Genomic DNA, 555,933 nt, shown 5'->3' with positions numbered 1-555,933 from the left:
ATTAAATGGGAGGGGGAGAGGACAAAGGAGAGGACCGGCTCTCTCAATCTGGGGACGTTATCCTGTTCTGAAAAGGTTTTTTATTGAGTAAAGCGCAAGTATTTATGGCGGGAGGGCTGCTGGGGCGGGGGAGCGTGGGAGACCCAGCCAGCGCTGCCTCCTCACTCAGTGACCCCTGCTCTCAAACTCCGAGCTCTGGGTTTCGCCCTTGCAACTCCCAGCTTTCCTATATGCCCAAGGGCGGCGAGGGCTCGAAAGTCCTGAATAATCCACAGACGGAACACACACACCCTTTTCCGAATTCTGCTGAGCATTTGCGTTGTGTCAGGAAGCAGGATTCAGATTGAATGGTGCTGACCTCCTGCCGCGGCCGGGGGCTGGGCTCAGCACTTTCACCTACCTCCTCTTCAGTTCACATCTGTTCTCCAGCCCCTGGCTCCTGGGCCCCCTGCCTAGCCTATCCCACAGATGGGAATGTGCGCTGCTTGAGGGCCTTGTTACCGCCCCCGGGGATGGCTGAACTGCTTCGGTAAAATAGGGCTGTTATTTCCATTTTAGAGATGGGGGCACTGAGGTCCAGGTTCTCCGGTTAGCAAGTGGCTGAGCCCAGCTGGGTTTGAACCAGGGTCTGACTAAACCCCACAAGCTTAACCCCTGGACTATGACAAGGAGTTGTGACTCCCTCCATTTCTGTAACTGACCTTCTCTCCCTGTGTCTGTGTGTCCTTTCTTGGCACTTCAACAAATGTTAACTGAGGTATGCAGGGCTTGCAGGGGACACGGAGATGAATAATGCATAGTGGCTGTCGTGTCCTGTGTCCTAGGTGTCTACCAACGCCGGCCCTGACTGGCCCTGCGGCGGTCCCATCTCATTGGACCACCTCATCTGTGTGTCTGACGTTCCACACCCTGCGTCTGCTGCCCTTGTCTATCTTGCTCCAGGTCTGAAGTTCCTAGAGCAGTGCCTTTGTCTCTGGCCTACCTGTTTCTGGCTCTTCCTTTGGCCTTGCAGGGTGATGGCCAGTGTGCGACAAAGGCAGCTGGTGACATTTTGCCAACTGCAACTCCCTGGTCACTATCTTCCCCACACCTTCACTCCTTCCAAGCTCCTTCTCTATGGCAGTCCAGTACCCTCAGAGGACAAAAGAGGGGATCTGGGGAGCACTGTCTATTGGCCCTTGGCAGAGGGTGTGTGCAGCCGTAATAGGAGAGGTCTAGGGCTCTAAACGGGACACTACTGATTTGGCATCATGGGACTGCCGTGACTGGCTGGAGAGAGGCCCTCATCTTGGGGCAGCTTCTCCTTGCAGACAAGTTAGGACTTGGGTTCAAAGATGTATTCATTGAATGGGAAATATAAGGTCAGATGCTCATAAAAGTAGTAGCTAAAGTTATTAGAGATTCTGCAGCTCCAAAGCCTGGGCCTGAAGTGATCGCAAATAGATGAGGCTTTGGCACCTTGCCCTAGCTGGCCCGCTATAGGACAGACAGACTTTGGCGTTGGGGAGGGTGAAAGAGACCCAGGTTCCTCCTCCTTTCTCTCCCTTCCCCCATTACCCATTAGATTCTGCCTGTAGTCATGAAGACTCTACTCAGTTTGAATCAAGTTTTAGGAGGGAGTTGGGTGGGATAATATAGAGTAGTTTCTGGGGTGTGGAGAGCCCCAGTAGGTTGAGATGAAGGGGAGTTTGGGAAAAGCATGGGAGGGGGAGGTTAAGTAATGAGATGCAGAGGGCAAGATTAGTAGGGCCCATGGCTCTATGAGTTAGAGGGAAATAGAAGTTAGGTAGAGAGCCTCCCACCCCAGGCTACTTCAGCGGCCCCCTTCCCCTGTGAGGGTGAATTCCATTAGCCCTTAAAGTGTTGACCATCACTGGAAACCAAGCATTGCAGAGTCTCCCTGTTATTTGGGGGCTGGTCTTTTTCGTAGAGCCTCTCCAAATTGTGTTGAGTTGGGGGGGTGTCTCCCCAAACTCAAGCTGTCTTCCCGTGGGCTGCTGCTGCCACCTAGTGTCTAATCTTCATTTCTGCTTCAGCAGTTGTCAGCGAGCAGGAGGGAAAAGAGGCTTGAGGCAGAGGACACAGGTTCTGGAAGAGCCTGCATCATCCTTCTCTGTGCTCAGCTGCCTCCAGCCGCTTTTGTTTCAGTGTAAGCAGAAGGTGGTGTAGCTGACCCTGGAAAATAAAGATGAGAGTCTGGAATGGGGCCTTGGGTTTGAGAGGCCATGTGGAGTAGGAGCCAGACAGGCCTGGTCCTGATCTTGATTTTACTTGTGTGTCCTCAATCTGTGTGAGTCTCAGTTTTCCCATGTGTAAAATAGAAGCAGAGCTGTTGAGAAGATGAACTGAGCACATAGATGTAAAAGCACTGTGAAAAGTGGCAAGGGCATGGTGAGAGAGATGATGAGTCACACTAATAATGACAATAACTGACAGGTCCCAGCAGCCTGGAGCCAGGCCCCCGGACCTCATGGAAAGGGCAGGATGAAGGGAGTCTTGGGTAGGGACTAGCGCGGCCCTCCCTGAATATGGAAGTTCTGGGGCTGGCCCTACTCCTGGGGCTGCCTCAGGAGAGGTGTGGACTGCTAGAGGGTGGTTCAGCCCAGTATGCAGAAGGGGAGACTGAGGCTTAGAGAGGTTGCGGGCCTATCCTAAGCTATTGAGCTGCAGATCCAGGAACAAGAGGCCTATTGGACTGGAGCCATTATGGCCCTGGTTTTCCCCTTCTTTGGATGGGAACAGCTCAAAGCTGGAGCCCAAGAGACCAAGCAAGCAGGAAGCCTCCCTCATTGTGGTACAGTGGGGACTAAGGCCCCCAGGCCCTGGTAGCCCTCCTCCTGGGCCAGCCCCTTTCCCCTCCCCCGTGCAAGTCCTCCCACATTCCTCTAGGCCACAGGAAACCCCAGCTGCAGCCCAGACTTCAAACAGCTCCTCCCTCTGGGGCAGGGGGTGTGGGAGGAGAGGCCAGAGGCCAGAGGGCAAAGGTCAGCTTTGTTCCTGCCGTAGGTGGTGAGGGACCTGGGGGAGACAGAGGGGGAGCAGGGTGGGGCCCTTGACAGCCACACCGAGGGTGTGTGAATTCCTGTGGCCATCAGGGTTGTGTGGTTCCCGCTGTGCGCCTGTGTCTGGGGGGTAACTGTGTCCTCGGTTTGCTCGCACTTGCGGGCCTGACTTCTGTGTCTGAGTGTGAAGCAGTACATGTTTGTCTGTGGGCGCTCAGCCTGGGATCCCACTGACATGTCTGTAGGTGCCATTACTTGTATCGCTATGTCTGGTTCATAGGCGCGGTCAAAGCTATGTGTCCTATGAGTGTGACCTGGTATGGTTCTTTGTGTCCAAGAGGGGTGTCCCTTTCCCGCCTCTTCCCCTCCTATCTTTCCTCTCCGTTGTCACCAAAGGGTTCCTTCTGAAAAGTGAATCTGGCTGGGCGCAGTGGCTCATGCCTGTAATCCCAGCAGTTTGGGAGGCTGAGGCGGGCGGATCACTTGAGGTCAGGAGTTCGAGACAACCCTGTCCAATATGGCAAAACCCCGTGTCTACTAAAAATACAAAAATAAGCCAGGCGTGGTGGCTCCTGCCTGTAGTCCCAGCTACTTGGGAGGCTGAGGCAGGAGAATCACTTGAACCTGGGAGGCGGAGGTTGCAGTGAGCCGAGATGGCACCACTGTACTCCAGCCTGGGCAACAGTGAGACTCCGTCTAAAAAAAAAAAAAAAGAAAGTGAATCTGACCTGCTCAAAACCCTTCAGTGGCTCCCCATTGTCCAAGGCTTAGGATCCCAGCTCGAGTGCATGGCAGACAAGACCCATGCCTGCCTTTGCCATCTTCATCTTTAGCCACCAACCCCTCTGAAATTTCATATTCCTAGCACACCTACCTAATTGTAACTCCCTGAGCAGTCTCATCTCTTGCCTTTGAGCTCACTTAATTCTGTCCAGTCTGGAATGTCCCTCTGTTGCTTCTTTCTTTACCAAGCAAACTCTTACTCTTGTTTCTGATGAATCAACACCTCCTCTGAGAAGCCTCCCAGACTTCCCCCTGCCCAGTTGAGTTCGGACTCTCCCCTGTTCTCCCACATAGCTTTATTGTCATTTTCTGCCCACATCTGTCCCTTTAGCACCCATCACCATTAAACTTTGACCTCTTTGAGAGCAGGAACTGTGCCGTATCTCCTGTCCTGTGGCGGGAAGTTTCTAAAGAGACCTGGTTCGCCCATCCCAGGGGAAAGTTTCTTGCAATTTTGGATGTAGCACTCAGAGTCACCACTAGAGAGAGTGTGAACATCACTGCAGGACCATTCGGGCTGTGTGTGTGTGTGTGTGTGTGTGTGTCTTCGATAGTGTGTGTGTGTGTCTTCGATACTGTGTGTCTTTGATACTGTGTGTGTGTGTGTCTTCGATACTGTGTGTGTGTGTGTGTGTGTGTGTGTGTCTTCGATACTGTACCTGGGAGACAACTACTGGAGTGGAGAGAGGATCCACTCAGCTCAGTCCCGGAGCAGTGGGATCCAGACTAGACTCCATTCCCAACAATGAGTTCTGGGTCCCCCAGATTTCTTCTGTCTTTTCCCCACAACTCAGAGCCCATACCCCTTGGCTTTCCCCCTCCTACTTCTCGCCTCTGATTCTCCATCCCTCGTCTTCCATGCCTCATCTGCACCCTCAGCCCTCCCATGCCTGATTATTGGCACTTGCCTGGCTGGAGTGGGCCTTACTCTACCATACCTCTGGGCCTTTGCACATGCTGTTCCCTCTGCTGGAGATGACCTCACCCTCTGGCTGCTTCATCAGGCAGACTTTTATTTCACAGACTCCAAGAAATCCCCCAGACTTGGCTCCCAGACTGACCTTGCCCCTAAGTGTTGTCATTGTTTACTGTTCTGCCTCCTAGACAGGACCAGCCTACAGGAGACATCAGTAGATGTGTGTGAAATTAATAAATGACTTAGTTCTTTTACGAGTACAATCCTCAGCATGTGGGGAGCTACCCCTGAGCCCTGTGTGCACCAGGCCCTTCCTGGACCTGACTCTGGGTCAATATGACACTTTTCCATGCTGCTCCTTCAAATAAAGAAATGCGATCCGGGGAACACATGAGATTTTGAGTTCAAATCCTGGCTCTACCATCCACCTGTATGACCTTGAGCCAGTGTTGTAGCCTCTCAGAGTCTTGTTTCCTCTTTTGTAAAATGGGGATAATCACACATCTGCGCTGCCTTGTGGTGAAGATCAAATTAGACGACGCATGTGAAATACCCAGCATTAGTCAATTAGGTGTCCTCCTCCCCCACCACGAACTTGGAAATAAAATAGCCCTCTGAGTCTTAAACCAGTAAAATCCACGCGTCACGGAGGAGAAGAGCCAGGTGGGGGAGTGAATGAGGCGAGAGATGGTTTTGTAAACGACTGAAGAGTTTTGTGAACGGTGCAAACCGCAATCAAGGTGACCCGCCTGTAATCTCAGGGAGGCAGGGCGAGGATGTGATTGAAATTGAGAAAGCAGAAGCCTAATCAATTGCATTGTGCTCTATCTGAAGGGAACAGAAGGCTGCACAGAAAACGGGGTGCAAGGGAGAATTCATCTAGCTGTTTCAGAGGCAGAGACAAGGAAGGCACCAGTAGACACAGGGATTCCAGGCTCAGGGGGCTCTGGTCTCTGCTGAGGAGCAGCGAGGGGCCTGGTGAACTCCAGGTGGTTCACTGCCCTACTGGGCTTTCGTTGAAACCAAACGGGCATCCCGGTACCAGACAGACCCCTGTAGGGCAGACAAGAATATTCTGGTCCCAGGAAAATGCTATGGAGACTAAGAGCACTGATTTTGGAGTCGGAAGACGTGGTGTAAGCCCCTGCTCTGCCGCTTCTGTCCTGCCTATTCACTTCACTGTGCCTCAGTTTCCTCATTAGCAACATGAGGATACAACAAACTCCTCCTCAGAGGGGTCTGCAAGGATAAAATTGCAGCATGCATGCACTTAGCAGGATGTCTGGCACAGAGTCAACAATTTGCAAATGGTAGTGATGAAGAGAGCTAACATGTGTTGATCATTTGATTACTATTTCACAGATGAGGAAACTGAGGCTTGGAGAGGTGAAAAACTTGCACTAAACCACACAGCTAGTGAGTGGTGGAGGCAGGATTCACACCAGGTACTACAGCTCCAGAGCTGTGCTCTTCTCTGCTTATTTCATGGCAGGTAGAACCACTGGCCTCTGGCTTATACATCAGGCTCTTGTGAGTTTGGTCAGCCAGAAACTGTGGCCCTTGGGAAGCCTTGGCCCTTGAGACTTTTTCTCAGGGCTCCCACCCCTATGACAACCCCTCTGAGCAGCCATTTGGCTTCTCTCCATCTTATTGCTCTCATTCAGCAACCCCCAGCACAGGGCAAGACACAGGGAATTCTCAATCTGCATTGATTGCCTTAGCTTTCTTTCCTTTAGGTCACCCAGCATCGGAGGATTTCCAGGGAATCTTTCTACCAATAACTAGAGGAGGAAGGATCATACACACACACACACACACACACACACACTCCACAGAGGCTCTCTTCCCAAAGCCTACAGGCAATGAAGTCTAGTGAAAAGACCATGAGCTTTGGTGTAAGATCTAGGTTCAAGTCCTAGCTCTGTCACATACACTGCATGCCCTTGGTATATCATGTAAACCCTGAGCCTCAGTTTTCTCACCTACAAATGGGGCTAATCACAGAACCAGGCTCAGGACTGGATTAAATTGAAAAGATGGCTGTAAATACATCTGACATTCAGAAGACACTTAATAAGTGAGTTATTATTATTACAATTTTCCTCCTCTGCTTGACTATGAACTCCTTCTCCAGGGCAGGGACAGGTCTTATTCATGTTTGTGTTCCCAGGGTCCTCCTTAGCAAAGAGTCAATGCTTTGCAGAGTCACTGCTCAGTAATGATTTGCCAATTGCTGCAGTGATTCCCAGCTCCCAGATGCCTTCTCTGTCCATTCCCTTAGTAAGTCAGATGGTCAACAAACATTTTCTGATGGGAGAGGTGGGAATCTTTATTCCCTGCTCCCCTTGTTTCCACACGGAGGCATGTCAGCTTCCAGAGTTTCTCTAAGGGGAACGAGGGAGTGGGAAGATTCATCATCGCGCAGGTGCACTGCAGGTTGTTCAGCATCCCTGATCCCTACCTGTAGGATCCAAACAAACCAAACTGCCTCCAAACCTCTCCAAAAGCTCCCTTGGGGGCAAAACTCCCCTAATGAGATCCAGTGAGTTACTAACCCTCAGGCCTCTTCTCTCTCCTCCCGTCTCTTCTGTCCTCTTTTGGAGAGTCTGACAGCTCCAGAGGGTCCACTGTGGTCCTCCTCCCTGCCCTGGCAAAGGAGGACTAAGGTTGTCCCATTGCGCCTGTGATGAATGGCAAATCCGATGAACTCAGATAAAGAATTAGCAAACCTATTATACACAGATTGAAGGCCATATCAGCAACGAAGGGGACATTTTAATGTATCTTCAGTCGCTTGTCTTCTAAACTCACGTGCAGATGAGCAGTGGGACTCTGGGTGTTCTAAAACTCCACACCTTGGATGCCCCACGCTTGGTAGGCATTAGGGCCCTCTTCAGCATCCCCTGCTGCTGCCCGTAGCCAAATCTGTCTATTCACCCCCCATTGACCACCCTCCCTCCCAAAGGAAGGTTCAAGGGTATTTCATGGCTTGAGGATTCATATTGTCATTTTACTTATTTACAGAATCAATAAACCAACACATACACACTATTCAGAGAGGTGGGAAGTGCTCTGCAACCTTCTCTCTCAAACCTGGGCCCAGACCCCAGTCCTGGACCACTGCATCCACCCAGCAGGAAAGGGGTCCAGCCAAGACTTTTCCTGACTTTGTAACTTACAGACACAAGAGAATAGAGGGTAGAAGGGAAATTCTTGAAACCTGGACTGGAGTGAGATAAAAGGAGAGTAGGAAAGCAGTGATAGGAGAGAAGTGAGGGAGGTACACACAGTTTTATAAATAACTAGACAAGGTCTGAGCACTTTGGGTGGGGGTGGAGTGAGAAAGGCTAGAGGCATGTAGGGGCCTAAGTGGAAAAGGAAGAAATAGTGCTTGGGGCCAGAGCGGATGAGAGATCAGCTCTGGGCCTCCTTTTGCCCCATCTGTAAACCAAGTAGGTTGCCCTAGGTGGTGTCAGAGCAGCCCACCTCCTCGGAGATGCTAGGACTCTATGGGGTTCTAAGCCAGCCTGGGGGCTTTGGAAGAACAGCTCTGGGGATTGGCAAGGACTGGTGGCCACCGCCAGAGAGGTGGTTGATGCCCGGACAGGCTATGTCTGATCCCCGGGCTGGTACTGTGGTTCAGCGGAGGTGAAGTAGTCCTCCAGGAAGGACTGCAGGTACTCGAAGGTGGGCCTCTCCTCCGGGTCCAGACGCCAGGTCTGTTCCATGGCCTCGTACAGGGATGCTGGGCAGCCTGGAGGGCACGGCATGTGGTAGCCGTGCTCCACCTGTTCCAACACTTCCCGTTTATTCATGCCTGAAGGATGGGGCTCTGTCAGTCAAAGGGACAGCCAGGAGGAAGCCCTTCCCCATGACCATCCCCCAGCCCAGCCCTACCCCTGGCGAGGCAAACCTGGGTAGGGGATTCGGCCCTTGGTGATGAGTTCAGTGAGGAGGATCCCAAAGGACCACACGTCTGACTTGATGCTGAATCTGCCAAAGAGGGCAGCTTCTGGGGCTGTCCACCTGATGGGGAACTTGGACCCTGGAGAGGATGGGGGAGCAGGGAAAGTTAGTGAGGGGGTCCCTGGAAACAGCTGGATTAAGAGAATGGGGTCTGGGAGCAGTGGCTCACATCTGTAATCCCAGCACTTTGGGAGGCCAAGGCAGGCGGATCACTTGAGGTCAGGAGTTTGAGACCAGCCTGGCCAACATGGCGAAACCCCGTCTCTACTAAAAATACAAAAATTAGCTGGGCATGGTGGCGGGTGCCTGTAATCCCAGCTACTAGGGAGGCTGTGGCAGGAGAATTGCTTGAACCTGGGAGGCTTCAATAACCTGAGATGGCGGCTGGACGCGGTGGCTCACGCTTGTAATCCCAGCACTTTGGGAGGCTGAGGTGGGCGGATCACGAGGTCAGGAGATCGAGACCACGGTGAAACCCCGTCTCTACTAAAAATACAAAAAATTAGCCAGGCGTGGTGGCGGGCGCCTGTAGTCCCAGCTACTCGGAGAGGCTGAGGCAGGAGAATGGCGTGAACCCGGGAGGCAGAGCTTGCAGTGAGCCGAGATTGCGCCACTGCACTCCAGCCTGGGCAACAGAGGGAGACTCTGTCTCAAAAAAAAAAAAAAAAAAAAACAAACCTGAGATGGCACCACTGCACTTCAGCCTGGGTGACAGTGAGACTCCATCTCAAAAAAAAAAAAAAAAAAAAGAGAGAGAGAGAATGGAGACTTTAGGGATGAGGATTTTGGGGATCCTGAGCACAAGGGTCTCTGGGCATAGTATAAAGGACGTGGTATCTAGTCAACACCTACTATGTGTCTAGTATAGTGATGGACACTTTCCAAAAATTGCAATAATTCTCATCCTAATAACAGCCAATACTTGGCTAGCCTTTCCTGTGTGCCAGACACTGTTTTAAGTGCTATGCATGCATTAACTCATTTAACCCTCACAAAACCTCCATGAGATAGAGACTCATTTTACAGACGAGGAAAAGGAGGCACTGAGTAGTTAGGTAACTTGCCCAGGTCACAGAGTTAATACCTGGCTGGGGTTCATCCTCGGGCATTCTGGCTACAGAATTCCCATTGTTACATGCCATTGTCTTTCATTTAAGAATTATAGCTGTGCCTGTCACATAGCAGGTGCCTGGTAAACATCTGCTGATTTGCTGTTATCTGAATATTGTCACTTTACAGAAGAGAAACGGCAGCTCCCAGAGGTTAGGTGACTTGCCCAAGGCCACATGGCTGGTAAGTGGCCGACCTGGGATTTGAGCCCAGAATTGCCTCTCATACTACATCAGGATGGGGTGACTCGGGCGACCTGGGGTGAAGAAGGGTTCCTGAGTGTGTGGGGCCCCATGGAAGTCCCTTGTTGCATGGGGAGCTCTTGGAAGGTGGGGTGAGGCAGGGCACCTTGGCAGGGGTTGTACTCATCATCTTCGATGAGACGCGCCAAGCCAAAGTCTGCGATCTTGCACACCAGCCGCTCCCCAACCAGGATGTTGGCTGCCCTCAGGTCGCGGTGAATGTAGTTCATGCGTTCCATGTACGCCATGCCCTCAGCTACCTGGGGGGCCAAGGTGTGGAGAGATGGGAGCTCATGTGGACTCACAGCACCGTGGCCTGTGTGAGGGGTGAGGGACGATTTGAAAAACCCACTTTCCAGAGGGGGAGACTGAGGCCCAGAGAGAGAGGCAGTACCGCTCAGGCACAGCTGGAGGCACAGCTGATGCAGGGGGCGGGGCCGCCCTCCCAGGCGTTTGAAGGGACAGAGAATTTGTGAACAGTTAATAGGTGGGAGGTCCGGGAGGTAAAGGCTGCTGGCCCAGTTACCTGGGCTGCCATGTCCACCAATTGGGGCAGCCTCAAATCCTGGCCCTCCGGGTTCTTGAGAAAATCCAGCAAGCTGCCTGGGAAGAAGCAGCCAGAACGTCAGCGGCAAGGCCCTGCCCCGGGCCCCAGCCCCTCCTCCTCTCGCTTGGCCCCGCCCCTCAGCCCCTCCCACCTGGACCCGCCCCTCATTTAGGACCCCCCAGCGGCTGCCTCAACCCCTCACTTGTCTCGCCCCGGCCCAGCGGCCAGACACGGACTCTGCCCACATCTCGTTTCTTCTGTTCCTTGGTGTCCCGGACACGACCCACCCAGACTCCGCCCCAGACCCTCCCTCATTCCCGACTCTGCCTTGTTTAGCCCAAGCCCTACCCGCCTAACACCGGGGGCGCCGCCCCCTAGCTCCCTAGTGGTCTCGCTCGGCCCGGCTCCCACCCCAGCCCTCCAGTCGTTTTACACACCTGGTCCCTTAGTGGGACTCTGCGCATTGTCCCAGATCGCGTCCCAGGTCCCACGCCTGAAAACTCCCCTGTTAACTTCACCCCGAATCCCGCCCGACCAGGCTCCGCCTCCTGACCGTGACACATGAACTCGGTCACGATGTAGATGGGCTCCTCCGACACCACGGCGTACAGCTGCACCAGCTTGTCGTGCCGCAGCAGCTTCATGACCTGCGCCTCCTCCAGGAAGGCCTTCGGGGACATGGTGCCCGGCTTCAGCGTCTTCACCGCCACCTTAGTGCTGCCGTTCCACGTGCCTGCTCGGAGGCTGTCTCGTCAGGACCCTCTCCCCCGAGCCCAGGCCCTCGCCCCGGCCCCCGGGAGCTCCGTACCCAGCCACACATCCCCGAAGCAGCCGGTGCCCAGCCGGCGCTCCAGCGTGATGGAGCTGCGGCTGATCTCCCAGGCGTCCTTGGCCAGGCCCAGCGTCTGCGGCTTCATGATGGTGCAGGGCGCGATGAGCAGGTTGCACAGCCCGTCATTCATCTCTAGGGGAGGGGTCATGAAGTAGAGTCACAGGTGGGCCAGGACACCCCCCTCCACTCCTTATCCTATCCCAGCCTGGTGCCAGACCCTAAGATCAGTTATGAGGAACTAGGCCCCAAGTGAGGTCACAGGCCAGGAAGAATGGCAACCCGACCCACTGAATAGGGGAACATGTTGGTGCCCAAGGAAGGGGGTGGCACCCAGACGGAGAGATGATCCCTGTAAGCCTTCTGTAAGGACTGGGGGCCTTCCCATAGGAGGTAGCCTCCAGCTGGGCCTTGAAGGATAAGGTGGGATTCTCACAGGTGGAAATGGGGTTGGGGATTCCAGGCAAAGGTGTGGACATGAGGCCCATGGTCTTCCGTGGACCTCATCCTTGGCATAACCAATCAAGGCAGAAACGTGGGCATTGACTCCTCCCTTCCATTCACCCCCACAGCGAATTCTCCCCCAAGTCAGGCCTATTCTGCCTCCTACTCAGCTTCAGAATCATTCCTTCATCTTTACTCCACTGCCACCGATTTAATCTAGCCTCCACCACCTCTCACCTGGACAACGGCCACTGCCTTCTAATGGACCCCTCACTCTGCCTTGTCCCCTGGCATCCAAGCTCCCCCAGCAGCCAGAGTTTCTCACAAAAGTGAGACCAGCCTCTGTCGCCCCCTGCTCAGGGCCCTGTGATGATGGCTCCCTGTCTGCCCGCAGGGCAGTCCTGGTGCCTTGGTGGGGCATTCAGGCAGCACAAACTCTCCACCAAGTTTCCACAAATCGAGGCCTTGAGGCAAGAAACTGGCCAACGCCTTGCTCAGCCGTTAGGGGGTGCTGCTTGGTGATGGACTGCTTCCCTCCAGAAGCTCACAGAGCTGGATCTTGGGCTGGGAGACCCCATCCTTGGGTTCTGGTTTCGGTCTGGCCAATACTGCTTGGTTAGACCCTTCCCTTCTCTGGGCCTCAGTCTCCCCATCTGGACAATGCTTCAGTGGGTTGGTTCGGGGATCTGAGGCCCCTGCCCTCACCCATGTAGTGCTGCACCAGCTCCTGCACCGAGCTGAACTGAACCCGTGTGGTGATGTAGTAGCCGCCCGTGTCCAGCTTGCGGATCTTGTAATGCTTCACATGATCGCCTCTGGTCGGATCCCAGTCCCGGATGGACAGGGAGTAGGCACCTGTGGAGAAGGATCACTTTGGATCTGCTGTTCTCCTCTCCCCTAGTCTGGGAGCTGGGAGAGGCCCGACAGCAGCATCCCTAGGACCTGGTCCCAATCTTGGCCTTGACCCAAGCAGCCTACTGCTCCTAGCCCTACCCCAATGACTGGGCCTCCCAGTCGCCTTGGCGCGTGGCACCACCCCTACCTTTGGTGGTCTCGCTTTCCCGAATGAGAAAGGCCCCCTGGGGGTTGCCTGGTGAGAGCAGCTGCCTCTCTGCATCCTTTCTCCCAATCTTTCCAAAGTACCACCTGTTGGGAAAGACAGGCAAGAGTCAGGTACGCTCTGCTCAAACCTCACCTCAGCCTCCTGCGCAGTCACCTCACAAGTCAAGACTCCATTTTCCCCATGTGTACAATGGGGCTGGTACACCTGCTTCACATCCTGGCTGGGAGGATCACAGAGAAGGGGAGTGTAAAACGCCTGGCACACAGTAGGTGCCCAGCAAAGGTTAACATCTCTTCTCATTAGGTTTCTCTTGAATTAAAATTGCTACAATCCCAGTCATCAGGGTGCCATGGACCCTCAGTTCATCTCACTACAGCCTCTCTGTGCACTCATTTTACAGATGAGGAAGCTGAGGCTCAGAGAGGGAAAGTGACCTGTCCACAGGCTGGCTAATGAGCTCTACCTAAAATCCTCTGCCGCTCACCCTAGTTCTTTTTTCACCACTCCAGTAATCAGATCACTCAGATCCTTCTCCCACCTCCACCTCCAAACCCCTTCCTCCTTTGGCCTCCAGAGCAACACAGTCTCCTGCTTCTCTTCTCTCTGGCTGCTCCCGCCCCAGCTACTGCTCTTCCTGCACTCTCTTAGACTTGGATGTTGTCCTAAGTCTAAACTTCAACCTCAGGCCTCAATCACTCCTCTCCCTTGGGGATTCTTTCTGGGATTGAACCGTAGCCCTAAACCAACTGTGCAGGTACAATGGAGGAGCTGAAGTGGCCACAGGTGCCATAGATGACTCAGATGATCATGAAACTGGCCTGTGGCCATCTTGGGTTGAATGAAAGGGCCTCATGTTTTCAAACCAAGGGTGGTGGAAGTCTCAGTGGAACCTGGGAAGGTCAGTCCGCCCCTGGGTACTAGGCACAGTTCAGGAAACAGGGGAAGGCATTGGCAAGTAGTGTGTCTAGGAGGGCAGGCCGGAGGGGGACGGAGGAAGTGTTGAAGGACTGTATAGATAGGACACATTGTCAAGTTTTTTCTTTTTTTTTTTTTTTTTTTTTTTTTTGAGACGGAGTCTCGCTCTGTCGCCCAGGCTGGAGTGCAGTGGCGCAATCTCGGCTCACTGCAAGCTCCGCCTCCCGGGTTCACGCCATTCTCCTGCCTCAGCCTCTCCGAGTAGCTGGGACTACAGGCGCCCGCCACCACGCCCGGCTAATTTTTTGTATTTTTTTTTAGTAGAGACGGGGTTTCACTGTGTTAGCCAGGATGGCCTCGATCTCCTGACCTCGTGATCCACCCGCCTCGGCCTCCCAAAGTGCTGGGATTACAAGCGCGAGCCACCGCGCCCGGCCAAGTTTTTTCAAAGCCCTCCCCCCCCCACACGCATGACATTAGCTACTTCCTTAATAATCACTATAGGCCGGGTGCGGTGGCTCACGCCTGTAATCCCAGCACTTTGGGAGGCCGAGGCGGGCGGATCACGAGGTCAGGAGATCGAGACCATCCTGGCTAACACGGTGAAACCCTGTCTCTACTAAAAATAAAAAAAATTAGCCAGGCGTGGTGGCGGGCACCTGTAGTCCCAGCTACTCAGGAGGCTGAGGCAGGAGAATGGCGTGAACCCGGGAGGCGGAGGTTGCAGTGAGCCGAGATTGCGCCACTGCACTCCAGCCTGGGCGACAGAGCGAGACTCTGTCTCAAAAAAAAAAAAAAAAAAATCACTATAATAATAACACATATTTCATGTTAGGGTCTGCCTTAATACATGTATGTATTCACTTAATTCTCCTAACAGTGTTGTGAGATAGCTACTATTGTTAACCCCTGTTAGACAGTCAGGGCTGCAGTTGCTAGAACAGGAACCCAGGCTGTCTGCTTTAGGGCCTGTGCGCCTAACCACACTACCCTTAACCACAGCACTGCACTGAGCACCTGTCAGTGCTTGGTGACACTGGCTCCAAGATGTGGACACAAGCATGAAGCTCCCCACAAACCTCCTTTCCTCTGCATCATTGTCCCCCCTCTCCATGCCTTCTACCACCTCCCCAGACTTGGGCCTCACCGCGCTTGACCTCTGAACCTCGCCTACCCGCTTCTGCTCAGTGATACCCACTTCCTGCCAGCAGCCTCCACCTGCACGCAGCCTCTCTATTCCAACAACCTCCAAACATGCCCACATTTCTCCCTTCCCCAAAGGAAACTATTCTAAGTTCCATCTTGCCATCAACATTCTGCTGTATCTTCTCGCCTTCCCTTCACTTGAAAAAGGGCTTCACACTTGGGTCTCCACTTCCTCACCTCCCACTCCCTCCCAGGCTCTGCTGTCTGGCCTCCGCCTCCCACCCTCGCACAGAGAAATCTCTCACCAAGGTCACCCCCACTGCCAAATCCAGTGGTAGCCTCTGACACGCCCTCTCTTTTTTCCTGAAGCTTCTCTGCTCTCTCGGTTGTTCTGACTTGGCCCGGTCTGGATTTCCTCACTTCTCCGGCGGCTCCTTCTCCTTCCAGGGCAGCTTTCCCCAAAGTGGGGTCCTAGGGCCAACCTTTTGCACTCTCCACTCTCTTCCTTAACCGTCTATATAGCTTTTAAAAAATTTTTTAATTAATTAATTTTTTTTGAGACGGAGTCTTGCTCTGTCACCCGGGCTGGAGTGCAGTGGCTCGATCTCGGCTCACTGCAACCTCCACCTCCCAGGTTCAAGTGATTCTCTTGCCTCAGCCTTCTGAGTAGCTGGGACTACAGGTGCCTGCCACTACACCCGGCTAATTTTTGTATTTTTACTAGAGATAAGGTTTCACCACGTTGGCCAGGCTGGTCTTGAACTCCTGACCTCATGTGATCCGCCTGCCTCAGCCTCCCAAAGTGCTGGGATTACAGGCATGCGTCACCGCCCCCGGCCCCCTCCTATATAGCCTTAATGATCATCTTTACTCTCATGAGTCCCAAATTTCTGCCCTAGCCCATTGTGCCCTCTGCAAGGGCCACAGCAAACAAACTGAGGAGTTTTAGTGGCAATTAAGAAAAGGTGTCCCTTCCTCTGGGCGGATTCAGGGGCATGGATTAGCACGGGCTGGTTGCCTGCCATACAAAGCACAACCTAATAGAATTGCTGGCAGCCTCGTCCACCTGGATGTTCCTCTCCACAAACCACAATCCAACAAGTACCCCCTAGAACTCATGAACCTACACCTGCCCCTGTGTTCCCCACCTTAGCAAATGGTGCCATCATCCACCCAGCTCCTTAAGGAGACTTTGAGTCACCCTTGATTCCTCCCACTCCCCATAACCCAAATCAGTCACAGAGTCCTGGATTCTCACTCTGCAAAGTCTCTTCAATCCCTTCTTTTCTCATATATGTATGACATTTGTGAGGATAGATTTTTAAAAGCTTTTTGAGCCTCAGTTTCCTCATCTGTAAAATGGGGACAATAATGATATCAAGGGGCCGGACATGGTGGCTCATGCCTGTAATCTCAGCACTTCGGGAGTCTGAGGCAGGACGATCACTTGAGGTCAGGAGTTTGAGACCAGCCTGGCCAACATGGTGAAACCCCGTCTCTACTAAAATTATAAAAATTAGCCGGGTGTGGTGGCGTGCACCTGTAGTCCCAGGTACTTGGAAGGCTGAGGCAGGAGAATTGCTTGAACTCAGGAGGTGGAGGTTGCAGTGAGCCAAGATTACGCCTTTGCCCTCCAGCCTGTGCAACAGAGCAAGACTGTCTAAAATAGTAATATCAAGGCCAGGCATGGTGACTCATGCCTGAAATCCCAGCACTTTGGGAGGCCAAGGTGAGAGGATCGCTTGAGCTCAGAAGTTTGAGACCAGCCTGAGCAACATAGCAAGATTCTGCTTCTATAAAAAAATATATTAAAATTAGCCAGGCATGGTGGCACGCACAGGTAGTATCAGCCACTCAGGAGGCTGAGGTGGGAGGATCACTTGAGCTCAGGAGTTTGAGGCTGTAGTGAGCTAAAATCATGTCACTGTACCCCAGCCTGGGCATCAGAGCACGCCCCTGTCTCTTAAAAAGCTAATAATATCAACAGTGTTATAGTGAGAATTAAGTGAACCAAGGTGGTAAATACTTGCTGTAGTATACTTGCTCAAGTATATAAAGGTATTCAATGAATGATAAATTCCTGCCTCTTGGGCCAGGACTCAGGGGCTCATGCCTGTAATCCCTGAACTTTGGAAGGCCAAGATGGGCGGATGGCTTGAGCTCAGGAGTTCAAGACCAGCCTGGGCAATATGGCGAAACACCATCTCTACTAAAAAAAAAAAAAATATTAGCCAGGCATGGTGAAAGAATCATCTGAGCCAGGGAGGTCAAAGCTGCAGTGAGCTGAGATTGTGCCACTACATTACACTCTAGCCTAGGCAACAGAGTAGGACCCTGTCTCAAAAAAAGAAAAAAAAAAGAGAGAGAGAAAGAAAAAGAAAAGAAAAGAAAAACAAAAAGAAAAAGAAAAATTCTTGCCTCCTTAATAGAATTAATTCCTAGTAATGCTCCCTTGCACTTTTTCAGCACTTTACAATTTTTTAAAGCTCATACACTGTTGTTTTTACTGGGAGGCAATACGTGTAATGCTTAGCAAATGCAGCCCAACTATCTGGGTTCATACATCAGCTCCACCACTCACTAGCCATGTGAACTTGCACAGGATATTGACTTTCTCGTGCCTCAACTTCCTCATTTGTAAAATAGGATAGTAGCAGTTTCTAACCCCGTTAATACACAGACAATACTTTGAATAGTGCCCAGAACATAGTACATGCTCTATAAGTATTATCTACTATTATCATTATCAGTGAAATCTTCTTTGGTTCTCACAATGACCTTACAAAATTATTAGATAAGGAGACAGGCTCAGATTGGAGCAATGACTTGTCCAAGAGGTGGCCTTGGAGTCTGGACTCCAGGGTCCCGTCCATAGGGCTGGTCTTGCCCCAATCCCCACTTACTCTTCAGCCTGGATGGAGTCAACAGGGGCCACATAGTTGCCGGGAATGTAGCCAGTTTGTCCGGAGCTGAGAGACCGAGCCTCCCACCAGTCACTTTCACTGTAGGCACAGAACAGGGCATGGTCAGCAGCACCCCCAGCCCCCAAGGCACCCTGGGGCCAGGTGGAGCCACACAGGTCTGCAGAGATGAATCCTGCCAAACCCTCGTCTTGGACACCCCCCCAACCACTGGGGCTTTTTGTCTGCTCTGCCCCAGCCACTGCAGCTTCCCTGGGAGGGCTCGTCCCTGCAGAAGGAATAAGCTCGGGGGCACTTGGGGCTCTTAGCTTCTTCCTTGGGCTCCCCAGCTAGGCTGGGCTGGGGATTGGGAATACAGTGGACAGCTGACTAGGTCACTTCCCCACAGAAAATGGCTACAGATTTCCTTCTGGATAAAATCTAGACTTCTCAATGTGGCTTAAAAAGCCTGACAGAGGCCAGGTGTGGTGGCTCATGCCTGTAATTCCAGCACTTTGGGAGGCTGAGGCAGGCAGATCTCCTGAGGTCAAGAGTTCGAGACCAGCCTGGCCAACATGGTGAAACCCCATCTTTACTAAAAATACAAAAAATTAGCCAGGTGTGGTGGCTCTTGCCTGTAGTCCCAGGATCACTTGAACCTAGGAGGCGGGGGTTGCACTGAGCCAAGACTGCACCACTGCACTCTAGCCTGGGAGACAGAGTGAGACTCCAACTCGGAAAAAAAAAAAAAAAAAAAGCCTGGCCGAATCTGCCTCTGCCTTCCTCTCTAGCATCTGTTCTCTCCCATTCTGCATCCTATATTTTATCACCCACCTAAGGTGGACCACGCTGTGGTTTTCAGAAGTCATCATTTATTCTCATTCTCTCTCACTCTCTTCCTCTTTTCTTACCTCTTCCTTCACTGTCTATTCATTTTTATTTTTTATTTTTTGATTATTTATTTATTTTTTTAAGATGGAGTCTCGCTCTGTTGCCCAGGCTGGAGTGCAGTGGCGCAATCTCAGCTCACTGCAATCTCCACCTCCCGGGTTCAAATGATTCTCCTGCCTCAGCCTCTCAAGTAGCTGGGATTACAGGCATGTGCCACCATGCCCGGCTAATTTTTGTATTTTTAGTAGAGACAGGGTTTCACCATGTTGGCCAGGCTGGTCTCCAACTCCTGACCTCAGGTGATCCACCCGCCTTGGCCTCCCAAAGCGCTGGGATTACAGGCGTGAGCCACTGCACCCAGCCGTCTATTTCATTTTTATAGCCTCAGCTTAAAAATCACCTCCTCCAGTCCGGTGCAGTGGCCCAACACCAACCCCCTCAACCAGCACACCGTTGCAGTCATCCAGGGTTTTTATTGTTATGTATATGTGTTCCCAACTAGGCTGGAGCATTCTGAGGCTAGGGACCAGGTGGGATTCCTGTCTGTGTCCTGCTCCCAGCCCAGGCAGTGTTCTGACCAGGCGGCCTGGTCACTTACGTATTGTTCAGGATGTGGAACTTCTCGCCCTTGGTGAAGGTGAGGTCATCCTCAGTTCGAGCCTCATAGTCATACAGGGCAATGAACAGGGTCACCCCAATCCCTGCAGAGTCAGGGCTACTCAGCAGGGTAGGGCATGCGGCAGAAGCACCAAGGGGGCTGCACCCCAAATTCCTGTTCCCCAGCCAGGTGCTGCACCTCCCCACTCCTTTAGTGGCCCGGTTCCCAAAGGCCTTTGGAGTCCAAGGCATTTCTGATTTGGTCTCCACAGCTTAGGACACACAACTTCAAGCCCATTCCTCCCACCATGGAGGATCCCCTTGTTGCCCACTCCTCCTCTTCCCCACCAAGAAGTCTTCCCATCTGGGAAGTGGCACCTAACAGGGCAAGAAGTTTCTCTTTGTCACTTGCATCTGCCACAGGGTCCTGCCCCTCTCAGCCTGGGAGTAGAGCTTCTTGACCCTCCCCTGCAGACTGTGGTTTCTCATGGTAGGGCTGTACAGACTCCCTCAGCCCATGTGATCTTGAAAGCAGGGTTGTATCTGTCACATCCTACTGGAGGCTCCTAAGGGCAAGTCCGCACCTCCTCTTCTTCCCTCAGTTCCTCCCAGGATCCAGGCAGCACCTGCCTCCGGCCCCTTGGACTCACCTGACACACCCCTGATGGTGCCACTATCAAGGAAGCCAGGGTTGATGGCCTGAGAGGAGAAGTTGCTGTAGGTGGGGATGTGGACAAATGGGGATGCAGGCTGGCCCTTAGTGGGGTCAGGCCCATAGTGGTCTGCTGCCCTGTAGCTTCTGAAGTCCCCTTCCAGGCCAGCATCCTCCTTGGCCGTGGCCGCCGGCTCCAATTTCTTGCAGAACACACAGCCCATTCCAGGTTCCCTGCTACAGAATGGGGCATGCCTCACTCAAGGGCCTCTGCCAGGTGCACCACCCCGTGCACACACGCACATGCACATGCTCATACGTTCGTACAGGCACGTGGCTTTCCCTCTTGGGCCTAGATTGGGGTCCTCCCTGTAAGGGATAAAGGCGGAACTGGGCCACCTACTGTACCGTTCAGTCTGCCTCACAGTATATCCCCCCTCAGTGCTTCTCCTCCCATTGGCTCATGTCTATATCTCTGGGGCTGGCTTTCTACATTGAGATATTGCTATGCTTATTTGCATATTTTTGCCTCCTATTGCTTTGCTTTTTTTGCTTTATTTTGAGACAAGATCTCACTCTGTTGCCCAGGCTGGAGTGCAGTGGCACAATCATAGCCTGCTGCAGCCTTGATCTCCTGGGCTCAAGTGATCCTCTGGTCTCAGCCTCCTAAGAACTGGGACTACAGGTGCGTGCCAGCACCCCTGGCTAATTTGTTTGAGTTTTAGTAGAGACAAGGTCTTGCTATATTGCTCAGGTTGAGTCCTGTTGCTTTGATGTGTTGTGCCTCTGTGACTCTTTCAGTGTGCTCGTACATGTGTGTCTTTGTGTGTCTCTAAGTATGGGTGAGTTTGCCTGTGTGGGTATGCGTGTGTGTGCAGCTCTTTGTGGATGTCTGTGTGTCTGTGTGTGCAGGTTTGTGTGTATATGAGAGTGTGTAAAAGTCTCTGTGTATGTGTTTGGCTGCATGTGTATATGTCTGTAAGACTGTGTTTTTGTGCATGTGTTTCTGTGTGAGTGTGTGTGTGCCTGTCTGTGTGAGTGGGTGTCTATGAATGTGCACCTAGCTCTGTGTGGGAGCAGCGTGCCTGTCTCTGGATGTGTGTATCTCTGCATGTGTGTCTATATATCTGCGCATGTTTGTGTGTGAGCATGTGTGAGGCTGTGTGTCTGCACCTGGAGAGTCACTGCAGAGGGGATCAAGGCCATTTCCTGTCGTGGGTCCAGCCTCCAGCCTCTCAAGCTGCCTCATTCTGGCTCCCCCAGCCGTTACCTAGCAACAGGGTCCTTGTAGGAGGAGGGGGCTGTAAGGAGTTGTGGGGTTCAGGAAGGCCACCCCCACCCTGTTTCCTGACCCTGAAAGCCCTCAGTCCACCCCACTCACCCCTTAGGCCCCTACTCCTGGGTCAGTGGGGCTGCGGCATGATCCTTGGGAGGGGTCAGAGACCTGAGGATGAGACAGAAGGACAAGGAAGATGAAGTCTCTGCCAGTGTTTCTGTCAGCAGCTGCCCAGCTCCTGCCCTCTTCAGGAAGCCAGAAGGCCCGGGCTCTGCCCCAGCATGACTTCTGCCTTCACATTCCTTCCTATCACCCCTGGCACACTTACACAACCGCCGTCACGTAGGCCAAACCACCCACACCAGCTCTCTTTCACACTCATACTCACCTGACACACCAGCACAGTCACACAATCACACTCACAGCATATATTTGCATAAGCGCGCGTGCCAACCCCATCACTCCAATACAGGCTCTAACAAGCCCAAGCTCACAATAGCACACACACATACACATGCACATATACACGTGGTGCCTGCCAGGTTAACAGACGAACGCACTTGGACACGCACGATTTTGTACATTATAATCATCCCTCTAACAGGATTTCTATCAAGCCATGCTCAGCTCCCTCACAGTCCCCAGTCACCATCTCCTAAAAACCAGTTCTTCCGGCCGGGCGTGGTGGCTCACGCCTGTAATCTCAGCACTTTGGGAGGCCGAGGTGGGTGGATCACAAGGTCAGGAGTTCAAGACCAGCCTGGTCAATACGGTGAAACCCCGTCTCTACTAAAAATACAAAAATTAGCCAGACGTGGTAGTGGGCGCCTATAGTTCCAGCTACTCGGGGGGCCGAGGCAGCAGAATCACTTGAACCCGGGAGGTGGAGCTTGCAGTGAGCCGAGATCGCACCACTGCGCTCCAGCCTCGGTGACAGAGCGAGACTCCATCTCAAAAAAAAAAAAAAAAAAAAAAAAAAAAAACAATCCTTCCTCTGAACCCTGCTGTGCTCCCAGCCACCCTAGGGTTCCATGTGGTGGCTGAGTGACAGTGGATGCCTGCCTCCAGAGCTCTCCCTCTATCCCCACACCAGAGAAAGGACCAGGTCAGAAGCTGGGGCCACCAGAGTACCTTGGGAAGCCCCACAATGAGCCAACCCTTTTCTGGCAGTGGCATCCTCTGAGTAACAGGGCAGCAGGTCATTGAGCAAGGGTCCCCCACACCCTGCCAGAAACTCTGCCATTGCAACACTCCGAGAGGAACTGGCTGGTGAGAGGACTTGGTTTCCTGAGATGTGAGAAGAATGGAGAGTTTAGGGTGGGGCCAACCTTGTGAACCCTGATTTGCCCCAGAGGGGCCCCAAGGTCCTAGAAGCAAGGGCCCCCAGCTTCTCTCTTTCAATCCCCAGTCCAGTCACCCTTACAGATATTCTCTTCCTCTTCTCTCTGTGTCCTATCCTTCCTACCTAGCGCCACTCACCTCTTCCAGGAAGTCTTCCTGGATCCACCAGGTCCAGTTGCCTGGCCGATGGTTCCGTCACATCAGTGCTTTGGTCTCCACCCTAGCCCCATCTGCCCCTCTCACCCTTTGCTATAAGTGTGCTCTCATGTGTGTGTTGGGTGGGGGTGGGGGCATCACACCCATGTGGTGAACTGTGGGGCGGGCTGTGGTGAGAAGCCTGCCCTAAAATAGCCCCTGTTCACTGGGCCCTGCCTGAGACCTTTGCCCCGGGACCCCTCCCTGGGATGAAACCACTGTGTCTAAAAGGCCCCAGGATGCTACAGGGCTAGTTAGAGCCAGGGCAGAAAACAGAGGTGGAGGACTGGAAGCTATCCAGGGCCCAGCGGGAGGGATTTCAGGGACTGGTGAAAACAGAGATGGGGCTGATACAAAAACAAGGGTGAGGCCGGGCACAGTGGCTCACACCTGCTATCCCAGGACTTTGGTAGGCCGAGGCAGGATGATTGCTTGAGCCCAGGAGCTTGAGACCAGCCTGAGCAACATAGGGACACCCCGTCTCTACAAAAAAAAAATTTTTAATTAGCCGGTCCTGATGGCACCCACCTGTAGTCCCAGCTACTCGGGAGGCTGAGGTGGGAGGATTGCTTAAGCCTAGGAGTTCGAGGCTGCAGGAGCTGTGATTGCACCGCTGCACTCCAGCCTGGGAGACAGAGTAAGACCCTGTCTCTATTTTAAAAAGAAAACAGAAAAACCAAGGGTGAGAATAAAGCCTTCTCACAGGAAGACACACATACACACCTCAAATGGTGCACCGTGCTGATATCCAGATCCACACAGCCCTTCAGACCCCTTCTCAGATGGCACATTACCTCAGCTGCCTCATGCACAGGCTCCAGGCTCCTCTGCACAGATTCTTAGCACAAATATCTTCTAGTGTACACACACCCCATATACACACACCTCCAGCCCTCATCCGTCTGCACATAGACGTGCATGCACACGCATGCACACACACACACACACATCCTCTATACAAGAATAGCAAATACAAAATTTATAGCACTTACTATGTGCTGGCCACCGCATTAAGCACTTTACCTATATTATCTCATTTTATCCACACAACCCTATGATTTAAGTAGTATTATTATTATTAATTTATTTATTTTGAGAGGGAATTTCACTCTTGTCACCCAGGCTGGAGTGCAATGTCATGATCTTGGCTCATTGCAACCTCCACCTCCTGGGTTCACGCCATTCTCCTGCTTCAGCCTCCTGAGTAGCTGGGATTACAGGCGCCCACCACCATGCCAGGCTAATTTCTGTATTTTTAGTAGAGATGGGTTTTCACCATGTCGGCCAGGCTGGTCTTGAACTCCTGACCTCAAGTGATCCACCTGCCTTGGCCTCCCAAAGTGTTGGGATTACAGGCGTGAGCCACTGCACCCGGCCTAAGTATTATTATTATTGATGAGGCAACTGAGGCACAGAGAGGTTTGGAAACCTGCCCAGGGTTGGCCAGTCACAGTGGCTCATATCTGTAATCTCAGAACTTTGGGAGGCCAAGGCAAGAGGATTGCTTGGGCCCAGGAATTCGAGACCAGCCTGGGCAATATGGCAAATCCCATCTCTACAAAAAATACAAAAATTGGCCAGGCATGGTGGCTTACGCCTGTCACTGCACTGCAGCCTGAGTGACAGTGAAGCTCTGTCTCAAAAAAAAAAAAAAACTCCAAAAATTAGCTTGGCATGGTGGCACGTGCCTCGAGAGGCTGAGGCAGGAGGACCACTTAAGACCAGGAGATAGAGGCTGCAGTGAGCTATGATCATGCCACTGTACTCCAGCCTGGGCAACATAGTGAAACTCTGTCTCAAAAAAGAAGGCCACAGACATGATGTATCCTGGTGTTTGGCTCCAGAATCTGAGCTTTCAAGCACTTCTCTCCATTGCCTATCACAGATACAGACAGCTGCAGCCACTCCTGCTAGCACACACAAATGCAGATGCCCCCGCACTGTCCCCCCGCCCCCCGTGTAGGGACACACACACACACACACACAAACAGATATACACAGCCCTCTCCAGTGACACCGACCCACATAGAGCTCTCCTCTATAGGAGAACATAGACTTATACAATCTCTCATGTTCACACACAGATACAATGTTGCCACTTCCAATAATACCCACGTATATATTGCCACAACATATCTATATCAGATGGAGGGGATCCCTGAGTTCTGCACGCCCAGTATGGCTGGAAGGGAGAGACTGTCAGCATCTGATAAGGAAGCTCTGTGGGCTCAGGAAGAGCCCTGGCTGGGCTGACAGTGTCGTCAGCAGGCAGAGGTAGGCAGCTCTTGGGTCTTATCACTTCCAAACTTGATGCAGACCAAAGCCCTGGCCAGGCCTGGCTTTCTGGGGACCAGTATGCTGAGGGGTCAGGGGACGTAGGGCACAGGGTATGGCATCTGCATGGCCCAAGGCAGGGAGGGGCCACACTGCATGTAGCCATGTTCATGCTGTTTTGTCAGAGGAAAGAAAGAGATGGGAAAGACAGAAAAAGAAGAGGCAGAAGGAAAGAGAGAGAGAGGCAGAGTATGAGAGATACAGGGAGATAAAGAGAAAGAGCCAGAGACAGCTAGAAAGACAGAAAGACAGACAGATAGAAGGAAGAGACAGAGACAGAGAAACACAGCGTGGTATGCTGGTAAACTGACTCTCAAAAAAAAGAAAAAAAGAAAGAAAAAGCCCTGATTTGTCACATTTTCTAATTTCCATGGTGTAAATATTCCCACAATGGCTGATTTAAAGCTACCAAAGTGACTTCCCGAAAGCTGGGGTGGGAGAGGCGCACAGAATGAGCTCCCCTGAGCCAGTAACTAGCTGGCTCCAGCACACACTGCCAGAAAGAAACAGAGACAAAGAGACAGAGGCAGAAACGAGAATTAAGGAGAAAGAGTAACCGAGAGACAGAAAGAGATAGAAATAAGGCTGGGCGCGGTGGCTCACGCTTGTAATCCCAGCACTTTGGGAGGCCGAGGCAGGCGGATCACGAGGTCAGGAGATCGAGACCACGGTGAAACCCCATCTCTACTAAAAATACAAAAAAATTAGCCGGGCGTGGTGGCGGGTGCCTGTAGTCCCAGCTACTCGGGAGGCTGAGGCAGGAGAATGGCGTGAACCCGGGAGGCGGAGCTTGCAGTGAGCCGAGATGGCGCCACCGCACTCCAGCCTGGGCGACAGAGCGAGACTCCGTCTCAAAAAAAAAAAAAAAAAAAGAAAAAAAAAAAAGAAACAGAAAGAGGCAGAGATGAAGAGAAAGAGAGAGAGAGCTAAAGAGACAAGGAGGGAAAAAGATGGAGGGAGAGCAGATTGGGTTCACTCTGCTCAGGCATCTGCATGAAAATAGCCCTAGGACTCGTCATCCTCCCCTTGCTCTGATCTCTATGTGCCACCAATTGTTTGGAGAGTAATTTGACTTCCTAGAAATGCGGGTGGCAGTAAAAATGAGCTAATTTATTAAATGCCATGTAATTCCCAGTCATGGTCTTATTTGCTGAACCTATGAGGTTGGTTTATGACTACCCTTATTTTACAGATGAAGAAACTGAGGCACAGAGATGTTAAGTAATTTGCCCAAGATTACATTGCGAGTAAAGGATGCTAAAGTGCAATGCTGATCAACTTGTTGCCAAAAACCACAGTAACCGCTAGTCCATTCTGTAATCCTAGTAGAAGCAATAATGCGAGCTTGTCCAACTCATGGCCCATGGACCATATGCAGCCCAGGACAGCTTCGAATGTGGCCCAACGCATATTAGTAAACTTTCTGAAAACATTATGAGATTTTTTTTGCGATTTTTTTTTTGAGATGGGGTCTCACTCTGTTGCCCAGGCTGGAGTGCAGTGGCACAATCTTGGCTCACTGCAACCTCCGCCTCCTGGGTTCAAGTGATTCTTCTGCCTCAGCCTCCTGAGTAGCTGGGATTACGGGCGCGCTGCCAACACACTTGGCCAATTTTTTGTATTTTGAGTAGAGACAGGGTTTCACCATTTTAGCCCGGATGGTCTCGATCTCCTGACCTCGTGATCTGCCCGCCTCGGCCTCCCAAAGTGCTGGGATTACAGGCATGAGCCACCGCACCCAGCCTTTTTTGCAATTTGTTAAAGCTCATCAGCTATCATTAGTGTTAGCGTATTTTATACGTGGCTCAAGACAATTTTTCTTCTTCCAATGTGGCCCAGGGAAGCCAAAAGATTGGACACCCCTGCAATAATGTGTGTCTCTTAAGGAGCACCTAGTGTTCTGAGCCCTGTGCCTCATGCTCTAAATCCTTGATACAGCTGGCAGGGCGCAGGTGCGGGGAGGGAGGGGCGCAGGAGAGAGAGAGACAGCCATATCTGCCCAGATTTTCTCAGGCAGTCACTGAATCTGAAGAAGCCAGGTCTCTCTTTTCTCAGCACTGAACTTCGCTGCCTGCTAATACCAGCAAGGGGGCAGCTCAGAGAGTAGCCACAGAATCATTCTGGGCACTTGGTTCTGTTTATAAATATGTCTCTTGAACATCTGGTTTACAGGAGTCGGCCCCGAGCTCCCTATCAGGGTCAAAATCAGGTTACAAGTATCAAACTGAGGTCCAACCCTGGACCACAGTGCTCCCCACTTCAACATCTGCCCTGTGGCCCTCCCCAGCTCCATTCTTCAGTAGCTCTATGACCTTGGATCTTTGACATAAGCCTCTGAGCCTTAGTTGTTGCATCTGCACCTTCTGAGTAGCTGTTGTGAGGGCTTCATGACATGTGGCTCTTGCCCAATGTGCAGTGGCCAAGTGTGACCAATAGCCAAAACCAGAAAGGCCCCCAGGGACCGTTTACCACTCGCCCTTCTCTTTTGCATAGGGGGAAGTTACTTTCCCAGGATCACACAGCCAGACAAGGGATTCAAAGTCAGGACTATTAATTCAAGTCCAGAGTTCTGTTCCCTCCCCCATTGCTGTGTTCTCCAAAGCCTGAGCAGGAGATCATGCTGTTCCATGGCAGGAATGTCATACTTCCGGTCGAACACACCACCCCTGTCATATGGCAGCTGGTCACCCAGCAGGGAGGGACCCTGCCTCCCACTCACCCCTACTGCTGGACATAGGAACCCCAGGTCCACCCATCCTTTTTCGAGGCCCACACTTCCCAAAGCTATGCCAGTTCTTTGATGTAGACACAGGATGTCCTGTCCCCACAACCCTCACCAAGTATCTGTGGGATCTAGAGGCAGATTTAGGCTCGAATTCTAGCCTGCCTGACAACTAGCTTAACACTGGGCAAGTCACTTCATCTCCCTGAGCAGCAGCATCTTTGTCTATAAAATAAGAATACAAATGTCCACCTCCGGGGGTTGCTTCTCAGCATCAAATGGGGTCACATCGCTGAAAGCATCAGACATACAGTAAGTGCCCAGTGAACTTTCACTTCCCTCCTTTCCCTTGAGGAAGGTCCTCCGTGGCAGTGACGGTGTGGGACCAGAGGGTACAGGACTGGGCAGGGCTGAGAAGAAAGAAAAGTTCCCAGGGTGAGGTGAGAGGGCTGAGCTGGCCCAGCTGCCTGGGGGATTTCGTCAAAAGGGAACTGGGACTTTGGGCAGGGGCAGGAAACCACCACCCTGCAAGAGTTCCGGCTTCTCCTCCAGGCTCTGGGCTGGCTGGGGGCAGGCCAGGGCTGGAGGGGCAGGGAGCAAGGCTGAGGTCTGCAGGTGACTCCCATCCCACCGTGCCGCATCTCTCACTAGGCCCTGTCCCCCAGACCGGGCGGGCTTCCATCCCTCACCCCCAGCCCTCTCACCAAGACCCTCCACCCGGCTGGATGCCAGCGCCTTTGCTGAGGTCCCCACCACTCATTAACTCGCTTTCTTTCTTTCTTCTTCTGCCTCCTGAGGAAGACATGCCCACCCAACCCCGTCTGACTCCACCATCGCCGTGGTGAGGCCAGGTGTGTGCAGGAGGTGTCGGGGGTGGCCTTTACCCTCCATGTGGTCCTGAGGCCATCAGCAGTTTTTCCACTTCTTGTGGGTAAAAGTGGCTTTCCACCTGCTGCTGAAAACCACCCACCGGCCTCTAAAACACGGCGCTTTAGGTGCCATCTGGCCTGGGACTCAGGATTTTCAGGAGATGGGAGCCATGGGGGGGGTGTCCAGGGGCAGCCAAGGGATGGGAGTCTAGATTTCACAGTGTGGCTAGACAGGAAGCCCCCTCCCCGGTCCCTCAGGGGAGGGGGGCGGTGAGGGGGACATCCTGCCTTTTCCCACCTTAGGTCAGCCCAGTCTGCTTTGCGTGGGAAGAGCCCTGGACCCTACTTCTCCAGCTCTGGGGTTCCCTGCCCAGCCTCCTGAGGTCGGGCCACTTCCTTTGCCAGATCAGCCCCAGGTGGCTGCAGAGAACACCCAGACACCCACCCATATGCTCCAGGGTTCATGCTCATTCACTCAGAGCCCAACACATACAAACACTCCCACCCTCACTGGAGGAGGGCGTGAGAGCACCTACTCACTGGAACGGGAAGTAGTCATGAAGCCCCCGAACCCCACACCCCCCTTCCCGGAGAGCACACGAAACTTGGTAGGAACGAGGTAAGGATTCAGGCCTCAGCTCAGGCTACATCAGAGACGAGATGTCCTGGACTCCTGGTCCCTACTGTTGGCCCTGCAGGTTGCCAACTCCCAAACCTCCATCTTCCCATCTGTGAAGTGGGAACAGGGTCCTGCTCACCCATTAGCACCACAGTCGGAAGGATGCCGAGGACATCAGGGCCCCTGACAGTACACACCTCAGGGGCGGCCAACTGGGTGCGGCACCAGAGAGGGTGTGAGACAGATTGCAACTCTGCTGACCTCCCCAGTATGGGCTCTCATCAGAGCCATAAACTACTTAGACGCCAACTGTGTGCTGGTTCCTGGAAGCCCTGTCAGTGAGAGCCGGGCCGTCTGGTCCCCCTGCATGCTTTTTGTTGTTTTTTACAGACAAAATCTCACTCTCTCACCCAGGAGCTCTCACTGCAGCCTTGAACTCCTGGGCTCCAGCGATCCTCTGGCCTCAGCCTCTGGAGTAGCTGGGACTACAGGCAGGTGCCACCACTTCCGGCCTTCCGGCTAACTATATTTTTGTGTAGAGACAGGACAGGGGTCTCCCTGTGCCGCCCAGGCTGGTCTCCTCTGCATGCTTTCGAGAAGGTGAAGGGGAGGCTCGCTGAGTCAGGGATAGCCCCTAACCCTTCAGGACACTCAGCAAAAACTGCTTTCTGCACCTGATTGTCGTGGGGAAAGGGTGGCCACGAGGATAATTTCTCTCCATGGTTCAGATGAGGAAAATGAGGCCCAGAGAAGCCCTGTAACTTGCCTACAGTCACACAGCAATTAAGGGCCCAGTCTTGCTAAGAACCCAGCTCTCTCAGACGGCAGATCCTCCACCCCAGGATCCCTGAACACAGCGGCATCGCCTCCTACCTCGGTCGGGAAGCCCCCCCCACCCACCCACCAGACCGAGGATTGAAAAAGGCGGAGAGCAAAGGGGGCTGCGCCCACCAGGAGCCCCGCGGCGGCCCCAGCGCGGCCCGCCCTCGCGTTGCCATGGAGGCAGCCCCTGCGGGCACCCGCGGTCAAAGGCAGGATTTCCGTCGGGGCGGCAGCAATTCCCGGATCCCGCGGGGAGCGCGGGCCGAGACGGCCGCGGGCGCGGAGGGGGCGCCCGGAGAGGCCCGTCCCTGCCGAGGGCGGGGACTTCCCCAGGAAGCGGGGACCCACGCCTCGCGCGCCGGGCAGGAGTCCCCTGCAGCCCGGAACCCACCGCAAGGGCGGGCCGAGAGGGTCGCGGCCGCTTACGTTACCCTGTGGGCTGTGGGCTTCGCCCCGACTTCGGCCGGCTCGGAAGAGGGGAACTTCTTGGACCCGCAATTGCACCCCAGGTTCTCCGTCCTCCAGAAGTCGTTCTCCTCGACCCCCTTCCCGCCAGCTCCCCCACCTGCTCCCTCCAGCTCCCCCACCTGCTCCCTCCAGCACCCCCACCTGCTCCCTCCAGCACCCCCACCTGCTCCCTCCAGCACCCCCACCCATTTCCCCCTCCCGGACCCATCAGACCTGTCGGCTGCTCCCCAAAGTCCCACTCTCACCATCCCTTCAGTTTCTCCCCCAGACCCTCCTGGGGTTCCCCTTAGTCCTTCTCCCCCGCCTGTCTTAGCCCCCTTCCTAAACTCTCATCAGTCCCCTCCGTTTTACCCACTAGGCCTTTTTGGGGGTCCCTTTGGTCGGCTTCCCCCGTGCTCCCCTCCGCCCTCTCCCCCAGGTTTATCAGCCTTGCTTTCCAGGTCGCCGGTTTTCCTCCTTAGGCCTTTTCGGGCTGGGGTCCCTTTGGCTGTCACCTTGCTCGGGTGTCCCCCCACCCCCAGGTTCAGGCTTCTCTTCCCCTCTACCCCCAGTCCTCTCTCCAGAGCCTCGAGGGGGAGGGCACTGCTTGACCTGCCCAGCCCCCACCCGACGCTGTCGCTTACCTGGAGCCCAATTCTGCCCGGCCCCGGGGTGAGCCAGCCGGGGCTCCAGCAGCCGCGAGTGCCGGCTTGCGGGGAGAACTGGGGTGCTGCCCGCCTCTGACCGCCGCCTCTGCTGGGCAGGGAGGAGGAAGCCGCCTCGGACTTCTCTTATTGCAGTCACGGCGGGCGGGCGGTGATGGTGGCGGGGAGACAGTCACGCCCCAGCCCCAAGCCAGCTGCCTGCAGCGAGGAGGCGCCCCCAGATCCTGGGTCCATCCGCCCCCACCTTCCTCCTCCCCGGTTTACGGGAGGTCGGCTCTGTCACCCTCTGGACCTGAGTCCCCAGCCCGGCCTTCCCAAAGGCCCCCTCCAAAAGTGCAGTTTCAGCACCCCCGAAGCACCTGCTCTTTTAGGATAATTGAATTGGAGGTTAAGAGGGGCCTTTCTCCATCACTGAGGACCAGATCGGGACGGGCCTTACTCCAGTTCTGGCAGCCAGTTGATTTCAGACTGCTGTCACCAGAGCCACTGGACATGGATCACATGGACCCTGTCAGCATGCCTTCCCTTCCTCAGGGGCTGGGCACTGGGGACACAGGGCTGTTAGGGGTGGTGAGCAGCAGAAGACCCTTCCCTTAGGAAACTGCCTTTCAGAGGAGTGGGAAGGGTGTCAGCCTCCCCCACGCACCCAAGTTTTAGAAAAACCAGTAACTGGCTGGGGGCAGTGGCTCAGCCTGTAATCCCAGCACTTTGGGGCGCTGGGTGGGAGGACTGCTTGAGCCCAGGAATTCCAGACCAGCCTGGGCAACATCGGGAGACACCATCTGTACCAAAAAAAATTTTTCTTAAATTAGCTGGGTGTGGTGTTTTGCACCTGTGGTCCCAGCTACTGCAGAGGCAGAGGTGAAAGGATTGCTTGAGTCAGGCAGGTCGAGGCTGCAGTGAGCTGTGACTGAGCTACCGCACTCTAGCTTGGGTGACAGAGCAAGACCCTGCCTTAAAAAAAAAAAAAAAATGTGGGTTTTGTTGCAGAAAATGAATTAAAAAAAAAAAAAAAAAAGAAAGAAAGAAAAGGCCGGGAGCCGTGGCTCACGCCTGTAATCCCAGCACTTTGGGAGGCCAAGGCGGGCGGATCACGAGGTCAGGAGATCGAGACCATCCTGGCTAACACAGTGAAACCCCATCTCTACTAAAAATAAAAAAATTAGCCGGGCGTGGTGGCGGGCGCCTGTAGTCTCAGCTACTCAGGAGGCTGAGGCAGGAGAATGGTGTGAACCCGGGAGGCGGAGCTTGCAGTGAGCCAAGATCACTCCACTGCACTCCAGCATGGGCGACAGAGCGAGACTCCGTCTCAAAAAAAAAAAAAAAAGGAAGAAAAACTGAGTATCTTAGAATATGTGGAAAAAGATTTTTAAAAACAAAAAGAGAAACAGCATCCTCTATCAGTTCCAGTCTCTCTGTCTGATAGGGATCCCTGACCCCTCCTCAATCTGGGGTTCAGTCCCCACTCCCACCACTGTTACTTCAGCCTCAAAGCAAGAACCTGGAATATCCCTCCTGTCCAGGAGAGGAAGAGGTGTGGTGGGGAGGGCTGTTTGGTGGAGAAGGATGTGTCTGTTGGGATGTGGTGAGAGGCAGGGAGGTGTGTGTAAACACAGAAGTGTGTGTGTGCGTGTGTGAGAGAGAGAGAAAGAAAGCAATGACATGATGACTTTGCTTTTGGAATCAACAACTAGGCCATGGCATGCAGGCAAGTGTGTTTCTTTGTATGGGCAGGGGCACGTGGGGATGTGTGTGTGCATGCGTACACGTGCTCAAGTGTGGCCCAATGTGCCTGGGGTAACAGAGTGGTGGGATGGAGATAAGAATGCTTTTCTCTTAGGAAATGGGAGGAGGGATGAGGAGGAAGACAGAGGAGCCAGTGGCGGTGCAGGGTCTCTGGAAGAGTGGCCTTACCCTAGCTGGGCAGCACCACCTCCGCCATCAAATGCTCCCTGCCTGGCCATCGGCCCACATGTTCAATTAGCAAACAAGCAGACATTTATCACTGTGTCTTAGGTGCCAGCCTTAGGGAACACAGAGATGAGAGACTGGTCCCTGCTCTTGGGGGATCCCCCCCAATCTATCATGCTCGCTCTGTCATCCTTCAAGGTCTGGCTCACAGGCATCTGCTCAAGAGGCCTTTGCTGATTGCTGCCTGTACCCACTCCGAACCCCCAGCAGAACCTCAGCATCTTCTGCCTGGTGCACCACTGGTTCCTGGGGGAGGGGTGTGTGGGATATGTTTTCCTCAAGGGCAGGGGTCTGGCTCTTGTAGATGCCTCCAGCATCCACACAAGGCCCGGCACACGGTAGCAGGCTTTCTGTGTATAGGCACACATGAATCAACCAAAGGACAAAGGAATTAACAGGTGGACAAAGGAAAGCCCAGTGGAAAACTAAATAATGGAAGGTAAGAAAGAATGAATGAAGAAATTCAAGAATCGATGACTGAATAGGCAAATAAATGGAAGAACAAAATAACATTGTTTCTCAGGCCGGGCACGGTGGCTGACGCCTGTAATCCCATTGTTTTGGGAGGCCAAGGCGGGCGAATCACTTGAGGTCAGGAGATGGAGACCAGCCTGGCCAACTTGGTGAAGCCCCGTCTCTACTAAAAATACCAAAATTAGCTGGGTGTGGCGCCGGTGCCTGTAATCCCAGCTACTCAGGAGGCTGAGGCAGGAGAATCGCTTGAACCCAGGAGGTGGAGGTTGCAGTGAGCGGAGATTGCGGCACTGGGCTCCAGCCTGGGCAACAAAGCAAGACTCCATCTCAAAAAAAAAAAATTGCTTCTACTTTTTAAAATATGTGTTGGGCCACATTAGTCCCTTGCTTAAAATCTCCCAGTGCCTTACCTTTCATTTTGCTTGGAAAAATAAAAATACAATACATACGATACCATAATAATAAAGAATAATAAAATCCAGCAGCTTTGTCCTGTCCTCTGAGGCCCTGTGTGCTTGGCCCCTGCCTCTCTCCAGTCCCAGCTTTAGCCATCTTTCCCTTTACCCACATTTGGATCTTTCTCAGTTCCTAGAATACACTGAACTTTTGTCTCAGGGCCTTTTTACATGGTGTTCCCTCTTCCTTGGAAGTTCTTCTTGCCCTTCACAGTACTGCTTCCTTTTTATTCTTCGATTGAAGTGCCGTCTCCTCAGGGAAGCCTCCCCTGACTGCCACATCTAAGAAGGTCTCCTTATTCTTGGTCTCAGCATCCAGTTTGTCTCCTCTATGGCTATCACAATCTGGAATTATATATTTCTGTGTTCATTGCTTTTTGTCTCTGGACCTCTCTTGACCAGATTAGGGCACTGACCCAATCTGAGGTCAGGAGAAAGCTGGCACTTCTTAGGACGAGAAAAGTGGATTCTATGCCCTCATTCATCCTTTCAGAGTAACCTTGATTAGGAACACAGACTCTGGGCCCAGACTGCCTGGTTTGCAGACTAACTCTGCCTCTTCCTAGCTCCATGACCTTGGACACGTTATTTCACCTTTTTTTTTTTGAGACACAGTCTTGCTCTGTCTCCCAGGCTGGAGTGTAGTGATGTGATCATGGCTCGCTGTAACTCCCAGGTTCAAGTGATTCTCCTGCCTCAGCCTCCTGAGTGTCTGGGATTACAGGCGTGAGCCACCACACCCAGCTAATTTTTGTATTTTTAGTAGAGACGGGGTTTCGCTCTGTTGGCCAGGCTGGTGTCAAACTCCTGACCTCAAGTGATCCGCCTGCCTTGGCCTCCCAAAGTGCTGGGATTACAGGTGTGGGCCACCGCGCCCCGCCCAAGTTATTTCACCTTTCTGTACCTCAGTTTCCTCATATGTAAAATGGAAATTTAGTAGACCTCACCTCACAGAAGTCTTGAGAGAAATCAGTGAGCTGTTAGAGGAGTGTTTGTCACATAGTAAATACCACATAAGTATTCATTATCATTCATTCATTCATTCATTCGTTCATTCATTCGTTCATTCGTTCATTCAATTAAACCTCAACTCTCTGACCACAGTTTCCTATCCTTTCAGCCCATGTACTCACAAGCTCCTTGAAAACAATTCTAAGTCGGGTGTGGTGGCTCACACCTGTAATCCCAGAACTTTGGGAGGCTGAGGCACGAGGATCACTTGAAGCCAGGAGTTCGAGACCAGCTTGGGCAGCCCAGGAGTTCGAGGCTGCAGTGAGCCATGGTTGTACCACTGCACTCTAGGCTGGGTGACAGAGCAAGGCCCTGTCTCTAAATAAATAAATAAAACAATTCTAAAAACTGATACCAAAATCAAAAATCAAAGCCCAGCAAGCCCAGTGAGACCTCTCTCATCCATTTCCCAGGTAGCCATCACTCTCCTCCTCTTCTCACTCCTGCTTTCAACCAGCCTAGATTCTGCTGTCAGTCCTTATGGTCATTCGTTGCAAAGACCTGGCACTGTCCAGCCTCCCTCTCCCTCCCTCTCCCTCCAGTGTACCTGCCTGGAAAACCCAGGCCTGCAGGAATCTAACCATTTACCTTCTTTTTTTTTTTTTTTGAGACAGAGTTTTGCTTTTGTTGCCCAGGCTGGAGTGCAATGGCACGATCTCGGCTCACCGCAATCTCCTCCTCCCAGATTCAAGCGATTCTCCTGCCTCAGCCTCCCGAGTAGCTGGGATTACAGGCATGCACCACCACGCCCAGTATTTTTTTTTTTTTTGAGACGGAGTCTCGCTCTGTCACCCAGGCTGGCGTGCAGTGGCGCAATCTCCGCTCACTGCAAGCTCCGCCTCCCGGGTTCACGCCATTCTCCTGCCTCAGCCTCTCCGAGTAGCTGGGACTACAGGCGCCCGCCACCACGCCCGGCTAATTTTTTGTATTTTTAGTAGAGACAGGGTTTCACCGTGGTCTCGATCTCCTGACCTCGTGATCCGCCCGCCTCGGCCTCCCAAAGTGCTGGGATTACAAGCGTGAGCCTCCGTGCCCGGCTATTTTTTTTTTTTTTGAGACGGAGTCTTGCTCTGTCGCCCAGGCTAGAGTGCAGTAATTTTGTATTTTTAGTAGAGACAGGGTTTCTCCATGTTGGTCAGGCTGGACTCGAAGTCCCAACCTTAGGTGATCCACCTGCCTCGGCCTCCCAAAGTGTTGGGATTATAGGCATGAGCCACTGCCCCCAACCTCCCTTACCTTCTAAATGTGGAGGAGAAAACTGCTTGCTATGCAGACAGGGCCGCAGCTCCCAGCCGCAATAGGACACTAACCAGGCCCAGCAATCCTCTGGTGCATTTCTCACTAAGCAGGCCCTATCACTCTGCCCAGATGAGCAGCTCACACTTTTTCTTTTGTCTTCCAACATCCTACCCCATCTCCTTCTTCTCCACCTGGATTCGAAATCCTCTCACCTTCTGGAGATGTTACACCTCTGTAACTCCATCTCTCGTACCATCCAGCTTTCCCTTCCACAGAGTTATCCTCTTGGCCTACAAACACATTCTAGAATCTCTTGTTTACAAAGAAAAAACAAAACCCTTTCCTTAGAGAATTAAGCATTTATCCTGCCTTTTTAAGGAGAAACTGTGGTTCATTTCTAGTTGAGAGCCTCTTTGTAGAAAAACGCCAGCTAAAGCTGGGTGTTGTGGCTCCCGCCTGTAATCCCAGCACTCTGGGAGGCTGAGGCGGGTGGATCACCTGAAGTCAGGAGTTCAAGATCAGCCTGGCCAACATGGTGAAACCCCGTCTCTACTAAAAATACAAAAAATTAGCCGGGTATGGTGGCGGACACCTGTAATCCCAGCTACTCCAGAGGCTGAGGCAGAAGAATTGCTTGAATCTGGGAGGCGGAGGTTGTAGTGAGCCGAGATTGAGGAACTGCACTCCAGTCTGGGCAACAAGAGCAAAACTCCATCTCAAAAAAAAAAAAAAAAAAAAAAAAAAAAAAGGCGTGGTGGCTTATGCCTGTAATCCCTGCACTTTGGGAGGTTGCGGTGGGCAGATCAACCAGAAGTCAGGAGTTCGAGACCAGCCTGGCCAACATGGCGAAACCCCGTCTCTACTAAAAGTACAAAAATTAGCCAGGCATGGTGGTGGGCGCCCATAATCCCAGCTACTCAGGAAGCTGAGGCAGGAGAATCACTTGAACCCGGAAGGCGGAGGTTGCTGTGAGTCGAGATTGTACCACTGCACTCCAGCCTGGGCAACAAGAGCAAAACTCTGTCTCAAAAAAAGAAAAAGAAAAAAAGAAAAATGCCAGCTAGATGTGAGCACACAGCAAGATGGTGGCTGCCTACAGGACAAGAGAAGAAACCTCAAAATAAAACCTACCTTGCCGGCACCTTGACCTCGCACTTCCCAGGCTCCAGAAGTATAAGAAAAAGAAAGAAAGAAAGAAAATGCCCACTAATAAATACAGAAGGAATGTGAGAACTGGAAAAACTCCATTTAAAACATTTTTATTTTTATTTTTTGAGATGGAGTCTCACTCTTTCACCCAGGCTAGAGTGCAGTGGTGCGGTCTTAGCTAACTGCAACCTCCGCGCCCCTCCCCCCACCCCAGGTTTCAGTGATTCTCATGCTTCAGCCTCCTAAGTAGCTGGGACTACAGGTGCCTGCCACTATGCCTGGCTAATTTTTGTATTTTTAGTAAGATGGGGTTTCACCATGTTGGCCAGGTTAGTCTCGAACTGCTGGTCTCAAGTGATCCACCTGTCTCAGCCTCCCAAAGGGCTGGGATTGCAGGCATGAGCCACCGCGCCCAGCCAGGAAAAACTCCATTTTGTAATCCCAATTACATCACTGATTTAAGGAATCATCAATGGTTGATTGATGGTGGTGTCTCACCACCTGTAATCCCAGCACTTTGGGAGGCCAAGGCAGGCGGATCACTTGAGGTCAGGAGTTCAAGACCGGCCTGGCCAACGTGGCAAAACCCTGTCTCTACTAAAAATGCAGAAATTAGTGGGGCGCGGTAGCATGCACCTGTAGTCCCAGCTACTCAGGAGGCTGGGGCTGGAGAATTGCTTGAACCCGGGAGGTGAAGGTTGCAGTGAGCCGAGATCATGCCACTGCACTCCAGCCTGAGTGACAGAACAAGACTCTGTCTCAAAAAATAAATAAATAAATAAAAATAAAGAATCATCAGTGATGTCCAGCAGGGTCGGTTCCTGGTGAGGGCTGTCTCCCTGACTTGCAATGGCCACCTTCTCACTGTGTCCTCGCATGGCAGAGAGAGAGCAAGCTCTTTGATGTCTCTTAATTTTTTTTTTTTTTTTTTTTTTGAGACAGAGTCTCACTGTTGCCCAGGCTGGAGTGCAATGGTGCGATCTCAGCTCACTGCAGGCTCCGCCCCCCGGGGTTCACGCCATTCTCCTGCCTCAGCCTCCCGAGTAGTTGGGACTACAGGCGCCCGCCACCTCGCCCGGCTAGTTTTTTTTTTGTATTTTTAGTAGAGACGGGGTTTCACTGTGTTAGCCAGGATGGTCTCGATCTCTTGACCTCGTGATCCGCCCGCCTCGGCCTCCCAAAGTGCTGGAATTACAGGCGTGAGCCACCGCGCCCGGCCTATGTGTCTTAATTTTTTTAAATTTAAGGCCGTGTCTCGCTCTGTCACCCAGGCTGGAGTACAGTGATACAATCACAGCTCACTGCAGCCTTGACCTCTTGGGCTCAAGCGATCCTCCCACCTCAGCCTCCCGAGTAGCTAGAACCACAGGAATGTACAAATACACCCGGCTAATTGTTTATTTTTTGTAGAGACAGAGTCTCAGCATGTTGCCCAGGCTGGTCTGGAACTCCTGGGCTCAAGTGATCCTTCTGCCCCCCAAAGTGCTGGGATAACAGGGGTGAGACACCATGCCAAGCCTAGTGTCCCTTTTTATAAGGACACTAACCCTATGAGATCAGGGTCCTACCCTTATGATTTCATTTAACCTTAATTACTTCCAGAAGGCCTCGTCTCCAAGTATAGTCACATCAGGGGTTAGGGATCCAACATATGAATTTGGGAAAGACAAAATTCAATCCATCACAGATGCTAAAACCACTAGGTGAAAAGTTTAAAGAAGACCATGCTGGTACAGTGTGAAAGGAGCCCCACACAGATGGTTTGGTATTTGCAAAGAGGATCACTCCTTTTCCATGAAGAGATCTGGTGGACGCCCCATAACCGTGCTTCCTATGTATGTGTATACCATCGCTACGAATAATTCTTTTTTTTGGCCGGGCGTGGTGGTTCATGTCTCTAATCCTAGCACTTTGGGAGGCTGAGGCGGGTGGATCACGATGTCAGGAGATCGAGACCACGGTGAAACCCCGTCTCTACTAAAAATACAAAAAATTAGCCGGGCGTGGTGGCGGGCGCCTGTAGTCCCAGCTACTCGGAGAGGCTGAGGCAGGAGAATTGCGTGAACCCGGGAGGCGGAGCTTGCAGTGAGCCGAGATCGTGCCACTGCACTCCAGCCTGGGCGACAGAGCGAGACTCCGTCTCAAAAAAAAAAAAAAAAAAAAAAAAAAACTAGAACGGTAATATCTGATTATCAGGATGAGGAGTAAAGGAAATGATGGCTTCCAAAGTATCTTGTACGTAGCAGGTATACAAAAAGCTGTCAGGAGCCAGGAAGGGAGGTCTGATGAGGAGTTTTGGAATCTCTCCCATCACCACCCCAGATTCTAGTCTCTTCATCGTCACAAGCTGCTTTATGCAGAGAGAAATACTAAATACCATATGTCTAGATCTAAAGTAGGCCTGGCACATAGTAGGTGCTCAATACATATTTGTCAAATGACAGATTAATCCTATAACCAATATCTTACTTGAGCCTGAAGCAAACTGGTAAGGGGCAAGACAAGGGTACAGTTATTATCTCTGCTTCAAAGGTGAAGCCACTGTAGCTCAGAGAGGGAAAGTGACTTACCTAAGGTAACACAGCAGAGTTGGGCTTGGAACCCAGTTCCCTTCAGTTGTAGAACCCATAATAATGTCCCCCATCCACGCAGCCACTTTATAGACAGATTGCTAGGCTCTGCCTATGCTCACTCTCACATAAGGGAGTATCCCAGGGGGTGGTGCTTTGCCAAACACAAAGCAGGGCAGGCAGGCCAACTGGCCTGTCCCAGGGGCCCCACTCTGCACCCTGATGATCCAGAGCCTGTGCTGGGTCACTGTGCTCCTTGGCTGGAGGCAGCTTGGCCTTGGCCTAGCAGACCCACGGAGCCACAGGACAGATGTCTTAGCACAGCAGGATGGGGAACCTGGGCCAAGTACGGTGGCTGAGCCTGTGGGACTACCTCTTGGGGCTGACCCACCCAGGGGGCTCACAACAAGTCAACCTGGCAGGTCAGGAGTGTGCCATCCCCCAGGGCCTGGGTGCCCCCAACTTTCGGTGACTGCTGCCATATTTACGGTCAGTGAGACTTTTATTCTGGGGGTGGTAGGAGGGTTTCTAGAGTGGGTGGACTCTACCTGCCTGGAGTGCAGTGAGGAAGCCAGTGGGGTCATCACACAGCCTCCTCCCACCAGGAGTGCTTCTGCGTCCCTACACAGATGTCCAGGAGCCATCTGAGACCTAGGACGACATGAGAACAAGCAGGGACCAGAGCGAGGAGCACCGTAGTGCACTCTGGAGAGGCCGTGGAGTCCATCTTTCCCTCAGGGCAGGACAGAGCCTTGTAGAGGGGCTGGAGGGGATGGAATGGGGATTATCACTGGGGGTGGGAGTGAGGGCTGGGGCATTAAAGTGGAGTGCAGAGTATTCGAATGGGTGCTGGAATATTTCAAGGGGACTGGAATATTTAAAGTTGGAGCAAAAATTTCAAGTTGAGGCTGGACTTTGAGAGCGGAGTGGAGGTTTGCCATAGGGGCTGGAGAACTTCCGAGATGATGGGAGTATTGCACAGTGGGGGCTAAAGAGTTTCACAAAGGCTGGGCTATTTCAGAAGGTGCTGGCATATTATGGGGAGTGGGAGAGGACCTAGAGTATTTCAGTGACATGCTGGACTCTTCCAGGGTGGGCTGGTATATTTCAGAGGTGAGTGAGAATGGTGTATGCCCTTGGAGGCTGCCCAGGGAGCCCCCTTCAGCCCTGAGTCTGCAGGTCAAGGATCCTGGGGCTCCCTAGGAGTCTAGTCTTCTGCTTTCTCCTGTCCACCAGGGCAGGTCAGGACTGAGCCCTCCAGCTCCGCCACAGCAGTCCTTCTGCATGTGCCAAAAAGTGACAGCAGGGATCATGGGCCTTGGGGGCCAATGTCTGCTGTTTATTTCCAAGTCAGTGGCACTAAGGAGCAGCCAGTCCCAGGGCACCCAATGCGGAGCATCCTGCTTGAGCTTTGGGGCTTCCAGGTAAGGACCAGGTCAACCTGGCCATCCCTCTGCCTGTGGGGAAGTCTCCCTTCCCTCCCCCACAGCTCTCTCCCAAGAGTGGGACTCCCAGATGAAGTAGGGAGCATTCCTGGGCACAGAACCTTCTGCTTCCGGGGGTGTCTTTGCAGTCTGCTTCCATCTCTCCTGCTTTGATGGGAGGCTTGCTAATTTCCTGAGTATGGGCGCTCTGTTGGGCTTTGCCTCAGCGGCTCCTGGACCTCCCATAACTTGTGAGATCTGAGGACCTTGGGGGCCAGGAGTGCTTGATACTAGAAAGGGTATCAGTGGGTGGTGGAGGGAAGAGGTTAGTGCCAGTTCTGGGTGACATCAACCCCCCAGGGGACAATTCCTATCCATTACACCAGGCACTGCTTTAGCAACTTACTGGGCTCTCGCTTTGACAAGCACGAGTGGAGCTATGCCAACTTCACCAGCTGCTGTTCACACCACAACACATTCCACCTTCCCTAGAGTGAGTGGCCCCAGAGGCTAACTTGACATAGGCTAGAACCCCTGACGCGCTCCCTTCCAGAGCACCAACTCTGTGCCTCCTGTGTCCACACACCCCAGCCACACCCCAGATGCGCAAGGAGGTGGCACAATGCTGTGGTTCCTCAGTGCCAGGTGTGGGGCCAGCACCTCCCCCCGAATTGGGCTGTGTCCCCACCAGCCTGGAGACTGTCCCCTCACCCGCCAGCTGACTCAGGCTCCCTGGGAGTCAAGGCAGTCTGGGAGTGGGGGCTCTCAGTGGTCCCCTAAGCCTTATCAGTATGAGAGGAGGGAACACAAAATTGTCCCTCTGAGACAGGAGGCCAGTTTGGCTTGGCATCTGCTCAGGCCTGGAGTTCCCATCAGAGAAGCAAAAGAAGGAAGGGAGGAGGAAACACCATTTATTGAGCACTTACTGTGTGCCAGATCCTGTCTAGACATTTACACACATTCTCTCCCTGTGGTAGAATCACTCTGTTATGTGGATAGAGAAACTGAGGCCAGAGAATTCCAGAGGCTTCCCCAAGGTTACGCAGCTAGTGCATGAGTGAAACAGCTGGGGCGTGGCCCAGAGTCTGTCTGAATTGACTAATGTTGCCTCCTCTCCATAACCCTGAAATGGGCCTCTGGACAAATCCTGACTCCTCCGTCTACTGTCTGGATGACCTTGAACAAGTTGCATAAACTCTTTAAGCCTCAGTCTCCTCATCTGTAATATGGGTATATTAGTAAAAACCCATGTGATGTGATGAATTGGGATGACGCATGTGAAGTGCCTGACATGTAAGTGCACCGTCACTGTTGGACAATACGACCTTTGGAGCTCTTACGGAAGAGACATAGCCCTGCCCCCTGTTTGAGGAAAGATATAAAGCTGTGTTTTCAGGAACCCCCAGTCCGAAGGAGAGACCCCCTTGCTTAACATCACCAGCGCCGGGAGAAGGAAGAGGGCAGGATGGAGTGGACCACAAGCTACAGAAAGGTGGTTTCTAGCACCAGGTTAATTTTGAAAGACTCTCCCGTAGGGTCAATTTCATTGTCTATAGACACACACACACACACACACACACACACACACACACACACACACACACATATTTTTGAGACGGAGTCTCGCTGTGTCCCCCAGGTTGGAGTGCAGTGGCGCGATCTTAGCTCACTGCAAGCTCCGCCTCCCGGGTTCACGCCATTCTCCTGCCTCAGCCTCCCGAGCAGCTGGGATTACAGGTGCCGGCCACCACACCCAGGTAATTTTTGTATTTTTAGTAGATATGGGGTTTCACCATGTTGGCCAGGCTGGTCTCAAGCTCCTGACCTCAAGTGATCTGCCTGCCTCAGCCTCCCAAAATGCTGGGATTACGGGCATGAGCCACTGCTCCCGGCCCATTATCTCGATTCTACAAATGGGGAAACTGAGGTCCAGAGAAGTCCAAGAATATAGTGACTCAATGAGCAGGGAAAGGCCCACACCAGGCACTCAGCCCCTCTGGCTCAGGGTGGGAGCAGAGGTAATATGCTGGGTGCCCCTGTGCCCCTACCCCAAGATGTGTTCTGCATGAAACTGAAACTCTTCAGCCTAGGTACACCACTGCGTGCCAGGGAACCCCATGCCAGACTTCATGGAATCTGGCAAGGAACCGACCCTCAGCCTCTTGGGGCACTCCCGCCACTGGCATGGGAGGAGCTATAGCAGCAAGAAGTACCTGGACCTGCGCAGGGAGAGCTTGCTCCTCATCCTCAGGTGGGCCAGGGCTGGCTCCCACACAGGGCATAGCACCTTTGACTTTGCCATCTGCCCTCTTCTGCATCCTCACGGCCACCCTGCCCCTGATGAGACCATCCCCATCCCCACTATTCAGAGGAGGAAAGTGAGCTTCAGAGTGGCAGGAGCCTTGCCAAAGGTCATACTGGGAGAATTCAGCAGAGGCGAGATTGGGAAGCAGGCTAGCTGGCCCAGCTCCAAGTCTTGAGTTCTGCCCTGCCTTATTTTTAGGCCTGAGTCCCCATCTCAACTCCTGCATTCTCCCTGGCGGGACTAAAGAGGGTGTGCCTTCCCTAAGGTCACCCCGCCGAGCAGCAGGCAGGTGGGCTCCCAGCCCCACCTTGTCCCCCAACTACTCGTTGTTTGGACTTTTTTTTTTTTTTTAAGAGACAAGGTCTTACTCTGTCGCCCAAGCTGGAGTGTAATGGCATGATCCTAGCTCACTGCAGCCTCAAACCTCTGAGTTCAAATGATCTTCCTGCCTCAGTCTCCTGAGTAGCTAGGACCACAGGTGTGCACCACCACATGCGGCTAATTTTTAATTTTTTTTTTGTACAGACAGGGTCTTGCTATGCTGCCCAGGCTGGCCTTGAACTCCTGGCTTCAAGCAATCCTCCCACCTTGGCCTCTCGATATATTAGGATTACAGGTGTGAGCTTGGCCTGGACTTTATTCATAAATGTATGTTTCCAGATCTGCCTTTCCCACTGGACCCTTGAGGGCCTGGCCCAGAGATGGCATCTCTCAGTATTTGCTGGTTGAATTGAAAAATAACATGTTTATTGAATATTTATAATGAGCCAAGGATACGCTAAGGGTTTTATATACATGAGTTCATTTAATCCTCACAATGACCACGTAAATACTATTACCTCCGTTTTACAGACAGAGAAAGCAAGACTTAGAGAAGATAAGAGCTGGTTGCCTAGCACATAGTTGATGCTTCTGATTCTTATTCTGAGCTGACTGACTAAATGGATGGATAAATTAAGAAAGGAGAGGTGGGAGTGAGGTGGTCAAGGTTAAGGTGCCAACCTCACCTCTCATCTGGGTTCAGTCGTGCCCACGACCATGCCCACCATCTTGTCCCTGGCTCCCAACCACCTGATGGGCCACAGTCCTGGGGAGCTGGCCGCCCCGCAGGGTGTGCTGAAATCCTCTAAGATGATTAAAGAGAAACCTTTCCTGCCAAGCAGCTGACAAGAGTTGCTCTGCCTGAGAATTGAGACTGCAGACTCCGTGGAGAGGGTTCACCTCCAAACCCTTAACAACTACCAAAATATTACAGGAAAAAATTAGCCCAGCTGCTTTCTCAGAAGCCCTAGGGAAATAAAGGAAACTCATTCTTTATTGCAGCAAGAATGATTTCGGTTAGACTGCAGAAGGAACTAACAGAGAAAGAGAACAAATCAGAGGGGGAATTCCTTATCAGAGTCAGGAAATGACACGTGTGGGCCCTGTAGGCAGCGTCATAGGGTGAGCTTTGGAAAAGGAGGGAGGCTGAGTGAGTAGGAACCACGGTTCCCATAGTTCCTGCACAGGGGAACCATTGTCTAATGGAGAAGTCATGTCATATCTCCCGGCCAACAGCCAAATGAAAAGGCCACATGGAAAGGAGAGAGGGAGGGCTCCCTGAGACAAGGAGCTCATGTGGTCACATGGGAGGTCTTCCTGGAGGGACAGGGGTGAGAGGAGTGTGAAGGTGTCCCAGGGAAGGAGAAGGAAGTCACGTTTATCAAACCCCTGCTGTATGCCAGGACCATGCTAAGCACTTTACATCTGGTGTCACATTTCATCCATTCATTCAACAAATATTTACTGAATGTGCCAGGCCCTGTGCTAGGGCCTGAGGAGAGAGCTGTCAACAAGGCAGCTCCAGTCCCCTCCCCTCTTGGAACTCAGAAGTGGAGGAGACAATCAACAGATGTGTGACATCACGGGTGAGACTTGCTTTGAAGAGAAGCAAAGACAGGAAGGGGCTAGAACGTCTTGGCAATCAGGGGTCAGGGCTGCGTAAAAGAATTTACTTTTTTATTTTTTTATTTTTTAGGTGAAAGAAGGCCTCTCTGCAGAGGTGACGTTTAGCAGTGACCTGAATAAAGTGAGGGAACCGTGAGTGCAAAGGTCCCGAGGCGAGAGTCTGCCTGGGGGCCGGTGTGGCTGGAAGACAGTGAACGAGGGGAGATGAACTTAGAGCTGTTCAGGAAGGATGTGCTCACACTGGTGGGCCTTGTCCGCTACAGGAAGGATATTTGGTTTATTATCAATGTGATGGGAAACCACTGGAAGGTTTCTGAGCAGGAGAGTAATACGATTTATTTGTTTATTTATTTATTATTATTTTTTGAGACGGAGTCTCGCTCTGTCACCAGGCTGGAATGCAGTGGCACGATCTCGGCTCACTGCAAACTCTGCCTCCCAGGTTCAAGCAATTCTGTCTCCCAAGTAGCTGGGACTACAGACGTGCGCCACCACATCCGGCTAATTTTTGTATTTTTGGTAGAGAAGGGTTTCACCATTTTGGACAGGCTGGTCTTGAACTCCTGGCCTCAAGTGATCCACCCACCTCGGCCTCCCAAAGTGCTGGGATTTCAGGTGTGAGCCACTGCACATGGCCAAAGTTAGTATCCTTTATTTTATTTTATTTCATTTTGAGATGGAGTTTCACTCTTGTTGCCCAGGCTGGAGTGCAATGGTGCAACCTCAGCTCACCACGACATCCAACTCCCAGGTTCAAGCGATTCTCCTGCCTCAGCCTCCTGAGTAGCTGGGATTACAGGCATGCGCCACCATGCCCAGCTAATTTTTTTGTATTTTTAGTAGATACGGGGTTTCTCCATGTTGGTCAGGCTTGTCTTGAACTCCTGACCTCAGGTGATCTGCCCACCTTGGCCTCCTAAAGTGCTGGGATTACAGGCGTGAGCCACTGCGCCTGGCCTAGGCCTCTACTTCTATAAGATTGTTGGTCTTTTTAATCAATTTCCTGGAATTCTTTCTAAATAAGTGAGCTGTTCCCTTGTCTGTGATTAGAGTTGCAAATATTTCCCCCAGTTTGTCATTTGTCTTATGCGTTGATTTATAGCGTTTTTCCATGCAGAAGTTTTTGATTTTTATATAGTTGACTTTATCAATCTTTTTTTACACTTTTTCGATTTTTGAGTCATGGTTAAACTTTCTCCACGATGAGATTATACATTCTCCCATGTTTTCCTCTAGTGCCTTTATGGTTTTATTTTGATTTTTCTAAAATTTATTTTATCCCTTGGGAGCTCATCCTGGTGCTCAGTGTGGGGCATGGATCTCGGATCTAATTTTTTTTTCTTAGTTGGCGACCTAGGTGTCCCAACACCATTTATTAAAGAGTCCATTTTCCACTTTGAGAGGACACCTTTATCAAATACTAAATTCTCGCGTGCAATTAGGTCTATTTCTGGAATTTCTATTCTAGTCCATTGGTCTGTTTGTCTCTTCCTGAACCAAACCAAGTGGTTTTAATTATTATTTTTTGTTTTGTTTTGTTTTGAGACTGAGTCTCGCTCTGTCACCCAGGCGGGAGTGCAGTGGTTTGATCTCGGCTCACTGCAACCTCTGCCTCCCGGGTTCAAGCAATCCTCCTGCCTCAGCCTCCCAAGTAGCTGGGATTATAGGCACCCACCATCACGTCTGGCTAATTTTTATATTTTTAGTACAGAAGGGGTTTCACCATGTTGGCCAGGCTTGTCTCGAACTCCTGATCTCAAGTGATCCACTCGCCTCGGCCTCCCAAAGTGCAGGGATTACAGGCGTGAGCCACCATGCCCAGCCTTAATTATTTATTTTTATTTTATTTTATTTTTTTGAGATGGAATCTTGTTTCATTGCCTAGGAGGCTGGAGTGCAGTGGCATGATCTCGGCTCACTGCAACCTCTGCCTCCTGGGTTCAAGTGATTCTCCTGCCTCAACCTCCTGAGTAGCTGGGACTATAGGCACCTGCCACCAGGCCAGGCTAATTTGGCTAATTTTTGTATTTTTTTTTTTTAAGATGGAGTCTCATTCTGTTGGCCAGGCTGGAGTGCAGTGGCACGATCTTGGGTCACTGCAACCTCCAATTCCCGGGTTCAAGCAGTTCTCTGCCTCCGTCCGCCAAGTAGCTGGGACTATAGGCATGCACCACCACACCCAGGTAATTTTTGTATCTTTAGTAGAGACAGGGTTTCACCACGTTAGCCAGGCTGGTCTTGAACTCCTGACCTCAGGTGATCCGCCTGCCTCGGCCTCCCAAAGTGCTGGGATTACAGGCGTGAGCCACCATGCCCGGCTCTTAATTTTTGTATTTTTAGTAGAGATGGGGTTTCACCATGTTGGCCAGTCTGGTCTCGAACTCCTGACTGCAAGTGATCCACTCGCCTTGGCCTCCGAAAGTGCTGGGATTACAGGCTTGAGCCACCCCGTCCAGTCCCAAGTTGTTTTAATTTTTGAGGTTTTAAATATTGTTATCTAACAGTAGTCAGTGAGTGTTGCCTGTTCTTTTTTTTTTTTTTTTTTCCAGAACTTTTCTGGCATTCTTTTTCTTTCTCTCTCTTCTGTCCTTTTTTTGTTTGTTTTTGGGGGTGGGGAACCTCGGGAGACCTCATGGGATTTATGCTCTTGCAGGAAAAAGAAAATGAATAGTTACATGTCATTCGGTAGTGAGTGGCTAAGAAAAAAATAAAGCAGGTAGAAGAGCAGAAGGAAACTACGGGGTAATATTTAGACGGGCAGCCAGGGAAGGCCCCTGGATGAGGGGGAGATACCTGAGCGAAGGAAGGGAGACCACGTGGCTACCTGGGGGAAGACACGCCTGCCAGGACCAAGGGCAAATGCAGAGGCCTGAGGCAGGAGCGCGCCTGGCATATGCTGAGAAACAGCACGGCGGCCAGTGCAGCTGGAAGGGAGTGATCAGAGCGGAGAGTGGGAGGCAGTGAGGTAGATCACGCAGAGCCTTGTAGGTCACAGCAAGGACACTGGCTTTTCCTCTGACACCAGGAGCCATGGGGGGACGAGGGGGTTGAGCAGAAGAGTGACACGTTCTGACCTCCGTTTTAACAGGATTACTCAGGCTACCGCGTGGAGCGCAGACTGCAGGGGTGAGGGCAGCGGCAGGGAGGGCAATCGTATTTGGGATGGGTGAATAAATTGTAACTTGGTTTCCTTGTCCATTTTCCCCCACCAAACTGTGAGCTTTGTAAGGACAGGCCCTGAGCTTATTCAGCTCTATGAGCCGAGTGCCAGGCCCAGAGTGGGCGCGGATAAACACTGTGTGAGGAAGAAGGGTGGGAAGACAGGAGGAGACAGGAGGCAGGAGAGGCAGAGCCCCCTGGGAAATGGCTCTGCAAAAGCCACAGAAAGAAGACGAAGCAGACGTGATGACAGAGCCTGTTCCCCAGCAGGAGCCAAGGCCAGGAAGGGCTGAAGCTGGGGAGCTGGGCCCCCAACCCAATGCCTGCCCAACCCCGGATCTGTGGCCCCCATCAACAATCAGGTTATGTGCAGTTTATGCTGGAGTTCTGCCAACAAAGGGACCCTGGCCGGGGGGTGGGGTGGGGATCTGTTTCTCAAGGTGAAGGTGCACAGGTGAGGTGGCCTGGCAGACAGGAGAGCAGCTTTCCTGAATCCTTGCACACAGAGGCCCTGAGAAAGGGTAATTCGCCCCCTTTACAGATGGTAAGTTGAGGCTCCATGAAAGAAACAGACCTAAGTGATACAGCAAATAGGTGGCCCGGCCTAGTTTCAGGGGCTTGGCCTCTCCAAAACACCTGCTTGGCCACTATCTAATTTGGTCAGGGTCCCCCTGCAGTTTTAGGGAGTGACTAAACACAGAAGGAAGGGATGACTCCTGTTATTCAGCCAGCTCTCAGCTGCTGCCAAAGCACAGCTGGTGAGTCCTCACTGTGGGCGGGACCCAGCTTGGGGAACAAAAGCCACAGGACACTTCAGGACCTCATGAGGCTTAGAAAAGAATTGGCCTGGAAGTAGGGCACATAGACAAGAGGCACCAAGCTGAGGGGCAGAGGAAAGAGGTCAGGCTTTGAAGTTAGGCCTGGCTTTACCACTATCTTGCTGTGTTATCTCAGGTAACTAGCACCTCAGTTTGTGCATCTGTAAAATGGGAACGGCAAGTCCTGCTTTATAGGGCTGGCATGGGGGTTGAAAGGGGCAACAGAAGTCCAGTGTTACCTGAAAGTGCTTCCTTCTTAGCTTCCCCACTCCCAGACTGGGGACCTGCTATCCCCGTCTTCAGCAGATGCTGGCTGGCTGCTCCTGAGCAAACGGGAAATGGGCTGTGAGGGCATCTCAAGTCCCAGGCCTACCAATGGATGCAGGCTGTGGGGGAGTCTGGCCAGTGCTGACACTGAGGGGCTCTTTCAGGGTTAGGTGAGCCTGCGCATGCCCTTAGGACAGTTGAGTAGGTCTTGGCTCTGCACCAACTACCTCAGGCAAGGTAAGCACTCTCTCTGGGCCTCAGCTCCAGGGAATCTCTTGGGCAATGGTTGGGGGTGGGCAGGAATTAGAGGTCTTCTAATTGCAAACAGAGTGGGCTGCTTCAAGAGTAGTGAGCTCCCTGCCTGTGGAGGTATGTAAGCAGGGACTGGACAAGCACTGGGTAGAGATTCACTCACTCATTAATTCAATAAACTCCTATTGAGATTCCATTTTGGGCCAGGGCCTGTGGCCATCATTGTCATTAGGAGATATAGTGACAAGGCATCTTTACTCTCCTGTAACTACATTTTTTTTTTTTTTTTTTTTGAGATGGAGTTTCCCTCTTGTCTTGTCACCCAGGCTGAAGTGCAATGGCGCGATCTCGGCTCACTGCAACCTCCACCTCCCAGGTTCAAGTGATTCTCCTGCCTCAGCCTCCCAAGTAGCTGGGATTACAGGCATGCGCCACCATGCCCGGCTAGTTTTGTATTTTTAGTAGAGACGGAGTTTCTCCATGTTGGTCAGGCTAGTCTCAAACTCCCGACCTCAGGTAATCCGCCTGCCTCGGCCTCCCAAAGTGCTGGGATTAGAGGTGTAAACCACAGCACTCTGCCTTTTTTTTTTTTTTTTTTGAGACAAGAGTCTCACTCTGTCGCCCAGGCTGGAGAGCAGTGGCACAATCGCAGCTCACTGCAACCTCTGCCTCCCAGGTTCAAGCGATTCTCCCTCCCTCAGCCTCCCGAGTAGCTGGGATTACAGGCGCCCACCACCACGACTGGCTAATTTTTGTATTTTTTTAGTAAAGATGGGGTTTTGCCATGTTGGCCAGGCTGGTCTTGAACTCCTGACCTCAGGTGATCCACCCGCCTCGGCCTCCCAAAGTGTTGCGATTACAGGTGTGAGCCACCACGCTCGGTCTCCCCTCCCCTCCCCTCCCCTTCCCTCCCTTCTCTTCTCTTTTTTTTTTTTTTTTTTTTTTAGACAGGGTCTTGCTCTGTCACCCAGGCTGGAGTGCAATGGCTTGATCTTAGCTTAACTGCAGCCTCAATCTCCTATGCACAAGTGATTCTCATGCCTCAGCCTCCCGATTAGCTGGAACTACAGGTACATGCCAGGTATGCCCAGCTAATTTAAAAAAATTTTTAGTAGAGGCCGGGCATGGTGGCTCATGCCTGTAGTCCCAGCACTTCGGGAGGCTGAGGCGGGTGGATCACCTGAGGTCAGGAGTTCGAGACCAGCCTGACCAACATGGAGAAACTCCATCTCTACTAAAAAAATACAAAATTAGCCAGGCATGGTGGTGCGTGCCTGTAATCTCAGCTACTTGGGAGGCTGAAGCAGAAGAATTGCTTGAACCCGGGAGGCGGAGGTTGCAGTGAGACGAGACCACGCCATTGCACTCCAGCCTGGGCAACAAGAGTGAAACTCCATCTCAAAAAAAAAATTTTTTTTTTAGTAGAAATGGGGTCTTGCTATGTTGCCCGGGGTGGTCTTGAACTTCTGGCCTCAAGCAATCATCTCACTTTGGCCTCCCAAAGTGCTGGGATTACAGGTGTGAGCCACCACTGCCAACCGATAACTTACATTCTAATGGGGAGACATTAAATACTGCCAAGAAAGTGTGTGCTCTATATTGCAGGGGCTGGTTATGAAACTCCAACCTCCAACCCCTAGAGAAACTGACTTCTAAACTGATTTTTTAAATATATATATGGAGTCTTGCTCTGTCACCCAGGCTGGAGTGCAGTAGTGCAATCTCAGCTCACTGCAACCTCTGCCTCCTGGGTTCCAGCGATTCTCCTGCCTCAGCCTCCTGAGTAGCTGGGACTACAGGTGCATGCCACCATGCCCGGCTAATTTTTGTATTTTTAGCACAGATGGGGTTTTGCCATGTTGGCCAGGCTGGTCTTGAACTCCTGAGCTCAGGTGATCCACCCACCTTGGCTTCCCAAAATGCTGGGATTACAGGCGTGAGCCACCACACCTGGGCCTAAACTGAGGTTTTTTTTTTTGTTTTTGTTTTTTTGTTTTTTTTTTTTTTTTGAAGGACAAACACAAGTTAAGTAGGGAAGGGAAGAGTGTTTAGGTCTGAGAGAAAAACAGGTGCAAAGGCTCAGAGGCGAGAGAGACATGTATTTTCAGGCAGCTGAAAGTTCAACGTGGGCAGAGGGAAGGAGGCGAGGAGGGGAGTGGCTGCGCTGAGTGAGGTCAGCAGTCACTCACCAGTCCTCAACTGAACTGAAACCCACCTTAGGGGTCAAGATCCATCCTCTTCCATGATGGTCAGGGATGAGGAGTTAGCCAGGTAAAAGGTGTGAGGGGATGGCTCAGGGAAGAAGTGATCCCAGCAGAGGTTTGTGTCACTGGGAGAGAGGAAAGACAGCTGAAAGTTGTGTCTGGCTATAGCCTGGCTGGGGGCTTGGCTGAGAAGAGAGACCTTGGTATTGTGGCCTGTGGGTCTTGCCAAGTGGCCTGAGGCCATACGGAGCCTCTGAATGGTTTTGTGCAGGGGAGTGACGCAACCTTGGTAGGAACAGGCAGGAAGGTTGTCCTGGGATGCCCTTTAAGGTCTCAGCAGACTGAAACTTCAAAGAGCCTCTGGGGAGCCCAGCCATCTTAGGCACAACCTCATTCGAGCCATCAGGGAGGATGAGAAAACTCACTTGTCAGAGGAACCTTAGAGAAGTCAAGAGACAAGGCTGGAGGGCCCTGAGCTGGGGGGTGGGGAGAGTGGGGAAAGAAGAGAGTGAGGGCTCAGAAAGGCAGGAGCCCCGACACCAGGAGGCGGTGCCTGCTCTTAGCTCGCCACTGACTCCATGATTCAAGAAGGCCTGGCCCCCAGGACCCCGGGACTAGAAAGACAATTGACTCATCCTAGGATGGGGGAAGCCTGGCCCCCGAGGTTAAGTGAAATTGCTCTAAGACACAGAGCACATCAGCGGCAGGATCAGGAAGAAAATAGTAACCCTGGAGCCCCTCGCACCAGCACCCCTAGGGCAGGGTACTTCATACCTCGCATCATCTAACGCAGGTGTCGCTTCATTTTACAGATAAGCGGACTAACGTCCAGGAGGCATGGACTCCTGTTCTGGGTCACACAGAGTTAGGGCTAAGAAACCAGGTCTGCAGGCGCCTAGTTTCCCGCAGTGTCTCTGGGTCCGAGTTTGGGGTGGTGGGGAAGAGGCAAGCGTGTCAAGGAGGGTGAGGGAGAGGGTGGGGCTGTGTTTCTGGGACTTTCCTCGGTGAGGTCAGAGGCCCCGAAATAGACGCGCTGCAGCGAGCGCCCGGAGGCCCGGGCACACCCTGTGCCCCGCCCGCCGCGGGGAGCGGTCCAGCCGCAGCGCACTAGCCCTCCGCCGTCCCACTGCCCCCCGGAACCGCGCGAGCCTCGCGAACCGCTCGGCCCCCAGTCTCCACCTCGCCGGCTTCATGAACGTGCCCCGGGAGACCCCGACGCCCTGAAGCCGGCGCGGCCGCCCCACCGCCCCACCGCCGTCAGCGCGAACGCCGGGGCTCCCCCTGCGCCCACCGCTGCCACCATCTCTACTCCGACGGCTGCGGCGGTGGGTGTGGCCACCGCGCTTGCCAATCAGGAAGTGAGGGCCGGCTCCGGGCGCGCCCCGCTGTGACGTCACGCAGACGGCCCCGGATGCCCCGCCCAGTGGCCTTGCCTGGGAAAGGCGACCGGGGCACCGGTGAGTGCGGGCCCTCAAAGGGTGAAAATAACTCCCATGTGAATTGCGCGCATTGTAACTGCTCTAAGAAATGCAGCCAAGGCATTTTAAAATGTACTTGTTCAATCCTCTTCCAGACATGTATCCGTCCGTCTATATGTATGTCTATCCACTCAGCCAAAGTAATTGGGCGCCTCCTGTGTGCCAGGCGCTGTGCTGGGTTCTGGCTATAAAGAGAGATGAACCCTCTGCTTGTCCTCAGGGAGCTCTTAATCTAGGGCGGAAGCCTGATGGTAACAAATGCTCATGCCATCGTTTTTATTGCAGTCGTGATTAATTCTGAGACGGCGAGATACAGGCTGCTACAATAACCAGGTGTCTAATTTGGATTGGGGCTCAGGTCCCTGGAGAAGTTACATCGAGCAGACTCCTGAAGCAACAAGTGTTCCAAGCAGAGGGAAGAGCTTGTGCAAAGGCAATGAGGCTAGCAGGCTGGAAAATAAGGGAACGGAAACTGAGTGAGATGAGGCTTTGGAGGTTTAGGGGAGTGAATTATTTAAGACCTTGGCGGCCATAGTAAGCAAATAGAATTTTCTTCTAAGTGCTGTGGGCAGTCACTGGGTACTTAGTGTTTTAAAATCTGCCTACCTCTCTGTGGAGAATAGACAGGAGTGGACACGGGAGTAAGAGTGGACACAGGGACACCTAGGAAGTGCCCTCCAGCATGGAAGGTAGTAAGCTAGATGAGAGGGAGGCTACCGTGGGTGGGACGTGAACAGACTCAATAAATAATTAAAAGATACAATCCTTAGGCAGGTGGGTTGATGGATTGAATATGGGGGTGGGTGAGGCAGAGGGAGTTAAGATGAAGTCATTCATTCATTGGACAATTATTTATCGAGCCCCTCTAGATGCCAGGCACTGTTCTACAGAGGCAGACTCTCTGGGTTCAAATCCTTGTCCTGTCACTTGCTAGCTGCTTGCCTTAGGGAAGTTATTTAACCTCTCTGTACCTTGAGCTCTTCATCTGTAAAATGCGGATCCTAAGAACACCCGAGAGAATTACTGTAAGGATGAAAAGAGTTAATATATGTAAAACTTTGGACCTGGGTGTTTGGAGCTGGGCTCTGAGGCTGAGGACTTGGACTTGGGTACTTGGGGTTGGGTACCTGGGCCTACTTCTTGGAGTCACCAAGGCTCTATGTCTTTACTGGCTTTATACAGAAAAAGAGTGACATGCTAGAGCAAGCTGTTCCCACACTGTGAGTGAGACATAGGTATCAGTACAATTTTAAGCTCTCAGGTGATTCCAAGGGGCAGACAAGTTGGCAATTACTGTGGTAGAGAGAAACAAGGAGGCAATTTTAAAGTAGGTGGTCAGGGAGGGCTTCTCTGAGGAGGTGACATTTGAGTGAAGACCAAAGAGTGCAGAAGGAGCCATCACTGAAAAGTTAGGGGGAAAAGCCTTTGGGAAGGTGTCTGGCCTAGGCACCGGCATGCCTGGAGGTGCATTTGGCCCAAGTGTGAAAGACTGAAGGAGAAATGGGCTTAGTTTGGTGGGTTCCAAGGGTAGTGGTCATGGCTGAGTGGAGACCCCTACCCCTTCTGCAGATCAGAACCTGAAGCAGTTAAACCACGCTGTGCCCTGGTAGCTGTGGGTGCTGGGAGGCAAGCTCTACTGGTTCATCAAGAATTTGTGGTCAGGCTAAGGCAGGCAGATCACCTAAAGTCAGGAGTTCAAGACCAGCCTGGCCAACATGGTGAAACCCTGTAGCTACTAAACATACAAAAATTAGCCGGGCATGGTGGCACGCACCAGTAATCCCAGCTACTCGGGAGGCTGGGGCGGGAGACTCGCTTGAACCCAGGAGGCGGAGGTTGCAGTGAGCCGACATCACGCCATTGCACCATTGCCCTCCAGCCTGGGTGACGGAGCGAAACTCCATCTAAAAAAAAAAAAAAACTAGCTGGATGTGGTGGTCCATGCCTGTGGTCCCAATTGGGAGGCTAAGGTGGGAGGATCACTCAAGCCCAGGAGGTCAAGGCTGCAGTGAGCCATGATTGCGCCACTGTACTCCCGCCCGGGGGACAGAGCAAGACCCTGTCTCAAAAAAAAAAAAAAAATCTCTCCTGTGCGGCCGTGCCATTTGTTCACACAGATAATGAACCACTGGGCTTCTGCCAGCTTCTGACTTGGCACTGGACGTTTCTCTGGGAACTGGTGCTTGCAGCGGGGAAATGGGGGCTGGATTTCTGGGGCTGGGTTCTGAGGCTGGGGACTGGGACCTGGATACTGGGGGGTAGGTGCTTGGACTTGCTTTTTGGAATAACCGACTCTCCATTTCTTTACTGGCCTCTACAGATGAGCCTGTTCCCTAACCTGAGTATCCCTTCTGTGGCTTCACGGCCAGAACTTCACAAGTGTGACCTTACTTTGTCTCAGCTCTCTGTTGCATGGAGACCCAGAAGGAGGGAAAGAGAAGGCTGCTCTGGACCTCTTCATGGGGCCTTCCTGGGACCCCTTTTGCTCCCGCTAAGCCAGGAAGCCTATGCTCCCTCATCTTCCACCCCTCCCCCAGCCATCTGCTTAAAGGAAGTGGCTCCTCTCTTCTTCACAGGAAGCCACAGGCCTCCCCTGCCTCAGCAGCCTCCAGCTACTGTTGCCCCAGACCCTCGGCTGGCCCAGACCCCCCTTTCCAGGCAGAATCTAGTGATGCCCAGTTCCCAGCATCCCCCTCTGCTCCCCAGCCAAGAAGTGCGTGTGGCGTGCTCCTCTTGTTAACTTTCATCCTTGTGACTTGGGTCTGGGAGCGCAGGCAGTGAGCCTGGAGGTGAGACCTGACTACAGGAGTTTGGCGATCCCGGAATTGTAGGACTGAGGACTTGAAGGGGAGAGGAGGTGGGCCCTGGAGGGATTCTCTGATGGACCACTCTTGTGAGCTTCAGGAGCTCCTGCTGCTGAGCAGGGGCGAGGTCTATTCATTTCCGTCTTTATTTAACCCTCGTGGGGCCTGTCCCAGAGAGGGCTGTACGTAATTGTGGAGCTGCTCAAGGCTGATGAGGGCTGATGGATTCCAAGATAGGACTGTACTGCCACCTGGTGGTCAGATCAGCACACAGCACCATGAAATTGTGAGAGCCCCTGCCGGGAGAGTGATGATTCAAGGGTATGGGGGACCTGGAAGGACCTTAAAGAACAAGGAAATCCCTAAAGTATTTTATTTAAGAGCAAGACAGTCCTAACTTGAGCACTTGAGAAAGACATTCTAGGTCTGGACGAGAGTCCAACTCCTTCCCTTCCCCATTTTACAATCTGGCAAACAGGTCCAGAGAAAAGTGCTGAGGACAGAGAACCTCTACGTTGGCAGTCAGAGATGAGATCTATTTTTGGACTCTTTTTTTTTTTTTTGAGACGGAGTCTTACTCTGTCGTCCAGGCTGGAGTGCAGTGGGGTGATCTTGGCTCACTGCAACCTCCACCTCCTGGGTTCAAGCGATTCTCCTGCCTCAGCCTCCCTAGTAACTGGGACTACAGGCGCCCGCCACCACACCCGGCTAATTTTTGTATTTTTAGTACAGCCAAGCCCTGCTAGTTTCTAGTTACCCTCATTTGTGACCAAACATGGTATTGCCCTGCACCGTCACCCACTTTAGTCACCAAAGTTGGCACTACAGAGAGGCTTTTGGCTGCTTCCAAAAATAAAATTCATCCTCAGAAAGCCAGGATCTGACAGGGCTGAGGGGACTCAGAAGCATGTGCTTCAGGCTCAGCAGATGTTTTAGAGGAGGAAGCCCTGAAGACCACGATATGGAACACCCCCACCCCTAGTTTTGAAAACAAAGAAGCAGGGCGAGTGCAGTGGCTCACGCCTGTAATCCCTGCACTTTTGGAGGTTGAGTTAGGCGGATCACTTGAGGTCAGGAGTTTGAGACCAGCCTAGCCAACATGGTGAAACCTCGTCTCTACTAAAAATACAAAAATTAGCCAGGCGTGGTGGCACACACCTATAATCCCAGCTACTTGAGAGGCTGAGGCACAAGAATTGCTTGAACCCAGGAGGTGGAGGTTGCAGTGAGCTGAGATCTCACCACTGCACTACAGCCTGGGCAACAGAGCAAGATTCTTCATCTCAAACAACAACAACAAAAACAAGGGAGCTGGGACTCCAAGAGAGTACTTAACTTGTCTGAGGTGACTCAGCCCTGGAGCTGGGTGGGGACACAGCCACGTGTCTCTCTGAAGGCTGCTGCCAGGGAGGCATCTAAAAGTGCATTGAGGCCAGGTGCAGTGGCTCACGCCTGTAATCCCAGCACTTTGAGAGTGATCCTCAGGCGGATCACCTGAGGTCAGGAGTTCAAAACTAACTTGGCCAACGTGGCGAAACCCCTTCTGTACTAAAACTACAAAAATTAGCTGGAGGTGGGGGCAGGTGCCTGTAATCCCAGCTACTTGGGAGGCTGAGGCAGGAGAATCGCTTGAACCTGGGAGGCAGAGGCTGCAGTGAGCCAAGATCACGCCACTGCACTCCAGCCTGCGCAACAGAGTGAGACTCCGTCTCAAGAAAAGTAATTAATTAATTAAAAATATATTGAGCATCTCTCGACTTGCGATGGTGAATTCTGGTGTGTGTTCACCCTTCTGCCACAGGCTTTGCAGATAGGACGATTGTAGTCCCTGGTAAGGATTGTGGTCCCTGGCAAGGGTGAGGGTGGGTGAAAGGAGATGGGGGTGGGGAGGTGGTGACAGGGGAGGAAGAGGTGGGATCCTCATTTGTGCATCATGAGCCTCAAGTAGGCAGGAACTGGGTCTCATCCGCTGTGGTGTCCTTTGCCCCTGCCATCACTTACAGAATGAAGGCAAGGAGTTATCCTGCACAGGCCGGTCCCAAGGGATCCTGGGGAAGGGAGTCTCCCATAAAGAACTGGTCATTTCCAGTGTCATTCAGCCTGAGGACTGCTGAGGCCTCAGATCTAAAATCCTGGGGCAGAGCTGTCCATCTCTCTGGCCTTGATGTTGTCCAAGGGAATAAGTGGGGCTTCTTCTAAGGGCGGAGACCCTAATTTGGTGCCAACTTTGGAAAAAAGGAAGAATATGGTCTGTGAGCCCCAGAGAGTAAACCCTGACTCCAAAGTCAGATGAGCTAATTCCTGGTTGTCACTTGGCTGTTTCCTCTTTGTTTTATGCAAGTCCTTCATCAATCATAACTGACATTTACAGAATGCTTCCTGTGTGCTTTGGTTGTCTTTTCTTTCCTATTCAGAAGGGCTGTGAATTCCATATGCAAACTGTTCTCCCTATCCCCAGAGTCCTATGAGGAAAGGGGGCCTTGCCGAGCCCTCGAAAAGCTGCTGTTACGCCCTTTCCCCAGAGCAAAGGGCTGGCCTTTATTCTCCATCTGAGGGTGATCACTAGCGCTTCTTGAGAGAACGGAGACCTGGCTTCTCCATCTCTGCCTAATCAGAGAAGTGCCTGGAAGCTTCTCTCAGTGAGAACAAACTGAGTTCTGCCTCCCCAAGCACCCTGTGGAATCGAGCCTGTCCATTTACACAGAAGGTCCTGCTAGGCAGGAGTCCAGAGCGGAGGATGTCTGAACTGAGTCTGGAAGGATGGAAGGGAGTTTTTCAGGCAGATGAGCTTCTGAAGGCATTCCAGGTAGAGAGACCAACATGTGCTAAGGCCCAGAAACAAAATCAACTGGTTGTGTTCCAGGAGCTGTGGTTGATGTGAGGGGAAAACGGGAATGGGGGTGTGTGGACGGCGCAGGCCAGAGCCAGATCGTTTTGGGCTTCTCACTGCAAACATGATTGACAGCAGGACAAAGGGTTTTCTGGGTGAAGTTTATTCTGTTTTCATATCTAGGTTGTTGGGGAGAGTGACAGACAAAGTTCTGGATTCTGGGTGTGGTCGGTGCATTCTTGTAATCCTACTTGGGAGGCTGAGACCGGAGGATCACTTGAGGCTAGGAGTTGGAGGCTGCAGTGCACTATGTTTGCATCTGTGACTAGCCACTGCACTCTAGCCTGGACAACATAGTGAGAACCCATCTCAAAAAAAAAAAAAAAAAAAAAAAAAGGCCGAGTTCTAGATCCTAACTGGAAGAGTTAGGCCAAGAAGGAAGACAAGGTTCTGGGAGCTGCTGGCTACTCCTCATCCTCCTCACTATCGAGATACTTGTGGGTGGCATAGCCCAGCAGGGCACCAATATTACCCATGACGACGCTGCTGCCGCCAGCCCCTGTAAAGCAAACACAGATGAGTCACTGGGGCCCAAGTGCCCGGCCTGGGAATCCAAATGTCTGGAAGCCATTGGTTGAGTCCAACCCCTCATTTCTAGATGGAGACACAGAGGCCCTGAGAGGGGATGGCACTACTACAAAGTGAGTCCCATTTTTACCTCGCCTTGACATCCCAAATCAGAGATGTGTTTCAGTGATGAAAAAGACAAAAATAATGGCTCCTCCACTTGATGTCTGCCATGGAAACGGCATGTTATTAGTCATGCTAACAGCCCCCTTCGTGGTGCCCTGTGTGGGTGTGGGGGGTTCACAAGCCAGGGATCGTTTCATCTTTGTCACAGCTCTGTGGCATGTGAGAGGACAACTAGCTTATAGCCCAGAGGTGTCCCTGGGCTCGCCCACACTCTTCCCCTCCCATTGCAGGGGTGTGGCCCCCTCTGAGCAGGGCTCTCTTCTTTTGGGCTGGTGCTTTGGGCTTTTGCCATTCAGAATTGAGAGAAGAGAAGATGCGAGGTTCAGAAAGGCAGAGAGGGAAGTTTGTCAGGGGCAGGTTTTCTCCAGGATTTTGGAGGCCTCAGAGCGAGAGAAAGAGGTGGGGGGGGGGGGGCGGGTGGGGAGAGAGGAGAGAGGGGGAAGTGAGGCCATTTTTTATGAGTCACTCTGGGCCGGCACAGTGGCTCATGCTTGCCGTCTCAACACTTTGGGAGGCCAAAGTGGGAGGATTGCTTGAGCCCAGGAATTCAAGACCATCCTGGGCAATACAATGAGACCCCGTCTCTATAAAAAAAAAAAAAAAAAAAAAAAAAAAAAAATAGCCGGTGTGTGGCGGTATGTGCCTGTAGTCCCAGCTACTTGGGAGTCTGAGGCTGGAGGATAGCTTGAACCTGGGAGTTCGAGGCTGCTGTGAGCTGTGATCATGCACTGCATTCCAACGTGGCAGTGTGACACCTTGTTTTGACCTTTATAATCAATAGATCAATAGATTGATCAATTGATAGAAGAGTCACTGTGAGTCTGTATCTGTTCCCTCCGTGGTGTTCAAAAAGTTCAAGTCAAGACCAGTTTGGTGTGAGATGGATTTGAGTTACTCTACTACATTGCTTTGCTACTGTGGTCTCTGAGATTGAGCAGATTCAAAAATGTTAAACTGAGGATGATCACCCCATGCACCGCTGAGGGAATTGAGGCTTGTTGTGATTTGGCCAAAGCATCAGTGAGGCACCCAGCCTTTGAGGCTGAGAATGGGGCTTCTGGCATCGTACTGACTGGGTCAGAATCTAGGCTCTGGTCTAAAGTAGCAGGGAGACTTGAGTCAGTTACTTAATTCCTGGCCGGACACGGTGACTCACGCCTGTAATCCTAGCACTTTGGGATGCTGAGGCAGGCGGATCAGCTGAGGTCAGGAGTTTGAGGCCAGCCTGGCCAACGTGGTGAAACCCTATCTCTACTAAAAATACAAAAATTAGCTGGGCGTGGTGGCGTGTGCCTGTAAATCCCAGCTACTTGGGAGGCTGTGGCAGGAAAATTGCTTGAACCGGGGAGGCAGAGGTTGCAGTGAGCCGAGATCACACCACTGCACTTCAGCCTGCCTGGGTGACACAGCCAGACTCTGTCTCAAAATAAATAAATAATCACTTAATTCCTGGTAAACTACTTAATTACTTGAGTAAATTACTTAATTCCTGAGTGCCTCAGTTTCCCCATATGTATGATGAAAATAATAGTAAAGAACGTCCCACTAGGGGCCCAGGCCCCGCACTCACCGAGGCTCTGCAGCGTGGCCACTAGCCCCCCTGCGGGCACGCCGCCCCCATTCACGATCGCAGACCAGCTCATCAGCGAGGCAGCCACTGAGTTGGCCGCGATGCCGGCGCCAGTGAAGCCCAGCACGGGCAGCCCGGCGACTGCGAGTCCTGGAGGAACAGGAGAGGGTGAGGGAGCGCCCGCGGCAGAGGCCCGTCCCACCTGCCCGAGATCCTCGCCCTCCAGACCCACCTCCTCCGACGGCCATGAAGGTCAGGGCCTTCCAGAACCCGGAGCCGCTGTCCGAGCTCTCCGAGCACTTTTTCTTGCCTGCAGGAGAGCAGACAAAGCGTAGTGGGGGTGTTGGGGTGGGACACAGGGTTCCCCTACTCTGTCTGATGCTCAGGACCACTCCTGGAGGTGGGGGCCACCACTCTCCTACTCAGAGAGCCTCACAGAAGGAAAGGGACTTTCCCCTAGGCGCCTAGCCTGGCACAGAACTAGCATCGAGTAAATTTCGGTAGGATGGAGGAATGAACAGAGTAGTGGGATTTGAATCTGGGACTCTGGCGACACCAACCCTGCGCTGTCCATTGGAATGGACGCCAGGGTCTCTACAGAAGCACGCCAGAGTCTCTACACCCGGGACCCTGAAACTCTCTCCTTTATCCCACACTCCTCCCGTCCCCCAGCACCCTTATATGCCTCCTTACTTATCTCCTTACCTGCACCCTTATCTGTTCCCTTACCTGCATCCTTACCCGCATCCTTACCTGCATCCTTACCCGCATCTTTACCTGCATCCTTACCTGCATCCTTACCCGCACCCTTACCTGCATCCTTACCTGCATCTTTACCAGGGTCCTTACCCTCATCCTTACCTGCATCCTTACCCGCATCTGTACCTGCATCCTTACCTGCATCTTTACCTGCATCCTTACCCGCATCCTTACCTGCATCCTTACCCGCATCTTTACCTGCACCCTTACTTGCATCCTTACCTGCACCGTTACCTGTCCCCTTACCTGCATCCTTACCCGCATTCTCACCTGCCTCCACCCCGCTGCATGTGAAGAGCAGCAGGTAGCACAAGAAAAGCGATACCGCCTTCTGCCGCATGGTGGCGCCGCGCGCGGGCTCCGTCACTAGACCTGCGAACGGGCGAGAGGGAGATGGTCCCCGGGGCATTTTTAGAGCTCATCAGCTCTGCTGTTTTCCCTTCCAGTTCCGACTGAATCAGTAAAAAACAGCAAGGTGCGGTGAATGGAATTCCTCTCAGGAGCCTCGGGAATCCGTTTCCTCTCCGCATCAGTGGCAGAGATGTCCCTGCCCCAACCGGTGGGTGTGCGGATTCGCACGGTGTTTGGCACGTGGTAAGCTCCGCAGATGTCAATATCATGACTGTGGTTGTCCTTGGCCTTGTACCCGAGTGACCTTGGGCAGGATACTAGGGTACTTTGCTTCTCTGGGCTTCAGTTTATTTATTTCTAAAATTGGGGTATTAATAGAGCCTATTTCTGAGGGTACTTGTTAATTTAGTAACTGTTCCACGCTGTATCCCTGGCACTTTGAACAGTGCCTGACGCATAGAATTTGCTTAAAAAAATTTTTTTTAAGATAAACTCATTCTTACAATGCATTGAATATCTACAGGCACCAAACATTGGCCTCACATCAACTTAATTTTTTTTCAGAAAGAAAGCACAGGAAGGTGTGTGGAAAAAGAAACTCAGTTTCCCTCACCGTACAAGAGGCTTCTGACAGCAGAAGTGCGGGGGTTTCTCCCCACCAGCAAGCAGGCAATCGGTCCTCTGGTGAACACCAGCTGAGGGTCCCCAAATTCAATTCTGACGCCACTATGGGTAGATAGTGGCCCATCCCACATGTTGAGGGTTCAGTCCCCCAGACTGCCAATCGAAAGCCCTAAGGTTGTTTTACCTGTGCTTCTAACTGACTATAAATTGGGGTTCCCACAATTCCCTCCTGCAGTTTTATTAATTTGCTAGAGCAGCTCACAGAACTCAGGGAAACTACTTACATTTACTGGTTTCTTTCTTTAAAAAAAAAATTGGTTTTGTTGTTGTTGTTTTGAGACAGGGTCTCACTCTATTGCTCAGGCTGGAGTGCAGTGGCCCTATCTCAGCTCACTGCGACCTTCGCCTCCCAGGCTCAAGTGATCCTCCCACCTCAGCCTCCAGAGTAGCTGGGACTACAGGTATGCACCACCACGCCCAGCTAATTTTTTTTTTTTTTGAGATGGGGTTTCACCATGTTGCCCAGGCTGATCTGGAACTCCTGAGCTCAAGCAATCTGCCTGCCTCAGCCTCCCAAAGTGCTGAGATTACAGGCGTCAGCCACCACACCCAGCCACATTTACTGGTTCCTTATGGATATTACAAATGCTCCAGATGAAGAGGTGCATAGGGCAAGGTATGGGAGAAAAGGGCATGGAGTTTCCATTCCTCTCCAGAAGCACCAGCCACTGGGGACCTGCTTGTATTCGGCTATCTGGAAGCTCGTCAAACCCTGTCCTTTTGTGCTTTTATGGAGGCTTCATTACATAGGCACGGCTGATTAAATCATCGCCCATTGGTAATCAGCTTAACCTTCAGCCCCTCTCCCCTCCCCAGAGGAAATGCCAGCCATCAGTCAACTTATTAGATAGTTATCACTCAAAAGATATTGATTAGATACTTATCACTCAAAAGATGTTGGTTATCACTCAAAAGATATTGATTAGATAGTTATCACTCAAAAGATAGTTATCACTTTGAAGATTCCAAGGATTTTAGGAGTTGTATGCCACGAACTGGGGGATGAAAAAATATATTTTACAATATCACAAGGGATAAAGGTCACACTGCAAACTGTACAACATGGGTACACATTCAAGACTGTCAGAATTCAGAACCTATGCTCTTTCCTTTATACCATAAAACTGGAAAATTCATATGCCCTCAGACTCACCTCTAATGTGATCTTTGTCAGCTCAATGCTATTTCCCTAAGTTAAAAAGAAAAACAAGAAACTCCTCTCATGTATTGAGTACTTAGCACTTTATGGCACGCAGTCCACTTGTACCTATAACAACACCATGAAGTAGGTACCATTGTTATCAACCACATTATAGATAAGGAAACTGAAGCTCAGAGAGGTTAAGTAATATTCCCAAGGCTGCCTAGCCAGGTCGTGGCAAAGTCAGGGTTTAAACCCACAATTGGCTAATACCCAAGCCCACTTTTTTTTTTTTTTTTTTTTTTTTGAGATGGAGTCTTGCTCTGTCATCCAGGCTGGAGTGCAGTGGCTCAATCTCATCTCACTGCAAGCTCCGCCTCCCAGGTTCACGCCATTCTTCTACCTCAGCCTCCCGGGTAGCTGGGACTACAGGTGCCCGCCACCAAGCCCGGCTAATTTTTTTTTGGTATTTTTAGTAGAGACAGGGTTTCACTGTGTTAGCCAGGATGGTCTCAATCTCCTGACCGCGTGACCCGTCTCGGCCTCCCAAAGTGCTGGGATTACAGGCGTGAGCCACCACGCCCGGCCACCAAGCCCACATTTTTTTTTTTTTTTTTTTTTTTTTTTTTTTTTTTTTTTGAGACGGAGTCTCGCTCTATCGCCCAGGCTAGAGTGCAGTGGCGCGATCTCGGCTCACTGCAAGCTCCGCCTCCCAGGTTCACGCCATTCTCCTGCCTCAGCCTCTCCGAGTAGCTGGGACTACAGGCGCCCGCCACCACGCCCGGCTAATTTTTTGTATTTTTAGTAGAGACGGGGTTTCACCGTGGTCTCGATCTCCTGACCTCGTGATCCGCCCGCCTCGGCCTCCCAAAGTGCTGGGATTACAAGCGTGAGCCACCGCGCCCGGCCTCAAGCCCACATTTTTAACAACCACTCCAGATGGCTTCATCTATCCTTAAAGATGAACTCACTGTCACGTTGGACCCTATAATGAAAGGGCTTCTAAAATCATCCAGTCCTTTGAGCAGGTAAGGCAACTTCACCTTCCTTTTACAGAGGAAGTAATTAAGGCTCCAAGAGGTGACAGGGTTAAGGCCACAGATCGCTGACATTGCACCTGCAAGCTGGGTCTCATGCCTCTTGGGGTTTTGTATCCCATCTCCCTAAAAATCTCCAACCCATCCTCTTAGACAAGTCCCAGGCCAGGGCACTAAAAAGGACCCAGGGGTGCTGCCTCCCTGGAGAAGGGGCCTCCTGGCTCTCAGAACATGAGATTTATAGGCAGGCAGGCAGCCTGGCAGAGGGTGGCAGCTTGATGCCCACACTTCATAGCTCCTGAGTTTACCTTGGAGGAGAGAAGAGAAGCGATCTTCAGCCCGGAGCCTGCTGATAGATGGGCACAGCGGCGAGTAAACAGTTCTCCGGCTGAAGGCTGGCTTTTTATCATCACTTGCAGATCCTCCCACGTCTCACCCTAGGCAGCCAATCCCCGTCGGAGTTTCTATTTCTGCACTCTGCAGTTTCATTTTCCCCTCTCTCCCAGCCCTGCACTCTGCAGAGTTTCATTTTCCCCTCTCTCCCAGCTCCGCCCAGGGGGACCATTTGTGTGCTGCCTGCTGGCAGAAAAATGCACTTCAAGCTGAGGACTTTTGGAGCCGCTAAGGGTATTCAAAGCATGTCACACTATGATGACAGCCACGGCCATACTGGGCTTAGTGAAGCCTGATCACCAGCACCCCCCTGGGGCACACAGGCCTTTCACCATTCAGTCCAATTAATAAACAACACCTACCATTTATTGAGCACTTGCTGCATGCCAGGGTCTGTGCAAAGTGCTCTATTTACATGATCTTTTTCCAATCCCACAGTAGTCATGTGACATACTATATGCTGTTTACAAACCCCCAGAACTTTGGAAATTAAGTCACTTTGTTCCATTGTTCTCTCAGGCTGGCTGCCTCTGGGTCATGGGCATATGGTAAGACCAGTGAAGCCTGTGTTCATGTGGCCATCATGATACATCTTGAGTTTCAAGATGGGTCCCCTGGCCCTAGGTAATGAACTGAGCATTCTTTAAAGCCTTTGGATGGTGATGCTTGAAGCGCTATGGGTCAGAAATGCAACCTCTATTTGGAGAACATAGAAATTCCAGTAAGCATGAATCATTGCCTTCTCCCAAATGGAAGGGGTCTGAAATAATTGACCTGCCACCAGATGGCTGGCTATTCTCATTGAGCAATTTTGCCATATTGCTACCTGCTGCTGGTAGATTGGCTATATTTTGGCAATTGCCAGATCAGTTTTGATGAGAGGGAGCCCAAGTTGTTGGACTCATTTCTAACCCCCATCCTTACCACCTTGGACACTCATAGGTCTATTGCAAGGCAATAGTGGGGCTAAGTTTAGAGGCTGGCTGACACCCACAGGATGGGACATCCTGGCCTTTGGGCTGTAGAGCCTCCTCTGCAGCAGATGATCTCTGGTCAGCATTAACATGAGACACATAGATCCAGGTGCTTTATGCCCATTCAGAGTTCATTCTTATGCCCCTAACCCACACCTGCTTATTCCCAGTCTTCCAATCTTGTTCCATCCATGCCTTTGACCAACCAGCCAAGCCATTTGCCACTTATTAGGAATTGGTGTTATGTCTGTACCTCAGTCCATCTCTCTCTCTCTGCATACAGAGGGAACAACACGGTATACTGCTCCTAGTTCTGCCCCCTGGGAGGATTCACTATTATTCAGGACCACCCCCAACTGGGGCTGTAATAGAGTGGTCCGTTTCTAGCTGATACCAAAATATGATACTGACTTATCTGTGAATTGCATTCGACTCCTTTCCTCCATTATCTGTTGGTTGCTGGGAACACTCCATGAGGCCATATATGTGGGTCAAAGAGAAAACCCAGAGAAATAGAGTTGGGTGCCACAGGACTCTGAGCTCCCTGTTTAATTTACTCATGCCTTTTAGACCCTTTTTGCTCGGCCTTGAATATACCATTTCCCTCATATATTTTTTGTTTTGTTTTGCTCTTTGTTCTTTGTTGTTGTTGTTTTTGAAACGGTCTTGCACTGTTCCCCAGGCTGGAGTGCAGTGGTGTGATCTCGGTTTACTGTAACCTCCGCCTCCCAGGTTCAAGTGATTCTCCTGCCTAAGCCTCCCAAGTAGCTGGGATTACAGGCACCGACCACCATGCCTGGATAATTTTTTAATTTTTAGTGGAGATGGGGTTTCCCCATGTTGGCCGGGCTGGTTTTGAACTCCTGACCTCAGATGATTCTCTTGCCTTGTCCTCCCAAATTGCTGGGATTACAGGTGTGAGCCACCATGTCCAGCCACTCATAGGCTTTTGTCACAGCCCCAGCAAATGCTCCACAAAGAGCTATCGAATGTAGAACTTCTCCCTGGCAGCACTCCAGCTTCTACTTTACAGCGTGGGCTTAGGTTTCCATTTAGCATGTCCAACTAAAATTGCCAGAAGGGCGGATTTACATGCTTTCTGTTTTACAGTTCTAGGTAGGGAGAACAACCCTGTCATATACAAAGCCCCTTTCCATAAAACATTAGGTAAAGGAGACACAACCACTTTACATTAAGCCTTTACGTAAAGCCTGTTTAAGACATTCCCACTTTCAGAATCCCGTTGACCAAGTACGTTTTTATGTCCTGGGAACTTCTCTTCTCTACCCGCTCCCCAGACCATTTTATTCTCTCTTGGGCAATAAGTGTTTAGGTCCCTAGCCAGAGGCCAGGCCAGGAGACTCTGGCCTCTCTGTCCATCTTACCTTGATTAACCAGTCTGACCATCACCCCAGGCAATTCCAGGTGGCGTTTCTTATTGTAAATCTTTACCTTCCTGCTTTTAAAATTCCTCCAAACTGGAGGAAATAGAGCAAACTGGTTTGAAGCCTTTAATATTGAAGACCATCAGAGACTCCCTTTGGTCCACCCAACCTTCAATAGTGTATTAAGACATTTATTTTAGCCAGGCGTGGTGGCTCATGACTGTAATCCCAGCACTTTGGGAGGCTGAGGCTGGCGGATCACCTAAAGTCAGGAGTTCAAGACCAGTCTGACCAACATGCCAAAACCCCATCTCTACTAAAAATACAAAAATTAGCCGGGCATGGTGGCAGGTCCCTGTAATCCCAGCTACTCGGGAAGCTGAGGCAGGAGAATTGCTTGAACCCAGGAGGCAGAGGTTACAGTGAGCTCACACCACTGCACTCCAGCCTGGGTGACAGAGCAAGACTCTGTCTCAAAAAAAAAAAAAAAAAAAAAAAAAGACATTTGTTTTCACTGCATTAATTTCCTTTTTTAAAACTTCATTAATTTTTATTTTACTCATCCTATTTCTTAATAGCCATCTAAGGATTTCCATCCTGCTCAGATGAGTCTCATGACTCTCCCCTTTCTTTTTCCTCTTAGTTTCACCCTTATCAGTGTTCTCTTCTTTCCCTCCCTCCCTCCATCTCCTTTCTTCCTTCCTTCCCCTTCCTTCCTCCCTCCCTCCCTTCCTTCCTTCCTTCCTTCCTTCCTTCGCTTCCTTGCTTGCTGGGGGACCTGTTTGTTTATTTACAACAGCATTTTAGGAAAAGGGCAAACATGGCTCTCTCCTTCAACAAATTCCTGCTTTGGTGCCCAAGGAGACGGGCCGAGGTAGCCCCTGCCTGGCCCTTGGCTCTGTGGAGCCCTGCACCCTCGGGAGGACAAGGTGGCTCCCCAACGCTGTTAATTCCAAAGCTGTTATTTGCAAGAGATAGAAGGACCTTGTTTCAACACCCAGCATGTGGGTCAATTTTGGGGGAGGCTGGAGAAGACCATGGCCAGATGGTGCCTTGACCTCCGCATGTCCAGACCCACCAATGGGATCTCCTCCCCAGGGGCTCTGAAATCCTGAAAAAACCAAACGCACCGAGTGAGGGTCTTACGCTTCCCTTCATAAGAGCCACGACACCGCGGCAGCCCTGGTGTGGGCTGTGTAGGTGCAGCGCTGGTGCAGAGGAGGGGCTGGGACTCACCCTCCCCGCCTGCCACCTGCCCTTTCTACTTTGGCAAACAACAACAAAACCCTGGAAGCTTCAAGAAAATGAAGTAAACTTTAGGGAACAGAAAAAACAAAACAGCAGGCTGTGCCCATAGCCCTCTCTCTGCCGTCCCCGTCTCCAAGTCCTCCTGATGAGCTGCAGCTGGTGGTGTCCGCGTGGCCACAGCACAGGTTTTCCTCACAGAGCCACTGGCCCAGCTGAAGGTGATTCTCCCAAGCTCCCTTCACCAGCCACTCTGGCTTCCATGCTGGGAAGGTAAGATCAGGTGCAGTCAGAGGAGGCACCCAGTTATTTAGAGAGACAGAAGAGAGTGGAACACAGGCAGCGTCACCGAGGGGCCCCACGCACACGCTCAATTCCGGCCAGTGCGTGGACAGACCCTCTGCTGAGGGGACACAACAGCACAGCCCATGTAGCCCAAGGCACCTCCAGAGGTGGCAGCTCAGCAAGGATAAGGACCCCAGGGTGGAAACTCCTGGATTTGGAGCCGGGCAATGTTCTGTCCCCACGGACTGGGCAGCTTTAAGAACCAGGGCAGCTGAGGGCAGGAGGCCCAGGGAGGCTCAGCCAGCTGTCAGGAGCAGCCCAGACCCCACCCCTAGAATGACAGAGGAGGAAGAGGAGGAGGGTCATCATCTGTAAATGCCACCAAGACTGTGTCGGTTGGCACCTGATGTTCCCCAGCACACACGAGCCCCTGTGCCTCTTTAGGCTGTGTCTGTTCACAGGGTGGGACCTCCTGCCCATTGGTGGTGGGGGCAGGGGGCATGGAGAAGCCTTCTTCAGGAGCTGCCTGGAAAACAGGGCAGCCCTGACCCCCACTGGCTGACAGGGAGCAGCATGTCTGCTATCACAGAATCTGAAGGTCCCCGCAGTGTTGGGCAAAAGTTTACATGGCACCCGCTGGCCAGACTCCATCGACTCCACAGAGAGCAAAAGAGAGCCTGCTGACCTCCCCGCTGTTGGCCCCAGAGTCACAGAAGTCACTCCAACTCAGCACCAGGACACAGATCCACCGCCCAACCTAAGAAAACAGGAACAGCTCCAAGGCCACCTAGGCCAGGCAGGTGAGAGGGGCTGGGCGGCAGTGGCTGCCAGCTGCAGCTCTGCAGGATCAACAGAAAGGCAAGACGCAGCGGGGAGGAGGCCAGGAGCCTTGCGGCACATCACAGAGCAGAGGAGGCGGTGCCCACGGCAGCGTGCGGCTAATTCCTCAGGGCGGCCAACTCCCTTCACAGCTGTTCCTCCTGGGTTCACGCCCGGAGCTCTCCCCGGCAGAGGCACCCTTGGGAAACTGGCTGAGCTGGTCTAGAACCTCCAGGCCATTCTCCTTGGCGCTCTGCACAATGGGGCTGTCCACCTGCTCCTGAGGCGTGGTCAGTGTGGTGGCCGAGCTCATGGAATCCCCCATCACTAACGTGTGCATGGCCAGGTTTTGCACTTGCTACTTGAACCTGTCCATCGCCTCAGAGGCTTCTGCAGGTCCGTGGTGTTCAGGGCCTTGTCTGGGGCTTTGGTCACCTACACCACGTTCTTGGTCACCGCCTTCATGGTCACAGCTGTCTGCACCTCGGGGGCCTCTGTGTCCCGGCGGATGCCATGCACAACCAGTTCACGCGGCTCTTCTCCTTGAAGACGGTGTTCTTGGCCCACACACGGGTGCACTCTATGTTTTTCTGCTGAAGGGACTTCTTCACTTTGGCCTGGTGGGCCTAGGAGTGCTTTTCTGCCTTCTTGTCTGGTTTCTCCAGCTGCTTCACCATAAATTTCAACTGGAACAGGGTATCGTCCATGGCCAGCCTGACAGAAGCATCCCTTGGAAAGGCAGAAGGGACATGAACTCCGGGAGGCATCAGGTGCCAGTGGCTCTTGCCTTATTTCTTAATAACCATTTAAAAATGTTTGCCTCCGTGGGAGAAATTGTTTGATTCTCCCCTCTCCCATTACCTATTCTCTTGCTAGTTGCCTTAATGTTTTCATCACCATCCGTAAGACCCAGGAGGGGAAGTTGAGGTAGCAAATTTGATAAGGCTTCTCTGAATATAGCTCAGTTTTGCAGTAGTAGGTTACATGAGGTGCCCATGCAAAAGACGCTGCCTGAACCACTGCATTTATCATGACCTGGGTAATAGGCATTGTCATGCAGGACTCCTGTTGACTCCAGTAGGGATGGCACTGTGTCCCAGAGGCCAAAGAGACCTTGAACCAGTGAACGAGACTTAGGGTTTACTGAGGGGAACTTACACACAGGGACGGTCCAGCGGTGGCGGGCTGGACGGGAGAATCACTACCTTTTATAAAATACATGCAGTTGATACAGCATTTTCACTTAGCACCTTCCACCTAGCAACCTCTACCCAGCAACCTCCATTTAATCCACAAAAAGGGACTCCATCCCCTGTACGGCCTGTGTTCCAAGGAATGAGCCAGGGGCTCAGATGTCCTTCATAGACAAGGAGTGAAACTCTGGGTTGGCCACTCCCAGATTCCTAAGCTCAGGACTCTGAACACATATTCTTCTTAGACCCTAGGATCATTCTCAGGGTATGCTTCAGTTAAGTTATTGCTGTCAGGTGCATCTGCCATACAGGCATCCTCAGCGGGTGAATGCCTGGTCATTGTGAAGCCAGCTCCACATGGCTTGCGTATGAAACCGATCAACTGCTTCATCTGGGGTGTTCCATTTGACATTTATAGGGAGTGCAGGGGCCAAGGGAAAAACTTCTCCTTTGCCCTCTCAAGGATCACTGTAAATTCAACCCACAAAATGCAGATTAATAGAGAAATGTCATACAAATTTATTAATGTGTACATGAGGGAAAATCACAGAGTGATTACCTAGCATCCCAGTGAGGCCCAAATACTTCTATAGCTTTATTTCAGAGGGGATGGGGGAGATGGGGAATATAGGTAATTCTGTTGAGGGACAATAAATGATTACTAGGGAGAATGAATGGGTGGGAGTAGAGGAATAGAGATTAACTTATAAATGGGCTGGGCATAGTGGCTCACACCTGTAATTTTGACACTTTGGGAGGTCAAAGCAGGAGGACTGCTTGAGGCTAGGAGTTCAAGACCAGCCTGGGCAACACAGTGAGACCCTATCTGTACAAAAACTTTTAAAATTCGATGGGCTTGGTGGTGCGTACACGTAGTCAGGAGGCTCCCCTTGAATCCGGGAGTTTGAGTGAGCTATGAATGCACCACTGCACTCCAGCCTGTGCAACAGAGAGACACCCTGTCTCAAAAACAACAACGACAGCCACGCCAACAACAAACTTGTCAGTGGTTCTCTTGGAAAGTGAATGAGCCTGAAAGAGACATTATCTTGTGAATGGGTCTGTTCAAGAATGTACTTACATGCTCGGTCTTTTTTTCTGTAATAGATAATGAAATAATAGGGAGCGGAAGCAAAAACAATTGTTCTTGGAGGGTCCATCCAGTCTTTATATAGATGGGGGGAAAGTCTCTTCTAGTGGCTGTGGATCTCGAAAGGCCTTTAATGAAAAATTTAAAATACTCATTATACCAAAGGGAGCCATATTTTGGGGTGAAGTTCTTTGAGCTCCTTCAGGAGAGTCTCCCTTCTCAGGGTAAACAAATTTAACAGTGGCTTTTATCCAATCTACCAGGCTGGCTGTTCCCTCAGGAATAACCTCCTGTGTGTGTGTGGGTCACGTATAGCCACCTGCAATTGTTCCATAGTGAGCTGTGGATCCTGCGTCAATCTCAACATGCTCTTCCATTCTGCAGCATTTAAAATCTAGTTACTCTTGCAATCCATCTTAGTAATGATTCCTCAGGAAGCTGAAGATAGTAATCTACAAAATGGAACAATTCCTTCACATCGTGCCCTCTAGTCTATAGTGACTTGGTTTTGCCCTTCCCCTACATTGACTGTCTTCATGGTAACCCAGTTCTGAGTTATTTTCTGTTTCCCTGCTGAAGTTTTCCCTTGGGGATCAGTTTGGAGGCTAGGAGCTGAAGCTCAGACTCACTGAAATCTGAACTTGGTTTAGCACCAAGGTCTGACACAGCACTCTCTTTCAATTTCATTTTAGCTATTATAGTTAACAGTAAACAAGAATGTTTTTCTTTTTGCTTATTAGTTTGCATTTCCTTATGTATCCAGTGAATCAACTCTCCAGGAGTTGGTTCTGTCTCTAAATTCCATTCGTAACTTTTATCTTTAGTAACTGAGCACAGCACAATTGTGGCTCTAAACCATGGGTGACCACATGGCTACTCAGGAATCAAAAGTTCCTCACCCCACACTCTTTCATCCTTTCTCTTCCCAAACCACAACTTTCCATCAGCCCAGGCCATTCTAGCAGATCCCACTTCCGTGACACCAACTCTGCCAGGATGGGGGGAAACGACACTCAATGTGCCTGTTCTATTATCTCACTTAACAACAACAATCAACACAGAAGACTTTTGTGACCAAATTTGTGTGTGAGGATTTCCCCACACACCAAGCAGCAGTCACCAGTTGGGTGTCCTCTGATTCAATTCAGACACTATGTACTCGGAGATAGTGTTATCAGAAAGGGGTCCTGATCCAGACCCTAAGAGGGTTCTTGTTGGATCTTATACGAGAAAGAATCTGCGGCAAGTCCACAGAGTGAAGTGAAAGCAAGTTTGTTAAGAAGAAACAAAAGGCCGGGCGCGGTGGCTCACGCTTGTAATCCCAGCACTTTGGGAGGCCGAGGCGGGCAGATCACGAGGTCAGGAGATCGAGACCACGGTGAAACCCCGTCTCTACTGAAAATACAAAAAAAAAAATTAGCCGGGCGTGGTGGCGGGCGCCTGTAGTCCCAGCTACTCGGAGAGGCTGAGACAGGAGAATGGCGTGAACCCGGGAGGCGGAGCTTGCAGTGAGCCGAGATTGCGCCACTGCACTCCAGCCTGGGCGACAGAGCGAGACTCCGTCTCAAAAAAAAAAAAAAAAAAGAAGAAACAAAAAATGGCTACTCCCTGAGGGCCACTGGGTGGCTATTTTTATGGTTATTTCTTGAACATATGCTAAACAAGGGGTGAGGTATTCATTAGTTTTCTGGGAAAGGGGTGGGGACTGAGGGTTCCTCTTCCTTTTAGACCATATAGGGTAACTTCCAGATGTTGACATGGCATTTGTAAACTGTTATGGCACTGGCGGGAGTGTCTTTTAGCATGCTAATGCATTATAATTAACATATAATGAACAGTGAGGACAACCAGAGGTCACTTTCGTTGCCATCTTGGTTTTGGCAGGTTTTGGCCAGCTTCTTTACTGCATCCTGTTTTACCAGTGGGATCAGTGGGGTCTTTGTGACCCGTATCTTGTATTGACCTCCTCTCTCATCCTGTGACTAAGAATGCCAAACCTCGTGGGAAAGCAGCCCAGCAGGACCGACCCTTATTGTATCTAGCCCCTGTTCAAGATGGAATTGCTCTTGTTCGAACACCTCTGACATGTTTCCCCCTCTCTTTTACGAGGGGACTCTTAAGCCTAAGGGTTGTAGAGGGTTGTAGATCTATCCTCTGTAACTTCTTCAGGCTGAATAGGGGAGATAATATTTTTGCCTAATTATGAGGGTCTTTTGTATTCAGGGTAGAGAAGAGCTCAGTCAGTTATGGTGAAGGCCGTTCATAACTCTTCCAGATATCACCTTCTGTTCTGACACAAGGTGCTATGTGAAAGATAATAAATGTTCAATTTAAGAAAATGTTGAACAGCCTTATTTTGTGTTTCTACAAAATAGTACAACAGCAATATATTCCACAGCAGTAAAGGAAATAAGTAAAATTATCCCAGTAGACTGAATAAGAAGGCTTTTCATGAATTTGACTATTGTTGGAACCAAGTTGTTAGGGGATCACTAGCTGATTCCAATACATGACCAGAATTAGAATACTGATCTAGATTTTTACATTACCTATTTCCCTCTTTTCTTTTGAGCAGCAGCCAGAGATCACTGGTTGATTTACAGGAATAAGTAGGGTCAGTCTAAATTTCAAAAAAAAAAAAAAAAAAAAAAAACTGTCAAAAACAAAGATGAGATTAGAATCTAATAACAGATGTACAAAAGTTTTTGAAACATAATTTTTTTTCTCTCCAGTCCCCATTTTCATTAAAAACAAACCAAGGCAGGACTGATTTGTTTGCAAAATAAGCTTTAGTCTTTTTTTTTTTTTTTTTTTTTTTTTTTTGAGACGGAGTCTCGCTGTCACCCAGGCTGGAGTGCAGTGACACCATCTCAGCTCACTGCAAGCTCCACCTCCCAGGTTCACGCCATGCTCCTGCCTCAGCCTCCCACGTAGCTGAGACTACAGGCGCCCGCCACCTCGCCCGGCTAATTTTTTGTATTTTTAGTAGAGACAGGGTTTCACTGTGTTAGCCAGGATGGTCTTGATCTCCTGACCTCGTGATCCGCCCACCTCTGCCTCCCAAAGTGCTGGGATTACAGGCGTGAGCCACCGCGCCCGGCCTAGCTTTAGTCTTATTATACTTGTCCTGATTATTTATATGAAGTGCAGTAAGAATAATTATTTGCCATACAGGCGCCTTTTAAAATTGGCTTTGATGGAACTTTATTCCGTAAGTAATCTTAGATTAGACTTTTTAAAGCCTTGAGCCCCGCCAAGAATTTATCTGTCTATTCCTGAAAATACCTGTATGAGTTGGGTGAATTCCTCTCCAGGTCTCAAGATAATCTGGGGTTCCTGGGCTTGTCAGAAAGTGACATTCTTTACTTACTACAGATCAGGAACCCTGTACAGGGATTACATAGACAAGGTATAAGGCTAGTTTTCTCAAGGGGCACTTTTTTTTTTTTTGACTCTGTAAATTGGCTTTGATTCTTTAAAGCTGTCTGTATCTGAAAGCACACCAGCCCAGTCAAAGCCTTGGTAAAATAATCAGTATCTCCAGTTGTGTCCTGTTATAAAATAAAACAGATTCTTATTGTACTTATGCAAATAACTTTAGTGCCATAAGTTAAGAATACTCACAAATAGTTTCCAAATTCTGGTAAAATCAAGTAGAGAGAAAGAAATATGCTCAAAATTTTGCTCATTGGAGTATACTTTATTCAATTGTTAAAAACTGTAGATAGCTCAAAAGAAAAGTTTTCTTGACTCTGAAAAACAAAACAGAAGGGATGAGCAACATTTTAAGTAAAACATCATAAAAAGATTATTTTGGTCTTCTATTAGTTTAGTCTATGCAATTAATTCCTGTTTTGCTTGATATTTATAATTACATTAGTTTTCCAAGAAAGTCTTGTAAGTTCCTTCTCTCTATTTTAATGGCACACTTTCCAAAGTTATCAGAGAGCTGTATTTAAGAGTACTTGTCAGTCCTATAGCTGATAATAAACCACCGTTTAAGGAGGATCAAAACAAGACAACAATTGTCTGTGGATGACAAAGTCTTAGGGCAGCCACAGTTAAAGACACAATTAACTAGGAATTTGGGTTACTTCTGTGGCATACAACAATTTTATATAACAATCATAATTATTACTGATAATGTAAAATATGTCTTATCAGAATTAAAGGGGTTTCCCATAATTTTGGAACACGTACCTATAATATATTTATACAAAAACAGCCCAAAGAAAGCCAAACACCATTTCACATTTGACAATGCTTCCTGTATAATTTTAATATACCAAATAAGGCAAATATGTCATTTTTGAGCTTTAGGGGGACCTAATATCTAAAGAATTAATCTGATCATAAAAATATATAATTTATAATTTGATTTTGGAGTTCGTCAAATATCAAAAGTTTAAAATATTGCTAGAATAGAATTTCAGGTCACCACAGGCCATTCATTTAGCCAATATGATAACTCAAAGATTTTAAAAAATTGAAAACTTTTACTCATTGATAGAGGAAAGACTTAGCTTTCCAAATAATCTATTTTCTCTCCTTTTTCTTGTAGTTTGTTTAAAAGGCAAACAAAAATCTTTCACTTTTTCAATATTCCATAAAGATCCTATTCAAGAGAGAAAGCCAAAGTATACAATTAATATCAAACCCAATTTTAAACAAGACCTTATACACAAATCTACCCAATCTTAATCAGTTTGACCATAAGGTAGCATTCTCATAAACCTGTTATAATCTTTTATAATTTTCTGTTAAAAAGCAGATCAACAGTGTAAGAAAACCCTGTTGTGCTTTTATTTCAATGTTCGATTTATAGAAAAGCTGAATAATTAAATAATATCCCTTTAATTTTGACCAATAGGTTCACACACAGAATTTTTACAAGATTAATCTTTCACAAACCTTCCGTAACTTGACCAAACCTTCAGCTTCATCCTACCTAACATAAAACAATCCTTTAATCCTCTAAACCAGACCAAAAAACTCCACATTCCCATGCCTTCTTATAATTTTTTACCAGAAACATATTCTACTTTCCTTACACACCTTGCATGTAAAACTGTTTCTTCAGTAGTCTTGATTACATGTGTTAGAATGTTAACTCCTAGCAACTTTTATTTTTGGTGAAAAACCTGGTAAGTAAGCAATTTTAATTATGTATCAAGTGTGGAACCTAGGATACCAGACAGAAGTGAAGATAAGGTCCAACTCTTTCCAGCACAGCTAGGGAGCATGGCTAACTCCATACGTCCCCACGTCTTACCTAAAATCTAATGGCTCCAAAGCAGGTAAGTTGAACAATTTTCAAAGTCAAAGAAGCAATTTATGATCTTAAAGCGTTTAGCAGTACTTGCTTTGGCAGCACAATACTAAAATTGGAAAGATACAGAGAAGATTAGCAGGCCCCTGTGCAAGGATGACACATAAATTCATAAAGTATTTTATATTAAAAAATAAAGCATTTAGCAAATCTAATATCTCACTTGCCTTTTTTAGACCAAATGTCTTAATCTTGAAGATATTTTAATTTACCAATAATCTTTAAAACTGTCTTCTTTCCAAAATTACTAAACTCATGTGAACTAAAAGGCATTAAAATTGTTATTTTTCTGACAAAATATTTATTTAAGCATTTATTATTTTTAAGCCAATTAATCAGAGCTCTTTAATACATTTTGGTAGTGAAACATTGCACACGACACATAAATACAGCTGAACAGACAAAAGAAGATCCAGTAGTTATAAGAGTTTTTCATTTGCCAGTTTTTAAGTGTCTTAATTGTTTTACTGGCTTTAGAGTGGAGCCCTTTGAGAATAGGGCCAGGAAGGCATGCAGTTTTTAGGGCTTAAGAAGCAGGCACAGTTGGAAGGCAAAATAGACCCCCAAAATTAAGAGTCTGTTTTTTTTTTTTTTTTGAGATGAAGTCTCCCTCTTGTCCCCCAGGCTAGAGTGCAATGGTGCGATCTCAGCTCACTGCAACCTCTGCCTCCTGGGTTCAAGCGATTCTCCTGCCTCAGCCTCCCAAGTAGCTGGGATTACAGGTGCCTGCCACCATGCCCAGCTAATTTTTATATTTTTAGTAGAGACGGGCTTTCACCATGTTGGCCAGGATGATCTCCAACTCCTGACCTCAGGTGATCCGCCTGTCTCAGCCTCCCAAAGTGCTGGGATTACAGGTGTGAGCCACCGAGCCCCAGGTTTTTTTTTTTTTTTTTTTTTTTTTTTGACCCAGAGTCTCACTCTATCACCAGGCTGGAGTGCAGTGGCGCAATCTCGGCTCACTGCAACCTCTGCCTCCCGCGTTCAAGTGATTCTTAAGCCTCAGCCTCCCAAGTAGCTGGGACTACAGGCGTGCACCAGCATACCCAGCTAATTTTTGTATTTTTAGTAGAGATGGGGTTTCACCATGTTGGCCAGGCTGGTCTCAAACTTCTAACCTCGTGATCCACCTGCCTCAGCCTCCCAAAGTGCTGGGATTACAGGCATGAGCCACTGCACCTGGCCTATTTTATTTTATTTTTTGGGACAAGAGTCTCACTCTATCACCCAGGCTGGAGTGCAGTGGCACAGTCTCTGCTCACTGCAACCTCTGCCTCCTGGGTTCAAGTGACTTTCCTGTCTCAGCCTCCATTGTAGCTGGGATTACAGGCACACACCACCACAGCCAGCTAATTTTGTATTTTTAGTAGAGATGGGGTTTCACCATGTTGGCCAGCCTAGTCTTGAACTCCTGACCTCAGGTGACCCACCTGCCTCGGCCTCCCAAAGTGCTGAGATTACAGGCATGAGCCACCACAGCCCTCTTCCTTTTAGACCACGTAGGATAACTTCTAGACATTGCCATGGCATTTGTAAACTGTCATGGTGCTGGTGGGAGCGTCTTTTAGCATGCTAATGCATTATAATTAACATATAATGAGCAATGAGGATGAACAGGGGTCACTCTCGTCGCCATCTTGGTTCTGGCAGGTTTTGGCTGGCTTCTTTACTGCATCCTGTTTTATCAGCGGGGTCTTTGTGATCTGTATCTCGTGCTGGCCTCTTGTCTCATCCTGTGGCTAAGAATGCCTAACCTTCTGGGAATGTACCCCTGCAGGTCTCAGCCTCATTTTACCCAGCTCCTATTCAAGAGGGAGTCATTCTGGTTCAAACACCTCTGAATATAGCATCAGATCTCACAGGTTTAGGGCTCATTCCTCAAGCTCCCCCAGCCAGGCACAAGTCCAGCCTCCAGAACTTCTAATGGACTGGCTTCCAGTTCGGGTCTCCATGATCCCCTCTTTGGGTTCAATTAACTTGCTGGAGCAGCTCACAGAACTCAGGGAAACACTTACTTATATTTACCAATTTTTTATAAAGGATATTACAAAAGATACAGATGAAATGAGGATGAGAAATGATGGAAGGGGTACAGAGCTCCCAGGCCCTTCCTGGGCACACACCTTCCATGAACCTCCATGTGTTCAGCTCTCCAGAAGCTCTCCAAAAGCTCTCTTAGGTTTATTTGTTTGTTTGTTTTGTTTTTGAGACTGGATCTTGCTCTGTCACCCAGGATGGAATACGGTGGCATGATCTTGGCTCACTTCAGCCTTTACCTCCCAGGCTAAAGTAATTCTCCCACCTCAGCCTTTCAAGTAGCTGGGACTATAGATACATCACACTCAGCTAATTTATTTTATTTTATTTTTCTGTAGAAAGGAGGTCTCCCTATGTTGCCCAGGCTGGTGTTGAACTCCTGGGCTCAAGTGATCCTCCCACCTCAGCATCCCAAAGTGCTGGATTACAGGCATGAACCACCACAGCTGGCCTCCTTTTGTTTTTTTTTATGAAGGCCTCATGATGTAGGCATGATTGATTAAACCATTGGCCACTGGTGATCAACTTAACCTTCAGCCCCTCTGCCCTCCCCATAGGGTAGGTGGGTGATGCTGAAAGTCTCAACTCTGTAATCCTGCCTAGGTATTTCTGGTCCCCAGCCTCCATCCTGAAGCTACCTAGCAGCTGCTAGCCACCAGTCAATTATTAGCATATAAAAAGACATCACTCTGGAAATTCTAAGGATTTGGGGAGTTGTATGCCAGAAAACAGGAATGAAGACCAAAAATATATTTCACAATATCACAACAGCCCTTTCTTGCTCTGGACACAACTCACCATTGACAGCCTTCCAATAGAGAGCTGGAGAAGTATTTATGGCCGGGCGCGGTGGCTCATGCCTATAATCCCAGCACTTTGGGAGGCTGAGGCAGGCGGATCACGAGGTCAGGAGATCGAGACCATCCTGGCTAACACGGTGAAACCGTGTCTCAACTAAAAGTACAAAAATTAGCCAGGCATGGTGGTGGGTGCCTGTAGTCCCAGCTACTCTGGAGGCTGAGGCAGGAGAATGGCATGAACCCGGGAGGCAGAGCTTGCAGTGAGCCGAGATTGCGCCACTGCACTCCAGCCTGGGCGACAGAGCCAGACTCTGTCTTGAAAAAAAAAAAAAAAACCTTTGTCTTCCTTTACCTCTCTGAATATAGACACAGTTTAATATGGCATACGTATTCCCATTGCAAATCTCATTCTCAAGTAAAAATAATTTTCTTTTAGAGAGCCTCTCTCTGTCTGTTATTTAGGTTGACAAATATGGTGTCAGAAGTGGGATCTGAAGCATAATCACTTTCAGAATAAACTGGTGATTCTTGGAACCAGGGTGCAGTACTCCCTTGAAGGCTTTCAGCTCTCCACTTCCACGGCGCTCCTTTTTCTGCCCTGGTGAGTCCTCTCTCAAGCCAAGCCTCCCTCTTTTTGGTAGACGCTCTTTAACTTTGTTTGGGATGTGATTTGAGTAACATCACCTTAGTAAAGAGTGTTGCATCCCTTCTGGGATGATAAAAGACTCTTTGTCTTTTCTGATGAGCTCTTTCTAATGTAAAGACATTTTGTCTTTCTGGTGAGTACACTCTCTTACAGAGCTTATGCTCTGTCTGTGAGGACCTCATCTATTTTCTGGTTAATTCACCTGTAGTTCTGGAAGCCTGGTTTGATATTTTGTTTGGTCTGCATACCTGGCTTAAACCTTTTCTGAACATTCTTATTTTGGTTTCATTTTGGTTTGGTTATGCACATCTGTAAACAATTTGGCTCTTTTACTGCCCTCCCCCTAACCTCTGCTTATTTCTAAACATTTTTCAAGAGCAAAAACAAACATTCTAAATATGGGCATAGGATGGCCAATTAAAACCACTAGAGCAGTCACCATCATCTAAAACACCAGTCCAAACCCCTCACATTTCTCTGAAAGGGCTTATGGAATTGTCTCTGCTCTTACGACATTAATAAGTAATTTAGGTGTAATTTAAAAAATTAATTAATTAAGGTAAATGTAAATAAGATAAATGTTTACAAATAAACTTTCAGGTAATTTGATATCTTAAAGTTATGATATATTAAATTAAGCAGTAGATATTGATAAAGTATCTGAATCATTTCCAAATAAGATAAAATGCTACACATTAATTGCTAACCATAGATTCAAGTGTATTTACTTTTGGCTTCCTAAATTTTACAAAAAGCAAAAAGATATTTGTAGCTGTTAATAAATATGTCCTGCTCCACATTAAAAAATTGTTATAAAAAATTTCTAAAAATTATGTATTCATAAAATGTTAAGATACAATTCAAAATTTGCTTACTTTCTAGGTTTTCACTAAAAATTAAGGTTTACAAGAGTTTAAAATTCTAATTAATGTATATAATTCTGTATACACAGTGTACCAAACAAGTAAAATGTGTTCTTGAAAGTCAGGCGTGGTGGCTCAGACCTGTAATCCCAGCACTTTGGGAGGCTGAGGCAGGTGGATCACTTGAGGTCAAGAGTTCTAGACCAGCCTGGCCAACATGACGAAACCCCGTCTCTACTAAAAATACAAAAATTAGCCAGCCATGGTGGTGGGAGCCTGTAATCCCAGCTACTTGGGAGGCTGAGGCAAGAGAATCACTTGAACCTGGGAGGCAGAGGTTGCGGTGAGCTGAGATCGCGCCATTGCACTCTAGCCTGGGCAACAAGGGTGAAACTGTCTCAAAAAAGAAAAAAGAAAGAAAAAAGAAAAGAAGAAAGAAAAAAAGCGTTCTTGATAAAAAATTATTTAAAAGACATAAAAATGTGTTCTTTATTCAAAAAATAATTTTGATCACTTGGTGAAACCCCGTCTCTACTAAAAATACAAAAAAATTAGCTGGGTGTGGTGGCGGGTGCCTGTAATCCCAGCTACTCGGGAGGCTGAGGCAGGAGAATTGCTAAGGAGGTAGAAGTTACAGCGAGCCAAGGTCATGCCACTGCACTCCAGCCTGGGCGGCAGAGCGAGACTCTGTCTCAAAAATAAATAAATTAATAAATTAATAAATAAATTAATTAATTAATTTTGTCTAAATACGAGATTATTTAAGGTTGTTTCAAAAAGTAAATACATTTAAAAAAAAACGGCCAGGCGTGGTGGCTCACGCATGTAATCCCAGCACTTTGGGAGGCCGAGGTGGGCAGATCACCTTAGGTCAGGAGTTCAAGACCAACTCAAGGTCAGGAGTTCAAAACCAGCCTAGCCAATGTGGTGAAACCCTGTCTCTACTAAAAATACAAAAAAATTAGCCAGGCATGGTGGCGGGCACCTGTAGTTCCAGCTATTCAGGAGGCTGAGGCAGAAGGACCACTGAACCCAGGAAGTCGAGGCTGCAGTGAGCTGAGATCACACCATTGCACTCCAGCCTGCTGGGTGACAGAGCGAGACCCTGTCTCAAACAAACAAACAAACAAACAAAAAAAGAGGTTTAATTGGCTCCCAGTTCTACAGGCTATACAGGAAGCATAGAAGCATCTGCTTCTGGGAAGGCCTCGGAGAGTTTTTACTCATAGCAGAAAGTGAAGTGGGAGCAGGCAGATCACACATTCAAAGCAGGAGCAAGAGAGAGAGCCAAGCAGAGGTACACACACTTTTAAATGACTAGATCTCGTGAGAACTCACTATCATGAAGCCAGCATCAAGGCATGAGGGATCCACCCCCATGATCCAGATCCCTTCCACTAGGCCCCACCGCCAGCACTGGAGATTACAATTCAACATGAGATTTGGGCAAGGACAAAAATCTGAACTATATCAACAGCAAAAGGTGAAATTCCAAGAGATGTATCTGAGAAGCTTCAAGAGGAAAACTCTACCTTGAGAAATGAAATAATCACTCTAAATGAAGAAGACACTATTTCTAACTGGAAACTAGGAAAATTAAATGGAATCTGTAAAAACAAAACAAAACAAAACAAAAAGCTGTAGTTTGGAAGATGGTTGAAAATTTACAGAAACAGATTTTAAAATTAAAAGTCAAACCCTTTTGCAATTTTACTGAAAGCAGATGAATACTTCAAGAAAAACTTATTGTTCTATCATATGGGACCAAAATTTTAGTTTTGTATAATTATATTTTTAATATTAAAGCTTATTCTTTTTTAATGTTTTAATTTTAAATTTTTATTTTTTTGGAAACAGGGTCTCACACTGTTGCCCAGGCTAGAGTGCAGTGGCAATATTGTAGCTCACTGCATCCTTGAATTCTGGGCTCAAGTGATCCTCCCTCCTCACCCTCCCAAGTGGCTAGGACTACAGGCGCATGCCGTCATGCCTACGTAATTTTTTTCTATTTTTTGTAGAGACCTGGTCTCACTATGTTGCCCAGGCTAGTCTCAAACTCCCAGGCTCAAGCAATTCTCCTGCCTCAGCCTCCTAAAGTGCTAGGATTAGAGGGGTGAGCCGCTGGACCTGGCTTAAAGCACAATCTTTAGAAAGACCTACAAATAATCCTCTTTTAAGTATATTCAACTTGATCACACATAAAATTTCTTTTATAAATGTATCCTTTATAAACCTTTTATGACTTACTCTGACCTTCCACAACCTGCTCAGACCTTTTGTTTGTTTTATATTTTTTCTTTCTTAAATAACCAGTCATTTGACTTTAGGACAAAATTTACTTTTTAAAAAAATAATTTTGAATAATTCTTTTTTTCTCTCTTTTTTTCTTTCCTTTTGTTCTACTGGAGTCTCTCAGACACTTTTCTTTTTTTTAACCTTTCATAAGATAACTACATTTTTATGCTTTTTTTTTTTTTTTTCTGAGACAGGATCCCACTCTGTCACCCGAGCTGGAGTGCGGTGGTGCATTTGCAGCTCACAGCAACCTCAAACTCCTGGGCTCAAACAGTCCTCCCACCTCAGCTTCCCGAGTAGCTAGGACTACAGATGTGTGCCACAGTGCCTGGCTAATTTTTTAAAAATTATTTTTTGTAGAGATCAGGTCTTACCATATTGCCCAGGCTATTCTCTCTTTTTTTTTTTTTTTTTGCTCAGGCTGGAATGCAGTGGCATGATCTCAGCTCACTGCCAACCTCCGCCTCCCAAGTTTAAGCAATTCTGCCTCAGCATCCCGAGTAGCTGGGATTACAGGTGCGCGCCACCACGCCCGGCTAACCCAGGCTATTTTCAAAGTCCTGGCCTCAAGTGATCCTCCTGCTTCAGCCTCCCGCAGTATTGGGGTCAGACATGAGCCACTGTGCCCAGTGATATCTTTTACGTCTTTCTCTCCTACTTTCTGGTTTTTAAAAATCTTATCGTTTTTGCTTTTGTTGTTGTTTGAGAAAAGGTCTTGCTCTGTCACCCAGGCTGGAGTCACTGCACAATCATAGGTCACTGCAACCTTGAATTCCTGGGTTCAAAGGATCCTTGCATCTCAGCCACCTAAGTAGCTGGGAATACAGGCACACACCACCACACCTGGCTAATTTTTAACTTTTTGTAGAGATACAGTCTCACTTGGTTGCCCAGGCTGGTCTCAACCTCCTGGCCTCAAGCGATCCTCCCACCTCAGCCTCCCAAAATTCTGGAATTACAGGCATGAGCCACCATGCTCAGGCTTGTTTTTTTTCTTTTCCACTTGATTTTATTTTGTTTTGTTTTATTTTATTTTATTTTATCTTGAGATAGAGTCTCGCTCTGTTACCCAGTCTGGAATGCAGTGGCTCGATCTCAGCTCACTGCAACCTCTGCTTCCCCTGTTCAAGCAATTCTCCTGCCTCAGTCTCCCGGGTAGCTGGGTCTACAGGTGCACACCACCATGAAGATGAACTGGAATCTATGAAAACAAACTAGATCTCCTATTGGTCTATGCCACCACACCTGGCTAATTTTTGTATTGTTTGTAGAGATGGCATTCTGCCATGTTGCCCAGGCTGGTCTCGAACTCCTGAGCTCAAGTGATCCACCTGCCTCAGCCTCATAAAGTACTGGGATTAGAGGCAAGAGCCACCATGCCCAGCTAAACCTCTTTTCTTACAAATTACTCAACCTCAGATACTCTCTCTCTGTTGCCCAGGCTGGAGTGTAGTGGTGCGATCTCTGCTCACTGCAACCTTCGCCTCCCGGGTTCAAGCAATTCTCCTGCCTCAGCCTCCTGAGTAGCTGGGACTACAGGTGCGTGCCACCACGCCCAGCTAATTTTTGTATTTTTAGTAGAGACGAGGTTTCACCATGTTGGCCAGGATGGTTTTGATCTCCTGACCTCATGATACACCCACCTTGGCCTCCCAAAGTGCTGGGATTACAGGCATGAGCCACTGCGCCCGGCCAGGTATTTCTTTTTTTTCTTTTCTCTTTTTTTTAAGATGGAGTCTCACTCTGTTGCCAGGATGGAGTGCATTAGCACTATCTTGGCTCACTGCAACCTCCGACTCCCTGGTTCAACCGATTCTCCTGCCTCAGCCTCTCGAGTAGCTGGAATTACAGGCATGCGCCACCAGGCCCAGCTAATTTTTGTATTTTTAGTAGAGATGGGGTTTCACCATGTTGGCCAGGATGGTCTTGTCTCCTGACCTCGTGATCCACCCGCCTCGGCCTCACAAAGTGCTGGGATTACAGGTGTGAGCCACCATGCCCAGCCCTGGCCAGGTATTTCTTTATAGCAAGGCAATAATGGCCTAATACAGAAAATTGGTACCAAGGAGTGGGGTATTGCCATCAAGGTACCTGAAAATGTGGAAGCAGATTTGAAACTGGGTAATGCGCAGAGGTTGGAAGACTTTGGAGAGGTCAGAAGAAGATAGGAAGGTGAGGGAAACTTTGGAACTTCACAGAAGCTGGTTAAATGGTTGTGACCAAAATGTTGATAGTGATATGGACAGTGAGGTCCAGGCTGCTGAGTTCTCAGATGGAAATGAGAAATGTATTGGGAACTGGACCAAAGGTCACTCATGTTATGCCTTAGCAAAGAGGTTGGCTGGATTTAATTCATGCCCTAGGTATCCATAGAAGTTTGAACTTCATAGTGATGACTTAGGGTATCTGGCGGAAGAAATTCCTAAGCAGCAAAATATTCAAGATGTGGCCTGACTGCTTCAAATAGCCTATGTTCAGATGCAGGAGCAAAGGAATGACTTAAAGTTGGAACTTATATTTAAACAGAAATGGAGCATAAGTGTTTCGAAAATTTGTAGCCTAGACATGTGGCAGAGAAGGAAAACGTTTTTCTTTTTTTATTTCAATCATTTTTGGGAAACAGATGGTTTTTGGTTACAAGGATAAGTTCTTTTGTGGTGATTTCTGAGATTTTGGTACACCTATCACCTGAGTAGTGTACACTGTACCCAATGTATAGGTTTTTATCCCTTGCCTCTCCTACTCTTCCCCATAAGTACCTCAAGTCCATTATATCATTCTTATGCCTTTGCATCCTCTTAGCTTAGCTCCCACTTATAAATGAGAATATTCAATATTTGATTTCCCATTCCTGAGTTACTTCACTTAAAATAATGGTCCCCAACTCCATCCAGGTTGCTGTAAATGCCATTATTTCATTCATTTTTATGGCTGAGTAGTATTCCATAGTGTATACATATCACATTTTCTTTCTTTCTTCCTTTCTTTCTTTCTTTCTTTCTTTCTTTTTCTTTCTTCCTTTTTTTTTTTTTTCTTCAAGAAGGAGTCTTGCCCTGTCGCCCAGGCTGGAGTGCAAAGGTGCAATCTTGGCTCACTGCAACCTCCACCTACTGGGTTCAAACAATTCTCTGCCTCAGCCTCCTGAGTAGCTAGGATGACAGGCACCCACCACCATGCCCGGCAAATTTTTGTATTTTTAGTAGAGATGAGCTTTCACCATCTTGGCCAGGCTGGTCTTGAACTCCTGACCTCGTGATCCACCTGCCTCAGCCTCCCAAAGTGCTAGGATTACAGGGGTGAGCCACCGCAGCTGGCCCGTACCACATTTTTTTTATCCACTAACTAGTGCTGGGCATTTAGGCTGGTTCCGTATTTTTGAGATTATGAATTGTGCTGCTATAAACGTGTGTGCATGTATCTTTTTCTTTTCTTTTTTTGAGATGGAGTCTTGCTGTGTCACTCAGGCTGGAGTGCAGTGGCGTGATCTCGGCTCACTGCAACCTCTGCCTCCTGGGTTCAAGTGATTCTCCTGCCTCAGCCTCCCAAGTAGCTGGGACTATAGGCATGTGCCACCACACCTGGCTAATTTTTTGTATTTTTAGTAGAGATGGGGTTTCACAATGTTAGCTAGGGTAGTCTCGATCTCTTGCTTCGTGATCCACCTGCCTCAGCCTCCCAAAGTGCTGGGATTACAGGCATGAGCTACCACGCCTGGCCCATTTATTTATTTTTGAAATGGAGTCTTGCTCTGTTACCCAGGCTGGAGTGCAGTGGTGCGATCTCGGCTCACTGCAACCTCTGTCTCAAAGGTTCAAGTGATTCTCCGGTCTCAGCCTCTCGAGTAGCTGGGACTACAGGCATGTGCCATCATGCCTGGCTAATTTTTGTACTTTTAATGGAGATGGAGTTTTGCCATTTTGGCCAGGCTGGTCTCAAACTCCTGACCTCAGGTGATCCACCTGCCTCAGCCTCCCAAAGTGCTGGGATTACGGGCGTGAGCCACCACACTCAGCCTTGACAGTAACAATCTAGTCATTAACAAACTAGAGCCTGTGGGTCAAATCAGGCGTCGCTGCCTGTTTTTGTAAATAAAGTTTTATTGGAACACAGCCACACTTATTCATTTATGTATTGTCCATGGCTACCTTTGTCCTGCAATGGCTGAGTAGTTGTGACAAAGACCATGACGGCCCTCAAAGTCTAAAATATTTACTATCTGGCCCTTTACAGAAAAGTTTACTAGCCCCTGATCTAAACAATTTAAACAAAAGGCTGGACACAGTGGCTCATGCCTGTAATCCCAGCACTTTGGGAGGCCGAGGCAGGTGGATCATCTGAAGTCAGGAGTTTGAGACCAGCCTGGCCAACATGGTGAAACCCCATCTCTACTGAAAATACAAAAATTAGCCGGGCGTGGTGGTACACACCTGTAATCCCAGCTACTCGGGAGGCTGAGGTGGGAGAATCTCTTGAACTGGGGAGGCAGAGGTTGCAGTGAGCTGAGATTGTGCCACTGCCCTCCAGCCTGAGCAAAAGGGTGAAACTCTGCCTCAAAAAAAAAAAAAAAAAAAGAATTTAAACTAAAATATAACTGTTTTAAAGTATATAAAATTTGAATATATTTTGATCAAAAAATAAATGTGAAAATTAAAACTTAAAATGTTTTATATATTTTTAAAATTTTTTAATTTTTTTATAGAAACAGCGTCTTTCTATGTTGCCCAGGCTGTTTTCCGACTCCTGGCCTCAAGCAATCTTTCCACCTCAGCCTCCCAAAGTGCTGGGATTACGGGAGAGAGCCACTTTGCCTGGCTTATATTTTAAAAATTACTCCAAAATATTTTAAATAATTTATTAAAAATTAAAAAGCAGATAGATGTGGTGTCTTGCGCCTGTGGTTCCAGTTACTCTAGAGGGTGAAGCAAGAGGATCATTTGAGCCCAGGAGTTCCAAGTTGCAGTGAGCTATGATTGTGCCACTGTATTCCAGTCTAGGTGACAGAATGAGACACTGTCTCTAAAATAAATACATAAATAGGCCGGGTGTGGTGTCTCACACCTGTAATCCAGCACTTTGGGAGGCCGAGGCGGATGGATCACAAGGTCAGGAGATCGAGACCATCCTGGCTAACACGGTGAAACCCCATCCCTACTAAAGATACAAAAAATTAGCCGGGCATGGTGGGGGGCGCCTGTAGTCCCAGCTACTGGGGAAGCTGAGGCAGGAGAATGGCGTGAATTCAGGAGGTGGAGCTTGCAGTGAGCCGAGACTGCGCCACTGCACTCCAGCTGGTCAACAGAGCGAGACTCCATCTCAAAAAAAAAATAATAAAATAAAAAATAAAAATAATAAATAGGCCAGGTGCAGTGACTCTCGCCTGTAATCTCAGCACTTTGGGAAGCTGAGGCGGGTGAATTGTTTGAGCCGAGGGATTCGAGACCAGCCTGGGCAACGTAGCAAAACCCAGTATTTACAAAAAAATACAAAAATTAGCTGGACTTGGTGGTACACGCCTGTAGTCCCATCTACTTAAGAAGCTGAGGTGGGAGGATCAATTGAGTCCAGGAGGTCGAGGCTGCAGTGAGCTGTGATCGTACCACTGCACTCCAGCCTGGAGACGGAGCGAGACTGTGTCTCAAAAAATAAAATAAAATACAAACACAAATTATAGACATTAAAAAGTTTTAAATCAATATTATTTAAAGCTGTTATTTTTTTGAAAATTTAATCAAATCTTATTAATTTAAAAAAACTTTGCCATTTTAGTGTTCAAGAGCCATCTAAATGCCAATAGGAAGAATTTGTACCATGCTCCGCCCTTATTACATGTAGATCTATCCATACACAGATGAAAAAGATTTGTTCCATTGGAAAACATTCCATGCTGCCATGTCTAACTGTTGTTGTGAATACCAAAGTAATCTGCAAACACCTCCAGTTTGGAAAAGTAATTGAAAATGAAAGAGAAGCAATAAAATTGACACTGGGTACCTCTGGGAAATGATACTCCATTATGCAATAATTAATTGCATTCATGCTATCAGAAAGGATTTGGTGAATCAATTAATTTGTCTTTTCTCTGTTTTTTTTTTTTTTTTTTTTTGGAGACGGAGTTTCACTCTTGTTGCCCAGGCTGTAGTGCAATGGTGTGATCTCAGTTCACCGCAACCTCTGCCTCCCAGGTTCAAGCGATTCTCCTGCCTCAGCCTCCCTAGTAGCTGGGATTACAGGCATGTGCCACCATGCCCAGCTAATTTTGTATTTTTAGTAGCGACGGGGTTTCTCCATGTTGGTCAGGCTGGTCTCGAACTTCCGACCTCAGGTGATCCACCCGCCTTGGCCTCCCAAAGTGCTGGGATTACAGGCATGAGCCACTGCGCCTGGCCTGTCTTTTCTCTTACCTAAGCGTTTCTACCTCTCTGCCCGTCCCAGACTCCAAAGCAGTGTCTGTCTCTGATGTTGGCAGTGATAACAACCTGTAAACCTTTACAGCAATCAACACAGTCCTTTTTTGTTTCTAGAACATAGGGCAAGACATTTTAGAAGCATTCCCTGGGGCCTGAATGGTGCAAGTCCTGGAGCAGATGTTTATGATAACGGGTTGTGCTAAATCAGCCCTGAGCTTCAGATCCGGGTGATAGAGGCACTCATGTGATCCTTATTTTTTGTGTGTTTGTGATATGCAGTGTCCTCTAAAGCACAGGGCCTAGGTCTAAGGTTAACAGCAGTAGTAAGGGCTCAGATACTGAGGGATATTTGAAACATTTTGTCTGCATCTCTTTGGTTTCTGAGTTTGGATAACAGGAGTTCAACTAGAGAAAGATACCAGCATTTTGATAATGGAGCCAAAAGCATTTACTGACAGACCAGATCTGGGATATGAGAGAAAAAGAGGAGTCAAAAATGACACCAAGCTAGCTTGCTTGCTTGCTTGCTTGCTTGCTTGCTTGCTTGCTTGCTTGCTTCCTTCCTTCCTTCCTTTCCCTCTGTGGCCCAGGCTGCAATCTACTCGGCTTCCTGCTGTCCGCGCCACGGACTGCCTGGGACTGCCGGCACGCGGCGCCGCGGACTGCCTTTTCTCCTTTCGCTGCAGGCACGCGTTCGCCATCTTGGCCTCGCTGGTCGCCAGCTCCAACGCCGAGTGCTCTGCCCGCCTCAGCCTCCCGAGGCACTGGGATTGCAGACGGAGTCTCGCTCACCCAGTGCTCGGTGTTGCGCCGGCTGGAGTGCGGTGGCGTGGTCTGGCCTCGCGGCAGCCTCCGCCCCCCAGCCGCCTGCCTTGGCCTACCAGGGTGCTGGGATTGCAGCCCCTGCCCAGCCGCCGCCCCATCTGGGAGATGGAGAGCGTCTCTGCCCGGCCACCCATCGTCTGGGAAGTGGGGAGCGCCTCTGCCCGGCCGCCCCGTCTGGGAGGTGAGGAGCGCCTCTGCCCGGCCACCCATCGTCTGGGAAGTGAGGAGCGCCTCTGCCCGGCCACCCATCGTCTGGGAAGTGAGGAGCGCCTCTGCCCGGCCACCCATCGTCTGGGAAGTGAGGAGCGCCTCTGCCCGGCCACCCATCGTCTGGGAAGTGAGGAGCGCCTCTGCCCGGCCACCCATCGTCTGGGAAGTGAGGAGCGCCTCTGCCCGGCCACCCATCGTCTGGGAAGTGAGGAGCGCCTCTGCCCGGCCACCCATCGTCTGGGAAGTGAGGAGCGCCTCTGCCCGGCCGCCCCGTCCGGGAGGAAGTGAGGAGCGCCTCTGCCTGGCCGCCCCGTCCGGGAGGAAGTGAGGAGCGCCTTTGCCCCGCCGCCCCGTCCGGGAGGAAGTGAGGAGCGCCTCTGCCCAGCCGCCCCGTCCGGGAGGAAGTGAGGAGCGCCTCTGCCCGGCCGCCCCGTCCGGGAGGAAGTGAGGAGCGCCTCTGCCCGGCCGCCCCGTCAGGGAGGAAGTGAGGAGCGCCTCTGCCCGGCCACCCCGTCCGGGAGGAAGTGAGGAGCGCCTCTGCCCGACCACCCACCGTCTGGGAAGTGAGGAGCGCCTCTGCCCGACCACCCACCGTCTGGGAAGTGAGGAGCGCCTCTGCCCGGCCACCCACCGTCTGGGAAGTGAGGAGCGCCTCTGCCCGGCCACCCATCTTCTGGGAGGTGAGGAGCGCCTCTGCCCGGCCACCCATCGTCTGGGAAGTGAGGAGCGCCTCTGCCCGGCCGCCCCGTCTGGGAAGTGAGGAGCGCCTCTGCCCGGCCACCCATCTTCTGGGAGGTGAGGAGCGCCTCTGCCCGGCCACCCATCGTCTGGGAAGTGAGGAGCGCCTCTGCCCGGCCACCCATCGTCTGGGAAGTGAGGAGCGTCTCTGCCTGGCCGCCCCGTCTGGGAAGTGAGGAGCGCCTCTGCCCGGCCGCCCCGTGTCTGTGTAGAAGTGAGGAGCGCCTCTGCCTGGCCGCCCCGTCTGGGAGGTCTACCACGGAGGCCAGAAGCAATGTGGGGGCTGGACGTGGTGGCTCACGCCTGTGGTCCCGGCACTCTGGGGGGCGAGGCGGGTTGATCACTTCGGGCTAGGAGTTCGAGACCAGTCTGGCCAACTTGGCGAAACATGAAGAATACAACAGACAAACCAACCAACCAACTCAGTGACAACAAAACAGGTCTACCCTGGAGTCATACTCTTAATTTTTTCTATTTTCCTCCCTTTCTGATCCTTTATCCCACTTTCTTTTTCTTCCTCTTCCTTCTCCCTCTTCTTTGTCAAATAGAGGATTGAGTTATTATCACTGATCCATATAAAGTCCCTCTCTCATTTATTTTAACTCCCACCCCCCATTTCTATTCCCCGACTTCCCATGTGCAACCTTCCTAATATGTTTGATACGCATCTTTTTGTTTGTATTTTTAGAAAATGTTTATTGTTTTTGTATGCAAAAAAAAATTAATAAAAAAAAAAAAGAAAAGCAGCTATACTGCTGCTTATACCTAAAAAAAAAAAAAAAAAAAAAAAAAAAAAAAATGACACCAAGCTTTTCTGCCTGAACAACTGGAAAAATGGAACTGTCATTCGCTGAAAGAGGGAGGACAACAGAAGGAACTGGCCACTTTTAGACATATCAAGTTTGAGATGGTTACGGACCTCCAAACGGGAATGTCAAGTTCAGAGGAGAAGCCAGATTAAAGACAAATTTCAAAATCATCAGTGATAGAAAAGCCAAGAACTAGATGAGATCACCCAGGATGATTCGAAAGAGAGAAGAGGTCCAAGGACTTTTACCGTTCCTCCTAGCTGAACCCCACGTGACCTAGCTCAACCAGCAGAGAGTGGAAAGAATGTGGGTATTGACAGAGCAGGAGCACCGTCATCTTGGACAAACGCTGCCGCTTTAAGTCCAACTCCCCTTCTAGCCTCATGCGTTTCAAGGAAATCACTTCTCTTCTAACTACAAGCAGCCAGAAAGAGCAGACAATAAACCACAGATAAAACAGCTCGGGCACAGAGGCAGGTGGGGGAAAAGTCTCTTGGGTAACTGCCAAACTTCACCCTCACACAGTGGGCCCCAGCAAAACAGTGGGCCTTAATAAGCGCATTCCTTGCCCTTCAGGTGCACTAAGGGAAGCTAAAAGCAGACTCAGGGGATAAGCCTGCAGCTGCAGAAAGATGTATGGAAACAGACACACAACTCTGCCTCCCAGATAAGAACAAAGAGATACAAGAGATACGGAAGCAGTCCAAGCCTCTGATAAACTCTCCCACCCCGAATCCTTAAAAACTCATAGTCTGTAAAAGAGTGTGTCTCTGACCTAACTCGGCCAGAAGGCGCCTCTCAGGTTTGTTTTCTCTAAAATAAATCTGTCTTGACTGGAGAGCCACCTTTTTGTGTTTCTTTCCTCTTTCTTTAATTCTTACAGCTACCTGGATGACAATATGGACCACAGCCACCAGCAGACCTGGAACGTTAGACCTTAGACAATGATAGAAGGCAAAAGTAAACTTCTAACTTGTTCCAGCCACTAAATGATTGTTCATTTTCTTTGTTACATCAGCCCAACCTTACAATGGGTGACAAACCATATGGAGGTTCCCACACCCGAGATAGTTCAGGAGAAGAAGGGAAGGAACAGTTGAAGAGTATGACTCCTGCTTAAGGGTGGCAAAGGGAGCAGCAAAACATTTCCCCCAATGGCCTTGAGCAGAATAGGTGTGGCATATATTGCGGAAGAGGCCTTGAGGTCCAGATGAGGCAGACACAACAGCAAACCACATGGACAGATGACCTTACACAAGATGGGAAGGAGGATGTCAGTGTGGACACGTGATAAAAACTAGATACTCCTGGGTGAGACATGGTGGCTCATGCTGTAATTCCAGCACTTTGGGAGGCTGAGATGGGAGGATCACTTGAGGCAAGGAGTTCAAGACCATCCTGGACAATCTAGTAAGACCCTATTGCTACCAAAAAATTTTAAATTAGCCTTGCATGGTGGCATGCGCCTGTACTCCCAGCTACTGAGGAAGCTGAGGTGGGACGATCACCTGAGTCCAGGAATCGGAGGCTACAATGAGCCATGATTGTACCACTGCACTCCAGCCTGGGCAACAGAGCAAGACCCTGTCTCAAAATAAAATAAGCTGGGCACAGTGGCTCACACCTGTAATCCCAGCACTTTGGGAGTCTGAAGTGGGCAGATTGCTTGAGCTCAGGAGTTTAAGACCAGCCTAGGCAACGTGGCAAAACTCCATCTCTACCAAAAATACAAAAATTAGCTGGACATGGTGGTATGTGCTTATGGTCCCAGCTACTCAGGAGGCTGAGGTGGGAGGATCACTGGAGCCCAGGAAGTTGAGGCTGCATTGAGCCATGATTGTGCCACTGCATTCCAGCCTGGATGACAGAACAAGACTCAGCCTCAAAAAAAAAGTAAAAAGGATGTATATACTCCTAACCCACTCCACTTCACCTCCTACACACATTCCCTGGGTGTGGGACAACCTAAATTATCCCTGTTTAAGACCGAATTTTCAATTATACACTGGATCCTATCCCCACTCACCTATCAAAGATTTTGCTCCCACAAGTTTTTCCTCTTTCTCTTGCACAATTTCCCCCTTTACTCTAATAGCCCCCACTTAACAAAAACAAACAGGTCGGGCGTGGTGGCTCAAGCCTGTAATCTCAGCACTTTGGAAAGCTGAGGCAGACGGATCACTTAAGGTAAGGAATTCGAGACCAGCCTGGCCAACATGGTGAAACCCTGTCTCTACTAAAAATACAAAAAAAAAAAAAGGCCAGGCGCGGTGGCTCACGCCTGTAATCCCAGCACTTTGGGAGCCGAGGCGGGCAGATCACCTGAGGTCGGAAGTTCGAGACCAGCCTGACCAACATGGAGAAACCCCGTCTCTACTAAAAATACAAAATTAGCTGGGCATGGTGGTGCATGCCCGTAATCCCAGCTAACTCGGGAGGCTGAGGCAGGAGAATTGCTTGAACCCGGGAGGCAGAGGTTATGGTGAGCCAAGACCGTGCCATTGTACTCCAGCCTGGGCAACAAGAACGAAACTCTGTCTCAAAAACAAAACAAACAACAACAACAAAAACAACAAACAAAAAAAATCAGTCGGGCGTGGTAGCGCACACCTATAATCCCAGCTACTCATGAGGCTGAGGCAGGAGAATTGATTGAACCCAGGGTGCAGAGGTTGCAGTGAGCCGAGATCATGCCACTGCACTTCATCCTGGGCGACACAGCGAGACTGTCTCAAAACAAACAAACCAGCTTTCCCCTGACCCTCACAGCCCCCCTCAACTATTGCCCCATTTTTCTGTTTTCTTTTGTAGCAAAATTCCTCTAAAACTTTCTCTATACTCAATGGCTCCACTTCCACACTTCTCATTCTCTCTTTCCCATCCCCACAACCCCCATTCTATCTAAAGACAAAAATTAAAACCTATTCCAATCACGCTTTTCTTTCTGCCAAGTCAGTGAAACCACTCTTATCAAAGTCAGCAAACACATCTATTCTACCAAAGCTCTAAGCAACCTTTAACACAGCCAATTATTTATTTCCTTCACCTGGCTTCTCAGACGCAAAACTCTCCTAGTTTTCTTCCTACCTCTCTGATTATACCTTCTATCTTATTTGTCAGATTACCAGCCCTCCTTCTGCCACCCCATCCTTGGTTCCCAATCTCCTAATGTTTGGAGTTTCAAGTCTCTCTTAGGAACTTACTCCAACTTACTCTGGTTTGAATGTCTCCTCCAAAACTCAGGTTGAAATTTAATAGCAATTGTGATGATATTAAGGGGTGGGTCATTTAAGAGGTGATTAGGTCATCACGGTTTCACACTCATTAATTGCTTACTGCCATTGTCACAGCAGTTTGGCCCCTTTTTTCTCTCTCTCTTGTCCTCTCTCACTATATGACATCTTCTGCCATGGGATGACCCTCACCAGAGGCTGGTGTCATGCTCTTGGACTTCCCAGCCCCCATAACCATGAGCCAAATAAGCCTCTATTGTTTATAAATTACTCAGTCTGTGTTATTCTGTAATAGCAGCAGAAAAGAGACTAAGAAAAACTCTTCTCTCTCTTCACTCACTCTCCAGGTGATCTCATGGCTTGTAAAACAATCTAAAATATTCATGACTTCCAAATTACACCTCCAGCTCTGACTGCTGCTCTGCACCCCAGGCTTGTATCTCTAACTGCCTACTCATCTCACAGTCATTTCAAAAGTTTCATGGCCAAAACAGAAGCCTTGCTTTTCCCTTTCAAATCTGTCCCTCTACTGCTCTTCCCATCTCAGTAAATTCTATTATTCTTTACCCAGTTGCTTATGCCAAAAACCTAGGATGCATCCTTGATTCCTCTTCACTGCTCATACCAGATCCAATCCCTCACCGGTCATGTAAGTTCTAGTCTTAAAATGTATCCCATCTTCATAATCTTGGATTTGGCAATGGGTTTTGTTTTGTTTTGTTTTGTTTTGTTTTGTTTTGTTTTAGATGGTGTCTCACTCTGTTGCCCAGGCTGGAGTGCAATGGCATGATCTCTGCTCACTGCAACCTCCACCTCCTGGGTTCAAGCAATTCGCGTGTCTCAGCCTCCTGAGTAGCTGGGATTACAGGCTCCTGCCACCACAGTCAGCTAATTTTTGTAATTTTAATAAAGACGGGGTTTTGCCACGTTGGCCAGGCTGGTCTCAAACTCCTGACCTCAGGTGATCTGCCCACCTCGGCTTCCCAAAGTGCTGCTGGGATTACAGGCATGAGCCACTGCTCCCGGCCATGGTTTCTTAATTATAACACCAAAGTACAAGCAAAAAAAAAAAAAAAAAAAAATTAAATTAGACTAAATTAAAATTTAAAATGTTTATGCATCAAAGGACACTAAAGAGCATGAAAAGACAACTCACAAAATGGGGGAAAATATTTGCAAATCATTTATCTGACAAAGGATTAATATTCAGAATATATAAAGAACTCCTATAACTCAACAACAAAAAACAAACAATTTAATTCAACAATCAACCAGGTACACAGTTGTAGTCCTAGCTACTCAGGAGGCTGAGGCAGGAAGAGAGATCGTTTGAGCCCAGGAGTTTGAGGCTTCAGTGAGCTCTGATTGAACCACCACACTCCAGCCCAGGTGACAGAACAAGACCCAGTCTCTTAAAAAAAAAAAAAAAAATTTACAGTTGCCCTGAACCCTGATTGCCAATATTTTCTAGCCCCTTCCCTGCTTTGCAGCCCTCAGCAAACAACCCAACCTGCTGGCACCATGATCTTGGACTTCTCAGCCTCCAGAACTTTGAGAAACAAATGTCTGTTCTTTATAATTTAGCCAGTCTCAAGTATTTAACCAGTCTCAAGTATTTAACCAGTCTCAAGTATTTAACCAGTCTCAAGTATTTAACCAGTCTCAAGTATTTAACCAGTCTCAAGTATTTTGTTATAGCAACACAAAACAGTGTAGACAGGTGGGACCAATCCAAATGTCCATCAACACATTAAAAGATAAACAAACTGTTTATATATACAATGGAATATTATTCAGCCATAAAAAGGAATGAAGTTCTGATATATGCTTCAACATGGATGAACCTTGAAAACATGCCGAGTGAAGTAACCCAGACACAAAGAGACAAACATTATGATTTCAGTCACCTAGGAAGGCAAATTCACAGAGAAAGTAGAATAAAGGTTAGCAGGGGGCTGGAAGCTGGACGTAGAGGGGAAAGGAGAGTTATTGTTAAATGGGTACAGAGTTTTTTGAGTTTTTTTGAGACGGGGTCTTGCTCTATCACCCACAGGCTGGTCTTGCTCTGTCACCACAATGCAGCGATGTGATCTTGGTTCACTGCAGTTTTGACCTCCTGTGCTCAAGCCATCCTTCCACCTCAGCCTCCTGAGTAACTGGCACTACAGGCATACATGCCACCATGCCCGGCTAATTTTCTGTATTATTGGTTGAGACGGGGTTTCGTCATGTTGCCCAGGCTGGTCTCGAACTCCTGAGCTCAAGCAAGTTGCCTGCCTCAGCCTCCCAAAGTGCTGGGATTACAGGGGAATGAGGGCTAAAAATCTTCCTATTGGGTACTGTGTTCACTACATGGATGACAGGACAATAGAAGCCCATACCTCAGCATCATGCAATGTACCCTTGTAACAAACTGCACATGTACCCCCTGAATCTAAAAAAATAAACAAATAAAACAGAGCCACTCCCATAATCATCCCGTGTTCCTTTTCCCTGCTTTATTTTTTCAGAACTTAGCATCACCTGAAATTGTATTATTCAAGTTCAAATAAATATATTTATTTATATGTAAATATTTATATTTATTTAAATAAATAAATATATATATTTGCTCATATATAATCTGTCTCCTTCATCCAGGAATGGAAACTCTAGGAGGACAAGGTCTTGGTCATTTCATCGTTGTGCTTCCAGGACCTAGCACTGTGCCTGATACTTAGTAGATGTTCAGTGCACGTTTATTGAATAAATAAATTAGAAATTAAATCTAGTTTTTTAAAAAGTTTTATTTCGGCCGGGCGCGGTGGCTCATGCCTGTAATCCCAGCATTTTGGGAGGTCGAGGCGGGCGGATCATGAAGTCAGGAGTTCGAGACCAGCCTGACCAATATGATGAATCCCTGTCTACTAAAAATACAACAAAATTGGCCGGGCGTGGTGGTGCACGCCTGTAGTCCCAGCTACTCGAGAGGTTGAGGCAGGAGAATCGCTTGAACCCAGGAGGCGGAGGTTGCAGTGAGCCGAGATCATGCCATTGCATTCCATCCTGGCCAATAGAGTGAGACTCCATCTCAAAAAGAAAAGAAAAAGAAAAAAAAGAAGAAGAGGCATTGTGTCTTCTCTCTCTTGGCTTCTAAGATGCTATTATCCAGTCCCAGGGATTTAAATACCACATACCTGCTGATGTGCCCCACAAAACTGTATCTTCATCCCAGAACTCACCTCTAAGAGACATACAGAATAGAGCCTGCTGCCTACATGCTGTCTCCCCCAGATGCCCCACAGGCATCTAGAACTTAACATGTCAGAACAAAACTCTTGGTTTTGTCCCTGAAACCTGTCCTTTCAGTCTTCCCTTTTGCTGGAAATACTACCACCATACACATAGCTGAGCACATTGACCATAATTTCTTCCTCTCTCTCACCACCTCCCAAATGCAATCCATCCCTAAGTCCTATTGATTCTACCTCCAACATATATGTTCAATCTGTCCACTTCTTTCCACTGCAAACTTTTAACCGTCACCTCTCATCTAGATGCCTGCAATAACCTCCTCAATGATCTCTCTGCCTTTACTCTGGCCCCCTGCTGTCTTTTCTCCTCCTAGCAGCCAAAGAAATCTTAAAAATATAAATCCAGACTGGGCATGGTAGCTCACACCTGTACATCTCAGCACTTTGGGAGGCTGAGGTGGGAGGATCACTTGAGCCCAGAAGTGCAAGAGCAGCCTGCGCAACAGGGAGAAACCCCATCTCTAAAAGAAAAAAAAGCTAAAAAAAAAAAAACCCATAAATCAATCATGTTATTTGCCTGCTTAAAAACTGTCACTGGCTTCTTTCCCATTGTACTTTGAGCAAACTCCATATCCATGGCAGGGTTTACCAGCTCTGCACATTTGGCCCTGCTGTCCCTGGCGGCATCTTCACTCACCCTCAGCTATACTGGCCTCTTCTCCATTTCTTGAACATGTCATGTTCTATTTCATCTCAAAGTCTTCCGCTTCTCCTCTGCCCAGAACATTCTTGGCTAAGTCACATAGCTAAGTCCTTCTTGACCTTCAGGTCTTGGAATCTTCTCCGAGAGTTTTTTCCCTGACCGGCTCTGTCTAAATTAGTCCCCCTGCCTTCTCCTCTATTGTAGCATTGTCTGTCCCTGTGGCGTATCTTTTAATTCACAGTCCTTGCTTCTTAGCTATCTTCGGCCTCCCAAAGCACTGGATTACAGGTGAGCCACCATGCCTGGCCATATCATGCCTTTTTTTTAGACCGGGTCTGTCTCTGTAGTTCAAGCTGGAGTACAGTGGCGTGATCTCAGCTCCCTGTAACCACTTCCCTGGTTCAAGCCATTCTCCCACCTCAGCTTTGTGAGTAGCTGGGACTACAGTCCCACGCCACCACAACCACCTAATTATTTTTTTCTTTGTAGAGACAGGGTTTTGCCATGCTGCCCAGGCTGCTCTCAAACTCCTGGGCTCAAGCGATCCTTCTGCCTCAGCCTCCCAAAGCGTCGGTATTACAGGCTTGAGCCACTGTGCCCAGCCCTCATGTCCTTTTTATACACCAGTGTATCCCCAATGCCTAAGCCAGAGCCTGGCACAAATGCTCTATAAAGATGTGTTGATTGAATGGACTGGGCACACTCCAGCCTGAACGATAGAGCCAGACCCTGTCTTTTTGGGAAAAAAAAAAAAGGAGGCATGATATGGCCCGGCACGTTGGCTCACCTGTAATCCCTGTGCTTTGGGAGGCCAAGGCTGGAGGATGCTTGAGGCCTGTAATCCCAGCACTTTGGGAGGCTTACAGGGGCAGATCACTTGAGCTCAGGAGTTCAAGACCAGCCTGGCCAACATGGCCAAGCCATGTTTTTACTAAAAATACAAAAATTAGCCAGGTGTGGTGGTGCGGGTCTGTAATCCCAGTTACTTGGGAGACTGAGGCATGAGAATAGCTTGAACCCAGGAGGTGGAGATTGCAGTGAGCCAGAGATTGTGCCACTGCACTCCAGCCTGGGGAACAGAGGGAGATTCTGTCTCAAAAAAATAAATAGGCTGGGCACAGTGGCTCATGCCTGTAATCCCAGCACTTTGGGAGGCTGAGGTGGGTGGATCACCTGAGGTCAGGAGTTCGAGACCAGCCTGGCCAACATGGTGAAACCCCAGTCTCTACAAAAATCCAAACCATATTTCTACTAAAAATACAAAAATTAGCTGGGCTTGGTGGCACAGGTCTGTAATCCCAGCTACTTGGGAGGCTGAGGCAGGAGAATCGCTTGAACCCAGGAGGCAGAGGTTGCAGTGAGCTGAGATTGCACCATTGCACTCCAGTCTGGGCAACAAGAGCAAAACTCCCTCTCAAAAAAATGGATAAATAAATAAATTAATTAAATAAAAAATAAGCCGGGCGCGGTGGCTCATGCTTGTAATCCCAGCACTTTGGGAGGCCGAGGTGGGCGGATCACGAGGTCAGGAGATCGAGACCACGGTGAAACCCCGTCTCTGCTAAAAATACAAAAAAATTAGCCGGGCGCGGTGGCGGGCGCCTGTAGTCCCAGCTACTAGGAGAGGCTGAGGCAGGAGAATGGCGTGAACCCGGGAGGCGGAGCTTGCAGTGAGCCGAGATTGCGCCACTGTACTCCAGCCTGGGCGACAGAGCGAGACTCCGTCTCAAAAAAAAAAAAAAATAAAAATAAAAATACAAATACAAAAAATTAGCCGGGCGTGGTGGCTGGCGCCTGTAGTCCCAGCTACTCAGAGAGGCTGAGGCAGGAGAATGGCGTGAACCCGGGAGGCGGAGCTTGCAGTGAGCCAAGATCGCACCACTGCACTCCAGCCTGGGTGACAGAGCGAAACTCCGTCTTAAAGAAAAAAAAAAAAAATTGTTGAGGAAATAAAAAATAAATATTTGTCGAATGAATGGTACAATTAGCTTTGTGAAGGGCTTATAGAGATGACCCTGTTATGATGGCCCACAGTCTGATGAAAACCAATAGGTAATTGTAAAACTGGTGATAGAGTGGAACTCAGAACTGAAGACAGTGGGAACAAAGAGAGGCTCTTATCCCACTGTAGGGTTTGTGTGTGAAAAGGGAGGCTGTGTTTACACGATTCAGTGCACCAGCATCTCTCTAGAAGAAATGCAGTTTTTTCTTCTAATACTAACATATATTAGTGTGCCAAGTTACATGTACTGTTTCTTGTTTGTTTTGTTTTTAATGTGCTCAGAGTTATACAGCTTCTAAGTAGTAGAGCTAGGATTCAAAGTCAGGCAGTCTGGATCTGAGCTTGCATTTTTCTTTTCTTTTTTTTTTTTGAGACGGAGTCTGGCTTTGTCGCCCAGGCTACAGTGCAGTGTGGCACAATATCAGCTCACTGCAACTTCCGCCTCCCGGGTTCAAGCAATTCTCCTGCTCACCACGTTGAACAACCATTACCTCTATCTAGTTCTAAAACATTTTCATCACTCCAAAAGCCCCTTACCCATTAAACAATTTCCCCATTTTCCTCCACGTACTGTTTTTATTTGTATTTGCATATATATTTTGAGACAGGGTCTCACTCTGTCACCTAGGCTGGAGTGCAGTGGCACAATCATGGCTCAGGGCAGCCTCGACTGCCCAGGCTCAAGGGATCCTCCCGCCTCAGCCGCCTGAGTAGCTGGAACCACAGGCACGTGCCACCACACCCGGCTAATTTAAAAAAAAGTTTTTTTGTAGAAATGGGGTCCACTGTGTTGCACAGGCTGGTCTCTCTCTCTTTTTTTTTTTTTTTTTTGAGACAGAGTCTTGCCCCGCCGTCCAGGCTGGAGTTCAGTGGTGTGATCTTGGCTCACTGCAACCTCTGCCTCCCAGGTTCAAGCAATTCTCCTATCTCAGCCTCCCGAGTAGCTGAGACTACAGGCGCCTGCCAACGCCCCTGGGTAATTTTTGTATTTTAGTAGAGACAGGGTTTGACCTCGTTGGTCAGACTGGTCTGGAACTCCTGACCTCAGGTGATCCTCGGGTGATTCACCCGCCTCGGCCTCCCAAAGTGCTGAGATTACAGGCGTGAGCCAGCGCGTCCGGCCGACCCAGGCTGGTCTTAAATTCCAAGGCTCAAGTGATCCTCTGGCCTCGGCCTCCCAAAGTGCTGGGATTACAGTTGTGAGCCATCCCGTCCCGACTCATGTACTGGTTTTGATTCTCACAATGACCTCATTGTACAACTGAGAAAAACGAGGCCGTGAGAAGTTCAGTGACAGATCCAAGGTCATGTAGTTAGTTGTGGAACAGTGATTTGGAACCTTTGCTTTCTGATCCTAATGATTAATGCACATCTTTGGGGGCACCTACAAGGAAGCAGCGAGATTTGGGTTCAGAGAGAGTAAATTTTGTTGAGGCAGGGAAATAGAAGCCATAAGTCAGCTTTTAATTGTAAAAAGCGCACGTTGAGGTAAAACTGCAATTAGTACTGTACGGGTGGTTGGCAGAGCCAAGAGTAACCTATGCCCAAGAGCAGCTACAAGGCAGGACTTGGAGAGGTCAGCAGTGCAGGAAGCTTTGCCAACACCTCAAGAACCGGAAGTCTGTCATTCCGTGGGCAGCTCCTATACGTGCCAAGCTGGAGCCAAAGAGAGGCAGAGGAGCCCGGAGGGCGTGGCTTGCCTTCCGGAAGCCAGGACTTGTCAGGAATCACCAGGTGGTTGCTTGCGAGAGAAGCTGGGGGTGAAACTGGAGAAAACAAAATAGGAAGCAGGCCTGGGCCAATTGCAGCCCACTCTGATGGGGCCTGAATATCTGTCCAACCCCTCCTGGAAGGACTGCCATCTCTTTAGTCCCTCTTCCGCAGCATAGCGGTGCTCTCTCTGGGGCGCTCCTTTTCTCTCCTAAGGCCCACGGCCCCACAGTTCCCTATTTAGGGGTCTTAAATTGAGGGCACACTTCTAAATTGTCCCTCAGAGTTTCCTCTCCTCCTTTGAGCGAGGCTAGGCGGGCTCCTCCTGCTCCGATTATGGGGAACTTCTTTCCCAAGCTCCCCACCTTCTTTGGGCTCGGGCGGCTGCAGAGTTCCAGTTAACTGTGCGCCGCCTTCGTTCCAATTGTACCCCTCGTGCTCCCAGAGGGCAGCTCCATGGAAACCAGAACATCACAAATCCCCGAAGGTATCGCGAGAAGCGCAGATGCTCCTGAGGCCGTGGAGAGGCGGAGCGAGGGCGGGAACGCCGAGCAAGTAGGGCGGAGCCTAAGCTCTTCCGAGGTCCCGGCCGGGAGCCTGTCCCCTCCAGGTGGCGCCCCCGCGTGACTGCGCTTTACATAATCGCGGCCTGGAGCGTCACAGTGGCGTACTCCAGGCCAGACCGAATCAGAGTGGGCGAAAGCTCCGTGTTTCGCCCCTTTCCACTTGATCGACGTCAAAGCCCACCAGTGAGCGGGCGTCTAGAGTCGCCGTGCCCGCCCCAGCCCACCCGGGTCCGCCCCGACCCGCCTGCGCCCGCCCGCTTGCCCGCCCGCTTGCCCGCCCGCTTGCCCGCCCGCCTGCCGCAGCCAGCAGCCTGCAGCCGCCGCCGGGTTGTGCCTCAGACTGTCAGATAAATCCGCGGGCCGGGCCGGCGGGTCGGTGAGCGCGGCCCGGGCAGGACATGGCGGCGCTCTACGCCTGCACCAAGTGCCACCAGCGCTTCCCCTTCGAGGCGCTGTCTCAGGGGCAGCAGCTGTGCAAGGTGCGCGGGCTGGGGCGGCGGCCGGGAACTGGGGACGCAGGAGGCGCGGCCCGGAGCTCCAGATTCTGTGGGGACGCCCGGCGGGGTCCCCGGAGCAGGGTGTGGCAGGCCCGCCAGGCTGAGGAGCCGCACCCACCCCGCTGGGGGCCGGCGGGGCACGTGCGGGAGCCGGGGCCCGGTCCAGGCTCCCCCGGCCGGCGTGTCCGGGTGCTTAGCAACCGTGAGGATTGTTCTCGGACCCCGTGAGGTCGGGGGAGGGACAGCGGGTCCCCTGCTTGCCCTGACTGGTCGCCCTCGGGATCCCTTTGGGCTGCCTCCCCCGCTGCCTCAGTCTCCCTGGTCACAGACTAGGGGACCTCCTGCCCCTCCTGGGACTGAACTCCAAAGTTGGGTGCTGCCTTGGAGGAATGTGTCGAACTCGAGCTCCTCACGGGCACTTTTCGACCAGTTTCAGAATCGGAGGTAGCAAGGCTTGATTTTTTTTTTTTTTTTAAAGCACCTCACTTTTCGGCCAGTCTCAGAATCGGAGGCAGCAAGGCTTTATTTTTTAAAAAGCCCCACAGTCAGGCTCACAGATCCGAGGGATCACTTCTCAGCATCCAGTTGGCGGTCTTCGGTCTTCCCTGAGTAGCTGCTGATCAGTTTTTACTCCTGAAGATCCAACTTCTCTTTTTCTTTTAAGTTGCTTCATCCCACTTTTACTTTTTAAGTGACTAAAGGTGCTGTGAGGCAACAGTTAAAAAGTCACCAAACTGGCTGAAGAATAATGTTGAGGTATCCAATAATCCAGAATTTGTGTCTCTGATTTGGATAACTCATAATTGTCACTTTTGCCTCGGATGGTCATGACTTTCCATTTGCCAGTTTTTATATACCAGGTCTGAGGGAATGCAAGTGCTTGAGTGCCCTTTTTGGCCTCAAAATATGTATATATGATTTTAAGGAAGTTATGTATATATAAATAACAATTTTAATTTAGCACTTTCATTTCACAGGTAAACCTCAAAATCACACAGTGGCAGAAGAACCAGGCCTGGAATTCAGGGCTTCTGATTCCCAGTCTGGGGCTTATTCATATATATGTTTGTTTTACAATTTATGGCTAGTTCCATATAATCCATATAAGCTCTTTCTTAACTCCCACATCAACAGTAGGGAAGTGATGCCAGTATTACAGAGGAGAAAAATAAGGCCCAGAAAGTTTAAGTGACTCACTCAAGCATAGTAGCTATGCTAGAAATAGTACCCAGGTCGGCTTCCTACTGAAGGCTGTTTCCATTTGTGAGTGCCTTTTAAAATTGTATCCTCATTTCATTTCAGGAATGTCGGATTGCACACCCTGTTGTGAAGTGCACCTACTGCAGGACTGAGTACCAGCAGGAGAGGTAGAGTTTTGTTGATCATGAAAGATATTAATAGGCTTTTTTCCTCTTAAAATCTGTAATTGATTGCGTTTCATGTACAGATGCTATAATCAGTTGCATTGTAAAATGCAGATCTGTAATCAATCACATTATTTACAGACTATAATTGCTAAATATTTAGGTCTATGATCCATCTTGAGTTAATTTGTGTGTGGGATGAGATATACAATGAAGGGTATAAAGGGTATATAATACATATATTGTTTCCTAGTTATTATCCATTGATTGCTTAAATTTTTTTTTTTTTTTGAGATGGAGTCTCACTCTGTCACCCAGGTTGGACTGCAGTGGCGCGATCTCGGCTCACTGCAACCCCTGCCTCCCAGGTTCAGGCGATTCTCATGCTGCAGCCTCCCGAGTAGCTGAGATTACAGGTGCCTGGCACCACATCCAGCTAGTTTTTTTGTATTTTTAGTAGACGGGGTTTCACCATCTTGGCCAGGTTGATCTTGAACTCCTGACCTCGTGATCCACCCGCCTTGGCCTCCCAAAGTGCTGGGATTACAGGCGTGAGCCACCATGCCCAGCCTGCTTAAATTTTTAAAGTTCTTTTTAAGACCCTTGATCATTTTATATTGTGATTATAATCTTTTTGACAAGAAGAAACCAATCCCACGACAGTAAAACATGAGCCTCATGTTTCAATATGTACATATACAGAGATTGAAGAATTTATAAGCCCAAAGAAGATACTTTTGGAAATGTGACAATCCTGATAAGAGTTTGTTAGCTCTAGTCACATTTGAAACTCACTTGCCATTACACTTTCCTTGGGCAAATCTCTTTTTTTGTTTGAAACAGAGTCTCTCTCTGCCAGTCAGGTTGGAGTACAGTGGAGCCGTCATGCTCACTGCAGCCTGGACCTCCTGGGCCCAAGTGATCCTCCCACCTCAGCCTACCAAGTAACTGGGACCACAGGTGTGTGCCACCACGCCCAGCTAATTTTTTTATTTTTGTAGAGATAAGATTTTGCCATGTTACCCAGGCTGGTCTCTTACTCGTGGGCCCAAGTGATTCCTTCCTCTTTAGCCTCTCAAGATGTTGGAATTACAGCCGTGAGCCACCACGCCTGGCCAAATCTCATTTTTAAAAGTGTGACATGGGCTGGGTGCGGTGGCTCATGCCTGTAATCCCAACATTTTGGGAGGCTGAGGCAGGTGGATCACGAGGTCAGGAGATAGAGACCATCCTGGCTAACATGACGAAACCCAGTCTCTACTAAAAATACAAAAAAATTAGCTGGGTGTGGTGGCACACACCTGTAGTCCCAGCTGCTTGGGAGGCTGAGGCAGGAGAATTGCTTGAACCCAGGAGGTGGAGGTTGCAGTGAGCTGAGATTGCACCACTGCACTCCAGCCTGGGTGACAGAGGGAGACTCTCACAAAAAAAAAAAGTGTGAAATGCACGTATGAGTGGTCAGACATCTTTAGGGGGCATTACCATAGCAACAAAGTGATTTTTTTGGTATACCAAGTTTGACTCTTGTGGAACTTTTGTAGTGTAGGTGATCCTGCCTTGAGGAGAGTGGGATCTATTTGTTAATTCATCCATTAGACCTAGAAGCCTATTTTTTAATTAGTCATTTCAATTCTTAGAATAACTTCTCCAAGATTTTACCATGGATTTTTTTTTTTCTTTTATGAGACAGGGTCTCTCTTTGTCACCCAAGCTGGAGTGCAGTGAGATGATCTCAGCTCACTGCAACCTCCCCTCTCCAGGCTTAAATGATCCTCCCACCTCAGCCTCCCATATAGCTGGGACCAGGGGTGTGCACCACCACACTCGGCTATTTCTTTGTATCTTTGGTAGAGACAGGGGTCTTGCCATGTTGCCCAGGCTGGTCTAGAACTCTTGAGCTCAACCAGTCTGCCCGCCTCGGCCTCCCAAAGTGCTGGGATTACAGGCGTGAGCTACCACACCCAGCCTATCATGGATGTTTTCAAACAAACAAAAAAAGGTTAAAAGAATTAGTGCGCGGTGGCTCACGCTTGTAATCCCAGCACTTTGGGAGGCCGAGGCGGGTGGATCACGAGGTCAGGAGATCGAGACCACGGTGAAACCCCGTCTCTACTAAAAATACAAAAAAATTAGCCGGGCGTGGTGGCGGGCGCCTGTAGTCCCAGCTACTTGGAGAGGCTGAGGCAGGAGAATGGCGTGAACCCGGGAGGCAGAGCTTGCAGTGAGCCGAGGTCGCACCACTGCACTCCAGCCTGGGCGACAGAGCGAGACTCCGTCTCAAAAAAAAAAAAAAAAAAAGAATTAGTGAACACCCATATGCCCTCTACTTAAATTCTGTAATATACACTTTACTATATATTCACCTATCCATCTGTTCATCTCTCTATCCATCACTGTATCAATTCATTTTATTTCTGATGTATTTAAAGTTGCAGACATCAGTATACATGATCCTGAAACACTTCAGCATGCACAGCATTATTTAGAGTTAAATATTTGTTTGCAGTTCTTTTTGTGTGTGTGGCAAAATTGGCTTACACTAACATGCTTAAATCTTAAATACATCAAGTTTTACAAACGTAGACATCTGTGTAGCCCCAACCCTATCAAAATACAGAATGTTACTATCACTCCATAGAGTCCTCTCATGCCCCATCCTAGACAGTCCCCACACCCTTGCTTCCTCCAGGCAACCCCTGTTCTACTTTTCATTTCCACCATAGATTAGTTTTGCCTATTCTAGGACTTCATGTTAATGGAATCATACTCTAGAAGCTTTATATGTTAGCTCTTAAATTTGGTCTGTGGTCCATCTTGGGTTAATTCATGTGTGGGGTGAGATAGGAACTTTGACCCTATATTTACACTATACATACAAATTAATTCAAGATGGATCATAGAGTTAGTTTTTCTTTTCTTTTCTTTTTTTTTTTTTTTTTTTTGTTGTTGTTGTTGAGACAGAGTTTCGCTCTTGTTGCCCAGGCTAGAGTGCAATGGCACGATCTCGGCTCACTGCAACCTCCACCTCCCAGGTTCAAGCGATTCTCCTGCCTCATCCTCCCGAGTAGCTGGGATTACAGGCAGGTACCACCACACCCAACTAATTTTGTATTTTTAGTAGAGATGGGGTTTCTCCTTGTTAATCAGGCTGGTCTCAAACTCCAGACCTCCGGTGGTCTGCCTGCCTCGGCCTCCCAAAGTGCTGGGATTACAGGCGTGAGCCACCGCGCCCAGCCTAGAGTTAGTTTTTCTTTGCATGTTTTTTAACATGTTAGGAACATATGTATATATTGACATCTACCCCATTCCTTCAGTAGTAAATCTAGGCGTAAATCAAAATGCTATTCTACATCACAGAATCATTGATGCTAATCCTCTTTCTAGAGATTTCTTTGAATGTCCTTCACTTATTTTACTGTCTTTTAAAAGTAACAGAAAATTGCCCTGGAAAATACTTTTTAATTTAAATATTTTCTACTCTGAGGTTTTTCTTTTGTCTATTTTAACTTTATAGTCACTTTCACAGGAATTATATGGGAAAATGATCACAAAGCAGAGAATAGACTAGTTTTTTGTTTTTTTTTTTTGTGACAGGGTCTCACTCTGTCGCTCAGGCTGGAGTGCGGTGGCGCAGTTGTAACCCACTGAAACCTTGAACTCCCAGGCTGAGCCTCCTAAAGTGCTGGGATTACAGGCATGAGCCACTGTGCCTGGCCTTAGATTTTTATGTGATTTATTAGTTTTTAGCCCCAGAGTACTGTTTAAATTGTTCTTATACATAAGACATTCATTTTTACCTCCTCATGTGAAGAGTTAGACTTTTATTTGAAGATGATTTTTCCCCCAGGAAGCTTTATTAATTCACACATTTAGGTAATATGACCTCTGGATATTCACAAGGCAAAGGATGTTTTTGTTTTTGTCAGTGCTTAACTCTTAGATAAATCAGAATTTTTTTTTTTTTTTTCAAGACACAGTTTTGCTGTGTTGCCCAGGGTGGAGTGCAATGGTGCAATCTCGGCTCACTGCAACTTCCGTCTCCTAGGTTCAAGCAATTCTTCTGCCTCAGCCCCCTGAGTAGCTGGGATTACAGGCACACACCACCACGCCTGGCTAATTTTTTTGAATTTTTAGTAAAGACATGGTTTCACCATGTTGGCCAGGCTGGTCTCGAACTCCTGACCTCAGGTGATCTACCCGCCTCGGCCTCCCAAAGTGCTGGGATTACAGGCATGAGCTACCGTGCCCGGCCTAAATATTGACAAAATATTTGATCATAGTGTCTTTTTCCCCACCTCGGGTGTTTTCATATGCCTTTACTTATGAAGGAGAACACAGAGTAAGGTTAGCAAAGATAGAATCTCTGAGTTTATATTCCAAACACACATACTTTATTTGTCACCTCAAATTTCCCGACTATTCATCTGAATTAAGGAGAATTTATTTATTTTTCCTGCTAGTCCATTTTAGTGTAATATTTTGAGGGTGTATTCTGTATCTGGTAATTTTAGTTAGTGATACTTGGGGATGTCATAATCAGAAATAACTCACTCTCCATTTTAGCCAAAGCCTCACTTTATTTGAGATTAAAAAAATCCATAACCACATAATAATTTTTTGTTGTTGTTGTTGTTGTTTTTTGAGAAGGAGTCTCGCTCTTTCACCCAGGCTGGAGTGCAGTGGCGCGATCTCGGCTCACTGCAACCTCCGCCTCCCGGGTTCAAGCCATTCTCCTGTCTCAGCCTCCTGAGTAGCTGAGATTACAGGCACACACCACCACGCCTGGGTAATTTTTGTATTTTTAGTAGAGATGGGGTTTCACCGTGTTGGGCCAGGCTGGTCTCGGACTCCTGACCTCAGGTGATCCACCCCCCTCAGCCTCCTAAAGTGCTGGGATTACAGGCGTGAGCCACCACGCCCAGCCACATAATAATTAAAAGAGGTATTACAGGCTAGGTGTGGTGTCTCACATCTGTAATCCCATCACTTTGGGAGGCCAAGGCAGATGGATCACTTGAGGTCAGGAGTTTGAGGCCAGCCTGGCCAACATGGCGAAACCTTGTCTCTATTAAAAATATAAAAATTAGTTGGGTGTGGTGGCACGCGCCTGTAATTCCAGCTACTTGGGAGGCTGAGGCATGAGAATCACTTGAACTTGGGAGGCAGAGGTTATAGTGAGCAGATTGCACCACTGCACTCCAGCCTGGGGAACAGAGGGAGACTCTATCTCAAAAATATTTAATAAAAATAAAAGAGTTATTAGAAAGATACTCAAACTAGTGTTAACCAAGCATCCAGACCATATCTCACTTTGGCCCTTAGCAATGAGCAAATTCCTTGGGCTTAAGGAGGTATCAGTTTTCAGATATTCTAAGAAAAGCCTGTGTCTCTTTCTTCCTTAACAGTAAAACCAATACAATATGCAAGAAATGTGCCCAGAACGTGCAGTTGTATGGAACGGTAAGTAGGATATTTTCAAACCTAACAGTGAGTGCTAGGGTTTTGTGGAACCTTACCTTCTGTGGCCTACTAATGCCATTACAATATTTTTATTAGAATAAATAGTTATGTGTAATATATCTGGTACTGATTTCAGCTTTCACATTTAGCTAATGCTTATTTTTTATTTTTATTTTTTTATTTTTTTTTGAGAAGGAGTCTCGCTCTTTCTTTTTTTTTTTTTTTTTTTTTTAAGACGGAGTCTCGCTCTGTCGCCCAGGCTGGAGTGCAGTGGCGCAATCTCGGCTCACTGCAAGCTCCGCCTCCCGGGTTCACGCCATTCTCCTGCCTCAGCCTCTCCGAGTAGCTGGGACTACAGGCGCCCGCCACCACGCCCGGCTAATTTTTTTGTATTTTTAGTAGAGACGGGGTTTCACCGTGGTCTCGATCTCCTGACCTCGTGATCCGCCCGCCTCGGCCTCCCAAAGTGCTGGGATTACAAGCGTGAGCCACCGCGCCCGGCCGCCAAGTCTCGCTCTTTCACCCAGGCTGGAGTGCAGTGGCACGATCTTGGCTCACTGCAGGCTCCGTCCCCTGGGTTCATGCCATTCTCCTGCCTCAGCCTCCCGCGTAGCTGGGACTGCAGGTGCCCGCCACCTCGCCCGGCTAATTTTTTTTATTTTTATTTTTTAGTAGAGACGGGTTTTCACCGTGTTAGCCAGGATGGTCTCGATCTCCTGACCTCGTGATCCGCCCGCCTCGGCCTCCCAAAGTGCTGGGATTACAGGCGCGAGCCACCGCGCCCGGCCCGCTAATGCTTATTGTTAAGTTGTTAAGGAATTCTGTGTTTATGGTCACACTGCCAGGATTATGATTATAATTTTCATTGAGAGGCTTCAGTGACCAGTATGGAAAGAGAAAGGGAAAGATGAAATTTTTTTTTTTTTTTTTTTTGTGACTGAGTCTTGCTCTGTCACCCAGGCTGGAGTGGAATGGCGATCAAGTTCACTGCAACCTCCACCTCCTAGGTTCAAGTGATTCTTCTGCCTCAGCCTCCCGAGTAGCTGGGACTACAGGCACATGCCACCACACCTGGCCAATTTTTGTATTTTAGTAGAGATGGGGTTTCACCATGTTGGTCAGGCTGGTCTCGAACTCCTGAACTCAAGTGATCTGCCCACCTCAGCCTCCCAAAGTGCTGGGATCACAGGTGTGAGCCACTGCACCTGGCAAGATGAATTTTTATAACTTTGACCCCTTTGTTTGGTAACAGTTGATTGGTCATTTTGAGGAATGATTCTCTTTTTCTCTTAGCGTTATAGTTCAGGATGTTATGTGCTTGTAAGCATTCTCCCAACATGTTTATGTACTGATAATAGCAAAGAGGCCTTTTCAGAAATTTGGAAACCCTTACTAGTCTCTCCAAAGAGCTGGTTCTGCTGTATGTCTCATAGAAGTCTCTGCATACATACTCATGGGTTTTTGTTATTTGTTTAGTTATTTATTTAAAAATCAATAGTCCTGTGAGGAAAAACACTTCACATAGTATTAAGAATTGGACTTCATGGCCGGGCGTGGTGGCTCATGCCTATAATCCCAGCACATTGGGAGGCTGAGGCAGGCGGATCACCTGAGGTCAGGAGTTCTAGACCAGCCTGGCCAACATGGTGAAACCCCATCTCTAGGAAATAATACAAAAATTAGCCGGGCACAGTGGCAGGCACCTGTAATCCCAGCTACGCCGGAGGCTGAGGCAGGAAGAATTGCTTTAACCCGGGAGGCGGAGGTTGCATTGAGCTGAGATTGCGTCACTGCAACTCCAGCCTGGGCAACAGAGCGAGACTCCTTCTCAAAAAACAAAAACAACAACAATAAAAAAGAATTGGGCTTCATTTGGTCAATATAAAAGCAGATTTATGAAGTTGGCAGTACATTTGTACCATGATTAATGAACTACAAAGTAGGAATTATGCTTTTTTAAATGCAGTGGTATTTTATGAAAGTAATATTTGACTCTTTTTTCCCCTTTTAAGCCCAAACCTTGTCAGTATTGCAACATAATTGCGGCATTTATTGGGAATAAATGCCAGCGCTGCACAAATTCAGAAAAGAAGTATGGACCACCCTATTCTTGTGAACAGTGCAAGCAGCAGTGTGCATTTGACAGGAAAGATGATAGAAAGAAGGTAAATCTCCGTGTTTTTCTTGATTTCTTTTTTTCCTTTCAGAGAAATTAAGGTGGACTAACTGTGTTAAAAACACATTTAATAGGCCAGGCATGGTGGCTCATGCCTGTAATCCCAGCACTTTGGGAGGCCAAGGCGAGTGGATCACGAGGTCAGGAGATCAAGACTATCGTGGCTAACACGGTGAAACCGCGTCTCTACTAAAAATACAAAAAATTAGCCAGGCGTGGTGGCATGTGCCTGTAGTCCCAGCTACTCGGGAGGCTGGGGCAGAAGAATCACTTGAACCCGGGAGGCGGAGGTTGCAGTGAGCTGAGATCATGCCACTGCACTCCAGCCTGGGTGAGAGAGCAAGACTCCATCTCAAAAAAAACAAAAAACAAAAAACAAACACATTTAACAAAGAAAGATTTCTCAGTTTCTTTCCTGGTTCTATTACTGACCTTAAAGAAGATATTCATATTTTGTTTTCTTCATTCATAAAATGTGGACCATTATATTCTAACATTTCACGAGAATATGAATTACAGTGATCACGTAAGTGAAATGGTGATTGACAGAATTCTATGGAATTCTGTCAAGGAGAGATTGTAACTTAAGCAAGATGGAGTGGCATTACCAGTTTTACTATCTGGCTCTTTAAATGTTTCTATCTGTTGGCTCTTTAAATGTTTCTATCTTGAAATTCAAGATTACAAGATTACGTTAGAGGGAAGCTCTACGTGGAAGGGTGTACCTTGATAGAATCAAAATGATTTAGAGTTTGGTCATATTACTCTCTTGCTTAAAATCCTCCACGGGTTTCCAGTTGTGCTTAGAATAAAACTCAAATCCCTTCTATGGCCTGCAAGGCCCATACCCAGCTCTCAGTCTCATCTTGCATCATACTTTCTACCTCTCACCTTGCTCCAGCCATCCTGGCCACCCTGTAGTCTGTCTGACATGCGGATCTCACTCCGACCTTTGCACTGTCTGTCCTTGTGCCTCATGCACCCTTCTCTAGAGTCTCATAACTGGCTCCTCATGTCAGGTCTCAGCTCAGGTACCACCTGCTCACAGTGACCTTTTACTGACTCCCTTAGTCATTATTTATCATACCATTTTGTTGTCTTCATAGCATCTCACATACTGAAAACTAGTCTTGCTTATTTGGTTACATGTTTGTCCACCCTAACTAGAATGTGAGCTCTTTGTCCATCTTGTTCTCTGCTTTATTTCCAGTGGCCTGGCACATAGTAGCTGCTCAATAAGTATTTGTTGAATAAAAGATGGCAGTCGAGAAACTCTTTTTCAGTGGCCAGAGGTGCTTTTAAGAGGTGCTTGGGCTCAGGGGCTGACTCTTGCTTACCAAATTCATTAACTTACAATGGAAGGATATAACTTTTCCATTGACCAGGATACTCCTGCCTGCCAACCAGGACACCTCTTCCCTGTATCAAGATACTGAAGAATCTGAATTAGTAATCAGGAGGTAGCACAAGCAGCAGTCCCCCAAACCTGGGTCCCATCTGACTCCTGGGGCTAGCTGAATGACCCTGGCTACTTACCCGCATTATGCGTCACTTTCTTCATCATTCTCCATGGGAATAACAATAGTTACTTCACAAAGACATGGGGAAATGTAATTCAGATAGGTATATAAAACAATATTGAACCTGGCACATAATATAACTCAGTAAATGGCTCCTGTATTATTACTGATTGGAATAGCTCATTTTTACTAATCTGGTTATACTAGAATTCATTACCTTTCTGCTTTGTAAATTACAATCCTGTCTCAAGTGTTTAGATATTTTTAGACATCTACATGTTCATAAACTTTAGGAGAGAGCTAAATTTAGGGATTAAGAGTAGGGGATCTGGGCCAAGCCTGGTGGCTCGTGCCTGTAATCCCAACACTTTGGGAGGCTGAGGTGGATGGATCACGAGGTCAGGAGTTTGAGACTAGCCTGGCCAACATGGTGAAACCCCGTCTCTACCAAAACTATAAAAAAATTAACCGGGAGTGGTGGTGCACACCTGTAATCCCAGCTACTTGGGAGGCTGAGTCCGGAGAATTGCTTGAACCCGGGAGACAGAGGTTGCAGTGAGCCAAGATTAGACCACTGCACTCTAGCCTGGGCAACAGAGCAAGACTCCATCTCAAAAAAAAAAAAAAGTGGGGGGCGGTATCTGGACTCAGAATGTGTGGATTGAAGTCTTAGTTCTGTCACTTATTAACTGTGTGACTTTGGGCATGTTAATCTATCAATGCCTCAGTTTCCACATCTGTAAATGGGATGATCAGATCTCAGTGCTGTTACAAAGGTCAAGTACTAGTGAAACTCTTAGAATGGAATCTGGTACATGAAAAATACTCAGTGTTATCTATGATGATTTGTTTTTGATAGTTTAAATCTCAGAGGATGCTATTTTATTTTATTTTTTTGAGATGGAGTCTCACTCTATCACCTAGGCTGGAGTGCAGTGGCACGACCTCAGCTCACCACAACCTCTGCCTCCCACGTTCAAGTGATTCTCCTACCTCAACGTCCAGAGCAGCTGGGATTACAGGTGCGTGCCACCATGCCTGGCTAATTTTTGTATTTTTATTTATTTTTTATTCTTTTTTTTATTTTTGTATTTTTAGTAGAGGTGGGGTTTCACCATGTTGGCCAGGCTGGTCTCGAACTCCTGACCTCAAACTACTGACCTCAAGTGATCAGCCCACCTCGGCCTCCCAAAATGCTGGGAGTACAGATGTGAGCCACCATGTCCGGCCAGTGCTCTTTTATTTCTTTTTGTTGTTGTTGTTGTTTGAGACGGAGTTTCGCTGTTGTTGCCCAGGCTAGAGTGCAATGGCACGATCTCGGCTCACCACAACCTCCTCCTCCCAGGTTCAAGCAATTCTCCTGCCTCAGCCTCCCGAGTAGCTGGGATTACGGGCATGCGCCACCATGCCCAGCTAATTTTGTATTTTTAGTAGAGGCAGGGTTTCTCCATGTTAGTCAGGCTGCTCTTGAATTGCTGACCTCAGGTGATCTACCAGCCTCGGCCTCCCAAAGTGCTAGGATTACAAGCATGAGCCACTGTGCCCAGCCTGCTCTTTTATTTCTAAAGTTTATTTTTAAGAGACAGATCTGAAAAAAATGTCTTATGGATCTGTGTGCAATTTTGATATTCATTGTTTGTTCTCTTTTAGTAGAGTTGTATTGTTTTAAACCCTTTAATGAAAGCTCTTACCTGGGGAAGGTCTTACAGGGTGTTTTAAAATTATGCCTGAAATGCCAGGTGCAGTAGCTCATGCCTATAATCCCAGCACTTTGGGAGGCTGAAGTGAGCGGATCGCTTGAGGCCAGGAGTTCAAGACCAGCCTGGGCAACATGGCAAAACCCTGTCACTATTAAAAATACAAAAAACTCGGCCAGGCACGTTGGCTCATGGCTGTAATTCCAGCACTTTGGGAGGCCGAGGCGGGCAGATCACTTGAGGTCAGGAGATTAAGACCAGCCTGGCCAACATGGTGAAACCCTGTTTCTACTAAAAATACAAAAATTAGCCGGGCATGGTGGCATGTGCCTATAATCCCAGCTACTCAGCAGGCTGATGTGGGAGAATTGCTGGAACCTGGGAAGCAGAGGTTGCAGTGAGCTGAGATCGTGCCCCTGCACTCCAGGCTGGGTGACAGAGTGAGACTTCATCTCAAAAAAAAAAAAAAAAAAAATTAGCCAGGCGTGGTGGTGCGTGTGTGGTTCCAGCTACTTGGGAGGCTGAGGTGGGAAGATCACTTGAGCCTAGGAGTATAAGGCGCCGGTGAGCTGTAATTATACCACTGCGCTGCAATGTGGGTGAGAGAATGAGACCCTATCTATAAAATAAATAAAATTAGGCCTTCAAGCCAGGCCTAATGGCATCCTGTGGTAGTTCCAGCTACCCTAGAGGCTGAGGTGGGAGGATCACTTGAGCCCAGGAGTTTGAGTCCAGCCTGAGTAACATAGTGAGACTTTGTCTCTAAAAAAATAATAATAGGCCAGACGTAGTGGCTCATGCCTGTAATCCCAGCACTTTAGAAGGCTGAGGAGGGTGGATCACGGGGTCAGGAGTTCGAGATCAGCCTGGCCAACGTGGTGAAACCCCGTCTCTACTAAAAATACAAAAAGAAGCCGGGCGTGGTGGCACATGCCTGTAATCCCAGCTGCTCGGGAGACTGAGGCAGGAGAATAGCTTGAATCCTGCAGTGAGCCAAGATCACGCCCCTGCACTGATGGGCAGAGCAAGACTCTGTCTCAAAATAATAATAATAATAATATTAATAATAATAAACAGACTTTCAGGCCGTATCCCATAATCGTGAAATGAACCAGATTGAAGTTTGGTTTCAAAGTTCATTGTTAAGTTTCTTAACAAAAAATTAAATGATTGTCATGTACCAGACACTGTTCCAGGTATTAGAAATAAACTAATGAACTGAACAGACAAGAGGTTACTCTCACAGAGCTTACATTTATGTGTGCGAAAGAGAAATGGGTGAGGAGAAAAATAAATTAACATTAATTTTAGATATTAGTGCTGTAAAGTAATAAAGTACATGACAGAGAGTGACTGGGAAGTCAGCCTGTATTGGGCAATCAGGAGAACCTCTGAGGAAATAACATTTGAGTGGAAACTAGGATGATGAAAAGGTGGTGGCCGTGGGAAGTTCTGGAGGACAAAAATTCCAGGAAGAAGGACCGGCTGTGGAAAATCCTTAAGGCAGGAATGAGCTTGGCACATGATTAGAACAGAAAGAAGATGGAGTGAACCTGGGGAAGTGGAAGGAAACAAGGTTATAGAGGCAGGTAAGGGGCTATATTTAAGTCAACATAGGCCATGAGGCACACTGCAGATAGCCCACTACACTACAAGGAGGTGAGTGTGTGAAGCTTTGAGGAGTTCACCTGGGCTGTGGAACGCCACAATGGCAAGGCCATTTTCACCTACTTTATCAGTTCTAAGGATGCTGGAGGAAAAGCTGGTGCCCCTATTGTATGCATGCCGAACCAGTCGTACGAAAGGGGCTGAAGCATGTTGGTGAAGGATATGTGTTCGCCTACTGCCAAGTAGAAGAAAAGCCTTATTGGAAAGATCCAAATAATGACTTCAGAAAATACTTGGAAGTAACCACAGTGCCTACACTACTTAAATATGGAACACCTCAAAAACTGGTAGAATCTTAGTGTCTTCAGGCCAACCTCGTGGAAATGTTTTTCTCTAAGGATTAAGATTTGATGATGGCAATTATGTCTCGATTTTCTGATTTGTTCTAGTATAAAAAAAACTGCATATGGCAGGGTGTGGTGGCTCACGCCTGTAATCCTAGCACTTTGGGAGGCCAAGGCAGGTGGATTGCTTGAGCCCAGGAGTTGGAGACCAGCCTGGACAACGTGGCAAAAGCCTGTCTCTATAAAAAATACAAAAAATTAGCAGGATGTGGTGGTGCACGCCTGTAGTCTCAGCTACTTGGGAGGTTGAGGTAGGAGGCTCACCTGAGCCTGGGAAGTCGAGGCTGCAGTGAGCCAAAATTGCACCACTGCACTCCAGCCTGGGCGAGATTGTGAGACCCTGTCACAAAAATGCATACTTGCTTTGAATTCATGTTAGCAATAAATAAATAAATGATAATGCTAAAAAAAAAAATAGGTTATGGTACAGAGTTTGAATTTTAAGCTATGATGAGAAACCATTGGGTTTTAAGGAGAGAAGATGAACTCATAGGGTAACTTACCCTTGGGAGCCAGTGCTATGGCTTTAGGCTGCAAGATTGGCTTGCCCATCCTCAACAGCAACCTGGCCAGTTTAGGGGTCAAGTGCCTCCGTATTCTAGACTCTGGGTCCACCTGGATGTCACGGATGGGCACTTTGTTCCCAACGTCACCTTTGGTTATCCTGTGGTAGAAAGCTTTCAAAAGCAGCTAGTCCAGGACTCTTTCTTTGACCTACATGTGATGGTGTCCTAGCTGGAACAGTGGGTAAAACCAATAGCTATAGCAGGAGCCAGTCAGTACACCTTTCATCTTGAGGCTACTAAGTACTCAGAGGCTTTGATTGAAGACATTTGGGAGAATGGGATGAAGGTTGGCCTTACCATCAAACCAGGAACTACAGTTGAGTATTTGGCACCATGGACTAATCAAATAGATACGGCCTTGGTTATCACAGTGGAACCTGGGTTTGGAAGGCAGAAATTCATGGATGATATGGTGCCAAACATTCACTGGTTGAGGACCCAGTTCCCAGCTTTGGATAAGAGGTTGATGGGGGAGTAGGTCCTGACACTGTCCACAAGTGTGCAGAGGCAGGAGCTAACATGATTATGTCTGGAAGCGTTGTTATGAGAAGCCAGGACCCCAGATCTGTGATCGACTTGTTAAGAAATGTATGTTCAGAAGCCACTCAAAAACAGTCTCTTGATCAGAGAGACCACAAGGAGCCCAATGTTGCTGCTCGTGAGATCTCCTTTTTACCAGAAAACAGGAATATTGACTACCAAATCATATTGCAGCTGAGGCAGTACTGCTTTTCTGAGCAATTATTCATTCTAAAGATTAAAACTGATTGTGCAGAATATTCTAAGAGTTTAGAAATTGACATGTCTAACTACATTTTTAGTGAAGCAATTTAACAATTCATGTGGAGGCTGGGCGCGGTGGCTCACGCCTGTAATCCCAGCACTTTGGGAGGCTGAGGAGGGAGGATCACCTGAGGTCAGGAATTCGAGACCAACCTCAACATGGAGAAACCCCATCTGTACTAAAAATACAAAATTAGCCGGGCATGGTAGTGCATGCCTGTAATCCCAGCTACTTGTGAGGCTGAGGCAGGATAATTGCTTGAACCTGGGAGGCGGAGGTTGCAGTGAGCCAAGATCACGCCATTGCACTCCAGCCTGGACAACAAGAGTGAAACTCCGTCTCAAAAAAAAAAAACAAACAACAACAACAATTCATTTGGTGAAATACCCAGTTTGTATTGGGAGATTTGATTTTTTTTTTTTTTTTTTTGAGGCAGAGTCTTACTCTGTCATCCAGGCTGGAGTACAAGTAATATAATCTAGACTCACTACAGCCTCAGCCTCCCAGGCCCAGGCGATCCTTCCGAGTAGCTAGGACTAAAGGCATATGCCACCACGCCCAGCTAATCTTTGTACTTTTTGTCGAGACAAGGTTTCACCATGTTCCATGTTGCCCAGGCTGGCCTCAAACTCCTGGTCTCAAGCAATCTGCCTACCTCAGCCTTCCAAAGTGCTGGGATTACAGGTGTGAGCCACTGCGCCCACTCGATTTTTTATAAACAGTAAAAATATGGCTGCATTAAGGTTACAAACAGAAATGTGTCTTAATGCCTAAGGAGGGCATATTAGCTACACTATAAAAAAAAATTTTTTTTTCCATTTTACAGTAGAGAGAAATAGAAAAACAGGCCAGGCACAGTGGCTTACGCCTGTAATCCCAGCACTTTGAGAGGCCAAGGTGGGTGGATCATCTGAGGTCAGGAGTTTGAGACCAGCCTGGCCAACGTGGTGAAACCCCATCTCTACTAAAAATATAAAAAAATTAGCCAGGCGTGGTGGCGGGCGCCTGTAATCCCAGCTACTTGGGAGGCTGAGGCAGGAGAATTGCTTGAACCCGGGAGACGAAGGTTGCAGTGAGTCAACATAGTGTCTCTGCACTCCAGCCTGGGTGACAAAGTGAGACCCTATCTCAAAAAAAAAAAAAAAAAAAGAGCGAGGATGTAACCATTTACATTTAAGAAACCCTTTGGAGGCTATGGGGAAATGGCTTATTGGAGGTAGGGTGATCATTTGGGCAGCTCTCACAGCAGTGAGAGATGAGAATGTCTTTAGTAGAATGGAAGCAGTGGAGTTAGAAAGAAGTGAGTAGATTCAGACTGATGGACTTACTGATGGGTTGGGGGATGGGGAGCAAAGAGGCTTTTGCCAATGAAATAAAACACTTCAGGTAAATGATGACGTGGCCTACCCATGTTCAAGATGAGGCACAAGATCTAATTTCAGAAATAAGAAATGAAAACTGTAAAATTCCATAATGTATCAGCATACTCCCTGTCTAACCTGAGAAATTCCAACCAGCCCTGCTGCCCTGTCACCTGTCCCAGTGTGTCCTCCAGTGGTTTTTCAGTCTGAATGCTGCACAGAGACACCACAGCTTCAGAGGGTGGCAGAAGCCACGTTACGCTTTTCTAGCTTTGGGCCCTGCTCCATGGTGCAGTTACTTTTGCTCAAAGCAGTCAACTTTTTCTAATTCAAACAGTGCCATGGCAGGCCACCACCAGGGACTGGGCCCTGGAAGCTGTTCACTCATTGTTCTTTCTCTGGGGACCGTCTTTCCATCTGAGAGATGGTATCCAGCATACCACTTTGTGTACCATTTATAAAGTATTAAAACTGAGGTATAGGAGGGTGGGTTTGGGGAGATGTTGGCCAAAGGATTTCAGTTACGTAGGAGGAATAAGTTGAAGAGATCCATTGTACAACGTGGTGATTATAGTTAATAAAATGTACTCTTGACAATTGTTAAGAGAGTAGATTTTAAGTGTTCTCACCACAAAAAAACAAACAAACAAAAAACACAACTAGGCGAGGTGCAGTGGCTCACACCTGTAATCCCAGTGCTTTGGGAGGCCGAGGCGGGCAGATCACGAGGTCAGGAGTTCAAGACCAGCCTGGCCATCGTGGTGAAACTCCGTCTCTACTAAAAATACAAAAAAAAAATTAGCTGAGTGTGGTGGCAGGCGCTTGTAATCCCAGCTACTCGAGAGGCTGAGGTAGGATAATTGCTTGAACCCGGGAGATGGAGGTTGCAATGAGCTGAGACTGTGCCACTGCAACTCCAGCCTGGGCAACACAGTGAGACTCTGTCTCAAAAAGAAACAAACAAAAATTATATGAGGTAATGCATGTTAATTAGCTTGATTTAGCCATTCCACAATGTATACATTTTTTAAAAATATTTATTCATTTTTGAGAAAGGGTCTCGCTCTGTCACCAAGACTGTAGTACAGTGGCACGCTTACAGCTCACGGCAGCCTTGACCTCACAGGCTCAAGTGATTCTCCCACCTCAGCCTCCCTAGTAGCTGGGACTACAGGCATGCACCAGCACACCTGGCTAATTTTTGTTGTGTTTCTTTTTATAGATGGGTTTTGCCATGTTGCCCAGAGTAGTTGCAAACTCTTGGGCTCACACAGTCCACCTGCCTCAGCCTCCCGAAGTGTACATATTTCAAAACAACATGTTTTACACAATAAATATATACAAATTTTGTCATTTTTAAAAAAATGGCCAGGTGCAGTGGCTCACGCCTGTAAGTTCAGCACTTTGGGAGGCCAAGACAGGAGATCACTTGAGCTCAGGAGTTCAAGACCAGCCTGGGCAACATGGTGAAACCCTGTCTCTACAAAAAAATACAAAAATTAGCCACGCATGATGGTGCACGCCTGTAGTTCCAGCTACTCGGGAGGCTGAGGTGGGAGGATTGCTTGAGCCCAGGAGGTGGAGGTTGCAGTGAGCCGAGATCATACCACTGCTCTCCAGTCTGGGCAACAGAGCAAGACCCTGTTTGGGGAAAAAAAAAAACAAAACAAAACCCAACACCTGATTAGGTGAGCATGATGGCATGTACCTGTAGTCCTGGCTACTCAGGATGCTCAGGCAGGAGGATTGCTTGAGCCCAGAAGTTTAAGGTTGTAGTGTACTACAATCACACCACTGCATTCCAGTCTGGGTGAGTGAGATCCTATCACTAAAAAAAAAATCCAAAAAACTGTAAATATGAATTTTATAATTCATCTTCTGTCTTCTCTTCGCCCTGCTGAGTTTTCCTTAATGAGAACCATGGTCTTGTGAGAATTTTACTCGTCTGTGTTTGCTAACTTGAAGAGAAACAAAACAAAAAGACATAACAAAGACATAACATTAGCAGCTGAAATTTATTTATTTTATTTATTTATTTATTTACTTATTTTGAGATGGAGTCATGCTCTGTTGCCAGGCTAGAGTGCCATGGAGCGATCTCGGCTCACCACAACCTCCGCCTCCTGGGTTCAAGCGATTCTTCTGCCTCAGCCTCCTGAGTAGCTGGGACTACAGGTGCACGACACCATGCCTGGCTAATTTTTGTATTTTTAGTAGAGACGGGGTTTCACCACGTTGGCCAGGATGGTCTCAATCTCCTGACCTCGTGATCCACCCACCTTGGCCTCCCAAAGTGCTGGGATTACAGGCATGAGCTACCGTGCCCAGCCCGGCAGCTGAAATTTATTAAGCAACTTTTATGTGCCTGGCACCATGTTAAGTGCTTTACCTACATTATGTCACTAGATCCTTGTAGCAGCCCCCTGTGACATGCCCAAAGTCACAGCACATAAGTTTCAGAACTGGGACTGAACCCAAAGATTCTGGCTCCCAATACCACATTTGCAGCCACTGCACTAAATTCCCTCTTCTTTATCTTTGTCTCCTCGTCTTTCAGGTAGATGGGAAATTGCTGTGCTGGCTGTGTACACTTTCATACAAACGGGTCCTTCAGAAGACCAAAGAGCAGAGGAAACACCTGAGTGGCTCTTCTCGTGCTGGCCACCAGGAGAAGGAACAGTACAGTCGCCTGGGTGGTGGTGGCCATTATAACAGGTAACCTCAAGACGCATGAGATAGGACTAGAAGTGCTGGTAGGTCAGATGTCATGCTCACACAGCCATCACGGTACATACCATCTCATATCCATTTTCTATGTTCTCTGTAGGTACTAGTCTGTAGGAGGAAGCTCATTTGTCATATTTTAGAATTCATATATCTTCCAAGGACCAGAGAGATTTCCATAAAGTGTCAGGATTTCCTGACTTTGTATTGTGTGTGAAATGTTTGTGGAACTTACTCTACTTTCGTTTGTAGTGTCCTCACCCTTAGAGTGGATTCTCTCTCCAGAAAAGTAGACATTTCACTTTCTGAGAGATACAGCTTTTTCAACGCATATTTAGCCAGGAGGCTGATAGGTGTCCTAGGTTTGTCCTGGTGGCACCTAGTCAAAAAGATGTCTTTTCATTGTTGTTCTAAGCGTGCTTTCAGAGTATCTAGTATTGTTAACGGTTCTGGCTCTGGATGGAATGCTGGCTCTGCCAGGTTCTCTGCGGGGATCTTGGGCAAGTTTTCTCATCTGTAAAATGAGGGAAGTGATAGTATTACCTCATGGGGTTGTTGTGAAGATAAATTAGATAGTACATGCACAGTGATTGTTTTTATAACTGGCATATAGAAAATATTCAATGCATTTCAGTTTTGTTTGTTTTGTTATTACCATGATGACTTTGTTTAATCAGCAAGCATTAAGTATTCTCATGGGTCAGGGATGCTGGTGGGAATGAAGAGCTGAATACAAGTCATGCTGCTGTCCAAGAGTATGCAGTCTGGCAGGAAAGACAGACTTATCAACAGATGATCTTAGTATAACGTAATGGGTACCACAGTGGAAACGTGTCAAGAATGCAGACATGAGGGTAGTAATTAACTGCCTTGAGAAGTCAGGCAAGCAGGCTTGGAGAAGAGCTGGCATTAGAGCTAGATCTTAGGACGAGTTGGAATCCTCAGGGAAGGAATGGGCAGAGGCATTCTAGGCTGAGAGAATAGCATTTGCAAAGGCATGGAGGGCATGAGACCAAATGGAACCCTGGAGAATTGTAAGTCCTTTCATATTGCTGGAGCTTTTGGCTGGGAGCTGGGGAATGGAAGGAAAAAGGAGTCCTGCATCCTGGTAAGGAATGGAAACTTGATCTTGAGGTCAGGGTGTTAGTGGGAAGCTATTGAAGGGATCTCTGCAGAGGAGAGACCAAATCTTCATTTAAAAAATTAACCCTGACTACTAGTGTGGAGAATGCATTGGAGGAAAAAGGGACTGGGGGCTAATTAAAGGCTTTTTTCTAAGAGTTTGAGTAAGAGATGTTACAACAAGAACCTTACCTGAGGCAGTGGCAGTGGAAGATTGAAAAGGCTGATTCAGGAAGATGTTTTGGATGGAGAATTATGAGAAACTTAGATAATCTGATGAACAGACACATGGGCAAGAGCTGAGTAAGTAAAGGGTAATTCCCGGGTTTCTTATTTGGGTGAATAGATAGAGCTTTAACTGAGAGAGAATGTAGGAAGGAGAGAAAATGGGTCTAGTTTTGGAAAGTCGGGTTTGAAGCATGAAGAATTACTTTTAGGAGCTTAGCCTAGAACTTAGAAGAGAGGTTTGGACATGGGCCATAGGTAGCACATAAGAATCTAGCTGGGCGCGGTGGCTCACGCCTGTAATCCCAGCACTTTGGGAGGCCAAGGCGGGCGCATCACGAGGTCAGGAGTTCGAGACCAGCCTGACCAACATGGTGAAACCCTGTTTCTACTAAAACAAAAAATACAAAAATTAGCCAGGTGTGGTGGTGTGTGCCTGTAATCCCAGCTACTCAGGAGGCTGAGGCAGGAGAATCGCTTGAACCCCGGAGGCGGAGGTTGCAGTAAGTTGAGATCGCGCCACTGCACTCCAGGCTTGGTGACAGAGCGAGACTCCATCTCAAAAAGAAACAACAACAATAAAAGAATCACTGGGGGTAGGGATTATTTGAAAATGCAGATTCCGGCCAGATACATTGGCTGGCTTACACCCGTAAACTCAACACTCTGGGAGGCCGAGGTGGGAGGGTTGCTTGATGCCAGGAGTTTGAGACTAGCAGGAGCAACATAGTGAGACCCCATGTCTACAAAAAACAATATTAGCCAGGTGTGGTGGCACACACCTGTAGTCCCAGCTACTTGGGTGGCTGAGATAGGAGGATCGCTTTAAGCCTTGGAGTTTGAGGCTTGCTGTGAGCCATGATTATGCCATTGCACTCCAGCCTGGGCAACAGAGCAAGGCACTCTCTCTAAAATTAAAAAAAATTAAAAAGCAGATTCCTGCAGCAGTCCCACCCCAGAATTTAATTCAGTAGGACCTAGGATAGAGTCCAGGAATCTATATTATTTTATAAACATCCTAGATGATTCTAATGCAGGTGATATAGTTAACACCATTTCCAACCACTTATGATAGGTGGTTGTTAAAATCATGCTCTTAAATGATATAATTCAGATTCAGGGCTGAGAATGGAACTCTAAAAGCATTCAGTATTTAAGGATTAGGAACTAAGAAGCAGCTGTCACAAAAGTGGGATGACCAAACGAGGAGAACATTTGAAGAAGGATGCAGTATCAGTGGTATCAAATGCTGAAGAGAGGTCAAGTAAGAAAAGGTCTGAGGAATCCTTTGGACTTGGCAGTTGAACACTCATCAAAGTGAAATGATTGCACAGCAGAGACAGACCTCCAGTTTTTGTTTCAAGACCAGTTTTGGGTGAACTTATTGGGGCTAAAACTGATTTTTGGTCTTGTAGTTTGACTGAGATATCAGTAGGTTAACACAAATATAGTGAAGAAGAACTAGACTGGCTGGGTGTGGTGGCTCACACCTGTAATCCCAGCACTTTGGGAGGCCAAGGCAGGTGGATCAGTTGAGGTCAGGAGTTCGAGACTAGCTTGGCTCACATGGTGAAACTCTGTCTCTACCAAAAAATACAAAATTAACTGGGTGTGGTGGCACGCACCTGTAGTCCCAGCTATTCGGGAGGCTGAGGTGGAAGGATCACTTGAAGCCAGGAGGCGGAGGTTGCAGTGAACCAGGATTGTGCCACTGCACTCCAGCTTGGGTGACAGAGTGAGACTCCATCTCAAAAAAATAAAAATAAAACTAGACTAGGAGTTCAAATATATTGACCTGGTTTCTAGTCCCAGCTTACTACTAACTAGCTATATGTCCTTTGGCAGATAAGTTGATCTTGAGCTAGCTCTGTACAGTAGAAATAATATCTATACCTCACAGAATTATAAGATGCATGTGAGACAGTGAACGTCAAATAACTTTTTTTTTTTTTTGAGACGGAGTCTCGCTCTGTCGCCCAGGCTGGAGTGCAGTGGCGCAATCTCGGCTCACTGCAAGCTCCACCTCCCGGGTTCACGCCATTCTCCTGCCTCAGCCTCCTAAGTACCTGGGACTACAGGTGCCCGCTACCACGCCTGGCTAACTTTTTGTATTTTTAGTAGAGACGGGGTTTCACCGTGTTAGCCAGGATGGTGTTGATCTCCTGACCTCGTGATCCAGCCGCCTCGGCCTCCCAAAGTGCTGGGATTACAGGCGTGAGCTACTGCGCCCGGCCAAAAGAACTTTTTAAACTAGGAGACAGATTATATTTCTTATTGAAGGTTTTTTTTTTTTTTTTTTTTGAGGCGGAGTCTCGCTCTTTAACCTAGGCTTGAGTGCACCGGCTTGATCTCGGCTCACTGCAGGCTCCGCCCCCCCGGGGTTCACGCCATTCTCTTGCCTCAGCCTCCCGCGCGTAGCTGGGACTACAGGCGCCCACTACCTCACTCGGCTAATTTTTTGTATTTTTAGTAGAGATGGGGTTTCACCATGTTAGCCAGGATGGTCTCGATCTCCTGACCTCGTGATCCGCCCGCCTCGGCTTCCCAAAGTGCTGGGATTACAGGCGTGAGCCACCGCGCCTGGCCCCTTATTGAAGTTTTATTGATTTTTGTTCTCATGGTTATTAATAAAGCAGGTAATATTTAATTAATTAAGGCCAAGAATTTTTTATTTTGATCCTGTGGAAACTAGCTACCCATCCATCCAGGCCTACAAAATGATCACCTTGGTAGATTCTTTATTAATCAAGAATTATTAGCTCTTGCATAGAAGAGCTGCTGTCTTACATTGGTCTATTTGACAGACTTTCATTGTGATGTTTTGTTAATCTTTGATTTCTAATGTATGTCTCTCTATTTTTGCCATTAAAAGCCAGAAAACACTTTCTACATCTTCAATTCAAAATGAAATCCCAAAGAAAAAGTCCAAGTTTGAGTCAATCACAACTAATGGAGACAGGTGAGCCAGCTGGAGTATGTGTGCGCACACATTTGAAATGCATACACAGTCCCTGAAACAGGAATACATTGTAGGGTCTACCTTGGAATTAGTCTGTGGCGTCAATGAATCTTATGAGGAAGCAGTACTGATATTTGTTTATAAATCTAATCTTGTCATTAAAAGATAAGAACTTGTAACTTGATTTAATAGCAATTGAATTCTACAGTCCACTAAATTATTATTTTTTTTTTAAGAGACAGAGTCTCTGTCACTCAGGCTGGAGTGCAGTGGCACGATTTTGGCTCACTGCAACTTCCGTCTCCTGGGTTCAAGCAATTCTCATGCCTCAGTCTCCCAAGTAGTTGGAATTACAGGGGCACCACCATGTCCAGCTAATTTTTGTACATTTAGTAGAGACAGAGTTTCACCATGTTGACTCAAACTCGTGGCCTCAAGTGACTCGCCCACCTCGGCCTCCCAAAGTGCTGGGATTACAGGTATGAGCCATCTTGCCCGGCTTCCCCTACACTAATTCTAAGAAGTCCAGAGCTGGATGCTTTTCTTTGTGATCTCTGCCCATATCTTCCTGCAGGCAGGAGAGGAGTTGATCTTGAGAGGTAAAGACAGGTTGGGATTAAGGCAGTGTTGCCAAATTTGTGAGGATCCACACTTCCTTAACATTCAGAAAGCCAGCCCAGTGTAGATTCTGGATCAGGAGAGAATGAGATGCAGTTGCATATTTTTGTTTCATTTCCAGCCAGTCTAAATGCATGCTTTCAGTCCTCACTTCCCTCTCCCCTCCTCAGCGGTGCTTCCTCTTGTGAGCTGCGTGGGTGCTAATATCCAGAGCGTCTCATCTGTGTTGGTACAGTGGGCTGCTTCTCAACAAAGGGTTGGGACCAACCATTTTCGTGTTCCTCCGGGCCTGGGCATCCTGGAGTGAAACCACCTGACACACTTCCTAAGATCTTTGAAATCATCTCCATCCTGATAACTCCTCCCATTCACAGTTCTCCTTCCCAGCCAGTAGTGGATATAGGAGCAGACCAGCAAAAACTGATTTTGTTTATTTAGAGGGATACAAAACATTCTTTCCCATTGCCTTTTTGTTAACTTGCTTTCAGACTCTACAAGGTTTTTAGAACTAGTTTCACTGATTCTTAAACTTCTTGAATTGAACCTTCTGGAATGCTTATTAGGTATTAAATGGCGGGAGGAACCATAAAGATCATCTTTCTGGCCAGCTCTACTGTTCTTCTCAGAAGCTAGTCTGGCCACTGTGAAGAAAGAGATGTGGCACAGGTTGCCCATCACCTCTGCCAGGGCATGTGATCCTGCAAGAACTACTTCAAGGAATGAGCTTTTTGAACGCCCTGCTTTATAAAGTCCTAAGCCAAGACCTATGCCTTTAGATTCATTTCTGTTTTGTGCTCATTTATGATCCAGGCTGTGTTTGAATGACCTGGAAAAAGCTCGTTCGTATCTTCCAGTTTAACCAACCAGTCCTTAATGTTCACTTTCTATTAGCTTATTTTGTTCTTGAGATACTGCCACTATTCTTGCTGTCTATTGCTATGGATACACCAAGCTAAAAACTCAAGTTTTCTGTTCAGTGTTTTATTGCATCCAGTCATCAGCAATGCTGTTTTCCTCAAGTAGAAAGCTGATCCTTGACATAGGTACATGGTCTTTCATGGTGTCCTCCAGAAAAGATATTAAATGATCATTTTGACCAGGCGCAGTCGTTCACACATGTAATCCCAGCACTTTGGGAGGCCAAAGCTGGTGAATCACCCAGGAGTTTGAGACCAGCCTGGGCAACATGATGAAACCTCATCTCTAAAGATTAGCTGGGCATGGTGGCGTGTGCCTGTAATTCCAACTACTCAGGAGGCTGTGGTGGGAGGATCTCCTGAGCCTGGGGAAGTTGAGGCTGCAGTGAGCCATGATTGTGCCACTGTACTTGAGCCTAGGCAGTGAGACTCTGTCTCAAAAAAAAAGGTAGGGAAGATAACTTTTTCCTTAAAATGACATGCTAATTTATTTTTCTGAGTAATTTATAATTTGAAAATTTGGAAATGTTTTCTGCTGTCAACAAAAACTATTTTCATACCCATTTGAAATGTTCCTGCATTAGCATTTTTAACATTCTATTCTACTTGTTTGCATTTCTTTTTTTTAAATGTTCATAGCACAAGATAAATTCCACTTTGCTGTCCTCTTTACTTGTTGTGGGTTTTTTTCCCTGCATTTACTTTGCTTTGAAAAAAGCATTCTGACATTTTTTTTGACAGTCCTTTTTTAATGTCATCCAAACCAAAATTTTGCTGGCTACCTATTTCTTTTTTCTTTTTTTTGAGACAGGGTCTCCCTCTGTTGCCCAGGCTGGAATGCAGTGGCACGATCTTGGCTCACTGCAGCCTCGACCTCCTGGGCTCAGGTGATCCTTCCACCTAAGCCTCCCAAGTAGCTGGGACTATAGACATGCACCACCATGCCCGCCTAATTTTTGTACTTTTTGTAGAAATAGGGTTTCACTATGTTACTCAGGCCAGTCCTGAACTCCTGGGCTCAAGTGATCCTCCTATGTTGGCCTCCCAAAGTACTGGGATTACAGGAATGAGCCACTATGCCTGGCTTTTTTGTGTTTTTTTTTTCTTCTGAGACAAGGTCTCACTGTGTCACCCAGGCTGGAGTGCAGTGGCGCAATTATGGCTCCCTGCAGCCTTGACCTCCTGGACTCAAACGATCCTCCCACCCCAGCCTCCCAAGTAGCTGGGACTACAGGCACATGCCATCACACTCGGCTAATTTTTTTTTGTAGATGGGGTCTCAAACTCCTGGCCTCAAGTGATCCTCCTGCTTTGGCCTCCCAACATGCTGGGATTATAGGCATGAGCCACCAGACCCAGCCCCTAAAATATTCATCTACTTTTAAAATTATGCTCTTATTCTTTTATTTTTATTCCCCATGTTTTCTGCAAGTTGCTGCCTAATGGTTTTTCATTGACCTTTCTATATTACCACATTCTCTTCTCTTATTTAATATTGAGGTATGTTTGATTATTTTTCCTCCTTTTTCTTTATCCATTAGCCTTCCATTTTTTTAGACAGAACACATTTTAGCTTTCAAAAATGGCTTTATAAGATGCTTTAGTCTTTTTTTTTCTAAGTATCCTGCAAAATCCACAGTCTCTGTCTGAATATGTCCTAATTTGTTTGTTGAAATTGTAACGAAAACTTTTCAATTTTAGGAAAATCTAAGTTAATTTCTAGTTTTCCTTCCTCTAGAAAATACACTGGCTACTGTTTAATCATGTTTGTTTATTGTTCCATAGCAATCAAAAAAGCAGCCACAACAGCTGGTGGCACTCAGACACAGCTTGTGGTTTATTGTTTCTAAAGGACATTCTTTTCTTTAACTTGTAGTTTCATTTTATTCTGCCTCTGAAATGTGCCTGAAAGATTAGACTTAATCTGTATAGTCTTTGAGGACAGACGCAGGACCAATACGTAGGGTTATAGAGAGGCAGGCTTTGGCTCAACCCAAGAAAATTGTTCGTACATTATGAGCTTTTGTAAAAGACAATTTTTCTGGAGAAGTAGTAGTTGCCTGTCATTGCAGCCATTAGGAGAGAGACTGGTTTTCCTGCCTTGTTACCCTAGCCATCTTTTTTCATTTCTAGCAGTTCTTACTGAACCAGGAATTAGAGAGTTAGTGAGGGCTGGGCACGGTGGCTCACGCCTGTAATCCCAGCACTTTGGGAGGCCAAGGTGGGTGGATCGCCTGAGGTCGGGAGTTCGAGACCAGCCTGACCAACATGGAGAAACCCCGTCTCTACTAAAACCACAAAAATTAGCCAGGCATGGTGGCGCATGCCTGTAATCCCAGCTACTCGAGAGGCTAAGGCGGGAGAATCACTTGAACCCAGGAGGCAGAGGTTGTGGTGAGCTGGAGGTTGTGGTGAGCCGAGATCGTGCCATTGCGCTCCAGCCTAGGCAACAAGAGTGAGAAACTCTGTCTCAAAAAGAAAAAAAGAAAAAAAAGAGAGAGTTAGTGAGGTCAGTCCCTAACACAGGATAGAAAGGATGGGTGTTGTCAACTGTTTATTGGTATGGGGGGAATCCTCTCACAAGAAGCAGAAAGCGTAGGGCATTAAGAGGTTTGGGGACAGCAAAAAGTTACATTAGCTCATTACTCTAGTTATGGGTTTAAATAGCCTATCGGTTGAAGAAAGACAGGTCCTTAGCAGGTATTGAAACAGATGTGAGACTGCAGCTCTAAGGGTGCTTCCAGATCTGAAACTAGTGGAGACTGTAATAGGTCCTTTCAGTACTTTCTCCTGCACGCCTTGTTTTATGATTTTGCATTTATTTTTGTTATGCAGTAATTCCATCCATTCATTAGTTATGAGATCATTGATTCATTCTTCCTCTGACAGTCTTCTCATATGCTTCATGTAAACTGAGAGGAGGGTAGGAATATTCTTGTCGATTATTTATGTCTTCCCATCCTAGCCATAGAAATGTTTGACTTGGTAACTGTGAGGTAGTTTGTCCACTGGTTAGGCTTGCTATTTGGAGTTTCTTCCTGTGTGGGAAATGTTGGCTATTAGATGTGGTTTAGGATATAAGAACAGTGAGTTGTTGCTATATATAGGGAGTTGAGAATGAGTCTTCCAGTGTCTGCTTAGGAAAAACAGGTTTGTGTTTTACTTTAAAGATCGTCCTGGGAAAAGTAAAGAGCGTTCTTGGGGAACTCTCTAGAGAACAGGATTTGACCCTCTTGGCAGTGATTCCTTAACTTGTTTTGAGTCTGAAGCACTTCTGACTGGCCATTGAAAGCCATGGATCCTCACTCTAAAAACCACCCATTATATGTGTAGACAAGATTGTACATATAATTTTGGGGTTTTGCAGATTTCCTGAAACTGTCCCTTCTTTTTTTTTTTTTTTTTTTTTTTTGAGACGGAGTTTCACTCTTGTTGCCCTGTTGCCCAGGCTGGAGTGCAATGGTGCAATCTTGGCTCACTGCAACCTCTGCCTCCCAGGTTCAAGCAATTGTCCTGTCTCAGCCTCCCGAGTAGCTGGGATTACAGGCATGTGCCACCACGCCCGGCTAATTTTTTATTTTTAGTAGAGATGGGGTTTCTCCATGTTGGTCAGGCTGGTCTCAAACTCCCGACGTCTGGTGATCCGCCTGCCTTGGCCTCCCAAAATGCTGGAATTACAGGCGTGAGCCACCGAGCCCGGCCTAAAACTGTCCCTTCTTAAGAGGCTCTGCTAAAAGGACATAGAGTCCACCTGGCACTTTGACAAAATAGAGTGCTCTGATGCTGTTATTGGGAGGAATCTGTTGAACGCCCAAGTTGTTGTGTGACTCTGGAGTTTGCCACCTCTTTGTTCCTTTCCTAACGCAATGTTACAGAATTCCTGATATTGGAAGTGACAGTCTGCAGGCCATTTGTAGTGTAGGGGAAGCTGGCTTCCTTCCTGTTTCATCTTTTTTGAAGAAGAACTGACTGCCCCTGGGTGGGAATCCAGCAGCTTCTCAGCAGATACACTGACTGCATTGCGGTGCTTAGGGACAGAAGACAAGGACCTGAAAGACGCGCTCTGAGGGGAGCATTAAAGAAAAATGCATGAGCTCACAGTTTACAATTTATCTGGAATTCTAAGGAATTTATCTAATCACAAAAATCAGGATGGTTTTTCTAGTACATCATTGGGGATCTTTAAGGAACCTGAAACAGTATCCTTGGCTCTTGGGATGTGGCTTTTTTTTTTTTGAGACGGAGTCTCGCTCTGTCGCCCAGGCTGGAGTGCAGTGGCGCAATCTCGGCTCACTGCAAGCTCCACCTCCCGGGTTCACACCATTCTCCTGCCTCAGCCTCTCCGAGTAGCTGGGACTACAGGCGCCCGCCACCACGCCCAGCTAATTTTTTTGTATTTTTAGTAGAGACAGGGTTTCACTGTGGTCTCGATCTCCTGACCTCATGATCTGCCCGCCTCGGCCTCCCAAAGTGCTGGGATTACAAGTGTGAGCCACTGCGCCCGGCCGGGATGTGGCATTTATTTCAATCCTAAACGTGTGAGAAGATGCTGCAGGGATGCTGCCAGGTTGTGGCTTTGGTTCGTAGAGTTGTCTGATGGCCACCTTACCTCTGCAGTTCAGCTCAGCAAGTGCCGTTGAGCCCAGCATGTGTGGTGCAATGTGCTTGATGCTAGGATTCCTGCCCTTTAGGAGCTTGCAGTCAAGTGGTCTAGGATGCATCCTCAGGTAGAGAAAAGTTTGTCCATCCAAGTTAAAGTATTTTCCCCTGGTTTTTAAATTTAGCTTCTCCCCAGACCTGGCTTTGGACTCACCAGGCACTGACCACTTTGTCATCATTGCCCAACTGAAGGAAGAAGTGGCTACCCTGAAGAAGATGTTGCATCAAAAGGATCAAATGATTTTAGAGAAAGAGAAGAAGGTATGGTTTAGTTAATTCCTCTCTGACCAGAATGACGCGAGGGTGAGATATGTGGTATGGGACATGATAATAACCCTTTTTAACTGATGCGTGTGGGGTACTTAACATTGACACTTTGAGAGCCTGTGTCAAGGTTGGGATATCCTGGGGAGAGGCTGGCTGTCTGCCAAGATGACTCTTGGGATGGCATTAGTCCAGTCAGTTGGGCTCAGAAAACTGATTTTTCTCAGCACTTGCAGCTTCCACTTCTCAAAGAGGACATTTTGTTTATTGTTTTGTTTTGTTTTTGAGACAGGGTCTCAGCTGTGTCACCCTGGCTGGAGTGCAGTGGCACAATCATGGCTACTGCAGCCTCTACCTTCCAGGCTCAGGCAATCCTCCCATCTCAGCCCCCTGAGTAGCTTGGACTACAGGCATGTGCCACTGTACCCGGCCAATTTTTAAAATTTTTTGTAGAGGCATGGTCTTATTATGTTGCCCAGACTGGTCTTGAACTCCTGGTCTTAAGTGATCCTTCCACCTCAGCCTCCCAAAGTGCTAGGATTACAGACGTGAGCCATTGCCCCTGGCCTCAGAGAGGACATTTGTTAACTGAGCTTACAGAGACAATGTATAAAAAAACCAGTGTTCACATCTCAGTTCACAGCGGAGCATGTAACAGCACACTGTTCTTGGCATGAGCTACCTGGAGAGGCTGTAATCAGAAGGTGCTGAATAAGCATAGAGTCGGCCGGGCGCGGCGGCTCACGCCTGTAATTCCAACACTTTGGGAGGCCGAGGCGGGTGGATCACGAGGTCAGGAGATCGAGACCATCCTGGCTAACACAGTGAAACTTTGTCTCTACTAAAAATACAAAAAATTAGCCGGGCGTGGCGGGCGCCTGTAGTCCCAGCTACTCGAGAGGCTGAGGCAGGAGAATGGCGTGAACCCGGGAGGCGGAGCTTGCAGTGAGCCTAGATAGCACCACTGCAGTCCGGCCTGGGCGAAAGAGCGAGACTCTGTCTCAAAAAATAAATAAATAAATAAATAAATAAATGAATAAAAATAAATGAATAAGCATACAGTTGGGACGAGAGGAGGTAGTTATGTAACTGGAATGTTCAATGCTGTCCGGCTAAAGGAACCTAATGTCTCTTTCTCTTCTCATGGGGATGGCCGTGTCTGTGGGACAATAATACTCAAAGTTGATGGGACAGTTCTTCCTCTTCCCTGAACAGTGTTCATGTGGGCCTTCTGCCGTGACTCTTATGTGACTGTACTTCCACTGCTGACAACTCTTACTAAGTGACCCATCTTTAATATGTTAATATTTTAATATCTTAGTTTATCTTCAGTATTAATACTCTTTTTTTCTTTTTTTGTTTTTTGAGACAGAGTCTCTGTCGCCCAGGCTCACTGCAACCTCTGCCTCCTAAGTTCAAGCGATTCTCCTACCTCAGCCTCCCAAGGTGCCTGCCACCATGCCTGGCTAATTTTTCTATTTTCAGTAGAGATGGGGTTTCGCCATGTTGGACAGGCTGGTCTTGAACTCCTGATCTCAAGTGATCTGCCTGCCTCATCCTCCCAAAGTGTTGGGATTACAGGCATGAGCCACTGTGCCCGGCCTTGGTGTTAATATTTTATTTTCACATCAGAATATCTTCTATCTTATATTTTTAATATCTTCACATTAATATCTTTAGAATAAGACCAGTCTCATCATGGTCTAAAGTTATCTTCCTTTTTACATTCTTACCCTGATTCATGTCTGTTGTCTTGTTTTCAGGTTTTCTAAATAGTGTCTCATTTTTAGGCTGGGCACAGTGGCTCACACCTGTAATCCCAACACTTTGGGAGGCTGAGGCAGGCAGATTGCTTGAGCCCAGGAATTCAAGACCAGCCTGGGCCATTGGTGAAACATCTCTGCAAAAAATACAAAAATTAGCAGGGCTTGATGGTGTGCACCTATGGTCCTAGCTGCTTGGGAGGCTAAGGTGGGAGGATCACCTCAGCCTGCGAGGTCAAGGCTGTGGTGAGCAGTGATCATACCACTGCACTCCAACCTGTGGGTGACAGAGCCAGACCCTGTCTCCAAAAACAAACAAAAAAGAATATCGCATTTTGCCTTAATATCATAATAATAATAGCTAACTTTTATTGGATGCTAACTTCGTGCCTAGCTCTGTTTTAAGTGCTTTATATGTATTAACTCATTTATTCTTTTTTTTTTTTTTTTTTTTTTTTTTGAGACAGAGTCTTGCTCTGTCACCCAGGCTGGAGTGCAGTGGTGCAATAGTTCACTGCAACCTCTGACTCCTGGGTTTAAGTGATTCTTGTGCCTCAGCCTCCTGAATAGCTAGCTGGGACTACAGGCGTGCACCACCCACCTGGCTGATTTTTGTTTTTGTTTTTGATTGAGGCGGGGTCTTACTCTGTCACCCAAGCTGGAGTGCAGTGGTGCAATCTCTGCTCACTGCAACCTCTGCCTCCCTGGGTTCAAGTGATTCTCCTGCCTCAGCCTCCCGAGTAGCTCGGATTACAGGCACGTGGCACCACAGCCAGCTAATTTTTGTATTTTTCATAGAGATGGGGGGTCTCACCACGTTGGCCGGGCTGGTCTTGAACTCCTGACCTCAAGTGACCCGCCTACCTCGGCCTCCCAAAGTGCTGGGATTACAGGCATGAGGTACCACGCCTGGCCCATTTATTCTTATAATAAGCCTTTGAGGCCGGGCTTGGTGCCACATGCCTGTAATCCCAGCACTTGCGAGGCCAAGGCGGGTGGATCACAAGGTCAGGAGATCAAGACCGTCCTGGCTAACACGGTGAAACCCTGTCTCTACTAAAAATACAAAAAAATTAGCTGGGCGTGGTGGCGGGCGCCTGTAGTCCCAGCTACTCGGGAGGCTGAGGCAGGAGAATGGCGTGAACCAGGCAGGCGGAGCTTGCAGTGAGCCAAGATCGCGCCACTGCGCTCCAGCCTGGGCTACAGAGCAAGACTCCATCTCAAATAAAAAAAAAAAGCCTTTGAGGTGGGAATTGTTATAATCATTTCATAGATGAAGAATGCCTCCAGGATTTTTCTTCTTAGGGGTTTCTGATCTCCTCGCCTGGCTCTTTATGTTGTTTTGTGCCAAGTTCAGAATGCGGTGATTCATTCTGAATAGGTAAGGCATTGATGTAAATTCCTTACTTGCATTCATCTAATTTCTACCTCATTTTACAGATGAGGAAACAGACCCAAAGAGGTTAATATGTCCAAACCACACAGCTAGTAAATGGCAGAACAAGGGACTGGAAGTCTTTCTGACTCTGCTCTTCTTTCTACTGTGCTATGCTTTCTCCTGCTAGGAAGGTGGAAATTCATGGGAAGAGATCTGTGTTCTTTCCACATAACTACATGACTGTCAAGTGAAAATGGCCCAAGTAGATTCTCCCCATGGACTAGATCAGAATGGCACATAAAAGGATTTTTGTAAAACAGGGACAAGATGAACACTTGTTTCTACTGCTTTTCAGAGAGAGTTTTTATTTATTTATTATTTTTGTTTTTTTGAGACAGGGTCTTGCTCTGTTGCCCAGGCTGTTGGGCAGTGGTGCAATCTCAGCTCACTGTAAACTCAACCTCCCTGGCTCAAGCGATCCTCCCACCTCCGTCCTCTAAGTAGCTGGGACTGCAGGCGCACACCACCACACCCAGCTATTTTAATTTTTGTCTTTTTTTTTTTTTTTTTTTGTAGACATGGGGTTTCACCATGTTGCCCATGTTGGTCTCAAACTCCTGAGCTCAAGTATTCCACCCTTTTGATCTCCCAAAGTGCTGGGATTACAGACATGAGCCACCACGCCTGGCCCAGAGTTAGGGTTTTTAAAGGAGCAAAAGCAGATTGTTTCCCAAAGCTTTCAGGAAGCTTGGAATACAGGCTCTTCAGCATAATGCCTGCCCATCTCTCCAACCTCATCAGCCATTCAAATAATCTCTGTTATCTCACATTTATCTGCCTGTGCCTATACTGTTCTCTGCTTGGTTGCCCTCCTGCTCACCTTATATGCCTATTGTTAATACATCTCAAAGCTCAGCTCACACATCACCTCTGATTTAGAATTTCCTTGAATAGCAGTCAACGGAAGGGGGTCTGGGGTTTGAAATCTAGCTCTGCCCCTTTCTAACTCTGTATATGATCTTGGCCACATTCCTTAACCCTTTCTAAAGATCAGTTTTCTCCTCTATAAAATGGGACTACTGCCGGGCGCGGTGGCTCACGCTTGTAATCCCAGCACTTTGGGAGGCCGAGGCGGGCGGATCACGAGGTCAGGAGATCGAGACCACGGTGAAACCCCGTCTCTACTAAAAATACAAAAAATTAGCCGGGCGCGGTGGCGGGCGCCTGTAGTCCCAGCTACTCGGAGAGGCTGAGGCAGGAGAATGGCGTGAACCCGGGAGGCGGAGCTTGCAGTGAGCCGAGATTGCGCCACTGCACTCTAGCCTGGGCGACAGAGCGAGACTCCGTCTCAAAAAAAAAAAAAATGGGACTACTACTCTCACAATGTTATCATAAAGAACTACCGAAGTATGAAACCCTGTCTCTACTAAAAATACAAAAAAAAATTAGCCGGGCGTGTTGGCGGGCGCCTGTAGTCCCAGCTCCTCGGGAGGCTGAGGCAGGAGAATGGCCTGAACCCGGGAGGCGGAGCTTGCAGTGAGCCGAGATCGCACCACTGCACTCCAGCCTGGGTGACACAGCAAGACTCCGTCTCAAAAAAAAAAAAAAAGAACTACTGAAGTAATATAATCAGTTTTTCTGCAACATAGTAAAAGTTCAGTAATTGGTAGCAACTATTATTCTCAAATATTCAGAAATGTTAGTTCAGGACTTTGTGTAATTTTCAGGAAAGCTTTAGAGAAAAAGAGGGTGTGGAATTCCCTGGCTTTGATTTAGATACGGATCTACAGGAGAGCCCTGGATTTCATTGATTTGGGTGACCATTTAGGTCTCTGAAAGCAATTTTTTTTTATTGCACAGAAATTTCTTCTGGTTACTCTGCCTTGTTTCCCTCAGATTACAGAGTTGAAGGCTGATTTTCAGTACCAGGAATCGCAGATGAGAGCCAAAATGAACCAGATGGAGAAAACCCACAAAGAAGTCACAGAACAACTGCAGGTGACTCTGCTTATTTTATGTGCTAAAATTGTGTACCTACCTGGTATACCTAGGTGATTCTATTTTAAGTGATCATCTCTTAGATTTATTTTTTTCTCAAAGTATTAACAAATCATGTTAGATCACCCTTTTAGTTTTTTTTTTGGTTTTTGTTTTTGTTTTTTTGAGACAGGTTCTCTGTCTGTCGCCCAGGCTGGAGGGCAGTGGCACGATCATGGCTCACTGCAGCCTCAACCGCCCAGGCTCAGGTGATCCTCCCACCTCAACCTTCCAAGTAGTGAAGACCACAGCCATATACCACCATACCCTACTAATTTATTTCTTAATTTTTTTGTAGAGATGGGCTCTTGCTATATTGCCTGGGCTAGTCTTGAACTCCTGGCTTCAAGCAGTCCTCCCACCTCAACCTCACAAAGTGCTAGGATTACAGGCGTGAGCCACCATGCCCAGCCTATAGATACTTTGTATTGTTTCGCTCTTGGATGTGTTCTGATCTTTTCCCCTCAAAAACAGTAGAATTATTAAGTATGTTCTTTGATTTTTGAATAAACCAGATGTGATTCCAGATGTCTGAATTATAGATTCTGTTTATCCAGCTCATGAAGTCACTTCACAGTTTGTATTGCATAAAGCATCCCTTTGTAACAGTGGGTCCCAAGAGATTGAGGTGCACCGATTAACCTCTGGCAAATACTTTTTTTTCCTGAACCAAGTTTCAAGTCCTAGAGCTTCCTGTTGTTTTCCACCTCTAGAATTGGTCATCTCTTTCTGACCCTCCACATTGTCTGCCTTAGCATCTGCACTTATTCTGCATGAAAAATAGATTATATCCTGTTTGAAACATCCTCCTTGCACTGATTTTTTTTTTCTTTAGGCCAAAAACCGAGAGCTCCTGAAGCAGGCAGCTGCTTTGTCCAAGAGCAAGAAGTCAGAGAAGTCAGGAGCTATAACCTCTCCATGACAGACCTCAAGGAGGCTCCCTAGCAACAGCAAATGGAGTTGTCCAGGGTTAGGGTTGGAGAGCTGGCTGTTCTGTGGGAATTGCAAGCTTTCTTAAGAAATCTCTATTTTGTTACAGTTATCCTTCTTTGTGCGATTGCAGTGGGCTGAATGGAAACACCTGGTTTGTGCTGTGTTAGACTGCATGCTTGAGTGTTTGGGATTTCAAGCTCGCTCTCTTTCTCTCACTATTAGGACTTTTCTTTTTCTTCTTCCTCGTCTCTCTCTTTTGGTTCTATTCTTTTTTTTTTTTTTTTTTTTTTTTTTTTTTTTTTTTTTTTTTGTGGTGGTCACTGCTCAGTGTAATGTGCAGAATGAATTTTTTTTTTTTTTTTTTTTTTGGTCCATCATTGCATCCTGCCATACCCATGAGCAAACAGTTTGGCATTAATTATATATCACTGCCACCCTCTGAACTTTGAAAACTGCCACCTTCAGACTTGGTATAATGGAAGAGGCTTTCTCTCTCCAATAAACCTTTTGCTTCAGGGTATACTCTTGGGTTTTTTTCCAGATGTATTATGTATGAACTTTGTACTATGTATAGCCAGAGTTTTATTTATTTTTTAAAAAAGAAGCTTTTTCTTGATAAAGGAATAATGGTAGTCTTAGCTAGTTCTTGTAAAAGTGATGACTCTTGAAAAAAAACAGTCCTATTCACTAGCTTTTAGTAAAAGAATCAGATCTTTTCTTTCTTGTTACCTTGGAGTCTTAAAAACTGATTGCTAAGGTGAAACAATTCAATGCATAAGTACGGAGCTAAGTGCCTTTTGGAGGATTTCTTGGAAGAGCATTTATGGAGATACTTAAGGGAGGTAGCAAAGATTTGAACCGTCTGTCTTTTTAAGTAAGGGCAGAAAGCAAGTTTGTCCAGGTTGTACTGGACACTTCTCTCCCCACCCTTTTCCTGATTGTTTTATGTGATTGATTTTAAATTCTCACACTGCCACTTCTTTAAAAAATAAAATCCTTTATTTGCTTATATCAGTTGTCATACTGGGCTGCTGTCAGAGAACTTTTTTTTACATGAATGAACAGATTAAAAATTGAATAATATGGTCGGGCATGGTGGCTCACACCTGTAATACCAGCAATTTGGGAGGCCAAGGCGGGTGGATCATTTGAGGTTAGGAGTTTGAGACCATCCTGGCCAACATGGTAAAACCCCATCTGTACTAAAAAAAAAATACAAAAATTAGCTGGGCCTGGTGGCACGCATCTGTAATCCCAGCTACCCAAGAGGCTGAGGCAGAAGAACTGCTCGAACCTGGGAGGCAGAGGTTGCAATGAGCTGAAATCGCAACACTGCACTGCAGCCTGGGCAATGGAATGAGACTCTGTCTCAAAAAAAAAAAAAAAAAGGAATAATATTTGAACTACAGAGCATTTTTTGGGGTCAGCATGAGCTGCTCTAGTAAGGACTCTTGAGTCTGACTGGGAAAAGTGGTATCACTATACCTTCTCCCCACTCCTCACCCACCCGAGCCCATACACTCCCTGCTTTTCATGGATCTGTATTGAAAACAGGTGCTTCTCAGAAGTGCTTTGCCTCAACCAGAGTTATGTGTGCCCTGCCTATCTTCCCTTCTTAACCCTGTAGGAATATGGATTTACTTTTCCAGGAAAGGGGATAGATTGACATTTCTAGGCATACTCTCAGGTCCTCTGTGTGATGTTTGTGAAAGGAATTAGGGTGTGTCGTGTGCTGTGAAACAACGAAACCAACTACCCTAGAATCATTGATGCAGGGGGCACTAGAGTTCGAAATAATCATGAGGGCAGATAACATTTGTACCTCAGTCTACCAAAAAATTATAGTACTCAATTTAACTTCTAGGCGTTTCCTGGAAGCAGATGCTCTATAATTTGTGATAGCATTCTCATAAATGCAGTCCTGCACATAATTGGACAGAGATGTGGAAATGGTGGTTTCCTTCTGATAACGGATACAGTGGACCATGTCGCTTATATATCACCCTACTAGGGGATATAATTTTCCCTTCTAAGCAAGGGAAATGGCAGTGCTAAATAGTTTTGTAAAGTTCTTGAATGAGAAGCTTTTAGGTAAAGATAAACTGTCATAATATTTTTCAGATGCATTTGCATTGACTATGGGAGAAAAATTAGGGGGAAATGACAGATAGGGGTTTTTTTTTTTATTTTAAGGACTGAAATTCTGTTACATGATGTATGACAATATAAAAACATACTTAGTTTTATAATAAATCTTTTTTTAAGGTCTTGGCATTTAATATAAAGCAAATTCACACATTTTCTAACTTTCCATAAGTTCCAAAAAGGGAAAGAAGAAACCTCAGTCTTGAAATTTTGATTTTTAAAAATCATGACACTGTTTTACCATGAAATGGAGTAGCTAACTTTTGGTAACACCTTTTGTTTCTTTGTATGTTTGTAATAATGGACATTTTAAAACACAGGAATGTTTTTGGTTTGTACAGACTTTGACAAATGTGTGTTAATAAAAATTCATATTGACTCAAGTGTAATTGTTGGATTTTGTTTTTATTTCTTGCTGATTTACCAGTAGACATACCCCGTTATCCCCTTCAGCCTAGAAAAGTTTGTCTTGCTTATAGACTTAAAAAATTAAAAGCCTAACTGCTAATTGGGAATTTCCCATCCATTAGAGAATAAACTCATTCTTTCTCTCTTCTATGACTGTTTTGAGACAGAGTCTCACTCAGTCATCCAGGCTGGAGTGCAGTGGCAAGTGGATCACTGTAGCCCTGACTTCTTGGGGATTCTCCCACCTCAGCCTCCCCAGTAGCTGGGACTACAGACCATACCCAGCTAATTTTTGTATTTTTTGTAAAGATAGGGTTTTGCCATCCAGGCTGGTCACCAACTCCTGGGCTCAAGCCATCCGCCCACCTCAGCCTCCCAAAGTGCTAGGATTACAGGCATGAGCTACCACACCCAGCCTCTTGGTGATTCTGTTTACCCAGTGTAAGTGCTCATGTTGTGATATGCACTGTGCTAGGCAGTGCAGTTACAGCAGTGACAAAACCAAGTTATTGTACTTATGGGGCTTCCATTTAGTGGAATATTGGACACCACCACACCACCATTGTTCCTTGATTTAAAAAAAACTTTTTTTTTTTAAATGGAGTCATGCTCTGTCACCCAGGCTGGAGTGCAGTGGCATGATCTCGGCTCACTGCAACCTCTGCCTTCCGGGATCAAGTGATTCTCCAGCCTCAGCCTCCCAAGTAGCTGGAACTACAGGTGCACACCACCACATTCAGCTAATTTTTTTGTGTTTTTAGTAGAGACGGGATTTCACCATGTCGGCCAGGCTGGTGTCAAACTCCTGACCTCAGATAATCCGCCCGCCTCAGCCTCCCAAAGTGCTGGGATTACAGGCGTGAGCCACTGCACCTGGCCAAAAAAAATTTTTTGAGACAGTCTCTCTGTCACTTAGGCCAGAGTACAGTGGTGGGATCTCAGCTCACTGCCCCTTTGACCTCCCAGGCTCAATAGATCCTTCCACCTCAGCCTTCCAAGTAGTTTGGACTACAGGCGTGTACCACCATTCCTGGCTAATTTTGTTTATTTTTTGTAGAGATGAGGTCTCAGTATGTTGCCCAGACTGGTCTTGAACTCCTGGACTCTAGTGATCCTCTCGCCTTGGCCTCCCAAAGAGCTGGGATTACCCAGGTGTGAGCCACCTCGCCCAGCCAAATATTCCTTGATTTTTATTATTATTATTCAAAATATAGTACAGAATGAATCTGCATGAAGTATGAGTGAAAGCTTTTTGAAATGTCATCTCAGAAGGGGAGGAATGCATCCCTTTGAAACCCTAGAGCCAGCAGGTTTTAAAATGAGAAGTGCCTTTCAGACACTCACTGTTACATCCTGTCATTCTATAAACTCAAAGCTAATTTTCTCAGAATAAGTTGAAGATACTTTTATTATGTAGGCTATGGTTGTTTTTGTTTTGTTTTGTTTTGTTTTGTTTTTGAGACAGACTCTTGCTCTGTCACCCAGGCTCGAGTGCAGTGGTGCGATCTCGGCTCACTGCAACCTCTGCCTGCTGGGTTCAAGTGATTATTGTGCCTCAACCTCCTGAGTAGCTGGGATTATAGGCATGTGCCACCATGCCCAGCTAATTTTTGTATTTTTAGTAGAGACAGGGTTATGCCATGTTGGCCAAGCTGGTCTCGAACTTCTGACCTCAGGTGATCCACCTGCCTTGGCCTCCCAAAATGCTAGGATTTCAGGCATGAGCCACTGTGCCCAGCCTGTTTTTGTATTTGGGTTTTTTTTTGGTTTTTGAGATGGAGTCTCACTCTGTCACCCAGGCTGGAGTGCAGTGGTGCAATCTCAGCTCACTGCAAGCTTACAGGCGTAAGCCACCATGCCCTGCCTGTTTTGTAGGCTATGTTTATGACTACCTTTATTGTGTGAATTATCTTAATTGACTCATTTCCTCAGCCTTTGAAACCGCTGTAGGGTAAGAAAATAGTATAAACAGTCCAGGAGCGGTGGCTCACGCCTGTAATCCCAGCACTCTGGGAGGCCGAGGTGGGCAGATCACGAGGTCAGGAGTTCAAGAGCAGCCTGGCCAACACGGCGAAACCCCATCTCTACTAAAAATACAAAAATTAGCTGGTTTCTACTTTATTTACTATCCCTGGTGTAAGAACATGTCAGCCTTGATGTTAATTGCACAAATTATAGTCTACGATGCACATGGCACTTCTGCCTGTCCTGGAGGAGTGCCTTGAATTAACTGGCTTCCTAGAACATGTACACCTATTCACTATGGTATATAAGCTTTGGGTCTGGGGAGTAACAGCACAGAAATCTACCTGTCTTGTGGCTGCCCAAGACCATGCTTCTGTCTGTAAGTTCCCTCAGTCAATCAACCAATACTGACAAATTGGATTTGTCTGCCTCCTTCTTTGGCTCCTCAGCTCCTTCGGCATTTGGAGGTCACTTTGCATAAACAGCCGTTTCACTGGACAGAGGACAACAAAGCAGAAGAGTGTATGAGGTGGAGGCTATTGCGCTGTGACCATCTTATAAAATACAACCTGCCACAGAGGGGATGGGTTTCGGAACTAAACCAGATCGGAGACAGCAAGCTGTAATGTCCTTTATGTCCTACCTTCAGACATCACACTCCATCATTTCTGCAATATCCTGTTGGTTACAGAGGTCAAGTTACTGAGACTTCAATGTGGGAAAAGACTGCCCAGGTGCATTAATTCTAGAAGATGATATTGAGGGTCCACCTGGAGGCTGGCTACCACGTCGACTTTCGGTCAGTAGGATTGAGTAACGACTGTGTGAACCTCTGGATTTTGAAGATAGCAATAAAAATGACCTTTTGGGGGAAAGTAGTTCATACTTCTTAGCTATTACTGGAATCCATGATGTCTCCGACTACCAGGGCTTGCCAGGCTGTCCCTCCAGCAAATTATCAACCGTATTTGAAAAGTGAGACCGTGTGGTGCTATGATGTCAGGCTGCCTGAAGTAGAGACCTTCCTGTCTCTACTTACCTTAGAGTTGTTGTGAGGATTAAATAATACATATAGAAGTCTTTTTTTTTTTTTTTTTTCCAGAGTCAGATCTCAGCCAGGCACGGCGTTTCATGTCTGTAATCCCAGCACTCTAGGAGGCTGAGGCAGGCGGATCACCAGGTCAGGAGATTGAGACCATCCTGGCCAACATAGTGAAACCCCATCTCTACTAAAACCACAAAAATTAGCTGGGCGTGGTGGCACATGCCTGTGATCCCAGCTACTCAGGAACCTGAGGCAGGAGAATCGCTTGAACCAGAGAGTCAGAGGTTGCAGTGAGCCCAGATCGCGCCACTGCACTCCAGCCTGGTGACAGAGGGAGACTCTGTCTCAAGAAAAAAAAAAAAAAAGACTCAGATCTCGCTCTGTTGCTCAAGCTAGAGTGCAGTGGCATGATCACAGTTCACTGCAGCCTCAAACTCTTAGACTCAAGCAATCTTCCTACCTCAGCCTCTCAAGAAGCTGGGACTACAGGCACAAACCACTATGCCCAGCTACATGTAGAAGTCTTTAGAACAGTGCTTGGCACATAGTATGCACTCAATTTTGTAAGCTGTTATCATCTATGACTTCTACAGAATCAACATTTTATGTTTCCTAAGAAGGAAGGTGATAGAGGGATAAATTAGAATGAACATGTATGTTTACTTGTTTTTTTGCTTCCGAAGTCACTTTATTCCTATGTCACTTCTAGGCCATCAGACCATTATTGCAACCCACAACTTTTATATCTCTTTTTCAACTCCACATTACCCACCTCATATATGCCACTTTATTGCGTCGATTTCTAGAGTGCCATTTAAGTATGTGTGTGTATAAAATTGGCATACACAAAAATAACCCTCAGTGCACAATGAGTTTTGACAAGTGTATGCAGCTGTGTAATCACCAACATAATCAAGATATGGAACATATTCATCAACCCCAAAAGTTCCCTTGTGTCCTTTGGTGCCCTTCCCTCCACACCAGCCTTTATGCAACCACTAATCTGATTTATATTCCTATAGCTTTGCCTTTTCGAGAATGTCATGTAGCCAGGTGTGGTGGCTCATGCCTGTAATCCTAACACTTTGGGAGGCCAAGGTGGGTGGATCACGTGAGGCCAGGAGTTCAAGACCAGCCTGACCAACATGGTGAAACCCCCATCTCTACTAAAAATACAAAATGAGCCAGGCATGGTGGCACATGCCTGTAATCCCAGCTACTTGGGAGCCTGAGGCAGGAGAATCGCTTGAGCCTGGGAGGCAGAGGTTGCAGTGAGCCGAGATTACGCTATTGCACTCCAGCCTGGGCGACAAGAGTGAAACTCCATCTCAAAAAAAAAAAAAAAAAAAGAGAATGTCATATAAATGGAGTCATATAGGATATGGCCTTTTGCATCTGACATTTTTCACTTAGCGTATGTGTTTGAGATTCATCCGTGTTTTTGCATGTCTCAGTAATTTATTCCATGTCTCAGTAGTTTCTTTTTATAGCTGAATAGTTTTCCACTGTATGGATGTACCACAGTTTATCTCTTCAGCAGTTGATGGACACTTGAGCTGCTTCCAGTTTTTGCTTATTATGAATAAAGCTGCCGTAAACATTTGCATACAGGTCTTTTAATAGAAATGTGTTTTTATTATTCTTGGGTAAATATATAGCAGTGGAGCTGCTGAATTGCTGGGTTGTATGGTAAATTTATTCTTAACTGTATAAGAGACTGTAAAACTATTTTCCAAAGTGACGGTACCATTTTGCATCTCCACCAGCAATATATGATGAGTGCTAATTTTAATACAGTATTATTTGCAACCTAAGTGAATTTCCCCATTAACTCCTCCCTACCAGTCCCCAGGGAGCTCACCATACTGATAGTAATAGTGATACTTCATGCTCTTGGCTTACTGCAACCTCTGCCTCCCGGGTGCAAGCCATCCTCCCACCTCAGCCTCCCGAGTAGCTGGGACTACAGGCCTGTGCCACCATGCCCAGCTAATTTTTGTATTTTTTGTAGAGACAGGGTTTCACCATGTTGTCCAGGGTAGTCTTGACCTCCTGAGCTCAAATGATCCATCGTTTTGGCCTCCCAAAGTGCTGGGATTACAGACATGAGCCACTGCACTTGGCCCTATTCTGACTTTTAATAACATAGACTTAATTTGGCCAGTTTTGAACTTAATAAAGATGAAATGATACAGATTGTACTCATTTTATGTCTAGCTTCCTCTTCTCCTTTTTTTTTTTTTTTTTTTGAGATGGAGTCTCGCTCTGTCGCCCAGGCTGTAGTGCAGTGGCGTGATCTTGGTTCACTGCAAGCTCCGCCTCCCGGGTTCACGCCATTCTCCTGCCTCAGCCTCCCAAGTAGCTGGGACTACAGGTGCCCGCCACCATGCCCAGCTAATTTTTTTGTATTTTTAGTAGAGATGGGGTTTCACCGTGTTAGCCAGGATGGTCTCAATTTCCTGACCTCGTGATCCACCCGCCTCTGCCTCCGAAAGTGCTGGGATTACAGGCGTGAGCCACCGCGCCTGGCCTTTTTTTTTTTTTTTTAAGAGACAGGGTCTCGCTCTGTTGCCCAGGCTGGAGTGCAGTGGTGCGATCATAGCTCACTGCAGCCTTGACCTCCTGGCCTCAAGGATCCTCTCACCTTGATCTCGCAGGTAGCTAGGACTACAGGCGTGCATCACTGTGCCTAGCTAATTTGTGTCTGGCTTCTTTAGCTAGGCGTTGTTGGGAAGAGGTCACCTATGTTGTTCACACAGCAGTAGGCCATTTATTTTTGTGCTTTATAATATCTGTTTATACAAACCTCTGTTGATGGATATTCGAGGTGTTTCCAGTTTGGAACTAGTAAAAATAAATCCTGCTATGAACTTCATAATAACACCAAATTGGAACCAATGCAAACATCCATCAATAAGAGAATGGATAATCAAACTGTAAGTATATTCGTATGAGGAAATACTAATCAGTAATAAAAAAAGACCAAACTACTGATATATGCAACATCATGGATAAATCTCAAAAACACTGTGTTAATTGAAAAAAGCCAAACACTAAAGAATATATAAAATATGAAGTCCAAGAGCAGAAAAAGCTAATCTGTAGTGATAAAAATCAGAAAGTAAAGGCCAGGTGCAGTGGCTCACGCCTGTAATCCCAGCACTTTGAGAGGCTGAGGCAGGCGGATCATTTGAGAGGCCGAGGTGGGTAGATCATTCGAGACCAGCCTGACCAACATAGTGAAACCCTGTCTCTACTAAAAATACAAAAAAATTAGCTGGACAAGGTGGCGCATGCCCGTATTCACAGCTACTCAGGAGGCTGAGGCAGGAGAATCGCTTGAACCACGAGGTGGAGGTTGCAGTGAGCCAAGATCGTGCCACTGCACTCCAGCCTGGGCGACAGAGTGAGACTCCGTCTCAAAAAAAAAAAAAAAAAAAAAAATCAGTTAGTAACTTCCAGTGATGAGGGAAATGGATTAGAAAGGAGCATAAGCCAAGGAAACTTTCTGGGGTGATGATAAAAATGTTCTATCTCTTTATTTGGGTGTGGAAGTAACATGGGTGTGTACAAGTGTCAAAATCCATTGAGCTGAACACTTAATATGTCTGCATTCAATTGTATATCAATTATAACTCAACAAAAATTACATGTAAGGGCTGGGTGTCATAGCTCACTCCTGTAATCCCAGCACTTTGGGAGGCCGAGGTCGGTGAATCACTTGAACCCAGGAGTTTGAGACCAGCCTGGGCAACATGGCAAGACCACATCTCTACAAAAAAATATGAAAATTAGCCAGGTGTGGTGGTGCGTGCCTGTAGTCCCAGCTACTTGGAGGCCTGAGGTAGGAAGATGGCTTGAGCCAGGGAGATTGAGGCTGCAGTGAGTCGAGATCACGCCACTGCACCCCAGCCTGTCTCTGAAAAAAAAAAAAAATAATAAGTATAGAAAAATGCTGCTTGGTCCTAAAAATGCTCCTATGAACTATACCTGATTTTTGGAACACATATAGTTGAGTATATCAGTTAGGAGTAGAATTGCTGGGTCAGAAGGTGCATGGGAATCCTGGCTGTTAAGCTGTATGACATTAGGCAAGTACCCAGAATCTGCAGTTTCTTTATCCGTACCAAGGAGCTAATATCGCCTTGATGGATGCAAACCCATGAAGATTACTTTCGTTAATTAACAAAAGTATGTAGAGCTGACAGACATTTTCTCTAAAGCCATAGATTTTTAGAAAATTTGTTGCTCAAATGATCAGTAAGAATGGAATATACCACTCTTACCTGGAGGATCAGTTACTTTGATGCAGAAGAGCAGCCTCAATTTCTAACGCAGGTGCAGAGCTTCAGATGAGAGGTTTCCAGACACAACATTCCACATTTATCTTGGCATCATGGTTTCCAAGGAAACAGGATCTTGTTAGCTGGGGCCTGATAATAATCCCTTTACACATTGCCTGGTGTGTTTGGGGGCTATCAAAACACTGCTTCTTTAAAATTTCATCTACATTTCTTTCCCCCAAATCCTGGAATAACTCACTGTCTTCCTGTGTTTTATGACATGCTCCATGATTCCTTTGGTGTGCAGTTTCCCTTGCAGCAGCAAGTTAATAAACTTAACTTTGTCTGACTACAGGTGGTTTTTATCAGATGGGCTTTATCTTGGAGATTACTGATGATGTATACAAAATGTGTTCATACTGCCTGGCACCTAAGAGGCATTTAAGCAATGATAAAATTATTATTTTTATTATTCATGTGTTAATTCAATAAATATTTGTTTGACATCCAGTATTTGCAAGGCACAGATTTACTGCTATGAGAGATGCTCCCTGCAACCTCCGCCTCCCAGGCTTAAGCTACACTCCTGCCTCAGCCTCCCGAGTAGCTGGGACTACAGGCTCAGGCCACTATGCCCAGCTAATTTTGGTATTTTTGGTAGAGATAGGGTTTCGCCATTTTGCCCAGGCTGGTCTCGAACTCCTGAGCTCAAGCAATGATCAGCCTGCCTCAGTCCCCCAAAGTGCTGGGATTCCAGTCATGAGCCACGGCGCCCAGCCTGAAAACCACTTTTATTTTACATGGAGAAAGAAAATAATATTTTTAATTCCTAAAAGAAAAATGCCTTTACTGAACTTCACTTTAAATAGTGTCAAACGTAAATGAAAAAAATCATCAGTACCATCATTATATAGGTACAAAAGTGCAATTTACATGACTTGCTATAAGATTTGACATAAAACTACAGATTCTAAGAAACGGTAAGGTTTTATAATAATAACCAAAACAGGCTGGGTGCGGTGGCTCACACCTGTAATCCCAACACTTTGGGAAGGCGAGGTGGGCGGATCACCTGAGGTCAGGAGTTCGAGACCAGCCTGGCCAACATGGTGAAACCCCATCTCTACTAAAAACACAAAAAGTACCCGGGCGTGGTGGCCAGCGCCTGTAATTACAGCTACTCGGGAGGCTGAGGTAGGAGAATCGCTTGAACTCAGGAGGCGGAGGTTGCATTGAGCCAAGATTGTGCCACTGCACTCCAGCCTGGGCAACAGAGCAAGATTCCATCTCAAAAATAAAATAAAATAACCAAAACAAGAGTCCCCAAATGTCATCCGCCTCTTTCTAGAGACAGGAAAAAAATGCTCTCATAAATTCTCCAACGAAAAATAGAGATAGTCACCCTTAAAAACACCTAAGGCTGGTGGGTGGATTGCATGAGCCCAGGAGTTTGAGACCAGCCTGGACAACATGGCCAAACCTCATCACTACAAAAAATATAAAAATTAGCTGGGCATGGTGGCGCACGCCTAGTAATCCTAGCTACTCGGAGGCTGAGGTGGTAGGACCTCTTGAGCCCAGGAGAAGGAGGCTGCAGGGAGCAGAGATCGTGCCACTGCACTCCAACCTGCGTGATAGAGCGGGACCCTGTCTCAAAAAAATAAAGAAAAAATCCTAAGGCCATATACAGGCTCATTCACTTTGGGTCTCCTTTCACTCAGGCAAGCAGCTTTCTGCCTTTGCATTTTCCAAAGACTACAAAGCAGGCTGGGGTGGGGTGGGGTGGGGTGGGGTGTAGAACACGGGAAACGCAGCCAGTTCCCCTTCACTTCTCACTATCTTGATCTCCTCCCAAACCAAAATCCTATGCCTTTCCTTTTAACATAGGCTTACAAAAATGCAGTCTTCTGTGGGAACATTGAGGTCATGCATTCCAAATTACTTAAGGGAATGATTTTTAAATTTTAGGAATCTAGTTCTCCAAGAAATCCCGGTTCGGGATATAGATGAACGAGCCATTTGGGAAAGATTTAGATGAGAATGAATTTTAGAGAAGTAGCAAGGTGAGGAGAGAGTCAGCTTAGCGTTTGGGTTTTGCAGTCAAACCAGCAAGGCGAACTAACCTCGCTGGTCTTAATTTTCTCATCGGTAAGAGGGAAAATAATAATGCTTACTTTGATGAGTTACTTTACTTCAACATTTAAAAAACCGACTCTCCGTTATCTGTTCTAATGATAAAAATATAGATAGAGCATCGTCCCCTGCTGTGAAAAATCTTATGAACAAGTGAATTGCGGTGAGGATTCACACATAGTATGTGCTCAATAAATATTATTTTATTGTTTAGATTAGAAGAGGGGTGGAGGGAGAAATCAAAGTGGTTTGGAAACCCCAAACACTACCAAAGCCCTGGGGATGGAAGTAGAGAGGAATTTCGGGTTACGATTTGGTTCCGGGTCTGAGTTTCAACGTTGAATTCTCCCATATTTGGGCCTGAATTCTCAGAATAGGATGTAAGGGCTGAGATCATCTGGTACAGTTTTATGCAAATCGAAAATTCTTGCCTCTTGTCACTGTGCCCTGGCGAGAAACAACACCTCCACCCAAGCTCATCCAATCTCAGCCCCAACTAGGTGACGTCATCTCCCCGCCCTGCATCCCCAAGCCTCGGGGAGTCCTGTCTCTAAGATACAGTCCCAGCTCCAGTCCCAGCGGCGCCTGCGCACTTTGGACCGGGGCGGGGAGGGCGCGTGCGCGCCGCCTGAGGGCGGGGCTAGTGCGCACGCAGCCTCAGCTCCTTCCCCGCCCTTGCTCTTCCCGGTTTCTCCGTCAGCCTGCGGGTCCCGGCTGGCGGCTGCTTCCGGTAGGAGAGCGGTGTAGGGCGAGCAGGTCTCAGCTCCTCGTCATGTCATACGGTCCCTTAGACATGTACCGGAACCCGGGGCCCTCGGGGCCCCAGCTCCGGGACTTCAGCAGCATCATCCAGACGTGCAGCGGCAACATCCAGCGGATCAGCCAAGCCAGTGAGCCGGGGTACCGAGCTGGGGGGCGGGAGCTGTCCCGGGGACAGGCCTGGGTGAGGCTGCCGGGACGCAGGGCCAGGCTGGGGCTACGGCCGAGGCCACACCTGGGGCTGTCTCGGGCTGTCCACCCTGGGGGCGGTGGGCTGCCGTCCCCCAATCTGTCAGGCCCGGGTTGCCCGAGGGTCCCCGGCCCCAGCTGAAGCTTGAGCTGCTTCTCTGGAGTTCTGCCCCCGCCACGGTGCTGGGACCAGAACGGCCGACTTGACAGCCCGAGGGTGGGAAGGGGAGTGTGTGTCACCTCGAGAGCTGTGAGTGCGTTGACCTGGCGCAGTGGTCAGCCGAGTTTCTCCTGTCACCCACCTTCCTCCCCACCCACCTCGCTTTCCTCTTAGGCCAGTTTGGACTGATTGAGGCTTTACGTTTACATTCTGCTCAGCCCCTGGCTCCTCGAAAATCAGCAACTTTCAATTAAGGGAAGTGGAGAGTGCATGTGTTTGGGTGACTTCATACACAGTTCTTCCTGTAATAAATTCGGAAATCAGACACAATGACTGGTATCTGAGAGGTGGGATGACTTCTGTTTTAATAAAGAGAATTCACCAACAGCATTTCAATTTATATTATTTTGTCTTTTGTAACAAATAATTGGGGTGTATTTTTGGATTTCAGGCAGATAAGGCTTTTGTTTTCCTTCCCTACTTAGCTGCTCTTGAACAAATCTGGTACACAGGGAAGCTAAGAGACTTAGCCACGACCACATAGCGAGTAAGGCATGGTAGAGTTGTTGGTGGAATTCAGAATGCTATTGCTTGTCTTAAAACTCCCTCCTCCCCATTAGGGTCTGAGTGAAACTGTAGCTGAATGAGTCAAATACAGAGTGTTTCTTGTGTTTGAAAATCGTCTTGGAGCCTTATAAACAGGAGCTTTACTTGGAAAGAATGGTGGTCATCGTCCTGGTTGTTTATTATTGTTTTGTGAGCTTGGCGTACTCTGTTAATAGGTAGAACTAGTTAGTCCTGAATTACAATTCTATTCTATATTTTAAAGAGTATCACTTTGCTTTCGTTTTTAAATTTTTTTAAATTTTTCTTTTTTATAGAGATGAAGTCTTGCTATGTTGGCCAGGCTCGTCTCAAACCCCTGGGCACAAGCACTTCTCCCACTTTAGCCTCCCAAAGTGCTGGGATTACAGGCGTGAGCCACTGTGCCCAGCCTAATTTTTTTGATTTAAAAAAATTAAATATTTTTAATTTATTTTTTTGAGACAGAGTCTATCTCTGTCACCCAGGCAGAATGCAGTGATCTGAGTGAAGTGGTACAATCCTAGCTCAGTATAACCTTGAATTCCTGATCAGCCTGCTGAGTAGCGAGGACTACAAGGATGCATCTACCGTGACAGGCTAATTTTTAAATTTTTTGTAGCGATGGGGTCTCACTATGTTGCCCAGGCTCACTTTGCTTTTAAATCTAAATATATATTGTAGAATTTGAGAAGTAGAAAGTTTCTGATCAAAAGGGATTGAGACTCTGGAAGTGAAAGGAAGAATATGTGGCCTGTTAAAATCCAGAAGTAAAAAATTAATATGACCACTGGTTAGAAAGTATAGTACTTTTTGTTCCAGTTTCCTTTTATGAAGGAGCTGTAATACAGGTTAGATCAGAAAATTCTAGTTCAAGGCTGACATTTTCTTGTTGAAGCTAAATCTAATTTTAATATCTATTTGCGAAATATTCATTCAACATGTATCCATCTATCCATCTTCATGTGTATTATATATATATATACATATATATATATAACCAGAATACTCCCAAAAGTAGATCCGACATACAGTTTTAAATTTAAATTTAAGGGCGGGCGCGGTGGCTCACGCTTGTAATCCCAGCACTTTGGGAGGCCGAGGCGGGTGGATCACAAGGTCAGAAGATCGAGACCACGGTGAAACCCCGTCTCTACTAAAAAAAAATACAAAAAATTAGCCAGGCGTGGTGGCGGGCGCCTGTAGTCCCAGCTACTCGGAGAGGCTGAGGCAGGAGAATGGCGTGAACCCGGGAGGCGGAGCTTACAGTGAGCCGAGATCGTGCCACTGCACTCCAGCCTGGGTGACAGAGCGAGACTCCGTCTCAAAAAAAAAAAAAAATTTAAATTTAAATTTTTATTTTGAGACAGGGTCTCACTCTGTCACACAGGCTGGTGTGCAGTGGCATGATCTCAGCTCACTGCAGCCTCAACCTCCCTGGCTCAAGCAGTCCTCCTGCCTCAGCCCTACAAGTAGCTGGGACTACAGGTGTGCACCACCACGCCCAGCTAATTTTTATATTTTTTGTAGAGATGGAGTTTCACCATGTTGTCCAGTCTGGTCTCAAACTCCGGTACTCAAGTGATCCACCCACCTTGGCCTCCCAATAGGCCAGGATTACAGGCATGAATCACCATGCCTGGCCTTCAACATATATTTATTTGAGTATGTAGTAAGTATAAGAACTGGCATGGATCTTTCAACAGGGAACCTGCGGAGTACATAACCAAAATATAAAGTTGAAAGGGATTGGTACTATAGAAGACATATAAATAACATGCAGGTATTCTGGGGAGAGAGAGATTGTTTTTAATTGAGAAGGCATTATGGCATTTGAGTTATGTCTGGAAAGAGGATGGAAAGATTTGGACCTTTGAAGGTAAAGAAGAGAAGAGCATTCCAGGAGGGAATAAAATGAACAGGCATCATAGTGGGGAAGCATCGGGTATATCTAGAAGAGTAATTTAATTTGGCTAGAGTGGTGGATTCCAGAAAGTAGTGGGAAAAAAGGATTGAAAGGTAAATTGTGGCCCAAATATGAAGGATGTTAAATGCTAAGCTAAGGGGCTTGGATTTAGTTATTTAGGAAAGTGTGAATTGAATTCAAAGGGACAGACTGGAATCAGAGATACCAGTTAGGGCTGTGAAAATGAAAAGAAAGGAAAGGATAGGAGAGGTTTCCTTGGTGATAGAATTGGTAAGATTTAGCTATTGATTGGGCATTGGGCCCCAGGGAATCGTTTAAGTCAACTGTTAGTAATATTAATAGCTAACATTTGAGTACATACTGTGTTCCAGGCAGTATGAAAAGTGCTTTACATGCATTATTTTATAACAACTCTGAAGCACCAGTATCATTTCCATGTTATGTATTAGGAAACAAACTAAGAAAGGTTAAATAATTGCCCTGCTAACAAATGACAATATGTGAATTTGAAACTAGGTCTCTTATGACCAGCAATTTGTCTTTTTATTACTTTTTATTAATATTACAGTTCTGGGCTGTGCTCAGTGGCTCACACCTGTAATCCCAGCACTTTAGGAGGCCAAGGAGGGAGGATTACTTGAGGCCAGGAGTTTGAGACTAGCCTGGACAACATAGCAAGACCCCATCTCTACAAAAAAAATTTAAAAAGTAGCCAGACATGGTAGCATGTGCCTGTAGTCCTAGCTACTCAGGAGGCTGAGGCTGGAGAATCTCTTGAGCCCAGGAGTTGGAGGCTGCAGTGAGCTGTGATTATGCCACTGTACTCCAGCCTGGGTGACAGAGCAATACTTTGTCTCTAAATAAATTAATTAAATTAAAAATAAATCAGTAACAGTGCTATAGCAGTTAACACTTCAGGTTTACAAGTATGCAAATAAATTGTTTTTTCACTCTACAGAGGACACTCTGGGGGAAATACCTGAAGCCGTGGTACTTTCTCTTCTTGTGGTGTGTTCATCTCCTCTGCCAGATTGTTAACCCCTTTGAGTCAAGGGACATGACTTATTCATCTTTATATTTCCAGTACTTATCTCAGTCCCAAGCATATGAAAGACTCATTGATCCACTATGCAACAAATATTCCTGGAGCACCTGCTCTGTGCTGGGGTAAAGCAGTGAACAAGAGATAAAATCCCTCCCCTGACTGTGTGTGTATGTGTGTTTGTGTGTGTGGGAGGAGTATGTATACATACATACGTACGTACACATATAAATAATGTCAAGTAATAATAAATGCTATGAAGAAGAAGCAGGGTAAGTGGATAGAGAGTCAGGGAAGAGGGAGGGTGGGTGCATTATTTTAGTTGATCAAGGAAGGCATCTCTGAGGAGGTGACATTTGAGTGAGTAGACATGTGAATGAAATGAGTGAGAGAGCTGTGTGAGGAGCTGGGAAAGGCATTCTAGGTAGAGGGCAAGAGCAAAGACTTTGGTGTGTTCAAAGAAGAGCAAGGAGGCTAGTTTGGCTGGAGTACAGTTAGAAAAGGGAGGCAGAATAGGAAAAGAGGCCAGAGAGGTAACCAGGGATCACATTATATAGGATCTTGATGCATAATAAATTTTATCAAGTTGATTTGAATGAATGAGGCATTTCTACCATTTTGGGACTCTTCCTGCCTCTTTCCCCTTGTACTGTGTAGTACATACCGTATCCTATGACCCTAGGCAGTGTGAGTTGAAATTCTTCCCGGCCGGGCACGGTGGCTCACACCTGTAATCCCAGCACTTTGGGAGGCCGAGGCAGGCGGATCACAAGGTCAGGAGTTTGAGACCAGCCTGGCCAATGTGGTGAAACCCTGTCTCTACTAAAAATACAAAAAAATTAGCCAGGCATAATGGCGCACGCCTGTAATCCCAGCTACTTTGAGGCAGGAGAATTGCTTGAACCCGGGAGGCAGAGGTTGCAGTGAGCTGAGATCGCGCCACTGCACTCAGGCCTGGATGACAGAGCGAGACTCAATCTCAAAAAAAAAAAAAAAAGAAAGAAAGAAATTCTTCCCTTGGAATTGTTTGGTGAGAAATGGGAAATCTGAAATTGATGGGATGACATTGCATCTACTCAGTTATCAAGCTAGTGCCTATCCCCAAACCTCTCCAAGAGGCCAGCACACCCAAATATACCCTTAGAATGTGAGCTCACAGACATATATATTACCCACACACCCATACAGCCCTGCAGGGACTTGTACCCATTAAAAATTCGAGAGAAGAGTTATTCTTTTTTTTAAACTGTACAGCCACAGATGTGGGGTTGGAATTGCTGAGCACATCAGCCTGAGATAAGGCAGCTCACTGCGTGGGTTGTTACAGGTACAGCTAAGGTTGACTGCCTGGTACAAGTGGTGATTATCAGTATGTGTTGGGTACAGAGGAAAAATATTTGACTTACTGTGGAACAAAGTGTCTGGGCAAGTATTGCTGAGGCAGATATAGCTGAAAACCTATTAGCCTCAAAGTTAACTCTGAAGGGATTAAAGAACGGCATTTCTGGCTGGGCGAGGTGTCTCACGCCTGTAATCCCAGCCCTTTGGGAGGCCGAGGCGGTCGGATCACCTGAGGTCAGGCATTCGAGACCAGCCTGGCCAACATGGCGATACCCCGCCTCTACTAAAAATCAAAAAGTTAGCCGGGCGTGATGGCAGGTGACTAGCTGCTCAGGAGGCTGAGGTAGGAGAATCGCCTGAACCGGGGAGGTGCAGGTTGCAGTGAACCAAGACCAAGATCACTCCACTGCACTCCAGCCTGGGCAACAGAGCGAGATTCCGTCTCAGGAAAAAAAAATGGAACAGCATTTCTGTTCTTTATGTTGCTAATTGATGTGATCTTGTTTACTAACAAAAGAAGAGTGGAGGTGTCACTCTGTCACCCAGGCTGGAATGCAGTGGTGCAATCGTAGTCCACTGTAACCTCAAACTCTTGGGCTTTAGTGATCATCCTAATTGCGTCTCCCAAGTAGCTGGGACTACAGGCATATGCCACTGCGCCTGGCAAGTTGTAAAAGTTTTTTAGAGACGAGGGTCTTGCTTTGTTGTCCAGGCTGGTCTTGAATTCCTGACCTCAAACCATCCTCCCACCTCCGTCTCCCAAAGCAAGAAGAGTTGAACTTTTAAAATTGATTATTATGAAATCTTTGGGGTTCCACTTTCAAAGTTATTTTCATATTTGCCCGTTATTTTTTATGTTTCTTTGCCATCCTCTTAAGTCTTCATCAGCTCAACATCTGTATTTCAACAGCATATTCATAGTGTCACTGATTATGGTCTCGCCCCATTCTACTGATAATGCTATCAGCACTATGTCTAAAGTCCTGTTTTTATTATACTGCTCACTTCCTTAAGAGCCTGAAGTGGCTCAGTGGCTCTCTGTTGTCTACTGAATCAGATGGTTTTTTTTTTTTTTTTGAGCCGAGTCTCACTCTGTTGCCCAGGCTGGAGTGCCATGGTGCAATCTCGGCTCACTGTAACCTCCACCTCCTGGGTTCAAGCAGTTCTCCTGCCTCAGCCTCCCGAGTAGCCGGGATTACAGGCACCTGCCACCACACCCAGCTAATTTTTGTATTTTTATAGAGACAGGGTTTCACCATGTTGGCCAGGCTAGTCTCGAACTCCTGACCTCAGGTGATCCACCTGCCTCGGCCTCCCAAAGAGCTGGGATTACAGGCATGAGCCACCGCGCCTGGCCTGAATCAGATTTTAATATTTCACCTTGCTTTCACTCCCTGCCTTTTTTTTTTTTTTTTTTTTTTGAGACAGAGTCTTGCTCTGTTTCCCAGGCTGGAGTGCAGTGGGGCGATCAGGCTCACTGCAACTTCCGCCTCCCGGATTCAAGCGATTCTCCTGCCTCAGCCTCCCCAGTAGCTGGGATTATAGGCGTGCACCACATGCCCGACTAATTTTTGTATTTTTAGTAGAGACAGGGTTTCACCATGTTGGCCAGGCTGGTCTTAAACTCCTGACCTCAGGTGATCTGCCTGCCTTGGCCTCCCAGAGTGCTGGGATTACAGGCGCCCAGCCTTCCTTTGCTTTTGAAAGATAAAGTGAAGTCAGAAAGATCATGGACTCTCCGGGGTCAGCAGATCTGTGACTGAATCCCTCCTCTTCCATGTATTAACCTCAAGCAGGTTATTTTCCCTTTCCGTGTGTAACCCCATTTATAAAATGAGTGAAATTATTAAAAGGGGATGTTTGAGGCTGGGCACAGTGACTCACACCTGTAATCGCAGCACTTTGGGAGGCTGAGGCAAGTGGATCTCTTGAGCTCAGAAATTCGAGACCAGCGTGGGCAACTTGGCGAAACCCCGGCTCTACCAAAAATACAAAAATTAGCCGGGTGTGGTGGCACACACCTGTAGTCCCAGCTACTTGGGAGGCTGAGGTGGGCAGATCGCTTGAGCCTGGGAAGCAGAGGTAGCAGTGAGCCGAGATCACGTCACTGCACTCCAGCCTGGGTGACAGAGTGAGACCTGTCTCAAAAAAAAAAAAGTGGGGGGGGATGTTTGAAAGTGTCTAGTATACTGCCTGGCACATAGCAGGCATTCAGTAAATGGTGACATTATTATTATTTTTATTATTTTGCTGGAGTACAGTGGCGCAATCTCAGCTCACTGCAACCTTGGCCTCCTGGGGTTAAGCAATTCTCATGCCTCAGCCTCCTGAGTAGCTGGGATTACAGGCTTGTGCCACCACACCCAGCTAATTTTTGTATTTTTAGTAGAGACAGGGTTTTACCATGTTGACCAAGCTGGTCTCGAACTCCTGACCTCAGGCGATTTACCCACGGTGGCCTCCCGAAGTGCTGGGATTACAGGTGTGAACCACCACGCCCAGCCCCAATAGTGACATTATTACTACTTGTTGAATCCCTTGCCCCACAATAGTTTAATAGTTAGGTAGGCAGGCTCAGGGGTCATATTGCCAGGATTTGAATGCTAGATCTGCTTCTTACTAGCTGTGTAAACACATTGCTTTACCTATTTCTCAGTTTCCTCATTGTTAAAATGGAGTTAATAATACCTATTTCAGGCCGGGCGTGGTGGCTCACGCTTGTAATCCCAGCACTTTGGGAGGCCGAGGCGGGAGGATCACGAGGTCAGGAGATCGAGACCACGGTGAAACCCTGTCTCTACTAAAAATACACACACACAAAAATAATAATAATACCTATTTCATAGGGTTGTTATGATTAAATGAGATAATTCATCTATAGTCCCTGCCACACAGTAAGTGCTTAAGAAATGTTAGCTCTCATTTTGGTGTATTTCCTTTGAATTTATAATATCAGCAGTTTTCCCTCACAGTTTAGCACTTACTTATATATTCTTTAATTAATTCCATCTTTTTGACACTGTCACCCCAAGCAGAGAGATCACTGTTAGTTTTGTGGAGACCATGCATTATACATTTATCTTTAGCCACAGTGCCTGGAACAACAATGGATATGTAGTTGGCATTCAATATGTACTTAATTGATTTTATCACTGCTAAGCACATTTTTCTTGGTCTTGAGTTTGATAATAATAGCTATCTTTAATTGAGTGCTTTTATGTGCCAGACATTGTTCTAAATTTAGCTTCATATCATCTCATTTCATCCTCACAACAACCATATGAAGATTCTCTGATTCTCATTTTTTAGGCAAAGAAACTAAGGCATAGAGGAGTGGAGCCTTTTACTCAAGATCACTTTGCTAGGAAGTAGCGGGACCAGGACAAGCATAGGCATAAGCAGTGGTTTTTTTGTTTTTTGTTTTTTTGAGAAAGGGTCTTGCTGTGTCACCCAGGATGTGCCAATAGTACAGTGGTAGGCCGGGCGCGGTGGCTCACGCTTGTAATCCCAGCACTTTGGGAGGCCGAGGCGGGCGGATCACGAGGTCAGGAGATCGAGACCACGGTGAAACCCCGTCTCTACTAAAAATACAAAAAAATTAGCCGGGCGTGGTGGCAGGCGCCTGTAGTCCCAGCTACTCGGAGAGGCTGAGGCAGGAGAATGGCGTGAACCCGGGAGGCGGAGCTTGCAGTGAGCCGAGATTGCGCCACTGCACTCCAGCCTGGGTGACAGAGCGAGACTCCGTCTCAAAAAAAAAAAAAAAAAAAAAAAAAAAAAAAAAAAAAGTACAGTGGTGCCATCATAGGTCACTGCAACCTTGAACTCAAGGGATCCCCCGACCTCCACCTTCCGAGTAGCTAGGACTACAGGTGTGCACCACCATGTCCAAGTAATTTTTAAATTTTTTGTAGAGACGGGCTCACTTTGTTGCCCAGGCTGGTGTCAAACTCCTGGGTTCAAGTGATCCTCCCACCTTGGCCTCCCAAAGTGCTGGGATTACAGGCATGAACCACCATGCCTGGCCATATAGGCAGTCTTAATTCAGAGCTATGCTCTTAACCATTGCATATTCTGAAACTGCTATGGTTAAAGGAAAATTTTACCTTTGATATTTAGTATCCATTTTCACTTTAGTCTAGAACTTTACTGTTTACTGTTATAGTACAGTGGCTATTTTTTAAAGTCAGGTTGATAGACACGGTGAATCACACCTTAATTCCAGCACTTTGGGAGGCCAGGGTGGGCAGATCGCCTCAGGTCAGGAGTTCGAGACCAGCCTGGCTAACATGGTGAAACCCCATCTACTAAATATACACAAATTAGCCCGGCATGGTGGCGGGCACCTGTAATCCCAGCTACTTGGGAAGCTGAGACAGGAGAATCACTCGAACCCAGGAGGTGGAGGTTGCAGTGAGCCGAGACTGTGCCATTGCACTCCAACCTGGGCAAAGAGAGCAAAACTCTGTCTCAAAAAAATAAAACATTTTTTAAAAAGGTAATTTTCATTGTAGTGATATAAAAACAGAATGTAAGCCTAATTTTCAGAATAAAACACCGAGATGACTTCATTTTCATAATCACCACATAGGATATCATTTTCTCATTGGGTGTAAATAAATTTTTTTGTTACCGAATTTGTTTAAAATACTGAATTAGAGCATTAGATCCTGTCAAATGAAGAGAAATCTTTTTCCCACCTCTGTTGATAGTTACTTTCAATGTAATTTGACTTTGCTTTGACTTTGCTTTGGATGAAGATTCATTTGGAGATTCAGATTCTGCCGATATCAGCTAAAAGCAGATAAGGAATTTTCAGTTTAGAGTAGTTCCTAGTGTGGATGTTAGCTGTAATGTATAACAAATTGATTTGCTTCATACTCTTTTTTTTTTTTTGGAGACGGAGTCTCGCTCTGTCACCCAGGCTGGAGTGCAGTGGCGCAATCTCGGCTCACTGCAATCTCCGCCTCCCGGGTTCACGCCATTCTCCTGCCTCAGCCTCTCCGAGTAGCTGGGACTACAGGCGCCCGCCACCACGCCCAGCTAATTTTTTATATTTTTAGTAGAGACGGGGTTTCACCGTGGTCACCATCTCCTGACCTCGTGATCCGCCTGCCTCGGCCTCTCAAAGTGCTGGGATTACAAGCGTGAGCCACCACGCCCGGCCTTGCTTCATACTCTTTTAAAAGTTTTAGCCAGGATATGCTTTTTAAAAATGAGAGGTCAGTGATAGGAGAAATTGAGTCCTAGTTGTTTTTTTTTGTTGTTTTTTGTTTTTTGTTTTTTTGAGATGGAGTCGCGCTCTGTTGCCGAGGCTGGAGTGCAGTGCAGTGGTACGATCTCAGCTCACTGCAACCTCCGCTCCCGGTTCAAGCGATTCTCCTGCCTCAGCCTCCTGAGTAGCTGAGACTATAGGCATATGCCATCATGCCTGGCTAATTTTTGTATTTTTAGTAGAGACAAGGTTTCACCATGTTGACCAGCCTGGTCTCAAAACTCCTGACCTCAGGTGATCCACCCACCTTGGCCTCCCAAACTGCTGGGATTACAGGCGTGAGCCACCACGCCCAGCTGAGTCCTAGTTTTAAAAAGAACAAAATTGCTTACATAGAACTGAAGGACTTGTCTTTACCTTTGGCCTAGTCATCTGGTTTCTAGGATTATGTAACATTTCATAGGAAATACCCAATTATTTTCCTCCAAAAAGTTGTAGCACATCGATCTAACATAAAACCTTCATTTACCAGAACGCTTGGAAAAGGAGTTTTCTCATTAACCAAGTTAGCCAGAAGATTCAACTCATCCTGGTAAAAATATTTCCAAAAAGCATCACTTGGTTAAGTGTGGTGGCTCATGCCTGTAATCCCAGCACTTTGGGAAGCTGAGGCAGGCGGATCACCTGAGGTCAGGAGTTTGAGACCAGGCTGACCAAAATGGAGAAACCCTATCTCTACTAAAAATACAAAAAATTAGCCAGGCGTGGTGGCACATGCCTATAATCCCAGCTACTCGGGAGGCTGAGGCAGGAGAATCGCTCGAACCTGGGAGGCAGAGGTTGCAGTGAGCTGAGATCGCACCATTGCACTCCAGCCTGGGCAACAAGAGCGAAACTCTGTCTCAAAAAAAAAAAAAAAAAAAACATCACTTTACTTTTTAAATTTTTATTCATTTGTCTATTTATTTTGAGACAGAGTCTTGCTCTGTTGCTTAGGCTGGAGTGCAGTGGCACTATCATAGCTCCCTGCAGCCTCAAACTCCTGGGCTGGAGCGATCCTCCTCTCTCAGCCTCTTGAGTAGCCGGGACTACGGGCCTACAGGCATGCATCACCATGCTTGGCTAATTTTTAAATTTTTTGTAGAGGCGGTTCCCACTGTGTTGCGCAGGCTGGTCTTGAACCCCTGGTCTCAAGTGATCTGCCCACCTTGGCCTCCCAAAGTGTTGGGATTGTAGATGTGAGCCACTGTGCCTGGCCTCACTTTTCTTTTTGATATTTTAAGTATGCTCAAGGGCAAATAAATGTATCTGTAAACACGTTATTCCTTTGTGTGCTTTAGGTTTACTGAAGGATAGATACATCTCTTAGATGTAAAATACATGAGTCATTGAGTTACTAGTTTTGAACAAATCCCTGATGTTGGTGATTATAGAGGGCAATATACAAAAAGTCCTGCTTCTCTGGGTTCCAGTAAACTACGACGCTGTTGTCCTTATGATTTGAGTTTTAGGGTATCTGATACCTGAGTCTTGCTGGAAACTTTAAAGAAAATATCTTAATATTTAGGAATTTAGAAAGTGTTAAGGCTTAGATATAATTCTGGTGCTTAGCTAGCAGATGACCCTATAATATTCCCAACACCCCCACTTCCTCAACCCCTCCCTATCTTTCTACCCCCCAAATTTAGGTCATCCCAACAAAGGAAATCAGAAAAGTCTAGATGAAGAAGAGTTCTCCACTGAGAATATGCAGAGAACAGCTGATTATTAATTGATTTTTTTCATATTCTATAAAATTCCCATAGCTCTGTAGCTTATTTAATAAATTTTGATAGATGATTAACAACTTGATACTTTGGCATACTTCTAAAGTTTCTAAGGAATGCTCTACTTTTTAAAGACAGTCAATAAGAAAAGACCTATTTCCTTGACTTTTTTTGTCAGATCTACCTTTATGCGTTATATATTCAACCATTTTCTGGATGGGCGTGTGTGTGTTGGGAGGAGTTATACATACACAAAAATGAGTAGAATGCAGTCCCTGCCTTCTAGAGGCATTTAGTCAGTCCAGTCCTGTTTGTACCTTGCATTTATGAAGTTAAGAAGTCACAGGTGGAACCTTTCTTTTTTTTTTTTTTTTTTTTTTTTTGAGACGGAGTCTCGCTCTGTCGCCCAGGCTGGAGTGCAGTGGCGCGATCTCGGCTCACTGCAAGCTCCGCCTCCCGGGTTCACGCCATTCTCCTGCCTCAGCCTCTCCGAGTAGCTGGGACTACAGGCGCCCGCCACCACGCCTGGCTAATTTTTTGTATTTTTAGTAGAGATGGGGTTTCACCGTGGTCTCGATCTCCTGACCTCGTGATCCGCCCGCCTCGGCCTCCCAAAGTGCTGGGATTACAAGCGTGAGCCACCGCGCCCGGCCCACAGGTGGAACCTTTCTAAGCCAAACTTTTGGGTTGCAAAAGTACTCCTTGGTTACATGGCATAATTCTGCGACTGGAGCTATTTCACTGTTATTGAAGTTTGGAATTGAGCAGTGGTGGGAGTACTTAGAGATCATCTAGTTCTCACGTAGTTGTAAGGATTTAATGAGAGAAAATAAAAACCTTGCACAAATAGTTTAAGTATTCAGTAAATGTCAGTGAAATCTGAATATCGTCTATAATTGGTGAAAAAGAGACCCAGTCAAATGAAATGACTTGCTTAGTACCATGCACCTCGTTAGTCATCAAGTCTGGCTTAGATTTCAGGCCCATTATTCCTAGCTTATATTCTTCATTCATATCTTCTGCCTCAAAGAGCTTGCCAGAATGGAAAAGGGAGGCTAACTCAATCAGTAATTAATTATGTATCACCTGGCTGCCTGGCACTCTGCTGGGCTCTAGTGAGTACAGAGGAGTGTTCCCATAGGTGCCAGGGAGCTGGAGAAGGCAGCAGGTTAGAGGAAGGACATCAGCCTATCTGTAGCAGAGAGCTATTAACTTAGGTATCAGATAAGTAGGGTGAGGCTAAGTGGAACACTGGGAAATCTAGGCCTGCCCTGTGTGACTACATTCTTTTTCCTGTAAGAGTCAGCCTTATGAGAGAATGTAATGTGGCACATTCCACTGGAGTTAGCCCTGGGTTTAAATTCTGGTTGTAGTGACACTGTGTTCAAAACCTACCAGTGATTTCCCATTTCATTAAAATTCAAAGTCCTCATAATTGTTTGCAAGGCCCTATATAATCTGGGTCCCTGCTACCTCCTTGGCCACCTCTGCTGTCTCTTACTCACTCTGCTAGCCACCCTGGCCTCCATCACATCAAGCACCCTTGCTCTGGGGACTTTGTACTGATTACTGTCTTCTCCTAGAATGCTTCTCCCCAAGATAGCTGTGTGGCTTGATCTTTCACTTTGGATCTCTGCTCAGTGTCACCTTATCAGAGAGGTCTCTCTGACCACTCTATATAAATAGTATCCGCTGCCCACCACTGTCACTTCAGCTTTTACCTGAATTGATTTCTCTTTATACCATTTATCACTACCTGATATGTTTATTATCTATCTCTTTTCCTTAGAAGACTCTCGAAAGCCAGTGTCTTCTAGGACATGGAATAGTATAGAGTAGACACTCTACTCTGAATGAATGAATGAATGAGTTCTGTAACTCTCATGAGCCTCACTGTGCTCATATGCAACAATGGAATAATAATACTTACTTAAAGGATTGTTGGAGTCAAGTAAGTTAATACTTGTCAAGCCCAGTGTCTAGTACATCATAGTAGATGCTCAGTAAATGAAAATTCATGCCCTCTTTCATAAATGATTTTTATGGCTGTCCAGTTAATAGCTTTAGTGGTATCCTGATTCCCATTTGACTTAGATAAGAAGGACATACCACATGTTAGTGATGAAGAAAAGTGATTGTCACACACAATGCTATCTTAGCAGAATGCAGTAATTATAGTGCTTATAATTGGAACCATGGAACCACTGAGCTATAGGTAACCCTCACTTAGTAGAATAGATATCTTTTAGAGAAGTCTTGTCAAAAGGCAAATTTTGAATTAAGTGAATCCTATATTTCTGTTATAAAACTGGAATCACATTTTTGTTAGGAAAATATGGTCTCAAAATAAGATGAAATCATAATCTGAAGTGCTACCAGCCTATATATACACTTGACTCTGGAAATGTTTGCTTTATATCTCCAACAATGCAGTAATTTTGGCTAGGGAGAAATAACTTGTACTTACTACTAAGGACTGAGTTGTTCCATTTCTGTTGAGGAATAGAAGCACCCAGCAATCAGAAGATTTTTGCCTAATCGTTGCTTCTTATCAGATATAGGGACTATTGGCCGGGTGCAGTGGCTCAACCCTGCAATCCCAGCACTTTGGGAGGCCGAGACGGGTGGATTACCTGAGGTCAGGAGTTCAAGACCAGCCTGGCCAACATGGTGAAACCCCGTCTCTACTAAAAATACAAAAATTAGCCAGGCGTGGTGGCACACGCCTGTAATCCCAGCTACTCGGGAGGCTGAGGCAGGAGAATTGCTTGAGCCTGGGGGTCGGAGGTGGCAGTGAGCCGAGATCATGCCACTGCACTCCAGCCTGGCCGACAGAGCAAGACTCTGTCTCAAAAAAAAAAAAAAAGATTTAGGGACTATTAGCATGTCATTGGTATTATAAGGTAACTGGTACTCAATAAATTTTAGCTTTTTTACTAATCTTGGTAACCAAATTAGGGAAAAGATTATGACTGTGTGCCCCAAATATTGTTATTTTAAAGAGTACCATTACCAAAAAGTGAATTTGGAACAATTAATTTTTAAATTTCAAAATTCTAATAAGTGAGGGTTCTTTCTTGTTGGACATGGGAGCATTATATGTATACTGTTTCTATAATATTCACAAATTATACAATATACATTGGTCTCCTCATTTTCTTCCACTGAACCAGTCATTTAGCAGGCTGGTGTTTCACAAGTGAAACTGGCATTAATCCAGAGAGGATAGAAAGGGCTCTCACAAAGAAAGCTGAACGGCTGGAAGAGCCTTATACTAATTGTGTTATGTTATTTGTTGAAGTTCCGTTGAAACTTGATGGTAAGTGTGTTACTTCTGGGCAATGAGTCCTCTATTCATATGTTCTGTACTCCAGCTACTTGTAATAGAAGACCGTGAATGCTCTTGGAAAGCAAGCAAGCAAACAAGAAATCATATTTTTTTTTTTTTTTTTTTTTTTTTTTTTGAGACGGAGTCTTGCTCTTTCGCCCAGGCTGGAGTGCAGTGGCGCAATCTCGGCTCACTGCAAGCTCCGCGTCCCGGGTTCACACCATTCTCCTGCCTCAGCCTCTCCGAGTAGCTGGGACTACAGGTGCCCGCCACCACGCCCGGCTAATTTTTTGTATTTTTTTTAGTAGAGACGGGGTTTCACCGTGGTCTCGATCTCCTGACCTTGTGATCCGCCTGCCTCGGCCTCCCAAAGTGCTGGGATTACAAGCGTGAGCCACCGCGCCCGGCCTCATATTTTATTTATTTATTTTTTTGAGACGGAGTCTCGCTCTGTGGCCCAGGCTGGAGTGCAGTGGTGCAATCTCGGCTCACTGCAAGCTCTGCCTCCCAGGTTCACGCCTTTCTCCCGCCTCAGCCTCCCGAGTAGCTGGGACTACAGGCGCCTGCCACCACGCCCGGCTAATTTTTTGTATTTTTAGTAGAGACGGGGTTTCACCATTTTAGCCAGGATGGTCTCGATCTCCTGATCTCGTGATCCGCCCGCCTCGGCCTCCCAAAGTGCTGGGATTACAGGCGTGAGCCACCGCGCCCGGCCCAAGAAATCATATAACTAACTTCCAACCTCTATGAATGAATAAATCTCCCCCACCCTCCCCAGTAACCAGAAAAAGAAAATAGAAAACAAGGCATAAAATAAATGAAGGGCTCTATTGTTGTTGCAGAAATCAGTAAGGGACAGGAGTGTTCAGAGTCCCAGGCAGGCTGGCGTTAAGAGTGTTCCTCCTTATTGATAGATGATCACTTCCTCTGGACCCTGCTTTCTTGGTCTAGGATAGGAGTTAAACATCCAGGATTCAAACATTACCATTCCTAGTCTTAGCAAATATCTAGGAAAAGGTAGAGAAGGCTGAACAAAACCATATGTTTGACTGTATTATGGTATAGACAGCACAGTTGAAAGAACATAGCCATGGGAATCTGATGTACTGGGCATTGAATTTTTGCTCTGCTACTTATTAATTGTATATGCTTGTATAAGATACTTAACCTCTCTAAATACACTTCCTTACCTGCAAAATGAAAGTATATCTACTAAGGCTGGGCACGGTGGCTCATGCCAGGACTTTGGGAGGCTGAGGTGAGTGGATCACAAGGTCAGGAAATCGAGACCATCCTGGCTAACATGGTGAAACCCTGTCTCTACTAAAAATACAAAAAAACTAATCGGGCATGGTGGCGGGCGTCTATAGTCCCAGCTACTCAGGAGGCTGAGGCAGGAGAATGGCATGAACCCAGGAGGTGGAGCTTGCGTGAGCTGAGATCATGCCACTGCACTCCAGCCTGGGTGACAGAGCGAGACTCTGTCTCAAAAAAAAAAAAAAAAAAAAAAAAAGTGCATCTACTGGAGATTGCTGTTGTGAGAATTAATAACAGAGTGTATACAAAGCTCTTAGTATATAGTGCCTGGCACTTAGAGGTGCTCAATTGGTGGTAACCCATTATTAGTAATAAGTATACATTGTCTTTCCAAAAATGTTTGCTATAGAAAAATGATTGTATTTGATTTGATTTTCTTTTTATTGTTGCAAATTGATATCTGGCCTAGAGGTCCTTCTAAAGGTGTTGAAATTTTTAACCATTGCAATAGGAGATCTAGGAAAACTAGCAAATTTTGGGGGGATGATAAAACCACCACCTTCTACTTTGTGACATAGTTAGTCGATAGGAAAAAGGTGAACCTTGTAATTCGTTTTTGGAGGAATGTGTGTGTCAAGGTTTTGATCATAGCATGGTCTCTATTAGTTGCATGTATTAATACTTATTCTGAATGGGAAGAGACCAGGGATCTTGGAAGTAGGGTACTCACGATGAATGTATTTTTCTTTTAAATAAATCTTTTTCTTCCTATCTCCCCAGCTGCTCAGATAAAGAATTTGATGAGCCAGCTAGGAACTAAGCAGGACTCAAGCAAGCTACAGGAAAATCTGTGAGTAACTTCCTGACGAGGTTGGGTTTTGTGAGGGCCATCTGAGGACACAGTGTCCTTGCCACACAGCAGCTTAGGTTTCAGGTCTGGGAAGTCCGAATGAGAGGCAGTGGGTCATGAGATAATAGCTGGATCTAAAAGAGGGGCAACAAAATATATTAATGGATCGTGATTTCCATTGCCTTTCAAAGTCCTTGAACATCTGGTTCTTTCTCCTCTTGGGCAGTTTAGCAGAACAATTTAGGGAAGTAGAAAAGGGAATTAGTACCACTATTAAACTATATTCTGCTCACAACTCTGCCTAAATGAGCTTCCTTGTTGGCATAGGACTCCTCATGATCTAGTCTAACTGGATTCCCAACTACAGTCAGCCTTCCATATCCATAGGTTCTGCACCTGTGGGTTCAACCAACCACAGATAGAAAATATTCAGAAAAAAAAAGGAAGGTCTCTACTGAAGACGTACAGACTTGTTTCCTTGTCATTACTGAAAACAATATAGTATAACAATTATTTACATAGTATTTACATTGTATTGCATCCGGAGTTGGTTCCTTCCGGTGGGTTCTTGGTCTCGCTGACTTCAACAGTGAAGCCGTGGACCTTCGCAGTGAGTGTTACAGCTCTTAAAGTTGGTGCGGACCCAAAGAGTGAACAGCAGCAAGATTTATTGTGAAGAGCAAAACAACAAAGCTTTCACAGTGTGCAAGGGGATCTGAGCAGGTTGCTGCTGCTGGCTGGCGTGGCCAGCTTTTATTCCCTTATTTGTCCCCACCCATGTCCTGCTGATTGGTCCATTTTACAGAGTGCTGATTGGTCCATTTTACAGAGCACTGATTGGTCCATTTTACAAACCTCTAGCTAGCCACAGATTGCTGATTGGTGTGTTTTACAATCCTCTTGTAAGACAGAAAATTTCTCAGAGTCCCCACCCGACCCAGAAGTCCAGCTGGCTTCACCTCTAAGTATTAGGTAATGTAATCTAGAGATGATTTAAAGTATACGGAAGGGAGTGCCCAGTGCAGTGGCTCATGCCTGTAATCCCAGCACTTTGGGAGGCTGAGGTGGGCAGATCACCTGAGGTCAGGAATTCAAGACCAGCCTGGCCAAGATGATGAAACCCCATCTCTACTAATAATACAAAAATCAGCTGGATGTGGTGGCAGGCGCCTGTAATCCCAGCTCCTCAGGAGGCTGAGGCAGGAAAATAGCTTGGACCCAGGAGGTGGAGGTTGCGGTGAGCCAAGATCGCACCATTGCACTCCAGCCTGGGCAACAAGAGTGAAACTCTGTCTGAAAAAAATAAAAATAAAAAATAAAGTATACGGGCCAGATGTGGTGGCTCACACCTGTAATCCCAGTGCTTTGGGAGGCCGAGGTGGGCAGATCACCCGAGGTCGGGAGTTCAAGACCAGCTTGATCAACATGGTGAAACTCCATCTCTACTAAAAATACAAAAATTAGCTGGGCATGGTGGCACGTGCCTGTAACCCAGCTACTCGGGAGGCTGAGGTAGGAGAATCACTTGAACCTGGGAGGCGGAGGTTGCAGTGAGCCAAGATTGCGCCATTGTACTCCAGCCTAGGTGACGAGCGAAACTCTGTCTCAAAATAAATAAATAAATAAATAAATAAATAAATAAATAAATAAAGTATATGGAAGGGTATGCATAGGTTCTATGCAAATGTTATGCAATTTTATATTAAGGACTTGGCAGGAGGAGGCCCTGGAACCAATCCCCCATGGATACTAAGGGATTACTGCATGTGTAATCAGAATGGCCCAAGGGGAGCCTGAGGGAGAGAATAGTAGACTGATAGTAAGGACTCCTGATTCTTTTTTTTTTTTTTTTTTTTTTTTTTTTTTTTTTTTTTTAATTTTTTATTTTTTATTTTTTTTTATTAATTTTTTTTGCATACAAAAACAATAAACATTTTCTAAAAATACATACAAACAAAAAGATGCGTATCAAACATATTAGGAAGGTTGCACATGGGAAGTCGGGGAATAGAAATGGGGGTGGGAGTTAAAATAAATGAGAGAGGGACTTTATATGGATCAGTGATAATAACTCAATCCTCTATTTGACAAAGAAGAGGGAGAAGGAAGAGGAAGAAAAAGAAAGTGGGATAAAGGATCAGAAAGGGAGGAAAATAGAAAAAATTAGAGTATGACTCCAGGGTAGACCTGTTTTGTTGTCATTGAGTTGGTTGGTTGGTTTGTCTGTTGTATTCTTCATGTTTCGCCAAGTTGGCCAGACTGGTCTCGAACTCCTAGTCCGAAGTGATCAACCCGCCTCGCCCCCTAGAGTGCCGGGACCACAGGCGTGAGCCACCACGTCCAGCCCCCACATTGCTTCTGGCCTCCGTGGTAGACCTCCCAGACGGAGCGGCCAGGCAGAGGAGCTCCTCACTTCTTCCCAGACACGGGGTGGCCGGGCAGAGGCGCTCCTCACTTCCCAGACGGGGCGGCCAGGTAGAGATGCTCCTCACTTCTTCCCAGACGATAGGTGGCCGGGCAGAGGCGCTCCTCACTTCCCAGACGATGGGCGGCCGGGCAGAGGCGCTCCTCATCTCCCAGACGATGGGTGTCCGGGCAGAGGCACTCCTCACCTCCCAGATGGGGCAGCCGGGCAGAGGCGCTCCTCACTTTCCAGATGATGGGTGGCCGGGCAGAGGCGCTCCTCACCTCCCAGACGATGGGTGGCCTGGCAGAGGCGCTCCTCACCTCCCAGACGATGGGTGGCCGGGCAGAGGCGCTCCTCACCTCCCAGACGGGGCGGCCGGGCAGAGGCGCTCCTCACTTCTTCCCGGACGGGGCGGCCGGGCAGAGGCGCTCCTCACTTCTTCCCGGACGGGGCGGCCGGGCAGAGGCGCTCCTCACTTCTTCCCGGACGGGGCGGCCGGGCAGAGGCGCTCCTCACTTCCCAGACGGTGGGTGGCCGGGCAGAGGCGCTCCTCACTTCCCAGACGATGGGTGGCTGTGCAGAGGCGCTCCTCACTTCTTCCCGGATGGGGCGCCCGGGCAGAGGCGCTCCTCATTTCTTCCCGGACGGGGCGGCCGGGCAGAGGCGCTCCTCACTTCCCAGACGGGGCGGCCGGGCAGAGGCGCTCCTCACTTCTTCCCGGACGGGGCGGCCGGGCAGAGGCGCTCCTCACTTCTTCCCGGTCGGGGCGGCCGGGCAGAGGCGCTCCTCACTTCTTCCCGGACGGGGCGGCCGGGCAGAGGCGCCCCTCACTTCTTCCCGGACGGGGCGGCCGGGCAGAGGCGCTCCTCACTTCTTCCCGGACGGGGCGCCCGGGCAGAGGCGTTCCTCACTTCTTCCCGGACGGGGCGGCTGGGCAGAGGCGCTCCTCACTTCTTCCCGGACGGGGCGGCCGGGCAGAGGCGCTCCTCACTTCTTCCCGGACGGGGCGGCCGGGCAGAGGCGCTGCTCACTTCCCAGACGGGGCGGCCGGGTAGGGGCACTCCTCACTTCCCAGACGGGGCGGCCGGGCAGAGGCGCTCCTCACTTCCCAGACGGGGCGGCCGGGCAGAGGCGCTCCTCACTTCCCAGACGGTGGGTGGCTGGGCAGAGGCGCTCCTCACTTCCCAGACGATGGGTGACCGGGCAGAGGCGCTCCTCACTTCTTCCCGGATGGGGCGGCCGGGCAGAGGCGCTCCTCACTTCTTCCCGGATGGGGCGGCCGGGCAGAGGCGCTCCTCACTTCTTCCCGGATGGGGCGCCCGGGCAGAGGCGCTCCTCACTTCTTCCCGGACGGGGCGGCCGGGCAGAGGCGCTCCTCACTTCCCAGACAGGGCGGCCGGGCAGAGGCTCTCCTCACTTCTTCCCGGACGGGGGCAGCCGGGCAGAGGCGCTCCTCACTTCTTCCCGGACGGGGCGGCCAGGCAGAGGCGCTCCTCACTTCTTCCCGGATGGGGCGGCCGGGCAGAGGCGCTCCTCACTTCTTCCCGGGCGGGGCGGCCGGGCAGAGGCGCTCCTCACTTCTTCCCGGACGGGGCGGCCGGGCGGAGGCCCTCCTCACTTCCCAGACGATGGGTGGCCGGGCAGAGGCGCTCCTCACTTCCCAGACGGTGGGTGGCCGGGCAGAGGCGCTCCTCACTTCCCAGACGGTGGGTGGCCGGGCAGAGGCGCTCCTCACTTCCCAGACGGTGGGTGGCCGGGCAGAGGCGCTCCTCACTTCCCAGACGGTGGGTGGCCGGGCAGAGGGGCTCCTCACTTCCCAGACGGTGGGTGGCCGGGCAGAGGCGCTCCTCACTTCCCAGACGGTGGGTGGCCGGGCAGAGGCGCTCCTCACTTCCCAGACGGTGGGTGGCCGGGCAGAGGCACTGCTCACTTCCCAGACGGGGCGGCCGGGTAGAGGCACTCCTCACTTCCCAGACGGGGCGGCCGGGCAGAGGCGCTCCTCACTTCCCAGACGGGGCGGCCGGGCAGAGGCGCTCCTCACTTCCCAGATGGTGGGTGGCCGGGCAGAGGCGCTCCTCACTTCCCAGACGATGGGTGGCCGGGCAGAGGCGCTCCTCACTTCTTCCCGGACGGGGCGGCCGGGCAGAGGCGCTCCTCACTTCTTCCCGGACGGGGGCGGCCGGGCAGAGGCGCTCCTCACTTCTTCCCGGACGGGGCGGCCGGGCAGAGGCGCTCCTCACTTCTTCCCGGGCGGGGCGGCCGGGCAGAGGCGCTCCTCACTTCTTCCCGGGCGGGGCGGCCGGGCAGAGGCGCTCCTCACTTCTTCCCGGGCGGGGCGGCCGGGCAGAGGCGCTCCTCACTTCTTCCCGGACGGGGCGGCCGGGCAGAGGCGCTCCTCACTTCCCAGACGATGGGTGGCCGGGCAGAGGCGCTCCTCACTTCCCAGATGGTGGGTGGCCGGGCAGAGGCGCTCCTCACTTCCCAGACGGGGCGGCCGGGCAGAGGCGCTCCTCACTTCCCAGACGGTGGGTGGCCGGGCAGAGGCGCTCCTCACTTCCCAGACGGTGGGTGGCCGGGCAGAGGCGCTCCTCACTTCCCAGACGGTGGGTGGCCGGGCAGAGGCGCTCCTCACTTCCCAGACGGTGGGTGGCCGGGTAGAGGCGCTCCTCACTTCCCAGACGGTGGGTGGCCGGGCAGAGGGGTTCCTCACTTCCCAGACGGTGGGTGGCCGGGCAGAGGCGCTCCTCACTTCCCAGACGGTGGGTGGCCGGGCAGAGGCGCTCCTCACTTCCCAGACGGTGGGTGGCCGGGCAGAGGCGCTCCTCACTTCCCAGACGATGGGTGGCCGGGCAGAGGCGCTCCTCACTTCCCAGACGGTGGGTGGCCGGGCAGAGGCGCTCCTCACTTCCCAGACGGTGGGTGGCCGGGCAGAGGCGCTCCTCACTTCCCAGACGGTGGGTGGCCGGGCAGAGGCGCTCCTCACTTCCCAGACGGTGGGTGGCCGGGCAGAGGCGCTCCTCACCTCCCAGACGGGGCGGCCGGGCAGAGGCGCTCCTCACCTCCCAGACGGGGCGGCCGGGCAGAGGTGCTCCTCACCTCCCAGACGGGGCGGCCGGGCAGAGGCGCTCCCCACCTTCCAGATGGGGCGGCGGCCGGGCAGGGGCTGCAATCCCAGCACCCTGGCAGGCCAAGGCAGGCGGCCGGGGGGTAGAGGCTGCCGCGAGGCCAGACCACGCCACCGCCCTCCAGCCCGGGCAACACCGAGCACTGGGTCAGCGAGACTCCGTCTGTAGTCCCAGTACCCCGGGAGGCTGAGGCGGGCAGAGCACTCGGCATCAGGAGCTGGCGACCAGCGTGGCCAAGATGGCGAACGCGTGCCTGCATCCAAAGGAGAAAAGGCAGGCAGCGGTGGCGGGCGCTGGCAGACCCAGGCAGTCCGCGGCGCGGGCAGCAGCAAGCCGAGTAGATTGTAGCCTGGGCCAGAGAGGGAAAGAAAGAAAGAAAGAAAGAAAGAAAGGAAGGAAGGAAGGGAGGGAGGGAGGGAGGGAGGGAGGGAGGAAGGGAGGAAGGGAGGAAGGAAGGAAGGAAGGAAGGAAGGAAGGAAGGAAGGAAGGAAGGAAGGAAGGAAGGGAAAGAAGGGAGGGAGGGAGGGAGGGAAGGAAGGAAGGAAGGAAGGAAGGAGATTCTTTTTATCATATCCTTTTCTGCTCCATTTCTGCTTTTAGTGCTATTCTTCATCTTTAAAATGTACTGAGCAAGCCAGGAGCAGTGGCTCATGCCTGTAATCCCAGCACTCTGGGAGGCTGAGGCGGGTGGGTCACGAGGTCAGGAGATCGAGACCATCCTGGCTAACATGGTGAAACCCCGTCTCTACTAAAAATACAAAAAATTAGCCAGGCGTGGTGGCATGTGCCTGTAGTCCCAGCTAATTGGGAGGCTGAGGCAGGGGAATCGCTTGAATCTGGGAGGCAGAAGTTGCAGTGAGCTGAGATCACGTCACTGCACTCCAGTCTAGGTGACAGAGCAAGACTCTGTCTCAAAAAAAAAAATACAAAAATTAGCTGGGCGTGGTGGCTTGCGCCTGTAGTCACAGCTGCTTGGGAGGCTGAGGCAGGAAAATTGCTTGAACCCGGGAGGCGAAGGTTGAAGTGAGCCAAGATCATGCCACTGCACTCCAGCCTGGTGACAGAGCAAGACTCCATCTCAAAAAATATATATATATAATATATATAAAATATAAATATAGTATATAAATATATATATAAAGTATATCTATATATGTATACATCTATATGTATATATGTGTCTATATATCTATATATGTGTATCTATATATGTATATACATATATGTATATATATCAAGCAATATTTTTTGTTTCCTACCCTAGACAGTGTGAGGTGAGAGAATGACTGTTATTGTGAGCTTTTTCCAGGGAAATGTGAATTATCTCTGGATATTTTTGTACTGCCTGGGATGTTCAAGCCACTGATTGAGTACCTCTTGCTTTTGACTCCTTTTTTTTAAATCCTGGAGGCCCATTTGCAGTACAAAAAAACCATTAATAATTAGTAGTGTGGTATGTTAGCCCATTTGGGCTACTATAACAAAATGCCATAAACTGAGTAGTTTATAAACAACGACTTTATTTCTCATAGTTCTGGAGGCTGGGAAGTCCAATGTCAAGGCGCTGGCAGATACAGTGTCTGGTGAGGGCCCACCTTTTCATAGATGGTGCCTTCCTCTTGTGTCCTCACTTGGTGGAAGAGGCAAGGCAGCTCTTTGGGGCCTTTTTTGTAAGGGCACCAGTTCTATTCATGGGGACTCCACTCTCATGATGTAATCACCCTCCAAAGGACCCCATCTCCTAATGTTATCACCTTGGGAATTAGGATTTCAACATATGAATTTTGCAGGGACACTAACTTTCAGATCATAGTGTTTCACTGTTGTCTCAGAAAGCCTTTGTAGAAATGGCTGGATAGTAGAGGAAACCACAAATGAAAGGAGTACTTTTTGTATTTCTACTACTTTCAGTTCCACTTAATATATTACATATTCTTTCCTCTTCAGTTCCCCTTCCTCCCTACTCCTTCTGTATTTTTAACAGGTAAGGCTTCTTGGTTTTGGAGGGAAGAGCCAGAAAGTCAGGTATAAGGAGCAGGTAGGAAGCCAAGGATAAGGCTAGAAAAGAGCCAGCTTTTTAAAGCAAGCACATGGGATTAGATGTTGGAAGGTTGTTCCCTAGGGTAGGTAGGAAGCTACGCTTTTAATACACACTTCATCTAACTGTCTGTGCCTAGATTCTAGTCAGTGGACTGTGGCAGTCAACTCCTGGACAATAAAATAGTTTAGTATGTTTAAACTACTTGATTTAGATGTGGGCGGCAATTGTTCTTTTTATATTTTTATCAGAACTGCTGATATGCTTTTCTTCTCTTCCCAAAGAGTTAAAATTCCTGATCTGTGCTTTCTTCAGCAGGTTATTGAAGCAGATTCTTTCTGCTTAGTGAAGATACCTTGAAGTGGGTTTGCCTGGGTAATATTTCTGGAATTTTGTTGTGAACCTGGGCATCTAGGGACTCGTTTCTTCAAATGGCCCTTCATTCCCTACATTATGAGACACTCTGAGAACAAAGTGGTTCTGAGTATAACCCTCTCAAGAAGTGACAACATCCTGAAACATATCTTTTCTCTCTTAGGCAACAGTTACAACACTCCACAAATCAGCTCGCCAAGGAAACAAATGAATTGCTGAAAGAATTAGGGTCCTTGCCCCTTCCCTTATCTACTTCAGAACAGGTTGGTATTTTCTGTCTTGTTTATGGATAGGAAGGGACTTTGTGTTAGTAGAAAGGCAGTGTGTGGAACAAAAAAAATAAGTTGGCCTTTGGTGCTAGATAGATAGACCTCCTCTGCACCTCAGTTTCTTATGCATCAAGTGGGGGATATGTGGCTGTTGGGGCAATAGAAAGAATGTACCCACCAGATGTGGCAAAGTGTCTGCCTTTAGTAGGCAATCAATATGTGGTGGCTGCTGCTATTATTAATAACATATTATTAATATATTAATAAAATGGAGTTAACTGAAGAGAAATCTCAACGTTTGCATCTCTTTGGGGTTTGGCTAGCAGTTTTATGTTTGTAGGCTTCTTCCTTTCTCCTAGTTTTTTTTTTAAAATTATTATTATTTTTATTGTTGTTGTCGTTTTGGAGACAGGGTCTCCCTCTGTCACCCAGGGTAGAGCGCAGTGTTGCAATCATAGCTCACTGCAGCCTCCCACTTCTGGGCTCAAGCAGTCCCCTCCCCTCAGCCTCCTGAGTAGCCGTGACTGCAAGCATGTGCCACCATACCCAGCTAATTTTAACAATTTTTTTGGATAGACAGGGTCTTGCTTTGTTTCCCAGGCTAGTATCGAACCTGTGACTTCAAGCAATCCTCCTGCCTCAGCCTCCCAAAGTGTTGGGATTACAGGCGTGAGCCCCGTGCCCAGCCTTCCTAGTTTGTTTTGTATCCATTATCTTTAAATTTTAATGAAACATCTTTCTTTCATGTTTTGCAGTTACCTTCATGTTCTGTCATGAGTTATTCACAGGTCTCACTCAGGTTAAGGAGCTGCTCAGGGAAAAAGGGTTCTCTTTTCAAGTCATTTTCTTCAGTGGCCATTTAAATCCTTTAGAAACACACAATTTTTACTGAGATTCATTGTTCTCTTAATATGCCACATTCGTGAAGTCAGATGTGCCCCTCCTTCATTGTGGCTTGACTTGTCATTCATGATCTACCTCAGGTCTCCATTAAAAAGAACTTTCCCCATCTACCTTCCCATTATGATCCTGTTTTGCTTTTAGCTTGTATACCATTCGTGGGGGCACTTAACTTGTATTGCTTTTTAAATTTTATTTTATTTTTGAGATAGGGTATTACTCTGTCACCCAGGCTGAGTGCAGTGGCAATCATAGCTCACTGCAACCTTGAACTCCTGGGCTCAAGGGGTCCTCCCACCTCAGCCTCCTGAGTAGCTGGAACCACAAGTGCGCACCACCACACCCAGCTAAATGTTTAAATGTTTTGTAGAGATGAGGTCTTGCTATGTCTTCCAGGCTAGTCTCAAACTCCTGGGCTCAAGTGATCCTCCTTCCTTGGCCTTCCAGAGTACTGGGATTATAGACATGAGCCACTGTGCCTGGCCTTTATGTTGTTTTTTATTATTGAACTTTTTAAATGATAATGTCCTATATCTGATGGCTCTGAAAACAAAGGCTTTCAACTTCCCTGTCCTGGTTTTTTCAAAGTATGGGTTGTGGCTAGTGGAACATGAAGTCATTTTAGTGTATTGAGATCAGCATTTTAAAAAACTTGAAGTATCAGAGTCTATACTATGTAATAATGGTAAATATTGCTATATGTGACTGTTGTTTCATACATACGTATGCGTATATATGGATGGATCATGATGTCAAATTCTTTTTTTTTTTTCTTTGAGACGGAGTCTTGCTCTGTCACCCAGGCTGGAGTGCAGTGGCATAATCTTGGCTTACTGCAACCTCTGCCTCCCAGATTCCAGCGATTCTCCTGCCTCAGCTTCCCAAGTAGCTGAGATTGCAGGCACCGACTACCACGCCCCGCTAATTTTTGTATTTTTAGTAGAGATGGGGTTTTGCCATGTTTGCCAGGCTGGTTTTGAACTCCTGACCTCAGGTGATCCGTCCAGCTAGGCCTCCCAAAGTGCTGGGATTACAGGCCTGAGCCACCACGCCTGGCCCATGATGTCAAATTCTTATTGTAAATCTCTGTCAAAAAAAAAAATTGAAAATCACTAGTTTAACCTGATAAACTGTTCCATGTAGCATATCTGGAGTTTTGGCCCCCACTTGCAGAAGAGAGAGGAGGACGAGATGCTCTGTCGTCCTGCTACAAAGTAGTTACCCTTTGGTTGTCTATATGTGGGCTGTTTATTCTAATTGTTACTCATGCTAATGTTTCAGTTATGGGCCATTTCCCCCTTGCCATCCAATATCTCCAGACTGCTGCCAAGTTACCCATTTCTTCCTCCTAACCATGCACTTAGGGAATACACACTTGTAGATAGTTTTCATAGTAACAAAAAAGGAGTCAAAGGGTCTAATGCAGAGTAGTGAAAGTATTTAAGAGTTAAGTAGTAGCCTAAGCAAAATATAAATAGAAAATCAAATCTGCTACCAAAACAAAATTCATCAAATGTCTTCTAAAGCCAAATAGAAGTTATTTTTGGATTATGCATGCTGTTGTTCCTTTCCATTATCTTGGATCATTAAGAACACAAACTAGATCTACAAACATACTCTCTCTAGTGAAATATAATTCCTTGATTTGCCTCCTCTTGTTATGCTCAGTATCCTTTTGTCTTTCTACTCTTTTCTTATCTAATTAATCTTAGCCCCATCACCCATCTTTTCATTACTGTCTTATACATCAAACCATACTCCTACTTTCAGTTTTTTTCCATGCTTATACTATCATCAGTGATCTAGTTACCCAGTCCAGTGGCTTTTGAGGTTTTTTGTTCGTTCATTTGAGACAGGGTATTCACTCAGTTATCCGGGCTGAGGCGCAGTGGAGTGGCACTGTCGTGGCTCAGTGTATCACTGTAGCCTCAACCTCCCAGGCTCAAGTGATCCTCCCACCTTAGCTTCTCGAGTAGCTAGGACCACAGGCATGTGCCACCACACCCAGCTACTTTTTAAATGTTTTATAGAGACAGAGTCTTGCTATGTTGCCCAGGCTGGTCTCAAACTCCTGGACTCAAGCAATCCTCTCTCCTCAGCCTCCCAAAGTGCTGGAATTATAGGCATGAACTGCCATGCCTGGCCCTTTGTAAAGAGTTTTTTTTTTTGTTTTTTTTTTTTTGGAGTTTCGCTCTTGTTGCCGAGGCTGAAGTGTGCAAATGGTGTGATCTCAGCTCACCACAACTTCCACCTCCCAGGTTCAAGCGATTCTCCTGCCTCAGCCTCCCAAGTAGCTGGGATTACAGGCATGCGCCACCACGCCCAGCTAATTTTGTATTTTTAGTAGAGATGGGGTTTCTCCATGTGTTGGTCAGGCTGGTCTCGAACTCCCAACCTCAGGTGATCTGCCCGCCTTGGCCTCCCAAAGTGCTGGGATTACAGGCATGAGCCACTGCACCTGGCCATAAAGAGTTTTTATTCACTTTTTTTTGTGTGTGTGACACAGTGAAACTGTGTCAGTGCAGGCTGGAGTGCAGTGACGTGATCTTGGCTCACTGCAACCTCTGCCTCCCAGGGTTGAGCGATTCTCCTGCCTCAGACTCCCAAGTAGCAGGGACTACAGGCAGACACCACCACACTAATTTTTGTGTTATTAGCAGAGACAGGGTTTCGCCATGTTGGCCAGGTTGGTCTTGGACTCCTGACCTCAAGTGATCCGCCTGCCTCGGCCTTCCAAAGTTCTGGGATTACAGGTGTGAGCTACCATGCCTGGCCTGTTCACTTTTTTCCTGTTTCCTTTGATCCTCTTGCCTATCCCGTCTGCCCTGAAACTTTCCTCTTGCCATGATTCTCTTTCATTCTGTCCCCCAGCTCTGGAGATGCCCAGGTTGAGTCAGTCTCCTTCCCGGACTTCATATCCTCCTAAGAGTGGGCATGCCCCAAGGTTGTGCCACTGATCCTCAAATTATTTCACTCTATGCTTTCTCCTTAGGAGTCAACCTGCTTTTATGACCTCGCTTTCACCTTTATGATCATGACCTCCAGATCTTTTTCCAGTCTAACCCCTTCACCTCTAAGTGCTTGGCCCATATCTTCAATTCATGTTCTGACATCTCCTCCTGAAATAAACTACCTTCATATAAAACTTGTCTTATACCGAGTTTCTCGTGTTTCACCCAAACCCCTTAACTAAGTTCATTGACAATACTTAACATCACAGAAAAGTTTGTGCCTTTTGACCTAATATTCTCACTCATGCTAATTAGCCCTAAGGGGAAAAAAAATTCTGAAGGTAAACACACACACACACACACACACACAGACACACACACACACAGAGCCTGTATACTCTGGAGCCAAATTTCCTGGATTTAAATCCATCTTTGTCACTCACTGTGTGATCCTGGCACAGCCTCTGTGGTGCTTTGGTTTTCTGATGTGTAAAGTTAGGACTATAATAATGCCTAATTTATTTATTTATTTATTTATTTTTTATTTTTTTTTGAGACAGAGTCTCGCTCTGTCACCCAGGCTGGAGTGCAGTGGCGTGATCTCGGCTCACTGCAAGCTCCACCTCCCGGGTTCACACCATTCTCCTGTCTCAGCCTCCCAAGTAGCTGGGATTACAAGCGCCCACCACCACGCCCGGCTAATTTTTTGTACTTTTAGTAGAGACGGGGTTTCACTGTGTTAGCCAGGATGGTCTCGATCTCCTGACCTCGTGATCCGCCCGCCTCGGCCTCCCACAGTGCTGGGATTTTTTGTATTTTTAGTAGAGACGGGGTTTCACCGTGGTCTCGATCTCCTGACCTCGTGATCCGCCTGCCTTGGCCTCCCAGAGTGCTGGGATTACAGGCGTGAGCCACCATGCCCAGCAATAATGCCTAATTTCTAGGTCATTGTATAGATAAATGAATTATTATGTAAAGCACTTACAGTAGTACTGGTACAACGTAAGCACTGTATAAATATTAGCTATTACATTGGGGCTCACTTTAACTTTATAATATTTAATAACTGTGAAAAATCTAGAAGGAATATTTACATAAAATTTAGGTCAACTTGATGGAATATGTGTAAGCGATTAAAGATCATGGCTGGGCACAGTGGTTCACACCTGTAATCCCAGCACTTTGGGAGGCCGAGGCGGGTGGATCACCTGAGGTCGGGCGTTCAAGACCAGCCTGACCAATATGGCAAAACCCTGTCTTTACTAAAAATAGAAAAATTAGCCAGGCGTGGTGGTGGGCACCTATAATCCCAACTACTCGGGAGACTGAGGCAAGAGAATCGCTTGAACCCAGGAGGTGGAGGTTGCAGTGAGCTGAGATTGTGCCATTGCATTCCAGCCTGGGCGACAGAGTGAGACTCCATCTCAAAAAAAAAAAAAAAAAAAATGAGCCAGGCATCGTGGTACACATCCGTAGTCCCAGCTACTCAGGTGGCTGAGGTGAGAGGATCATTTGAGTCTGGGAGGTTGGGGCTGCAGTGAGCTGAGATTGCACCACTGCACCCCAGCTTGGGTGACAGAGCAAGACCCTGTCTCAAAACAAACAAACAAACAAAAAAAAAACAAAAAAAACCCACAATTGTGAAGAGTATGGTAACATGGAAAATGTTTATGATGTACTTAAAAGTTATGATAATATTTTTGCATGATGAGGTTAGGGAATGATGTCCTCCCTGTTGTTGTTATAATTTTGTTTATGCAACAATAAAAATCTCAGAAGAAGAAGGCTGCTCATCTAAATTTGCTTTTAGTAGTACCATCACTCTTCCAGGTTTGAAATTTCAGTCATTCTTGACTTTATCTCTTTCCCCACTACCAATCCAAATGTTTCTTAAATTCATTTCTTTATGATTTTATTACTGATACTGTGTCCTCCTAACCTTAAACCTAGACTATTGAATTAGTCATCTGTTTGACTTGTTTCTTTTTTCCGTTCCACCTTTTACACCATCACAGACTAATTTTTCTAAGTTACTATTTTGTACCCGTGATGTTTCTTGCTCAAAAATCTTCATTCTTCGTTGCTCTTTGTTCTTTAGAGGTTGAACCCCAAACTCATTAGCTTGGCTTTTTTTTTTTTTTTTTTTTTTTTGAGACGGAGCCTGGCTCTTTCGCTCAGTCTGGAGTGCAGTGGCGCAGTCTCAGTTCACTGCAACCTCCATCTTCCAGGTTTAAGCAGTTCTCCTGCCTCAGCCTCCCAAGTGGCAAGGGACTACAGGCATGCGCCACCACGCCTGGCTAATTTTTTGTATTTTTAGTAGAGACACGGTTTCAACATGTCTTCATGTTAGCCAGATGGTCTCCATCTCCTGGCCTCGTGATCTGCCCACCTCAGCCTCCCAATAGCTTGGCATTTTGTTTTGTTTTTTTAAGACGGAGTTTCGCTTGTGTTGCCCAGGATAGAGCACGATCTCAGCTCACTGCAACCTCCACCTCCTGGTTCAAGCAGTTCTTCTGCCTCAGCCTCCCAAGTAGCTGAGATTACAGGTGCCTGCCACCATGTCTAGGTAATTTTTTCTATTTTTAGTAGAGATGGGGTTTCACCATATTGGCCGGGATGGTCTTGAATAATTCCTGCCCTCAAGTGATCCACCCACCTTGGCCTCCCAAAGTGCTGGGATTACCGGCATGAGCTACTGTGCCTGGCCTAGCTTGGCATTTAAAACCTGCTCCTTTCTTACCTTTCCAATTTTGTATTTTAGCTACCCTCATTACTAAACCTGTAGTTCCAACCAAACGGTCTGCCTAGGAATCCTCTTCAAGTTCTGCCACCATGCCTTTGCTCACACTATTCTCTTGCTTGGATTTGCCTTACCCCTTCTTTCTGCTTCTTCGTGCCTTCCTCTTACTTCACCGTCCACCTTCCCTTTAGGCCCTTCTTGACCACTTGAGTTCTTACTGATTATTCCTGCCTGTGAACTCCTATAGTACTAATTGGATATAGCAGTTACTTATAATGACTTTGTTACTTGTCTGTCTATATCCTTTATTTACAAATAGATGGTAAGCTGTTTGAGGTCAGGGGTGAGTTTTAACTTCTGTGTTCTTAGAACAGGACAATGCTGTCAGTATGTGGTGTGTGTGTGTGTGTGTGTGTGTGTTTTGTTTTGTTTTGTTTTTTGAGACAGAGTTTCACTCTGTTGCTCAGGCTGGAGTAATGATTTCAGCTCACTGCAGCCTCAACCTTCCAGGGTCAAATGATCCTCCTGCCCCAGCCTCCTGAGTAGCTGATGTGTACCACCACACCCCGCTAATTTTTTTATTTTTTTGTAGAGATAGGATTTTGTCATGTTGCTTAGGCTGGTCTCGAACTCCTAGGCTCAAGTGATCCTCCTGCTTCAGCCTCCCAAAACACGAGGACTACTGGCGTAAGCTACTGTGCCCAACCTCAGCATATGTTTTTTTTTTTTTTTTTTTTTTTTTTTTTTTGAGACGGAGTCTCGCTCTGTCGCCCAGGCTGGAGTGCAGTGGCGCAATCTCGGCTCACTGCAAGCTCCGCCTCCCGGGTTCACGCCATTCTCCTGCCTCAGCCTCTCCGAGTAGCTGGGACTACAGGCGCCCGCCACCACGCCCGGCTAATTTTTTGTACTTTTAGTAGAGACGGGGTTTCACCGTGGTCTCGATCTCCTGACCTCATGATCCGCCCGCCTCGGCCTCCCAAAGTGCTGGGATTACAAGCGTGAGCCACCGCGCCCGGCCAGCATATGTTTTTTGAGACATAGAAGTAACAAGCTTAGTAGATGTAGTCTGTAGATAAACAAAGTACTTATCAAGTCTCAAAGATTTTAAACCACTAGAAGCCTGTGAAATGCTTCTATAGTTTACAGGGAAGCTGTGAATTAAATATAGATGAATAGGGTTTTAACATTTTAGCTAAAACCCATCTCTGTTTGGGTTCAATTGGAGTCCAGAGGCATTTATTCTCTTTTATATTCTCCAGGGCCCCAAAATTCTGAATTGCAGTTCTTTAGAGATTACTTTAGAAGTTAAATACAGGCTGGGCATAGTGACTCACGCCTGTAATCCCAGAACTTTGGGAGGCTGAGGCGGGCGGATCACCTGAGGTCAGGAGTTCTACAGTAGCCTGGCCAACATGGCAAAACCCCATGTGTACTAAAAATACAATAAAAAATTAGCCGGGTATGGTGGTGGGCACCTGTAATCCCAGCTCCTCAGGAGGCTGAGGCACAAGAATCGCTTGAACACGGGCGGCAGAGGTTGGCAGTGAGCTGAGATCATGCCACTGCACTCCAGCCTGGGCGACAGAGCGAGACTCCGTCTCAATAAAAAGAAAAAAAAAAAAGAAGTTAAATGCAACCCAGCTCCCAGGTTTGTCAGAATGAAAGTAGAAAAATTCTGACTTGGTCTATAGTATTAACCAGGGACTTGAGCTAGCAAAGAGCAAATTTATTAATTCAAAGAAGAGACTATTTCATGATAATTTTCCTAGTTGGAAATCTTTAAGGGGTATAATTTTGCTTTTAAGGGAAATTAAAACCAAATGATTCTGGGTTAATATGAAATCTCAAGTTCTTGTTTGATTTCCTTAGCGCCAGCAGAGACTTCAGAAGGAACGCCTCATGAATGACTTCTCTGCAGCCTTAAACAATTTCCAGGCTGTGCAGAGAAGGGTATCCGAAAAGGAAAAGGAGAGTATTGCCAGAGCAAGAGCTGGATCTCGTCTTTCCGTAAGTTGATTCCCAAAAGAAGACCTTTGCAATATCAGAATGTTCTTTCCCAAGTTTGTGGGTTTTTTTCTTTTTCTCTTTGACCAATAAACATATAAGTTAGCTGCTGTGAAAATGGCAGGTTGGTGTGACCTGTGTAAAAAATATGTATGCATGTGAGCAAAGCCTAGAAAGGAATCTGAAAGAGGGTTAAGATTATAAGAGGAAGAACTATGTCTGATTTTCTTTTTAATTTTGATATATTGGTTTTAATGTTAAAAACTTGAAAATAAAAATAATGAATCTGTTTCCTGGAATATAACAGGCTAGTTTATTTGGACTAGCCCTCTGTTTTTGAAAAGGATTATCAAATACTGGATTTTAAAAATCCAACTTCTCAAAAGTATCAAAGATTATGAAAATACTAAGGTAAAGCCTGAGAGGTCAGCAGAACACTGAAACTGCCTTTGCATTGAATGTCTTTACTGAAGGCAAACTTGAACTTCAGTTTTGATATCCTCAGGGCATGAGGAGGATAAAGGTCAAAGCCAAAGGTCCACGCAAGAGAGAGAATATAAAAGAAGGTACAACTCAAATTAAACTGGGCCCTAAGAGACTATATCCTTAGAATATTAAGTCAAAAGTAAGCTCTCCTATCCCCCAGCAGATTGCAAAAAGATTGCATTAGCACTGAACTGAGCAGATGGAGGAGAAGGGCAGGAGGGAGGAGAAATCCAGACAAGGTTACCACAAAGTAACCTTCTTCAGGCGGATTTTCTGCTCAAATTCATCCTACCTGAATGGCTCAGTGGTCCTGGACTGGGAGAGCCACCTATGTGTGGGGTAGAAGCAAACACAAATTCCTTCTATAGAAAGACACCTTTATTCTAGCCCTGAAATAATACTCTCAAATAATTTTTCTAGGGCAGTAAGTACCAGTCACTAAAAATAACCATGTGTGCAAAGAAGCAAATTACTCTGAGCAAGAATTAGTAGAAACAGCAATGAAGTGAAATATACCTACAAAGACTTTGTATATTAGAATTATAAGACAACTATACTTACTGTGTTTAAAGACATAAAAGGCTGAAAACCTCTGCAGGAAACTACACAAAGATTTGAAAAAGTGTCAAAATAATTTCTAAAATGGAAAGATATAGAAATTTAAAAACTTAGTGGATGGGTGGTTTAACTAAAAAATTGGTTAGAATATATTATCCAGCATGTCGCATAGGGGGTTAAGAGGTTAAATATGGAAGAAAGATTATGAGAAATGGAGAATAGAGAGAAAAGATCTAATGTAGTTTTAACTGGAGTTATAGAGTGAGAATAGGGCAAACATAGAACAGAGGTGATATTTGAAGAAATAATGACTGATAATGTTCTAGAACTGATTAAAAACCCTAGCCTGCAGTTTCAAGAAGCCTAACAAATCCCAAGCAGGATAAATAAAATCTCTAATCTAGATACATCAAAGACAAACTTCAGACCAGAGACAAAGAGAAAAATCATAAAGATAGCTGGAGAAACATTAGAATACCTTCAAAGATACAGTAGTTAGATTGACAGTTGACTTCTCAACAACAGTGGAAGCCAGTAGAGTGCTATCTTGAATGTTGATGAAGGACAATAACTGCCTACCTAGGATTCTAAATCCAGTGAAAATATATGTCAAGAATGAGGGCTAATTAAAGACATTTTCAATCAAAAGAGTTTTCTATCAGCACATCTTATTGAAGGAAATTCTAAAGAATGTATTTCAAGTGGAAGGAAAGTGATCTCAGATGGAAAGTCTGAAAAGCAGAAAGAAATGAAGAACAAAGAAAAAAGTGGTAAAGATGTGAAAAGACAAGTCACAGACAGGGAGAAGACATTGCTATATATATTTAATAGCAAAGGACTAGCATTTAGAATATATAAAGAATTCAGCCAGGCACGGTGGCTCACGCCTGTAATCCCAGCACTTTGGGAGGCCAAGGTGGGCAGATCACAAGGTCAGGAGTTCAAGACCAGCCTGGCCAACATGGTGAAACCCTGTCTCTACTAAAAATACAAAATTAGCCGGGCGTGGTAGCGCATGCCTGTAATCCCAGCTACTCCGGAGGCTGAGGCAGGAGAATCGCTTGAACCAGGGAGACAGAGGTTGCAGTGAGCTGAGATTGTGCCACTGTGCACCAGCCTGGGAGACAGAACAAGACTGCACCTCAAAAACAAAAACAAAAAAACAGAATTCCCATGAATCAATATGAAAAAGAAAGATACAACTCAATAGAACAAAAGTTGTCAAACTTTTTAATCTCAGGAACCCATTACACTCTTAAAAATCATTAAATTCTCTGGCCGGGCGCAGTGGCTCGTGCCTGTAATCCCAGCACTTTGGGAGGCTGAGGCAGGTGGATCACCTGAGGTCAGGAATTCAAGACCAGCCTGGCCAACATGGAGAAACCCTGTCTCTACTAAAAAATACAAAATTAGCCAGGCATGGTGGTGCATGCCTGTAATCCTAGCTACTTGGGAGGCTGAGGCAGGAGAATCACTTGAACCCAGGAGGTGGAGGTTGCAGTGAGCCGAGATTGCACCATTGCACTCCAGCCTGGGCAAAAAGAGTGAAACTCCATCTCAAAAAAAAAAAAAAAAAATCATTAAGTTATCTTCTTGAATCTTAAAAAAAAAAATTACTAAGGACCCTGTATTAGTCTGTTCTCACTCTGCTATAAAGAACTGCCCGAAGCTGGGCATGGTGGCCCACGCCTGTAATCCCAGCACTTTGGGAGGCTGAGGCAGGCGGATCACAAGGTCAGGAGTTCAAGACCAGCCTGGCCAACATGGTGAAACCCCATCTCTACTAAAAATATAAAAAATCAGCCAGGCATGGTGGCAGGTGCCCATAATCCCCGCTATTCAGGACACTGAGGCAGGAGATTCGCTTCAACCTGGGAGGCGGAGATTGCCGTGAGCTGAGACCACACTGCTGCACTCCAGCCTGGGCAACACAGTGAGACTCCATCAAAAAAAAAAGAAAGAAAGAAAGAAGGAAGGAAGGAAAAGAAAGAAAGAAAAAAAGAAAGAAGGAAAGGAAAGGAAAGGAAAGAAAGAAAGAAAGAAAGAAAGAAAGAAAGAAAGAAAGAAAGAAAGAAAGAAAGAAAGAGAAAGAAAGAAACTGCCAGAGACTGGGCAACACAGTGGGACTCCATCTCAAAAACAAAGAAAGAAGGAAAGAAAGAAAGAAAGAAAGAAAGAAAGAAAGAAAGAAAGAAAGAAAGAAAGAAAGAAAGAAAGGAAAGACGGAAGGAAGGAAGAAAGGAAGGAAGGAAGGAACTGTCAGAGACTGGGTAATTTACTTTATATAGGAAAGAGGTTTCATTGACTCACAGTTCCACATGGCTGGGAGGCCTCAGGAAACTTACAGTCACGGTGGAAGACACCTCTTCACAGGACAGCAGGAGAGAGAATGAGTGCTGAGAGAAGGGGGAAGCCCCTTATAAAACCATCAGATATTGTGAGAACTCAGTCACTATCACGAGAACAACATGGGGAAAACTGTCCTCATGCTTCGGTTTTCTCCATCTGGTCTCTCCCTTGACACGTGGGGATTATTACAATTCAAGGTGAGATTTGGGTGGGGACACAGAGCCAAACCATATCAGACCCCGAAGAAGTTTTGTTTATATGAGTCATATCTATTGATGTGTACTGTATTAGAAATTAAAACTGAGAAAAATTTTAGATGTTTGTTTATTCATTTACAAATAATACACTTATTACATATTAATATGAATATAAATTAGATTTTTTATGCACATGGGGAAAGAAGGAATTAAATTAGATTTTTAATTTTAAAAAATTGTGTTTCCAAGAAAAAAAAATTAGTGGGCAGAGTAGCATTATTTTCATTTTTGCAAATTTTTTTTATTTTAATGTCTGGCTTACCAGAAGGCAGCTAGATTTTCCTAGCTGCTTTTGTTTTTTAACCTCCATACTAAAGATGTAAGTGATTTATATACCACCATTACAGTATTAGAATATTCTGAATTTGACTATTTACTTACTTTTACCAGTGAATGTTATACTTTCATATGTTTTCATGTTACTAATTATTATGCTTTTCATTCAGCTTGAAGAACTCCCTTTAGCACTTCTTGTGAGGCAGGTCTAGTGGTGATGAACTCTCTCAGCTTTTTTCGTCCAGGATTATATCTGCTTCTATATTCAGTCTATTATGATAGGTTGTTCTGGTTGAAGTATCTGAAGAAAATCCAAGCTGGCAGAAATATACAGTTGGAAAAGGAATATTTTTATAACCTTGTTGACACTCTTATTTGATACTAAATCAAAACTTGACAAAAGTTAGTTGCATTGTACAATCTAAAACCATTATGATGACTTCATACTCTGTTACATTAACATCTGTTGGTCTATATTATACTTTGATTGGATCTTTTATCCATGCATGATTTTTATAGCATCATGTATTTATCATTTGGATAGTATTGGTTCCCTGAGTTATGCAGCTCTTCCAAATGTCGATACATTTCATTTTACAATATAAAAAAATACATATTTCCATCAGTTTCACCAGAAAAGTATTTAAATATTGGGAAACTGTTACAGTGGTAGATACAAGTCTTCCGAAATTTTATTTTTATTTTTACTTGAAAGCTACATTTTTATCACTGGCAACAAACACCCTCTGTTGTTTTCCTTGAAGTGACAGGCTCATACTTATTTTCAACAAGTTGTCTGCCAAATACCCATCTGAAAAGTTTATATGTATACGTTTATGAAAGTTTTAAAGCTTTTAAATAAGTTTTTACTAAGTTCTTATAAAACTATATTGAATAAGTAAAAATGGTATTCCCTAAAAAAAGTGGCCAGTTCAGCCTGCAGTTCCATTACACAAGTGCTTTTCCTAGAGACAGACATTGTATTTCTTTATGCAGCAGAAGTACTTTATGTGCACTTCCCATTTCACAATACACAATAGTAGAAAGATGTGTATTGAGGGGTCAAGGTTTAATTAATAATTTGTATGGCTTCAAGGATACATTGGCTTTTAAAATACTGTGAGTGTGTGGTGATGAAGAATACAATAATACTAGTTCAGTTCGGTGCCACTGCCTTGAGCCATTTTGTCTATCTGTATTAGTCCGTTTTCACACTGCTATAAAGATACTACCTGAGACTGGATACTTTATAAATAAAAGAGGTTTAATTGACTCACAGTTCTGCATGGCTGGATAGGCCTCAGGAAACTTACAACCATGGTAGAAAGCTAAGGGGAAGCAAGGCATGTCTTACATGGTGGCAGGGGAGAGAAAGAGAGTGCAGAGGAAATACCAGACACTTACCAAACAACCGGATCTCACGAGAACTCCCTCACTAACACGTGAACAGCACGTGGCAGGGGGCGGCGCCCATGATCCAATCACTTCCCACCAGGTCGCTCCCTCAGCATGGGGGGATTACAATTCGAGATGAGATTTGAGTGGGGACATAGAGCCAAACCATATCACTACCATTGCCTTTTTTTAATTTTTAATTTTTGTGGGCACATGGTAGGTGTATATATTTATGAGGTACATGAGATACTTTCATACAGTCATGTAATGTGTAATAATTACACCATGGTAAATGGGGTATCTGTCCCCTCAAGCATTTATCCTTTATGTTACAGACAATTCAATTATACTCTTTTAGTTATTTTTGAATATATAATTAAATTATTATTGACTATAGTCACCCTGTTATGCTTTCAAATACTAGGTATTATTCATTCTTCCTATTTTTTGTGCCCATTAACCATCCCCACTTCCCTGCCACCAGTCCCCCACCATTGCTTTTGCTCCATCCTGTTGATATTTACACTCATGGAGCAAATAAACACTTTAGTATTATTTTGAGTAATGGTCAAACAAATGAAAAGGTACTCAGTTTCTTTAGTAATGATGAAATTACAGATTAAAATAACAATGAAATACTATTTCATGCCCACCAGGAGGGCAGAAGTTTAAAATTCTGTGAACACTGGGAGTTGTCATTATGGATATGATGCAACAGGAACTTTTTTATCTGGCCGGTGGTATAAATTAGAACAACTACTTTGGAAAACATTTTGGCTGTATCTTCAGAACACATGCAGACCTTGTGATCCAGCAATTCTACCCTAGAGAAACCCGTATGTGTTATACCAGGATGTATGTACAAGAATGTGCATAGCAGCATTGTTTGTAGTAGTCAAAAATTGGAAACATCCAGATGTCTGTCAACAGTAGAATGGATAAATTCTGATATGTTCATACACTATAATATCATACAGCAAAGAAAATGATTGAACCACAGTTACATTCAGTATCAGAGATGGATCTGGCATAATCTGGAATGATTCAAAAAAAGCACTAAAGAATATAAACAGTATAATTTCGTTTATGTAAAGTTCAAAAACAGGCAAAATGATATTGAATAAGAATATATCTCACTATTCTTAGGCCGGGCGCGGTGGCTCAAGCCTGTAATCCCAGCACTTTGGGAGGCCGAGGCGGGCGGATCACGAGGTCAGGAGATCGAGACCACGGTGAAACCCCGTCTCTACTAAAAATACAAAAAATTAGCCGGGCGCAGTGGCGGGCGCCTGTAGTCCCAGCTACTCAGGAGGCTGAGGCAGGAGAATGGCGTGAACCTGGGAGGCGGAGCTTGCAGTGAGCCGAGATCGCGCCACTGCACTCCAGCCTGGGCGACAGAGCGAGACTCTGTCTCAAAAAAAAAAAAAAAAAAAAGAATATATCTCACTATTCTTAAAATGCAAGAAAATGATTAAAAGGGAGGGATGGAGTTGTGATTGGAGAAGGGCACGTGGGTGGGCTTTTAGGGCTCTGGCAATGTTATTTCTTGATCTGGGGAAAAAGATAAAGTAAAAAGAAAAAAAAAAAAAAACCCACAGTGTTCCTCTGAGTGGATAGAAATTTGAAATTCTCTTCATTTTGCTTGTCCTGTATTGCTGTTATAAAAAGGGTAAGCTTTTTAAAAATGAAAATACATTGATTTTTACCATTTTTGCTTTGTTTTATATTTATTTATTTATTCATTCTGAGAGGGAGTCTCACTCTGTCACTCAGGCTGGAGTGCAGTGGCACGGTCTTGGCTCACTGCAACCTCTGCCTTCTAGGTGCAAGCAATTCTCCTGCCTTAGCCTCTCGAGTAGCTGGGATTACAGGCACCCACCACCATGCCTGCCTAATTTTTGTATTTTAGTAGAGACGGGGTTTCACCTTGTTGGCCAGGCTGGTCACGAACTCCTGACCTCAAAGTGATCTGCCCGCCTCGGCCTCTCAAAGTGCTGGGATTGGGATTACAGGCATGAGCCACCGTACCCGGCCTGTTTTTAAATTATAAAAGTAATACATCCATTAGACTGATTTTTTAATAATAATGATATTTATTCTTATAGCTTGATTATAAAGCATACTTTTTCCTCATCAAACAGTAACACCTGAAAGACTCGATTGCTAGTCTTTCACCAAATGCCAAAAATCCTGGTAAATTCCCTTTTAAAGTAACACTATATGCTTGCCTAACTTTCTTAATTCAATAGTATTAGATAAATTACTATTGGAAAGACTATTTTTCAAAATCATTATTATATGCCAAAGAGGAGACTATGATAAATCAGAGTTATCGTAAGAATTAAACAAAATAATATACAGAATAATAGGTTCCCAATAAGCTCTGTTCCCAATAAGTTCAAAATCTGCCACAATTTAAAGCAACCTTCTTGAAAATAAAGGTTAGTGGGCTGGGCTCTGTGGCTCAGGCCTGTAATCCAACACTTTGGGAGGCCGAGGCGGGCGGATCATGAGGTCAGGAGTTTGAGACCAGCCTGGCCAATATGGTGAAACCCCGTCTCTACTAAAAATACAAAAATTAGCCGGGCGTGGTGGCGTGCACCTGTAGTCCCAGCTACTCAGGAGGCTGAGGCAGAAGAATCGCTTGAACCTGGGAGGCAGAGGTTGCAGTGAGCCGAGATCGTGCCACTACACTCCAGCCTGGGCGACAGAGTAAGTTTCCATCTCAAAAAGAAAAGAAAAGAAAAGAAAGGTTAGTTTATGTGTATTTATGCCAAATCCCATCTCTCCAGAGTTTAATATATATTGATAATAGATTGATTAGCAACGTTCTCAAAGATCTCATATACTCTCGTTTTTTTGTTTTTTGTTTTTTTTGAGATGGAGTCTTGCTCTGTTGTCCAGGCTGGAGTGCAGTGGCGCAATCTCAGCTCACTGCAACCTCCGCCTCCCAGATTCAATTCTCCTACCTTAGCCTCCTGAGTAGCTGGGACTACAGGTGCCCACCACCACATCCAGCTAATTTTTTTTGTATTTTTAGTAGAGACGGGGTTTCACCGTATTGGCCAGGCTGGTCTTGAACTCCTGACCTTGTGATCTGCCCACCTCAGCCTGCCAAAGTGCTGGGATTATAGGCGTGAGCCACTGCGCCCGGCCAGATCTCATATACTCTTGACCACACATCAGTAAAAATCAAAAAACCTTAGGAGAAAAAAAGGTGACACCATTTACATTAGACTGATTTTTGAAGTGAATCTGCTTTAGTATACAATATGCTATGTCCATTTAAAAAATTTTTACATGTCCTGAAATTTTGTATTCTTGCAACTTTATCTACCTCCCCCTAAATTTTAAAGTATTTTATTGTTGTTATTTTTATTTTTAGCCCTTTCTCCTACCCATGTTATCCTCCACCGTGTTCCGTATGGTTTCTGTTCAGGACTCAAACTGGAATGCAGATTTTCTTTAACAACTTTACACCCACTTCTTAGTTGAGACAGATTGCCAGAGTCCTGTGTAATCTTACAGAGTCTGTGGGTGTCGAAGGATGTTGCTTCTTTATACTGTGCTAAGGAAGCCCTTGTTTTGTGTGTCTGTGACGTGTTTCTGGATGACAGCAGCAATAATACCATCTACTTTCTAGGCAGAAGAGAGGCAAAGAGAGGAGCAGCTGGTCTCATTTGACAGGTAATAGAATTATTCATACAACCTGCTGAATAGTTGAGATGGGAATCTATCTCGTTATATTTCTATTAATTTTAAAAATCAATGAAAAAATAGAGGGCAAAAATAAGGGGGCACCTGGGGTGGATAACATAATCCACAGAATAAAATTAAAAAGGCAGAACCACGGGCTTTTCCAAGCTCTTTGAGTTATTAGAAGGAGTAATTTCAAGGTGAATAAAAAATCCCAAGAAACCATTGATGTCTGTGTGTTAAGCAGAGAGCTTGACTCCCTAGGAATAAGTATGAACCCACATGTCTACAGATTAGGAAGTCTAAGTCATCTTACCTCTAATTCAGATTTAAACCCATCAGAGTTCTTGGGTCTCTTTACTCATTTATAAAATGGAAGCAACTCATCCTTCTAGGAGTATTAAGAGGGAAACCAGACAATTCATATCTGAATGATGTTCTTAACTTCTCCAAACTAATCCCATAGAAGTGTATTTGTGGTATTAGTTCAGAACTTGATATGTTTTAGCATAGATACACATCCATCCCTCCCCACTACACTACGAGCACCTCAAAGGCCTGAGGACTCTGTATCTCTAGCATGTAGAGGATGTTATTTAAACATTGGAGAGGTGAAATATGATTTATGATACTGTTGGGAAAACACATAATAATGGAATTTCAAAGTGTTTTATATCTAGTATAATAAGTAATATGTTTTCCTTTTAAATGCTTGAAAATAAAGAGGCGGTGGGGCATGGTGGCTCAAGCCTGTAATCTCAGCACTTTGGGAGGCTGAGGCGGGTGGATCACCTGAGGTCAGGAGTTCGAGAAAAGCCTGGCCAACATGGCGAAACCCCATCTCTACTAAAATACAAAAAGTAGCTGGGCATAGAGGCAGGCGCCTATAATCCCAGCTACTCTTGAGGCTGAGGCAGGAGAATCTCTTGAACCCGGGGAGTGGAGTGAAGTAAGTGCCACTTCACTCCGGCCTGGATGAAAGAGCGAAACTCCGTCTCAAAAAAAAAAAAAAAAAAAAAAAAAAAGCCAGGCATGGTGGCTCAAGCCTGTAATCACAGCACTTTGGTAGGTTGAGGCAGGAGGATAGCTTGAAGCCAGGAGTTTGAGACCAGCCTGGGCAACAAAGCAAGACCCCCATTTCTAAAAAAACTTTTAAAAAAAGAGTTATGACATTTCACTAGCTTTCTGTTAAGAGGGTTTTTTACGGATTGTTTTTTAATAGAGATGAGGGTTTTGCTATGTTAGCCAGGTTGGTCTTGAACTCCTTGGCCTCAAGCAGTCCTCCTGCCTTAGCCTCCCAAAGTGCTAGGATTACAGGCGTGAGCCACCGCGCCTAGCCTGTTAAGAGATATTTAACCCAAAGCATAACCTCAAGGAAATTTCGGAAAACCAGGAGATGTGATTCTTTTGAACTAACTGGCAAAGCACTGATAGGTCACTTAGCTTGCTCTTCTCCACCCACTTAGTACTGAAGGTACCAATGCAGCTTGCACTTTGAGAGTGCCCTGGAAGATGATGGTGCAACATAATTCAATGAGTTCAAATCTCTGGCTACTCTCCTTGTCTGGCAAGCCCCAGTGAGATTACAGAGTATACCCCTAAATGGAAACAGCCAGGAGTCCCATCCCTCATAATTCTGCTACATGTCAGCTTTGCCCATGGAAGCTGAGTCTTTGTGTTCCTGATATCATCAGCTCTTTGCTTCTGGATATGAAGATTGTGGCCCTCCTTATTGATAGCAGAGGAGTGGAGCCCTGGTAATGTCTTTGCATAGGTTCTGCTGGCAGTAGAGGTGTTGGAGATATGTCTTGTCATGCCTTTGAGAGGAGAAATCACCTAGCGTGCCTGTCTTCCTGCAGCCATGAGGAGTGGAACCAGATGCAGAGCCAGGAGGATGAGGTGGCCATCACCGAGCAGGATTTGGAGCTTATTAAAGAAAGAGAAACGGCAATTCGGCAGCTGGAGGTGAGAGCCAGGTCATGTTTTTTGTTTGACTCAGTGTGTCTGCAGGTATCTGAACTCGTTAGTTCACTTTAATTCTCTTAGTGATTACGAAAAAGCATAAAATGTGTCATTGTGTGATTTGTATTTTTTCTGTCTCAATGTAATCATGGTGGGTTTGAACTACTGTTTTTTGTTTTGTTTTGTTTTGTTTTTTCTTGGACGGAATTTCGCTCTTGTCGCCCAGGCTGGAGTGCAATGGTGCGATCTTGGCTCACTGCAACCTCTGCCTCCTGGGTTCGAGCGATTCTCCTCCTCAGCCTCCCGAGTAGCTAGGATTACAGGCATGTGCCACCACGCCTGGCTAATTTTGTATTTTTAGTAGAGACGGTGTTTCTCCATGTTGGTCAGGCTGGTCTTGAACTCACGACCTCAGGTGATCCACCCTCATCGGCCTCCCAAAGTGCTGGGATTACAGGCATGAGTCACCGCTCCTGGCATGAACTACTGTTATAATGGTATTGGCCTTGGTGCCCAGGAGTACTCAAATCCTTTCCACAATCACCACATCTTATACAGATCACCACATCTTATTTCTCCTGGAGAAATGTACATGGAGAACAGAACAAGGCAGACAGATATTTTATTGCTCATTAGAACTTTGACCTCAAATCTCAATGCCAACCTCCGGGTTAGGCAGGACTCCATGGAGAGCCCCTTCGCTTAGTCTGAAGAGCCCAGAATAAAGGCAGGCCAAAAGTCTTGCTCCATTTTTGTATATCCTAAAGTCTAATCCCAAGTTGTAGATCTTATCCCTTCAGTGAGTCAGAGAAATAGAAACAGTTTTTGAGGTGGAGGTTGAGGGAGAAGTCTGCAGGCCTTTCTTAACTAACTGAGCTTTCAACTTTAATTTTGCACAGTGACTAACAAAATATCTTTTTTTCTTTTCAAGACTGAGTCTTGCTCTGTCGCCCAGGCAGGAGTGCAATGACGCTATCTCAGCTCACTGCAGCCTGCCTCTCCCGGGTTCAAGCGATTCTCCTGCCTCAGCCTCCTGAATAGCCGAGACTACAAGTACGTGCCACCACACCCAGCTAATTTTTGTATTTTTAGTAGAGACAGGGTTTTGCCATGTTGGCCAGGCTGGTCTTGAACTTCTGACCTCCAGTGATCTGCCTGCTGATTCAGCCTCCCAAAGTGCTGGCATTACTGGCATGAACCACTGTGCCCAGCTAAAATATCCTTAAACCTGAGTTTTCTCCAGTTTAGTTTTCTCTGAAGGTAGAAGGCTGCCATTGCTGGGATCAGGGGAGGAGAAAAGGAGAGAGGGAAATTTTGAGCTCCTCCTTGGCCTCCATCTGTGGCAGTGGTTCCAAACCGTGACTGCACAGGAGGAACACCTGGAGAAGATTTTTTTTTAATGCCCCAGCTCTCATCTGCCACTAATTATTTGATGGGATAATGTGAAATTCCTGTTTATTGTATGTTAAAAATGGGCAAATATCCACTATTTTATATGGTTCAAACTAATAAATCATAATTTCTGGGCATGAGGCCCTGGGCATGGGTTTGTTTTTTTTTTTTTTAAGTCGGAGTCTTGCTTTGTCGCCCAGGCTGGAGTGCAGTGGCGCAGTCTCGGCTCACTGCAAGCTCCGCCTCCCGGGTTCACGCCATTCTCCTGCCTCAGCCTCTCCGAGTAGCTGGGACTACAGGCGCCCGCCACCACGCCCGGCTAATTTTTTGTATTTTTAGTAGAGATGGGGTTTCACCGTGGTCTCGATCTCCTGACCTCGTGATCCGCCCACCTTGTCCTCCCAAAGTGCTGGGATTACAAGCGTGAGCCACTGCGCCCGGCCGTGCATGGGTATTTTTTTAAAAAGTTCCCCCAGGTGATTATAATGTGCAGCCAGGGTTGAGACCCACTGCCCTAAAGGCCATCAATGTCTGTTTTTATTTATTTATTATTTATTTTTTGAGTCAGAGTCTTACTCTGCCACCCAGGCTAGAGTGCAGTGGCGCATTCTTGGCTCACTGCAACCTTCACCTCCTGACTTCAAGCGATTCTCCTGCCTCAGCCTCCCGAGTAGCAGGGATTATAGGTGCCCGCCACCACTCCTGGCTAATTTTTGTATTTTTAGTAGAGATGGGGTTTTGCCATTTTGGCCAGGCTGTCGTGTCTGTTTTTAGATGGGATAGTTTATCCTTAAGTTATGATTATTTTATTGCCTTCAAAAATGTCATATCTTTACTGTTTTTCACCTACTGCTACTACTAATTGAATTAATTGTCTAACATTAGAAATATGGCTAAGTGCAGTGGCTCATGCCTGTAATCCCGGCAAGTTGAAGGCTGAGGCAGGATGATTGCTTGAGCCCAGGAATTCAAGACCAGCCTGGGCAGTGTAGCAAGACCTTACCTCTACAAAAAATAAAAAATTAACCGGGTGCTGTAACATGTACCTATGGTCCCAGCTACTCAGGAGCCTGAGGTAGAAGGATCACTTGAGCCCAGGAGATCAAGGCTGCAGTGAGCCATAATCATGCCACTGCAATTCAGGCTGGGCAACAGAGCAAGACTCTGTCTCAAATAATAATAATAATCCTTCCTTCAAAAAAAAATTACTGGCCAGGCGCAGTGGCTCATGCCTGTAATCCCAGCACTTTGGGAGGCTGAGGCGAGTGGATCACCTGAGGTCGGGAGTTCAAGACCAGCCTGACCAACATGGTGAAACCCTGTCTCTACTAAAAACACAAAAAAATTAGCTGGGTGTGGTGGTGCATGCCTGTAATCCCAGCTACTCAGGAGGCTGAGGCAGGAGAATTGCTTGAACCTGGGAGGTGGAGGTTGCAGTGAGCAATTGCTCTCCAGCCTGGCAACAGAGTGAGACTCTGTCTCAAAAAAAAAAAAATACAGTCGGCCCTCGATATATTTAGGTTTCACATCCTCAGACTCAAGCAACCGTGGGTTGAAAACATTAAAAAAAAGCTAAAAAATAATACAATAATAAAAAATAATACAAATGTAAAAACCAATACAGTGTAACAGTATTTTATATAACACATTGTATTAGTTTAGTACATTACTAATACAATGTTAGTGCTATGTAAAATAGTAATGTAATATAAAATAGTAATGTAACATTATATAAGTAATATAGAGATGATTTAGAATATAGGAGAGAATGGGCATAAGTCATATGCAAATACTATGCCATTTTATATCAGTGACTTAGAGGGAGGGAGTCCTGGAACCAATCCCCCGCGGATACCAAGGGACAAATGTACTGTTATAGCAGAGTGGAGTGAGACATATGGAGCTAAGGAAAGAAATGTAATGGATGCCAGGGTATAATGGATCATTTCATATTCAACAGAGGAAAGTCCAAGTTCCTTAGCCTAGGTTCAATTTTCGTATCTAGTAATTTCCAAACTCTGACACACAAATGCTATGTTACGGCAAAGCTAGGTTATTTGCTCCTTAACTGAGTTGCCTTTCTGTTTCTATGACCTCTCCTTTGCTTTAAGGCACAACTCATGTCTTACCTCTTCTGCAAAGTCTTCCTTTTCTCCACACCTTTCTATACCATTAATTCAGTCATTTCCTATATAGTACTCTTTCTTCTTATTTATTTTATTGTGCTCTTATTCCCCACGTCCACCCCAGTTAGCTGTATTCACAGCAACTAGCAGACTACCCCAACTATGGTAGACTCTTAGCAAGTGATTGAAATGCCTGCCAAGTTATGATTCCAATAACACTTCAAACCTGGAAGGGAATTGCCCTCAAATTTCCATAGGGTCATGCCCCATATGAGCGTCCCTTTAATAAGACAGGTTTCCATTGTCTTTCTTCTGCCTGATCATGAGTCAGAAAAACTCAAATATAGGCCGGATGTGGTGGCTCACACCTGTAATCCCAGCACTTTGGGAGGCCGAGGCAGGCCGATCAATTGAGGTCAGGAGTTCGAGACCAGCCTGGCCAACGTGGTGAAACTCTGTCTCTACTAAAAATACAAAAATTAGGGCCGGGCACAGTGGCTCACGCCTGTAATCCCAGCACTTTGGGAGGCCAAAGCGGGTGGATCACCTGAGGTCAGGAGTTCGAGACCAGCCTTACCAACGTGGTGAAACCCCATCTCTACTAAATATAAAGAATTAGCCAGGCATGGTGGTGCATTCTGTAATCCCAGGTACCTGGGAGGCTGAGGCAGGAGAATTGCGTGAACCCAGGAGGCGGAAGTTGCAGTGAGCCGAGACTGCACCATTGCACTCCAGCCTAGCAACAAGAGTGAAACTCCACCTCAGAAAAAAAAAAAAAAAAAAAAAAAAAAATAGCCGGACGTGGTGGTGCACGACTGTAATCCCATCTACTGGGGAGGATAAGGCAGGAGAATCGCTCGAACCCAGGGGATGGAGGTTGCAGGGAGCTGAGATTGTGCCACTGCACTCCAGCCTGGATGACAGAGCAAGACTCTGTCTCAAAAAAAACAAGTAAAAAATAAAAATAAATAGAAAGAAGGGAGGGAGGCTGGGTGCGGTGAATCACACCTGTAATCCCAGCACTTTGGGAGGCCGAGGCAGGCTGATCAGGAAGGGAGGGAGGGATAGAGAGAGAAGGGAGGGAGGGAGGAGTCCAGGCACGGTGACTAACGCCTGTAATCCCAGCACTTTGGGAGGCCAAGGCAGTGGATCACGATGTCAGGAGTTCAAGACCAGCCTGGCCAACATGGTGAAACCCGGTCTCTACTAAAAATACAAAAATTATTCCGGCGTGGTGGCACAGGTCTGTAATCCCAGCTACTCAGGAGGCTGAGGCAGGTGAATTGCTTGAATCCGGGAGGTGGAGGTTGCAGTGAGATGAGATTGTGCCACTGCACTCCAGCCTGGGTGACAGAGCAAGACTCTGTCTCAAAAAAAAAAGAAAGAGAGAGAGAGAAAGACAGGAAGGAAGGAAAGAGAGAGGAGAAAGAAGGAAGGGAGGGAGGGAAAAAAGGAAGGAAGGGGAGGGAGGGAGGGAAGGAAAGGGAAGGGAGAGAGAGAGAAGGAAGGAAAGAGGGAGGGAGGAAGGAAGGAAGAAAAGAAGGAAGGAAAGAAAAGGAAGAAAAAAGTAAGGGAGGGAGAGAAGGAGGGAAGGAGGGAGAAAGACCCAAATATAGGGGGTTTTGCCAATGTTAAATTCTTCCACTGCTGTTAGGAAAACAAGCTGCAGTTCAGGCCACCGAGCTGATTTGTTTTTACGTTCTTTGATCAGAGCAGTAAATAGGATGTAGTCCATTCACTTTGGAACTGCTATCCACAAACCATCAGCTTTTTGTCAGTCAGTTGGGAGTTACTATAGGGCATTGTCCAGTGATGACAGAATCCAGCAGCTCCTCATACAGTTCCAGAGTCAATCCCAGGGGAAAAGAGGCTCCTTACTTGTAGCTCCTCCTTGCATTCCTCAGATAGCAAGATCTTGTATAAACATTTAAATTCTGTAGTCCAAAGTCCCAGTGGTTGTCATCGGGAGGCACTCAACAGGCTTTTGTCACAAGGCCTAGCAGTCTCCACATAGGGCTATCACACCAAGAATTTGTCTATATCAGCACTCCAGCCTTCTGCTGTACTGTTTGGACTTGGGCACTCTTACTGGTTCCCATGTATCATGTCCAATTAATGTTGCTTGAAGGGTGAGTTTATCTGTCTTCTGTTTTACAATATTGGGTAGGCAGCAATAGATTATTTTCTGTTTATGGAGAAAGCATGCTTTATAGAGCCTTAAAAACACACGTTAATAGGTAAAACTTTAGGTACATGAGGGAAACAAATCTTCTAACATGTTGCTTAATGTTAGTTAATTGTTTTTTGTCTTCCTTAGGCTGACATTTTGGATGTCAATCAGATATTTAAAGATTTGGCCATGATGATCCATGACCAGGGTGATCTGATTGGTATGTATTATTGATACCTTTAACCTCAAGGTGAGTTGATAGTATTTGGCATGCATCTGTAATCCCAGCTACTCAGAAGGCTGAGGCTGAAGCACCATCTAGGAGTTTGAAGTCAACCTGGGCAACATAATGAGAATTTGTCTCTTAAAAAAAAAAAAAAAAAGAAAGAAAGAAAAAGGAGTTAGGCCGGGCATGGTGGCTCAGGCCTGTAATCCCAGCACTTTGGGAGGCCCAAGCGGGCAGATCACGAGGTCAGGAGATGGAAACCATCCTGGCTAACACGGTGAAACCCGTCTCTCTAAAAGTACAAGAAATTAGCTAGGCCTGGTGGCACACACTTGTAGTCCCAGCTACTCGGGAGGCTGAGGCAGGAGAATCCCTTGAACCCGGGAGGCGGAGGTTGCAGTGAGCCGAGACTGCACCACTGTACTCCAGCCTGAGTGACAGAGTGAGACTTCGTCTCAATAAAAAAAAAAAAAAAAAAAAAAGTAGTTAGTCATATCCGCTATAGAATTAAAGTACGTTTAGGAATGCCATTTTAAAAATTACCAAATTTATTTTTCTTAGCAATTTTCTTATGTTATCAAATGTAGAAGTTAAATGAGGCCTCATGAATACTCAGTTCCATTGACTTCTTTGTAAGTCTTTGTTAGAGAAATAGCTCTCAGCTTCCCAGCTTTTATCTCTACAAACTTGCAAAATTATGGGGTTAGTAACTCTTTTTTTTTTTTTTTTGAGATGGAATTTCACTGTTGCTGTTGTTGCCCAGGCTGGATGGAGTGCGATGGTGTGATCTTGGCTCACCACAACCTCCACCGTCTGGGTTCAAACGATTCTTCTGCCTCAGCCTCCCGAGTAGCTGGGATTACAGGCATGCGCCACCACGCCCAGCTAATTTTGTAGTTTTAGTAGAGACAGGGTTTCTCCATGTTGGTCAGGCTGGTCTTGAACTCTCGACCTCAAGTGATCTGCCCGCCTTGGCCTCCCAGGTGCTGGGATTACAGGCGTGAGCCACCATGCCTGGCCAGTAACTCTTTTTTTAAAGCTTTCTATATGGAAATAATTTCAAGTTTATTAAAAGTTGCAAAAATAGGCTGGGCATGGTTGCTAACGCCTGTAATCCCAGCACTTTGGGAGGCTGAGGTGGGAGGATCACTTGAAGCCAGGAGTTCAAGACTAGCCTGGGTAACATAGTGAGACCCTGTCTTTACCAAAAAATTAGCCAGGCATAGTAACATGCACCTGTAGTCCTAGCTACTCAGGAGGCTGAGGTGGGAAGATCACTTGAGCCCAGGAGTTGGAGGCTACAGTGAACTATCATTGTACCACTGCATTCCAGTCTAGGTGACAGAGTGAGATCCCGTCTCTTAAAAAAAAAAAAAAAGAAGCAGCAAAAATAAAAATATTACAAGGACCTTATTTATGCCCTTTACCCAGATTTACCTCTTGTTAACATTCTACCCCATTTGCTTTATTATGTATTCTTTCTCTCTTTCTCTATGTGTGTCTACATAATTTTTTATGAATCATTTATGGGTAAGTTAAATACTTCATAGCCCCCAAAAATTCATTGTTTTTTCTCCAAAGAATAGGGCTAGTCTCTTACCAAGGTAGTAACTTGATTTCATGGCTGGATAGTTTGGATAGTGGTAGTGAAACCAGGATACGTAACATCAGAAATCTGTTCAATTTGCAGTCTTAAAACATCTGAGTGTGTTAAAACATCCTCTGTCCTTCCTTTTGCAGATAGCATAGAAGCCAATGTGGAAAGCTCAGAGGTGCACGTCGAAAGAGCCACTGAACAGTTACAGCGAGCTGCTTACTATCAGGTAAAAGTGGATACCAAAGAAAGTCACTTTGTGTTGCAGACTTTTTAGGCCATCAGAGTACATTGACATATTGAGAACAGCCACAGCCTTTTGCTTAGGTTTAAGCTAAAGGAAAGTAGTCATAATTGCAGTCCCAGTTCCAGTTTTATTATTTTCCTTTGCAGATAGATCTACAAAAAATAATCACATCTTGAATAAACTTACCAGAAGGCTAGTAACTGCAAAGCTAACCCTATACACTAATATGATACCTAAATCTGCTATGAGGCTATTTTATATCTCAAACAGCTGAATGTATTTCAATTAGGATAGTAAGAAGTCCAGTTAAAGTCGAAGACTTCATAGATACTTTATGTTGACTGTTGCCATAGAGGATGGACATAGAATCAACTTCGACTGCTATTTATATATGAATAAATAGGGATAATCATTCTGGAACTGTTCCTATAAAGTGAAATCCTTCTACATGTTAGTTGAAACTCTGGTTTTTTTACTTATCCAAGTCTTTATCTCAGTGTACAAATAATGTGAATGAAGTCCTTCTCACTTCCCTTCAATTTGGTGTTGCATGGCTTTTTAGAAATAAATAGCATTTCAGTTGTTTTCTGTGTTCCTGGGATAGCTGTATTTTACCTGGGAGTGCTCATAAGGAAATTTGTATTTAATAATAGTGTTTCCTTTAAAAACTAGGTGATTAATTTAGGGTCCAACAGTAAGGGAATAATTAAATTATATACATCCACTCATTGTTGCATATGGAAATTAAGAGATGTTTATGAAGAGTTTAAACAGAAAAATGTTTATACTAAACATTAAGTAAGGAAAAACATCAAACATCATACAGTATGATCCCAGTTATGTCAAATAATATACATAGTAACAAATCAGAAAGAAATACAATCAAAATGTTGACGGTATTATCTAGGGGTGATTTTTTTTCTCCCTCTGCTTGCTGTATTTTTTTTACAATGAACATAACAGTTTTATACGTATTATAAAATGTTATTAAAATACACATGCACAAATATTTTATTGCAAATAATGCCTGGCAGCACAGGTATAGCTCCTTTGCAAAATTGTATGTGGGGACTTGGAATTAAAACTTTGAAACCTATACTACTCGGCTGGGTGCGGTGGCCCACGCCTGTAAACCCAGCCCTTTGGGAAGCCGAGGCAGGTAGATCACTTGAGGTCAGGAGTTCGAGATCAGCCTGGCCAACACTGGTGAAACCCCGTCTCTACTAAAAATACAAAAACTAGCTGTGCATAGTGGCACACGCCTGTAATTCCAGCTGCTCAGGAGGCTGAGACACGAGAATCACTTGAACCTGGAAGGTGGAGGTTTCAGTTAGCCAAGATCACACCACGGCACTCCAGCCTGGGTGATGGAGTGAGACTCTGTCTCAAAAAAAAAAAACAAACACCAAACAAACAAAAAAACACTTGCACTACTACCTAGTGCTGCTGACTTAAGATATCTGGGAAATTCTCTGCATAATTTTGCATGGATAGAGTTAATCTTTAATTACAAGGAGGCAGATTTATGAAGCATTCTTAGAGTCTTACACATACAAATTTTACTTGTTTCATGAGTGTCTTGTTTACATATTTCTTTCCTCAGAAAAAATCTCGCAAGAAGATGTGTATCCTGGTGCTTGTCCTGTCAGTGATTATTGTAATCTTGGGATTTATTATCTGGCTAGTTTATAAAACAAAGTGATTGCCTCCTATTGTTCTCCCGCTGAGCTGTTTTCAAGAACAAACTGATCACAAGAAGACAGCATATACCAGAACGTCCTGTAATCATTTAGTTAGAAACTAACTACTAACTAGTCTTTGGAATTCGTGACCTGTGGAGACAGTATTTATCAATTTATTGATTCTATTGATTTCTCAAATTAGGAATTAACTTATGTGGATTTTGCTTCCTCTTGTATTCTGATTGCCCTTCATCCCAAGTGTTTACTGAAAATTCCATTCTAGATATTCTTGTTTTGACAAATGACACTACAGTCTCATAATATTGTCTTTTATGTATATACAAAATTTACCCTTTTTACTAGCATCTGAGATAGAGTTACTTTCTGGTACCCAGTATATTGGAGTCTGTCAGAAACTATAATAGGCCACTAGTTTTTATTATTTAACATTTTTATTTGAATTTCTAAGAAGCCTATTCTCTATTTTGAAAGATTTTGGCACTATATTTAATCGGAAGGTAAAAAATTGTACATGTGATCCAGAGTAAATGAGAAGTCTATCTGAGCTGGTCAGTTACCGGAGTACATGTTACTAACCTGGGTTTAAAGTTTACTTTATTATCTGCTAGTGTCATCCACAGCAGTTCATCCTCATCCACACTAAGCCATCCTGTTAGCTTTTAAAAGAAGTTAATTTAATTAATATTAACATACTCTATGGGCTCCCTCTCCCACCTGTCTGCATAGAAAGGCAGAATTAGACATAGCATGCTTTGGAAAAGCAAATAGGAATTGTTGGGAATGATTTAATCTTGTTGTTGTTGTTCACTTGTGCTTCTACATTCCTGGTGAATGATGAATGTTGCTGTCAAAGGGCTGCCCCTACCTTCTAAGGGTTGCTGGGCATTTGAAGGCAGGAAGATTTTTAAAGATAGATTGAGGTTGGTTTAAAATTATTCCTGTGAACCAACAATGAAGCAAAGAAGAGGTTCATTTTTGTAAATAATACTGGTTTCAAATAGTGATGTTAGATTTAACCTAATTTATAAACAAGAGATTAATATCTCCATGCATAGTTTTAGACAAAACAAAGATGTTTCAATAAAATTACTGTCTTGTAATATAAATGTTGTCCACTTCCCTTTCCCACAGGCCTAGAACAGTTAAAGGGAACATAATTTGTTTAGGCTCCCACATAAATGTGAATCTGGCCAAGAACTTTGGTTCATCCTTTAGTGAATTCGAGGATTTGGCTACCCTGAGTATATTTATATTCATTTCTTCTGTTCTCCTTCTGTTATTATACTTGATCTTCTAAACTAAACTAATGTGAACGGTAGGGAAACAAAGGCCCAAATGCATAAGTTTCTTTGCACTCTTGCACTTACTTAATACAAATAAATGTTTTTTAAAGCTTTTGTAGTATGTTTTTATGAGTTAACATCCTAATGTGGTATTAGGTAATGTGCTGTCATGGAAAAATTGAGACTTCCAAGAAAACTGGACACCAGGTGAGGGTTGGTTTGGGACGGAATAGGTGTAGCTGGCTTTCCTTGAAAAACAGTGTGTAGAGATGGCTGAGCGCAATGGCTCACACTTGTAATCCCAACACTTTGGAAGGCTGAGGCGGGAGGATCAGTGTATCGGTATGTCTGAGCCCAAGAGTTCAAGATCAGCCTGGGCAGTATAGCAGGACTCCATCTCCATTTTTTTAAACTGATTTTTTAATTTAAAAAAAGAACAACAGGCTAGAGCTGTTGGGGTGGTACCGTGGCCCAAAGAGCAGCTTCAGAGATAATCCTTGGTTCTGTGATCACTGTTTAATTCCACATTACAGTCGGACGTGGATACATCATTTGTAACATTGTAGGAAAGAAAAAAGTCTTGGTTGTGAAAAACGATTTGCATTTGGGTAAAATAAAGTGACCATGCTTCTGTTCTGTAATACTATGTGACCCGTGGTTGTTGTAATGGTGATCATGGAGAGCAAATATGAACTTGGCCTGGATTTTAAATGGCCTAGAATTTGTGGTAGTTGCCAAAGAGGTTCTCCTAGGTGGTCCTAATAAACCTATTCACAGAATTCTCCTTATCTGTGCCTTGATTATCACTGGGAGCATCACGATCTAGGACAGCAGTTTTTAACATGGCTTCACATTAGAAACTAAAAAAATACAGTGCCCACTTTGGCGGCACATATATAAAATGGGAACAATACAGAGAAGATTAGCATGGCCCCTGCACCAGGATGCCATGCAAATTCACGAATTCTCTCTCTCTCTCTGTGTCTCTCTCTCTCTCTGTGTATATATATATATATATATATATATATATATATATTTTTTTTTTTTTTTTGAGACAGGGTCTCACTCTGTCGCCCAGGCTGGAGTGCAGTGGCACAATCTCAGCTCACTGCAACCTCCACCTCCTGGGTTCAAGCAATTCTCATGCTTCAGCCTCCCAAGTATCTGGGATTACAGGTGCTCACCACGATGCCTGACTCATTTTTTAAAATATATTTTTAGTAGACATGGGGTTTCACCACGTTAGCCAGGCTGGTCTGGAACTCCTGACCTCAAGTGATCCGCCCACCTCAGCTTCCCAAAGTGCTGCAATTACAGGCCTGAGCCACTGGCGCCTGGCCAAAGTGCTCTATGTTTTTTTAAAAATATTCTCTGTGCTTCTCTTCTTGCTAAAAAATAAAAAATAAATAGTGATACCTCGGTCCCACAACTCCAAGATTTTAATTTAGTCTGGAGTATAGCTTGGGCATAGGGATTTTTAAAGGCCCCAGGTAATTCTTACTTGTAACTGTGGTTGAAAAACGTTGGTTTGGATGTCAGAAACTAGACTGGAGTACAAAAGACCTTAGCTCTGCCATTAACTTGCTGAGGGTACTTGTAAAATTACGTCACTTATGGCTGGGTGCGGTGGCTCATGCCTGTAATCCCAGCACTTTGGGAGGCTGAGGCGGGCGGATCACGAGGTCAGGAGTTAAAGACCAGTCTGGCCAACATGGTGAAACCCCATCTCTCCTAAAAATACAAAAATTAGCCAGGCGTGGTGGCGCACACCTGTAATCCCAGCTACTTGGGAGGCTGAGGCAAGACAATTGCTTGAACCCAGGAGGTGGAGGTTGCAGTAAGCCAAGATCATGCCATTGCACTCTAGCTCCGGGCAATGGAGCAAGACTCTGTCTCGGGGAAAAAAAGAAAAAGAAAAAGTAACTTAACCTTTAGGCCCCAAGTTTTCTCGGTAGCTCTTTTCCCTCTTTTCCAGCTACAAAATTCTCTGATTATAAAGACCCATAGCAGTTTAGTGTGAACATAGAAATTGTATTTTTGCCTCTATCTTCCTTTCATTTTCTTATCCCCTTTTCTTTTTTTTTTTTTTCTTTTTTGAGATGGAGTCTCACTCTGTTGCCCAGGCTGGAGTACAGTGGCATTATCTCTGCTCACTGCAAGCTCCGCCTCCTGGGTTCACGCCATTCTCCTGCCTCAGCCTCCCCAGTAGCTGGGACTACAGGTGCCCACCACCATGCCCGGCTAATTTTTTGTATTTTTAGTAGAGACGGGGTTTCACCGTATTAGTCCGGATGGTCTTGATCTCCTGGCCTCGTGATCCGCCCACCTCGGCCTCCCAAAGTGCTGAGATTACAGGCGTGAGCCATCATCCCCTTTTCTACTTCCTTTATGAATTATCCTAGGAGTACTGGGTAGATCTAGCATTCTCTCTTCCAATGAATTATTAATAAAACTATGGGCTGGGCACAGTGGCTCACGGCTGTAATCCCAGCACTTTGAGAGGCCAAGGCAGGTGGATCACTTGAGGCCAGGAGTTCAAGACCAGCCTGGACAACATGGTGAAACTTTGCCTCTACTAAAATTACAAAAATTAGCCAGGCATGGTGGCGCATGCCTGTAATCTCAGCTACTCAGGAGGCTGAGGCATGAGCTTTGCCTGAACCCGGGAGGTGGGTGTTGCATTGAGCCAAGATAGCACCACTGCACTCCAGCCTGGGCAACAGAGACCCTGTCTCAAAAAAAAAAAAAGAAAAAAAACCATGATACTGTATAAAGTATAAGGTAAAGTAGAAATGTTACTGTGGCTACTTAATCTGGGAATGTTCCAGAATAAGAACCTGCTAGATGCTAGACAGATACTCCCAGGGGAGTGTATGTTTGTGTGTGTGTGTACGCACGTGTGTGTGTTTTGCTAAGGGGTAGGGATGGGAGTGTTCACCCACCGCAGTGCAAAATATCAAAATGAAATTACCGTTCAGTCTATGCAAAGTAAAACATTCTGAGCAGCCTCTATTCAGTATTTTTTTTTTTTTTCTACTCAGAGACTGTCCTCAGTCATGGGAATACAGCTTCTGCTTTTGGTCACTAATTGCAGACCAGAGCCCAACTCAGATCTCAGTCCATCCTGTTCCCTAAGGCTGCGAATCACCTGCTGCTTCCCTGCTTTTCAACGCATAGTTAGGGCCAGGCACAGTGACTCATGCCTGTAATCCCGGCACTTTGGGAGACTGAGGCGGGTGGATCACCTGAGGTCAGGGGTTCAAGACCAGCCTGGCCAACGTGGTGAAACCCTGTCTGTACTAATAATACAAAAACTAGGCTGGATATGGTGGTTCGTGCCTGTAATCCCAGCATAATCCTAGCACTTTGGGAGGCCGAGGCAGGTGGATCTTCTGAGGTCAGGAGTTTGAGACCAGCCTGGCCAATATGGTGAAACCCTGTCTCTACTAAAAATACAAAAATTAGCTGGACATGATAGCAGGCACCTGTAATCCCAGCTACTCGGGAGGCTGAGGCAGGAGAATTGCTTAAACCCGAGAAGTGGACGTTGCAGTGAGCCAAGTTTGTCCAGCCTGGGCGACAAGAGCGAAATTCCATCTCAAAAAGAAAAAAATGATACAATAATAAATAAGAATACAAAAATAAGTCAGGTGTGGTGGTGTGTGCCTGTAATTCCAGCTACTCGGGAGGCTGAGGCAGGAGAATCACTTAAACCTGGCGGGTGGAGGTTGCAGTGAGCTGAAATCACACCGTTGCACTCCAGCCTGGGAGACGAAAGCAAGACTTTTTCTGGCAGGGCACGGTGGCTCACATCTGTAATCCCAGCACTTTGGGAAGCTGAGGCAGGTGGATCACCTGAAGTTGGGAGTTCGAGACCAGCCTCACCAACATGGTGCAATCCCGTGTATGGTGGCACATGCCTGTAATCCCAGCTACTTGGGAAGGTGAGACAGGAGAATTGCTTGACCTGGGAGGTGGAGGTTGCAGTGAGCTGAAATCCTGCCACCGCACTGCAGCCTAGGTGACAGAGTAAGATTCGTCTCAAAACATAATAATTTAAAAATTTTAAAAACTTTCCCGACCTCAATATGCTCCTAATGTCTTTAGATCTTATTCTAAGGAAATCTACCAAAGGCCAACATATTAATCTCTTTATTGAGATACCAAAATCCAAAGGCAGCTAGTGCACCAGTCTATTTTAAAACGTTAAGGACCTAAATTGCTGCTCTCTAGTTTGCTGGTCTATACTGACATCATTGGTGCCCAAACAAAGAGCATTTTGCTTTATGAGGGCCTAGGTAAGCATAAGGTGCCACGTGTGAACATCTACTGTGCTAGAAACAGAATGTGGCCAAGGAGTAAAGAATTAGAAAGGTAAGATGTAGCTTTTAGGTTTCCCGGGGCTACAGTCAGCAATAGAAGGATCACACAAGCTGAGAAGTTGAAATACAAAGTTGCCATAAGATGCTATCAGGTTGGCCGGGCGCGGTGGCTCATGCTTGTAATCCCAGCACTTTGGGAGGCCGAGGCGGGCGGATCACGAGGTCAGGAGATCGAGACCACGGTGAAACCCCGTCTCTACTAAAAAATACAAAAAATTAGCCGGGCGTGGTGGCGGGCGCCTGTAGTCCCAGCTACTCGGAGAGGCTGAGGCAGGAGAATGGCGTGAACCCGGGAGGCGGCGCTTGCAGTGAGCTGAGATCATGCCACTGCACTCCAGCCTGGGCGACAGAGAGAGACTCCGTCTCAAAAAAAAAAAAAAAAAAAAAAAGTGAAAAAGAGGGGCATCAGTTGCATGCTAATAAATATAATTATACCAACATCGAAGTGTGAGAGAGAATAGTGATTCATGAGCACGGCCTTTGGTATCACATAGGTTTAGGTTTTTGATCCCACTCACCACTTGTTCTAGGGTGAAGCTGGGCAACTCAATCTCTCTGAGCCTCTCCTCTGGAATTATAACAATACTTAACTCAAGAGCATTGTCAGGGTTAAATGAGATGATCCATATAAAATACATACTTGCCCAGGTAAGTGCTCAACAGACAATGTCATTAAAACCAGAGGCCCTGCTAATGGCCTCTTAAAGCCAGCTGGTGATCTAGAGCAAACCAGCAATCCTAATGCTTCCTTGCACTATAAGCAAAAGCAAAAACTCCTTTTTTAAAAAATTAACCATTTGAGCCAAGCAGTGATGATTTGGACCCCTGCTCCTGGCTCCAGCTTGTCCAGAGTTTTCATAAACAGACCAGGTGACCCCTAATGCAGATTCCCTGATAATCTACAGGCCTAAACGTGGATTAGAAAAAAGTGAGTAGGGTGCCACTTTTTGGAGAAGGGCTGGATGAGGAGAAACAATAATCACTCCAATCTCCGAGTTTTGCCCTTTAGCTTCTCTGCTTTGAGGGCAAAAGGCTGACGGTCTTAACCTAAACGCTGGAGGAGGATGTAGTCCCCAGATTTTTTCTTTTCTTTTCTTTTTTGAGACGGAGTCTCGCTCTGTTGCCCAGGCTGGAGTGCAATGGCGCGATCTCGGCTCACTGCAACCTCTGCCTCCCGGGTGCAAGCGATTCTCCTGCCTCAGCCTCCCAAGTAGCTGGGATTACAGGCGTGTGCCACTACGCTCGACTAATTTTTGTATTTTTAGTAGAGACGGGGTTTCACCATGTTGGTCAGGCTTGGTCTCAAACTCCCGACCTCAAGTGATCCGCCCGCCTCAGCCTCCGAAAGTGCTGGGATTACAGGCGTGAGCCATCGCGCCCGGCTTAGTCCCAAGATTTTAGAGCCAAGAAGCGTTTGCAGGAGGACGTAGGGGGAGACTGACTCCCCTCCCTACAAAGCCCCTTTTCCTTTGACACCTCCTGGCCAAGGAAAACCCTAACCACTGGAGACTTCCAGAGACAGCCAACTCGCACAAACGCTGAAAAAAAAAACAAAACCCCAAAAGCTACTCCCTGTCCCCACTAGAAGCACCGCCCCCCGTACGTGCGTGCGTGCGTGAGCGTGCGTACGCACAGGCTGCTGGGATGCCGCTTTTCCCTGCTCGGTCTTCCAGTTTCCCGGCGTGCTTCGGGCCCGCCAAATGGGAGGGGGAGACGCAAGATGGCGGCAGCCGCGAACTCCGGCTCTAGCCTCCCGCTGTTCGACTGCCCAACCTGGTGAGTGGCGGGGCGGCCAGGGCTAGAGTGGCCCGGCCGGAGCTAGCCTGGGCTGGAAGGGCGGCTCTTTTTTTACTTTTCTGCTGCGAGCCGAACGGCTCAGAAACCCTGGAATGGTTGAGGAAAAACTGTTCGCTGCACCGGGCCGGGCGACGTGTTGAAGAACCGAGAGCCTGGAGCCCAGGCCCAGGAACTGAAGAAACGCGGGGTTGGGGGCTCAAAGGCGCTCTCTTAGGCAGCCCCTTTGAGCGATTAGCCAGTCACCGGAGCGCTTCAAGGCCTTAGCCAGAACTTAAGCCCAACTCTTGACTGAGTGCCTGATGCTCTAGTGGAGCATCGTACCTGGCCCCTTCCTGTACGTCCCGAGCGCGCTCGAGCCAGCCCCGGCCCCAACCCTACCTCCGAGCCCCGCATCCCTCTGTGGTTGCTGCATCCCTCTGTGGTTGCTGCATCCCTCGTGCGGCACTTGTCTGTTTGCCACAGAGAACACGAGGGTAGGTTAGCGCCATCCCTGCCCTCAGGGAGCTCCTAGTCTGTGGCACGAGTAGGCATTAGTAATGGTTGGCATGAACCCTTTTTATCCCTTCGAAAGTTCTTGGGAATAATGAAATAATTTCATTTGGTCTTTGAGTAGGGTACAAGTTGAATAAATATGAATTACCTTACAAGGAAACGCTTCTGAATTAAGAGTTTTTTTCTGCTGTAGCTCGTCGCAGTGTATTGTTTGTTACTTGTCTCTGTCTCCCGTTGTATTGCCATCCTCAAGGGCAAAGACTGCATCTTTGTATTCCCAGCTTCTAGGCCTGAGTCAGGCACATAGTAGGAATTCAGAAAGTATGTTTTGGATGTAACATTCCTCCTTTTTCCTGGACAAAATGGCCTTTTGTCCGGTGCGTTGTCCTTTCCATAGAGGAGGGGTTGGGGCAGGATTGTGAGATGACTGTGTTGCATCTTCAGTTAGCTGGACAAGGATACGTTTTTTCATGTGCAAATTAAAGGTTCTGGTGAGGTGGTTCTTTTTTCTAACTTCAAATTAGCAAACCCAAAAAGCAAGCAAATGTGTGGCTATTTTCTGGATCGCTTTGCACTTTTGTAATAGTTGCTTCAGTCTACAAATTCTGTATCCATTTTGATCCCTCGCTGTATTGATTTCACATTTGGGCCAGGACAGCAAACATAGTTAGAAAGCACTGTTTTTGAGATCACCTACCCTTTCCTTAGGGTCTGGTAGGTACCAGGCACCGTTAGGTGCTTTGACATATGTGAGTCTCCCTTGAATGGTATGGCTGTAGGATATAGAGGAAACTTCCCCTAATCATGCTGTTGTAGAAAGACCTGTTTCAAGGGTAACATATTCATTTGGTATCTGGTTTCATGGGGCATGATTTTGAATTGCCCTAGTACCCTAATTATGCACCTCTGATTTGGTCTCAGAGCTCAGGACAATACTCTTTGCTTACTCTGTGCTGAGACTAATCTTGATCGGCCCCAAACAGCAACTAATTTATTCGGTCTTTATATGATATTAGAGTAGGGGTAGATTTCAGATTCAAACTCCAGGTGACCAGACCACCCCAGCTATCGTATTTGTACTCACCACGCAGCTCTTTCTCTGAGGTGAAGATCCAGTGTTAAAATATAGGTTTCTTGGTGCCGTTCTAAATACAGATCCACTAAAATCTGTTTCAGAGCAATTGAATCACTAGGGAAGTAAGTGTCAAACGTAGAATGGAGCTGTAATAACAGTGAAGTGGATGACATTTCTGTTTTAACATGAACTAATTATAGGCTGGTAGGAGAGCTGCAATGTTGAATGGGACAATGGTTGTAAATAGCATTTATAAACTCATCCTGAAAATGCTTTTTTCTATTTTTATTTTTTAGGGCAGGTAAGCCCCCTCCCGGTTTACATCTGGATGTAGTCAAAGGAGACAAACTAATTGAGGTATGGAAATACGTGTCTTCCTTTTTTGCCCACCACACTAAAGATTTTTGCCAGTGACTCACTTTTCCACCCCCTCCCCTGTGCTTTGTTTTCCAGCAGTGCTACTTTCTTTCATCCTGATTTTTTTTTTCTGTTAAAAGCACATGGTGACATCACACATTTAAAGCTTATATCTACCACAGACACTCAATTTTTTGTGACTTCTCTCAAATGAAGGGTTTTAATGGGCCATGGGTCCTGTGGGCCCCAGTCAAACTGGAAGCCCTGTTAGCTTGGTTAATTCCCTCTCCCCGAGTACATGGAGTTGTGTAAACCGTGCAAGGTATGCAATAACTGAGGAAAGTGAATGATATATATGAGTTTAACTTCTAAGTTAATTTTAAGAGATTCAGGCCCAACTCCTTATAAGAAGTGTGGTAAACTAAGACACTTACTCAAAAAGATAATGGAATTGTGGTGAAATTCATTAATTGATTCTTTCAAAACATGTATTGAGTATTTACTATGTGCCAGTTACTGTGCTTGGCATACAGATTGCAGCAGTAAGCAAAACCAACATGATTTCTCTCCTCAAGTCATCCAGTGGGAGAAACAGAATCGCACCAAAAAATTACATAATTATATTTGAATTAAGTACTATAAAAGTTTAGCAGAATTCCAGCTTTTATACAAGCCTCTAGAGAGAACACCAGATAGGAGCTGAAGAGAACATGAGTTTTTATTAGCTATTAGTTTGCGTAAATTTTTTATAATCCTTATGGTATTATTTATTTTCCAAAAGATGTATATTAAGCCCACTATGACCATGTAGCCGTGAGTCTCCCTGTATTAGACCAATTTTATATTTGCTAGTTCAGCTAGAATTTAGATTCAAGGCCCCATTATTGAATGCAGTTTTTTCATTGTGGTTTTTTGGTATTTAATAAAAATGTTGCAGTTCCATGGTTGCTAGATTGAAAAGCTATCTGAGATCTTTTGAAGGTTACTCTGTGAATATATTGTTGTCACTTTTGGGATGTTGTAGAGATAACCAGGTATTTTGCAAAGTATTAAGGCATGCACGAGTTTTAATGATTTCTCCTGTTATGAATACATCATGGACTCAGCCAGTCACAGACAGCCCCTTTGTCATGGGTTCTTCTCTCTTAAAGATTTAAAACCTCAAGATTATTCAAAGAAATAATTTAGCTAAAATATCTGTAAAACCTTTTTTACTATAGATTGTTCCACAGTTACAAAATATTTGTTGCTAAATAGCACAAAGCTTGAAGACATATAGGGATCTGTTTTATTACTAGAATTTAGCAAATCTTTAGTTTGCAACAGGAAGAAACAGACAGGGTTGCCTAGTCTTAATGATAACATCACATTCCTTTGTGGAATAATTGGTATTATATTTTCAAAACACTCTTAACTTGCCAGACACTCCTCTGATCACTGGTTTCTATTAGCTGATAATGTTCTCTTTCGATCTGGTTAAGTGTGCTCAGTTGCCACAAAGTTGTCAAGTTACAATCCTTAGACATCACTGTATTCTTGGGAGGCGTAGACCTGAGATGTGCTTATTTTTAGATTTAAACTTGATCAGCACTTGATACTAACCGAGCTATCTATATCCCAGCCTTGTGTCAAAGGCTCGTGATGTGTTGTGATAGCTGGGTTTAAGAAGTGCAATATTAAAACAAAAGCCATGAGTCTGTTAAGCCCAGTGTGTAAAGATACACTCTGAGTTATAACTCAGAGGCACAACTGGATAGCGGTACTGGCCATAGCTAGTCAAGAAGCTATGGCTTTAGTGACTGTTGAAAGCCAGTGCATTATTTCATTCACTTGGACAGAAGCAGCACATTGTTCAACATCTCACACATTTCCTTGGTTCTAAGACATACTGTTTTCTGTTAAAATTCCATACATTTTGGCCAGGCACGGTGGCAGCTCACACCTGGCCTCGCAGCACTTTGGGAGATCACCTGAGGTCAGGAGTTCAAGACCAGCCTGGCCAGCATGGCAAAACCCCATCTCTACTAGAAATAAAAAAATTAGCCAGGTGCAGTGGCACGCGCCTATAATCCCAGCTACTTGGGAGGCTGAGGCAGGAGAATCGCTTGAACCCAGGAGGCAGAGGTTGCAGTGAGTGGAGATTGCGCCACTGCACTGCAGCCTGGGCAACAAAGCAAGACTCCATCTCAAAAAAAGAATTCATACATTTTAACATTTCTGTAATTGGGGTGCCTTTAATACTGAATGTGTACATTTAATTTGGAGGCCCTCTTTTTTTTCCTCTCAAAAGAAATCCCTAAATCTCTAGTATGTCTTTTGGCACCCTAGATTCATAGAAATTTAGTCATTGTTATTTTAGAACCCAAGAGCTGGTGGTCTTTCATGTTACTTCAGCACAATCTGTGAGCACTGTGGTTAGCAAATTTAAGTTTGTGACAGCATAATCCATGTGCATATAAATATGAATGAGAAGTGCAATGAGATTCAGCCCGAATAGCTATTACCTAGAGAGAACGAGTTGTTGAAATTTCTGAGCTCTCTCTTAATCCTGAAATAATGTCTTATTTTTAACTCAAGTCTTAAAAACCTTGGGTCAAAGCAGACATGAAGGTGACTGACTGAGCTGTCAGGCTGTTGTTGAATCTTGGTTCTCCATAGTAGTGTGGGCCCAGAACAAGCTCTTCCAGCAGCAGATGGGCACTGCCAGATAGGGTTTCCCAGAGATGACCCACATATCCAAGCTAGCCTGAATTAATTGAACCTTAAGGCTGAGCTTGAAAGAAACTGGCTAAGTGATTGTTTAAGGAAAAGAGTGTGACCCACAGTACTTACTCTCTCCTTAAAATATTCCTTGCCATATGGTGCATTTTTTGATGTAAGTAGAATGAAGAAAATATATAATGTGGTTAAAACAGCTTAGACTCTGAAGCCAGACAAATCTGAATTTCTAACCCAGCCCACAAGTATCTTAACTGTGTGAACTTGAGTATGTTAATTTCTTTATGCCTCAATTTTGTCATTTATAAAAATAGGAAGAGAATAGTATTACCCACCTCATAGGGTGGTTGTGAGGATGAAATGATACAATGTAAAACTCATAGCATAGTGTGTGGCATAGAAGCGCCTAGCAGTTGTTACTGTAATCAGTGCTGAAAGTGTGCTTGCCTGAGGTGTATCTTTTGGTTTTGTAAGGGAGAATAGTAGCCCATTGTGAGTTAAAGGACTTAGCCAGGAATGAAATACAAACTTCTTGATTCCCAGCCTGGTACTAACTTGACTATACCATACTCAGCTTTGTGCTGTATTTTCTCAGGGATTTTAGGAGTATAGTGTGAAATGTGAACTAGAGTTTAATGAGACCTCATGTTGAAAGGAAAAACACAACATACCCAAATGAGAGTTATTCCTCCAGTGCTCACACTAGATTACTAGACCCCTAGCACTGGAAGAAGCGTCAGCAATAATTCGTCTAGAGTCCTTCATCTATAACAGTCCGGTTTATAACCGATCTGTGGCAAAGGCTTTACTGATCCAGGATTAAAAGAAGTATAAGGACAGGTATAGCAAGTGTTTTATTTTTATTTTTTTGTTTGTTTTTGTTTTTGAGATAGAGTCTTGCTCCGTCACCCAGGCTGGAGTGCAGTGGCCCGATCTTGGCTCACTGCAAGCTCCGCCTCCCGGGCTCACGTCATTCTCCTGCCTCAGCCTCCCGAGTAGCTGGGACTACAGGCGCCCGCCACCACGCCTGGCTAATTTTTTTTGTGTGTGTATTTTTAGTAGAGACAGGGTTTCACTGTGTTAGCCAGGTTGGTTTTGATCTCCTGACCTTGTGATCTGCCTGCCTCAGCCTCCCAAAGTGCTGGGATTACAGGTGTGAGCCACAGCACCCAGCCAGCAAGTTTTTTATAAAGCTAAATGTAGCTCAGGTCTAGCACGGTGGCTAACACCAGTAATCCCAGCACTTTGGGAGGTTGAGGCTGGCAGTTCACCTGAGGGCAAGAGTTCGAGACCAGCCTGGGCAACATGGTGAAACCCCATCTCTACTAAAAATGCAAAAATTAGTTGGGTGTGGTGGTGGGCGCCATTAGTCTCAGCTACTCAGGAGGCTGAGTTAGGAGAACCGCTTGAACCTGGGAGGTGGAGGCTGCAGTGAGCTGAGATTGCACCACTGCACTCCAGCCTGGGCGACAGAACGAGACTGTCTCAAAAACAAACAAAAATACTTTGGGACTATGGCAGCATGCTTAGAATAGAAATAGGTGTTTACACTTCATTCCTTTCCCAAATATACATTTGAATGTTTATTTTCTGAGAAGCAATCTTATTACATTTTTTTCGGTTTCACTAGGCTAAAAGCAATCTTATTACTTTATAGACATGCATTGTGCTTCTTGTTTCCTAATTGATCTAAAATTAAGATCCAACAGAACCTTTTTTCAGAAGACAGCCACTCTTAATACAATTGTTGATCTCAGGCCAGGTGCGGTGGCTCACCCCTATAATCCCAGCACTTTGGGAGTCCAAGGCAGGCGGATCATGAGGTCAGGAGATCAAGACCATCCTGGCTAACATGGTGAAACCCCGTCTCTACTAAAAATACAAAAAATTAGCTGGGCGTGGTGGCATATGCCTGTAGTCCCAGCTACTCGGGAGGCTAAGGCAGGAGAATGGTGTGAACCCAGGAGGCGGAGCTTGCAGTGAGCCGAGATCGCACCACTGCACTCCAGCCTGGGTGATAGAACGAGACTCATCTCAAAAAAAAAAAAAAAAAAAAGAATTGTTGCTCTCTTGAGGGCAGGCCACTTATATCTAATAGAATTAAGAAAAGTTAGGCTGGGCGCAGCGGGTGGCTCACGCTTGTAATCCCAGCACTTTGGGAGGTCGAGGAGGGCAGATCACGAGGTCAGGAGAATGAAACCATCCTGGCTAGCACGGTGAAACCTCTACTAAAAATACAAAGAATTATCTGGGCGTGGTGGCGGGTGCCTGTAGTCCCAGCTACTCGGGAAGCTGAGACAGGAGAATTGCTTGAACCCGGGAGGTGGAGGTTGCAGTGAGCCCAGATCGTGCCACTGCACTCCAGACTGGGCGACAGAGTGAGACTTCGTTTCAAAAAAGAGAGAAGTTGGCCAGCCGTGGTGACTCACACCCGTAATCCCAGCACTTTAGGAGGCCGAGGTGGGCAGATCACGAGGTCAGGAGTTCAAGACCAACCTGGCCAGTATGATGAAACCCCATCTTTACTAAAAATACAAAAATTAGGCTGGGCTCGGTGGCTCACGCCTGTAACCCAGCACTTTGGGAGGCCGAGATGGGCGGATCATAAGGTCAGGAGTTTGAGACCAGCCTGGCCAACATGGTAAAATCCCATCTCTACTAAAGATACAAAAAATTAGCCGGGCATGGTGGCGCATGCCTGTAATCCCAGCTGCTTGGGAGGCTGAGGCAGGAAAATCGCTTGAACCCAGGAGGTGGAGGTTGCAGTGAGCCAAGATTGTGCCATTGCACTCCAACCTGGGTGACAGGGTGAGACTCCGTCTCAAAAAAAAAAAAAATTAGCTGAACATGATGGTGCACGCCTGTAGTCCCAGCTACTCGGGAGGCTGAGGCAGGAGAATTGTTTGAACCCAGGAGGCGGAGGTTGCAGTGAGCCAAGATCATGCCACTGTACTCCAGCCTGGGGAACAGAGCGAGACTCCATCTCATAAACAAAAAAGAAAAAGAAAAGTTATTTTCATACCAACACTAGACAATTAAACACTATATTGAGGAGATGAATTACCATCCATTCTCCAAAAAATGTTATTTTAGTAAACTATTCTGAGTACTTTATGTTGAAGAATAACAGGAGATATTTTTTTCTCCTTGGAAAGGATTTATTTTTCTTTTCTTGATGCAAGGAGATGGAGTTATTACTCAATCTAATGGAAAGGAATTTTATCTACTCAAGATTCTGTATTCGATTGGGAGAGTTTTTGGTAAATGCTGTTGAAACAAGATTTAAGTAATATTTAATTTCATATTTATTTAGAAACTGATTATTGATGAGAAGAAGTATTACTTATTTGGGAGAAACCCTGACTTGTGTGACTTTACCATCGACCACCAGTCCTGCTCTCGGGTCCATGCTGCACTTGTCTACCACAAGCATCTGAAGAGAGTTTTCCTGATAGATCTCAACAGTAGTAAGTAACTCCCTCCCAATTCAGATGTCACCTTTAGGCAGTATGAAAATACTCTTTGGGTTCTTTAGTTTTGAAATTATGTTTTATGGAAAAAGTTAATGCTTGGTTTTTAAATCCACCCTTCTCTATTTCTGTGATTTTTCTATTTTCCTGAGATAATTGCTAACTGACAGTGGAGAGAAGAGGGGTTTGGGGAGCACTGTCCTGGAGGAATCAATAAGCAAATATAAGCTGGGTGTGGGGGCTCACACCTGTAGCTACTCAGGAAGCTGAGACGGGAGGATCACTTGAGCCCAGGAGTTCAAGACTGCAGTGAGCTATGATCACACCACTGCACTGCAGTCCGAGTGACAGAACAAGACCCCATCTTTTAAAAACAAACAAAAAAGAGCTGGGTGCAGTGGCTTATTCCTGTAATCCCAGCACTTTGGGAGGCCGAGGTGGGCGAATCATTTGAGGCCAGGAGTTTGAGACCAGCCTGGCCAATATGGTGAAACCTCGCCTCTACCAAAAATACAAAAATTAGCTGGGGGTGGCGGCAGATGCCTGTAATTCCAGCTTCTCGGGAGGCTGAGGCAGGAGAATTGCTTGAACCCAGGAGGGGAAGGTTTCAGTGAGCTGAGATCGTGCCACTGCACTCTGGCCTGGGCAACACAGCAAGATTCTGTCTCAAAAAAGTTAAAAAGAAAAGGAAAAAGGCACCCAGGACCTAGGGACCATGTGTGTTCAAGTGTTTATAGGACCGTAATAAACTGTGATTCTGTTTAAGCAGAAGCCCTGACTAGCTCCATTAATGTAATAGAGCAGCAATGTAGGGCATTTGAAGAATGATCGTCTTGAAATTTTCGTTATTCCGGTTCTTTATCCCATCTCTGTTTTGCTTTGACTATGAATAATACCAGTTTTAATTCCATAAGCAAGGCCAGGCATGGTGACTCACAACTGTAATCCCAGCACTTTGGGAGGCCGATGTCAGTGAATCTCTCAAGCCCAGGAGTTCAAGACCAGCATGAGCAACGTAACGAGACCCCCGTCTCTACAAAAAATACAAAAAATTAGCCCTGTATTGTGGAGTGCACTATGGTCCCAGCTGCTTGGGAGGCTTAAGTGGGAGGATCGTTTGAGCCCAGGAGGTGGATGTTGCAGCGAGCCATTATCGCATGACTGTACTCCAGTCTGGGTGACGGAGCAAGCCCTACCTCAAAAAAATAAAAATAAGATAATCCATAAGTATTAATTAATTGATGTATCCATAAGCATACACCAATTAATAAGAGTTTAAACTTCGCCTAAGATAATCCACAGAAATGCAATTGAGATTTAACTGCATGGGGCCCTGAAGTTTGTTCATTTTGCCCATGTGTGAACACAGTGTAAAATGTAAAGGGTCCTGCTTCCTGGGCATGTCATGTTGGACTCCACCACTCTCCTACTACCACACACAGAAACATACACTCACACATCACCCTAATCTGCTTATATAAGGGTCTTGGAGAGCTTTGTCTCGCAAATACTTACCTTTTCTCTCCCATTTTATAACATGCAGAATGCCAACAGGGGAAAATATTCAGAATCTATAGTGGGGTTTTGGCTTGCTTTGGCATCGATATTGCACCTGTTTCAGCCAAGCTCTTTCTTGTCCTGGGGAAAACCTAAGCATAACTGCGCCAGGCCAGCAATTTCTATATTCCTTTGACTTGGGGCTGGAGAGGGAAAACTACAGTGATGCTCAGCTCCTGCTTTGGGAGGCATGGCTTCTGCTGGGTTGGAGCCATTCTTATTTGACCCAGAATGGAGCCAAGCCTGTATGGCAGCAGAGAACGGGCAGTGGTATTTGTTATTTGGGGGAACAACAGGTCTGAGGATATAAGAAACCCACCGAGGAGATTCAAGGCTCAGTGAGGGAGTTTCCTTCTCACTGTAACACATGATGGATGTGGTGGACCCAGTGCCATTTTCATTTTTTAAAAAGCTGGAGTTTCTGACCATGATCCTGACTATGGCATTTTTAAAATAAATTAAAACCAGACATAAAAGCAAAACTGATGCGCTGGGGGGAAGCTGACCTGATAAGAGAGTTGGCGATCATACTCTTCCTTGTAAAACTCAGGTTGTTTTTGTTTTCCCCCTTACGTTTCTGATTTGGTTATTCCCAGCACACGGCACTTTCTTGGGTCACATTCGGTTGGAACCTCACAAGCCTCAGCAAATCCCCATCGATTCCACGGTCTCATTTGGCGCGTCCACAAGGGCATACACTCTGCGCGAGAAGCCTCAGACATTGCCGTCGGCTGTGAAAGGAGATGAGAAGATGGGTGGAGAGGATGATGAACTCAAGGGCTTACTGGGGCTTCCAGAGGAGGAAACTGAGCTTGATGTAATTCCCTGTTTATGTCATTGTTTTGTCTTTGGGGACCCTGGTTTTTGGAGTATATAGCTGTTCTATGTAGCTGGAAATGCCAGTGACTTAGCAGCAGGGGGTTCTCTTGAGTCCAGTAATGGGCCTTTGGCAATCTGGTGTGGCCGGCCATGACACCTCTCAGAGAGCCACATTGTATGGATTTGGTTGTGTATCACCAGGCCTAACAAGGGGGCTGAGTCCCAGCCACTAGTCTCCTCAAGCTGTTTTGTGCACCTTCACTGACTATTAGAAGCTAAGACTGGAAGCTACATTTCTCTGCCCCTTGACTGCTTAGAGCTAATGCTGTCCAATGTGGTAGCCACTAACAATATTTCAAGTATTATGTAGTCACATATGGCTAGTGGCTGCTATGTTGGCTAATGCAAAGAGAGAATGTTTTCATCCTCACAGAAAGTTCTGTCAGACAGCACTGGCTTAGAGAGACTGACACTTTCATTCATTCATGTAGCTTTTTTTGGTGCTATCCGAACAGCCCAGGAATTTTCTGAATAGAGCCAGACTGCTTTTGTTCTTCCATGGGCCTCGCTGTCCTGAGGGCCATGAATTTTATAAGATTTAATTTTAAGGTGCTAGAAGTTTTCCTTTTTTGAGGCTGACCCCGATAGTTTGGTGTGGCTATAGTCCTTTACATATCTGTCACTGCACTGGTGTGACTGGTCTGTTCAGATAGACCAAATTCAATCATGTCCTTAACCACCCACCTGCATTTACTATTCCTGTACACCAAGGCAGTTTCCTTGCTCTTAGGAAGAAAAGCACAATAGAAATTGTACAATTTAGGCCGAGCGCAGTGGCTCACGCCTGTAACTCCAGCACTTTGGGAGGCTGAGGTGGATGGATCACCTGAGGTCAGGAGTTCGAGACCAGCCTGACCAACATGGAGAAACCCCATCTGTACTAAAAATACAAAAAAGTAGCCGAGTGTGGTGGCACATGCCTGTAATCCCAGCTACTCAGGAGGCTGAGGCAGGAGAATCGCTTGAACCCGGGAGGCGGAGGTTGTGGTGAGCCAAGATTGCGTCATTGAACTCCAGCCTGGGCAACAAGAGTGAAACTCTGTCTCAAAAAAAAAAAAAAAGGAGAGAAATTGTACAATTAAGAAGTCGTTTTGTTTTGAAAAAGTGGCTTCATAGCCAGGGACCTTGCTGTTGCCCATTTCCCCTTTAGGCCGCCTCTATCCAGGCTGCTGTTATGCTTCCATGGCTTTTAGTTCAGCATGTTAGGTACTCCCTGGATCTTCATTCTTAAGACATTTAGAATATCTCAAACTGGTGGTTTGTACCAGAAAGGAATAATTTCAGTGGATTGGGAAGAGGCAAGCAATAGAGCTAAGGCCAAGTTAATTATTGAGATAGTTATGAATAGAACTGGGGCCAGACACAGGATGGGGCATGACAAAATACTAACGCCAAAAATTAAGCGCACTAGCAGTGTCCTTAATTTTAAAGGAGAAAGCTACTAGGAAAGAAGCAGCCAGTTGTCCTTTTTCATCTCAATTTTGTTACTTAAAAACAATTCTTGGCGTTCCTCCCAGCCACATTTCCTTTTAATTCTCAGCTTGTTGTGGGCATGAAGACATGATAGCCTTTCTTCAGCAACAACAGAAAGCACAACTCGTGGGTATCTGCACAGATGAGCTGTTCTCGACTCAAGGCCCTTCGCCTCTTGCATATCACTGCTCCGCTCGCCAATGAGGGTGTTCCACATTCTTTCTAATGAGACTTGAGACTTGTTAGTATTAGTAGTCTCGGGACAGGCTGAATCTTCTCTAAATGCAGAGGCGTCTCAACTCCCTTTGGAGGTCCAGATTAGCCCCTCATGCCTTCCTGACCTTTATTTAGTATGATTTTTTCCATCAGATTCCCTTTGTACTGACTGCTGTCTTTCCTGTATGAACCCTGGCCTAGAACCTGACAGAGTTCAACACTGCCCACAACAAGCGGATTTCTACCCTTACCATTGAGGAGGGAAATCTGGACATTCAAAGACCAAAGAGGAAGAGGAAGAACTCACGGGTGACATTCAGTGAGGATGATGAGATCATCAACCCAGGTGAGGTATCTGCCAGTTTATTCTGATGAAAAAGCTGTGGTTGGCCTGGGCGCAGTGGCTCACGCCTGTAGTCCTAGCGCTTTGGGAGGCCAAGGCGGGTGGATCACTTAAGGTCAGGAGTTCAAGACTAGCCTGGCCAACAAGGTGAAACCCCGTCTCTATTAAAAAAATAAAAAATTAGCCGGGCGTGGTGGTGCTCGCCTGTAGTCCCAGCTACTTGGGAGGTTAAGGCAGGAGAATCGCTTGAACCCAGGAGGCAGAAGCTGCAGTGAGCCGGGATTGTGCCACTGCACTCCAGCCTAGGTGACAAAAAAAAGAAAAAAGAAAGAAAAAGCTGTGGTTGGTCAGGCGTAGTGGCTCACACCTGTAATCCCAGCACTTTGGGAGGTTGAAGTTGGTGGATTGCTTGAGGCCAGGATTTCAAGACCAGGGTGGCCAACATGGCAGAACCGTGTCTACAAAAAGTACAAAAATCAGCCAGGCATGGTGGCACACACCTGCAGTCCCAGCTACTTGGGAAGCTGAGGCAGGAGAATCGCTTAAACCTGGGAGGCAGAAGTTGCAGTGAGCTGAGATTGCGCCACTGCACTCGCACCTGGGTGACAGAGTGAGACTGTCTCCAAAAAAGAGTTTCCAGAGTTGGACCTAGACATTTTTATATTTTTTAGTTTTTCTTTTTTTTGTGTGTGTGTGAGACACGATCTCATTCTGTCGCCCAGGCTAGAGTGCAGTGGCATAGTCACAGCTCACTACAGCCTTGACCACCCAGGCTCAGGTGATCCTCCCACCTCAACCTCCTGAGTATCTGGGACAACAGGTGCACATCACCACGCTCAGCTAATTGTCATATGTTTTGTAGAAATGGGGTTTCATCATGTTGCCCAGGCTGGTCTTGAACTCCTGGGCTTAAGCGATCCTCCTGCCTCAGTCTCCCGAAGTACTGGGATTACAGGCATGAGCCCCCATGCCTGGCTGAAATTTTTATTTTTTATTTTTATTTATTTATTTTTTGAGACAGAGTCTCGTTCTGTCACCCAAGCTGGAGTGCAGTGGCGCAACCTCGGCTCACTGCAACCTCCGCCTCCTGGGTTCGAGTGATTCTCCTGCTCAGCCTCCCAAGTAGCTGGGATTACAGGCGCCTGCCACCACGCCCGGCTAATTTTTTTATATTTTTAGTAGAGACGGGGTTTCACTGTTGGCCAGGCTGGTTTTGAACTCTTGACCTCAAGTGATCTGCCCTCGACCTCCCAAAGTGCTAGGATTACAGGCGTGAGCTACCGCGCCCAACCCAAAATTTATATTTTTTAATGAGCTCCTGTTTGTACAACAGCCAGCAATTTGGGAACCACTGGACTAGACAGATTTCTTAAGTCTCTTTCAGGAGTGAGGATCTGATCTGCTCTGTTTTTCTCATTGAAAATTAGTGCCCTCAGCCGGGCGCGGTGGCTCACGCCTGTAATCCCAGCACTTTGGGAGGCCGAGGTGGGTGGATCACGAGGTCAGGAGATCGAGACCATCCTGGCTAACACGGTGAAACCCCATCTCTACTAAAAATACAAAAAATTAACCGGGCGTGGTGGTGGGCACCTGTAGTCCCAGCTACTTGGGAGGCTGAGGCAGGAGAATGGCGTGAACCCAGGAGGCGGAGCTTGCAGTGAGCCTAGATGGCGCCACTGCAATCCAGCCTGGGTGACAGAGCAAGACTCTGTCTCAAAAAAAAGAAAGAAAATTAGTGCCCTCGAGCTTTCTTAGGGAAATGTGTTCAGGCAGTATAGCACAGTGATTAAGAGCACAGGCTCTGAAACCAGAGGGGCCATGAGAGATGATTGGGATACCTTTTCAGAGACATTGTCTCTTAATGAGCTTGGATATTTTTTTCCTTTCTCTTCTATATAGAAGCCATTTGTTCATTGAGCATAGATTGATGGTGAACATAATACCAGAGTGTCCTCTTCAAAGGCATGGATCCTAATATATGAAAATCCAGACTTAAGTAAACCAGGGGCTAATTATAATTACTCAAATTAAATAGTGATTCTTTGTTTTCCAAAGGGATTTCTGGGAATCCTTCCTTCCTTCCTTCCTTCTTTCCTTCCTTCCTTCCTTCCTTCCTTCCTTCCTTCCTTCCTTCCTTCCTTCCTTCCTTCCCTCCTTCCCTCCCTCCCTCCCTCCCTCCCTCCCTCCCTTTCTTTTCGTTTCTTTATTTTATTTATTTATTTTTTTGAGACGGAGTCTCGCTCTGTCGCCCAGGCTGGAGTGCAGTGGTGTGATCTCGGCTCACTGCAAGCTCTGCCTCCCGGGTTCACGCCATTCTCCTGCCTCAGCCTCCCGAGTAGCTGGGACTACAGGTGCCTGCCACCACACCCAGCTAATTTTTTGTATTTTTTAGTAGAGACAGAGTTTCACTGTGTTAGCCAGGATGGTTTCGATCTCCTGACCTCATGATCTGCCTGCCTCGGCCTCCCAAAGTGCTGGGATTACAGGCGTGAGCCACCGTGCCCGGCTAGGAGTGTTCCTTTCAATAACAAGCAACCTCATTGAAAATAAGATTACAGGCCGGGCGCGGTGGCTCACGCTTGTAATCCCAGCACTTTGGGAGGCCGAGGCGGGCGGATCACGAGGTCAGGAGATCGAGACCAAGGTGAAACCCCGTCTCTACTAAAAAAATACAAAAAATTAGCCGGGCGTGGTGGCGGACGCCTGTAGTCCCAGCTACTCGGAGAGGCTGAGGCAGGAGAATGGCGTGAACCCGGGAGGCGGAGCTTGCAGTGAGCCGAGATCGCGCCACTACACTCCAGCCTGGGCGACAGAGCGAGACTCCGTCTCAAAAAAAAAAAAAAAGAAAATAAGATTACAACATCTATTAGGGAAATGATTCCTTCTCTATCACTATATTAAGTTAACTGGGGCTTGGAGTAGTTTTCTCTAGTAGTACATAAGTTGGTGCCTCTGCCTGTTTCCACACATTCAACCTTCAGTGAGAAAACTCCACCATCCTTGGTGATCCAGCCCAGTCATCCCCTCTGTGCTCCAGAAACACTGTTGTGCACTTCTCTTGAAGCACCTGTGTTGTAGCCTATCTGGCCCTGTGACTGTGAGTTCATCAGGGGTGGGACAGTATCTTGCTCTTCATTTCCTGTGTAGACAGGGGCATCAGAGCCTTTAGTGGCTTATATGCAGTTCAGGCCGTTCAAGTCAAAAGGCCAGGTTCAGTTTGAAGCCCTGGCTATGAAACCAAAATCTGTTTTTTTGCTAATAAGCAGGCATTAGCAAGGCATTTGATATGTGACCTCTTGACATGTCATTGTTTTGTCACTGATATGGAACTGATAATGTCTACTCTTCTTTCCCCTCAAAAGAGGGAGTTATACAGAATGGAAAAGAACTTGGGGGAAGGCAGCACAGCACAGTGGTGCAGATCACAGGCCTGTTTTGAACTACTTGGACTCAAGTCCTGGCTACTGTCCTCTCCACCAGAGCAACTGGGCCAGTCACTTTGCTCCTCCAAGCCTCAGTTTGCTTTCTCATCTACTAAATGTTGTTTGTGGTAGTACCTACGTCACAGGGTCTTTGTGAGGATTTAGCACAGTGCCCAGCACCCAGGAAGCACTCTCTGTGTTTTACAATTTTAATATGAGTTGTGGTGATGGTTTGTTTGCAGTGACCCCTGTGCCCTTATTCCTCCCAGTAAAGTACCAACCCAACCCTGCCCTCTTCTCTTTTTGCAGAGGATGTGGATCCGTCCGTTGGTCGATTCAGGAACATGGTGCAAACTGCAGTGGTCCCAGTCAAGGTAGGAAGCACATGAAATGCCATACAGTCTGTTTTAAAACCTGCTCTTTAGGCCAGGCACGTTGGCTCATGCCTGTAATCCAAGCACTTTGGGAGGCCAAGGCAGGCAGATCAAGAGGTCAGGAGATTGAGGCCAGGCGCAGTGGCTCACACTTGTAATCCCAGTACTTTGGGAGGCCAAGGCAGGCAGATCACCTGAGGTCAGGAGTTCAAGACCAACCTGGCCAGCATGGTGAAGCCCTGTCTCTACTAAAAACACAAAAATTAGCTGGGCGTGATGGTAGGCCTCTGTAATCCCAGCTACTCAGGAAGCTGAGGCAGGAGAATCGCTTGAACCTGGGAGGTGGAGGTTGCAGGGAGCCAAGATTGCAGCATTGCACTCCAGCCTGGGCAACAGAGCAAGACTCTGTCTCAAAAAAAAAAAAAAAAAAAAAGAGATTGAGACCATCCTGGCCAACATGGTGAAACCCTGTCTCTACTAAAAATACAAAAATTAGCTGGGCGTGGTGGCATGTTCCTGTAGTCTCAGCTAATTGGGAGGTTGAGGCGGGAGAATCGCTGGAACCAGGGAGGCAGAAGTTACAGTGAGCTGAGATCGCGCCACTGCACTCCAGCCTGGCGACAGAGCGAGATTCCGTCTCAAAAAAAAAAAAAATAACCTGCTCTTTATGTGCTGTTGAGTGAGTGCTTAATTTTAAAATACATACCATGCTCCTCTCCCATTTCTCATTCTGTGGAAATGAAATCTATGTTTAGGGAATCCTGGAGTACCACAGAGAAAGGCTGTAGGTAACTAGCCAGCTTGATGTTTCATGTAAATAATGTGCAATGCGAATCTGTAAATTCATTTTCCAGAGGGGTGCAGAGAGAGGCCCACCTTCCTTTGGCCTTTCTCTTCGGACTCAAAGTAAGCTATTAGGTGGAGGAAATGCATTATTGCAATACCACACAGTTTGTCCTGCCTTTATTTTATGAGTGGCAATGGCACAGATAGGAATGTCAGCCCAGATGTGGATTAAGTTTAAAGATAAGTATGTTGGCTGGGTGTGGTGGCTCACACCTATAATCCCAGCACTTTGGGAGGCCGAGGCGGGCGGATTACAAGGTCAGGAGATCGAGACCATCCTGGCAAACATGGTGAAACCCTGTCTCTACTGAAAATACAAAAAAAAATTAGCCAGGCATGGTGGTGGGTGCCTGTAGTCCCAGCTACCCGGGAGGCTGAGGCAGGAGAATGGCGTGAACCTGGGGGGCGGAGCTTGCATTGAGCCGAGATTGTGCCACTGCACTCCAGCCTGGGAGACAGCGAGACTCCATCTAAAAAAAAAAAAAGATCGTATGTTGAAGAACCAAGAGGTAGAAGTTACAGAGGTGCTCCGATCGTTCAACATGTGGAAGAACTACCAGATAGCTAGAACTGTCCAGACAGCAACAAACCTCCCCTTAAGAGTAGTGAGATCCCTGTTAATATTCAGAAGGTGATTACAAAATGCAGGTTAGAGATGATATAGAAAGTTTTACTTTTGGCCGGGCGCAGTGGCTGAAGCCTGTAATCCCAGTACTTTGGGAGGCCAAGGCAGGCGGATCACGAGGTCAGGAGATCGAGACCATCCTGGCTAACACGGTGAAACCCCGTCTCTACTAAAAATACAAAAAATTAGCTGGGTGTGGTGGCGGGCGCCTGTAGTCCCAGCTACTCAGGAGGCTGAGGCAGGAGAATAGCGTGAACCCGGGAGGCGGAGCTTGCAGTGAGCCGAGATCTCGCCACTGCACTCCAGCCTGGGCAACAAAGCAAGAATCTGTCTCAAAAAAAAAAAAAAAGAAAGTTTTACTTTTTATAAAACAAAATCTCTAAAATATATTAGACTAAGTAAGGTCTGTCAGAGTTCCTGCTTAGACTTTGTTTAATCCAAAAGGAGTATAGGAGTGAGGAGAATGTTTCATGAACTTTAGTCTAGTGTGGAAAAGTAGATGTTTTTCTGTGGGACTCCATAATGCCCCTTGAGCTTTTTTTGTTGTTGTTATTTCTTTGGAATGTTTTCTTGTCACTAAAGTACAAAATCAACAGGTGTATAGTTTTATGTCAATTTTATTGCAGTATAATTTACATATAATAAAATCTACACATTTACATGTATCGTTTTGGCAAATATATGTGTAATCACCACCATAATCAAGATACAGAAGATTTCCCTCACTCCAAAAAGTTGCCTCGTAGCCCTTTGCAGCAGCCCACTCCCAGGCCCAGGCAGCCAGTAAATACTTTCTTCACTGTAGATTGGTTTTGCTCTCAGATTAATGTTTAAAAATTGGACACCAGGTCGGGTGCGGTGGCTCACGCCTGTAATCCCAGCACTTTGGGAGGCCGAGGCGGGCCGATCACCTGAGGTCGGGAGTTCGAGACCAGCCTGACCAACATGGAGAAACCCCGTCTCTACTAAAAATACAGAATTAGCCAGGCATAGTGGCGCATGCCTGTAATCCCAGCTACTCCGGAGGCTGAGGCAGGAGAATGGCTTGAACCCGGGAGGCGGAAGTTGCTGTGACCTGAGATCGAGCCATTACACTCCAGCCTGTGGGCAACAAGAGCGAAACTGTCTCAAAAAAAAAAATTGAACACCAAACATGGAGATACCACATTTTTTCCCCCTCAAAAAAAGGAAAAATATCTATTGCCATCTTTTATCGTTTCCATTTCCTAAAAGGGATTTTTTTTTAAATGTTTTTTATTTTTGAGACAGAGTCTCACTCTGTCACCCAGGCTGGAGTGCAGTGGCACCATCTCAGCTCATTGCAACCTCTGCCTCAAGTGATTCTTGTGCCTCAGCCTCCTGAGTAGCTGTGATTACAGGCACCTGCCACCACGTCTGGCTAATTTTTGTATTTTTAGTAGAGATGGGGTTTCGCCATGTTGGCCAGGCTGGTCTCGAACTCCTGATCTCATGTGTTCCTCCTAAAAGGGCATTTTAATATGAAATAAGAAAGTGAGCTATGTGACTTTAGGATAAAGAATAGTCATTAAAATGGATATGTTTTACTTTATGTAAAACTCGCAACACCATCCTTCTTGGCTGATGTGGGGTGGGGAAAACTTTGCTATGGAGCAGTGTTTGGGAAGCATCGTAGATGACTAGAAGGTCTCTTCAAACCGTAAGATTTCAACATCATGAATAGGTTGTCCGGAAAGGAGAATAGGCTAGAAGTTAGGAACCTTTCCCAAAGCCATTTTTCTAAGGCTGAAATAGAAAAAGCTAACCACTCTTGGGCCTCACCTCTTGTCCTCTCTCTCCAATCTCTCCCCTCTCCTCATCGTGAACTGTAGAAGAAGCGTGTGGAGGGCCCTGGTTCCCTGGGCCTGGAGGAATCAGGGAGCAGGCGCATGCAGAACTTTGCCTTCAGCGGAGGACTCTACGGGGGCCTGCCCCCCACACACAGTGAAGCAGGCTCCCAGCCGCATGGCATCCATGGGACAGCACTCATCGGTGGCTTGCCCATGCCATACCCAAACCTTGCCCCTGATGTGGACTTGACTCCTGTTGTGCCATCAGCAGTGAACATGAACCCTGCACCAAACCCTGCAGTCTATAACCCTGAAGCTGTAAATGAACCCAAGAAGAAGAAATATGCAAAAGAGGCTTGGCCAGGCAAGAAGCCCACACCTTCCTTACTGATTTGATATTTTTGGTCATGGAGAAGGGCGGGATTGGGTGGGAATGGGGTGGAAGGGTGATGGGGAGCTAATGAACTAGGGAGAAAAACTTTCCATGTGTGCGGTATCGTCTTTCAGAATGTCTCCTGGCATCCTAACCATGTAATATGACAATTGGGGGTGGGGTTGAAATCGCCCATAAAGACCTGTCTTCACAACACTTGCAGTGTAGAGAAAGGCTTCTTACATCCTTTTCAGTAGACTGCCCTGGCTCTTTCCTAGGCCTTCCACTACCTCCTTTCTTTCTCCCACTTTCTAGGATCATTTTTATGTAAAGTCACATATCCCAGGCCCTCAGGTTGAATCCAGAGCTGTAGAGGTTACAGTAGCATCACCAGCCTTGGGGGTCCAGCAGCCTAATTTATATTCACTATCCTCGCAAGTCCCAGGTAGCAGAAGGGTTGCCATAGATCTCAGTTTGATCAAAAAGAAGGCTTAGAATTCTGCAGCTAAGCTGAGATTTAAACTAAAAAATATTTCCTTGGGTCAGTGGTTTTGAGGTCCAATAGGCTTTTCTCTTTTGTCCTTCCTGTTGGAATGAAAACATTTTTATTTTCCTTCATCTGTGACTGGTGCCATAGACAACAGGTTTATAGTTTTAACTTACAGTATTGTTTGAAATTTACCTGTTTTTCCTGTCAAACCTGAGCACTCCACTTGCTGAAGTTTCTTATTTAATTCCAGAGTACTGTCCTCTACTCTAAGGCATTACTTTTAAGTGTATTATGAAGGCAATTTTCAAAGGATATGACCAGTTGGGGTAATTCAAATTAAAAAGGGAAAGATTTGTTTGGAAGTAACTGGTGTCTCTAAGAGGAATTTTTAGATGTCAGTTTGGAGGCTCTTTCCCCCCTCAATTGAGAGCTCTGGTTATTCAGAGCTCCAAGACTAGACCTGGCTAACGAACATAGGAGACAAAGTTAGGAAACATCGATACAAGCTTTGTACAGAGATTTGTACATTTGTGTAATAGGCCTTTTCATGCTTTATGTGTAGCTTTTTACCTGTAATCTTTATTACATTGTAAATTAAACGTAACTTTTGTCATTTGGGTGCAGGCTGTGAATCTGTCTCTCAGTCACTGATTGGCACTGCCGTCTGGGAATGTTTGCTAAAGGCACGGTCACTGGGCTTGGGAGGCAGTGCTCCATCCCCATTATATTACAAATAAAGATGCCCTAAATGATTGTGGAAATTCTAATGAGAGAATCTAGTTCCCAGACTGAAGCATCACAAAGCAGCGTTGGTTCGGAACTGCTTGGTGCCCTTCATCAGGAGACCTCATGACAGGAGACCGGGCTTTAGGGCGTTTGCATAAGCCCTATCACCCACCCTGCGGTTAGAGCTCTGTGCATTTGAGCCATAGCTTGGTGACACAGGAGCAAACGGAGGCTAAAGGTAAGTAAGTTTAGGAGGGATTTCAGCAAGAATTTGAATTGAAGGAATATGCCTGCATACGGAATCTCATTTGCAGTAAGTATACTGTGTGTGAGACTTACATGTGACTTTGGGATGAAGATGCCAGCTAGGTTCCAGATCCTTGGGTCAAGTGCAGACTCGTAGCAGGAGCAACCTTCTGAAGAACAGGAATTAATAACATCAGCTTGTGCAAAGAGTTGACTTTCCCACAGGGTCTGTAAAAATGAGTCTCCTCATCAGGACAATACCTTCCTCTCGTTATAGTGAAGATTTTACTGTTGGTAGTGAACAATCACTGAGCACCTGCCTACCTACCTACCGTGTATCCATTTACAGCACGTCATCTAATTCTCATAGCCCCAAGAGGAATTCTGTTTTTATCCCCATTTTATAGATGAGAAAACTGAGACTCAGACTAAACTAACTTCCCTATGAGCCCCCTGTACTGAAGACAGGGCTGAAACTCTAGTCTGAATCCGGAGTTTAAGGTGGGGATATGCTTGGTCCATGGGTGGCACACCCTTTAATTTTTGTATTTTTAGTACCGGGGTTTCACTATGTTGGCCCGGCTGGTCTCGAACTTCAGACCTCAGGTGATCCAACTGCCTTGGCTTCCCAAAGTGCTGGGATTACAGGCGTGAGCCACCGAGTCTGGCCTGTTCTGTAGTTCTTTAAAAAATGTCCAAACTGAACAACTTATTGGAACTGTGTTAAAGTATGTTAGATATAGTTGAGATAAAGTTCTTCCTGATGAGAAGGTTATGCCATGCATTTTTTTTCTTTTCTTTTTTTTTTTTGAGATGGAGTCTTGCTCTGTCACCCAGGCTGGAGCACAGTGGCACAGTCTCGGCTCACTGCAACCTTTGCCTCCCGGGTTCAAGCAATTCTTCTGCCTCAGCCTCCTGAATACCTGGGATTACAGGTACGCACTACCACGCCTGGCTAATTTTGGTATTTTTAGTAGAGATGGGGTTTCACCATATTGGCCAGGCTGGTCTTAAACTCCTGACCTCGTGATCTGCCTATGTCGGCCTCCCAAAGTGCTGGGATTACAGGCGTGAGCCACTGAGCCACCATGCATTCTTGCTTTCAGAATCTGAGTTGCAGAGTGAAACTTAGATTGGCATCTCAAAGAAGGCACAACAATATGCATACCTGCAAGGAATTTTTTTTTTTTTGAGATGAAAGTCTCACTCTGTCCCCCAGGCTGAAGTGCAGTGGTGCGATCGCGGCTCACTGCAACCTCTGCCTCCCGGGTTCAAGCGATTCTTCTGCCTCAGTCTCCCAAGTAGCTGGGACTACAGCCACCAGCCACCATGCCCAGCTAATTTTTGTGTTTTTAGTAGAGGTGGGGTTTTGCCATGTTGGCCAGGCTGGTCTCAAACTCCTGACCTTAGGTGATCTGCCTGCCTCGGCCTCCCAAAGTGCTGGGATTACAGGCATGAGCCAAGGCCCCCAGCTGATATTTCATGTACTTTAAGGGCCCAATTAAGCGGAAGCAGAACTGGGGAGGCATGTATCTGTGGAAACCTGGCTTAGCTGGTGCCATACTTCTGATTCCAATTATGCTTTAGGTGCCCTCAGAGATACACACCCCAAGATGGGTCTCAACTGCCTCTTACCCTAATTAGCTCTGGATGACAATCACAGATGGATGAGCCCTTCCTGTTAACTACCAGGATCGGCAGTGGCCTTATGCTCATGTGGGCACAGTGCTGCTGAGGGACACAGCCTGTCCCCATCTTGGGACACAAGCCCACCCCGGATGAGAAGTGACTGCTGGTTTCCCCGAAATCCTGTGCCCATTGATGGGCCACCTGCTAAGGAGGGAAGGTGGACCCGTGTTCCCCTCCCCAGTGTGGGAGAGGTGGTAAATCCTGTGGAGAAAGACATCTACTGGCTGAACAGCCCGTTCCCCAGGGGATCCTGGCCGAGGATCAGCTGTTTGATGACCATTTGCCTAAAATGTGTTCACTAGTAAATATAGGTCAGAATTTCAGAGTCAAGAGAGACCTGGGAGGTTCTGTCTAGACCCTTCATTTTGCAAATGAGCAAACTATGGCAGTGAGGACTTGCTTCATTCAACTTGCTTGGATCGGACGTCCATGACTTGGGCCTATGGAAGTGCACCACCCCTGCTACCCCAGCTACTACAAGAGGCTTACCTAGAGGGAGACAGCCACGCACTCATGATGCTGTCCAGACCCTTGACAGCTCGAGTGGAAGGATGGAGCCGGTGAGAATAGCAATAGGAATTTATTACCTGAGGCATGTGGACCATGGTTTTCCCAGCAGAGGGGCCACCATGAGAGGGGTGTGGAAAGAGGACATGGAATGGGGGTGGCTGGTGAGTGGGAGCGGGGAGGAGAGCCTGCCCTGTAAGCCTTGCTAGGGAATTACCAGGAAGGCACTGAAGGATATTTTTCTTTAAAAAAAAAAAAAAAAATATATATATATATATATATATATATATATATATATATATGTATGCTCAGGTAGATATTTTGGAAAATGCAGAGAAACTTACATCACACACACCCTCACCCAGAGTAGGGGAGGCTTCCTTGGGAAGGTCTCAGGCACGGGCAGTGACTGGTCAGGTTCAGACGATAGAAAATCCCTGGGGTAGCAGGTGAATAAGGGGGTCCCTGGCCTCTCATGAGTCTCTCCATGCAGGGAGACAAGCAGGTGTTCTAGTGCTCTTTCTCACAGCTTAGCAAATCTAGAGAATCAAGTCCAGGTGTTTCAAGAAGACTGAAGACGGCTGGGCTCAGTGGCTCACACCTGTAATGCCAGCACTTTGGGAGGCCAAGGCGGGCAGATCACCTGAGGTTAGGGGTTCGAGACTAACCTGGCCAACATGGCGAAACTCCCATTTCTACTAAAAACACAAAAATTACCTGGGCATGGTGGCGCACACCTGTAATGCCAGCTACTCAGGAGGCAGAGGTTGCAGTGAGTGAGATTGTGCCACTGCACTCCAGCCTGGGTGACACTGTGAGACTCCATCACACACACAAAAAAAAGGCTGAAGAGAGAGTTCCCCATTAATTCTGCCTGTGGGAGGGGAGGGGGGCTTCAAAGAGCATGACATTGGATGTCTCCACGTGGTGGAGAGGAGGGTGCTGCATGCAGAGGCTACTGTGGGAGCACAGATGGGGCAGGGTGGACTAAAGTCTGGCATGTGCCAGAGTGGAGGGAAGGTCCTTGAATGCCTGTGGAGTTTGGATGTTCTCTGTGGCGAGGGAATAAAATCATTGCCTGTTCCCTGGAGGGAATTGGATGCTGAAGCTTCTACCTTTAACAGGGGCACGGGTGCACGGGTGCAGTTCCAGCCTCCGCCAGCAGGCTGGGCCCTGTGCCCGCTTTTGAAAGACCTGCAGGGCTGTGGGGCAGGAGAGGAGACAGGGAGGGAAGATAATCTGGCTCACTGCCGGGCACTTTATGCGAGTTACCTCCTGCATTCCCCCGGGCACAGCCCTGAGAGGAGGTTGGCAGTGTCCCCATTTTACAGATGGGGAACTTGAGGCTCAGGGTACACAGACCCCTGTCACAGGCCTGGCAAGCCATGCAGTGGGGGTTCTAGCCCAGCCCTGAGGTTTTGGAGCAGGGACAGTGCAGGGGAGTCCCCAGCCCAGGCTCCTCCCCTGCTCTTTCCACATCTGTGACAGGCTCTGGATTTTGTTCCCTTTCTGAGTTTTTTTCCTTCTTGAGTTCCTGTCCCCTCTGGTCTCTATCTCTGTCCCCTTTGTGGTATGTGGGGCTTCAAGTACTACTGAGTCTCCACAGCTGTGCCAGGTTGGGCCTGGGCAGCTCCCCATAGAGGCTGGCGCCCATAGCCAGGGGCAGGGTTACCAGCAGGAAGTGCACCCCTGAGCCCCTCACCATGGCTCCCAGCCTGCCTGCCTTGGCGGCCCCCACATCCCCGCCTCCCCCATCAGGGCACCTGCTCCCACTGTGCCCCATCCTGCTGGCGGCAGTCCTTCTTCTCCTTTGGGTCACTGGCAGCAGCATCCAGGCTCACCATTAGTGTCCTCTCCTTCATGGAAAATTAAGCAAACCCTCTTGATTCCACTCCCCGCCAGCTGCCCCAGCCGCCCTCCCATTTCTCTGCTCCACTTTCTGTCCCTAGTTCCTCTTCTCCATTTGCTGTTGAACCTACTCCAGGCAGGCTCTTCCCCCAACACTCGCTCCCTCCACAGCTAGTCATGTTTGCTTCTCTGTGGCCCCTCATTTCCCTCTGAGTGAGAGCCAGCCTCACCCTGCCCCGCACGCCCTCACCCTCCCATCACCTCTCTGCTTCCCCTTGCTCGCTTCCCTATAGCCCATGGGCTTCTGGCTGCTCCTTCTACCCTCAGGGCACATGCCCGCCCTGCCCCTGTGGCTGGGCCTCTCTCCCAGGCATCAGCAGGTCTCCCTCACTCCCCGTCCCTACATTGAGAAAGAGAAAAGCAGGCCCTGACCTCCTGGAGCCCGCCCGGAGCCCAGCAGGGCTTCGGTATTCTCCAGCTGAACCTAAACGCCTTCACAAGACATCAGCAACAGACAAACCACCTGCGACCACGATGGATCACGACACAAACAGGACCACTCCACAATCATGTCTGAGCACAAATAAAACATGAACGTTGTCCAAGCCACAAAAAGGACCAATCATCCCTGCAGTGGGTGTTGACTTGTAGGCCCTAAAACATTCATCCAGGACCTCAGAATGTCACAGTTGAAGTAGGATCTTTGCAAGTGTAATTAAGGTAAGGATCTTCAGATGAGATCATCCTGCATTAGGATGGGCCCTAATCCAGGAATGACCTAATAGGAGACAGAAAAGGAGGCCGGGAGTGGTGGCTCACGCCTGTAATCCCAGCACTTTGGGAGGCCAGGGCGGGTGGATCACGAGGTCAGGGGTTTGAGACCATCCTGGCCAACATGGTGAAACCCTGTCTCTACTAAAGATACAAAACAATTAGCCAGGCACGGTAGTGTGCGCCTGTAATCCCAGCTACTTGGGAGGCTGACGCAAGAGAATCGCTTGAACCAAGGACGCAGAGGTTGCAGCGAGCCAAGATCACATCATTGCATTCCAGCCTGGGCGACAGGGAAGACTCCATCTCAGAAAAAAAAAAAAAAAAAAAACAGAAAACGAGAAGACGGAGACACAGAGGGAAAGGCCATGGGAAGATGCAGAGGTTAGAATGATCTATCTACAAGCCAAGGAGCACAGGGATTGCCTCAGAGCTTTCAGAAGGAACCGACCCTGCAGCACCTTGATTTCTGGCCCCCAGAACTGTGAGAGGATACATTTATGTTGCTTTAAGCTGCCAAGTTTGTAGTCATTTGTTACAGCGGACCCAGAAAGGAATACAATGCCCCCGTCCTGGCTCATAGGAGAAGCTGTTGCTTCTTACTGATCACAGCTCTAGCCTTGGTCTAGTCTTGCCTCCCTCTAGATAAAATGTAGTAATGTCCTCAGCCATAGAAATACCCTTGCTTCTGCACAGCATCCAATCCAGAGTGAAGCCCTGCTTTCTTTTTTGTTTCTTTTTTTTTTTTTTTGAGACGGAGTCTCGCTCTGTCACCCAGGCTGGAGTGCAGTGGCGCAATCTCGGCTCACTGCAAGCTCCGCCTCCTGGGTTCAAGCCATTCTCCTGCCTCAGCCTCCCAAGTAGCTGGGACTACAGGCGCCCACCACCACGCCCGGCTAATTTTTTTTGTATTTTTAGTAGAGACGGGTTTTCACTGTGTTAGCCAGGATGGTCTTGATCTCCTGACCTCGTGATCCGCCTGCCTCGGCCTCCCAAAGTGCTGGGATTACAGGCGTGAGCCACCGTGCCCGGCCTCTTTTTTCTTTCTTTGAGATGGAGTCTCACTGTCACCCAGGCTGAAGTGCAGTGGCATGATCTCAGCTCACTGCAACCTCCACCTCTCAGGTTCCAGTAGTTCTCCTGCCTCAGCCTCTAGAGTAGCTGGGATTACAGGCACGCACCCCCATGCCTAGCTACTTTTTGTATTTTTATTAGAGACAGTGTTTTACCATGTTGGTCAGGCTGGTCTTGAACTTCTGACCTCAAGTGATCCACCCTCCTCAACCTCCCAAAGTGCTGGGATTACAGGCGTGAGCCACCATGCCCGGCCTGAAGCCCTGCTTTCTTAAGCACTCAAAAGTCATCTAACCCAAATCCTGTAAGTCCTTTCTAACACAGCTTACTGAGTTGCCCCCCAGTTTCCCATGGCATGTGCTACCCCTATGATAGCACATAGTCACAAACCCAACTTACTCAGATGCCCCTGTGTTCCTAGGAGTGTGTGGCTGGAGGGCATTGACAACATCTTGGCCCCAAGGCTACCATCTCAATGAGGCCAACCCTCCTCACACCCAACCCCTTATCCCCGACCTCCCACTTGCTCCACTGTTCCCACAGCACCATCCCCTCTACCACACACCATCCTGTGGTGATATCATTTACTTACTGGCTGCATATTGTTTATGGTCTGCCTTTCCCCTCCCGTCACTTGAGTGTAAGCTCCACTAGGGGCAGGGGCTGTTGTCTGTTTTGATTCCCAGTGTATTCAAAATGGCTGGAACAGCCTAGCACATCGCTGGCACGCCATAAGAATTTGTCGAATGAATGAATCAATGTTGGGACAGGAGCAAACCAAGGAAGTACCTAACCAGCCTGGCCACCAGAAGGCTTCGTTGGAAAAGCGCTGTCAGGGCTGGGATCTGAGGGATAAATAAAGGTTATCCAGGCACAAGAGTGGAGAGGAGAGGCCAGGCGCAGTGGCTCACACCTGTATCCCAGCACTTTGGGAGGCCGAGGTGGGTGGATCACTTGAGGTCAGAAGTTCAAGACCAGCCTGGCCAACATGGTGAAACCCCGCCTCTACTAAAAACACAAAAAATAAATAAGAAAGAGTGGGAGGAGTATTCCAGCCATGTGCAAAAGGCTGGGGAAGCGAGGAGGTGTTTCAGGATTGAGGAAATGCAAGTGCTTTGATGTGGCCGGAGAGAATGTTCTGGAAAAGGAAGGCAAGAGATGAGGCTGGAATGTTATCAGAGGCCAGGACACGAAGGACCACGTCATCAGGAGCCCAGACTTCACCTGAGGGCCATAGGGAGTCCTGGAAGTGTTGAAGCAGGAGGTGACATGTCAGAGCTGCATTTAGGAAGAGCAGAGGGGCCGGACAGGGTGGTGGCTCACACCTGTATCCCAGCACTTTGGGAGGTCGAGGCAGGAGGATCGCTTGAATCCAGGAGTTCGAGACCAGCCTGGGCAACCTGGCAAAACCCATCTCTACCAAAAATACGAAAATTAATCGGTCTAATAACCCAGTCTCTAAATAAAAATATACAAATAAATAAATATATATCTATTTTTTGTTTTAATAATAATTGTAATTTCCAATATGTTGTGCAAGGAGATGAGAGAGGAAGATCATATTAATTTGATATTTGTGGAAGAATTGTGCAAATCATATTTAGTGTCACCACAATGTGAGGATGAAATTTTTTTTTTAAGGAAGAGCAGATGGGAGGGAGGGGACAGTCCTGGGGAGGTGAGGCTGGAGGTGGGAAGACTAGCAGTGAGATGGTCTCAGGGCAAGATGATGTGGCCTGGACCACGCTGGGGAGGCTAGGGCGAAGGAAGAAGACCCAGGGTGCCTCTGGGGACTCTGGCTGGGCATCCAGGGTTTAGAGGTGTCATTCACTGTGGAGGGGAACACAGGAGAGGGGCAGGTTATGGGGAAGGTGCGGAGATTGAGGCCCTTTATGCCATGGAAATCAAGGCAGATGTGTGCACACCTGGAGCTCAAGGCTGGCCTGGACACAGGCTTGGAAGCGGGACAGAGTGAGGCCACATCCCCCACATCGGGGAGGATGATTCTGAGGACTTCTACTTACAAAACTGTAAGAAGAGGGGGCTCAGGTGGCAGGGTTTCAGGGAAGGGCAGAGGGTGGCCCCCTCCCCACCTCTCCTCCTCTCTTTGTCCTCTGGGCGGTCTCTAGGTCTCCACTGGCCCCTGCAGCCCCCAGTGGCTGGAATCACTCCCTGGAACAGAGACCTCTAAGCTCACTGCTCCAGGCTTCTTTAGAAAGCAGGGAGGAGGCCCCCCGCACAGATGGCTGCAGCAGTAGCCCCTCTGGAACCCAGCACCCACCTGTAGGAGATGACAGCCTGGACCTGGGACTCAGGCCCTAGTTATTCAGGGAAGGCTCAGGACTAGGCCTGAGCCATGTCGCAGTTCACATGGTCCCAGTAGGGCTGCAAGCAAGGCCAGCACAGCCTGGGCTCCTTTCCCCACACATGGCCCCTCAACAACCCCCATCTTGGACCCTGAGCAGAGCGAGAAGCACCTTGCCCAGACAGGAGAGATGAGCCCCTTCACCTAGACCCCACGGGCTTCGCGCCTCACTCCATTCTGCCTCCTACCTGCCTCTCTCCTCAGCCTTCCAGGCTGGGTTTCCATCCTCTCCTCTGAGCAACCTCACCAGCCTTCTAACTGCCCCTCCCTGCCCTGCCAAGCCATCTTCACACCTCAGCAGAGTCTTGCTAAAATGCAGTTCACACCACATCACTCATTTGAATCAATCAAGAACTCATCCCCAAAGACCAGACTCCTTACTGAGGCCTCTGGGGTCCTGCATGCCTGGCTGCTCTCTGCCTCCTACTCGAAATCTCTTGCAGTTCCCCAGTATGCTCTGCTCTGTTCTCCCCTCCCGCTCTATCTCCCACTCACCCTTGGCCCACCCATGACTTCCTCTGGGCACGCTTCCCTAGTCCTCAAGCTGTAGAAAGAAGACCTGCTTCAGCAATCCTCACACGCTGTGTCCTCCCTGTGTGAGTGCTGGGAGGACACTCACCACTGTTTCCTGGCAACCCCACAGTGTGCCCTAAACAGGCAGGCCAGCAGTATGGACAGAGTTGAACTGAAATGCATTAAGAAGCTCCTTCTTCCTTTCCTCTCCAGGTCCTTGGATCCTGCCCCATTAGGTAGGCAGGTATTATTACCCACTGCTGTGGTTTGAATGTGTCCTCCAAATTTCAGGTGTTGGAAACTTAATCCCCAAATTCTTATGTTGATGGCATTTGGAAGTGGAGCCTTCGGGAGGTATTTAGGATTAGATCAGGTCATCGGGGTGGGGCCCCCATGGTTGCTCTGGTGGCTTTACAAGAAGAGGAAGAGACATCTGAGTTGACATGCTCTTCCCTCTCACCATGTGATGCCCTCTGCCATGTTATGATGCAGCAAGAAGGTCCTCACCAGATGCAGCCCCTCAGCCTTGGACTTCCCAGCCTCCAAAACTGTAAGAAATAAAATTTTTTTTTTTGAGACGGAATTTCATTCTTGTTGTCCAGACTGGAGTGCAGTGGCACAATCTCAGCTCACTGCAACCTCTGCCTCCCAGGTTCAAGCGATTCTCTTGCCTCAGCCTTCTGTGTAGCTGGGATTACAGGCATAAGCCACCACACCCAGCTAATTTTTGTATTTTTGGTAGAGACGGGGTTTCACCATGTTGGCCAGGCTGGTCTCGAACCCCTGACCTCAGGTGATCCGCTCGCCTTGGCCTCTTAAACTGCTGGGATTATAGGCATGAACCACCATGCCTGGCCAGAAATAAATTTATTTTCTTTGTAAATTATCCAGTCAGCAGCATTCTATTATAGCAACAGGAAACAGACTAAGACGCCCTCCTCTTCCTCCCAGCTAGAAGGAGCAACCAAAGCCCAGAGGCTGTCCCTTCATCTGTGCTACCCACATGGTCTCAACCTTGAACCCAGTGACACAGTGGGGCCACCAAACTGAAGTCATGTTTCAACAAAATTCTCAAACCCTTCGGGCAAGTAAGAGCAGCAAGGAGATACAAGCAGGGGAGTTCGCATGGGGAGGGCTCCAGAGGCCCCGTGAGAAAGGGAACTTCCCCAGACCTTCTCGTTCTGAGGGGCCCTGTGGGTGTGGGGTTCCACCCCGACTAACCCCTGGTTCAGTCTTTTCCTGGCTGGGGGACTTTGGGCACACAGTTTAACCTCTCCAGGTGCAGTTTTCCTATATATAAAATGGAAAGAACCAGATAAACCTGCATTTCAGGGTTGCTGTGAACTTAATGAGCCAGCCAGTTACAGCTCCCCTTCCCAGAGTCCCAGGCCTTCCCATTGCCTCTGCATGTGTGAAGATTCAACTCTGGGCCGGGCGTGGTGGCTCATACCTGTAATCTCAGCATTTTCGGAGGCTGAGGCAGGCAGATCACCTGAGGTCAGGAGTTCGAGACCAGCCTGGCCAACATGGTGAAACCCTGTCTCTACTAAAAATACAATAATTAGCTGGGCGAGGTGGTGCATGCCTGTAGTCCCAGCTACTTGGGAGGCTGAGACAGGAGAATCGCTTGAACCTGGGAGGCAGAGGTTGCAGTGAGCCGAGATCGCGCCACTGCACTCCAGCCTGGGTGACAGAGCAAGACTCCATCTCAAAAAAAAAAAAAAAAAAAAAAAAAAAGACTGCAAAACCGTGGAACCAATGCTTCCAAATTTGCGGGGAACATTGTTTCAACCGGGAACTCAATACCAGCCAGACCACTGCTGAAGAATAAACAATGCTACACTTTGGGTTTAGGGTTAGAAGCAGTCTTTAAAAAAAAAATGTGGTAAAATACACGTAACATAAAATTTACCATCTTGGCTGGGTGTGATGGCTCATGCCTGTAATCCCAGCAATTTGGGAGGCCGAAGCAGGCAGATCACCTGAGGTTAGGAATTCAAGACCAGCCCGGCCAACATGGCAAGACCCAGTCTCTACTAAAAATACAAAAAGTAGCTGGGCATAGTGGCGGGCACCTGTAATCCCAGCCACTTGGGTGGCTGAGGCAGGAGGATTGCTTGAACCCGGGAGGCAGAGGTAGCAGTGAGCCGAGATCACATCACTGCACTCCAGCCTGGGTGACAGAGCAAGACTGTCTCAAAAAAAAAAATTGCCATCTTAATAGTTTTTTAAAAAAATCATGACACAGTCCTCAGGAGACCTTGAGAAATGTGCCCTTAATCTTTATTTTTTTTTTTGAGACAGAGTCTCGCTCTGTTGCCCAGACTGGAGTGCAGTGGCACGATCTCGGCTGACTGCAAGCTCTGCCTCCCGGGTTCACGCCATTCTCCTGTCTCAGCCTCCTGAGTAGCTGGGACTACAGGTGCCCGCCACCACGCCTGGCTAATTTTTTTTGTATTTTTAGTAGAGACGGGGTTTCATGTGTTAGCCAGGATGGTCTCGATCTCCTGACCTCGTGATCCACCTGCCTCGGCCTCCCAAAGTGCTGGGATTACAGGCATGAGCCACCGCCCCCGGCCCTTAATCATTTTTAAGTGTATAATTCAGTCATGTTAAGTATGTTCACATTGTGCAACCAACCAATCTCTAGGACATTTGAATCTTGCAAAACTGAAACTCTTCACCCATTAAACAACAACTCCCAATTTCCCCGTTCCCCCAGTGGCTGGGGAAAAGCCACCCTTTGACTTTCTTCTTCTTTTTTATTTTGCTGAGACGGAGTTTTGCTCTGTTGCCTGGGCTGGAGTGAAGTGGCTTCATCTCAGCCCACTGCAACCTCTGCCTCCCAGGTTCAAGAGATTCTCCTGCCTCAGCCTCCCAAGTAGCTGAGATTACAGGCACCTGCTACCATGCCCAGCTAATTTTTGTGTTTTTAGTAGAGACCAGGTTTCACCATGTTGACCAGGCTGGTCTCGAACTCCTGACCTCAGGTGATCCACCCACCTCAGCCTCCCAAAGTGTTGAGATTATAGGCGTGAGCCACTGCACCAGGCCTCCCTTTGACTTTCTATGAATTTCACGACTCTAGTTTCCTCATCTGAGTGGAATCATACGGTGTTTGTCGTTTCGTGATGGGCCTATTTCACTGAGCATAATGTCCAGAAGTTTCCTCCATATTGTGACATGTGTCATAATTTTATTCCCTTTTAAGGCTGAATAATATTTCATTGTATGGGCCGGGCATGGTGGTTCATGCCTGTAATCCCAGCACTTTGGGAGGTTGAGGCTGGAGGATTGTTTGAGCCCAGGGGTTCAAGACCAGTCTGGGCAACATAGCAAGACTCCTTCTCTATAAAAAAAGTTTAAAAATTAGCTGGGCATGGGCCGGGCGTGGTGGCTTATGCCTGTAATCCCGGCACTTTGGGAGGCCAAGGCGGATGGATCACGAGGTCAGGAGATCGAGACCATCCTGGCTAACACGGTGAAACCCCGTCTCTACTAAAAAAATACAAAAAATTAGCCGGGCGTGGTGGCGGGCGCCTGTAGTCCCAGCTACTCGGGAGGCTGAGGCAGGAGAATGGCGTGAACCCGGGAGGCGGAGCTTGCAGTGAGCCGAGATTGCGCCACTGCACTCCAGCCTGGGTGACAGAGCAAGACTCCGTCTCAAAAAAAAAAAAAAAAAAATTAAAAATTAGACAAGGCTCCAGACTGGAAGAAAAAAATTTCTTTTAAGTACTCACACCGTGTTCTGGAAAATGCAGAAAACAGTTAAAAGACAAGACACGCCCTTTTGCCACCGTCGCGCCTGGGAACTGCGAGCATTTCTGCAGGAGACCTGTGCGCTGCTGTGGTGCCGTCTTTGCACTGTGGTCATTGTGGAAGGGCGCCTTGAAGCCACTGGGCCAGGGGGTGGATCTCACTCTCCCAGGGAGGGAGCAACTCGAGGACAACTTCGGGACCCACAGGCCAGGCGTGTATCTGCTCTGGTGGGCAGCCTGGGTGCCTGCAGTATCATTGAGTGGCAAACTGCTTGGCAGCATCGCACGGTAGGGACACTGGTGACTTCCAGCCAGCATGCGGAGGGCTTCGAGCCCTTCTGCAGGCTCAGGGATGTGCTGGGCCTCCATCCCTCGCCCTCAGAGCACAGGCATTCTCCCTGTCCCTGCCACACTGCCCTTGACCCAGCTGGCTGCTGGGATGTTTCCCACTGCTTTGGGCGAGTGGGCCACGCCAGTGGGCGTTGAAGTGGATGGCAGGACACCTTAACAACCACTGCCCAGTGCTGTGTCAGTATCAGGCCCTTACCTTCCTCTACAGGGGGAGGAAACACGGGAAGAGAGGGGGGACCCCACCTCCTGCCTTGCAAGTTGCTGAAAAACACCAAGTCACGTGACACATCACCTACTGGAGTGTGTGGTGCCACTCAGCAGGCACGGGTCTGACCCCATCCTGTCACCCTGCTGCTGTGGTCAGCTGCCTCCTGCACTGTCCAAAGGAGGTCCTGAGCCATCCACTTTCAGAATCCAAAAGCTGACAGAGATGGGTTGATGAAACGAGGAACTTCTGTTCCCGGTGGCTGGAGGCATCCTCCTCACAGCTGGTGAGTGGGGGCACTTCCCTTCTGCCCCTGTACTACTGTGGGAACCTGATCTTCTTTCTCTGCACCATTCAGCTCTTGAGAAGCCAAAGAGAGATCCCCAGGCTGGTGCTCCCAACCTGGGGAAGTGAAAAGGGCTTGGGCCGTGACCACCTGCAGGCTCGGTTCAGATTTTAGTTCCTCCATTACATGGGCAACCGCAAGGAAGTCAGGTTCCCACTGAGTGTCTTATTTCCTCAAATAGCAGAGTGTTGGGAGAAATAAAGAAGATGAGAACTCGTGTCAGAGGTACAGGAGGTCCTGGGAAAGAACAATATCATGTAATGATTGTAGATATGGGGCACTGGGCATGTCCCCATATGCCTGGGTTACACTAACATTTTTACCAATACCTGTCTCCTGCCAGCCTTGGTTGTACAGAGGGAGAGGAGACTGAGGCTCAGAGAGGGTATGGAACTTGCCCAAGGTCACACAGCTAAGAAGCAGTGGATCCAGGGTTTGAGCCCAGCTCTGTCTATCTCCGAAGCCCATCCTCTACTGAAATTCTAGACATAGCTGGGCTGTGCAGAAATCCATCAAACTTCCACAATCTGCTTCAACACCTGGGAAAGAAATGAAGAACTGTCATTTTCTCTGGCCTGCAGGTGGAGCCTACCAGAGCCGGGTTAAAATCCCAGTGTCTCGATCTGAGGAGCGCCTCTGCCCGGCCACCCCATCTAGGAAGTGAGGAGCGTCTCTGCCCGGCCACCCCGTCTGGGAAGAAGTGAGGAGCGCCTCTGCCCGGCCGCCCCATCTGGGAAGTGAGGAACCCCTCTGCCTGGCCGCCACCCCATCTAGGAAGTAAGGAGCGTCTCTGCCTGGCCGCCCCGTCTGGGAAGAAGTGAGGAGTGCCTCTGCCCGGCCGCCCCGTCTGGGAAGTGAGGAGCACCTCTGCCTGGCCGCCCCATCTGAGATGTGGGGAGCGCCTCTGCCCGGCCGCCCCGTCTGGGAGGTCGACCACAGAGGCTAGAAGCAATGTGGGGGCTGGATGTGGTGGCTCACGCCTGTAGTCCCAGTACTCTGGGAGGCTGAGGCGGGTTGATCACTTGAGGCTAGGAGCTCGAGACCAACCTGGCCAACATGGCGAAACATATGAAAAATACAACTGTCAAACCAACCAACGAACCAAGCGACAACAAAACAGGTCTACCCTGGAGTCATACTCTAATTTTTTTCTATTTTCCCCCCTTTCTGATCCTTTATCCCACTTTCTTTTTCTTCCTCTTCCTTCTCCTTCTTCTTTGTCAAATAGAGGATTGAGTTATTATCATTGATCCATACAAAGTCCCTCTCTCATTTATTTTCTTTAATTCCCACCCCCCATTTCTATTCCCCGTCTTCCCATGTGCAACCTTCCTAATATGTTTGATATGCATCTTTTTGTTAGTATGTACTTTTAGAAAATGTTTATTGTTTTGTGTGCAAAAAAAAATAAAAAATAAAATAAAATCCCAGTGTCTCCACTTGGCATAACCTTAGGCAAGACCCTTCGCTTTTGTGAAGCCTGACCCAGGAGGTTGGGGGCTACAGTGAGCTGTGTGTGCACCACTGCACTCCAGCCTGGGTGACAGAATGAGACTGCCCACCCCTCTCAAAAAAAAAAAAAAACTAGAAAGAAACACAACAAAATATTAGTAGTAAGTGTAAGTATTTTGGGTGGTGGGTAAAGAATGCCCGCTTTTTATTTATCAAATGTTCTTTAGTTAGAATTTATTCATTGTATTTTAAACTTTTGTTATTATCTCTGATTAAAAGTCTTTTGTTACTTTTATAGTGACAAAAAAACTAAGGCATTTTGCGCAAAACCTATATCATCTTATTCGATCCTCACAATCTGCTGCGATATAATTCTTTCTCCTATTTTATTATTTTTTATTTTTTTAGAGACAGGGTCTTACTCTGATGCCTAGGCTGGGGCTGGAGTGCAGTGGCATGATCATAGCTCACTGCAGTCTTGACCTCCCGGGCTCAAGCCACCCTCCTGCCTCAGTCTCCTGAGTAGCTGAGAGTGCAGGTGCATGCCACCATGCCTGGATATTTTATTTATTTATTTATTTGTTTGTTTATTTATTTATTTATTTATTTTTGAGATGGAGTCTTGGTCTGTTACCCAGGCTGGAGTAAAGTGGTGCGATCTTGGCTCACTGCAACCTCTGTCCCCCGAGTTCAAGCGATTCTCCTGCCTCAGCCTCCCAAGTAGCTGGGATTACAGGCACGCACCACCACGCCCAGCTAATTTTTTTTTTTTTTTTTTGAGACAGAGTTTTGCTTTTGTTGCCCAAGCTGGAGTGCAATGATGCAATTTCGGCTCACTGCAAACTCCACATCCCGGGTTCAAGCGATTCTCCTGCCTCAGCCTCCTGAGTAGATGGGATTACAGGCATGTGCCACCACGCCCAGCTACTTTTGTATTTTTAGTAGAGCTGGGGTTTCTCTGTTAGTCAGGCTGGTCTCGAACTCCCGACCTCAGGCGATCCGCCCAACTTGGCCTCCCAAAGTGCTGGGATTACAGGCGTGAGCCATTGCGCCCCGTAATTTTTTGTATTTTTTAGTAGATACAGGGTTTTGCCATATTGGCCATGCTGGTCTTGAACTCCTGACTTCAGGAGATCTGCCCGCCTCACCCTCCCAAAGTGCTAGGATTATAGGTGTGAGCCACCGCGCCTGGCCTTATTTTATTTTATTTTATTTTATTTTATTTTATTTTTTAAGAGACGGGATCTTGCTAGGTTGCCCAGCGTGGTCTAGGACTCCTGGTCTCAAGTGATCCTCCTGCCTCGGTCTCCCAAAGTGCTGGGATTACAGGCCACGCCCAGCCTCTTCTCCCTGCTTTTTTGTTTTCGTTTTTGTTTTTTGAGACAGAGTTTTGCTCTTGGTGCCCAGGCTGGAGTGCAATGGTACAATCTCGGCTCACTGCAACCTCTGCCTCCCAGGTTCAAGCGATTCTCCTGCCTCAGCCTCCCGAGTAGCTGGGATTAGAGGTGTGTGCCACCACGTCTGGCTAGGTTTTTTTTGTATTTTTAGTAGAAATGGGTTTTCACCATATTAGGCTGGTCTCAAACTCCTGACCTCAGGTAATCCACCCGCCTCGGCCTCCCAAGGTGCTGGGATTACAGGCGTGAGCCATTGCGCCCGGCCCTCTTCTCCCCGTTTTAGAGGGTAGGAAACTGAGGTTCAGACAATCAAAGTGATTTGCCTAACGTCATACAACGAGCAAGAGGAGACCTGGGATTTGAACCTATGTTGGTCTGACTCCTGAGGGACAGGGAAATGGAAAAGGCTTATCCCGAGCCTGTGGGGTCAGGATAAGCGGTTGGTCCGGCTCCTAAGCAGATTTCTCTTTAGCCTTAGGAAGAATTTTTAACTAGAATTGGCGAGGCCTGGCGTGGTGGCTCACAGGTGGATCACACCTGTGATCCCAGCACTTTGGGAGGCGGAGGTGGGAGGATCACTTGAGTCCAGGTGTTCGAGGTCAACGTAGGCAATAATTATCGAAAGCGTATGTGAGTTCTGGAGAGGTAATGAGACCCCCTTCACCAGGAGGTTCCGACAGAGGACCACGGAGTGTCCTGGAGGGACATTCGGGAGCCCTGACGCTACATCTCCCTCCTCAAACCCAAAGGGCAGAGGCATGTCCCTCCTATGAGACGCAGAACAAGTCGGGCCGTGTCGCCTTTTTCTAACTGGGAGCACTGCTGAGGGGGCGTCTGGAACTTCTTCATCTTCACCATCGCCCCTCCCCCATGGGGTACTGCAGGGGGCGGGGGCGGGGCTTCGGCGGGGCGGGGCTGCAGGGCTCCCGCGGGCTGGCGGGGCGGCCTCGGCGTGCGGGGCGGGGCGGGGCATCGGCGGGGCAGGGCAGTGACGGGGCGGGGCTTCGGTTTGCGGGGCGGGGCTTCGGCGGGGCGGGGCTGCAGGGCTCCCGGGACCGCCCGCCCGCCCCTCAGTCTGCGCCCAGAGAGCCGCGGGCAGCATGGAGCCGGTGCCGCTGCAGGACTTCGTGCGCGCCTTGGACCCCGCCTCCCTCCCGCGCGTGCTGCGGGTCTGCTCGGGGGTCTACTTCGAGGGTGAGCGGGGGCTGGAACCCCTCCGAGCACTCCCTTGGTGTGGGGCGGGGGCAGAGACCCCGAGAAGACATTAGCAATCCGGGGAAACTGCCCCCGGGTTCAAATCCCGACGCTGCCACTGGCCAAGCTGTGTGATTTGGGTCCGCACTCAACCTCTCTGGACCTCGGCTTTTGCTTTCGTGGAATGGGGACCGCTGACCTGCCCCGCAGGGTAGTGATAAAAAGTCAGTGGGTTGAGGCGCGGGAGGTGAATGCAGCCGGGCCACTCCTAGGTGGCCGGCGGTGCGCATGGGACGGAGCTCCGACCGCGCCGGGACGCAGCATTAGGCCGCTGGTGGTCGTGGCTGCGTCTTGATTCTGAAGTGCAGGGTCAGTCTTCCCGTCGGTGTCCTCCCACTCCTCCCCCTGGCCCCCCTCTACACTGCCTTCCTTCAGTCCCTGCGTCCACCTTGGCCCTCTGTTTGACCATGGGCAGTACTTGATTTGATCAGCTCTTCAGTTCCCAGCTTAAATGGCGCTTCCTCCCGGAAGGCTTCCCGGCTCTCTGCTCCTTGCACGCCCCCGTACATCTGCCGCCTGCCCGCAGCGGCCTGGTTCACAGGGATGGGCACACAGCAGGCGCACAGTCACTAGTCATTGCCTGAAGGAGCAAGAGGTGAGGGACTAACAGAGAGTGGAGGGCAGGGGAGGACAGCACAGTGGATGGGTGGCCAGTGCTGCTCTGGGGGGAAGGAGGACCCGTGGGCCACCGAGTAGGGGAGATGGAGGTGGAGGAGAGAGATGCTGTGTGGGGGTGCGGGTTCCTTCCTTAGAGGGCGAACTGAGGCTTGAGGGCCCTGCCCCATCCTGTTCCCTGGCTGCAGGAAAACGCTCTGTCGCAGCAGCTTCCAGCAGAGTGTTTGGGGTCCCAAGTGGGGTCCTAGACCAAGGAGGTCCCGCGTGAAGGGTCCCGCAGTGGGTCTCTCCAGGTCTGCTTGGGAATCTGGCAGATCTGGGTTCAAATTCTGACTCTACCTCCAGGGGCTTTCTGCAGGCAGGCACCTGGGATCTGTTTGCTCTTCCCCCAGCCCAGGACCAAGCGTCTCTGTCCTCCCAGCACCCTTTGCCTGCTGGTATTACAACACCTGTTTCCTCATCCTGCCTGACGCGAGGTGGTGGAAATGGTGGAAGTCAGAGTGATGGTGACTAGAGAAGGCCCTGACAGGGTGTGGGTGTGTGGATGGGCTGAGTGCGGAGGACAGATGGCCATGCCAATAGGGGCAGGCGTCTAGCAGGGCACTCGGAAGGGGCTGGCTGCATGGTTAGGAGCACTGGCTCTGGAGGCAAACACCCTGGGTTCAACCTAGGTTTTTTTTTTTTTTTTTTTTTGAGACAGAGTCTGGCCCTGTTGCCCAGGCTGGAGTGCAGTGACACCATACAGCTCACTGCAGCCTCGACCTCCTGGGCTCAAGTGATCCTCCCACCTCAGCTTCCTGAGAGGCTGGGACCACAGGCACGCACCAGGACAACGTCCAGCTAATTTTTATATTTTTTGTAAAGATGGGATTTTGTCATGTTGCCCAGGCCGGTCTCAAACCCCTGGATTCAAGTGATCTGCCTGCCTCGGCCTCCCAAAGTGTTGGGATTACAGGCATGAGCCACCACACCAGGCCCTGTTTTTTGTTTAATAGGACATAGGTTGTGTGTGCTGGCTCATGCCTATAATCTCAACACTTTGGGACGCTGAGATGGGAAGATTGCTTGAGCCTACGAGTTCGAGATCAGCCCTGGCAACATGGTGAGACATCATGTCTACAAAAAATTTTAAAATTAAAAATTGCAGGGTGTGGTGGCTCATGCCTGTAATCCCAGCACTTTGGGAGGCTGAGGCAGGAGGATCACTTGAGCTCAGGGGTTCAAGACCAACCTGGGTAACATACTGAGACCGTGTCTCTACACAAAATAAAAAAATTAGCCGGGTGTGATGGTGCATGCTTGTAGTCTCAACTACTCAGGAGGCTGAGGTGGGAGGACTGCTTGAGCCTGGGAGGTTGAGGTTGCAGTGAGCTATGATTGCACCACTGCACTTCAGTCTGGGCGACAGTGAGACTCTGTCTCAAAAAAAAAGGACGAGGTCTGTGTTGCCCAGGCTTGTCTTGAATTCCCGTCCTCAAGCAGTCCTCCCACTTTAGCCTCCCAAAGTGTTGGGATTACAAGCGTGAGCCACTGCACCCAGCCATAACTTCCAGTTCTGCCTCCTATTACCTGATCATCATGTACAACCTACTCAGCCCCTGAGAGGCTGTTTTCTTTTTTCTTTTTTTGAGATGGAGTCGCCCTCTGTCACGCAGGCTGGAGTGCAGTAGCCTGATTTCAGCTCACTGCAACCTCCACCTCCTGGGTTCAAGCAATTCTCCTGCCTCAGCCTCCCGAGTAGCTGGGATTACAGACTCCAACCTCCATGCTGGGCTAATTTTTGTATTTTTAGTAGAGACAGGGTTTCACCATGTTGGCCAGGCTGATCTCGAACTCCTGATCTCAGGTGATCCTCCTGCCTTGGCCTCCCAAAGTGCTGGGATTACAGGCATGGGCCGCCATTCCTGGCCAGCTGTTTCATTATTTAGGAAATTGAAACTGCCTGTCTCCGCAAGAGCAGTCATGGGTCTTAAATGCAGTGACGCCTCGGTAGCCCTTGGCACAGTGCCGGGTATCTGTAGCACCACAGCTGCTGTTCTCACCTGTCTGGAAGGCCCATGCTCTGACATTGTAAACAGACTGTGGTTTATGACTGGTGGGCATTTTCCTGGGGGTACGTGGGGAGGTTTTCATCCGTTTCTCAGGGCTGATGTTGGGGCTGCCCTGTGGGTGGGGCTGGGTTCAGGTGGCCTCAAGGTCCTGCCATGTAGTCAGTCTGTTGTCCTCCATTAGCTGGATGGAGAGACTGTGCACTCGTGTGTGCAGGAGAGATCTTTATTGAGCACCTTCTGTGTTCTTGACACCACTTGCACACTTTATTTCATTTTATTTATTTATTTATTTTTATTTATTTTTTTTGAGACGGAGTCTTGGTCCGTTGCCCAGGCTGGAGTGCAGTGGTGTGATCCCGGCTGATGGCAAGCTCTGCCTCCCGAGTTCATGCCATTCTCCTGCCTCAGCCTCCTAAGTAGCTGGGACTACGGGCGCCCGCCACCACGCCCGGCTAATTTTTTTTGTATTTTTAGTAGAGACGAGGTTTCACTGTGTTAGCCAGGATGGTCTCGATCTCCTGACCTCGTGATCCGCCCACCTCGGCCTCCCAAAGTGCTGGGATTGCAGGCATGAGCCACCATGGCCGACCCTCACACACTTTAAACCAGGAAAGCAGAACTTTGCCCACTGGGCCTCATTCTGTCAGTGCTCCTCTATTTTCCAGGGTGCTAGGAGGGCTGGGTACCGGCCCTGGCTCCGGGAGATCTCCAGGGAGCCGCTGACCCCTCTTGGAGCCTGATTTTGTAGCTGTACCTGATTCCCTTAGTGTACAGCTACAAAATCAGGCTCAGAGAGGGTGATTCACTGGATAATTTACTGATTTGTGGACTTAACACATACTCAGAGGCCAAGCCCTGTGCTGGCTGCAGTGATGTTGAGATGGATCAGCCCTGCCTGTGAACTCAGTGGAGGAGGCACGGGGATGTGAAAAAGGCCAGAGAAGTGTGCCACAGTGGGGTGCACTGATGCCAGGAGGGGCAAGGACAGCTGAGGATGACTGAACCTGTGGGCATGAGGCAGGAACGACAGAGCAGGGCATGCCAGGCAGCAGGCACCATGTGCAAAGCCGTGGCAGAGCAGAGCTTGTTGGGCACCAGGGCACAGGCTGCCCAGCACTTGGCCCTTGTCCAGTGGGGAAATGGAGTCCTTCTCTCCACAGGCTCTGTCTATGAGATCTCTGGGAATGAGTGCTGCCTCTCCACGGGGGACCTGATCAAGGTCACCCAGGTCCGCCTCCAGAAGGTGGTCTGTGAGAACCCGAAGACCAGCCAGACCATGGAGCTCGCCCCCAACTTCCAGGGTAAGGTGGGCACCTCTGCCTCCCCATGTGTCCTGGCACTCTCCTGGCACACCCGCAGGCTGCTCGCGGGCTTGCCACATGCAGCAGTCACTCCCTCCGCTTGGGGTTTGCTCCCGAGGCCCTCACATTCACCACAACCCACCCTCGAGGGTGGAGATGTCCTCGGAGGGTCTGCAATGCCCTGGACTCAGAGAGGTTGCGCCCTCGCCCTCTCGGTCTCTGGTCACACCTGTCCCTGTTCCAAGCCCTGTCCAGGTGCCTGTCTCTGTGTTCACTCACACATTCAGTCCCCAAACATCTGCAGACACCCATGTGTGCCAGGCTCTGTGTGGGGGGCTGTGGGTGTGGGGCTCAGGATGAACCAGGTGCCGCCCTCTCCAGCGGGGAGCTTCCGGGATGACAGTGAGAGGAGGGCAACAGTAAAAGGAGGCGTAAGCTTTAGAGAGGGCTCTGAGCAAGAGTAACCTGCCTCAGGGTCCGTGAGGGCTTCCTGGAGGAGGTGCATCTGAACATCCCAGCCACAGGGAGTAGCGTGTGCACATTTGGTGCTCAGGAAACCCCAAGGAGCTCAATTATTATTATTATTTTTTATTTTTACTTTTTTGAGACGGAGTCTCGCTCTGTCACCCAAGCTGGAGTGCAGTGGCACGATCTGGGCTCACTGCAAGCTCCGCCTCCCGGGTTCACGCCATTCTCCTGCCTCAGCCTCCCCAGTAGCTGGGACTACAGGCGCCCGCCACCACGCCTGGCTAATTTTTTTTGTATTTTTAGTAGAGACGAAGTTTCACCGTGTTAGCCAGGATGGTCTCGATCTCCTGTCCTCGTGATCTGCCTGCCTGTGTCTCCCAAAGTGCTGGGATTACAGGCGTGAGCCACCGCATCCGGCCACAGCTCAATTATTTTAAGAGGCATGGAGTGTGGTGGGCCAGTGGCCTGAAGCCAGTGGCCTGGAATTGAATCCCAGTGGCCTTGGGCAAGCTAGGCAAGTTCCTCTCTAGGCCTCTCTGGGACCTCCCTGGGCCTCAGTTTCCTCTTCTGTAATGAGGGCGATTCGGCTTGATATGAGGATGAAATGAGCTGATATGTATACAGCACTTAGAAGGGGGCCTGGGACAGGCTGGGTGCAGTGGCTGGTGGCTCATGCCTGTGATCCCAGCTCTTTGGGAGGCTGAGGCGGGTGGGTCACCTGAGGTCAGGAGTTCAAGACCAGCCCAGCCAACATAGTGAAACCCCGTCTCTGCTAAAGATACAAAAATTAGCTAGGCATGGTGGGGGGCACCTGTAATCCCAGCTATTGGGGAGGCTGAGGCACGAGAATCACTTGAACCTCGGAGGTGGAGGTTGCAGCCTGGGCAATAGAGACTCTGTCTCTCAAAAAAAAAAAAAAAAGTTTGAGGGGGCACCTGGTACTAAGCAGGCACACTCTGAGGACTGGCTGTTATGTGACTGCCTGCCAGAGGTGGGAGAGTGTGGCTTCCAGGTTAGGGGCAAGTTGTGTGGGCAGCCACAGGAGCCACACCACCTGGGGGCTATGTGCTGTGCTGATACTGTTTGTTCTTTATTTCCAAGGCACTGAGGAGCCAATGAGGGTTTTTTGTTTCTTGTTTTTAGTAGAGACAGGATCTTGCTATGTTCTCCAGCCTGGTCTCAAACTCCTGGGTTCATGTGATCCTCCTGCCTCGGCCTCCCAAAGTGTTGGGATTACATGCGTGAGCCACCACGTCCGGCCCCAATGACAGTTTTTAATATGGAAGTGATGTATTTTATATTTCGAATTTTTTCTTTTTCTTTTGAAATAATTTGAAACTTACAGAACTAGAATTTGCTAAAACTCCTGTACATCCTTTATCCAGATTCATTCATTTTTTTTTTTTTTTTTTTTTTTTTTGAGACAGAGTCTTGCTCTGTCACCTAGGCTGGAGTGCAGTGGTGCAATCACGGCTCACTGAAACCTCTGCCTCCCTGGCTCAAATGATCCTCCCACCTTAGCTTCCTGAGTAGCTGGGATTTCAGGTGTGGGCCACCACACTCAGCCAATTTTTTATTTTTATTTTTATTTTTTGAGACAGAGTCTTGCTCTGTTGCCCAGGCTGGAGTGCAGTGGCATGATCTCAGCTCACTGCAACCTCCATCGCCTGGGCTCAAGCAATCCTCCTGCCTCAGCCTCCCAAGTAGCTGGGACTACAGGCCTGTGCCACCATGCCCAGCTAGTTTTGTTGTTGTTGTTGTTTGTGTGTGTGTTTTTTTGTTTTGTTTTGTTTTTTGAGACAGAGTCTCACTCTGTCACCCAGGCTAGAGTGCAGTGGAGCGATCTCGGCCCATTGCAACCTCCACCTTCTGGGTTCAAGCAATTCTCCTGCCTCAGCCTCCCAAGTAGCTGGGATTACAGGCATGCACCACCACACCCGGCTAATTTTTTTGTATTTTTAGAGACAGGGTTTCACCATATTGGCCAGGATGGTCTCGATCTCCTGACCTGGTGATCCACCCGCCTCGGCCTCCCAAAGTGCTGGGATTACAGGCGTGAGCCACCATGCCTGGCATTTTTTTTTGTATTTTTGGTAGAGACAGAGTTTCACCATATTGCCTAGGGTGGTCTCCAACTCCTGAGCTCACGTGATCCGCCTGCCTCAGCCTCCCAAGTGCTGGGATTACTGGTGTGAGCCAATGTGCCTGGCCAATTTTTAAATCTTTTGTAGAGATGAGGTTTCATTATATTGCACAAGCTGGTCTGGAGCTCCTGGGTTCAAGCAATTCTCCTGCCTCAGCCTCCCAAAGTGTTGGGATTATAGGCGTGAGCCAGTGTGCCTGGCCAAAAACGGCCTCAGGTTTCCTTTTTTTTTCCCCCATCAAGTGTTAAACATTTGTTACATGTTTCTCTCTCTCTCCACACATACACACACACGTGAATGTATTACTTATGTGTATATATGGATATGTTTTTTCTGAACCATTTGAGAGTAAATTGCAGACATATTCCCTTTTGCATCTATATATTACCCCTAAATATTATAGTATCTCCCCAAAACAAGGACGTTCATTCACATGGTTCAGTGATCAAATTCAGGAAACTTAATCTTGGTACAGTACTACTGCCTAATCCACAGTCTATATTTGAATTCCAGCAAATATCCTCATAATATGCTTTATAGCAGTTTTTCCACCCAATCCAGAGTCCAGTCCTAGATCACACATCATATTCAGTTGTCCTGTTTCTTCATTCTCCTTCAGACTGGAACAGTTCCTCTGCCTTTGTCTTGACGTTGACATTTTGAAGCATCTAGACCAGTACTTATGTAGAATATCCCTCAGTCCCAGCTTGTGCGGTGTTTCCTTGATTAGCGTCAGGTTGTGGGTTTGGGGCAGGAAAAGCCTTCTTCCCAAAAGCGGTATCAGTCTGGAAGCGAGGTATTCAGGTCAGCTGGTGGCGGAACGGGTGGGGGCTGGAGGGAGGGGGTGCGGGGGCAGGTGGGCAGTCAGTATTGGCAGCCAGGATGCAGGGGTAAAGTGGGTGGTCTGAGGTGGCTCTGGCCAGCAGCTCCTGGGATGTTAGTTTGGGAGACAGGGACAGTAGGTTGTGGATGGGTGGGATCGGAGCTGTGCAGAGGCATCTGGAGGAAAGGCTAAGATGGCAGTTAGAGGCAGGTAGGGTCAGGAGCTTGGAGAGTGTGGAAGTCTAGTGTGTCTGTCAGGGAATGTGTCCCTCTTCCATTCTCTGTGTCTCTGATGACAAGTCTCTCTCGGTTCCTACTTCCTGTCTCTCCCTCTCCCTTCATGCACTGCCACTTTCTGCCCTGTGTCCCTCAGCCCTGCAGCCCAGATGTCCAGATGCAAATCCCTCGTTGACACCTGTCCCTGGGGGATTCTGGCTGGGTCATGTGCAGGGCCAGACTGGGGTCTGGACCTGGCAAAGGCCTGCCCCACCCTGACACCGCACAGTGACCTGCCTGCTCTCTGCTGTCCCCCACAGGCTACTTCACCCCCCTCAACACCCCACAGAGCTACGAAACCCTGGAGGAGCTGGTCTCTGCCACAACTCAGAGCTCCAAGCAGCTGCCCACTTGCTTCATGTCGACCCACAGGATTGTCACAGAGGGCAGGGTGGTGGCTGAGGACCAGCTCCTCATGCTTGAGGCTGTGGTGATGCACCTCGGGATCTGCTGTGCCCGCTGTGTCCTGAGCATGGAGGGTCAGCAGGTCATCCTGCACCTGCCCCTATCCCAGAAGGGGCCCTTCTGGAAATGGGAGCCTAGTGCCCCTCGAACTCTGCTCCAGGTCCTACAGGATCCAGCCCTGAAAGACCTCGTCCTCACCTGCCCGACCCTGCCCTGGCATTCCCTGATCCTGCGGCCCCAGTATGAGATCCAAGCCATCATGCACAGTGAGTTGCCTGGGCAGGGGGACGAGGGCTGCTGGGAGAGAGAAAGAGGGGTGCCCCTGGGAGCTGCTCTGATGGGAGACACCCCCACCCCACCCCTGAGGATCAGCTGGAACTTCAGGTTGCTCCCTCTGTATTACACTGAAGTTATTCTTTTTTTTTTTGAGACGGAGTCTCGCTCTGCCGCCCAGGCTGGAGTGCAGTGGCGCAATCTCGGCTCACTGCAAGCTCCGCCTCCCGGGTTCACGCCATTCTCCTGCCTCAGCCTCTCCGAGTAGCTGGGGCTACAGGCGCCCGCCACCACGCCCGGCTAATTTTTTGTATTTTTAGCAGAGACGGGGTTTCACCGTGGTCTCGATCTCCTGACCTCGTGATCCGCCCGCCTCGGCCTCCCAAAGTGCTGGGATTACAAGCGTGAACCACCGCGCCCGGCCCAAAAATTTTTTTAAAAAATTAACTAGGCATAGTGCTTGTAGTAGCAGCTACTCCAGAGGCTGAGGCAGGAGGATCGCTTGAGCCCAGGAGTTCAAGGTTGTAGTGAGCTATGATCACACCCTTGCACTCCAGCATGGGCAACAGGGCGAGACCTCACCTCTCTTTTTTTTTTGAAGCAGAGTCTTGCTCTGTCACCCAGGCTGGAGTACAGTGGTTGATATCAGCTCACTGCAACCTCCATCTCCCGGGTTCAAGCGATTCTCTTGCCTCAGCCTCCCTAGTAGTTGGAATTATAGGCACCTGCCACCATGCCCAGATAATTTTTTTGTATATTTAGTAGAGACAGGGTTTCGCCATATTGGCCAGGCTGGTCTGGAACTCCTGACCTCAGGTGATCTGCCCACCTCGGCCTCCCAAAGTGCTGGGATTACAGGCGTGAGCTACCGAGCACAGCCTAAAAATAATAATTTTAAAATTTATTTTTATTTTTTCTTAAAACTTGGAGGAAAAAAAAATAAAAATAATGTTTTTAAGAAGATTGGGGCCAGGCACAGTGGCTCACGCCTGTAATCCTAGAACTTTGGGAGGCCGAGGCAGGCGGACCACGAGGTCAGGAGATCGAGACTATCCTGGCTAATATGGTGAAACCCCGTCTCTACTAAAAATACAAAAACATTAGCCGGGCATGGTGGCGGGCACCTGTAGTCCCAGCTACTCGGGAGGCTGAGGCAGGAGAATGGCGTGAACCCGGGGGGTAGAGCTTGCAGTGAGCCGAGATCGCACCACTGCACTCCAGCCTGAGCGACAAGAGCGAGACTCCGTCTCAAAAAAAAGAAAAAAAAGGTTGAAGGGAAAGCATGTGTGGGAACGTGGCGTAGTGTAAATTGGAAGATTCTGATTGGAAAAAAAAGATGGCAGCAGGGGCCGGGCGTGGTGGCTCACGCCTGTAATCCCAGCACTCTGAGAGGCCAAGGTGGGAGGATCACCTGAGGACAGGAGTTCAAGACCGGCCTGGCCAACATGGTGAAACCCCATCTCTACTAAAACTACAAAAATTACCTGGGCATGGTGGCGGGCGCCTGTAATCCCAGCTACTCGGGAGGCTAAGGGGCACTCCATCTCGAGTGAAACTCCATCTCAAAAAAAAAAAAAAAAAAAAAGAAAAGAAGGCAGCAGAAGGGAGGCCAGCTGGCCCAGCCAATGCTCTATGCCTGGGGTGGGGGCCGCTCCTGGGGTGGCATGCAGTGCCACTGAGCCACCCCTCTCCACAGTGCGCAGGACCATCGTCAAGATCCCTTCTACCCTGGAGGTCGACGTGGAGGACGTCACCGCCTCCTCCCGGCACGTCCACTTCATCAAACCGCTGCTGCTGAGTGAGGTCCTGGCCCGGGAAGGCCCTTTCCCCCTGTCCATGGAGATCCTGGAGGTTCCTGAGGGCCGCCCCATCTTCCTCAGCCCGTGGGTGGGCTCCTTGCAGAAAGGCCAGAGGCTTTGCATCTATGGCCTAGCCTCACCACCCTGGCGGGTCCTGGCCTCAAGCAAGGGCCGCAAGGTGCCCAGGCACTTCCTGGTGTCAGGGGCCTACCAAGGCAAGCTGCGGCGGCGGCCAAGGGAGTTCCCCACGGCCTATGACCTCCTAGGTGCTTTCCAGCCAGGCCGGCCACTCCGGGTGGTGGCCACTAAGGACTGTGAGGGCGACAGGGAGGAGAATCCGGAGTTCACGTCCCTGGCTGTGGGTGACCGGCTGGAGGTGCTGGGGCCTGGCCAGGCCCATGGAGCCCAGGGCAGTGACGTGGATGTCTTGGTTTGTCAGCGGCTGAGTGACCAGGCTGGGGAGGATGAGGAGGAAGAGTATGAAGAGGAGGCAGAGAGCTCAGAGCGGGTCCTGCTGCCCCTCCACTTCCCTGGCAGTTTCGTGGAGGAGATGAGTGACAGCCGGCGCTACAGCCTGGCGGATCTGACTGCCCAGTTTTCACTGCCTTGTGAGGTCAAGGTGGTGGCCAAGGACACCAGCCACCCCACTGACCCTCTGACCTCCTTCCTGGGCCTGCGGCTGGAGGAGAAGATCACAGAGCCATTCTTGGTGGTGAGCCTGGACTCTGAGCCTGGGATGTGCTTTGAGATCCCTCCCCGGTGGCTGGACCTGACTGTCGTGGAGGCCAAGGGGCAGCCAGACTGGCCAGAGGGGTCTCTCCCCAGAGCCACAGTGGAGGAGCTGACAGACACCTTCTATTATCGTCTTCGGAAGTCACCAGCCTGTGAGATCCAAGCCCCCCCACCCAGGCCCCCTAAAAGTCAGGGCCTCAGCGGGCAGAGGAGACACAGCAGCGAGGGAGGCGTCAAGGTACCAGTATAATCCCAGAGGGCAGGGAGAGGTCACCTATTGGGATCACTGCTTCTTTGTCACGTCTGTCTGTCATGTTTCTCTTGCAACTGTGTAAACTTGTAGTTTATAAACTTGCACACTTTGCACCCATTATTCTCATTCCACCTCACAATTAATCCTGAGGTTGGCATGATTATCAGTATCTTATGATTGAGAAAACGAGGACTTGGAGACGCTGAGACTCACCCAGGGTCCCTGTTAGTAAGTGGGAGGACGGAACTTGGCCACGGACAGTCCAACTCCAAGTTCATGGTGCGTTCCTCTCTCCACTACTGCTGCCTTCACTCCCTAGCTCGAGCCTCATCATTTTTCCCCTGAACTGCTTCAGCAGGCTCTTACAGCTGTCAGAAAGGCCTCCTAACTCCTTTGTTAGTCATTGATGGGCCTCGGCTCCATCTTCTGGAACCTTCTGTGGCTGCCCGTCATCGTGGGATGATGCAAACCCCTTAACATGGCATCCAGGGTCCTTTATAAGCTGACTTGTTGCACCTCCCCGACCCATCTTCCTCCACTTACTCTGCTGTCCACGCTCCAGCGAGAGAAGTGCCTGCAGCTCCCTCATGGCGCCGGGACTCCTGCTTCAGAGCCCCACACCCGGGCCTTCTGCCAGCAGTGTTCTTCCTCCGTCAGGCTCACAGGCAAGGTGGGACTCAGATTTCTCCCTCAGCAGCGGTGGTGCTGCCTCCTCTTCTGTACTCCCACTGCACACTCTACGTAGCTCAGGACACGTTGTTTTTAGTGAGCCTACCTGAGTCTCTGGCTGAAAAGAGTTCTGTGGAGGCAAGGACCTTACCTGCTCCAAGGCCAGAGAGGACCTGCTAAACGGGGCCAAACAGAATCACAGATGAGCGGGAAAGAGCCAGGCATGGGGTCAGAAAGACTAAGTTTACGTTCCAGTTCACTTACTCTGCCTGTGCTGGGTACTCCTCCGAGCGTCCTTTTTCTCACCAGTAGACCTGTGATATCCTCTGCAGCTGCTTTCTGTGACCTGCTTACTCTGTGGCAGGCCCCTGATATGCTTTGTCCCAACCAATTCCCACAGGGCTTAGTTACACACCGGTGTCCTGCTTCACAGTTGAGAAGGTGAGAGGCACAGAGAGGTCCAATAGTTGACCTGAGATCACACAGCCAAGTGGCAGGGCCAGGGCTTGCAATTGGGTCTGAACACACAGCCTGAGCTTCTAACTACTGTGGTCTGCTGAGAACGGGAGGGGATGAGACAGATCGAAAGTCCTTTACTATCCCCAGCTCGTTTTGGGATCTTGGGTGACTCGTATTTAATCATGTGTGGTAGGCAGCAGGTGGCAGTGGACATGACAAGATGACTCCTGAGCGGTCTCAGCCCCAGGAGGGGCTTTTATCTGTGGGGTGAGCATGGCAAGTCATTTCCTGACAATGGCTGGACTGAAACATCCGAAACACAGGCTTTGTGCCAGTGCCGAAAAGGGTACTTTCCAGAACCGACAGACCTTAGCCCGTGTCTTGGCTCCTGCTGGAGGGACTCTGGGCCCAGTCACTGCTGTCGCCCTGGAACCACAACTTTTCCCCTCTGTGCGTTGGAATCTTGGTGCTGATCGGCGAGCTGTGCCTCACACTCTGTAAAGCGTGGTGAGGCGCCAAGACCTCTGCCCTTACAGGTCCCAGGCGTGGCTCTGGGTCCCCGTGTGACCTTTGACAAGGCACACTTCCTCTCCTACATAAACTGGGAATTGAAACCACTCAGAGGGTGACTTGAGGATTAAAGCGCAGATGTCATGTAGCATCTGGCACATGGGGGAGCGCAGTGGAAGTCCTCTTCCTTCTGGGCCGCCTCAGCTCAGGCGCCGTCCCGAGGCTTTGTCGCTGCTTTCTTACGGTATCCCCACTTTGCTTTTTTCCCCTTCAGCAAGAGAATTAAAGGACATTGGCCGAATTGCTAAGTGGAGAGTCCCAGGAACACCCTGTCTCCAGCCCCCAACCCCATCCTCATTTTCTACCCTGATCCCTTTCTCCCTTGCCAGAGAATATTCCACATGCGTGTAGCGAAAACACCAGGGGTCTTGAGAGGCCATAGCCTGAAAAGGAAGTAGAGAGAGAAGCAGAGGAAGTGACACTTAACGTGAATGACCGTTTTTCATGGACTCTGCTTCCCCATTTCTTGAGACCCTGATGATTTCTGCTTTTTCTCCCAAAGTCTTCTCAAGTCTTAGGATTGCAGCAACACGCTCTGCTGCCCAAATCCAAGGCAAAGACCTTGCCAGGGTTCACCAAGGATGACTCCAGTATGTACAGCAAGATTCCTGCCCACAGGCCCGCTAAGCCCCAAAGGCAGGATCTAGGTGAGTCCCTGTGGGCGCTGCTCACCCTTGTCCCTGTGTCTCCCCTCCCTGCCTTGCTGCTTCCTTTGCCTCTGATGACCCTGTCCAGGGACAGACCCTTCTATGGTCCCAGTTTGATGGACAGGCCTCTGGGGTGGGCTCAGGTAGAAAGGTCCCTACTGTCTTTCCCATGGGCTCTAGGGCTTTGGCAAGGAAAATGAGTTCAGTCCCCAACATACTACCCTCCCTGCAGCACACAGGAAAATGAAAGGGTTGCAAAGTGTTGAGACAGAACAAATTGTGGTTTCTAGGCTAGCAAAGACCGTAGAGCATCCAGGCCAACTCTTTCCCTGTGCAGATGAGGAAACTGCCCTACACAAGGGAAGGAACTTGCCTAATGCTGAAGATCCTCACTGACTCGGACTCTTTCGCAGATGATGATGAACATGATTATGAAGAAATACTTGAGCAATTTCAGAAAACCATCTGAGTGCTGGAGGAACCACACTTCCTAACTGCTGCTTCTCAGTGAATCCGACGCCAGCCAACTGTTTTAAGCCTCTAAAAGACCTCGGGCAAGGTCTCACAGAAATGGAGCTGCAGACGGGGAGTAGCTTTGTGGAAACTGATTTGATGGACACTGCACCAGCTTCCTTCAGGTTCTAGATTCTTGCTACTTGGGGTGGGCTGGTTTGGACCTAACATCTCGCACGTGACTCCCTCAGCCTCAGAGCCTTGGGATGCAGAGCAGCTGGCAGGGTTCCTCTCAATCCTGCAACCCCAGCTGTCCCACCGGTGGGTGCAGAGGGGAATCCGAGGCCATCAACCTTGGTGATAGCAGCGCAGTGCCAATGCCTCTTAGTAAAAGGGATTCCATCCTGATCACACTGCATGGGAGATTTTGTTAACGTCTGCCACCCCCACTCTCATCCCCAAGCTCTAAGCCCCCGGGAGGCCTGGACTGTCTTCCTCATTTCTGTAGCACCTAGCCTGATAGATCTGCATGTGGTAAACAGGGGTTGTATGGATTAATGTGGGAACTTGGCTTCAAGAGCACAACCTTAGGACCTTGGGCCCCAAGAGCTGGTGGTGAAATGAGAGGAGCCAATTTAAGAAGACCCTTATGGAGACCTGAGGCTACAGAAAACTGGCAGGTTTCATCAGGTGGTTAAAGTCGTCAAAATTGTAAGTGACTATCCAAGATTATTTCATTTTAAAACCATAGAATAAAAATGACACCAGAGCTTCTATATGAAGGAGAACGGTATCATTTATTAAGTTCTGACTGCGTGCCAGGCACTCACAAACCATATCCAAGTCCTCAACTTTCCAGAATGCCTGATTTGAAAGATTAGGGAACAGGCTGCATGGTCAAGTACCTTAGGATGCTGACAAGTTGCAGTTAAGGGTGAGGACTTGGAAAGTATGAGACTGGGTTAGGATCCCAGCTTGCTACCTACCAGCCAGGGCTATGAGCAAGTTATTTTAACCTAAGTTTCAGTTTTTTGACATGTCAAATGAAACTATAGTTACTACCTCAGAAGACTGACTGTTTTAAGGATCAAATGAGATAATCTTTGTAAACCATTTAGTGCAGTGCCTAGCACATAGTAAACATTCAACAAACGTGTCATTATTGAGCAAGATCGTGTAGCCATTCTGCCTCCAAAGCCGATACTCTTTCCATCCCTCCACGTTTCCTAGTCACGGAATACATCCCAGTGTTAAAAATATACCATATCCCTAGACTGTGCAGATAGAGTATGCTGACTGGTTGGCGAGCCTCCCTGTCTTTAGTGGAGATAATACAAGCCTTTGTCCGTGCAGAGACTAACCCAGTTTTCAGAGGCAGTCAAGGCCTGTTCAGTGAGACAAGACCACAGCCCACATTTCCTCTAAGTGGTGGGACTTTGGTTTATAGACTGATGCAGTCACGGACAGCAAAGACAGGAAATGGACAAAGAGATGATCTAAGACTCCAGCTGAGATGGGAGCCTAGAGGGTGAGATGCCCACTTCCTGGTTTCTAGGCATCGCCCCTGGGTGTGTCCTTCCTTTGCGTAACATCTCCCTGGGCTGCCTGGACTTGCTGCACTTTCTAGCCTCCAGGCCTCCGTACTCCAGCATGGAGTTCTCCAGGTGACTACTGAGTGGCTCCTACAGGCTGCTGGGCCAGCCACCAGGATCTGACATCCCACCCTCATCTGCCCATCAGCTCCCATGCCCTTCTCTAGAGAAGTCAACCTGCGCTGCAAAGGAGGACCCTGAGGAAGGGAGTACTGTAGGGAGAAGCAACGGGCAAGAAAGTCAGACAGAAAGTTCCTCCTTGGCACAGAATCCCCGGGGGCTACGGTGATGCACAAATGCCAAGTTTTTACTCTTCCACATTTGCATTTACTCTTGGCACAAAATTGAGCAAGATGAGTAATAAAGCCACAAAAGCAGGGGTAAAAGAGGGCTTCCAGTTCCTATAAACGGGCTGAGGAGGCCAGGTGCAGTGGCTCACGCCTGTAATCTCAGCACTTTGGGGGGCCAAGGCGGGCGGATCGTGAGGTCAGGAGATCAAGACCATCCTGGCCAACATGGTGAAACCCTGTATCTACTAGAAATACAAAAATTAGCTGGGCATGATGGCATGCGCCTGTAGTCCCAGCTACTCGGGAGACTGAGGCAGGAGAATCACTTGAACACGGGAGGTGGAGCTTGCAGTGAGCTGAGATTGTACCACTGCACTCCAGCCTGGGCGACAGAGCAAGACTCCGTCTAAAAAAACAAATAAAAAGAAAAATAAAAAAGAAAACCACTTCCACCTAGAAGTACTGCTACTGCTTTGCCCATCTGAGGGCGCCTAGCTTCATAACTAGAAATAAGCTTACCAACCATGAAAGTATCCCGTCACATATTCCAAATTCAAACACACGATTTTACTTGTTCTTAGTCATTGTTCCTTCTTTGAGAAAATAACCAAGAACGAACACACTTGCAAATGAACATGCTGGCTGAGTTTCACGCATTTGCGTAGTTCTGCAGATGTTAACAACTCTGCATGTATAGAAAACAACCATACATTCAGTCACTGTTAGAAACCAAGTAGGTGGAGCCTTCTCTACACAGCTGCTAGATCTCATTTAGAAACAGAGTTAAAGCAGAGAAATTTTTTTTTTGAGATGGAGTCTCGCTCTGTTGCCCAGGCTGGAATGCAGTTGTGCAATCTCGGCTCACTGCAAGCTCTGCCTCCCAGGTTCACGCCATTCTCCTGCCTCAGCCTCCTGAGTAGCTGGGACTACAGGCGCCCGCCACCACGCCCGGCTAATTTTTTGTATTTTTAGCAGAGATGGGGTTTCACCGAATTAGCCAGGATGGTCTCGATCTCCTGACCTTGTGATCCACCCGCCTTGGCCTCCCAAAGTGCTGGGATTACAGGCGTGAGCCACCGCGCCCGGCCAGAGAATTCTTATTTGGATGTTACATCTCACTAACTTTATCTCAAAATTGGTTCTTTTATTCAAGATGTAGATTACTTTCAGGAGTTGTCAAAAACATCTTTGAACTAGTTTCTTTTTCTGTAAGAAACAGCCAAGCAAGTTGGCCAAAAAATGACCATAGGCTTTTGGAAAGTCTGATCTTGAGGCCAAATGGGTAGCTAGCTATTCGATTCAGTTACATGATCACACACTGCCAAAGAGCCAACATTAAAGTCCATTCTATAATCCCTTTAAATGGCAACACTAGATTTAGATGCTTTACAGACTGTTTTTTTCAGTCTTCACAACAAACCCAGGGGAAATAACGTTTTCTTTTTGTAAATGAGGAAATGGAGGTTCTCAGAGCTGACATAGCCTGCTCAAGATTCTAACTAAAAAGTGGGAAAGACAGAATTCAAATCCAAGTTTCACTAGGTTACACTGCCTCAGATGATGAAGTAGTCATTATACTGCTCAGAAAGAAAAATGAGAACATTTTTACAAGTTACTACAATAGAACTGTTTTATTAAACATATGAATGTAGTTATTTTGTACAAAACGCAGTAACACTTCTTCCTTTCCTCTGCCCCTGGAGGCACTACCGCAGAACTTCATGTTCACAGAAACACACGTCATGACGAGTGTGTCAAAAAGTCATGACAAGCAGGAAAGTGCAATTCTGAAAGTAATGCCACACAACCAAAGTGGGAAATGATAACAGGCAGAGGCCAGCAGGTTTCTCAGCTAGGGCTCTGCCTACAAGGCCCGGGTCCTGCTCGTCTTTCAGCAGGAAACATTTTGAGAAGAGAAACTCCCGAGCACTCTGTAAGTACTCTCCTGGTAGCATCCTTCCAATTCCATCTATCTTGATGTTGTAACAAGCTTATTTGTAACTTCCTCAAGAAATCCCACCCTGGATTGCATCCCTGTCAATTGCCCATCTCCCTCTGAGCTTCAAACAAAACAAAATAAAACAAAAGAGCAGTAAGTTTCAAAAGGAAGTCAGAGGAGACCTTTGATAGATGAAACCTACTTCCTAGAAGCCCCCTGGCCAGACATATGCAGAGCTGGAGACAACAGATTGTGAAACTAGGTCCAGCTGTAAATTATCTCACGTACCCAACTAGATCCAGTTATTCTGCATCTGTGGATTTAAAATGGTCATCATCCACAGTAGAATAGATGTGCCCCTCATTGCTCAGAAAATCCACAGCTTGCCTAGAAAGAAAGAAAGAAAGAAAAAAAAAAAAAGGTCATTTTCAGGCCAATTCAGAAGGAAACTGCCTTTTGGATATGGCCAAATATGCAAACTTCGCTTATCTCCCAACTTTCTACCTTAGCTAAGAATTCACAAGTATTTTGCACATAGAAAGCTCTTATAGGGAGAAATGCCAGTAAAATAGCAAAACAGAGCTTATTCATGGAGACAATGGCTATTAGGGCTATCTTGGATCCCTCTCCCAAATTGTGCAAAGGAAAGACAACAGGGCCTCACTTAAATACAGTCTAAGCAGGAAAACAAGGATCTAAAGCTGTAGTCACACTTGCACGCAAAATCTCCTAGTAGAAACCACTGTCTTTAATAAAAAGTCTCCCTTTTCCAGCCACACACTGAAACCCCGTTGGTCCCCCTCTGGGAAGTAAAGTTGTAGGAAGCAAAGGAAACACTCTGAAACCTTCAAACCCTTCAAGGTCCTCAGGGTTAGTGTCAGTAACGTATTTAATAGCCACAATCTACAGAGCACCTAAGTAACAGCAGTTCTCTACCTCATCAGCATGGAACTCTGAGACAGGAATTATTATCCTAATTTTATAGGACAGGAAATGGAATCAGTCCTGAGCATTTCTTATCTAGCTAGGCCTGGCAGGTCAATTGATTTATAGTAACAACTATCACAAGCACCATAAGTCAGTTTGTTTGATTGGTTTACTACACTGGAATCAGGAGGCTGCTTGTCTAAGATGGAATCAGGATAAGGGTGTTGGAAGGACTGATTGTTTAATAAGGTACAGATAGCCTAATACACTCATGTCCACAGTGGGGACAGTAACAGCAACAGGACTGTATACCTGAGGACCAGGAGCTAAGGACTTCCCTCCTCCAGTCTAAATCCCATAAGGAAATCAGGTCAACTTTTTGCTCAGAATTATTATATATCCCTCACATATAATGGTCCTTAGTGTTTGCTGAAATGAGTGATGTGATGGGTAGCACCATTTTGGCACATAGTCTTTTTCCTATTTTTCCATAGCTGAACAATTTCCATTCTGCCAACAGGGTTGCAGTTAAGTTTTGTGTGTGTGTGTGACAGTCTCAGTGTCATCCAGGATGGAGTGCAGTGGCATAATGATGGCTCACTGCAGCCTTGACTTTCTGGGCTCAGGCGATCCTCCCAACAGACATGCGCCACTGTGCCCGGCTAATTTGTTTTTATTGTTTTTGTAGAGACAAGCGTTTCGCCATGTTGCCCAGGCTGGTCTTGAACTCCTGAGTTCCAGCAATCTGCCCACCTCAGCCTCCCAAAGTGCTAGGACTGCAGGCATGAGCTAGTGCCTGGCAAACTTCTACTTTTTTTTGAGATGGAATCTCGCTCTGTCACCCAGGCTGGAGTGCAGTGGTGCAATCGTGGCTCACTGCAACCTCTGCCTCCCGGATTCATGCGATTCTCTTGCCTTAGCCTCCGGAGTGGCCGGGATTACAGTTGCGTGCCACCACGCCCGGCTAATTTTTGTATTTTTAGTAGAAACGGGGTTTTCACCATGTTGGCCAGGCTGGTCTCGAACTCCTGACCTCAGGTGATCCACCTGCCTTGGCCTCCCAAAGTGCTGAGATTACAGGCGTGAGCCACCACGCCCGGCCGCCAAGTTTTACTTTTTAAACTCACTTCTCACTATCAGGAAACCCCTGTGAGGTGAAATAGGTACAATGCCAGAGCCTGAGGCTCATGAAGATCAAATACTTACTTGATTGAGGATACAGACATGTGTTTCAGCTGGTTCTTGAGATCCTGAAAGTTCAACCCTTCAGGTCTTGGACAAGCCTTAATCAAATTCAACACCTGAAGATTCAAATCAGATTTTAGCAATTATTTTGGATCAGCCTCCCCTTTGCAAACCTGAGTCCCTTTATAGAAAAGAAATGAATCAGGTACTTAAACAGTCGTAGCTCATTAAGGAAGTAACAAAATTTAAGACTGTCTGTGTTTTGTATTTCTGAAGCCACTCTGGTGGAGTTTACCTGGTTTTGGGCCACAGTGAGGCCATTTGCTGGCATGAAGGTATTCCCACCGAAGTTCCCGGCTTCACTCATTCCTGGATTGCTGATAGGTGCTCTCCCTGCTGAGGGCTGAATTAAGAAATAAGTTAACAATATTAGAAAATCCATCAAGTTAAACATTCTCTACTACTTCAAATAGCTCTTTAAGCAGCTTACAAAAAACAATTTATAAACAGTTTCCCAGTAACACTGCTTACATTGGAAGGGACAGCTATTATCTAATGAGTATTTCACAGGAAGATAAAGTAACTCCCCGAAGCACATAAATATCAAAAAGAGAAAGATACTCTTGGCTCCTTTTGTTTGTGATGTGAGACGAACCAGAGAAAAGTAGCAGTAAGAAGAAAATTACCCAGAGTCTGCCATTTTGGTATCCGTGGGGCCCAATCACTCAAGCATTCACTGAGTGTCAATAGGCATGAAGCACCACAGGCAGAGAAAAGGAGACACAGTCCCTATCGTCCTCTCTTTCCTTCTTTTTTTTTAACCACCAAATTCTTAAAATGCTCTGCAATCACTATTTTCATTTCCTTTCTCCCCAGTCACTCCTCAGCCCACCATATTTGGGTTGTCCCCCAGTACACCTCTGAAACTGTTTTCACCAAAGTCACCAAAGACTTTTCAACCAATTATCCAAGTCTCTTTCAGTCCTCCTAATACTTGACCTCTCAGAAGCAGACACTGCTGACCATACTCCTCTTGAAATGTGTTCCTCCCTGGGCTTCTTGACACCACATTCTTCTGGTTCTCCATCTGCCTCTCAAACTGAACCTTCTCAGTATCCCTCATTAGCCTCTTCTGTCTCCCAAAAAGCTGAGAGTGTCCCCAGGATTTCATCCCAGACCACCTCCTGGGCCACAAACCCTCGTTGCCAGCCGGATTGCTAACCGGATGCCAACATGGTGAAACCCCGCCTGTACTAAAAGTACAAAAATTAGCCGGGTGTGGTGGTGCGTACCTGTAATCCCAGATACTGGGGAGGCTGAGGCAAGAGAATCGCTTGAACCCAAGAGGCGGAGGCTGCAGTGAGCCGAGATCACGCCACTGCACTCCAGCCTGGGTGACACAGTGAGACACTGTCTCGAAAAAAAGGGCCAAGCGCAGTGGCTCACGCCTGTAATCCCAGCACTTTGAAAGGAGGCTGAGATGGGCAGATCACGAGGTCAGGAGATCGAGATCATCCTGGCTAACACGGTGAAACCCCTTCTCTACTAAAAACACAAAAAATTAGCCGGGTGTGGTGGCAGGCGCCTGTGGTCCCAGCTACTCGGGAGGCTGAGGCAGGAGAATGGCGTGAACCCGGGAGGCGGAGCTTGCAGTGAGCCGAGATCACACCACTGCACTCCAGCCTGGGTGAAAGAGTGAGACTCTGTCTTAAAAAAAAAAAAAAAAAAAAACCCAAATAAACAAAATTTTAAAAATTTGAGTAAAGTAATCCTTACTATGGCCTCCAAAGCCCCACATAATCTGGGCCCTGCCTCCTTGCCTACAACCCTCTCCCTCTCCCCTGTCATTCGCTTCACTCCAGACACTGGCCTTTCCGGTTTCAGAGATGTCATGCTTACTCCACACTCCTGGCTCTTGCACGTCCTAGTCCCTCTGGTTTAGAATGTTCTTCCTCATCTAAAATTTTACCATTCTTGTTCCCTCCATCACCCTCTTCTCCTGTTTTGCTTTATTTACTTCAGAGCAGCTATATAACTACTTAAAATTATACATATATTTTTGTTTATTGCTTGTTTCTCCCAAGAATGTAAGTATATAGTGTTCACTGCTATACTCGAATGGGGACTAGAATGATTGGGACTATTAGGCGCAATAAATATTTTTCTTTTTCTTTTTTTTTTTGAGACAAGGTTGCTCTGTTGCCTAGGCTGCAGTGAGTGGCACGATCACAGCTCAATGCAGCCTTGACCTCCTGGGCTTAAGTGATTTCCCAACCTCAGCCTCCCAAGTAGCCCATCTAATTCTTTAATTTTTTTTGTAGAGACAGGGTCTCCCTATGTTGCCCAGGGTGGTGTCTTGAACTGGGCTCAAGTGATGCCCTCACACCAGCCTCCCAAAGTGCTGGGATTTCAGGCCATGAACCACCACACCTGGCCCTGAGGGCTTTCTAATACTAGAGTGAACAAACCTTTTGCGTGGTCCTAGATGGACTTATCAAAGTGAATTCACACAATAGAAAATACTATGGAGAAATTTCAATATGAACCAAGAAATATAATTTCAGGGAAGAAATAATAATACATAATTTTTCCTACTTAGCCAGTAAGTTGGAAGAAAGACATCAAAATGCTGTCCTGAAGCTACTACTCTCTGAATATGCACTGACAGTCCTGGAGCTAAGAGCTATATAAGAGCTTAGAGCCTATAAGTACATGTCTACACCTGAGGGTTGTCAAAGGCCTCAGCTGTCCAGGCCAGTGGAGTCAGAGGAACTCCTAATTCTGAGAGAAACATGAGCGTTTCATCTGGAATAAAATACAATGACGAAGCTAATGGAGAAAGTGTTCTGAGGACTTAGTGATGTCTTTCTCTGGCTCAGCCTTCAAAATATCAAGGAAATCAGAGCAGGAACACAAAAGTAGCCTGTGTTCTTCCAGGGAAGAGAAAAAGCTAGGAAAGTGAGGCTACTCACCTGGCTGTTGGCTTTGCTTAGTACCATGTGTGCATTGATCACTTCCAGAATATGTGTGGTGAACTCATTCATATCCTCCAGGGGCATGATCTTAAAGGCTACCAGGCTCTTTTTATTCTATTAAAATGAAGAAAAAAAATGTGAATACGATGTGAACATACATTAATTTCAGGTCAACACTGTGGCTCTTTCCTTGGTTATAATATTAATATTTCACCAATATGAGAAAAATGTTATATACTCTCAGAGGTATTCCAAATATGGTCAAACATGAGGAGAAAAAAAACTAAAACTAATAGCTAAGAGACATTAATAATTTTCCCAAGGTTGCATAACCAAGCAAAATCTAGACTCCTGACTCCGAATCTACTGTTCTCCTTTCTCCAACTAATGAACGCCACAGATAGCAATTGTAGAAGGAGATTCTGTTCTTTACCATTCTGTTAATTTCATGTTAAGGTTAAAAAAAAAAAAAGAAAAAGAAAAGTTATTTCCTTTTGAAGAGAGTAAGAAATAACTTCCCATTAAACAGGGAGACTTAAGTATTTTAACTATCCAAAAGCCATGACATGAATCTAGAAACTGCTTCATGCAAAAACACTTTAACTGCTATTTTATTCTGACTTTACCTGAAAAGATCTCAGGTGGCCTGCCACTTTCACATATGTTTCTGGAGGAACCACAGTGTTTTCACTGCTGGCATCCTAACATAAAATACAAACATGTCATTAAGGTTTTAGTGATGCTGGTGAAAGCCTCTTTAACATTTCTATATTATGTATAGAAAGAGAAAGTTATGAAGTAGAAGAGTTAAAGGATCCTAAAATGGCATTAAGTAGTTTGCCCTGCCTTTTACAACTTATTGTGTAAAACCAGGAATTAGAATAAAAATATCTCTAAAGGTAATTCTCAGTTCCAAAGTTCTGTAGCACATCATAAAAAAGCAAACAATTATCAATTATGACACTCTTGTTCAAGCTCTTAGGCACACAATTTTCTTTCTTTTTTTTTTTTTTTTGGAGAGGGGGTCTCGCCTCTGTTGCCCAGGCTGGAATGCAGTGGCACGATCTTGGCTCACTGCAACCTCCGCCTCCCAAGGGAGGGTTTGAGTGATTCTCCTGCCTCAACTTCTCCAGTAGCTGGGATTACAGGCGCCCACCACTACGCCCGGCAGGCACACAATTTTCTGGTGGATATACTTAATGGCAAAGCAATTCTACTTTTAGGAATTTAAGTAATTAAGAACATGCATTAAGATTTAGATTTATCATAGTATAGAATATTAAAAATTTTAAAACAACCTAAATATCCAACATAAAGTACACATTTCTATATAATAGGATACTCCACACTGTTGCACATGATAACATAGAATTCTATTTACTGCCTGGAAAAACAAGTCATGATACATGGAAAAAAGCTGATTTCCCATTTGGGACAATACACACTAAACTGTTTATAATGGTTGACTAGAATAATTAAAAACGATTTTAATATTTATCAGTTTCCTAGAATATGCACACATTATGAGAAAAATACATTAGTTGATTTTTTTTTTTTTTTTTTTTGAGACGAAGTGTCTTGCTCTGTCACCCAGGCTGCAGTGCAGTGGCACGATCTCGGCTCATTGCAACCTCTGCCTCACAAGTTCAAGTGATTCTCCTGCCTCAGCCTCCCGAGTAGCTGGGACTATAGGTGCCTGCCACCACACCTGGTTAATTTTTTTGTATCTTTAGTAGAGACGGGGTTTCCCCATGTTGGCCAGGATGGTCTCGATCTCCTGACCTCATGATCCACCCGTCTCGGCCTCCCAAAGTGCTGGGATTACAGGCATGAGCCACCGTGCCCGGCCCATTAGCTGATTTTTAAAGTTCTTTTCTGACTACATAAAATGTATTACTTAAAAAAAACTGAAAATATATCGGGGTATGTGAGCTCACACCTGTTATCCTAGCACTTTAGCAGGACAAGGCAGGAGGATCCTTCGAGCTCAGGAGTTTGAAACCAGCCTGGGCAACATAATGAGACCTTGTCTCTAAAAACAAACAAAAAACTAGAAAATATATGCTTAAAAATAAAAACTCTGGCCAGGTGCAGTGACTCACACCTGTAATCCTAGCATTTTGGGAGGCCAAGGCGAGCAAGTCACTTGAGGTTAGGAGTTCGAGACCAGCCTTGCCAACATGGTGAAACCCTGCCTCTATTAACAATACAAAAAAAAGGGTGGGCACAGTGGCTCACGCCTACAATCCCAGCACTTTGGGAGGCTGAGGTGGGCGGATCACGAGGTCAGGAGTTCGAGACCAGCCTGGCTAACAGGGAAACCCCGTCTCTACTAAAAATGCAAAAATTAGCCAGGTGTGGTGGCGGGTGCCTGTAGTCCCAGCTACTCGGGAGGCTGAGGCAGGAGAATCACTTGAACCTGGGAGGCGGAGGTTGCAGTGAGAGACTGTGTCACTGCACTCCAGGCTGGACAACAGGGCAGGACTCTATCTCAAAAAAAAAAAAAAACAAAAAAAAAAAACCCCACACAAACAAAACAATTGTATTCCCATATGTAACATTTTGAATCCACTTGAGAAAAGATCTGTTTCAACTCCTTTTATCAAAATATATTCCATGTAGATCACAGGTCTAATTATAATAAAGAAACCACAGAAATAATACGAACAATTTTTTTCTTTTTTTTGAGACGGAGTCTCACTCTGTCGCCCAGGCTGGAGTGCAGTGGCGGGATCTCAGCTCATTGCAAGCTCCGCCTTCCGGGTTCACACCATTCTCCTGCCTCAGCCTCCCTAGTAGCTGGGACTACAGGCACCTGCCACCATGCCCGGCTAATTTTTTGTATTTTTAGTAGAGACGGGGTTTCACCCTGTTAGCCAGGATGGTCTCAATCTCCTGACCTCGTGATCCACCCGCCTCGACCTCCTAAAGTGCTGGGATTACAGGCGTGAGCCACGGTGCCCGGCTTTTGTATTTTTAATAGACAGGGTTTGCCACATTGACCAGGGGAGTCTTGAACTCCTGACTTCAGGTGATCCACCCGCCTCGGCCTCCCAAAGTGTTGAGATTACAGGCGTCAACCACCGAACCCAGCTGAGATTTATTTACTTGGTTTTTTGATAAGGTCTCGCTTTATCATCCAGGACGGATTACAATGGTGGGATCTCGGCTCACTGCAGCCTGTGCCTCCTGGGTTCAAGTGATTCTCCTGCCTCAGCCTCCTGAGTAGCTAGGCTTACAGGCATGTGCCACGGTGCCCGGCTAGTTTTTGCATTTTTAGTAGAGACGGGGTTTTACCATATTGGCCAGGCTGGTCTCAAACTCCTGGCCTCCAGTGATCCACCTGCCTCAGTCTCCCAAAGTGCTGAGATTACAGGCGTGAGCCACCACACCTGGCCAACAGCTTTTTTAATCTGAAGTATATATTGGGTGGCTGCTTAAGATTTTTTTATTTTTTTTTTTGAGACAAGGTCTCGCTCTGTCACCAAGGCTGGAGTGCAATGGCACCATCTGGGCTCACTGCTACCTCCACCTTCAGTGGGGCAAGTAATAGCAGATGTGGTGGAAATAGCAGGAGAAATGGAATTAGAAATGGAGCGCCCGCCACCACGCCCGGCTAATTTTTTTGTATTTTTTTAGTAGAGACGGGGCTCGAGACCTCGTGATCCGCCCGCCTCGGCCTCCCAAAATGCTGGGATTACAAGCGTGAGCCACCGCGCCCAGCCAATAAGACTATTTTTTAAAACAACTAGCATACTGGCAAAAATTTAAGACAAAAACCCATTGTTAGAAAGGGTATGGAGGATGGGCACAGTGGCTCACACCTGTAATCTCAGCACTTTGGGAGGCTGAGGTGGGAGGATTGCTTGAACCCAGGAGTTTGAGACCAGCTTGGGCAACAGAGTGAGATCCTATTTCTTTAAAAAAAAAAAAAAAAAAAAAAAAGTTAAGGGTATGGAAACTAACTGGGCACTCTCATGCATGACTAAGTGTAAACTGGTACCTTTAGAGAGGACAGTACAAAAATGCAAAAACTAAGATGTTAAAAAAATGTCAAGTGTGTGTTTCCCCCCAGAAAACCTACTTGTAGGACTACATCTTATGATTATTTTTTTGAGATGGAGTTTTGCTCTTGCTGCCCAGGCTGAATGCAATGGCATGATCTCGGCTCACTGCAGTCTCTGCCTCCTGGGTTCAACTGATTCTCCTGACTCAGCCTCCCGAGTAGCTGGTATTATAGGTGCACACCACCACGCCCGGCTAATTTTGTATTTTTAGTAGAGATGGGGTTTCACCACGTTGGCCGGGCTGGTCTTGAACTCCTGACATCAGGTGATCCACCTGCCTTGGCCCCCCAAAGTGTTGGAATTACAGGCGTGAGCCACGACACCTGGCCTTATGATTATTTTATAATCATGAAGAAATGTATGCAAAGATACTCACTGGAGCATTGTGTATAATAGCAAACGACTGAAAAGAAGTTAAATGTTGTTCCCTGACTGGGTCTACTGTTAAGTAAGGGATGATGTATTCTTATAATGGAATCGGTGGTCATTTAAAATGATAGATGTAAATCTTTACAGATAACATGAAAAAATCAGTTCCTGGCTGGGCCATGGTGGCTCAAGCCTGTAATCCCAGCACTTTGGGAGGCTGAGGCAGGATCACCTGAGGTCAAAAGTTCGAGACCAGCCTGGCCATCATGTGGAAACCCCGTCTCTACTAAAAATACAAAAATCAGTTGGGTGTGGTGGTGCACGCCTACAGTCCCAGCTACTAGACAGGCTGAGGCAGGAGAATCGCTTGAACCCGAGAAGCAGAGGTTGCAGTGAGCCAAGATTGCACCAATGCACTCCAGCCTGGATGACACGAGTAAACTCAGTCTCAAAAAAAAAAACAACACACACAAAATCAGCTCCTCACCAGGCATGGTGGCATCAGCCTACAGTTCCAGCTACTTGGGAGGTTAAGGCCAAAGGATCACCTGAGCCCAGGTTTGAGGCCAGCCTAGGCAGCAAGCCAAGACCCTGTCTCTATTTAAAAAAAAAAAAGGCCGATGGCTCATGCCTATAATCCCAGCACTTTGGGAGGCCGAGGCGGGTGGATCACCTGAGGTTGGGAGTTCGAGACCACCCTGACCAACATGGAGAAACCCTGTCTCTACTAAAAATACAAAATTAACCAGGTGTGGTGGCACATGCCTGTAATCCCAGCTACTCTGGAGGCTGAGGCAGGAGAATTGCTTGAACCTGGGAGGCAGAGTTTGCAGTGAGCTGGAGATCGTGCCATTGCACTCCGGCCTGGCCAACAAGAGCACAACTCCATCTCAAAAAAAAAAAAAAAAAAAAATCAGTTCCACAACATAATTTTGAGTGAAAAGACCACATTACTGAGCAGTTGCATAGCATATTATCCCTTTTACAGTAAAAGAGGTATGTGGACATCTGTATGTACATATATGCAGAGACAGATGTCTGAAAGGATATTTTCCAAAATGTGTTGTAATAGTAGTTCTTTAAGAGACATGAGATGTCAGGTGATTTTTTAAATTTATAAGCAACCATAGTGCATTTTGTATGAACATGTAGTATTAGGTATTCATAGTATCTACCTCCCTGCTTCATGGCAGGGACTGTGTCTACTTCATTCTTTTTATACCTGGAACCAAGCACAGTCTAGTTCAGAATTGGTACTCCAACAATAACTGCTGAATCAATTATCCTTTATTTTTCTGAGAAGGAAAAAATTAAAAAATTACATAACTACCAAGTTATTTCTCTATAGATAACTTGTGGTTTTTGAAGGAAAACTGTCTTTTTTTTTTTGAGTTGGTCTCGCTCTGTTGCCCAGAGCAACAGAGCAGTGAGCAATCTGCTGGAGTGCAGTGGCGCAATCTTGGCTCACTGCAACCTCTGCCTCCCCAGTTCAAGCAATTTTTCTGTCTCAGCTTCTGGGTAGCTGGGATTACAGGCATCCGGCTCATTTTTGTATCATTAGTAGAGACGGAGTTTCACCACGTTGGCCAGGCTGGTTTCAAACTTCTGACTTCAGGTGACCCGCCCACATTGGCCTCCCAAAGTGCTGGGATTACGGGCGTGAGTCACCATGCCCAGCCTAAAACAGTCTTTATTATCCAAATTTTCTGTAATGAATGTATTTCAAAAACAAAACACAAAACACTAAGAGGCCTTCTGCACAATTGAAAAATAAAAGGATAAAAAGTATATACTGCATTTCAGTCTATTTTATCCATGTTTATAAAGACATTTATATATATGCTGCTTTGTAAAAATTGGGTCAAATCCTGCATACCACATTGGAATATGCTTTTCTCAACAATTTATGGCAAACACTTCTTTGTGACAATACATGCTTTTCTATATCATTTGTAGTATGCTACAAATGTGTCATGGTTTACTTAATAATCCTTTATTGCTAGTATTTTGAGATTGCTTTATTTTTATTTATTTTGAGACACAGTCTTGCTCTGTCACCCAGGCTGGAGTGCAGTGGCATGATCTCGGCTCACTGCAACCTCCGCCTCCCAGGTTCAAGCAATTCTCCTGCTTCAGCCTCCTGAGTAGCTGGGATTATAAGTGTGCACAACTACGCCCGGCTAATTTTTGTATTTTTAGGAGACAGAGTTTCACCATGTTGACCAGGCTGGATTCGAACTCCTGACCTCAGGTGATCTGCCTGCCTTGGCTTCCTAAAGTGCTGGGATTACAGGCGTGAGCCACTTCACTGGCCTAAATCTTTGTACATGTCTTTAATTCTTTCCTTGATGTAAACTCCTAAGCTGTGGAGTTCTGCTAGGTCACTATTGTTTGTTTTTTTGTTTTTTTTTTGAGACGGAGTCTCACTCTGTCACCCAGGCTGGAGTACAGTGGCGTGATCTTGGCTGACTGCAAGCTCCGCCTCCCGGCTTCATGCCATTCTCCTGCCTCAGCCTCCGGAGTAGCTGGGACTACAGGCGCCCGCCACCACACCCGGCTAATTTTTTGTATTTTTAGTAGAGACGGGGTTTTACCGAGTTAGCCAGGATGGTCTTGATCTCCTGACCTCGTGATCCGCCCACCTCAGCCTCCCAAAGTGCTGGGATTACAGGTGTGAGCCACCGCACCCGGCATTAGGTCACCATTTTTATGATTGATGATTTTGATACAAGCTGATGTTTGAGAAAGGTTATATACCAACTTATACTCACACTATAAGCCTAGTTTCTTAGGCTAACAAATCACTCAATATTTATTAAGTGCCTACTACTAAGCTAGGGCACTGAGTGGTAGCTGCTGCTCTTACTAGAACTGGACGTTGTCATTCTTTGTTTTCTCTGCAAACTTAAGCTAAAAATGATATCTCAATGTTTATTAAGCCTGCTTTAGTTACTGCCACTACCATTTCTACTGTCTTCTATGAATTATCTGTGCATGTCGTTTGCTCATTTTTCTAAAGTGCAGTGGTTTTCTGGTTTTATAAGAGCTTTTTGGCTGGGCGTGGTGGCTCATGCCTGTAATCCCAGCACTTTGGGAGTCCAAAGTGGGCAGATGACTTGAAGTCAGGAGTTTTGAGACCAGCTTGGCCAACACGGTAAAACCCTGTCTCCAGTAAAAACACAAAAATTAGGCATGATGCCACAAACTTGTAATCTCAGCTACTCAGGAAGGTGAGGCGGGAGGGTTGCCTGAACTGAAAAGGTGGAAGGTTGTAGTGAGCTGAGATTGAGCCACTGCACTCCAGCCTTGGTCAAAGTGAGACTCTGTCTCAAAAAAAAAACCAACCAGAAACAACAACAACAAACAAAACAAAACTCAAAACCAGAAACAACAAAAAAGAGCTTTTTTGTTGTTGTTGAGACAGTCTCACTGTGTTGCCCATGCTGGAGTAGAGTGGCACAATCTCAGTTCACTGCAACCCCCGCCTCCTGGTTCAAGCAATTCTCTTGCCTCAGCCTCCCAAGCAGTTGGAATTACAGGCACCCACCACCACACCTGGCTAATTTTTTATATTTTTTAGTAGAAATGGGTTTCACCATGTTGGCTTGGCTGGTCTCGAACTCCTGACTTCTAGTGATCCACCCACCTTGGTCTCCCAAAGTGCTGGGGTTACAGGTGTGAGCCACCATGCCAAGCCAAAAAGGAGCTTTATATTAATTAAAAATTTAAATGTTTGTAATATGTTGCAAATATTTTCCACATTCATTTAAACAATATTTATTCCAGGACCACTATGTGACTAGCACTGCTCTAGGTGCTAAGGCTACAGTGGTGACCAAGTTAAAAATCTTTGTTCTAGGCCGGGCGTGAGGGCTCACACCTGTAATCCGATCACTTTGAGAGGCTGAGGAGGGTGGATCACCTGAGGTCAGGAGTTTGAGACTAGCCTGGCCAACATGGGGAAACCCTATCTCTACTAAAAATACAAAAAATTAGTCAGGTGTGTTGGCAGGTGCCTGTAATCCCAGCTACTTGGGAGGGCTGAGGCAGGAGAACTGCTTGAACCTGGGGCCCAGAGGTTGCAATGAGCTGAGATTGCACCATTGCACTCCAGCCTGGGCGACAGCACAAGATTCTGTCTCAAAACAAACAAACAAACAAACAAACAAAAAAGCAGGAGCCGGGTGTGGTGGCTCAAGCCTGTAATAATCCCAGCACTTTGGGAGGCCGAGGCAGGTGGATCACAAGGTCAGGAGGTCAAGACCAGCCTGACCAAGATGGTGAAACCCCGTCTCTACTAAAAATACAAAAATTAGCCGGGCGTGGTGGCAGGTGCCTGTAATCCCAGCTACTTGGGAGGCTGAGGCACAGGATCACTTGAACCCGGGATGCGGATGTTGTAGTGAGCCAAGATTCCACCACTGCACTGCTCGGGCAACAGAGCGAGACTCTGTCTCAAAAAAAACTTTGTTCTAATGGAACTTAACATTCTACTATCTCCTGTCACTTGACTTTTAATTCTGTTTTTGGTATATTGGGAAGGTATATAATCAAATCTATTAACCTTTCACTTTAGAGTACCTGTCTTTGATGTCTTTTTGTATTATTTTTATAAGGAAAAACTTTAAAAAGACTAAAAAAGTTCAACATCTCCACAGTTCCAAAGTAACCCCATCATGATTCAAAAACAGCCACTTACATCTGTGTCAACCCACTGGCGAACGTCCATGGGTGCAGCTGTCATGTCATCTATTTTGTAAACAATGTTGGTCGGAGCCTTCTCTGCGTGTCTGATGATCCCCACAATAGTGACCTAGGTTAGAAGAAACAAAGAAAAAGAAAAAAAGGTCCGGTTTCCCCTGAAACCAAGGCTACATTTTTGTATTTTTTAATGAAGTCTTATTTCATTCTTTATTATGAGTAAGTGATTCTTTCACAAATTATGTGACATACCTGTGAAATCTCAACATTCCCAATTCTGAACACTTCATCAACCAAAGTGGCAGAAAGCAGCTGAGATATAGTACAGGGCACAATGTGCTGGGCTCGGGCTCTCTGAAAAGAAAAAGCATGCAAAATTCAATTAAGAAAGTACTAACTACCACTCATTCAACACCTGCCATGTGCCATGTACTTTAAATATACTAGAACATTGAATTTCAAAACAAATCTCATTATCCTTGCTTCAGAGAGATGGAAACCAAGGTCATATAGCAAACCAATGCCACACTTTCAGAATCCAAACCCAGGTTTGTCTAACTCCAGAGCTCCTGCTGAATAGATACATGTGTTGCCCTGAGAATTCACCAAAATGAGTGGGTCAGAGTGGGGGACAGGATAAGAATGACCTGCTGCTGCCAGAACAGACCTTCAAGAGGAAACCCCAGCTTTAGGGTATTGACAGGCTGGTCCTGCTGTTCAGGTCACTGACAAAATGAGATGGTATTGGGAAAAGGTTTGAGAAATGACTAATGGAGACAGGACTTTGGAATTGCTTGTAGGTCTTGTGATGAACTGTAAAAGGTAGAAGAATAGCTTCTTGTAGGACAGATTTTTTGACAATCAAATGGAGCTCCTGGGGAAATGGAGTAAGAGCTTGGCCATGTTGGACATCTTTTTAAATTTTTTTTCTTTTTTTGAGACAGAGTTTCGCTCCTGTTGCCCAGCCTGGCATGCAATGGCGTGATCTCAGCTCACTGCAACCTCCGTCTCCCGGACTCAAGCGATTCTCCTGGCTCAGCTTCCTGAGTAGCTGGGACTATATGTGCCAGCATTTTGCATTTTTAGTAGAGATGGGGTTTCACCATGTTGGCCAGGCTGGTCTGGAACTCTTGACCTCAGGTGATCTGCCCACCTCAGCTTCCCAAAGTGCTGGGATTACAGGTGTGAGCCACCGCCCTCGGCCAAATTTTGTTTTGAGATGGGGTCTTGTTCTGTCACTCAGGCTGGAGTGCAGTGGCATTATAGCTCACTGCAGCCTCAAACTCATGGGCTCAAGCAATCTTCCTGCTAGTCTCCTGAGTAGCTGGGACTACAGGCACACCACCACACCCAGTCAATTAAAAAAACACTTTTTTTTTTTTTTTTTTTTTTTTTTGCAGAGACGGGGTTTTGTTGTGTTGCCCAGGCTGGTCTTGAACTCTTAGTCTCAAGTGATCCTCCCACCTTAGCCTCCCAGTGTTAGGATTACACGCATAAGCCACTGTGCTGGACTCATGTTGGGCGTCTTAGGGGGAAGAGGCATGACAGGGTAGACAGAACAGTATCTAGTGAGTACACTCAAATCATATCTTTTTTTTTTGAGATGGAGTCTCACTCTGTTGCCCAGGCTGGAGTGTGGTGGCGCCATCTCGGCTCACTACAACCTCCATCTCCTGGGTTCAAGCAATTCTCCTGTCTCAGCCCCCCGAGTAGCTGGGATTACAGGTGCACGCCACCCCGCCCAGCTAATTTTTGTATTTTTTTCTAGAGATGGGGTTTTGCCATGTTAGCCAGGCTGGTCTTGAACTCCTGACCTCAGGCAATCTGCCCACCTCGGCTTCTCAAAGTGTTGGGATTACAGGCGTGAGCCACCGCGCTAGGCCCAAATCATATCTTAAACCAGCCAGATAACAGTGTAAACTTATTTTTGCCTACCAGTGGCAAGAGGTAGTCTGGGTAACATAAAGATGAATACAATGGGACAGGATTTACCCTCAACATATTCCTAATCTAGGGGAGCTACAAAGGTAAACAATAAACCTGATCTTGATACACTGTAAAATGAAACATGCCATGTGGGACCTCAGAAAAGCTTACTGGCAAAAGAGAGAGGCTTTAGGCTGAACTCTGAAGCACGAGAATTTCAACAGTGAAAAAGTAGCAGGTAACAGACTGAGGGCAAGTATGTACTCCCAGTCTCCTAGAGGGAATATGTACAAGGCACAAAAACGATGAGAGCTCTTCCTGTCAGAAGCCAAGAGGAAGTGGACCAATACCTGTACTACATGGAAGACTTAGAACACAGTAGACTCTTGGCCTTCATGGATTTAGCAGTCGCAACTCTGACCTGAACATCCACGACACTGCCAATATTTCACTTTGCTGAAGCATGATTTTGAATGGTGAGTACTGCCACAACAGGATAAAGTAAGCTCAGTCAACCGCTGGCACATATGCCACAAAAGGCAGCAGCCAAGCTTCAGGGTTAAGATTGTGGCTCTATTCTCAACAGCAGTTGCTCGGCCAGGCGTGGTGGCTAACGCCTGGAATCCCAAGGCCGAGGCGGGCAGATCATCTGAGGTCAGGAGTTTGAGATCTGGCCAACATGGCAAAACCCCATCTCTACTAAAAATTAAAAAAAAAAATTAGCCGGGTGTGGTGGCACATGCCTGTAATCCCAGCTACTGGGGAGGCCGAGGCAGGAGAATCACTTGAACTCGGGAGGCAGAGGGTGCGGTGAGCCGAGACCATGCCACTGCACTCCAGCCTGGGAAAGGGACTCTCCTCAAAAAGAGAAAAAAAAAAGAGCGGTTGCTCTTGGTCACATGTATTAACTCATTTGTACCTCGGTTTCCTCATCTGCAAAACCAGGAATGATATTATAAAAATTAACTACACGGTAAAGGACTCAGAATACTACCCAGCACATAGCACTCAGTAACAAATGTTAGCTATTATTATATTAGCTATTGTTCCTCATTCTTTACATCTGCAATAGCTTTTAATAACAATGTTGACAGGATCAACTGTTTTTCAATTTTCCTTTATGGTATTTTATAGGTAAAGTTACATGCTATGTTAATATTTATAGTCTTAAAATCTGCAGGGGTCCCAAGATTTACCTCTCACAAACTACTATATTTCTGTTTTTACCTATCACAGCTGAGATTTTCATTGTATCTTCAGCATAAGAAAACTTAAGAACCAGTAAGGTAAAGTAGTAAGAACATAAGGTTTGGAGCCAGACAGTCCTATAGACCCATGCTAAAATCCCAGCTCCAAAGTCCTGGACACATGACCACCTTTTCTGAAAACTGGGGATATATACCTCTCAAGTTGTAAATGAGACACATAACATATATGAAGTGCTAATGAGTTTGAGACCAGCCTGACCAACGTGGCAAAACCCCGTCTCCACTGAAAATACAAAAATTGGCCAGGAATGGTGGCATGCGCCTGTAGTCCCAGCTACTCAGGAGGCTGAGGCAGGAGAATCGCTTGAACCCAGGAGGTGGAGGTTGCAGTGAGCCGAGATTGTTCCACTGCACTCCAGCCTGGGCAACAGAGAAAGACTGTCAAAAAAAATAAATAAATAAATAAAAACACAAAGACTGTCCAGGTGTGGTGGCTCATGCCTGTAATACCAGCACCATGGGAGGCAGGGGTGGGAGGACTGCTTTAGCCCAAGAGTTTGAGACCAGCCTGGGCAACATAGTGACACCCCGTCTCCACAAAAAGAAAAAGAAATCCAGAGACTGGGATTGAGTCTCCAACTTACAAGCATTATTTTCTGAAAAGCTATCTTAATACCCAGCTTTTAGGAATTCTGAGATAAAAATTTTAACAACCAGAAAGGAGAAAAGATGAGAACCAATCATCTACCTTGTTTTCTCCTTCACGACCTCAAGGAAATCAAAAGAGAGAATTAAAGTCCCTTGAGATCTTCTAGGAAAGAGAAAACTACAACAGGAAGAAGCTGCTGCTCATCAGATGTTGGATTTGTTCAGCATCATGTGCGTACTGTCTGATTCTAGTTCCTTACTAGCTATGTAAGCTTAGGCAATCCCTTAATATACCTGAGTCTCTGTTGTATGCTGGAATAAATAAATTCCTTACAGAATTATATAAAATAATTTATATGAAAGTTATAAAGCGGCTGGGCACGGTGGCTCATGCCTGTAATCCCAGCACTTTGGGAAGCCGAGGCGGGCGGATTACGAGGTCAGGAGATCAAGACCATCCTGGCTAACATGGTACAACCTGGTCTCTACTAAAAAAATACAAAAAATTAGCCGGGCGTGGTGGCGGGCACCTGTAGTCCCAGCTACTCGACAGGCTGAGGCAGGAGAATGGTGTGAACCAGGGAGGCGGAGGTTACAGTGAGCCGAGATCGCGTCACTACACTCCAGCCTGGGCGACAGAGCGAGACTCCGTCTCCAAAAAAAAAAAAAAAAGTTATAAAACAATGTCCAAATATACCAGAATATCAATGAGTTTTTAAACTTGCTTACACTGAATCTTAACACATCTGAGTGACTCCTAAAGAGAAGTCAAACTAACCCCACATTTACAGAATGAAATTGCAGTTGTTAAATGCAAACTCAGCTGGGAGTGGTGGCTCACACCTGTAATCTCAGCACTTTGGGAGGCTGAGGCGGGTGGATTGCTTGAGGCTAGGAGTCTGAGACGAGCCTGGCCAACATGGCCAAACCCTGCCTCTAAAAAAAAAAACACAAAAATTAGCCTGACACCACAGTGCACATAGGTAGTACAAGCTGCTAGAGAGGCTGAGGTGGGATGATCACTTGAGGCATGGAGGTCCAAGCTGCATGAGCTGTGATCACGTGCCACTGCTCTCCAGCCTGGCAGAGACCCTGTCTCAAAAAAAAAAAAAAAAAAAAACAAAAAAAAAAAGGCCAACTCATTTCAGAGTGACCAATTAACATTTAGACAGCTTTCTATAGATCGTTTTCCTACACACTGCCTTACTCATCAATTCTCAGAGCCACCCTGTTACATGAGTATTACCAGTATCATCAGATGAGAAAAACCAAGGGCCACAGCCTTCAAGATGCTTTCCTGAAGTCACAATGCCAGTTAAAAGGCAAAATGGATTCTGGAGCCCCCATGTTCTGGTTCCGTAGCCTGTATTCTCTGTATATAATATTAAGTCTCACAATGACATTTTAAGGTATGTTAGCCCCTCTTCAAAGGGGCAAAACTGACTCCCAAGCCAGTTAAGAAACATGTCCAGTGACACCCTACAAGTAAAGCAGCACGGCAATGGCAGAACACATGTCTATGACTTCAAAGACCACATTTCTTTTTTTGAGACGGAGTCTACTCTTGCTCTATCGCCCAGGCTAGAGTGCAGTGGCACCATCTTGGCTCACTGCAATTTCTGTCTCCTGAGTTCAAGCGATTCCCCTGCCTCAGCCTCCCTAGTAGCTGGGATTACAGGCGCCCGCCACCACGCCTGGCTAGTTTTTGTATTTTTAGTAGAGACGAGGTTTCACCATGTTGGCCAGGCTGGTCAGGAACTCCTGATCTCAGGTGATCCACCCGCCTCAGCCTCCCAAAGTGCTGGGATTACAGGCGTGAGCCACCGCGGCCGGCCCAAAGACCACACTTCTGATATCGCCTCATCTCATTTAAAAACGACTTTGGGCCAGGCTCGGTGGCTCACGCCTGTAATCCCAACACTTTGGGAGGCCGAGGCGGGCGGATCACCTGAGGTCGGGAGTTGGAGACCAGCCTGACCAACATGGAGAAACCCCATCTCTACTAAAAACACAAAATTAGCCGGGCGTGGTGGTGCATGCCTGTAATTCCAGCTACTCGGGAGGCTGAAGCAGGAGAATCGCTTGAACCCGGGAGGTGGAGGTTGCGGGGAGCCAAGATCGCACCATTGCACTCCAGCCTGGGCGACAGAGCAAGATTCCATCTCAAAAAAAAAAAAAAAAAAGAATATAAAAGAGACTATTAATACAAGTTCAGGCCACGAGCAGTGGCTCATACCTGTTACCCCAGCACTTTGAGAGGCCAAGGTGGGAGGATCGCTTGAGCTCAGGAGTTCGAGACCAGCCTGGGCAACATGGTGAGACCCCATCTCTATTTTAAAAAATAAAAATAAATAATAATAAAAAAAAACAAGTTGAGAGCGTTCACACAAGACTGATTCATTAGCGACACTGATCAATTTCAAAATAAGGCCAACGAGGGGAAAAGCCAGGGAAACAGGAGGTGCAAAATTTGGCAAGATTTCATTTCTGAAACTTACAGCACTCAATTATAAGAGATGCGGATAATAATAGATCATTATCCCATCAGTTCATGTTGAAATCTTCCTTCAAAGCATAAAGTTTCTGTCACAGATGACTCAGGGACTTTAGGACAGAATAAAACAAAACTAAATACTCCTTTCAACCTACTGATTTCTTTTCGGCCTGAGAAGGTGCGGGCGATCCAAAGCCCCCCGGGGACTGCGTGTAGCCGCCGGCTCCCCCGTATGAGGAGCTGCCATAGCTTTCGAATCCACCTGCTTTGAACGACAGGATTAGTGCCTGTGCCACGTCCCACGCCTCCGAGAAACCCGCAGGCTCCCCGAGGCTTCGCCCCTCCAAACACTGCCCGAGTCTCCCTAATCTTCCTCGCCGCCTTCCTGAGACCTCCAAACGCCCCAGCTCCGCTCCCGCCCTTCCTCTCCCGCTACCACACGCCTCTCGGACCCCAGGCTCGCCCTCTTGCTAACACCTCCTGCGATTCTGTTCCTCTTCCACCCCGCACCCCCATCATTACTGTTCCACATCTTGGTCACGATTCTCCGCAAAGAGGCAGAGAAGGTTCGGGTCTGGGGGAATCGCGGAAAACCACAGAACGCGACCGCCACTGCGCCGCTCTGGCTACTTTTCTCTGGCGCCACAAACTCCTTCCCGCGAATGGCGGAGCCAGTCAGCTCCCGGAGTGCTTCTCGCTTCAGCCAATCGGGGCTCACGAATGCTACGCTTGTTCCTGTCTTCTCTGCCCATGCTCCAGAAAAAGCGTACTGCGCTCCCAGTTGGCTCCAGAAGCCTCCGCGGCCATCTTTACGAAGGGCAAAACCCTCCGCACTAGCGGAAGCAAGGAGCTGGCAAGGCGGTAGCGCAAGAAATCAACCAATCAGAACAATACTACCGCGGCGCAGCGCCGTGTGATCCCACCCTCGTCAAAATGCGCGACTTCTGACGTCACTTCCTTTGTTCGGCGTGCTCAGCTTCCCGCCAAACTATCACCAATCAGACGACGCCTTCATCTAAAGGGCTGTAGTGGAGTTTTGGCTTCGGTGTTTCCCACCCGCGGTCGCGCGGGAATTGCGCACCTCAGGGACTCGCAGCATTAGCCTCACAGCACCGCGTGGAGTTGCTTATTGTTTTACATAGGAAGTCACATTCTCTTCGTGTAATGCCACCAATGGTGCCGATTCTCCCCAGTAGGGCTGTGAGAAACCTACGCCCTCTTGCCCATGACAGACTTGCGAAAGATCTGAGGGTGGCGCCCCTCGTCCCCCACCTGTCACCACCCCAGTCTCATCCACGCTTGGCCTCTCCAGTCAGTTTTACCATTTTTCATAATTCTTCATACAACGTGCTGATCTGTTCCTCCCACAGGGAGTGGAACGTTTTGTCAGTTCCTTCCTCAAAATATTAATGCATTGTTGGAATTTTATGTTCATTTATGTATTTAAGAAAAATTAGCAGGTGCTGTGGCTCATGCCTGTAAACCCAGCAAATGGGGTCTGAGGCGGGAGGACCGCTTGAGGCTGGAAGTTTGAGAGCAGCCTGGGCAACATAATGAGACCCTCTCTCAAAAAATATTTTTAAAAATTAGCCTGGTGTGGTGGCAAGTGCCTGGGGTCCCAGCTACTGGGGTGGCTAAGGTGGGAGGATCGCCTGGGCCTGGGGTGTCCAGGCTGCAGTGAGCTGTGATGCCGCCACTGCACTCTAGCCTAGGTGGCAGAGAGAGACTGCGACTCAAAAAAAAAAAAAAAAAAAAAGAATTGTTTATGCCTTCTTTGTTCCTTGTTCCTTGTTCCTGGCCCTGTGCTGCCACTGGGATTCAATGGTTAAGTGAGACAGACATGGCCTTTGGGCTCCAGGACTGTGTGTTTTTTCTTCTCTTCTTTTTACTTTTTTTCTTTGTGTGTGAAAAACATGGTTTCACTCTGTCGCCCAGGCTGGAGTGCAATGGCGAGATCTCTGGGATTGCAGGCCCAACTCCCTCCTCCTTCCTTCTTTTTTCTCCACTTCTCCTCCTCCTCTCTCTCCCTTCCTCCTCCTCTCGCCGCCAGACTCCGTCTCAAAAAAAAAAAAATAATAATACAGTTAGAACAGGAACTGCTCAACCAATTACCCAGCCACAGCCTCTTCAGTTCCTCCCTACTACTAGTTACCAGTTCCTAAGCATAGCCCCTTACAGCTTTTCACCAAGACTTCTGCTATGGTTTAAATGCTTGTTCTCTCTAAAGCTTGTGTGATAATTGGTTACCATTATGGAGGTGTTGGGAGGTTGGGCCTTTAGAAGGTGATTGGGCCATCAGGGCTGCACTCTCGTGAGTGGGAGTAACGCTATTACAAAAGGGCAAGTTTGGCCTTCTTTTGTCTTGGCCTTTTGCCAAGACATGCCATATAAGGACTCAGCCTTTCTCCTCTCCAGAGGATGCAGCATGCAATGCATCATCTTGGAAGAAGCGAATGGCCTTACCAGACACCCAGCCTGCTGGTGCCTTGATCTTACACTTTCCAGCCTGCAGAACTGTGAGCCAATACACTTCTGCTCTTTATGAAATACTCAGTCTCAGGTATTCTGTTATAGTAGCACAGAATGGACTATGACAACTTCCCTGCCTTAGCCTCCTTGCTGGTCTCCCCAAAATCCATCTTCCACCGAGCCAGTGCATCTTTGTAAAATGCAAATTAGGTTGTGTCTCTGCCATAGCTCCCCACAGCTCTCAGCTCAAACAGCTGAGCACAGCCTGGCTCCTGCCTGCTTCCCCAGCCTTAGCACCCCAAGCCCAATATCACCCAAATCAGCTCTCTGGGATGTTTCAGCTCCTTCTGCCTGGGACACCCTCCTCCCCAACTTTCTCCCTTTCCTGCTAACTCCTACTTGTAAATTAAGGTTAAGCTGGTGGGACAACCATATCTTATGTGCTTTGCCATGCGAAACGACAGGAAAACCCAGGACCACCTGAGAAGTCTTCTTCCCCAAAAGTCAAACCTGAATGTCCTCAAACCCTTGGCTGTAACTATCAGTTTACAGGAAATATGGGGGACAGAGGAATATGTTAAATGACACCACCAGAAAGGAATCAGCCAAATCCTCCAGAATGTGGGAAATTCATAGGACAAAGAACAAGGAGAAAATGGGGAGAGGGCAGGAGAGCTACAAATCAAGGGAGACTTAAGAGACACATCTGCCAAACGCAATGTGTGGACCTTGTTGGGACCCTGATTTGAGAGAACCCGCTGTAAAAAAAAAAAAAAGAGAGAGACATCAGGGAAATTTGGTGACATCAGGGAAATTGACCACATATCTGCCTGGTGGAAGTAAGGAATTATTGTTTTTCTTTTTCTTTCTTTTTTTTTTTTTTTGAGATGCAATCTCGCTCTGTCACCCAGGCTGGAGTGCAGTGGCACTATCTCGGCTCGCTGCAAGCTCTGCCTCTTGGGTTCAAGTGATTCTCCTGCCTCAGCCTCCCAAGTAGCTGGGATTACAGGTGTGAGCCACCACGCCTGGTGGAATTACTATTTTTTTTTTTTGATCTGATCATGTGTTAGAAAAAGAGAGTCCTAGCCGGGTGCAGTGGCTCACGCCTGTAATCCCAGCACTTTGGGAGGCCAAGGTCGGCAGATCACCTGAGGTAGGGAGTTCGAGACCAGCCTGACCAATATGGAGAAACCACATCTCTACTAAAAATACAAAATTCGCCAGGTGTGGTGGTGCATGCTTGTAATACCAGCTACTCGGGAGGCAGAGACAGGATAATCACTTGAACCTGGGAGGCAGAGGTTGCGGTGAGCCAAGATCGCGCCATAGCACTCCAGCCTGGCCAACAAGAGTGAAACTCTGTCTCAAAAAAAAAAAAGAAAAAAAGAATCCTTATCTTTTAGAGATACATACTGTTTATGTTCAAGATGATATGATAACTGGAATTTAACATAATACAGTGGGGGCCAGGTATGGTAACTCACACCTGTAAGCCCAGTGCTTTGGGAGGCTGAAGTGGGAGGATCACTTGAGGCCAGGAGTTTGGGACCAGCCTGAGTAATGTAGTGAGATGCTGTTTCTAAAAAAAAAAAAAAAAAAAAAAAAAAAAAAAAAAAAAAAAAAAAAGCCAGGCGAGGTGGCGAGTGCCTATAGTTCCAGCTATTCCAGAGGCTGAAGCAGGAAGATAGCTTGAGTCCAGGAGGTCAAGGCTGCAGTGTGCTATTATCTTGGCACTGCACTCTAGCCTGGGTGGCAGAGTGAGACAACTCCCTTCTTTTTTTTTTTTTTTTTTTTTTTTTTTTTTTTTTTGAGACAGAGTCTTGCTGTGTCACCCAGGCTGGAATGCAATGGTGCAGTCTTGGCTCACTGCAACCTCCACCTCCCAGGCTCAAGGGATCCTCCTGCCTCAGCCTCCCACGTAGCTGGACTATAGACATGTATTACCATGCCCGGCTAATTTTTGTATTTTTTGTAGAGATGGTGTTTCACTATGTTGCTCAGGATGGCCTCGAACTCCTGGGCTCAAGCGATCCTCCTGCCTTGGCCTCCCAAAGTGCTGGGATTACAGACATGTGCCACTGCACCCGGCCTGAGACACCTTCTTTAAAAAAAATACATAAATAAATAAAAGTTAAAATAATAAAAAAAAGTTGTTTAAATAGGGCTGGGGGCGGTGGCTCACGCCTGTAATCCCAGCACTTTGGGAGGCCAAGACGGGCAGATCACGAGGTCAGGAGATCGAGACCATCCTGGCTAACACAGTGAAACCCCGTCTGTACTAAAAATACAAAAAAATAGCCAGGCGTGGTGGCGGGCGCCTGTAGTCCCAGCTACTTGAGAGGCTGAGGCAGGAGAATGGTGTGAATCCGGGAGGTGGAGCTTGCAGTGAGCTGAGATCATGCCACTGCACTCCAGCCTGGGTGACAGAGCGAGACTCTGTCTCAAAAAAAAAAAAAAGTTGTTTAAATACATAAAATAATCAAATGGGAGTATAGATGAAATAAGAGTGGCCATAAGTTCATAATTGCTGCAGCTGGAGGAAGGTACTTGGGGGTTCATTACATCATTCTCTCTCCTTCTGTTTCTGTTTGACCATTTCCATAATACAATGTTAAGAAAGGATTAAACGTGTCACCTCCTCCTAGAAGCCCTCTCACATTCCTCAGTCTGAATTAGATCCCCCTTTCCAGGGCTTGCCAATACACCTGATGCGCTGACCGGCAATCTGTGGTTTGCCCCTCCCTCTTGGGGGCAGGGGCTGCACTGGCAGAAGAGGTGTGGCTTCCACTTAACGGTCGGGTATGCCTGCCTCCTCGGGCCAGCCCAGATCACACCCTGCTGGGCAAAGGAGGAAGAGCCAGAGGATCCAGATGCCTTGGAGGACTTGGAACACCTGTTAACAGGACACGAGTTCTGCTTAGGCACGTGGCCACAGAAAACTACTTGGGAGGCCTGCGGTGAGAACAACAAGCTTCAGCTCCTGGAGAATCCCAGGGCTCTGGTGAAGTGAGCCCCGAGGATGAGGCTGCTCGCCTGGCTGATTTTCCTGGCTCACTGGGGAGGTGCCAGGGCTGAACCAGGTACAGCACTGGGAATGTCTGCTATGACATTTTGTACTGTGAACTCTGGGGCTGCGGGAAGCTGCTCTCAGCAAGCTTGAAGGTGCTTCTAAAGATTGCAGGCAGGAGCTAGGCAGGGAGGCAGGTGGGGAGAGCTAGTGGGCCTTAGCGAGTGCTGTTTGAGGCTGAAGATTTTAAGTGGAGGAGCCAGCTGGCCAGGGAGGGAGTACGGGAGGTCTAGGTACGTGAGAGCTAGCTAATTAGTAGAGGTAGGAGGTGGCAGGAAAGATTCGTGGACTCATTCAACAAATGAGGTCCTTTCCTGTACCATACGTTATTCTAGGAGCCAGGGATATATCAGAGAAGAAAACAAAGTCCCCGTCTCAATGAAGAATTCCTTCATCTGGGGAGAAAAAAAACAAACCACACGAACAAGTAAAGTACACAGCATTGGAGGAGATGATAAGTGTTATGGGGAAAATAAAGTGGAACAGGGAAGGCGGGCTGTGGGGCGGGGGTACTTACAAGACAGCCAAAGAAGAGCTGCCAAATCAGGTGACATTCAAGTGGAGCCTTGAGGCAGTGAGTGGGGGAGCCACATGGGTGTCCAGAACATTACAGGAAGAGAGGACAGTGCACGGGGTCTGAAGTGGACACACAGGTGATGTGCATGAGGAACAGCAAGGAAGCCCGCGTGGCTGAAGCAGGGTGGGCAGGACAAGTGGGGGTGAGGTTGGCAGATGGTGGGGTGGGGCAGGTGCCAAATCATGGATAGCCTCGAAGACTCGCTTGAGGACTCATTTTTCTTTCCATGTGCCTGTAGATAGGAAGGACGCAGGCTTTTGCTCAGGGTGAAATGGGATGTCATTGGAGGGTTCTAGGCACAGGTGTAATCTATTCTGACTTCTGTATGTTTGAAAGGACCCTTGAGGCCAGACGCAGTGGCTCACATCTGTAATCCCAGCACTTTGGGGGGCTGAGGAGGGTGGATTACTTGAGTCCAGGAGTTTGAGACCAGCCTGGGCAACATAGCCCAGGGCAACTCTACTAAAAATACCAAAAATTAGCTGGGTGTGGTAGTGGGTGCCTGTAGTGCCAGCTAATTGGGAGACTCAGCTGGGAGAATTACCTGAGCCTGGGAGGTTGAGGCTGCAGTGAGCTGTGATTGTGCCACTGCACCCCAGCCTGGGCGATGGGAATGAGACCATCTCAAAAAGAAAAAAAGAAAATGAAAGAGAAACATTCTCTTTATAGCCCCTCTGAAGTAGGTGCTAATATCATTATACCCATTTTGCAGATGAGGCAAATGAGTCTCAGAGGGGATATTGCACTTGCTGAAGATCGCCTAGCTGGGAAATGGCAGGACAAAGCCTGTGCCTGGCTGTACTATGCTTCATGTCCTCTTGGGATGGTGAGGTTTAGAGGTACTATTTTTTTCTCTTTTCTCCAAACTTGCTGGAATGCATTCCTTCTAAAGTAAATTTAAAGTAAATTTAAAAGGAATTCCGGGCCGGATGCGGTGGCTCACGCCTGTAATCCCAGCACTTTGGGAGGCCGAGGCGGGCAGATCATGAGGTCAGGAGATTGAGACCATCCTGGCTAATATGATGAAACTAAAAATACTCTACTAAAAATACAAAAAATTAGCCCGGGCGTGGTGGCGGGCACCTGTCGTCCCAGCTACTTGGGAGGCTGAGGCAGGAGAATGGGGTAAACCCGGGAGGTGGAGCTTGCAGTGAGCCGAGATCACACCACTGCGCTCCAGCCTGGGCGACAGAGTGAGACTCCGTCTCAAAAAACAAACAAACAACAAACAACAACAACAAAAAGAATTCCGCAGCACCTGTAAGGTTTTTCCGACTCCAGGCGTCTTCCTGAAGCACAGGTGGATTCCGAGACAGGGGATCAGAGAGCATCATCCCTGCCTTGCATTAAACTGTGGGATTTCTGCCTCCACTTTCCTTAGCCAGGAGCTTGGCTGGATGCCAACTTGCTGGCTCCTTCTCCTCCCACACGTGTCCTGTGCAACATTTCACTCCTTCCGCAGCTTCTAATTGCAGAGAAGCAGACAGGTTCTTCCCCTGTGGGTTAGCTTGGTAGGAAAACACTCCCTGGAAGGTCAGCCCAGGGCTAAGGGAGCAGGACCAGGGTAGCAATGGTAACACCTACCTCTGGAGCTACTGTGAGCAGAGGGTGTTCACTGTAGGCGGTCTGTAAATGTAGGTTTTAACAAATGAACTCCATGGGTTTTGGAGGGCCTCCGTTTACAGAGGACGAATTACAATTGTGTTTTGGGGCTAATGCTGAGCCTTAATAGCAAAGGACTGGAATAGAGACTGAGATCATTGTGTGGTGTGGGTTACAGGCGATAACAGACAAAAGTCACTGAATCACAGGAGTCAGACTGGGAGGGCCTTCGGGGAACCTCTGTTCAGTACTTTCATCTTATACTTGAGGAAACGGAGGCTGAGGGGCAGTGTGGCCCAGGGAATGAGCCCTACGGCTGCCTTGCTCACCCCACAGCCAGGTGCTCTCTATAAGAGAACTCTTGCACCTGCACAACTGAGGCAGGAGGTGGGACTGGACTCCAGAGGCAGGGCTTTGACACCAGACCAGATTGAGGACTAGCTAAAACAGGGCCTGGGCAAAAGCAGTTTTCAGGCACACCCAACAGTGTGGCATGTCAATTTACCTCTGCAATGGCAACACCCAGGAGTTACTGCCCCTTCCATGGCAGTTACCCAATGATTTAAAAATTACTACCCCTTCCCTAGAAATTTCTGCATAAATGCCCCCTTAATCTCCAGGTGATTAAAAGTGGGTATAAATGTGACTGCAAAACCGCCCTGAGCTGCTACTCTCTGCTTATGGGGTAGCCCCTGCTCTGCAGGAGCAGTCGTGGAGCTGGACATCACCTGTCCAACAAAGCTGTTTCCTTCAGCCTCAAGCTTGCCCTTGAATTTTTTCCTGGGCAAAGCCAAGAACCCTCATGGGCTAAGCTCCACTTTGGGGCTCACCTGCTCTGCGTCACAAGCATCCCTCTGCTGGGTGTATTCTAATCCTTATTTTATAGATGAGGAAACCAAGGCTCAGCTCTGAAAATCCCTTGCTTAAGTTGCCACTGCCTGTATGGAAGTGTCAGGATTCAAAATAAGATGTCCCTGATTGCAGGTTTCACGCGTGTCCTTGCAGAAATAACCTATTGCCTGAAGCCAGAAAACTTAGGTCCTACCTGTGGTCCTGCCTTTGAATACCTGTGTGACCTGCAACCTTTATTTTACTGTTTATAAAATAGGGATGTTAGCAGAGGAGAGATTAAATGTGATGGCCCTAAGTGAGATCATTCCAGGTACATTGTACAATATTGTAAAAGTTTAAGGACGCATACACACAGACGGTCCCTGACTAACGAAGTTTCCACTCAACTTTATGATGGTGCGAAAGCCTTAGGCATTCATTAGAAACCACACTTCGAGGAGCCATACAACCATTCTGTGTTTCACTTTCAATTCAGTATTTAATACATTGCAAGAGACATTCAACACTTAATTATAAAATAGGTCTGCATCAGATGATTTTACCCAACTGTAGGCTAAGGTAAGTGTTCTGAGCTCCTTTGAGGTAGACTGGGCTAAGCTACGATGCCGTTTGGTAGGTTGGGTGTGTTGAATGCATTTTTGATTTATGATATTTTCAATTTTGGGGGACGTAGCCCCATCGTAAGTCAAGGAAAACCTGTATATATCTCCAAGGTCATGCTGGTAGGTGGTGGCAGAATATAGTGCACTGTGACCACTTCCATTCTGACGTGCTCGGAATCCCCTGTCTGCCGCTCACGTGCTCAGTTTCCTCATCTGTAAAATGAGTACATCTTAGGATGCATTTCATAATGTTGTCGTGAGGCTGCATGGATAGAGTGTGTGGCACAGTGTCTGGCATTCAGTAGGTGTTCAATGAATGGCAGATGCCTTCCTGCCCCTCCGTCTCCAACCATAAGGGTACTCACCTTCTAGCCATTTTAAGAACTTAGGTTTTATAAATGACTATGGGAGTTCTCCCCACCCCTATCACAGATCATACTAAAAAGGTCCCATATCATGTATGATTTTAATTTTTTTATTTTATTTTTCTCTTTTGGAGACAGGGTCTCTATCTGTTGCTCAGGCTGGAGTGTGGTGCTGCAATCATAGCTCAAGGTAACCTCAAACTCCTAGACTCAAGGGATCCTCCTGCCTCAGCCTCCCGAGTACGGAGAAATTAAATTTCTTTTTAAAAAGTAGCTGGGTGTGGTGGCATGTACCTGTATTCCTAGTGTGGTGGCTCATACCTGTAATCCTAGCACTTTGGGAGGCCGAGGCAGGCAGATCACTTGAGCTCAGGAGTTCAAGACCAGCCTGGGCAACATGGCAAACCCCATCTCTACAAAAAAATACAAGAAAATTTGCCAGGCCTGGTGGCACATGCCTGTAGTCCCAGGTACTTGGGGGACTAAGGTGGGAGAATCAGTTGAGCCCAGGAGGTTGAGGCTGCAGTAAGCCAGGATCACGCTACTGCACTCCAGCCTGGGTTTTTTGTTTGTTTGCTTGTTTTTGTTTTGTTTTTTTCTTTTGTGTGTTTTTTTTTTTTTTTTTGTAGAGGCACAGTTTTGAACTCCTGGCCTCAAGTGATCCTCCCACTTTGGCCTCCCAAAGCACTGAGATTACCGGTGTGAGCCAATGTATGTGGCCCATGAAATTTTTAATATTGCTTTTGAGATGAATTGTTGATTTTGATGACTTACTTGATTTTCGTAGTTTTTGTTTTTCATGTACTTTTTGAGTCAATGCATTTTTTTCCAAGTCTCAGATATTTCTGTGGGCCTCGCAGAGCTATGAGGCCTCGGGGCCTATATCTGTTGTCCCTAGTGAGCATAAAGGCCTGGTGATCCCCTTTGGTGAAGGAGGAGGCGGGCCAGGACACTTTTTGCCTGCCCAGGGATGCGCTGTGCCCACCAGTCCTCCTCTGAGAGATGGTCATCTGGGGCAGACAGGCTCTATCTTCATTTGCTTCCCTTCAGATGTCCTGCCTGCCCCTGCACTTCACCTGTGGACAGTAGTCACGGACACGCTGGGGCTGGCTGGGTAGGATGTGGCCACTCCCCACCTTGTCTTGTCTCTCATGGTGAGAGGGGGCCTTGTAGAACCCCCAGGAACCAAATGTGGAGTAACCACTGCTTCCCATTTATGATGTTCTGTTCATCGTCTCACATTTCTTTTTTTTTTTTTTGAGACGGAGTCTTGCTGTCGCCCGGGCTGGAGTGCAGTGGCGTGATCTCAGCTCACTGCAAGCTCTGCCTCCCGAGTTCATGCCATTCTCCCGCCTCAGCCTCCTGAGTAGCTGGGACTACAGGCGCCCACCACCACGCCCAGCTAATTTTTTGTATTTTTAGTAGAGACGGAGTTTCACCGTGGTCTCGATCTCCTGACCTCGTGATCCGCCTGCCTCGGCCTCCCAAAGTGCTGGGATTACAGGCCTAAGCCACCGCGCCCGGCCTCGTCTCACATTTCTCACTTTAATTCTCACGAGGGCCCCAAGGGGTAGGGGGCGCTGTTACCTTGATTTTACAGAGGAGGAAACAGGCCCAGGGGAAGGTTCCGCTGTTGGCGCAGCTATGGGGTGGTGCAGCAGGACTCCCTCCCAGGTCTGTGGCCTCAGCTACTCACTGTACTCAATACCAAATTTATTTATCTTCTCAGTAATAAATGAATAATAATGATAGCTGAGATTGGTATACCTTTCTATAAAACTCAAGTTATAGATGAATACTGTCTTACTGTAAAAGGTCCAAGCAGTGCGGAAGTAGAAAGCCTCTTAACTTTAACAAGATCCCCAGTGAAGCATCTGGACAGTAACATTTGAGAAGTTCTGGTCTAAAGCGTAAGGCATTAAAGTGCCCAGGCCCCCACAACCCCCCCAGCCTCACTCCTGGCCCAAGGGGTAATTGCAGGTAACGGCGTGGTGTGTTGGGATTGTCCTCTATGAGCCCTTTCTCCTTCAGTATCTTATTTGATGCTCACTGAGAGGCAGGCCAGATGTCAACATCCTCTGGCTCAGTGAGGCCTGGTGGCTTGCCCGAAGCCCCTCGGCAAATGCATGGAAGAGCCTGGATTAGAAACGAGATCTCCCACCTCCCCATCCATGGTCCCGCCAGGCTAATTAGAGCTTAATTATTTTGAGGTAGGGCCTGGAAGCTGGTGGATCCCATATCCTTATGGAAAACATGTGTTTATTATTACAGCTACCTTCTGTGCGGCGGGGGGTTCCAAGTCGGCAGGCATGACAACATCGTGTCTCAGCTTTGGGGTCAGAGAGGTCTGGGTTTGAGCCTTAGTTTGCTCATCTAGGCAGTGGGCATAAGAATCCCTGTCTCACAGACCGGCTGCCAGGATGAAATGAGATCAGTGTATGAAAGCCTGGGCACCTAGCCAACACTGTCTGAGAGCCGACAATTCTAACTGGCCTTCATTCATCGAATGTGCATTTGCACATCTTCCACGTCCCAGGCACCCTTCTAGGCACTGAGGACATAGAGGTAGACAAGACGGGCTTGGTGCTCTCATGGAACTGACATTGGAAACAGGGAAGATGGGCAATAAGCAAAAGCCCACAAGGTAAGTTCACATGTGAGAGTGCTCTGAGAAAAAGGAAGCTGGAGGAAGCAATAGTTAGCGACCAGACAGGCAGGGGAGGTGGCACTGGAGATGAGGTGGTCAGGGGAGTCTTCTGACGAGGTGAGCTTGGGGCGGAGGCCTGAATGAGGAGGAGGCAGCCGCATGATGATGTGGGAAGATTGGGCGAGGCCATGGCGTCGTCAGGGAAGAGGCACTGTGAGGAGAAGTGGCTTGGCTGAGGGTGGTGAGTTGGGCTGAGCTGACAAGGTCGCTGGGATCTGCACCCCCACAATGAGGAGGCTGGACCCCAAGGAGGCGGAGCTGCCTGCCTGGACCTCTGGCTGTCTCCACCATTCTGTCCACTAGCCTGGCATCTCCTGGAGCCAGCACACACACATGCACACACACAGGCACACATGCACACACAGACACATGCACACACAGAGACACACATGCGCACACACATGCATACATGCGCACACACAGACATGCATACACACAGTCACACATGCACACAGAGACACACATGCACACACAGAGACACACATGCACACACAGTCACACATGCACAGAGACACACATGCGCACACAGAGACACACATGCACACACATGCATGTACACACACCCTTCAGTAAGATGTGCCAGAGAGGCTGGAAAGTACTTTCAGTTCTACACACTGGCTGGAAAATGACAACTGAGACGTGAGATGAGGAGTTTCTGGAGTGGAGAAGTGTTCCTGAATACTTTGAGGGCTGACATCAAAGGGGCCAAACTGCTCAGTGTTTGTAGTTAACTGAGAAAGAGCCAGCTTGAGGCAGAGGAATAGCCTCTTTCTCTGTTTGCAGAGGAAGCGCGACAATCATGTGCCCAAGAGAAATGCAAAGGCCCTCCCCCCACATCCATCCTGGCCAGCCTGGCTCTGGGCTTGGAAGCAGGTGAGAGCCACTCACGGTCTCACCTTAGGGACTTGGGATGTCCACCAACTCTGCCCAGCAACTAACTGGTATGAGGCAGTTCATTCCTGTACTCTGGCTTGGGGTTTTGTCACTGTATTCTTTTTATTTATTTATTTTTTTGAGACAGAGTCTTGCTGTGTCACACAGGCAGGAGTGCAGTGGTGCAATCTCGGCTCACTGCTACCTCTGCCTCCCAGGTTCAAGCGATTCTCCTGCCTCAGCCTCCTGAGTAGCTGAGACTACAGGCACGTGCCACCACGCCCAGCTAATTTTTGTGTTTTTAGTAGAGATAGGATTTCACCACGTTGGCCAGGATGGTCTTGATCTCTTGACCTCGTGATCCACCTGCCTCAGCCTCCCAAAGTGCTGGGATTACAGGCATGAGCCACCGTGCCTGGCCTTACTTTTTGTATTTTTAGTAGAGATGGCGTTTCACCATATTGGCCAGGCTGGTCTCAAACTCCTGACCTCAAGTGATCCACCCACCTTGGCCTCCCAAATAGCTGGGATTACAGGTATGAGCCACTGTGCCTGGCTGAATTTTATTTTCTGTAGAGACGAAGTCTTGCTTTGTTGCCCCTGCTAGTCTTGAACTCCTAGCCTCAAGTAATCTTCCTGCCTTAGCCTCCCAAAGTGCTGAGATTACAGGTGTGAGCCACCGTGCCACCATGCCTGGCAGGAATATATTAGCGATCACAATATGTGTGGAAAGGTTAAATTTTCCCCATTATAAACAAAGGCTCAGTTTGGATAAAAAATAAAAATGTGGAAATATGCTGTCAACAAAAAGACCCATCTAAAATAGAAAGGCACTGGTTTTAACCCCTTTCACAATCACATCTTCCTGGGAGGGATTGGAGCCCAGAGACCCCCATCATTTACCATGTGATCCCAGGCATGGTGACCTCCAGACCTTAGTTTCCTTATCTATAAAGCAGGGATAATGCTCCCGGGGCTGTGCGGAGAACACTGTAACAATGCATGTGGGAGGGATAATGATTTGCTTAATCAGTCATTTACGCTTTAGTATGAACGTGTTTCACATCCTTCCCTGAGACTCAGTTTAGATCAGGAGAGGTGGGGGAAAAGCTCAGGAGCCTCTGGGAGGGAAAGTCAAGGAGTGAGGGTCAGGGGCCAGGCTTTATCTGCAGGCTGTCCACTGAATGTCCTGTGGCCTGGGTGGGGCCCTGGCTATCCAACTGTGAGATCAAAAGAAGTCCAGTCTCCCAGGCCCAGACATAGCTTCCTGGGGCCAGTGACGTTGACTTGTGGCTCTAGGTGACACAAGAAATGGGGGAGGAAGTGATTGCAATAGCAGAGGGTGAGGAAATCCTGGGCCTCACTCTTGTTTTAGCGAGAAACAGGATGAACAGAGGTCAGATCTGCTCAACCCTCCTTCAGTAAGCAGTCATTGAAACAACTTGTGCCAGCCAAGTGTGGTGGCTCACGCCTGTAATGCCAGCACTTTGGGAAGCTGAGGCGGGAGGATCACCTGAGGTCAAGGAGTTTGAGACCAGCCTGGCTAACATGGTGAAACCCTGTTTCTACTAAAAATACAAAAAAAAAAAAAAAAAAAAAAAAATTAGCTGGGCGTGGTGGCGCGTGCCTGTAATCCCAGCTGCTTGGGAGGCTGAGGCTGGAGAATCACTTGAACCCAGGAGGCAGAGGTTGCAGTGAGCTGAGATTGCGCCATTGCACTCCAGCCTGGGCAACAGAGCGAAACTCTGTCTCAAAAAAAAAGAAAAAAGAAGAAACTACTCGTGCCAGGCCCTGTGTGGGGTTCGCATGGGAATTCTCCTCCATCTCACCTGTTTCTTTGGATTCCTTTCTCTTTATTACACTGTGAAGTTTTTTGCCACTTCAGCCTCCTTTGGTTGGAAACTGAGTCTAGGTTTTGGTCAATCACTTCAGCAAGCAGCACCACTCCCAGCTGCTTGAGCCACACCCCAGATCCAGAATCACTAGCAAATATACCTACTGGAGGAGGTCAGCCCGATCTGAAGTGGCGTTCCTTTTTCCCTGGTCTAGTACTCTTACACTCACTTCCACATGTAGTCCCCAGGTTTTTGCTGTTTTTGTTTTGTTTTGTTTTGGAGACAGAGTCTTGCTCTGTCACCCAGGCTGGAGTGCAGTGGCATGCTCATGGCTCACTGCAGCCTCCACCTCCTGGGCTCAAGCCATCCTCTCACCTTAGCCTCCTGAGTAGCTGGGACCACAGGTACATGACCCCACACCCGACTAATTTTCTAAATTTTGTGTAGAGATGAGGTCCCCCTATGTAGCCCAGGCTGGTCTTGAACTCCTGGCCTCAAAGAATCCTCTTACCTTGGCCTCTCAAAGTACTGGGATTACAGGCGTGAAGCACTGCACCCAGGCTTTGCTGGTATTGCTTAGCAAGGTTTTCCAGCTCATTTGGTGTGTAAGCCTTTTCCATCCAGCTCAGACTTTTTTCTTTCTTTCTTTTTTTTTTTTTTTAATTTTGTAAGAAATTCCAGGGCAGGTCAGATTTTCATATGTAGTTATATTTCCCTGCAGAATGAGAGGATCTGGCTCTAGTTAATGGGCTTAGAAAAGTGACATAGCCCAGGTCACACAGCTCCTAAATGGTTCAGAGCCTGAGCACTTAACCCATACCCGCTCCCGCCTTTGCTTTAAAACAAGCCCCCTCATTGGAACGCGTGAGCTCTAAAGCTGTGGCTGCCCATCCAATGTGGGGAGAAGGACAGGGCCTTGCCAAAGGTCAGGGGTCAGGGATGGAGCCGTGCCTGTTCTCTGCTCTGCTCAATGTGTCCCTGGGCAGAGCCAGGCCTGTGGGCCTTTCTCTGAACCCGGGGTGCTCAGAGAAGACTTCCATTTGCTTGTGTAACGCCTCTGCCCCAGCCCAGGGCTCCCCTGGACTTCCTTGCTTCCAGGCTGAGAGAGACCAGGTTTGAAGGCGGATGTCTTTTCCCCTGCAGGGAAGTTCTGGCACATCGCTGACCTGCACCTTGACCCTGACTACAAGGTATCCAAAGACCCCTTCCAGGTGTGCCCATCAGCTGGATCCCAGCCAGTGCCCAACGCAGGCCCCTGGGGTGACTACCTCTGCGATTCTCCCTGGGTCCTCATCAACTCCTCCATCTATGCCATGAAGGAGATTGAGCCAGAGCCAGACTTCATTCTCTGGACGGGGTGAGTACGGTCGAGGTGGCAGCTGCCCTTTGCCAGGCGTCTGCTATGTGCTACATACCAGTTCGGCCCTTTGCCCACATCATCTCCTTTAATCCTCACATCAGTCTCCCGTCAGGCTGAGGAGCCTAAAGCTCAAAGGAGTTTTGTAACTTGCCCGGGGATCCCTGAGTCCAACTGATTCCAGTCTGTGTCCTCAACCTCCATGTCTCCTGGCTGCGGCAGAACGCAGCTCTCAGTCAGGCTTTGGACGTGGTCCTGGCATGCCTGGGCACCTGGAGAGTGTCCAGATTTTAAGCTATGGGTGGACACTGGAGCCATTTCCCCTGGGGCTTAGGGACTCTAAGTCTGAGAGATCCAAGTGCAGGGAGGGAAGAAGTTATGAGGGCTGAAGGTGGCCCAGCCTGGGGTCCTAGTGTCCTGGCCGGCTGCTGGCCACCCTGGGCTGCCCAGTGGCCCTGGATTTTCTCACCAGTCAGAGCTCTGCTCTACAGAGTGACAGCTTGAGGGCTGATCCTACTCAGCCGCAGAGACCCAGTTTCTGCTTCCTGTCCAAGGTTGCTGCTCTAATTCCTTCAACTTTCCTGGGAACTTGTCTCCTTATCATTCAAGATTCCCCCATTCCGGCCAGGCATGGTGGCTCATACTTGTAATTCGAGCACTTTGGGAGGCCGAGGCAGGTGGATCACTGGAGGTCAGGAGTTTGAGACCATCCTGGCCAACATGGTGAAACTCCGTCTCTACTAAAAATACAACAATTAGCCTGGCGTGGTAGTGCACGCCTGTGGTCCTAGCTACTCGGGAGGCTGAGGCAGGAGAATCGCTTGAATTCGGGAGGCGGAGGTTGCAGTGAGCCAAGATCACACCACTACACTCCCAGCCTGAGTGACACAGCAAGACTCTGTCTCAAAAAAAAAAAAAAAAAAAAAGCAAAAGAAAAGAAAGAAAAAAAGATACCCCCATTCCCTCGCTTGCTCCGTCACTTGGCAGGGCAACAAGTTGTGCTCAGTTGTGGGGTAGATGCCAGGGATCTGAGGTGATGGACACCCACACTTGGCTCCAGGGAGCTCGTGGTCTTGTGGGCAATGCAGACAAAGCCATTGACCCTACCCTTACATCCCAGCCAGGAGAGAGGGTCACCTGGGGGGAGGTGGGAGCTTCACAGGGCACATGATCCCCTCTGGCAGGATTAGGGGAAGGACACCCTGCAGGAGTGGTGGAGCAGGGGAGCTCTCGAGGAAGGCTGGAAGGAATTCTGACTTTGCGCTCCCTCAACCAGCCTCAGTGGACACTTCTATAAGGCAGGGTGAAACCCACGATGCCCCTAGCTGTGATGTGGTTTGTGGATGTGACCAGGAAGGACCCTCAGATGAACCTGCCAGGCTGCACACATAAGAAGACATGTGACATTGTCTCAGGAGGGGCCTGGACAGCTCTGGCTTCCTTGGGCTCAGGAATCAATCTAAGAAGAGAGTGAGCTTTGGTCCATGACCTTGGGCCTGCTCCCTCGAGGGGCCTCGCTGAGGGAGCTTCTGATTTCTCCGAGAAGGGAGAGCATGTGTAGCATTCTGACAGATGGGATCCCTCGGGAAATTCATGATCCTTTAACAGATGCACATTTTTTTTTTGAGACAAAGTTTCGCTCTTTTTCCCAGGCTGGAGTGCAATCGTGATCTTGGCTCACCACAATCTCCGCCTGCTGGGTTCAAGCGATTCTCCTGCCTCAGCCTCCCGAGTAGCTGCGATTATAGGCATGTGCCACCACACCTGGCTAATTTTGTATTTTTATTAGAGATGGGGTTTCTCCATGTTGGTGAGAGTGGTCTCAAACTCCCGACCTCAGGTGATCCGCCCGCCTCAGCCTCCCGAAGTGCTAGGATTGCAGGCGTGAGCCACCCCGCCTGGCCACAGTTGTACCTTTTTTTCCTGGGAAATCTCTGAGACCTTGAAGAGATACACGGCATCAGATGAGAAGATCTGTAGGACCCTTTACAATTCTTCAATTATAATGAAATTTGACTTCTAAGAGAGCTGCAGTCCCTTTGAGGATGGCCATTAGAAATCAGGTGTGTTTTACTACTCAGGAGGCTGAGGCAGGAGAATCCCTTGAACCTGGGAGACGGAGGTTGCAGTGAGCCGAAATTGCGCCACCGCACTCCAGCCTGGGTGACAGAGCGAGACTCCATCTCAAAAAAAAAAAAAAAAAGAAAGAAAGAAATTAGGTGTTTTTTTTTTTTTTTTTTTTTTTTTTTGAGATGGAGTCTCGCTCTGTCGCCCAGGTTGGAGTGCAGTGGTGCGATCTCGGCTCACTGGTGCCCCCTACCATGCCTGGATAATTTTTGTATTTTTAGTAGAGACGGGGTTTCACCATATTGGCCTGGCTGGTCTCGAACTCCTGACCTTATGATCTGCCTGCCTCGGCCTCCCAAAGTGCTGGGATTACAGGCGTGAGTCACCGCCCCCGGCCTAGGTGTGTTTTTTATTAGACAGAATTGGATTCTCTAATCTAGAAATAAAAAATATGAAATTTTGTCCCTCTGTCTTTGGGTTTCTGGCCTGTCCCCAGGGAGTTTTCAGGGCAAAACAGCCCCTCTTGCTGCCCTAATGTGGGTATCAGAGACACTATAGGATGCAGTGGCTGTAAGCATAGACTCTGGGGGCCAGGCTGACTGGGTTCAAATCTTGGCCCCACCACTTTCTAGTGGTGTACACTTAAACACGATTTTTCTCTCCCGTGTCTCTGGTGCTTGATTTAGGATAGGCACAATTCTTAACTTTTCTGTGTCTTAGTTTCTTTATTTGTCAAACGGGCCTAATCTAACAATAGAATTTACATTGCAGCGTTATAATGGGGAAAAAATGAGTGGCTGTGGCAACAACACACAGAAAGTGCCTGGCAGAAAGTCAGCTGGTATGAGCTTCTAGCAGCAGTATTAATACTATTATGCTAATTAGTTTCCCTAGGGGAATACCTGGGCAGCAGAGGCCTCAGGATTTTGACTGTCTGGATGTCTCCCCATTCCTACACTCCATCTGCCACCATTCTCCTCCCCTTGCCGAGCATTTCTAAGGTGGACCCAAGAATTTTGATTCATGGCATGAAGGGCACAATGGTCCCAGGGCAGAATCAGTACCTGCCCTGGAAAAGATCTGATCCCTACACTTGAAGCCAGCTTCAAACTCCTTTGAACTCTTCTGGAAAGGAACAGAATTCAGAGATGGCTTCTCAACCCTGAGCTCCCTCGGGGTTTGCAGATGGGACTGGAACTCCAGAGCTTTCCTCTCTACATAATAATACTCATTACAACCTAGCAGCTACTCTTACTGTACTATATTATGTATATAATTTTCCTCCTTGATGGATACCTAACAAACACTCTGTGAGTAAGAACCGTATTATCGCCGGGCGCGGTGGCTCAAGCCTGTAATCCCAGCACTTTGGGAGGCCGAGGCGGGCGGATCACAAGGTCAGGAGATCGAGACCATCCTGGCTAACACGGTGAAACCCCGTCTCTACTAAAAATACAAAAAAAATTAGCCAGGCTTGGTGGCGGGCGCCTGTAGTCCCAGCTACTCGGGAGGCTGAGGCAGGAGAATGGCATGAACTCGGGAGGCGGAGCTTGCAGTGAGCCGAGATCGTGCCACTGCACTCCAGCCTGGGGGACAGAGAAAGACTCCATCTCAAAAAAAAAAAAAAAAAAAAAAAGAACTGTATTATCCCAACATTACAGATGAGTTAATAGAGACTCAGAGAGGTTAAACAGCCAGTCAAGGGACCCACAGCAGGAAAACGGCAAAGCCTAGTTCTCAGCTCTGTCCCATCTGACTCCACTCTAGCCTGGCTGTTCCCCCTCAAGGGGACATCTGAGGCCCAGGGACATCTGAGGCCCAGGTCCATAGGTTTTCCTCTCACTGCAGAGCTGTCCCTTCCTTTTCTTCTGCCCTTTCCTGAGTTGCCTGCCCCAAATGGGCTTGGTGCTGTTTTGTAGTGATGACACGCCTCATGTGCCCGATGAGAAACTGGGAGAGGCAGCTGTGCTGGAAATTGTGGAACGCCTGACCAAGCTCATCAGAGAGGTCTTTCCAGGTAAGACTGTGCCATCGGTCCCTCCACAGTGTTCTCGGAACTCTAGGCACTGCCTGGCACAGTGGGACAACAGCAGCAGCGAGTGTCCTGGCTGACCTTCATCCATGGACAGCGATGGCTGTTGGCCAGGTCTTCATGGTGACCATTTCTCACCTTCCTAACAAGCCCGAAGGCAACATGCAAACCCACGGGCCGGTGGATACACACAGAATCCTATCAAAGGAGACGCCTGGCCTTTCACTGCCTTCCGCTCTTGCCTATAACCAGACTCATGAGCCCTTCTCCAGGTGTCACACGGGTGTCATCCCTGGGTGAGTCTCATACACAGCCCTTGTGTCCTGCTCTGGAGTTGGCATCCATCACCCTCAAACTGTCCTGGCTGCTAGGGCCTCTGGGAAATGCTAATTTCCAGCCAAGGTGCTGTTTCTCGTTGCTTCCAAGGACTTCAGAGCCTGGCAGAGCAGGCAGGGACTGGGGGTGAGTGAGGGAGCAGCCCTACGGGACACCATAGGGTGAATAGGGTTTGCGTGCCCCATCTGATGGCCCTTGCAAATGTTTTAAAGCAATCTGCACTGAAAACAACATCCTAGAGGCTAAATCTAGCTGCCAGGCTGCCAACTGGGCGCCTGAGAAAACAGTCCATAGCCCCCGCCCCCACATTTTTTGGGTTCCAGTACATCTGCTCCCTCTAAAGAGCTTTGTCATGGGTCCCAGGACACAGATATGGAGTAATAATCAAAATAAATAATGGCACTAGCAGCAGTCCCTCTAGATCAAGTGTAAAGCGTCAGGCTGGCTCTAAGAATTTTCAAGCCTTAGCTCCTTCACTGTCACCATAAGCCTTGGGGGAAGTGCTGTGACCTCAGTTTTACTGACGAGGGAGGTGAGCCTTAGGGTTAAGTAAACTAGTGAAGGTCACATTTACTTAACAGGCCCAAATCATGGCGTGAGCACTGCCCTTACTGTCTGTTCCCGCTGCTTCCTTCCCTCAACACAAGTCAATCTAGGCAAAGAGACGCCTGGATGCTTCCGGCTTATCTAACCCAGCCAACCCAAGTCAGGCTGCTTGATTTCCTTTGTCTTCCAGCAGGGGTCACTAGTTACGGTCAAACCAGGACAGTCCCCTGACCCCAGCAGCAGGCACCATTCTTCCCAATGCACAGAAAAGGAACCGATGGCTCTGATCTAGTCAGTTTCTAGGGAGGGACTCAAACTTAGATCCAACTGGGAGCACCTCTCCTTCGCTTCACCTGGGGCTTCTGGAACACAAGTCAAATAATGGGTAAGAAAATGCTTCACTGACTGTTTTGTTTTTTGAGAGAAGGTCTTGCTGTCACCCAGGCTGGAGTACAGTGGCACAATCAAGGGTCACTGCTGCCTTCATCTCCCAGACTCAAGCAATCCTTCCATCTCACTCTCCTAAGTAGCTGGGATTACAGGCACACGCCACCACGCCCTGCTAATTATTTTTATTTTCATTTTTATTTATTTATTTATTTATTAAGACTGAGTCTTGCTCTGCCACCCAGGCTAAAGTGCAGTGGTGTGATCTTGGCTCACTGCAACCTCCACCCCCACGGGTTCAAGCGATTCTCCTGCCTCAGCCTCCCGAGTAGCTGGACTACAGGCATCCACCACCATGGCCAGCTAATTTTAGTATTTTTGGTAGAGATGGCATTTCACTATGTTGGCCAGGCTGGTCTCAAAGTCCTGACCTCAAGTGATCCGCACGCCTCGGCCTCCCAAAGTGCTGAGATTACAGGCGTGAGCCACTGCGCCTGGCCTGTTTTCAATTTTTGTAGAGATGGGGGTCTTGCTGTGTTGCCTAGGTTGGTCTTGAACTCCTGGGCGCACGTAATTCTCTCTCTTAGCCTCCCAAAGTGTAGGGATTACAGGCATGAGCCACCATGCCTGGCCTATTGACTATGATTTAACACACAAATGTAAATTGTAAGATTTTGTAGTTTCTACCACACTTGCACGTTTAACGAATTTCCTAATATCCAAGATGCCACTGACTGAAAGATGCATCATTATGTATAACTAAGAAAAAACAGCTACCAATTATAATCTGACACAGCGCTTTCTCATGGCCACACCTCACTTTTAGAGATGGTACTATGAGAACAAATTGGAAGAGGTGAAACGAAGGTATCATCTAGCTGAGAATTCTAAAAACACAAGTCAAGCAGAACGCTCCCATTTCGTAGATAATTAAACTGAAGTACAGAGAGGTCGAGAAAGTGACGTAAGAAGAGGAAGGGACTGAAACTCAGGACTCAGGGTTCCACATCATGTGTTGTTCTTCCTGCTGTGTTCAACTTTACCCACCAGAGTCGGCTCTGAACACTGGTCCCCACCTCATCAGCACAGCCAAGTGGTTGACAGCACAGGCACGCAAGGCAAACGAATCCAGGGCCCTGGGCCAGGTGCAGTGACCACATGCCTGTAAACCCAGCACTTTGAGAAGCTAAGGCTGGAGGATCGCTTGAGGTCAGGAGTTTGAGACTGGCCTGGGCAACATAGCAAGACCCTGCTTCTACACAAAATAAAAAAAATTAGCTGTGTGTGGTGGTGTGTATCTATACTCTTAGCTACTTGGGAGGCTGAGGCAGGAGGATCACCTGAGCCCAGGAATTTGAGGTTACAATGAGCTATGATCGTGCCACTGCACTGCAGCCTGGGCGGCAAAGCAAGACCCTGTCATGGAGGGCCCAGTTCTAGCTCTGCTATGGTTTAGCTGGGTAATCTCATAAAGACTCAGTTTGCTCCCTGTGAAAAAGGAAAATAATGGTACCTGTGCATAGGGTTGTTATGAGGATTAAATAAGGTAATTCATTCACTCATTTAGTCAATCAACAAATAGTTATTGAGCATCCACTATGGGTGAGACACCATTCCAGGAGTAGAAGACATGGCAATGAACAAGACACCAGGTCGCACCCTCATGGAGCTTATGTTTGCAAGGAGCTGGGCACAGAGACGCAGTGAAAACATAGGAGTGAGTCCTCCCTTCTCAAATGCCCTTGGGATTCAGGGATTTTTTTTTTTTTTTTCTTAAATGGATTCTTAATGGCTGCTGGCATTTACTTTAGAGAGGTGAGGTTTCTCTAGGCAGTTACAGTGATGCGTTTGACAACCTCCTACTTTGGCAGAGTTCTCAGCATTTCCAGGTCTTGTCGGCTGTACAGGGCAAAGGGTGTGTCAGAGATATTTCCCAACTGGAATGGGAGGCTCCAGCCTCCCTCATTTGTTCCAGGTCACTCCCTGTGATAGACTAAGCTCATATAAGGGCACGGCCCTGTTCTGAGTCCAAGAGTTATTTTTGTTGATTCTCAAATATTTATTGAGCACCGATTAGGTGCCAGACACTGAGCATAAAATAGAAATGAAGCTGTTCATGTGGAGGAAATGAGTCTGATGGGTTCCCCTACACCTCCGGGCCTCATTCACAGGCCCCTTCCTCAGGGAGGCCTCCCCAAACCCACTCCTACCCTCTGTTATTACTTCCAGAGCAAGTGGCCATTCCCTTTTTGTGACATCCCTTACACCTCTACTCAATACCTGTCAACCCTATTGAACGGCAGGACCTCTGGGGCTGGAAGCCTGGTTTCCAGCTCTATGCATTGGCTCATAGTTGGTGCTCAATAAGACACTTGCTGACTGCATGGATGAGTGAAACTCCTAAGGCCTCCCAGAGTGAAGCAGACCCTTTCCCTAACAGTAAGATGATCTGGAATCAACGGGAATCGGGAACACTAAATTACCAAGTGGCTGACGGTGACCGGACTCGTTTAGACCTAGTTTTCCCCTTCTCATCGTCTGCTGCTTTCCTTCTAACCAGGAAACTTTCTGCTGGGAATGGGTTTAGGGACTGCGACGAAAGAACCCACTGCTCTTCCCTCCGAAGTCTAAGCAAAGTTCAGTCAGATTCTGTCAAGTGTGGGTTTCCTATCTGTGTCTTTTCCTCATCTGTGCTATCACTCTTCCCCTTGAGCTCTGTTGGCCAGCGGCCAACAGAAAATGACTCACTCCCCCGAGTGCTTTTGCATATATATTTTGATATTTCACCCTTTCTTCCCAGATACTAAAGTCTATGCTGCTTTGGGAAATCATGACTTTCACCCCAAAAACCAGTTCCCAGCTGGAAGTAACAAGATCTACAATCAGATAGCAGAACTATGGAAACCCTGGCTTAGTAACGAGTCCATCGCTCTCTTCAAAAAAGGTACCAACACCATCTGCTGCTATCAGGAGCACTTACTGTATGCCAGGGTCTGATCTTCATCTTCACAACAACCCCTTGGAATAAGTACTGATTTTATCCCCAATTTACAGATAAGGAAGCCAGGGTCATAGAGCTTAGAAAAGGCAGTCTTGGGAGCAGAATCTAGAATTAACTCCAAAGCCCTTCCTCTAAACCCCACGACACTGATGATGCTCCTAAGTTCATATTTATTTATTGAGCCTTTACTGTGTGCCAGGCACTGCCCTCAGCCTGGTCCTAGACACTTCACAACAGCCCTTGGAAGGAGTGGTTCCATTTCCAGCAGGTTTGAACCTTTTGCCACCACTGACACCATGGGCTGGATGACTCTGTCGCAGACCACTGCCACGTGTGTTGCAGAATGTTGCAAACACTCACTAGAGTGATACCCTCAGGAACACCCCCAGTTGTGACAATCAAAAATGTCTCGGACATTGCCCAGTGTTCCCAGGGGCCAGAAGCACCTGGCTGAGAATGACTGGTTCAGAAACACAGCCAGCCCAAGGTGACTTTAACCCTACGCTTCCTTTTCCTCGGTCTCCTGCTGTTGGGACTCCCCAGTGGTTAAAGCCTACCAGAAGCCTGTGGCACAGAAGCCTGTTGATTTAGTCCACATAGATCAGCTCTTGGGAAAGAGAGCTGAGCAGTGAAGGGTGGACAGTGGATCTGGATGGGCAAACACACATCACTGCTATTCTCACTATACAGATAAGGAAACCGAGGTATAGAGAGGTGAAGTTACTTTCCCAAGTTGCACAGCGAATGAGTTCCAGAGCCAGGAATTGAATCCAGGCCTCCTGGCTCCAGAGGCTCTGATCTTCCAGACTGATGTCCCACCCACGGGAAAGATGGGAGGGGAAGATGCAATGGAAAAACAAAGTGGGACAGTGAGGTGGAAGGGGCGGAAGCCTATCTGGCCAGAGGTGGGGGCCTCCTTCATATTGTCCCTGGCTGTGACAGGTGCCTTCTACTGTGAGAAGCTGCTGGGTCCCAGCGGGGCTGGGCGAATTGTGGTCCTCAACACCAATCTGTACTATACCAGCAATGCGCTGACAGCAGACATGGCAGACCCTGGCCAGCAGTTCCAGTGGCTGGAAGATGTGCTGACCAATGCATCCAAAGCCGGGGACATGGTAAGAGGCCCTGCTTCTTTCTTTTCTCATCTGGGGTTATTTCCTGCACAAGTCTCCCGCTTGGCACAAACTCACCCACCCACCCAAAGATGCCCATATCCCAGAGGGTCCTTCATAAGCCTGGCACCAGCAGAGGGCTTCCTCCATCCGCACCACAGCCCTGTGTGCTGGGATCTGGAGCCCACTGCAGATGAGGACCCTGAGGCTCATAAAGAGTGGTGACGGTCCCAAGTCACACAATAAGTGATGAAGCCCAGACTAGAAGACCAGTCTCCAGACTCCAAGTCCAGTGCTCTTTCCACTCCCACCACATGCGCAGCTGCAGCCAGTACTGTGTGCCAGACCTCCAGGGGATGCCCTGCCCTGAAGTGTGTCCAGCTAGTCTGCTGGCCTGACAGCTCCTCAAGGGCTGGCTCAGTGTCTCATTTGCCCAAGTCCTTGCACTGACCAGCCCATCCCAAGAGGATCTCACAGCTGGTGCCCATGAGCACGCACTATGCCAACACTGGGCATGTTGTTTAGGACATTATACAGATGATCTCAGGTAGCAGAACATGGAAACCCTGCCTCAGTAGCGAGTCCATCATTCTCAAAACCCCACCAGCTACGTGCTATTCCAGATGAGAAAACAGCAGCTCAGAGAGGTGACACACAGCTGGTGTCTAAGCTGCAGTCTGACTCCAAAACCCATACAGTTAACCCTGTCCCCTGTTCTAACTCCTGCCATGGTGGCCAAATGCCCAGGTGTTGTCAGCTGAGTGACTCAAGGAATGTAAGAAACGAATGCACATTACCACGTAGCATATCACACAGCCATGCAAGAATGGTTTCGTTGGCCGGGCGCGGTGGCTCACGCTTGTAATCCCAGCACTTTGGGAGGCCGAGGCGGGCGGATCACAAGGTCAGGAGATCGAGACCACGGTGAAACCCCGTCTCTACTAAAAATACAAAAAAATTAGCTGGGCGTGGTGGCGGGCGCCTGTAGTCCCAGCTACTCCGGAGGCTGAGGCAGGAGAATGGCGTGAACCCGGGAGGCGGAGCTTCCAGTGAGCCGAGATTGCGCCACTGCACTCCAGCCTGGGCGACAGAGCGAGACCCCGTCTCAAAAAAAAAAAAAAAAAAAAAAGAATGGTTTCGTTGCAGTGTTCAAGCTCTCCAAGAGAAGAGTAGTCTTTGAAGAATTAGGAAGGCTTCATGGAGGAGGTGCTCTTTGAGTTAGGTTTTGAAGTGTGGGGAGGATTTACAGAAGTGAAAAGGAGAAGGGTACTCCAGGTGGCAGGCACGAGGTGGGAAGGTATGTGGTGCATTCATTGCAGGGCACAGGGAGAACGCCTGAATCTGCCTGGGAGATGGAATCCGGGAGGCCTTCAGGGAGGAGATACATTTGGGCCCGTCTACCTGCCTTTGGGGCAATTTGCACGTTTTGAGAAGTAGAAATGAGGGTCTGGAGAGGGCATCTGTGAGCCTCTTCTGGGAACCCCTCCCTTTTAGGTGTACATTGTCGGCCACGTGCCCCCAGGGTTCTTTGAGAAGACGCAAAACAAGCCATGGTTCCGGGAGGGCTTCAACGAAAAATACCTGAAGGTGGTCCGGAAGCATCATCGCGTCATAGCAGGGCAGTTCTTTGGGCACCACCACACTGACAGCTTTCGGATGCTCTATGATGATGCAGGTATTCAACCTGGAGGGCAACTGTCAGCTCCCTCCCTCCTTCTCTCCCCAGACCCTCTCAGTCCTGCTGTCTCTCTCCTGACAGGTGTCCCCATAAGCGCCATGTTCATCACACCTGGAGTCACCCCATGGAAAACCACATTACCTGGAGTGGCCAATGGGGCCAACAATCCAGCCATCCGGGTGTTCGAATATGACCGAGCCACACTGAGCCTGAAGGTCAGGAGTCCTGTGGAGGCCAGAGGAGGAGGGTGGGAGGGGTTTAAATGCATCACCGCCTTCCCTAGCTCTCAGCTTACCCACCCTCCCCTGACCACTGAGCCTCAGGAAGGTTGAGCTCTTTCCACCCTTCTCCAGCACAGGATCAGAACCCTGGAGGCACCTGCCACCGAGTCAGGGCAGTGCCTCCCCAAGTCTCCTTTTCCCCTGGATGACTGTCACAGCCTCATACCTGGTCTCCCTGCCTCTGGCCCTGCCCTGCTATGGCCCATCTGCTACACAAGAGAGAACAAACTAATCTCCTATAGCACCACTTTCGTCTTGTCTCTGTCCTGCTCAAAAACCTTCAATGGCTCCCCAGTGCCTTCAAGATAAAGTTGTGTCTCCTTGGCCTAGTACTCAAGGCTTCCCACAGTCTGACTTCAAGCCCATTGTCCACATTTTCCATACACAGATGAGGCTTCAGCCCCTAATTCTTTGGGCAGTCCCTCACCTTGTAGGATGAGCTTGTGGTTGTTGAGATGAAAAATATTATTCCTTTATTTATCCAACAAAATGCATTAAGTCTGTGCCATCGGCCAGGCCCTGTTCTAATCTCAGAAGATACGTAAATTTACAAAACAAAGTCACCCTCTCCTGGACCTGACATCTTACAGGAGACGGACAATAAACATGTAGAATTAATTATAGTACTGAGAGAAGGGCTAAGGAGAAAATCACAACAGTGAGGTGACAGGGTGACGGCTATGGGAGGTATGTACTGTGTTAGATAGGTGGGAAGGGGAAGTGTCCACATAAGGTGCCATTTGAGTTCTGAGTGTATTGAGGGAGTGAGCCATGTGGGTGTCTCGGGGAGGTGAAGGGAACAGCAAGACAAAGGCCCTGGGGTGGGAATGTGCTTGGTAGGTTAGGGGAAGAGCACGGAGGCCATGTGGCCACAGTGAGAGCTACAGGGTGAGAGTGGGAGGGGAAGTCTGATCTTGCAGGCCTCCATGAAGACTCTGGATTTGGAGGCTTTGGCGCAGAGGAATGAAATCCTGTGACTTATAATTTTATGGAATCATCATGTCGGCTGTGCAGGGAACAGGCTGTAGGGGCAGGTGGGGGAGCAGTGAGGCCGTTTGGAGGGAAGGACAAATCCCAGATGACAGGATGGTGGCTTGGCCAGGGTGGAGGCAGTGAGATGGTGAAAAGTGCCAGGTCCCGAATGAATTTTGGATGCAGGATTTGCTAGAGTGGATATGGGCTGTGAGAAAAAGGGACGAATCCAGGAGGCTTCCAAGGCTTTTGGTCTGTGCAACGGATAGGCTGTGGCCGCCGATTACTGAGATGACTGGCAGGGTGATCAGGCTTCGGAGGGTCAGTCAGAGGTCTGGTTTTGGATCTGTTACCTTTGGGATGGCTAAATGGCATCAAGTGAAAGTGGTCAGGGAAGGGGCAAGTTGGAGCTTGAAGAGGTGAGGATAGAGATGTGATCTGGAGGTGGAGAGAGGACATTTAAAGCCAACGACTGGATGAGCTAACCCAGGTCCCTGATTCTAGTAAACGTAGATTAAGAAGGGGTCTGAGGCCGGGCGCGGTGGCTCACGCTTGTAATCCCAGCACTTTGGGAGGCCGAGGCGGGCGGATCACGAGGTCAGGAGATCGAGACCACGGTGAAACCCCGTCTCTACTAAAAATACAAAAAAATTAGCCGGGCGCGGTGGCGGGCGCCTGTAGTCCCAGCTACTCGGAGAGGCTGAGGCGGGAGAATGGCGTGAACCCGGGAGGTGGAGCTTGCAGTGAGCCGAGATTGCGCCACTGCACTCCAGCCTGGGTGATAGAGCGAGACTCCGTCTCAAAAAAAAAAAAAAAAAAAAAAAAAAAAGAAGGGGTCTGAGGGGTTTTAAGAGTGGCCCGTTGTCCACATGGGCACTCCAAGGGTCTGAGCAAGGGGAATGGCAGGCTGCACCATCACCCCCTAACAGGGCCTCCATTCTCCTCAGGCAGGGAGTCAGCCCTGAGCTTGAATCCTGGCTCCACCACTCATAAGCTTTTTGATCTTTTGACCTCTGTGCCTCACTTGCTTCATCTGTAAAATGGGAGTAACAGAACCTCACAGGGTTTGAGGAGGACTACATGAAATGATGGAATGTGCCTGGCACAGAGTGGCCATGCATACGGGCAGCGCCTCTTACCCCGTCTGCAGTGGCCTGAAGTAGGTTCATAAATGTACCTGGAACCTGCTGGACTGATGAACCCAGCAGAGTCTAGCCGTGAACATGCACCTGGGTCCTAGGAGTCTACAATTCATAATCTCTCTCATGCTTAGTGTCGCTCTTTTTAAGTTGCTTTTATCTATTCATTATGTAACTATTTACTGAGCATCTTCTATGTGTACCCTAGCATGGTGAGACCTGGGGTAAACAACCTGGGGTCCAATCCTGCTACCACTGAATACCTGTATGAATACCTGCATGACCCTAGCCACGTGAATTAACCTCTTTAGGCCTCAGTTTCCTCATTTGTGAAACCAGAGTAATAAGCACAGTTACCTCACTGGATTCAGAGGATGTCTGCCAAGCGCACTGTGTGCACAGCTAAGTGCTCAATAACTACTAGTGGTCATGATCACTGCTCTAAAGAACCTGGCGGCAAATGCATGGTGCAGGATGGGGATGGAAGCAGACAGCTGCCCACAGCCGGCCTACCCCAAACCCTTTTTCCAGGACATGGTGACCTACTTCATGAACCTGAGCCAGGCGAATGCTCAGGGGACGCCATGCTGGGAGCTCGAGTACCAGCTGACCGAGGCCTATGGGGTGCCGGACGCCAGCGCCCACTCCATGCATACAGTGCTGGACCGCATCGCTGGCGACCAGGGCACACTGCAGCGCTACTACGTCTATAACTCAGTCAGCTACTATGCTGGGGTCTGCGACGAGGCCTGCAGCAAGCAGCACGTGTGTGCCATGCGCCAGGTGGACGTTGACGCTTACACCACCTGTCTGTATGCCTCTGGCACCACACCCGTGCCTCACCTCCTGCTGCTGCTGATGGCCCTGCTAGGCCTGTGCACGCTCGTGCTGTGACCTGCCAGGCTCACCTTCTTCCTGGTAACGGGTAACGGGGGCAGCGCCCAGGATCATCCAGAGCTGGGCCTTCCACCATTTCCTCTGCGCCTGAGGAGTGAACTGAAATAGGACAACCGAGTCAGGAAGCGAAGCCCCAGGAGCTGCAGCTCTCCGTGATCGCGCCACTGCACTCCAGCCTGGGTGACAAAGCCAGACTCTCTCCAAAATCCGAAAACAAACCAGAAACAGAAAAGAAATGACGACCCAAGACCCCCCCACAAGCATACTTCTTTTGCGTTTTATGTTTTATTCACAAAACAAAGCTCATCATGCGTTTGATTCTGTGTTGTATTCCTTTTCTTTTGAGACGGAGCTCGCTCTGTCGCCCAGGCCTGAGTGCAGTGGCGCCATCTCGGCTCACTGCAAGCTCTGCCTCCCGGGTTCAAGCAATTCTCCTGCCTCAGCCTCCTAGCTGGGACTACAGGCGCCCGCCACCACGCCCGACTAATTTGTATTTTTAGTAGAGACGGGGGTTTCGCCATGTTTGCCAGGCTGGTCTCGAACTCCTGACCTCAGGTGATCCGCCCGCCTCGGCCTCCCGAAGTGTTGGGATTACAGGCGTGAGTCACCGCGCCCGGCCTCTATTCCTTTCCGTATGGAAATGAGGTAAATGAGGTTCACTCATTTGCATGAACCTAACGCCCGCCCTCCCTCCACTCGGATCGCTGGCGTGAACCCAGCGGCCCGTGCTCTCCGTGTATCCCCGGATCGAGGCGCACGCGTTGTTGCAAAGTCCCGCCCTTAGGGATTAGAAAGTGCCTTTGCGTTTCGTTTTGTTTTGCAACAATTCAGGTGTGCGGGATCGCAGCCCTGGTCCAGGCTCTAGTCTTCCCGCCCTCTCGCTTTCTTGGGCCTCCGGGCGCCTCAAAGGTAAAACTAGGCCATTTGAAGCCTGCGAAGCGAAGGGCAGTCGGTCTTCCGGCCTAGCGGGCTTGGCTGGGCTGGGTCGGCGGACCCCTGGGCTGGCGGCGGGAGCAGAGTATCGGGCGGCGTTTAGGTGGGGTTCGGGCTGGGGGACCTGGGACAACCGCGGGCTTCGCTCCTCCCCGGACGGGGCGGGACGGGACGGGGAAGTCCCGCCCAGCAGGCGCCGGCCCCGGGCCGCCCCGAGGGCTGCGCCCGCCTCCTTCCTGCCTCGGCAACCCCGGGCCCTGAGGGCAGGCCCCAACCGCGGAGGAGCAGGAGAGGGCAGATGCTGGCGGGCCATGCCCTGGTCGTCCCGCGCCGCCCTCCTTCGGGACCTGGTCCTGGGCGTGCTGGGAACCGCCGCCTTCCTGCTCGACCTGGGCGCCGACCTGTGGACCGCCGTCCAGTATGCGCTCGGCGGCCGCTACCTGTGGGCGGCGCTGGTGCTGGCGCTGATGGGCCTGGGCTCGGTGGCGCTGCAGCTCTTCAGCTGGCTCTGGCTACGCGCTGACCCCGCCGGCCTGCACGGGTCGCAGCCCCCGCGCCGCTGCCTGGCGCTGCTGCATCTCCTGCAGCTGGGTTACCTGTACAGGTGAGTGCTTCGCCCCGGGAGGGGAGGAGTGTCGGAGCCCAGCACCTCCGTCAGCTGGGTCACCTGTGCAGGTGACACGCCATATGCCGGGAAGGGGACTGGGAGAGGGAAGCAAGTCCTGTGGGCGCCTGGCCTACAGGTGAGCGTGCAGCCATTTACGGAAAGGGAATCCCGGTAGACTGCCTTCATCCCAGCCCTAGCGTTCCTGGCACAGGTGAAGAAACTGAGGCCTAGGGAAGAAAGGGAGGCGCATGGGCCTTGAAGTCGGACCTCTCTGGGATCCGTTTCTGGCTTTGCCCCCTCTCGCCTCACTGCTGCATTTCTCTGAGCCTCAGTTTCCTCCTCCACAGAAAGGAGGTAGTCGCCCTGAGACAGCTGTGACGGGCAGGCCTGTTGTGAGGAGTGAGCGAAAGAGTGAGAAAGCGCCTCGCACAGTGCCTGGCCTGTAATGGCAGGGGCTGCGGACTCCGTTCAGCACCCCGTGTTTCAGCATGGGCAGGGCCCTGGGAAGTCACTGGCCTCTCAGTGGGGCTGTTTGGTTGCTGTTCCCATTGGGATGGGGATAGCGCCTGCCTGTTTGGTGAAGATGCAGTGAAATGACACCTGTCCACTGCCCTGGCCCGGAGTGAGCACTCAGCAACCTCAGCTCGCTTCTTGATGACCTGGGCCTCCCTGGGAGTTTGAGCAGCCCTGACCCCACGACAGCGCTTGTCCCTCACAAAGGCCGCCTCTCACCCTGTCTGCCTGGTTGTATTCTTCCCCCTGAAACTTGGCTTCCCACCCTAGACCCGGCAAGAGCGCAGAGATGGCCTCTGACTCATCCATGCCCGTGGAGCCAGCCAGGGCTGGGCACAGGCTGGGTCCTGGAAAATGTGTGTGGATTCTGCTCGTTTTTGGACCTGGTGGAGCCTCGTAGAGATGGGGAAACAAACCCAGGGCTCAGAGGCATGCGATGAAGCCAGGGCAGAGGGTGGTGTGGGTTGGGATGGGGTGGCCGGGGCCAGGATCCGCTCTTGAATCCGTTTTTACAAACTCTTGAGCTCTTGCCTTGACAAAGCTGCACGGGGTCTCCAGGAGTGGAGGAGAGGGGCCTTGAATGTGGCAGTTTTGCCTGAGGGATCGTAGAGACATCAGAAAACCCCGGGTGGGCGTGAAGGGGTGCAGTTGTGAAGTCCTGGGCAGGCCTCCACGAGCCGTGAATCTGTAACTACCTCATGCATCTTTGTGGCCAGTATTTCTGCTGAGCTTGAGTCAGACAGACTGTACTAGCTTTGGCTTTGGAAACGGGTCTCTGTTCCTGCCTGTGAATTGGCCGAGGCAGGGGCCCCTGCCAGGTCACTGGGGGACCATAGGCAAAGACTCCTGCTGAGGGAGAACCCCAGCCCAGCCTGCCTGCTCCTCAGTGTGTCCTTGGGTCCTTCCAGGGGAAGTCACAGTACCTGTCTGGTGAATGAGCTTGTGATGAGTGAACGGGGTTCCCTCCCAATAGGCAACCGAGAGCAAAGTTCTGGGTGGAGGGTCCTTCGTGCATCCTCCACTTACTCTTCATGCCAGTGGGCACCCCAGGCCTGTCTGTCCAACCTCTGGACTCTCTTAACTCTGCCCCAATCTCCATCCTTAACCACTCAGGGCCGGCCTCATTTTTTTTTTTTTTTTTTTTTTGAGACGGAGTCTCACTCTATCGCCCAGGCTGGAGTGCAGTGGCGCGATCTCGACTCACTGCAAATTCCGCCTCCCAGGTTCGTGCCATTCTCCTGCCTCAGCCTCCCGAGTAGCTGGGACTACAGGCACCTCTCACCACGCCCAGCTAATTTTTTGTATTTTTAGTAGAGACGGGGTTTCACCGTGTTAGCCAGGATGGTCTCGATCTCCTGACCTTGTGATCTGCCCCCCTCAGCCTCCCAAAGTGCTGGGATTACAGGCGTGAGCCACCGCGCCCGGCCAGGGCCAGCCTCTTAAATGGGATCCCTCCTTCCAATCTAACCCTCCTCCAGCCCTTCCCCAGTGTGGCCGGGGCAAGGCAGAGTCTGATTCCATCTGGCCTGTGCCCAGAAGTGCCCAAGAAGCAAATGTCCTCTTGCCCACAGGACCCCAGGAGATCTTGGGCACACTAAAGTTTGAGAACTACTGCCTCAGGCAACTTTATAGCATGCCTTTCCAATTCAGGTTTGGATCCAAATCCTCATTGCAGTACTTATTAGCTGCTTATAATTTTTTGTTTGTTTTTTAAAAAGAGGCAGGGTCTGGTCAGGCTTGGTGGCTCATGCCTGTAATCCTAGCAGTCTGGGAGGCTGAGGTGGGCGGATCACTTGAGGTCAGGAGTTCGAGACCAGCCTGCTGAATATGGCAAAAGCTCATCTCTACAAAAATTAGCCAGGTGTGGTGGCGCATGCCTGTAATCCCAGCATCCCAGCTACTCCGGAGGCTGAGGCAGGAGAATCGCTTGAACCTGGGAGGTGGAGGTTGCAGTGAGCTGAGTTTGTGCCACTGCACCCTAGCCTGGGTGACAGGCGACAGATGCAGACTCTGTCTCCAAAAAGAAGAAAAAAAAAGAGAGGCAGAGTCTCTGTTGCCTGGGCTGGAGTGCAGTGGCACAATCAATCATGGCTCACAGTGGCCTTGAACTCCTGGGCTCAAGCTGTCCTCCTGTGTCAGCCTCCTGAGTAGCTTGGACTACAGGCTTGTACCACCACGCCCAACTAATTAAAAAAATTCTTTGTAGAGATGGGGCTTGCTGTGTTGCCCAGGGTAGTCTCAAACTCCTGGCCTCCAGTGATCCTCTTGCCTTGGCCCGTCAAAGTGTTGGGATTACAGGCGTGAGCCACTGCACCCAGACCTTACTAGCTTCTTGATCCTGTTTCCCCATCTGTAAAATGGGCTTTTGTGAGAAGGAAACAGGACAAGGTTTGTGCTGAGCTTGGGACAGTGCTTAGCCAGCAGGAGTGGAAGGTGTATTGATCCCCATTTTTGTTTTTTTTTTTTTTTTGAGACGGAGTCTTGTTCTGTCACCAGGCTGGAGTACAGTGGCGCAATCTCGGCTCACTGTAACCTCCGCCTCGAAGGTTCAAGAGATTCTCCTGCCTCAGCCCCCTGAGTAGCTGGGACTACAGGCGTGCACCACCACACCCAGCTAATTTTTTGTATTTTCAGTAGAGACGAGGCTTCACCGTGTTAGCCAGGATGGTCTCGATCTCCTGACCTCGTGATCATCCCACCTCAGCCTCCCAAAGTGCTGGGATTACAGGCATGAGCCACCGCGCCCGGCCTCGATCCTCATTTGACAGACGAAACGAGTTCAGTGAGGTTAGGACATTGCCGAAGGTCCCATAGCACGGATGTGAGGAGCCAGGTTGGAGCCTGCGTCCACTCATTAGGTGGGTGGGAGGCTGAGGAATTCACAGGACACTAACCTGGCCCTCTGGGCATGTGTGTGTGCTGCCTAGGTGCGTGCAGGAGCTGCGGCAGGGGCTGCTGGTGTGGCAGCAGGAGGCGCCCTCCGAGTTTGACTTGGCCTACGCCGACTTCCTCTCCCTGGACGTCAGCATGCTGCGGCTCTTCGAGACCTTCCTGGAGACGGCGCCACAGCTCACGCTGGTGCTGGCCATCATGCTGCAGAGCGGCCGGGCCGAGTACTACCAGTGTGAGTGACGGCCTGTGGCTGCCCCTGTGTCGTGGCTTGGGCGGGGGCGGGGTCTCTGTCAAATGTCCGAACTGTTTTTATTCTTTTATAAAGGCTGCTTAGAAAACAGGAGAACAAGGCCGGGCGCGGTGGCTCACGCTTGTAATCCCAGCACTTTGGGAGGCCGAGGCGGGCGGATCACGAGGTCAGGAGATCGAGACCACGGTGAAACCCCGTCTCTACTAAAAATACAAAAAATGAGCCGGGCGTGGTGGCGGACGCCTGCAGTCCCAGCTACTAGGGAGGCTGAGGCAGGAGAATGGCATGAACCCGGGAGGCGGAGCTTGCAGTGAGCCGAGATTGCGCCACTGCACTCCAGCCTGGGCGACAGAGCCAGACTCCGTCTCAGAAAAAAAAAAAAGAAAACAGGAGAACAGGCTTTAGTCAGGCAGATCTGGCTTGTAACCTAAAGTCACTCTACAGCTGTTTGAGTTTGGACAAATGCCTTGACCTCTCTGAGTATGTTTGTTCTCATCTGAAAAATGGGCTTAAATCCTCCTGCCTCATAAGGTTGATGAAAGGATTAAATGAGATGATGCAAAGAAAGCCCATTTCCTGGTACATAAGTTCCTGGTACAGAGTCTCACTCTGTCATCGCCCGTAGTGGAGTACAGCGGCCTGATCATGGCTCACTGTAGCCTCGACCTCCCAGGCTCAAGTGATCCTCCTGTCTCAGCCTCCTGAGTAGCTGGGACTACAGGCGTGTATCACCATGTGGCTAATTTTTCTTTCTTTTTTTTTTTTTTTGTAAAGACGAAGTCCCACTTTGTTACCCAGGCTGGTCTTGAACTCCTGAGCTCAAGTAACCTCCTGCCTCAGCCTCCTAAGATGCTGGGATTACAGGCGTCGGCCACCGTGCCTGGCCTACAAGTCTTAATTGTAATTTTTATAATTTTGAAGATAATGAAGTGTGTAAGGTGCCTGAGACAGCATAGGTAACTTTTTAGTTAAGAAACAATTTAATGCGTTGGGAGGCCAAGGTGCACAGGTCGCTTGAGGCCAGAGTTGGAGACCATCCTGGGTAGCATCGTGAGACCTCAGCTCTTCAAAATTTTAAAAAAGAAACAAGAAACAATATATTGAATGCCTTCTTCCAGTCAGGTTTTCATTGTGCATCTCTTCTGTGCCTGTTACTGTGCTGGGGACACAGCAGTGAACAAGATGAACCCAGCCCCTGCCCTGCCAGGATGATAGACTAAAACAAGTAGCTACGGCTGAGTGACTGGAAAAGGGAGAGGCAGGTAGCAGAGGCTCACGGGGCCCCCTAAGCACGGGTGAAGTTTATAATGGGGAGCTTTGGGAGGGTTTCTGCCCATAAAAGGAAAGTGACTTGCCCATTTTCACAGACCCAGACAGTGGCCAAGCTAAAGAGGGCCCCCACCCACATCCGATGCAGGGTCCAAGCCTTCCCTTTTGCCTTCCTCCGCCGCTACCATAAATGCCACAGCCTCTCAAGGAACCAGTCCTCACTCTACCGTCACTCGCTGTATGACCCGGAGAGCCTTCCTGTGGAAGATGGAGGTTGGACTTGATCTCCAAGGGCCCTTTCGTCTTGCTAGTCTGAGTCTGTATATTGATGGAAAAAACAGTAATAGTGGCTGTCACAGTCGAGTGCGTCTGAGTCTGTATATTGATGGAAAAAACAATAATAGCGGCTGTCACAGTCGAGTGCCAGCTACTAGCCAGGCCCTGTGGGAAGCGCTTACAGTCATCATTGCTCATGTTCACAGCAGCCCTGTAGGTTTGTGCTATATTGATCTCCATTTTTAAAGAGGTGCAGAAAGGTGAGTGACTTGCCCTGGGTTACTGGGCACTCACTGGGCACATGTTTTTGTCTGTTGAGGGTTGGGGGTGTCTAGAACCAGGGCCAAGTGCAGACAGTCTGCACTGCGAGTGTGGCAGGGGGTAAGGGGGCGAGACAGATTTTCCCTACTTTTTATTTAGCAAACATCTCTTTCGCTGCTGTTATGTGCCAGGTACTGGGCTGCTGGGGGATCCCAAGTGAGCAGAGTCTGTTTTCTACCCTTGAGGAGCTCAGAGATAAGGAAATAGATAATTACTGTGTGATGAGACTCCAGACAGAGGTGGGTGGCATGGTACAGGGATACCTGACACAGCTGAGTGGGTGGTGTGGGGTCAGGGTGGGTAATTCCAGGGGCTCTTCAAGCTGGGGCCTGCGGGGTAATGGAGGAGTAGGCCGGGGAAGTGGGGCATGTGCTTCTGGCAACTTAACAGCCTGGGCAGAGCTTGTCAAGGTCACGGAAGGTGGCATGCTGGCTGAACTGGAAGAACATCAGCCCTGCTGAGACCTGGGCGAGGCTAATGGGCACAGATCTGTTTCCAGGCTAGGAGTGGGTTCTGGGCGCCTAATAGGTTCCTAGTAAACATCTGTCGAATGACTGTGGTGGACGGGGACAGGGGAAGCAGCAGTCAGGAGACGTGCCAGTGCCACTTCCATCCCTCCCTGGAGGCCCTTGTGCTTCTGTTCCAGGATTGGCAACCAGGAGGTGGGATAGGACCTCTGTTGTAAACTTCTGGATCTTGGAAAATCAAGATTAGGGGTCAGTCCGATGGCCTCTGGTCTGGGAGGGGAGGGGAGTGGGGAGACCTTCTGTCCACACAGCAGGGACATGTCTCCTGGCCCTGAGGGCAGCTTTAGCCGGAGCCTGTTGCCACCTCTTGGGATTTTCTACTCCCTTTTTGAGACTAAGAAAGAGGGAACTGAGACTTGATTTTCAGACACAAGAAAGGCTTGTGTTCTTCCCAGAAAGAAAGGGTTATGGGGCCCTGGAAGATACCCAGGGTGCAGCCAAGGCCCGGGGTGCTGAGTGCTGGGTGGGCCACAAGTCACATCCTTTCATCTTTGACAAATACCACCCGGATAGCACCTACGCAGCAAAGCACTGTGGTGAGGGGCAGGCTCTATATTAGGAGTCATAGCTTTGTTTTTGGTTATGGGAACTCACTGGGTCTTCTCCAGCTGCAGATTTGCCTTCAACAAACGAGGGATTCTAATACCTACCCCAGGGTTGCTGGGAGGACCCCCACGGTACCTGCGACCCCTGGGGAGTGCCAAGCAGGCTGGCCCCAGGACTCACTGTTCCCTTCTACTCTTTGCAGGGGTTGGCATCTGCACGTCCTTCCTGGGCATCTCGTGGGCACTGCTCGACTACCACCGGGCCTTGCGTACCTGCCTCCCCTCCAAGCCCCTCCTGGGCCTGGGCTCCTCTGTGATCTACTTCCTGTGGAACCTGCTGCTGCTGTGGCCCCGAGTCCTGGCTGTGGCCCTGTTCTCAGCCCTCTTCCCCAGTTATGTGGCCCTGCACTTCCTGGGCCTGTGGCTGGTACTGCTGCTCTGGGTCTGGCTTCAGGGCACAGACTTCATGCCGGACCCCAGCTCCGAGTGGCTGTACCGGGTGACTGTGGCCACCATCCTCTATTTCTCCTGGTTCAACGTGGCTGAGGGCCGCACTCGAGGCCGGGCCATCATCCACTTCGCCTTCCTCCTGAGTGACAGCATTCTCCTGGTGGCCACCTGGGTGACTCATAGCTCCTGGCTGCCCAGCGGGATTCCACTGCAGCTGTGGCTGCCTGTGGGAGGCGGCTGCTTCTTTCTGGGCCTGGTTCTGCGGCTTGTGTACTACCACTGGCTGCACCCTAAGTGCTGCTGGAAGCCCGACCCTGACCAGGTAGACGGGGCCCGGAGTCTACTTTCTCCAGAGGGGTATCAGCTGCCTCAGAACAGGCGCATGACCCATTTAGCACAGAACTTTTTCCCCAAGGCTAAGGATGAGGCTGCTGCGCCAGTGAAGGGATAGGTGAACGGCGTCCTTTGAAGCAGGATCAGACCCAGCCGGCAGCGATGGAGAGTGACTCTGCTGGCAGAAGGCAGGCGAGGATAAGCTAACGACACGGCTGTGGCCTCTATGCACTCAGCAAGAGTGGGACGCCTGTGCTGGGCCGGGTAGCAGGGACGGTGCCGAGTGGGGCAGAGGCCTGCTTTCAAGGAGTTCACAGTGAACAAGATGAGGAGGGCTGGGCCCTGGAGGGTCAAGAGCTCCAGTTACGTACAAGACACTTTGGGAGGAAAGAAGACTACCTTTTCCCTCCTGCCATTGGTATGGCTGGTGCCCGCAAAACTTCCACCTCCCTCCCTGGCCACCTCTAAAATGACTGGTATAGGTGTTGCCCCACCCCTTAGCTCCCCTATCCTGGGCTAGGAGGCCACAGGGGCTGTCCTCTAGAATTCTTCCTCCCCTCCCCCACACCATTCATTCAGTTCATGAAACAAATCTTTGCCAAGAGCAGTTTATGTGCCAGGAACGTCATTCTGTCCTTGCAACCTGGAACAAGACCAGCTACCACCCTAGCTTCCTCCCCTACTTGCACCAACCAGTCCCGGGTTAGATCTCAAATGCTGGAAGCCAGGGATGCCCAACTCAGGGTGGCCCCAGTCAGAACCTCTGGGATCTCAGTGAAGCTGGCCTGGCCTCTGCCCCTGTTCTCAAGGGGCTGCTTTTCAACCAAGAGCCTTGTGAGCCTGGTCTGAGCCTTGCACAGCCACTGAGTACTTTTTATGCCTTAGCCAGTGTACCTCCTACCTCAGTCTATGTGAGAGGAAGAGAATGTGTGTCCCTGTGGGTCTCTGCAAGTGACAGACGTGTTGTTTTCAACAGTATTATTAGGTTATGATTAAAGCCTCATGAAATCCTCCAACCTAGTCTGTGTCATCAAACGAAATCTCCTATGGAATTCAGAGCCTGAACTAGAAGAGGTCAGGGACATAAAATCTACCTCTCAAAATCAGTCAAGGTCCACGAAGAGAGAGAGGGCTGGCTCAGGTGGGGCTTCTCAACCTCCTGTTTGAAGTTTCAGGAGCTGGTGAGCCAGCGTGGGGTTGACAGCTCAGCTGGAGATCAGAATCCAGATCTGGGCTGACTTAGTGAATCCTGTTCAACACCAGCTCTGCTGCTGGTCCCAGCAGGAGTGGCCACAGACACATTTAGGGCCAAGAAGTGAATATAGTTGCCTGGTGAAGAAAGGTCTTTTTGCTGGGAGCTCTGAGAGGGTAAGTGATGAGGTGCCTTAGGGGATGTGGATGTGGTGGGTGATGGTGCTGGGAAAGTGGAACCTTTTGCTGTTCTAGGAGGTCCATGGTTTGGAGAAACAAGGGACAGAAAAGTCACTTGAGCTAGAGAAGAAAAGGTTCCAGTCACCGCTGTGATGGGATCCAGGATCGTCTCAGCTCTGTTACTGTTCTGGTGGAGACACAAAAACCAGGGTAAGTAAAACATTTAGTGTATCAGATAGTGTTAAGTGCTAAAAGAAAAAGGGAAAGGGATAGGGAGAGAGAGTAGGTATTTGTGTGTTGGGGGTGGGAATTACAACTTTGTATAGAATGGCTGGGGAAGGCCTTCCTGCAAAACCGGTAAGCTGGTTAGCAGTGGCTTGGGTGTGGCCTATAAATGTCATGAGAAGGAGCAGAACCTGGAGTCACTGGTAGCTTGAACCACTGTGGCAGAAGGAATGATGCAAACAGAATTCCACTGGATGAAGAAGCACTTGTAACCGCTCTATTGGCCTGGAGCTAAAGATGACTCAGAGATGAAGGGTGGGGGCAGGGAGAGGATCTGGGAAGATGATGCTGGTGACGTTTACACACAAGCAATTGTTAGAGGCAGAAAGGATCCTGCAGATCGTCCTGTCTAGTGATTTTCAGGCTTTTGAATATTGTGTACCTATAAAATGGCCAACATGGTTGCAACTTAATTTTAACAAAAAAGGGCATTAAAAACTACCACCATTTGGCTGGGCATGGTGGCCCATGCCCGTAATCCCAGTACTTTGGGAGGCCAAGGCGAGTGGATCACCTGAGGTCGGGAGATCGCAACCAGCCTGACCAACATAGAGAAACCCCATCTCTACTAAAAATACGAAATTAGCCAGGCGTGGTGGCACATGCCTGTAATCCCAGCTACTCGGGAGGCTGAGGCAGGAGAATCGCTTGAACCCGGGAGGCAGAGGGTGCAGTGAGCCAAGATCGTGCCATTGCACTCCAGCCTGGGCAACAAAAGCAAAACTCCACCTCAAAACAAAACAAAAAACTACCACCATTTATTTTCATCATCTCATAAAAGGATATACCAATCTTAGAACAAAGACCATTCTTCTAATTGAATACATGTAAACATACACACACACCTGAAACTGCAGGAAGAGATGGAGATGTTTATCTACTCTGCTTGGAAATCAATGCCTCTAATATTTGTACTTATAACCGAGTAGGGATATAGCAGCTAACGGGTTTGCTTCAACTAATGTGCACCTAATGAAGAAAACATTTAATAACTAGAATAGGCAACTTCCTTTTTTCTCGAGAATTTTTGGAAAAATACATCTTATAGTCTGACATGTATGGTACTTGGAAGCTAGAACCCAATTCTGATTTCCTTCATTGGACTAAAAGGCAGAAAGGCTTTGTGACTGTTTTCCAGACCAGAGAGATACAGCCAGACCCAAATCAGAGAAATGAAATGAGAAAAAGTAGTTGATGTGACATGAAATCAGGGCAAATCAAATGAGGTTTGATACCAGTTTGTCAGTTTTATCGCTTTTGTGGTTTAGGTGCAGCGGTACTGATTTCTCTCCTTAATGAATTTCAGCACATTTGGCAACGAATGAAATCTTTTCTCACTCCAGTTCTAAACTTTAAAAGCAATATATTTTAGAAGCAATACATTCTCCCATGCAAATTATTTTAAAATATTTTCCCATGTATATTTATACCAAATGGTTTGTTTTTATTTTTTTGGTGAAATGACCCAGTTACTGAAAGGGTGACATCTTTCTAGTGAACTCTTTAGAATTTTTATGAAGCCATAATTAGGACCCCACACAGCTGGGCAACTGTGCTGCTCCTATTCAGAAAAGACACAGGAGCAAACTATAGAAAATAAAAACTTTATTTTTTTCAAGTTTATAAGATAGTTCCCATTACATATAACATTATGGTCACGGATTCTACAGCCACAAATGCCCGCAGTCACATAAATATATCCAATCCGATCAACGCCTTTTCCTGCTAACAGAGGCACCTGAAGTTCAGAGGGAGAGTCGCATTTTGAGTAGAAGTCGTCCTTAATGGGAGGGCTCCTGTCAGTGCATTAGGAACTAGCCAAGGAGCCTTGCTTGCCAGAGCTGTCTGACTCAGAGGAGAGGAAGGGACAGATGGCCTGCTGACTGGGGCTGAGGCAGAACTAGATTTTCTCTCTTGTGGTTTAAGATATTTTAGAATCTCAGAATTCAGATCCTATAGCGTGAATATCTGGGGAGTTCTAACTTCTGGATGAAAAAGGAAACCAATTTAGTGGTAAGAAATAGAAGCCGGCTTAAGAGGGACCCTAACCGCCTCCTTGAGGAGTAAGGAGTCAGAGGAAGACCCTAAGCTCACCACTCCTTGGCCCAGACCATTGCTGTACCCCATACTCCTCTCCCCTGTGGTTCAGTGACACTGACAACCATTCAAGGTAGTAAACATCTAGAAGCTCCACATGCTGCAGCTAGAGTTTGCCAATCAGATTCTATTTGGAACTTTAAAGCTGAGTTTGTGTAAACTGCGAACAAACTGTGGCATCAGTCTCTTGGGACAACTCACTAGCTTTACAGGAGACAGGAACACCCCAAATCAAACAAAAGCCCAGACAGGCATCTAAATCTGGAGCAGGTGTCCATTCTTCTGGACACTACCAGCTGCCCCAGGGGCAATGGACAGGGTGACGCTAAGGCACAGTCAGTTTTACATTCGAAAATCAAGCCACCTCCTCAACCCCAAGACACACCTCACTCCAGATCTACTGCTAGAGAGAGCCCTCACTGTGACATTGCAGACCCATCTTGTAGAACCCACAGTGCCTGGCCAGGCACGGTGGCTCATGCCTGTAATCCCAGCATTTTGGGAGGCCGAGGCGAGCAGATCACCTGAGGTCAGGAGTTTGAGAACAGCCTGGTCAACATGGTGAAACCCCATCTCTACTAAAAATACAAAAATTAGCCAGGCGTGGTGGTGGGTGCCTGTAATCTCAGCTAATCAGGAGGCTGAGGTAGGAGAATCGCTTGAACCTGGGAGGTGGAGGTTGCAGTGAGCCGAGATCATGCCACTGCACTCCAGCCTGGGCGACACAGCGAGACTCCATCTCAAAAAAAAAAAAAAAAAAAAAAAAAAGAGAACCCACCATGCCCAGCTAGGGAAGGACGCATCATTTGGCTGATTTCATGAGGACTCTACTGAAGAGGGCCTCCCCCTTGATGAATGGACCCACAGTGTCCTTTGGTCCTCAGCTTCCAACAGCTCTCAATCCTACCCACTTATTTTCCTTTCCAGATTTTTGTGTTGGGGTGGAGAAAAAGGCAGGGTAATTACAGAGAGCACTGTGTTCCCTGGACAATTCATTTTGGCAAAGAGCCAAGAAGCTCCTGTTTTCTCTCTTCCATTTAAATGAGGGTGGCAACAACCAGGAATGAGCAGAGACTGCTCTGCTCAACCTCCTTACCTTTCTTGGCCAAGTTCAAGTGCCTTTTGGAAAGAGCTAAGCTAGGAAGTCAGAGTAAGAGGAAAAAAGCCACTGATAAAAGTGAGTTCAAGTTATATTCTAAAATAAAGAGCTCCCAAAAGGGTGGAGAGGGAAGTATCTGTGTGTGTGTGCTTGTGTGCATGGTGGGGGTACCACTCCACAGCCTCAGAAACCTGAAGCGCAGCACAACAGCCGTGGCCTTTGTCCAGGACAAAAACCTAACAGCTATACTGCATAAGGGGAGGGTTTGAGGCCTCAGAGTAAAACCTAGAGCTTCCTAACATCAACCATCAAACAAGGCAGAGCAGCATCTAGGCAACTATGCTGAATACAGACCAAGGGAAGGCCTACCTCACACTACATCTCCCTCCTCCCAACCCCACAGGAAACGAGGCCAAAGAGGCAGCTAAGTAAAGGAGCACTGACTTCAGCTACAGCAAAAACTTACTCCTTAAAATCGTGAGTCATGAGCACTTTTCAATGAGTTCTAAAGAAATGTGTATACCAGCCTCTCTCTCTTGCTATCTGGGTGGCCTGGCATTGGAAGGAGTCTTGCCTCTTTGTGCTGCAACATGTCTGGAAATGGGTATGCAGAGTCTCTGGCGACAAGCAATTATAGCTGGGGTTGGTCAACAATGCCTCCTTCTGCGGACCAATCCTGCATCTCAATCTGAGGTGCTTGTATCATCTCTCTGTGCAGCCTGGGAGAGGCTGAACTTCCTCAGCTCTAGGGAATTTTATCCTGCTTGAGCAGATGCCCAAATTGCTCTTGGAGGGATGGGGCATCCAACAATCATGGCTGGGCTAGAAGGCTGTGACTAGTGCCTGGGCACCCACCAATCTGCCCAGAGGTCGAGAGATGCTCCTGCATTTGGCCCAGGATTAAGTTTGGGCCATGAAGTAGGGAATGATGCAGTACTCTCATTTAAATCAGGAAAGTCTGGCTGGGCGCAGTGGCTCATGCCTACAATCCCAACACTTTGAGAGGCCAAGGTGGGAGGATCGCTTGAGGCCAGGTGTTCAAGACCAGCCTTGGCAACGATGTGAAACCCTGTCTGTACCTCCCCTCCCCCAACAATCAGCAAAGTCTTTCTGGTTTCCTACTTTAGAATGGGATTTGAGAAGCAGGGTTTTCCATGGGAAAATTTAAATACAGCAATCTGCTCTTCAGTTTCAGGCAGAGATCTGGGTAAATATATACCTGCGACATCCTTCATATGGCTTAGGGCTTCCACAAAGGAAGTCAAATACATTGGCAGTTTTGGCCAAAATGTAGTTATAAGCATGTTTTTAGATTTGATTTGAATTCTTGGGTCTAATACCCGGGGACTGGCCAGAGCTGCCTGGAGGTGGACATGAGGTGCAGAGGGCAGTAAAGGGGTAAGAACCTAGCATTATGATGACTAAGAAGGAAGAAGCTGCAGGGGCGAGCATCTGATGGGAAATGGGTGCTTCTCTGCAGGAAGAATAGGTAGAACCTTTCGGTCTCAAGAGCCAAAGAAGCCGAAATTCGTAAGACGCTTTAGTTCCTTCTCTCCAGTTTGGAAGCTAAGCCTCCTGGGATACAGTCTGAATAAGAGTCAAGCTGAAGGAGTTTTTAGGGTTGTGCCATTTGACTAAAGGGAAAAGGGACTGGAAAGAAGACTAAGGCTTCTAGATGGGAAATGCCAAAGTTTACAGTTACTCAGTGTCCGGTGCCCCACAGTTCACCAGCTAGGAGATGAAGGACAGGAACGGAATCATCCTAGAGAGCCGACCACTGGAGCAGCTACAGAGGTGCTACTGCCACGGAGAGGTATTTTAGATATTTCAATTCTTATTTTCAAAACTTTAAACACCCTTTTCTTGCTAGAAAATGAAAGTGGGGGAAACCTGTGTCAAAGATCAGACCCTTACCTATAAAAATAACATACACATTCGCTGGAAATAAGTGAGATTCTAAGCTACAGAGACCAAGACTGCAAGAGATGTTATCATAAAAGTCTGCTGCATTTATCTGATCACCACAAGTTATCAGTAATTCTCAATCTGGTCATGGACTAAGAGTGCAACTCTGCCCCAGGAATTTCCTTTTCTTTTTCATTTTTTGAAAACAAAAAACAAAAAACAAAACACAGAAAAATTAAAAGCACTGTAGCTGCAGTGAGTCCACTGTTCTCTCTATCCAACTGTCCCTGCTTCTGTATGGAGATGAACACGGGGCTGCAGCTCACTCTTAGCAAAAATTGCAGCTGTTGGTTCTGATTGTGTTCTCGCCAGCATTCCATGGATAAAGACAGACAGAGAGAGGGAGAGAGGGAGGGAAGGGAGGGAGAGAGGGAGGGAGAGACGGAGGGGGGAGAGAGAGAGACAGAGACAGAGACACAGAGGGAGACAGACAGAGAAAGTTCTCAGTTGGTTCCAGTCTCCAGCTCCCTTCAGGAGTGAAAAGGAGCTCAAGGGGAAGGCTCCTCATTCCAGTTCTTAGAGAAAATCAAGCTCTAAAGCCTGGTGAAGGGATACTAGGTCTCCGTGGTTTGTGATCCTCCAGAAAGGCATGTTGTGCTGGAAGAGAGTGGGAATAGCTGGTTAATCCAACTTTTTCTGAGAGCTTATATTAAATATTTGCCCATAATCTTTCCTCAACACACCTCTCCCCAAGGTACATGGTAACCCTATCTATCCCTGCCTCATAGGGCTGTTATAATGATCAAATAATCATATGATAAGGGCCTTGTACATTGCACACTTTATAAATGTGAGAAATTTTAAATAGGTTTCAGTGGTACTTTGTGCTTTTGAGAGATTACCTGTTCTAGCTATTATTTTGAAGACAGGGTCTTGCTGTGTCACCCAGGCTGGAGTGCAGTGCTGTGATTATAGCTTACTGTGGCCTTGAACCCCTGGGCTCAGGCAATCCTCTTACCCCAGCATCCTGAGTAGCTGGAACTACAGGCATTCCAGTTATCATATAAGGTCTTAAGGATCAAATAAAATGGCCCAGGTGAAAAATTAGTATTTGATATAAGATTATATTGTCTTGTGGATGGTCAATTTCTTGTAAGTTTCAGAACTACAAGACCTAAATCTTTTTTTTTTTTTTTTTTTTGAGATGGAGTCTCGCTCTGTCGCCCAGGCTGGAGTGCAGTGGCGCGATCTTGGCTCACTGCAAGCTCTGCCTCCCGCGTTCACGCCATTCTCCTGCCTCCGCCTCCCTAGTAGCGGGACTACAAGCGCCTGCCACCACACCCGGCTAATTTTTTTGTATTTTTAGTAGAGATGGGGTTTCACGGTGTTAGCCACGATGGTCTCGATCTCCTGACCTCGTGATTTGCCCACCTCGGCCTCCCAAAGTGCTGGGATTACAGGCGTGAGCCACCGCGCCCGGCCTACAAGACCTAAATCTTATCTATATCCAAGATGGAGAATGTACAGATCTGGGAAATAATAATCCCATTATATTATGTAGTCAAAATCATGTCCAGAATACTGTGTGCTGTTCTGGAGGCCATATTTTACTTTTTATTTTATTTTGAGACAGGCTCTCATTCTGTCACCTAGGCTGGAGTGTAGTGGTATGAACATGGCTCACTGCAGCCTTGACCTCCTGAGCTCAAGCGATCCTCCCACCTCAGCCTCCCAAGTAGCTGGGACTAAAGGCATGTGCCACTACGCCTGGCTAATTCTTTATTTTTTGTAGAGATGAAGCCTCACTATATTGTCCAGGCTGGTCTTGAACTCCTGGGCTCAAGCAATCCTCCCACCTTGGCCTCCCAAAGTTCTAGGGATTACAGGCATGAGCCACTGTGCCTGGAGGCCATATATATTTTTTTTTTTTTTTTGAGACAGAGTCTCACTCTGTCACCCAGGCTGGAGTGCAGTGGCACAATCTCAGCTCACTGCAAGCTCCGCCTCCCAGGTTCATGCCATTCTCCTGCCTCAGCCTCCCGAGTAGCTGGGACTACAGGCACCCGCCACGACGCCCGGCTAATTTTTTATATTTTTAGTAGAGACGGGGTTTCACCGTGTTAGCCAGGATGGTCTTGATCTCCTGACCTCATGATCGGCCCATCTCGGCCTCCCAAAGTGCTGGGATTACAGGCGTGAGCCACCGTGCCCGGCCGATATTTTTAAATTAAATTAAATTAATTTTTTATATTTTTTGAGACAGAGTCTCACTCTTTTGCCCAGGCTTGGGTGCAGTGGTGCTGTCTCAGCTCACTGCAACCTCCACTCCCAGGTTTAAGTGATTCTCATGTGGAGGCCATATTTTAAAGGAGGGCTTTGATAAACCCAAGTGTTGGAAACCATGTTCTATGAAGCTGAGGAGATTAACTTTCCTAACATCTAGTTGAAACTGGTTCCAAGTTACTCAGAATATTGAGGTCCTAGAACACAGTTATTTTGGCATATACCCTAGTTGTTTTTCAAGCCAGCTGCTCACACATAGTATTTAAAAGGCTATTAACATACAGAAGAGGAAACCGACTTGTTATGTTCAAGAATGCCAGACTAGAGGCCAGGTGCAGTGGCTCATGCCTGCAATCCCAGCACTTTGGGAGGCTGAGGTGGGCGGATCACCTGACGTCAGGAGTTTGAGACCAGCCCGGCCAACATGGCAAAACCCTGTCTCTACTAAAAATACAAAATTAGCTGGGAGTGGTGTGGTGTGCACCTGTAGTCCCAGCTACTTGGGAGGCTGAGGCATGAGAATTGCTTGAACCCAGGGGGCAGAGGCTGCAGTGAGCCAAGATCATGCCACTGCACTCCAGCCTGGGCGATGGAGTGAGACTCCATCTCAAAAACAAAACACAACAAAAAAAAGAATGCCAGACTAGTATGTGAAGGTAGAGAAATTTTTGCCCAGTGGAAGGGGGAACACCCTAACAGCTTGGTTGACCCCACGGTGGAACAGGCTACTGGGAACCAGTGTCCTCATCCTTGGGCATATTCAAGCAAGGACTAGAGAGACTTCTGTCAGAAAGGCTGCAGAAAAGATCCTTCACAGAGTATAGGTTGAATTGGATGAAGTGCTAAGGCATTTTCCAATGAGTATATACTTTTTTGGTTTGTTTTTTTTTGAGACAGGGTCTTGCTCTGTTGCCCAGGCTGGAGTGCAGTGGCACGATCTCCGCTCACTGCAACCTCCGCCTTCAGGGTTCAAGCAATTCTTGTGCCTCAGCCTCCTGAGTAGCTGGGATTACAGGAGTGCACCACTATGCCCGGATAATTTTTATATTTTTAGTACAGATGGGATTTCACCATGTTGGCCAGGCTAGTCTCGAACTCCTGACCTCAGGTGATTTGCCTGCCTCGGCCTCCCCAAGTGCTAGGATTACAGGCATGAGCCACAGTGCCCAGCCTCAATGGATGTATTCTATTGTAGACGATTAAAGACTCCTTCTTCCTTCCTTCCTTCCCTCCCTCTCTCTCTCTTTCTTTCTTTCTCTTTCTCCCCCTGTGGCCCGACCTGCAATCTACTCGGCTTGCTGCTGCCCCGCACCGCGAGCTGCCTGGGACTGCCGGCGCGCGCCACCGCCGCTGCCTGCTTTTTCGCCATTGGCTGCAGGCGCGGTTTCGCCATGTTGGCCACGCTGCTCTCCAGCTCCTAGCCCCGAGTGCTCTGCCCACCACGGCCTCCCAGGGTGCTGGGACTGCAGACGGAGTCTCGCTCACTCGGTGCTCGCTATTGCCCGGACTGGAGTGCAGTGGCGTGGTCTTGGCTCACGGCAGCCTCTGCCTCCCAGCCGCCTGCCTTGGCCTACCAGGGTGCTGGGATTGCAGCCCGTGCCGGGCCGCCGCCCCGTCTGGGAGGTGGGGAGCATCTCTGCTCGGCCGCCCCTCTGCCCATCCTCCCCATCTGGGAAGTGAGGAGAGCCTCTGCCCGGCCACCCATCGTCTGGGAGGTGAGGAGCGCCTCTGCCCGGCCACCCATCGTCTGGGAAGTGAGGAGCGCCTCTGCCCGGCCGCCCCGTCGGGGAAGAAGTGAGGAGCGCCTCTGCCCGGCCGCCCCGTCTGGGAAGTGAGGAGCGCCTCTGCCCGGCCACCCATCGTCTGGGAAGTGAGGAGCGCCTCTGCCCGGCCACCCCGTCTGGGAAGTGAGGAGCGCCTCTGCCCGGCCACCCATCGTCTGGGAAGAAGTGAGGAGCGCCTCTGCCAGGCCGCCCCGTCTGGGAAGAAGTGAGGAGTGCCTCTGCCCGGCCGCCCCGTCTGGGAAGAAGTGAGGAGCGCCTCTGCCCGGCCGCCCCGTCTGGGAAGAAGTGAGGAGCGCCTCTGCCCGGCCGCCCCGTCTGGGAAGAAGTGAGGAGCGCCTCTGCCCGGCCGCCCCGTCTGGGAAGAAGTGAGGAGCGCCTCTGCCCGGCCACCCATCGTCTGGGAAGTGAGGAGCGCCTCTGCCCGGCCGCCCCGTCTGGGAAGTGAGCGCCTCTGCCCGGCCGCCCCTTCCGGGAAGAGGTGAGGAGCGCCTCTGCCCGGCCGCCCCGTCCGGGAAGAGGTGAGGAGCGCCTCTGCCCGGCCGCCCCGTCCGGGAAGAGGTGAGGAGCGCCTCTGCCCGGCCGCCCCGTCCGGGAAGAGGTGAGGAGCGCCTCTGCCCGGCCGCCGCGTCCGGGAAGAGGTGAGGAGCGCCTCTGCCTGGCCACCTATCGTCTGGGAAGTGAGGAGCGCCTCTGCCAGGCCGCCCCGTCTGCGAAGAAGTGAGGAGCGCCTCTGCCCGGCCGCCCCGTCTGGGAAGAAGTGAGGAGCGCCTCTGCCCGGCCGCCCCGTCTGGGAAGAAGTGAGCGCCTCTGCCCGGCCGCCCCGTCTGGGAAGAAGTGAGGAGCGCCTCTGCCCGGCCGCCCCGTCCGGGAAGTGAGGAGCGCCTCTGCCCGGCCGCCCCGTCCGGGAAGTGAGGAGCGCCTCTGCCCGGCCGCCCCGTCCGGGAAGTGAGGAGCGCCTCTGCCCGGCCGCCCCGTCTGGGAAGTGAGGAGCGCCTCTGCCCGGCCACCCATCGTCTGGAAGTGAGGAGCGCCTCTGCCCGGCCGCCCCGTCCGGGAAGAGGGGAGGAGCGCCTCTACCCGGCCGCCCCGTCTGGGAAGTGAGGAGCGCCTCTGCCCAGCCACCCATTGTCTGGGAAGTGAGGAGCGCCTCTGCCCGGCCACCCCGTCTGGGAAGTGAGGAGCGCCTCTGCCCGGCCGCCCCGTTGGGGAAGAGGTGAGGAGCGCCTCTGCCGGGCCGCCCCGTCTGGGAAGTGAGGAGCGCCTCTGCCCGGCCGCCTCTTCCGGGAAGAAGTGAGGAGCGCCTCTGCCCGGCCGCCCCTTCCGGGAAGAAGTGAGGAGCGCCTCTGCCCGGCCGCCCCGTCCCGGAAGAAGTGAGGAGCGCCTCTGCCCGGCCACCTATCGTCTGGGAAGTGAGGAGCACCTCTGCCCGGCCACCCATCGTCTGGAAGTGAGGAGCGCCTCTGCCCGGCCACCCATCGTCTGGGAAGTGAGGAGCGCCTCTGCCCGGCCGCCCCGTCGGGGAGGAGGTGAGGAGCGCCTCTGCCCGTCCGCCCCGTCCGGGAAGAGGTGAGGAGCGCCTCTGCCCGGCCGCCCCGTCCGGGAAGAGGTGAGGAGCGCCTCTGCCCGGCCGCCCCGTCTGGGAAGTGAGGAGCGCCTCTGCCCGGCGCCCCGTCCGGGAAGAGGTGAGGAGCGCCTCTGCCCGGCCGCCCCATCTGGGAAGTGAGGAGCGCCTCTGCCCGGCCGCCCTGTCTGGGAAGAAGTGAGGAGCACCTCTGCCCGGCCACCCATCGTCTGGGAAGTGAGGAGTGCCTCTGCCCGGCCGCCCCGTCTGGGAAGTGAGGAGCGCCTCTGCCCGGCCACCCCATCTGGGAAGTGAGGAGCGCCTCTGCCCGGCCACCCATCATCTGGGAAGTGAGGAGCGCCTCTGCCCGGCCACCCATCGTCTGGAAGTGAGGAGCGCCTCTGCCCGGCCGCCCCGTCCGGGAAGAGGTGAGGAGCGCCTCTGCCCGGCCACCCCGTCCGGGAAGAGGTGAGGAGCGCCTCTGCCCGGCCACCCCGTCTGGGAAGTGAGGAGCGCCTCTGCCCGGCCGCCCCGTCTGGGAAGTGAGGAGCGCCTCTGCCCGGCCACCCCGTCTGGGAAGAAGTGAGGAGTGCCTCTGCCCGGCCACCCCGTCTGGGAAGAAGTGAGGAGTGCCTCTGCCCGGCCACCCCGTCTGGGAAGAAGTGAGGAGCGCCTCTGCCCGGCCGCCCCGTCTGGGAAGTGAGGAGCGCCTCTGCCCGGCCGCCCCGTCCGGGAAGAAGTGAGGAGCGCCTCTGCCCGGCCGCCCCGTCTGGGAAGAAGTCAGGAGCGCCTCTGACCGGCCACCCCGTCTGGGAAGTGAGGAGCGCCTCTTCCCAGCCACCCATTGTCTGGGAAGTGAGGAGCGCCTCTGCCCGGCCACCCATCGTCTGGGAAGTGAGGAGCACCTCTGCCCGACCGCCCCGTCTGGGATGTGGGGAGCGCCTCTGCCCGACCGCCCCGTCTGGGGTGTCTACCACGGAGGCCAGAAGTAATGTGGGGGCTGGACGTGGTGGCTCACGCCTGTGGTCCCGGCACTCTGGGGGGCCGAGGTGGGTTGATCACTTCAGGCTGGGAGTTCGAGACCAGCCTGGCCAATATGGCGAAACATATGAAAAATACAACAGACAAACCAACCAACCAACTCAGTGACAACAGAACAGGACTACCCTGGAGTCATACTCTTAAGTTTTTCTATTTTCCTCCCTTTCTGATCCTTTATCCCACTTTCTTTTTCTTCCTCTTCCTTCTCCTCCTTCTTTGTCAAATAGAGGATTGAGCTATTATCACTGATCCATATAAAGTCCCTCTCTCATTTATTTTAATTCCCACCCCCCATTTCTATTCCCCGACTTCCCATGTGCAACCTTCCTAATATGTTTGATATGCATCTTTTTGTTTGTATGTATTTTTAGAAAATGTTTGTTTTGTGTGCAAAAAAAAATTAATAAAAAAAAAAAGACATTATTAGCTCAGAGTTACCAACTCTGCTGATGACTTGAGTTGTTCTTTCTCTCCCCCATACCCTTCTTCAGACCAGGAAACATTGATGCCTACACCCACTAGTGTCTTTCCCAAAGAGGGCAACAAGAAGCACTTTAGAATCAAAGCTTCATAACATATGTGAAAAAATAAGGATCCCTGAATTGCTACATAAAGTGGCAAATGAAAACATGAGATAATTAATAATGCCAACTGATTACCAATCTCATAATTTATTATAGTTGCCCAGGTTTCTACTTAACTGGAGTATCAGGGCAGTTGGTTCTAGCTGGCAACCCAGTGCCTCCATGTCTAAGAAACAGAGGTGCTGGAAGAAAATAAATTGGGGTAGGGAGGGAAAGAACTTCTACAGATCCATTTAGCAGCTGAGGATACTCAAAGAGGATAATTGTTCAAAGTCACATAGCTGATACACAGATGATGGGATTTTAAGTTCTATAGCCAAGGCTCTTTCATCTGTTGTTTCCTATATTAAGAAGGGGTGACCTGGGCCGGGCGCGGTGGCTCAAACCTGTAATCCCAGCACTTTTGGAGGCTGAGGCAGGCGGATCACAAGGTCAGGAGTTCGAGACCAGCCTGGCCAATATGGGAAACCCCATCTTTACTAAAAATATAAAAATTAGTTGGGCACGGTGGTGGGTGCCTGTAGTCCCAGCCACTTGGGAGGCTGAGGAAGGAGAATTGCTTGAATCCAGGAGGTGGAGGCTGCAGTGAGATGAGATTATGCCACTGCACTCCAGCCTGGGAGATAGAGTGAGACTCCGTCTCAAAAAAGAAAAAAAAAAGGAAAAAAGAAGGGATGACCTGAAGTTGGGACCTGTATAGTGGTGGGGTTAACATCAGAACAATCTTTCCAGGGCTCAAAGGCAGGAAAGAAAGACTTTCTCTATAGAAACAGCTATTGGTTGTACTGTCTGAGAACTTGAAGCATGGAAAAGAAAGAATGATTAGCCTTTTTGCAGTCAAGTCTGATGCTTCAGAAGGCACTGTCTTTGAAGATGGAAGATGGGGCACATCTTAGGTTTAATGATGGGATCCCTGTAGAAGGGCTTAAAGATTTTAAGATTGTTGAGTGACAGGAGGAAGAGGAAGGGATGGATCTAAAAACTTAAGAGGAAAAACTCCATCTGGAGATAAAAAAGACCCTCTTTTTCTTTAAAGAAAAATGGGAGCGGAAGAAAGAGAAAATACTATAAATGCGTAATAGATTGCTAAGATTTTGTAGTTTTTCCCATTTTTCTAATTACTTGATGTACAACCACATAGACTATTTTTCTTTACCATGGTTACCTGTTTGGCTGCAATTTCTTCATCTCGTCCATCTCCAATCACCACATATGTGACTTTCTTTCCAAACCTTGACACAATTCTCTCAAAGCAGCTCTCCTTACCTGATGAGAAAAAGAAATTTCCTGTTAGAATACTCTTCTCTTCTTTTCAAAACCAAAGAGGGCTGCTGCTAGGTTAACCTGCCTGTGCTTAGGTGGACTAAGTGACAGCCCATGTAGTTTGCTTGCTCGGGAGTAGGGATGGGAGCTGGAGATCCAGTAGACCCTCTGCCCAAAGAATGTGAAGTTGTGCCATTAAAACAACTTGGCCGGGCACGGTGGCTCATGCCTGTAATCCCAGCACTTTGGGAGACCAAGGCGGGTGGATCACCTGAGGTCGGGAATTTGAGACCAGCCTGACCAACATGGAGAAACCCCGTCTCTACTAAAAAACAAAATTAGCTGGGCGTGGTGGTGCATGCCTGTAATCTCAGCTACTGGGGAGGCTGAGGCAGGAGAATCACTTGAACCCGGGAGGCGGAGGTTGCAGTGAGCCGAGATCATGCCATCGCACTCAGCCTGGGCAACAAGAACGAACTGTCTCAAAAAAAAAAACAAAAAAAAAACTTATTTTAACCTTCACGTTGACGGTGAAGTCCCTAAGATCTTAGTGTGAGGGAATCTCTATAAATGGGAGAGATTAATAGCTTTAGTGACTTGCCCCTAGATCACAAACAAGCAAGTAGCTAGAACTTGGGGCCCCTGACCGCAAATCTAGGCTCTGGTCATTGTGCCATAATGAATGAATGATTTTTGGGGTGAAATGTTTTAGGGTAGAAAAGAGAAGTGAAAACACAAGGCCCTGATTTCTTGTTAGAAACAATAACAAACAAAAAGCCATTTTCCTCCAATTCTTCATTTCCCAGAAACAGCCCTGAGTATAGGCCTTTCAGTATAGGCCTTTCTGACAGTCCTGAGTATAGGCCTTTCAGTGAGAGAACAGCCCCAGAATAGAACTGAGAACAGTGACCAATAAATATGGCAGCAACATTTGTCATACCTGGAACCTCCTTACTTACTATACCTTGTAGTTGTAACCAAGATACTGCATCACTGAAATTGACCTTGGGAAATGGGTGATGTAAATCCATTTCTCAGAACTGCAGACAGTTTTGAGAAACATGGCAGTGTATCAAAACTCAAATCCCATCTGCAACCAACACCTAAAACATGCACAGATCATACTGCTGTGGGAAAGATACTTTATTTGTATAAATAAAAGGAAGCTATATCCCTTGCTCTTTTTATCTCCCTGCTTCTGCCACCTTCTTCAGTTAAACAAGGTCCTAACTTTGGCTTTCTTCTTCATCCTGCTCTATTAACCTTCTTGTTCTTTCCCCTTGCCCAATAGAGTGACTTTGTACCAGGGTTCCTGTGTAAATAAGATAAAGCTGCCTCTTCCTCAAGACACTTGACTGCCATCTGCTGGAAAATCACTGTAATATATAAATACACAAATCTAAGATAACATAATTGGCCAAACTTATACTTCCATACTCAGAAGTCCTACTTGGCACAGAAGTTGTGCAGATATGTAACTGCAAATCTTTGACATCCTTAACCCAGTGGCACTTCAAAACAGATGGACTAGTCAACTGGACCAGACACTAGTTCACTCTGGACTCAGCTGGCCACTTACAATACAAGGCTTGGCTTAGGTGCACTTGGGCCTCTTATTTACTGCTAATATTTTACAGTAGAATTGTCATGCCTTACATTCGTATGAGGGATTCAATCAATGTTTGCTGAGTAAATTCATATTAATCTCACAAATGATTCAATGGAGGACTGTAGTCCAGGTGTTATGCCTCAATTCAGTTCAAACATTAAACCATTCAACTAATAATAAATTCTTACTATGTTCAAGGTGTTGAATAGTTCTTTAATTCCATTTCACCCATTACAGCTTTACAAACTAAGCTAAACTCCACCAGATGCACAGTCTACTATGATCTGTCTGTAGCAAAAAACTTTTTTTTTTTTTTTTTTTTTTTTTTTTGAGACGGAGTCTCGCTCTGTCACCCAGGCTGGAGTGCAGTGGCCCAATCTCTGCCCACTGCAAGCTCCACCTCCCGGGTTCACGCCATTCTCCTGCCTCAGCCTCTCCGAGTAGCTGGGACTACAGGCGCCCGCCACCACGCCCGGCTAATTTTTTTTTTGTATTTTTAGTAGAGACGGGGTTTCACTGTGTTAGCCAGGATGGTCTCGATCTCCTGACCTCGTGATCCGCCCGCCTCGGCCTCCCAGAGTGCTGGGATAAAACTCTTTTAAGTGAGTCAGATTTGACTTTCTTGTAAGACTCAACAAAGGCAATAACTCATATTTTGAGGATAAGAACACAGATATTTTCATTGTCCTGGCATGCAATGATCAAGGATGAAATACACTTTGTCATGTCTCCTTTAAAAGGATTAAGAGGCCAAGAGAGTTATTAACAGCTCAAAGTAAAGAAGCAGCTCCATGAAAACAGGACGCACTCCAATACAGTTGGTAAAATACTTCCATTTCTGGATATGAGCTTTCCTGTTCAGGAGGATGAGGCCAATGATTAATCAGTTTACCAAATGTCAAGCAATTGAAGCTGGTGAACTGTAAGATCAGCCAAGTCTTTGGAGAATATTAGTCCCTGAGTTTTCTCTATTAAAATATTTCTGGCCAGGAGCAGTGGCTCATGTCTGCAATCCCAGCACTTTGGGAGGCCTAAGGCAGGAGGATCACTGGAGCACAGGAGTTTGAGATTAGCTTGGGCAACACAGTGGGACCTTTTCCCTATAAAAAAATTAAAAAATTAGCTGGGTATGGTGGTGGAACATGCCTGAAGTCCTGGCTACTCAGGAGGCTGATGTGGGTGGATCACTTGAGTGTGGGAAGGTTAAGGTTGCAATGGGCTATGATCGTGCCACTGCACTCCAGCCTAGGTACCAGAGTGAGACCCTGTCTCAAGAAAACCCCCCAAAACAAAAAAAAAACTTCTGACATTTTCAGAAATTATTTTGAGAATTCTCTTTAATGTCCCCAAATCACAGAATGGCCATTAAGAGAACCATATTTTGCTATCATTTCAGAGGAAGTGAAAAAGTATTTCTTCTCCATGCTCCCATTTCACAGTTCTGTGAAGAAAAGCCTCAAGCCTCCCACTGTGGTTACCATAGCACCAGATCCCACTGCAGCTTTGCAAATTAGCTCTGGATGAACTGAGACTGAGGAAAAATACCAAATAAGCACACTTACTGACAGAGGGAATGAGATAATTTCCATTAGCCTGATGAGCCTGCGGGTGCCAGGTCTCAGTATAATAAGCACTACAGAAAATCTGTCCTTCAGATGTGGGAGACTCTGAGTGCTCTGGGTTCCTATGATATACATAAAGCAACTGGCAGCAGGAACAATATCTGAAGGGAGCGCTTTCATATATGTTCCCTTCCACCCAATCCCTTGTAAATGAAATAATTCAACCATACAAAAAAGCATGGAGAATTACCAGCCTTGACAACAAAGTGAGACCCCATTTCCACAAAAAATAGGAAAAGTTAGGCATGGTGGTGTGCACCTATAGTCCCAAGCTACTCGAAAAGCTGAGGTGGGAGGGTTGCTTGAGCCAGGGAGGTCGAGGCTGTAGTGAGTCGTGATCACTGAACTCTAGCCTGGTGAGACCGTCTTAAAAAAAAAAAAAAAAAAAAAGAAAGAAAAAAATGCCTACCACCAGCGAAGCTTTGTAAAATCTTAACACTTCATAGTTGCTGTATTTATTTACTTATTTATGAGACAAAGTCTTGCTATGCCATCCGGGCTGAAGTACAGTGGCACAGTCATAGCTCACTGCAGCCTCAAACTTGTGGGCTGAAGTGCTTCTCCCACCTTAGCCTCCCGAGTACCTAGGATTGTAGGTACAAGCCATCACACCTGGCTATTTTTTTTTTTTTTTTTTTTTTTTTTTGAGACAGAGTCTTGCTCTGTTGCCCAGACTGGAGTGCAGTGGCGTGATCTTGGCTCACTGCAACCTCCACCTCCCGGGTGAAAGCGATTCTCGTGCCTCAGCCTCCCTAGTAGCTGGCACTACAGGTGCCCGCCACCATGCTCGGCTAATTTTAGTAGAGACTGGGTTTCACCGTGATGCCCAGGGTGGTCTTGAACTCCTGAGCTCAGGCAATCCACCCGCCTCGGCCTCCCAAAGTGCTAGGATTACGGGCGTGAGGCACAGCTCCCGGCCACACCTGGCTAATTAAAAAAAAATTTTTGTAGAGATGGGGTCTGACTATGTTGTCCAGGCTGGTCTCAAACTCCTGGTCTCAAGTGATTCTCCCACCTCAGCCACCCAAAGCCCTGGGATTACAGGCGTGAGCCACTCCACCTGACCCTTATAGTTGCTCTAGATTAAAAAAAAAAAAAAATCAAGACATTACAGAACAAAACTTTTCAAGTACTCCTAAAATGTAAATATTTTAAATCTTTATATAGATATTACGTACTGTACCTTTATCTGTCTGCAATGTTTTTTGTTCATCAGTTTTTCTTTTTTTTTGAGACACAGTCTTGCTCTGTTGTCCAGGCTGGAGTGCAGTGGTGTGATCTTGACTCACTATAATCTCCGCCTCCTGGGTTCAAGCGATTCTCCTGCCTCAGGCCCCCGAGGAGCTGGGATTACAGGGGCACACCACCACGCCTAGCTAATTTTTGTATTTTTAGCAGAGATGGGGTTTCACCATGTTGGCCAGGCAGGTGATCCACTCACCTTGGCCTCCCAAAGTGCTGGGATTACAGGCGTGAGCCACCGTGCCCGGCCTATTGTTTTTAAGATTAATCCTTATAAGTATATGTAATTTTACTTAATCCACTTTTAACTGCAATATAGCATTCTGTTGTTTGAATACATCTATCAATTTTCTGTTCATGGACAGGTTTACAGACCAATTATTTTCTATGATGAACAAGTGTGCATCAAAAAAATCCTTGTACATGTCTCCTTGTGCATGTAATAATTACTCAAAGGTAGAGGTTAGCAAACTTTTTCTGTAAAGAGCCAGACAGTATACAGTATATATTTCAGGCTTTGCAGGCCCTATGGTCTCTGTTGCAACTATTCAGCTCTGCTACTATAGTGTGAAAGCAGCTGTATAAATAAGTGGGCATGGTTTCAATAAAAACTTACACAAACAGCCAGAGGGTAGGATTTAGCCCATGGACTGTAATTTGCAGACCCCTGCTCTGAAGTATATATATATCTTAAAAGTGGAGTTGCATGATCATAGGGTTATGTACACCTCAAACTTCATTAGACATTAACGTTCTCCAAAGCAGGTTATACCCATTTTCAATTCCACTTGCAGAGGCAGAATTCCCATTACATTGTTAGATTTAAGTTTTTGTCTATCTGATGGTTGGAAAATGTACCACATTTAAATTTGCATTTTCTTGATTTGCAGTTCCTTAATTTGTGAGGTTAAGGACTTATTCATATATTTACTGACAGTTTTGTTTTCCTTTTCGGCAAACTGGTTGTTTCAAGGTTTTTGCCTATTTTTCTATATTCAAAATTGTCTCTTGCTTACTGATTTGCAGGAATTCTTTATAGATTCTGCATTCTTTTTCTTTTGAGATGGAGTTTCGCTCTTGTTGCCCAGGCTGGAGTGCAATGGCGCAATCTTGGCTCACTGCAACCTCTGCCTCCCCCGTTCAAGTGATTCTCCTGCCTCAGCCTCCCCAGTAGCTGGGATTACAGGCGTGTGCCACCACACCCAGCTAAGTTTGTATTTTTAGTAGAGATGGGGTTTCACCATGTTGGTCAGGCTGCTCTCGAACTCCTGACCTCAGGTGATCCACCCACCTCGGCCTCCCAAAGTGCTAGGATTACAGGCATGAGCCACTGAGCCTGGCAGTTCTTTATAGATTCTGTATTCTAACTGCCAATTAAATGTGTTGTAAATACCTTCTCCCAAAATGTGGGCTTGTCTTGTTACCTTTTTTCAAGAGACAAGGTCTCCTTTTGTTGCCCAGGCTAAAGTGCAGTGCAGTGGCACAGTCACAGCTCACTGCAGCCTCCTTGAACTCTTGGGTTCAAGTGATCCTCCCGCCTTAGCCTCTTGAGTAGCTGAGATTACAGGCACTCGCCACCACACCTGGCTAATTTTTATTTTTATTTTTGTAGAGATGGGGCCTCACTATGTTACCCAGGTTGGTCTTGAACTCCTGGCCTCAAGTGATGCCTTAGCCTCCCAAAGTGCTGGAATTAAAGGCATGAGCCACTGTGCCCAGCTTGTCACTTTATGTTATATTTAACTGTATGTAAAATTAAAAGTTCCATGCAATCAATGATCTTTTTTTTTTTTTTTGCTTTTTATACTATCTTTTGATTCTTAAGAGGCCCATCCTCACCTTAAGATCATACAGATACTCTTCTATATTTTCTCCTAAAAATTAAAAAACATACCTTTCATGGTAAGTTTTTAATCTACCTGTAATTTATTTTTGCATATTATAACATAAAGAAGGAAAACAATTCTGCCTTTTTTTCTATGTGGATAATCCAATTATCTTAGCACCACTGATTGAAGGTAAGTTCCATGAGGACACAGGACTTTTGTCACTGCTGTATTCCTAGTGCCTTGGCATTGCCTAGTACACAATAGGCACCATTGTTATTTTTCCTCATCTAGTGGATCGTTTCCATCTGCATATAAAATAGATATAATTTCTCTTATGAATCTTATAAATCCTCTTAAGTCCATATACCTCTAGAGCCACTACTTCATTTTTCTGTTCCTCTCCAAACAAACCTCCTCTAAAGAGCTGTATAGTTCCCTTCTCCAACTCTCCTTCCATTCTCTCTCATTTACTAAGTTAGTAAAAATATTAGAACAGGTCTAATAAAAATATCATTAGACCAGTTCTATACAATTTCAATTCTCTCTTAAACTACTTCCAATTAGGGTTTAATCCCTATTCAAACTGCATGTCAAAGCTATTAATGACCTTCATGTATCTAAAAACAATCTTCAATTCAATTCTCAAGTCTTTTTTTTGAGACAGGGTCTCACTCTGTTGCCCAGACTGGAGTACAGTGGCATAATCACGGCTCACTGCAGCTTTGACCACCTGGGCTCAAGCGATTGTCCCACCTCAGCCTCCCAAGGAGCTGGGACTACAGACATGCACCACCACTCCCAGCTAATTAAAAAACAAAAAACAAAAACAAAAACAAAAACAACTATGTAGCCCAGGCTGGTCTTGAACCCCTGGGCTCAAGCAGTCCTTCTGCCTCAGCCTCTCAAAGTGCTGGGATTACAGGCGTGAACCACTGTACCTGGCCCTTGGGTCTCATTTGACCCATCAACAACATTAGAAGGAGTTGATCACTCTTCCTTCATTCTTTCTCGTTCTCCTCCTGCCTCACAGGTCAGTCTTCCTGACACCTTTTGCTGGTTCTTCCTCATGATCCAAACATTAGAGGACCCCAGGGCGTAGCTCTTAGACCTCTATTCTTCTCTATCTGTACTCACTTTTTTTGTTGTTGTTGAGGTGGAGTCTCACTCTGTCACCCAGGCTGGAGTGCAGTGGCGCCATCCCAGCTTACCGCAACCTCCGCCTCCCAGGTTCAAGCGATGCTCCTGCCTCAGCCGCCCGAGTAAGTGTGATTACAGGCGCCTGCCACCAAGCCCAGCTAATTTTTGTATTTTTAATAGAGAGGGGGTTTCACCATGTTGACTAGGCTGGTCTCGAACTCCTGGCCACAAGTAATCAGCCCACCTTGGCCTCCCAAAAGTGCTGAGATTACAGGTGTGAGCCACCACACTTGGCCTGTACTCACTTCTAAGATCTCATTTTACTTGAGAAAACTGAGGCTCAGGAAAGAAGATAATCTGCCTAAGATGAGAACTAAAGTAGGGAGGCCAGGACTTAAATCCTTGTCCTTGATGTTTATTTTCTTTTTCCTTTAAAAAAAAAAGCTGGAAAATATGCATAACATGAAATTCACTAATCTTTAAAACAAAAAATTTTGGCGAGGTGCAGTGGCTCATGCCTGTAATCCCAGCACTTTGGGAAACTGAGGCAGATGGATCACCTGAGGTCAGGAGTTCGAGACCAACCTGACCAACATGGTGAAACCCCATCTCTACTAAAAATATAAAATTAGCCGGGCATGGTGGTGTATGCCTGTAATCCCAGCTACTTGGGAGGCTGAGGCAAGAGAATCGCTTGAACCTGGGAGGCAGAAGTTGCGGTGAGCCAAGATCGCACCATTGCAATCCAGCCTGAGCAAAAAGAGCGAAACTCCAACTCAAAAAAAAGTAACATAAAATTTACTCTTAACTTTTTTTTTTTTTTTTTTTTTTTTGAGAGAGTCTCACTCTGTTGCCCAGGCTGGAGTGCAGTAGCGTGATCTCGGCTCACTGCAACCCCCACCTCCCAGGCTCAAGCAATTCTCTTGCCTCAGCCTCCCAAGTAGGTGCGATTACAGGCTCACGCCACCATGCCCAACTAATTTTGTATTTTTAGTAGAGACAGAGTTTCACCATTGTGGCCAGGCTGGTCTTGAACTCCTGACCTCAAGTGATCTGCCTGCCTCAGCCTCCCAAAGTGCTGGGATTACAGGCGTGAGCCACTGCGCCTGGCTTCTCTTAACAATTATTATTATTATTATTTTGAGACGGAGTCTCACTCTGTCACCCAGGCTGGAGTGCAGTGGTGCAATCTCGCCTTACTGCAAGCTCCGCCTCCAGGGTTCGCGCCATTCTCCTGCCTCAGCCTCCCGAGTAGCTGGGACTACAGGTGCCTGCCACCACACCCAGCTAATTTTTTGGTCAATACCTGTTATTTTATTTAAGACATAGGGCCTCATTCTGTCACCCAGGTTATAGCACAGTGGCAAGATCACATAGCTCACTGCAGCATTGAACTTCTGGCTCAAGTGACCCTCCCACCTTAACCTTCCATGTAGTTAGGACTACAGCTGCGTGCCACCACACCCAGCTAATTAAAAAAAACTTTTTTGTAGAGACGGAGGTCTGCCATGTGGCTCAGGCTGGTGTTGAACTCCTGGCCTCAAGTGATCCTCCCGTCTCAGCCTCCCAAAGTGGTGGTAATACAGGTATGATTCATCTTGTCTGGCCACCATTTTTAGGTATACAGTTTAGAGCTTGATTTTTAATCTAGTGCTTTTTCTATTATACTACATACTCTCTGTGAAAAAGAGAAACTTGAAATGAGGCAAAAATAGATTTCTAAGCTAGATATTATGTTCTTTCAAATATTATCAAAGAGCATGCTTATGTAACTTACTAGCTGTGAGAACTTGAGCAAGCTATATAACTACTAAGCCTCAACTGCATTACTGAAAATATTAGAAGACTGTTGTGAGGATTATAGGTATTACAAATAAAGTGTCTAACAGAGGGGCTAGAAAATAATAGGTGCATCATGAGTAGAAAGTTTTATTGCAAGGCCAGTGAGAAGAAACAGCATAGAAACCATACCAATTTTGGTAGCACTATAGATGTTCTCAATAGGAAATATTTCTCCTAGTCCATATAGGAGAACCTTGGCCAGGGCTGGAACCAGCTGGGTGGTAGTGATCAGAACATTCACACAATTCTTTCTATAAGGGAGTAAAAGGGAAAAGAAAAGGTGAAACTAAACCAACCTGGGAGCAAGAACTCATATGTGCCAACTCTTTAGAACTTAATTATTAAAAATTAACTTTAAAGGACCTGGTATTATACTGTTCAGGGCCAATGTTCAGCTACTACTCATTATTTCATGTTCATTTACATGCCTTCATATTAAAGGGCGGAGATTCTACTCATTTTTGTATCTTAGTGGACACAGAGCAACAACTTAGTTCTTGCCTTATTTCCCCTCTGACCATTCTAGTCACAAGTACTTGATAAATAACCACCAACCCATGTCACTGATACCATATTTCAGAAAACAAACAAACAACAAAAAGCTCTGAGCTGTACTCTTTCATCTGAATGCAAGTCAGTCCATAAATGAGATATGATTTGTGTTCGCTTTGCTCTTCCCACAATAGCAACATAGATTCTAGAATACACACTAATTTTACATGTCCTTTACCTTCACCAGATATCCACTCCTTGGTGTCAGTTTTACTGTTTACTATGTTGTGGATCTGGAATTCCTGCTTTGAGGGAGGGAGCAATAGGGTATTGGTGGAGACACAGACTGGTGCATTTATTTCCCAGTCTAAGCGTCATGTTGAAATCTCCTTAATCTGCTTAATGTACCCTTTTTCTTTTGAATCTTGCCTTCTTTGGTGGGTTTGGATACATTTCTTGGAGCTTCCTGTACCTAGGATATTTGTAATACATCTCCTCCATGTATTCTTTGATGTCACCAGGTCCAACTTCCGGACAAGAGATTATGGGTTACTGAGTTTTAATTTCGTGAGCAAAAAGTAAGGAGAAAGAAAAAGGATTTCATATATAAATATTCTCTTAAAACTAGAAGGCATGCTGTTAACATAAAATGATCTTGCTTCTCACCTAACACAAATACTTCCCTACATCATTTAAACTCCTCTCTACCCCTATCCCAAACCCTATTTGAGAGAATGCCTTATCCTAAACTGGAGTAGAAGAATATGTCTCTGAGAGGATGAGACCTAAAAGAACCATTTCCATACCTGGACTGGATGAGAAGTAAGGACTTTAATGCAGTTCCTAGCCAGGAATCTGTTAAAACTTCAATTTCTGCTCTTAATCTCTGCAGTGCTTCCTTCCTCTGGGGACTGAGGAGACCTTTAGGAGTAAAAGCAGACACATTTATCATTTGACAACATATATTTGCTGATACTGAGAAAGCAACTTCTAAATTCAATTTAAAAAGTGTGAGTCACTGAAATATTCTACTGAGTATGTGTGTGTGTGTATATATATGTATGTATTTTTTTCCCATGAACACATATGCTTTATTGAATTCCACTGTAGACAGGTGAATATAAATTGCTGTATATAGGGGTGGGGTCAAAAGGGCAGGACCAATAGCCCCAGGGTGGAGGGTCAGCAGTGGAGTACATGGATTCTACCACTGGCCTTGGAGATCCTTTATCTTCTAAGAAATTGCTTGGAAGATTATCACTGAGCTAGTGGTGAAAAGCATGATGAGTGCGATGACCACAGGGATGTCGAGGAACAGGGTACAGATGTTCAAGCACTTGGTGGTGGAGGCACAGGCCTGGGTCCCGGTCACATCACCCACTATCTTCCTGTCCCTAGATGTCATGCAGTGCACTAATGCTATGAAGCCCAGGAAGCACTAGTTTATGAAGAGCGTTTTAAACACGGTTTGGGCATGGAGGTCTCGCTGCACATGTGAATCACAGAGGACATCAAGGGAGCAGAGCTATGGGGTGCCCCTAGCACAGCAACCTCGTGTTTCTCTTTGAACATCTCCTAATTTGGCAGGAGGCCAGTGTTGGCAGGAGTGAACAAGGATTTGGAAGTGTGGTTCTTGGTGTCAAGATAAGACCAGTTGTCTTTTCTTTTTTTTTTTTTTTTGAGATGGAGTCTTGCTGTGTCACCCAGGCTGGAGTGTAGTGGTGCAATCTCAGCTTACTGCAACCTCCGCCTCCCGGGTTCAAGCAATTCTCTGCTTCAGCCTCCTGAGTAGCTGGGATTACTGGCGGCCGCCACCACGCCCGGCTAATTTTTGTATTTTTAGTAGAGACGGGGTTTCATCATATTGGCCAGGCTGGTCTTGAACTCTTGATCTCATGATCCACCCACCTCGGCCTCCCAAACTGCTGGGATTACAGGTGTGAGCCACCGTGCCTGGCATTTTTTTTTTTTTTTAATTTCTCTTCTTGGAGAAACCTTAGAGTAGTGCTACCCAGAATGCCATTTTTACTTTCTTTATCAGAGTGTTCTGGGGATGTTCAGGCAAAAATAAATTTTTAGAAAAGTGTTGTCACAGGGACACAATAACAACAATAAAATCAGCTGACAGAAATAATTAAGATTCTGGTGCAAGCTCCTTCTTTCATCACCAACCAATAGCATATCTTTTGCAGACTGGTCGACCACACTTTGAATTGCACTGCTTAGAATATGACATTAAGAACCAAAGTGTGAAAAATTAGTGTTACAGCTAGAAGAGTCCTCAGCATTTCTAATCTCTCTGTAAAGAAACCAAACTCAACGAAAACAAGGACCCTAAGATTACACAGTAAGTTTGCAGCTTTTGGTCTTTCCATTACTCCACAGAACTTCCATGGTGACATGTCCACTTGCTTCAGAACATGTTGACATGAAATTCCAGGTTGAATGACTAATTCTCCATACTGTACTTCTGAAACAACTCCAACTGACAAGACACTAAAACACTACCCAAGACTAGATATCTAAGCACAAAAGAGAGCTCATATGAAGGGAGCCTGCTCTCAAGACATTTCAGTTAAAATATTCAAACAGTCAATCTGGATCTGAATTTTCTATAGTGAAGGCTAAAAAAAAATCCTGTATTCTATTAGTAATACTCCATAAAAGCAGATGGCATTTTTCTGAGGAGGAGAACTGGAGTATAATTTGTTTTCAGATTGATGGTTCCACAATGTAGTCTAGAATTAGATGACTCTTAACATTTTGCATAAAACAAAACGACAACAAAACTAGTACCTATATATGATATACTCAACTAATACATGATGTGGCGCTTTCATCAATTCATATTGTACAAAACATACAGCTGGCCATTAATTTTAATCTATTCTCCAAAGTAGGCTCAGAGGATTCTCACACAGGGTTACATCACTTTGTTCAGGAAACCAGGTCCAGGCATTGGGCAGGGAAAAGATAAAGAGAGTCAGGCTGTATATGAAAACTAGCAAAAGAAAGTCTAATGTTTGTGAGAAAGAAAATGCAAAAAGACTTAGAGTTACCAAAATAAAAAATACTGGCTTTGAATCATGAGAAGAAATAAGCAATAAAAAGGTAAATTAGATTCCTGAAGTCTGGAAGCCCATGATTTTTATCTGGTATTAGAGAGCTGTAACTGAAATGAACCAAATTGATCTTTAAAGTCTTGTTCCTACTTTCTGCACCATATTGTAAGGCAGCATAGTATAGTACAAGGGCTCTTGACCTTGAGTAAAATACCTCTAGGCCAGCAGTCCTCAACCTTTTCAGCACCAGGGACCAGTTTCATAGAGGACAATTTTTTCATGGACCTGGGTGGGGGGCGGGAGGTTTCAAGATGAAATTGTTCCACCTCAGATCATCAGGCATTAGTTAGATTTTCATAAGGAACATGCAACTAGATCCCTTGCATGTGCAGTTCACAATAGGGTTTGTACTCCTATGAGACTCTAATGCGCCACTGATCTGACAGGAGGTGGAGCTCAGGCAGTAATACTTGCCGGCCACCTCACCTCCTGCTATGTGGCTGTGCTGCCTGGTTGCTAACAGGCCGCTGACTGGTACCAGTCTGAGGCCTGGGAACTGGGGACCCCTGCTCTAGGCAGGCTATGTAATCCCTGAATCTTCGAGGAACATTTTGTATGTATTTGTATCCTTGAGGGTGATGGTTTACAGTTTTAAATATTTTCTCAAAAGGGTACCTCACTAGAAAAGGAGCTGCATGAAAGTGCACTGGACCAAAAAGTTAGGGAATGTGAATTTCAAACATGGTATGGTTACAAATTTGCAATGTGACCATGAATAAGCTGCCCCCACTACCCTATGATGGACATCACTTTTCTCAACTGCAAAATGAGGAATTCAGATTAGACTTCTGTCTCTTTTAATTCAAGCAATCTAGGATTAATTCTAAATAACAGAATTTTAGGCATAGTGGCATCTGGCATTTGAAATATTTCTGGTCAGAAAGAATTTCCAAGATCCTTCAAATCACAACACATTGATACTGCCAACCTACAATCCTGGACCTAGATTTCCGTCCGTGAAAAGTTACTAGCTAGTTCTCCTTGACTTGTCCTGATAGTTATATAAACCAGCCAAAAAAATATGTGGCACCCTATTAACTAGCATTGACAGTAGTTGTGATACAGGTCATCAAACATAATCTACAGAACATGTTTCCTTTAAAAAGGCATTTGTCCAAAGAGAACAAGAGAACTTTCCAAAATTATGCTTAGAGAAGCCCGTTAGAAATACAGAGCTTCCTCCCAAAAGGTTTCAACCAAACCTCTATTTTTTTAAATACAGAGTTTAACATGTTACTGTGGCATAATTTATAAGCAGTTATCATGGGGAATCTAAGGAATCCCTGGAAAGGAGGAAACCAGGAAGAAACAGAGAATCAGACTGGTTATATGCCACACTTACCACCCACGTTGCTTTTATGCTTATCATAGATTTCTCTCACTTTCCGGTAGCGGAAAGCTAGTTTCCTCATCCAGTCCACACCTCCCTGAACACCCACAGATGAACCATGGCTGCCACTACCTCCTGAGCCACTGAAACCATCTGTTGAGAAACTGTAGTTGCTGCAAGGAGAGAAGATAATAAAAATTAAAATTTATACAGCATAAAGTTTTTGTTTGAGTGCTATTTGGTTGGGTTCTTGGTATCTGATAAATAAGGCCAATGGCTTTAAGGATCTTCTTCCTTAATCTCTGTATGTCAGAGTCTATCTTTCATTAGTTCTCTATCTCACACTTATTACTTCTATCAAACAAAGGATTGAAATGAGAGAGGGAATGAAAGGTAGAAACAATACAAGCACCAGCATTCCTTAGAGGTTGACTTGGGATAAGGCATCTTTTTCACTAATGACAGAAAATAACCACACAGTGAAAAAAGCAGAATATAAAATTTTGTGAGTACACATACACGCGCAGTGATTGCAACTATGTAAAAAGGAGAAACATGAAAAAATAATGAAAGGAAATAGCCTAAAATGCTAACAATGGTAAGATAATGGCAGATATTTCCTTAAGTGATCTGCTGGCTGGTTTATGTTCATAGGTCACTGTGGTAGCTTCAAAATAAGTCCATAAATTCTTTGATATTCCTCTCTTCTAATTCTGCTCTCCTTGGGTATGGACTATACTTAAAATATAAATAGAAAGTGATAAAACTGATAGTGTTAGGCTTCAGAGACTAGGCTTCTTCTGCTCTCTCTTGGAACACTTGCTCTGGAAGAAGCCAGCTGTCACGTGAGAATACTCAAGCAGCCCCATGGAGAGGCATGTGTAATGAGGAACTAAAGCCTTCTGTCATCAGCCACATGTCAGAGATTGGAAGCACATTCTCCAGCTCCAGTTAAGCTTTCAGATGATTACAGCTCAAGCCAACATCTTGATTTCAACCCCAGAAACTCTAATTGAGAACTACCTCTGGGGCTGAATGCCTGTAATCCCAGCACTTTGGGAGGCCGAGGTGGGTGGATCGCCTGAGGTCAGGAGTTCCAGACCAGCCTGGCCAACATGGTGAAACCCTGTCTCTACTAAAAATACAAAAATTAGCTGGGTGTGGTGGCACAAGCTGTAGTCTACTCGGTAGACTGAGGAAGGAGAATCGCTTGGGATTGGAAGGCAGAGGTTGCAGTGAGCCAAGATCGCGCCATTGCACTTCAGCTTGTGGGGGGGTAAAGAACTACCCATGATCAGGTGCAGTGGCTGGTGCCTGTAATTCCAACTATTTGGGAGGCTGAAATGGGAGGAGTGCTTGAGGCCAGGAGTTTGAGACCAGCCTGGGCAACATAGCAAGATCCCATCTCTAAGAAAAAAATTTTTTAATTAGTCAGGTATGGTGGTGTGTACCTGTTGTCCTAGCTACTTAGGAGGCTGAAGTGAGAGGACCACTTGAGCCCAGGAAGCTATTGGGAACTATGATCACACCACTGCACCTTGGCCTGGGCAACAGAGCAGGCCCCATCTCTTTGGAGAAAAAAAAAAAAAAAAAAAAAAAAACAAACTACTTCTGTACACTTAAAAAATGATAAAGATGGTAAATTCTATATGTATATTTTACCTTGACAAAATAAAATTTGTAACAGTGAAAAAAATACATTAATAATAGATTTTCTAGATTTAAAATCCTTTAAGTAGGCTGGGTGTGGTGGCTCATGCCTATAATCCCAGCACTTTGGGAGGCCAAGGAGTGGGGATCACTTGGGTCCAGGAGTTCGAGACCAGCCTGGGCAACACAGGGAGACCCTGTCTCTAAAAAAAAAAATGGAAAAATTAGCTGGGTATGGTGGCATGCGCCTGTGGGCCCAGCTACTCAGAAGGCTGGGGTGGGAGGATCACTTGAGCCTGGGAGGTTGAAGCTACAGCAAGCTATGATCACAACACTGCACTCCAGCCTGGGTGCCACAGCGAGACCCTATCTTAAAAGGAAAAAAAAAAAAAAAAGACATTGAGTACAAGCCGGGTGTAGTGGCTCACACCTGTAATCCCAGCACTTTGAGGGGCTGAGGTGGGTGGATTGCTTAAGCTCAGGAGTTTGAGACAAGTGTGGGCAACATGGCACTCTTGTCTCTACTAAAAATACAAAAAATTAGCCAGGAGTGGTAGCATGCGCCTATGGTCCCAGCTATTTTGGGGGCTGAGGTGGGAGGATTGCTTGAGGGAGGCAGGGACACGGGTTACAATGAGCCCAGATGGTGCCATTGCACTCCAGCCAAAAATAAAAAATAAAAATAAACAAAGAAATTGAGTAAAGATTAATAAAATTAATAAATTAAAATAAAATAAAAAATATTAAGTATTTTTTAAAAAGAAAAAACTAGCTAGGTCACTTTTAAGTTCCTCACCTACAGAAGCTGTGAGAGGATAAATGTTTCATTGTTTGTTTGTTTTTTAAGACGGAGTCTTGCTCTGTCGCCCAGGTTGGAGTGCAGTGGCGTGATCTCGGCTCACTACAACCTCTGCCTCCCAGGTTCAAGCAATTCTCCGGCCCCAGCCTCCCGAGTAGCTGGGACTACAGGCGCATGCCACCACGCCCGGCTAATTTTTGTATTTTTAGTAGAGACGGGGTTTCACCATGTCAGCCAGGCTAGTCTTGAACTCCTGACCTCAAGTGATTGGCCCGCACTGGCCTCCTGAAGTGCTGGGATTACAGGCATAAGCCACTGTATCTGGCCATTTAACTGTTTTAAGGTACTAAACTTTGGAGTAATTTGTTGCATAGCAACAGATAATACAATTATACAAACTACGAAGGATTAATATTTCATAAGTAAAGATCTAAAAATGACTGAACAACCTGGTTCAATCAAAAGTTAAAATAGATCCCAATATGCTAAGAGTGAGATTCTGTGCTTAAGAAAATATAGCTGCTAAGACATGATAGGTAATTACTGGTGAGCCACACGTATAAGAGGAAAAACAACAACAACTGGGGTTCAGAGCAGAATATGAACTCTTCAGACCAGACTTTTCCCTGAAAAGAACAGTAAAGTGTCATAAGAATTGTGCCCTCCGTGACCATGTGACACCACAACATGTACAACTGGATGCTGCACCTGAAAGTGAAACCTTCCAATATTCTCAGCTCTACCTGACTAGGTCCTGATTAAGGTGGTATGTCCAGTTCTGCTCTGTATTTGAGAACTCGTGGATGGAACACTGAATTTTGGGGTAGTTACTGGGAAGAACATTTTACTTACAAAAAGAGATAAACATTCAAACAAACTAATATGAAAAGACGTGACAGGTTTTTTTCTCATAAGTCTTTAAGCTAGATAAATTTTTGGATCCTTCTTAGCTAAGGTTACTGGGCCAGAAGAAAGAGGAATGAGGAGGCTGAGCAAGCATCTTGCCACTGAGATCTCCTTGGTTTAGCTTTCACTATGATAAAATGTGGAAGACTACCTTACAGAGATGGGATCTCCCTGTGTTGTCCAGGCTGGTCTTGAACTCCAGGACTCAAGTGATCCTCCTGCCTTGTGCTTCCAAGATGCTGCAATTACAGGTGTGAGCCACCGTGCCTGGCTTGCTACCCATTCTTTAATGTTCTGTTTTAATGCTACTCCACTGAGAAGGCCTCTCCAATGTTGGCACTACCCACTCCCTATCCCCAACAGAATTCTTTCCTCTCGTGCTCCACGGCATTTTCTATTGTCACCTTCTCACGCTGTACATCATGGTTAACTATGTTTGTTTCTATGTCCTCTAACAGGTTGTGAGCTCTTTCAGAGATATATTCGATTTATCTTTGTTTTCCTCCAAACCTAGACAGACAGATCTTGCACATAACAGGTGTACTGGTGTTCAAGAATCATTATGTTTATCACCTCAAGTCTTGGCCATTGTCATCAGAAGCCACATCTTCCACATGTACCTGGTCGCACTCCTGTTAAAAGACAAAACACACTACTTCAGTCCAGGGAGTAGAAGTGATATTACCATCATGACATACTATAAAAAGACCATATACAGTGGCAGGATAATGAAATGCCTTATGGAATCTCTTATGTGTGGGTGATCACTCTCACACCCCTTACTGTCCAATTCCTTTTAAGACCTGATTCACATCCCAGTCTTCATGAATTCTGTAACTATCCCATCCCTTATTTCTACTCCTATCTCAATATTTCATTTCTGCAACAGCTCATAGTTATGAATAGGCACAAGCTCCCTTACACTTCAATGTCCTTGTGTCCTACACCAGACTGTAAGTCCTATTACAATGCAGGTCTCTTGGGGCAGCAGCCCCATCCCACAGCTCCTTTGCATCTCTCTCATCTCGTCCAGTATCCTTATGTAGGTTGTGCCCAGTAAATTTTTATAGACAAAACAGATGCTGATAGAGTGTGGTATCAAAACCGAGAATGACTGAAATTTCTAACTTCAAAGTCAGGAGTTAGAAGAGGTCATCTAAGTCAATCTCCTCATGTTTTAAAAGTGAGGTGAAATGATTTTCTCAAAGTCATACAATTAATGAGTGGCAGAAAGAGACTAGAAATAACCCAGGTTTTCTGCTTCTTTTTTTCCCCCGCTTCTAATCCAAGGTTCTTTCCACCAAGCCCGTGCTACTACTGACATAAAATGCCGCCCACTGCCTAACTGATGGATGTACTCCTCTGATACCACTTAGGGTATCTGCATCAGAATCCTCTGGGGAAGTTTTTTAAAAATGTATATTCTTGGGTCCATCCCAGACCTACTTGAATCAGAATTTCTGAGAGTGAAGTCCTAGAATCTCCACTTTTAAGAAGCTCCCCAGGTGATTCTTATGCCCCCTAAAGTTGAGAAGCACTGACCTGGGGGGCAGGAACACATTCAGGTCAAATTCTTCACAGAACTTTCAGTTCCTGAGTGAGGACTATGTCTAGAAAATCATTACAAATACAATTGGCAATAATTATTGGCATGTAGTAGGTTTTCAATAAATGTTTGCTGAATAAAAACTACGATGTCTTAATTTATCAACATATGAAGTTGAGGGACGATTAAAGCATTATGGAGTTTAGACAAAAGTACTGGAGCTTGGGGCACTATTAATTTATTGAAGAATTGTCTGTTGAGTAGAACATTTATTTTAAAAGAGATGGGATTACTTTGTGTTGGCTGGGCGCAGTGGCTCATGCCGTTAATCCCAGTACTTTGGGTGGCCAAGGTGGGAGGATCACTTAAGCTCAGGAGTTTGAGACCAGCCTGGGCAATACAGTGAAACCCCATCTCTGTTACTAAAAAAAAAAAAAAAAAAAAAAAAAAAAAGATTAAAAAAATTATTACTTTGTGTTTATAAAATACTATCTTTTTATTTTTTATTTTTAAAGACAGAGTCTCTCTCTGCTGCCCAGGCTGGAGTGCAGTAGTGCAATCTTTGCTCACTGCAACCTCCCCCTCCCCTGCCTCAGCCTCCTGAGTAGCTGGGATTACAGGTGTGCGCCACCATGCCCGGCTAATTTTTGTATTTTTGGTAGAGATGGGGTTTCACCATGGTGCCCAGGCTGGTCTCAAACTCCTGACCTCAAGTGATCTGCCCGCCTCGGCCTCCCAAAGTTTTGGGATTACAGGCATGAGCCACCACGCCCAGCCTATAAAATCCTATATTACTTTACTTTAAAATTTTCACTATTTTTAAAACTAGGTAAAATATGTAGTACACAGCTCAAAATTCAAAGGACATGAAGTGAAAAGTGTACTCCCTCCCACCTTTGTGTCCTGGCAACTCATCCCTCTCCATAGATGGTAACCACTGTTGGTAGTTTCCTGTGTAGGATGACTGAGTAACTGAGGCCCAGAATGGGAACATAACTTTCCCTATGTGAGATTCACATTCTGGTCTTCTGACTCCCTGTCCTGTGCTCCTTCTGCTACACCGTGTTCACCTCAAAGGTGAACTCAAATGTCAAAGCCAAAAAATTTCACCATGAAGCTCTTAGTGTTTCCTGGTTTTTCTGGCATCTAACTATAAAATTATTATGAATATCAAGGTTAACCTACATATGAACAACAAACATGTATAAAATATGATAGGTTGGAGTAACCATTTATAGATTCGACAAATCAGGAGACTATCCTTTAAGAATGTAAAACGGAAGAAAAGTCAAAATATAATTGAGAGTACAAATAATCAAACTCACTTTATATGTATTATTTAATATCGATTATTAAGTTAGAATATTGGTTTATATGTCAGTGTTTTGCCTGATGGGTTGGCCTTTCCCCTAGTGCTAGATCACCTCCAAATAAACTAACAAAAATCAAATTTTTGAGCCAATAAAATTGAAGGTCAGAACCAAAACTGTGGTGACCCAACCACAAGTACTATTTCTCTAAGACTATGTATGTATGCCTTAGTGGCCAGCTGGTCTCTCCATATCCACCCTATCTAACCACATATCTTCTAAATATAATAAGCAAAAGCTCTAAATAGTTACTGAATAAAATGTCTCACTGAAGCACAGAAACAATTTAAAATGCTTACCTCTAAGTCATTGAAAAATAGATGAGTATCAGCCACTTCAAAAATCATTTCCTCCATTGTTAAACCTGAGCCAATCACTACTGTTGGGTCCTAGAAGACAGTAAGAAAAAATCACCTTGACTTGGTAGTCACAGTCCTAGTTCTAATCTTCAAATTTCAAAATTATTTTAGGTCAATGCCAAAACACACAAGCTCCCAACTGTGCTTCAAACTATCATTGATGCAATTTCATTCATAGTTATGAGAATCCAGGATTGTAAAATAGAGAAGATATGGACAGTTAAACATTTCAGGACTTTAGTTTCTAGAAATTAGTAGTTTCATAAAGATAAATGAGGACAGAAAATATGTTTGTTTTTTTTTCTTTTTTTTTGAGACGGATTCTCACTCTGTCACCCAGGCTGGAGTGCAGTGGTGCAATCTCGGCTCACTGCAAGCTCTGCCTCCCGGGTTCGTGCCATTCTCCTGCCTCAGCCTCCCAAGTAGCTGGGACTACAGGCACCCGCCACCACGCCCGGCTAATTTTTTGTATTTTTAGTAGAAACGCGGTTTCACTGTGTTAGCCAGGATGGTCTTGATCTCCTGACCTTGTGATCCACCCCCTCAGCCTCCCAAAGTGCTAGGATTACAGGTGTGAGCCACCACACCTGGTCAGAAAATGTTTTTAAAAAGATACAATGCTGACCAGGCAAGGTAGCTAGTTCACACCTGTGATCTCAGCATTTTGGGAGGCTGAGGCGGGAAGACTGCTTAAGGCTAGGAATTCTAGACTAGCTGGGGCAACAAAGCAAGGCCCCCGTCTCCACAAAAAATAAAATTTGGCCGGGTACAGTGGCTCATGCCTGTAATCCTAGCACTTTGGGAGTCCAAGGCAGGCGGACTGCTTGAGCCCAGGAGTTTGAGACTAGCCTGGGCAACATGGTGAAACCATGTCTCTTCAAAAGTAAACACAGAAATAGCTGGGCATGGTGGTGCACACCTGCAGTCCCAGGTACTTGGAAGGCTGAGGTGGGAGAATCACCTGAATCCAGGAAACAGAGGTTGCAGTAAGCTGAGACTGCACCACTGCACTCCAGCCTGGGTGACAGAGTGAGACTCTGTCTCAAAATGTGTGCGTGTGTTTGTGTATTTATACACATATCTATATCACTGTATATATTTATATAAGATATATACATTATATGTACACAGTAATATATAATTTATATAAACTATATCACTATGTAAATATATTCACATATTATATGAATATACTTATTACATTATTATTTTAATATATATCTTATATAATAATATATATAATACAAGATATATACATTGTATTTTCACATTCAGGTCTTCTGACTCCCAGTCCTGTGCTCTTCCTATTATATCTTCTTCGGCTCAAAGGTGAACTTAAATGTCAAAGCCAAAAATTTCACCATGAAGCTTAGTGTTTGTTTATAATGTAAAAAAAAGTTTTTCATGTAATAATATTATGTGTACGTGTAAAGACATAAAATTTTTTTTTTGGCCAGGCGCAGTGGCTCACACCTGTAATCCCAGCACTTTGGGAGGCCAAGGCAGGTGGATCGCGAGGTCAGGAGATCAAGACCATCCTGGCTAACATGGTGAATCGCCATCTCTACTAAAAATTAGCTGGGTGTGGTGACGGGCACCTGTAGTCCCAGCCACTCAAGGGGCTGAGGCAGGAGAATGGCATGGACCCAGGAGGCGGAGCCTGCAGTGAGCCGAGATCGCGCCATTGCACTCCAGCCCAGGTGACAGAGCGAGACTCTGTCTCAAAAAACAACAACAACAACAAAATTAGCCAGGCATGGTAACGGGCGCCTGTAATCCCAGCTTCTTGGGATGCTGAGGGAGGAGAATCATTTGAACCCGAGAGGCAGAGGCTGCAGTGAGCAGAGATCATGCTACTGTACTCCAGCCTGGGTGACAAGAGCAAGACTCTCTCAAAACAAAACAAAACAAAACAAAAAAAACCCACACCTCCTAACAAAAACGTTAGTAACAATATGAAATAACTGGAAGTAATAGGACAGGCAAAGGAGGCAAATATTTTTATTTTTAGAGATGGGGTCTTGATAAGTTGCCCAAGCTGGATTCGAACTCCTAGGCTCAAGCAATCTTCCCAACTCAGCTTCCTGAGTAGTTGAGACTACAGGTGCACGCCACTGTACCTGGCTGGGGTGCAGATATTTGTATAAAATTTATTCATATAAACTGAAAAACATGAGCTTGGAGGTAATTTAGAATAGAAATACACAGCCTAATAGTCTCAAAACAGCCCATCCTTCTGTTAAAACTGATATGTACACTGAAGATATAACAAGTTTTGTTTGGTGTATTTAGTTTAAAAAGGGATGTAATCTATTTTAGAAAGATATTTTATCTATATATTTTACTTATATATATCTGGCATATATTTGGCTAAATAAAATGTTCAATTTGGGCTGTTAAAAGTGTGTTAAGGAATAAGACAGCCTCTGGAATTTATTAATACAATTTTGAGACTCTGCTCTGTTTTGAGCCTCATTTCTATACTTCAATCTTTACAAAATGCCATTCTCCTACAACTTCAGCTTTCAGCACTGGTTCTAGTAGTTTCTAGCTTTACCATCAATTCTGCCTGACCACGTAGCCTGCCTAATACAAGCCATTTGCAAGCCATTTGTTGAAGTTTTACATGGGAAGTGAAAAGTCAGCCAACAGGGGTAGCAGAGAAATAATTTGTTATGTGTCAGAAGAGGGACTGACTATATAGTCAGAAGAGGGACAGTTACAACAAAGAAGACTCAAATTACCTTTCCATATTTCTGGGCATAGGATCCAGTAAGAAGCGAGTGGAAGATGATGATGGTTTCATCCAAGTCCCATAGAAATACCCGCTGAGGAAAGAAAATATAAAAAATGAGTATATTTTCCAATTACAATGGAATGAAACTAGAAATCAATAACAGAAAGAGAACTGGGAAGTTCACAAATATGTAGGAATTAAACAATACAATACTAAACAACCAATGGATCAAAGAAGAAATCATAAGTGAAATCAGAATATACCTTGAGGTGAATGAAAACAGAAATAAAACATTAGATTTGTGGAATACAGTGAAAGCAGTGCTAACAGGAAAAATTATAGCTTATTTTATATATATGCATTACATTTTTTATATATATGTATTTTATACATACATTAAAAGAGACAAATGATCCCAAATCTATGACCTAATTGCATATCTTAAGAAACTAGAAAAAGAGAAAAAGAAACATAAAGCTAGCAGTAGGAAGGAAATAACAATGGTTAGAGCAGAGATAAATAAAAGAGAGACTACAAAAACAACAGAAAAATCAATGAAACAAAAAGTTGGTTCTTTGAAAATATCTATAAAATTCACAACCTTTGGCTAAATTGACTAAGGGAAAAAAAGAGAAGATTCAAATGACTAAAATCAGAAATGAAAGTGGGGACATCACTACCAGTTTTATAGAAATAAGGATTACAAGAGAATACCATGCACAGTTGTATACCAAGAGATTGGGTAACCCAGGTGAAATGGTCAAATTCCTAGAAATACATAGCATAAAGTACCAAAACTGTCTCAAGAAGGAATACAAAATCCGGTAAGAGCTATAACTAGTAAGGAGATTGAATGCATAATTAAAAACATCCCAACAAAGAAAAGCCCAAGATAAGATGGTTTTAATGGTGAGTTCTTCCAAACATTTACAGAATTAACACGAATCCTCCTTAAACTCTTACAAAAACTGGAAGAGGAGGGAATACTTCCTGACTAATGCAATGAGGCTGGCATTATCCTGATACCAAAGTCAGACTAAGGCACTGTAAGAAAACTATAGACCAACATCTCTTGTGAAAATCAACATAAAAATACTCAACAGGCCAGGCACAGTGGCTCACACCTGTAAACCTAGCACTGTGAGAGGCTGAAGCAGGCAGATCGCTTGAGCCCAGGAGTTTGAGACCAGCCTGGGCAACATGGCAAAACACCGTCTCTACAAAAAAACACAAAAACTACCCAGTTCCGGTGGTGCATGCCGGTAGTCCCAGCTACTTGGGAGGCTGAGGCAGGAGGATCACTTGGGCATGGGAAGTCAAGGATGCAGTGTGCAGGGACCACACCACTACACTCCAGTCTGGGCAACAAAGTGAGACCCTGTCCCAAAAAAACCAAAAAAACAAAAAAACCCAAAAAACCACACATCTATAAAACTAAACAAAACAGAGGTAAACCAAATTCAGCAGCATATTAAAAGAATTAAACATCATGGCAGGGCAAGGTGGCTCACGCCTATAATTCCAGCACTTTGTGAGGCCGAGGCAGGTGGATCACCTGAGGTCAGGAGTTCGAGACCAGCCTGGCCAACCTGGTGAAACCCCATCTCTACTAAAAATACAAAAATTAGCTGGGTGTGGTGGTGCACACTTGTAGTCCCAGCTACTTGGGAGGCTGAGACAGGAGAATCACTTGAACCCAGGAGGCAGAGGTTGCAGTGAGCCGAGATTGTGCCACTGCACTCCAGCGTGGGAAACAGAGAGAGGTTCTGTCTCAAAAAAAGAAAAAAGAATTAAACATCATAACCAAGTGAGATTAGTTCCCAGAACATAAGGATGTAAGGATGGTTCATTCAACATAAAAAAATTAATTAGGAGTGCAAAAGGCTTATTGGAAAAAAAATTATGCAAAGTAATATATCACATTAATAGAACAGAGGGGGGAAAAGCTACATGATAATCTCAACTGATGCAGAAAATGCATCTGACAACATTCAACACCTTTTCTATTCTTAGTTTATTATTTTTTCAATAAATGAGGGATAGAAGGGAATGTTATCAATATGATAAAGGCCATATAAAAAAAATCCGTAACTAGCCGGGCACGGTGGCTCATGCCTGTAATCACAGCACTTTGAGAGACCAAAGCGGGTGGATCACAATGTCAGGAGATCGAGACCATCCTGGCCAACATGGTGAAACCCCGTCTCTACTAAAAACACAAAAAATTAACCGGATGTGGTGGCATGCGCCCGTAATCCCAGCTACTCAGGAGGCCGAGGCAGGAGAATCGCTTGAACCTGGGAGGCGGAGGTTGCAGTGAGCTGAGATCACGCCACTGCACCCCAGACTGGGTGACAGAGCGTGACTCCATCTCCAGAAAATAAATAAATAAATAAATAAATAAATAAAAATAAATCCATAACTAGTATCACACCTAGTGGTGAAAGACTGAAAGTTTTACTCCTGAGATCAAGAATAAGACAAGGATGTCTGTTTTTGCCACCTCTATTCAACATAGTACTGGAAGTTCTAGCCAGAGAGATTTGGCAAGAAAGGGGAAAGAGACATCCAATTTGGAAAGGAAGAAGCAAAATTATCTGTTTGCAGATGACATAATCTTTTTTTTTTTTTTTTTTTTTGAGAAACAGTGTCGCTCTGTCACCCAGGCTGAAGTGTAGTGGCGCAATCTGGGCTCACTGCAACCTCCACCTCCTAAGTTCAAGCCATTCTCCTGCCTCAGCCTCCCAAGTAGCTGGGATTACAGGTGTGCACCACCAGATCTGGCTAATTTTTTTTTATTTTTGTACTTTCAGTAGAGACAGGGTTTTGCCATGTTGACCAGGCTGGTCTCAGACTCCTGACTTCAGGTGATCTGCCCACAAAGTGCTGGGATTACAGGCGTGAGCCACTGTGCCTGGCCGATGTGATCTTATATGTAGAAAACCTTAAATAACCCAGAGAAAATTGTTAACGCTAATAAATAAATTCAGAAATCAGCTGTATTTCTTTCTTTTTTTTTTCCGAGACAGAGTCTTGCTCTGTCGCCCAGGCTGGAGTGCAGTGGTACGATCTCGGCTCACTGCAACCTCCGCCTCCCGGGTTGAAGCAATTCTCTTGCCTTAGCCTCCCGCGTAGCTGGGGTTACAGGCGCCTGCCACCATGCCCGGCTAATTTTTGTATTTTTAGTAGAGACAGGGTTTCACCATGTTGGTCAGGCCGGTCTTGAACTCCTGACCTTGTGATCTGCCCACCTCAGCCTCCCAAAGTGCTGGGATTACAGATTGAGCCACTGCGCCCGGCCAATCAGCTGTATTTCTATATACTTGCAATGAATAATTTGAAAAGGAAATTTAAAGACCTTCTGTGATAGCATGAAAAAGAAAATACTTAGGAATAAATTTAACCAAGTAGGCATAGCTAAATAAATGGAAAGACATCTATGTTCATGGATTAGAAGACCTAATACTGTAAAGAAGACAATACTACCCAAACCAATCTACAAATTCAACGCAATCCCTATCAAAATCCAATAGTAGTTTTTTAAAAAATAGAAAATTGCATTCTAAAATTCTTATGAATCTCAAGGAACCCAAAAAGCCAAAACTGTCTTGAAATAGAACAAAGTTGAAGAATTCACACTTCCTAATTTCGAAACTTACAGTAACCAAAACAGTGTGGTACTAGCATAAGGATAGACATACAGACGAATGAAATAAACCGAACGTCTAGAAATAAAGCCTTACAAATATCATCAATTTTTCTTTGTCTTTTTTCTTAGTTTAGTTTTTTACCTTCTTTTAGTATTTAACCTACAGCCAACATCATAAGTCATATTTTTAATAGGATGCCAAAACCATTCAATAAGGAACGTCTTTTCAACAAGTAGTGCTGGGAAAACTGGATATCCATATGCAAAATAATAAAGTTAGACCATTATCTTATACCATATACAAAATTAACTCAAAATGGAGAACAGCCTAAAGTTAAGAGCTAAACGATGAAAATCTCAGAAAAAATACATAAAAATCTTCATAACCTTGTATTAAGTATTACACCAAGAAAACAAAACAAAAAGAAACAACAAGTATTAGACCAAAAGCACAGCAATAATAGAAATCAGACTTCCTAAACATTAAAAATTTTTGTGCTTCAAAGCACAAAAATTGAGAGTGAAAAGATGACCTACAGAATGGGAGAAAATATTTGAAGATTATATATCTGATTAATATAAGGGATTAATAATCTAGAATATTCTAGAATATTAATATAGAATATATAAAGAACTCCTACAACTCAACAATGGAAAACCAAACAATCAAGTTTAAAAGTGGGCAAAGGGCAGGGCACAGTGGCTCATGTCTGTAATCCCAGCACTTTGGGAGGCTGAGGTGGGTGGATCACCTGAGGTCAGGAGTTCAAGACCAGCCTGGCCAACACGGTGAAACCCTGTCTCTACTAAAAATACAAAAATTAACCAGGCTTGGTGGCATGTGCCTGTAATCCCAGCTACTCAGGAGGCTGAGGCACAAGAATTGCTTGAACCTGGGAGGCAGAGGTTGCAGTGAGCCGAGATTGTGCCACTGCACTAGGGAAGTGCAAATCAAAGCCACAATAAGATACCACTTCACATCCATTAGAATAGCTATTATCAAAAAAACGGGAAATAACAAGTGTTGGTGAGGATGTGAACAAATTGGAACCTTTATGTATCGCTGGTGAGAGCATAAAACCGTGCAGCCACAATGGAAAATAGTTTGGTGGTTTCTCAAAAAGTGGAGCACAGAATTACAATAGCATCCAGCAATTCCACTCTTACATATATACTAAAAAGAATTGATAAGATGCACTCAGAAAGATAATTGTACACCAATGGTCAAAGCAGCATTACTCACAATAGCACAAAGGTGAAAAACCCCAAGTGTCCCTCAACAGATGAATGGATAAACAAAATGTGGTATATACATATAATAAAATATTCAGACACAAAAAGGAATGAAATTCTGGTATGTGCTACAACATGGATGAACCTTAAAAACATTATGGTACGCAGGGCGTGGTGGCTCACGTCTGTAATCCCAGCACTTTGGGAGGCCAAGGCAGGCAGATCACGAGGTCAGGAGTTTGAGAACAGACTGACCAACATGTTGAAACCCTGTCTCTACTAAAAATACAAAAATTAGCCAGGCGTGCTGGTGTGCACCTATAATCCAGCTACTCTGGAGGCTGAGGTAGGAGAATCACTTGAACTCGGGAGGCAGAGGTTGCGGTAAGCCGAGATCGTGCCACTGCACTCCAGCCTGAGAGACCATCTCAAAACAACAACAACAACAACAAACCATTATGGTAAATGAAATAAGTCTGGCACAAAAGGATACATTTTTCTGTGATTCCACTTATATGAGATATCTAGAATAAGCAGTCAAAGACAGAAAGTAGAATAGAGGTTACCAGAGGTTAGAAGAAGGGGAGAATGGGGAGTTACTGCTTAATGGGTACAGAGTTTTCATTTGGAATCATGAAAAAGTTCTAGAAATATACAGTGGTGATGGTTATACAATATTGTGAATGTATAATGACACTAAATCGTATACTTAAAAATGGCTAAAATGGTAAATTTTATGTATATTTTAGACAATTAAAAAATGAGTTTTCAGTTTTTCCTAAGAAATATATCAGAAATTTACTTTTTCTTTCTTTCTTCTTCACTCCAAACCTCTGAAAAGAGAGAAAGGCTTCAAATACAGCCTCAGTTCACCTATGTCTTAAGAGCACTTATCAATAGATTCATAGTTAAATATGTATTTTCCTCTCATTAAATAATAGCACTATAGAAAAACAGAAAACAAAAAGATAATACAAAAACTCCACATTTTTAGCACTCTGCATGACCTTTATGTCTTTAATGATGAGGTCAAATGTATGTTCATCATAAACTCATATAGTACTTACACTACAGAATAAATCAGCACTAGTCTCATTAATAAGTTACCAGATCTGTTTGCGTCTTACAGAAACTTGGCTAAAAGCACTCTAGTCCTTTCCTTTTAAATTTCTTTTCTTTTCTCTTTTCTTTTTGAGACAGAGTCTCACTCTGTTGCCCTGGCTGGAGTGCAGCGGCCCGATCATAGCTCACTGCAGCCTCAACCTGCCAGGCTCAAGTGATCCTCCCATCTCAGCTTCCCAAGTAGGTGGGACTATAGATGTGCAGCTAATTTTTGTATATATATATTTTTAGAGATGGGGGTCTAACTATGTTGCCTATGCTGGTCTCAAGCGATCCTCCCGCCTCAGCCTCCCAAAGTGCTGGGATTACAGGCGTGAGCCACCGCACCTGACCCTTTTAAAATTTTAAATAGAGAACAGTATGACCTTACTTGTAACTCCCTCTGCTTTCTGAATATGATGAATTGTTTCTGTTCTCTTCTGGAATATACAGAATAATTTGTTCTTTTTACATTTTTTCTTTTTACGTGGCCAATTCAGTTTATTTTGCTCAGGAATTAAAGGGCACATAACATAGTCCACATTATCTCTGTGAGCTTCAAAAACATGTTTGATAAACTTAAGAAGTGAGAAAAAAACAAAGTAGGTAACTCAAATCAGTTTCTTCTCATACTTCTAATTCACTGTCTTGGGAAGAAGTGGCATCAGCTTTCCTCTTGCCCCGGTTCTTGCTAGTCATGTTTTTCCTGGACTGATCATCAGTATCTTTACTTGGTGTAGTCTGGGACAAAGATGGGCTTGTAGAAGGTTCTCCTGGAAAGAAAAAGTGAGACATATGTTGTCAGGAGTCACAGGCTATAAGAATCAGGGCAGGAAGAGGGTTAGCGGACTCTGCCCTCGTGAGTCATAATGCAGGGATAAAGGTTGGAAAGCTAAACCTTATGTAAGCAATTATGAAGTGTACATCTAGGCATTGAGCATCAGCACTGGCTAACATCAGAAAAGTTATAACCAGACTTTATATGCTTACCGCATGATGGAAGAAAATATCAAGGAAGTTGTTTTGCCAAGAAAAAGCTGAACCTGAATCTTCATGGTCAAACTTGTAGATCAGAGTTTCTCAACCTGGCACAACTGACATTTTGGATCAGATAATTATGTGTTGTGGGGGGATGTCTTGTGCATTATAGGATGTTTGGTTAAGCAGTATCCTTAGCATCTACCCACTAGATGCTAGAAGCACCCCTCCACCTAGTGTAACAACCAAAAATGTTTCCATACATTGCCAACAGTTGAAAACAACTGTTCATTCACCAATTTACAATAAAATACAGAAGGCAGCAGGGCATGTTAAACCACCTTATGAGGATATAACTGTCAAAATTCAGACTGGGAAACAGTATGGGATCAACACTCCAGTTTCTTCAAAAAACAAACTACAAGGGGGAGAAAAAGAGACGGGAGGATTTATAGGTTAAAATAGAGATGAAACACAAAATACCCATAACTACCAATCACAATTTATGGACCTTATATTTGGATCCTAATTTTCCCTCCTCAAATTTTCTATTTATTTATTATTTCTATTTACTAATATGATAAAAACTGTATATGCTTTATGTTGTTTTGAAATATGTATACATTGTGGAATAGGTTGGATCCTACTTTAAACAAAAGGGAAACAAAACTCATAACATTTATGAGAAAGCTGGAAATACAAATACATTTTGGTACTTGATAATACAAAATTAAGACATTATTAATATTGAACTTTTAAAGATGGGATAATGCCATTGTGGTTATGTTAACGAGTACCGTACTTATCTTTTAGAGAACAATGCCTGGAATCTGGGGAGGGAGCTAGATGATGTATAGCTGAAACAAAATTGTCTACAAGTTGATAACTGCTGAAGATGAATGATGGATATGTAAGCGTTCATCATCACACTAGCCTTGCAACTTTTCCCTATGTTTGAAATTCTCCATTATTCAAAAGTTAAAATTGTTATGAATAACAAAGATATTTAGAAAAATGACTTTAAAACCTTAGTTTTTTAATCAACACTTGTAATTATTTCAAATTTATGTAAGTTTGAAGTGGCGACCATTTGTACGTCCACTTATTAGACTTGTATGGTGAACCGCACAGAAAACTGTTCCATTGTTATATAGCACTGTTTCTAAACACGCATCAGTGCCAATGATAAACAGTGCTTTCCTCAAACCACATGATGTGAAAGCCAACTACCAAATTTTCATTAAATATAAATAAAAAGTGTGTGTATATATGTGTTTATTAAATGTGTGTCTAAGCTTTTATGTCAAACGCTTTTAAGTTGGACACTGTAATTCATTGATACACTTCAGAACTGTGAGCCTCCTGAAATTATAGGTTAAATTGTATGTATTTCTCTGAGGGAAAAGGACAATGCTTTCCTCAGAATCTTTTTTTTTTTTTTTTTTTTTGAGATGGAGTCTCGCTCTGTCGCCCAGGCTGGAGTGCAGTGGCGCAATCTCGGCTCACTGCAAGCTCCGCCTCCCGGGTTCAAGCCATTCTCCTGCCTCAGCTTCCCGAGTACCTGGGACTACAGGCGCCCACCACCACGCCCGGCTAATTTTTTGTATTTTTAGTAGAGACGGGGTTTCACTGTGTTGGCCAGGATGGTCTCGATCTCCTGACCTCGTGATCTGCCCGCCTCGGCCTCCCAAAGTGCTGGGATTACAGGCGTGAGCCACCGCGCCCAGCCATTTCCTCAGAATCTTAAAGGGATCCAGGACATAGAAAGAACTATGGCTCTGAGGCCTTAGCAGCAGTTCAAAACCTGCACAAGATTAAAATTGGAGTCCTCCAACTTTTACAAAATATTATAACATGCTGAAGCTCCCTGTGACAAGTGGGTTAAAGCTACAGGGAGGGCAGAGTACGAGTCAGAAACAGTCTTTTAGTTCTTGATACTTTTCTGTTCTGTTCTCAGCATCAGGTATACATTCAGCCTACCAACGACTCATAGCCTGCTTCCAGTACTCCTCACCTGAGAGGGAAAGCCAAAAGCATGGTAACAATGACTTAAGACAGAACAAAATCATCCTTACCGTTGCCTAAAAACAACTGTTGAATGAAGTGACCTTAAGCCAAAGTTTTCAGAGCAGCAGTGCTTACCAGAGGAAAGTCTCTGTGCTGCAGGTGCAGGCGCCATGACACTAGGCTTCTCCGACTGGTATGTGGTCGCTGCTAATGTGGTGCTCTCTGCATCACTGTTAGTCTGACCTGTGACTCCAAAGCTGGAGCTGGGGTAGCAGGCCTGGTACTGATTCTGACCAAGAATAGTGTAGGTGGGATAATCCTACAGGCCAAAGGAAATAAGAAAACAAGACTCTTATAGCATACATTAATCTCAACACAAGAGGCTTTCTTCTCCCACTTTCTTATTCATAATTATTTTTCTAAAACATTAATTTGACTCTCATTTACCTATCTAAAAGTCTCCAATCTAAATCAATGATTTTCCAAATGCATTCTGTGGAAACCTGAGTCAAGAGATGTCCCAGGAGCAGTCTTGGAATGAGGAGAATGCTGAGAGGGACGGGTCCTCTGTACTCTCATAAACATACACATAGTGTCCCTTTTTCTATTCTAACAGCCTGTTCCCCCAGTTTTATGTACCAAATTTTTGCAAGAATTTGAGGGAAAGATTCTCCTCTAAGAGGTTTACAAACTGTTGCACTAGATAATAGCATTTCTAAGGACAACAAAACAAAACTTAAACTTAAGCAAACAAAAAAAGCACATATCCTACATTAAAGTGCCTTAATTTAAAAACTGATTATCAGCTGGGTGCGGTGGCTCATGCCTGTAATCTCAGCACTTTGGAAGGCCGAGATGGGTGAATCACTTCAGGTCAGGAGTTCAAGACCAGCCTGGCCAACATGGTGAAACCCTGTCTCTACTAAAAATATAAAAATTAGCCGGGCGCGGTAGCACATGCCTGAAATCCCAGCTACTTGGGAGGCTAAGGCACGAGAATCGCTTGAAACTGGAAAGTGGAGGTTGCAGTGAGCCGAGATTGCACCACTGCACTCCAGCCTGGGTGACAAAGCGAGACGCTGTCTCAAAACAAAACAAACAAAAAACAACCTGATTATCTACCTAAAACAATCAAGTTTTCTTTAAAAATAGTTTCCTGGCCAGGCACAGTGGCTTATGCCTGTAATCCCAGCACTTTGGGAGGACGAGGTGGGAGGATCACATGAGCTCAGGAGTTCGAGACCAGCCTGGCCAAAACAGTGAGACCTTCTCTCTACTAAAAATACAAACAAACAAACAAAAATCCAGGCATGGTGATGCATGCCTGTGGTCTCAGCTATTCGGGAGGCTGAGGTGGGAGGATCACTTGAGCCCAGGGGGCAAAGTTTGCAATGAACCAAGATCATGCCACTGCACTCCAGCCTAGGTGACACACTGCCTCAAAAAAAAAAAAAAAAAAAAAAGGCCGGGCACGGTGGCTCACGCCTATAATTCCAGCATTTTGGGAGGCTGAGGCAGGCAGATCACATGAAGTCAGGAGTTTGAGACCAGCCTGACCAGCATGGCGAAACCTAGTCCCTACTAAAAATACAAAAATTAGCCAGGCATGGTGGCATGCGCCTGTAGTTCCAGCTACTAGGGAAGATGAGGCAGGAGAATCGCTTGAACCTGGGAGACAGAGTTTGTAGTGAGCTGAGATCATACCACTGCATTCCAGACTGGGCAACAGAGTAAGACTCTGTCTCAAAAAAAAAAAAAAAAAAAGTTTTCCTAAAATATTGGGATAAAACTTTTGGTTTCACAGGCACATATATGGCAAAACTTACTAAACTGTACAATTTAAATCTGTGTAGTTTACTATATGTCAATTACTCCCTAATAAAGCTGTAAAAAAAACTAGGTATGACAGTTCAAATACACAGCTAAAAAAATTCCATTGACACTGATATTGATGGCAAGTAGGAAAAAGCTAACTAATCAGATCAATTATTTCTAATTAGTCATTGGGTATCTACCATAAACCAAATATAATTCTATGTATGTGTGTATTTGTGCATGGGCAGAAGAAGGAAATATTAAAGAAAAGAATAAGTCACACTAGCAGAACTCAAGGGAGTTAAAAATCTAGCAGGAGAGAAGACAGACAACAAAATGGCAATAAAATATGTCAAATGACTGAAATACAGAACAGACAACTATCACTGTAAAGTGTGATGGTAAAGAAGCTTTCTAGATTAATGGGCAGAGAAAGTAAGAACATGAATAGGCTCTGAGGAGATTTTATTCAGGGGCCACAGATGCTGAGTCTGGTTGAAACAAGGGACCTCTGTAGGCCTGAATGATTGGTAAAGCAATACGACTTGGATTCTTTAGGCAATAGTATATAGCCTGTGGGCTAGGGAATAGGGAATGGGGACTCTCAAATTCAAACCAACAAATAAAAACATGAAAAGAAGGAGAATAGCGTGAACCCGGGAGGCAGAGCTTGCAGTGAGCAGAGATTGCGCCACTGCACTCTGGCCTGGGTGACAGAGCGAGACTCTGTCTCAAAAAACAAACAAACAAACAAAAAACATGAAAATATTCTGAGCAGGTCAGTAACATGATAAAAAGTGGGATTTAGAAAAAATTAATGAGATAGTATTTTAGAGAATGAACAGGCACAAGGAGGAAAAAACTGGAAATAAAATGAGCAATTAACCATGGTAATTCAGGATTAAAGGGGAAAATACCAAAACATGGGAGACGATAGCAAAAAGGAAAAGAAATTCTTCTCAAAGATTTTGAGAAATGACCAGATTGGGTAAGGTTGTGAGAAAAATAATGGAAGATATCTGGTCTGGTTTTAGGCCTATGTTTATTAAGAAAAATGCTGTATCACTAACAAGAATTAAGAAGTCAGGGAAAAGTGGTTTTGCTTCTGGAAGACAAACAGACATAAAAAGGGCTGGAATAAAAGTCTGATTTTAGATACGTTGAACTTAGGGAAACAGCAAGACATTAAAGAAAAAATGTCAATCAGGTGGAAGCTGTAAATATCATGAGGGAGGATTAGAATCTTTGGCAACAGTAAATGGACATTATGTGGTTAAATACCCCTGTGGATGAACTAATTAACATGTGGAAAAACCAAATAGAAACTGTCCACGTTCAAAGACAGGGTCAAAAAGATGAGCTATGAGACGGAAAGAGACAGTCCTTAGAAAAATACCAGGTACACAGGTGGGAGCTCAATAAATATTTGTGGACTAAAGAATAAATGGCGGGGCACAGTGGCTCACGCCTGTAATCCCAGCACTTTCGGAGGCCAAGGCGGGCGCGGCTCACTCTAAGTCAGGAGTTTGAGACCAGCCTGGCCAACGTGTGAAACCTCATCTCTACTAAAAACACAAAAATTAACTGGACATGGTGGCACATGACTATAGTTCCAGCTACTCAGGAGGCTGAGGCAGGAGAATCACTTGAACCTGAGAGGCGGAGGTTGCAGTGAGCCAAGATTGCACCACTGTACTCCAGCCTGGGAGATAGAGTGAGTGAGACTCCATCTTAAAAAAAAAAAAAAAAAAAAAAAAGCAAAACCAGTATAATAACCAGAATAGTACTGTTAACTGTAGACAGGAAAAGATCCAAGGAGACAGTGGTGATGATAATTGCTGTAGAGAAAACAAATAAAACAAAAATAAAAAACTCTAGAACTAACACTGAAGGTGTTACTAGTGATCTCCTAAGCATAGTTAACATAACAGTGATCAAGAACAGACCACAAAAAATTCATAAAGAATGAGTTGTTCATTCCATAAATATTTACTAAGTGCCTTTGATGTAAGTGGCAGGCATTTTTCTATACTCTCGGAATATGTAAATGAACAAAATAGAAAAATAAATCCCTACCTTCATGCAGCTTACATTCTAGTAGGGGCAGAGTAGGAAGTGAAGACAAACACAGTAAAGGAACAGACATAACCATATTGTAGAGAGACTCAGCAGAGGAACAACAAAAACTAGACAGTAGCCCAAGATGCCATCCAGGGTCCAAGTTCTGAAGGTATCCAGAAAAAAGTCTCCACAGCCCATACTCTTCCTGGTTGTTTCTTAGATAGGCAAATTGACCATGGAAAGAAGAAAGAGCAAGCTAGATGAACTCTATCACAACAGGATGAACAAAAGTAGCACCATACCTGGTTTGAGATGCTGGCTACTGCTGCTGCTGGAATATTGGCAATTGTAGAAGAAGTAGATATCAGGCTTGCATTTGTGCTTGAAGCTAGAGGATTGATGGGGTTAAAAGATATTAAAGATATTATGTAAAAGGTTAGAAGAAACTGAAAATAGATATATTTTAAGTGAACAGATTTATAAGGAGATAACATTGGCAAAGGAAACACACTCGTTTTGCTTTTTTGTATGGGATAGCTACATTTACACTTGGTTAAAAACAAAACATTTGAAACATCTTTCTGTTTCAACTTGAGTCTTCAATTCTTCTTACTAAAGGCCTAAAAGGATATATATTCAATTTACAGCTCATACTAATAATATCAATGAAATCACAGCTAAATCCAATTCCTCCAGTCCATCTTCTCCAGAGGCTGAAAAATGACTCACCTGCAATATGACCTACTGTAAAGTAGTAGAACTCTGGTAAGTCTTACACTGTGATACTGTTTACTGTCACTTGCCCCAAGTTATGCCTTTCCTAATACAACATAATTACATGAGAAATAGAGCTGCTCCTCCAAATTCCAAAGCATTTAGAATTGCTTCTTGAGTTCTACTCAAATAACAGATTACTAATGTGGATCAATAAACACAATGACGTAGCATTTAGAGACTTTAACAATGAGCCTGGAAAAACTCAGAAAATATTAAATATTACTCTGGTCAGGTAAAAATGTACCTTATATGCTACTTGGGCTGTCTTAAGTAATTTGAGGCCAGGTGTGGTGGCTCATGCCTGTATCCCAGCACTTTAGGAGGCCGAGGCAGGCAGATCATTTGAGGCCAGGAGTTTGAGACCAGCCTTGCCAACATGGTGAAACCCCATCTCTGCTAAAAATATAAAAATTAACTGGGTATGGTGGGCACGGGCCTGTAATCCCAGTTACTCAGGAGGCTGAGACATGAGAATCACTTGAACTCAGGAAGTGGAGGTTGCAATGAGCCAAAATCACACGACTGCACTCCAGCCTGGGTGACAGAGCAAGACTCTATCTCAAAAAAAAAAAAAGAAAAAGAAAAAGAAAAGAAAAAAAGAAAGAAAATGCTGATTTCCATTCATATAAAACAATAAACATAAAATAAAGACAAGTAATTTGGGTTAAGTTTTATACTTCTTCTACCATAGGTTCATTCTACTAGGGTTTTAATCAAAATCTCAATGACTAGCACTTACCAGTGACTTTTCTCAGGTGAACAATGTAAGTGATATTATCAGTACTGTTCTCAAACTCCTTGTCCTCACTTATCATAAACACACTTAGGCATGGTTCCTACTGCAGGTGCACACACCATATGGGTTCACCATCAGGTAGACCTGACTAGCTGACTACCCACCCCATTAACAACAAAGTCCCCCAGAGAGAAAATTAGTAAGAAAACTTCCATTGAGAACAGGGCAGGAGAACAAATGCAATAGAAACTTAAGTGCTCTGGTCAAAATTAGATAATTTCATCCATTTCCCTAAGGGTACTTGGCTTAGAAGACAATCTAGAAGAGAGTTCAGTTACAGATATTGCTGCAACCCCAGCTTTAAGATGAAGAACTTAGGACAAAGAAGAGTTAAAGTAACTTGTCCACAGCAGCAAAACTAATGGAAGATAACCAAAATGACAACTTGGATCTCCCAATTCTTCATCCAGTCCTTCTTCCTCAGGGTCAGCAGCTAAACTAGGGTTCAAATTCCCTAACTATGGCCAGGTGCACGGTGGCTCATGCCCGTAACCCCAGCACTTTGGGAGGCTGAAGTGGGTGGATCACCTGAGGTCAGGAGTTTGAGACCAGCCTGGCCAACATGATGAAACCCCATCTCTACTAAAAATACAAAAATTAGCCAGGTGTGATGGTGCGCACCTGTAATCCCAGCTATGCAGGAGCTGAGGCAGGAGAATCACTTGAACTCGGGAGGTGGAGGTTGCAGTGAGCTGAGATCACGCCACTGCACTCCAGCCTGGGCAACAGAGTGAGACTTCGTCTCAAAAAATAAATTAAAAAAAATTAAAACAACAAAAACAAAAACAAATTTCCTAACTATCCAGAGTAACTTTATTTTCTACAGTACGTTTTGCTTCAGGGGAACTAAAGGACTCTTAAGCGCTTACTTTCCTAAACATAACAACTAAATGAAATAGGTTTTATAACTTTACAGATGGTATTTTCTTTCAACCAATATTCACCTTCTTTTCTACTGTGGCTTAAGCCATCCTTTTTCCTAAGAGGAAGCATCAAAACATGACAATATACAGGGTAACCGACTCTGTAAATGGTTTTAACCATTCTTGTGGGAAAAGAATTTTGAATAGTTTCCAGATTTTGTTATCAGTACATTATCCTAGGCAGGCCTGCAATAAAACAGACTGAACATAGGTGATTTAAGGTGGGAAATAAAATAAAGAATTGATTTAATCGTTTATCTTCCCCAGCAAGTCCATTTTTAGTTCAGTTTTCTTCTGGCCCTGGTCCTGGCATACAATCCTCTTTTTCACCTACTGATCTTTAATTCTGTCCTACCTTCTCCATATCTTCTTTTTTTCTTTTTTTTTGAGACAAGTATCACTGTTGTTGCCCAGGCTGGAGTGCAATGGTGCAGTCTCGGCTCACTGCAACCTCCGCCTCCCGGGTTCAAGAATCCTCCTGCCTCAGTTTCCCAAGTAGCTGGTAATACAGGCATGTACCACCAAGCCCGGCTAATTCTGTATTTTTTTAGTAGACATGGGTTTCACCATGTTGGTCAGGGTGGTCTGGAACACCTGACCTCAGGTGATCCACGCGCCTCAGCCTCCCAAAGTGCTGGGATTACAGGCATGAGCCACCACGCCCGGCCACTTCTCCATAACTTAATAATGGTGGGAGGTACAACTCAGCCATATCTGATCTCTATGGGGGAAAATGTACTCTGATTGACAAGGTGGTTTTAGAAATCTAACAATTTTCAAACCACTTAATGAATTGTACTGGAGGTAAAATGGTAGACCTTAAAAACAACTGGCCATATACTCTTATTATATCCCTGCTAGAAAGTTTAATGGCTTGATTAGCTAGTTGATAACTCTGAGTTTTTAACAAGTACTGTACTAAAATCACAAATTTCTCTGAGCAATAGTTGGCTTCTATTATAGGGGATCTTGGTCTGCTGACCCAGAAAGTTCATAGGGCTTAATAACACTTTTTTCTCCAACTAAGCCAAATTATTTCTAACATGTGCCACTCATTCATTCAGTAAACCCATTAAGTATATCAGGATCAACTATGTGCCTATAAACCACTTCAGCCACTGAAGGACAAAATAGTTAAGACAAAGTCCTGGCCCTCAAGGAGTTTAAATTCTAGGGAGGGAAGTTAGTCAATAATTAAGTAATTATTTTAGGCTCTTATAACCACCGTAGAACCCAAGGCAAACTCACCTAAAAATGTATACAACCACTGCCTGCCCTACCCCACATACAGCTATGACTAAAGAGCCAGGCACTTTTAAAAAAATACAGATCATCTCGTGTGTGTGTGTGTGTGTGTGTGTGTGTGTGTGTGTCAATAAAAATAATATTCAATTGCAGGTTTAAAAACAAAAGCAGCAACAATGAACTATGCAACAAAAACTACAAATTTAGAGAACCGAATAAAACTCAAGTGGTGGCTCCTATTATTATGTATCTAAAGGCTGCTAGATCTCAAGTGGTGGCTCCTATTATTATGTATCTAAAGGCTGCTAGATCTCGAAATGCTAATGGCATGGCCAGCTGTTTTTGGACAGCCTTCACTCCTGTTTTGACAATGGAGCTGCAAAAACTTGAAAGACAACACTTTTGAGAACCAGGCCCCACTACATGTCCACTTAAAACAGACAATATACAGATAAAGCTTTGAACAGAAGACCATGGTTACAGAATGGTAAGTGGCACAGCTGCACTAAGTGATAGTGCTACAAAGTTAAAAGATTAATTCCAGCATTAATGGCACATACAAGTTTGTGCGAGATTTAGTTTTTACCCACCTCTCTAATTTTAGATCATGTCACTTCACCTCCTTTGCTTACACTGTCTTTCTTTAAGTTACTCAAAGCCAGACAAGCTCTTTATCATTTGAGGACTTTTGCAATATTGTTCTCTCTGCCTAAACTGTTCTCTCCACTCCCCTTGCCTTCCCAGCATGATGGCTCCTCAGCATGACTCACTTCCTCAAAGAGGGTCTTTTTGACCTATTAAAACCAAGACCTTTTCTGCTTCCTTAGTCACAGTGATCAATTTTTTTTCAATTTTTTTTTCAGAGCACTGTTCAAATCTGTTATGTATTTACTCGCTTGTTTTCTCCCCCCACTCCACTAGTCTGTAAGCTCCAAAAAGGCAGAATCCTGCTGTCTTACGATCTCCAGCATCTAGGAAAGCACCTGACATACAGCAGGTGATGGTCAATAAATATTTGTGGGATTCATATACATCAATCTTGTGTGCAGTAAGTGTGAAGGGCAAAATCATTCTTCTTTTTTTTTTTTTTTTTTTTTAGATGCACTCTCACTCTGTCACACTCTGTCACCCTGGCTGGAGTGCAGTGGTATGATCTCGGCTCACTGCAACCTCTGCCTCCTGGGTTCAGGCTATTCTCGTGCCTCAGCCTCCCTGAGTAGCTGGGATTACATGTGCCTGACACTACTCCCAACTAATTTTTGTATTTTTAGTAGAAACGGGGTTTCACCGTGTTGGTCAGGCTGGTCTCAAACTCCTGACCTCAAGTGATCCACCCATCTCAGCCTCTCAAAATGCTGGGATTACAGGCATGAGCCACCGCGCCCAGCCTAAAATCATTATTTTCTGCTAAAGGCTGACAGGTGGGTTCCTAAAACTTACTCTCATTATGTGACTAATATAACTGACAATTCCTGATCCAGTAGAAGCTGTACATATTTTGGTTAAAACTGATTTCCTAAGTGGGTCATTCGTTCACTTAATCCTTTATCAAATATTTATTGCCTACTATGTGCAAGTACTGCTACACACAAGGAGCTTAGTAAATCAAAATAATACAAATCTCTTAATAAAATATTATTATTATTATTTTTTGAGATGAAGTCTCACTCTGTCGCCCAGGCTGGAGTGCAGTGGTGAGATCTCGGCTCACTGCAAGCTCCGCCTCCTGGGTTCACACCATTCTTCTGCCTCAGCCTCCCGAGTAGCTGGGACTACAAGCGCCTGCCACCACGCCCAGCTAATTTTTTGTATTTTTAGTAGAGACGGGGTTTCATCGTGTTAGCCAGGATGGTCTCGATCTCCTGACCTTGTGATCCGCCTGCCTCGGCCTCCCAAGGTGCTGGGATTACAGGTGTGAGCCACCGTGCCCGGCCTAAAAGATTCTTATGGCTGGAGTGGAGATTTTCAGATCAACAAGGGACAGGGTTTAGAATGATCTCTGTAATAATGGATCACAGCTCAAGAAATCAGTAAGAATTCATGTTTAACTTAACACAGATACAGATTACGACATACAGAAATATTTATAGATATGTGTATTTACATAGGTTAGTATACCCACATATATTTGTTTGCTCTGTCAGCTGAGAAAGCCTAAAATAAATGTCACCTGACACCTCAATAGCAATTAGCACCCCTCAAGTTCAGATCTTTTTTTTGAGATAGGGTCTCACTCTGTTACCCAGGCTGGAGTTCTGTGGTGCAATCACAGGTCACTGAGGCCTCGACCTCCTAAGGCTCAGGCAATCCTCCCACCTCAGCCTCCCTAAGTAGCTGGGACTACAGGCACGCACCACCACACTTGGCTAATTTTTATATTTTTTGTAGAGATGGGGTTTTGCCATGTTGCCCAGGCTGGAAGCCCAGATTTTGGTTTTGAATACCATTCTTTCCAATAAAAGGAACCAGGGCTCCTTAAAAAAAATGGTTGATGATAGGACTTGAATAGGTAATATACAAGACGAGCCTGGAGCATCTTGTAGTGCCAAGAAGTAAGGAAGTGCTGGGTGGCGGGGGGGAGGGGAAACCAAAAACTAAAAAAATGGGAGTATGGCAAAAGGCATAGGAGCCAACTGAAAGAGCTCCCAGTGGCCAAACTGGAACAAAATAAATAAAGTGGTATTGGATTATAACCCAAAGTATAAATTAAATATCTAGGAATACACAAACAAATGACTGAATAAATTAATAAATTGGGGAGAAGAGACAAATCTGGGCAGAAGAATTCCAAATACATTATGTAGATATTCTACCCTAAAGAAGGGGCAGCATGATTCCTTAACTGTGGGCTGTACATAGTGACTTCTATCTAAAGAATAGAGTACAGAAAGGGAGGAAAGAGTAACTTTATGGAGAAAACTGACAAACACTACTTCAATTAGGTAATCAAGGTCAATATCAACAGTCACACATAATGATGATAGTATGGCACCTTACCTTTGTGACCTTCCTCCTTAAAATCCATAACCCCAGTGTAATCATGAGAAAAACATCAGACAAATTCTAAGAGTGGGGCATCTTAAAATATACCTGGACCAGTACTCCTCAAAACTGTCAAGGTCATTAAAATCAAGGAAAAGCCTGAGAAACTACAAAGTCTAGAAGAGCCTAAGGAGACATAACTAAATGTAGTGTGGTATCCTGGATGGGATCCCGGAACAGAACAAGGACATCATATAAAAACACAGGAAATCCAAATAAACAATGGACTTAGTTAATATACTAATACTGGTTCATTAATTGTAACAAGTGTAATATACTAACGTAAGATGTTAGTAACAGGAAACTGTGCAGGAGGAGGGATATATGGGAACTCTGTACTGTCTGCTCAACTTTTCTGTAAATCTAAAATTATTAATAAAAAATAAAGTCTAGGCCAGGCGCGGTGGCTCACACCTGTAATCTCAGCAGTTTGGGAAGCCGAGGCGGGCGGATCACTTGAGGTCAGGAGTTTGAGACCAGCCTGGCCAACATGGTGAAACCCCGTCTCTACTAAACATACAAAAATTAGTCAGGCATGGTGGCATGTGCCTATCTGAGCTACTCAGGAGGCTGAGGCAGAAGATGCACTTAAACTCGGGAGGTGGAGGCTGTATTAAGCTGAGATCACGCCACTGCACTCCAGCCTGGGTGACAAAGCAAGACTCCGTCTCAAAAAACAACAAACAAACAAACAAAAAAACCTATTAATAAAAATTTTTTAAAAATCTCCTGGTCAAAGATAGATTATTGTGTGTTACCAATGATACTAGATTACAAAGACACTCATTAAAAGATTGAATTAGGCTGGGCCCAATGGCTCATGCCTATAATCCCAGCACTTTGGGAGGCCGAAGCAGGTGGATCACTTGAGGTCAGGAATTCGAGACCAGACTGGCCAACATGATGAAACCCTGTCTCTACTAAAAATACAAAAATTAGCTGGACATGGTGGTGGGTGCCTATAATCCCATCTACTCGGGAGGCTGAGGCACAAGTATCCCTTGAACCTAGGAGGCAAAGGTTGTAGTGAGCTGAGAGCACGCCACTGCACTCCAGCCTGGCCGACAGAGCAAGACTCAGTCTCAAAATATATATATAATTAAAATTAATTTTGAAATTTCTGAAATTAATTTTGCCGCTTGAATATTATTTAACCAATTAAAACATCTCAGCTGAAGAAAATGATCAAAGATAGGGCCACATAGTCACCAGATACTCTAGGAAAAGGATGATACTACAGAAGTCAGATCTACTCATTCAAAACATTTTTATGAGCAAACAAAGGCAGTCTCTTCTCATTATGGTACCACTGAAGTACAAACTAAAGAAAAGGTTCTGATTAGAGTTAACCAAGCCAGAAGCAGAATAGGTTTTTGAGATAATTTCCCTAACTCCCCCAGGGAGGATGGGCTGCTGTCAATTGCAGAACGCTTGCAGTGTTTTGAACACTTAAAAAAAAATTGGGTAGTTATGCAGGGGGAAAGAAACAGCCCTGGATAGCTAACATTCACTATCCATGCTAAAAGGAAAGGGAAAAGTAGCAGCGAGGAGAGTAATATTGATAGCGATGAACTTCAGTAATACCAATAATACCACGTTTCATTTTAGCCAATTGTTTTTCTAACAATTTTTTCGTCAGAATGGCAAAAATTGATAACTTAATGGTTAACTTCTGCCTTAATTTCTACCCTGTGCTAATGAACAATAAAATGGGCCAATAGATTAACCAGAAAAAGGGAGGATAAGTGATTTTAGATATTTGTTAGCATAGGTTCTCGATTATGGGAGAGTTGATATTGATACTGTGACCTCAATACTGAAAAGCATAAATATCGTACTCATGCTCTGGGGTCAGAATGCCCAGCTAATGTCCTGCCTTAATTATTTGCTAATACTGTGACTATGGATAAGCTACTTAGCTTTTCTGTGCCTCAGGCTCTCCCTCTGTAAAATGAGGTTTGGGTTGTTGTGAGGACTACATGAGCAACATCTATCCACTGCTTAGAAAAATGTCAAGAGCATAGTAAGCACTTCATAAATACCTGCAATTGTCATTAATAGCAAAATGAAGGAAACAAGGTTAGCCAATCCGAAGGAAAAAATGTTCTAATAGATAACAAATAAGAATAGTGGTTAGTGAAGTTTAAAGGATATTTTCATGACTCTTTCATTTTTTTAAATTTCTATTTATTTTTTGAGACAGAGTCTCACTCTTGTTGCTCAGGCTGGAGTACAACGGTGCGATCTCGGCTCACTGCAACCTCTGCCTTGCAGGTTCAAGCAATTCTCCTACCTCGGCCTCCTGAGTAGCTGGGATTACAGGCATGCGCCACCACACCCGGCTAATTTTGTATTTCTAGTAGAGACAGGGTTTCTCCATGTTGGTCAGGCTGGTCTCCAACTCCCGACCTCAGGTGATCCGCCCACCTCGGCCTCCCAAAGTGCTGGGATTACAGGCGTGAGCCACCACGCCCAGCCTCATGACTCTTTTAAAGCAATGGGTCCTAACAGACCCCAAATAGGTGATTCCTCTTGTTTTACGAGTGAGAAATACGCATAGCTATCACATTCCTCAAATTCTAGACATAACTACAGAGGAATGGTGGTTTTACATTTTGGTAGAGTATTAAGAGAACCCTTGGTCTTCTTTCACAACCTAGGTGTAAGTTATCAGAGATATACCTGTTGAGAAGAGACTTGGCAACTAGACTTACCTGTGGTTGAACCCAAAAGGCCTATTAACATAGAGAAATACTAGGGCCAGGTGTGGTGGCTCACATCTATAATTTCACCACTTTGGGAAGCTGGGGTGGGAGGATTGCTTGAGCCCAGGAGTTCAAGACCAGCCTGGGCAATATAGTGAGATCCAGCCTCTAAAAAAATATAGAATAAATTAGCTGGGTGTGGTGGTGTGCACCTGCAGTCCCAGCTACTGGAGAGGCTGAGGTGAGAGGATCACTTTAGCCCGGGAGGTGAAGGCTGCAGTGAGCCATGATTGTGCCACTGCATTCCAGCTGGGCAAAAGAGTGAGACTCTGTCACAAAACAAAACAAAAAACCATAGAGCAATACTCTATAAAAATGAAAGGGAGTGGTGGAGAAGACAGGCAAAGCCATTCTCTCAAGTTTCTCCCTCCTGGTTTGTTCCCATCTTAGAAAGAAAGAAGAGGGAGAGGACAAGGGGAGAAAAAAAAAAAAAGAGGAAACACGTAAAGAAAAGAGGAGACTTGGTAAACAACAGGAGGTAAAGGTAGCTCAGAGGAAGGTCTCAGAACATAGAGACCAGTTCTGTTTCCACAGGACCAAGCAGAAGCAGTTTTCAAACATTTCTGAAAACAGTTAAAGCTGAAAATCAAAATCTAATTAACCCACATTAAAACGTTTTTTCATCACCAAAGTTTATACATTAAGAGTACCTCAGATAGGTTTTTGACATCCCATACTAATCCCTCTACTATCCATTTTATAAGAAATACAATTTAAAAGCTGGGAAATGTCAGGAGAAAAGAGGCAGATGAGAAGCCAGGTACAAGGATACTAGTCCCAGCCTGAAGCAATGACAAATTGCCTGCCCTGGATTTGGAAGAATAGGCAATTAACTCCATAGTGTCTTGAGTTTTTTGTCTTCTTTCCTAATAGTCCTGTCATAATTCTAACTCTGTTAGAGGAAGAACTTGGAAGGTAAAGACGTTTAAAGCTTAAGCTTTAATACTATGCTTTTTATCCTGAAAGAGAATTAAGAATGAACTTCTTGAGCAAGAGAAATGCTCTCATCAAGTAGTAAATGGGGTATAAGTGTGACAAAAGACACAGCAGAAAAGCAGTACACACCTTACATACTGCTATGACAATTCATACAGGTCAGCAAAATTCCAACCCATGGAGTCTTCTGCTCATTTATAGGACAAAATGCCACTGAAAATAGACTAGAACAAAATCAAGGCGTTTTCTGGACACCAACATGCAAAAGGGAAAGCTTCAATTCTATTAAGCAGCTCACATTCAAAGGCTAAACTACTTATAAACCACACTCCTAAGCTGTGGTTTGCCTAACACAAAAAGCATGCACAAATCCAAGTATGACCCCCTTTCTACTTTAGAAGACAGAGCTCCTGTATTATCCAATTTGTTTGTTTGGAGATACAGGTAGATTAAAAACAAGAAACAATAATAATAATTTAAAAACACACACACAACCATGCCTATTTACCTTGAATGGGATAAGAATAATGTGCTGGGCTTGGCTGGCTTGTGGTTAACCCTGTAGTGCAGGTAAGAACACTGTGTTGACTTGGAGATGGAGTCTGAATTAAACCACTTTCAGGTTTCATACCTGGCCACAATGCACCTGAATCAGATAAATTGGACCAATTACAAACAATACACTGGGACTGAGGAGCATGGTTATGCTTTCAAATATCAGCCAGTAGGTTTAAAATCTAAATCTTAAAACAAAAATAAATTTGCTTGTAAGAGAAAATTATTGAATCTCCCACTTGTAATATATCACAAGCAAATAACTACTTTCAAAGAATTAGGGGATGAGGCCAAAGAAACAAAAAGCTTGCCACAAATCCCAATATGTATATAAATTCATTTCAATGATTGGGGGAAATTGACCAGGATTCAGAAAAAAAGACTTATTGACACCCAACTGGAGTATCTGTTATAAAGAGTGCCTGATGTTCATGTACAGTGATAAATAATTTATCCAAACTGTCAAGGTAGGAGACATTCCATATAAGTTTAAAATTCACTTACCCATTAAACAAGGACCAAATTTTTCTAAAATATATTAAATACTTCTCTGCCTTCTTAAGCTGGTTATTTTGTTACTTTTGTTTCTTCTGATTAGGAAAGACATACCTGCTTATTTTTGTAAATTAAAAACATTACAGAAATACATAATTTAGAAAAAAATACAGTCATATATAATCCCATCATCCAGACTTAACCACTATTAACAGTTTGCAGAAGAGTCACCCAGATGATTTCTTCTTTTTTTTTAAGTAAGATAGGGTTTTGCTTTGTTGCCCAGGCTGGTCTTGAACTCTAGGCTTCAAGCGATCCTTTTGCCCCAGCCTCCTTTAGTGCTGGGATTATAGGCATGAGCCATTACACTCAGTCCAGATTTGTTCTATGTATTCACTAATCTTTTTAACAAAAATGGGATTGTGATTTGTTGTTGTTGTTGTTAAGAGACAGGGTCTTCCCCTGTCACCTAGGCTCAAATAATCCTCTTGCCTCAGCTACAGGAGTATGGGCGTGTGCCACTATACTTGACTAATTTTTTGTAGAGGTGGGGTCTTGCTATGTTGCCCAGGCCAGTCTTGAACTCCTGGCCTCAAGCAATCCTCTACCTTGGCTTTTTAAAGTGTTGGGATTACAGGCGTGAGCCACTGCCAGCCAAGGACTGTGTTATACATAGTATACATAATTTGCTTTTCCACATAATACCTCTAAGATTCATCTTTCCAAGTTAGAACATATAAATCTATCTCATACTGACAAACATCATAGCTGTTCATTTTTATTTTCTTTTTATCATAATGCTCCTGAGTGACAATCTTTCTAAAATATATTTATATCCTTTCCTGCCTTCTGAGCAGGGAGGAAATAGCACACATACCTTTAGATTTTCTCAGTTACTGTTTCAAAAATAAAAACTGTGCTGTGCTATATATATTACAGAGATACTGCAGAGGCTATTGTGATGTGTAAAGACAATTGTTTAATACTAAATATAACTTAATTATAGTTCTGATTTTTAGGTTCTAATTTCACTGCTTTTCCTCTGTGGTCTGTCACTTCTTGACTTCCTTAGCTGTATCTGCCTTTTAATTTGCAATAAACTAGGCAACCATAAACAAAGCTTTGAATCTGCATGAGAGTCCAAGGATATTCCTTATGAGTGAAACACTCTTAAGTGCATGCTTTTGGTGATAATTTTGGCTATATAAAAGCCTATTTTTAAAAAAAAAATCTTTTTTTTTTTTTTTTTTTTTTTTAAGATGGAGTTTCGCTCTTGTTGCCCAGGCTAGAGTACAGTGGCACGATGATCTCAGCTCATTGCAATCTCCTCTGCCCGGGTTCAAGCGACTCTCCTGCCTCAGCCTCCCTAGTAGCTGGGATTACAGGTATGTACCACCATGCCCAGCTAATTTTGTATTTTTAGTAAAGATGGGATTTCACTATGTTGGTCAGGCTGGTCTCGAACTCCTGACCTCAGGAGTTCCACCCACCTCAGCCTCCCAAAGTGTTGGGATTACAGGCATGCGCCACCACGCCAGGCCCAAAAAATCTTAATGCCTGGTTGTTCACTGTGTTCTGAATAGCTATGGTTACTGGGTTAGTGTAGTTGAAGCTGATAATTAGGTCTAAGAAGGTTCATCAACCAAACACATTCCATGTATGACATCAATACTAAGGTTAGCCATGACTTCAAACTCAACATTAACTCATCTCATTTATTTGCTCCTACTATGATAAACTAGGAGTGACTGAACTGATAGCCAATGAATACATATATGCAATTAAAAATATAATACTTTGAGAATGAGAACCTCTGCTTCACCAGGACACTGAGATACTTCAGTGCAACTCAGATTTGTCCAATTTGTTGATAAGTACATTTAGGAATAGTAAAGAGAAATATGAAAGTCTTAGAAAGACCAATAGTGGGATATGATAATCGCTTTTTAATTTTTTTGAGACAGGGTCTTGCTCTGTTGCCCAGGCTGGAGGGCAGCGGTGCAATCATAGCTCATTGCAGCCTCAACCTCCTGGGATCAAGGGATCCTCCTGCCTCAAACCCCCGAATAGTTGGGACCACAGGCACACTACGCCTGGCTACTTTTTGTATTTTTGCAGAGACAAAGTTTTGTCATATTGCCTAGGCTGGTTTCAAACTCCTGGCCTTAAATGATCCTCCTGCCTTGACCTCCCAAAGTGCTGGGATTATAGGTATGAGTCACTGTGCCTGGCTTTGCCCCAAACTCTTAATGCATAAAAAGAAAATGTAATATTCTTTTCTCATCTATTAATCACATGAAATAACTTATTTTAAGAGACTGAGGAATACTGACATCGCTGGCATGAATTAGAAGCGTTTGCCCCATCATAATTCATGATCATTTAAATATGTCTTGTCCAGATTAGCCATAATTAAAATTCTTGCTATGTTTGATTTTCAACAATAAAAATATTTGAGAATGTCATTTCTAAAACATTTATGATATAAAATGTGAATATCAGTGCTACGATTCCTGCTGATTGTATATCACACTTTTTGGTAAACAAATTGCTATTTCAATGTCACAATAACTTTCAGATTTATTGTCATCACTGTGATTTCTTTTTCCAAATAGGTTTTGACCCTAAGGTGGTAGATTTATAAACATGTTTATTTTTACATTATATGAAAATAATACCTTATTAATAAGAATAGATCAACTGAGAATGTTTTGATAGTCTCCCTCTTATAAGATCAAAAATTAGAACACAAATGTCCAAAATAAGTAGGAGATAGCTAGCTAGTTTTGAATATCTTTGGCCAGAAACACAAAGTAGATGTTTAACATATAACTATTTTATGAGGAATAAAAGACAATATGACAGTACCTCCAGCATCACTGTAGACCTGGCTCTTCAGACATGCAAATCATCTTCCTCTAAAAGCACCCTTCCCAGAATTCCAGATAATAGGCAGCATGACCCAATGGTTTGACTCCACAGCACTACTGCTCACAGTAAACAAGGAAACCAAACCCTAATTACCTGACTCCCAGTCCACTGCTCTATGCCAACAACTACCAAGTTTCTCAAGTACTTTTAAGCATCAAGAGCCTGCTGCAGAGAAACCGTCAGGCTAACAATGGGAAAGTCAGTCTGTCTCTGAGTGCTTTCCTGCTGCCCCCAGAGTGGGGTCTTATCACAAACTCTACCCAAGTTTCTCAGTACAAGTACTTCACTATTGATTAGTCACTATCCAAACTAATCTCATCAGTTCAATTTATAGTAACTCGTATAGTGCTCCTTAGAGATTAGTCTGGTGAGGAACTGAAGTACACACCAATGCTAGAAAAAGCACGTGAAAGGATATTTTGGCTTGTTGATTGAGCAGCTCATTTGGATAAGCTATTATAAATAGTAATTTAATGTAAGTACTTTTCCTGATTATAAAGTATATGTATATATTTTTTAAAACGTCTGTAGGAAAAACAACCACTTTTTTTGCTTCCAATTATTCTTTATGCACATTTTTTTTTTCTTTTTAGAGGCAAGGTCTCACTACATTGTCCACGCCGGAGTGCAGTGGCTATTCACAGGCATGATCCCACTATTGATCAGCAATGGGGTTTTAACCTGCTGTTTCTAACCTGGGCCAGTTCACCCTTCTTTAGGCAACCTGGTGGTCCCCCACCCCCAGGAGGTCACCAAATTGATGCTGAACTTAGTGCAGATACCCAATCAGCATAGTGCACTACAGCCCAGAACTCCTGGGCTCAAGCGATCCTCCTACCTCAGTCTCCCAAGTAGCTGGAACTATAGGCATGCACTACCGCACCTGGCTATACACATATTTTTTAAAATACTAAATTGGTATTACAACATTGTGTTTTTGCTATTACATACTGCTTTTTTCAATTAATAATACAATGTTTTCTCAAGACCCTAAATATTTTTTAAGAATATGATTTATAATGGCTTTGCAGCAGCCATATATAATTTAACACATACCTTAATATTCAAGTTTAAGGTTTTCAATTTTTTCATATTATAAATAACGCTTCAATGAGTATGTTGGTCAGCACATTTTTGTGGGTATCTCTAATTAGTTCCATAGGATACATTCCCAGAAGTGAAATTACTGAGGCAAATGAAATGAACATCCTTAAGGCTCTTAATGCATATCACCCACTCCTCCAACTCACATTAAAGTTCTTTCAAAAGAAATCAGAACAGTGGTACCTAAAGGCATATTTTATGACTACCACTAACATTAAACAAGTACCCTTTTCCTTACACATACTCCTTCAGATTCCTAGAAGTTAAACTTCTAATCCCCTTTCTGCCATTCCACTCCATTTGTATACAGCTCTGGAAAGAATATGATCAGTATTTCTTTACTTTAAAAGATTACTCATCATATAGCCTTCTTAGATTTCTTCTAGTCTTTTCTCCTTTCTTCAAGAGGAGGAAGCTTTTTAATTTCAAACTCAACTCTGAGACCATCTTTTTGATATAGAAGTTATAAGCACTTCTAGAATGAAACAATCCTGGTTCAATTATAATCCCAGGCTTTTACTAATTGTATGAACTTTGGGCACATGATTTAACTCTCAGTTTCTCCCCTACAAAAAGGGATAAAGCTAGTTTACTTCTTAGGGCTGTTCTGAGGATTACATGAGACAATACTATACACTGTGAAATACTTATTCTTAGTACACAGCTTGTTATAGTAAATAATAGAGACAAGGTAATATTATTATAATGAATTTTTCTGAAGCTCTATTTGCATCTGAAATAAAACAAATTAGCTAATCTGAAAACATGCAGCACTAAGATGACACAATGTATCAAAATCTTGATTTCGAAAGAAAGAAATCAAGTGTTTTCTCCTACTTAATTCAGCACATTACCAAAAAAAGCCACACAATAAAACACAAGAAAACAACTTTTCAAAATACAGTCACTTTTAAAAGTTTTACAAATCTCTCTTATAATTTTTCTGGTAAATTCTGAGAATATGCCATCTCTATCATTCACATTACCCCAACCAAAATCTCTCTCCAGTAAGTCTCATACGTTACTTAAAGTCAAATTTAAGCTAATGATTATCTCTTTCTGAATTACTGATAGAAGAAATTGTGGCCGGGCGCGGTGGCTCACGCTTGTAATCCCAGCACTTTGGGAGGCCGAGGCGGGCGGATCACGAGGTCAGGAGATCGACACCACGGTGAAACCCCGTCTCTACTAAAAATACAAAAAATTAGCCGGGCGTGGTGGCGGGCGCCTGTAGTCCCAGCTACTCGGAGAGGCTGAGGCAGGAGAATGGCGTGAACCCGGGAGGCGGAGCTTGCAGTGAGCCGAGATCGCGCCACTGCACTCCAGCCTGGGCGACAGAGCGAGACTCTGTCTCAAAAAAAAAAAAAAAAAAAAAAAAAAAAAAAAGAAATTGTGAAACACAAGTCTTCCTTGCCCTCAAATATTAAACAAAACCAGATTATTAAAGGAGCCTGTTATTAACAATATTACCAACATACAATATAAACATGTATCCTTCAAAGTTTTAATAGAGATCTATTTACTTTACAGAATTTTTTTCTTTTTTAATGTATTAATGTGTGTTTTTTTTTTTTTTTTTTTTTTTTTTTTTTTTGAGACAGTCTTGCTCTGTCGCCCAGGCTGGAGTGCAGTGGCACCATCTCGGCTCACTGCAACCTCTGTCTCCCAGGTTTGAGTGATTCTCATGCCTCAGCCTCCTGAGTAGCTGGTATTACAGGTGCCCACCACCACGCCCGGCTAATTTTTTTTTGTATTTTTAATAGAGACAGGGTTTCACCATGTTGGCTAGGCTGGCCTCGAACTCCCACCCTCAAGAGATCTGCCCAAAGGGGGCCGGGCGTGGTGGCTCATGCCTGTAATCCCAGCATTTTGGCAGGCCGAGCTGGGCAGATCACTTGAGGCCAGGAGTTCAAGACCAGCTGGCCAAAATGGTGAAACCCCGTCTCTACTAAAATACAAAAATTAGGCAGGCTTGGTGGTGCACAGAGTGAGACTCTGTCTCAAAATAATAATAATAGTTTAAGGGAAATATAGTGATCATTTAAAAAATTAATTATATCTAGGATCCATACGCACACAGAATTATCTTAGGTATTCCATAAATCATGCTCAGAGATGTAATAGGAGTTGTATTTAATATTGAACAGCAGGAATGATCAACTGTTGTAAAGGGCTTGGGCTTGCTAATAATAATTCAAATCAAAACAGAAGATTTAAAAAACTATAATTTAAAAATTATAATTGCTAGCCTATTATTACTCAACTGTTGAAAAATCAGCTTTAAATAACCAAAAAGAAATAAACACAAACATATTCACAGAGAGGTCTCCTTTCAAAAGGTCCATTCAGTGTTGGCTGGTTAATCATATCATAAATATAAGATCTGAGTACCCTGGCTGATACTAACGAGCATGGAAACATGGATATACAAATGGGGAAACAAGAAAATTTGTTTGCCATTTCACATGAAGTTATCAACCCCGCTATTATTAAACATAACTCCCAATTCTTCTTTCTAGCAGTTACCAGGAGCCAAAGAATTCCAACAAGCCTAAAAGTAAGAAAGCTGCCAATATCATAAAAGAGTAGCCAAATGGGTCAGGAGAAACAGGAATGCGGAAACTAGATGCAGGTACATTAATACATCCAGAATCTGTGTGGTCATCTGTCTGGAAAATTTTTCTAATTCGTAGCTTGATTAAATAGTCTATAGAAATAAAATTTTGTTACATATTACATATTTTTAAATAATATAGTATTCTTTTAATTTTCTGACACCCATTTCAGGAAAGCAGGGAAGGAGCAATGAAGCACACTGCATTTACACATATAGAAAAATAAGCACAGATATTAAGTGCCCAAAGAACCTTAAAGTGACTTCTGATAAATCATTTTAATTTATAGTTCATGTCCAAGACACCTAAAACCAATGAAAATAACTCCCTAGGCACATAAGGTTATAAGAAAATTGGGGATTTCCGGTATTCTAAAATGACTTTTTGGTTCAGCAGAACAATATCTGATCAGTTTTGGGTGGGGTTAGGGGAGAAAGGAGAGGGAGAAGTTGGCAAAAAAAAAAAAAAACCACAGAGCAAACTATGATACATATTCAGACTACCTGGTTTTAGCAAGAAATTGGCCACCTTGAAAAATATTTATTATGCTTTCCTAATAATAGTACCATACTACATTGTATATAAAGTAAGTCAAATCAATAGCAAATCCTCAAGGAATTTACCAAACACTTGAAGATTCCAAGCTTCAGGGTCAAGACTTAGTACATATACAATAGCTAAATGAGTACTGAAAAACTATGATTTTTTTATTACGTGCATCAAACATACTGTTGCAAATTTGCATACCCAACCACATACGTAACCAAGTGCTCTGTAAAGAATGACGCATGGCTGATCAAAGTTTCTGGGGAATAAAATCAACATTCTTAGAAATTGTTTACAATAGAGTGCCTTACCAAAAGGAGGTAGTCCATACGTTTGGGTTGCCTGAGGGTAGACAGCATAGGGTTGAGTCTGCTGTAGTGTCTGGTATTGAGTCTGCCCAGGGTAAGCAGTTTCCGAAACAGGAACTGAGAGAATATGTGCATAAGGTCTAGAAAATTTCAAGAAAACAAAAACTTTTGTGTGATTTACTTTAGTAACGAAAAATAGGTAAAATAGCTACCACCACTAACAGCAAGGAATCTGCAACAAGGAGACTAATCTTCCACACAAAATGGCTCTTTTTAAAAATTTTTTATTTTTGAGACGGAGTCTTGCTCTGTCGCCCAGGCTGGAGTGCAGTGGCATGATCTCAGCTCATTGCAGCCTCCACCTCCCTGGTTCAAGCAATTCTTCTGTCTCAGCCTCCCAAGTACCTGGGATTACAGGCACTCACCACCACGCCTGGCTAATTTTTATATTTTTAGTAGAGATGGTGTTTCACCATGTTGGCCAGGCTGGCCTCGAACTCCTGACCTCAAGTGATCCACTTGCCTCGGCCTCCCAAAGTGCTGGAATTACAGGCGTGAGCCACTGCGCCCGGCCTAAAATGGCTCTTATGATCAGAAAGTAGAAGCCTTTCCTCCTTTCCAGGTTCTACTATCATCAACCCAAGGAACAATTTTATGAAAAATTTAATAGTTCCAAACATCCCTCCAAGTTCCAATTATCCTACAAACATTTCTAGTGTGCTACATACATGGCCCTATGTGAGACACAAGGATGGATTAAACTCGTTCATGCCCTTATGCCTACATCTACAATAAAATCCTAATATAATAGAAAACTAAGAGAACAAGATTGGCAATTGGCTGTCATTCTCCACCCCGCCCCTTGAACCAAACTAAGTTCTGAGAGGGAAAGTGAGACTGGAAAAGCGGGTGAGGCTGGCGGAGAAAAGGCAAGCGAACACAGCAAGAAATGGAAGTAGAGACGGGTTCCAGTATCCTCCAATCAAGTCTACAAAACAGAACCCAGGTAAGTAACAAAATCTGGGAAGTTCCAGACAGGACTCAATCTCCTCGATGATATTTAAGTCACATACTGCCACTAGTTGGTGCCACCATATCAGGGACAGCTAGAGATTTCAGCAGTGAAACTCCTGGGACTTTACACTAGCTAGCAGATATAATCATTTCATCCATGATATTGCACTGAATTTTTAGATACCAATTATTTCATTTGGTGAGTTACACTGTATATATAAGTAAAAAAGAAAATGCTATTTGTACCATGTAAGCAAATATAGCAGGGGGTGTTTTAAAGGGGAAATTTTTTTTTTTTTCACCTTTGGGGGAAGAGGAAGATGAAGAAAGACCATAAAGAAGTGACATACTAACTGAGCAGATAAAAGGTACAGAATTGGGAGAGAAAGAATGTTCTAGGACAAGAAAAAAGCCCTGCCAGGGTACAGAGTAAGGAAAGCAAGGGCTTCAGCCTGCAAAGAGCACAGATAACTAAGGGAAGTGTATTAAGAGAAGTAGCGAGAGAAAGGAAGCAAAGACCTTGAATTCCAGGCTAAATGGCAAATCTGAAACTGAGAGCCACTGAAATTATTGAACAAAGAGTGACAAGATCAGAGCTGTTCTTTAATAAAGATTATTTTGACACTGCTTTGTAAAATGGTTTAGAAAGGGAGGAGAAACTGGAAATGGAGATCCAGTTAAAAAACAGTTCAGGTAAGTAATAAAGAGGTCTGAATTAAGACAGAATAATTAAGATAGCTAATAAGTAATTCTGAATGTAACAGGTATGCAAATACTTTCTGAATGAATAAATGAATTTGGAATCTGCAACATATTCACATCTCAGTAGATTCTAAAAAACTGAATTTAAAAATATCTATTCTTCTTAGCCAGATCGGAGTCCAGGAAATAGCTCAGGTTAGAGTTGTTACTAAAGTCACATGGGAATGATTTAAATCTTAGTGACCTTAAATGGATTAATCTTCAGATATGGTAAAGACCATAATGTCCTTTTTCAAACAGAGTCTTTGTAGCCCAAAGCTCAAATGTGTTTTCACATTTAGTATCTAATTTCTTCATATTAATCTCAGAGAATAGGTTCAGTCATTTCACAGAAGAAAGTCACATGAAAATGATTAGCCCAAGGACACCAATAGTGTTAATACCAGATTAAAAATTAGAGGAATTGATTGGGTTAACTTTTTAATTAGTTTATTTTTTAACTAATGAAAATTCAAAAGGTAAAAACGGATGTAACCAGGGAAAAGAAAGACAGTTTCCTTTTTATAACAGCCCCATAAAGTATCTCTTGCTTTTGTTACCAATTTCTTTATGTATCCAGCAGCTGTAAGCACGTAAGAACATATCCTGGCTTAATAAATGCACTTGTATGTGTCTTTGTATGCATAGGTCCACTCTTTATTATGCACAATAGGTAGCTTGGTATACACACTGTTCTGCACCTACCCACCTTGGAGATGAAAAACCTGGCTGATATTAATGCTGATCTTACCCCACGAAGGCCCAAAACATAACCTCTTAGTGACTTTAATCCACCAAACCTGTCTAACTTCAAGCCCGGTTCTACTCTGAGGACATTCCTCAATCAAGAAACTGAACACAGGCTGGGCGTGGTGGCTCACGACTGTAATCCCAGCACTTTGGGAGGTAGGCAGATCACCTGAGGTCAGCCGTTTGAAAACAGTCTGGCCAACATGGTGAAACCCCATCTCTACTAAAAATTACAAAAATTAGCTGGGCGTGGTGGCATGCCTGTAGTCCCAGCTATTCAGGAGGTGGAGGTTGCAGTGAGCCAAGATCGTGCCACTGCACTCCAGCCTGGGCAACAGAGCGAGATTCTGTCTTAAAAAAAAAAAAAAAAAAAAACTGAACACAGATTGGACTGAGAAATTCAGTCTTGTTTTTATTAATCTGTATGCTATATGTCAAGGTACAGGACAGAGAGAATGATCAGAGGTCAATCAATGATATGGTTGATCAGTAACACTATTTTGCATGTTCAGTGCCTACTCATTTTAGAGTAAGCTTTTGTGTAAAATGATCCAATGCAGGCAACCATCTACTTTTTAAAGGGATACTACATAGACTATATTTAGAGGGAATTAAAAACTGGAATGACGATAGAATAAGAGAGGTAAAAATAATTTAAATATCTATCATTTTACAGGAAAAATAATATTAAATTTTGCAATGAATCTACAGAAAAAGCATATGCATTTTGGAAATAATTATTCAACTTACTTTGCAGAATACATTTGTGAGGTATAATCATTGGATGAGCGAGGGATGTAATCGGTGCATGTCATAACTGAAAGAAAGATAATATCACCAGGTTAAAAAGTTAGAACCTTTCGAAAATGGAATGGGAAAACTGCACATCTCACTGTATAGTCTTTCAAACTAATTAACGGAATACAGCTTGGACACCAGATAGAAAGACTATGTGGTAGAAAATATCTCATTTTTTTGTTTATACATGTGTTTACAGACTTCCAGAGGCAGTTAAAAAAAGAAGGGTGGGGTATGGAAAAGAGCTGAAGGTTGGTAAGGATCTCTACCTTTACCCATTACTGATCTAAAATAATAGATGAAGCAACCTCCTAAGCTCTCGGCTATGCTGATAGGCAAACTTAAAAAGCAAGCTCTGTGTCTAGAAAACCACATTATTCTACTTCAGCTTATTTGTTCTTTAAGTGCTTACTATATTGAGTAAAAGCCTTAAGAATGACTTGCAGGAAAACAGATTTGGGGGAAGCACCCAACCTTATTTTAAAACCACTGCTACTGCTATGCATAATCAACAGCAGAAGAGATACAAGTATGCTTCTATACTACTATTTTTTCTGTTTTGTAGTGAAGGCTTTAAGTTTGGCAAACCAGAGACAGACATGAGGAACTGATGGGATGCTCTGATGAACTCTCAAAGACTTTTCCAGCTATTGTCCTCTTGACGCCCATGACTTCATCTGGAATAGCTGCTATGAAGGCTTGGCCCTCATGATTACTACTTCTGGTATGAACGCTGTAAATATCTGATTAAAAGTGAACCAATTAACTTTATGTCTAATTAGGTTCCCTGGAAGAGTGCCTGACCCAAAAAGAGAACCCTGATCAAAAGCAGATGAGGGGCCAACTCAAATGCTCAAGAGCAAGACAAATCAACACCTGTAAGTTTATTACAGAAGAGCTTGTCCAATGCTATTGTTTGAGGTATTTAAAAATAATTATTGGAGATCACATTCACCTCTAATCATTTTGACAAAAATGAAGGAGATGTCAATTAGATCTAAAGTTTTGACAATCCACTGCAAAGAATGTAAGGTAAGTTTATTTGAATTCTACACAATGGTTCTCAGTTGACACATACATTAAAAAACTCAAACCGTTATCTTCCTCCAATTTAATTTAATTCTGGAAGGAATCAACAACATCCTAGGAGACTGAGGCCAATTTTCACTTCTCTGGAGAATGAATGAGACTTGATCTTGGCAGTTGTTGGGAACCACAAAATGATTATAAAGAGTCAAGATATAATATCCTATTATACTATAGGAGAATCAAGTAAGTAATATGCCGGCTTGGACTAGAATAGCAACAGTGGGGATGAGGCAAAGAAGTTGAAATATATTCTGAAGGTAATACTAACAGGACATTCTGATGGATTTGACGTAGAGAATGAGGAAAATGGGGAACACAAGATGATTCCTAGGTTTTTAGTTTGAGCAACTAGACGGAGAGTGATACCACTTCCTAAGATGGGCAAGTTTGGGAGAAGAGTGTATGTCCTGGGGGCTAAAGGAATCGAAAGTTCTTTTTTGAACATCTTAGGTATGATTTTCCTTCCAGTAAAGATGTCAAACAGGCAGTTTGATACACAAATGAAATCGGGGAGAAGTCAGACTGGAAATATCAATATGGAATTCATTAACCATGTACAAGATATTTAAAGTAATGTAATGGATGGGAGAATCCCAAAAGAAAAAAGATGGTAGCCTTAGAATTAGGCCCTGAGGCCCACCAAAGAAGGGCCATCAAAGGGGAAAGGTGGGAGGAAAAGTCGTGAGAGTGAGAATGTGAGGAGAAATGTATTCTAGAATTTACAACATGAAAATAACTAATGGCCTTGACGACAGCAGTTTCATTGGAAGAGTGAGGATAGAAGCTAAATTTGAGAGGCTGGAAAAGTGAATGGGAGGTGAAAAAGCAAGTGAGGGCAACTCTTGCAGAAGTTCTGATATGTCACAGAACAAAGAGAAGGTCCATAACTAGTAAGAGATGTAGAGCCAAGGGCAGGGGGGTGGGGGGAGCAGTGTTTATGTTTTAAAATGGTAAGATGTTTCTTTACTGACAGGAAGGATAAAAAGAGAAGACAGTGATGACACACAAGTGGTGGCAGGAAAACTATAGTACCAAAGTCCTTGGGAAAGGTAAAAATGGATAGCATATGAAACACAAATAATAGGCTCTATATCTGACAGGAGCAAGTATACTGCTTACATCCTGACAAGAAGGAAACGGCTGGGTGTGGTGGCTCACGCCTGTAATCCCAGCACTTTGGGAGGCTGAGGCTGGCAGATCACTTGAGGTCAGGAGTTCGAGACCAGCCTGGCCAACATGGTGAAACCCCATCTCTACTAAAAATACAAAAATTAGCCAGGCGTGATGGTGTGTGCCTGTAATCCCAGCTATTTGGAAGGCTGAGTCAAGAGAACGGCTTGAACCTAGGAGGCAGACGTTGCAGTGAGCGGAGATCTCGCCATTGCATTCCAGCCTCGGTGACAAGAGCGAAACTCCATCTCAAAAAAATACAAACAAACAACAACAAAAAAATACAAAAAGTAGCTGGGCATGGTGGCATGCGCCTGTAATCCCAGCTACTTGGGAGGCTGAGGCAGGACAATCACTTGAACCCAGGAGGCAGAGGTTGTAGTGAGTCAAGATTGCGCCACTGCACTCCAACCTGGGCAACAAAGCAAGACTCCATCTCAAAAAACATAAAAAAAAATAAAGAACAGAATGAATAGGACGACAGTCTAAAGTAAAAATAGAAAGGTAGGGGAAGTATAGATGTAGACTTCAAATGAACCATTTATTTTATTTTATTTTATTTTTTGTAGCGAGGAGGTCTCACTTTGTTGCCCAGGCTGATCTCAAACTCCTGGCCTCAGGTGATCCTCCTGCCTCAGACTCCCAAAGTGTTGGGATTACAGACAAGATCCACCATGCCCAGCTGAACCAAAGTATTTGAAGGAAAAAAGGAAATTATTTGGAAGAAGCAAGAATACTCAACTTACTTACTTCCTGACCCTGAAGTATGTAAAGTATAAGATTTTAGGGAACAGGTCCTTTTCTTGGGGATGAGTGGGATATTCAAGAAATTAGAGGAGACATTTTATCGATTACAGTGGTTTTCCACAATATGGACAGTTTCCCATATGGACCAGAATCACCTGGCTAACTTGTCAAAAATGCAGATTCCCTATCCACATCAGATCTACTGAAGGATAATCTTTGGAGGTGAAACTAGAATTCTACATTACAAACGAGTATTCTAGATGATTCTTATGTAGGCTAAAGGTCTGAGAACCACCAGAATAGAATCACCTTGGAGGAAACACTATATAGAACTCAAGACACACCTTTTAAAAAAAGTTACACCTTTTTAAAAAATATACATAGGAAGTATATATGGTTAAGTATAATTGTCTCTGATTTTCTGTAAGACACTATTACCTTTAGAACATCCAATCTCAAAACAAAAATAAAATCATGGAGTGTGACCCCTCGGGTGAGTGGATTCCATGTGACCTTTTCTCAGCTGGTCTGTCAATAAAGCTTACAGGAGGGCTCATGGATAAACACACACAAAAACAAGGATGGGAGAGCTTTCTGGATGTTTTGGGACAAACAAGGCAATTATGAAAAACCAACTCTATAAGAAAAGCATTACTAGTTATAGGAATATCTGTTCAATCATGCACAGAATATGGTACTTACTTTCCTCTGACATGGGAAGGTTTGAAGCAAGGCTTGACGTTTCAGGCTTCTGATCACTGACATCTGGATTGCTTACTTGACTGGGAGAACCAAAATGAATACATTAGCCCCTGACTGATTTGCTGCATTGCTAAAAGAGATGAGATCAAACCCATTTCCTCCTCGGCTATACAAGTAAGAGGCAAAGTAAATCTTCATGATATCTTTATTGTTGATTTGTAATAACTACTTGAAGAGAGCTCAGGCCAGAGCTAGTACCCTCAGCATTCTACAGTTCTTTCTTTTTTTTTTTTTTTTGAGATGGAGTCTCACTCTGTCACCCAGGCTCCAGTGTAGTGGTGCGATCTCGGCTCACTGCAACCTCTGCCTCCTGGGTTCAAGCGATTCTCCTGCCTCAGCCTCCTGAGTAGCTGGGATTATAGGTGCACACCACCATGCCCAGCTAATTTTTGTATTTTTAGTAGAGACAGGGTTTCACCATGTTGATCAGGCTGGTCTTGAACTCCTGACCTTGTGATCCACCCGCCTCAGCCTCCCAAAGTGCTGGGATTACAGGTGTGAGCCACCACGCCCAGCCTACTGTTCTTTCTTATATCTCTAGATCCCTTTAGTTTTTATATAATTCAGAAATTCCAGCTAAGTCATTGGCAAGTCAGATTTTTCTTTAACACCATATGGTAAAACATCGCTCTGCCACTTTTTAAAAACTGTATATATTATATGTTTATGGGGTACAATGTGATGTTTTGATATATAAAACACCTTTCACTTTTTTGTGAAAAAAAGTATGTGAAAACACTTAAGTTCTATGCTTTTAGCAATTTTGAAATATACAATGCTATATTATTTATTACAGTCACCATTCTGTGCAACAGTGCTCTGTTAACTTGCTCCCGAAGTACCACAGGAAGGTAGGGAGATGTTTGATTTCAGACAGTTGTTCTCGATCAGCTACAAACCATAATCATATGAGAAGTGTTTTCAAATTACACGTTTGGGCCGGGTGCGGTGCCTCACACCTGTAATCCCAGCACTTTGGGAAGCTGAGCGGGGCGGATCACTTGAGATCAGGAGTTTGAGACCAGCCTGGCCAAGATGGCAAAACCCTGTCTCTACTAAAAATACAAAAATTAGCCAGGCGTTGTGGTGAACGCCTGTAGTCTCAGCTACTCGGGAGGCTGAGGCCTGAGAATCGCCTGAACCCGGGAGGCAGAAGTTGCAGTGATTGGAGATGGCACTACTGCACTCCTGCCTAGGTGACACAGTGAGACTCTGTCTCAAAAACAAAACAAACAAACAAACAAACAAAAATTATACGTTTGTTTCCAAGCAGGGGTTCTAAACCCTGAAGATTCATTCTACTATATTTCTCTTATCTCCCAGTTAAATAAAACACAAACACCTCATTTTCTATTTGTTATTATAGCCAGGACTAAGCAACATCATTTTTTTTAACTTATAAGGAAAATTAAGAGAAATTGCGAATGATAAGTCACATAAACTGGGAGGACAAGTCATTATGTTACATAGTTTAATGCTGGGGAGATCCCACAGAAATTCTGGAATGAAGATTGTTCTTTCATCCTTCAAAATATTCTCCCTTTTCCATCTACTCTACTTTTCATTCTTCAGTTATTATCTCCCATTATAGCACAGTGGTTAGGAGTGGTGGTTCTAGAGTCAGAGACTGCTCAAGTTCATATTCTACTCTGCCAATAACTAGCCCTATGACCTTGGACAAGTCACTGAACTTATCTGTTCCCCCCTTTCTACATCCGTCAACAAGAATAAAAATGAAACCTACCTCACAGGGCTGTTAGGAGGACTAATAAGTTAATGTTTAGAGCAACGCTAGAACATAGTAAGCAAACTTTAACTGTAACTGTTATTATATTACAACTTCTTCAAAGCCCAGGCATCATTCCTACATTCATGCACCCTAGAAAGAAACCTGCTTTGTTCTTCTACACTCTAGGGAGAGGTGGAAGACACTGTCGCAGAGGTTCCATATATCTGGAAAGATAATGCTGACTAATCAAAGGTAAGAGTAGCTTCTACACAGCAAAATTGTAAAAAGAAATGTTGCTTATGTAAAAAATACATAGCACCAAAATTTATAAAGTTCTTGTATCATTTCTGAAACTGACTTCTAATATTCAAGTATAATAAGGGTTTTTTTTTTAATGGTATATATTTATTTATTATTGTTTGGTTGGTTTTTGTTTTTTTGAGTCAGGGTCTCACTCTGTCACCCAGGCTGGAGTGCAGTGGCTCGATCATGGCTCCTGCAGCTTTGACCTCCTGGGCTCACGTGATCTTCCTATCTCATCCTCCCAAGCAGCTGGGACTATAGGCATGTGCCACCACACCCAGCTAATTTTTGCAATTTTTGTAGAGATAGGGTTTCATCATGTTGCCCAAGCTGGTCTCAAACTCCTGGTCTCAAGCAATCCGTCTGCCTCAGCATCCCAAAGTGCTGGAATTACAGGTGTGAGCCACAGTGGCCAGCTTTAATGGTATATTTTGAATGTTCAAATAATTTTTCCTCATTTGTAATTAATTTTAAAGCTAAATCCCCAAGTAAGGTTCATTTTTTTCTTGTTACTCAAATGTTTATATTTTTGTAATAGAACTTAATGTACTAAGATGTGATTATGGAAATTGAAGGGTACGGACAATAAATTATATGGAATAGTTGTGTCAGTTTCCCAAACTGGGTGATTTATTATAATGACCTGAATAGTTAATAAAAATACAGACTTCTGGACCCCATCTCACACCTACTTACATAGAATTACCAGGAGAAGGGCATAAAACTGAACCAGAATTTTTCTGACATCAGTAACTAGTTTGACTTCTACATGTACCTGGTTAAGTCTGAGGTTCACTGTTATACCCACTGCTGAAGACTATTTGTAGATTCTATATCTTAGAAGGTGGTGATATTTCTATGATCCAGTATCCACTGGACCAGTTCCTAAAACCCAATGGTCCTAGAATATTATGTTATAGCAACATCCCGTACATACTCAACTGAGCATCTAGAGAATAAATAGAAACAACAGCACCAAGACAGTGAATTAACTCTAGCACTTGTTAAATATTTAAATTATTATCCTTAGAGAAATGACATACTGCCTCAAAATATAATTATTTTCAAAGTTCTATAAACATAAATTTTGCTTAACAATGAATACACCATGAAAAAACAATTGCTTTAAAATAAAATGACCAAAAAAACCCAACAACATCCAAGTCCATAAAGTGGCATGACAAATACCTCCTTCTCATTCAACAGAACTATTAACAACACAAACAACAGGTGAATGGATAAAGAAAATGCGGAACAGACACACAATGGAGTATTACTGAGCCTTAAAAAGAGGAAATTCTGACACATGCTACAAATGGATGGACCTTAAAGACATCATGATGAATCACAAAAGGACAAATACTGTATGACTCCATTTCTGTGAGGTACTTAGAGCAGTCACAATCATGCAGACAGAAAGTAGAATGGTGGTTGCCAGGAGCTGGAGATCGGGGAACGGAGAATATTGTTTAGTGAACATGGAATTTCAGTTTGGAAAGATGACTAAAGTTCTAGAGATGAATGGTAGTGATGGTTGCAAGACAAAGTGATTGTACTTAGTGCCACTAAACTGTACACTTAAAATGGTAAATTGTATATTGTATGTATTTTATCATAGTAAAAAAATTGCTGAAGGTAAAAGAAGAGATAATTGCAGGAAAAGATGAAGGTGATGGGTTCTTTCAAACAACTGGAGAGGTTAGCCTTCGATAAGAGCAAGGGAATTTCAGAGGAAAGACAAACAATATCCAAGAGAAGCAGATTAAGTAGGTAGATTTGGTGACAGAGAAGGGAGATGCTCCTAATCTCTCTTTGAACTAGGGAGCAAGATCCACAGCTGAGTGAATGGAAATAGCAGGAAAGGGAGGGAAAAGGGAGAAGGCAGGGGAAAAGGAGGGAGAGAATAAAGGAATTAAGATGATTTTAGAGGCTGGGAAATCAGACATACCAGGAAAGGGGCTTAAGTGCCTGTTTTAGATCTAATCATGAATAGAAACTAAGAACAGTTAGCACAATTTTGTGTTTTTCTCTCACAATGTACAAGTGATTGGGAATAAGTATAGAATAGGTGGCTAGTTGGGTTTAATCAGGGTTGTGATTTTGCTAGGCAAGTATGACAGAAAAAAGTGAGGAAGTTAAGAATGTTTGTAAGGGACTAATTACAGTAGATCTTATAGTTAAGTTTATTTTTCTTTCTTTTTTTTTTTTTAATGAGACAGCATCTTGCTCTGCCACCAACCCAGGATGGAGTTCCGTGGCGCAATCTTGGCTCACCACAACTTCTGGCCCCTGGGCTCAAGCAATCCTCCTGCCTCAGCCCCGAGTAGCTGGGACTAAAGGTGTGCACCACCACTCCTGGATAATTTTTTGTGTGTTTTTTATAGAGATGGCGTCTTGCTGTGTCGCCCAGGTTGGTCTCAAACTACTGAACTCAAGCGATCTGCCCACCTGGACCTCCAAAAGTGGAGCCACCAACCACACCTGGCCAGTTAAGTTGCTTTTTTTTTTTTTTTTGAGACAGAGTCTTTGTCGCCCAGGCTGGAGTGCAGTGGCGCATTCTTGGCTCACTGTACCCTCCACCTCGTGGGTTCAAGCCATTCTCCTGCCTCAGTCTCCCAAGTAGCTGGGATTATAGGCTCAAGCCACCACGCCGAGCTAATTTTTGTGTTTTTAGTAGAAACAAGGTTCCGCCATGTTGGTCTCTTATAAGGAAGAAACTAAAGTTCTTTTTAAGGGGTGATGGTGAAAATATGACAGATGATTTAATTGATGGTTTAAGACATCATATGGCTAGCATGGCAGTTCCAGAACAAATGAGCTGGGATGATGGTGTGTGGAGGTAAAAGTGTAGGATTCTTGAAATTAATGTGGTAGAGGTGATGCAGTTACTGGCTCATATGGTTGGCACACAAACGACAGAAGGTAAGAACTATGGAAAACTGAAAACCATAGTATGAAGAAGCCAAACTGTGAGGTGCAAGCTGCCTCTTTTCTTTTCTTTTCTTTTTTTTTGAGATGGAGTCTCGCTCTGTCGCCCAGGCTGGAGTGCAGTGGCGCGATCTTAGCTCACCGCAAGCTCCGCCTCCCGGGTTCACACCATTCTCCTGCCTCAGCCTCCTGAGTAGCTGGGACTACAGGTGCCCGCCAACACGCCCGGTTAATAATTTTGTATTTTTAGTAGAGACGGGGTTTCACCGTGTTAGCCAGGATGGTCTCAATCTCCTGACCTCGTGATCCACCTGCCCTGGTCTCCCAAAATGCTGGGATTACAGGCGTGACCGTGCCCGGCGCAAGCTGCCTCTTTTCTATAAGAGGAGTGGCGTTAATGACTAAGTCATTTCATAACCATTTGGTAATTAATACCAAATCTCTTGGATTTTATTTATTTCGCTTATGCTTCCTATTCTGTATATTGTACGTTTGACTGAAGAATATGGTGCTTTTCATCTTTACCATTGAGTCTCCTCTATGTAGCACAGTGCCTGATATACAACATGAGTTTGGTACATATTGTTGAATAAATAATGAATGCATAAGAACAAATCAGTGCACATGTTTCAGGAAAAAACTATTTGGAAAAAAAATTTTAATCTTAAGCCGGGCATGGTGGCTCACACCTGTAATCCCAACACTCTGGGAGGCTGAGGCGGGCGGATCACGAGTTCAGGAGATCGAGACCATCCTGGCTAACATGGTGAAACTCCGTCTCTACTAAAAATACAAAAAATTAGCCAGGTGTGGTGGTGGGCACCTATAGTCCCAGCTACTCAGGAGGCTGAGGCAGGAGAATGGCGTGAACCCGGGAGGTAGAGCTTGCAGTAAACTGAGATTGCGCCACTGCACTGCAGCCTGGGAGACAGAGCTAGACTCTGTCTCAAAAAAAAAAAAAAAAAAAAAAAAAAAAGAAGAAAAGAAATTTTAATCTTAAACCAAATAGTTTCAAAATGTAACAGCTGATGGTAAGAACCAAAAAGAGGGCAAAGCATGCCCATACGCTAATCAGCATGTGGAAAAAAAAAAAAAAAAAAAAAAAAACTTATGAGTAGTTCATTAAAAAGAAAGCAAACTTTACATACCTTATAGTTTGCTCTCCTGATTCCTGCATCTTGGCTTTTTTCACCTGCAAAAATAAATATACAAAGGTATCAATGTACTTGATCTGTTTTTTAAATCATTTAGCTACTCAAACAACAGGCTATTAACTATTACAGGATAACTTTTAATTTTGTTTAGTTTAGATTTAATTAACCCTTGTTATATTTTAGAGCTAGAAATGAAGTTTGTTTTTTAAATGGAGCTCTTCTTTTTAATGAAAAAAGTGTTCTTCTGATTAAAAAAACACTGTTTACCAGAATTTTTACTCAAGGTAGACAGAATGTTTACTAGGATAAAGTATCCAAGCTTTGATACAAACTAGTTGGTTTTATACTGTAACAGGCAAATTATATTTAAACAAACAGTAAAGATGGCAATCTAAGTATCACCTACTCATTTATTTAACAAAAATGGCTTTATACTTAAGTTAGTTTAGTGTCAAAAATTAATATGAATTCTTATCAGGTTACCAGTAATTTAGAAAATATTGTTAACCCTGTATTTTTTTTTTCATATTTCACATTTTCTATTTCCTTCTGGGGAGAAGGCACTCCCATTGAAACAGTGTAAGAATCCACAAATGAAAGATAATGGTTAATACTAATGGATTTTTCTGTTTTCATATTATAGAGAATTTGATTTTAGAACTCTCTGGTTAGAACTGGTTGTAGTAGAAACATGTCTAATATGCTTAGCCATTCAAATTATGAATATTTAAAAGTATTTCAAGCTAATAGAAGAAGGCAGAAACTCTCCTAGATAATTTGAAGCAAACATATCAGGTGGAATCATAGATATTTAACATTACATTGACTATTTCAGACAAGGTAAATAATACATGCAAGCCCCATAAAATTTGTCGTGGCCATATACTCCTCATGAGAATACACAACCACGACCAAACATTCTTGGTTCCTTGCTTATGGCACGTCAGAATGTGTTCCATTCAATGTTCTCTTAATTTTCATAGGTACCAAAAAGGAGAAAATAAAGAAACAAAGGCAATTTAAAAAAACATTTCTAAATTTAAAACAAAAATTACATTAAAGCATTTGAAGCAAAAACAAAAAACAAAACCTTGAGGTGGGCAAATCCTGATTAAGCATGACATTAAATCCAAAAGCCATAAAGGAGAAAATAGATATGATTACACAAAAATTTTAAACTTCTATATGATAAAAGACACCGTAAAACAACCAGGAGGTTGAGGGATTCCAGGATAGTATGCAGACTGTGACAAAAAAATCTAACGTATTACTAATGTATATGACTATCTCACTGAAAGAGGTGAGGGAAATATGATCTGACCTAGATAATATAGGAAAACAGTGTTTTGCCTGGAAACTATAAGGCTAAAGACAAGAAAAATTCAACTATCTAGTTTATCTGCCTGCCATAATTTCACAAATGACAAAATATAGCCTTTTTTTATAAAATGTTCTGCCCTTCCTACCTAAAGATGATAGTAGTTACATATGGTCAGATAATAATGTACTCTTCCAATAGTGGAGAAGAATTTATGCTTAGCTCATCCAAAGACTCTTTGCTATCAAAGAAATGTAATTATGAGCTGGTTGGCTGAGTAACCGAAACAGTCTATACTCTTCAAACAGTAATTTAAACAAAGAAAATTAGAGCACTGAGGAGTCTAACTTATCACAGTCTTCATTTTATTAGAGGTATAGAGCAACAAATTTAGCTAATCAACTCCAAAAGAAAAAAGGAAAAAAAAAAACGGGTCCTGGAGCAACAGTTTTAAATTTACTTTTTATTTGTTATTATTTTTTTTGAGACAGGGTCTTGTTCTGTCACCCAGGCTGGAATGCCATGGTGTAATCTCGGCTCACTGTAACCTCTGTCTCCGGGGTTCAAGCAGTTCTTGTGCCTCAGCCTCTCGAGTAGCAGGGACCACAGGTGCACACTACCATGCTCAGCTAATTTTGCTATTTTTTCTATTTTTAGTAGAGACCGGGTTTCACCACGTTGGCCAGGATGGTTTTGAACTCCTGGCCTCAAGTGATCTGCCCACCTTGGTCTCCCAAAGTGCTGAGATTACAGGCGTGAGCCACTGTGCCTAGCCAAAAATTTATTTACTTTCAAGGAAGAACTATGCTTCTTTACGCTTCTTCACTTTTAATTTATTACCGTGCCAATCCAGTGCAGAGTATATATTCATAAATAGAAAGGGAGAAAATGTATCTAAAGTCATATCTACCAAGCAGAAAAGTCTGGGGAAGGAAAAGGTGTTAACAATGTATTTTTTTTTTTTTTTTTTTTTACCTCATATGGCCCATTGTTTGTCTTGATTTGAGCAATTATGCCCCCTCTAAGGCAGGGATAGGAAGCATGTACTAACTAGGCAGTAGAGGCAGGTAAATTAACTAAAGAAGACAGACAGATTTTACTCAATTATAGAAGTATCAGTTCAAACAATACAAGCCAGAAACTGACAGAAAATGATTCCTGGTTGTTAAGAGAAATAGCAAAGATTGAGCAACAATTTTCGGGAGAGTTTACAGAGTAATATAGTACTTGCAATAATGAATACTGAAAACTACACAGCAAACTAAGCAAAGATTCAAGTAGAAACTGGTCCTATAGGGAACAATTTTCATTAACAAAACCAGTATAGATTATACAAGCAGCTGGTATCCAAGGAATTGGGACCATACCAGGACAGTAGTAGGACAGTAATACAAGCTGCCAGTAAGTAAGAAAGCAATAAAGCTGAAAAAGCTCTGTTAGAGTTAAAAGTGAAGAAATCAGAATCTCTTTTTGCATGACATAATTTTGTATACAGAAATCTTAACGAATCCATTAAGAAACCACTAGAACTGATAAACAAGTTCAGCAAGGCAGCAAAATACAAGACAAACATTCAAAAATCAATTATATTTCTATATACTTGCAATGAACAATTCAAAAATGAAAAAAAATCCATTCACAATAGCATCAAAAGGAATAAAATACTTAGGAATATGGCCGGGTCCAGTGGCTCATGCTTCTAATCCCAGCACTTTGGGAGACCGAGGCAGGTGGATCACCTGAGGTCAGGAGTCCAAGACCAGGCTGGCCAACATGGTGAAACCCCATCTCTATTAAAAATACAAAAATTAGCTAGGTGTGGTGGTGCACGCCTGTAATCTCAGCTACTCAGGAGGCTGAGGCAGGAGAATCGCCTGAACCTGGGAGGTGGAGGTTGCAATGAGCTGAGATTGCGCCACTGCACTCCAGCCTGGGTGACAAGGCGAGATTCTGTCTAAAACAAACAAACAAACAAACAAAAAAACTTAGGAATAAACCTAACAGAAGAAAAAGTACAATACATGTTAAAAGAAATTTAAGAAGAGCTAAATAAATGCAAAGACACCCCACATCCAGGGACAGAAGAATTCATCTTGTAAAGATGGTAATACTCCCCAAATTGGTCTACAGTCAATCCAATCAAAATCCCAGCTGGCTGCATTGAAGAAATTCACAAGTTGATCTTAAATTTCATATGGAAATGAAAGTGACCCAGAATAGCTAAAACAATCTTGAAAAAAAAAAAAAGAACAAAGTTAAGGGACTCACATTTTTCCAATTCTTTTTTATTTTTATTTTTTAAGACAGAGTCTCACTCTGTCACCCAGGCTGGAGTGCAGTGGTGTGATCTCGGCTCACTGCAACCTCCACCTCCTGGGTTCAAGCATTTCTCGCGCCTTGGCCTCCCGAATAGCTGGGACTACAGGTGCGTGCCACCATGCCTGGCTAATTTTTTTGTATGTTTAACAGAGATGGGGTTTCACCATGTTGGCCAGGCTGGTCTTAGACCTCAGGTGATCTGCCCACCTCGGCCTCCCAAATTGCTGGGATTACAGGCATGAGCCACTGCGCCCGGCCCCATTTTTCAATTTCAAAACTTACTATAAAGCTAGAGTAATCAAGACGGTGTGGTGCTGGCATAAGGATGGATATATGGATCACTGGAACAGAATTGAGAGTCCTGAAATAGACCTCTACATTTGTTGGGTCAACTGATTTTCAACAAGGGTACCACATTTACAGTCAAATTATTTTCAACAAAAGTGCCATGACGATTCAACAAAGAAAGAATAGTCTTTTCAACAAATAAAGCTGAACTCGTACCTCAAGCTATATGCAAAAATTAACTCAAAATGGATCAAAGCACTAAATGTAAAAGCTAAAGCTATAAAATTCTTAGGAGAATATGTATGCTCTCATCACTTGTAAAAATATAGGCTGGAGGCAGTGGCTCACATCTGTAATCCCAACACTTTGGGAGGCTGAGGCAGGTGGATCATGAGGTCAGGAGTTCAAGACCAGCCTGGCCAAGATGGCGAAACCCCGTCTCTACTAAAAATACAAAAATTATTCAGGTGTGGGCGGGTGCCTGTAATCCCAGCTACTCGGGAGGCTGAGGCAGGGAACTGCTTGAACCCGGGAGGTGGAGGTTGCAGTGAGCTGAAATAGTGACACTACACTCCAGCCTGGGCAACAGAGTGAGGATCGCTTAAGGTCAAGAGTCTGATACCAGCTGGGCAACAGAGCAAGACCCCATCTCGACAAAAAGATTTAAAAAACAGTTGGGTGTGGTGGCTCACACCTGTAATCCTAGGTACTCAGCAGGCTGAGATGGGAGGATTGTTTCAGCCCAGGAGTTTAAGGATGCAATGAGCCACGATTGTGCCACTGTACTCCAGTCTGGGTGACAAAATGAGACCCTGCCTCAAAAAAAAAAAAAAAAAAACAGAAAAAGAAAAAAGGAAGATGCCTTAAAATTTATTCTGGTAATGGTTACAAAACCATTTTAGAATAGACTAAAAACTACGGCACTGTATACACTAAAAGGGTGAATTGTAGGATATGTAAATTACATGTCAATAAAGCTGGTATCTTAAAAAATGACATAATCCTATGGGCATATAATGGCTAATGATAACACAGAAAGAAGCACTGACAAATTCATAAATCAGGGTTCTATTTTTGCTTCTGCTACAATGTATAATCACACTTTAAACATAACACAGCAAGGAAACAAAAAACCCAGTATACAAATTCAGAATATCCAGGCTCAAGACTAAGTTCTGAGAGTTAATTCACTGCATGTCTTCTCTGTATCTGTTTCTTCATCTGTAAAAAAAAGATACAACTACCTACTTCACAGGGCTCGTGTTCCAACAGCAGGAAACAGCAGCATTAACACTACAAGGATGCTGGCTGAATAAACTTAAGGATGTGCACTGTTAACATAATATGTAAAGATGAAATTTAAAGAGGAAAAGAGTGAGCTGCTTATGAAAAACAAAGTGCTATGTAATCGTTAAATTTTAGTGTTATTACCATAGAAAGCAAGAACAAAGTTGAATCCCAGAAATTTCAAGACAGGCTTAAGAAATAGGGCTCTCTAGTTAAGAAAATTGTATTAAGCATCTCAAATGTCATTCTGAAATTGCTCTGTGATGACTTACAAGTAATGGCTCTGAAGGTTTAAACAAGAGGCAAAAGCATGCTAGTGCTAGGTAAATTGTAATCTTGGCAATAATAAATACAATGGTAGGGTAAAAGTCTTCATGGAGACTATAAAAAGGATGTTTATGTCAAGATTTATCCAACACTGTCCAACAAAGAGAAGGACACTGTTCTGTTTTACTAAAAAGTCATATTCCATATGCTAGAGGGGTAAAGAGTTTGATCATAACCTAGATGAAATTTCACACAAAAAACAATTTAATGCCATTTTCATTGACCGTGCTTACTAATAGCTATCTAATTATTAATTTGACTTCAAGAACTTAACATAAGGAAAGCAGGACCTAGAGAGGGAGGTAAGCATTCCAAATTATTAGAGAGGTAAATATTTATGGCAGAGACAACTTCCTGTTCTACCACTGCATGTTAGGTGTGACTTCTGATGGTGGCAAAAAATCTTTTTGTCTTCTCTATCAAGAAGAGTAATCTACAAACTGTAAACAATAGCATACTAAATTTTTCAAAAAGAGTTTATTCCTGTATTTATAAGCAAGCACCTCAATTATTTTAAATAAGTTCTAACCCTCCAGACTCATAGAAGCTTTATCCCATAGACCTGTAACTTACAAACATGATTGCTAAACCAGTGTTTATCATCTCTGAAAAATCACAGAAAATAAGAGAGGTGCTTGAAACAGAATATAAAGAAATGAGGACAAGGTGGGGGAGCTGCTTGAGCCCAGGAGTTCGAGATCAGCCTGGGCAACAGGGCAAAACCCCGTGTCTACTGAAAATACAAAAAAATTAGTTGGGTGTGCTGGTAGTCCCAGCTACTTGGGAGGCTGAGGTGGGAGGATTGCTTCAACCTGGGAGGCGGAGGCTGCAGTGAGCCAAGATGCCACCACTGCACTACAGCCTGGGCGACAGGGTGAAACCCTGTCTCAAACAAAACAAAACAAAACAAAAAAAGAAATGTTTCACTACTTGGTTTGTTTGTTGTAATTTAAAGGTGATGGCAGAGAGGAATTGGGTGCTGGAAACTATAAACTAGTGCTAATTTAATGCTGATTGATGACAGTGTTCTAAAACAGATTATTGAACAGACCTTTGTAGATACCTAGAAAGGATATGACAATCACCTGGAGCTATTACAGATTTTCTCTAAGAACACTCAACATTTTTATTAATAGCTTAAAGATTTAGGCTATAAATAGGTAAAGTATATGATAGAAAGCTGGAAAGAATAAGATTTTGAATTAAGGTATCAAAGGGTGATAATGTTACTTCTTCAGGGACTCTCAGTGCGTAAACTGTAGTGTGAGGTATTTCTTATTCTCAATCCACTGCTGTTCTTTATACTCTATTCTCCAAGTAGAGGCTGTACAATAATCAGTCAAAAGGATCCCCTCATCTGTGGATAAGATTCTTGCATTTTTGGGCCGGGAGCAGTGGCTCATGCCTGTAATCCCAGCACTTTGACAGGCCAAGGCAGGCGGATCACGAGGTCAGGAGATCGAGACCATCCTGGCTAACACGGTGAAACCCCATCTCTACTAAAAATACAAAAAAATTAGCCGGGCGAGGTGGTGGGCGCCTGCAGTCCCAGCTACTCGAGAGGCTGAGGCAGGAGAATGGCGTGAACCCCAGGGGGCGGAGCCTGCAGTGAGCCGAAATCACGCCAGTGCACTCCAGCCTGGGCGACAGCGAGACTCCGCCTCAAAAAAAAAAAAAAAAAAAAAGATTCTTGCATTTTTGGAAGGTGATTTATAGTTATATAACAGTTATTTACAACTCAGTTGAGGATTGATAAGCAATAAAGGGAAACTGAAAGAATCTGAAGTTAAAATTTATTGCACTGTGAGTTATCTCAACAAAATCTTTTTTTTTTTTTTTTTTTTTTGAGACAGAGTCTCACTCACTCTGTTGTCCAGGCTGGAGTGCACTTGCACAATCTCGGCTCACTGCAACCTCCACCTCCTGGGTTCAAGTGATTCTCCTGCCTCAGCTTCCCAAGTAGCTGGGATTACAGGCATGCGCCACCACACCTGGCTAATTTTTGTATTTTTAGCAGAGATGTGGTCTCCCCATGTTGGCCAGGCTGGTCTCAATCTCCTGGCCTCAAGTGATCCACGCACCTCCACCATCCAAAGTGCTGGGATTACAGGCATAAGCCACTGCGTCCGGCCGATCTGAACAAAATCTTGAGGTAGAGCAAGCAATTAGTGGAGAAATAAGAGAAGGGATAATTCAATAAGGAAAAGTCAAGAAGAGACAATGGGATTAAAATAACTTCAATAATAACGACCATCAGTAACATCTCTAGGATTAAAAATATTGGCTTTATTTATCATCAACTTGGGATGGGACCATTCTTTCCACTCATATTTTATATCTCCACTACAGCCTGTGAAAAGTTGTTTTTTTACCTCAAAATGTGTCATTACTCTTCCTGTTCTATTTTAAACATTAATAAGTATTGTGTTTTCTTAGATTTTGGATTTGTCTGTTTGACATCCATTAATCACAGAGCCAAACTCAAGGCCAAAGTTGTTTTTTTATCTCCCCTGAGATCCAATGCCTATACTCTGAACCACCTCCTTTTTCTAACTCTCACACACTAAGCCCCTATTTCTCCTGCCCTAAATCATAAGTCAACCCAGGACAAAGTACCACCAGAAAACCAGGGACAGCCCATAGGCCACAATGTCTGACAGAATTATTCAAACTAGTCAACCCTAAGCTGTTTAGCCTGCCTACTTTGCTTTTCCTGTGGAAACCTCAATAAGTCCGTGGCCCGTGCCTTCCTCCCACTCTTTTCTGCCTCCTGACCAACAGTGGTACTTCCCCCGTGTGGCATGCTATGCCTCTTGTTTCAAGGGGAACTATGAGTAGACACTCAATTTTTCTTCCAGTGGCACTGATCTCTCCATGTCGTCATTCAATCACCTTTTTATATTAAGATCTGGGCACAAATCAATAAGGAAATAATGCCCTGTGACAATCATTTATAATCAGCAGAAATTTTGGTTTTAAAGTGCTTCAATTTCTTACCTTTCTCTGAAGTAATAATCAGGTTTTGCACATCATGTTACAGAAGTTCAAGAGAATGACAAGGAAATGAAGCAGGGCAAAAGAGATAGATGACTTGTTAGCAGGTCAGCCTCACAATTCTCATTACCTTAAACAGGTAAGGAGTAACTAACAATACCCGTATTTCAACAGTATGTCAACACTCACAGAAGTCTTTTAAAAATATGACTAGACCTTTGTCTTACCACATTAAAAACTCAACGGCATAATTTTCCCTGGTACATTTAGTATCTACGATTCAGCTATTTGTTCCAATAGTGTAAATCCTAAACACACTGCTCAAGATAATTTTTAACTCTACCATTTCTCTGATAATTAAAGTCTCACCAGGGATAGGGGATCACATTTCAAATGTTTCAAAAGGTCTTTTTACCAGTTGCTAATGTCTTCTTAGTTTTATACTTACCTCAACTGAGGGGGCTAAAAGAATAATGACAAAGTAATCATCAATATGCATTTCTCAATATAAAGAAAAATATTAAAAATATATTAAAGGACTTTATCATTTAAATGGGAGCTAGTACACCTAAAGAATACAACTAGAACATGAAAAACATATCCTATTATTTGCTTTCAAAATTCAAACTTTTCTAGGTTAGATTTTCATAAAGTAAACATGTACCATGCTGTATCCTCTCTTAATATGAAATGTAAGAGGCCCACTCAGGATAGCAAATTGAATCGGTATTTACCAAACTTCAGAGAAAGAAACTGAAGACAAAAGGAAAAGACCCTCTAGCATAAAAGTTATCTTAAAAGAATGACACTATTGCTTTTGTTTTTTAAATATTAAGGGCCAAAAACCAAAAAGAAGATAAACCCGTATCACCTGGGGACATTTAAAATTATTTTATTATGTTAAATATTTAAAAGAAATTAAGAATTCAATATAGTCTCTAGGGTTTTATCTGTTTTTAAGAATTAGCTAGTGGTCAAATTATAACTTCCTCACTACTGCTACTTTTTTAAAAATTAGCTCTCTTAAGGAAATTTAGGTAAAAACAAAACTAAATTTTCTGGTAGAAATGGTGATATACTGTCAGATCAGTAAAGAGACATCCTCTTTTATTTTCTAAAAACTGTAACACTAGCCACTTATTTTTTTAAATGACATTTCTAAATGCAATATTCATTTTGTAATGCTAAATTTTCCTTAGACTCCTCAGAATTAAGTTAGAAAAATATAACATTGTTTTCTTGAAAGGAAACAAAGAATCTTTTCCTTATTTTTATTTCTAATTTGGAATCTATAACTGAATAATAATTAAAATCTCTTAAGATTAGCTCTTCTACAATCAACTTTAAACTGTTAAAGGAAATACTTACTGGTTGCTCTGGTAAATCTTGCTCTTCTTCCATGAGGACCAATATTTCTTTATTATGCTTATGTGACTGGATTGCAAGTCTCTCTCAGCAGTTTTCACAATCTGTTTTTAAAAAGGAGGATTCAAAGCTTTATACACTCTTAAAGTATTATCATTGAGGCCATCAGAGAATGATTTTTTAGTATTTTGCTACCCCAAGCTTTCTACGTGAGTTCCAATGACAAAATCTCAAACCTGCACGTGGCTTTTCAAAAATGACATGCTACACCAAATCAAGAGAGGTGTACACAATGACTTTTATAATACCTTGCAAAAGCCAACATGTGGAACCACTTCTGCTGGTTACTATGGTGCCTAATGCATTGAACATTTTACAATGACAGCCATGTATGTGCAGAAAATAAAATAATTTTTTAAGGATTAGAGTTACATTAAAAATGATAGAGACTGGCCTAGCAAGTCAGCAAGTTATGATAACATCTAACCTGCTTTAATGTGGAACATTTACATAACTGCTAACACAGACACACAGAATCACTTTAAATAGGACAAACCGGAATATCAACTAAATGCATTCACAACCAACCATCTGTCTATATGTCATCAATTTAAAGGAAAACTCAATTCTTCTGCATCTCAATAATAAAAATAAATATGTACAGTGAAACCTTGACTTTTAGAACTAAGGAAAATAATCTTCCAAAGATAGGACCTAATTTAATTCTGAAATAATGAGCTTCTACTAACTGTACTGCCCAATTATTTAAGCAAAATCTTTACATTCTCAGACCCTGCTCTTTCTGTCCTGATTTTCAAACAAAAAAGGAAAAATGGAATTCTAAGTCCACCTTACCACGTCCTACTGACAGAAGACAAAGAGACAAAAATTAGAAAGCTGCATACATTATAAAAATGAAATACTCCATTTCTATCTAACAAAAGTGAAACCAGCACTTCTCCCAAAAGATGTGATTGCTTGTACATTTAATTAAAGTCACAGATGTTTTTAGTTTTTCTACCAACCACTGTACCTAACTCACATACAAAGCTAAAGTATATAATCTTATCACAGAAGTACTGAAAATAGACAAATAATAAGAAAACAAAACACTTGTTATGCCAGTATACCACCACTCTACTTCTATTACTCTGTCGTGTTGCAGTACAACATAACTTTATTTTAGAGCCACACTCCAGAATGTGAAAAGGAGAGAAAACACACATAAGGTTACAATTAGATGCAAAGTTGTCCAGCTCTAACACAGCTTTATTCTCTACCCCGATGTAGAATAATATCAAAAGAAAAGTTTAAAGGTCAGAAGCACTTGATGCTCGATGCTCTCACGTGTAGCTCATACACATCATACACAAAGCCTCAAAAGCTAAGTTCTCCTACTACATGACGCAGATAACTAGTGATACAGAATTACAGAGTGCAATAAGTAAAGCTCATAGGAGCTATCTTCCCTGTGCTTGTTTTGCTCAGCATAGAACAACACAGTCAATGTGACTTAAAACTGATTCACAACTATGAAAGATCAAACATTTTTTGTTTTACTAGTTTATGTCTTAGTTTCAAATTGAAGTATCTTTTCTTTAAGGGACAATCCTTTTCATTTTATACTGTCTAAATGTACATTATGTACATATATTATTTCATCCCATTAGAAACAACAAAATAGGACCACATCATTAGGGAAATGGAATACCTTCAGTACCTCATTTGCTGAAAATTTTTTTTTTTTTTTTTTTTTTTTTTTTTTTTGAGATAGAGTTTCACTGTGTCACCCAGGCTGGAGTGCAGTGGCGCAATCTCGGCTAACTGCAACCTCCACCTCCTGGGTTCAAGCAATTTTCCTGCCTCAGGCTCCCAAGTAGCTGGGACTACAGGCGCGCCACCATGCCCAGCTAATTTTTGTATTTTTAGTAGAGATGGGTTTTTGCCACGTTGGCCAGCCTGGTCTTGAACTCCTGACCTCAGGTGATCTGCCTGCCTCAGCCTCCCAAAGTGCTGGGATTACAGGCATACGCCCGGCCAAGTTGTTGATTTTTTGTGTGACCAGTTCTCATCCATACAAAACTTACAACATTACATGTTCTTCCTAATTGAAGGCCATGACCATAAAACTACAATCTCTAGTATATTTTCAGCAAGGGAGATAAAAGGGATATCCACTCTACCATGGAGGAAGAGTTATAAATTTCATCTCTGATAGGAGGAAGGTAAGAATAATTGTTAAAAAATATATGTATGTGTATACACACTCAATAATGTGGTTTAATTTTGTTTTTAAACACAAAAACTAATTCGTTTTAAAGATCTGAATTACATAAAGGAGAACATAATACTACTTACAGGTCAAAAGGGGTCATGGGTTTTAAAAAGTAAGAAAACACTCTATCAAGCTGAATAATGAAGAATCATTTTAAAAGAAAAAACAGAAACATCACTATAAATGGTGGGGAAATAAATTATCAATAAATGTTAAAATATTGAATTTTGCTTTTTAGAAATATGGTAATATTAAATTGATTTTATAATAGAAAAAATCTACTATTTCTTGACATAAATTCTGTAAGCTGCAAGAAAACCTTCTTTTAAGGGAAAAATTTAAAGACATTCCTTTCTACATCTATTCTTTGAAAATACGCACCCTTTGTTGTTTCCGTCTTTAAAATTCCCTTTGTCTTCTCAGCTTTTCAATCTAGGAGAATAAAAAGGACACAAATAATTTCTACATTTAGAAGAAAAGAACTGGCCAGGCATGGTGGCTCACGCCTGTAATCCCAGCACTTTGGGAGGCCGAGGCAGGCGGATCACAAGGTCGGGAGATCAAGACCATCTTGGCCAACATGGTGAAACCCTGTCTCTACTAAAAATACAAAAATTAGCTGGGCGTGGTGGCGCAAGCCTGTAGTCCCAGCAACTTGGGAGGCTGAGGCAAGAGAATGCCGTGAACCTGGGAGGCGGAGGTTTCAGTGAGCTGAGATCGCACCGCTGCACTCCAGCCTGGTGACAGACTGAGACTCTGTCTCAAAAAGAAAAGAAAAGAAAAGAAAAGAAAAGTTTAAAAAACCAGGCTTGCTGTCTCAAAATAACTGGTCAATAACCACGAATAATTTTGATCATTTTAAAACAAAAAGCTGCCTACAAGGAAAGAATACATTACAAAATCCCCCGGGATTCTACTGGCAACATACAATGTGTGGGAAGTTTGCAAACATACATTCTGGTACATTCTGTATAAAATGCACTAATGACCACAAATTATGTAATTCTACCAAAACATTCATCTAAATACTAGTTTCCATCAATACAGTATTCTCCTGTCTTCCAATAATTTGTACCCTGAAAGACCTGAAATATCAGAACATACTAAATATAAGAATGCAAGCATTCATCACAGTCCCAGCATTTATCAATGTCCTAAAACTTTTATTAAGACTTCATACCATTTTCCACAAGTGGTACATGCTATACAATCAAAAGTCATACTTAATAGCAAGAGATGAAAGTACAGTATAACTAAGACACAATATTGCAAAACTTGGTAATAAAAGTAGTACAGATTTACTGTAAAAATCTTTGTATTAGTTTCCTTGTATTAGTTCTAGAATTTAATGTGTTTTTTTTGTTGTTTTTTGTTTTTTGAGATGGAGTCTCGCTCTGTCGCCCAGGCTGGAGTGCAGTGGCGCGATCTCGGCTCACTCCAAGCTCCGCCTCCCGGGTTCATGCCATTCTCCTGCCTCAGCCTCCTTAATAGCTGGGATTACAGGCGCCCGCCACCACGCCCGGCTAATTTTTTGTATTTTTAGTAGAGACGGGGTTTCACCGTGTTAGCCAGGATGATCTCGATCTCCTGACCTCGTGATCCGCCCACCTCAGCCTCCTAAAGTGCTGGGATTACAGGCGTGAGCCACCGCGCCCGGCCAACGGTTTTTTTTTTTGGTTTTTTTTTTTTTTTTACCATTAATGTAACCTGACATTATTTTACATTCAATGAGATTCATCTTTTAAAATATCAAGTAATACAAAAGTTGTGACACAGAAGTAAAAAGTGGATTTTTAATGTAATTAAAATAAATATAATTAAAACTTAGTCAAACAGCTGATGAAATTACAAGACATGCCCTGAGTTAATCTTTTAAGTACCTTTAGAACATTTGGAAAGTAATGTCTTTTCACAATTTTCTAATTTCAATTCTTACTACTGGTTTCTAAATACACTTGTTTTACCACCTTTTTTGGAAATAGAGCTTGTCAGTATTCATTTGCCTTCATGGACAGAATTCTGAGAAAATTTAAAATTGAGAATAGAAATAGTATTTCCTAAGACTTTACACTTCTCTACCTGTGAATGCTGACAGTGAAAAAATAGAAACTTTGGTTTGATTCAAGAGCCACACAATTTTGAATACTATTGTGATTTCGCATGCTTAAAAATAAAAGCAGGCTCTTTCTGTAATATGGCGGCCATAAATTTTATTTTTACTCTTTAGAAGTTAGAAGGGAAATAATTAGTAACAAATATTTTATTTCAAAATTCGAATCAGATTCCTACCTCATAGTTTCTGTTTTGTCCCAAGTTCAACATACTACGTACCCTGTAAATGTAAATGGCCACAAGCAAGAAATTAGGTTGCTTCAATGTGTTGTTAAAGCTCTTAGGCTTAGGAAGAGAAATTAAATATATGTAGGGGTGTGTGTGTGTGTGTGTGTGTGTGTGTGTGTGTGTGTGTTTTGTTTGTTTAAAAGCACAGAATAGGCTGGGTGCAGTGGCTCACGCCTGTAATCCCAGCACTTTAGAAGGCTGAAGTGGGCGATCACTTGAGGTCAGGAGTTTGAAACTAGCCTGGCCAACATGGTGAAATTCTGTCTCTCTTAAAAATACAAAAACTTAATCTGGCATGGTGGCACGCGCCTGTAATCCCTGCTACTCAGGAGGCTGAGGGAGGAAAACTGCTTGAACTCAGAAAGCGGAGGTTGCAGTGAGCCGAGATTGCACCACTGCACTCTAGGCTGGGCGACAGGCAACTGAGTTAACACTCCATCTCAAAAAAAAAAAAAAAAAAAAAAGCACAGAATAAAGGTCAAATTGTTTTCCATGAAAACAAGGCATGTATCACTCTTAATTACAACTTCGAAAAAAGTGTCTACGTAGGGCAAAAAGTCTGATTTATAGGTGCTAGAAAGAGAATTTGCATGCAGCTAAGTATGTACAGAGATATTCAGGAGTTAACTGGATATCTATGACACAGTCCCACATAGAAAAAAGGTAGTCCATAGATTTGCTCACTGACTACACTGTATTTTAAGTTTATTTGCTACACTTTCCAAAGTGCCTTATATATTTTTTTTATTTTTAATTTTTTTTTGGGGGGGGGTAATAACTAAAACCTTTTTTTTTTTTTTTTTGGAGACAGCATCTTGCTCTGTCGCCCAGGCTGGAGCACAGTGGCATAATCTCGGCTCACTGCCACTTCCGCCTCCCCAGTTTAAGCAATTCTCATGCCTCAGCCTCCCAAGTAGCTGATATTACAGGTGTGTGCCACCACATCTGGCTGATTTTTGTAGCGATGGGGTTTTGCCATGTTGGCCAGGATGGTCCCAGACTCCTGGCCTCAAGTGATCCACCAGCCTCGGCCTCTCAAAGTGCTGGGATTACAGGTGTGAGGCACTACATCCTGCCTAAAACCTTTATTTGATATGATTTTCCAATAATAATAATATGCAAATTTGAAGTATGAATTCAAAGAACAGTGAAGTCTGAAATTTTAAAAGGTAGAATAGGTATTAGGGAACAAAAGGTAAAGGAAGATGAGAAGGTTTAATACTATTCATTATCTCCTCTCTGTACACAATGTTGCATATACACAACTATTTCATTTTTATCTTATTGATTTAATAATAGTGAAATCACCTTAAGTAACCTATGGTGTGTAGTTGGTGTCCAACCTTGGCGGGGAAGGTAGAAACATACATGATTAACAGTTTTCACCCACACATTTTAGACAATTTTTTTCTTTTTTTTTGGCCAAGATTTTAGTAGTAAATTCATAAACATAAGAAGCACTTTCACTCATTCAGTGTTAAAATAGAAAGCCAAATAGTGTCAACAGTAGTGGCTTAATTATTGGTACACAAGAAAAACAAAACACCAATAGGTTTTCTTAATTATGCACTTTAAATATTAATATGTGCATTTATTTTTACAGTTATAAATTTTTCATGTTTTAGACAACAGCTTTTAATAGTTTCAAATCCATTGAGACGTTGCTTTCAATTTGAAATAATGTGTGCATACACATATATAAAAAACAATCCAGTGTATGACTCAAGTGACAGATGTTTAAGATCAACAAATGCTTATTTTTCAACATGCAGTTAGGTAGAGAGGGAAGCAGGCCATGCGTGCGCGCTCTCTCTCTCTCTCTCTCTCTCTCTCTCTCTATATATATATATATATATATATATATAGAACCTGGGAGACAGCGAGACTCTGTCTCAAAAAAAAAAAAAAAAAAAGAAGTGAACAAAGGTTTACTCCAATACCTACAAATTTCTTATTGAAAATTAGACAAAATTAATAATGAATATTTTGGGAGAAAGGAGAACAACAGAGGCCATTTAAGGAAAACCTGTCTACACCATTCTTTAAAACCAATAATAGTGGGAAAGATAAGAGAACTATCATTTACTGAGCGTATATAATACACAAAGTTTTTTTTTTTTTTTTTTTTTTTTTTTTAAGAGATGAGGGTCTTATTATGTTGCCCAAGCTGGTCTCAAACTCCTGGGCTCAAGCAATCCTCCCACCTCAGCCTCCTGAGTAGCTGGGACTACAGGCATGTGCCACTGCATCCAACTCCAAGTAATTTTTATATTCCCTATCTCATCAAATTTTGTCTCCACAACTAAGACGCAGGTGGCATTATCATCCTCATGCTATAAACAAGGAAACTGGGATTCAGAGATTTAAACAATTTGTCCAAGAGTAACAGCAATAATGTTGCAGGCTGAAGTGAAAATACCTTAAATAAAGAGACTAGACGATAGTGATGATGACTGCAAATCATTGTAAATGTACTTAATCCCACTGAATTGTATACAGTAGTCTCCCTTTCCAAGGGGGGATACACTGCAAGACCCCCAGTTAACACCTAAACCCACAGATGGTACCCATATAGACTATCTTTTTTCCTATACATATATACCTATGATAAATTTTAACTCAGCAGTTTTCATGCACTGTGTGGCCAAAACCTGGAGTTTGAGGTATGACAGCAAAATTAGCATGAATTTCTTTTCCTTCTTCAAAAGTTCATGGACAGAAGATTAGTTCTTACCGTAGATTTTTTTTTCTTTCTTTTTGAGATGGAGTCTCTCCCTGTCACCAGGCTGGAGTGCAGTGGTGAGATCTCAGCTCACTGCAACCTCCGCCTCCTGGGTTCAAGCGATTCCCCTGCCTCAGCCTCCTGAGTAGCCGGGACTACAGACGTGTGCCACCACGCCCAGCTAATTTTTGTATTCTTAGTAGAGACGGGGTTTCACCATGTTGACCAGGATAGTCTCGATCTCAACCTCATGATCCGCCCGCCTGGGCCTCCCAAAGTGCTGGGATTACAGGTGTGAGCCACCACACCCAGCCCTACAATAGATCTTAACAATCTCAGCATACGATTTTTTTCTTTCCTTATTTAGTAGAGAACTTTTACCTTTTCACTTAATGCACTTCCCTTTGGCGTATCTGTATTGCCAGCAACACTACTCTTGCTCTTCAGGGCCATTAAGTAAAATAAGAGTTACTCGGGCCGGGTGCAGTGGCTTATGCCTGTAATCCCAGCACTTCGGGAGGCGGAGGTGGGCGGATCACAAGGTCAGGAGTTCGAGACCAGCCTGGCCAACATGGTGAAACCCCATCTCTACTAAAAATACAAAAATTAGCTGGTCATGGTGGTGCGTGCCTGTAATCCCAGATACTCACGAGGCTGAGGCAGGAGAACTGCTTGAACCAGGACCCGGGAGGCGGAGGTTGCAGTGAGCTGAGATCACGCCATTGCACTCCAGCCTGGGCAAGAGTGAAACTCTGTCTCAAAAAAAAAAAAGTTACTTGAACACACAAGTACTGCAGATACCTCAACAAATGATCTGATAACTAAGACGGCTCCTAAGTGAGTAACAGGCGGGAAGCGTCTACACCATGAATATGTTGGATAAAGGGATGATTCATGACCCAGGCAGGAAAGAGCAAAATGGAGAGAGACTTCATCACACTACTCAGATCGGTGCACAATTTTAAACTGATGAATTGTTTGCCTGTGAAATTTTCCATTTAATATTTTCAGACCAAGGTTGACAGCAGATAACTAAAACCACCAAAAGCAAAACTACAGATGGGGGGGTACTACCTTACTTAAAAATGGTTAAAAAAGTTAATTTTATCGTACGTATATTTTACAATAAAAAATACAAAAAAAACCTAAGAGATTAGAAATGCCAAAAAAGATCAAATCTATAAAGTATTTAAAATATGAAATAAATGGAGAAAAATCAGTATTTAGAAAACATTGTCAGAAAAACTGAATACCAATATGCAAAAAATATCCACATCAACATATGCTATAAGTAATTATAAATATATTAAAAAACTAAGCATTCAAAAAACTTTGGAGAAAACAGAACAGTAAGCTTATCTCACTATGGAAAAGAGATGAATTTATGGTCAATTCAAAGAAAGCATAAACAAGAATTTGACAAATCCAATTATGTAAAATAGACTTTCATGCAATGAAAAAAACAAATCTAAGATTAAAATATTATAAATTCAGGCAATATCTGCAAGAATTATGATAAATAAAACAACGTTTATAACATAAACCAAACCAATCAACATTTCCCCATCATTATTATTATGGAGCAAACAATGACTAACTCATAAACCTGTCAAAGGATAAAAACAGGCAGTTTAAACCACAGAGATTAAATCAGCACTTGAGAAAAAAGACTGTCTCACTACTAATTGGAGAAATATAAACTGCAATATTCTTAAGATACGACTTCATACATATTAAGCTACCAAAAAAAAATCTAAACAATGAAACCAAATGTTATCTGGGTTATGAGAAGATAAAGACATATTCAGTCAGGCACAGCTGTAAAATCACATGTGTCTTCAGACTGTTCCTGGATAAAGTATAAAAGAGGTCATAAGATTGACCACGGCCTAATCTGAATAATTTTTCTTAGGTGCTCACCCAAGAATTACATACAGGAGGGAAAGAAGCAAACTCTACTTTTAAAAATAGTGTAAGTTTGTTGTCTACAGAAACGAAAAATGAGAAACAACCAACATATGAACAATAAGTTTAACTATACCGTAACTGTAAACTATTTCAATACAAGCTTATTTAAAAGGTGAAAAAATACATGTTTTTATGTTAGTTTAATAATAGCTTACATATAATTTGATAAGAATCAAAAGCAGATACAAAGCTTACATTTAAAAGTATAGTAAAATGTTTAAATATATATTTTTAAATGCTTATATAAAAAATGTTCAAGACATTAAGCTAAAATTAGACACAAATTCTTCCATTCTTGCCCCCAACTTTTTCCATTGGAAAAAAATTTCAGTTTTGAGAGAAAAGCAATTCAAATTGCAGTGATCCTGCATTACCTAAAAAATCTTACCCTGTTTGTGACAACAGTATAGGCAGAAAGATTCATTTGATTTTTTGGCTGTGTCATCTCTTCCCTAAGAAGTTATTTAGACACTGTACACAAACTCAGGGTTGGTTCATTTCACAGCTCTAAGCAAAAGTAACGAAATTCCAATAGTTAAAGAATTTGCTATTGGAAGAGACTTCACATTTGGTTTCACTCTATTGGACAGATACAATTCTCTCTTGGAAATGCAAGAAAATATATAACAAAAGATGCTACAAAGGATAAAGAGTATCACAGATCATTAAATGTAATCCTTATTTTAAAGTTGAGGAAATTAAACAAAAGAGAAGGCACTGCCTCATGAACCTGTAAGCAGCAGAAACAGTGGGGGAATCCAAAACTCTGAACTCCCTTGTCTGAAGTTTTTTGTCCTCTTTATGTGGAATTGAGCATAAAATCCTCCCTTTTAAAATTACATTCCTTTACGCCTGTAATCCCAGCACTTTGGGAGGCTGAGGTGGGTGGATCTCCTGGGGTCAGGAGTTCGAGACCAGCCTGGCCTACATGGTGAAACTCTGTCTCTACTAAAAATAAAAAAAATTAGCGTGGTGGCAGGCACCTGTAATCCCAGCTACTTGGGAGGCTGAGGCAGGAGAATCGCTTGAACCCGGGAGGTGGAGGTTGCAGTGAGCCAAGATAGCACCACCGCACTCCAGCCTGGGCAACAAGAGTAAGATTCCATCTCAAAAAAAAAAAAAAAAAAAGAAAAATTACATTCCTAATATTATTACCTTAGGCTACTTTTTCTTTCATTACATCTCTATCCTATGTTACATTACTTTGATCTTATGATATAACATCATGTTCTTAACGTTTTTAAATATTTTAAATTTAAACTCAAAATTTCTTTTTCAATGTACGGATTGGCACTTTAAGGACCTCCTAAAAATCCAAAAATAACATTCCTTTTTTTTTTTTCTTTAGAGGAATAAAGAGCTTAGTTGAACAAAGAGCTACTTCTGAATCTGGCAGCCCTCAGAATCAGAAAAGATTCAGACTCAGAGAGCTCCCTGACATTCTTTTTATGCTACGTATTAACTCCCTGTACAGCCTAGCAAAAAAACCCACAAAAACAAATTGATTTCTCTTTATAACCGTAAGTCCTTAATTTACAATGTACAGACTTTGATTTACTGGGTTTTTTTGTTTGTTTGTTTTTTGATTTTTTGAGACAGGATGGAGTACAGTGTCACAATCTCACCTAGGCTGGAGTACAGTGGCACAATCCTGGGTCACTGCAACCTCTGCCTCCTGGGTTCAAGCGATTCTCATGCCTCAGCCTCTGGAGTAGCTGGGACTACAGGTGTCCACCACCATGCCCGGCTAATTTTTGTATTTTTAGTAGAAACAGGGTTCCAGCATGTTGGCCAGGCTGGTCTCGAACTCCTGGTCTCAAGTGATCACCCGCCTTGGCCTCCCAAAGTGGGATTACAGGCTTAAGCCACAGTGCCCGGCCTGATTTACTGTTAATTAAACAGGTAATTTTATTTTATTTTTTATATATATATACAGAGCAGTGACACAATCTCGGCTCACTGCAACCTCCACCTCCTGGGTTCAAGCAATTCTCCTGCCTCAGCCTCCCAAGTAGCTAGGACTACAGGCACATGCCACCACACTCGGCTAATTTTTTGTATTTTAGTAGAGACAGAGTTTCACCATGTTGCCCAGGCTGGCCTCAAACTCCTGAGCTCAAGTGATCTACCCACCTCGGCCTCCCAAACTGCTGGGATTACAGTCATGAGCCACCATGGCCGGCCAAAACAAGTAATTTTAACTGGGGCTGGGGGTCAAAGTGGGAAGGGGTGGCTGAGGCAGGAGGATCCCTTGAGCCCAGGAGTAATCTGGTAATCTGGTTATGTTGACCAGCCTGGACAACACAGCAAGAGACCCTATCTATTTAAAAAACAAAAAAAGGAGAGAGAAGAAGAAGAAAAAAAATGAGGGTGGGCGGGGGAAAGGAGAGAGGGAGGGAAGAGGAGAAGGAAGGAAAGGAAAGAGGGGGTAGAAGAGGAAGAGAAGAGGGGGGAAATTCCCTTCCCCAAACACATATACACACAGTTATCATGAAATAGATTTCTAGCCAAAGATGGGTCCATATCCTAATACCCAGATCCTGTGAATGTTCCCTTATTTGGAAAAACAGTCTTTGCATATGTTATTAAGGATTTTGAGATGAGGTTACACATAGGCCCTAAACGCCATCACAAATATCCTTATAAGAGAAAAGCAGACATTTAACACACATACAGAGAAGACAGCAATGTGAAAATGGAAGAGACTGGAGGGTTATGGTCAAGGAATGTCAGCAGCCACCAGAAGCTGGGAGAGGCAAGGGACGATTGCCCCTAAAGCCTCTGGAGGAAGTTCAGCCCTGCCAACACCCTGATTTCAGACTTCTGGCCTCCAGAAGTGAAAGAATAAATTTCTGTTGTTTTAAGCCTCAAAGTCTGTTTGGGGTAATTTGTTATGGCAGCCACAGGAAACTAATACAAATAGCAAAGTTTATGTTTTTTGTTTGCTTGGTTTTGCTATTACCTGTCTGTTTGGGCTTGTTGACCATCTCCTGACCACTGAATGAAACAGACAAACTGAAAACGAAAGTGGGAAATGAAGAAATGTAAGTAAAGGGCTGGGTATGGTGGCTCACACCTGTAATCCCAGCACTTTGGGAGGCGAAAGCAGGTGGATCACCTGAGGTCAGGAATTCGAGACCAGCCTGGCCAACATGGTGAAACCCCGTTTCTACTAAAAATACAAAAATTAGCCGGGCATGGCGGTGGGCATCTGTAATTCCAGCTACTCAGGAGGCTGAGGCAGGAGAATCACTTGAACCCAGGAGGCAGAGGTTGCAGCGAGCCGAGATCATGCCACTACACTCTAGCCTGGGCTACTGAGTGAGACTCCGCCTCAAAAAAAAAAAAAAAAGAAAGAAATATAAATAAGATAAGAGAACACAACTATATATACAGCTGAAAAAAATGCTTCCAGACATTAAAAATAATAAACATAAAACACTTAAAAATTTTCCAAATAATCGTCAAGTTTGCCTCTCTAATGAAAGTGTTACATAATTCCAAAGCTAGCATTCTCCTGCTGTCACTCTGGGATAAACCTTAAATTTATATAGTGGAAGGAATACCCAGGTAACAGTAACACTGGCAGTCCCAGGTGCTTCATGGATCTTGAGAAATCTTACAAGATCTTTCCAAAGCCTTAACAAACACAACACTAGTATTTGCAAGACAGCACCTAAAGTCTGCATACATTCACTATACTGTTTTTTGTTTTGAGATGGAGTCTCCCTCTATCACCCAGGCTGGAGTGGTGTACTCTTAGCTCACTGCAACCTCAGCCTCCCAGGTTCAAGCAATTCTACTTCAGCCTCAGGAGTAGCCGGGATTACAGGAGCCTACCACCACGCTCGGCTAATTTTTGTATTTTTTAGTAGAGATGGGGTTTCACCATGTTGGCCAGGCTGGTCTCGAATTCCTGACCTCAAGTGATCTGCCTGCCTCAGCCTCCCAAAGTGTTGGGATTACAGGCGTGAGCCACTACACCTGGCCTCACTATACTGTTTGATGTGTTCTGCTTAGGGAAAAAAATTACTGCTAGAGTTAAACCTGAAATATATAAAAGTCCTTCTTTCCAATTTATCTTAAATAACAATCTTAGGTAAACTATGCCTCAAGATTGAAGCTCATATTTTTCCGTTTTGATTGAAGTTCCTATTTTGCATTTCTCTCATGTAGTAGTTATATAGTAATATGCTCCTCCATAAATAATTTACTAAATATTTAATTTTTAACTTTGTAACACTGTGCTTAGCACTGTATCAAGAACGTTGAAACACATCATAAGATGGTACTAAATGATCAGAAATTTTTTTCATTGGAAAAACATGACTTTTCTAACTCAACAATTGCTTTTTTGCATGTACTTTTCTTTGGGATTTCTTTTTTGTGTGTCTTGAATAGAGCCCTGAAATTCCTTCTAAACATATTCATAGAATATTTCAAGCTGGAACACTGAAACAGAATCCAGGATAAAATATGCCAGGTATCAAAAATGACACATTCTGAAAGAAATCATAATTACTTTTGGCTGCTGCATCAAAAGTTCATGTCAGTGTTGAATATGCCATTTAACTATCCTTTACAAAAATGTACAGATCAAACAGAATGAAACTATAAAGGCTCAGCTAATTTAACCAAGTAAAGTTGTTAATTCCAACTTCAAGCAACAAAGTAAATAAGGGTAAAATTTAGGAACTTAATCATTTCTTGATAAAGACTCTTAATTGAAACAATTTCCCCAGGGGCTCTCTGTACTATTCTCTGCTTAGCCTAAATGAAAGGATCTAATCTACAGAGGCCAATAGTCCCAAACTTTTGGAATCTCCTCTGAATGCAACTCAAAATGATGACACACAAATTGAATTCATTCCCCAAAATAAAATTGTGTGACATATAAAGCATTTTGGGACAGATAGGAACTGAAAAAATAGTCTTGCAAAAAACAGAACCAAAACTAGTAGCAGTATCTTATAAACCAATAACATGTTAGTTATAGCCAGAAATAAAAATTAAACTATATGAATGCAAAGTGGTATCCTGAATTGGATCTTTGAGTAGAAAAAAGATAATAGTAGAAAAAGTAGTAAAATCTGAATAAAGTCTGGAATCTAGTAAACAGTAATGAGCTGCATTCAGAGGAGATTCCAAAAGTTTGGGACTGTTGGCCTCTGCAGATTTAGATCCTTTCATTTAGGCTAAGCAGACACTAGTACAGACAGCCCCTGGGGGGAGGGGGGGAATATATATGTATATATGATACCAGCACACACTTACTAGAATGTCTAAAAATTAAAAAACTGGCCAAATGCTGGCAAGGATGTGGAACTACAAGAACTCTGTACAACTAGAACAATGTACAATTAGAAATTGCACACTGCTGGTAGGAATGCAAAATGGTACAGTACAGCCAATCATGGAAAACAGTTTGGCAGTTCCTTTTAAAGGTAAACATACACTTACTATACAACCCTGCAATCCCATTCCGAGGTATCTACCTAAGTGAAAAGAAGACTTATGTTCACATAAAAACCTGTATGTAAATGTGTACAGTAGCTTGTTCATATATATGCCAAAGACTGGAAACAACTCAAATGCCCCTCATACTGGCACATGAATAAACAAACTGCAGTATACCCATACAATGGAATACTGTACAGTAAATCACAGAACAATCTGGAAGAAACTCAAATGCATTATGCTAAGTGGACAAAGCCAGACTCAAAAGCCTACATATTGTATAATTCCATTTATATTACATAACTACAAGGACAGAAAACAGATCAGTGGTTGCCAGTGTTGGGGATGGGAAAAAAGGTTGACTATAAAGAGGCACAAGGGATCCTTTTTGGGATTGATGAAACTATTCTATATATATATATATATTTTTTTTTTTTTTTTTTTTTTTTTGAGAGAGAATTTCACTCTGTTGCCTAGGCTGGAGTGCAGTGGCGTGATCTCGGCTCACTGCAAGCTCCACCTCCCAGGTTCATGCAATTCTCCTGCCTCAGCCTCCCAAGTAGCTGGGACTACAGGCACGTGCTACCACACCCAGCTAATTTTTTTTTTTTTTTTTTTTTTTTTTTTTTTTGAGATGATGTCTTCCTCTGTCACCCAGGCAGGAGTGCAGTGGCCCAATCTTGGCTCACTGCAACCACTACCTCCTGGATTCAAGCAATCTTCCCACCTCAGCCTCCTGAGCAGCTGGGATTACAGGTGCGTGCCACCAGGCCTGGCTAATTTTTTTGTATTTTTAGTAGAGACAGCGTTTCACCGTGTTGCCCAGGCTGGTCTTGAACTCCTGACCTCAAGTAATCCAACTGTCTTGCCCTCCCAAAGTGCTGAGATTACAGGTGTGAGCCATTGCACCCAGCCTAATTTTTGTATTTTTAGTAGAAATGGGGTTTTACCATGTCGGCCAGGCTGGGCTTGAACTCCTGACCTCAGGTGATCCACCCGCCTTGGCCTCCCAGAGTGCTAGGATTACAGATGTGAGCCACCGCACCTGGCCCTCTGTATCTTGATGTGGTTTTACAAAATTGTATGCATCTGTAAAACTTACAGAACTGTACGTTTAAAAGAATTAAATGTATGTAAATTATACCTCAACAGTTATAATAGGATCTACTTAGATTTTTAGACAAAATCACATATGAAGCTGCATAAAATTCTATGACTGTAATACAAACAAATGAAATTATAAACACAGACCACAGTTTTTTATGAGTACAGAGATCTGGAATGTTGGCCAACAAAATTATAAACATAGTTGGAACAATAAACAGTTTATTTATGAGTAACGAGATCTGAAACATTGGCAGATAAAACCATAAAAAAGTTGGATCAACAGTTTATTTATGAGTACAGAGATTTGAAATGTAGGCTCTATTACCTGTTACCATCATAACAGAAGAATTTTTCCACTACATAGATGACTTAAGGTCAAATTGTATAAATTCTTATTTTTATTCTAAATGTGACTACCTTCAGATACCCTTTCCTTATTTAAATTGAAATGGTGGAAGAATTCTACCCTATCTTAAACACTAGAGGTAGAACTATACAACATACAATTATTCAGAAGCAATTATACCTAAAATAGAAGTTAGTACTCACTTAAAAGAGATCTTAGACTTTCAATCTCCAGAACTGTGAGAAAATACATCTAATTTTAGCCACCCACTCTATGGTATTCTATTAGGGCAAACCAAGTGGACTAATATAATATAGTTCACATAACCTTACTTTAGTTATTTAGACATGGTTTTCTTTAGTTCTTTGAACTTCTTTTTTTTTTTTTTTTTTTAAGAAATGAGGTCTTGCTCTGTCACCCAGGCTGGAGTGCAGTGGCAATTGCCCCTCCTCAGTAAGTGCAAGCCACCATACCAGGCCCTTTGAACATATTTTAAATGGCTGATTTAAAGTCTTTGCCTAATATTAAAGTCCAACATTTGGGCTTCCTCAGGGTGCACTTTCTATTTTACTGCTTTCTCTCCTATGTGTGGACCATACTTAAGTGGTTTTTTGCATGCTTTGTAATAGTCTCTTGAAAACTAAACATTTTAAATAATGTAATGTGACAACTCGGAAAATCAGATTCTTCCCCTACCAGGTATTTGTTGTTATTACTGTTTACTGTTGTTACTGTTTATTGTTTCTTTTAGTGACTTTCCTGAACTAAATATCTAAAATATTAATTATCTATCATATGTGATCACTAAAGTCTCCGCTGTTCATTTGTGATCAGCGAATGACTGGGCAGAGACTTCCTTAAATGCTTAAACCAGTATAAGTCTCAGTGTGTATTGACAGGCTAACTACATGTGTTAGGGCATACCTTTCACATTCAGCCAAGCAGTTTACAACCCTTCCTTAGCCTTTACTTCTTGCTTGCACAAAGCCTAGAGATTAATCAGAACTGACAGCTTAGGACCTTCTTAGTTCTTTCCTAAGCATGCAGCACACAACCCTACACATGCACATAGCCTTCTAGATTCCCAGAAATATACCAGAGCTTCTTAAATTTCCTTATGAACATCTCATTTCCCAGCTTTTCCTTTTAAGCTTCTTGGTTAGCCTATTATTCGATCTAACTATTCACTGTCACTCAAGATGGTGAGCACTGAAGTTGTTCAGTTGCCTTTAACTGTTTTCAATAAACACTCCAGGGGGGAAAGGTTGTTTGTACTAAGTGAGCTTCAAGTCAGATCAAATACAGATGGTCCTGTGAATGAGATTTTTCAAGGAACTACTAGCTAGATAAAATAATGACAATTCTAGGAACGGAGCTTTGAAGAACTCTAAACTCGATCTATCCCTTCCAGTGGCTGGTTTTCACCATGATTGGAAGCTGTTGGCTTTCAAGGCTACTGAGGAGCTAGAGGGAAAAGCGCAAATTAAAATGCCACAAAGTTTGCTGTTTTTGCCAAGATTCAGCCATTTCTCTTGAATAAATGCTCACAGATTACTGCAATTGATAAATATTCCATGTACTCTTCAGTTCTTCATTATTTGTTTACCTGGAGTCTGCTACATTTCTGAAACTTCTACATATACTTTTTGCTGTGATTTCTTCTCCTGTTTTTTCCATCAATTGTTTCCTATCTTTCAGAAATCCATTAAAGTCTCATCAGCTGAAAGCCACCTTTCTTGATTTAATACCTTTAAAAAAATATCTAACATACTTACTAACATATCCACTCAGAATCCTTTGTCTTCAGAGCCCTGCTAAAGTAGACACAAATATCCAGCAGACCTGCACTCAGCTAACCTCTCTTAAGGCTCCCTTTAGTGTGATCCTAAGAGAGCCTTTCAGCTCTCATAACTTAGGCAACAGCACAAATCACATTTCTGTAACCAGAAAAACTGCAACCACCTACACCTCCCTGATGGGACTTTCTGTAGACAGATAAAAACCACCACCATACTGGTCAATACCTTCCATAAATAAATAGTGCAGCCAACTGACTGCAGTAAATTTGGTGAATTCTTCTGGCTACTTTGTTCTGGAGGCATGACTAACATATCATAGTATTATCAGCTGTAGGACTATTTATGGTAACTTTACACTTAACAAAACAGTCAGAACTTACTGAGAAAGTTGCTTTTTAAAATATATACATATATTTAGGCTCTACCAAATTCTTAATAGAAAAAAAATACTAGTTTACCAGAAATAGACTCTCGGCCAGGCGTGGTGGCTCACACCTGTAATCCCAGCACTTTGGTAGGCCGAGGTGGGTGGATTACTTGAGGTCAGGAGTTCAAGACCAGCCTGGCCCATATGGTAAAACTGTCTCTACTAAAAATACAAAAATTAGCCAGGCGTGGTGGCACGTGCCTGTAGTCCCAGGTGGAGGTTGCAGTGAGCTGAGATTGCACCACTGCACTTCAGCCTGGGTGACACAGCAAGACTCTGCCTAAAAAAAAAAAAAAAGAAAGAAAGAAAAGAAACAGTCTCTCTAAGAAGAATTGCTTTTATAATTTCTTCGTTTTTTTTTTTTTTTTTTTTTTTTGAGACAGAGTTTCGCTCTTGTTGCCCAAGCTGGAGTGCAATGGCACAATCTCGGCTCACCTCAACCTCCGCCTCCAGGGTTTAAGCGATTATCCTGCCTCAGCCTCCTGAGTAGCTGGGATTACAGGCATGTGCCACCACACCTGGCTAATTTTGTATATTTTTAGTAGAGACGGGGTTCTCCATGTTGGTCAGGCTGGTCTCGAACTTCCAACCTCAGGTGATCCACCCACCTCAGGCTCCCAAAGTGCTCGGATTACAGGTGCGAGCCACCAAGCCAGACCTGTTTTTATAATTTCTAATATTACTTCTTAACAAAAATCATCCTTTGAAATTGTTTACAAAACAATCTTTTTTTTTTTTTTTTTTGAGACAGAGTCTTATTCTGTCACCCAGGCTGGAGTACAGTGGCACAATCTCGGCTCACTGCAACCTCCGCCTCCTGGGTTCAAGCAATTCTCCTGCCTCAGCCTCCCAAGTAGCTGGGATTACAGGTGTGCATAACCATACCCAGCTAATTTTTTTGTATTTTCAGTAGAGACAGGGTTTCACCAGGTTGGCCAGGCTGGTCTCGAACCCTTTACCTCAGGTGATCTGCCCGCCTCAGCTTCCCAAAGTGCTAGGATTATAGGCATGAGCCACCGCGCTTCCCCCACAAGCTCCTAATGAAACAGGAAGATGTGTTCCACAGGAAAAATTTCAAAACCATAGTAAAAAGTATGAAGAAGGAGGAGGTTAACCTGAATTAGCTATGTCAAAGTGAGCTTAATAACAGTACAACGGTTCTACTTTATTTCTTCCAACACTCCTTGGATCTCTCTCCAGTTTTAGTAACTTGTCAGCATAAGCATTTCTCTGTTTGTAGTGGGTGTTAACATGTGACATGAAAAAAAAAAAAAAAACAAGAAATCAAAAAGAATAAGAATATGATAAAAGAAATTAAAAAAAAAATTTGTGTGAAGATCCAGACTCAAAGACTCTAAAACTTCATCTTCATCCTTCTTTAATCTGTGTAGTTAACATTTCTGAGAATCACAACATGAATATTCTATAAATGTGCTGCTTCCAGTTATATAGACAAAGTTGTACCCTATATCATCAATTCTCTAACATTCTATATACCTATATATCTCATCTATACATCAGTCCTATATATCAGCTTGTCAGTGTTTGGATAACACTGACTATACACTATACTAACAGAACTAGGTCTTTTGAAATCTATGTCTTGGTAGCTGTCAGAAGAACTGTAAAATCTAGGTTGAGTTTTTTTATTAATGTTTTATTTCTCCAAATTTATTTACCCCTTCAAAACTCCATCAGACAGAATAATATAAGTGTTTGTTAAAGAAAAATAAAATAAATAAATATCTTACATCAAAGATAAAAAGGAAAGAAATCTGGTCTTGAGTGAAAGTCAATTCACTAACTAGCTCCGCTTAGTTTTCCCAAATAGCAAACCATTAAAACTATTAAGATTATGGCCCAAATAACAAGTGGTTCCTAAGAGAGATTTTAAAAGTTGGGCCTGTAGCCTTGATAACCTTTAGCTTTAAATCCAACACACTACACAAGAACTTTCCCTACAGGTCCTCAAGACAAGGTATTTTCAAGCTCCTGAGCAATATAACATTAAATGTCAATAATGTCCTGTTACTCTGCAAATATACGGGACTCATCATAGTCACAAACACTCTCAGGAGCTCCAACTGTGAGTTGATACTATTAATAGCAAACATTTATGGAATGCTTCTTATGGGTCACGTACCGTTCTAAGTACTTTAAATATATTAACTATTTTTTTTTCTTCTTCTTCTTTTTTTTAATTGAGACAGAGTCTCGCTCTGTTACCCAGGCTGAAGCACAGTGGCATGATCTCAGCTCACTGCAACCTCCGCCTCCCAGGTTTAAGCAATTTTCACGCCTCAGCCTCCTGAGTAGCTGGGATTACAGGCATGCGCCACCATGCCCAGCTAATACATTAATTATTTTAATCTTTCAATAAGTCTATAAAATAGAAGCTATTTGTTATGATCACCATTTTACAGATGAGAAAACTAAGGCACAGAGAGTAACTTGCCCAATGCAGTACACATAGTAAGTCACCAACCTGGTATTCAAGCCCAGGCAGGCTAGCTTCAAAGCCTGAGTTCTCAAACCATAGCTATGTGTCTCATAATGGAACAATGCAGACAGGACTGGTGATATTTAAAAGCTGACCGAGCTTAAAATGTATAATATGCCATACTATAGTCATCAACAGCCAGAATTCTTAAGCCAAGTAATGAGAACATACGAGAAGATAGCAAATCTTCTTTATCCTTTACCATTCTCATTTTTTTCCCCAGACCTCCCAAGTATGAGTTAACACAAGTGAAGTGCTTTAAATAGTGCCTGGCACATAGTAAATGCTCACTAAGTGTTAAGAGCGGGCAGTGGTATAAAAATAGTAGAGTATGTCTGCTGACCCTGTTTCACTCTACCAGCTAGGATAGGCAAGGAACTGTTGGTATTTCTACGCCCTTTCCCCCTTTGTGATTACAGGAAATGAATTGGGACAACACATAAATGTAATCCACTGTCGCAAACCCTAATGACTCTTCAATCATGTTATTTCACCTGACCATATACACATGAGCAAACTGCTTCATTCCTCAGACCTCTTTTTTTGGTTTACAAAGACTGGACTGGGGCCAGAAGAGAGCAGACAGAATAAAGCAGCTTTGTAACCTTTTGACTAGTTGCCAAGAACAGAAGCAAAGTTTGTGAAAACCAACTGAAAGGACCTAAACTTTTGACTGTTAGATGGAAACTAGCAAAGGATTCTAATGATAGAAGCTCAGCATACAACCGAGCATTTTCAACCTCACGATTCCAAAGTAAGTTTTTAAAATAATGTGCCTAGAAACGGTAAAGAACAGAGATGACAGTAATGGTAATCAGGGCAATAGGACCTCCCTCTCTCAATGATTGTTCTGCAGCTATTTAGGTTAAAAGTTTTACAGAATCCATCCAGGTACATTGCAGAGAAAAAAACTAGCAAACCTAAACATTTTCTTTTTTTTTTTTTTTTTTTTGGTAGAGACAGGGTCTCGCTATGTTGCCCAGGCGCTAGTCTTGAACTCCTGGGCTTAGGTGATCCTCCCACCTCAGCCTCTCAAAGTGCTGGGATTACAGGCATGAGCCACCACACCTGGCCCCAAACCTAAACATTTTCCATTACAAAAAGACAGTATTAGGGGAAAAATCTAGCAGTCACTAAAATTTTGCAAACTGCAGGTACACTGCATTAACTATGGAAACTAAAGAAAAAATTCAATTTCACCTAAAAGCTAATCATTCTAATGTATTCCCGTAGTAACGGCGCTGATATCAACTTAGTGAACGGAAACCAGCAGTTTCTTTTAAATTAAAAACAAAACAAAATAGAGGCCAGGCACAGTGGCTCATGTCTATAATTCCAGCACTTTGGAAGGCTGAGGCAGGAGGATCACTTGAGCCCAGGAGTTCAAGACCAGCCTCGGCAATACAGTGAAACCCCGTCTATAAAAAACAAAACAACAATAAAAAAAATTAGTGAGGCATGGTGGCACACACCTGTAGTCTCAGCTGCTTGGGAGGCTGAGGCGGGAGGATCACCTGAGCCCAGGAGGTCGAGGCTGCAGTGAGCCGTGATAGTGTCACTACACTTCAGCCCAGGTGATACAGGGTGAGATCCTATCTCAAAAAACAAACAAACAAAACAGAATAGAAAATATTAATATTACAATGCATCACCAGTAGTAAAGATACTGTTTCAAGAAACTTCTAGCCGGGCGCGGTGGCTCACGCTTGTAATCCCAGCACTTTGGGAGGCCGAGGCGGGTGGATCACGAGGTCAGGAGATCGAGACCACGGTGAAACCCTGTCTCTACTAAAAATACAAAAAAAAATTAGCCGGGCGTGGTGGCGGGCGCCTGTAGTCCCAGCTACTCGGAGAGGCTGAGGCAGGAGAATGGCGTGAACCCGGGAGGCGGAGCTTGCAGTGAGCCGAGATCGGGCCACTGCACTCCAGCCTGGGTGATAGAGCAAGACTCCGTCTCAAAAAAAAAAAAAAAAAAAAAAAAAAAGAAACTTGTTTCAATTTCAAATATTAATATGTACATATATGTGTCTGAGTACTGGATAGCAATGCAAAATGTATTTTACAGTAGGTCATGATCAGAAAAGTTTGAAAGCCACTTTACCAGAAAAAAAAAAAACGGCCAGTCAAAAAGGGAAGAAAATAACCACTTCACACTACATAGGAAACAACATTCAGAGTTTGATGGTTCTCTTTTTTGTTTGTTTGTTTTGAGATGGAGTTTCGCTCGTTGCCCAGGCTGGAGTGCAATGGCGCAGTCTCAGCTCACTGCAACCTCCGCCTCCTGGGTTCAAGCGATTCTCCTGCCTCAGCCTCCCAAGTAGCTGGGATTATAGGCGCCTGCCGCCACGCCTGGCTAATTTTCTATTTTTTTTAGTAGACACGGGGTTTCACCATGTTGGCCAGGCTGGTCTTGAACTCCTGCCTCTCAGGTGATCCTCCCGCCTCGGCCTCCCAAAGTGCTGGGATTACAGGCATGAGCCACCGTGCCCGGCCGATGGTTCTCTAAATTGTAGTTTTATATAAGCAAGCCTCTGAAAGAGAACAAAAAAGATCAAGGAAACCACTGAGTTACTTCCAAAAATTTTTTTTTGCACATAATGTGAGGTACCTACAGTAAATAAATATATACTAACAGAAAATACATAGAAATGAAAGCAAAAATTTTCAGTTTATCTAGCTATTAAATGCCCCACTAAATATGAGAGATGGCCTATTCTCTTTGCGAAGCTCTAGTTCTCACTCTCAAGAATATCATTCATTAGTGTTGCCTAACTACTGCTTCCTAACCTACAGCAGAGGAACACCTGGTGAAAAGGAAAAGCAGATTTCAAAAATTATTCTTTAAATTATCACAGATGTTTCCTAAATTTGACATTTTTTAATTTAAAAGAGAAAAATTCACTGATGTAATAAAACACTGATTTTTATAAGATATTTAGGTACTATTCTTTATCCTGTAATGTTCTCTAAAGTCTGAAATATTCCCCCAAAATTCATACATGTATATATTGGATTATTCTTTTGGTAAAGAGAGTGAGATTATCATATTCATATCATCAATCTACTAGGAAAAAATTTAACATCATTGTGCTAAATTAAATGTTCCTCTTATTTTGAAAAGGGGGAGGGGCACAACAGGTGAAGGTGACCTAAATCGTTTTCAGTCACTATGGAAACTAAAGAAAAAATTCAATTTCACCTAAAAGCTAATCATTCTAATGTATTCCCGTAGTAACGGCGCTGATAGCAACTACCTACCAATTTTCCTAAATTCAGTAATTGCTACAATATTAAATTTCAGGTGAAAGAAAACTATTGAAATGTTTAAATACACTGATTATCAGACCCACATATAAAAGGGAATTGCTTTGAATAAAAAATTAAATGTTTAACTAAAAGTAAAGAACATTCTAAATATCAACAAGTATTATCATCATAGCAAAGCTTACTCTGTTCAGCTCCATAACAATACTTTTCCCACCAAGTGGAAAAAGAAGGACAAAAGCTACTATAAAAAACAGTATACTTAATGTCTCAATTAATAAGAGTTAACATGAGAATTAAAATTAGTATTCCTAATCAAATGTCACTTCTTACCAGAAATATTTATACTTTTTCTGTAAACCAGATTCTACGATTCTCGACTGTTTTCAAAATATTCAGAAAAATAATATCATTATCTGAGTACAAGACTCCTGCATTAAGGTGCACCTCAACTTATATAAAATAATCTCCTTCCCCCAGATATTTGATTAAATTTTATTTGGGCTTAATAAAGTCACAAAAGAATCATCTTAATATGATCAATAATATTCTAAATGACTATTATTTGCATCTTCTCATTTAGAAAGTAATTTGTTTGTGAAAGTTCCCCTCATCTTTTCTAAAGTAAAAATAAAATCACTAATTTAAATATACTATTCTAAACATGATCGCCCTAAAGAGATGAATGTACTCTAAACATGATAGTCCTGAAGAGTTGAATGTACTTAATTTCACACAAATTTCCAAATTTGGAAATGAGACCAGTGGTGAATCAGATGTTTCAGTTTTAGTCTTCTCTTTTATATTTCAAAGTTGTTAAATTCATATGGGAATGGTAAGATTTAAGTATTTTAAGACTATTACATAAGTTTAATACTCTGAAGATAAAAGAAAAAAATTAACTTCGAGGGGCCATTTTATAAAAAATAGTGACTTATCTCCAAGTAACTCCGAAGTAATTAACTTCCATAAGATAATTTTTCTAACAGGGGAGGAATTTGATCCCGTATTGCTTTCTTAATATATGGTTTTGCCATCTGAGAAACATCGGTAGTAAAAGGTTTGCAATTTGCCTTAAGCCAGCATTAGTAAAAAGGCCAAGTAAAACCCTCCCTTAAGGTTCCTAACCAAAAGCAGTATTCTTTTGTGTTTCAGATAAACTAGATTTTTAATCTCAACCTATAAAGAAAGAAATCACTAAAGTAGTAGACCCTTGTACAAAAAAGATTAACTCAGGAGCCAAAAAGACTAAGTTCAAATCCAGCTCTTTGATAACTAGTTGTGTTACTTTGGGCAAGTTACATAACTTCTGTACCTCAGTTTCCTTATATGTAAAATGGAGATAGTAAGAAGAGTACCCTTGGCTGGGCACGGTGGCTCACGCCTGTAATCTCAGCACTTTGGGAGGCTGAGGCGGGCAGATCACGAGGTCAGGAGTTCGAGACCAGCCTGACCAACATGGTGAAACCCCATCTCTACTAAAAATACAAAACTTAGCGGGGCGTGGTGGCACATGCCTACAATCCCAGCTACTCAGGAGGCTGAGGCAGGAGAATCACTTGAGCCCGGGAGGCGGAGGTTGCAGTGACCAGAGATTGTGCCACTGCACTCTAGCCTGGGCGACAGGGCAAGACTCCGTCTTAAAAAAAAAAAAAAAAAAAAAAAAAAGAATAGTACCCTCACTTCATACGGTTGTAAAGATTAAAGAGTTAATACATGTAAACTACTTAGAATAGTTCCTGGTACATAGTAAGTGCTATGTATTACTGTTTTACCACTACAGAGTTTCACAGTTCAGTTGTGAAAAAGTTTCCCAAGTGAAAATTATTTGATTGTATCTATAATGAAAGAACATAATTTTATGTTAATTAAGTTTATTTAATTCTAATTATGTTAAGTCTTACATTTAATTCAGAAATGTACAAATAAGATTAAATTCAGAATTTAAGTGTACATATCAGCCTGGTACAATATTACCTAGCCACACAAGTAGCCTAAATATGTATTACTGTAACTGTACACAGTAGGTGCCTAAACAATATTTGCTGAAATAAATGTATTACAAAGAGTATTGCCAATTATTTTCTAGGGAAGAAAATCAAAACCATCTAACTGCTACAAACATTAACCAAGCTAATAAGTTAAAGTGCATCCAACACAATCTGTAGTAAGATCTTCACGATATTAAGCACTGACTGCCTTGGGCTGATCTGTTAACTTATTTACAGTAAGTGGGTACTATTTAAACTACACATTCCTTTTCTGATTCAAAATACTACTGCATACTTAAATGGGAAGACAGCAAAAACAAATTTTAGGAAGCCCATATTTTAAATGGCTGTTTTTAAATATACTATAAATAACAGAGAAAATGCCTAAATTACTTCTACATTTAATAATTAGCTACCCTGGGACTTAGGTTGATGGAACTAAATAAAAATATCAAGGATGATATGTTCCATTATTTGCTATGTTATCTGACAGTAAAAGATACCAGTATCAACAGGGTAATTTAGAGCTTAAGCCACACACTTTGTAAAAGAATATGCACTTGTATTTTTAAGTTAATTAGAAAACAGAAAGTCCACCTATTTTCCACCTTACTATCAATATAACAATTTAACCTTTTGGTATAAACCAATTAGATGAACATCTGGGAAGCATTGACTATTCCTAATATATATATACACATATATATACATATATATACACACATATATATACATATATATACACACATATATATACATATATATACACACATATATATACATATATATACACACACATATATATATATATACATATATATATATTTTTTGTTGTTGTTGTTGTTGTTGTTGTTGTTTGAGACGAGTCCCGCTCTGTCGCCCAGGGTGGAGTACAGTAGCATGATCTCAGCTCACTGCAACCTCCGCCTCCCTGGTTCAAGCAATTCTCTTGCCTCAGTCTCCCAAGTAGCTGGGACTACAGGCGTACACCGCCACACCCAGCTAATTTTTTGTATTTTAGTAGAGATGGGGTTTCACCCTGTTGCCCAGGCTGTTCTCGAACTCCTGAACTCAGGCAATCTGCCTGCCTTGGCCTCCCAAAGTGCTGACTATTCCTAATATTTTAAAATACACATTTCTATTTTGAACTATTCTTCCTCCATTTAAATCATACATGAGCTAAAGTATCCTGTTGTTACATGCAGAACAGAAATATCTTTTGGACAAACTGCTACCTAAAAAGAAGTTCCATGAGCCTTTTATTTATAATCAAAACAAAATAAATGAAGTCATGAAACAGCTTAGGCAGAGCACAGAAACCATAACACTACAAGGTATAAGTGACCAGGACTTGTTGGAGGTATACTTTGTTTCTTAAATTTTCAAAACTACATCAGCCTGTGGGTGGTGGCTCACACCTTAATCCCAGCACTTTGAGAGGCCGAGGCAGGTGGATTGCTTGATTCCAGGAGTTTGAGATCAGCCTGGGCAACATGGTGAAACCGTGCCTCTCCAAAAAAATTTAAAAATTAGCCAGGCATGGTGGCATGAACCTGTAGTCCCAGCTATTCTGGAGGCTGTGGGAGGATGGCTTCAGCCCAGGAGGTCGAGGCTGCAGTGAGCTGAGATCGCACCACTGCACTCCAGCCTGGCCAACAGAGCAAGGTTTTGTTTTGTTCTGTTTTTTTTTGTCTCAAAAAAAAAAAAAAAACTACATCTCCTTAAACATAGGATTCAAGGACCAAAAAACAAACAAACAAACAAACAAAAAAAGTAAGACAAAGTACATTAGCAAATAAAATGACAAAAAAGAACCAAAAATAATCAAACCAAACCAAAATAAAACTTGGTAAGCATAAAACTAATACGCAGAAACATATTTTAAATTGAGCCCTTAGGGCTACCAACTAAAGTAGAAATTTTTATAGAAAATCAACAGTAATTTTTTTTCCTGAGCTTTAAAAATACATTAAGCTGTCTCTGGGTTTTTTTGTTTGTTTTGGTTTGGCAGCTAGGTGGAGGGGCAGGCTTGAACATCAGCAGCATGAACACAACTGCTCCAACGACAACAACACAGGATGCTCATTTCAGTTAATGGCTTCAATGCAGAATACACAGGCCAAAGTCATTTTAGAAGAACAAAAGAGAAAGACTCCTAAAACTTTTCAACTTCTACTCCTGCACAAAACAGTTTCTTTCTCTAGTCCCTCTTTGAAGGCAAAATGACTTCGGCTTTGGATTTTAAAATCCGTGTCACAGATTTCTTATCCTAATAGTCTCATTCATATATGACATAAATATACTGAAATGACCTACTAAATACTATATTGTGCTTTCCAGCCTACGGCTTTAATGGAATTAACACCCGCTACTCTGAGAGCATGTACAGGACTTCTTGACTTAAAAAAAAATGACCTTGGAAATTAACTGTTTAAGTTGTAATTTCTTTTTTTTTTTTTTAAGAGAGTCTCACTCTGTTGCCCTGTGGAGTACAATGACGCGATCACAGCTCACTGTAATCTCAAAATCTTGGGCTCAAGCGATCTTCCAACCTCAACCTCCTGAGTAGTTGGGACTACAGGCACACACCACTACACCAGGCTAATTTTGTCTATGTTGCCCAGGCTGGTCTCCAACTCCTGGCCAATCCTCCCGCCTTGGCCTTCCAAAGTGCTGGGGATTATAGGTGTGAACCATCATGCCAGACCTAAACCCTAATTTCTTTATGTTTTGTAAGTAAGAGTGCCACTTCTTACTAGTGACAATGGTATATAATCTTTATAACTAGATTTTATTTTCTATTGTTTTGAAGACAGAGTGATTTCCCATCATTTTTGGGGTTTAATGGTCTTATATTAATCTGCATTAATTAAGCTGGCATTCCCATGGCTTAAATGAAGCCCACGAACCTGAAGGTAAGGAAGCAGCTGGAGTAAGCCATACACATTGGGGTTTGTTTTGAAGGATGGAAAATAGTAAGGCCAGGTTGGACAGAAGCTAGAGCTAGGTAGTGGGGAGGAGGTACACATAAGAAACTTTCAAAGAGGCTTCACTTAGCAGTTAGATAAGTCCTGAAAGCCAATCGGAAGGGTCCTTCTCTGTGGCTTCTAGGACTAACATGGCCAAGCTCCAAAGTCCTTTGCTAAAAACAGCTGAACAGCCCAATTTTGGAATAAGCCAAGGACTATACACTCTTATATGTATATGTATCATATAATGAAGGAGATGTTTCTATAGCTAATTAGCCAAAAGATAAGCAGGTGCTCAAAGCTGTATTTAAGTTCATACTGAAGTACTACATTTTAAAGCACAATTTATAGATTACAGAAACTGATGACACAAAAACCGCTGCAATCAAGTGCTAAATTATAAACACCGGGAAAAAATAAAGATTACCCAAGCCTATACTCTAGATCACAAAATTTGGGAAAGGGGGCACTAACCATTATTAAATGCAACTCCTTCATGTTATAAATGACTTTAAACCTCTAGGGAAATTTAAGAAAGGTGCCCTAAATCTCAAAATGAGAAAATGATAGTTTTACTACACAGGTGGAAATGGTAAGCAAAAAAAATACAAAAGTTAGAAGAATATTCTAAGTAATGTACTTCTGAGTAATGTAATTCTAAGTAAAGTCTGGCTAATGAAGGAAGAGGAAGACAGATAGAAAACGATATAGTAAAAATGAAAAAATGCGTATGTGCATACTAAGTTTAAAGAAGATTACTTTGAAATTACTATAGTGAACTCTTCAGCAGAACACTTTTCGGAAACAACACAATAAATTCATAAATCTGGGGCTAATGATCTCCCCACAGATTCTGTCCTCTATCATCACAAGTGTCCTGTAAGAAACGTGCATGCCGAAAACAGAGCTGAACGTCCCAAAACGTTCGTATTTTTGCCTCAGCTGTGCACATCCATTCTCATGGGAACACAAAACTGACAGAACGTCCTTATGACTTGTCAATTAACAAGATCGCGTCAGCCCAAATGCTAGCAGCACCGTGTGCCTGCCACCTGTTAGCTGCTCTTGAGAGAGCCCCAAAACCGAAGTAAAGCGAAGAACTAGGAACGCCTTTGTTGCACCCTAACTATGGAAGCTACCAGAGTTCCGTCTAACCCGGCGCCTTAAGGCAAAACTTCCCCCAGGCTGGGGAAGTCTTCCCATTTCGGGGCTTTGGCAGAGCCCTCCTGTAGCTAAGGACAGGCAGAAGAACCCCAGGAGATGCACTGTCACCTGCTGGTCCCAGGAGGAAGGATCAAAGCTGAAGAAAGTTGGGGGACAAGGAACCAGGACCCGAGGGAGAGGCTCAGTTTCTCGGTTGTGAAGAGTGAGCACAATTAGAAGGCGGGCCGCCTCGCTGGGTGAAAGAACGCTGAGGTCCCAGATCAGGGGTAGGAGAAAAGAGGTTCTAAAAGAAGGGAGGAGGAGAAAAAAGGAGAGGCAGTGGCTGAGAGAAGCGCTGAGGCGTAAGGCAAGAAACCGAGGTTGGAAAAGGACTGATGAGGCTGAGGAAAAACAGCGAGGCGACAGATGCACGGAAGCGCGAGAAGGCTGAGCTGAGGTGAATAAGGCGAGGCCAGCGGGAAGGAAAGGGCTGAGGTCAGTGAAGCACTGCAGGGACAAGGGACAGGCGAACAGACTCCCACCCACAAGGACCGAGGCAGAACTCTAGACCCATCCCCCTTCAGGCTGTGCTCGCCCGGCTGCGCTCAGACCCTGTCGGCAGCGGAGACTCACCCAAAGGCTGTAAAAGCCCCACAACAGGGGATGGAGACCAGTCCAGACCCACAGTAGAACCAAGCGAGCGCAGGAAACCGCGGCGTTAGCGTGACCCGGATGCGCATCCCTAGGAACCGGAAGTGAGCGGCCAGAGTCACCTCACAATCCACACCTCGTTCCACTAGAAACCTCTGGGCGCATGTGTTGAGTCTGACCGGGCGGGGAAGCGCCTAGGCTCCGCCCACTCCGCCGGCCCGGCGAGCCCCGCCCATGTCCACGCCCCTCTCGGCGCCTCGGAGACACGCAGCTTCCGGGTGAGCCCCAGGCAGTCCTGACGGTACTACAGCCCTCATTTTTAAGGAGGTCTTTAAAGATGCGCGTAATCCCTACGTCGCTAAAAGGAACGTAAGAAGCGTTGGGTGCATTTGGTAGATTTAGAAAAACTGGGAAGGAGAATGAGTGGGAAGTTTTGGAAGGCATTTGGGAGGCTAGCCCAAGGTGATTTTTTTTTTTTTTTTTTTTTTTTTTTTTTTGAGACAGAGTTTCGCTCTTGTCGCCCAGGCTGGAGTGCAATGGCGCGATTTCGGCTCACTGCAACCTCCGCCTCCCGGGTTCAAGCGATCCTCCTGCCGCCGCCTTTCAAGTAGCTGGCTTTACAGGCATGTGCCACCACGCCCGGCTAATTTTGTAGTTTTAGTAGAGACGGGGTTTCTCCATGTTGGTCAGGCTGGTCTTGAACTCCTGACCTCAGGTGATCCGCCCGCCTGGGCCTCCCAAAGTGCTGGGATTACAGGCGTTAGCCACCGTGCCCAGCCCTTTTTTTTTTCTTTTGACACAGAGTCTCACTCTGTCGCCCAGGCTGGAGTGCAGTGGGGCGATCTCGGCTCACTGCAGCCCCCGCCTCCCGGGTTCAAGTGATCCTCCCACCTCAGCCTCCTGAGTAGCTAAGACTACCGGCGCGCACCACCACGCCCGGCTAATTTTTGTATTTTTCGGTAGAGACGGGGTTTCGCCATATTGCCCAGGCTGGTCTCCAACTCGAGCTCAGTTGATCTAATCCCCTTGGCCTCCCAAAGTGCTGGGATTACAGGCGTGAGCCATCACACCTGGCCCCAAGGTGCTCTTTTTATCCCCAAATTTAGTTTATTCTTAATATTATATTAAGCTTACAATTCACTTCGTGCCCACTGTTTTCAGAAGCAAAACTCTTAAATGTTTTCGTTAATTTTAAATTACAACCCAAGTATGGGCTAGAAGCAAGGTTGAATTCAGGCTTTGTGGAGACTTGACGTTTATTCAATTTGGGGGCCCTCTTAAAATAATCAAGGCCAGGCACAGTGGCTCACGTCTGAAATCCTAGCACTTTGGGACGCCGAGGTCGGCGGGTTGCTTGAGCCCCGGAGTTGGAGATCACCCTGGACAGAAAATTAAACCCTGTCTCTACAAAACAAAGCAAAACAAAAAAAAAACCCAGAAAAATTAGCCAGGTGTAGTGTAGTGGCACGCACTTAACTGAGCCCAGGAGGTAGAGGCTGCGGTGAGTTATGATCACGCCACTGCACTCCAGCCTGGGCAACAGAGCGAGACTCCGTCTAAAAAAAAAAAAAAAATCCAAAATTACAAATACAGTATTAGATATAAAAGTGAAACTTTTATAATGAGAAAAATTAAAAACATTTTTATTAGCTCACAAATACCACGAATAACAAAATACAGGAAAAAACACTATTTTTTCTACATTTTTTGACTGTATATTTGATCACCTCTTCCGATGACAACAATGTACTAAGCAACATCATTTACTAAGATCCTTAACTCCTCTCTCACATCCCACATCTACTCCATCAGCAAGTTCTGCAAGATCTGCCTTCAAAATCTGTCCAGAACCTGACCATTTACTGCCTCCGTTGGTATAAACCAGTCAGTCAGTGACTGTGAGTGCCCTATTTATACCCTTGCCTTCCCACAATCTTTTTTTTTTTTTTTTTTCAGACGGAGTCTCCCTCTGTCACCCAGGCTGGAGTGTAGTGGCCTGATCTTGGCTCACTGCAACCTCTGCCTCCTGGGTTCTCCTGCCTTAGCCTCCTGAATAGCTGGGATTACAGGTGCCCACCAGCACACCCGGCTAATTGTTATATTTTTAGTAGAGACGGGGTTTGGCCATGTTGGCCAGGCTGGTCTTCAACTCCTGGCCTCAAGTGAGCCGCCCGCCTCAGCCTCCCAAAGTGCTGGGATTACAGGTGTGAGCCTCCAGACCCAGCCCCCACAATCTATTAATATAGTAGCAATGGGATCCTGTTAAAACCCTAGTTAGATCATGTCCTTCCTCCAATGCATTCCTATTTCGGAGTAAAAACCAAAATCCTTACATTGGCCTACAGGACCCTCAAGATTTGACACCTCCAGTACAGCTCTGCTCTAACCTCAACTCCTACTCCTGTCATCCTTCCCCTTAAAGCACACTGGCCTCTGCCATTCCTCAAACCTACAGGTAGGCTCAGGGCCTCTGTGCTTTTTAATCCGTCTGCCTGGAGTGCTCTTCCCCCAGATACCTGCATCATTCACCCACTCACCTCATTTACATCTTTATTCACATGTCACTTTCTCAATGAGATCTTCCCTGACACGACATTTAAAATTGGAACACTACCATTCTCCTTGTACTTTCCCATCCAACAAGTTGCTTGTAAATTTGGCTGTCTCTCTCCCCCTACCAGAATGTAAGCTCCATGAGTCCATGGATGTTTGTCCGATTTGTTCACGGATGTTTTTCAGCACCAGAATGAAGCCTGGCACATTGTAGGCACTCAGTAAATGTTTGCTGAATGAAGGGCTAAATTGCTCATTTACTTTGCTTTTCCTGATCTGAAACTCTGCAAACTGAGCCACCAAGTCCACCAGAGGGAGCCCATGAGTAACCAATGCAATAGCTCCAGAAAAGTTATGCCTAAAGCGTTTACATACATATACACTCTGTTTAAGGACAGGAATATGTTCTGAGAAACCCCTCATTAGGTAGTTTCATCATTGTGTGAACATCGTAAAATGGACTTATACACACCTAAGCTGTATGGTATGACCTATTGCTCCTAGGCTACAAATCTGTATAGCATATGACTGTACTGAATACTGTAGGCAATTGTAACACAATGGCAAGTATTTGTGTATTTAAACATATAAAAACATAGAAAAGGTACAGTAAAAATATTAAATAATCTTATGGGACCACCATCATATATGCATACTATCATTTACCAAAATATCATTATATGGCAGCTATGATTCTAAAACAGAGCCACAAGAAAGCATGCCAATTCTTCCCCAGAGCAGAAGCTGTACCTTGCTGGTGGTCCAGTGTCTTAAGAATAAAATCCAGGCCGGGTGTGGTGGCTCACACCTATAATCCCAGCACTTTGGGAGGCCGAGGCAGGTGGATCATGATGTCAAGAGATTGAGACCATCCTGGCCAACATGGTGAAACCCCGTCTCTACTAAAAATACAAAAATTATCTGGGCATGGTGGCACGTGCCTGTAATCCCAGCTTCTGGAGAGGCTGAGGCAAGAGAATTGTTTGAACCAGGACCTGGGAGACGGAGGTTGCAGTGAGCTGAGATCATGGCACTGCACTCCAGCCTGAGCTACAGAGTGAGACTCCGTCTCAAAAAAAAAAGAATAAAATCCAAAGGCTGGGCACAGTGGCTCCTACCTGTAATCCTAGCACTTTGGGAGGCCGAGGCAGGCAGATCACCTGAGGTCAGGAGTTCAAGATCAGCCTGGCCAATATGGTGAAACCTCATCTCTACAAAACATACAAAAATTAGCCAGGTGTGGTGGCAGGCGCCTGTAGTCCCAGCTACTCAGGAGGCTGAGGCATGAGAATCACAGGAGGCAGAGCTTGCAGTGAGCCGAGATGACACCACTACACTCCAGCCTGGGCGACAGAGTGAGAGACTCCGTCTCGAAAAATAAACAAATATATAAAAAATAAAATAAAATAATAAAAATAAGACCTCTAATTTATATATTTCCATTTTGAAAAGGCATGATGAATGTATGATCAGCATTTTATAACAGTTATTAATTTAAACCCTCCTGATTGACATATATGAAGTACAATCGCCTGGATTTTATTTCTGTTGATGTTCTATATTGTACTTGAGGCAATTTCTTACGATATACATGATCATTGAGCTTCTAAAAGCAATCTGTAGTTGGTAGGATTGTAAAATGGTGCAACCTTATGGAAAGCAATATGGTGGTTCCTGAAAAAAGTTGAAAGTAGAACTAACATATGATCCAGGAATCCCCTTCTCAGTATATATCCGTAAGAATTGAAAGCAGAATCTCCAAGAGATATTTGCACACCCATGTTCACGGCAGCACTATTCACAATAGCTAAGAGATGGAAGCAACCCAAATGTTCATTGATGGATGAATGTATAAACAAATTTGGTATACATACAATGGAATACCATGCAACCTTAAAAAGGCAGGAAATTCTGTCTGGGTGCAGTGGCTTATGCCTGTAATCCCAGCACTTTGGGAGGCTGAGGCGGGCGGATCATGAGGTCAAGAGATCAAGACCATCCTGGCCAACATGGTGAAATCTTGTTTCTATTAAAAATACAAAAATTAGCTGGGCATGGTGGCGTGCGCCTATAGTCCCAGCTACTCAGGAGGCTGAGGTAGGAGAATCGATTGAACCCAGGAGGCGGAGGTTGCAGTGAGCCGAGATCACACCATTGCACTCCAGCCTGGTGACAGAGCAAGACTCCACCAAAAAAAAAAAAAAAAAAAAAAAAGAGCATGTACACATGCTACAGCATGAATGAATCTTGAGGACTTTATGCTAAATGAAATAAGCCACTCACAAAAGGACAAATGCTGCATGATTCCACTGATATGAGTTATCTAAATTAGTCAAATTCATAGATACGGAAAGTAGAATGGTGGATATAAAGGGTTGGGGAGAGAGGGCAAAAGGGAGTTCTTTAATGAGTATAGAGTTTCAGTTCTTCAAGATGAAAAGGTTGAGGTCTGTTTCATAGAAAGCAAATATACTTAACACTACTAAACTGTATAATTAAAAATGGTTAAGTTGGTAAATTTTATGATGTGTTTTTACCACAAATAAATAAATTAATAATGTTTAAAATCTGTAGGAATCTAGTCATCACTGTAATAAAGACATGGGTCACTTTTGCCTACTTGACCCTGCATGGAGATTACTAAAGTCTCTTTCACAGTTTTGTTCAAACTTTCATCAGCAAAATGCCTTTGGAATAGAATAAATTCAAATTTGTAAGATATTTAGTAACCATTGCTACCTTCAGAGCAAAGCATTTCCAGTTTCCTGAGTATAGTATCTTTACCCACAGGCATCTTTTCCATGTCATCATTACTACTGTTCATATTTTTCCAGCAAATCAATATCATTTAGCAACATCCAAGATCTCTTGCTTGCTTTATAGAGAATGTGTCTTGAACAAAACTTGAGTGTTTTAGGAACACCTTACAGGAATGCATGCTATAAAACTGTAACCATGTGCCAGGTGCAGTGGCTCACGCCTATAATCCCAACACTTTGGGAGGCCAAAGCAGGTGGATCACTGGAGACTGGGAGTTCAAGACCAGCCTAGGCAACATAGTGAGACCCCCATCTCTACTAAAAATACAAAAATTAGCTGGGCATGGTAGCATGCGCCTGTAATCCCGGCTACTCAGGAGGCTGAAACACGAGAATCACTTGAACCCAGGAGTCGGAGGTTGCAGTGAGCCGAGAATGCACCACTGCACTCTGTCCAAACAAACAAACAAACAAAAAACCTGTAACCATAGATTAAAACTATAACTGTGGAAATCGACATGAGACGTAAATGGGAAATTTTCTCCATCTTTACCACAGTCAGCTTTGTATTCACCAAGACCACACTTAGCATGTACTCTGGTGATCTGTAAATACATAACAAACTATCCCAAAACTCAGTGGCTTAAAACAACAACCACTATATTATATCTCACACTTTTTGAGTCAGGAATTTGGGCAGGGCTCAGCTGGGTGGTTTCTCTGTTCCCTACTGTATCAACCAGAGTCAGTTGATGGCATTCTAGCTTGCAGCCAACTTAGTCTAGAGGGTGCAATACATATGCCTGACGCTGAAAGGCTGGGTTCAGCTCGCCCCCAATTCATGTAGTCTCAGAGCCTTTCCATGTGGTCAATTAGGGTAGCTGAACTTCTCACATGGCAGCTCACAGATCCATAGAGACAGGTTGTGGAAGCTGCCATTCTTTTAAGTCGAGCCTGGTATAGGACCTGGTATAGAGGCACAGCATCACTTCCATTTTAGTCTATTGGTCAAAGCAGTCATAGAAATCTCCTAGATTCAAGGGAGGCGACATAGACTCCACTTTGTAATATGAAGAATGTCAAATAATTTGCAGCCAACTTTAATTCACTACCGTGTAGTTTCTTTACACTCTGTATCTGACTTTTTTTTTTTTTTTTTTTACCTCCCCAAAACTATTGTCCGAGAAACTGTTATCTGTCTGATGTTCACGATAAGAGCTCCTGTGGAAAAGTTCATCTTGATGGATCCACCTGTTTACTCAGCAACTACTTTGTAAAATTCCAGACTCTGAGGACACAGTAAAAAACAAATCAGCTGGGTGTAGTGGCTCACACCTGTACACAACACTTTGGGAGGCTGAGGCAGAGGGATTGCTTGAGGCCAGGAATTCATGATCAGCCTGATCAACATACTGACACCCTGTCTCTACAAAAAAGAAAAAAAAAAAAAAGCCAGGCATGGTGGCACATGCCTGTAGTCTCAGCTACTCAGGAGGCTGAGGTGGAAGAATTGCTTGATCCCAGGAGTTCGAGTCTGCAGTGACCTATGATTGCGTCACTACACTCCAGCCTGGGTGACAGAGTGAGACCCTGTCTCAAAAACGAAACAAAACAAAAACACCATAAATCAGGCTAAACTCCCTGCCCTCATGGAGCTCACGTTCTAATCAACCCATAGACAGAAATGTGTGTTGAATGTGTTCAGCTGGGACTTAACACTCTTTCCTACTTCATTCTAGTGAACCTTCCCATACTGCAGAGGTGGAAGTTTATAAATGACATTTCACAGGCTTCCATCCACGTAGGATTCTGGGTGAGAACGAGATATGCTCCATCAGATGTACTTAGGTAAGATTTGTAAGGTAGAAATGAAGAAGAAGCCATTTTCCTGCACTTGGCTGTTTCTGTTGGTCAATATGATCATTGCTGGAGACACGGGGTTTTTCTGAGGCAGAATATCAGTTTGTTTTGTTTTGTTTTGAGGAGTTTCACTCTTGTCTCCCAGGCTGGAGTGTAATGACACGATCTCAGCTCACTGCAACCTCCACCTCCCAGGTTCAAGCGATTCTCCTGCCTCAGCCTCTCAAGTAACTGGGATTACAGGCACCTGCCACCACACCCGGCTAATTTTTATATTTTTAGTAGAGATGGGGTTTCACCATGTTGGCCAGGCTGGTCTCGAACTCCTGACCTCAAGTGATCCACCCGCCTCAGCCTCCCAAAGTGCTGGGATTCCAGGTGTGAGCCACCACGCCCAGCCCAGAATTTCAGTTTCTAGTCTCTCTGAGTCTTGAAAGGTAGTGGCAGCAATAGGCCAGGTACGGTGGCTCACAACTGAAATCCCAGCACTTTGGGTGGATCTCTTGAGGCCAGGAGTTCAAGACCAGCCTGGGCAACATGGCAAAACCCTGTCTCTACTAAAAATACAAAAATTAGCCAGGCGTGATGGCGAGCACCTGTAATCCTAATTACCCGGATGGCTGAGGCACAAGAATCACTTGAACCTGGGAGGTGGAGTTTGCAGTGAGCTGAGATAGCACCACTGCACTCCGGCCTGGATAACAGAGTGAGACTCTGTCTTCAAAAAAAAAAAAAAAAAAAGAATGAATGAATGAAAGGTACTAGCAGCAATGATGGCTTCCAAAAACAGTACTTATCCAATCTTCTTCTTCTTTTTTTTTTTGTGAGAGTCCCACTCTGTTTCCTAGGCTGGAGTGCAGTGGTGCAATCTCGGTTCACTGCAACCTCCACCTCCCAGGTTCAAGCAATTCTCCTGCCTCAGCCCCTGAGTACCTGGGACTACAGGCATGCACCACCATGCCCTGCTAATTTTTGTATTTTTAGTAGAGATGGGGTTTCACCATCTTGGCCAGGCTGGTCTTGAACTCCTGACCTCATGTGATCCGCCCGCCTCAGCTTCCCGAAGTGCTAGGTGGCGCCCAGCCTACTATATATTATTTAGACCAGTAGTTCTCAAAGTATGGTCTGGGGACCTCCTGGAGACCTCCAAGACACTAACAGGGAGAAGTGAAATCAAAACTACTTTAAAAATGATACTAACTCATTATTTGCCTTTTTCACTCTCATTCTTTCAAAAGTGTGGTGGAATTTTCCAGGGGGCTATGTGTTGATTCATTGCTAATGGCTAATGGAATGTGTGCTGCTATATTCTTGCATTTTCAAAATTCCTCAGTTTTAATTTCTAAAAGAGAAAATATAAATAGCTATAACCCATATAAACAAAAGCTTTTTGGGGTCACCAGTAATTTTTTTTTTTTTTTTAAGACGGTGTCTCCTTCTGTTGCCCAGGCTGGAGTGCAATGACGCAGTCTTGGCTCACTGCAACCTCTGCCTCCCAGGTTCAAGCAATCCTCACGCCTCAGCCTCCTGAGTAGCTGGGATTACAGGCACATGCCACCGCATCCGGCTAATTTTTTGGTTTTTTTTTTTAGTAGACATGGGGTTTCACCGTATTGGCCAGGCTGGTCTCGAACTCATGACCTCAGGTGATCCACCCACCTCGGCCTCCCAAAGTGCTGGGATTACAGGCGTGAGCCACCACATCCGGACATCGGGGTCACAAGTAATTTTTAACAGCATTAAGGGATCCTGATATCAAAACATTTGAGAACTGCTGACCTAAGTCATTGTGTATATTCATTCTTGTACTATTTGCAGTGGCTCCACTTTGGCCATTTCTGGATGCCTGATTCCCACACATGGCTATACCCATGCCATGTTCAACACCCTCCTACCAGGATGCCTTTCTATTTTGATTAAAACACTTGAGACAGTATCTTCTTGCACATGACCAGTAACAGCTGTTTTGGCACAGCCTTGGGACTCCGCATAACTGTGAACTGTCCTCATGGCCAACACAAGACCCACAGACCAGCCCTTTGCCCTGCTGGTGCTGGATTATCTTTTCTGGCTGATTCATCTGGGATACCTGGTTTCTGCCCCTGCTTTAGCCCTTTTGAGCACTAGGCTGACCCACTCTTGCCTCCTGTTCCTACTCTTGGTTCCCCTCCTGTTCAGGTGGCCCCTGCTGTGCGGAGCAATTGTCAGCTGCCCACAACTAAGCTGAGTTAGTTGGGTTAGCAGGGGCCTGTATCCTTATCCAATTCCAGAGAGTGAACTGTGTCAAACTTAGGTTGCCTGGAAGTTTCCTGCCAACCAGACAATGGATTCATATTTGCTTTTAATCATGGCTATACTGGCTGGGTGCCATGGCTAATGCCTGTAATCCCAGCACTTTGGGAGGCCAAGGTGGGTGGATCACTTGAGGTCAGGAGTTTGAGACCAGCCTGGCCAACATGGTGAAACTCTGTCTCTACTAAAAATACAAAACCTAGCCAGGCATGGTGGCACACACCTGTAGTCCCAGCTACTCTACTCGGGAGGCTGAGGCAAAAGAATCACTTGAACCCAGGAGGCAGAGGTTGCAGTGAGCAGGATCGTGCCACTGTACTCCAGCCTGGGCAACAGAGCGAGACTCCATCTCAAAAAAAAAAAAAATTATGGCTATACCTTCCCCCAAGAATGCCATTATCTGTGTATTTGTACTCTATAATTAGATTTAAAGTTAAAACATAAACTGTTGGCCAGGCATGGTGGTTCACACCTGTTATCCCAGCACTTTGGGAGGCCGAGGTGGGTGAATCACCTGAGGTCAGGAGTTGAAGACCCACCTGGCCAACATGATGAAACCGCATCTCTACTAAAAATACAAAAACTAACCAGCCATGGTGGCACATGCCTGTAATCCCAGCTACTCAGGAGGCTGAGGCAGGTGAATTGCTTCAACCCAGGAAGCAGAGGTTGCAGTGAGCCAAGATCACACCACTGCACTCCAACCTGGGCAACACAGCAAGGCTCTGTCTCAAAAAAAAAAAAAAAAAAAAACAAGAACAACAACAACAAAAGAAACTGTTAATAATAGATGTTTCTTGTGGATAGAAGGGACCATGTCATATATTCTGTCAACTTCACTTTTTTTTTTTCTTTCTTTTTCTTCCCCATAGTAAGAATGTATAGACTTTCAAGGGCTCTGGAAACAGATTGTGTGTTTGAATCCTGACTCTCCCACTTACAGTTGTGTGCACTTGGACAGGTCGAGTATTGCTCAGTGCCTCAGTTTTCAGTATTGCTTTCTTTTTTTTTTTTTTTTTTTTTTTTTTTTGAGACTGAGTTTCACTGTTGTTGCCCAGGCTGGAGTTCAATGGCATGATCTCGGCTCACCGCAACCTCCGCCTCCCGGGTTCAAGCAGTTATCCTGTCTCAGCCTCCCAAGTAGCTGGGATTACAGGCATGTGGCACCACACCCGGCTAATTTTGTATTTTTAGAAGGGACGGGGTTTCCCATGTTGGTCAGGCTGGTCTCGGACTCCCAACCTCAGGTGATCCGCCCGCCTCGGCCTCCCAAAGTGCTGGGATTACAGGCATGAGCCACAGTGCCCGGCCAGTGCCTCAGTATTCACACATGTAAAATGGAGATTTAAAACAGCACCGGCTGTGCGCGGTGGCTCACGCCTGTAATCTCAGCACTTTGGGAGGCCGAGGCAAGTGGATCACATAAGGTGTGTTGGCTGGACCAGCCTGGCCAACACAGAGAAACCCGTCTCTACTAAAAATACAAAGTTAGCCGAACGTGGTGGCACATGCCTGTAATCCCAGCTACTCGGGAGGCTGAGGCAGGAGAATCTCTTGAACCCAGGAGGCAGAGGTTGCAGTGAAAGGAGATCGCTCCACTGCACTCCAGGCTGAGTGACAGGGCAAAACTCTGCTCAAAAATAAATAAATAAAAATAAAATTTCAAATAAAATTTAAATGCACCAAAAAAAGATTTTTTTTAAAAAAAAGCCTTTATCTCATACAGTTAAATAACAAATATATGTAAAGTGTTTAGAATTATGACAGATACATACATATGTAAGTGATTAAAAATCAGAAAACAATGGACTTATAAAAGCTATACTATGGACCGGACATGGTGGCTCATGTCTGTAATCCCAACTCTTTGGGAGGCCGAGATGGGTGGATCACAAGGTCAGGAGTTCAAGACCAGCCTGGCCAACATGGTGAAATCCTGTCTCTACTAAAAATACAAAAATTAGCTGGGCTTGGTGGCAGGTGCCTGTAATCCTAGACTGAGGCAGGAGAATCACTTGAACCTAGAAGGCAGAGGTTGCAGCGAGCCAAGATCGTGCCATTGCACTCCAGCCTGGGCGACAAGAGCGAAACTCCATCTCAACAACAACTACAACAAAAAATCTATACTATGAAGCTTTCATGAGTATAGAGATGTAGAAAAAAATTATAATAAACTTCAAAGTCCTGATCTTTATCAGGAAACTTGAGATGCTATTCACCTAAGTGCTTTAGAGAATGCCAAGCACTGAATTATCCAGCCAGCTTTGTTTAGAAAGACAAGGCTGAGGGTAAGGCCGGGCGCGGTGGCTCACAACTGTAATCCCAGCACTTTGGGAGGCTGAGGCGGATGGATCATGAGGTCAGGAGATCCAGACCATGCTGGCTAACACGGTGAAACCCCGCCTCTACTAAAAATACAAAAAATTAGCCGGGCGCGGTGGCGGGCGCCTGTAGTCCCAGCTACTCGGGAGGCTGAGGAAGGAGAATGGCGTGAACCCAGGAGGCAGAGCTTGCAGTGAGCCGAGATCGCGCCACTGCACTCCAGCCTGGGCAACAGAGCGAGACTCCTTCTCAAAAAAAAAAAAAAAAAAAGACAAGGCCGAGGGTTAGTGAATTTCTACATAAGAGCTACCATAAAATTTAAGATACATCTAAAAGAATTCTGAACTATGTCATCATAAAAATAGATTAAGTCTTTTAACTAAAAAGACAAAGAGCTTTTCTATACTATTGAAATGCTTGTTTTAATAATCCCAGGGAGTATTTACTTGTAATCCTGAGGCTATTAATTTTTATTATAGGAAACTACATTTTTAAAAGAATGTTTGTTATAGGAAATGGTGGTTACTCATTCAAAGCTATAAACTATGTTTGTTTTGGAAGGTTAATTTTACTCCAACTTGGTGATAAATTAACCCACTCACTATGAGCTCACTAATCTAAATCTAATTAACTTGGCCAGCATAAAAGTCTAGACAGATTTTCTTAAATTTGGGAATACATCTAAATGCATTCCTTCATGTTAAAAAAAAAAGTTTAAAAAGTTATAAGAAAATAAATATAAGACTCAAATAAATTAGCTTTAAAGAGCAATGCAGGCCGGGTGCAGTGGCTCACACCTGTAATCCCAGCACTTCGGGAGGCCAAGACAAGTGGATCACTTGAGGTCAGGCATTCAAGACTAGCCTGGCCAACACGATGAAACCCCGTCTCTACTAAAAATACAAAAATTAGCTGGGCATGGTGGTTCATGCCTGTAGTCCCAGCTACTCAGAAGGCTGAGGCAGGAGAATGGCTTGAACCTGGGAGGTGGAGGTTGCAGTGAGCCGAGATCACACCATTGCATTCCAGCCTGGGCAGCAGATCAAGACTCTGTCACAAAAAAAAAAGCAATGCAGAGAATGAAATTCTGATACATGCTACAGCATGGCTGAAACTTGAAAACGTTCATTATGCTAAATGAAATAAGCCAAATACAAAGGGACAAATATGATTCCACTTACACGAGGTACCTAAAATAGGCAAATTCATAGATATAGACAGTAGAATAAAGGTTCCCAGGAGCTAGAGGTAGGGAGTAATGGAGGGTTATTGTTTAGTGGTACAGAGTTTTAGTTTGTGATGATAAGAAAAAAAGTTCCAGAAATTGGCCGGGTGCAGTGGCTCACACCTGTAATCCCAACACTTTGGGAGGCCAAAGCAGGCAGATCACGAAGTCAAGAGACTTGAGACCATCCTGGCCAATATGATGAAACCCTGCCTCTACTGAAAACACAAAAATTAGCTGTGCAGTGGTGCACGCCTGTAGTCCCAGCTACTCAGGAGGCTGAGGCAGGAGAATCGCTTGAACCCGGGAGGTGGAGGTTGCGGTGAGCCAAGATCGCGCCACTGCACTCCAGCCTGGTGACAGAGCAAGACTCCATCTCAAAAAAAAAAAAAGTTCCAGAAATTGATAGTGGTGATGGTTGTACAACATTGTAAATGTACTCAATGCCGCTGATTTGTACACTTTAAAATAGTTAAAACTGTAATCTTATGCATATTTCACCACAATAAAAAATACTGCACCAAAAAAAGTAAAAATTTTTTACACGACAGCTAGCCTAAACTCTTCAAAATGTCAACATCATGAAAAATCCACAAATGTAGGGGGTTTAGACTGAAAGAGAGTAAAGAGACCCAATGACCAATTGCAATGAGTGAACTTTGATACAATCTTGATTTGGGAAAAAGTCTACAAAATACATTCTTAGGCCGGGTATGATGGCTCACGCCTGTAATCCCAGCACTTTGGGAGGCCGAGGTGGGTGGATAACGAGGTCAGGAGTTCGAGACCAGCCTGACCAACGTGGTGAAACCCTATCTCTACTAAAAATACAAAAATTAGCCAGGCTTGGTGGCGCTTGCCTGTAATCCCAGCTACTCAGGCAGCTGAGGCAGCAGAATCACTTAAACCCGGGAGGCAGAGGTTGCAGTGAGCCAAGATGGCACCACTGCACTCTAGCCTGGGTGACAGAGCGAGACTCTGTCTCAAAAAAAAAAAAAAAATTCCTTTATCAATTGAGGAAATTTGAAAATGAACTAGCAATTAGAAGATATTCTGAGGCAGGGTATGGTGGCTCACCCCTCTAATCCCAGTATTTTTGGAGGCCAAGACTGGAGGATTGCTTGAGCCTAGGAGTTCGAGACCAGCCTGGGCAACATAGCGAGACCCTGTCTCTACAAATAATACAAAAGAAAAAAATTAGCTAGGCATGGTGGCGCCTGTGGTCCCAGCTACTCAGGAGGCTGAGGCAGGAGGACCACCTGAACCTAGGAGGTTGAGGCTGCAGTGAGTCATGATTGCACCACTGCACTTCCAGCCTGGGCGACAGAGTGAGACCCTGTTTCAAAACAAAACAAACAAACAAACAAAAATTCCTGCTACCTAGATCCCTGGAGCTACCCTGTGTGCTTTTTCTGAGGCTTGACGTTCAGCTTTCCTTCGGTAAGCTATCCCATATCTTTCCAAAAAAATATTTTTGTTGTTGTTGTTATTAAGACGAGAATTGGTCACTGATGTTTTCAATCAATGAACCATGGCTGATCCAATGTTTTATCTATAAAAGACATAGAAGATCGGCAGAGTGAAAATTCCTAGCATAAAAAAAAAATCTATTGCTTTTATGTGACAGTTTAATATTCTCCAGGCAAGAGACAAATTACAACTTGGTGAAATGGGCTGTGAACTACAAAACTAATAAAAATCATTCAGAGGTGAAAAGAATGAAAGGTGAGAGAGGCATTACATGCACTCTGCCCCTGGAATACAATTCCACTTCCCTACCAAAGAAGGCAATGGGAGGAGAAGGAAGCGGAAAGCAGAAAAAGCTTCTCCGGCTCCCTTGAATAGGAATCTGGCAATAATCTGGCTGCTATGTACTAGCATGCACCATCCGAGGCACTGTGTTAGTCCTTCATATGCAGCACCTCACTGACTTCTCCCAAGGACACAGTTATTATCTATCATTTGGCTATATATATTCTGATTCCCTCCACTTTACAGAAAACTGGGGCTCAAGGTTGTTAAATCATTAAGTCGAAGTCCCAGAGGTGGGAAAGGCAGGATCCAAACACAAGTGTGTGACTCCAGCGCTGGTATAGGAGCACCTTGAAGGTGAAGGAGCCCAGGGAGCTGCAGCTTCCTAGTCCAGCCTCACGTCAGCATCCCTGAGACCTAAGCTCCTCCCACTCAGATTCCTGAGCCAATCCGGAGAGAGGCCAATGGATATTGATAGACTGCATCTCTCCACCCTCTCTGAACCCAAGAGCTTTGTTTGCAAACTTCGTACAAAGCACTCAACTGCTAGCTTCCGAGGTTCGCATGAGTCACCTCTGCTGCCTGCAAGATCTGGGTCTGGATGAACCCTAGCCAGCCCTATGCCCCACCCTCCCAAGTTATGGCACTTTGTAAGCCCTGCGTCTCTATGTTTGTGTCATTTACCGGGGCTAGATTTCTCCCACTCCCATTCTCCGAGACTTAGTAAAGCCTAGTGGTTACATTCAACCAACTAGGCTTACACAACAACCCTACTAAAAACGCATGGTTATCATTTCTATTTTTAGGTTGAGGGGCCTGAAAATGAAGACTCCTACACACAGAAGCAGAGACTTTGGTCTGCTTCACCACTGCTTCCGTGTATAAGATTTAGTTGGGGTTGCTGTGAGGATAAAATGCACTGACCTATATAACATATATGTGTGTGTGTGTGTGTGTGTGTGTTTGTGTGTTACAGCGCCTGGCACCTTGTAAGCACTCAGTAAACAATAGTTGCTATTCTCATTACTTTCATTGTTCATTGTTATCCCCACACTATAGTCTGTCCAGCCTAACTCTCATCCCCATCTTCTGGTTTGGGGCCTAGATCTCCTGCCTTTTCTTGTCAATATATATATATTTTTCTCTCTCTAGAAGTGAATCCCAACCCTGGGAGGACTCCCAGGTCACTGATGAGTCTTCTTCTATTATACCGATCTCCCAGAATCAGGAGTTTGGCCTGCCTGACTTTTTCATTTATTAAACTTATTTCCAAGTGGATTTTTGTTGTGATGCTCACCAATTTTCATCTAGGACTTGAATGTAGGTAGTAGCCCCTGGGAGATTCAATAAAGGATGGGGGTACATGGGCTGGGGTTAGAGGCTGGACTCTCAAGTTAGCTGGGCCTGACCTGGCCCTTGCTGGCTGTGCTTCAGTTTCCTCAGCTATAAAACGGGGAGTTTTGGTCAGGTGCAGTGGCTCACGCCTGTAATCCCAACACTTTGGGAGGCCAAGGCAGGCGCATCACTTGAGGTCAGGAGTTTGAGACCAGCCTGACCAACATGGTGAAGGCTTCCATCTCTACCAAAAATATTAAAAAAAAAAAATTAGCCAGGCATGGTGGCTCATGCCTGTAATCCCAGCTATTTGGGAGGCTGAGGCAGGAGAATCAATTGAACCCGGGAGGCAGAGATTGCAGTGAGCCTAGATCATGCCATTGTACTCCAGCCTGGGCAACAGACCGAGACTCTGTCTCAAAAATAAATAAATAAAGTAAAATGAGGAGGTTCTCTCAGGGATGTAGCAAAGATTCCACGATATAGTGTCTGGAAAGCCCATGTGCCTGGCACAGTGTAGGTATGAATGATGTCAGTTTCCTTCCCTCTTGGGCCCATCAACAGCTTGAAATACTGCCAAAAGCATCTTAAAAGAGAGGTCTCATCTCTAAGGAAATGGAAGGGTGCCCCCTCTCCTGTTGCCCCTTCTACTTTCTCCCCAGCCACTCCCTCCTTTCATCAGATGAAACTTTGTCATTCTGAAGTTGGGGGTGGGAGGTAGGGAAACAATGGGCACAGAGGCTGTTCTGAGGGCCCCACGTGGCCCTCCCTGCCCGAATGCCATTTGGTCAGGAACCAAGCTTGCTGTTTACGAAAACACATCCATTCTGGAAACTACCACTTAAGGAAAAACTTTTTTGAGTCTTCAAAAACAGCAGTAAAAGTCCGGGCATGGTGGCTCACGCCTGTAATCCTAGCACTTTGGGAGGCCAAGGTGGGCGGATCACCTGAGGTCAGGAGTTAGAGACCATCCTGACCAACATGGAGAAACCCTATCTCTACTAAAACTACAAAATTAGCCTGGCGTGGTGGTGCATGCCTGTAATCCCACCTATTCGGGAAGACTGAGGCGGGAGAATTGCTTGAGCCCAGGAGGCGGAGGTTGCAGTGAGCCGAGATTGCGCCATTGCACTCCAGCCTGGGCAACAAGAGCAAAACTCCGTCTCAATAAAATAAATAAATAAAATAAAACAAAAACAGCAGTGAAGATGATTAAAGAGGTAGAGAACAGGGCCTGTAGGGAAAACTCCAGAACCTGGATTGTTTAGGTTAAGGAAGTAAAGGCTGAAGGGCTAGGATGAGCTGCTGAGAAACAGTATTGGAGGAGGCAGAGCCAAATAGGACTGTATATGCTATAGATTGAGAGGGGCCAGGGGCAGGGCATTAAAAGGGTCTTGGCAAGTCCATTGATTCGGGGGCCTAAATTAGGTGGCTCTCCTTAAGAAAAAGAATGCAGAATTATAAACACAACATTACTAGGACGCTTCTTGGGCTTTAAAAGGAGTTTTGCAGGTGAGGGGCCCTGGGGCTTAAACTCTGCTAACTTCACAGTAAATTTACCTCTAGCCAAGGGTGCAACAAGTGATCTGGTAACACAGGTCAGAGAAATGGTCTCAGAGCTTGATTGTCCTGGAAATTTCTTCTCTTCCCCTAATGCCTTCTTAGCTTGCAAAATGCAATGCAAGCCTGCCCTCCACTCAGAACTCCTACCAGACGTGGTCCTTCCCCACCATGGTGGTTTCATGCTTCTCCTTCATGCCTGTACCTATCACACACTCATTTGTACCACTCTGCTTGTGTGTTAGTCATCTATTGCCATGTAACAAATTCTCCAAAACATAGGGGCTTAAGACTATACCCATTCATTCTCTCAGTTTTAATGGATCAGGCATCTAGGCATGGCTTAGCTAAGTCCTTGGTCAGCGAAGGCTCAGTGGAAAAGATCTGCTTCCTAGCTCACATGATTGTTGGCACAATTCAGTTCCTCACAGGCTGTTGGACTGAGGCCTCAGTTCCTCAAGAGCTGCTGGCGGGAGGCCTCCCTGGGTTCCTGGCCTCTCCATCAATTAAGTGTGGCAGCTGGCTTCATCAGACCAAGCAAATGAGAGGGCAAGGAAAAGAGAGAGAGAGAGCTACCACGATGGAAGTCACAGTTCTTTGTAACCTAATCACAGAAGTGACATCCTATCACTTTTGTCATATTCCATTCATCAGAAGCAATTCACTAGGTCCAGCCCATATTCATGGGTAGGGAATTACACAAGGGCATGAATATCAGGAGGCAGGGATCACTGGAAACCTTGTTGAAAGCTGCCACCACAACTGTCACTCCTTCTCATTAACTGTTGCCCTGCCTGCATCTGCCATTCCATTAGGAGCTCCTTGAAGACGAGGACCACATTTTACTCTGTGCGTTTTGTGCTTGTTAAGTGAATGGATGATGAATAAATGAGTGATTAGTTACTCAAAGTAGCAGAAACAGAACCAAAAGCAAGTGCATACTTTTACTTAAAAGAGATTGCTATTTATTTTCTTCTGACCCAGCCATTTCACTTCTGGAAAGTTAAGAAAATAATCAAGAATGTAATTATAAGAGTATATTAAGAAACTTAGTTAAGGCTGGGAGTGGTGGCTCACTGTAATCCCAGCACTTTAGGAGGCCAAAACAGGTGGATCACTTGAGGTCAGGAGTTCGAGACCAGCCTGGTCAACATGGCAAAAGCCCATCTCTACTAAAAATGCAAAAATTAGCTGGGCGTGGTGGCACATCCCTATAATCCCAGCTACATGGGAGGCTGAGGCACGAGAATAGCTTGAACCTGGGAGAAGCAGGTTGCAGTGAGCCAAGACTGCACTCCAGCCTGGGCAACAGAGTGAGACTGTGTCTCAAAAAAAAAAAAAAAAAAAAAAAAGAAGAGGCTTAGTTAGAAGGTAGTCTGTTATAGCATTGTTTATAATAGCAAACTGCCCTCTCAAAAACAAAAATAAAAACAGCTAAACTGTAAACTAACTGAATGTCCAATGATAAAGGATTGATTAGCTGCTAAGCTATACACATACAGTGGATATTCTGCAGTCATCAAAATGAAACATGCCCTGTCTCGCTCTGTCGCCCAGGCTGGAGTGCAATGGCGTGATCTCAGCTCACTGCAATCTCTGCCTCCCAGATTAAAGCAATTCTCCTGCCTCAGCCTCCTGAGTAGCTGGAATTACAGGCACACACCACCACGCCCAGCTAATTTTTATATTTTTAGTAAAGACGGGGTTTCACCATATTGGCCAGGCTGGTCTCTTGGCCAGGCTAGTCTCAAACTCCTGACCTTGTGATCCGCCCGCCTCAGCCTCCCAAGGTGCTGGGATTACAGGCGTGAGCCACCACACCTGGCCAGTACTTTTTTTTTTTTAAGTTATAAAGCAGCGAATGCATTTCATCTTTATACAAAGTGAATATACATGTTAAAATATCTGGGGCAGATACTACTTAGTCCAGGGCCTGATAGCTAGGCTGGTTCTCTCCTTTTGAATGGGAGACCTCTGCTGCAGACAAGCTCCAGCAGATCCTCAGTCAGGCCAGGAAGCATCTGAGCTTGATCCCTTCTTTGTATTTGTTGGATTTAGAGGTATTAGAAAAGCATTGTATGTCTTAAATCTGGCATTGTTCAATCCAGATGTTAGTTAGGACAGAAAGAATTACCCAGAGGCCTGGTGTGGTGGCTCATTTCTATAATCCCAGCATTTTGAGAGGCTGAAGTGAGCAGATCACTTGAGGCCAGGAATTCGAGACCAGCCTGGCCAACATGGTGAAACCCTGTCTCTACTAAAAATACAAAAAATTAGCTGGATGTGGTGGCATGTGCCTGTAATCCCAGCTACTTGGGAGGCTGAGGCAAGAGAATTGATTGAACTTTGGAGGCAGAGGTTACAGTGAGCTTAGATCGTGACGCTGTGCTCCCACCTGGGCGACGACATGAGACTCAGTCTCAAAAAAAAAAGAAGAAGAAAGAAAGAATAACCCAGATCCCTGGAACAAACCGGGTCCCAACAATCCATCCAAGTTTTACTCAGTGAATGTGGATTATAGCGAACTGAAGAAAGAAGGTCCAGATTTGTAAATGAAGTGTTTCACTATTAAAGCTGCTTTCGAATGAAGGTCTTTCTGAAGCCATCCGCACAATTTTCCATTTAATCAGGAAATATTTCTCCTCTACATACATGAAATCATGTCGATGTAATGTGTTGGAGATTACACTGATTAATAAATAACTGAAACTTGAAAAATAAATCTGGAAGGATTAAATGAGTTTTGAACGGCCATGAAGTTCAGATAAGCCAATTTTAAGTTTCATTAAACAAATAGGTGTTTTGGTTTTCTGTCTTATTCACATGACAAGATGTCTGGAGTCAGGCAGATTCTGGCCCTCGTTCTTTCTAGCACAGTATCACCACAGTTCTTTTGGTTTTCCCCTCTTGCTTGCCACCCCATGGTCATAAGATGGCTGCCCCAGCTCCAGGCATCTCACCCACATTCAAAGCAGGAAGAACTGGTATGGGAAAGCTCCAGTCATGGCTGACTCTTTACTAGGAAAACAAAAGCTTTCCTAGAAGTCCCCTGCCAGACTTCCTTAACTCTCCCACTGGCTGAGTCATATGGAGATTCCCAGACACAGGGGAGGCTGAAGACACTAGAAACAGAATTTCATGATTGATACAGAAAATTATGCTTTGTGGCCGGGCGCGGTGGCTCACACCTGTAATCCCAGCACTTTGGGAGGCCGAGGCGGGCGGATCACGAGGTCAGGAGATCGAGACCACGGTGAAACCCCGTCTCTATTAAAAATACAAAAAAATTAGCCAGGCGTGGTGGCGGGCGCCTGTAGTCCCAGCTACTCAGGAGGCTGAGGCAGGAGAATGGCGTGAACCCGGGAGGCGGAGCTTGCAGTGAGCTGAGACTGCGTCACTGCACTCCAGCCTGGGTGACAGAGCGAGACTCCGTCTCAAAAAAAAAAAGAAAAGAAAATTATGATTTGTGCTCCAAGGCTGGGCACTCAAACAAGCTTGGAATTCTGTTAATGAAGAAGGGGAAGGGATCAAGTAGCTGTTACCCGCTTTAGACAGGACACAGTGCTTCCTACTTTGTCACAGTCACCTCACTCCTTTTAGATTGCTTCACTCAGTTAATCACCTGCCTAGCCCCTGTGAAGGCATTTGAACTTTCAACACTTGGATACAAGGCTCAGAGTTAGAAAGTGTGAAAAGATTGCTAACCGTCTCCATTATCCATTACTTCCCCCTTTCTTCTAGTAATAAAATAACTTTCACCCCAAGATACAGCAGGGTATACGGCTGCCCAGATCCAGATAATAGTTCATGGTCACTGCTGCCATGGTAGCTGGCTGGGTGTGACCATGTAACTCAGTACTCACCACTGGAAAATGTACAGATTGATGTGATCATCACTTCTACATCATTTCCTACAGTAAAATTGTTAGCCATTTACTTCCTCTTTCCCCCACTTACCACAGGCTTGTATGTAGATGCTTCAATGATGTCCTTGGAGGCAGCAGAGCGACAAGATGGAAGGAACCTGTATCCCCAGATGACTACCTGAAGCAGAGCCCCTTACCTAACTCTGGACTCCTCCGGAATCACCCATATGCTTAAAGGGAGAAAACAACAACAAAAGACAAAATAAGAACAACAAACAAAACCTGTAAAACAAGAGATTCAAAATAAATTTGCTCTAGCTGGGGCATGGTGGCTTATGCCTGTAATCTCAATACTTTGGGAAGTGGAGGCAGGAGAATCACATGAGCCCAAATGTTCAAGACCAGCCTGGGTGAGATAGTGAGACCCTAAAGTAACTGGGCCTGGTGGCCCATGCCGATAATCCCAGCTACTCAGGAGGCTGAGGTGGGAGAATCACTTGAGCCCAGGAGGTTGAGGCTGCACTGAGACATGATCCAGCCACAGTGGTGAGCACCTGTAATCCTAGCTACTCAGGAGGCTGAGGCAGGAGGATTCCTTACACCCAGGAGTTTGAGGTTACAGTGAGCTATGATCACACCATGGTACTCCAGCATGGAAGACAGAATGAGATACTGTCTCAGTAATAGATAAGTAAATAAATAAATTTATTCTGTATTTTTGAGCCTCTTTACTAAAGCAGCTTATTCTGTTCCTTAACTCATATAGGAAAGAAAAAACAAACTTCGTTATGCCATTGGTGTGTTGTTAATAGCTAAAAAAAAAAAAAAAAAAAAAAGAAGAAGAAGAAGTTTGGGAGCTAAGATGAAAAAAACAGAGAAGTCAAATAAATGGAGGAATAAAAGATGTTCTTATAAAAACTTGCATTACTGGGGAGGCAACTGAATAAATAGGCAGGACAGTGAAAGAGCCTAGTCAGATGCCCGCTGAGCTCTGCTTCGGAGTTAATATGGTTTGGCGTTGAAACAAAATACAAAGACCAGGGTGAAGTCAAACCATTGCAGCCTACATATGGCAGGAAGGCCCATGGTTCAAGAAGGGTCTGTGTAGATATGAATTAGATAGGAGGACCATTAGTCAGGGTCCTTAGGTTGCAAGCAACAGAAAGCAATTCTGACTTGCTCAAACAACACAAAGAAGTTACTAGAAGGACACTGGGAAGACCAAAGAATCTAAGGAAGATCTCAACAGCCAAGGCCAAGAAAAGGATAAGATTCAGGTAAGCTCTGGGAATCCCACTTACAGAAACTTGTGGTTTCCCTAGTATGCAGCAGAATCACCTGGAGGGGTTTTTAAAACACAGATTGCCGGGGCCTACCCCAGAGTTTCTAATCCAGTAGGTGTGGGTTGGGGCCCGGGAATCTGTATTTCTAACAAGTTCCCAGATGCTGTTGCTGCAGGTCAAGGGACCCCCTTATGAGAAGCACTGCTTTAGGGGAAACACATCAAATGACTCAGCTCCCACTTCCTTCCATCCCTGAGTGTCTCCACAGTTCCAAAGTCCTGAGAAAGTCCAGTTGACCCAGGATTGAGTCACTCCTGTGGCCAGAGAGGTGGCGTTCTGTGATTGGCAGCCATGTGAGTGTCACTTGGGGTGGGGATGGGGGAAGTTCCTCCAAGGAAGGAACACTGGACACAAAACTAGAAGATATCCTCGAAATGGCAGTTGGGCAAGCTGAATGCACAGCTATCTCCATCTGGAGCAAGATCTTCAGCAGCAACTTCTCCTCTCAGGGCAGAAGTTCCAAAATAGAGAACTGGAGGCGGGTGGGGTGGTAGGGAGAGGGAGAAGGGGGACTTCTACAGACCATTATCTCTATTCTAACCTCATTTCGTTTCCTGTCAAGAGAGGACACTCCTGCCCCTTAGAGACCAGTGATCAATTCACAGCGGCTTTGGTGGCTGTGACAGCCCTGAGGAGTCAGTAGACCTTGCGTTGAGACCCATTTTGACCAGTTAGGCCACAGCCCAAGACAACATGTTACCGTGCATGTTGTAGCTTTTTTCAGCTGCAGAGAAATTAACAGAGATAGTTCCTGAAAAGCCTAAGCATCTCATTTTTGCATCATACTGTATATGCTCCTGTAGGGGAGAAGAAACTTCCATCTACCCTCTTAGGTTCTGTGGCTGGCCCAAGTTTTTTTTTTTTTTTTTTTTCTTTTTTTTGAGACAGAGTCTCACTCTGTTGCCCAGGCTGGAATGCAATGGCATGATCTCGGCTCACCACAGCCTCCGCCTCCCGGGTTCAAGCAATTCTCCTGCCTCAGCCTCCCGAGTAGCTGGAATTACAGGCGCGTGCCACCACACACGGCTAATTTTTGTATTTTTAGTAGAGACGGGATTTCACCATGTTGGCCAGGCTGGTCTCAAACTCCTGACCTCAAGTGATCCACCTGCCTTGGCCTCCCAAAGTGCTGGGATTACAGGCGTGAGCCACTACACCCAGCCTAGCCTAAGTATTAATATTAAACTGACATAAGACAGAATAACATGAGAAAAGCATACAAAGTTTTTAAATATTTTATCTATACACAGGAGTCATCACAAGGAAAGTGAAAACCCAAAGAATTAATTAAGCCCAAAAGCTTATATACCTTTTTACATAAAGAATAATAAATTGGTGAGTGATGTGAACTGGAGTCTGAGCCGGCTATAAAGAGAACAACAACAACAAAAAAATAACAAGCCGGGTGTGGTGGCTCACACCTGTAATCCCAGCACTTTGGGAGACCGAGGCTGGTGGATCACCTGAGGTCAAGAGTTCGAGACCAGCCTGACCAACATGAGGAAATCCCGTCTCTACTAAAAATACAAAAATTAGCTGGGCGTGGTGGCAGGTGCCTGTAATCTCAGCTCCTCGGGAGGCTGAGGCAGGAAAATTGCTTGAACCTGGGAGGCAGAGGTTGCAGTGAGCCAAGACTGTGCCACTGCCACTCCAGCCTGGGCAACAGAGAGAGACTCTGTCTAAAAAAAAAAAAAAAAAAAAAAAATGACAAATTGTGGGGATGTGACAAGACAAAGAGTCTTGGGCTAAAGGCAGTTAGTTGTGGGACAATGACTAGGAAATACATGGGGTTATTTTAGTAGGTTCATTGTACAGGCCCACTGCGCCATCAACCCTCAGTCTCCGGCGATGGGAATGTGCTTCTCTTCCCGGTACAGAGAGGGCACCTTTCTCATGGGAAATTTTATTATCTGCATTTCGGTAAAAAGATGGAGTTCAGACCGGGCGCGGTGGCTCACGCCTGTAATCCCAGCACTTTGGGAGGCCGAGGCGGGCGGATCACGAGGTCAGGAGATCGAGACCATCCTGGCTAACACGGTGAAACCCCGTCTTTACTAAAAATAGAAAAAATTAGCCGGGCGAGGTGGCGGGCGCCTGTAGTCCCGGCTACGCGGGAGGCTGAGGCAGGAGAATGGCGTGAACCTCGGGGCGCGGAGCCTGCAGTGAGCCGAGATCGTGCCACTGCACTCCAGCCTGGGTGACAGAGCGAGACTCCTTAAAAAAAAAAAAAAAAAAAAAAGATGGAGTTCAGAGGGCTCTTCCTGCACCTGCTGTTCCTCAAGTGGCTTCAGGTCAAAATAATATGCCATTTTGGGATGGCATGTCCTGAACCCCTTCACTAACAATGAATCTTCTTCTTCAGAAAAACTTGGTAGTGGTCAGGCACAATGGCTCACGGTTGTAATCCTGGCACTTTGGGAGGCCAAGGCAGGCGGATCAACTGAGGTCAGGTGTTCAAGACCAGCCTGGCCAGCGTGGTGAAACCCCATCTCTACTAGAAACAATACAAAAATTAGCTGGGTGGGGTGGCACATGCCTGTAATCCCAGCTAGTTAGGAGGCCGAAGCAGGAGAATTGCTTGAACCTGGGAGGCAGACGTTGCAGTGAGTCAAGATGGTGCCACTGCACTCTAGCCTGAGTGACAGAGCAAGAGTTTGTCTCAGAAAAAAAAAAAAAAAAGAGAGAGAAAAGAAAAACTTGGTAGAGAAAAAAAAAAATCTGTTAACCTAATTAAACAAGCCTGTAGTTGTGTAAGCTGGACTGTCGGCTATCAGATGCTCTTATAATGTGGCTCACCTGAGCTTACAAATGAATATCATGATTTGAAGGAGTGTGTTAAAACCATTATGTTAATATTTACACAGCAAGCAATGTAATACACCACATTAATTGAATAAAGAACAAAAACCACCCCTACAATAGATGCCTAAAAACATTTGACAAAATCTAACAGTTTAAAAGCATTCAACAAACTAGGGAGAGAAGGGGACTTTCTCAATCAGGTAAAGGATGTCTACAAAAACCCCCAGTAACATCATACTTCCTTGTGAAAGACTGGACGCTTTCCCCGAATCCCTTGTTAAGATTAATGGTCACAGGGGCTGGTGGGGGGGAACAGGAAGTGACTGCTAGTGGGTGTGGGGTTTCTTTTTGAGGTGGTGAAATTAGTGGTGATTGTTGCACAACTTTGTCAATGTACATACTAAAAATCAGTAAGGGTATGGTGGCTCACACCTGTAATCCTAGCACTTTGGGAGGCTGAGGCAGGAGGCTCCCTTGAGCCCAGGAGTTCAAGACCAGCCTGGGCAACATAATGAGACTTCGTCTCTACTGAAAAAAAAAAAAAAAGAAAGAAAAATTAACTGGGCATAGTGGTGCACATCTGTAGTCCTGGCTACTCAGGAGGCTGAAGCGGGAGGATCCCTGGAGCCCAGGAGGTCGAGGCTTCAGTGAGCCATGATTGCACCACTGCACTCCAGCCTGGTCAACAGAGTGAGACCCTATCTCAAAAAAACAAAACAACAGCAACAAAAAAAGCCACTGAAGTGTACACTTTAAAAGATACCTGAATTAAATCTCAAAACTGCTTTTTTTTGAGTAGGGGACAGGGTCTCACTCTGTTGCTCATGCTGGAGTGCAGTGGCTTGACCTCGGCTCACTGCAACCTCCATCTCCCAGGTTCAAGCGATTCTCCTGCCTCAGCCTCCTCAGCAGCTGGGATTACAGGTCCACACCACCGTGGCCAGTTAATTTTTGTATTTTTAGTAGAGATGGGGTTTCACCATGTTGGCCAGGCTGGTTTTGAGCTCCTGACCCTAGGTGATCTGCCTGCCCCAGCCTCCCAAACTGCTGGGATTACAGGTGTGAGCCACTGTGCCCGGCCCAAGGGCCCAAGTTCTGTGCTCTTGCTGCTCTGCTATCCTCAACTTGCTGGCTTATCTTCAGGCTGCCTTAGATCTAGCCATCCTGTTTTGTTTTTTTTGTTTTTTTTTTTTTTGAGACAGTCTGGCTCTGTCCCCCAGGCTGGAGTGCAGTGGCACCATCTCGGCTCACTGCAAGCTCCGCCTCCTGGGTTCACGCCATTCTCCTGCCTCAGCCTGGCGAGTAGCCGGGACTACAGGCGCCCGCCACCACGCCCTGCTAATTTTTTTGTATTTTTAGTAGAGACAGGGTTTCACTATGTTGGCCAGGATGGTCTCGAACTCCTGACCTCGTGATCCGCCCACCTTGGCCTCCCAAAGTGCTAGGATTACAGGCTTGAGCCACCGCGCCCGGCCTCTTTTTTTTTTTTTTTTTTTTTTTTTTAAGAGATATGGGTCTCGCTATGTTGCCCAAGCTAGTCTCAAACTCCTGGCCTTAAGTGATCCTCCCATGTTGGCCTCTAGAGTAGCTAGGGTTACAGGCGGGAGCCACTATGCTAGGTCTGTTTACATATTAAAGTGAACCCATGTATTGGTCAGGATTCTTTTGGTTACAAATGTCAGAAATCTAACCCAGACTAGCTGAAAAAAAGCAGTCCAAAGGCACTTCAGACATGTCTGGATCAAGGAGAGCATCGGAACTCTCTTTCTTTCCATCTTTCAGGGTTTATTTGATTTTGTTTGGCTTCATTCTCAAACAGGCAGCAAGATGGCTGCTGGTAGTGCCAAGCCATCACTGCTATGTATCTTTTTTTTTTTTTTTTTTTTGAGACAGAGTCTTGCTCTTTCGCCCAGGCTGGAGTGCAGTGGCGTGATTTTGGCTCACTGCAACCTCTGCCTCCCAGGTTCAAGCGATTCTCGTGCCTCAGCCTACTGAGTAGCTGGGATTACAGGTGCCCGCCACCACGCTCGGCTAGTTTTTGTGTTTTTAGTAGAGACGGGGTTTCACCATGTTGCCCAGGCTGGTCTCGAACTCCAGGGCTCAAGCGATCCACCCGCTTCAGCTTCCCAAAGTGCTGGGATTACAGGCGTGAGCCACCGCACCCGGCCCACTGCTGTGCATCTTATAATGAGACAGAAAGAAAAAAAGATGGTAAGTGGGAAGGAAAAGAGAGAGAGACCGTCTTTCTTCTAATGTCCATGTAATAAATATGAAGGAACTTATTAACTCACAGGCCTATCCCTGGACCAATCACTGGGGCCAAAGGAATACAGACCTTGGATCAGCCAGTCTTGGGTCTTCTGCCAAGACCCAAACCACAGGCACTGACTGGACTGGGGAGAGGAGGAATAATTTCCCATAGGAAGGCAGATCAAGCAATGAAAATGTGCCTGCCACACCCTAGAAGGCTGTAGAACATGAGGACATGAGCCATGTAGGACGTGAGGATGACGCCAAGGTTCCAGTGCCAGCTGAGACTTAAGGGCACCTTCCAAGAAACCAGGAGGAAAGAGCACAGGGAACTGGAGTTTGTGGAGGGCCTAGTATGTGTTGACCCAAGAGCCCAGAGCTACTTGGAAGCGGCAGAAGCTGGGCTTCTTAGTTCCAAAGTCCATGCTGTTAGCACTGGAAGGACTAATCAAAGACAAAGGGGCTGAGACAGAGAGAAGCTTTATTCTTGTAATAGTGAGAGATGTCCAGGAGGCACTGTGGAGGGGGCACTTATCCCAGCCTGGCAACAGAAATCAGAGAAGACTTTCTGATCCCACTACTGGGTATCTACCCAGAGGAAAGGAAGTCATTATACAAAAAAGATACTTGCACACGCATGTTTATAGCAGCACAATTTGCAATTGCGAAAATATAGAACCAGCCTAAACGCCCATCAATCGATGAGTGGATAAAGAAAATGTGGTGTATAGGCCGGGCGTGGTGGCTCACGCCTGTAATCCCATCACTTTGGGAAGCCGAGGCGGGTGGATCACCTGAGGTCGGGGATTCGAGACCAGCCTGACCAACATGGAGAAACCCTGTCTGTATAATAAAAATACAAAATTAGCCAGGTGTGGTGGTGCATGCCTGTAATCCCAGCTACTCGGGAGGCTGAGGCAGGAGAATTGCTTGAACCTGGGAGGCGGAGGTTGCGGTGAGCCGAGATTGCACCATTGCACTCCAGCCTGGGCAACAAGAGGGAAACTCTGTCTCAAAAAAAAAAAAAAAAAAGAAAGAAAGAAAGAAAAGAAAAAGAAAAAAGAAAATAAAAGAAAAAGAAAATGTGGTATATGTGGTATATCTATAATCCTAGCACTTTGGGAGGTTGAGGCAGGAGGATCACTTGAGCTCAGGAGCTGGAGACCAGCACAGGCAATGTGGTGAGACCCTGTCTCTACAAAAAAAATTTTTTACATTACCTGGGTGTAATGGCTTGTGCCTAGTGGTTGCAGCTATGGGGGAGGCTGGGGCAGGAGTATCACTTGAGCCTGGGAGGTCAAGGCTGCAGTGAGCCGTGTTCATGCCATTGCACTCCAGGGTGACAGAGTGAGATTCTGTCTCAAAAAAAAAAAAAAAAAAAATTGGAGTCAATCTTCTCAAACCTTGTTGGTGATTTATCAACTAAGTGTATGTAGTATTTTAAATTCTTCATTGCCATTTCAACAGTGTTCGCAGTATCTTCACCAGGAGTAGATTCTATCTTAAGAAACCACTTTCTGGCCAGGCATGTGGCTCATGCCTGTAATCCTAGCATTTGGGGAGGCTGAGGGGGGCAGATCACTTGAGGTCAGGAGTTCAAGACCAGCCTGGCCAACATGGTGAAATCCCATCTGTACTGAAAATACAAAGAAATTAGCTTGGTGTGGTGGTGCACATCTGTAGTCCCAGCTATTCAGGAGGCTGTGGTGGGAGAATCTTGAACCTGGGAGGCAGAGGAAGAAACCACTTTCTTTGCTCATCCATAAGAAACAATTCCTCAACTGTTCAAGTTTTACCATGAGATTTCAGCAATTCAGTTGCATCTCAGGCTCCACTTCTAGTTCTAGTTCTCTTACTGTTTGTACCACATCTGCAGTTACTTCCTCCATTGAAGTCTTGAACCCCTCAAAATTATCCATCAATTGACACATAAGATTAACAACAAAAATCATCCATGAAGGTTGAATTCAACTTCTTCCCAAACTACTGTTTACGTTGATTTTTTTTTTAATTATACTTTAGGTTTTAGGGTACATGTGCACAATGTGCAGGTTTGTTACATATGTATCCATGTGCCATGTTGATTTCCTGCATCCATTAACTCGTCATTTAGCATTAGGTATATCTCCTAATGCTGTCCCTCCCCCCTCCCTCAACCCCACAACAGTCCCCGGAGTGTGATGTTCCCCTTCCTGTGTCCATGAGTTCTCATTGTTCAATATGTTGATATTTTGACCTCCTCCAATGAATGATAAATGTTCTTAATGGCATCTAGAATGGTGAACCCTTTCCAGGAGTTTTCAAATTTCGTTTTTTCCCAGATCAGGCCAGGTGCGGTGGCTCACACCTGTAATCCCAGCACTGTGGGAGGCTGAGGCCGGTGGATCACCTGAGATCAGGAGTTCAAGACCAGCCTGGCCTATATGGGGAACCCCCATCTCTACTAAATATACAAAAATTAGCTGGGCACGGTGCCACACACCTGTAATCTCAGCTACTGCTGAGGCTGAGGCAAGAGAATTGCTTGAACCCAGGAGGTGGAGGTTGCAGTGAGCTGAGATTGCACCACTGCATTCCAGCCTGGGTAACAGAGCAAGACTCTGACTCAAAACAAAACGAAAACCCCAAAAAACAGATCCATCAGAGGAATCACTATCTATGAAATGTATTTCTTAGGTAATAAGACTTGAAAGTCAAGGCTGGGTGCAGTGGCTCATGCCTGTAATCCCAGCACTTTGGGAGGCCGAGGCGGGCAGATCACAAGGTCAGGAGATCCAGACCATCCTGGCTAACATGGTGAAACCCCATCTCTGCTAAAAATACAAAAAATTAGCCGGGCGTGGTGGCGGGCGCCTGTAGTCCCAGCTACTCGGGAGGCTGAGGCAGGAGACTGGTGTGAACCCGGGAGGCAGAGCTTGCAGTGAGCCAAGATCACACCACTGCACTCCAGCCTGGGCAATAGAGCGCGACTCTGTCTCAAAAGAAAAAAAAAAAAAAAAACTTACTGCAACCTGGAACTCCTTGGTGCGAGCAATCCTCTCGCCTCAGCCTCTGGAGCAGCTGGGGTAACAGGCACAAGTCACTGTGCCTGGCTCCACAACACAATCTTATTACATTATTAAAAGATCACTCTAGCTGCTGTGCTAAGAATGGATTGTGTAGGAGGTAAAGGGAGAAGCGGAGAGAATGTTGCAATAGTCCAGGCGAGAGAGAATGATGGCTACAACCAGAGCAGCAGTGGAGGGGTGGTGAGGAGGAGTAGGAGTCTGGATTTATTTGGAAGGTTCCATTTCCTGGTTTTAGTTCCTCATCAGACCTGTCTACTTCCTGCCCCTGTGTTCATCCAAATTTCCCCCTTTTTCCTCCCTCTAAATGTCCTTTCTGCTTAGGCTAGTGTGTGGGTAGGATTCTGCTATTTGCAACTAAACTATCCTGACTAGGCACCTTGGCTCTCCAGACTGATCTAATTCATCACTCCCCGTGACATGACCTGGTTTCATGCTCCCTGTGTTAAGCAAAGTGTTTTCTTTTGTGAGTAATACACACAGGAATTAATAAACCTCCTGTGGGTAACATTTCTTCAGGAGAATTTTCAAAGGAAGCAGTCCAAGATTTATTTTATGATGTGGGAAAAATGCTTAAATCATATGTCACCTCCAGTTGTACCTACAACATTAGATAAGAGGTAGAGATCATAGTAAGAGGCGCCAGCCGGGCATGGTGGCTCATGCCTGTAATCCCAATGCTTTGGGGGGCCGAGGTGGGTGGATCACCTGAGGTCAGGAGTTCGAGACCAGCATGGCCAACATGGCAAAACTTCATCTCTACTAAAAATACAAAAATTAGCCAGGTGTGGTGGTGCACGCCTGTAATCCCAGCTATTCAGGAGGCTGAGGCAGGAGAATCTCTTGAACCCAGTGAGCCAAGATCCTGCCATTGCACTCCAGCCTGGGCTATAAGAAGAAAACTCCATCGCAAAAAAAAAAAAAAAAAAAAAAATATGGGGTGCTAAAATATATAGTCAATACTCGGCAGGGTGCGGTGGCTCAGGCCTATAATCCTGACCTCAAGGGATCCACCCCCCTCGGCCTTCCAAAGCACTGGGATTACAGCAAAGTGCTGGGATTACAGGCATGAGTCACTACACGGCCTCCATTAATATTTTTTTTTTTAATTTTTTTTTTTTTTGAGACGGAGTTTTGCTCTTGTCGCCTAGGCTGGAGTGCAATGGCGTGCTCTCGGCTCACTGCAACCTCTGCCTCCCAGGTTCAAGTGATTCTCCTGCCTCAGCCTCCCGAGTAGCTGGGATTACAAGTGCCCGCCACCACGCCCAGCTAATTTTTGTATTTTTAGTAGAGACGGGGTTTCACCACGTTGGCCATGCTGGTCTCAAACTCCTGACTTCAGGTGATCCATCCACCTCGGCTTCCCAAAGTGCTGGGATTCTAGGCGTGGGCCACTGCTCCCAGCCTAATATTTCTTAAACACCTAGCATCTGCCAGAAGCTAAAAAGACTAATTCTTGTGAAGTTAAATACAATTAGCTTGAACTCACAGCCCTTGGAGAGTGAGAAACAAGAGTCCCTCTAGTATTTCAGCATGTAGTTGAGGATGGAGGGCAATGAATCTCTGGCTTCTGGTCTACTCTGGCTCCAGTTCCCTTCTCTTGGATTCTTAACTCCCTGCCATCAACCAGGTTCCTGGGATTAACAAGCAGGACATTGAGAATCATATAGTACCACCTGGTTCTGTACTCGAGCCCATTATCAGCATTTTTTTTTTCTGGCAGATCATTTTCCACCATTCCGTTCCACCAGTGGGCTTCCTAGGGTTGATGGCATACTGAATCCTCCCTAAGCCGGCCACGTCCTCTTGTCTAGAGCTGTCCTCAGAGTATGGGCAGAATAGGATAGGGGTTCAGAATCCCCATCCTGCCACTTACTATGTAACCAGAAGCAAGTGACTTAAGTCTCTCTATGCCCCAGTTTTCTAGTCTTTTTTTTTTTTTTTTTTTTTTTGAGACAGAGTCCTGCTCTGTCACCCAGGCTGGAGTGCAATGGCGCGATCTCGGCTCACTGCAACCTCCGCCTCCCAGGTTCAAGCAATTCTCTGCCTCAGCCTCCCAAGTAGCTGGGATTACAGGTGCCCGCTACCACGCCCAGCTAATTTTTTGTATTTTTAGTAGAGACAGGGTTTCACCATCTTGGCCAGGCTGGTCTTGAACTCCTGCCCTCATGATCCATCCTCCTCAGCCTCCCAAAGTGCTGGGATTACAGGTGTGAGCCACCGCGCCTGGCCTTTCTATCTTAAAATGGGATTATTAATATTCCAAACCTCATAGAGTTAATAGAGTTAAAGCACTTAGAGTCGTGTCTGGCTTATTACTAAATGTGAGCAATCATTCTTATTTAGCACTTTTCCATGGCAGGCACTGCAATAGCTACCTTATGCACTAGAACTCATTGAATCTTCTCAAGGTCGTGCAAGGCAAGTGGTATTACCCCATTTGCAGATTGGGACACTGAGGCTCAGAGTGGTCAAGGCATTGTTTTGCTCAAGTTTCCACAACCAAGAAGTAGCTGACCTGGGATTTAAACCTGGGAAGGTGACACTGAATATTTCCCCCTCCTTCCTCCACATTATTCTGCCTCCCCGCGAGACGAGTTTCACACCTCCTTTCTCCAGCCTCTCTTGGTCTTGGGTGAATTCATCCTCCTTCCAAGACATGTTTTGCCAGTCAAGCCCTTGCAGGTCCTTTCAGGTCCATGAAGCTGATTGCTTTTAATTGTAGGCCCCTTAGGGGATGACCTCATTTCAATCTTCCAATCTTCTCATTTTATATATAGAGAGAAACTTAGTCTCACCATCTTTTATAATTTTTTACAGAAATTAAAGTTTCTCTTCTGAATTATAAAGTCTTGATAAAACGTATCTTCCAAAGGACATAGAAATTGATCTGAAATTTCATCAAAAGTTTATCTCAAACGTTAAATCATGATCATTCTGGGGCACTTCCACATTCCAGATCTACAAGTGTCAAAGCTAAGGGAACTGAACAAAATATATAGAACTGTATATCTCAGAAAAGAGAAGTAGCAGCAGTTGACAGGAAGAGCAACATCCTCAATTTTCAAGATATTTACAAAGTTTGTTTGTGTTTTTCTCTTTCTAAGTTCCCACTTCAAAGAAAATCATTCCTCCCCAGTTCCAATAAACTCTTGCTGACCAGCACAACCTGTCCACCTTTGCTATTAAAGGGACAAAAAGTAAGTCAGCTATGAGGCACCTTATCTATTAGTAAAAACTAAAAATAATTATAACAGTCAGTGCTGGCAAGGATATGACAAAACCAGTATTTACATAATTTGCTGGTGGTGGTGTAACTGTCACAACCCTTCAAAAAGAACTTTGGCAATATATTTCACCAGCTGGTAATTCCTTTCCCAGAACTTTATTATAACTAAATTATAATCGGGGGAAACAAAGTAGCAAAAACCTGGAAATGACTTGTATGTCACAAGTGTTTTGAGCACTTACTTTGTAGCAGGTTCTATGTTATATATACACTCAACACAAATAATCTCATTTAATCCTCAAAACAATTCTAGGAGGGATATGCTATTTTACTCCTTGTATTCTGAATGGGGAAACTGGAACTACAAGGAATAAAGTAACTCTCCCATGGCTCAACAGCTGTAGGGCAAGGGAGGGTTTAAATCATTGAGGAACAATGAAGATACAGAATTCTTCTTCCTTCTACAGTAGCGTATGGAGAAGGGGCATGGACGGCCACTTCTCAAGCCTCTACAATGTGCTAGTTACTGTAGATTGGCTGTCTCATTAAAGCCTCTCATCTTCAAAATAGGGGATCAACAGACTCTTTGACAAGTGTGGAAACTGATACTAAGAAAGGGGAAGTGGTCAACTCAAAGTCAGACAACAAGTGATCACTGACCCAGAATTCTAGCCCAGCATGGCTGATTCTAGAGTCCATGCTCCTTCCCCAGGCTGTCTCTTTGAGAAAGACTCAAAATATAGTAACTGAAGTCAGTTCAGGCATGGGGAATGTTGGGCTGGTGGAGATGGGGAGGATGTTTGACCGCTGAGCCTAGAGGACACTGACCTAGCTCCAGAGGCACTTTCTGGGAAATCAGACAGGCCTAGGTTTGGGATCCAAGGAGAGGGAACATGGTATAGCCTTAGCAGGTCTTTAACCGAGGCAGCTAAGAGGCAGGTAATATTCAAAGTCTGAGGCTATGTTCAGTCACAACTGGAGAACTAAATAGGAAAACTGAGGCAGAATCTCAGTCAAGGACCATAGCAGCATGGGAGAAGAAGAAGGCGGCCCCACTGTGATTTGTGGGTTTCCAGAAGTACCCTCCAATACTCCATGGCCTTTGCTTTTTTTTTTTTTAATTCAACTTTAAGTTCTGGGGTACATGTGCAGGATGTGCAGGTTTGTTACACAGGTAAACATATGCCATGGTGGTTTGCTGCATAGATCAAGCCATCACCTAGGTATGAAGCCCCCTCCATTAGCTATTCTTCCTGATGCTCTCCCTCCCTACTCCATGGCCTTTTCTGTGTCCACAACTGCTTTCCCCACAGGAGAAAAGGGGCAAGATCACAGACTATGACAACATCTGGCCCCTTTCTAGGGATCACCCTCCTGTCCTCCAGACCAGAAGCAAATGGATACAGGAGGCAAAACTGGTCCTGGGGCCGGGCGCAGTGGCCCACACCTGTAATCCCAGCAGTTTGGGAGGCTGAGGCAGGCAGATCACGAGGTCAGGAATTCGAGACCAGCCTGACCAACATGGTGAAACCCCGTCTCTACTAAAAATACAAAAAAAAAAATTAGCTGGGTGTGGTGGCATGTGCCTGTAATCCCAGCTACTCGGGAGGCTGAGGCAGAAGAATTGCTTGAACCCGGGAGGCGGAGGTTGCAGTGAGCTGAGATCGCACCACTGCACTCCAGCCTGGGCGACAGAGTGAGACTCCATCTCAAAAAAAAAAAAAAAAAAAAAAAAAGGTCCTGAAATCTCCCACCCCATCTAACCACACCCACGCCCTTGCTGGGCTCGGTCCAGGATATAAACTGGGTGGGCTGACGGGAGAGACCGAGAAGGAAGGGGCTGGGAAGGTTGAGGAAGCAGGCCCAGGGGAAGAAAATTCCTCATCAGGGACTTGTTCTCTGCCCTGGGATGTTAGCATATGAAACAAGAGGCTCCATCCACATCTCCAAGACTCTTGCCCTCTGTTCCCTTAAGCCCATAACACACCTTTCCTTCCTTCCTGTGTAGATCACAAGGGGACCAGGGAAGGGATTGCACAGCAGGATACAAATGAGGAAAACTGGGCTCAGGCTTCTGTTCCACCCACAAGGGTCGCTGTGCCGAGTCATGTTCCCAGCAACGAGAAAACCTAGAGTGCATCCAGGGGCGAAATCCTCCCGGGGAAAGGCACTCAGGATGGATGATTCACTCTCCTGAGTGCAGAATGAGGTGTCAAGGTGTGTGGTTCTAAGAACCTTGTCAAACAGATCACACTCACCTTTGAAAGACGGTGCCTCCACCCCAGAGGCACCATCTCCCACACTCAGCCCCAGCCCAGCCAAGGTGGGTGAAGATGACCAGATTCTGGGGACCAGAGGGCAAGAAGAATGGGAAGCATGAAAATACCCAGTACCAGCTGGGCGCATTGGCTCACACCTGTAATCCCAGAACTTTGGGAGGCCGAGGTGGGCAGATCACCTGGGTCAGGAGTTCGAGACCAGCCTGGCCAACATGGCAAACCACGTCTCTACTAAAAATACAAAAATTAGCCAGACGTGGTAGCAGATGCCTGTAATACCAGCTACTTGGGAGGCTGAGGCAGCATAATCCCTTGAACCCAGGAGGCAGAGGTTGCGGTGAGCTGAGATCGAGCCACTGCACTCCAGCCTGGGCAACAAGAGTGAAACTCCATTTCAAAAAAGAAAGGAAAAGAAAATGCCCAGTACCTACAGTGGGTGTCAAGGGCTGTACTCATCTCATGTAACCCTCCCTGCCCCTCTAAGAACTTGAGATTCTTCACTTTCACCATTTCATAGGTGAAGAAATGTATGAGTTCAGACTCTTTCAATTGGAATAAACAATTCTGTGAAGTGAGCTGTACCCAAAACATGGGGGAAAAGGGGTGTTAATTTTTTAAATCAGTGTGGCCTGGAATCCAGAGACATAGATAATAATAACAGATAATGTGGCTGGGCTCGTTGGCTCATGCCTGTAATCCCAGTACTTTGGGAGGCCAAGGCGGGGGATCATTTGAGGTCAGGAGTTCAAGACCAGCCTGGCCAACATGGTGAAATCCCGTCTCTACTAAAAATACAAAAATCAGCTGGGCGTTATGGCGCATGCCTGTAATCCCAGCTACTCAGGAGGCTGAGGCAGGAGAATCGCTTGAACCCGAGGGGCAGAGGTTGCAGTGAGCCAAGATCGTGCCACTGCACTCCAGCCTGGGTGACAGAGCCAGACTCCATCTCACAAAAAAAAAAAAAAAAAAAAAAAAAAGATGTTTACTTAGCACTCACGGTGTGTCAGGTGGTACTCGATGCCTTTTACTTAATCCTTATGGCAACCCCATGAAGTAGATGATAACTTTACAGATGAGAACCAGGTCACAGAGAAGTTCAATGACTCACCCAGGGTCACACAGCTACTAAGTGGCAAAGCCAGAATCTGAACCAAGGTAGTCTGGAGCCAGAGACTGTGCCCGTAACCATTTCACCAGTGATTATGCAGCTACATGTCTAGCTGTCTGAGAGGTGGCTGGGCCTAAGGAATAACCAGGAATGGGGGTTTTATCCTTCTCTCTTGCTGCATATCAGCACTCCACGGCAGAAGATGGTCATAGGCAGCTCCTGAGTTCCTATCTCCTCTATTTAAGACTGAGCCTGGAATTCCAGATTCCCAGGAAAGGGACTCTGATGGGCCAATGCGAGTCAGATCCATACCCCTAATCCAACAGTCGGGCAGGGTTGAGGGACACAGATTCACATGGTTATAGAAGCCCCATCGTATCAATCATGTGATGATGGCAGGGACGATTACGAGAAAGATGGGAAAGATGCACTGAAAAGTCACCGCAAAAGGTTTCCACTGTCGGAAACTAGGCTCAGGGAGGTTGAACAGTTTGCTCAAGATCACCCAGAGCAAATGAAGCCCAGATTCTAACTTATTTTGTTTTTTTTCTCCAAATCTAGGTTCTTTCCTCCATACCACACAGCCTCCCCACAAAAAGGGAGATACCTTGGTTAGATGCCTAAGGTAAGTTCACAGGTTAATTTTCATTTAACCAGTGTTCTTTAAGCACCTGTTATGTATCAGGCACTGAGGTTACATAAACAGATAAAATCTTGTCTGAAATAAAGGCAAGGACAACAGAGAATGAAGGCCCCAGCTCTCACGGAGCTGACATTCTACTGAATCCCTTGAGTGAGGACAGACGCCTCTCCTCAAGAACTGCTCCTTCAGCTGGGTCCCAGGTGGTGTGAAACATGGAGAGAACTTGGGTTTTGATGTCTGTTGTAGCCACTGGCTCCTTGTATTGGCATGAACTATTCCCTTGTAGATTGCACAAGTGGCACCGATTCTTCACCTTTCTCTGTATCCACACCCTTTGTCACAAAACTTCGCCGTGCTCCATCACTCTGATTCTGGGCTTAGTCATGTGACGTGCAGTGGCTCATGCCTGTAATCCCAACACTTTAGAAGGCTGAGGCGGGCGGATCACTTGAGGCCAGGAGTTCAAGACCAGCCTGGGCCAGATGGCGAAGCCTTGTCTCTACTAAAAATACAAAAATTAGTTGGGTGTGGTAGTGCACGCCTGTGGTCCCAGCTACTCAGGAGGCTGAGGTGGGAGAATTGCTTGAACACAGAAGGTGGAAATTGCAGTGAGCCAAGATAGCCCCACTGCCCTCCAGCCTGGGCAACAGAGGGAGACCCTATCTTAAAAAAACAGTGAAAGTAGGGCGATTTATTGTAAAGTGAAAAGTACACACCCAGGAGAGGGGAGTATGGGTGGACTCAAGAGAAAGTGCCACACAGTGGAGTTTGAGGTTTCTACCTTTATGGGTTTCTTTAACCAAGAGGTTGAATATTTATTAAGATTCCTGGAAAAAGGTGAAGATTTCTTGGAACTGTGGTGCCACTCATTTTTACACCAAATATGGGTGTTCTCAGAACTGTCACAGCGCTGGTGGGTGTGTAATTTGTATGTTAATAAGCATACAATGAGGTCCTGGGAGAAACCTAGGTCAAATCCAGTTTCACGTTGGGTCCAGTTGGTCTCAGCCAGCTTGGCCCACACCCTGGTTTTTCAGGGTCTTATCCCCTAGCTTCTGCAGCTATTTCAACAGTTTCATTTTGCTAGTCATGTGAAACTGCTGCCTGGAGTTTTCTATTCTCCTGTGACCACCGTGTATTATTCCTGTCTCAGGAGGATTGCTTGAGCCTGGGAGGTCAAGACTGCAGTGAGCTGCAATCGCACCACTGCACTCCAGTCTGGGCGACAGAGCAAGCAAGACCCTGTCTCAAAAAAAAAAAAAAAGGGCATGCAGTTCATATAGCATTTTTATTTAGCAGCCTCCACCTAGTGAAACCATCTTTGCAAAAATGGTAACAGTGAAAGTGATCTGATCTCACCAATCCTCCCATCTTGCCTTTAACCTCCAAACTGCCCTTGATCATTCCTGGACTTGGGCCAAGTTAACTTTGGGAGAAATTTAGTTTATACCTTAAATGATAATAGCCCTTCTCCCAGACGAAATCACCTTGGTAAAACTAATGAAAGAGCACCAGGTTAGGAGGATGAGAGAAGCCTGAATTCTGCTAAGATGTAGGCATAAATGATTACCAGCCATTACTCCAGAGGTCACAAGATTTGCAACTTCCTCAATTACTCCTGCAGATAACAGCATTATTGTAGAACCTAAGATTGGCTTTGAGTTGTCTTTTCAGGCCTTTGCATTTCTTTTCTCTCTCTCTCTCTTTTTTTTTTTTTGTTGTTGTTGAAACAGGGTCTTGCTCTGTTGTCCAGGCTGGAGTGCAGTGGCTTGATCATAGTTCACAACAGCCTCAACCTCTTGTACTCAAAGGATCCTTCTGCCTTAGCCTCCCCAGCTGGGACTATAGGCATGCATCACCACACTCTGCTAACTTTTTTTTTTATTTTTAGTAAAGATAGGGTCTCACTATGTTGCCCAGGTATGTCTTGAACTTCTGAGCCCAAGCGATCCTCCCACCTTGACCTCCCGAAGTGCTGGGATTACAGGCATGAGCCACTGCATCCAGCTGGCTTTTGCATTCCTGATGACCCGATGGCCCCACTAGACCCACGGACTGGACTTTGGCCCCCACCCAGAAGCAGACTCAGCATGCGAGGACCATTTTCCACACCTCCATAATTGCATCCCAGCCAATCAGCAGCACCCATTCCCTAGCCACCCACCTCCATGCCAAAGGTTATCTCTGAAAAACCTTAGCCTCCAATTTTTCAAGGATACTGCTTTGAGTAATGATAAAACTCTGGTGTCCTGTTTAGCCAGTTCTACATGCGTAAAAGTCTTCCTCTATTGAAATTCCCCTATCTCGATAAATCAGCTCTATCTGGGCAGTGGGCAAGAAGAAACCACTGGGCAGTTAAAGTAGCAACCTCCATTTAACCCAAAACAAAGGGCCTCCATCCCCCGCACAGTCTGCGTTCCAAGGGATGGGCCAGGGGTTTCGATGTCCTTCATAGATAAGGAGTGAATCTCTGGCTTGGCCACTCCCAGATCCCTCTTGGATCATAGGGTAATTCACAGGGTATGTTTATGTTATGACTGTCAGGTGTGTCTGCCATACAACCCTTCTCATGCCTCTGCCATCACCCATGAGAACATGCCAGACTTCCTACTGAAGGAACAGATCCAGATGCCCTTGTCTTCTCAGCCAAGGTCAGACTAAATCAATCAACAGCCAGCCAACCTCCAGATGTGTAGCATGTCCAAAGCAGATCAGCAGAGCTGTCTAGCTGATCACCAGATGTATGAGTGATCTGTGATGAGTGATGAATGTTTAAATGCTTCCAAAGTATGCGATTATTTGCTAGTTACCACTGTTGTGGAAATATATAACTGAAATAACCTCCTCTATCCCAATAATGTATTAATTTCCTTTGTAGTCGTGATTGAAAAGTAACTCCAGATGACCCATTTTGTTAAATAATCCATGGAGGACTGGGCCACAGTTGATTCCATCAGACACCCTCTCCTGAGAATTTGAATTTTGAAACAGTGCGGGCAGGACAGGAGATCTTGTTGGGAGTCATTCATCATGGTGGTAGTGGCAGCACTCAGGGGAAAATGTGCCTGCAACCTGATCCTAGGCCTTCCAACCTTCCTTGGTTCCTGTGTATCCCCAAGCTTGCTTCTCCAGCTACCTACAACTTATTTGAGCCCCACCCACATCCTTCCAATAAATTCTATTTTGCTAAAAATAGGCAGAGGCAATGTCTGTTGCTTGCAACCAAGTATCCTAACTGCAACTCCACCATATAGACACTAATTCAAGTCCCAGGCCTGCTATTATACTTAGCAGCTGATCATTATCCAGGAATTGTACCCCGCCATTATCATGGGTCCAGGTTCCTTCTGTCACTGTTCTACTATTGTGGCCCATAGCTTTCACCTTCAAAGTCACTTCAAGGCATAAGATGGCTGCAGGAGCACCAAATTTCAGGCAAGGAAAAAAAAGGAGGGAAGAGCAGAAGGGGATTATAGCTGAGTAAGCTTCTTTGAAGCACTATTTCCAGATGACCTATCAACTCTTTCACTTTTAGGAGACCAGAATATTCTACCTCCCCACCTCCAAATATGCCTCTTTTGCATAAGGACTATTTTGAGCTGAAAGCAATTGAGAAGAAGCAGATACAACTAAAGGTCTCTACCCTCCCCCATTAGCCTACAAGCAGGACATAAGTTTACAAAGGCAAAGATGTCCTTCCTCCCCTCCCAACCACAAGAAACTGAGGTTGATCTCTGAAGACAACTTTAGACCCTCATTTGCCAGAAGACGCCAAAGGAATCTATGTGACAGACTTTACGAACTAGCCTTTACCTACTATTTATTTGCCTTCCCCAAATTTGCTTCCCCAGGGGACTCAAAAGTCCTTTTCTAGCCAGGCAGGATGGCTCACACCTGTAATCCCAGCACTTTGGGAGGCCAAGGTAGGTGGATCACCTGAGGTCAGGAGTTCGAGAGCAGCCTGGCCAACGTGGCAAAACCTCGTCTCTATTAGAAATACAAAAAATTAGCCAGGCGTGGTGGTGGGTGCCTGTAATCCCAACTACTCAGGAAGCTGAGGCAGGAGAATCGCTTGAACTCGGGAGGCGTAGGTGGCAGTGAACCAAGATTGCGCCACTGCACTCCGGCCCGGGCAACAAGAGCGAAACTCCGTCTCAAAAAAAAAAAAAAAAAAGTCCTTTTCCTTTGCCTTGTCACTTTTCCAAAACTTTACTGTTCTTTGTTGAAAATTCTCCATAAGCCTGAATTCAAAGCCACCTCTTTGAGACTTACTCAACTCCTGGGTATCTCTCTTGAAAACATGAGGTATACATGTTAATAGACGTGTGTGTGTTTTTCTCGTCTTCTGTTACCAGGATGTGTCCCAGCTAAGAACTATGAAGGATAAAGAGGAAGTTCTTTTTTCTCTCCTACAACTTACATCTCATTGACCATAACTTAGTCACAGGGCTACACCTAGCTATAAGGAATGTAATCTTTCGGCTAGGTGCATTGCCAGCACCTAGATTAAAAATAGGGTTCTTCTATTTAGGAAGAGGGAGACAATAGATATTAGGCAACACGCCTTCTTGCTGCAGCTAATTGCTCATGTTCAATGGTATGTGTAATAATCCTTAACAGATTATAAAATGATTTCCTCTCCATTACCTTCCCAAGTTGGGTGGTGGCTTGTGCCTGTCAATCCCAGCTACCCAGGAGGCTGAGGCAGGAGGATCATTTGAGGCCAGGAGTTTGTGTCCATTACCTCCCCAGAGCCTCCTAACATATCCGTGCAGTAGTTGCCATTATCTTCATTTTTACAACTGGGGAAACTGAGGTTCAGAGATAGACAATCAGTTACCTAAGGCCAAACAACCAGTGGCATCAGAACTAGGAGACAAATCCAGCTCTAACTCCAAGGTCCATGGTCTCCCCCATTGCCCCTCGTGCCCCCCTGACCTTCTTTTGGCTGCTGCTGTAGTTAAAGGTCATTTATTGTGAAACATCCTTAATGTTAGGAGCCATTAACAGCCCACACATAAGATCAAGTGTAGGCCGGGCGTGGTGGCTCACGCTTGTAATCCCAGCACTTTGGGAGGCCGAGGCGGGCGGATCATGAGGTCAGGAGATCGAGACCACGGTGAAACCCCGTCTCTACTAAAAATACAAAAAATTAGCCGGGCGTGGTGGCGGGCGCCTGTAGCCCCAGCTACTCGGAGAGGCTGAGGCAGGAGAATGGCGTGAACCCGGGAGGCGGAGCTTGCAGTGAGCCGAGATTGTGCCACTGCACTCCAGCCTGGGGGGACAGAGCAAGACTCCGTCTCAAAAAAAAAAAAAAAAATCAAGTGTAAACAAATTGACTATGGAGAGCTGCTGTCTTCTCTTTCCTTTCTAGTGCTCCTCTCTCTCTCCCCAGTGCCCACAGAATACATGAATGTATGTGAAATTACTTCTGGAATGCTGCCCTCTCCGGCCAACCCGTAGTCTGGGCAACATTTGTGCCAACTGGGCCGATAGGGGAGGGGCATCAGCAGTTACCTAAGGAGAGACAGGCTCTCTGTAATTCAAGAACAATCAATGACCCATCCCAAGTTTTAAATTATCCACATCTTAGAAGAGTGAAGAGAAGGGAATTGACATTTATTATACCCATTTTACATAGAAGGAAACTGAGGCAAATGCCCAGGATCACATAGCCAGCAAGTGTCAGGCCTGAGATTCAGGATCATCTCAATCTCCTGACCTCGTGATCCTCCCGCCTCGGCCTCCCAAAGTGCTGGGATTATAGGCGTGAGCCACCGCGCCCGGCCCAGAGTTTTATTATTACTCAAATCAGCCTCCCCGAGCATTCAGGGAACAGAGTTTTTTTTGTTTGTTTTTTTTTGTTTGTTTGTTTGTTTGTTTGTTTTCTTTGAGGTGGAGTCTCGATCTGCTGCCCAGGCTGGAGTGCAGTGGCGCGATCTCGGCTCACTGCAAGCCCGCCTCCCGGGTTCACGCCATTCTCCTGCCTCAGCCTCTCCGAGTAGCTGGGACTACAGGCGCCCGCCACCACGCCCGGCTGATTTTTTTATATTTTTAGTAGAGACGGGGTTTCACCGTGGTCTCGATCTCCTGACCTCGTGATCCGCCCGCCTCGGCCTCCCAAAGTGCTGGGATTACAAGCGTGAGCCACCGCGCCCGGCCTTGTTTTTTTTTTTTTTTTTTGAGACGGAGTCTTGCTCTGTCGCCCAGGCTGGAGTGCAGTGGCGCAATCTTGGCTCATTGCAAGCTCTGCCTCTTGGGTTCAAGTGATTCTCCTGCCTCAGCCTTTCCGAGTAGCTAGGACTACAGGCGCCCGCCACCACGCCCGGCTAATTTTTTGTATTTTTAGGAGAGACGGGGTTTCACTGTTGTCTCGATCTCCTGACCTCATGATCCGCCCGCCTCGGCCTCCCAAAGTGCTGGGATTACAAGCGTGAGCCACCGCACCCGGAACAGAGTTTTTTTGTTTTTTTGTTTTTTTGTTTTTTTTTGAGACGGAGTCTCGCTCTGTCGTCCAGGCTGGAGTGCAGTGGCGCAGTCTTGGCTCACTGCAAGCTCCGCCTCCCGGGTTCACGCCATTCTCCCGCCTCAGCCTCTCCGAGTAGCTGGGACTACAGGCGCCCGCCACCACGCCCGGCTAATTTTTTTGTATTTTTAGTAGAGACGGGGTTTCACCGTGGTCTCGATCTCCTGACCTCGTGATCCGCCCGCCTCGGCCTCCCAAAGTGCTGGGATTACAAGCGTGAGCCACCGCGCCCGGCCCGGAACAGAGTTTTTAAGGATAATTAGGTGAGTTGGGGAAGGCCAGTGAGCTGAGAGTGCTGATTGGTCAGGTCAGTGATGAAATCATGGGAAGGTGAAGCTGTCCTCTTGCGCTGAGTCAGTTCCTGGGTGGGGGCCACAGATCAGATGAGCCCGTTTATAGATTTGGATGGTGCCAGCTGGTCCATAAAGTGCAGGGTCTGCAAAATATCTTAAGCACTGATCTTACGAACAGTTTAGGGAAGGTCAAAATCTTGTAGCCTCCAGCTGCATGACTCGTAAACCATAATTTCTAATCTTGTGGCTAATTTGTTAGTCCTACAAAGGCAGTCTAGTCTCCAGGCAAGAAGGAGGTTTGCTTTGGGAAAGGGCTGTTATTGTCTTTGTTTTAAACTATAAACTAAGTTCCTCCCAAAGTTAGTTCAGCCTGTGCCAAGGAAGGAACAAGGACAGCTTAAAGATTAGAAGCAAGATGGAGTCGCTGAGGTTAGAGCTGTCTCACTGTCTCTGTCATAATTTTGCACAGGCAGTTTCAATCACCTCTTCCCTTTTTGTAAGCTTTTTTTTAATTGTGGTAACATATAATGTACCATTTTAACCATTAAGTATACAGCTCAGCACATTAAGAATATTCATATTGCTGTGCAACCATCACCACCATACATTTCCAGAACTTTGACCTTTCCAAGTTGAAACTCTGTACCCATTAAACACTAACTCTTCATTTCCAGTTCTCTCCATGGCAATCATCGTTCTACTTTCTGTCTTTACAAATTTCACTACTCTGGGTACTGTATATAAGCGGAATCATACAATATTTGTCCTTCGTATCTGGCTTATATTATTTAACATAATGTCTTCAAAGTTCTTCCATCTTTGTAGCATATGTCAGAATTTCTTTCCTTTTTAAAACAGATTAACTTTTTGTTGTTGTCAGAGTCGTGCTCTGTCACCCAGGCTGAAATGCAGTGGCGTCATCTTGGCTCATTGCAACCTCTGTCTCCTGGATTCAAGCAATTCTCCTGCCTCAGCCTCCCAAATAGCTGGGATTACAGTTACACATCAACATGCCCAGCTACTTTTTTTTGTATTTTTTGTAGAGATGGGGTATCTCCATGCTGGCCAGGCTGGTCTCAAACTCCTGGCCTCGAGTGATCCACCTACCGTGGCCTTCCAAAATGGTGGGATTACAGGCGTGAGGCACAGCTCTCGCCAATTTTTTTTTTTTTTTTTTGAGACAGTGTCTTGCTCTGTCACCCAGGCTGGAGTGCAGTGGCACAATCACAGCTCACTGCAGCCTTGATCTCCTGAGCTCAAGTGATCCTCCTGCCTCAGCCTCCTTGAGTAACTGAGACTACAGGTGCATGCCACTGTACCCAGCTAATTTTTTTTTTTTTTAAGTGGAGATGAGGTCTTGCTATTTTGCCCAGGCTGATCTCAGACTCCTAGTCTCAAATGATCCTCCTGCCTTGGCCTCCCAAAGTGCTGGGATTGTCAGGAGCCACCACCCATGGCCTGAATAATGTTTAATTGCGTGTCTGTACCATATTTTGTTTATCCATTCATTCCTCAGTGGACATTTGCATCACTCCCACCTTTTGGGTATTGTGAATAATGTTACTACGATATCTGCTTGAGTCCCTGTTTTCAATACTTTGGGGTTTGTACTCAGAAGTGAATCACTAGATCAAATTAACTGGGTGTGGCGGCACACAACTGTAGTCCCAGCTACTGGGGAGGCTGAGGTGGGAGGATCCCTTGAGCCCAGAACTTTGAGGCTGCAGTGAACCGTGATGGTGCCTCTGTACTCCAGCTTGGGTGACAGAGTGAGACTCTTGTCAAAAAAAAAAAAAAAAGAAGAAGAAGAAGGAATTACTAGATTAAACGGTGATTCTTTCTTTTTTTTTTCCTTTTCTTTTTTTTTTTTTTTGAGATAGGGTCTTGCTCTGTTGCCCAGGCTGGGGTGCAGTGGTGCGATCTTGGCTCACGGCAACCTCCACCTCCCAGATTCAAGCAATTCTCCTGCCTCAGCCTCCCGAGTAGCTGGGACTACAGGCACCCGCCACCACATCCAGCTCATTTTTTGCATTTTTAGTAGAGATGGGGTTTCACCATGTTAGCCAGGATGGTCTCGATCTCCTGACCTCGTAATCTGCATGCCTCAGCCTCCCAAAGTGCTGGCATTACAGGCGTGAGCCACTGTGCCCTGCCCACAGTTTCCAATTTCTAAACATCCTTGCCAACACTTGTTTTCTGTTTTTATCTCATAGTGATTTTGATTTGCTTTTCTCCACAGATTAGTCGTATTGAGCATTTTTTCAAGTGCTCACTGGTCATTTGTAGGTCTTCTCTGGAGAAATGTATATTCAAGTACTTGGCCCATTTTTAAATCAAGTTGTTTGGTTTTCGTTGCAGAGTTATATATTCTAGGTATCAATCTTGTATTAGATATATGATTGCAAATATTTTCTTTCACTCCGTGGGTTGCATTTTCACTCTGTTGGTGGTATCCTTTGATGCCTCATCCTCCTTTTTGAGGAACTAACTCAACATTTTTGTTCCAAAGGCCAAAATTCCCTGACTCATGCATGTGGCAATTCTGGCTTCTTAAAAAACACTCAGTGTGTTTTAGAATGGTCTGGGAAGTCAAATATAAGAAAAGCCTGACTAGTCCGTGTTCCTCTCTGCTATGGTTTCAGGTTTCTAAGAAAAATACAGGGTTACACAACATGAACTTGGTGAAAATGGGCAGGGGAATGGAATTATGGGCTGGACTGAAAAGTGAGGTTATGGCCAGGTGCGGTGGCTCACACCTGTAATCCCAGCACTTTGGGAGGCCGAGGCAGGCAGATCATGAGGTCAAGAGATTGAGGCCATCCTGGTCAGCATGGTGAAGCTCCGTCTCTACTAAAAATACAAAAATTAGCTGGGCGTGGTGGCGTGTGCCTGTAGTCCCAGCTACTCGGGAGGCTGAAGCAGGAGAATCGCTTGAACCCGGGAGGCAGAAGTTACAGTGAGCCGAGATCACGCCACTACACTCCAGCCTGGCGACAGAGCAAGACTCTATCAAAAAAAAAAAAAAAAAAAAAAAAGGAAGGAAGGAAGGAGGAAAAGGGAGGTTATGTGTGGAGAAAGACACACTCTGTCAGGACAGGACATAACACTTTTTTTTTGAGACAGAGTCTCAAAACTCTGTTGCCCAGGCTGGAATGCTGTGGTGTGATCACAGCTCACTGCAACCTCTGCCTCCTGGGCTCAAGCAATTCTCCTGCCTCAGCCTCCCGAGTAGCTGGGACTACAGATGTGTGCCATCATGCCCAGCTAGTTTTGGCATTTTTTTTTGTAGAGACAGAGTCTCCCTCTGTTGCCCAGGCTGGTCTCAAACTCCTGGGCTTTAGCAATCCTCCCGCCTTGGCTTCCCAACGTGCTGGGATTACAGGCATGAGCCACCGTGCCCAGCCAGGATATAATATTTACTAAGTTCGTTTCATGGGAAGCACTGTTCTAACCAATTCTAAATCCTCGAAACTATCCTATTATGTCGTCAGTATAATTATTCCCATTTTACAGATGAAGAAAATGGCCCAGAGAGGTTAAGTCTGCCTAAAAATCAGAGACTGGGAAGTGGCAGAGGCAGAAATTGAACCCTGGCAGTGTGGCCCCAGACACCACTTTACTGATCATTCTGTGACACCGCATGGACTTTGGAGTCAGAATTGTCTGAATTTAAACTCAGATGTCTAATGAGTACATGATTACAAACCCATTAATAATGTGAGATTGCTGGACTCAGTGGCTCACCCCTGTAATGCCACCAATTTGGAAGGCCATGGAGGGAGGATTGCTTGAGCTCAGGAGTTCGAGATCAGCCTGGCAAACAAAGAAAAAATTGGCCGGGCGCGGTGGCTCACGCTTGTAATCCCAGCACTTTGGGAGGCCGAGGCGGGCGGATCACGAGGTCAGGAGATCGAGACCACGGTGAAACCCCGTCTCTACTAAAAATACAAAAAATTAGCCGGGCGTGGTGGCGGGCGCCTGTAGTCCCAGCTACTCAGAGAGGCTGAGGCAGGAGAATGGCGTGAACCCGGGAGGCGGAGCTTGCAGTGAGCCGAGATCGCGCCACTGCACTCCAGCCTGGGCGACAGAGCGAGACTCCGTCTCAAAAAAAAAAAAAAAAAAAGAAAAAATTGACCAGGCGCGGTGGCTCACATCTATAATCCCAGCACTTTGGGAGGCTGAGGCAGGCAGATCACTTGAGGTCAGGAGTTTGAGACCAGCCTGGACAACATGGTGAAACCTCTGTCTCTACTAAAAATACAAAAATTAACTGGGTATGATGGCACGCGCCTGTAATCCCAGCTACTGGGGAGGCTGAGGCAAGAGAATTGCTTGAATCCGGGAGACAGAGGTCGTGGTGGACCAAGATTGCACCACTGCACTCCAGCCTCGGCAACAGAGCGAAACTCCTTCTAAATAAATAAATAAACAAATAATTTAAAGTTAGCCAGGTATGGTGGTGTGCCTGCAGTCCCAGCTACTGGGGTAGCTGAGGCAGGAGGATCACTTGAGCCCCAGAATTCAAGGCTGCAGTAAGCCATGTTCATGCCACTGCACTTCAGCCTGGGTGACAGAGTAAGAACCTGCCTCAAAAAAAAAAAAAAAAAAAAAAAAGTAATGTTAGAGAAATCCAAACTAAAAACAAGATTTTTATTTTACACCTACCTGCAATTTTAAAGTTGGACAGACCAAGTGTGGGTAGGAATGCACAGAAATAGACACATTTGTGTAACTAGGGGTGGGAATGTAGACTGGTGCAGCCATTCCAGAAGCAATTTGACACTTCTTTACCAAATTAAATAAGTGTAGCCTACGACCTGGGAATGTCACTCCCAGGTATACATTCTAGAGAAATTCTTATATTGGTCCATAGGGAACACCTGGAAGAATCTCACAGCATTGGTTATAGAAAAGGGAACGGGGCTTGGTGCGGTGGCTCACACCTGTAATCCCAGCACTTTGGGAGGCCCAGGCGGGCAGATCTCTTGAGGTCAGGAGTTCAAGACCAGCCTGGCCAACGTGGTAAAACCCTGTCTTTTCTAAAAATCCAAAAATTAGCCCAGGACAGTGGCAGGCACCTGTAATCCCAGCTACTTGGGAGCCTGAGACAGGAGAATAGCTTGAATCTGGGAGGCAGAGGTTGCAGTGAGCCAAGATCACATCACTGCACTCCAGGCTAGGGGCCAGAGACAGACTCTATCCCCCACCATCCCCTGCCCAAAAAAGGAAAGAAAAGTAAAGAGAACGGAAGGCAACCTGAGTGTCCATCACCAGGGGAATGGGTAGAATGTAGTGGATGTACACAATAGAGGACCCAGCAGACATCGACATCTTTGAACTAGATGTCCACACTCCAACACGATTCCATTGCAAAAATAATGCTGAGGCACAGAATAAGGTCAAATTATGTGAACTATAACTTTTATGTAAATTTAAAATGAATACACACACAGAATAACACTATACGTTTTACAAGCCTACCTACAACATCAAGGATATATGTTACCTGCACTAGAACTGCTGTGGAGGATGAGAATGGAAAATGGTGATAAAAGAAAATAACATGTTAGCTGGGCACAGTGGCTCACGCCTGTAATCCCAGCACTTTGGGAGGCCGAGGTGGAAAGATCACCTGAGGTCAGGGGTTTGAGACCAGCCTGACCAACATGGAGAAACCCCATCTCTACTAAAAATACAAAATTAGCTGGGCGTGGTGGCACCTGCCTGTAATCCCAGTTACTCGGGAGGCTGAGGCAGGAGAATTGCTTGAACCTGGGGGGTGGAGTTTGCAGTGAGCCGAGGTTGCTCCATTGTACTCCAGCCTGGGCAATAAGAGCAAAAATCCGTCTCAAAAAAAAGAAAAAGATAAAGAAAAAAAAGAAGGAAAATAACATGCACTCAGACAAAAATGTATGTGAAGCATCTTGCACAGTAGAGGTACAATAAGGATCTCTGCATCCCGATTATTGCTGTGTGACCTTGGATGTAAGTCATTTCACCTGCTTGATGCTCGCCTTTCTTGTCTGGAAGATGGAAGATAGGGACCTTCACATTCTGTATCATGAAAGATGTCCGCAGGGGAAGGGAGTGTGGCAGAATGAGCTTTGGAGCTGGACATACCCAGCTAGGCCAGCCATTCACTGTGTGACCTTGGGAATCACTTTCTAAGCCTCTGTATTTTGGGGGTGGGGATTTGGTTTTCATTTTTTTAAAATTTATTTTGATTATATGGAACACTTCATGAATTTGCGTGTCATCCTTGTTCAGGGGCCATACCTGTATCTCTTTTTTTTTTTTTTTTTTTTGAAACGGAGTCTCTCTCTGTCGCCCAGGCCGGAGTGCGGTGGCGCAATCTCGGCTCACTGCAAGCTCCGCCTCCCGGATTCACGCCATTCTCCTGCCTCAGCCTCCCGAGTAGCTGGGACTACAGGCGCCCACCACCACACCCGGCTAATTTTTGTATTTTTAGTAGAGACGGGGTTTCACTGTGTTAGTCAGGATGGTCTCGATCTCCTGACCTTGTGATCCGCCTGCCTCGGCCTCCCAAAGTGCTGGGATTCAGGCGTGCGCCACCGCGCCCGGCCTACCTGTATCTCTTTATTGTTCCAGTTTTAGTTATGTGCTGATGAAGCAAGCACTGTTGTTATATTTTTAATTTTTTTTTTCAGGAGGGTACTGAGTCTAATGAGGCTGCAGGGCCATGAAACCCTGCATGCTTCCTACCTATGCCTCCATTTTTTTTTTTTTTTTTTTTTTTTTGAGACAGAGTCTTGCTCTGTCGCCCAAGCTGGAGTGCAGTGGTACGATCTCGACTCACCACGATCTCTCCGCCTCCCAGGTTCAAGTGATTCTCGTGCCTCAGCTTCTCTAGTAGATGGGATTACAGGTGCCTGACACCACACCTGGCTAATTTTTGTATTTTTAGTAAAGACAGGGTTTTGTCATGTTGGCCAGGCTGGACTTGAACTCCAAACTTCAGGTGGTCCACCTATCTCGGCCTCCCAAAGTGCTGAGATTAAAGGTGTGAGCCACTGCGCCAGGCCCCAAGCCTACGTTTTTAAGTGAGGTAGTCAAGCAGGCCTCACCGAGAAGGGGACATTTGAGCAAAGCCTTGAAGGAAGCAAGGGAGTGAGCCGTGTTGCTATCCTGGAAGAAAGCAACTCAGGCAGAGAGAAGAGGCAGTTCTACCCATAGGTGTTTGGGAGGAGTAAATGACATAAAGTTCCCCTCGCAGTAAGTGGTCAGCAAATATTGAGTGGCCACTTCTGTCCCTCCCCTTACAGAGCTGTCAGGATCCAGGTGACGTCTAAGAGCACCTTCTAGCTCCAGTGACAATGACCACTCTGGCTTCTGAGGGTCTCTGGAACACTGCCATCCACCCTCAGGAGTACCCTCCCTAGCCGTGCACAGCAGCCTGAGCCCAGGGAACAGTCATTGCTGCCGGGGCTTCAACATGGATGGGGAGCACAGAGGCCTCAAAAAGGAAGCCAGAAACTGCAAGGCAGAGGCCCTCACCTTCCACTGGAGGCCTCTTGTGTCATTCCCCCAAGACAGCCCTGTCCCAGTGCTTAAGAGACTGTGCCTAGAGAGAGGGGCTTGGGCGAGGGTACAGCCACATGGCAGAGTGGGAGGAGAGAAGGAAAGGGGCCCATGCTTACTAAGGCAGATCTGGCTTTGAATATTATTATGCCACTTAGTAGCTCTTTTACCTTTATAAATCTCTGAACTCTTCTGAGCCTCGATTTCCCTGTCTGTAAAATGGGCATGAAATGTTCTATTCTGTGGGGTGGTTGTGAGGACTCAATGACATAAGATAGGTGAAAGTGGCAAGCAAATAGCTGGGTCCCCCTTCCTTCTGTACCGGGTACCTGAGAGGCAGCCACTGTGTCTTATTCAGTCAGCTTGAGTCCTTATTTATTTTATTCATTTCTTTTTTTTTTCCTTCTTTTTTAAGGGGCTTTCTGGAAAAAACTGAAAAGCCTGCTAGACAAATTCTAAAAGATCTGTAACACTTGTTTTATTCATTTCTGTCGGATAAAACCACCCATGTTTCAGGGAGAGTATGAGGTTTCAGTGAGATAACAGATCAAAATTGTGCTTAGCATAGTTACTGGACCAAAATAGGCACTCCATAGGTGTTTGTTGGGTACCTAAAGGGATGGAGGGATGGATGGATGGATGGATGGATGGGTGGATGGATGGATGGATGGATGGTTAGAGGGATAGATAGATGGATAGAGGGATGGTGGGATGGAGGGATGGATAGGTGGATAGACAGATGGGTATGCGGGAGGATGGCTTGCTGGCAGGATATCAAAGGGAATAGGATTTTTTATACAGAAATACCAAGTCCACACAAAAAACAGGTGCTTTACAAGAAGGTCTTTGTGGCCTTAGGTCTTGAGCACAGATATAACACAGATGAGTAAAAACAGGCATAAACGTATCCAGGTCTAGTCAACTGTGACCTCCACTTACCACTCTTCGGTCTATGACTCATCTCAGCGAGGCCACATCTTACATAAGCCAGCATTCTCCAACTGAGATCACTGGGGATTCCCTGAGGCAAAAGCTGAGATCAGGGGCAAATGCAAGGTGAGGCTTTCCTGATACACAGGATGCCTTGGAAATTCTAATCAGTGATGTTTCATCAAAAGAATTACAACTCAGCTTCTTCATAATTCCTGTCACCATTGCAAGAATGGAGAGATGCAGGTGAACAGCCAGCCCTGCATCCGCCGCAGCTCCACGCTGTGTAACTTCTGCAGTCACTTAGCCCCTCTGAGCCCCACGATCTCCTCAGTAAGATGAAGGGGTTGAACCTTCCCAGCTCCAAGATGTTCTGATTCTCTGAAAACTCCCTACATCTTCCTTTAAAATATAGACCTAGAACTTTGGAAGAACATGTATTACATTTCCTTTCTATCTATCTCTATAGGGTCTTCTCAAAACCTTTCAAAATATTTGCATGTATATGTCAACATGTCTGTTTATGCTAAACCCTGGGGAAGCTTCCTGCCCCCCAGGATAGGAAAGACAGGCATTGAAATGAATTAATTTCAATGGTCACAGTAATTAAGGTATAAAAATGTTGGACCCTCCCAGTCCCAAAATGCTGCCTGGAGGAATTCAGAAGGCTACCTGTTGGGAGTATTCTGGGATATGTCAAAAAGAAGAGGGGAGCTGCGGCGGCTTAGGCTGGTCGTCCTGGCCCTCAGGGAGGCGAGGCTACACGTTTGAGGCCAAGCCTGGTCAACATTGACAACAACAACAAAAAAAAATTGGCCGGGTGGCGAAACCCCATCTCTACTAAAAATACAAAAAAAATTAGCTGGGCGTGGTGACGGGCCTGTAATCTTGGCTACTCAGGAGGCTGAGGCAGGAGAATGGCATGAACCCGGGAGGCGGAGCTTGCAGTGAGCCAAGATCGCGTCACTGCACTCCAGTCTGGGCGACGGATCGAGACTCCATCTCAAAAAAACAATAATAATAAAACAAAATAAAATAAAAAAGAAGAGAAGGGCTGGGTACAGTGACCCACTCCTGTAGTCCCTGCTACTGGGGAGGCTGAGGTAGGAGGATCACTTGAAGCCAGAAGTTCGATCCTGTCGTGTGCAATAGGCATGCGGTAAATAGCCATTGCATGCCAGCCTGGGCAATATAGCAAGACCCCACCTCCAGGAAAAAAAGTTTAGAAAAAAAGAGAAAAGACAGAGGATACAGGAGGAGCAAAGGTGGCTGTACTGGGGTGGTGAGGAGATCAACAAGGCTGGAGCATGGGCTACAACCTAATATACTCCTCCCACCCCCCGATCCCCATGAGTGCATGGTTGGGGCAACATCCTGGGAGAAGCAAGGAGGTAATCACAAGTCACTGTCTGAGAACTGTCAGTTACTCTTGTTTTTTTTCCAATTAGAGACAGGGTCTCGCTATGTTGCCCAGGCTGGTCTCAAACTCCTGAGCTCAAGCAATCCTCCTGCCTCGGCCTCTCAAAGTGCTGGGATTACAGGCATGGGCCCAGAGTTATTCTTTATTGAGACCCTGTGCACTTCACACCCATCAAAGCAGAGTTTCCTGAAGTGTGCTACACAAGTCACTGAGCCATGCCAAGTGACTTTAGACACAACACAGAAAAACTTTTATTTTTTTTTTTTTGAGACGGTCTTGTTCCATCACCCAGGTCAGAATGCAGTGTGGCATGATGATCACAACTCACTGCAACCTCAGCCTCCTGGCTCAAGCAATCCTCCCACTTCAGCCTCCCACAAGTAGCTGGAACTACAGACACACACCACCATGCCTGGCTAATTTTTTAAATTTTTTAATTTTTTATTATTATTATTTTTTTAGACAGAGTCTCACTTTGTCACCCAGGCTGGAGTGCAGTGGCGCGATCTCGGCTCACTGCAACCTCTGACTCCCGGGTTCAAGAGATTGCGATTCTCCTGCCTCAGCCTCCCAAGTAGCTGGGAAGCTGGGATTACAGGCACCCACCGTCACGACCGGCTAATTTTGTATTTTTAGTAGAGACGGGGTTTCGCCATGTTGACCAGACTGGTCTTGAACATCTGACCTCAGGTAATCTGCCCTCCTTGGCCTCCCAAAGTGCTGGGATTACAGGTGTGAGCCACCACACCCACAAATTTTTTGTAGAGGCAGTATTTTGCCATGTTTCTCAGGCTGGTGTCGAATTCCTGGCCTCAAGCAATCCACCCTCCTCAGCCTCCCAAAATGTTGGGATTACAGGTATGAGCCACCGCACCCAGGCGAGAAACATTTTTATAGTTACGGTTTTATGTTTATGTCTACTTTCTATTTGTGGCAGGTAGTATTAGTTTTCATTTACAATTATGTTATAATGTTTTCTTTCAAATAAATGTAAGTTTTTAAAAGTGACTTAATTTAAAGAAAACTTCTTTATTAAGTAAACAGACAGTTGGTACACGGATATTGCAAAAATTTCAAGGCAGGTACACGAATGACTGAAATTCAGGAGACGCGGGGAGTTAGCACAGAAGCACTTCCCTCATTCAGAGCTCTTTTGGCTGCGAGAAACAGACACCCAATCAAATCAGCTTCGGCAAAATGAGAGAATGTATCCTGACAAGGGATGCTCACAGGGCCCAAAGGAAAGAGTGCTGGGCCCCTGGAGGACTGAGGGAAGCCAGCAGGTCCCTGGAGGCGGTGCCCGGCTGCTCTCCAGGCGCCTGTGATTCCTCTGGTCCCTGCCTTGCTATGCGTATCTTCCCTCTGAGCAGAGCCATTTTCTCTACCACATTCATGCAGGTGCCCATCCCCCCCAACCCACACAGACAAACACACACACACACACGGACACAGTCACAACTCCAGGGTTTATATGTGTTCAGGTAAGGGACCTGCAAAGCCTGAACAGCCTCCCTGAATCTAGATGCCACTTCTCATCCTTTCAGCTCCCAACGGAGGACCAAGGGGCCCAAATTGGCAGAAAAGGGGAGGGTCTAAGATGAACAGTCACCCTGACCAAGAGGTGTCTGCCTCAACATTAGCGGCATATAACAGTCCCATGAGGTAGCTTTAACCTCATAGGTAACAACCCTAAGAGGTAGGAAATTCAGTGCCTGGTCCCTCAGCAGGAAATGACACAGCCAAGACTTGAGCCAGGCCTGTGTGATGCTGCACTAGCCGCCGGCTCATCCCATCAGCCAAGTCCAGCCCATAGCTACCATCCCAGACTCCAGCAGGCTACTGGTCCATCGAGAGGCATTCCTCAAAATCAGCAATCCGGTGTTTGCCCGGTACACAGGAAATGAGTATCCCAGCTTCACAGGGACACGGACTGGAAGGAAGGAAGGCTTCTCTGAAGGAGCACAGAGCTCTAGAAACCAGAGAAATTTCCTCTGAGCCCCTTGGGTCTGAGGCTGCCAGGTTCACCCTGCAGATACTTGTCTCAGGGCAGGAGACGAGGCTCATTTGCATATACTTGCCAAAAATCACAAGCAGACGAGAAGCTGACACCTGCTGACAGTAACTGCTCCTCCCACCGCCTGGAAGCTATGTCAGGAGAAGCACCCAGAGGGCAAGGGAGGGGAGAACCGACAGACCCTTCCACCCAGGGGCTTCATGCACTTCCCAGCCCCTGCGCCTGTTCGTATGGAAGCCCCTGGACATCGAGGTGTCCTGGCCTGGACAGCTCCAATTTTGCCTTTTTTTTTTTTTTTTTTTTTTGAGACAGAGTCTCGCTCTGTCGCCCAGGCTGGAGAGCAGTGGCGCGATCTCGGCTCACTGCAAGCTCCGCCTCCTCCCAGTAGCTACAGCCTATGGGACTACAGGCATGCGCCACCACACCGGGCTAATTTTTTTGTATTTTTAGTAGAGACGGGGTTTTACCATATTGGTCAGGCTGGTCTCGAACTCCTAACTTCAACTGATCGGCCCACCTCAGCCTCCCAAAGTACTGGGATTACAGGCATGAGCCATAATTTTCATATTCTTAGTGGAGACGGGGTTTCACCACGTTGACCAGGCTGGTCTCGAACTGCGGACCTCAGGTGATCTGCCTGCCTTGGCCTCCCAAAGTGCTGGGATTATAGGCATGAGCCACTGCGCCCAGCCCCAATTTTGCTTTCAAGGGGCCTTTGCCCATCCTCAGTGGGTGGCTGCCCCACAGAAGGTACTTAATTAGGGACTGTTGTTGAGACAGAAAGAGGAGGTGGGCATCTCCTTCCCACTCCCCCAGAGCTGACTGGGCTAGAGGCAAGGCCTTTGCCAACAGACACGCCTGTCTTGGGAAGCAAGCTCTTGTCCTAGCTTTTGGTCTGTTCATGTTTTATCTTCTTTGGTCACCATTAGGCACAGGTTGCCAGATGAGTCAGAGAAGGTTCCATCAAGCCACTTCCCCTGAGAAAGCTCACAAAGACCTCGGGCTGGAGGGTGGAGAGAGGATGGCACCATCCTAGCTCAAACGTCTGCCCCAAGGTAGTGCCACACAGTGAGGGCAGTGTCCCTTTCCCAACCCATTCTGCCTCTGCCTCTATCACTTGAGAGTATTTGCCCAAAGCTTTTTTTTTTTGAGACGGAATCTCGCTCTGTTGCCAGGCTAGAGTGCAATGGTGCAATCTAGGTTCACTGCAACCTCTGCCTCCCAGGTTCAAGCGATTCTCCTGCCTCAGCCTCCCGAGTAGCTGGGACTACAGGCGCGTGCCACCACACCCAGCTAATTTTTGTATTTTTTAGTAGAGATGGGGTTTTACAATGTTGGCCAGGATGGTCTCGATCTCTTGACCCATGATCTGCCCACCTCGGCCTCCCAAAGTGCTGGGATTACAGGTGTGAGCCACTGCGCCCACCCCCCGAAAGCTTTAGACCGATGCCCCATCGGGGAGAACTAGGTGGTTTAAAATCTTCCCCCAAGGTCTGCACCTGGCCCTGACATTCCTTCCAGCCCCCTAAGATTAAGGGACTCAGGATAAAGTCATCAGTCGCAGTTACTGTAGCATAAGCCTACAGGCGGATGAAGGGGCTCATTTGAGTTCTGGATTTTCCAACAGTCTGGCTCTGCCATCATCCCTGCCCGGGTGAGGTAGCCTCCAAATCTAATGGCCCACCAGTGCCCACGGAGGTGGTGCCCAGACCACAGTAGATATCCCTTCTTCCCCCAGCTTGGTCCATGATGTCCATGGAGGAGAAGACTTCAGGCCTGGCCCCAACAAGCAGGGACTAATTTTTGAGGGAATTGCCAGGGATCTGGTTGAATGGCACGACCACTTCAGTGACCGTATCCGTGGTGGCCCGGGAGCATTTCCGGCTACTGCGCATGCTGTAGAACTTTTCGGTGAGGTGCTTGCGGAACTTCTTGGTGAGGAAACAGTAGATAACAGGGTCTAAGACACAGTTGGTGCTAAGGAGGCAGAGGGTGACCTGATGTGCATCGTTAATGGCCTGGTGGAATTTGCTGTCCTGGAAGCCCAGCTCAGCAAGGGTCCAGGGCAGCTGCACCACGTGGTGGGGCACGAAGCAGATGATGAACACCGCCAAGACCGTGCACACCATCCACAGCGCCCGGCGCTTGACTTCAGCGTTGCGCTGCTGCTGTACCGGCTGCATGAGCAAGGTACGGATGATGACCAGGTTGCAGAAGAGGATGATGAGGAAGACCAGGAAGAAGCTGAACACGATGAAGATGTGGATGATGAGGACTGGCACGCTGCCCTTCTCGTAATGCTCAAAGCAGCGAGTGACGTTGCCTGAGCCAGCACTGTTGGGCACTGTGTTGGTGGAGTCCAGGATGAGGAAGTAGGATGCAGCTCCCACAGTGGCCACCCAGATGACCAGGGACAAAGAGATGCCACGCTTGCGGGTGTTGGCCTGAGCAGTCTTGATGGGCCGAGTTACTGCCTGGAAGCGGTTATAAGTGATGACACCCAGGAAGGCCACCGAGCAGTAGGTGTTGATGAAGAAAAGGCAGCCAGCCACATTGCACAGGAATTTGGGGAGGATCCAGTTGCCCTGGTTTTGGTAGTAGACAATCCACAGCGGCAGCGTGATCAAGAAGAGCATGTCCGCCATGGTGAGGTTCACCATGAAGATCTTTATCTCATTGAATTTCTTGGAAGGGTACAGGCGGGCAAAGACCCACAGCACGTAGCCATTAGCAATGACTCCAAGCACAAAGATGACGCTGTAAACAATCGGGAAGAGGGTGTATCGGAACTCAGAGTCTATGTGGGAGGAGTCACGTGGCTCCATTGCTGTGGGCTGGAATGATCAGCTGGTCCTGATGGCGCCTGGAAGACCACACAAAAATTCTGGTTAATAAAGGGACAAGAAGGGACTGTTCCATTTCATCAGTTCCAAGACTCCTCGCCATGGTTAGAATGATGATGTCCCCTTGGAAGTTCATGTTGAATTTTTTTTTTTTTTCAGATGGAGTTTCACTCTTGCTGCCCAGGCTGGAGTGCAGTGGCATGATCTCAGCTCACCACAACCTCCACCTCCCGGGTTCAAGCGATTCTCCTGCCTCAGCCTCCCAAGTAGCTGGGATTACAGGCATGCACCACCATGCCTGGCTAGTTTTGTATTTTTAGTGGAGACGGGGTTTCTCCATGTTGTTCAGGCTGGTCTCGAACTCCTGACCTCAGGTGCTCCGCCCACCTCGGCCTCCCAAAGTGCTGGGATTACAGGCATGAGTCACTGTGCCCGGCCTCTTGTTGAATCTTAATCCTCAGTGCAGAGGTGTGGCCTATGGAAGGTGATTAAGTCAGAGGGTGGAATGGGATTAGCACTCTTAGAAAAGGGCTCCAGTTTGCCCAGGGAGGTCAAGGCTGAAGCGAGCTGTGATTGTGCCACTGCACTCCTTCCTGGGTGACAAAGTGAGACTCTGTCTCACACACACAAAAATAATAATAATTCTTTAAAAAGGGGCTCAAGGTTGAAGAAAGCACTTAATCTTGCCCTTTTTGTCTTTCCATCCCTTTTGCCATGTGAGGTCACAGCTTTCAAGGTGCCATCTTGGAAGCAGATAACCAGGCATCAGACACTAAACTTGCTGGTGCCTTGATGGTGGAACATCCTCCAGAACTATGAGAAATACATTTCTTTTCCTTTTTTCTCTTCTTTTCTTTGTTTTTTGTTTTTTATAGACAAAGTCTTGCTCTGTCGCCCAGGCTAGAGTGCAGTGGTGCGATCACAGCTCACTGCAGCCTCAACCTCTTGGGCTCAAGCAATCTTCCCACCTCAGCCTCCTGAATAGCTGGGACTACAGGTATGCGTGTGACACCACACATAGCTAATTTTTTTTTTTTTTTTCTTTTTTTGAGACGGAGTCTTGCTCTGTCACCCAGGCTGGAGTGCAGTGGCGCAATCTCGGCTCACTGCAAGCTCCACCTCCCAGGTTCACGCCATTCTCCTGCCTCAGCCTCCCGAGTAGCTGGGACTACAGGCGCCTGCCACCACGCCCGGCTAATTTTTTGTATTTTTAATAGAGACGGGGTTTCACCGTGTTAGCCAGGATGGTCTCGATCTCCTTACCTCATGATCTGCCCGCCTCTGCCTCCCAAAGTGCTGGGATTACAGGCGTGAGCCACCGCGCCCAGCCCACGCCTAGGTAATTTTTGTAATTTTTGCAAGGAAGGGGTTTTGCTATGTTGCCCAGGCTGGTCTCGAACTCCTGAGCTCAATCAATCTGCCAGCCTCGGCCTCCCAAAGTGCTGGGATTACAGGTGAGAGCCACCACGCCTGACCATGCAGTGTTTTTATCTACATAAAATAATGGTGTGTTTTTACAATAAATAGCACCTGATAGTCAATACGATCAATGGCAGTTCTGTTTCTCTTCTTTTATTCCATTTTAAAATATAACTGTCTGGCCAGGCGTGATGGCTCATGCCTGTAATCCCAGCAATTTGGGAGGCCGAGGTGGGTGGATCACCTGAGGTCAGGAGTTTGAGACCAGCCTGGCCAACATGGTGAAACCCCTGCCTGTACAAAAACACAAAAAATCAGCTGGGTGTGGTGTTGTATGCCTGTATTCCCAGCTACTCAGGAGGCTGGGCTGAGGTGGGTGGATCTCCTGAGGTCAGGAGTTTGAGACCAGCCTGGCCAACATTATGAAACCCTGTCTCTACTAAAAATACAAAAATTAGCTGGGCGTGGTGGCAGGCACCTGTAATCCCAGCTACTTGGGAGGCTGAGGCAGGAGAATCACTTGAACCCTGGAGGTGGAGGTTGCAGTGAGCCGAGATCAAGCCACTGCACCCCAGTCTGGGCGGGAAGAGCAAGACTCTGTCTCGAAAAAATAAATAAGTAATAAATAATAATAAAAACAATACAAAACAAAAAAAAGTTGCAGAAAATGTTTGGTATGACCCCATTTTATATGTGTGTTTGAATAGAAGATCTAGAAGGATACACCTCAAATAGTTGACAGTGGTAAGTAGCCTCTGGGAAGGTGAGGTAGCTTAGTAGGAAGTTTATTTACTTTATATTTTTAAGTGTTTGTTTGAATCTTTAAAGAGCACTTATTATCTAATAATTTAAAATTTTGAAAAGACAATGTAAGGACATGCACTGTGGCTCATGCCTGTAATCCCAGCATTTGGGAGGCCAAGGCGGGAGGACCGAGTGAGCCTAGGAGTTCAAGACCTGTCTGGGCAACACAGTGAGACTCCCGTCTCTAGAAAAATAAACAATGAAACAATGAGCCAGGCATAGTGGTGCACGCCTGTAGTCTCAGCTACTCAGGGTACTGAGGCAGAAGGATCGCTTGACCCCCGGAGTTTGAAACCAGCCTAGACAACATAGTGAGACACCATTTCGAACAAAACAAAACAGTTGCTCCCTTCCCTCTTGTTCCTCCCACTATTGCTGTCGTTGCAAGCTCCTAGGAGCTGCCCTGTTATTTACGTTGCAGTGGGCATGACTCAGGGAAGCAGCAGGCAGGTAGGAGGATGGGAAGCAACAACCCAACTGGAGCTAAGCAAGGTCCAGCTCATCATATCTACTAGTGTAGTAAAAAGAGCACAGTAGGCCAGGTGTGGTGGCTCACGCCTGTAATCCCAACACTTTGGGAGGCCGAGGCAGATAGATGCTTGAGTCCAGGAGTTTGAGACCAGGCTGGGCAACATGGTGAAACCCTGTCTCTACAAAAGAAAAAAAAAAAAATACAGCTAGGCATGGTGGCTCACATCTGTAATCCCAGCACTTTGGAAGGCCGAGGCAGGCAGATCACAAGGTCAGGAGTTCGAGACCCGCCTGGTCAATATGGTGAAACCCCGTCTCTACTAAAAATACAAAAGTTATCTAGGCGTGGTGGTGGGTGCCTGTAGTCCCAGCCACTCTGGAGGCTGAGGCAGGAGAATCGCTTAAACCTGGGAGGCAGAGATCGCAGTGAGCCGAGATTGCGCCACTGCACTCCAGACTGGGTGACAGAGCGAGACTCCATCTCAAAAAAAAAAAAAAAAAAAAAATGAGCAAGGTGTGGTGGTGCTTGCCTGTATTCCTAGCTACTTGGGAGGCTGAAGTGGGAGGATCGCTTGAGCCCGGGAGGCAGAGGTTGCAGTGAGCAGAGATTGTGCCACTGACATTCCAGCCTGGATGATGGAGTGAGACCTTGTCTCAGAAAAAAAAAAAAAAAAAAGTAGTGAGACATAAGGAAGGCAACACTTGGAGGACCTTCTTTGGAGCCAGGTACCCTGCTAGGTGCTTCCACGTGTACTGCCTCATTTGAATCTCACACAAACACTTTGCCATAGGAAGTAAGATCTCAGGCTACAGAATAGGAAACTGACTACAAGGCCGGGCGCGGTGGCTCACGCTTGTAATCCCAGCACTTTGGGAGGCCGAGGCGGGCGGATCACAAGGTCAGGAGATCGAGACCACGGTGAAACCCCGTCTCTACTAAAAATACAAAAAATTAGCCGGGCGTGGTGGCGGGCGCCTGTAGTCCCAGCTACTCGGAGAGGCTGAGGCAGGAGAATGGCGTGAACCCGGGAGGCGGAGCTTGCAGTGAGCCGAGATCGCGCCACTGCACTCCAGCCTGGGTGACAGAGCGAGACTCCGTCTCAAAAAAAAAAAAACAAAAAAAAAAAACTGACTACAGGGTGGTTATATGACTTGTGCAAGGTCACACAGCTATTAAGGAATGGTGCCAGGATCTCGGATCCAGCTCTGTTCTTTCAAACATCCATCCAACAAATATTTCTGAGCACCAACTGCATGTAAGGCACACGGCTAAGCACAGGAGCTATAGGACGAACACTCAGCAAGGGGGCCCTGACCTCAGAGAACTTACATCTCTTGGGGTAGACAGACAAAAGCAATTTAAACAAACACCGTTGTTATACAAATAAACACGAGTGCTGATTGGGCCGGCCATGGGGGCTCACGCCTGTAATCCTAGCACTTTGGGAGGCCAAGGCAGGTGGATTGCCTGAGCTCAGGAGTTCAAGACCAGCCTGGGCAACACGGTGAAACTCCATCTCTACTAAAATACAAAAAATTAGCCGGGCATGGTGGTGGGCACCTGTAATCCCAGCTACTTGGGAGGCTGAGACAGGAGAATCACTTGAACTTGAGAGGCAGAGGTTGCAGTGAGCCCAGATCGTGCCTTTGCACTCCAGCCTGGGTGACAGAGCAAGACTCTGTCTCAAAAAAAAAAAAAAAAAAAAAAGGCGGGGAGGGGTGGGCAGTGCAGATATTGAGAACAAAAAGAGATCTACTTAGAAAGGAGGTGACATTTCAGTTGAGGCCTAAAGGAGGAACAAGGGCAGAACATTCCAGGCAGAGAAACTGTGGCAAGAGCTTGGTGGTTTCCAGGAACGGAAATAAGCTTACCAGATAGCCCTTGCCCTGACCTCCAGCTGCCACTCCACCCTCACCTCGTGCCACCTTAGCATCAGGCTCTGGCCAGAACGGACTTCCCAGGCAGACCTTCAAACCTGTCCAGACATTTCCTGCCTAGAAGCCTCCACAATACCCATCCTGCTGCTTTGAATGCTCTTCCCTACCCACTCCTCACTCTCCACTTTCCCTTTTTTTTTTTTTTTTTTTTTTTTTGTTGAGACGGAGTCTCTCGCTCTGTCACCCAGGCTGGAGCGCAGTGGTGTGATCTCAGCTCACTGCAACCTCCGCCTCCCAGGTTCAAGTGATTCTCCTGCCTCAGCCTCCTGAGTAGCTGGGATTACAGGTGTGTGCCATCACACCCGGCTAATTTTTGTATTTTTAGTAGAGATGGCGTTTCTCCATGTTGGTCAGGCTGATCTTGAACTTCTGACCTCATGATCCACCCGCCTCGGCCTCCCAAAGTGCTGGGATTACAGGCGTGAGCCATCTCACCTGGCTCCACTCCCCACTTTCACCTGGCCAACTGCAACTCATGCTTCAGACCTCAGCTGAATTTCACTGCTTTACGGAGGTCTTCAATGGACTTGGCTCACGGCTGTAATCTCAACACTCTGGGAGGCCAAGGCAGGCAGATTGCTGGAGCCCAGGGGTTTGAGACCAGCCTGGTCAACATGGCAAAATCCCCTCTCTACAAAAGAAAAAATTTAAATTAGCCAGGTGTGGTGGTGCACTCCTGTAGTCCCGGCTACTCAGGAGGCCGAGGTGGAAGGATCAATTGAGCCTGGAAGGTCAAGGCTGCAGAGAGCTGTGACTTCACCACTGCACTCCAGCCTGGGCAGCACAGCAAGACCCTGTCTCAAAAAGTAAAACAACGAAAAAGTCCATTGATATGATTTAGGTTCTACATCACAACGAACCTTTAAGAAACTACTATATGCGGGGCTTTGATATCATATCAAAGAAGACTATCGGCCAGGCGTGGTGGCTCATGCCTGTAATACCAGCACTTTGGGAGGCCGAGACGGGTGGATCACCTGAGGTCAGGAGTTCGAGACCAGCCTGGCCAACATGGTAAAACTCCACCACTACTAAAAATACAAAAAATTAGCCCGGTGTGGTGATGGGCACCTATAATCCCAGCTACTTGGGAGGCTAAGGCAGGAGAATCGCTTGAACCCAGTAGGCGAAGGTTGCAGTGAGCCGAGATCACGCCATTGCATTCCAGCAGCCTGAGCAAGAAGAACAAAACTCCAAAAAAAAAAAGAAGAGTATCACCAATTATCTGAAAAAGCCCTTAAAAGATCCCTCCCTTTATAAGTACGTATCTGTGTGAAGGCAGATTTTCTTCAACCAAAACAACATATCACAACAGCCTAAGTGCAAAAGCAGATATGAGAATCCAACTGTCTTCTACTTAGCCCAACGTTAAAGAGATGTGTAAAAAATGTAAATCAATCCACTTCTCTCCCTAAATTGTTTATGTTTTAGAAAATCTAGTTATTTTTACAAAAATGTGTTATTTATGTTAACATGGAAAGAGTTTATTATTGGGTGTTTTTATTTAAAAATGAAAATTTTTAGAATGTCTAAGTTTTCATTTTTAATACAATAAATATTGCTGGAGATAACTTATGTAAACAAAGGCTCTTTGGCACCCTCAATAATCTTTAAGGATATAAAGGGACTCTGAGACCAGAAGATTTGAATACTGCTGCTCCACAATCTCAGCACCCCTGCCCTTCCTTTGAGCCCAAGATGCCCAGTTCATCCAGGACCGGCCTTGTTTCTCTCTCAGGCTATACTGGTTATACCTTCTTGCCTTGGGGGTCCTGTTTCCAGGGCATGGAGGCATATTTGGCGTGTGTGGTGGCTGGGGGCAGCCCACAGCAGGGCAGGGCATGGTGCTCATTCTGGGTCTTGGGGGAAGTCAGGTCCGTACCTCCCTGCCACCCCCGCCCCCTTGTCCATCACAAAATGCCTTCCTCTTCTTGGGTTCCTGCACCCCGCCTGCCCACGCCTGTTGAGAAAGCCTTTCCGCCAGGGCCAGGACTAGAGTGAAACATGTGAGGCATTCACTGGTTGCAAAATTTAAGGAGACACCAAACCTCAGCAATCAAGATAAATAATATTTTATTTTGTTTATTTATTTTTGAGACAGGGCTTGGCTCTGTCACCCAGACTGGAGTACAATGGCGCAATCTTGGCTTACTGCAACCTCCACCTCCCAGGCTCAAGCCAACCTCCTACCTCAGCCTCCCAAGTAGCTAGGATTACAGGCACACGCTACCACACTGGCTAATTTTTGTATTTTTTGGTAGAGATAAGGCATGCCCACCACGCCAGCTAATTTTTATAATTTTTAGTTAGCCAGGCTGGTCTCGAACTCCTGACCTCAAGTGATCTGCCCGCCCTGGCCTCCTAAAGTGCTGGGATTACAGGTGTGAGCCACTGTGCCTGGCCAATAAATAATATTTTAATGCAATATTTTCTTAAATCAAAAGGAGTATTACTGATTCTTCCTCTTGCCTCAGGCTCTAATATAACTCTGCCTGGCACTATTATGATACTGTCTTCATCTAACATTTTGGTACTTTGTTTATCATAATTTTTTTTGCATTAATTTTGATTTTTTTTTTTTTTTTTTTTTTTTTGAGACGGAGTCTCTCTCTGTCGCCCAGGCTGGAGTGCAGTGGCACGATCTCAGCTCACTGCAAGCTCCTGGATTCATGCCATTCTCCTGCCTCAGCCTCCCGAGTGGCTGGGACTACAGGCGCCTGCCATGACGCCCAGCTAATTTTTTTGTATTTTTGGTAGAGACGGGGTTTCACCGTGTTAGCCAGGATGGTCTTGATCTCCTGACCTTGTGATCCGCCCGCCTCGGCCTCCCAAAGTGCTGGGATTATAGGCGTGAGCCACCGCGCCCGGCAATTTTGATTTTTTAAAAAAACCTTCTCACCATGTGAACAGAACACATACACAGACTAGCCCAATTCACTCATTTAGTTGCTCATTCATGCATTCATTGGACAAACGCTCACAGCTCCAGGAGCTGAGCAGTGCACTGCAGCCTCAGAGAACAGACCCAGCCCTTGAGCAGCTCACAGGCCATTTTGCAAGAGAGAGATTCAGAAATAGATAAGCGGGCGGTGCTGTGATGATGGATGTATCAGGTGTAACATGGTTTCAGAGAAGCTGCCCCTACCCAGACTTGAGGGTGAGGAGAGACCTCCTGCCTATGCTGAAGGAGTTAATTTGATAGTGCGAGGAGAGAGGAATAACAGGCACAGCGGACTGCGGGACAGAGGCCTGGAAGAATAGGCAAAGGCATACCTTGTTCTAAAGGAACGTGAGACATTTGGTTTGGCCAAAACTTTAAGGAGTTGAGAAGAGATAGGGCTTAAAAAATAAGAGTCAGGGCCAGGCGCGGTGGCTCACGCCTGTAATCCCAGCACTTCGGGAGGCCGAAGCGGGCGGATCATCAGGTCAGGAGTTTGAGACCAGCCTGACTAACATGGTGAAACCCTGTCTGTACTAAAAATACAAAAATTAGCCGGGTGTGGTGGCATGCATCTGTAATTCCAGCTACTTGGGAGGCTGAGGCAGGAGAATCGCTTGAACCCAGTAGGTGGAGGTTGCAGTGAGCTAAGATCATGCCACTGCACTCCAGCCTGGGCAACAGAGTGAGACTCCATCTAAAAAAAAAAAAAAAAAGAAAAAAAAAAAGCATCAGTCAACTCAAGATGGGTCCTAGAGGTCAGTCTAAGGAGCCTGGACTTTATTCTGCAGACAATGGGAGTTATTGAAGGACCTTGAGCTTGGAACGGACAAGACTGGGTCTGGATTTGGGGAACTTGGCTTTGACCACTGTGCACAGAATGAACTGGAGGTGATCAGACCACAGTCAGGGAGACAGCAAAGAGACACGTGCAATCGTCTGGAGGCCTCGAGAGGACTGCGCCAGGGCAGAGCCGATGGAGGGAAATGGACGGTTGTGAGAGTTATTTGGGAAATCAGATGGACAGAACTTGGTAACGGATGGGATATTGGTTGAGAGAAAAGGAGGAATCAAAGAGAACTGCCAGGTTTCTGGGCCAGATGACTGAGGACGTGGTGGTGGTGTCTTCATGGAGAAGACACCAAGGAGGAACAGCATGAGGGCAGGGAGGATGAATTCATGTGAGGACATATCCCATTTGGGATGCCTGTGAAACACCCAAGAGGACCAGGGAAGAAGTCAGAGGAGGACAGACCTATGGAGGCAGAGACAGGACAGCCAGAGACAGGGAGGCTTCCATGCTTGAGGCCTAAGGGAAGAAAGTTTCAAGAGCTTGGGAAGACGTGGGCAACAGTGTGAAAAGCCACAGGGAGATGAATGACAATGCAGACAGAAGAGCAAACACTGGATGTGGAAACGTGGAAATCAATCTCATGTGATCAGATCATGTGATCAGAGGGAGAGCAGTTGCCCAGGTATGGGTTGAGGGGTGAGTGATAGGACAGAAAGGGGAATGTCAAGTCCTCATTCAAGAAGTTCGATTGAGCCGGGCACAGTGGCTCACTCCTGTAATCCCGGCACTTTGGGAGGCCGAGGCAAGACGATCACTTGAGGTCAGGAGTTCCAGACCAGCCTGGCCAATATGGTGACATCCCATCTCTACTAAAAATACAAAAATTAGCCAGACGTCTATAATCCCAGCTACTGGGGAGGCTGAGGCAGGAGAATCGCTTGAACAAGGGAGGTAGAGGTTGCAGTCAGCCCAGATAGCACCACTGCACTCCAGCCTGGACAACAAGAGCGAGACTTCATATCAAAAAAAAAAAAAAAGGCCGGGCGCGGTGGCTCACGCTTGTAATCCCAGCACTTTGGGAGGCCGAGGCGGGCGGATCACGAGGTCAGGAGATTGAGACCACGGTGAAACCCCATCTCTACTAAAAAATACAAAAAATTAGCCGGGCGCGGTGGCGGGCGCCTGTAGTCCCAGCTACTCGGAGGCTGAAGCAGGAGAATGGCGTGAACCCGGGAGGCGGAACTTGCAGTGAGCCGAGATTGCGCCACTGCACTCCAGCCCAGGCGACAGAGCGAGACTCTGTCTCAACAAAAAAAAAAAAAAAAAAAAAAAAGAAAAAAAGAAGTTTGATTGAGCAACAAAATGCTGTGTGTGGACCTTCTCTGGATGCTGATTCAAATAAACCAACTGTAAAAAATATTTTCCAGATAATTGGGCTGGCTGTGGTGGCCATGCCTGGTGCCAGCACTTTGGGGAGGCCAAGGCACAACAATTCCTTGAGCTCAGGAGTTTGAGATCAGCCTGAGCAATATAGCAAGACCTCATCACTCCTAAAAATTTTTAAAAATTAGCTGGGTGTGGTGGTGCACACCTCTAGTCCCAGTTACTCAGGAAGCTGAGGCACGAGGATTGCTTGAGCCCAGGAGTTCAAGGCTGCAGTGAGCTGCGATTATGCCACTGCACTCCACCCTGGGCAACAGAGCCTCAAGACCCTGTCACACACACACAAAAAAGAATTAAAAAAAAAAAAAAAAAAAGACATTTGGGAAAACTCAAACACAGATGGTATTAAAAAAATAATATTTATTTATTTAGGTAGGATAATGATATGGTGGTCGTATTGTTAAATTCCTTAGCTATTAGATGTGCGCTCCAACCTGGGCAACAGAGCAAGGCTTCATCTCAAAAAAAAAAAAAAAAAAAAAAAAAATTCCAGGAAGACCAGGTGTGGTGGCTCATGCCTGTAATACCAGCACTTTGGGGAAACTGAGGAAGGAGGATGGGTCAAGAATTCAAGACCAGCCTGGGCAACATAGCAAGACCTCATCTCTACACCCGTCCCCACCTTGCCTCCCCCCGGCCACCCCACACACACACGAGAATAAAATATTCCAGGAAAATGGTGCCTGCATGCTAATCTCTATTTCAAAGTTGGCTTCCCAGGAACCCAACCTAGAAGACTGTATACTTGGGTCTATCTGACTTCAGCGCCTCCCCAATCCACACAGCCCCCACAGGAGCCCCAGCAAGAATAGGCCTCCTCCTTCCAGATACAGGACCAGAATCAGTGAGGGGAATCCTGGTGGAGCCCCTGCTTGACTCAAAGCCGTTGGTGCCGCCAGTACCTGTCATCCTGGCTCTTCCTACTTCTGCTGCCTTCTGTTCAATCCCAGGCTCCTGGCCCCCATGTGACTCCCACTCCCTCGGCCCCAACCCAAACTCAGTGCCTATCACTGTATCTCTGCATGAGTAGAACCCTTGAAATCACCCAAAATGTAACCAGCTGATTCTCCTCTGGGCCTGAGAGCTTGTACTTTCATTACTTTATTCATGCTGTTTCCTCTGCCAAGAAATCCTTCCTTCCTTGTCATGTTTACTGGAACATTCTTTAAGATTGCTCAGACCTCATTTCCTCCGAGAAGCTCTTTCTAAGCCTCCTGGCCTCCTGCACACCCGGCTCCACCCGTGGTCTGGTCAAGTGCTCATTCTTCGGACTTCCATAGCTCATGGCTCTTTATCCCACTGAAATTGCCTCTATATGACCTCTCTGCCATCCAGAGGCAGGGACAATGTCCGCTCATTCACCTCACAGTGATTGACATCCTTCTGGGTGTCAATGCTGGGGAGACTGCAGACACAAAACAAAGTTCCGCCCTCGAGGAGCTTACATTCTAGTTGGGGGAAACAGTCAAAAATAAGTGGAACAACAAATAAGATAATTTCAAATTGTGATGAATTTAATAAAGGAAATAAAAATAGTAACATGAAGATAGGGTAGATGGCTTTTTTTTAATTTTTATTTTTTAATAAATAGAGACAAGGTCTCACTATGTTGCCCAGGCTGGTCTTGAACTCCTGAGCTCAAGTGATCTGCCTGATTTAGTCTCCCGAAGTGCTAGGATTACAGGCATGAGCCACTGCACCCAGCTGGTGGCTGTTTTGAGTAGAATGACCAGGGAAGGCTTCTTGGAGGAGGTGACATAGAAACAAAACCAGAGACAGCTTTAGCATGAAGTCAATGAAGCTTAAGCTTTAAGGCCCTCTCCTAGGCCCTGTATCTAATTGTATATTAGTCATTTGGTATCTTCAAAGGGGGGCCATTCAAATTGTATAAGCTTTAGTAACCTATAAAATCTGTGTCTACCCCTGGCTGAACTCTAAAAAAGAAAAAAGGAACAAGTAAGAGGACGATCTGGATTATTCCAGCCAGAGTATCATGTGCAAAGGGCCTGTAATGGGAATAATTTCATCATGTTCTGAAGTAGGAACAAGAAACTGAAAGGTTGGTGTGACCCTAGGGGAGTGAGAAATGAGAAGAGTGGGATGTGACCAGAGGACACCAGGCTCCAGATCACTACTGAGCCGTGGTAAGGAGTTGGGATTTTATTCCGTGAGCCTCGGAGAGCTGCTTCAGTGTCGTTAAGCAGGCAAGTAGCATGATCGGACTCGCTCTAGCTGCCAGGTAGAGAATAGATGGTAGGGAGCAAGCGTGGAAACTGAAGAGCATTTTGGAGGTCAGAGATGGTGGTGGCATGGACCAGAAAGTGGCCTTTTCAATTCCTCTCCCCGTCCCCTGTACTCAGGGAGCTTGGCTGGGGCAAACGTTTGGTAAACATTTGTCGGGTGAACAAACACCCAGCAACCGACAGGATTGCCTGCTCCCCAGACAGAGCAGCTGCCACACAAGGCAGAGCGAGCATTCTACAAACTCAGGACTCAAACTATGGTCCTTGGGCCAGCAGAATTGGCACCGCCTGCAAGCTTGTTAGAAATGCAGAATCTTGGGCCCCTCCCCAGATCTCCTGTATCAGAATCTGTATGTTGGCCGGGCGTGGTGGCTCACGCCTGTCATCCCAGCAGTTTGGGAGGCTGAGGCACGTGGATCGCTTGAGGTCCAGAGTTCGAGACCAGCCTGACCAACATAATGAAACCCCCTCTCTACTAAAAATACAAAAACTAGCCAGGCGTGGTGGTGGGCGCCTGTAATCCCAGCTACCCTGGAGGCTGAGGCAGGAGAATAATTGCCTGAACCCAGGAGACAGCGGTTGCAGTGAGCTGAGATCACACCACTGCACTCCAGCCTGGGCGACAGAGCGAGACTTTGTCTCCAAAAAAAAAAGACTCCGTATGTTAGTAAGATTCCCAGGTGATTTGTGCATGCACCGAAATCTGAGACATGTTGTACCCCAACAACTGCCAGCCACACACTTGCCTGGGCTAACATCTTCCGTGGCTCCCCTGGCCCCGGATCAAATCTAAGCTCTTTCCCCATCTTATTTTCCACAATTCGCCGCTACTCATTTTCTACTCTGGCTGCACTGAATTTCTCGCTGCTTCCCTAAAAACTCCATTTTTCCTCACATCTCTTTGCCTTTCCAGCGGCCCGCTTTTGCCCATTGCTTTACTTAGAAAAATCTTACTCATCTTAAAACCTAATCTGAAAAAGTGCTTCCCTCTGGGATGCCTTCCCCGATTGCCACAGGCAAAATGAGTTGCCTTCTTCTCTGGGTCCCCATGCACTGGGCGCGTTCCTCAGTCTAGCACCTGACACGATATGTTTTAAGTATTAATTTCTGTGGCTGTTTCCTTGTCATACTGGGCACTTCTTGAGGGCAGGGACTAGATCTTTTTCATCTCTTCAATCCCAGTGTTGGGCATCGAGGAATGAATGGATGAGTGACCATGCCCTGATGATGGCTCCGAAATCCCCGGCACAAAGGAAGTGTGCACGGTCTCCCCAGGGGAGCTGTACTGGGGTGGAGCGGGTTAGGGAGAACAAGGTCTCTGGAGTCAGAAAGGTCTACAGGTTCATACCTGGCTTACCATTTACTTGCTGTATGACCTGGGGCAAGTGACCTCATCTCTCTAACCTTCAATGTCTTCATTTGCAAAATCGTACAGTCCTAACAATGGTTTCAAAGATAAGCATGCAGAGTGGCTGGAACAGGACCTGAGCCACAAATGACCAAGCCTCCCCCTCCCCACTGGCCCAGCTGCTTGGAGCCAGGGAAGGGGACTGTGGGCTTTGACCTACACACTGGCTTTCCTGCCAGATCCAGATACAGCCTAGAGCTAATGCCAGCAAAGCTTTCAACAGCTCAGGAAGATGAACATTTGGAAAGAAAATAAGAGGCTCAGACCACTCAGTTTAACCCATGGGCACAGTTCCCTGATGGATCAAGGCTGGGCAGCTGGCCCAGGCACAGCCTTCAGCTGGGGGTGGGGTAGAGAGGCCATAAATATTCATGAGACAGAAGAATTCTGCTGTTTGGATCTGGTACCCTTTTCCCTGCGCAGCATTCGGCCCCCAGCCCTGCTGGAAACATTCCCAGTCCCGAGGGAACCTAGAGAAGGGGTTCTCATCCATAGCTGGACAGCCAGAGAGGAGGGACCATCAGGAGATGGACAGAAGGAGGTATGTGCTGATTGATTTCCCAGGCCAGATTGTGGGTTGGGAAGTTGGGTTCACCAGTCCTGCAAGCTCCTAACATTTGTGGGGCCAGTTGAGGTCAAAAGTACAAAATTCTAAATACTTATAAGCTATAAATAAGATACATCCAAGTTCATCCACAGCTCCTGCACCAGCAGTTCCTTGCAGCCCCGCAGGCCTGAGGGTGCATTCGCCAACAGGGCAAGGTCTAGAAGTGGTCAAGGCGGGGGAACACCACATTCCAAGTGGGCACACTGTCTTGGATCCAAGTACTCCTTGCTCTGCGGGGAGCATGAGGCTGGAGCCCCCCTAATTTCAAGGCACTGGGCACCATTTACTGGTATACGGTACATCTTGCCTATGATCCTATTTCCTCCTCAGATCGTCTTCGTGAGGCTGGTTTTACAAGATACCCAATTTTCTAGGGGTAAAAAGTGAGACTAGAGAAGAAAATAGATTTCTCCACAGTCACACAGCGGGGAAGTGGCAGACTTGGGATTTTCAACTCCAGGGTTCATTCTGACTCCTTAGAACAAGCTGTGTCCCCTGCTAGAAGCAAACTGCTCCTCGGCCAACTTGTCCACCCACAGGCCTGTCTTACAGCCTGAGAATGGGAGCTCCAGATGCTGTGAGGCCCCAGGAAGAGATGCCTTTGACCTGAGGCCCTGCTTTTACCTTTGCTCCTCAAAGCTGGGAAGGGAATGGGACAAAGGGATGGCATGACCTGCTCTGTATCCATCTGACTCCCGCCTGGTAGGGCGAGAGCTGGGTCAGATCCTGGTTCAACCACTAAGCTCATCCTGTGGTTCTGAGTCTGTTTCCTCATTTGTAAAATCAAGATTTTTATATGGACTAAGAGAAAAGGATATTAAGAAAACAATCTCATTTACAACAGTATTCAAAAAAATAGAATACTTAGAAATAAACTTAACCGGCCAGGCACAATGGCTCATGCCTATAATCCCAGCACTCTGGGAGGCTGAGGCAGGCAGATCACTTGAGCTCAGGAGTTTGAGACCAGCCTGGCTAAATGGTGAAACCCCATCTCTACTAAAAATACAAAAATTAGCTGGGCATGGTGGCACATGCCTGTAGTCCCAGCTACTCAGGAGGCTGAGCCAGGAGAATCATTTGAACCTGGAGGCAGAGGCTGCAGTGAGCCAAGACCATGCCACTGCACTCCAGCCTGGGCGACAGAGCAAGACTCTGTCTCAAAACAAAAAAAAAAAGAAAGAAAGAAAAAAAAGAAATAAACTAAACCAAGGAGGCAAAAGATTTGTACATTGAAAACTACAAAACATTGCTGTCGGGCGCAGTGGCTCACACCTGTAATCCCAGCACTTTGGGAGGCCAAGGCGGGCAGATTGCTTGAGGTCAGGAGTTCGAGACCAGCCTAGCCAACATGGTGAAACCCTATCTCTACTAAAAATACAAAAATTAACCAGGCATGGTGGTGCATGCCTGTAATCCCAGCTACTCGGGAGGCGGAGGCAGGGGAATCACTTGAACCCAGGAGGCAGAGGTTGCAGTGAGCCAAGATGATGCCATTGCACTGCAGTCTGGGCGACAGAGCGAGACTCCATCTCAAAAAAAAAGAAAAAAGAAAAAAGAAGATGCCTGGTCTGATCTATAGTGAGAGCTCATTGAATGTTGGCTATTGTTACTCTTACTGCCCTACCCCAGACAGAGTTGGAAATTCCACCTCAAGTTCCCGTAACAATATATCACATTGCATTATCATAGCTGTTGATTTCTCTCTCCTTTTGGACTGGGAACTCCCCAGGGCATATCACCAATACCCATCACAGGGCCTCCTACACAGCAAACACATGAGAAATACTGACTAAATAGACAGGTGAGCCTCTGTACACACACAGTCACAGTGTCCCTCACTCTTCGCTTCCAAACCCTCACACCCCAGCTCTAGCCACTCCCAGCTCTTAGATTCGCTGGGGCCAGTCCCACTTTCCTCATCTATAAAATGGGAATAGCATCAACACTGACGCTGGAGAGGTGGCCCCACATCTATAATCCCAGCACTTTGAGAGGCTGAGGTAAGAGAATTGCTTGAGGTCAGGAGTTTAAGACCAGCCTGAGCAACATGACCAAATTTTGTCTCTACAAAATTAAAAATTAAAAAAAAAAATTAGCCAGGCATGGTGGCACATGCCTGCAGTCCTAGCTACTATGGAGGCTGAGGCTGCAGGATCACTTGGGTCCATTACAGTGAGCTATGATCACACCACTGCACTCCAGCCTGGGCAACAGAGCAAGACCCTATCTCTTAAAAATAAAAATTAGGGCCGGGCGTGGTGGCTCACGCCTGTAATCCCAGCACTTTGGGAGGCCGAGGCGGGCGGATCACAAGGTCAGGAGATCGAGACCATCCTGGCTAACACGGTAAAACCCCGTCTCTACTAAAAATACAAAATATTAGCCGGGCGAGGTGGTGGGCACCTGTAGTCCCAGCTACTCGGGAGGCTGAGGCAGGAGAATGGCGTGAACCCGGGGCAGGGTGGAGCCTGCAGTGAGCCAAGATCGCGCCACTGCACTCCAGCCTGGGCGACAGTGAGACTCCGTCTCAAAAAAATAATAATAATAATAATTAATTAATTAATTAATACAAATTAGGCTGGGTGGGGTGGCTCACACCTGTAATCCCAGCACTCTGGGAGGCCGAGGCAGGCAGATCACCTGAGGTCAGGAGTTCAAGACCAGCCTGGCCAACATGACGAAACCCCATATCTACTAAAAATACAAAAATTAGCTGGGCGTGGTGGCACACATCTATAATCCCAGCTACATGGGAGGCTGAGGCAGGAGAACCACTTGAACCCGGGAGGGGGAAGTTTCAGTGAGCTGAGATTATGCCACTGCACTCCAGCCTGGGTGACAGACCGAGACTCCATCTCAAAAAAAAAAAATTGACCTCAGGCCGGGAGCGGTGGCTCAAGCCTGTAATCCCAGCACTTTGGGAGGCTGAGGCGGGTGGATCACGAGGTCAGGAGATCAAGATCATCCTGGCTAACACGGTGAAACCCCATCTCTACTAAAAATACAAAAAATTAGCCGGGCGTGTTGGCGGGCGCCTGTAGTCCCAGCTACTTGGGAGGCCGAGGCAGGAGAATGGCGTGAACCCAGGAGGCAGAGCTTGCAGTGAGCCGAGATTGCGCCACTGCACTCCAGCCTGGGCGACAGAGCGAGACTCCATCTCAAAAAAAAAAAAAAAACTGACCTCACAGGATAGCCCTGATGTTGCAGACAACCTCTACAGTGCTAGGCATATAGAAGGTGCTCAACACATGAGTTACTTCCTGTTCTGACATGCCCTGTTGCTTGATATTTGTGCCCTGACCTGGCCGTGCCAGCCACACCCTCTAATGTTACCTCTCACAGAGTGGTTTCAATACCATTTCTCCAAGATGCAGAAGGATTTCAGGGACGAATTAAGGGAGCAGAAATCCTGACTTCTGGGGAATTCTGTGCCAGGCTCCCTACAATTCCCAGTGCGAGGGACCATGCACATTTATTGGCTGACGAATGGAGCACCATGTCTGGGAGAGGTTACGGACAGGGTCTAGGGCACGAGGGATGAGGATGATCTGGGTACCAGTCAGAGTTACCCAGTGTTCCTTCTCATTGGGGAGCTCACCCTGGCCCCAGATATGTATATGACATTGAGGAGACTCAGCCTCTGCTCAGTTGGCCTAGGAAACCCCACGTCTGGCCTGGGTCTCTCCTCCTGGCTCCCAGATACCCAGGTGGTATCTGTCTGTGAGTTACCCTACCCAATTTTGCTTCCAGGACAGGGCCAGGAAGAGGGAGGGAGGAACCACCTCCCCTGGGCTGCCCCAGCACCGGACACATCATGCCTCTGTTATGCCTCTGGTTTGTGTATGTGTGTGTTGCGGTGGGGCAGGGGGGTTGAGACTGAGTCTCACTCTGTCACCTAGGCTGGAGTGCAATGATGCAATCTCAGCTTACTGCAACCTCCGCCTCCCAGGTTCAAGCGATCCTCGTGTGTCAGCCTTCCAAGTAGCTGGGATTACAAGCACATGCCACCATGCCTGGCTAATTTTTATATCTTTAGTAGAGACAGGGTTTCACCATGTTGGCCAGGCTGGTCTCAAACTCCTGACCTCAGGCGATCCACCCACCTCGACATCCCAAAGTGCTGGGATTACAGGCATGAGCCACCGCACCCGGCCATGCCTCTGTTATACCAGGAATCACGCTGACTTCTTCCCAGCCTGGGAGTTCCTGAGTCCTGCCGGTGTCCTCATGGCCAGTCCAGGGCCCCGTCCAGGGAAAAAAGCAGGGCTGGGCACAGGCCCTGGTGTCACACAGACCTGAGTCTGCACCTGGGTCTGCTTCTTCCTTGCTGGTGATCCTTGGATCTCCCAGCCTCCCTTTCTTCATCTGCAAAATGATAGTAATAAAACCTTCCTCACACGGTGGTTGTGAGAGCTGAGTGAAGCAATTTACTCAATAACTGTGAACTCCCTTCCCTGCTGTCCTCAGAAAATGTTTGTTGAATAAGTGAATAAAGAAGCAACCGAATTGGCCATGCACTAAGCCAGCTACGCATTCTCTCCTAGAAGTAACCGGGGTTAGCCGGAGAGAAAGCATAGGAACCGAAACCAGGGGATGGGGCCTCTGGCCTCAGCTGCGCCACTCACCCACATATCTTGACTGAGCCTTATTCCAGCTCTGAGCCTTGGGGTTTTTATCTGCAAAATGCGGTGCCTGTGCCTCGCTTATCTCAAAGCATTGTTGTAAAAAAAAAAAGGAAGTGAGATTATTGATGGTGACAGTTTTTGGTAAACAGTAAAGCACTTGGTACATTGAAATGGACTTTATGAACTGTAAAAGGTAGTGCAGGCTGGGTGCAGTGGCTCACGCCTGTAATCCCAGCACTTTGGGAAGCCTAGGCGGGAGATGGCTTGAGGCCAGAAGTTCAAGACCAGCCTGGGAAACACAGCAAGATCCCGTTTCCACAAAAAAAAAAAAAAAAAAAAAAAAAAAAGTTTTTTAAATTAGCCAGGCGTGGTGGCATGTGCCTCCTGGCTACTCGGGTGGCTAAAGCAGGAGGATAGCTTGAGACCAGGAGTTCAAGGCTGCAGTGAGTCACGATCATTCCACTGCTCTTCAGCCTGGGTGACAGAGCAAGACTGTGTCTCTTAAAAAAAAAAAGGGGGGGATGTGGGGGGTGTGCCAGGCATGGTGGCTCACATCTGTAATCCCAGCACTTTGGGAGGCCGAGGCAGGCGGATTGCTTGAGCACGAGAGTTCAAGACCAGCCTGGGCATCATGTCAAACCCCACCTCTACAGAAAAAAAAAACACAAAAATTAGCCAGGCAAGATGGTGTGCACCTGTAGTACCAGCTACTCGAGAGACTGAGGTGAGAGGGCTGCTTGAGCCCAGGAGATCGAGGCTGCAGCGAGCTGTGATCACGCCACTGCATTCCAGCCTGCGTGACAGAGCAAGTCTTTGTCTCAAAAAAATGGGGGGTAGGCGGGGTATGCACAAATTTGTTTTTGACGTGCTTCTCGCATTAGCCAGCCAAGCTCAACTCCACACCCAGACCCTGAAGATCTCCCTCCTACAGAACCAAGGGGGTGGGCAGGGGCGGCTGAGTGGTGATCCTCCCCCTGCGTATTCTGTCTCTCTCTCACACACAAGCACACAAACAAATACACACACAGAATCTGGCTGTGATTCCCCTCGGCTGAAGACACACAGAGGCATATCAGCCTCTCAGCTGGCTTTGCCGGCCGTCTGCTCCCGGGAGGGGAGCTGTTGGCTGGCGCAGGCCACGTGCAGCCTGAACATGCCCCCGGCCCATCATTCCAGATACATGTAGACATAGCCAGAGCCAGCTCCCTCCTGTCCACCCCACATAACCACAGACACGCATGCACACGCAAAGACACACATGCACACGCACAGACACGCCAGAGGCTTCTCCCGGCTCTCATCACGCCCAAGAGGGGCTGGTCAGAGAGGGGGCTGCAGCAGAGTCCCAGCACTTGCCCTTTGGGAACTGGCTCCACTCCCAACCCAGACACACACCCCTAGGCCCATCAAGGGGTGCTGCGGCTCCTGCTCCACTGTTGCCCTCTCTGAAGCCCAAGCCTCCACCCATCCAGGGGATCGGAACAGGAAAGTGGGGGATGCCGCCAAGAAAGAGAATGCCACCCTCTTCAACAAGGCCTCCTTCACAGGTCTGGGGTGAGAAGTGGGGAATCTCTGCTCCCTGCAAAAGGACAACGAGATCCCAGCCTCTCCTCATACCTGCTTCCCACCACCAATCAGAGAAAACTGAGTGCTGTAGGCACATTTTGTCACGGATAACATAAACTGTGAATTCCTTCCTCCTTCAATGGCCAGATGGGGAAACTGAGGCCCAGAGATGAGAAGGGATTTTCCCAAGGTGAACACAGTGTCGGGGGCAGAGCTGGGACCAGATACTGGGCCTCTGGCTCACCGTCCAGTCCCTTCCAACTGCAAAAGCCGCTTCATCATTCATCTGTCTTGTGCATATTCTAAGCATATGCTATGTTGCAAACCCTGTGCTAAGGATAAAGGATACAACAGTGAACAAAACAAGTTCTTCATCCCTAAGGCGTTTACAGCAGGAATCACAGAGTCAGCATTAGAGGGAATTCATCGGTCCCCGTTGCGCAGCATTTTCCAATTGACAAAGCACTTCCCCATCCCAACTCTTACTTCATCCTCCCCGCAAACTCACAGGTCAGTGCTTTGTTTGTTTTGTTTTGTTTTGTTTTGTTTTGTTTTTTGAGACGGAGTCTCGCTCTGTTGCCCAGGCTGGAGTGCAGCGGTGCCATCTCAGCTCACTGCAACCTCCGCCTCCCAGGTTCAAGCAATTCTTCTGCCTCAGCCTCCTGAGTAGCAGGGACTACAGGCACCCGCCACCAGGCCCAGCTAATTTTTGTATTTTTAGTAGAGATGGGGTTTCACCATGTTCGCCAGGATGGTCTCCATCTCTTGACCTCGTGATCTTCCCGCCTCGGCCTCCTAAAGTGCTGGGATTACAGGCATGAGCCACTATGCCCGGCCCACAGAGGTCAGTATTTTAACCTGCAATCTGCAAAGGAGGAAAGTGGAACTTCCGAACGACTCAAGGCCCCGGCTTGTCAGCAGGAGCTGAGATCGAAACCCCGGATGCCCACCTCAGGTCCAGGACCCAGTCATCTAAGGGGCTGACCTCTTTCTCCGGCTGGTTTGTCAGGACCTAAAGATCGTGGTGTCTCTTTTGCTTCCGTAGCACTCCCCAACACATCTCCCACCCCTACCGCCTCCCCCAACACACACAGCACCCCAAACACCTGGAACACAGCTGGGTATTCAGTCAGAGCTAAAGGAGAACAGCCAGAGGTGTGGGGAGAGAGCCTGCTGGTTCTGTCATATTTCACAAGTGAGCGAGTGCACAGCCCCACATCTGGACCTCCTGCCAGCGGAGGACGGCGGGTGCCAGCCTGGGCCCTGTCCCCAGCACCTGGGACCTGATAGGGGCCATTGGTTGTGGGCTTGGCCCTGTGTATAAGAACCTGGTTATTTTCAGCACCCCCTTCCCCACCCTGCAAACCTAGCGTTTAGTGAATTCCTCCGTGCCCCGCCCTGTACCAGATCCTTTATATGGCCCGACAATTCTGTGGAGGAGATGGGATTATCCTTATTTGACAATTTAGAAAAGTGCACAGAGATGGAGCGTAACTTGGCCAAGACCACACAGCTAGTCAAGTAGATGTCATTTAGCTTCCTGAGATCCAAGCTGCCGCCATCACCACCATCACCACCTCCCAGTGGGGTCTCTGGGGTCAGCACTGTCCCCATCACCACCATCACCACCTCCCAGAGGGATCTCTGGGGTCAGCACTGCCCCAGCCTCAGAAAAGCCAAACTTGGGTGTTGGGTTCTCCAGGAATGTTTGGACACTAGAAGTGATTTCTAAACATGAGACTCTGGGCCTGAGAAAGGTGCCAGAACAATCCCTTAAAAAACAGAAGCAGCCTAGCACAGACTTTGGGAGGCCGAGGCAGGCTGATTGCTTGAGCCCAGGAGTTGGAGACCAGTCTGGGCAACAAGGCAAGACCTCGTCTCCACAAAAATTACAAAAATTAGCCAGGCGTGGTAGAGCACGCCTCTAGTCCCAGATACTCAGGAGGCTGAAGTGGGAGGATCACCTGAGCCTGGCAGGTCCGGGCTGCAGCGAGCCATGATCGCCCCACTGCACTTCCGCCTGGGCAGCACAGTGAGAGACCCTGTCTCAAAAAAAAAAAAAAGAAAGAAAGAAAGAAAAGCACCCATCTGCTTAGGTGCAGCCTGGGGGCATGACCTTGGTTTGCCTCCTGAGGACATTTTTATACGCCTCCCCCTTGCCCAGCAGGGGCCAGGATTCCCCCTTACCTGTAGCAGGGGCAGCGGCTTCAGCTGCAGTGACCGTGTGTCTCTGTCTGGGTTCCAGCCCCAGCCTCAGCCTCTGTGTTGTCTGGCAATTGCAGAAGTGAGGAAACAGAGCGTATCACTACCAAGTCACCCCTGGGAGGAAATGCTGTGGCCCTAGGGCCTCCCGAGGGGTGCCACAGGAACTTCCAAGCTGGGCTGCCACGACCTGGGCACTGCACAGAGGCTTCTCAAAGAGCGAGGGATGGGGTGGGGTGTGGACAGCGCCCGAGGCCAGGAGCCGAGGTGAGAAAGAGGAAAAGCAAGAGAGAGAAAGCAAGTGCATGTACTCAAGAGAGCGAGAAAGGGAGCACGAGAGTGAGGAAGAGGACGGAGGAGAGATGAGGGACCAGGAAAATCAAAGCAGAGAGGGAGGAGGCGGGAGGGAGTCGGGGGGAAAAGAAAATTAGAGGGCGGAGGGATGGATGGAGGGAGCCAGGCTCAGGCAAAAAGACAGATGTAAACACCGGGAGAGATGAGAGGAACAAGGAGATTCAGGGATAAAGACAAGGGAAGATCCAAGACAAAAGACGAGATGAGGAGACACAGACAGCAAGCATGTGCCTGTGCACATTTGGGTCTGTGTGTCTCTGGATAGGAGTGAGAGAGAAAATAAAAGAAAGGGAGTGGACGAAAGAGAATGCCCGCTGGGATATAAAGTGGAGGGAGAAGAGAGGAGCTCGGAAGAGCCACCGGGTCAGCAGCATGACAGGGCAGGGCATCCCTGGAGACCAAGAAGCACTGAGCCCAGAAACCCCATGGGAACAGATCTGTGGGGGTGGAGGTGGAAGCTCCCTGAGACTTTGTTTTGTAGAGACAGGGTCTCCCTGTTTTGCCCAGGTTGGTCTCAAACTCCTGGGCTCAAGGGATCCTTCCGCCTCAGCTTCTCAAAGTGTTGGAATTACAGGCATGAGCCACGGGGCCTGGCCCTGTGTTTGTTTTTGTGTTCATGCGGTTGATTTCTGGAGAGAACTGGCTCCATTGTCCAGTAGAATGTTCTATATTCAGGAATTGGTTGATTGCTTCCTTGTGAGGTCCTTTAATTTATTCCTCTGTCCCCTGTATTTTCTGAAAACAGGTTAGACCTAAAGCCTTGATTAGATTCAAATTTGGACATTATTTTCTTTTTTTTTTTCACCCAGGCTGGCGTGGGTTGGCAGCGTGTGAGTTCATGGGAGCGTGCGGGTGAAGAGGGGCGGGCAATCAAGGGTGAATGCACATGAATGTGTGAGTGTGGGGGTATGTGTGAAAGTGAGCCGGCAGGGGCATCCCGTGTGCATACGTGAGAGGTGAGCCAGAGTCTCTGCCTCAGTTTCCAGTCCATTTACCCACTCATTCCTTCAACCAACCAACAAGCACCATCTGAGCACCCCCAGGCACCAGGCACTGGGGTGGACCCTGTCTAAAGAAGCAAGTCCCTCAGATACATCAGCCAACCCAACAACCTCCTACACAGAGAGGGGAACTGAGGTCCTGACAGGACCAGGGTCCCACAGCAAGGCAGGTGTAAGGAGAGTCGGGGGCCTGTATCAGCAGCTCCGCTCTGGGTATCTGGGCCAGGCTCCTCCTCCTAATGTCCCTTATCAAAGCCAAAAATGGCTCTCAAAGGATAAAACACTTTTTTTTTTTTTTTTTTTTTGAGACAGAGTCTCACTCTGTCCCCCAGGCTAGAGTGCAGTGACGCACTCTCAGCTCACTGCAACCTCTGCCTCCCAGTTTCAAGCGATTCTCCTGCCTCAGCCTCTGGAGTAGCTGGGATTACAGGCAAGTACTGCCATGCCCGGCTAATTTTTGTCTTTTTAGTAGAGACGGGGTTTCACCATGTTAGCCAGGCTGGTTTTGAACTCCTGACCTCCAGTGATCTGCCCGCCTCAGCCTCCCAAAGTGCTGGGATTACAGGCATGACCCACCGCGCCTGGCCAGGACAAACCACTTTTAACATTTGCCTCAGTCATGTAGAACTAGAGCCAAGCATCTGCTCCTCCTCCACCTCCAGCCCCACATCACACACAGGCAGACACACTCAGACCACATAACACTTGCACACTCGCATACGCTCAGTGCCTACTCTCATGCAAAGATGCCCACTCACACTGTGTTCCTCCACTCACCTGCACACTCACGCCCAGTCTCCCCTCACTCACACCTGCCAGGCTCATCTCCTTCCTCAAGTTCATGCATCCATACTGCTCCATGCTCACCCACCACACGCACTGTCCCAATCCCCATGTCCTGCCAGGGACATGGAAACAGGCTCAGGCCAAGCACTTTGGGAGACCAAGGCAGGAGGATTGCTTGAGCCCAGGAGTTCAAGACCAGCCTGGGCAATATAGTGAGACCCCATACTTATATTTAAAACCAAAAAAAAAGAAAAGAAACAGCCTCAGTTTGATCATTTCTTCTTGTCTCCCTTACAGGCTCTTTGAGCCTCGAGTGCCCTGAAATATGAGGACATGGTCTATACATGAACTAAGCCTTCATGCAAACTGCTCACCTAAAAGGCAAGGCCCCAACTCTGCTCCCCAGCCCAGATCCTTGGTTCCAAAACAGTTTCACCTCAGCCCTCCTCCAGCCACCACCGTCCAGGAGGGATAGCAAGCCTCGGAGGGACCTCCGAGATCAACCAGCCTCCATTGCCCAGAGTCTCCAGGACGCCTGGCTCAAGGTCCGGGACTGTTGGCTCGGCCTGCCTTCCAGTATAGTCCCTTCATGCGCACATGTGGCAGCTGCAGATCAGCACCTCTTTTGAGATTATCAATAAGCAGGGTAGGTAGGTAGATATTACTATCAATATTTTACAAATGAGGGAACTGAGTTCGACTCTTTCTCTCACACCCGACATCCATTCTGTTAGCAAATTATGTTGGCTCCACTTGAAAATATGTCCAAATTTAGCCAGGCACAGTGACTCACGCCTGTAATCCCAGCGGCCTTTGGGAGGCTGAGGTGGGCAGATCACTTGAGGTCAGGAATTTGAGAACAGCCTGGCCAATATGGTGAAACCGTCTCTACTAAAAATAATAATAATAAAAGAAAGAGCCAGGCACGGTGGCACACACCTGCTGATTACCACTGGTAATCCCAGCGGCTCGGGAGGCTGAGGCATGAGAATTGCTTGAACCCAGGAGGCGGAGGTTGCAGTGAGCCGAGATGGTGCCACTGCACTCTAGCCTGGGTGAAAAAAAAAAAAGAAAATATGTCCAAATTTGAATCTAATCAAGCCTTTAGGTCTAACCTCAGTTTTCAGAAAATACAGGGGACAGAGGAATAAATTAAAGGACCTCACAAGGAATCAACCAATTCCAAAATATAGAACATTCTACTGGACAATGGAGCCAGTTCTCTCCAGAAATCAACCGCATGAACACAAAAACAAACACAGGACCAGGCTCCGTGGCTCATGCCTGTAATTCCAACACTTTGGGGAAGCTGAGGCGGAAGGATCCCTTGAGCCCAGGAGTTTGAGACCAACCTGGGCAAAACAGGGAGACCCTATCTCTACAAAACAAAACAAAACAAAACAAAAGGTTAAAAATGAAATGAAATAAAAGCACACAAGAAACAGGGAGGAGATTGTTCCAGATTAAAAGAGATTTAAGAGGACAGTCATGGTGGCTCACGCCTGTAATCCCAGCACTTTGGGAGGCAGAGGCGGGCAGATCACTTGAGGTCAGGAGTTCAAGACCAGCCTGGCCAACGTGGTGAAACCCTGTCTCTACTAAAAATACAAAAATCACCCGGGCGTGGTGGCACCCACCTGTAATCCCAGCTACCCGGGAGGCTGAGGAGACTTGCTTGAACCCAGGAGGCAGAGGTTGCAGTGAGCCAAGATCAAGCCGCTGCTCTCCAGCCTAGGCGACAGAGGAAGACTCTGTCTCAAATAAAAATATTAAAAAAAGAAGTTGCAGCTGATCCTGCAACTGGCAGGGAGGGAACCAGGAAATAAATACTCAAACCTTTCTCTTCTCCCATCCTCTGACGTCTTATCGGCACCGCCAGTTGGCTGAGCCCAACCAGAAACAAAGGAACCGTTAATGTGGTCCCTACAGGGCAGCCTCCGGGCCAAGAGGTGGGTGAAGAAGGGTGGAGTGTACTCTGGGCATGCACTGCCATTCCCACAGTGGGTCTGGAGGAGAAAACAGAAGATATCCAGGACAGACATATCTGAGAAAAATCACAGAAACTGGTATATGGACAGGATTTTAGATAATTCTAAGGAATTCTTGATAATAGTATTAACAGATAATGGTGTTGCAGTTATCAACAAAATGTCCATATATGTGGAATTTGCTTTAAAATATTACAGCAAAATAAGAAGAAAGGAAGGACAAAGAGAGAAAGTAAGAAAAACAAAGAGAAGAAATAAAGAAGGATGGATACAGAGTATGAAGAAAAAAGGAAGAGGAATGAAGGGAGAGAGGGGAGAAATAGAGAATGTGGCAAAATATTTATTTTATTGATTGATTGATTTTTATTTACTTATTTATTTTTAGATGGAGTCTCACTCTGTCTCCCAAGTTGGAGTGCAGTGGTACGATCTCAGTCTCACTGTGTTGTCAGGCTGATCTCAAACTCCTGACCTCAAGCAATCCGCCCTCCTCCGCCTTCCAAAGTGCTGGGATTACAGGTGTGAGCCACCACGCCCGGTCGTGTGTTATTTGAAACCACTAAGTTTGTGGTAACTTCTTATAGCAGCCACAGGAAACTACCACAAGGATTTCTTGTACTCTTCCTTCTCTTTTTGTGTATGTTTGAAAACTGTTCTATTGAAGTTGTGTTTGAGCACGCATAATTCACAACACCACCTATAAAACAGTCTTGCCCAGAAAGCCGAAACAGAATCAGCAAGTTTAACCACCAGTTTGCTTCTGTTACAGAAGGAAACAGATCACAGGGATGCACTCAACAAACGTACATGATAAGAAACATACAGAACACACAACCTGCTTTCTTCAATAAATAAATTCTAGCTGGGCACGGTGGCTCACGCCTGTAATCCCAGTACTTTGGGAGGCTGAGGTGGGCGGATCACCTGAGGTCAGGAGTTCGAGACTAGCCTCAACATGGAGAAACCCTGTCTCTATTAAAAATACAAAATTAGGCCAGGCGCGGTGGCTCACGCTTGTAATCCCAGCACTTTGGGAGGCCGAGGCGGGCGGATCACGAGGTCAGGAGATCGAGACCACGGTGAAACCCCGTCTCTACTAAAAATACAAAAAAATTAGCCGGGCGCGGTGGCGGGCGCCTGTAGTCCCAGCTACTCGGAGAGGCTGAGGCAGGAGAATGGCGTGAACCCGGGAGGCGGAGCTTGCAGTGAGCCGAGATTGCGCCACTGCACTCCAGCCTGGGCGACAGAGCGAGACTCCGTCTCAAAAAAAAAAAAAAAAAAAAAAAATACAAAATTAGCTGGGCATAGTGGTGCATGTCTGTAATCTCAGCTACTCGGGAGAATTGCTTGAACCTGGGAGGTGGAGGTTGCAGTGAGCCGAGATTGCACCATTGCACTCCAGCCTGGGCAACAAGAGCAAAACTCCATCTCAAAAAAATAAAAATAATAAATTCTAAACAAGAAAAAAAGATATAGGGAGAAACTATTGATTAAAAGAGAATTAAGAGGTCAAGCGTAGGAGCTGATGCCTATAATCCCAGCACCTGGAGAGGCCGAGGTGAGAGGATCACTTGATACAGGAGTTTGAGACTAGCCTGGGCAACACAGTGAGAACTCACCTCTAAATAAATTAACTACTTAAATAAAGAGAATTAAGAGACATAGCAACCAATTGCTACATGAATCTTCTCAGATCCTGATTCAAACAAAAGGGAAAAAAAAAAAGAAAGAAATTGGGCCCGGCGCAGTGGCTCATGCCTGTAATCCCAGCACTTTGGGAGGCCGAGGCGGGTGGATCACTTGAAGTCAGGAGTTCGAGACCAGCCTGGCCAACATGGTGAAACCCCGTCTCTACTAAAAATACTAAAATTAGCTTGGCGTAGTGGCACATGCCTGTAATTCCAATTACTCAGGAGGGTGAGGCAGGAGAATCGCTTGAACCCAGGAGGCAGAGATTTCAGTGAGCCAAGATTGCACCACTGCACTCCAGTCTGGGTAACAGAGTGAGACTCTAAAAAAGAAAGAAAGAGAGAGAGAGAAGGAAGGAAGGAAGGGAGGGAGGTAGGGAAATTGAGGATTGCCAGGCATGGTGGCTTATACCTATAATCCCAGCACTTTGGCGGGTCCAGGTGGTTGTCACCTGAGGACAGGAGCTTGAGACCAGCCTGGACAACATAGCCAGACTCCATCTTTACAAAAACTTTTAAAAATTCACTGCAGTGAGCCATGATCATCCCACTGCACTCCAGCCTACATGGCAGAGTGAGACCCTGTCTCTTAAAAAAAAATAAAAAGTGTGCTGATAATTGTTGAAGCTGGCTAAGGGTACATGAGGTTCCATTACACCTTTAAATGTACTGCTGCACATGTTTTCTTTTCTTTTTGAGACGAAGTCTCACTTTTGTCACCCAGGCTGGAGTGCAACGGCACGATCTCGGCTCCCTGCAACCTCTGCCTCCCGCTTTCGAGTGAGTCTCCTGCCTCAACGTCCCAAGTAGCTGGGATTACAGGCACCTGCCACCATGCCTGGCTAATTTTTGTATTTTTAGTAGAGATGGGGGTTTCACCATGTTGGCCAGGCTAGTCTCGAACTCCTGACCTCAAGTGATCCACCCACCTCAGCCTCCCAAAGTGCTGGGATTACAGGCGCGAGCCACCAGGCCCGGCGGTTTTCAATTTTTTATAATTAAGAAAGGGTTTTTTGCTGTTTGTTTTTTAAAGAAATTCAATTTTGTGCTTGTTTTTTAAAGCAATACTTGTTGAGCTTTTGAGATCAGAACAGCAGTGAAAAAGAAAACCGTCCCAATGTTATGTAGTGGATAATTGTGTCTTGGGATGTAATTTTCCTGTGATAGCATCTTATTGGGATGTTAAGTGCTGTATCTCATTCAATGGAGACGGAAGTGAAAATTATGCAGCCTAGAAAGCTCTGTTAAATGACAGAAAAGGGGCTCCAACAAGAATGAAGATGCTGGCGTAAAAGATGCTTATACATTTGTTTCATGAAATTTGAGTGCAAAAAATAAATATTTATAAAATAACGAGCTATTGCCCACAATATTTAAGTATATAAGTAATTAAAAGAATAAATTAAATATGATAAGTAAGGCTGGGCACAGCGTCTCACGCTTGTAAAACCACGTCTCTACAAGAAATACAGAAAAAATTAGCTGGACATGGCGGTGCACGCCTGTAGTCCTAGCTACTCAGGAGGCTGAGGTGGGAGGATCACTTGAGCCCAGCAGGTTGAGGCTGCAGTGAGCCGTGACTACACCACCGCACTCCAGCCTGGGTAACAGAGTGAGATCTTGTCTTCAAAATATGTGTGTGTGTAATAGGTAGGAATTTTACTATATCAGTGGTTCTCAACCAGGGGCTCTTTTGCCCTCTAGGGAAACCCCGTCTCTACTAAAAACACAAAAATTAGCCGGGCATGGTGGCACGTGCCTGTTAATCCCAGCTACTCAAGAGGCAGAGGCAGGAGAATCACTTGAACCCAGGAGGCTGAGGTTGCAGTGAGCTAAGATCACCCCACTGCACTCCACTCCAACCTGGGCAACAGAGCAAGACTCCGTCTCAAAAAAAAAAAAAAAAAAAAAAAACTTTAAATGATGGATGGATGGATAGATAGAAAAATGACAGATCCAAAATCTTGCCACTTCTCACCACCTCCACTGCTATAGCCCTGGTCCAAATCCCTCCACCTCCCCGCTGGATTGCAGCCTCCTCCCCCGTCTCCCTGCTTCCACACTCACGTCCCCATTAGTCTGTTTTTTTTTGTTTGTTTGTTTGTTTTCTGAGATGGAGTCTCACTCTGTCACCCAGGCTGGAGTGCAGTAGCAGGATCTCAGCTCACTCCAACCTTTGCCTCCCAGGTTCAAGCAATTCTCCTGCATCAGCCTCCCAAGTAGCTGCAATTACAGGTGTGCACCACCACGCCCAGCTGATTTTTGTATTTTTAGTAGAGACGGGTTTTCACCATGTTGGCCAGGCTGGTCTTGAACACCTGACCTCATGTGATCCGCCCACCTTGGCCTCCCAAAGTGCTGGGATTACAGGCGTGAGCCACCATACCCGGCCTAGTCTGTTCTTAATACAGCAACGCGGTTAAACTATTTAACGTCAGTCACATCACATCACTCCTCTGCTCAAAGCCCCCCGGGGGCTTCCATCTCACTTAACGGGAGAAGCCAAAGTCCTTTAAAGCACCTGCAAGACCCTGTAAGACCTCACCTCATCCCCTACATCTCGCTCCCTCCAATGTCGTCGTTCTAGTCTTCCTGCCCTTGCTCAATACACTCTCACCTCACCCTTTTGTTTTTCTTTTTGTTTTTGTTTGTTTGTTTGTTTTTGAGACAGAGTCTCCCTCTGTCGCCCAGGCTGGAGTTCAGCAGTGCAATCTCAGCTCACCGCAACCTCCTCTTCCTGAGTTCCAGCGATTCTCCTTCCTCAGCCTCTCAAGTAGCTGGCATTACAGGCGTGCGCCACCATGCCTGGCTAATTTTTGTATTTTTAGTAGAGATGGGGTTTCACCATGTTGGCCAGGCTGGTCTCGAACCCTGACCTCAAGTGACCCACCCACCTCGGCCTTTCAAAGTGCTGAGATTACAGGCGTGAGCCACCACGCCCGGCCTCACCTCACCCTTTTGCACCTCCTGTTCTCTCTGCCTGGACCACCTTTCCTCAGACACTCAAAGTTAGGTCTTTCCTCAAATGCCACTTTCTCAATGGGGCCTTTCCTGACCACCCTAATAAGTTGCAGCCATCCCCCCACATTCCCAGGCTCTCATCTTGCTTTCCTTTTCTCCACAGCACGTATCACATCTAATACATGTATTTTATTTATTTATTTACTTTGCTCATTATCTTCTCCCCAGCTAAACTGTAATCTCCTTGAGTTTATTGCCAAGATCTGGAACGTTGCCTGGCACATTGCAGGTGCTGGATAAAGCTTAATGAACGAATGAATGACATTGGAGAGAGGATGTGATTTATCCAAGTAACATAGCTGGTAGGTAACAGAGCTGGAATTAGGATCCAGATACACTAAACTAGGGCAGTCCTGCACAACTGTTATAAAGGGGTTGTTCAGTTCTTTCTGCTCTCAAAACTTGTCCTTTGCCAAGAGCGTTGTGGACACTTCCTTGCTGTGAGTATCGCTTTTCTCATCAGCAAATGGAGGATAATGTGGTTGAAAGAATACCACAGGGAAAAGGGCACGGGTTTTAGAATCAAAGAGACTTGAGTTCAAATCTTGATGCCATCTGCTTTCTGTGTGAACTTGAAAAAGCCAAATTACCTCTTCAAGCCTGTTTCCTAATTTGCAAATGGGAATAATCATATAGGAATAATCACGACCTAATTCTATTGTGAAGACTATCAGACCAAAGGAAAAAAAGATTATGAAGATTAGGAAGGAAAAGCAAAACTGTCATCTTCACAGACTATTTACGTAGAAAAATTGCAGCAATTCCATAGAAAAATTATTAGAACCAAAACAGCACTTAAACAAGATTTCTGGATATAAAACCAACGTGTAAAAAGCAATCATGCTCCTATAAACAAGCAATTCAACAGAAAATGACATTTTTAAGAAGACACAACTTATAACAGCAAGAAAACTATTTTGGCTTATTTTTGTTTTGTCTTTTTTTGGCCAAAGATATGCAAGATCTTTGAGATGGAGTCTTATCCTGTCACCCAGGCTGGAGTGCAGTGGCGCCATCTCAGCTCACTGCAACCTCCGCCTCCTGGGTTCAAGCGGTTCTCCCACCCCAGCCTCCCCAGTAGCTGGGATTACAGGTGCACACCACCATCCCTGGCTGATTTTTTTTTTTTTTGTAGAGACAGGGTTTCACCATGTTGGTCAGGCTGGTCTCGAACTCCTGACCTCAGGTGATCCACCCGTGTTTTTATTATGAGTGTGCTCTAAGTCCTAGGGCCATAGGAGGCAGCACTGAGACAGCTGGGAGTGCTAGTCTCTCCTGTCATGCTCTTTAGTGTGGCTGGGACCCCTGGCTCAGCTCTGCCCTTCTTGCCCCGCTGTGAGGCCTGGCTGCCGGTGCGTGAGCTCGGGAGGGTGAGAAGTGGGGTTGGGATTACTGACCTACCGACTGAACAGTATGGGGGGGCATCTAGGGGAAGGGGAGTTCTGTGATATGTACAGATGGTTGCATTGCTGTGTGTGTGTGTGTGTGTGTGTGTAGGGAAGATATTTGTGAGACCTTGCGGAGTAGGTTTGTTTGCAGTGAGTGGGTGGATGGTCTTCCGGGTTGGGGTGTGGGTCTGTCAGTGCGGTTGTGCATGTTGTGTGTCTGTAAGGATGTTTTCCCTTGGGTTAGGATCTGCATCACGTGAGGCAATATTGTCCGTTGGTGCCCGTTCGTGTATGTGTATAGGGAGGGTCATGGGCTGTATCTGTGGATGATGAGGGTCTGTTGTGTGTTGTGAAGGGGTTCTGTGGGTGACGAGGATGTGTTTTGTGTGGTGTGTGTGGAATGCTGCATCTGTTGCTGAGTGTGTGTGAATGGCCCTGAGGGGTGAGAGGATTGTGCTGTGTCTGTGGGCAACAAAGACGGGCCGTGTGTCCTTGAGGGGGTGCCTACAGGAGGGAAATCAGACATCGCCTAGCTCTGTGGACCCTTCCAGAATCTGAGCAGCCTTGGGGATTCTGCAGGGCAGCTAGACAAAACGGCCGAAACTTAGCCCTTCCCTCAGGCCACCAGCCTCTTACCTGACAAACAGCAGGGACAGTGGTCCAGGCAGTGACAAACAGGCTGAGGCAGATGGGGGGCCCCTGAGAGCATATTTCCTGGCGGCTTCTCGGGGAGCTCAGGAAGCAGGTAATGAGTGGAGAGGAGGCAGAGAACGGGCCCAGGCACAGGTGTGTGACTCACTCTACTCTACCCTCCAATGAGCAGCAGCAGGATGAAGGATTAGGAAAGGCCTGCCCCCGGGCTCTGCTGGGTGGGCAGGGCAGCTGAGGCCAGGAAGCCAGCTCCTGGGGCGGGGCCCCAACACCAAGATCACGGGGAATACCCACATCCAGCCAGGCACACCAGCTCATCCCACAATACTGGGCTGGGCCCCTCCGATGCTGCGCCCCTCTGGGAGGAAGGGCTGGGCTTGGGTTGGCAGGGGAGAGAGGAACTGGGTCCTTTGACTGAGGGGGAGATGAGCCCTGACCTAGACAAGGTTTTAGCCCTGTCCTCAGGAGCCCCCAGCCTGGGGGAGATGGAGACACAGCCCTGTCCTCAGGAGCCCAGGCTTCAATGGGTACAGCCCCAAATCCAGTGAGCCCCAAGTTGATGAAAAAGACCCAAAGCTGCTTTCAGAAGGCACCCTGTATGAAGGGACACACAGCCAGTTTGCCCACAGGAGGCCAGTACAATGGGTGTGACAAAGCCCTGCCCACAGGTGCCCTCAACAGAAGGGGAGACAGACCTACCTTCAGAAATGCCCAGCCTCTGGGAAAGAGAAGATTCTGCCTTCTGAAGCCATATCTGGCTGAGAGGGAGACAAAGCCATCCCTGTCCCCATAGCCACCAGGCTGAGGGAGAAGACAAACCCTTGCACTGAGGAGTCCCTTGTCTGATCAAGGCAAAGGACCAGATTTCTGGCAAAAGCCTAGGACTGCATCCAGTGCTCCAGCTTTGCACGTTCTGCACTGAAAGTTACTCTATTTCTGTTAATACCTCTCCCCACCAGCCCCTACCACAACCAAAATATTGGGCTTAGCAGGGAGCAGAGGTGTCAGGCCACAGAGGAAAGCAAACTGGGCCATGGCATAGGTGGACATTCTCAAATGCCAGCTCTAAGAATCTGCCAGATGAGGGTTTAACCGCCGCTTCTGGTCCTCAGCTTGAGACCTGCAGTGAATGTTCTCTGAGCCTATTTTCTGAGTCTGAAACAGCTACACATACTCCCTACCTCACACTCAGCATGATGACTGGCACGTATCAGGAATTCAGTAAATGAAAATCACTTTATTTACCCAAGCTCCTGTTGAGTGTCCCAGGGTTTAAAAAATAAAATAAATTAATTAAATAAAGGTTTGAGCCAGGCGTAGTGGTGTATGTCTGTAATCTCATCATTGTGGGAGGCTGCGGCAGGGGATCACTTGAGACCAGGAGTTTGAGACCAGCCTGGGCAACAAATCCAGACCCCATCTCTACCAAGAAAAAAAAAATTAGCCAGGTATGGTGGTTTGCACCTGCAGTCCCAGCTATTTGGGAGACTGAGGTAGGAGGATCGCTCAGGCCCAGGAGATTGAGGCTGCAGCGAGCCATGATTGCACAACTGCACTCCAGCCTGGGTGACAAAGCAAGACCCCATTTCCAAAAAAAAAAGATTCTGATATAGCAGTGCTGGTGATGGGGCCAGGAAGAGTGAAATTTTAACAAGCACCCAGGCAATTCCAAGGTAGCAGCCCATGGAGCAATACAGGCTTGGAAGGACTCCGGAGGAAGCCAAGGAGAGGAGAGTTCAATCCTTCAGAGGCTGTTTCTAGCTATGCTTTCCTGTCTCCCACCAGGGGAATGGCAGCCCCGCTAAGCCACAGGTATGTGGTTAGGATAATGGCATCACTGACAGAACCCTAAGCTCCACCCACCCCCCCCACATCTTGGAGGACTGGCTGTCCCTGCCTGATGGCTCCAGCCCTGGCTGGGTTAGGTTGGGAGCTTGTTAAAGATCCAGCTGTCTGTCTCCCTACAACACACACACACATACTCCACCCTGAATCAGAATCTTCAGGGAGATCAGAAAATGTCCTTGTAGGCCAGGTGTGGTGGCTTATGCCTATAATCCTAGCACTGTAGGAGGTTGAGTTGGGATGAGTGCTTGAGCTCAGGAGTTCGAGACCAGCCTGAGCAACATAGTGAGGCAGGATAGTTTGAGCCCGGGAGGTTGAGGCAGCAGTGAGCCATGATCATTGTGCCACTGCACTGCAGCCTGGGCAACAAAGACCCTGTCTCAAAAAAAAAAAAAGGAAATGTCTGTTTAACAAGCTTCCCAGGTGTCCTCAATCCTCAGCTCTTTCATCCCTTTATTAAAGCAGGGAACGACCAGCAGGAGTGGGACACGGAAGAACGGCCACTGTGCACCCCACTGTGCTGGGCACCTGGCTTCCCTGACCTCCTCGACCCTCACAGTAACACACACAGTAGAGTCAGGATTCAAACTCCAGTCTGTCTGATGCCAAATGCAGGCATATTGTCTCCATTTGGAAGGTTTGCCTCTATTTGCTTTTTATAATGAACAGAATCTCACTAATTTGCAAAACAGGAATGGAGAAGGTGTTTTTACCCTCATTTTACCTGAGGAGGCAGCTAAAGTCCAGAGAGGGGAAATGATTTGCCAGAGTCACAATGCTAATGAGTGGCAGAGCAGAAAACTCAAGGAGGTGGGTGACTTCACACCCCTTTTGCACTCATTCCACAGTGCCCTTGTCCAGCTCTGAGCCCCCAGTTCTAATGGTGAGAAGCACTGATAACCTCCAGCAAGGGGCAGATGATCCAGATGTGCTAGGTTGAGGTTGGGAAGAGTGGGAAGGAAATGGAGAGGGGCAAATCCTGTTTCCTTCAGTTCCACCCTTAGGGCAGGCCCAGACCCATCCACAACCTCCCACACATTTCCTCCTACTTCCACTGGGGCCCCAGGGAAGCGGGAGGGGCCAGAAAGTGAAGCTGGCTGTGGCTGCTCCAGGAAGCAGCTGAGAAGCCACAGCCATAGGGTGTGGGGGTTCAGGTGACTGGAATGCCAAAGGCAACAACAGCTGATGCTTTCTTTCAGTGGTTACAATTTTTTTTTTTTTTTTTTTTTTGAGACGGAGTCTCGCTCTGTCGCCCAGGCTGGAGTGCAGTGGCACAAGATCTTGGCTCACTGCGTGCAACCTCCACCTCCCGGGTTCAAGTGATTCTCCTGCCTC

At 46.2% G+C, this 555,933-nt stretch overlaps 11 protein-coding genes, 2 long non-coding RNA genes, 3 other non-coding genes and 4 pseudogenes across 62 annotated transcripts; 12 read left to right on the top strand and 8 right to left on the bottom strand.

Moving 5' to 3' along the window:
- Positions 1-7,690: 7,690 nt before the first annotated feature.
- FGR (FGR proto-oncogene, Src family tyrosine kinase) lies at positions 7,691-32,604 on the bottom strand. 12 transcript variants are annotated; one of them, XM_063631456.1, is made up of 14 exons: positions 30,835-32,604; positions 30,613-30,790; positions 21,385-21,447; positions 20,002-20,240; positions 19,353-19,455; positions 17,867-17,965; positions 12,882-12,985; positions 12,545-12,694; positions 11,375-11,530; positions 11,120-11,299; positions 10,546-10,622; positions 10,126-10,279; positions 8,615-8,746; positions 7,691-8,518 (listed from the first exon to the last, which is right to left on the bottom strand). In XM_063631456.1, the coding sequence occupies exons 4-14, from the start codon at positions 20,225-20,227 to the stop codon at positions 8,310-8,312; spliced, it is 1,590 nt and encodes a 529-aa protein (XP_063487526.1). In that variant the 5' UTR covers positions 20,228-20,240; positions 21,385-21,447; positions 30,613-30,790; positions 30,835-32,604; the 3' UTR covers positions 7,691-8,309. The 12 variants fall into 12 exon arrangements, with proteins under 12 accessions (XP_063487526.1, XP_063487523.1, XP_063487530.1 ...); XM_063631453.1 differs by lacking the exon at positions 30,613-30,790 and having other exon boundaries at positions 31,273-32,521; XM_063631460.1 differs by lacking the exon at positions 30,613-30,790 and having other exon boundaries at positions 20,002-20,237; positions 31,273-31,408.
- A 27,193-nt stretch (positions 32,605-59,797) lies between these two features.
- Positions 59,798-66,412, bottom strand: IFI6 (interferon alpha inducible protein 6). Of its 6 annotated transcripts, none has more exons than XM_063631536.1 (6): positions 66,254-66,326; positions 64,921-64,956; positions 63,003-63,104; positions 62,206-62,283; positions 61,974-62,123; positions 59,798-60,209 (listed from the first exon to the last, which is right to left on the bottom strand). In XM_063631536.1, the coding sequence occupies exons 3-6, from the start codon at positions 63,070-63,072 to the stop codon at positions 60,115-60,117; spliced, it is 393 nt and encodes a 130-aa protein (XP_063487606.1). In that variant the 5' UTR covers positions 63,073-63,104; positions 64,921-64,956; positions 66,254-66,326; the 3' UTR covers positions 59,798-60,114. The 6 variants fall into 6 exon arrangements, with proteins under 6 accessions (XP_063487606.1, XP_063487604.1, XP_063487605.1 ...); XM_063631534.1 differs by having other exon boundaries at positions 62,979-63,104; positions 66,254-66,318; XM_063631535.1 differs by having other exon boundaries at positions 62,991-63,104; positions 66,254-66,318.
- Positions 66,413-71,165: 4,753 nt separating this feature from the next.
- On the bottom strand, positions 71,166-71,801 carry LOC129472038 (charged multivesicular body protein 1a-like; annotated as a pseudogene).
- A 6,888-nt stretch (positions 71,802-78,689) lies between these two features.
- On the top strand, positions 78,690-78,789 carry LOC129472824 (uncharacterized; annotated as a pseudogene).
- Positions 78,790-104,909: 26,120 nt separating this feature from the next.
- FAM76A (family with sequence similarity 76 member A) lies at positions 104,910-145,305 on the top strand. Of its 9 annotated transcripts, none has more exons than XM_055261362.2 (10): positions 104,910-106,214; positions 107,535-107,599; positions 110,579-110,680; positions 113,002-113,056; positions 115,069-115,221; positions 125,730-125,887; positions 130,116-130,202; positions 136,522-136,657; positions 141,698-141,799; positions 142,674-145,305. In XM_055261362.2, exons 1-10 carry the CDS (start codon positions 106,134-106,136, stop codon positions 142,758-142,760), a joined length of 1,026 nt encoding a protein of 341 aa, XP_055117337.1. In that variant the 5' UTR covers positions 104,910-106,133; the 3' UTR covers positions 142,761-145,305. The 9 variants fall into 9 exon arrangements, with proteins under 9 accessions (XP_055117337.1, XP_055117338.1, XP_055117341.1 ...); XM_063631505.1 differs by lacking the exons at positions 110,579-110,680; positions 142,674-145,305 and adding exons at positions 141,972-142,047; positions 142,137-142,667 and having other exon boundaries at positions 106,000-106,214; XM_063631506.1 differs by having other exon boundaries at positions 106,014-106,214; positions 110,558-110,680.
- LOC134735612 (thioredoxin domain-containing protein 17-like) lies at positions 119,110-120,476 on the top strand (annotated as a pseudogene).
- On the top strand, positions 120,898-122,185 carry LOC129472029 (ribulose-phosphate 3-epimerase-like; annotated as a pseudogene).
- LOC134735618 (uncharacterized) lies at positions 143,026-433,683 on the bottom strand. The gene is made up of 2 exons (XR_010118894.1): positions 432,587-433,683; positions 143,026-143,094 (listed from the first exon to the last, which is right to left on the bottom strand). It is a non-coding gene; the product is annotated as an uncharacterized lncRNA (long non-coding RNA).
- STX12 (syntaxin 12) lies at positions 155,314-211,806 on the top strand. Of its 2 annotated transcripts, XM_055261378.2 has the most exons (9): positions 155,314-155,640; positions 173,094-173,163; positions 181,272-181,371; positions 189,838-189,975; positions 198,937-198,980; positions 200,849-200,954; positions 206,787-206,859; positions 208,606-208,688; positions 210,310-211,806. In XM_055261378.2, the coding sequence occupies exons 1-9, from the start codon at positions 155,523-155,525 to the stop codon at positions 210,406-210,408; spliced, it is 831 nt and encodes a 276-aa protein (XP_055117353.1). In that variant the 5' UTR covers positions 155,314-155,522; the 3' UTR covers positions 210,409-211,806. The 2 variants fall into 2 exon arrangements, with proteins under 2 accessions (XP_055117353.1, XP_063487598.1); XM_063631528.1 differs by lacking the exon at positions 173,094-173,163 and having other exon boundaries at positions 155,535-155,640.
- On the top strand, positions 212,566-212,671 carry LOC129472820 (U6 spliceosomal RNA). Its single transcript, XR_008654091.1, has one exon. It is a non-coding gene; the product is annotated as a U6 spliceosomal RNA (small nuclear RNA).
- PPP1R8 (protein phosphatase 1 regulatory subunit 8) lies at positions 217,688-239,150 on the top strand. 2 transcript variants are annotated; one of them, XM_063631511.1, is made up of 8 exons: positions 217,709-217,850; positions 219,735-219,795; positions 225,827-225,980; positions 228,137-228,357; positions 230,310-230,454; positions 234,183-234,247; positions 237,569-237,890; positions 239,014-239,150. In XM_063631511.1, exons 1-8 carry the CDS (start codon positions 217,795-217,797, stop codon positions 239,124-239,126), a joined length of 1,137 nt encoding a protein of 378 aa, XP_063487581.1. In that variant the 5' UTR covers positions 217,709-217,794; the 3' UTR covers positions 239,127-239,150. The 2 variants fall into 2 exon arrangements, with proteins under 2 accessions (XP_055117333.1, XP_063487581.1); XM_055261358.2 differs by lacking the exon at positions 239,014-239,150 and having other exon boundaries at positions 217,688-217,850; positions 237,569-239,002.
- Positions 221,381-221,546, top strand: LOC129472769 (small Cajal body-specific RNA 1). Its single transcript, XR_008654051.1, has one exon. It is a non-coding gene; the product is annotated as a small Cajal body-specific RNA 1 (non-coding RNA).
- LOC134735616 (uncharacterized) lies at positions 252,518-254,213 on the top strand. The gene is made up of 2 exons (XR_010118891.1): positions 252,518-252,728; positions 253,370-254,213. It is a non-coding gene; the product is annotated as an uncharacterized lncRNA (long non-coding RNA).
- On the top strand, positions 256,650-271,604 carry THEMIS2 (thymocyte selection associated family member 2). Of its 9 annotated transcripts, none has more exons than XM_063631438.1 (7): positions 256,650-256,831; positions 260,718-260,858; positions 264,829-265,239; positions 266,943-268,015; positions 268,593-268,700; positions 270,231-270,375; positions 270,789-271,604. In XM_063631438.1, exons 1-7 carry the CDS (start codon positions 256,738-256,740, stop codon positions 270,842-270,844), a joined length of 2,028 nt encoding a protein of 675 aa, XP_063487508.1. In that variant the 5' UTR covers positions 256,650-256,737; the 3' UTR covers positions 270,845-271,604. The 9 variants fall into 9 exon arrangements, with proteins under 9 accessions (XP_063487508.1, XP_063487507.1, XP_055117274.1 ...); XM_063631437.1 differs by having other exon boundaries at positions 270,713-271,604; XM_055261300.2 differs by lacking the exon at positions 268,593-268,700 and having other exon boundaries at positions 256,709-256,831; positions 266,943-267,097; positions 267,485-268,015.
- RPA2 (replication protein A2) lies at positions 274,313-295,978 on the bottom strand. The gene is given in 10 exon segments (XM_055261359.2): positions 274,313-275,036; positions 276,783-276,877; positions 277,057-277,164; positions 279,734-279,850; positions 280,363-280,437; positions 288,872-288,985; positions 289,126-289,227; positions 295,305-295,411; positions 295,672-295,834; positions 295,836-295,978. Coding segments are annotated over 10 exon segments (1,032 nt in total). The 5' UTR covers positions 295,902-295,978; the 3' UTR covers positions 274,313-274,951.
- Positions 300,381-326,221, top strand: SMPDL3B (sphingomyelin phosphodiesterase acid like 3B). 4 transcript variants are annotated; one of them, XM_063631500.1, is made up of 9 exons: positions 300,682-300,698; positions 301,975-302,101; positions 311,242-311,455; positions 315,442-315,539; positions 319,624-319,767; positions 320,767-320,939; positions 322,431-322,611; positions 322,696-322,829; positions 322,968-323,385. In XM_063631500.1, exons 2-9 carry the CDS (start codon positions 301,975-301,977, stop codon positions 323,202-323,204), a joined length of 1,308 nt encoding a protein of 435 aa, XP_063487570.1. In that variant the 5' UTR covers positions 300,682-300,698; the 3' UTR covers positions 323,205-323,385. The 4 variants fall into 4 exon arrangements, with proteins under 4 accessions (XP_055117317.1, XP_063487571.1, XP_063487570.1 ...); XM_063631499.1 differs by lacking the exon at positions 322,968-323,385 and adding an exon at positions 325,538-326,221 and having other exon boundaries at positions 300,683-300,698; XM_055261342.2 differs by lacking the exons at positions 301,975-302,101; positions 322,968-323,385 and adding an exon at positions 325,538-326,221 and having other exon boundaries at positions 300,381-300,698.
- Positions 326,471-335,835, top strand: XKR8 (XK related 8). Its single transcript, XM_055261354.2, has 3 exons — positions 326,471-327,440; positions 330,884-331,080; positions 334,240-335,835. The coding sequence occupies exons 1-3, from the start codon at positions 327,148-327,150 to the stop codon at positions 334,935-334,937; spliced, it is 1,188 nt and encodes a 395-aa protein (XP_055117329.1). The 5' UTR covers positions 326,471-327,147; the 3' UTR covers positions 334,938-335,835.
- On the bottom strand, positions 338,064-459,772 carry EYA3 (EYA transcriptional coactivator and phosphatase 3). Of its 7 annotated transcripts, XM_063631444.1 has the most exons (19): positions 459,591-459,759; positions 431,306-431,356; positions 428,653-428,753; positions 418,746-418,789; positions 412,578-412,657; positions 408,822-408,888; positions 405,570-405,706; positions 397,521-397,658; positions 386,831-386,916; positions 382,788-382,971; positions 380,301-380,440; positions 373,692-373,775; positions 370,888-370,977; positions 368,246-368,304; positions 364,330-364,490; positions 360,672-360,786; positions 359,503-359,624; positions 349,995-350,095; positions 338,064-342,233 (listed from the first exon to the last, which is right to left on the bottom strand). In XM_063631444.1, the coding sequence occupies exons 3-19, from the start codon at positions 428,683-428,685 to the stop codon at positions 342,153-342,155; spliced, it is 1,722 nt and encodes a 573-aa protein (XP_063487514.1). In that variant the 5' UTR covers positions 428,686-428,753; positions 431,306-431,356; positions 459,591-459,759; the 3' UTR covers positions 338,064-342,152. The 7 variants fall into 7 exon arrangements, with proteins under 7 accessions (XP_063487514.1, XP_055117288.1, XP_063487515.1 ...); XM_055261313.2 differs by lacking the exon at positions 431,306-431,356 and having other exon boundaries at positions 459,591-459,772; XM_063631445.1 differs by lacking the exon at positions 397,521-397,658 and having other exon boundaries at positions 459,591-459,720.
- A 52,850-nt stretch (positions 459,773-512,622) lies between these two features.
- On the bottom strand, positions 512,623-512,684 carry LOC129472750 (U7 small nuclear RNA). The gene has a single exon (XR_008654036.1). It is a non-coding gene; the product is annotated as a U7 small nuclear RNA (small nuclear RNA).
- A 2,884-nt stretch (positions 512,685-515,568) lies between these two features.
- PTAFR (platelet activating factor receptor) lies at positions 515,569-552,913 on the bottom strand. Of its 4 annotated transcripts, none has more exons than XM_063631513.1 (2): positions 552,739-552,913; positions 515,569-519,436 (listed from the first exon to the last, which is right to left on the bottom strand). In XM_063631513.1, the coding sequence occupies exon 2, from the start codon at positions 519,396-519,398 to the stop codon at positions 518,370-518,372; it is 1,029 nt and encodes a 342-aa protein (XP_063487583.1). In that variant the 5' UTR covers positions 519,399-519,436; positions 552,739-552,913; the 3' UTR covers positions 515,569-518,369. The 4 variants fall into 4 exon arrangements, with proteins under 4 accessions (XP_063487583.1, XP_055117336.1, XP_063487584.1 ...); XM_055261361.2 differs by lacking the exon at positions 552,739-552,913 and adding an exon at positions 541,862-542,266; XM_063631514.1 differs by lacking the exon at positions 552,739-552,913 and adding an exon at positions 530,125-530,143.
- Positions 552,914-555,933: the final 3,020 nt, after the last annotated feature.

The sequence above is a fragment of the Symphalangus syndactylus genome, chromosome 22 (assembly GCF_028878055.3).
Source record: "Symphalangus syndactylus isolate Jambi chromosome 22, NHGRI_mSymSyn1-v2.1_pri, whole genome shotgun sequence".
In the NCBI taxonomy this organism is placed as follows: domain Eukaryota; kingdom Metazoa; phylum Chordata; class Mammalia; order Primates; family Hylobatidae; genus Symphalangus; species Symphalangus syndactylus.
Note: the sequence above shows the minus strand (reverse complement) of the source record. Positions and strands in the feature narration are given on the sequence as shown.

Coding starts and splice junctions, on each gene's coding strand:
- FGR (XM_063631456.1), bottom strand. CDS start 20,227: ATGGGCTGTGTGTTCTGCAAGAAATTGGAGCCGGCGGCCACGGCCAAG. Junction 12,986..17,866: donor GACTCCATCCAGGCTGAAGA/GTAAGTGGGGAT, acceptor CTTTCCCAACAG/GTGGTACTTTGGAAAGATTG. Junction 10,280..10,545: donor TGGTGGACATGGCAGCCCAG/GTAACTGGGCCA, acceptor TTGGCCCCCCAG/GTAGCTGAGGGCATGGCGTA.
- SMPDL3B (XM_063631499.1), top strand. CDS start 301,975: ATGAGGCAAATGAGTCTCAGAGGGGATATTGCACTTGCTGAAGATCGC. Junction 302,102..311,241: donor TGGGATGGTGAGGTTTAGAG/GTACTATTTTTT, acceptor TTTCCCCTGCAG/GGAAGTTCTGGCACATCGCT. Junction 322,830..325,537: donor GAGCCACACTGAGCCTGAAG/GTCAGGAGTCCT, acceptor CCCTTTTTCCAG/GACATGGTGACCTACTTCAT.
- FAM76A (XM_063631505.1), top strand. CDS start 106,134: ATGGCGGCGCTCTACGCCTGCACCAAGTGCCACCAGCGCTTCCCCTTC. Junction 113,057..115,068: donor ACGTGCAGTTGTATGGAACG/GTAAGTAGGATA, acceptor TCCCCTTTTAAG/CCCAAACCTTGTCAGTATTG. Junction 136,658..141,697: donor TTTTAGAGAAAGAGAAGAAG/GTATGGTTTAGT, acceptor TGTTTCCCTCAG/ATTACAGAGTTGAAGGCTGA.
- PTAFR (XM_063631513.1), bottom strand. CDS start 519,398: ATGGAGCCACGTGACTCCTCCCACATAGACTCTGAGTTCCGATACACC.
- XKR8 (XM_055261354.2), top strand. CDS start 327,148: ATGCCCTGGTCGTCCCGCGCCGCCCTCCTTCGGGACCTGGTCCTGGGC. Junction 327,441..330,883: donor CAGCTGGGTTACCTGTACAG/GTGAGTGCTTCG, acceptor TGTGCTGCCTAG/GTGCGTGCAGGAGCTGCGGC. Junction 331,081..334,239: donor CCGGGCCGAGTACTACCAGT/GTGAGTGACGGC, acceptor TACTCTTTGCAG/GGGTTGGCATCTGCACGTCC.
- PPP1R8 (XM_063631511.1), top strand. CDS start 217,795: ATGGCGGCAGCCGCGAACTCCGGCTCTAGCCTCCCGCTGTTCGACTGC. Junction 219,796..225,826: donor AAGGAGACAAACTAATTGAG/GTATGGAAATAC, acceptor ATATTTATTTAG/AAACTGATTATTGATGAGAA. Junction 230,455..234,182: donor TGATGAGATCATCAACCCAG/GTGAGGTATCTG, acceptor CTCTTTTTGCAG/AGGATGTGGATCCGTCCGTT.
- IFI6 (XM_055261392.2), bottom strand. CDS start 63,072: ATGCGGCAGAAGGCGGTATCGCTTTTCTTGTGCTACCTGCTGCTCTTC. Junction 62,124..62,205: donor CTTCATGGCCGTCGGAGGAG/GTGGGTCTGGAG, acceptor CTGTTCCTCCAG/GACTCGCAGTCGCCGGGCTG. Junction 60,210..61,973: donor GGCCACGCTGCAGAGCCTCG/GTGAGTGCGGGG, acceptor TTTGCTTTACAG/GGGCTGGCGGCAGCAGCGTC.
- EYA3 (XM_055261310.2), bottom strand. CDS start 428,685: ATGGAAGAAGAGCAAGATTTACCAGAGCAACCA. Junction 370,978..373,691: donor ATGCCCAGAAATATGGAAAG/GTAATTTGAGTC, acceptor ACTGTCTTCTAG/GACCCAACAGTAGTGATTGG. Junction 359,625..360,671: donor TTACTTCTCATCCAGTCCAG/GTATGGAAATGG, acceptor ACTCCCTTATAG/AAAGAATTGTGTGAATGTTC.
- THEMIS2 (XM_063631437.1), top strand. CDS start 256,738: ATGGAGCCGGTGCCGCTGCAGGACTTCGTGCGCGCCTTGGACCCCGCC. Junction 260,859..264,828: donor GCTCGCCCCCAACTTCCAGG/GTAAGGTGGGCA, acceptor TGTCCCCCACAG/GCTACTTCACCCCCCTCAAC. Junction 270,376..270,712: donor GCCCCAAAGGCAGGATCTAG/GTGAGTCCCTGT, acceptor TTCCCTGTGCAG/ATGAGGAAACTGCCCTACAC.
- STX12 (XM_055261378.2), top strand. CDS start 155,523: ATGTCATACGGTCCCTTAGACATGTACCGGAACCCGGGGCCCTCGGGG. Junction 155,641..173,093: donor CCAGCGGATCAGCCAAGCCA/GTGAGCCGGGGT, acceptor CTATCTCCCCAG/CTGCTCAGATAAAGAATTTG. Junction 208,689..210,309: donor AGCGAGCTGCTTACTATCAG/GTAAAAGTGGAT, acceptor TTCTTTCCTCAG/AAAAAATCTCGCAAGAAGAT.